Raw genomic sequence first — 568,619 nt, forward strand, 5'->3', positions numbered from 1 at the left:
CATATATTTTTGAATGCGGGCTTTGACTGGAGCGGTCAGCCATAACAATTTACAAATGTGAACATCGGAATTTGTAATAGAAAAGTTTACAGGAAGTGTAAGTTTTAGATGAGCACTCGAAACACCATAGCATACAAGGCTATGGGCCAAGGGATGGAAAATGGGATTAGAATAGTTAGGTGCTTGATGGTCGGCACAGACATGATGGGCCGAAGGGCCTGTTTCTGTGCTGTATAACTCTGTGACTGTATGTGTGTGGACTTAAGATATTTAATATATTGTAAATTAATTTTTTGTGCTAATTTAAATGCTTAGGAATTGAAAGTTTTTTTTCCACTTTTCTCATCTTTTTTCTTCTTTATTCATTTTATGGGATGTGGTTGTCGCTGGCAAGGCCAGCATTGGTTGCCCATCCCTAATTTCCCTTGAGAAGGTGGTGATACAACTGAATGGCTTGCTAGGGCAGTTAAGAGTCAAACACATTGCTGTGGTTTTCGAGTCACATGTAAACCAGACCAGGTAAGGACGGCAAATTTCCTTCCCTAAAGGATATCAGTGACCCAGATGGGTTTTTATGACAGTCGATGGTAGTTTTATGGTCACCATTACTGAGACTAGCTTTCAATTCCAGATATTTTTACTAATTAATTGGATTGATTAATTAATTGAATTTAAATACCACCAGCTGTCGTGATGGAATTTGAACTTGTGTCCTCAGAGTATTATCCTGGATCTCTAGATCACTAGTCCATTGACATTATCACTACGCCACCACCTCTTCAAATGTCACCGGACTAGTAATCCAGAAAACCAGGCTAATACTCTGGTAATGTCACCATGGCATGATGGTTCTATGTAACATGATCCTTCTATACCACTGCATAGGACATTTGTCAGATAAGCAAGTCAACAGTTTATTTCTACATAAGCAAGTTTGCCAAGATAAATGTTCTTATCACGTTCCTATTCGAAAAGGGACACCACCATTTCTCTATGGAGCAACCATATTTTTTTGTTTTCTGCACCAGTCCACCTTGTTTCAAGGTGCTGAGAGAATATCTGGATAGATTTTGAGAGACTGAGCTACCTTTCACACCCTGAACTGACTCCAATTAGAAATCTTCAAACGATATCAGTGAAAATACAAGAAGACCTATTCCACTACCTGAGTTACTGTGGAGTATACAATTAGTAATAGTAATTCTGTTACTTAGAATTCTTGGACCGATGTTGCCTGCACAGTTTATGTAAGATGCGCAAAATAATTGATATATTTTTGCATGTTTTTCATTATTGGAATTTAAGAGAGAGAGGAGCATGCAGCTAGTGGATGAGAAAGCCAATGGGACCATAGACTAAATGAAGAAGGGAGGAAGAGAATGGAGAGATGGAGGGCCATGATATTCAGGCAGGGAGAATGTCATGAAACTCTCGTACAGAGAATTACTTCCACTCAACGATACCTACTTCCACCTTACCTTTCATCAATTTATGATATCCCACACAGTGGAGGCTTCACAAACAGCACATTGTCTGTACTCATGTTGATCAGTCAGGTTGTTCACAGTTCCCAGTGATTATAGCCTGCTTTCAAGACAGCATTAAAACACCAATGAAGAGGAATATGAAGTTTGATCATTTGGTCAAACTTATTTGTATACTCACAAACATAAAATCTTTCACGAACCAGCACAATTGGGCCACGTCATAGAGAGATACAGCACTGAAACAGGCCCTTTGGCCCACTGAGTCTGTGCCAACCATCAACCACCCATTTATACTAATCCTACATTAATCCCATATTCCATACCACATCCCCACCTTCCCTCAATTCTCCTACCACCTACCTACACTGGGGGCAATTTACAATGGCCAATTTATCTAATAACCTGCAAGTCTTTGGCTGTGGGAGGAAACCAGAGCACCCGGCAAAAACCCACGCAGTCACAGGGAGAACTTACAAACTCTGCACAGGCAGTATCCAGGACCAAACCTGGGTCGCCAGAGCTGTGAGGCTGCAGGGCTAACCACTGCACCGCCCTGTGTTTGAATATAATTGTTTATTTTTTTTTGGTAGCATTCTCACCTCTGAGTCACAAGGTTCTGGGTTCAAGTCCCATTCAAAGACTTGAGCACAAAATTGAGGGAGTGCTGCACTGTTGGAGGTTCTGTCTTTCAGATGAGACGTTAAACCAAGGCCCCCATCTGCCTGCTCAGGTGGATGCAAAAGATCCCATGGCACTATTTCGAAGAAGAGCAGGACAGTTATCCTCGGTGTTCTGGCCAATATTTGTCCCTCAATCAACATCACACAAAACAGATTGTATGGTCATTATCACATTGCTGTTTGTTGAAGTTTGCTGTGCACATACTGGCTGCCATGTTTCCTGCATTACAACAGTGACTATACTTCAAAAAGTACTTCATTGGCTGTAAAGCAGTTTGAGACATCGAGTGGTCATGAAAGACACTAAAGAACCATAGAAAAGTTAGAACCATAGAAAAATTACAGCACAGAAGGAGGCCATTCAGCCCGTTGTGACTATGCTGGCCGAAAACTAGCCGCCCAATCTAATTCCACCTTCCAGCACCTGGTCCATAGCCTTGCAGGTTACAGCACCTCAGGTTTTAAAAGAATTGAGGGTTTCTGCCTCCACCACCATTCCTGGCAGTGAATTCCAGACACCCACCACCCTCTGGGTGAAAAGTTTTTCCTCATGTCCCTCTAATCCTTCTACCAATCACCTTAAATCTGTGCCGCCTGGTAATTGACCTCTCTGCTAGGGAAAACAGTTCCTTCCTGTCTATTCTATCTAGGCCCCTCATAATTTCCTCAATTAAGTAACCCCTCAGCCTCCTCTGTTCTAAGGAAAACAACCCTAGCCTATCCAATCTTTCCTCATAGCTGCAACTTTCAAGCCCTGGCAACATTCTTGTAAATCTCCTCTGCACTCTCTCCACAGCAACTATGTCCTTTCTGTAATGTGGCAAACAGAACCGTTCGCAATACTCCAAATGTGGCCGAACCAACGTTTTATACAGTTCCAGCATTACATCCTGCTTTTCTATTCTATACCTCAGCCAATAAAGGAAAGCATTCCATATGCCTTCTTCACCACTTTATCTACCTGTCTTGTCACCTTTAGGGACCTGTGGACATGCACTCCAAGGTCTCTCACTTCTTCTACCTCTCTCAATATCCTCCCGTTTATTGTGTGTTCCCTTGCTTTATTTGCCCTCCCTAAGTGCATTACCTCACACTTCTCCGGATTGAATTCCATTTGCCACTTTTCTGCCCACTCAAGCAAACCATTGATATCATTCTGGAGTCTATGGCCATCCTCTTCACTATCAACTGCACAAACAATTTTTGTGTTATCAGCAAATTTGCCAGTCATGCCTCCCATATTTAAGTCCAAATCATTAATATATACCACAAACAGCAAGAGCCCCAACATTGAGCCCCGCGGAACACCACTGGAAACAGCTTTCCATTCACAAAAACATCTATTGACCACTACCCTTTGCTTCCTGTCACTGAGCCAATTTTGGATCCAACCTGCCACATACCCCTGTATCCCATGGGCTTTCATTTTACTGAGCAATCTGCCCTGTGGGACCTTGTCAAATGTCTTACTAAAATCCATATAGACCACATTCACTGCACTACCCTCATCAATCCTCCTTGTTACTTCCTCAAAGAAGTCAGTTAAGTTAGTATGACATGACCTTCCCTTGATAAATCCATGCTGACTATCCCTGATCAGTCCGTGCCTTTCTAAGTGGCAGTTTATCCTATCCCTCAGAATTGATTCTAATAATTTACCCACCACCGAGGTCAGACTGACCAGCCTATAATTATTTGGCCTATCCCTTGCACCCTTTTTAGCAATGGTATAACGTTCGCAGACCTCCAGTCCTCTGGCACCTTTCCCGTATCCAATGAGGATTTGAAGATGATACTCAGCGCATCCACTATTTCCTCCCTGGCTTCCTTTAACAACTGGGATGCAATCCATCCAACCCTGGTGATTTAGCTACCTTCAAGGATGTCAGACCCTCAAGTACTTCCTCTCTCATTATGATAATCATATCTAATATTTCACACTCCTCCTCTTTTACTACAATGTCTGCATCATCCCTCTCCTTTGTGAAGACAGAGGCAAAAAACTCATTAAGAACCCTGCCTACATCATCTGCATCCACGTGTAAGTTCCCCTATATATCTATGATAGGCCCTACCCTTTCCTTAGTTATCCTCTTGCTCTTAATGTACTGATAAAATATCTTTGGGTTTTCCTTGATTTTACCTGCTAATATCTTTTCATGTCCTCTCTTTGCTTTTCTAATTTCCTTTTTTACTTCACCCCTGCACTTTCTATACCCCTCTAGGCTTTCTCAAGTATTACATTTTTTGTGATCATCATAAGCTTTCGTTTTCTGCTTCAACATACCTTGTAAGCCTCTAGATAACCAGGAGGCTCTAGATTTGGCTGTAGCACCCTTTATCTTTGTGAGGACATGCCTGCATAGTGCCTGTAGAATCTCGCTTTTGAATGCCTCCCACTGGTTTGCCACTGATTTTCCTTCCAGTAGCCGTGTCAAGTCCACTTTCGCCAGATCGCCTCTCAATTTTGTAAAATGTGCCTTCCCCCAATTTAGAACTTTAACTCTTGTCTTATCTTTGTCCTTTTCCATATACTAAAACTAACTGTATTATGATCGCTATCTCCAAAATGATCACCCACTGCTATTTCATCTACTTGCCCAGCTTCATTGCTGAAGATTAAATCTAGAATTGCGCGCCCTCTCAATGGGCTTGTGACGTGCTTGCTAAAAAAGATCACTTGAATGCAGTTCAAGATTTTTGTGCCCTTCACACTGTTTGTATCCCAGTTGCTATTAGGGTAGTTGAAATCCTCAACTATTATTGCCCTATAGTTTTACACTCAGAAATTTGCCTACATATTTGTTCCTCTACCTCCCTCTCATTATTTGGGGGTCTATAGTACACTCCTAGTAGTGTGGCTGCCCCTTTTTTATTTCTGATCTCCACCCATATGGCCGCATTTGATGATTCGTTTAGCATATCATCCCTCCTCACAGCTGTTATTGATTCCTTAACCAATAATGCTACACCCCCTCTTTTTTTATCCCCCTCTCTATCCCACCTGAAAATTCTATGTCCAGGGATGTTGAGCTGCCATTCTTGCCCCACTTTAAGCCAGGTTTCCATTATAGCAACAATATCGTGTTGCCATGTGTCTATCTGTGCCCTCAGCTCATCGGCTTTATTTACTATACTCCTTGCATTTAAATTAATACCTTTTAACACTGCCAACTATATAAATACAAGTCTTTCTTGCATTAAAAAATATTCCTTGATGTATTTAAGAGTGGCAACTCTTGTTAATACAGCTGAAATGGGCTTAGCACAAAAAGTATTTTTAATAAGAGTCCACCTCCTTTGAATAACCTGATTTTAAGTAACTCAAAATGACTTAAAAAAAACTATACTGAGACATTTAGTAGTCTAATTGGTGTACACTCATGAGTTTCATGGTAAATTAAATATGCTTTAATATTTAAAAACTTTTAAAAGATGCCTACTAGTGCCTTCGCACCTTACAAAAAAAAGCCTAGCTCAATTTCAAGAACCACCTTGAATTTCACAAATAAGAGCAATCGGCAGAAACTCGCCAAGGTGATTAATTCAGTTTATGGGTGTGGCCAGTTTTTGTGGGTGGGCTAGCTTCCAGCAAAATGTTTTTTAAACTAGCGTAAAAAATCATGGAAACTTGATTTGCACTGGAAGTAAATTGCGCTTGAAATTCCTTGATCTTTTACGCTGGTTTGGCTGATTTCACGCGAATTGTTCTCCAGGAACCTCTACCCCCTTGAATCTAGAGACCTGGGCATGAGCTATGTGAAAGCAGTGCAATAAGTGATTCCAATGTTCCTTAAACTCTTTGACTGCTCTTTTAAATATGATGTTTTAGTCTTTCCAACCTGGTTGTGGTTGACTCATGAAATTGTGTACCCAAAATCTATATGGCATCAATTACAATGTTTTGAGAGAATGCAGTTTTATGTTGGTCTCTCAACTACTTTGGAACTCCCCTGCAGAGAGCTTTGAAGCTGCTGTTCACCCCAGGGAAGTCTGCTTTTAGGAAGTTGCTGATTGCAGCATGGCTGTGATACTTAAGTTGTTTAGCTGTATCGGCTCAAACAACAACTACATGCTGTTCATGGTGGACACTAAAGATAAAACTAATATATTGTGCACCTGCATCAATTTGCATCTGAAGGCAAGAGACGAGGATAGCACAATCACTGCTTGTAATACTGAGTTGGAGCAGATCTTGCAAGTAATAAGTGAAAGATGTTAGGGTGCTTCACTGTAAATGTATCCTGCACATGGAAAGATGCTATGGAAAAGGAAATATGTTGAGGTTAATTTAAACTTTTGTCAATAATGGATTGTTCACCCATTGTACATTTCTATAATTTCAGTGGAAAAGAAAATAATGTAAGGTATATAATGGATGACCAATTTAATGTCACCCATTTTACACTACTGGCAAAAGTTATCAACACCCCAGTTCTCCTCATCCTGTATTCTGGAGGTGGCAGGCGAGCAACAAATCCTGCCTGCCACAGCTTCCATTGAGAAAGAGACAGTATGTGTGCAAAGAAGAGTCTAACTTGGCACTACTTTGGATATTTGAAAGCTTCTACATTTGTCCTCAGGTCCTGTGGACCTGGCAGGTTATGTTGACCTGGTCTGATACACCCTTCCAATGAACTTGTGCTATGGTCTTTGCAGAAGGGCAGCTCCAGGTTCCCAGTAAAGACCCTCTCCCTTTCTTCACCTCTCACAACAGAACCTCCAGAGAATAATCATGGAACAGGGCAGGTTTGTCTATGTCCATCTTTGTAGCCATTTTTCTAAAGCAAAAATTGTGATTTTCTGGTGACTTCAATGGAACTAAAAATTGCAAGAGATGTAAAATGGATTTCTGATTTGTTATCACCTGTGTTACAATATCACACAAAGTCAAAATTACCCAGTACTGTGTACCCAGCCGCTAACATTATTTGTGGGTTTCATATGGTAAAGGCTATATGATGATGAATCATTAATAAGTCACAATTTTAGCAAAACTTTATTTCAAATATAAATGGAAAAAAGGTAAAAAAAAACTATTAAAGTTCAATTCTAGTTCAAGAATGTTTTGAGCATTTTTGTTAAATTCTTTTTATCATATGTTTTGTGTTGGAATTAACATACTTATTACTGCTTGACATAATGAGCTGAATTTTGCCATGGAGGTGGAGGCAGGTTCAGAGGCAGTGGGTGGGTAGGGAAAATCAGATAGTTGTACGTTGGGATGACTCCTCGACACTGCCCAAGGCTGAGCTGCCACCTCTTCTAGTCCTAGAACTGTAGACCACTGCTGCAAGAAGTTCAATGATCTGATGAAGGCAAGCAAGGTAACACAGTGGCTGCTCTCCCTTTTCTACCTCAGGCACCCTGGGTACCAAGACACTGTTCATGCACTAAAATTAAGGACACAACTAATCTTTCACACTACTAGGTTAAGGGGACACAAATGCAGTATCTTATAGTATGTGTTCGCATATTCTCCTGACAGCAAGTACTTGCATGCAAAACCTTAAAACCCTTTCCTCCATTTTAACTGGGTGATATGCCGGATCTTTTACATCAGCTGTCTGATCCCACCTGGGAGACAGCACTCAATTGCCAGCCTTTACCTAATTTACTCAATCTTATTACAGAAAAATCTTGCAAAAAATGTTCATGAGAAACAAAGGAGCATCCCTAACATTAAGAAGAATCTGACTTCCGAAATGGAGTAGGCCATCACGTGCTAGGGAGACCCTCTGCTGTAGCTGTATGCACAGCGCCAGCCCAAGTTAGTAGCTACAAGAGTACATAGTCACCACAGCATCCCTATGAAACAGCATTCAGTCACAAGCTTTTACATCTTAATTAACTCATTCTTAGCTTTTATCCTCCTTTCCTGCAGATCAATCACCAGACGATGAGGAAGAGGAGAAGGATGATGATGAACAGGAGGAGAAGTAGGAGACAGATGATGGAATGAAAATCATCTTTGTGGCTATGAGAATGACAGTGAAAATGGAGAAGATGAGAAGGTCGAGTGAACCCATGAGCCTCTGAACCTGGATTTTGCCCATGTTCATTTGGCACAATTTTCTCAATCTCATTCCCCACATCATTCACTTCCTCACTTCCACAATCAGGTCAGACATGTTCACTTATGGAGGGAACAGATATTGTTTTTGAAGATGTGGTGTTGGGTGATTCACAGAGCATGAGGGAATCAGAAGAGTGAGGAGTGAGTGAGGATGTACCACCCACCCATCTAAGACTGAGAAGAAGGATTTGGAATTATGGGACTCATATCTCATGGTTAGTGGCCTGAAAAGAAGGATTTTTGAGTAACAGACATCTGCATGCAGGCTCTAATGTCAGTCTCCGAGGATGTGTGGAAACTGGCAGATGTGACTCTTGAGTCTACATCCTATGTATGGGAACATCACTTAACCTATCTATATCGGTCTGCAAGCTCCTTATGTCCTCTTCACAACATACTTTCCTACCTATCTTTGTGTCATCTGCAAATTTAGCTCCCAAGCCATCGTTCCCCTCATCTAAGTCATTGATATAAATTGTAAAAAGTTGAGGCCCCAGCACAGACACCTGTGGGACTCCACTTGTCACATCCTGCCAATCAGAAAGGGACCCATTTATGCATACTGTCTGTTTTCTGCCAGCCAGCCAATCTTCTATCCATGCTAATATGTTACCCCTTACACCTTGAGTTCCTACTTTGCCCCATAACTTTTTAAGTGGTGCCTTGTCAAACGCCTTCTGAAAATCCAAGTACAGTATGTCAATGGGTTCCCCTTTATCCACAGCTCATGTTACTCCTTCAAAGAACTCCAATAAATTTTTTTTTTTTTAGAGATACAGCACTGAAACAGGCCCTTCGGCCCACCGAGTCTGTGCCGAACATCAACCACCCATTTATACTAATCCTACACTAATCCCATATTCCTACCAAACATCCCCACCTGTCCCTATATTTCCCTACCACCTACCTATACTAGTGACAATTTATAATGGCCAATTTACCTATCAACCTGCAAGTCATTTGGCTTGTGGGAGGAAACCGGAGCACCCGGAGAAAACCCACGCAGACACAGGGAGAACTTGCAAACTCCACACAGGCAGTACCCGGAATCGAACCCGGGTCCCTGGAGCTGTGAGGCTGCGGTGCTAACCACTGCGTCACTGGTGAAACATTATTTTCCTTTCACAAAACCATGCTAAATATTCCCGATTACCTTGAGTTTTTCTATGTGCCCAGCTATAGCTTCCTTAATGATCAATTCTAACACCTTCCCCAAGACAGACATCAAGCTGACTGGCCGATAATACCTGTTTTTGGTCTCCCCTCCTTCTTGAAGGCGGTGGCCATGATGCAAGCTGCTATATATCAGAACTTTCACAATCTGTTAGCTGTCGTGACGCTAACATTCTGTTGATCAGTGGCATCACAGATCCAGTGTCCACTGTACTAACAACAGCTGGAGACAATCTGCTTGATGCTGCCATTTTTCAGGGCAGCAGCACATACTAGGCATTCAGCCTGTCTCCTCACAGCATTACATCAGTGATCCATAGGAGGTGACACCAGGCTTCCTGGCATACACTATAGTGGTGCCGCTAGCAGTGGCTCCATTCAGGAACACACTTGGATGAGAGGTGTTTTTCTGAACAACCTTTTGACCACAAGTCAATCAAGCAATGGCCTGCAAGTAATGTCCTTGAGGCCCTGCAAAAAAAGATGGTGAATTCAGTCAGATGGTTCCTGAGCAGGCTGTCAAAGTCATTTGGCAGAATGCCTCATCAACAGAACTTTCAAACAATTAACAAGATGCAGCTGATGGTGAGAAGCGCCCTCGCTGTCAGATCCTTCATTGCATACCCCGCATCTCAGTGCCACTGCATGCTGTCCTTGAGGTGGCTGTGATGGGCAAGAGGCTATGACCCATCCTCATCTGGAATGTATGTTTGCAAAGAATGCCTAAAAAGAGATGCAGTGGTTTTTGTTGAGGTTCATCTGTGCTGCACTCTTTCAAATGTTCCCAGGGATGGACATCGAGATAAACATCAACTGCTGCTGGAAGGCCAACAACTCAGTGGAAGACACTCCTTGGGCTGCTTGTAACTTGTTAATCTTCCAGTGCAAGGAGTGTCCCGTGACTCAGTGCTGTAGACTGACACATTCCAAAGTCCGGGACTACATGCTGAGGGGCGCACTGAAGCTTGGTGCAGCTGCCACAAAGATTCATTGGGGAAAGGTCACACTTTAGGGCCCTCCCACCATAAAAAATAAGAAATAGGAGCAGGAGTAGGCCATTCAGCCCCTCAAGCCTGCCCCGCCATTCAATAAGGTCATGGCTGATCTGTCCCCGGCCTCAACTCCTGTTTCGGGCCTGCTCCGCCTAACCCTCGACTCCCCGAAATTTCAAAAATCTATCTACCTCCTCCTTAAATACAATTAGTGACCTAGTATCCACAACTCTCTGAGGTAGAGAATTCCAGAGATTCACCACCCTCTGAGAGAAGAAATTCCTTTGCATCTCAGTTTTAAATGTGTACCCCCTTATTCTGTAACTATGTCCCCTAGTTCGAGATTCCCCCACTAGTGGAAACATCTTCTCAACATCTACCCTGTCAAGCTCCCTTAAAATCTTACATGTTTCTATAAGATCACCTCTCATTCTTCTAAACTCCAATGAATAAAGGACAAACCTGTTTAGCCGTTCTTGATAAGACAACCCCTTCATCTCAGGAATCAGCCTAGTGAACCTTTTCTGAACTGCCTCCAATGCTAGTATATCCTTCTTTAAATACAGGGACCAAAACTGTACGCAGTACTCCAGGTGTGGCCTCACCAACACCCTGTACAGTTGTAACAAGACTTCCCTATTTCTAAACTCTAACCATCAAGCAATAAAGGCCAAAATTCCATTTGCCTTCCTAATTACTTGCTGCACCTGCATGCTAACCTTTTGTGTTTCATGTACAAGAACACCCAGATCCCTCTATACTGCAGTATTTTGTAGTCTTTCTCCATCTAAATAATAATCTGCCTTTTTATTCTTCCTACCAAAGTGGATTACCTCACACTTTCCCACATTGAACACCATCTGCCAAGTTTTTGCCCACTCACTTAACCTATCTATATCCCTTTGCAGATTCTTTGTGTCCTCATCACAACACGCCTTCCCACCTATTTTTGTATCATCAGCAAATTTAGATACACTACACTCTGTCCCTTCCTCTAAGTCATTAATATAGATTGTAAATAGTTGAGGCCCTAGGACTGATCCTTGTGGCACCTCACTAGTTACAGCTTTCCAACCTGAAAAAGACCCATTGATCCCGACATAGTACGTAGTACACTGAGGGGCTGGAACCAGTATAAAACTCTTCAGGCTGTATGTTTAGTGTCATATAAATATAGATGCATTGGTATTATAAGTGGAGTGAGCACCCTGGAGTGCCATGTAATGTATTTAAGCAAATTGATCTATATTGCACTATGTATACTGCCACACTTGAATTGTATTGCAACATACCTTTAGAAATTTTATGAATAAAGTATATTTTGGGGGAAAAACTGACATGAGAGGAGGGCCACTTCAGTTCCATAAACTTTTTGTTGCACACAATCAACCATCTCTCACAATATTGGCCTTCAGATTGCACCTCGGAGAAGCGATAGGAGAAAGGATGACACGTTTGCACACCCAGGGAAGTGCAGTATGAGGAAGGAGTAGATTGGCTTACATCCATTTTCAAGTTTGTTGTATCAGGGAATGTACACTTATCTCATGCTTTCGTTACGGCCAGGTGAGGTGGGGGTCTCAGGCTCCCCTTTCACCCCTTCTCTTGTTTGACCGCAACAAGGTTTATCCTTTTTAATATAGTGGTTGAGCTTACCAGCTCCGTGACTGTTTGCTCCTGTTCCTCTAATGTGATTGCAAAAGAACCAATCAGACTGGTTTTCTTGAGTTTAAACAAGAAAGAGGTAAGTTTATTACACTTAACACTCTAACCCGGTTTAAAATACTAAAAATAATCTACGCATTCACTCATACATTCACACAAGAGTCACACACACAAATAGATTACAGAGGGAAACAGATTTGGTGGTTGGATTAAAGTCCGGAATAAATTGAATATGAATACAGTATGTGAGTCCAATAGTCCTCAGCTGAAATTGTAATCTTGAAGTCCTTGCTGGGCCACTTGCTTGGTGGTTGGTTGGCTTTGCTCAGGGCTCCTGAAGGCAGAAGGGTGGTGGTTTCTCTTGCTCTGGTTGCTGGCTATAGCAGTCTGTAGACTTGAGGAGTTCCCAGTCGCAGCCGGATCTTGTCTTGATGTTTTCTGGGGCTGTTACTGCCTGTCTATGTGACAAAGCTTACAGTTTCTTCAGAGCTGTGCAGGCAGTCACATGGCTCTCTCAAACCCCTTAATTTTTAATGACTTTTTTCTGGAATCCTCTCTGAAATTCAAGGTGTTACATGCCTCAGGGGGTCGTCACACTTGGAGGGGGTTGCCTCTTTCAAAGTCAATAGGTGGAAATGGCTTTGACAACCACAACCATTCTAGGTAATTCAATCATTGAGCACACCCCATTGTTCTGGCTGGGGTTTAGTTAGACTTTTGTCTTCAGTTTAATCTTCTGGTGTTTCAAATGTAAATTGCTGTGGCCATCTTGGCTGCCAGTTTTAAAAAAGTTAACTTGGAGGATTTTTCCATTAAAAGTCTAATATAAGGTTCCAACCGATGAAATTAGTATTTCTCATTTGGCACATAGGGTTTTTCATGATACTTTGCTATTCTTGAGTATTAGCAACATATTGCTATGATAGCAAACTGAATTCCCCAATTCTGTGGAAAGGTGCATCAGTTACCTGATGAATGCATGCTCAACAGCACCCTCACTAATATTACACAGCTTCCCCCATGACTAAAATGACCCAGAGCTATAAAGATTGAGTGTTGTCATGATTTTCAAGGCCACAGACAGTCCTGCACAGGTAGATGACTGTAGTTGAAAGTACTCATGCAGTAGCTCTTTCTTGCTTCTGTGTAGCAAACTTTTCAAATATATATCTCCTCACCAAGGATTTCATAAATCTTCAGTTGCCTACATGTTCATTGGAGGTGCTAAGATATAGTTTGATGCAGTCCCCTTAAGATTTACCTCATTCTCCTTTCCCTCATGCTCTCCTGCTCTTCCATGATAATGGCATACAAAGTTATGCCGATAAAGGTCCCACACCAATCCTGAGAAGCTCTTGTTGTGGGGTTCCAAAATATTCTGATCTTCTAACACTCCAACAAGCAGTCACAAGCAAGATCAAAGTAAAAATAATCACTGCAAAAAGTCGTTCCCAATTTAGTAATTGCTACTGAAACTTTTATCAGTCTTCAGGCTCAAAAGCTCATTTTTGCCAATCTCAGTTGATTCTGACAACAGCATCTTGTATTTCTCAAACAAAACAAGAACAAAATACTGCAAATCTGAAATAAAAACAGAAAATGCTGGAAATACTCAGCAGGTCTGGCAGCATCTGTGGAGAGAGAAACAGAGTTAATGTCTCAGGTCTGTGAACTTTCATCACAACATTGTATTTCTCATCTAATTTAGCTCTCACACAATGCAAGTATAAATACAGGAAATTCAGGGCTGCAATCCATGGCCCCTCATTTTAATACATGTTAATTAGGTGTGTGGGAACATGGTGGGCAAAAGGGCCAAATTGTAATTGGAAATTTGGGTGCCTCATTTTTGGAGTGGAAAATTGGCGAAAACAGCTTCTGCCACAATTTGTTGGTCAGTCCACTGAATTGCCTTGATTTTAGGTTTTAGAAATGCTGAAATAGGCATGGAATATCCAGACCCTTGTGTCTACTACCTTGTCTGCTGGACTATTTCAAATATTTATAGACTTATAAAGAAAATAATTATAACTAATATCTGTTTTAAATTTGCCTTTCAATAAATTGATGTCCTCTGTTCCTACTAGACTGATTTATTATTCTAAATGTAACTTATCTATCATTTATATATCTCGATGACATGTCCAACTCTTTTTTTTTCTAGACTATAGATTCAGTCTCAGAATATGGGCATCATTGGCAGAGCAGCATTTATTGCCCTCCTTCAATATGTCCAAAACTTCACCCTATATAAAGAGTCTATTATAAACTCTGTTGGATTTGAATTTACCAGTACAGCTCATGCTGTTATGTTGTATTTACCCACTGAACCACCATGGCAGGAAAATATGCTTGTTTCTGGGTTAAGGGTCTTCTAGCTTTGTGTGGATGTTTGAAAGGGGTCATTAATCTTCCATGAAGAAAGTATTCTTGGTCACTGATCTGAGATTCATCCCATTTTTCTCTCCCTATAAATAATGATAGGATGGTGGATTGCCATAAAATGAAGAATTTGTGACCGCCGCCAGTTTAGTGGGCATTCACATGCATTGTCACAGACTAGCCACATAATGATAGAATGGAATTAATGTTGTTCATGAAGATTTTATAATTGGACATAGGGATCCTTATGGGCATATGCAAGCTGTCTTAAATGTCCTGCATTTTGAGGCTACCTGTTACACTGAAAAAGTACTATAACTTCTAATGCTGCTGCCTACTTCAAAAGAGACGACCCAGCCAAAAGAGGCATCTATCACCTGTTATGTATTGGTGCACTGCAGATTGACTAATTTGACATATACCCTGGAGTCCTTTGAAATGATCCACAGCTGCATAAAGGTTGAAGGATGTGATTACCACACCCACTGGCAGAGTGTTCTATCATCAATCTTGGTGGAAAGTCCCAGGAGACAACATAACTCTGATTGCTTCTTTCATAGGGAGTAGTTAATGAGTGTCTTGGACTATGAACACAGCTGGTTGGGTGAGAGTGGGTTAGATAGTGCAAATAGATGTTCCTCTGACCCCTCCTCAGGTCTTTCCTTTTCTCTGCCAAGACAAGCAGGAAGAGAAGATTACCAAGAGCAGTTCCCATCTTTTGAATTTTACAACTGAAATTGTGGCTCCAAGAAATGTGGAGATTACAGTCTGGATTTTCCCCAGTATACCACATAGTGATGATAAATAAAGGAAATTGGGGCAGAGAGGTCTAACCACATCTCTACCTCTGCCAACATCATGGAGAATTTTCCTGTGCTCCCCCCGCCCCATCCCCGCAACAGAGACCTTGACTGCTTGCCCCATGACCGCCCCATTGCAATTAAGGAAGCAAGGCTAAAAAAACCAGCTGATTTTCTCACCTCAATTACCCAAGGATTACCAGGGAAGGACTAGTGGTACATTACGTTAGTGGGGCAGTGGTGGCTAGTTTAGCATTAACAATGTTGGAGATAGAGGCCCTAATAATAATGACCTATTCCTTTCTTCAAGTCCCTTTCATAAAGTTAGAGGGCTCTCAACCCAGTAAGACCCTTTTTTAAAATAAAAATATTTGAAGCTCTTCAAATAGAGCTAAGGAATCATTTATAGCCACTTGAACAGTTAGATGGGACATTGGTTTAATGTCCCGTCTGAGAACTGGCACCTCTGACAATGCAGCACTCTCCCGAGATTAAATCTGAAGTGGCTTTCACCCCATATCCTTCCAATTTAGATATGAGAGTGAAACCCTGAGCTGCTACTGGGCAAATTAATGAGACTGGGGAAAGATAAGAAGAATTGTAAATTTAAGCTAAATAGTGTTATTATATAGAGCACAAGCTGGGAAAGGTATCTGGGAAAACTATTAACTAGACTATAAAGGAGAAAAGAATTTAAGGTATATAATCTGAGAGAAATCCTAGGAAGGGTATGTGCTTATACATAGCACTGATTTAACCCCATTGAGAGTACTATGCCTAGTTCTGGTAATCATGCTACAACATCTTACAATTATATAGCCCCTTTAACACAGTAAGATGCCCAAAGGCACTTCACAAATTGAAATTCAAACAAAAATTTGACATTATCACAAAAGGAGATATTAGGACAGATAACCAAAAGCTTGGTCAAATTGCATGATTGTAAGGAGCGTCTTAAAGGAGGAGAGAGAGGTACAGATCCAGAGAGGTTTAGGGAGGGAATGCCAGAGCTTAGGGCCTATGCAGTTAACAGCACAGCCAACAATGGGACATCCAGGTATTGGTGAGAATATACAGGGTAATTTTGCAATCTTGCATACTCAGTTTGCAGCTACACTCAAAGGAAGTTCAGATCAGAAAAGTGGCATTATGATGTTGTACCTGTATACACATCTCTGAAATATGCTCCCCTCAAGCATGGATTCTGTGCTGGGAACACAAGGTCCATGGAATTACTCCTGAGTTGAGTGGCAGCTGTGGCTTATTTGGTAGCATTTTTCACCTCAGTGTCAGAAAGCTGTGGGTTCAACTCCCACTGCAGTGACTAGAGCACAAACGTCTAGGCTGACACATCAATGTAGTACTGGGGGAGTGCTGCAATGTTGGGGAGCCATCTTTTGGATGCAATCAAGCCAAGGCCCCATCAGCCCTCTTAGGTAGACATCAAAGGTCCCATGGCACTATTTTGAAGAAGAACAAGGGAGTTATCTCTGATGTACTGGGTAATATTTATCCCTCAATCAACATCATTAAAAAAAATTACCTCGGCATTATCTGTTTGTGGGAGCTTGTTGTGTGCAAATTAGCTGCCATGTTTCCTGCAATACCACAGTGACTACACTTTAAAAGTACTTCTTCAGCTGTAAAGTGCTTTGGGATGTCCTGAAGTCATGAAAGGTGCTATATAAATGCACGTCTTACTTTCTAACTGAAGTGATACTGATAATTAAACATGAGTGATGAGAAGAGGCTATGCAAACTGGGAATGTTTGCACTGGAGAAAACAAGGCTCAGGGGAGAATTTATTAACCTACTCAAAATTCCAAGCAGTGTAAATAAATTATGGCCACAGACTAACTCAAGGAAACGGACATGTTGTAGGTAAATGTACAGAGACTGGTGAATATATGGAACAATCCACCTGAGGTGGCAGTGGAGGAAGATTTTGGCAAATGAGAGAAGGAACTTGGGTAAATATTTGAGAGAGGCAGTATAGATCCGAGAGATACAATGGTGTATGTTTTTATTTAACTTTTGGGGTTGATCAGATAGAGTGAAATAGTCTCTACATGCCATGTTTCTATGCAAGACCATTTCTTTCAGCTATCCCAAATGAGCTTTAATATACAGAATATCTCAATTTACCCAAGGAGGAATTTCTTTCTTCCAAGATAACAGCCCCAGAGAACTCAACCCCTTTAGTTTCGTGTCTTCCTGATAAGATAACTGGATTTTTTTTTCTTGGACAAAATGAATGGGCCTTTTTTAGATTTGACCTCAAGTATTGTGTCAGTTTACATGCGCACAGGCGAACTGTCAGAGTCCAAATGTGAGGCTAATTGTAATAGGGATAGTGTTTCAGCAAATGTAGACAGCAACTGACCTTAATGCGAACGAAGGAGTACATTCGGAATTACATTGTTCGCAGCGAAAGCTATAAAACTAGTGCTAAACAGAGGCTGAAATCGTTTCTTACCAAGATCCTTTTAACAGGAAGCCGTTGAAATGCGATTTTTCCAACGTCTTAATGAAATCAACAATTTAACTCTTTCACTGCGCCCAGCAGAAGCGGTTCTTTAAAGAGTTGAGACTGAAAGACTTATCAATCAGATTTTTGTATAGGGTATGAGTAGAAGCTACTTTAGAAACATTCGGCCAGTTGTCTTACAGGGTTGCCTTTTCTATCTCATTAACTCATTAAAATCATTTTGCTACCTGCTCTCAGGACACGTTTCAGGTTTAAAAATCCCTTTCACTGTCCGGCAGTGCTGTAAACAATACAGAAAGCGTCGAATTTGCCGTTATCTGAAGTTGGAACGGAAGATACCGAGCCCCTGCTAAACTAAACTCAGACTGCATTAATATCAGCCTCTGTACACCAGCGCCCAGTCAGAAAACATTACACAAACTTTCAGTGAACAATTCATTCAAATGAGTTATTCTATTCAGGGGCACTGACCCTTCAAGATTCATTTAAAAAAGCACTCTTGCGCTGTCGCGCCACACCAAAATAGGAAAACGGAAGGCACCATGTGTTGACATATCTTACTTCACAAATACTAATCCAACTGCAAGCCCAACAAGCACGATGTTTGCTATCAAATTCAAAGCGTGGGAAGATAGGAGTAAAAGGAGGGTGGATGGGCTTGGTGTGGATTTAGCGTGAGTAAAGTAGCCAATAAAATCATGAACAAAATAAAATCTCATGAAATGTAGAAGAACCATTCATTTTCACTTACATCAACCGTCCTTTATAAACAATTCAGGAAACAAGTCGCAACTTTAAACACTCGGGCGTTACTTGTACTAAGAATTAATAAAAAGATGATGGAACTATTTGTGTGTATTTTGCACGTGAATGACAACAGTTTTGTCCGTTCCCATTTTTAATCAACGTGATAGAATTTATGGTATTGCGTTTTACCAAACAAAAATCGATGGGAAAAGCCCAAAAATATATTAGATTTGTTTTAATTAGTAGTTAGACTTGGCGGGAAGTGAAAAACAGATCTTTCTCTTTTCTAAACTAAGCACAACTGAGGGATTTTAATCGTAGCCTGGTGAATGTGTTCCGATCCTCCTTATTACCTTTAAACATGTGAATATAGTTTTAACGATTATCCAAATTCTGAGACAGAATTCATTGAGTTAGATAATATAACGGATATTTATTGCATAGTTTAGAAGGGATTACGAATGTTTCTATCTAGGTTCACATGTGGCAGAAACTGCTAACATTAAAATGTCTTTAGATGGAACTTGTCTTTAAATGAATTTGACCGTATTTAATTATCAGAGTTTTAACTCAAAATGGCATCCAAACGTTGATGCAAACGCTGTGCTTTCTCTCGAAGAAAATGCAAGTTAAATAAAGCATTTCTAACGACGTTGATGATTCCTGACCAGGCTTGTTCTGACCTCTAATTGACAACAACAATAGCTTGCATTTATATATTGCCTTTAAAGGAAGACTTGCATTTATATCGGGCTTTTCACGACCACCAGATGTCTCAAAACGGCTTACAGCCAATGAAGCACTTTTGAGGTGCAGTCACTGTTGTAATGTAAACTCGTAAGACTTCCCAAGGCCTTCAAAGGAGCATTGTCAAACAAAATCTGACACCAAGCCATGTACAGAGATATTAGGGCAGATGACCAAAAGCTTGGTCAAAGAGGTCGATTTTAAGAAGTGTCTTAGAGAAGGAAAGAGGCAGAGAGGCGAAGAGGTTTAGGGAGGGAATTAAAGAGTTTCAGGCCCAGGCAACCGAAGGCACAGCTGCCAATGCTGGAATGTATAAGAGGCCAGAATCAGAGAAACACAGATATCTGAGGGTTGTGGGGCTGGAGGAGATTACAGAGATAGGGTGGGGTGAGGCCATGGAGGGACTTGAAAACAATTTTTTAATTTTAAAGATACAGCACTGAAACAGGCCCTTTGGCCCACCGAGTCTGTGCCAACCAACAACCACCCATTTATACTAATTCTACATTAATCCCATATTCCCTGCCACATCCCCACCATTCTCCTACCACCTACATACACTAGGGCCAATTTACCTATCAACCTGCAAGCCTTTGGCTGTGGGAGGAAACTAGAGCACCCGGCAGAAACCCACATCTCCCCATCAGGGAATTGAACCCCAGTCACCCGCGTGACAGGCAGGGATACTAACCACTATACTAACGAGGAAGCACCTAACCACCATACTAACAAGATGAGAATTTGAAAATTGAGACCTTATTTAACTGGAAGCCCTTGTCAGTCAGTGAGCACGTGCGAGTTAGGACATGCAGCAGAATTTTGGATGACTTCAAGTTTACTGAGGGCAGAACCTGGGACGATGGTCAGAATAACTTCGGAGATAACTTTGTTTGTCCCTAAATTAATAATTCACTGCTTTCATAGAGTAATATGGACTTTGTTAGGAGACTATCAAAATTTAACTTTGCGCTATTACAACCTTTAATGTGTCTTGGTTTCATGTTAATCTCTATAATTACATGAGGATGGTAGTAAAGTGGATAAGCATGCCAAGAAAAAAAAGCTGGACAAAGTGTCATTTAATTTACAAATCAAAATAAATTGTTAACAGAAATGTACCGTTGAATTGAACGGGTACAGATAAATATCACTGCCTGAAGTTCTAACACAAGTGTATTTTGTCTTTCAGTTTATTCTGCAGCATTTCATTATGATGCGCAAACATATAAGTCACCTTCCATCTTACTACATTCTGTTAAATCACATCATTTACTTCAAAGGTACATTTAGCTTAATGCACATAGTTACAAAACGGTAAGAGGTACCTTAACTTAAGAGGCTTTTATGGGCCGTCCAAAGTGCTTTTGCTAACTAGACCGTCAGGCTGATGATATAACCGTCGTCCCTTCCCGAAGAACATTTTAGATGATAATTTGGCGATAATGTCGGCTACACAATTCCTTGTATAATTCGACCTCCCATGTGTTTGCATTTGCAACAATAGTACACGTTCGTATTGTGGCTTGATTCACATTATTATTTTTCTTATTTGAATCACTAAAACTAGCGAGGCTAGTTGGTTGATTTTAACTGTATTAAATATACGAACATGTTGTTGGAAATAGGCCAGCACGAGCCCTATCAGCGGGGTTAGTCCTTTAAATTTGAGGGGAAATACATTCTTTAAACTGCTCATCGTCTGGAAATAGATCGGTGTAGTTCGACTTATCTTCTTTATGCAAGTCTGGAGCAGAAATTCAAAGACACGTTGCAGCTATATGGCAAATAATGTAAATATTTTTTTATTTTTACTATTTCAAATCACATTTGGCGTTATCCTTTGGTTCCCTCTTCCCGGGGCAGCACTGGGATTAGCTGCTTTATCACCAGCCTCATAAAGAAACACAGCTGGTTACATTTGGTCAGCCTGACACTTGCTGTGAAACCACGACAAGAATTTCATCAAGTTGGCAACAATAAAGCAAAAGAGCAACAAAAGAAAGCAAAGCTTAATGGAACTTTGAGATTTTTTTGAGTTTCCAGGTCTATTCTGATAAGCTAAGTGATGGCTATCGGTTCTGTTGGAGGGGGTTGGGGGGTTGGTGACTGGGGTATTGCTGATGATGGAGGGTGTAGGGAGGTTTGCTCTTTGTGATGGGGATGTGTCAGGAAGCTCATTGAATATGCTGATCTGCCCCTCGTGCTGTACTGCAGCGCCAAGGCTTGACCCCGGTGCTGTGCCGTACCAACACCGAGCCGCCCTGAACATGAATAGCACAATCCCCTGCATCACCATACCGGGAAATAACAGTAACTCAATGCTATGCGTTTTGTAATAACTAGCAAATAGCTATTACAACTGGCAAATAAGTAAAATAGGTACATACAGTACCAATAAACAGTGCATATTCCTGACACGTATCTAACTGACCAAAACAATGTAAAATATAAACATAGTTCCACAATTTGAATTCCTTACAGATAAGACACCGATTAATTTATTTGGGGCAAATAACGTTAATGAGTGCCACAGTAAATGTGTACGTGAAGTGAGAAGGGAAAAGCACATATAACAGTTTGTATAAAGTCTTTCCAACTTATTTCATAACCTAGTAATGTTGTAGAATTAGTATTTTTAATTCAAAATTCGAAGGAAATTTAACCAAACTGTCTCAGTTCGAAATTGGAATGAAGTGCTAGAGATTTCTATACGTGGCCGTGTCAGTATTTTGTACTAACCTATTGCTTATAAGTACTGTGCGAGTAATGGTTTATTAGGGTTTGCAGACACCCCCCCTGTTAGAGGAGACGGCTCTGCGATATGCTGCTTCCAGGGCCTGGGTGCGCAGAGCTTTAGCGCTGAGCGGTTTTAGTGCAAACGCAATGTCCCGACTTTCGAACACGCCTTTTCCCAGCTAGCATCAGGAGAGAAAAAAAGACAGATTGAGCCCTACATCAACCAGGTTCCACAACCTTTTCTTACAAAGCCAGCTTCAGCAGGAGCTGGAGAAGACTCCAACACAGAGCTGCAGCATGGCCGGCCAGACATTCTTATTCTTTCTTCTGGTAACTTTGCTTATAGTTCAATACAGCTCAGAAGGTAAGAAGGTGCTATAGTTTGGCAAGTTTTTTTTTAGAAAAAGCACCTATATTATCATATCTATTCTAGTAAAATAAGGAATGTCTGTAATTTAACTTAACACGTTATTTAGAGGAAATATATATTTGCAGTATTTTTGGAAACTCAACATTACTTATAGTATAGATACAGTATTGTTTATTTAGGAAATATTATTTATCATTGATTTTAGAATATTCTGGAAGACATTGTTAACCAGTAAGTGATGTTTTTGAAATAAGAAGCTCTTTTTAATGGGCAATAAAACAGCCATGTCCGACAATTTAGTTAGCACTTAAGTCTAACAGCTCTTTCGAATTTGCATCTACTTACCTTACAAATCTATAGAATAGGATCTGAAAAACAAATAAATACAGAAACATCGGAATGTACCAGGTGAAAGTAATGCTTGTAAATGGGAATCATATGGCTACATTCCGCTATTCGAATAAACCCAATCGGTTCAATAGAGGTTCACGATCTTTCCTGTACATAAATTAGTTTTCGAAGTAAAAGAAAAGATGTAGTACATTTTCTTTCGACAAAATGAACCATGCATCAGGTGAAAGGTTTTACTGTATTTCCCTACAACATGACTCAGTAAACCGATATTTTCTGCATTGCACAAAGCCCCACTCAGCTACAGATTTGAAATTATTCTTGGCGAACTTTTAGTGAGTTGTCTTGTTGCTAGGTAACATGGGTGCGCATGTGACCAGCAGACATAGAGAATCTGTTAATTGGTCTTGTGTTATTAATCTGGCTCCCAGATGCTTTCCGTTACTGTACAGTGTTGTCGAATTCATCTTTTACTTTCCTTCAGCAACCCTATGGTACAATGCGACTTCTCGTCCCTTTGTTGTTCAGGAGAGGTGTTGGAAATATTCGAGTGCACTGTGTCTTGGGGACTGCTGGTACATTGCTGAGCGGTGCTCAAAGTGCTCCAACTGTAATCTCTTTCCGTGCCCAGTGTAATCTCCTTAGAGTAAATCAAGTAACTAATTATACTACAGCTGCTTGAAAAGCAGAAATTCTGTTTCTGAACGCGCTTCTATGAAACGTCGGGTTAATATTATTTCCTTTAAGTGCAGAATCTGTGACTACAAGGTTAACCTGTACGGAACAGTAACCGTTTGAAGTATTACCGTTGGTTTAAGCAAGAGCATTTACAGTAGTTGAAAGGTACCTGCTCAAGCTTTTTGTTCCTAGGAGGGGCCACATAATCTTTAATTGGAGTGATTATTTGTTGTTTTAAGGATTTTAAATGAATAGGTCTTAAAGCACATGTTATGAATAAATAAGCCTTGAGTTGTAACAACTGCAGTGTATGAATTAGTCCAGCTCTTGAGCGTCTTTAGGTAAGAGAATGATTTGCCTAAAGAAAATGCAATAAGCAATCCTTTGAGAAAATATATTTAAACTGAATAAGTCATGCACTCTGATGATCAGGACCAGATGTAATTTCATCTTTTTAAAAACTGACTTAAGGTGCAGCTACATTAGACAAACCAATCTGTGTTTCGTACCTACATGTACAGTGGTCACATTGACGGGAGCTACTTCACCATTCAGATTTCTTGAATTTTTCAGATAATCAAAGCTGAACCTTGCATATTCATATATGATCGATGGCAGTTTGACACACACACATCATACAAAAAACAAATATCAAAAGTAAAAGTGCAAATTTAAGTATGAAGCTTGTGCTGAACATACAGGGCTACATGCACAAAAATAGATAGCTTTTGCAATATTCTCCCTTACAGTATTAATTGTCCACTCAATGTCCAGCTATACATCTGAATTTGAGGATACCAGAGTTATACTGTCACCAGTGAATGGGAAAACAAGTTTGAAATCCCAAATTATTGTGCAGTTTCATTGCTCTTAATTAATGCGGTATGGGGTCAAATTACTGATCTGACTGGAGTAATACTGCCACTTTTACATTGACGTAAAGCAGAACCCAATTTAGAATATTGCAGATGTGTCAGTATGTCTTTGTTCAAAACAAATCTAATTGGTTACATTATTGTCAGAAAGGTATGTCCAGCTAATTGCAGGACAGAAATAAGTTGACTATTTTGTTTATTACTTCAATGTGAGGCTAAAGCAATTTTTTCACTCTTTTTATTCTGTAAAGTAGGTAGAAATATATGCATACCACAGAGTAACAGATAAATTGGAGTGATTGCAAAGCAGCAATTAATTCAGATGATATTAAGGTTTTATAACCATCTTCTGGGCTCTGCAATGAGACTAAAATCTGAACATCTTCCCAGCTATCTATATTTGAAAGTTTATTGGACATATCAGTTGATTTTCCTGTGGTATTGCTTATGGTAAGTAAGATGCTGTTTTATAATAATGGGAGTGATATTTTATGTAACACAGGATACACTCTGTTGCAAAATTGGAGTTGTGTTTAAGTTGGCCAGTCATTCTAAGGCAACAAATTCTAATTATTGTAAGTCAATACACTGTTACGACCAGGTGCAAAAGGCGTCTAGGGGTCTTTTACTATCTTAACCTGGTCTTATTGTAACAGGGTTTTATTTTTAAACACAGTGTTTTGAGCTCCCCTTTTTGTGAATCCTTGTTCACAGCTTTCCAATTATAAGATAAAGAAACAAATTCACACAGGCTTTCTGAGGTTTAAAGAAAAAGATGAAATTTTATTAAAACGTAAACTTAAACTCTAATACGGTTCATGTCTACGGATATACGATGTGGACACACTAACATGCACACGCGATACACATGGAAATAGGGATAGAAAAGAGGAGAGGAAAATATCGTATAGAGGGGTTTGAGGCAATATCAGAAGAGTTTCTTGTTTACTGTGCTTTGAGCTCACTTTAGTCCTTTTGTAAGTAGTCTAGCTTTTCATTGGGGCCCGGTATTCTTAAACCTTGTTCACTGTAGGAGACTTTTCTCCCTTTGAGGTTCACGTGTCTTCACCAGATTCAGTTCCCTGAGAGATGAGCAGGCAGACAGGCGAGGGTTCTTCTTCAGTTCCAGGAGCACATGGCTTTCTCAGTTCAAATCCCTTGTTGGAAGTTCAAATCTCAACAGCTAGCTAGTCATGTGACTAAAACTGGTGTGACCACTTCTTCTGTGTTTGTGGATTCTGTTATCTTAGCAGTCAACCTGGAATGCTAGCTGCCCCACCTTCACTATCTGGCAATCAAAAGTCCATTGTTGGTTCAGTGGGTCAAGGTTCGGTCCTTTGTCCCTTGTTCCAACTCTGCTAGTTACTATGCAAATGTATTTCCGTCAGGGGCTTGCAATTTTAAGTTTTAGTGTTCATGTGGCGAAATCATGTGTGCCTCAATCATGACAGGTGGATGGTTTGCCTGACACCTCCACACCCAGGGGAATGAAATGTGATTTGAAGAAAAATGGCACATTTCATTATAGAGTTTGAGCAAAATATAAGATACAGAAAGAAAGACCATGCATTTCTCTCATTCTTTTCCATTCATTCACCAATCTTAAAACCTATTAAAAATGGTCTTTTCTGGGTGCCATGGTTGTGTTAATTTCTCCCTTTTTTCTTCTCAGGAGAGTAGTAGTGGACGGGTCTATCCTGAACTCTGAGTCCTGCAAAAACTTTTGACTTCAGGGGATGGGTGGTTCCCTTTTCCTCTGACTGTTGGGGAGGAGTTTTGTTACTCTCCCCTTTGTTCTTTGGGACAATCCTACCGGCAGGTATTTGGGCAGACTTGGTCTGTGGTACCTCGACTAGGTGAGGCATCACCCTCATGGTTTCTCTGCCCCCTAGAGGTCTTTGCCTCTGCAGGTTCCTGTAAATGCTGTTAGCAACTCTGGTGGGGTGCTCCTAGAGTCTGCATTTACATAGGAGGATGTGGGGTCTAACTTTCCACATTTTCCAGGGTTGGTTGACTGGACAGTAAGGGTTTTCATCTGGGATTCTTCCTGGACTTCCTTTAATCTGCCCTCTTGGTCACTTTTACCCCTTCTCTTTCTAAACATTTGCCAGCTGTGTGCCTGCCTGTCCCCTTTTGTTCTCGGGGTCACTTACATTTCACCAGCCCTTGGCTGGAGGGTCATCCTAACAGGACTTGGGGTGCAGATTTCACTGTAGGTTGGGGTTTCCCCTTAACCTGGCACATGTGGCAGCTCCTGCAGTACTCCACCACATCTTTGTGGAGTTTTGGCTAGTCAAACTGCTGTCTTATGCGGGCTTTGGTCTTTCATATACAGGCATGTACAGCCACTGTAGTCTTGTGGGCTCTTCTTAATATTTCTCTCCGGTACCTCTGTGGCACCACTAACTGGTGAACTACTGTCCACTCCTTGCCCTCAGGTCTGTGAGGAGAACTCCATTTCCTTCTCAGTATCTCATTCTTTAAATAGTAGCAGTCAGGACTCCGTCTGCTTCACTTTCAGATTGGGCAGCCTGTGCTAACTCTTGTAATACTGGGTTGGCTTGCTGAGCCTCAGCTGGGGAAAATCCATTTAATTCATTCCCTGGGTCTCCTAACTTTTCAAAGAAAGTCTCAAACAGGCAGACCTCATGGTCATTTGCCTGAAGTGCCAATGCAGTCTCCTCTGGGGGAGCTGGTTTGATCATGGCCTGATACACTACACATTCAGGGACTCTGCAGGGGACCGTCTCTGCCACTGCACTGTCTCTCTGACCTCCTGTGGTCTTTCTTCCACTACTTGGGGGGCTATCACCTTCACCCCAGCCAGATCATTACCTAGGAGCAGGTCAACCCTGTCCACATGCAAACTAGGTTCAATCCCTACAGTCACCGATCCCAAAACTAGGTCGCACTCCAGGTGCACCTGGTGTACAGGTACAGGCATACACTGCCCTCCAATACCATTTACCACCATTTTGGTGTTCACTGCACTCTCTGGGGGAAAGGTCAGGCCTTTTCCCAGTAAAAGGGATCTGGTGGCCCCTGTGTCCCTGAGATTACTATGGGCTTGCTTTCCCCACTTGAGGGATATGGGTTTACTTTCCCTTCAAATACAAAACCCTGATAACCTTCAGGAATCCTATTAACTTTTCCTGCACTGGCTGCAGTAAGCTTCCTGGGTTGCATCCTTACTGCAGTTAAAGCCAAAGCTTGTTCTGTGTTTTCCATCAGGACCCTCGTCTTCACTGAGCGGGTGTGCCCTGATTAACCCTACTGGTTTCCCCTTTAGTTTCCAGCAGTCAGCCTTATTACATAGGAAGCAGTCAACCTGGAATCCTAGCTCTCCCCAACTTCAATGTTTGGTAATCAAAAGTCCATTGTTGGTTGAATGGGTCAGGGAATGGTCCCTTGTTCCAACTCTGCTAGTTACTATGCAAATGTCTTTCCAGTCAGGGTCTTGCAATTTTAAGTTTTAGTGCTCATGTGTTGAAATCATGTGTGCCTCAGTCTTAGCAGGTGGGTGGGGGGTGGTGCAGTTGCCTGACAACACCTCGAGGGCCAAATTAAATTGTTGACTGGTAACAGAAATTTGCAGATGGGAAGACACTTGCAAATTTTCATTTTCAACTCAGAGAAAATACCTTTGGCACATTGAACAGTGATATGATAACTATTCTGAAAATGTTATACATATATACGTCAATCTTCTGCCTTGCTTGCAGTGAGTCGGAGAAAATGCATTTAATAACAAAAAGGGCATGATGCCATGCAAGCACAATGAATTATGACAGCCATTGATATACAGTAACTGAATAAATAAGAATTCAGGCTTCTTACAAGGATTTCTAGGATTTCCACCTAGTATTTGATGATTTGTCCTTTTTTTCTGTGAAATTCAGTGACCTTTATTATTGTGTTCCTTTACCTATGTACTCAATTTTTATGTCTTACCTTTTTCAAAGCGCAGGATGCACAATATTTCCAAGTATTTCCAAGTTAGAGGAATGTACTAAAATAAAAACAGAATAAGCTGGAAATACTCAGCAGGTCAGGCAGAATCTGCAGAGAGAAAAACAATGTTAACATTTCAGGTCAATAACTTTTCATCAGAACTGGGAAGAGTTAGAAATGTAATAGGTTTTAAACAAGAGAAAGGGGGAAGATGGGAAAAAGAACAAAAGGGAATGCCTGTGTTAGGGTGGAAGATAGGAGCGATTAAATGACAATAGGGTTGGTGGTGCAAGGCCAAAGAGAGTGGTAATGGGACAAGTAAAGAACAAAAGATCTGAAGGAGGTATGAATGGAAGAATGATTGGACAAATAAGAAGAGCTTAATATTTCAGAGTTTCATTATCTTTCTCAAGATCCAGGGCTCACAGCCATATTTGATAGGTAAGATTAGGGTCCTGGTAAGTGGAGCACAAAGGTCAGATTAATATTGCCACCTTTCCAGATCTTGTATGTCTGACTGAAGGATAGATTGATATCAATATTCCAGCTTGACATCCTTTGAGCTGTTGTTATCACTTTGCAATTGTGCTCCAAGTTATTTGAAACTAATTAGTTGTACTAAATCCTCTTTTATCAGGTAGTATTTTACACTCTCCTGGTCACAACAGAATATAAGTGAATAATGGGAATCTGAGGGGTAGCTCAAATTGGAAGGAAGTAAAGCTGGTAACAGGAGATAGAAAAGTAGCAAGTGATATTAGAAAGCAGCGAAACAAAGGCGAGCATCAACTAGGCTTAGAGTGCAGAATGTCAAGAAGACAAGGTGAAGGGCACTCTATCTGAATGCACGCAACATTTGCAACAAGGTAGATGATTTAAAGGCCCAAACAGAGATAAATGGGTATGATCTAATTGCCATAACAGAAACAGGGCTACAAGGTGACTGTCCTGCCAAGAATGAGGCATATTAATTTTGTCATATGAAAATTGATTTTAAACTGTCTCTGGAGTGAGGAAATGGCTTGTTAAAAAGATCAGCCGTGGTTGGAAAAAAACATTTGCATACTAACAGACAGTGCTTGTGGAGACAAAGGACCATTTCCTGACACATTCAACACACAATGGACTTTGATCACCAGACATTGAAGGTGAGAAAGCTCACATTCCAGGATGACTGCTAAGATGACCGAATCTACAAACAGACGTTGTCAAACCAGCTAGACACATTACTAACCTGCTGGACAAACTGAGTATTTTTGAATTGTACAGACAGTTTGAGAAAAAGAGACTGGTTGCTCCTGGACTGTAAAGACCTCTCCTGGTTCATTCACCACAGCCTCTCCTGTCTGCTCCCATCTCTTTTTCACGGAACTCCAAATCCACTGAAGATATGAACCTCAAGAGAAAAAAGTCTCCTGCGTTGAACAAGGTTTAAGAAGAATACTTCTCCCCAACGAAGAGCAAGATCTACCTACAATCAAGGACTCTACAGTGAGCTCGAAGAACGAAAACCAAAACCATCTTCAGATATTGCCTCAAACTTTTCCACTTTATTTCTTCTGCTCTTTTCTGTCTCTATCTGCATATGTGTTTATTGTGTATGCATGCTCACGTGGGTACGTCGTGTATCCATAGGCATTAACCGAATTAGAGTTTAATAAAGTTCAACCTTTCTTCTTTAAACCTAAGAAAACTTGTTTGGCTTGTTTCTTTGCCTACAATTGGAAAGCAGTGAAAAATGATTTATGAAGGGGGAGCTAAAAAACAGTGTGTTTAAAATAAAACCCTGTTACGGTAAGAACAGGTGAAGGCTGAGAGGGAACCCTAGACCTCTTTCTCACCAGGTCGTAACAGTGACCAAGACTGGGAACTGAATATTCAAGGATATTTGACATTTAGAAAAGACAGGCAAAAATAAAAAGGAGGTGGTGTTGCGCTGATAATAAGGGATGGGATCAGTACATTACTAAGGGAGGATCTCAGATTGGAAAAACAAAATGTGGAATCTGTTTGGTTGGAGCTAAGAAACAGCAAGGGGCAGCAAACATTGGTAGGAGTTATTTATAGGCCATCAAACAGTAGTGGTAGTGTGGGGCATGGTATTAATCAGGAGATTAGAGAAGCATGGATCATGGGTAATACAGTAATCATGGGTGACTTCAATCTGCATATAGACTGGGTAAACCTAATGAGTACTAATGCTGTGGAGGACGAGTTTCTGGAGTGTATTATGGATGGTTTTCGAGAGGAGTATGTTGAGAAACCGACTAGAGAACAGGCTATTTTTGATCTAGTTTTATGTAATGAGAAAGGGCTAATTAATAATGTTGTCGTAAAAGAACCTTTAGGAATGAGTGACCATAATATGATAGAATTTTACATCATGTTTGAAAGTGAGGTAGTTCAGTCTGAAGTCAGGGTGTTAAATTTGAACAAAGGAAATTATGAAGATATGAGGGGCAAATTGGCTGAGGTGGATTGGGAAAATACATCAAAAGGTATGATATATAGGCAAAGGATAGCCTTTAAAGAAATATTACATAGTTTACAGCAACTATACATTCCTTCAAGGCACAAAAATCCCAAAAGTAAAGGCAGTCAACGGTGGATAACAAAGAAAGTTAAAGATTGTATAAGATTAAAAGAAAAGGCCCATAAAGTTGCCAGAAATAGTAGTAAATCTGAAGATTGGGAGGATTTTAGAATACAGCAAAGGAGGAGGAAGAAACTGATAAAGAAATGGAGAATAGAATATGAATGCAAGCTAGCAAAAAATATAAAAATGGACTGTAAAAGCTTTTACAGGTACATAAAAAGGAAACGTTTGGCTAAGACAAATGTTGGTCCATTACAGGTAGAGCCAAGAGAATTTATAATGGGGAATAGAGAAATGGCAGAGAAGCTAAGTGATTACTTTGTGTACTAGTGGGGTACTACAGGGTTCAGTGCTTGAGCCCCAGCTGTTCACAATATATATCAATGATTTGGACGTGGGGACCAAATGTCGTATTTCCAAGTTCACGGATGACACAAAACTAGGTGGGAATATGTGTTGTGAGGAAGATACAAAGCGGTCAGAAGGGAATTTGGAAAGTCTTAGTGAGTGGGCAAGAATGTGGCAGATGGAATAGAATGTGGAAAAACGTGAGGTTATCCACTTTGGTAGGGGGAACAGATGTGCAGAGTGTTTCTTAAATGGTAAGAGATTAGAAAGTGTAGATATACAAAGGGACCTGAGTGTCCTTGTCAATATGTCATTGAAAACTAACAGGCAAGTGCAGCAAGCAATTAGGAAGGCTAAGGGTATGTTAGCCTTTATCACAAGAGGATTTGAGTACAGTAGTAGTGAAGCAGCCTCCTCCTCCTGAAGTCCCCAGCATCACAGATGCCAGACTCCAGCCAATTCGATTTACTCCACGTGATATCAAGAAATGACTGAAGGCACTGGATACTGCAAAAGCTATGGGCCCTGACAATATTCTGGCAATAGTACTGAAGACCTGTGCTCCAGAACTTGCCGCGCCCCTAGCCAAGCTGTTCCAGTACAGCTACAATACTGGCAACTACCCTGCAATGTGGAAAATTGCCCAGGTATGTCCTCTACAAAAAAAACAGGACAAGTCCAACCCGGCCAATTACCACCCCATCAGCCTACTCTCAATCATCAGTAAAGTGATGGAAGGTGTCATCAACAGTGCCATCAAGCGGCACTTGCTTAGCAATAACCTGCTCAGTGATGCTCAGTTTGGGTTCTGCCAGGGCCACTCAGCTCCTGACCTCATTACAGCCTTGGTTCAAACATGGACAAAAGAGTTGAACTCAAGAGGTGAGGTGAGAGTGACTGCCCTTGACATCAAGGCAGTATTTGACCGAGTATGGCATCAAGGAGCCCGAGCAAAACTGAGGTCAATGGGAATCAGGGGGAAAATTCTCCGCTGGCTGGAGTCATACCTAGTGCAAAGGAAGATGGTTGTGGTTGTTGGAGGTCAATCATCTGAGCTCCAGCACATCACTGCTGGAGTTCCTCAGGGTAGTGTCCCAGGCCCAACCATCTTCAGCTGCTTCATCAATGACCTACCTTCAATCATAATGTCAGAAGTGGGAATGTTCGCTGATGATTGCACAATGTTCAGCACCATTCGTGACTCCTCAGATACTGAAGCAGTCCATGTAGAAATGCAGCAAGACCTGGACAATATCCAGGCTTGGGCTGATAAGTGGCAAGTAACATCCGCGCCACACAAGTGCCAGACAATGACCATCTCCAACAAGAGAGAATCTAACCATCTCCCCTTGACATTCACCGGCATTACCATCGCTGAATCCCCCACTATCAGCATCCTCGGGGCTATCATTGACCAGAAACTGAACTGGAGTAGCCATATAAATACCATGGCTACAAGAGCAGGTCAGAGGCTAGGAATCCTGAGGCGAGTAACTATCCACCATCTACAAGGCACAAGTCAGGAGTGTGATGGAATACTCTCCACTTGCCTGGATGGGTGCAGCTCCAACAACACCTCAAGAAGCTCGACACCATCCAGGACAAAGCAGCCCGCTTGATTGGCACCCCATCTAAAAACATTCGCTCCATTCACCACCGACGCACAGTGGCAGCAATGTGTACCATCTACAAGATGCACTGCAGCAATGCACCAAGGCTCCTTAGACAGCACCTTCCAAACCCGCGACCTCTACCAACTAGAAGGACAAGGGCAGCAAATGCATGGGAACACCACCACCTGCAAGTTCCCCTCCAAGTCACACACCATCCTGACTTGGAACTATATCGCCGTTCCTTCACTGTCGCTGGGTCAAAATCCTGGAACTCCCTTCCTAACAGCACTGTGGGTATACCTACCCCAAATGGACTGTAGCGGTTCACGAAGGCAGCTCACCACCACCTTCTCAAGGGCAATTAGGGATGGGCAATAAATGCTGGCCTAGCCAACGACGCCCACATCCCTGAATGAATAACAAAAAAGTCTTGCTTCAATTGTACAGAACCTTGGTTAGACTGCACCTGGAGTACTGTGTGAAGTTTTCGTCCCCTTACCTTAGGAAGGATATTATTGCCATAGAGGGAGTGCAACGAAGATTCACCAGACTTGTTCCCGGGATGGCGGGATTGTCCTATAAAGAGAGATTGGGGAAACTGGGCCTGTATTCTCGAGCGTTTCGAAGAATGAGAGGTGATGTCATTGAAACCTACAAAACACTTAAAAGGATAGACAGGGTAGATGCAGCTAAGATGTTTCCCATGGCTGGGGAGTCTAGAACCATGGGACACAATGTCAAAATAAGGAGTAAGCCACTTAGGATAGAGGTGAGGAGAAATTTCTTTACTCAGAGAGTTATGAATCTTTGGAATTCTCTACCCCAGAGGGCTGTGGAAGCTCAGTCATTGAGTATGTTTAAAGCAATGATGGACAGCTTTCTAAATACAAATGACATAAGGGGATCTGAAGATAGTGTGGGATAAAGGCATTGAAGTGGATGATCAGCCATGATCATATTGAAAGTCGGGGCTGGCTCGATGGGCTGAATGGCCTACTCCTACTCCTATGTTCCTATGATTTCAGCTTACTGGCGGTATTTTTAAATCCTACAACATTTTCCATTTCTTCAGTTGCTTTGTAGTGTATTCGAAGAAAATGGTGATGATGTGTGCAGGCAAACTCTGTGAATTCCAAATCTTTCCCTAGTCAGAAAGTCATAGAGTCATACAGCACAGAAACAGGCCCTTCGGGCCATCGTGTCTGTGCCGGCCATCAAGCACCTAAATATTCTAGTCCCATTTTCCAGCACTTGGCCCGTAGCCTTGTATGCTATGGCGTTTCAAGTGCTCATCTAAATCCTTCTTAAATGTTGTGAGTGTTCCTGCCTTTACCACTATTTCAGGCAGTGCGTTCCAGATTCCAACTATCCTCTGGGTGAAATTTTTTTTCCTCAAATCCCCTCTAAACCTCCTGCCCCTTACCTTAAATCTATGCCCCCTGGTTATTGACCCTTCCACTAAGGAAAAAAGTCTCTTGCTATCTAACCTATCAATGCCCCTCATAATTTTGTATACCTCAATCATGTCCCCCATGAGCTATCTCTGTTCTAAGGAAAACAACCCTAGCCTTTTCAGTCTCTCTTCATAGCTGAAATGCTTCAGCCCAGGCAACATCCTGGTGAATCTCCTCTGCATCCTCTCCAGTGCAATCAAATCCTTCGTATAGTGTGTTGCCCAGAACTGTACACAGTACTCCAGCTGTGGCCTAACTAGCGTTTTATACAGCTCAATTATAACCTCTATGCTCTTGCATTTATTAGCTGAGGCATAGAATATAAGTATCCCATATGCCTTGCTAACGAAATAGTGATAACCAGGTCATTTACAATAAGTTGAGAGGGGAGGTGAAGAGGAAAATAAGACTGGCAAAGAGAGAACTTGAGAATAGAATGGCAGTCAACGTAAAAGGGAATCCAAAAATCTTCTACTGGCACGTAACTAGTAAGCTATCAATAAAAGTTGGAGTCGGGCCTATGAGGGACAAAGAGGGTAATACATGCTTCGAGGCGCAGGGCAAGGCTAATATACTGAATGAGAAATTTGTATCAGTGTTCACTAAGGAAGTGGAATCTGACAAAATATCAGTGGAAGCAGAGAGAGTCGAGTCAACGGATAGGGTAAAAATTGAGAGTGGAGCGGGGTGGGGGGGGGGTGGGGGGTGGAATGTACTAAAATGGTTGGCTATGCTTCGGGTAGATAAGTCACCTGGTTCAGATGGCTTGCATCCCAGGTTGCTAAAGGAAGTGGGGATGGAGATAGTGGAAGGGCTGGCCACAATCTTTCAATCTTCCCTGGAAATAGGGGAGGTGCTAAAGGATCGGAGATTAGCAAATGTGACACCCTTACTCAAGAAAGGTTGTAAGGACAGTCCTTGCAATTACAGGCCAGTTAGTTTAACATCAGAGGCAGGTAGAATTTTTGAAACAATAATTAGGGAAGAAATCAACAAACACTTGGTTCAAGGTTAGCCAGCACGAATTTGTAAAAGGCAGATCATACTTGACAAATCTAATAGAATTATTTGATGAAGTAACAGAGAAGGTTGATAAAGGGAATATGGTTGTTTATATGGATTTTAAGAAAGCGTTTGATAAGGTGCCACATAAATGGTTCGTTAACAAAATTGAGGCTCACGGAATAGGAAGATTAGTGTCCAATTGGATTAAGAATTGGCTTAAGGACAGAAAACAGCGAGTTGTGGTAAATGTTTGTTTTTCAGACTGGAGGATAGTACAGTGGTGTTCCCCAAGGGTCAGTGCTGGGACCAATGCTTTTTTTGCTATATATAAATGGCTTGGATCATGGAATGCAGAGTAGAATCTTAAAATTTGCCAATGATACCAAACATGGAGGAGTGATGAACAGTGAGGATGATATGAACTGCCTGCAACAGGACAGAGATAGATTAGCAGAGTGGGCTGACAAGCGGCTCAATTCAAGACTGACAAGTGTGAGGTGATGCATTTTGGCCGAAGGAAAAGAGAAAGGCAATATATACTAAATGGCACAGTTCTAAAATGTGTGCAGGAACAGAGGGACCTGGGGGTGTATGTGCATCGATCTTTGAAGGCAGCAGGACATATTGAGAGAATGGTAAATAAAGCTTTTGGGATCTTGGAGCTTCATAAATAGGGGCATTGAGTACAGAATAGCAAGGAAACTATGCTGAACCTTTATAAAGCTCTGGTTAGGCCCCAACTGGAGTGTTGCATCCAGTTCTGGTCACCAAAATTCAGGAAAGATTTGAGGGTCCTTGAGAGGGCGCAGAGGAGATTTACCAGAATGATTCCAGGGATGGATGATTTTAGTTACAAGGTTAGGTTGGGAAAGCTGGGTTTGTTCTCCTTATAACAAAGGAGATTGAAGGGAGATTTAATAGAAGTGTACAAGATTATGACAGCCTTAGATAAGTTAGACAAGGATTATGACAACCTTAGATAAGTTCGACAAGAAAGTTAATTAAATTAGTTAACTTGTTCCCATTAACTAATGGTACAAGGACTAGGAGACAGATTGAAAGTTTTGGGCAAGAGATACAGGGGCAATATGAGGAAGAACTTCTTTATGCAGCAGGTGGTAATCACCTGGAACCCGCTGCCCCCAAGGGTGATGGAAGCGGAGACAATCAATGACTTCAAGAGGAAGTTGGATGGACACTTGAAGGAAATAGACTTGCAGGGCTACAGAAATCGAGTGGGGGAGTGGGACTGACTGGATATTTCTGTGGAGAGCTGGCATGGACTTGATAGGCCAAATGGCCTCCTTCTATGCTGTAAGCAACTCTATGACTCTATCAATTCTAATCTGCACCGAAGCACATAGGGGTCAAGTTTCTGCTCATTATAACAGCACAATCTGGATAGAATCGGACAAACCAGCACAAAAGATTGGGGAATTTTAAACATAAATCAGCCCTAAATCACTCATTTGCATGTATTTCACTATCTTTTACACTGGTTCAAGATTCAGTTTACCCGAATCAGGCAGACTGCTGGTCAAGCCACTAGGTCAAAATTATGAGAATCAGGCAATTGGTTTGGGAAGGTGCTTCAAATTGTGTTCATTTTCTTAGGCCATCACAGTAGTAGGTTTTCAAAGTTCTTTCATATCAAAATGTATGTAATTTATTAAGAAGCTGACTAGTGTACATCAATGAAACTATTAAATAGTTCAGTATAGCTTTCTTTAAGTAATTTTCAGGGATTTTAAATCAGGTTACTTACGGATGAAGAACTGGACACGCTGATTAAAAATGTGCATATTACATACAGTTTTCTGGTTGCACCAAAGTGGAAGCAATACTTCGTAATCTAAGTTTACACTTCAGTGCTGGACTGAGAGGGTACTGCATTATCAGAGGTACTGTCTTTCAGATGATCTGTTAAGCTAAAGTCATATCACCTGTTCAGGCGAATATGAAAGAACCCTTGACACTTTTTGAAGCGCAGATAGTTGTTCTGGCCAACATTTGTCTCTCAACCACATCACCAAAAATTGGGCCATTTATTTCATTTGCTTTTTCTGGTGCCTTGTTTATCTACATTGTAGCAGCGACTATATCTGAAAAGTAACTTACTGGTTGTGAAGCCCTCTGTGAAATCCTGATAACATGAAAGGTGTTGTATGCATGCAAATTTTTCTTTAACATTTACAGTCCTGTTTATTTATTCACATAGACCCTAAGGCATTTGTTACGGTCAGGTGAGGAGGGGTTGAAGGGTTTCACTTCTTTTCCCTCTCCTTGTTTGACCACAACAGGTTTAATTCTTTATTAAAGTGGATGTACTGGCCAGTCAGTAGGTGTTTGATTACTTACTAGCTATGATCATAACAATCTTCAGCCAGAAGTGCCGAATTGATGATCCATCTCGGCCTCCTCCTGAAGTCCCCAGCATCACAGATGCCAGACTTCAGCCAATTCGATTCACCCCGCGTGATATCAAGAAACAACTGAAGGCACTGGACACTGCAAAAGCTATGGGCACTGACAATATTCTGGCAATAGTACTGAAGACCTGTGTTCCAGAACTTGCCGCGCCCCTAGCCAAGCAGTTCCAGTACAACTACAACACTGGCATCTACCTGGCAATGTGGAAAATTGCCCAGGTATGGCCTGTACACAAAAAGCAGGACAAGTCCAACCCGGCCAATTACCGCCCCATCAGCCTACTCTCAATCATCAGTAAAGTGATGGAAAGTGTCATCAACAGTGCCATCAAGCGGCACTTGCTTAGCAATAACCTGCTCAGTGACGCCCAGTTTGGGTTCCACCAGGGCCACTCAGCTCCTGACCTCATCACAGCCTTGGTTCAAACATGGACAAAAGAGCTGAACTCAAGAGGATATTAGGATATTAGAACATTACAGCGCAGTACAGGCCCTTCGGCCCTCGATGTTGCGCCGACCTGTGACACCATCTGACCTACACTATTCCATTTTCATCCATGTGTCTATCCAATGTCCACTTAAATGCCCTTAAAGTTGGCGAATCTACTACTGCTGCAGGCAGGGCGTTCCACGCCCTTACTACTCTCTGAGTAAAGAAACTACCTCTCACATCTGTCCTATATCTATCACCCCTCAACTTGAAGCTATGTCCCCTCGTGTTTGCCATCACCATCCGAGGAAAAAGACGCTCACTATCCACCCTATCTAACCCTCTGATTATCTTATATGTCTCTATTAAGTCACCTCTCCTCCTCCTTCTCTCCAACGAAAACAACCTCAAGTCCCTCAGCCTTTCCTCGTAAGACCTTCCCTCCATACCAGGCAACATCCTAGTAAATCTCCTCTGCACCCTTTCCATAGCTTCCACATCCTTCCTATAATGCGGTGACCAGAACTGCACGCAATACTCCAGGTGCGGTCTCACCAGAGTTTTGTACAGCTGCAGCATGACCTCGTGGCTTCGAAACTCGACCCCCCTACTAATAAAAGCTAACACACCATATGCCTTCTTAACAGCCCTATTAACCTGGTTAGCAACCTTCAGGGATTTATGCACCTGGACACCAAGATCTCTCTGTTCATCTACACTACCAAGAATCTTCCCATTAGCCCAGTACTCTGTATTCCTGTTACTCCTTCCAAAGTGAATCACCTCACACCTTTCCGCATTAAACTCCATTTGCCATCTCTCAGCCCAGCTCTGCAGCCTATCTATGTCTCTCTGTACCCTACAACATCCTTCGGCACTATCCACAACTCCACCGACCTTAGTGTCATCTGCAAATTTACTAACCCACCCTTCTACACCCTCTTCCAGGTCATTTATAAAAATGACAAACAGCAGTGGCCCCAAAACAGATCCTTGCGGTACACCACTAGTAACTAAACTCCAGGATGAACATTTGCCATCAACCACCACCCTCTGTCTTCTTTCAGCTAGCCAATTTCTGATCCAAAGCTCTAAATCACCTTCAACCCCATACTTCCGTATTTTCTGCAATAGCCTACCGTGGGGAACCTTATCAAACGCCTTACTGAAATCCATATACACCACATCCACTGCTTTACCCTCATCCACCTGTTTGGTCACCTTCTCGAAAAACTCAATAAGGTTTGTGAGGCACGACCTACCCGTCACAAAACCGTGCTGACTATCTCTAATGTACTTATTCTTTTCAAGATGATTATAAATCCTGTCTCTTATAACCTTTTCCAACATTTTACCCACAACCGAAGTAAGGCTCACAGGTCTATAATTACCAGGGCTGTCTCTACTCCCCTTCTTGAACAAGGGGACAACATTTGCAATCCTCCAGTCTTCCGGCACTATTCCTGTCGACAATGACGACATAAAGATCAAGGACAAAGGTTCTGCAATCTCCTCCCTAGCTTCCCAGAGAATCCTAGGATAAATCCCATCTGGCCCAGGGGACTTATCTATTTTCACTCTTTCCAAAATTGCTAACACCTCCTCCTTGTGAACCTCAATCCCATCTAGCCTCGTAGCCTGAATCTCAGTATTCTCAACAACATTTTCTTTCTCTACTGTAAATACTGACGCAAAATATTCATTTAACACTTCCCCTATCTCCTCTGATTCCACACACAACTTCCCACTACTATCCTTGATTGGCCCTAATCTAACTCTAGTCATTCTTTTATTCCTGATATACCTATAGAAAGCCTTAGGGTTTTCCCTGATCCGATCCACCAATGACTTCTCGTGTCCTCTCCTTGCTCTTCTTAGCTCTCCCTTTAGATCCTTCCTGGCTAGCTTGTAGCTCTCAAGCGCCCTAACTGAGCCTTCACGTCTCATCCTAACATAAGCCTTCTTCTTCCTCTTGACAAGCGCTTCAACTTCTTTAGTAAACCACGGCTCCCTCGCACGACAACCTCCTCCCTGCCTCACAGGTACATACTTATCAAGGTGAGGTGAGAGTGACTGCCCTTGACATCAAGGCAGCATTTGACCGAGTATGGCATCAAGGAGCCCGAGCAAAACTGAGGTCAATGGGAATCAGGGGGAAAACCCTCCGCTGGCTGGAGTCATACCTAACGCAAAGGAAGATGGTTGTGGTTGTTGGAGGTCAATCATCTGAGCTCCAGGACCTCACTGCAGGAGTTCCTCAGGGTAGTGTCCTCGGTCCAACCATCTTCAGCTGCTTCATCAATGACCTTCCTTCAATCATAATGTCAGAAGTGGAGATGTTCGCTGATGATTGCACAATGTTCAGCACCATTCGTGACTCCTCAGATATTGAAGCAGTCTGTGTAGAAATGCAGCAAGACCTGGACAATATCCAGGCTTGAGCTGATAAGTGGCAAGTAACATTCATGCCACACAAGTGCCAGGCAATGACCATCTCCAACAAGAGAGAATCTAACCATCTCCCCTTGACATTCAATGGCATTACCATCGCTGAATCTCCCACTATCAACATCCTAGGGGCTACCATTGACCAGAAACTGAACTGGAGTAGCCATATAAATACCGTGGCTACTAGAGCAGGTCAGAGGCTAGGAATCCTGAGGCGAGTAACTCACCTCCTGACTCCCCAAAGCCTGTCCACCATCTACAAGGCACAAGTCAGGAATGTGATGGAATACGCTCCACTTGCCTGGATGGGTGCAGCTCCAACAACACTCAAGAAGCTCGACACCATCCAGGACAAAGCAGGCCGCTTGATTGGCACACTATTTACAAACATTCACTCCCTCCACCACCGATGCACAGTGGCAGCAGTGTGTATCATCTACAAGATGCACTGCAGCAATGCACCAAGGCTCCTTAGACAGCCTCTTCCAAACCCGCGACCTCCAACAACTAGAAGGACAAAGGCAGCAAATGCATGGGAACACCACCACCTGCAAGTTCCCCTCCAAGTCACACACCATCCTGACTTGGAACTATATCGCCGTTCCTTCACTGTCACTGGGTCAAAATCCTGGAACTCCCTTCCTAACAGCACTGTGGGTATACCTACCCCAAATGGACTGCAGCGGTTCAAGAAGGTAGCTCACCACCATCTTCTCAAGGGCAATTAGGGATGGGCAATAAATGCTGGCCTGGTCAGCGACGCCCACATCCCATGAATGATTAAAAAATAAAGAACCAATCGGACAGGTTTTCTTGAGTTTAACAATTGAGAATGGCCTGCATCTGCGTCGTAATTTTTCTATGATTCTAACAAAGAAAGAGGTTAACATTATTGTACTTAAACCGAACTCATTAAAATAATAAACTATGCACCAACTTTCACACGCACACACACACACTCGAGGTTCACACACACACAAATAGGTTAGAGTGGGGAAAGGTAGATTGGTCGAGTTAGAGTCCATAGAAAAAAAATGGTTTACAGTCTGTGGAGTTTGGTGATTCGACTGGCTTCTAGCTGAATTTGGTGGTCCTGAGGCCTGTAGTTTGAAGAGATAGATGACGGATTCGGTGGATCTCTTGGAGACAGCGATGCGGATGCTTTCCTCCAACGGGGTTTTTGATTGTAGCCAGAGTATGCAGAGGTGGTCAGTCAACAGGCAGGTTTTGTAGCTTGCAAGCCAGAATGGAGAGAGAGAGAGAGGGACCCCCATTAGGGTCTGCATATATCAGAGTCCAGATGCTTCTCCTTGATACTGCAGAAAAACATCAGCTGAAAACCACAAGGGTGGGCGGGGGCTTGTCACATGACTGTCACCCAGTGGTGGTAGTTAGCAGTGTAGCTGTTCTTGCTAAAAAGAACAGGCAGTTCCCTTAAACTTCCTGGGTCTTGGTTTTTGCTGGGATGAACAGATATTACATCTCCACCTCAGGCCTTACAATGTAGGGTACAGTGTTGCAAATGAGGTGGCCATCTTAAGCTGCCAGCAAAGTCATCTTTTATCTGTTCCTTTTAAAATTTCTTTAAAAAATATAAAGATTAAAGAAAATTATCATTCAACAAAGCATGTTGGCGTGACACATTCAAATGCTGTTGACAGGCATTAAGATTTTTTAACAGCTTAAGTAGACCTTGCTGCTAAACTCTGTGACTTACCTTCTCAAAGTAGAGGAATATTCAATGTAGTACTTTGCCACATCTTTCTATGTATTTTCTACTAACTGTTCCAAACAATAATGGAGCCAGAATTTCTCATCCCTTCTAGCTCACTGTTATTGCAACCTCGGCAACAGTATGGTAAAAGGGCCTGGAAATAGACTGGGATTTGGATACTTTTTCTTCTAAGGGTTGTGGACTTCCTACGTTGGCAGTTTCTATTTCCCCAGCCTCAATGAGATCCAACATTAGGTTAGAGGCTGGTAGATCCAATGGGATGAGGCGTATATGCCTCCAAAAGGATGCAAGTGGGCCTCACAGCATCTAGTCCAGGGAAATGGCCTGGATTCCTGAAGAAAAGGTTAGTTTACATTTTTTTTTTGTATCACCCCTCTTACAAAAGGGGAAGAAGGGTTTCAAAAAGTTTATTGCACATTGGCTTACACCTGAGATGCAAACAAAGTGCCCTCCCATACTCAGGCAGGGTCAACACTATAGGGCACTAGCAGGTCCAAACCTGTATAACTGCTGCAAATTATTGCTCTTCTAAAAGATGTTCTGAAGATACATTCTGGTAATTTCAGGAATTATTGTAAAGATTATTTATTTATTTGTTCTTGGGATGTGGATAACATTACTTAGCCCAGCTTTCATGGTAATTTTCTAGTGCTGACCCACAAATTACCAAATTTATTGAATTCATCTCCATAACCTGCCATGTTGGGAGTTGAACTCATGACCTCCAATTTGGAATCAACGACCATAACAGTTTTTTTCCTGTAGCTTTCGTTACAGTTTCTTCCCAAAGCTTGCAAATGCCATCCATTGTTTCTGCTTTCTCTTCTCCCTTCTTCACTCAGCAGGAAATAATACTGTCAATATATATTATAATGCAGCAACATATATGTGGCTTAACATCAACCCCAGTTGTTTTGAATTAGAATCCTATATACATTATGCATAAGATGCAGAATTTAATTTCTTTCTTTTAGATAAGTCATACAACTTATATTGCAGAAATTGAGTCTTTATTTAATTGAATATAACAGAGCAATAACGTACAATAAAATACAGTGCACTTAGGATGCTTAATTATTACACAAAATGTACATTATATCATATTTTGTTAAAAATGGGACAGCGTGTGACAAGATCAAAATATGTGAATAAGTACCACAAAAACAGTCCAAGCACATTTAATTGAAATTATCTTTATAATAAGTTAAAATTTTTTAGCACCATTTCAACTTCTTACATCGGTCCAGTTATAATCCAACTCAAAGCCACCAAAAATTTGTTATGCTCAATGTGTCTTCCAATTCTGTTGGACAGTTGGTTGATACAATAGTCCAATGTGTGGAAGGAATATTCAAAGATCCCCAGTGTCTTCAGTTTTCACAAATTGGTGAAGTTTTTCAAGGCAGCTGGTAACCAATTTTTTTCTATTCCACACCAGACACCTGACACATACAGTGTACCCAAGGTATGTTGCACCTTTGATGGGCTGGAATCATCCAAGGAAATCTGGGTGATTCTAGCCATTTGTCGGTGCAGAGCGTCTCACATATATTAGCATGTTATGTGGATCTCCCCTTAGTGGCAAGTCCTTGTATTGGGAACATGTGATGGAAACAGGAGCCCTTCTGCAGGCCTGAGAGGCTCCTGGCTGCTGTTGGAGAGTGATCAGCCAGAAGACTCCAAGGAGAAAAGCTCAAGTTGAGGAGGGAACAGGAGGATCCTATATGCTGCCAGATGACATCCCACCCCTGGGCCTGTCTGAGACCCTCCAGTCTGAGCAGGATCCCAATGCAAGCTCCACCACCAGCTTTATGGAGTGCATTTGCATTTGTATGCCCCATGGATGGGCATACAGGAAGGTGAGACAGGACGACCAGGGACACCAATCTGCACCCAACCCCACCCCAAGCTTCATTAATGTGGGAATACAAGCCCAAGGTCTATTTAGGGAAGTGCAGCAAATCCTGAAGCAGCATAATTGGAGCAGAGACCTGGCACAAAGGATTACTGCCCCCGTTTCCACTTTGATGCATCTCTGACTATTGAAACACTATTCATTAGTCCAGAATGATTGCATATTCTTAATTCATGGACTTGCTGTGGTCTTTGATCCTCTTTAGTTACTTAAAAATATAGCAGAGCTTACCCAAGCATTGGAATTTGTTTCATGCATAATTTAGACTACATTAGGGGTGATTTAATTGAAGCAGCCTGCTTCTCACTGATTGGTAAGGTAAATACATTAGATGTAAGTATTTATGAATTTTTAAATGTGTAATGGGTGCTTCACAGGAGGCATCTTACAAAAAATTCAGGTGTATGGTACAAGATGAAGTGTTGTGTAATGCAAATATGGACAGGGGGTGTATGTGCACAAATCATTGAAGGTGGCAGGGCAGGTGGAGAAAGCAGTTAATAAAGCATACGGGATCCTGGGCTTTATAATTTGAGGCATAGAGTACAAAAGCAAGGAAGTTTTGCAGAACCTTTATAAAACATTGGTTTGGCCTTAACTGGAGTATTGTGTCCAATTCTGGGCACCACACTTCGGAAGGATGTGAAGACAGTAGAGAGGATGCAGAAAAGATTTATAAGAATGGTTCCAGGGATGAGAGACTTCAGTTACGTGGATAAATTGGAAAAGCCAGGGCTGTTTTGCTTAGAGAAGAGAAGGTTGAGAAGAGATTTGATAGAGGTATTCAAAATCATGAAGGGTCTATGCAGAGTAGATAGGGAGAAACAGTTCCTGATGGCGGAATTATCAAGAACCAGAGGACACCAATTTAATGGCAAAAGAACCACAGGTGACATGAGGAAAAATGTTTTTATGCAACAAGTGTTTAGGATCTGGAATGCACTGCCTGAGAGTATGTTGGAGGCAGATTCAATTGTAGCTTTCAAAAGGGAATTGGATAAGCACTTGAAGAGAAAAGAAATTGCAGGGCTAGCTACAGGGAAAAGGCAGGGAAGTTGGACTAGCTGATTTCTCTTGCAGAGAGTTGGCATGGACTTGACAAGCCCAATGGCCTCCTTCCCTGCTGTAACCACTCTGTTTCTAAATAAATTCTGGGAATTTCTTAGTGGGGTTTTACTGATCGGTTACTGTAAATTCAGCAGAGCATTGGCAGAAACACCAGATAGACTCATAAACGGGGTTTCCACCAATCTTCTGCTGAAGGTAAAACCATCAGGAGAACCACCCTGACCATGCCCCCCCTCCATATGATTGGGGGGGGGGGGGCGGCGGCCACCTTGTTTATTTTAGTGAGTTGCCACGCTCAAGATCATGGCAGTGTGGCAGCGCGCGGCCCATGCATGTGGGGCACCATTTCTTTGCAGCGGGAAAACAAAATTCAGCCCATGAAATGTAGAGTACACAGAAAGATGTTCATTGTTTTAGATAGGTTACAGTGGTATAGTAATAGTGAGGACTGGAGAGTTTGGGCTGGAGGGACTGAATGGCAAGGGACAGGAAAACATGGGCATTCAAGATGGAGATAGTGAATAGATTGTCTGACAATGGAAATTGGAGAAAGTTTGGGTATTTGGGGCAGGCAGTGGAAAGAAAGAGTGGTGAGTGACAGGAGGGAATAGGCATGAATGTGGGAGTGATGTGTGAATGTAAGGTAGTGGTAGAACACCGATGCCAAAATATAGAATTCCAGTGGGATGTACAGAGTAGTAGATGTGGTTTGGCGATGTGAGTGTATTGGGAGGGAGGGGTCTCTCTCATGCTTCAATCACTCTCTATCTGACACAAAAGTTTCTTTCCATGTTTCTCTCTGACCTCTCTCTTTGTGTCACTCACCTGATCTCTCTCTCTCTCTCTCTCTCAGCTGATTGTTCTCTTTTCTGATCTCCCTTCCATCTGATCTTTACCTGCCTGCCCCAATCTTTGTCTCATCTTGGTCTCTCTCTCTCTCTTTAGCCCCGATCTCCTCCTGGATCTCTCTCTTCTTAATCCTCTGCCGTAACCTCTCACTACTTTGATTCCTCTCTCCACTGATCTTTCTTCCATTCTCTGTTCTAATGTCTCCCTTTCTCCCCAGTCTCTCTACCATTTCTCCATTATCTCTTGCTCTCGCTCCCTTTCTATCCTGCTAATCTTTATTCCCTTACTGTCTCTCCTTCAGTTTGTTTCGTTAATTGCTCTTTCCCTGTTATTACTTTGTCTGTCTTTCTCTACCCAATATCTGTTCTCCTGATAATTCACTCTCTCCCCAATATCACACTCTTTCCCTCATCCTCTCTCCCTTATCTCTGTCTCTTGCTTCTCTGAACTCTGCCCTCATCTCCACTCTCTTGCAATCCTGATTTATTTTTCTCTTCTGCCTTAATCTGTTCCAGCTCGCTCAGCTGGAGAAATGGATGTGTTGAGCAGGGTGCAATGGCTCCAGGAAAATAAAAAAAATCTAAAGTCTAAATGCCTAGGATCTTGTTGTCAAAGAAAGAATAAAATGGCCTGTATGACAGAAGAAAGGTACATTTTCAGCCAGATGGAATCTTGTAAAGAGCAGGGACAGGACCAAGACCAGTTGAGGAGAGAGGTTGGTTGCATTAGATGGAAGAGGGAGGGAAATGAAGGAAGGAGAGCATTGGAGTGGCCAAGAACACAGCTTACACAGGGAGGATGTGGGACCCTGGCCAAAGAGGGCAGTGTGCTGATAATGATCCGCCAGGAGGCTTGGGTATGGCTGAAGAGTAGCTAGCAGGTAAGGGAGTCACAGTGGAGGAAGGCTATACTGATGAAAATGTGCAGTCAGGTAGTAGATAGACAAAGTAAAAAAAAAAGTACAAATTACATTGGGAAACTAAAAGTTAAAATAAAAAATTACCTAAAAGTACTTGCCTTACTTACCCAAAGAGCAGTGCCATCTAGATGCAGGAGCAAGACACCTGAGAGATACAATATAGAAGTGCAGCAAATTCAGCAACTGTCACGATGATTGAAAGATCAGTATAAAGTTAAGTGTGGATCATTTAATCTACTTATAGTTATAAATAGATGAAACTCAGGCATGACAGAAGCATGAGAAGATTGGACAATGTTTGGCAAAGGCATGACAAAGGAACTAAATATGACAACAAAAAGTATCCCTGCAATGCTGGCTGCAGTAAGGGAAGTGAACCCTAAAGATCACATTCACCATCCCATAGCTACCTCTGCTGGTCCTGGAGCCCCGACCTCCAGGCCCTGGCCCTAACCTCCAGTGTCCCTCCCCTTAACCTCAACCTCTAGGATCCCCAATCTCCGATCTCCCATACCACCCCCTAAAGATCCCAAACCACCAGGCTCTCTTTCCCCCCAATCACCTCCTTTCTTCAGTTATGCGGATAGATTGGAGAAGCTGGTGTTGTTGTCCTTAGAGAAGAGAAGGTTAAGAGGAGATTTGATAGAAATGTTCAAAATCATTAGGTGTCTGGACAGAGTAGATACAGTGAAACTGTTCCCATTGTCGGTAGGGTCAAAAACCAGAGGACACCGATTTAAGTTGAATGGCAAAAGAATCAAAAGTGACATGAGGAAAACCTTTTTTATGTAGCAAGTGGTTAGGATCTAGAATGCACTGCCTGAGAGAGTGATGCAGGCAGATTCAATCATGGCTTTTAAAAGGGAATTGGATAAGCACCTGAAGATAAAACATTTGCAGGGCTATGGCGAAAGGGTGGAGAGTGGGACTAACTCAGTTGCTCTTGCAGAGAACCAGCATGGACATGACAGGCCGAATAACCTTCTTCTGTTTTGTAATTGTTCAATGATTGTATGATTCTAATCTACCAGCATGACTGCCTCTCGCAGTGTTTTCTTCAGTATAATGAGATCCAAAGGCCCAACTGCAGCCATTGGGGGTTTGGGTGGAAGGGGGGGATTGGATGGAGTCCTCCTTCTGACGAAATGCCTTGAACATAACGAACACTCTATTTTGTCAGAGAGACAAATACAAGACCTCATGACAGCACCCTCGTTCCAGGCATTGGCACCTACTTGACTATATCATCGCCCGAATGAAGGACCACAAGGATGTTCACATCACCCGTGCCATGATAGGAGCTGATAACTGCTAGACCAACCATTGCCTAATCCGAGCTACTATTTCCATAAACCTAGTCTAAAAACAGCAGCAGCAGCAGAAGCAGTGCTGCAGGAAAATCAACGTCGATGATATCAAGGACTCTGCGAAGAAAGACCTACTCAGGCAGTATCTTACAAGCAACTTGGCGACGCTCAACAAGCAGGAACCACAGAATGTCCACAATGCTTGGTCTGCTCTCAAAGCTACCATAATCAGCAATTGCAAAGTTTCTCTTGGCTTCTCGACCAGGGCACATCGAGACTGGTTTGATGAGAACAACCAGGAGATCCATGGGCTACTAAATCGCAAGCGCAAGCCATTCCTGAATTGGAAGCATCACCAAAATGTGAGGGGAAAGAAGCAAGTATACATACAATTGAAGGCCAAGGTTCAACAAGAAACCAGTGACCTAAAGAACAGCTGGTGGGCTGAAAGAGTGCAGGAAGTACAACAACTCACTGACAGCCACTACATATGTGGATTCTTCAGTTCAGTCAAGACCATTTAAGGTCCAAGTACCCAAGGACCTATCCCAGTGAGAGCAAAGAATGGAGTGGTGCTGATCAAGGACAGAGAGGTAGTCAGCGCTCGTTGGAAGGAGCACTTCAAAGATCTTCTCAGTCGCAACTCAACCATATTCCACAGCATGTTACCTGCCACGACCTCTGCACAGTCCTAATCCGACATGAGATCGAAAAGGCCATCCGACAGCTGAAAGACAAAAAGGCCGCCAGCATGGACGGAATTCCTGCCATGATTCTAAAATACGATGGAAAAGCACTCTTGACACAAATACATAGTCTCATCTCCCTCATTTGGAAGGAGGAGAGCGTGCCAGGGGATCTCCGAGATGCCTTAATTGTGACCATCTTCAAAAAAGGCGACAAGAGTGACTGTGGTAATTACAGAGTGGTATCCCTGCTGTCCGCCACAGGGAAGGTCATCGCAAGAATCCTTCTCAAACACCTCCTCCCTGTGGCTGAAGAGCTCCGACCAGAATCACAGTGTGGATTCCATCCATCAAGAGGCAAAATGGGCATGATGTTCACAACAAGACAACTCCAAAGAAATGTAGGGAGCAGCAGTATCTTTCATACATGGCTGCCTTTGACCTCACAAAGGCCTTTGTCTCTGTCAACTGGGAGGGATTATGGAACATCCTTGTCAAATTTGGCTGCCTGGAGAAATTTGTCACCATCCTCCGCCTGCTGCACGATGACATGCAAGCTGTAATCCTTGCCAATGGATCTGCCACTGACCCAATCTGAGTGCAAAGTGGGGTCAAGCAAGGCTGTGTCATTGCACCAATGCTCTTTTCCATCTTCCTCGCCGCAACACTCCACCTCATCTCCTTGAAGCTCCCTGCTGGAGTAGATCTACTTTACAGGACGAGTGGGAAACTATTTAACCTATGTCACCTCCAGTCCAAAACCAAGGCCACTCCAACCTCTGTCATTAAGCTCCGATACACTGATGACGCTTGCGTATGCACACACTCAGAAGCCAAGCTTCAAACCCTTATCAATGCATTCATGGAGGCATATGAAAGAATGGGCCTTAAACTAAATATCTGGAAGACAAAGGTCCTCTACCAGCCTGCTCCCGCAGCGTAACACTGCCGCCCGACTATCAAGATCCACGGCAAACCATTGGACAATGTCGATCACTTCCTAAGGGCAGCTATTGACAATGAAACTCAGCATCGCCTCCAGTGTGCCATTGCAGCTTTCGGTCGTCTGAGGAAGAGAGTGCTTGATGACAAAGAACATAAATCTGGCACCAAGCTCGTGGTCTAGAGGGCCGCAGTGCTTCCTGCCCTCCTGTATGTGTCGGAAGCATGGACACTAACAGCTGACATCTCAAAGCCCTGGAGAGATATCACTAGCGGCGCCTCTGCAAGATCCTGCAAATCCAGTGGCTCTAATGGCAGTGTCCTCTCTCAGGCCAACATCCCCAGTATTGAGACACTGGTCATGGCTAGTCAGTTATGCTGGGTGGGCCACATCGTCCACATGCCTGACACAAGACTCTCAAAACAAACTTTCTACTCCAAGCTCCATCATGGCAAGAGGCTAGCAGGAGGGCAGAGGAAACGCTACAAGGATGTCCTTAAAGCCTCCCTGAAAAAATGTGACATCTCCACTGATACGTGGGAATCTCTTGCCCGAGACCCCCCAAAATGGAGAAGAAGCATCCGCGAAGGTGCCAGCCAGTTCGAACAGCGTTGACATGCCTAGGCAGTGACCAAGTGCAAACAGCGGAAGGAGCGTTCAGAATTTCGAGCATCTCATTCACATGCCTTACCAACCACCACCTGCCCCACCTGTGGCAGAATGTGTGGATCCACAATTGGACTATTTAGTCACCTAAGGACGCACAATCCTGGAGTGGAAGAAAGTCATCCCCGTTCCCGAGGGACTGCCGAAGAGAAGAGGGGGTGGAAGGAATTGGCAACCAGTGGGTGGATCAGAACTGGAAATGTAGTTAGCAGGGTGGATGAATGGGATTGAAATCTTATCAGGAAGGGGATGTGGAGCTGAACTAAACTGGTCAAATTATATTATAGTCATTGTGGCACCTACATATGAAACATCATCAGGCACTTGAAAGAACTCACCATTTTTAACATATCATAGAAAGATGCTCTGGGTGGCAGGGTTATTTGAGACCTCAAGGTGTGGTCATCTCTGCCCATTTGTGAGTGGTGCCAGGCTTAGGTAAAGGTCTTATGCTCGGTTGCGAGCCATGGCTAATGGCAGAACCAGCAAATTTTTGGTGGTGATGGCGGAAGAGCTAGAACCTTGAGGGACAACAGCTGCTTACAGGCAGTGGATCCTTCAGGAAGAGGACTTGTGTTTCCTTTAAGCATACATGAGGAAGGCATCTGGAAAACACCTCATGTACTTTTTCCCTAGTGACGTTGCTCATTTCACATGGAATTTTAAAATTGTGAAGCTCTTACGAGCAACTGAAGAGTAAAGTGCAGGACTGTGAGGCGTGGAGAGATGAGCAGATCACTGGCTCTTGGGCAGATGACTGGATAGATGTTATAGGATACTGTGATTACACTTCTTCGGGATTTTACATTTGTAATCCAAAATGTAAAATGTGATTGGTCAGAGAATTATTTTTATTGGAAGAAACCAAGTTTACTTTCTGTTAGACCACAGCTTGCATGACAAGGTTATCATAAATAAGAGAAAAACACAGTCCTATTTCTGAAATTTAGCCCTGGGGTGCAATAAACCAAATAGTAACTGCTGGCATTGGACTATAATTAAAAATTCATTCTTCCAGTTTATGGTCAATAATGCTGCCAGTCATTGTTTTCAGACATTGGTAATTTTCATAATCCTAACAACAACAATTTTTGAGTACAATTCTCATCCAGAGCCAATTTAACATACCTATGTGTGTGTTTCAAGGCCCTATTGTATTTGAGGTCGACAAAGGATCTGAGAGCAGAACTTGAATAGTTCAACAGTCATTCAAACCTGAGTCTGTTACAGCCTATTGCAGGTTTTCAAACATTGTATACATACTTCGTTTGGTTTTATCTGTTTTTGTATATTCACATGAATCCCTGGGAGAATAATGTGAAGTACTAGAAAGACTCACAGGCTGATTAACAGGCCACAGCATCTGTCCTACCCTAACCTTAACCATCTTTATTCCAGTGAATAGGGTGGTTAATCCTATACAGTGGGTGGGTGGGGTGTAGGTGGGGGTGCAGGAGGGGGGCACAGTTAAGGGCTCCATCGACACATACAATAGTGGAGTGGGGGCTGCCCACACCTTCAGGCACAAGTATCCCATTGGATGTCAACCGAAAAGTAATGCCAGAGATCTGCTCACTGAGACTGAGGTGGGGTTTAAACTCTGCACCTTCTGACTCAGAGGTAGGGATATCACCACTTATTTAATGTGATGCCAGCTGGGCTCAGTCAGTAGTACCCTCACCTCTGGGTCAAGCTTTGGGGACATAATCTAGTGATACTTAATTACAGTGGTGCATTGTCAGATGTGCTGTCTTTCAGAAGGGATATTAAAATGGGCCCCTGTCTGCCTGCTCCAGTGGTTTCATTACATTATTGATCCTGTGACGTTCAAAAATGGTTAGGGAGTTCCTCATTGTGTCCAAACTGATATTCCTCTCTCATCCAATGGCATCCAAAACACCCACTCACCTCACTATTGTTTGTGAGGCACTTGCATTGCAGAATGGCTCCTGAAGTTGCCTACTTAATAGCACTCACTACCTTTAAAAAAAATTCATGAGTTGTGTAAAGTGATTTGAGACTTTTAAAGAAGAATTTTTGACAAAGAAGGCTCTAGATATGTGCAAGTATTACAACTTTTTAAATATAGTTTTAGTGTTCCAGGCCTTATATTTTTCTAACATTACTAAATTTGTCTATGTGCTAAATTGTAAATGTGCTCGACATCACATAGTAGAAATAGGAAGGGATGTGTTTTGCAACTTTATATATTTAATGAGATCTATAACAAGGCTAGTTTATTGAGCGTATACAATTAGTGAATTTTTTTCTCCAGAACTAGGCTAACATTAACAGTATAGTTTTTACCAGTGGTAATAATTTCTCAATCTGGTGATCATTAAGGGTCAAGAATCTTACTAGTTAACCACTTTGGATGGGCAGTGGTGTGTGAAGAAATCTGAATTGATTTTTGGTTTGAAAGATAATGTTGTGACTGAAATAATTGGTATTGTTATAAAAAAATAAATCTCTTAAGATCAACCACAGTAAGCCTATGAAATTGTAAAGCAGTGAAATCCCATCGGTGTCAAAAAATGTTTGATCCTAAAATTCCAAATCAAGTTTGCAAGTCAACTGGAGTCCAGTACTTTTTACAGGGTTGATTGCTTGCAAATGTGAAAAGGAAATCCTGGTCTAACTCAAATTTACATCTATATGGTTCTGAAGAGTTTAGAAAAAGTTTCATTTGCTGTGAGACAAGATTGCTCCCATTAGAAGGTAAATGTTTCCTCTAAATAGCTTTTTTTGGCTGACCAGGCATTGGTTAAAGCAAAGGTTAAGGAAAGTGTAATGTTTTACAGAGCCCATGTAAGCACGTTTTAAACTGAGTAAGTCAAGCCAAACATTTGCTTACTAGTAAATTGTCTGCGGCAGAGCCCAAGGTCATTTTGAGGAGTATATTTTTTTTAAATATAGAAGGTGGAATTGGGAGAAACCTCAGAAGCATTCTTTATAGTCCCACCTATTGACCAGAGCTTGCAACTACATTATTATAGGCATTCATTTCTGTATTGGCCTTACATTATAAATGCTTTAGTGTTAAATACTGACATAAAGGTGTGACCCAAAACATCACAATAGGAAGTGCATACATACACAAGATTTTAGTAATTTACCAGATGAACAATCTCCTTTGTTAAGCAATATGTCTTTTTTCCCCCTGCTGTTGGCAGGAAAAAAGACAGAAGCGCGAGGAGTCAACTGTGTAACAGCCCCAACAACCAATTTTATCTGCAGCACCTGTGGAAGAGTCTGTCACTCTAGAATTATCCTTTATAGCCACTCCAGGTGCTGCTTCACAAACCACTGACCACCTCCAGGCGCTAACCCATTGTCTCTCGAGACAAGGAGGCCAAAGAGAAAGAGAGAAGAGGCATAGATATTACCAGATGAACAATCTCCTTTGTTAAGCAATAACAATAACTTACACTTGCATAGTAGCTATAATGTAGAAAAATGTTCCAAGGTCCTTTGCAGAAGTGTAATCAGACCAAAATGGATGCTATGCCTAAGAAAGGGAAATTAGGAGGGGTATCCAAAAGATTGGTCAAAGAGCTAGGTTTTAGTGAGGATCTTAGAGGCAATGGAAGTGGAGAGGCAAGGAGGTCTAGACAGGGAATTTCAGAGTGTCGAGTCTACATAGCTGAAGGCATGGCTGTAAATGGTGAGGGAAAGAGACGGAGGAATGCATAAGAGGCCAGGGGTGGAGGAACTATAGTATTGGAGGAATATAAGGCTTGAAGAGGTTAGAGATAAGGTGGGGTGAAGCCTTGAAAGAATTTAAACACAAAAAGAGGTGTAAGGAGGTGAGGAACACATATGGGCAGAAGCAGTAGGGACTTGAAGCAAAAGTGGAGGTCATAGTAAAGAAGCAAGTGGAGAAATGGATTTCAGCCCAGAAGAAAGCGGATAAATAGTCAGACAGTCACATGCAGCAAATTGATGATTATTAGTAAGTTACAAGATCAAGGGGGTCATTTTAACCTAATCTATCAGGTGGGAAATGGATCAGCTGTCCATGTCACACCCTGTCTGATTTTTTTTAAGGGAGGTGAAATAAGGCAGTGTATAAAATGGATGGTCGATCCGATCCCATCAGTTTTGTGATAGCATTCTAAACAGTGAAATTAAATGTTGCAATACTGTTACGGAATCACAGGATTAAACCATTAATTTAAGGTCTCGCCCAGCTCTTTGCTATATTAAATACTATATTAAAAGAAAATGTTTTTGAATTTTCGTTTCACTGTTCAGTAGGTGTGCTGAATAGAAATGGTGTGACTTGTATTAAAAACATAAGTAACCTCACCATTCATTACCCTGGTGGGTAAAGGCACTACCCAGTGGTCACATTAAATTAATAAAAGCAAAATACTGCGGATGCTGGAAATCTGAAATAAAAACAAGAAATGCTGGAACCACTCAGCAGGTTTGGCAGCATCCGTGGAAAGAGAAGCAGAGTTAAAGTTTCGGGTAGGTGACCCTTCTTCGGAACTGACAAATATTAAAAATGTCACAGGTTATAAGCAAGTGAGGTGGGGGTGGGGCAAGAGATAACAAAGGAGAAGGTGTAGATTGGACATGGCCACATAGCTGACCAAAAGGTCATGGAGCAAAGGCAAACAATGTGTTAACGGTGTGTTGAAAGACAAAGCATTAGTACAGAAAAGGTGTTAACAGACTGAATATTGAACAGCATCAAGTGCAAATATGAAAAAAAAGTGGGTAAGCAAACTGAACAAACTAAGATGAAATGAAATAAATGCAAAAAAAGGTTGTAAAAAATGTTAAAAAAAAGAATTAAATTATACAGACTAGAAAGTCTGATGTTCAGTTCCTGAAGTTTGCTCATCTCAGCCATGTTGCTACCTATTTTTGAAAGAGACTGATAAACTCAAAGCCTTAACAATCGCACAATAAGGACTCTTATGTCTGTAGTGTGCCTGTTGGCAGAGAGAGAAGGCATTCATCTAGTGGCTTGGGCTGGATTCAGGTTTTGAGTTTCTATGGGGTAATGTTTTCAAAAAAGTACTTTTTCTTGCATGACCTAGGTTCAAAACCAAATTGAATATATATATTTAGTAGTTAATTCTAAAATACCAATAGGTTCAGGGGAATTCTCAAGTTCAACATAACCTCCTTGCTCTTGTACTCTATGTCCCTATTAATAAATCAACTACAAACCTTCCTCCAGCCCAAAAAACATCCATTAAGCACTACTCTTTGTTTTCTGTCACTCAGCCAATTCTGTATCCACGTTGCTACTGTCCCATTTATTCCATGAGCTATGACTTTGTTCACAAGTCTGTTGTGTGCCGCTGTATCAAACGCCTTTTGGAAGTCCATGTACACTACGTCAACTGCATTGCCCTCATCAACCCTCTTCAAAAAACACCAGTAAGTTAGTTAAACATGATTTTCCCTTAAGAAATCCACGCTGGCTTTCTTTGATTAACCAGCATTTGTCCGTGTGACAATTAATTTTGTCCCAAATTAATCTTTCTAGAAGTTTCCCCACCACCGAAGTTAAATTGACTGGCCTGTAGTTGCTGGGCTTATCTTTACACCCTTTTTTGAACAAGGGTGTAACGTTTGCAATTCTCCAATCATCTGGCACCACTCCTGAGTCTAAGGAAGACTGCAAGATTATGGCCAGTGCCTCTGCAATTTCCATTCAATTTTCTCAGGATCCTTGGATGCATCTCATCCAGTCCTGCTGCCTTATCCAATTTAAGTACAGACAGCCTATCCAACACCTCCTCCTTATGAATTTTAAACCCTTCTAGTGTCTGAATTGCCTCCTCTTTCACCATTGCCTGGGTTGCATCTTCTTTCTTGGAAAAGATCGATGTAAAGTATTCATTTAATACCTCAGATATGCCCTCTGCCTCCATTTGCAAATCCCCTTGCTGATCCTTAATCGACTCCACTCCTCCTTTTACCACCCTTTTAGTATTTATATGTCTATATAAAACTTTGGGATCCCCTTTAATGTTAGCTGCCAGCTCTGTTCATACTCTCGCTTTGCTTCTCTTATTTGATTTTTCACTTCTCCTCTGAATCTTCTATATTCAGCCTGGTTCTCAATAGTATTCTCTACCTGGCATCTGTCATAAACACACTTTTTCTTCTTTATCTTAATCTCTATCTCTTCTGTTATCCAGGAAGCTCTGGACTTGTTTACCCTACCTTCTCCCTTCGAGGGAACATACCTTGACTGTACCCGAACTATCTCTTCTTTGAAGGTAGCCCATTGTTCAGTGACCATTTTCCTACCTCATGAATCTCTGGCCGAAACAATCTGTGATACTGAAAATTTGCCAATATTAATAAAAAAGAACCTCTTCAGACTGCAATAGCTTTAGTCCTATAATAATCACTCGAATCTACTGAAATAATTTTAAAAACAGTTTAACTCTGTTCATCCATCTTCCCTTTCTCCTCCATTCTATTTTTCATGTATGTACTTTTTCTGATTTTGTCCAAATGCTCATCATATATGTTAATATTGTAATGTCAGTGCTTGAGATAATTATTTGCAATGGAACACTATACACCTACATTTGAGTAGCTTTCTTATTGAAATATTAATTTTTGTTTCAGTGTCATAATGTATGAACTGATAACTTATGGCCTTGTATACTACACCAGGTCAAACAAAAGTGAAACAATTTGTGACTTTGTGAAGATTTTCTTGTCTTTATAATTTTAGTTTATTGAATGGACAATGCAGTTGTCCTTGCCACTTCATTTGTATTCTTTTTTTATGTCTTGATTTAATACACTTTGTATGTAGCTCCTACAGTGGATGAAATGATCTGTACAGAGTTTGAGTATATTTACTTTTATCAATAAATATTGTCAGTACCTAAACAGGCCTGGTATGAAGTCATCCATGGACATCTCCTTGAACTATTTCTACTATTGGCACTGGTATGAGTTCAAGCTGTCCTTTTTCCCCCCCAGTTTGGGGGAGGAATTCTGTCCAGCATTGCAAACCTCAGTGTGGTCCAAAATAGTACAATTATGTTTTCTCAGATCAACTCAATTTTCCTAATGAAAGCGTTAAAATAGTAACTTCAGATTTTCCACAATGATATAGGAACTAAAAGCTTTGCCTTTGCCAAAATCATAAATGTAGCCATGCGAAAACTATTTTAAAGTAATCGCCGTGTGTTAGGAAATGGCTGGCAGCAGGCCAGCCGCTTGTTTTACACCCCTTTTTATTTTTATTTTCATCAAAAGGACTGAACTGCTGCTGGCTGTTTACCACCCAGCAGGAACAGTTAAAATTCACCCCATCAACTCATCCAAAACTCTGCTGCCAATACCCTATTCCACACCAAATTCCTTTCCCAATCACTGCTGTCCTTGTTGATCTACATTGGCTCCTGAACTTCCTTCGGGAAGCTGATTTTGTCTTTTAGAAATTAGGAAAGGGGGTCCCAAGAAATGTACCAGTCTTTACTACTTTTGATTAGACCAATAACAGAAAAACAGTTCCACAAGTGCTCCTTCATTTGAGGAGGCACCACTAATAAAATAATAATTTTACAGGCTTAAAGACAGGATTCTTGGTAGTGTGGAAGAACAGAGGGATCTTGGGGTCCATGTCCATAGATCGCTCAAAGTTGCCACCCATGTTGATAGGGTTGTTAAGAAGGCGTATGGTGTGTTGGCTTTCATTAACAGGGGGATTGAGTTTAAGAGCCGTGAGGTTATGCTGCAGCTCTATAAGGCCCTGGTTCGACCACACTTGGAATATTGTGTTCCGTTCTGGTCGCCTCATTATAGGAAGGATGTGGAAGCTTTAGAGAGGGTGCAGAGGAGATTTACCAGGATGCTGCCTGGACTGGAGGGCATGTCTTACGAAGAAAGATTGAGGGAGCTATGGCTTTTCTCATTGGAGTGAAGAAGGATGAGACTTGATAGAGGGGTACAAGATGATGAGAGGCATAGATAGAGTGGATAGTCAGAGACTTTTTCCCAGGGTGGAAAGGGCTATCATCAGGGGGCATAATTTTAGGGTGATTGGAGGAAGGTTTCGGGGAGATGGCAGAGGTAGGTTCTTTACACAGAGAATGGTGGGTGTGTGGAATGCGCTGCCAGCGGTGGTAGTAGAAGCAGATACATTAGGGGCATTTAAGCGGCTCTTGGATAGGTACATGGATGATAGTAGAATGAAGGGTAGGTAGTTACTTAGATCTTAGAGTAGGTTAAAGGTTCGGCACAACATCGTGGGCTGAAGGGCCTGTACTGTGCTGTACTGTTCTATTTTCTAATATGAACATGAGATCCAATCAACCTCAGAGAAACTTACATTGATGCTACATCATATTATTGACCAAAGCAATTAAACACTGTATGTGCTGTAGTGGCCACAGGTCGTGAAAGGTGCATCAGTATTTGTGGAAGGTCCCGCCACACACACATTTGTGGAGATGAAAGTTAGTGGATGTGTGGTGAGATGCAATGAGTAAATATTGGTCAGTTTTTGAAAATTCTTCTGTACTTATTTAATTTTTATGTTTATTATATTGTAATATTTTAGGGTAGGTTGTTGGATGTTACAGAAATGATATGGGCATCTCAAGCTTTTCCTACTATCTCATATGAGTGAAACACACAATTAATTGAACAAATCAGAAGTGCATGACACTTTTGTGCTAAGACATATGTAAATGTGATGTACTATATACAAGATTTTAATTATATAGATTTATGCATTTGCAATTGGTAAAGATTTCTTTTCATCTTGCTCTTAAGCAGAATAAACCATACAGTTGCCTGACCTCAGGCTGTACATGTCATTATAAATCTTTTTGAAACTCACCTTGATAATATTGGCTTGTCAAATTAATCATAAACAGATAGGGATTATATTTTTAAGATAAGGTCAATGAGGAAATAAATCATCTAGGTTGTTCTATTAGCCAGTTAATGGTTACATTGAGCAGATTATGGTTAAGCAAACCTTCGTTTTGCATGCTAGTCTAATTGATTGACATATTTGAAGGAGGAATTGGGTTTAAAAACTAGTCTTTCTCATGTGAGCCTTGGATTCAAACAGCGCAGTATAATGAGGTGACAGTCTCCTTTTCCAGCTGACCATAAGGTGAAATGAGTTCAGGCAGCCTCAGATCAGTTTCTACAAAGATGCACAACATTTCCCTGGAATAGGCACTAAATTGGCAATATCCTCAGAGGGGTCACAATATGGGAAATGGAAAAATGTCACACTGGTGCAGTAAGGGGTGCTCTTCCAAGACTAGGGTTGACACCCATTTTTAGAACAGAGTGGAAGAAACATTTCTCTGTCATTAAAAACAACAGGAACAATAGCATAGTGGTTATGTTGCTGGACTATTAATCTAGAGGCCTGGGTTAATGGTCTGGAGAAATAAGTTCAAATCTCATCACAGCAGCAGCTGGGAAATTTGAATTCTGGTAACTGAGAAACTACTGGATTGTTGTAAAAACCCATCTGATTCATGAATGACTAGGGAAGGAAACTTGCATCCTTTTACACAGTCTGTGTGACTCCAGAACCACAGCAAAATAGTTGACTCTTAACCACCTTCTGAAATTGTCTAGCAAGTCACCCAGTTGTATCAAACCACTACAACAGAGTTTAAGAATCATAAAAAACTGGACCTAGGCAACGGACATGACAAATCTACACCCTGTCCAGTTGACTTGCAAAGTCTTTCTCCCTAACATCTGGGGATCTGTGGCAAAATTGGGAGAGCTGTCCCACAGACTAGTCAAGCAACAGCCTGATATAGACATACTCACAGAATCATAACTTTCAGTCAATGTCCCAGAATCCTACATCACCCTGGATATGTCTTGTCCCACTGGCAGGACAGACCCACCAGAGATGGCAGCACAGTGGTATGCAGTTGGGAGGGAGTGGTCTTGGGAGTTTTCAACATTGACGCTGGACACCTCTTTTTCCACAGCATCTCCCAAACCTGCTACCTCTACTGCCTAGAAGGGCAAGGACAGCATGTGCATGGAGCACTACCCCCTGAAAATACCCTTCCAAGTCACACACCATCCTGACTTGGAAATATACCACCGTTCTTTCGTCATCACTGTGTCAAAATCCTGGCATTCCCTATCTAACAGCACTGTGGGAGCACCTACACCACACAGACTCCAGCGGTTCAAGAAGATGGCACACCACCATCTTCTCAAGGGGCATTAGCAATGCTCAATAAATACTGGCCATACCAGTGATGCCTACACTCTGTGAATGAATGAAAGAAAAACTATACTTAACCTGATAATAGCACAAGTACAAAAGTTCACATGTAATAGATGTTGAAAGTAAATGATAATAAACTACAATTATACAGCCCACATACTTTGTAGTTCTCCTGCTACATGTATCCTAAAATAGATTTTTTTTCACGTACAGTTACGACCGACCGTTCCAGTCAAAGCCCCCAATCAGAATATACGATTCTGATTGTGGTGGGAGAAACGCACTGTTAATTCAATCTCGCCCCTCCACAGATCGCCTAACATATCATTTTAAACTTTCCAAATTAAAGAAAGACCCAGCCAAATTGTACCATCTATTAACCCTCGAATGAGGCTAACCAAACCAGGTGTCTTTAGATCAACAAATTAACTGTTTAAGAAAAAAAAACTAAATTCTTAAACACCATGAAGATATAAATAACATTTAAAATAGAAAAAAATAGAGTCCTTGTAAATTTATAGTCCAATGTTGCTTGAAGTCCTCACCGCCGTCCAATGGGGGAATAAAGGCTCTTCAAATGTAGAACAGTCCACAGTCTAATTCCAGCAGTAAGTGATGCTTTCCTTCTCCAGTGATGGATTTCAACAATTAATAACTTGCGAACAGTTTCAATAGAATCAATCTGACTTTAGAGTTTTTGAGGGATAAAAGATTGTCACAGTCTAACTTCCCTTCCTTCAGTTTAAATTATCAGCGATCTTTGTTTTGGCTTCTTTTAGAATTTTGAGAGATAATAATAATTAAACAGACTGAATTCTCTTCCTTCAGTTTAAATGGCTGAGAGCTCTTCTTTCAGGTGCTAACACCAGCTGTCTGTGTTCTGTTAGAACAGGCTGTCTTCAACTAAAAAGCCTGTTCAAAAAATAATTGCAACATTGTACATCTGCTCCTTGGTCCCTGAATGGCTGTTGCTAGGTAACCAGGATGCATTCTTTGAAGCTGGTTGGTTCCCTCTCCATATGCTTGCATCCAACGGCAACCAAAATGCACTTTCGCCAACTCCTGAGGCTTGCTGGTTCTTAAAGCAGTACTGTTCCTTTGCTGTCTTAAAGACACACCACATATTTCCCAGAGAGAAAAAAAAAGAACGGATCATGACACTGTATTTAAGTGTCACATGCACTGCAGTAATTCAAAATTGGCTAGAGCATTATCATAAAAATTATCTGTACTTTGACAACATGGAAATCCTTTTGAACTGTAAAGAGAGGAGGATCTGATCTTTTTTTGAAACATACCTTGCAGAACCTCAGAGTTAGAGAAATGTTTGGGACCAGATGGCATTGTAATGACCTGGTGAGAAAGGTGTATAGGGGTCCTTCTCAGACTTCACCTGGTCTTACTGGGTTGATTGTGTCAGGGAATGGTCCTTTGTCCTTCCAAGCACTGTCTGTTACTATGCAAATGTCTTTTCCAGCCACGGCTGATTTATTTAACAAGTCATTTCCTCACTCCAACAACATTTTAAGATCGATGTTCATGACAAAATTAATGTGCTTCATTCTTGGCAGGTGGGGGCCTAGTATGACAGGATGTAACTGTAAAATGCCTGTAAATCTGACGTGTCAATATGTATATCTTTGAGATTATGAAAATACAAGTTATCTTTCTGTCTTCAATTTTCTCCCTTCTCTCCCAAATGTGCTGAAATTTCAGGAATACCATGGATACTAGCAACCCTCTTGTACCAGTTACCCATTGCCATTTTTGAATGGATCTCAACAGGTCATTTTATCATGAAGGACACCACAGCCAAAGTCTCTTCTGTTCTCACTTGACATCCAACCATGCTCATTTTTTTGATAACTTTATTAGCAGTCTGGAATAGGAATCCATGGTTGATTTCTCTCTTCTCCAAACTAATGATGCTGAGGCCAATTGGAACAGTCTTGTTGCCACCCTGGCTGAAATGAGCTAACTCAGCTTAGACTAGGGGTTAAACCTTGACTCCTTATTTTATTTGTGTGGCTCTGTAAACACTGCACGGTCTCATTATCCATGAAGCTGATGTTTTAAGTATTTCTGGAAAACCTGCTTTTGGTACAGCACATTGGCCTGGTTTTGCAGTTAGCAGGAAATGAATGGTGCTCACCATTCATTATGCTTATCCTTGCCCACAGAATTTTGGTGGGCTTTGACACTGTGACTTGTGGTTTTCAGATAATTAAAACAGTGCATTGCCCTCTACAGTTGATCTAAGACCTGTGTGACCAGGGCAAACAGTGATGTGGCTCCTAAACCAATCAGATCGAAGAATCCTTACTGAGACACACAGGGCGCAAAATTAAATAAGACCCGAAAAAAGTGTGGGGATTAATCTATGCCCGTTGTCTCCGATGTAGGCAGAACGCGAATGTTATACTTCCTGCTCATTTGAATGATTGTAGCATGCCATCAGCGCTCAGCTGAGCCTGACAAGGGGGTGCAAAATTGTGAGAGGCTTGCATGAGTTCCAGGTAGCCTGCATAACATAAAGCCAGCCTGCACCTCTTAAAGGGGAGGTACATGTTGCCTGAAGCATGTGCTGGAAGTCATTGTAAAAGTGGGTTTCACCCTTGAATTATTGAGTGGCTACAGCACAGAAGGAGGCTATTTGGCCCATCATGTCCACGCTGGCTCTCTGTAAGAACTACTCAGCTAGTTCCACTACCCTGCCTTTTCCCTGTACTCTTGCAAATTTTTCTCTTCAGGTGCTTGTCCAATCCCCTTTTGGAAGCCCCAATTAAAACTGCCTCCACTACACTCTCGGGTAGTGGGCATTCCAGATCCTAATCACTTGCTGCCTAAAAAAGTTCTTCTTCATGTCACTGCCAGTTCTTTTGCCAACCTCCATAAATCAGTGTCCACTGGTTCTTGAAACTTCTGCTAATGGAAACAGTTTCTCTCTATCTATCTACTTCTATCAAAACTCCTCTCAACCTTCTCTTTTCTAAGGCTTCTCCAATCTATCCATGTGACTGAAGTCCCTCATCCCTCATTCTCATAAATCTTTTCTGTACTTTTCTAAAGAGTTCACATCCTTCCTAAAATGCAATGCCAAGAATTGGACACAATACTCCAGTTGAGGCCAAACCAGAGTTTTATAAAGGTCCATCATAACTTACTTCTTTTGTACTTTACCCTCTATTTATAAAACCCAGGATCTGTATGCTTTTTAAACCACATTCTTAACCTGCCCTGCCACCTTCAATGATTTGTGAACAAATACTCCCAGGTCCCTCTTCTCCTGCATCCTATTTAGAATTGTGCCCTTTATTTTATACTGTCTCTCCTCATTCATCCTACCAAAATGTATCACTTCGCAACTCTCTACATTAAATTTCATCTGCTACTTGTCCCCATTCCACTAACCTGTCTATGTCCTTTTGAGGTCTATCATTATTCCCATCACAGATCACAATAATTTCAAGTTTTGTGTCGTCTGCAAATTCTGAAATTGTGCCCTGCACACCCAAGTCTATGTCATTAATATATATTAAGAAAAGCACTAGTCCTAGTTCTGACCCCTGAGGAACCCCATTGTATACCTTCCTTCAGTTAGAAAGACAATCGTTCACCACTACTCTCTGTTTTCTGTCACTCAGCCAACTTCGTATCCAAGCTGCCACTTTCCCTTTTATTCCATGGACTTCAACTTTTCTGGCAAGTCTATTATGTGTCAAATCTTTATCAAACACCCTTTAGAAGTCCATGTACACCACATCAACTGCATTACTCTCATCAACCATCTCTGTTACCACATCAAAAAACTCCAGCAAGTTAGTTATACACATTTTGCCTTTAACAAATCCATGTTGGCTTTTCTTAATTAACCCACACTTGTTCAAGTAACAATTTTGTCCCAGATTATAATTTCTCAAAGCTGTCCCACCACTGAGGTTAAACTGACTGACCTGTAGTTGTTAGGCTTCTCCTTACACTGTTTTTCGAACAAGGATATAACATTTGCACTCTTCCAGTCGTCTGGCACCACCCCTGTATCTATGGAGGATTGAAGATTATGGCCAGTACCTCCTCAATTTCCACCCTTCCTTCAGTATCCTCAGATGCATCCCATCTGGCTCTGGTGACTTATCAACTTTAAGCACATTCAGCCATTTCTAATACGTGCTCATTATCAATTTTTAGCTCATCCAGTATTTCAACTATTTCCTCTTTCATTATGGCTTTGGCAGCATCTTCTTTCTTGGTAAAGACATATGCAATGTACTTATTTAGTACCTCAGCCATGCCCTCTGCCGCCATCTGTAGATCATCTTTTTTGTCCCCTCCCAGCTCCACACCTCCCTTAATACTCTATTACTATTTATATATTTACAGAAGACTTTTGGATTTCCTTTTATGTTAGCTGCCAGTCTCTTCTCATATTCTCTGTTTACCTCTCTGATTTTCTTTCTCACTTTGCCTCTGAACTTTCTATATTCAGCCTGGTTCTCACTTATATTATCAAGCTGAAATCTTCCAGATGCTCCTTTTTTTGCTTCATCTTATTCTCTAAGTCTTTCGTTATCAAGGGAGCTCTGGCTTTGATTGCCCTACCTTTCCCCCTAGTGGGAATGTATCTCGACTGTACCTGAACCATCTCATCTTTAAAGGCAGCCATTCTCCTGCTACAGTTTTTCCTGCCAATTTTTGATTCCAATTTACCTGGGACAGATCCAGTCCCATACCACTGAAACAACCCTCCTCCAATTTTGTATTTTTACTTTAGATTGCTCCTGTCCTTTTCCATGGCTAACCTAAACCTTATGAGACTGTGATCACTGTTCCCTAAAATTCCATGTTTGTCACTTGATCCACTTGTGCCACCTCATTCCCTAGAAGCAGATCCAGCAAGACTCCTTCCTTGTCGGACAGAAAATATACTTACCTAGAAAAATCTCCTGAACACACTTCAGAAATTCTTGCCCCTCTCTGCCTTTTACACCATTACCAACCCAGTCTATATTGGAATAATTGAAGTCCCCCATTATCACTCCTTTATAGATTTAGCACCTATCTGCAAATTTGCTCCTCTATATTTTTCCCACTAGTTGGTGGCCATACACCTAGTAGTGTAATGGCACCTCTTTTGTTTCTTAACTCTAACCGAATAGATTCAGCCCTTGATCCCTCAAGGACATTATCTCTCTCCAGCACCATAATATTCTCCTTAATCATTACAGCTACCCCTTCTCCTTTCTTTCCTTCCCTGTGTTTCCTGAACACTTCATATCCAAGAATATTTAGTACCAAGTCCTGTTATTTTTTGGGCCAGGTCTCTCTTATTGCCAGAACATCAAATTGCCATGTGGCTATTTGCACCTGCATCTCACCAACCTATTTACCACACTTGGTGTGTTTACATACATGCACTGTAACCTAATTTAGACCTTATTACATTTCCTCTTAGTCTGACTACACCTAATACCTTACTGTTTTTTACTGTAGGGTGATCTGCTTCTCCCAATCCTTTTTGCACCTTTTTTATCCTTCAAAAAGCTGCATCCTGTTTCCCATACCCCTGTCAAGTTAGCTTAAACCCTCTCCAACAGCTCTAGCAAACTGTCCCACATGAACATTGATGCTGACTCTGTTGAGGTGTAACCCATCTGACCTGTATAGGTCCTGCCTCTCCCAGAACTGGTCCCAATGTCCCAGCAATCTAATGCTGCTGCACCATTTCTCCAGCCATGCTTTCATCTGCTGTATCCTCCTATTTCTATATTCAATAGCGTGTGGCACCAGGAGTACTCCAGAGATTACTACCTCTGAGATCCTGCTTGCTAATCTCTTTTCTACCTCCCTAATATCTGCCTACAGAACCTCATCCCTCTTTCTGCCTGTGGCATTTGTACCAGTATGGATCACAAGCTCTGGCTGTTCAGACTTCCTGCTCAGACTGCTCTGCAGCCGCTCAGTGTCATCCTTGACCCAGGAACCAGGGAGGCAACATATCATCCTGGATTTACATATGTGGCTGCAGAAAGTCTGTCTGTTCCCCTTACTATAGAATCCTCTATCATTATTGCTTTCCCAATCATCCTGCAGCTCCCCTGTACAGCTGAGCCACCCGTGGTGCCATGGACGTTTTCTCTGGCTCCACTCCCCAGAGATGAACCGTCACTGTCATCAGTATTGAGGACTGAATACTGGTTGGAGAGCGAGGTGCACTCAAGGGACCCCTGCACTACCTGCCTGGTCCTGCTTGACTGCCTGGTGGTCACCCATTCCCACTCTGCCTGCACACCCTTAAGCCATGGGGTGAACACATCCAGAAACATGCTATCCATGTACCTCTCAGCCTTGCAGATGCATTGCAGTGATTCCAGCTGTTGCTCAAGCTCTGAAATCCCAATCTCGAGCTCCTTCAGCCGACCACACTTAATGCACATGTGGTTGTCCAAGACACGAGAAGTGTCCTGGAGTTTCCACATGGCACAGAAATAAACTGAAGATTTATTAAAGACTTATAAAAAAAACTCACTAGCTCACTAATTAGCACCTTTTCTTGTGCTAACCTCAGCTTTAGTTTATTTTTTACCTTGCTCCTCAACGCTCGCACTCACTCCACTCTGCTGCTCCGCCCGAACTCCTTCAGGTCCGTGCTCCTTACTTCTGGGCTCTCTGAACAACCAATCACCTACATGCTGTCCTGTCATTATCACTCCTTGATTTTTTTTGTGCAATGCTCTCTCTGACTCCCCACTGCAGCTTTTACCTGTTAGTCTCTGGCACTGTTTGCCCTCAGGCTTGCTCTCTCTGACTCACTCCAACTTTTACCTGGTACTGTTCTCCTTGCTGTCTCTGAAAGTCACAAGAATTCCACAACATGGCAGAAAGCGGGGTCCATGATTTGCTGAACCTGCACTGGAGACCTTGGTGCAGGAGGTGAAGAGCAGGAGAGATGTTATTTATCCACAGGGGACCAGGAGGCCCTTCAGACAAAATTTGAGAAGGCTGTGGGACTAGATCGCCAAGGTGGTCCATGTCGGGAGTCTGGCTCCGAGAACCTGGTTGCTGTGCCATAAGAGGTTCTATGACCTCTCATGCATGGTCAAATTCAGTGAATGCATCTTCAACTGCCATATCCCACCAACATCACCACAAACCTCATTGCTCAATGCATCACACCAATATCACTCACCTATCAACAATCTCTATCAATCACTACTCATACCTCACATTCATAGCGTTGCCTCATCTTCACACACATAGCACTGCTGCAAGCAAGCCTTATGCCCACATTTCACAGCTTGCACATGCTGCCAGCTATTCAACCATGACAGCCACATCACTCAAACATATTGCACCACACTCAGTAACACACTTCTCTCTCTTTTGCAGGACAAGGAGACACAGCACCTTACCACTGGGGGACAGCCACAGCTGCATGTCCTTCCCCCATGGAATGGCCATAACTGAGTCTGTGGCCAGTGGTGGGGCTGAAACCATTGAAGATGACGGTATGCTCATACCTGATGCTCTGCCTCATATCCCACTTCCCCCTCTTCCCACAATCTCTTCTGATTTACAAGCTGCAGATGGTTTAAGCGTGCAGCATGCACCTCTTGCTTTCACCCCCTCCACTCACCACAACCTTACCCTTGTGCCTTTCTCCTTTCAGATATCCATGAACTGCCACCTGGTCAGGCAGTGGTGGAAGAGAAAGAGCTGGAAGAGCATGAAGACAGTGATGAAGAAGAAATACCGTCACTTGCTCTCACACTTGCAGCCACCAGCTCAGATACTGACACTGCTCATACTTCAGAGGATCATTTAGAGGTGGGATCTGCACATGGTAAGACACTGGGCATGAGCTGATTGCAGTCAGGGCAGGGGACAAGGGTAACACAGGTTCTAGCTTGCTGGAAGGTGAGGTTGTATGTAAGTTCTGCTGCAGAGGACTCAGATGAGGACTTTGATGGGGTGGTTTACAGATGGTTTTGCACACTGAAATGCTTGGTGCAGTGGCAGGCCAGAAAACCTATGGTCAATGTCAAAGAACATAGAGGAGTCCAGGACCAACTTGGCACAGGTCTTTGTGTGCAGAGCTTGGAGCCCATCTACTCCACCGTAGAAGTGGTGACCAACTCCATGAGGACATTTGCAGACCCATCCATGATGCAATGACTGATGGTCGATGTCTCAGTTTCTATTGCATCACAGACAGAAGTCACCCAGCATTTGGGTGCTGCAGCGGAAGCTCTGACTGAAGCCAAGCAAGCTCAGCTTGCTGCCACAAAGGCTCAGATTGCTGCCAGCTATGGATGCCAGTGTTAAAAGGGGCTTGCAGGGTGTCACAGCAATCCAGCAATCTGTCATCCAACACATTGCTCGAGTTGTTAAGGTGTCACCCGGGGCAGTGCCAGTGGCTTCGTGGAGCACGAACCTGCAGTCCTTTATCAAGGTAACAGTGTGTCAGAGCCCTTGCTGTCGCTTCACAGTCAGCCAGCCCAGACTGCTGCCACCTATGCTGAGATTGTGCAGTCCGAAGCTGGGCCTTCCAGGGCCAGAGCTGGCTGAGGTCATCCTGCAAGACCATCTGCAGTCTCCTCCACTGAAAGTCAGCAGCCTTCCACCAGTCATGCTGCAGCTATTGGGGTAGCAATGCATACAAGAACTAGGATTGGCAAAGGCACATGGAAGACAGACACTAAGCGAATGCACAGGGTGATTAGTTGACTTCTGTATGCAATTTGGCAATGTTTTGTATCTAATTTTGCTTTGGAATGTTTCTTTTGTGGTGGCTTTTATTGGAGTATTGTGGCCAAAAGGACACTGTGATGGACAGAGGGAAGGTAAGGTGTGGGACTGTTGGGGTATCGAAAATTGAGTTTTCGTTCACTGGTACCACAGCCGGATGAATTGACCATGAACAGCCCAGCCAGAAACGACTGTGTTGGTAGCCTCCTTTCTTTTCCTCCTCTTTCTCCACCATGTTCTCCTCAGTTGGTCGCAGTATAGCTGGTTGGAAGCATTGAGTCCTCTTAATAGCGTAGATGTGCAGCACGCTGCCGACCACGACAAGTCTTGACACATGTTATGCCGAGTACTGTAGGGCTCCTCCAGAGTGATCCAGGTAGTGGAAGCATTGCTTATGCACCCCACACCCCAATAGTCTGCTCAATGGCATTTCATGTGGCAGTAGAAGAACATAAGAACATAAGAAATAGGTGCTGGAGTAGGCCATTTGACCCTTCAAGTAGGCTCCGACATTCAGTAAGATCATGACTGATCTTGTACCTTGATGCCACCTTACTGTACTATCCCCACAAATCTTAATTCCCTTTGTACCCAAAAATCTATTGACCTCTATCTTGAATATACTCAATGACTGAGCATCCATAGCTCTCTGGGGTAGAGAATTCCAAAGATTCACAACCCTTTGAGTGAAGAAATTTCTGCTCATCTCAGTCCTAAATGGCCGACCCCTTATTCTGAGACTGGAACCCTGTGTTCTAGATTCCCCAGCCAGGGGAAACATTTTCTCTGCGTCTACCCTGCCGAACACCTTAAGAATTTTATATGTTTGAATTCAATCACCTCTTATACTTTTAAAACAGGGAATATAGGCCTAGTTTACTCAATCTCTCCTTATAGGACAATCCCCTCATCCCAGGAACTAGTTTAGTGAACCTTCGTTGCAATCCCTCTAAGGCAAATGTGTTAGGTAAGGAGACCAAAACTGCACACAGCACTCCAGGTGTGCCCTCACCAATGCCCTGTATAAATGTAGTAAGAATTCTTTACTCTTGTACTCCAATCCCTTTGTAACAAAGCTAATATACCAGTTGCCTTCCTAATAGCTTGCTGTACCTACATGTTAACTTACTGTGATTCATGTACACGGACACCCATGTCCCTGTGAATACAAACATTTCCCAGTCTTTCACCCTTCAAAAAATATGCTGCTTTTTTATTTTTCCTACCAAAGTGGATAACTTCACACTTTGCCACATTGTTTTCCATCTGCCATGTTCTTGCCCACTCACCCAACCTGTCTATATCCTTCTGCAGATTCTTTGCGCCCTCCTTGCCAACTACTTTTACACCTAACTTTGCACCATCAGCAAACTTGGATATGTTACTCAGTCCTCTCATCTAAGCCATTAATATACTTTACAAATAGCTGTGGCCCAAGCACTGATCCTTGTGGCATCCCACTAGTTACAGCCTGCCAACCCAAAAAATGTCCCGTTTATTCCTACTCTGTTTTCTGTCCATTAATCAATCCTCTATCTATATTAATATATTACCCTTCAATCCCATGAATCCCAATTTTGTGTAATAATGTCTTGTGTGGCACCTTATTGAATGCTTTTTGAAAATCCAAATACACTATATCGACTGATTCCTCCTTATTCATCTTACTAGTTATATCCTCAAAAAAAACCCTAACAGATTTATCAAACACTATTTCCCTTTCATAAAACTGTTTTGACTCTGTTTTATCTTATTTTGAAGTATGGCTTTCGTTGTATACGTGCTGCCCATGTGTGCGTGGGTTATGCACCAGCGTCATGAGTCATGTTGTCAATGGATAGCTCTCATTACCCAGTAGCTACTCTCTGGTTTGTTTTGGTGGCTCAAATGCAGATGGTACAGTGGACTGCTGCAGAACGAAGGCATTGTGATGATTGCTGGGATACCGAGCATTGAGCTGCATGATACGCTCTGATTGGTCACACACCAGCTGAATGTTGAGGATGTGGAATCCTTTCCAGTTGTATTAGATCTCAGAGTTTACGTGCGGCACCTGCAAAGCAGCATGCCTGCAGGCAATAACACCCTGCATGATGGGGAAGCCTGCAATCCATGCAAATCCACATGCTTGCACCACCAACTTCTCTCTGGTAAGAAATAATGAAATGTATTCAGCTCTCTTTGAACAGAGAGTGTCAGTGACCTCGCTTATGTAACAGCAGATGGTAAACAGGGAGACGTTGCAAATATCGCCTGCCCCATCTTGGAAGGAGCCCGACGCATAAAGGTACATGGCCATGGTCACCTTCACAGCCCTTGCAATGCCGTCCTTGTCCTGCTCTGATGCTGCAGTTGTTGCTGCAGTGGGTGGTAGATTTCAGTGAAGATCTCCTTAGTGAAGCGATACAATGTTCCACGCTGAAGTTCAGATTGGAGAATTGCTCCCTGTATGCTCTGGGTGGATATGGCCTCCTGCTCAGAGCCCTTCTCCTTCGTCCAGCAGCTTGTCCTTCTCTGTGTCACCTCTGCTTGTCCTCTCTGTCATTCTGCAAGCCAAGGGGAATGGAAGCTACTGCACCCATGTCTGGGAGCAAGTGGTTTGTGCAGAATCCTCAAAGTCAGGACTAAGTCCTTCAGCATGTGCTGCATTATTCCCTGTAGATTTTGCAACTTTAAACAACTCTGGAAACCATAAAACACTTCTACAATTGCAGCAAGAGCCAGTAGAAATTAGGCAGCAACTAACCTGCGGGGTCGGGTGGTGGTGGGTGCAGGTTCCTTTCTGCTGCTGAATGCATGTTCAGCTGTGTCAGTTTAGGAGAGGGTTATCTGGAGCAAAATTGAAACGCTGGCATCAAATCAGCATTATGCACTGATTGACGTCACAGTCTGCCTACTCTGAATACTGCTGGTGGATGTTCCCTGTGCACAGGCTAACATCCTCACCATAATGGTGCCTGGCACAGCCAGCACCAGAAGTATGAAGGCAAAATGGCTCATGTAGCACCAAAAAAGGGCAAGACGCATTCAAATTCTGCGGCTGCAGAGAATAAAACCAGGATGCTTAAGTTACAATATTTAATTCAATCTAATATCATGTACAGAGAGTAAAATAGAGAGAAGGAGAGATTTAATTGAGGGAGATAGAGAGAAAATAGGCAGAAAAAAAAATTTTTTGGTTTTAATTTTTTAAATCTCCACCAATAATTAATACCTGAAGAATGAGACACCAAGGTTGTAAAAGTAAATATTGAGTGCAGAGAGACTTACAATGCCATTAAATAGCACTTACACTTGACTGGACATGTCCTAACATTTTCTGGTATGTTTAGAGGGCATTTAATGGTTGAGTACTGCAACTTCACTCCCTTCACATATTTGAATGCCAAGTCTATCGGCGAAGTAACAGTGCAGTAAAGCTTCATTCTTGGTGCAAAATCTGGAATATTATAAAAGCTTATGAGTAACTTATGAGGAGTTGTAAAATACTGAAATATATACCTATGCAAGCTGATTTTACTTAGAACAATTAACATAAAATGTGTAGAAGCTCTCAGTATCGCAGGGGAATTTGAATACCTAGTTGAAATATGATATTCTTCTTCAATTGCCAAATTTTCTGCCTGTTGTTTTTTGTGCAGGATTTATACATTAGGGATTGTTTTAGATGGAAGTCAACTTTCTAGGCCAGTAAGGGTACAATTCAACTTTGGTGGAAGTGCAAAATGGCTGTTGGAGAATCGACTACCTGTTAGAGATCCTGTTGGATTTTCCAAAAATTGGGTAGGGTGTATCATGGATGTCTGGTCCACGATTGCCCCTTTTATGCCCCTGATGAAGTTGAAATTTACCCCATCTTTATTGTTAGCGAACTTCTGCTCAGTAGTCTGATACCCAGTATAGATGGCAATCTCCAGTACAGATGCAATCTTAGGCTTGACTATTTGATGCTTATTTGGACCTGCTGCTGGATAAAATACTATTATTGTTAATACTAATCATCAGTACTGCTAACAGAGTTCCTCCAAGGGTACTGCTTTCATTTTGCACTGCCTGGCATACAGATACAACTAGTCCAAAAATGTTTTGCGAAACTCCGACTTTAATAGCTGTGAGTATTGAAACAGTGTAACTAAATTCCTGCTTGTGTGTGGTCCTTTCATTCACTAGACTGAAATCACAGTGAGTTTACTGTAACTCTTAAAAGTTAAAATTCCAAAACTAGTAGGGATTTTACAAACTATGTAAAAATCAGAAAACTATTATGAAAAAAATGGTGCAATTCTCTCGTGATTCTAGTGGTTAGTTCTGTTTTGTGCATGTCACAATTAGTTATTAGTCAGACATTTTTACATTGTTATATGGCACCCTGGGACAGCAATGCTCAAACAGAGCCACAAACTAATTACCTTACTTCCTGGTATGCTCCAATCAAGGCTCATTGGAAGCTGGAGACCTGGGATTTCCTCACTAAAAAGGGAGGAATCTGCTTCACATGTTTAGTTATAAGTGGATACCTGATAGCAGTTTGTGAAACCCACAAAAATCTGAGTCTTCAGACTTATGTTAAGAGCACAATCAACAGTAGGAGTACAGACGAATGATACTCATTCAACATAAAAGCTTGTTTTGTGAACATCATTGAGGCACTGTGTACACCTGCTAATATTTTCTTCCCAGCAGCATAATTTATTAAAAATCGCTTATAAGTGAAAGATTTCTGTAGAAGTATGTGTTCTTCAGAGACCTATATGAAAGGTAAATTACCTTTGGCTGATCTTGGCACAGTTTGTTTCAGTGCCTCTGGGTTAGTGAGGAGAAATATCAACCAGGGATCACACTGTTGACTGCTATCCAGCAACACCTGCTATAAAGCGCATGTAAGTGTCTGGAAGTCAGATGGGGACTGTTAGAAAACAATTTGCTGACACTTACTATCTATGTTCACTTTACTGAGGTACTGGAGGGTTACAACACCCATGAAATTGTATCCTAGCATAAGTTATTGGTTTCAGGAAAAGAAAGAAAGGGGAGGAAATTGGAGGGAAAACAGTGTAGAGAGCATTGTGGTATGGTGCTGTCCATCTGTTTGTAAATGTTCACTTAACCTTAATACAATTTTACACTTTATTTTCCACTGTTCAATCTGTGAATGTGACTTCCATGTGTCACTCACTTTTAATTTTTTTTTTAGTTTATACCCATTGTGCTGGGCTTTTATGGAGACTTAATTTCTATTTACAGTGGCATCTGATCCCCTCATTTACTTCACTCAATTTGGCTCCCTTTGTTCAACGGCACAACCATAGCTCCACATTTTATGATGCCATTAGGTCCCCAAACATAAGGCCATTTATACAATAGAATGCAGCTCCACTTAGAATGTACCTTTCAACAGTCCAGATTTTAACTCAACTTTATAAATAATTGTCCATTATCAAAGGAATTTACTCTTAAAAATTGATATGGTCAAGTTTTTTGTTCACACATAAAAGTAAAATATTTCCTCTTAATAACTTTTTAGATTTTTAACATTCCTTCCAAATGCAGACATTTTCCAAAGCAACACAAGTGTCATTCTTTCAACATGAGACAAATATTGGCAGCTCCTTTTGTAGATATTTCCAAATGTAAAATGCATGCGAATAAAATGAAAACTGAAAATACTGAAAAAAACCCACAGTGGGCCTGCCAAGGATTTGAAAAGAGAAAAGGTAGGTTGACATTTGGAGTGTAGATCCTTTGTCAGAATTCTAGACCTGAAACATTAAACTACCTTTTCTCTTTTTGAATGCTAATGAATTTGCAGCATTTTCTTTCAGACTTCCAGCATTTGCAGTTTCTCACTTATTGGCATAAATTCAAGTACAACTTACGGAAGACAGACTTTTGAAATATTTCAAAAATCCATTTGCAAAGACCATGGCATGCTCATATTTCTGTGCTGTGCCTGATGCTGGAAAATGTGAACTTTGTTTACACGATCTGCTTAAAAAAATGGAAAATCTCAGTGAGCTCAAACTTTTAATATCTCTGAATCTGACATTCTTTAGGCAAAAAACCTAAATCTTGCCCAGTTTGCCAGAACCTATTTTGGTTGGTGTGGAGCTTGGACATGAATTTTCTACTGTTGTCATCTGTCCAGATATTGACCTTAGTTTAAGAGTTAGACTTTTGTTGGCAGCTCCAAGGAATTTATTAATCTGTTGGTGCATCATTAATGACTTTATTCATTTCTTTCCCTTAATGGTTTACTGTTTTACATCCAAATTGATGCATCGCAAAATATTCAAAAGTTACTTTAAATGAGTAACTATTGGTTTAAAAAAAAAGCACACAAGAGCTATTTTTTAACTAGGTAAAATGCAAACATATTACATGCTTCTTGAGTTCTTCATGGGCCAAAGCAACTTGTTTGGCAATCAACAGTGATTCTGTTCCTTTTATTTACATATGAAATGAGAAACAGCAGTTTGCATTGACAGCATAGCCAGTCAAAAGACAGCATGCTGTCAGCAATGTGACTTGCAAATGTTAGGCTAATAACTAACTCAGCTTGAACTCACTCTGTGCTGCAGGGAAGTAAAAGCTTAATTTCTCAGCTTCTTAAACAGAACAATTATTTTCATTCTGTAGGAAGATCTTTAGAAGATGAGTACTCTTTGCTGAACCAAGGCTGACGTTTGGTGGACTATTGCTGCTGCTTCATCTATCTCAAATGCTGACACTTGCTGCTTTTTGGGCTGAATTCCTTACTGCCACTTTGTTATTCCAAAGTAACCACTGGTCCTCAGATCCAATTTGGAACCATCATTTTTATGAAAATACCTGAGTGGTTGCTTTTGTTATTTTATGTTCAGGGTATCGTCACTTTCTCAGAGTAGGTTCTGACAATTTATAGCTCCAAAACATTAGTTAATTAGTACAGATATCTGTGTATAATTGTGAATCACCACTGTGGGACATCTTTTAAAATAACTCTATAGCTTATCAGCCTCACACTGCATTCTTTGCTTATCATTCCTTTCGAGTTTGTCTGGCTACAGTAGTACAAGTCACAGGTGATGCAAACCAGTATGTTTCAAGAAGTTAGCTTTTAAAAGTTCTGCCCATATTTATACCCAAAATAAATTGTAATTTCACCTAGTAATTGGAAAATTGGGCTGAAATTAATGCACCCACTGCTGGCCCCAGCGGCGGGCCTGGAAATGAGTGCCATTCCTATCTGTCACATGGGCGGCCGACCCACCGCAATCATGTGGCAAGAGGCCAATTTGCATAGTGGAGACGGGTCCCTGGATGCCCCAATCCATCCAAGGAGGGCAGAAAACGATGGCCGAGGCAAGACAAAACGTGGCCCCACAGTTCAGTGATGCTTCCCTGCAGATTCTCATCCAGGCTGCAAGGGAAAGGTTCTCTTCCCCAGCATTCGCAAGAAGGCAGCAGGCGGCACTGCCTGACTAAGCAAGTCTGGATGGAGATCGCAGAGGAGGTCAGCAATAGTGGGGTCACCCACTGACTGTGTGTCCAGTGCTGAAAGAGGTTCAACGTCCTCCTGCGTTCAACCAGGGTGAGTGCTCTATACCATTCTCCTTTTTGGGGTTTGCATGTCACTACATAGAAGGATGCGCTACATGGGGAGGGTGGCGCTGCCATGGCAATGGCAGAGGGGCAAGGGTATCACCTCATCCTGACAGATGCATGGCAAAGTTGAAATTTATTAAACTTAAACTCTAATTGGGTTAACGCCGACGGATACACACCACGCCCCATGCTAACATGCATACACAATACACACATACAAATAGAGACACAAAACAGAAGAAGAAAAATTAAAGTGGAAAAGTTTGAGGCATTGTCTGAAGAGTTGTTGTTACAGTTCTTCGAGCTCACTGTAGAATTCTTGATTATAGGTTGATCTTGCTTTTCATTAGGGCCCGGTATTCTTCTTAAACCTTGTTCGCTGTAGGAGACGTTTCTCTCTTGGGGTTCATGTGGCTTCAGTGGATTCAGAGGCTTGTGAGAAAGAGATGGGAGCAGACAGGAGAGAGATCTTCTCAGTCCAGGAACAAACCGCTTTCTGCCCAAACTTTGTACAAATTCAAAAACTCAGGTTGCCCAGCAGGTTAGTCATGTGACTAGCTGGTTTGACCATGTTCATTTGTGTATTTGGCCATCTTAGCAGTCAACCTGGAATGTGAGCTCCCCCACCTTCAACGTCTGGTGATCAGAAGTCCATTGTGGGTTGAAATTCAGGGAATGGCTGCTTTGTCCTTCCAAACACTGTCTGTTAATATGTAAATGTATTTTCCAGCCACGGCTGATCTGTTTAAGAAGTCCTACCTTAACTCCAGTAACAGTTAAAATTCAACGTTCATGACAAAATTAATGTGCCTCATTCTTGGCAGGTGGGGGCCTAGCATGACAGTTCTTTTGTGCAAAACATTTGCGATCATTATCTGAAAGGCGGTAATACCTTAATTGTGAGCTGCTGACTTCCCCCTTCCCTATAAGGGGAATGCCAATATGACCACAGCCTTCATTAATGCATGTTCTCCCATGGGCACTAGCATGCATTGCAGCTGGTTGCAAGTCAGGGAACACAAATGGAAAGGAGGCAACAGAATATATGCATTAACATGAGTCTTTATTGGATTCTCTGAGTGGACATCAGGGTGGCTGGAAGCAGTTGATTATGAGGCTGTCTCTTGCCTCCTTGGCACGTCACTCAATCTGCCTGGCTTCCGGTGCAAGGTCCAATGCTGCTTGCCCCTCTCTCTCCTCTGCATCCTCCTTGTGGGTGGAGGAGTGTCACTCAGGTATCTCATTATCAGCTAACGCCAAATTTATCTGCAGTGCTAGATTGTGCAGAACTCAGAGACCACCATGATATGCGAGATTCTCACTGGGGCATACTGCAGGGCTCCATGTAATTGATTGAGGCAGCGGTATCTCATCTTCAGATGGTCACTCAACGGGAGCCTTGGCAATTGTTATCTCTCTCCTCTGCTGTATTGCTAGGGTTCCTCACAGGTGTAAAAAGTCAAGTTCTCAATGTGTACCTCTTGTCCCCCAGAATCCATCCCTGAAGGTGAGCAGGGGTCCTGAAAAGCTGTGGAAACTGGGCCTGTGAAAGTGTGTAGGCCTCGTGGCTGCTTCCTGGGAAGCAGACACAAACCTGCAGGAAATGCTTTCGGTGGTCGCAGACCAACTGAACGTTGATGGAATGAAAGCTCTTCCTGAAGGCGACTGTCTGCTCTGTGGGAGCCTTGATGGCCACATGAGTGCAATCTATCACACCTTGTACCTGGGGGAATCCAGCGATGGCCCTGAATGCAGTAGCCCTCGCTGCCTGACTGTTAGAGTCAGTCCGGTACTGCTCATAGTTGCCAGCCCTCTTGAATAGAGCATTGGTCACCTCCTTGATGCAACCGTGGCCTGCTGCCTGGGAAACCCCACACATGTCCCTAGTGGATCCTTGGAAAGATAAAAATGTGTTGAGGTTTAGTGCCACGGTGATCTTCAGGGCCACTGGAATAGGGTGATCTCCAAATCCCAGAGGTCAGAACTCGTCCTGCACCAGGGTGCATAAGTCAGTGATGGCCTCCCTGGAGAGCTGTGGTCTTCACTGACAATGGCGCTTGGACATTTTGAGGTAGCTGATACTAGTCTGGTACACTCAGTGGTGCAGGTGGGCCCATCTTGGTATGGCTGGCTGCTGCTGTTCTCGTCGTGGTTCCTCACGGACAGCGCAGCAGCCTCTTGGCCCTTCCTCCATTGGAGGCACCACATTATGCCAAGGGGGTCCCAAAGTACAGGGTGTATAAGACCCATGCCAAGTGACCTGTGGGCCTGCAGATTGGTGTCAATGCAGAGACGACCCTGCCTCAGCAAATGAGCTTTTGACAATTCTCTCAGCGGAGTCCCTGATGGCCCTCAGTGCCCAACCTTGCTGATAGCCAACCCTCTCTTCCAGCAGTCTGAGTGACCAAAGGTAACACATGGCTGTTTGGTAGCCCAACACAGCTCCCCTAAACCCACACTGAACCCTTGTAGAGAACCCGAGACCCCAAACCCCCTTGCAGAGATCCCGAGACCCGAACAACCTTGCAGATCACACAGCAACACAGTCCGACAATAGCCTATGAGCCTCCCTCTTCCCCTGTGCAGCAATACCCAGGGTTGCCTCCCCGTCGTGGCACTGAAACCTCTTGCCTCGGTGCCACCGGGTATTAATGGTCATGAACCCAAAGGCACGTGAGCGTCACCCACTAAATAAAGAGCCTATCATTAAATTGAAAGCAATTAGACATAAGCGCTTGTAAAAACACTGCTCAACAATTTAAAATAGCTTCCTATTGTCAGGCAGCAATGCAGCCATGGTGCTTTCCTGTCCTGACAAAATCCGGAACCTTTGTCACAACGCTGGATTTCCGGGTGGATGGTTCTGATGCGATTCTCCATCCCCGCCTGCTACCATTCCCATTTTAAATGGCAGCATTAAATTCTGCTGCTTGAGTGGAGAAGGTTTAAGCTGTGTTATTACAAGGATGTCACATAATTTTGTATGTGTCAGCTTGGCTTGTTAGTAACACTTTCACTTCAGGGTCAGAAGATTGTGCATTCAAATTCCTCCCAAAGATTTGAGCTCCTAATCTAAGTTGATAGTTCATTGAAATACTAAGGGAATTCTGGAGCCACCATCTTTCTGAATATTAAACTGAGGCCCTGTCTCTCTGTTCTGGAGCAGGGAATTCCTCCATTGTCCTGGCCAACATTCATGTCTCAAAAAATACCACCAAAAACAGATTAGTTGGTTATTTATCCGACTCCTGTTTGTGCCACCTTGCTGTGTGCAAGTCATCTACTGTGTTTGCCTACAGAACAATAGTGACGACGCTTGATAATTACTTCATTGGTTGTAAAACACTTCAGGACATTTCTGAGGATGTAAAAGGCACTATATAAATGCAAGTCTTTCAAAATTGTAATGCAAAGATGGACCAATTTCTAAAAATGGTGGGAACCATGTATATTTTCACTTTAATGACATTTGCAATATGATTTTTGATATCTTTGAAACAAATGGATTTTTTTGTGAAAGTTAGAACAAATTTGCAGCGTTGCTAACATTTCTGACCGCTCTCTCAAAATGAGTTAATCTACTATTTTTATATAATTTCTCTGGGAATTTTTTGATTGTGCTTATATCCTGAAATGGTCCATGTTGAAACTCTAAGTCCACGCATTTACCTGATTGATTAAATAATATGGCCTCCCACTCGCATGACCATTGACTCATCAGCATTGTTCCTGCAATTTTGCAGTAAAAATGGTCAACATGTGCTTTCTTTTTTCAAACAGGGTAATATCTGCCTCCTTATGTTCAACTGATGTGTATATATCCCTTTTGGCGCTGACTATTTGTAAGAGGAGATGTCTCAGCAGAATTCTCCCAGTGTAATTATGAACATAGGCTGACCTCTGACTTCGGAGTCCAAAACTGTCTGTTAACTGAGTCAGCTTTTAGGAAGAATTAACTAACTGGAGTTTGCACAGCATGTTAACCTTTGTTTCTAAGGATCATTCCTGGATGTTACAGCATGATAATTTACTGCAGTTGGTTGCTTAGTTGCAGTTGATGATACTGTGTACCACCACTACACCATCCCCCCCAACCACCCCATCACAACCTCCCACCGTTCCCTGCCCCCCCCCACCCCACAATTTAATGGCTAAGTATACATCAGGAATCCAAGATGATTTGCTTTTATTCACTTTTCTTTTTCTGGATCACATCTAAAGTTTCCTATCTGATTTGTATCTTTCACTGACCAATTTTTCATATAATACATGCATTATCATTTGAAACTGTTCAGTGGATTTTAAAAATTAGATTTATTTTGCTGTCAAAGGGACTTCCTCATGTATACACATATATCTGCCTGTGGGTCAAAAATGTACTTTCGGCTTTAGTTTTGTGTTCTCTCACTCAACCTTGGTTTTTCTTTTCTCTCCTGCTCCTCTCAAGTTCCCATTGCTCTTAAATCCTGCTTAGACTCGAGAAAGCTTTCCAATTAGTTCCTAGCTGGGAATTGCTTTGCAGAAAGTCACTATGCTCTCATGTATGTACAAGCTTTTTTCAATAGCTCTGGAGATCCTCTGAAAAAGATTGCTTGCCTAAGAATTTCTGCTGATTATTTTAATGCCTATACAAGCACATATGTAAATACACAAATGCCACATGTGCACGCGCATTTTTTTTTCTCAATGTATTTCACTGAACAGTTATGCCTGAAAAACCGCTGAGAGATTGGGATAAAAGAATCATAGAATGGTTACAGAACAGAGGAGGCTATTCGGCCCATCAAGCCCATGCCAGCTCTTTGCAAGAGTAATATAGCTAATCCCATTTCCCTGCCCTTTCCCTATAGCCCTGCAAATGTCATTTTCCCTTCAGATGATTATCTAATTCCCTTTTGAGAGCCATGATTGAATCTGCCTCCATCACACACTCAGGCAGTGCATTCCAGATCATAACCACTCACTGTGTAAAAAAGTTTTTCCGCATGTCGCCTTTGGTTCTTTTGTCATTCGCCTTAAATCTGCATATTCTGGTTCTCGACCACCAATGGGAACAGGTTCGCTCCATGTACTCTGTCTCGATTGCTCATGATTTTGAACACCTTGATCAAATCTCATCTCAACCTTCCCTTCTCTAAGGAGATTAACAACATACATTTATATTGTGCCTTTAACATAATAAAATGTCACTAGATGCTTCACAGAGGCATTATAAAACAAAACATGACACTGAGGCACATAAGAAGCTATTAGGGCAGATGACCAAAAGCTTGGTCAAAGAGGTAGGTTTTATGGACTGTCATAAAGGAGGAAAAGGAGGTAGAGAGGCAGAGAAGTTTAGGGAGGAAATTCCAGCGCTTAGGGCCTAGGAAGCTGAAAGTACGGGCACCAATGGTGGAACGATTAAAATCAGGGATGCTGAAGAGGCTGGACTTACAGGAGCGCAGATATGTTGGAGGGTTATAGGAGATTGCAGAGATAGGAAATGTGAGACCATGGAGGGATTTGAAAACAAGCATGACAATTTTAAAATCAAGGCATTGTTTAACAGGGAGTCAATGTAGGTCAGCAAGCACAGGGGTAATGGGTGAACAGCATTTTGTGCGAGTTAGGATGCAGGCAGAGTGACCTGAAATTTAAGGAGGATAGGATGTGGGAGGCTGGCCAGGAGTGCATTAGAATAGTCAAGTCTGGAGGTAGCAAAGGCATGGATGAGGGTTTCAGCAAAAGAAGAGCTGAGGCAGGGACAGAGAAAGGTAATGTTATTGAGGTGGAAATAGGCGGCCATGGTGACAGCGCAAACAAACTCTGCTTCTCCAGTCATCCACAGTACAGAAGTCCCTCATTCCTGGAACCATTCTCATAAATCTTTTCTGCACCCTCTCTAAATCCTTCACATCCTTCCTAAAGAGCACTGCCCAGAATTGGATGCAATATACCAGTTGGAGCAAAACCAGTGTTTTATAAAGGTTCATCCTAACTTACTTGCTCTTATACTTTGTGTCTAGTTATAAAGCCTAGGATCCCGAATGCCTTTTTAACTACTCTCTCAACCTCCCTTGCCACATTCAAAGATTTGTGCATGTATACGCCCAGGTCTCTGTTTCTGCACCCCCTTTAGAATGTATCCTTTATTTTATATTGCCTTTCCTCAATCTTCCTACCAAAATATATCACTTGGCACTTCTCTGCATTAAATTTCATCTGCCATGTGTCTGCCCAGTCTACCAGCCTGTCTATGTCCTCTTCAGGTTTATCACTATCCTCCTCACTGGTCACTATACTTTGAAGTTTCATGCCATCTGCAAATTTTGAAATTGTGCCCTGAAAACCCAAGTCTGAGTCATTAATATATAGAAACAAAAGTAGTGGACCTAGCACCAAACCCTGGCAAACACCACTGTATAGCTTCCTCCAGTCTGAAAGACAACCATTCATCTCTGTTTCCCGTTGCTGAGCCAATTTCGTATCCATACTGCCACACTATTCCTTTTATTCCATGGGTTTTACTTGCTGACAAGCCTATTCAGTACAACTTTATCAAATGCTGTGTTCAGGTGCAACCCATTCAGCCTGTACAGGTTCCAACTTCCCCAGAACCGTTCCCAATGTCCCAGGAATCTAAAGCCCTCCCTCCTGCTCCATGTCTCCAGTCACACACAGAATTTCTGGGCCCACACTTACCTGGGAGAGGGGAGAGACAGGCAGTGTCTGCGGCTGTGCCTGGAGGTCGGTGCATGCTGGGTTTGAAGAGTGAGAGAAACCAAACAGTGACATCATAGGAAAGCCATAAACTGATTGGTTGGTGAGTAACTGCTGTTAGAGAGTGTCTGTACATAGCTGGAGAATCAGAAAAAAGTAGTTTTTTTTTAACCCTCAAATGGCTACCTTATAAATGGCAAGGTTAGTCTTACTAAGATTTTAGTTGGTTTAATTTATTACTAATTAGAAAGGGCTGCTTGGACAGAGTGTGAGGCTGTGAGTTGGTGAGAGGGAGGCGATGCAGGGAGGTGAGGCAGGGCAGCTCGGCCGAGTGGAATGTGCCTCCTGTGCTATGTGGGAAGTTGTGGACGCACCATATGTCCTTGACAAACACATCTACAGGAAGTGTCACCAGCTGCAGAAGCTTCAGCTCTGGGTTTCAGAGCTTGAGCGTCAGCTGGAGTTACTGTGGTGCATCTGCGAGGCAGGGAACTACATGGATAACATGTTTAGGGAGGTGGTCACACCACAGGTTAAGAATATGCAGGCAGAGAGGGAATGGGTGACCACCAGGCAGTCTAAGAGAACCAGGCAGATAGCGCAGAATCCCCTGAGTTGATCTCGCTTGCTCATCAGTTTTCCATTTTGGATACTTCTGAGGGCAAAGGTTCCTCAGAGAAGTGCAGCAAAAGCCAAGTCCGTAGCACGAAGGGTGGCTCAGCAGCATAGGAAGGGAAGAAAAAGAATAGAAGAACAATAGTGATAGGGGATTCGTTAATTAGAGGAACAGACAGGCATTTCTGTGGCCGCTGACATGACACCGGGATGGTATTTTGCCTCCCCAGTGCCAGGGTCAAGGATGTCACAGAGCAGCTGCAGGACATTCTTCTGGGGGAGGGTGAACAGCCAGAGGTGGTGGCCCACATTGGTACCAACAACATAGGCAAGAAGATGGATGAGGTCCTGAAAGCAGAGTTTAAAGGGTTAGGAAAGAAATTAAAAAGCAGGACCTCAAAAGCAGTAATCTCAGGATTACTCCCAGTGACGTGCTAGAGAGCATAGGAATAGGAGGATTAAGTGACTTAACATGTGGCTGGAGAATTGGTGCAGGAGGGAGGGCATCAGATTTATGAGGCATTGGGATCTGTTCTGGGGTAGGTGGGACCTGTACAAGATGGACGGGTTGCACGTTAGCAGGATCAGGACTAATATCCTTGCAGGGAGATCTGCTAGTGCTGTTGGGAAGGGTTTAAACTAAATTGGCAGGGCGTTGGGAACCTAAGAGGGAGCTCACATTGGAGGGAAGGAAAACTGGTAGTAGAGAGATAGTAATCAAAACTGGAAGGCAGATGAGACAAAGGCAAACATCAAATAGGATCGGAATGAGGAATAATGTTAAAACAAAGTTAAGGGCATTCTATCTGAAAGCACACATTATTCACAACAAGGTAGATGAATTGAAAGCACAAAGAGAGGTAAATGGGTATGATTTAATTGCCATGGCAGAGAAGTGGTGACAGCGTGACCAGGACTTGGAACTGAATATTCAGGGATATTCATCATTTAGGAGGGATAGGCAGAAGGAAAAGGGAGGTGGGTAGCGCTGTTAATAAAGGACGAGATCAGTACATCAGTGAGAGAGGATCTTAGATTGAAGCAGCATGATGTAGAATCAGTTTGGATGGAGCTAAGAAACAGCAAAGGACAGCAAACATTGGTGGGAGTTGTTTACAGGCCACCAAACTGTAGTAGTATGTTGGGCATGGTATAAATCAGAAAATTAGAGTTGCATGTACAGTAATAATGGGCGATTTCAATTTACATATCGATTGGGTAAACCTAATTAGCACTAATGCTGTGGAGGATGAATTCCTGGAGTGTGTATGAGATGGGTGTCTGGAGCAGTATATTAAAGAACCAACTAGGGATTGGTCTATTTTAGATTTAGTATTACACAATGAGAAGAGCTAATTAGTAACCTTGCTGTAAAGGAGACATTAGGAAATAGTGACCACAATATGATAGAATTCTACATTAAGTTCGAAAGAGATATAGTTCTGAAATTAGTGTCTTAAATCTGAACAAAGGAAACTATGAAGATATGAGGGGAAAGGTGGCTATGTTGGACTGGGAAAATACATTAAAAGATTTGACAGTAGATAGGCAATAGCTAGTAAGAAGTATTACACGGTTTTCAACAAATAAAAACTCCTCTGAGATACAAAAACCCAACAGGAAAGGTGAATCAACTGTAGCTAACAAAAGAAATTAAGGATTGCTTTAGGTCAAAGGAAGTGGCTTATAAGGTTGCCAGAAAAAGTGGTAAGCCTGAGGATTAGGAGCAATTTACAGTCCAACAAAGGAGGACCAAGAAACTTGTAAAGAAAGGGAAAAGAGATTATGAATGAAAGCTAGCTAGAAACATAAAGGCGGACTATAAAAGCTTCTTTAGGTATGTGAAAAGGAAACGATTAGCAAGGACAAATATGGGTCCATTGTAGGCAGAGACAGGAGAATGAGGTGGAGAATGAAAAAATGGCGGAGAGACTAAATAATTACTTTGTGACTGTCTTCACAGAGGAAGATACAGAAAATCTCCCAGAAAGACTAGGGAACCAAGGGACTTGTAAAAATGAGGAACTGTAAGTAATTAGTATCAAGAAAGAGGTAGTACTCGAAAAATTAATTGGATTGTAAGTTGATAAATCCCCTGGAACAGATGAGCTACACCTGAGTATTGAAGGAGGCGGCTATAGAAATAATGGATGCATTGGTGGTTATCTTTCAAAATTCGATAGATTCTGGAAGGGTTCCTGCAGACTGGAAAGTAACAAATGTAACCCCACTATCTGGGAGCGAGAGAGAAAACAGAGAACTACAGACCTGTTAGTTTGATGTCAGTAGAATCTATTATAAAGGATGAGACAACTGGACACTTGGAAAATAATGATATGATTGGGCAGAGTCAACATGAATTTGTGAAAGAGAAATCATGTTTGACAAACTTGTTAGAGTTTTTTGAGAATGTTATTTGTAGCATAGATAAAGGAGAACCGGCGGATGTGGTGTATTTGGATTTTCCGAAGGGTTTTGATAAGGTTCCACACAGGAAGTTATTAAACAAAATTAGAACACATAGGATTGGGGGTAATATATACTGCAACGGATTGAGAATTGGTTAACAGACAGAAAGCAGACAGTAGGAATAAATGGGTCATTCTCAGGATGGCAGGCTGTTCCTAAGGGGTACTGCAAGGATCAGTGCTTGGGCCACAGCTGTTTACAATCTATATAAATGATTTGGATATGGGGACCAAATGGAATATTTCCAACTTTGCTGATGACAAAACTAGGAGGGAATGTACATTGTGAGGAAGATACAAGGAGGCTTCAAGGGGATTTGGACAGGCTAAGTGAATGGGCAAGAATATGGCAGATGGAATATAATGTGAATAAGTGAACCACTTTGGTAGAAAAACAAAGGCAGAGTATTTCTTAAATGGTGAGAGGTTGGGAAGTGTTGATGTCAAAAGAGACCTGGGTGTCCTTGTTCATGAGTCACTAAAAGCTAGTATGCAGGTGCAGCAAGCAATTAAGAAGGCAAATGGTATGTTGGCCTTCATTGCTAGAGGATTTGAGTACAGGTGTAAAGTATAGCTTCAATTGTATAAGGCCTTGTTGAGACTGCACCTGGAGTATTGTGTACAGTTTTAGTCTTTTTATCTAAGGAAGGAGGGAGTGCAACAGAGGTTCACCAGAATAATGCCTGGGATGGCAGGATTGTCTTATGAGGAGAGATTGCAGAAACTGGGCCTGTATTCTCTGGAGTTTCGAAGAATGAGAGGTGATCTCATTGAAACTTACAAAATTTTTATGGGGTGTGACAGGGTAGATATGGAGAGGATATTTCCTCTGGCTGGTGAGTCGAGAACCAGGGGACACAGTCTCAGAATAAGGGGCAAGCCATTTAAGACTGAGAGGAGGAGGAACTTCTTTACTCAGAAGGTGGTGAATCTTTGGACTTCTCTACCCCAGAGGGCTGTGGAAACTCAATTATTGAACATGTTCAAGACAGAAATTGATCGTTTTCTGAATACTAACAACATCAAGGGATATGGGGATAATGGGGGGGAAATGGCATAGAGGTAGATGATCAGCCATGATCTGTTTGAATGCAGGAGCAGGCTCGTTGGGCCGAATGGCCTACTCCTGCATCTGTTTCCTATGACCAATGACCTATGATCTATATCTTCTATATCCTCCTATTTCTACATTCACTAGCGTGTGGCACCAGGAGTAATCTGGAGATTAGTACCTTTGAGGTCCTGCTTTTTAATCTCTTTCCTAGCTCCCTAAGATCTGCTTGCAGGACCACATTCCTTTTTTTACCTGTCATTGGTACTGACATGGACCACGACCTCTGTTGTTCACCCTCCCACCTGCCCCCACCCCCCGCCCCACCATGTTTTCCAGCCGTTCAGTGATGTTCTTGACCCTGGCACCAGGGGGGAAACATACCATCCTGGAATCATATTTGCAGTTGCAGGAATCTCTGTCTGTTCCCTTAACTATTGAATCCGCTATCACTATTGATTTCTCATTCTTCCTCTTCCACTCCACCGCCCCTGTATAACTGAGCCACCTGTGGTACTGTGGGCATGGCTCTGGTTGCACTCTCCATAGGAACTGAATACCAGTTAAGGAGCGAGATAGAACAAAGAACAGTACAACACAGGAACAGGCTATTCGGCCCTCCAAGCCTGCGCCGATCTTGATGCCTGCCTAAACTAAAACCTTCTGCACTTCCGGGGACCATATCCCTCTATTCCCATCCTATTCATGTATTTGTCAAGATGCCTCTTAAATGTCGCTATTGTACCTGCTTCCACCACCTCCCCCGGCAGCAAGTTCCAGGCACTCACCACCCTCTGTGTAAAGAACTTGCCTCGCACATCCCCTCTAAACTTTACCCCTCTCACCTTAAACCTATGTGCCCCAGTAACTGACTCTTCCACCCTGGGACAGAGCTTCTGACTATCCACTCTGTCCATGCCGCTTAGAACTTTGTAAACCTCTATCATGTCGCCCCTCCACCTCCGTCGTTCCAGTGAAAACAATCCGAGTTTATCCAACCACTCCTCATAGCTAATGCCCTCCAGACCAGGCAACATCCTGGTAAACCTCTTCTGTACCCTCTCCAAAGCCTCCACGTCCTTCTGGTAGTGTGGCGACCAGAATTGCACGCAATATTCTGAGTGTGGCTTAACTAAAGTTCTGTACAGCTGCAGCATGACTTGCCAATTTCTATACTCTATGCCCCGACCGATGAAGGCAAGCATGCTGTATGCCTTCTTGACTACCTTATCCACCTGCGTTGCCACTTTCAGTGACCTGTGGGCCTCTACGCCCAGATCTCTCTGCCTGTCAATACTCCTAAGGGTTCTGCCATTTACTGTATACTTCCCACTTGCATTAGACCTTCCAAAATGCACTACCTCACATTTGTCCGGATTAAACTCCATCTGCCATTTCTCCGCCCAAGTCTCCAACCGATCTATATCCTGCTGTATCCTCTGACAATCCTCATCACTATCCGCAACTCCACCAACCTTTGAGATGCTCTCAGGATTGCTGTACTAACTGCCTGGTCCTTCTTGTCTGTCTGGCATTCATCCAGTCCCTCTCTGTCTGCACACACTTTATCTGTGGGGTGACCACCTCCAGAAACTTGCTATCCATGTAGCTCTCAGCCTTGTGGATGCACGGCAGTAATGCCAGCTAATTTTTTTAAATTCTTTCATGGGATGTGGGTGTTGCTGGCAAAGCCAGCATTTGTTACCCATTCCTAATTGTCCTTGACAACTGAGTGGCTTGCTAGGCCATTTCAGAGGGCTGTTAAGAGTCAACCATATTGCTCTGGGTCTGGAGTCACATGTATCCCAGACCAGGGTAAGGATAGCAGATTTCCTTCCCTAAAGGACATTAGTGATCGAGATGGAGTTTTATGACAATCGATGATAGTTTCAAGGCACTATTACTGAGACTAGTGCTTCGAAACCCAGAGCTTAAATTCCACTAGCTGATGACACTTCCTGCACATTTTGTTTTCCAGGACACGGGAAGCATCCTGGCACATGATGTGTATTCCATGGGACATAGGTGTCCTGCCAGTCCTCTATTGAAAAGGCTATTAACTAACTTAGAAGTAAACATAAGACTTGAAAAAAGTACTCTCCAGCTACTCACCAATAAGCTCTTCCTTTGTCCTGATGACGCATTAGGAAATTACTACCCCGCTCCCTGACGCTCGTACTCCTGCAAGTTCGCTGTCTAATCTACCTTTATCTGCTCTTGGGTTTACCTTTATCTCTAGCTGCTCCTCTTGGTCTCTTGCAAGTCTGCTTTCAGGCCTACCTTTATCTCTGACTGGACCTCTCATTCTCCCACAGATCTACTCTTAGGCTTACCTTTATCTCCGGCTACTCCTCTGGCTGTTCTGCAGGTCTGCTATCAGGTCTACCTTTATCTTTGACTGCACCTCTTGTTAGACAATAAAGAGATTTCATGAGAAGAAGAAAAGGAATGAACCTAAATTTTGATTCTTTCAGGTCCCTTATCAAAATTAAAATATGTCAATAAAATACTGTGTTAGATTGGCTACTAATTTAAAGAATTTATACAAGGTTTAGATGAACCATACAAACCAAGAGGTCCATGGTCCATGCTGAGTTACCTGATGTCAGCTATGGCATCAGTATTGACACTGCTGGGACCCCATCCTGGATTATGGAAAGGAAATTTACCCAGTATTCCTGTTCCTATATAACCAACAATGTTGGATGTTCAAATGTATGGAAGTTGGCTAGGGATGGAATTGGAATTGGTTGCTATGTCTCCACAGCAGAATAACTTCCTGACAGTCATATCAAGGGTCACATCTGAATCTACCCACTGGTACGGGTTATTGGAAGATGACAGGTGCCTTTGGAACCATATCCCAGCAAGGAGCTGATGCTTTCAGAAAATCTCACTCTATATCATGTAGGAAGACATAGTTAAAGCTGAAATTTATGAAATTTTTATTGTGGAAGTTTAAATACTGATTTGTTCTGTAGTTTCCTGATGCTTTCTTCAATTTTGTCTTAAGTTTACTGGTGGATCTTGCATGGTAATGAACACAGAATGCAGGCGTGACAATGGCTACCCTGATCAGATCATTTCTTGCTGTATATCGCGCAAACTTATGAATGGGCCCAAGGTCGTCAATTTCGGCCCTGAAAAGTGCCCAGTCTACCTCAGCTTATCCTGGAAGTGTAATGTATCCCAAAAATTTGAGTAACAGGTGTAGCTAGATGTTTCACACCGCTGCTATGCAGTAGCAACACGTGTGGTGTCCGCCACTAACAGGATGCTGCTGTCAAGCCAAAAAGATGTTCTGCCTATTACACAAATGAGTAGTGTGATGTATGAATTTCAATGCCAGTGTGATGTCAGGTATAAAGGCCGTACATCCCAAAGACTGGCAGACCGTACCCAACCAGCCCGTTCTTGCAAAACTCAAAACACAGTGTCCAACATTAGATGTAATTCTGTGATTGGACAACATTTGCTAAATAATCCACAATGTGCTAAGAATTAGGCTGACAACCAATTTCAGATTGTCAGTCAGGCTCGCAGTGTGGTGCATTTGCAGGCACTGGGAACTACATATATTAAAATACAGGGCCCTGTTCTTTGCAGACAGAAAGAACATGTACACACATTGCGCCTGTTTCAGCTAAACAAAATAAGAGTTATGACCAGGTCAGGAAGGGGTCTCAGGCTCCCCTCTCGCCCTTTTCCTGGTATGGCCGTAATAGGGTTTAACTTTTAAAACACAGTGTTTTTTAGCTTTCCCTCAGTGAGTCCTTGCTCACTGCACTCTAATTGTAATTTTAAAGGAATCAACGAGACAGGTTTTCTCAGGTTTAAACAAGAAAGATGTAAGTTTATTAATCTTAAAACTCTAACTCAGTTAAAACTACTAAAAATACATGACACAACCACGCTAGCATGCATACGCGATAAACACACACGCAAATAGATGCAGAGGAGGAGAAAGAAATTAAGGGGGAAGGTTTGAAGTAGTAGATGGAATTCAGTTACTCTTGTTGATTTTGCTGTGAAGTCTTTGATTGAAATTAAGTCTTGCAATTCTCGTTGGGGCCCAGTGCACACTTTCAAACTTGTTTCGCTGGTACCAGAAGGATGCAGGGGCCTTCTGTCTTGAGGCTTAAGTTACCTCTGTGGGTCCCTGGAACTTTGTGTGAGAGAGAAAGAGTGACCTTGCTTCTCTTTGGTCTTCAAAGTTGCAGTCTGTCTCAAAACTTTCTTCTTTCTTTCTTTCTTTTGGGCCTCCTTATCTCGAGAGACAATGGATACGCGCCTGGAGGTGGTCAGTGGAGTGACCTCTCCATGGCGCATGCCTGGGCAAATTTATGGAGGTTGAGAGTTGCCCAGTCGTCAAAACCCCCCTCTCGGCCTTTCTGGTGGGGTCCAAAGGAGTGCAGGACACGACGTTTGGCACCAGTATGGCTGCAGGAACTGCCGGAAACATGCCACAATTCAATCAATTCCCAGGTTGGCTAGCAGGTTAGTCATGTGACTAGCTCTTTGTTTGAAACAGCATTGCCTGCGAGGTTTGTTGAATCTTCAAAGCATACTAGACATACTCATTGTGTGTGTGTGGTGGCGGGGGGTGGAATGCTGGCTGTTACACAGACAATGACTTTCAATGTCTTTTGATCATCACGATTGACAAAACCCATCTGGCTAATTGAATCAGGGAGCACTCCCATTGTCTCTCTGGGCAATTGTCTCTCAGAATGCAAATGTGCAGCCATGTTTTCAGCCACTTCTCAATGGTCTTTTTAAACAAGTTATGTTCAATATCCAGTAACAGTTCAAATCATGTTCCATATGACAAAATTAATATGTTTCCATTTGGCAGGTGTGGGTTCCATCACACCTCCGGCTGAATGACATGCAACATTAGGGGGAGCATTTCATTATGAATTAGAAGGAAGGGAAAGTACAGAAAACACACATGCATTTCTCTCATTCATTCTCATTCATTCAGAAATCTTAAAATTGTTAGTCTGTCTTTTCTTTGAAGCAGTGCTGCTTTAAACTGCCCCTCTTCCCCTGAGGAGGGTCTGAGATAGTTATGTGTTGCCCAAGGGGCTTAAAGTTTCTTCACTAGTGGCCTGCAATAAAGCCTGGCTCGGGTATAAAATTAAAACCCGACCTGGGCCCGTTCCGACCACAGCCAACCCAAGCCCAAGCCCTTGAATTTTTTTCACGCCCAACCTGACACGACCCGACATGAATCTCCTTCATCTGTTTCGGCAGCAGGCTATTGCTGGAATTGTGGGGAATCATGGGTAAGCCTTATCCCGTGACTTTCTGGAAGCAGTGTCCAGCCCGACCCGACCCGAGCCCGAATGCTGGACTCTGAATTTGTACCCAATCCGGCCCGAACCCGACACGTGTAGTCGGGTCTAGTCGGGTTTGGGCCGGGTAGTCTGCAATACGTTGGGAATGGGCATCCCAATAAACATGTGATTTTTGGGGAGGTTTGCAGTTTGCACATTTCCATGATTGTCCAGGGTGCCTTTGTTCCTGTTGAGGCCTGCAGGGGAATGCTTAGATTTAATTAGCCCTGGTTTGGATTTCTGATCATGGGAGTCGGCAGCGGGTTGACCCTCTCTGATCTCTCTTTCAATGCTGTGATGAGTCATGCAAGTGCTTTTCACTTTAGTGTATGGTTGGTTCCCTTTTCTCCTGACTGTGGGGGTGGATTTTTTGCTAATCTTCCCTTTGTCCTCTGGGAGCCCCTTGCCTACATGTATTTGTCCAGATTACACTGCACTCCCCTGTGGCACTTTGATTAGGTGAGGCATCCCCCTCATGGTTTCTCTGCCCTCTTGAGGACTTCCTTTGTCACTGCAGGTTTCTGCAAATGCTGTTAGTAACTCTGGTGGGGTGCTTCTGGTGTCTGCTTTTACATAGGAGGATGTGGAATCTAAGTTTTCCCACATTTCTGGGTTGGCTGACTGGACAGTAGGGGTTTTCATTTGGGAATCCTCTCGGATCTCCTTTAACCTGTCCCCTTTGTCCCTTTATCCCCTTTCCAGCCCTGTGCCTGTCTGTCCCCTTTTGTTCTCGGCAGTGATTCCTTACAATTCATCAGCCCTCTGCTGGAGGGTCCTCCAAACCCTGGTACAGGAATTAGGGGTGCAGACTTCACTGCAGGTTGGGGTTTCCCCTCAACCTGGCACATGTGGCAATTACTACAGTACTCTATCACATCTTTGTGGAGTTTTAGCCAGTCAAACTGCTGTCTTATATGGGCTTTTGTTTCTCGTATACCAACATGTACAGCCACTGTAATCTCATGGCCCATTCTTAATATTTCTCTCTAGTACCTCTGCGGCACCACTACCTGGTGAACCACTGTCCAATCTTTGTCCTCAGGTGTGTGAGGAGAATTCCACTTCCTCATCAGTACCTCATTCTTTAAATAGTAGCAATCAGGGACTCCCTCTGCTTCAATTTCAGTCTTTCCAAAGAAAGTTTCAGATAGACAGATCTCATGGCCTGCAGTGCCAATTCAGTCTCCTCTGGAGGAGCTGGTTTGGTCACGGTCCGATTCACTACACACTCAGGGGAACTGCAGGGGGCCGTCTCCTGCCACTGCCCTGTCTCTCTGACCTCCTGCAGTCTCTCTTTCACTACTGGGGAAGCTACCACCTTTGCCCCTGCCAGATCATTACCTAGGAACAGGTCAACCCCGTCCACAGGCAAACTAGGGACAATCCTTACGGTCACCGGTCCCGAAACTAGGTCACACTCCAAGTGCACCCGGTGTAAAGGTACAGGCATTCACTGCCCTCCAATACCATTCATCACCATTCTGGTGTTCACTGCACTGTCTGGGGGAAAGGTCAGACATTTTCCCAGTAAAAGGGATCTAGTGGCCCCTGTGTCCCTGAGTATTACTATGGACTTGCTTGTCCTACTCGAGAGGTATGGGGTTACTCTCCCTTCAGAGGTTTGCATCCTTTCTCAGAAGTGCAGGTTAAAGTAGAAGTCCACAGGATCGGTGCAGGACATTGATGGATAAGTAACTCAGTTGATTTTAATTGCCAGCCCATATGGTTTACTCTTGCTAGATAAGATTGGAATTATTGTAGATCCCTCCAGTTAAAGTGCGAGCACTTACACCATCATGTTGGGCTAAATGGCCTCATTCTCTTCTGCAACTTCTGATTCTAAGCATATATTGGGGAATATTCTTTCACTAAACTTGTTAAAGAAAGCTCTTTGTATATACCACATTGAATATGCTGCAGAAGACAAAACATGAAAAAAAAATAAACATCGCACTACAGATAGGAAAACATGGGGCAAAAGACTGGGTGGCAGTTTTTGGGCAGCTGCAAACATGATGCAATTATCTATCAAATAAGAAAGCTCTCCATTGCCAAACTAGAGATACTTACCAGCACACTCCTTAACCAACAGAACTTCTAAACCCTTTGAATGATTATCCCATTATTCATGGTGGATGAAAGGTGGGAGCAGGCATCTTGTTTTGGTAGGTCATTGGAAGTGATGACCCTTGACTTTAACCATTTTCACATTTTTTGAAGGTGTAGTTTATTTTAAGTACTGTTGTACAAATGGAAGAGAAGGTTGGTAAACAGCTAAATCCTGTACCAGGTAACTCTTTGCTGCCTGGTTGTTATGGTAATTGCCTCATCAAAAGAATTCTTCTTGTGGATGCAAAGCTATCTTTTGACACCTGTGTATCAAAATAACCCACACTAATCTCTATCCCATTTTACCAATTCATTTTTGATTCCTCCCAGCCCACCCATTTCTCCAATGCTTGTTTCTGTTTCTGGTAGCCAAGGAGTTGCCCTCTGTTTAGAGAATAATGCATTCTTTTAAAGGACGTACAGTACAATATACCCTTCCACACTTTAAATTAATGGGGAAATGTTTGTTGATTTTCAGAAAATAATTGGAACATTTTGTTTTCTGTATATTGGTTCGCCTATTGCTGGTTGTTGAATAACTTGTTCATTTTCTTGTTTACATTAAATTCTCCTCTTTGCCTTTGATTAAGTAGTTTGGGCAGCTATAGATAAGACTGAGGATTATGAATATCTGCAATGTTGCTAGGCTGCCTTTGCACAACGTCTTTCCTTTGGACTTGCAATCCTGTAGTGTATTAAGACAAAAATAAACTCTTTGATCGGTAACAAAGTTATTCCAGCTACTTTATATTGGATTAAAGCCCCCAAGTTGATTTCCTTTCCCTGAACTGCTTTGAAAATGTGCGAAGGGGTAGAATTAATGTGAATGAGCATGAAACTATTTCTATGACGTATAACACAGTGTGATTACAGTAGTTATGTAGACTTACTAGCTGATGTCTTATGCTATTGCTTGTGGTGTTGGAGGTTTTCAAAGATTGTAATGCCAAACAGCATTATCGTAGAATACTGATTTATCATTATTGTGGTGTCTTTGGGTCTACTGATACTGCCATTGGGGTTTTTACCGATGTGTATAACTTTAAGAGTGCTCCCAGAGACCAGGAGCACTATGGGGAGGCATTTTGAGGCACGTCCCAAGATCTAGGGTCACTGAGCAAGGAGTCAATGGATCTGGGAGCATTGGGGAGGGAGGTCTAGGGGTCTGTGGATGTCTCTATGGCAATAATGTCATATCAAGTGCAACGCCAATGAGAACATTCTAAGTCCGATGTGTTTTTTTTTTATTGAATTGATCTGTATGAATTTAGTAGTTGGATGTTGGTCTTTAATTCCTAAGTACTAATACTGAAAGTCATTATATTCAAATATATGAAGGAAATGCAGTCATCCCAACCCAGAGAATTAGCTAAAGCTGATCAATGCCTTAAAAAAGCTGACACGGTAATAAAATCACTGACAACTTTAAGCAGGCTACAATCTGTTAAAGCATCTTGTTAGATCAAAAGTACATTAGGGCATAGGCTTCTCATACCTTATGTTGCAGGTAAGGTTTGCAGTAGTACTGAATTTGTAATATACATCTTATATAGTGCATTTTCTAGCATTTTGGGATAAAATTTTAATTCAACCTTACAAGTAAAATATATCCTATAAAATCCTTTAATATAAAAACAAATTAATTATATAGATTGTTATTCAGACTTTCCTCAATAGGGTAATAAAACATGATCACTTTCTAAGATTAAATTTACTTGGAATATTCTATTTTAAGCGATTTAAAAATGATTTTTTAACACGAGTAGCTGGTACAGAGTGAGCAGAACATTCTGTAGCAATAAAGCAAACTAAAGAAACAAGGTTGTCACGATCAACACATCATGTGTAGAAATCTTACATTTCCATAATGTATTGTGTGTTTTAGGTGCTATCTAATCAAAACATAAAAGACTAAATATCCTGAGTCCATACTAGCCGTGAGGTACATGGCCTGCTGCCAGCATGCATTTGAAATTGAGTGCAAAGTGGTTCCACTGAAATTCTCAAAACAGAAGCATAAGCACAATGATGATCAGTTTGTTAGCACAACTGAATCAAATCCACATGAACACATTGTACAGTTTGTACACTACAATGGGAGCAATATAAAATAGTAGCACATGCACATTACAACTTAAAACTGTGGCAACTATTAATGTAGCAGCATGGAGTGCAGTACAGGAAGTTTGATTCAGTCCACCTACTGGTGGTGATTTGTTGGTTGTTCACAAACAGTTACAGGGGTTTGCACACAGGTATTTGAGTCATTAAATCACTGCAGAGCAAGGAGTGACGTTTTCATAATCAACAAAGAGGTGATAAAAATGTGGTCATATGAACTGGTATTTACTTTAAAATGAAGATACTAAACCATAAATGAAACTCAGGTCTGCATAGATGCAAAATTAAGATTCAATTTATTTTAAAATATTATGGAGACCAATTAATTTAATAATTTAAGAACAAAAAAGGTTGGCCAATTCAGATTAAAATCTTGGGAAGAACCAATAATTTTTTTGAGATAATCTTGTGACCCAGTTGACAGCTGCTCCAAGTTTCAATACTATTGCATTTGTAACCCTAAAACAAGTGACATTGTAAGTATTCTTTTCGACATTTTATATACATAAACAGTGCCTATTATACTTTGGTGAAAATGTACAATTTGGTTTCTTTATTAAGAACATATAGAGATGCTGTGCTATTTATAGTTTGCACATTGGGCAGCAACAGGTGATGCAGAGAAATTTCTATTGTCTGACTGTGCCTGTTGGTGCTGCAATGCTGTCTGAGGCTGTGCATGCAAAACCTGTGCCCGAGGAACCATACAGTCTAACATCATGAAGAGCACAAGAAATAGTTACCTGTAAATGCAGATGAGTGAGCACTGTGTCTGAAACTCTGACTAGCCACGTAAACCGTGAATAGTTGGCAGGTATATTCGCTTTGTCTTTCACTACCTTCTCTGAGCTATTATGGCATATGCAAAGCAATTTAGTGATTCTACATGTGGTGATGGGATCCTTTAATGCATTTCAACAGACCTGTTATCAGCAGGGCCGGGTCGATCCACTGCCCAGTAGTGATACTAGGAAGGAACATTGGTGCCTACTGTACTTCAGTTTTCAATGGTTTGAGTTACTGGCTCACCTTTTTGCTATATTAAAGATAGTGATCCTAAATTGTAATAGACAATTAATAAAAAAACAGATTTTTTTATGCTGAATCAGAGGGTATGGAGTAAAATCTGCTATTTTTGCCTGTAGTAATTTAGGGCTGAATTTTGACTTTGGACCCACTTGCAACGGGTGTCAGTTGGGAACCCATAGGGTTGTGGAGCGGTTTTTCCGTGGCTGTTTAACTGAGCCATGATATTAGCATCCCGCTTCTGGGTTTCCTGAACAATCAAAGGGTGCGGGCGGCACAGTGGCGCAGTGGTTAGCACTGCAGCCTCACAGCTCCAGCGACCCGGGTTCAATTCTGGGTACTGCCTGTGTGGAGTTTGCAAGTTCTCCCTGTGTCTGCGTGGGTTTTCTCCGGGTGCTCCGGTTTCCTCCCACAAGCCAAAAGACTTGCAGGTTGGTAGGTAAATTGGCCATGATAAATTGCCCCTAGTATAGGTAGGTGGTAGGGAAATATAGGGACAGGTGGGGATGTGGTAGGAATATGGGATTAGTGTAGGATTAGTATAAATGGGTGGTTGATGGTCGGCACAGACTCGGTGGGCTGAAGGGCCTGTTTCAGTGCTGTATCTCTAAAACAAAAACTAAAACAATAATCACGACCTGCACCTGACTGTTGAAGCTTCAGTATTTAAAGGGACCCTGGCAAGGGACAGAATGGAATTATTCTACAACTGGCAATTAAGAGACAGCAATTGATGTGATGGAGTCTCAAAGAGGGAATGCTGTCCCCAGCCCCCGGTTCTCTAAGGCATCCCTGGATGTCATGCTGCAGGCTACAAGGACCCGCAGAGAAATATTGTTCCCAACAGATGGGAAGAAGAAGCCAGCCTCTGAAAGCAAGCAGGCAAGGCTGTAAGCGGCTGAGGAGGTGAGCAGTAACAGTGTGGACCCTTGCTCATGGGTACAGTGCCACAAGAGGTTCAATTATCTCAGCAGGGCAGGAAAGGTGAGCGGCGTGTCACACTCATGTGCCAACCTTTTCATTCTGCCTTCCCCAAAATTCTCCCACACAGAACTCATCAAACCAACACACCTTCAGCTCCACCCATTTCTTTCTCTCGAGGCACCACCTCACATTCTCATCTGAACAGCAACTGCTCACTCTCACCCTCATCTTATTGCCATCTCACACCCACCCTCACAGTCACCCTGCACAAATTTTGTCTTTCCAATTTCTCAACGCATTCCATTTCTCACAATCTCCTTGCAGAACATCATGGAGAGCCATAGAACCAGGAGTGGCCTGAAGTCATAACTACCCTGAAATAAGCAGAGTCTTGGAATGCATGGCCATTGGGAATGGAGAGATAGGGTGTCCCAGCTACCTGGTGATAGAATTAGATATCACACAGCCACGTGGCACACAACACTCATGTTGACTTGATGTCAGCAACTACTGAAATATGATGATCTGCACAATGTTGACTTTGAACTCTTTCACCTTGTCAGTTCAAATGCATGTCTTTCATCTCCCACAGGTCTTTCAAGCGCCACTCAGGAGGTGGTAAAGGAGGAAGAGGAAGACTCCTCAGTGGAGGTTATGCGCTGTGAAGAAGTACCGTTATTGACTCATGCGCAGCCTTCTCCAGCTCAGATACACAAACCTAGGTGGGGTTGAGTTGTCACATGATGAACTACACATCACAAGTGAGCAGGAGCACGTGTTGGAGACAGGGAAATCAGTGGAGAGTCCCCGTTGGAATGCACAAGACCCTCCAAGCTCTGCTCAGCTCGACGCAGGTGCTGAGGCTTGGGGGTCATCGATGATGAGGACTATTTGGGAGTAGCAGCAGAAAATGTGTGAGGTTCTTTCAGTGTTTCCAGAGGCATTGCATATGATTGGAGGTGTCCGTCTCCATCATGAGTGCTATGATGTCTCAGGCCTTTGTGCTGATGTCTATCCCCATGGAAAGAGTGGTCATCTGCATGGGGCATCAGATGTGGCAGGCTACCGAGCACCTGCTGGCCCTGACCAATGGCCTGCACACTTAGTCTTTCAGCTTAAATAGGATGGAGGAAACCCTCACCTTGACTGTTCAATGCTTCACTGAAGTGCAGCAAAGTGCTCTCCAGCTTTTGGCTTGCAGGGAAGTGTGGGTGGGCCATGAGAGGGGACATGGAAGTGGGGACTTTGCTTAAAGTGCTTCCACTCCTACCCCCTTGCTTCCTTCCTCCGCAGTCTCTATCTCAATGTCTGAGTCTGCCCCTGCATAGGTGCAGGTGCGGCTGCCCTTGGCGGGGCCCTCAAAGTTACAAAACCCAAAGGATGCCAGCCACCAGCATCTCGGCAGTCAGCAGGGATATGAGCAGTCTGCCTCTAGCTCTGCTGAAGCCACGGGGGTAACACCAGGCAGGAGTAACAGGAAAAGAATGAGAAAGAAGTTGTAATTTCACAAGAGAAATCATTTGGGTGTTTAAAAGTTTGTTAAATTGTCATTTTTATTGTCAGTGTTTATGCACCATAAACTTTGTTTCAAAGCACCATTTTCCAGTCACACCCATTGTTGCCTGTCACGTGCCAAGTGGCCTTCTGCCTTGAGGAAAATGGTGTGACAAGAGTAGAAGCTGAGCAATGGGTGTCTGTGAGAGGGATGGATCATTGACTGTGAGCTTGCTTTGTGCTGAGGGCTGGGGGTGGGCATAGTGGGTTCAGTTTGGTGTGCCAGGTGGCTGCACTGCCTGAGATCAGCTGAAGCATGCCTGAATGAGTCTGTCCCGTGGATCCCTGGCAGCCAAGTTTGCAATTACCCTGGCCACATCAGGTTCCTCCTCCTGATGCTCATCCTATAAGTCCTCCTCTTCCTCTTCCAAAGATGCAGAGTGGTCATTACCTTCCTTCTCCTGCAGCTCTAGTCCTCTCTGCTGCACTATGTTGTGCAAGGCAGAGCCAATCACTATCATTTTGGACACCTTTTTGGTGCCTACTGAAGGGTGCCCCCAGATCTGTACAGGCACCAAAATTGCATCTTCAGAATCCCAATGTCTTGCTCAATGAACATTCGTGCTCATGTGGTTTTGGTTGTACCTTTCTTGTGCATCAGTGGTAGAGCTCCTCACGGGTGTCATCAGCCACATCCTTGGAGGGTAACCTCGTCTCCGAGGAGCCACCCACAGAGTCCACTTGGAGGTGCGAAGATCTGTGGGCGAGTTGACTGGTACTGAATGAAGGTATCTTGGCAGTCTCCTGGGTAATATTATGGAATAGAATCCCCTTCGATTGATAAATACTGCTGGTTGATCTGACAGCACCTTGATTGCCACATGGGTGCAATCTATGATTCATTGTATCTGAGGGAATCCAGCCAAAGCAGCAAATCCGAGGGCCCTCTCTTTCTAACTGGCCTCATCAGTCGAGAAGTGGACATGTGGTGGCCCTGGAAAGATTGACATCCATCACCTGGGAGCTGCACTTGTGTTGAGCAGATTGTGAGATTCCACTTTTGATACTGGCAGATCCCTGGAAAGAGCAGGAGGCGAAGAAGTTCAGGGCAGCGGTGACCTCGATGGCTACTGGCAATGCGTGCCCACCTGGCCCACTTAGAAAGAGGTCTTGTTCTAGGAGGCTGCAAATGTCAGTGATGACCTGCTGTGAAAGTCTGTGCCTCTTGAGGCATTGTTGATCAGTCATGTCCAAAAAGCTTACAGTCTGCCTGCAGACTCTGTGTTGGGGGTATCGCCTCCTGCGAGCTGGAGCTGTGTGTTCATCCCCTCTTCTGTGGAGTGGTAGGTGGCTGAGGAGAATGCAGCTGCTGCTCCTGATGTTGCTTCTGCTGCTGGTACTCCTCCTCTTGTTCCTTATCGGAGTTCCAAGTTAGAGCTGCATAAGCTACTCCCATGCTGCTGAGAAGGCTGATAGCTGGGAAATGCAGATCGAAGGCAAAACAGTCCAAGGTATCAGAAATGTCCACTAAAGTCTTGGAAATCATCTCCAAAGCAGTGAAAGCACACTCTCTGAACAAATCCTATGAGCACAAGCCTTTCACTTAGGCAGAGAAGCAGCTGTCAGATCTCAGTATTTAAAGGCTTTCCAGTCTGTCAATTGGTCAGTTCCATCAATCGCTGCTGGGCTCTCGCCTTTTTCAACCCAGTGAGTTTCAAATAGCTCGGGAAACCTGTGTGCTGGCAATTAAACCCAGAATCTAAGGTTAAAGATACAATCAGCTGCCACACTTTCCCACGAGGGTTTTCAGCGCGCTAGCAAACACACACAAGTTAAGTGCTGAAGTTGGTGGGTTCGTGCTGCTTTCTGACACGCTGACATTTTTGCTTCTTTAACCTCCTGCAAGCATTGACATCGACCCACCTTCACAGGTTAAAATTCCCCCCCTTAGACTGCTGAAGGAGAGGCAATAGTCTCTGCCTCAACCATTCCCTGTGACAAAGCATTCAATGCTCCAACAACCTTCTGCGTAAAGAAATTTCTCCTATTCTTTCTCCTCACTCAGTGACAGTTTTAAATTGATGACTCTTCGTCACCTTCTCCCTAATCAGAGGGAATGGCCTTTCCTATTAACATCCCTCGTAGTTTTACATCACTTTTTAAATTTCTCTACTCTGCTGGAAATAGTCCCAGTATCTCAAGTCTCTTCTCATAACTATAGTTTCTCATCACTGATATCGTCCCATATTGTACATTCTCCATGGCTTTAATGTCCTTTATACAACGGGTGTCCAAAGCCCAGTACTCAACTGTGGCCTAATCATTTGCCTTGCACAAACTTTCATAACCTCTTTTCTGTGTCCTACCTTTTTCAAAAAAACATTTTACAATTTTACATTGACAGATGTGCTCCATCTACAGTGTTGAAATCATGAAAGATGAAATTGAAAGACCTAGGAGTCTTTGTAGACTCAATGCTAAACAGTGCAGCAAATGTAGAGCAGCAGCCAACATGCCAATAGAATGTTGAACCACATTTAAAAAAAGTAGAATACAAAACAAAAGAAGAAATGGTTAAATTCTACTTTGGTCAGATTACATTTTGAATACTGAGGCACAAGGGAGAATTTTAGCATTCGAGACAGTGGAGAGAAGAGACAGGAGATTGATCTTTAGTCAAAGATCTGAGTTGAAGCTAGATTGCAGAATCTTAGGCTTCTCAAATTTGAAAGAGACATCTAAATAATGATTTTATAGAAGTATGTTAGACAGTTTAATGGCATGTTAAAGGTAACTCTGAAAAAATACTTTAAATGAAATTATGAGATTAGGACAGGGGACTACAGGTTCAAACCAATTAAAAGTACATTTAGGACTGATATCAGGAATTCCTTCACACAAAGTGATTGACTCATGTAATGGATCTGTGGATGGAGTAGTAGAGGTGAAAACTCTGGAGTTATTTAAGATCAAATTGGATACTGCAATATGGACTTTTGGGTCTTTTTGGATGGATGAACTAAGATGGTCCATGTGAACTTCTTCATCCATAAATGCCTTGTCATTTTGTGATCAGATTAGTTACTTAAGTTTTAGTTTCATTTTAATCTCTCTCTCCATTGAACTCTATTGTTTGATATGCCTATTTACCCTACAGAAAAGTAGCTATTTTGTACTCTATCCATCTCATATTTGACTGCACAAAACACGTTTATTTACCTTAATTTGCAGAGAACATATCCCAATGATTCTCAGTTTTTGCATTTTGAATAACTTTTGTGCAATAATGGTGAGGTGGTTTTATAACTATAGTTTAAAAGCCTTCAGACCCTCGATTTATAACAGCATCTTTAAGTAAAGACAACAGTAATTTAGAACTTTCTACTTACCAGAGTCTTAGCAGAAACCCTTTCTTCTATACGGGTTAAATCTTAAGGTGAAGCACCTCGAAGTTTCATGTGGTTAAGATAGAATTTCACTATAATCTCCCTTGGAAGCTTTAACAGAACTTGTAAGATTATGAAGTTGCCCCTACCTGATATGCTCTCAAGGATATTAAATAACTTCATTAAAGATGTTGCCCGAGTCCCTGTAAATGATTTTGGTACAGTAGGTTACCCTGTACAACTCAGGCATGTACGTGACTTTGTTTGGTTACAATTTGGGTCTAAATTAAGGAAGACTGAAAGTCATGTCCAAGAAGATTAAGGCTTTAATTGAATGAAACCAAATAGTTTTGATGAAAATGGCATTCACATGATATGAAGGCTGGATGACTTGCAAAAATGTCATTGTTAAGTCAGTAGAAATGGGAGATTTACTGGAGGCCAGCAGTATGAATTTTGTTTTCTTGATGTTATCTTGATTTACGTTATTTTTACTGTTTTAATTTAAACACACAATCACAATATATGCATCATGATGTTACTGAAACGTTATTATTAATAAACATGTTGTGACCATTATTATGATAATCAGTAAAATGACAATGGGAATTGGCAAATACATTTAAGAAGCAAAGGCAAATACTTAAACTACACATTCTAGTTTCTTTGCCTAAATATGATGGTGACTAAATTATATAGTTATACTTGCAAAATAATCATTGAAACTATGAAGGTGTTTGGTAGTTTTAATAAAGCTTAGAATATACGTTACCCCATTTAGTGATCTTCTGTTGTGAAGTTACTCCAAAATTTCCTGGCAAATCAGTTTGCATACACTGCAGAGAAATTAATGGGGTAGCAGACACCTCAGATGTAGGTCAGCCAATTTCTTATGCCATCTGCATCAGTTAAGTCAATCAGTGCTGGTAGGACTTGAGTCATGGAATTTTGAATTTCAAATCCTTTCACTAGATTGAACTTGATTACTTGTAGAACATTCTTTGAGTTGTGCACACACTCAGCTGCTGTATTCCGTTTTCAGGAATATTCTAAGTGATAGTTAGACATCCCTGGTGCCACCTTTAATTAGGTGCTCGGCCCCGCATTGGCATATATAAGGTGCCTAACAGCTCTTCTCTGAAATTGGTCAGAAACTGAGGATTCTGTGGGCCAACTAGCAGTTCTTAAAGGGAATGCAAGAAGCCATCAACATAAAGTTAAGTTTTTTCTTTTCAACTTGGCTGCCTGTGCTTGTCCCTCTCCCGTTGGCCTCCCTGTCCTCCGAGGACCTATCTGAGGGCCACTGCCAGTGTCACAGCCAGCCCAAATTGGTTCAGAGGAAACCAGTGAGCTGCCTCAGGAGATGACTGCAGTTCATTGGAATTATTCAGATGAGGCATGAGGCTCAATTTTGAATGAGCATGCCAACCATTTTGGTCCCAAAAACAAGCCTAAACTAATTTCTCACCCACTCCTAATTCATCAATAGTATATGAAGCAACTTCAGTGCCCTACGCCGTGCACACAATATACACAAAATCTAAAGCACAATGACAATGAAGAAATGTTTTGAGGGATTTTGGCTAATGATTAAAAGTATCTAGGAAGAACAGACATTTTATTTTACTTTAAAATCAATTATTTTAAATTCATCAATTAAATATATTTAACTCTGCCATTATTTTTCAGTCTAATTGGCTGCATTGATAAAACTGGCATAAATCAGGGAAATTTGTAATCATAATTGACTTAACTGGGAGAGTCAGCTATGATCAGTTTTGCATGGATTTGATGTGGGGATTGGTGGAACAGGTTAAAAGTACCAGGAATTTATGGTTCATTGCAAATAATGGCATAATTCACATACCATAATTTCCATGGGATTTTCATAATGTAAAATGAACCCAATGCTTTTGGTGCACCATTCCAATGTTTCAGGTGTCTGGGAAATTATGGGTCATATAGATGCAAATTCAAATTCAGCCCAGGCAATGGAAGAGCAGTATCGCCTTCTGATTGATGCTGGGGATCATAATTCCATAATTCAAAATAGGTCTGAATAATTTCTAAACAAATTTCCAATGGCTATCTTTGTCATCATTCAAATATAACGGCTAACATTAAATTTACCGATCTCAGAGTCAGACCATGTAAAAGTTTACAAATTCAAAATTTACCAGTTCTGGGGTGGTCTTCTAAGGTTGAGCTGTAGGCACATTGTTCACCTAATAATTAGGCAAGCTGTGCATTTCATATATTTCATTACATACCTAACCTACTGCAAGGGGAGGAAACTGCTTAATTCCCTTAAAATGTACCTTGTATTGACAGCTGCACATAACCACCATGTGTGAAAAATAATGCTACTGAAAGATGAGAGATGGTGTAGGTGACTTCCATGTTTCACCTCTCAACTGATGACAGATAGTTTAAAAAAAAGTTTTAGTCCCTGAGTGTTTTAAGGGTCAAATAAATAGACAAATAACAGGTTTTCTCATAGGTTTAAAATGAAAGATAATTTATTAAACAATACCTGAAAATGTTCGCACCTCACCCACTCACACAGGCACACACATGCACACACATACAAGAAAAGATAGAGATTAAGGGATGGTATGCATTTAAGTCCAATTGTTGCAAAAAGAGTTCACTTTGAAACTTTCTTGGTTTTCCAGAAGGAATGTTTAACAGCGTTGTGGGCCTGATGTTCCTTTTCTTGATTCACTGCAGTATTGCAGATTCCTTTGTTTAAGACTCAGTCAGAGTCGGTGGACAATCTTGTTAAAATTTCTCAGATGGGGAGTTTTCAAGGTCACCTTTGCAGTCTCAGCCTCAGTGGTTTAAAGGTATTACAAGCAGGGTCCTTTTCTTGGCTGGACTGAATCTCTCAGCTGCTGGCTTTCTCTCTCTCTCTCTCTCTCTCGCTCTCTCAGAGAAATCTTTTTTTAAGAAAAAACCTCATCAGGTTTGGTTTTGGTCTGGTGACCATGGATGGTGTCCTCTGGTGTGTTCATTCAATGTCTTTGAATGTATGATCCTTGTTACACAATGGGGTTTGAATGTGGCTTATTTCAATAAAGTGGTCTTATTTCCCATCTGTTATCTTGGCTTTGCATCTGGAGTCACCCTTTGTCTTTGTCAACCCAATTCTTGAAGATAGGAGCCAGTTAGCATTGAATGGCCTGTTTAGCATTTTAGTGTGCCTTCCCCAGAACTAGTCCAGACGTGATGATGGGTTTTGTCTCCAACAGTCCCTGTGTATATTTGCAGTACAGGAGAGGTCACCTGATCTCTTACTCCATCTTGTCTGCAGCAAAGGTGTGTCCAGTTTTTGGAGTTTAGTTCATCAATTCATTTTTTACAGTTCATAATTGCTCCAGTTCATTTTAGTTCATAATTGTTCATGTTGTGAGCGTGACAATAAGAATAAAAAGTCACATTTTGAAGAATTTCTACAATTTTTAAAAACTGAAAACCTTTACTGAAAGGAAAATGTTTGGTAGTGTTTTTTCAGAGGTGAACTTCTTTCCCATTTAACCAAGTAACTTTAAACCCTCAAAATATAATGCATTATAATCCAGGTGTTATAGACACAAAGACCTAGACTTTTTTCTTGTGGTGAATACCCAAATAGGAAGTTGGCAGAACAAGATTCTTGCCTACTGAAAGAGAATTTTTAGAATGTGTGTGAGCTTCTGACATCAGGAATGCCACTCATTGGGAGCTTGCCGCCGTGGGGACAAATACTTGCTAGCTGCATAGGATTTAAAGGCCTGCAGAAGCTTAAAGGTGCAGCAGAACAAGATCAGAAATTTCCAGCAGTTCTTGAAAGGAAAAAGTTTGAGACAATGGCCGAAAGCCCTTAGGTTCATAGATGAGGCCGTGGCACTGCTTTTAACAAAGTTAAGCAGAGGAAGGAGTTCTCGTTTGGAACCCCTCAATGATGTTCAGTAAAGAAAACAGCTCAGCAATAATGCCAAATCCATTACCTCGCACAGCAGTGCAATGTAGAAGAAGTTTAATAAACTGCCCAAGGCTGCCAAAGTAGGAGGAGCCAGCCTTATCTGCCAAAATGCACTGAGCTAAATATTCTTGGAAGGTGCGGCTCCCTTCTCTTAGTTTCAGTTCCATCTCTATGTTGAAGTGTTTTAATAGATCAGCATCAATATCCAAAAGGTACTGCAGGTTCCTTTACACCTCCGACCTTTCTCTGCAAGTATACTGTGATTCTTCTCGGTTTTCACCTGACTGAGGGATTGATATCTGTGTTTAATTAATACATATCTTACTATCTCCATTACTTAATGCCAAAGGGATCAAGGGATATGGGGAGAAAGCGGGAACAGAATTAGAGGATCAGCCATGATCTTTTTTGAATGGCGGAGCAGGCCCAAAGGGCTGAATGGCCTACTCCTGCTCCTATTTTCTATGTTTCTATTACAGTCCACATGTTGACAGTTGTATTGAACTATATCACTGTCAACTGGTAGCCATTTTCACTTCTGTGCATTATTTTTAAGAAAATACAATGTATAAACACCAAAGAGAGAGTGGCCATAGGAGGACTTGAACCCTGTGCCTTTTCACAGGTGCTAGACCTCCAAATCCACACCTGATGAGGTAACTTTGGAGGTTCTTGAGATGGAGACACCAGAGGAAGTTAGAGTTGGGAAAACAGAAGGGAGATGCTAGCTGCAGTTTCATCAGGACATTAAATGCTTCTCTTCCATCTCATGCTATTGGACCACACTTTATCTGACAGCAAACTGGATCATAAAGCTTCCTGTCACTCATTCGACTCAAAGTGACAAGCGAACTTACTTTCTCAGCAACACATTTCAACTGTCTCTTTTCCTCTTCTATGTGTGCCTCATGAACTGCTAGTATAAAAGGTGGAACAAGAAGCAGGCCCACCTACATCCAGAATACACACAGTTATTCACTCTTTCTCTCTTTAGCACTAGTCCAGCAACGTACACTTGGGGTAATTAGTAACCTGTCTCTCGATGCAGAAATCACCAAGTGCATGGGAAAGGCGTCCGCTGCTATATCCAGACTGGAAAAGAGGGTGTGGGAAAATGGCGCACTGACATGGAACACAAAGATCTGAGTGTATCATGCCTGTGTCCTCAGTACCTTGCTCTACGGCAGCGAGGCCTGGACAAGGTATGTCAGCCAAGAGCGACGTCTCAACTCATTCCATCTTCGCTGCCTCCGGAGAATCCTTGGCATCAGGTGGCAGGATCATATCTCCAATGCAGAAGTCCTCGAGGCGGCCAACATCCTCAGCATATACACCCTACTGAGCCAGCGGCGCTTGAGATGGCTTGGCCATTGAGCCACATGGAAGATGGCAGGATCCCCAAGGACGCATTGTACAGCGAGCTCGTCACTGGTATCAGACCCACCAGCCGTCCATGTCTCCGCAAATGCGACATGAAGTCCTGTGACATTGACCACATGTCGTGGGAGTCAGTTGCCAGTGATCGCTAGAGCTGGCGGACAACCATAAAGGTGGGGCTAAAGAGTGGCGAGTCGAAGAGACTTAGCAGTTGGCAGGAAAAAAGGCAGAAGCGCAAGGAGAGAGCCAACTGTGTAACAGCCCCAACAACCAATTTTATCTGCAGCGCCTGTGGAAGAGTCTGTCACTCTAGAATTGGCCTTTATAGCCACTCCAGGTTCTGCTTCACAAACCACTGACCACCTCTAGGTGCTTACCCATTGTCTCTCGAGACAAGGAGGCTAAAGAAAGAAAGAATTAGAGAGTGAGACAGAGGGAAATGCACAAGGTGGTGCACGGAGTATAAGGGTATAGGAAAAGGTGGGATTGGAAGATGAGGAGGAAGAAATTTTTGGCTGAAGGACTTAGAGATATTGACCCTTGGCTGAAGAATCTAAGACCCATATCATTTGCCTTTCACTTTAAAAGAAGGATGCTTTCAGAACAATAAGTTTATGTGAAAGCAATGTTGAAATTCTCTGAAATTGGTATTTGGAGGAGTTTGCATCTGTGGCACAATGATACAAGACTTTGCAGCACTGCAGTCCGCAGCAATTACAAAGGTACTAAGGGCCCTAAAGATAGCTTCAGCTTTTGCCATTGGATGCTGAGACAGCTGTTGAGGAGACTCTGGGTGCCAGTGTGGAAAAGGTTGTCTCTTCTGGCTTCTACAGGCATAGTGTCCAGTTACAGATAACCATTTCTTAGGTCTTTGCTGGATAAATTTGCTTCCCTGATGATCCTGGCTATGTAGAGTCAGTGCAAATACTAGAAATGTTGCAGGAGTTTACTCAAAATGTGGGTATCTCTCAGGATCCAATCCCTGAAAGCTCTCTTACATCAACACAAATGGTCCAGTCGGCCATAGGTACATCACAGTACTTAGATGCCTAAGACAAGGGCCATCTCAGTCCCAAGAGGCTCATCTCCACACACTTCTGCCAGTCAGGGTTAAGACTTTTCACTTTACACACTGACACCAACCAAATCAAAAGCATCAATTCAAGTTATGCTACTGACTGGTGCAATATATTGGTGCTCCATTGTACAGTGCTACAACACCCTCATGTAATCTCCATTAAACAATAAAAAAAAATTCATTAGTATAGTACCATTTAAAATAAATACTTGCAGCGCATACTGCAGGTGCATTCCACCTCAGTCAGTTGTAAAGAAGTGACTACTCGAATGAACTGATCTCTTGTCTTTGGATTACAGATTGTACAACAGACCAGTTTCGCTGTCAAAATGGCCAGTGTGTTCCTACTGACTGGAGGTGTGATGGTGTTGTTGACTGCAATGATGATTCTGATGAATTGGAGTGCCGTAAGTAAACTGGGATCTGACAAAACCTCGGAATATATGCAAAACTGGTTAGCATATATTGATTGTCAAAATACTAATCAGACATTCATTATGGCTATGATGTCCAGTTCATACTCACTTAGCAATTTAACATACGAACATACGAATTAGGAGCAGGAGTAGGCCACTCGGCCCCTTGATCCGGGTCCGCCATTCGACAAAATCATGGCTGATCTGATTCTAACCTCAACTCCACATTCCCGTCTACCCCCGATAACCTCTCACCCCCTTGCTTATCAAGAATCAATCTATCTCTGCCTTAAAAATATTCAAAGGCACTGATTGTACCGCCTTTTGAGGAAGAGCGTTCCAAAGACTCACGTCCTTCTGAGAGAAAAAAATTCTCCTCATCTCTGTCTTAAATGGATGACCCCTTATTTTTAAGTTCTAGATTCTCCCACAAGATTCACATCCACCCTGTCAAGACCCCTCAGAATCTTATATGTTTCAATCAAGTCACCTCTTACTCTTCTAAACTCCAGCGGATACAAGCCTAGCCTGTCCAACCATTCCTCATTAGACAACCTGCCCATTCCAGTTATTAGTCTAGTAAACTTTCTCTGAACTGCCTCCAACACTTTTACATCCTTCGTTAAATAAGGAGACCAATACTGATGTGGGGCTGGATTTTATAAGCTTGCCGCCGATCTAAGTGGTGAGCTTCAAAATTGGCGGCCCACCAGCGCAAGCTGCACGCCAAAGAGCCACCGCAATCTCAAGTGTGGCGACTCATTTAAATAGCTGGCGCAGACCTTTCCCCCTCTCCCCACCCCCCGATCACACGGAGCGGGTGGGCTGCGCACAGGCAATGTGATGCCATTTTTAAAGGGCTGTTAGCCCTGCCGGCTTATTTAAAAGATAGATTGAATTAAATTAAATAAATACATTTATTTTGCCCCTCTCCCACCCCCCCCAAAAACAATAAAATTAATTATTTGCCCTTCCCCCCCCAAAAAAAACACTTACCTTTACCATCTGACCTTCCTCCACTGCGCAAACTTTAAACTACAACCCTTCCCACCATCCCCTACACCCATGATGTTAATTTGACCCCGTCCTCCCATCTCGCACACTGATAAACTTACATCCTCTCCCCGCCCTACCAGTGTTGCACCTCGTTTCCCTAGATGGGGATCCAAAGGCATGGGTGTACTGGCCGCAGGGCCGTAGATCACAGCGGGCCATCAAGCCGAGGCGTAAGTATATTTAAATTAATTAATTTAATTGATTTAAATATTCAAATTGTGGTCCGGTCGCCCAGCGGTGGGGAGGCCGCCACGGTGCCTCACCGTCACCGGGAGGACCTGGCTGGGCGCTGCCGACATCGAGATCCGTGGCAGGCCTCATCCAGGGCCATCTTCAGGCCACCCCTGGCATGGATCCCGACGTCGAGGTCTCCTTAAAATCCAGCCCATGGTCTCACCAATACGCTATATAACTGTAGCATATCCTCCTTACTTTTGTATTCAATTCCCTTCGCAATAAATGATAACATTCTATTAGCTTTCCTAAATGCTTGCTGTACCTGTATACTAACCGATTGTGATCCATGCACTAGGACACCCAGATCCCTCTGTATCTTAAAGCTCTGCAATCTCTCACCATTTAGATAATATGCTTTTTTATTTTTCCTGCCAAAATGGACAATTTCACATTTTCCCACATTACATTCCATTTGCCAGATCTTTGCCCACTCACTTAACCTATCTATATCCCTTTGTAGTCTCCTTATGTCCTTTTCACAATTTACGTTCCTAACTATCTTTGTATCATTAGCAAATTTGGCAACTATACCTTCGCTCCCTTCATCCAAGTCATTTATATAAATTGCAAAAAGTTGAGGCCCCAGCACTGATCAAGGTGGCACACAACTCATTACATCTTGCCAACCAGAAAATGACCCATTTATGCCTACTCTCCGTCTCCCGTTAGCTAGATAATCATCTATCTATGCCAATATGTTAACCCTTACACCATAAGCTTTTATTTTCCACAATAACCTTTGATGTGGCACCTCAAAAAAATGCTTTACAAAAAAAGTACAATACATCCATTGGTTCCCCTTTATCCACAGCACATGTTACTTCTTCAAAGAACTCCAATAAATTGGGTAAACATGATTTCCCTTTCATTAAACCATGTTGACTATGCCTGATTACCTTGAATTTTTTGACGTCTATGATTGCTTCTAACATTTTCCCTCTAAGCTTAATAAAGAGGGAGCTACTGTTCAGAATTACCCTTTAGAAAGTATTACTTACATTCAGTATTTTGTGCTCATGGATCTCTTTTAATAACTTTCAATATATTCCAATGATGGATATGCTTTTTATATAATTCTCTAAAAGTCATTTTCTTCAAAGTGTTCAAATGCTTTTAAATTGTGCAGTTATTTCTGGGAATTCATTTGCTTCTCGAATTCTTTCTGAGACAATAGTCCATAACAAAGCTGTCATGTATTTGCCCCTAACGTAGGATGTGGATAATGCAGCTGAAAATTTGCAACCCTTCTTCAGTGTACTCCTACGTCAACTCTGACCGGGGTCTGATGGAACAGCCACAAATTTGGCTCAGGCTTGACTTATCTGGGTCCTTGCTTTCCATGGCAGTTTCTGCAGGACCTTATCAAGGGAAGAGTCTCCACCTTCCACAAGCAAGGTCAATAGTGTACAACATCATGCTGCTTCTGTCTCAGTCTTTGCCTCATATTTCTTATTGAACTCGGCTAAACCTCACTCCAGTCCCAAGAATATCAGAATGGCGACAAGGTAAAAGAAAACAGATAGTGAAAAACAGGAAACATTGCTTTCAGGTATGACATTTTGGAAGGTTTTTGTCTGCTTTTCTGAAGACAGTATTTTAAGTGGGAGACTGTGTTAGAGTGGCACACAGGAAGCTTGTACAGTGTATACACACATACTGATCTCTCCAAAATAACCATCCAATTAAAAAAATATATAATTTTGGATCATTGCAGAGAAGCTTCCTCTGAAAGGAACGCAAGCCTAGATTGTTGATTATCACTGCTTTGTCTATGCCCAACCTACCCGTCTGATGTGCATTCAGAGCCATCATCTGTATTCCCACATTGGCAAAAGTGACTGCGATGTTTCGAAGATGCGATGGCAGGTTTTGCGATCACAGATGGCACAAGGAAAAAGGACCTGCTTTTACACTGTGGAGGTGAAGAATAGAAGGTATCTTTGCGACACTTACGCCTGAGCAAAATGACTATGGCCGGAATTTTACGGATGGACGGGAGGCGGACTCCGATGTGAAAGTCAGTGGTGAACCCACTTCCGCCTAGCCTGGGGATCCGTCCCGTATTTTACGGGTCCCCAGGCTTTAATTATTCCAAGGTGGGACTTCCACCCACTTGATGGAGGAGGTCCTGACTCAGTGAGCTGCTGGCCAATCTGCAGGCCGGCAGCTCTTAGTCCCAGCAGCGTCATGGATCAAGGAGGGAAGGTAAGAAGGGGCATGCCTCACCTGGGGATTGGTCCTTCCCTGGTGAGGCTGGAGTGGTCGTTTGGGGAGAGGCGCTGTCTTGGGTCCCAGGGGTGGGTTGGGAGGAGGGGGCAGCCATGTGCCCGACTGCCATGCACCCCCCCAACGGGGCACGGCCTTTCACGTCCCCAGCACACCCGCTGGCCACGGGTAAAATACCCGTGGCAGCGGGCGAGGGCCACTTAAGTGGCCACTTAAAGGCCTTGATTGGCCTCATGCGGGCGGGCCATTTCCCACCCCGCGCCTGATGCCGTAAACCTGTTCAGAGGCGGAAGCAGGGCGGGTAGGCCCCCCAGAGCCTGCTGCTGAATTTTACGCCACCCTCACGCCACCATCCGACCCGCTGGGGCGGTGTAAAATTCCGGCCTATGATTCAACAAAAATGTGCTGACCACCTATTTTACACCCAAGAAAACTGCTATATATGGAACCATTTTCTTCTGACACACTAAGCAAGAAGGAAACAAGACAATTGACCAATATTGCATTTGATTGAAGCAACTAGCAAACAGATGTTACTTTGGTACATATCGAATGGGAAATCAAAACACACATAATCGAAGGTCGTCTTTCTAGTCAACTATGCCGAAAAGCAAGAAAGACAGAAAGCCGTCAGGGCTGTTGGAGTGAGCGCGATCACTATTACTGTCAGAGTCCAGAGCTACTGAAATTGGGCTGCCAACATTAACTACCACACTCCAAGTTCAACTCCTGTGAACACTATTCATTGCTTATGTGCCAGGAAATCGCCTGCAAAGCAACAACAGCTGTCTCACAAGCAGAGTTGCGACTTTTCCAAAGAATTTTTCCACTCTGGTGGTGCTTACCCCCCATCCCCGGTCAGCAAAATCAACGACTAAGACAAATACCAACAGAAGGGTGTCACGTATGCATGCTACAGAAAAAAGGTGAGGCGGATAACCCTGAACATACTTTTGTCCTCTCAGACATAGCAAACAGCCACGTGTGACAATGACCATTGGCTGCTTGGATGTAGATGCTCTCATAGACATATGAGCGTCTGTCAATGTCATGGGAGACAAAACATTCAACCAACTTCAGGATTGCCCTATTCTCTGCAAACCAGGGAATACGAAAATTTTCCCTTACAACAGTGACAAACAGCTGAAAATTCTCGGAACCTTTGAAACGCCATTCTCATTCAAAGGCACTAGAACGAATGTGAACTGTACGTAACCAGGTACGTGGGGAGATAGTGTGTGCAGCATATTCTATGCCTATCTGGAGAATGTGACATGCTTATCAGTTTCCACACAGCAACAGACTCGCACATGATTGTAGTCGCATACACGATTCCTTCACGTAACACAAACATTTTCAAACTGAATGCTAATTGCTTCACTGGTATTGGAAAACTGAAAGATGTTACATGTAAGCTGCATGTAGACCCTAATGTGCCCCCAGTTGCGTATCAATGGTGACGAATACCATTTCATGTCAGGAAACAGATAGAGAAGGAACTTCAATGTCTACCTGACCTTGACATTATTGAAAAAGTTGGGGATGAGCCTACCCCTTGTGTCTCACCTATCCAAGTGGTCAAGAAACCTAAGAGCGAGAACCAGATTAGAATCTGCGTTGCTATGCGATCACCAAACCAAGCCATACGAGAAAGACACTTGAGGCCGACAATCGATGATATAATAGAGAAAGTGAATGATGCTAAACTTCCAGGACCATGATTGAAATCAGCATTGACTTCCCAGATTTGTCCACAGGTGAACACCTACTTGTTTTTACTGATGACTACAACAGATTTCCAATCGTGGAATTAATTATGTCAACTTCAACGAAAGCAGTCATCCCAAATCTTGACCAGATCTTCGCCTTGTTTGGAATCCCTCAAATGGTAAGAAGAGACAATGGACCCCCATTCAACAGCGATGAGTTAGCAAATTCACAAACGATGCAGGGTTCACTCATCAGAATATAACACCCCGTTGGCCAAGAGCTAATGGTGAAGCCGAGAGATTTATGCAAACCTTGAAAAAACCTTGATATATACAGCTGCAGCTGAGAACTAGTCATGGGAACAAGAGCACTTTCTTCATAACTGCAGAGTGACACGTCACTCGACTACTGGAAAAACTCGAGCTACACACATATTTGCACATCCTACGCGCACACGTCTTCCTGAGCTACCCTGCGGAGCTAATGATCAACATGTATGTGAACGTGATTGAGAACAGAAGGATTGAATGAAAGTGAAATGAAACTGCAGAGCGAAACATGAAATTTAGAGCTATACTGCTAAAGCCATGAGATAAAGTACTTGTGAAACGTGATGGTCATGTTAGACAGAAAACAACCCGTTATGACATCCAACCATTTGTTGTGATGAACACAAAAGGATCAATGATCACTGCTAAGCCCAGTTCACAAATCATCACAAGAAACGCGTTAATAAAAGCAAAATGTTGCGGATGCTGGAAATCTGAAATAAAAATGAAGTGCTGGAAATACTCAGGTCTGGCAGCATCTGTGGAGAGAGAAACAGAGTTAACGTTTCAGGTCTTTGACCTTTCATCAGAACTGGCAAAGGTTAGAAATGTAAATGGTTTTAAGCAAGTGAAGCGGGGGTGGGGGAAGAAAACAAAAGGGAAGGTGTGTGATAGGGCAGAGGGCATGTAGTCCATCCCTACTTCTGGTCCAGAGGTTTACTCTGGGTATCAACAACTCAAGACTACCAAATTATTGTTCACACATAGCACGTTTATTCAGAATTCCAAAATCTTATCCTCAATAGGGATTATACTCATGTGTCCACGTAAGCTAGGCTACTTAGATTTTTCTGAGAGTCGGAACGGAGTGGATGATCAGTCCTCCCCTTCTGGTTCTCCAAGTAGCTGATCAGACTACTTTGTTCTGAGCTAGCTAGCCAGCACTTCGGAGCACACTTTCTTTATACCCTGTGTGATCAGCTCGGGATGGGCCGGACCTGACTACCCGATACACAGTGATTGGTTGGCTAGCTGTTGCTTAAGCCATGGGCGCGCTACGTCAGCCACAGTCGGTCAACCTTTCACCAGTTTTGACATCTGCTTGTTTTGGTAGCCTCATCCCTCAAGTTTCGACCACATCGCATAGCTAATTCTCTGTTCTCCAGCCCTTGTCTGATAACAAGATATTACCTCACTCAGCCGACCCCCGGTGTCCAAGCAACCAGCCTATATGGCACGTCAGTTACAAACTTAGCAATAGGTTAGACGTGCCTCCATCATGACCTTGCAGGTTTCAGTACATTCACTTCCCCTTTAGCAGTACCATTACACCACATTGCTCCTTCAGCACATCCCACTTCCCTGCTGTGGATACTTGTTTACACTTTTAGCCGCACACACTATCACCCCATGTACCAGGCTACATACAGTTCACAGGTTGGATGGTGATCGCCTACAGGCAGGAGAGATTAAATGACAAAGATGTCTTGGGGCAAAGGCAAAGGGAGTGCTGATGGTGTAGTGAATGACAAAGCATTAGTCCAGAGAGAGTGTTAATGGTAGAATAATGAACAGCTCTGTCCAAAAGCATAAACATAAAAAAAACAAGTATAAGACAGGCACGTGGTTAAAAAATAAAATAAAATAATAATAAAAAGGCCTGTCATGCTCTGAAATGATTGAATTCAATGTTGAGTCTGGAAGGCTGTAGAGTGCCTAATTGGAAAATGAGGTACTGCTCCTCGAGCTTGTGTTGATGTTCACTGGAACACAGCAGCAGGCACAATACAGAAATATGGGCATGAAAGCAGGGGTGTGTGTTGAAATGGCAAGCAACCGGAAGCTCGGGGTCATGCTTGTGGACTGAGTGGAGTTGTTCCACAAAGCAGTCACTCAATCTGCGTTTGCTCTCCCCAATGTAGAGGCGACTACATTGTGAGCAGTAAATACTGTATACTAAATTGAAGTAAATCACTACTTCACCTGGAAGGAGTGTTTGGGGCCTTGGATGGTGAGGAGAGAGGAGGTAAGGGCAAGTATTACACATTCTGTAAATGTATGGGAAGATGCCGTGGGAAAGGGATGAGGTGTCGGGGGTAATGGAGGAGTGGACCAGGGTGTCGCGGAGGAAACAATCCCTTCAGAATGCTGACGGGAGGGGAAGGGAAGATGTGTTTGGTGGTGGCATCACGCTGGAGGTGGCGGAAATGGTGCAGGATGATCCTTTGGATGTGAAGGCTGGTGGGGTGGAAAGTGAGGACAAGGGGAACCCTGTCGTGGTGCTGGGAGGGAAGGGAAGGGGTGAGGGCAGAAGTGTAGGAAATGGGTCAGTCACAGTTAGGGCCCTGTCAACCGCAGTCGGGGGTACCTCGGTTGAGGAAAAAGGAAGACATATCAGAAGAGCTGTTGTGGAAGGTTGCATCATCAGAACAGATGCATCAGAGACGGAGAAACTCTGAGAATGGAATGAAGTCCTTACAGGAAGCAGAGTGTGAGGAAGTGTACTCAAGGTAGTCATGGGAGTTGGTGGGCTTATAATGAATATGGACAGCCTATCCCCAGAGATGAAGACAGAGAAGTTGAGGAAGGGAAGAGAATTTATTTATTTTATTTAGAGATACAGCACTGAAACAGGCCCTTCAGCCCACCAAGTCTGTGCCAACCATCAACCACCCATTTATACTAATCCTACATTAATCCCATATTCCTACCACATCCCCACCTTCCCTCAATTCCCCTACCACCTACCTATACTCGGGGCAATTTATAAATGGCCAATTTATCTATCAACTGCAAGTCTTTGGCTGTGGGAGGAAATTGGAGCACCCGGCGAAAACCCACGCGGTCACAGGGAGAACTTGCAAACTCCGCACAAGTAGTAACCAGAATTGAACCTGGGTTGCTGGAGTTGTGAGGCTGCGGTGCTAACCACTGCACCACTAAGATGGACCATGTAAAGTTGAGAGAAGGGTAGAAATTGGAAGCAAAGTTAATGAAGTTTTCCAGTTTGGGGTGCGAGCAGGAAATGGCACTGATATAGTAATCAGTATACTGGAAAAAGAATTGGGGGAGGAGGCCTGAGTAGGATTGGAACAAGGAATGTTTGACATACCCCACAAAAAGACAGGCATTTAAATTCAGCACCCTTCTCTCACACCCACATTTCTGTCCTTGGTCTGCTGCAGTGTTCCAGTGAACATCAACACAAGCCTAAGGAACAGTATCTCATTTTTCAATTAGGCACTCCACAGCCTTCCAGACTCAACATTGAGTCCACTAATTTCAGAGCATGACTTGTCTTTTTTGTTATTATTTTATTTTATTTTTTAACCATGTGCCTGCCTTAAACTTGGATTTTCATGCTTGTGCTTTTGGACAGAGCTGTTCATTATTCTGCCACTAACACTCTCTCTGGACTAATGCTTTGTCTTTCACCACACCATCAGCACTCTCTTTGCCTTTGTCCCATTGCATCTTTGTCATTTAATCTCTCCTGCTCTCTGCTCTATCACACACCTTCCGTTTTGCTCTCTACCCCCCCCCCCCCCCCCAGCCCCATTCCCCACTTCACTTGTTTAAAACCTATTTCTAACCTTTGCCAGTTCTGATGAAAGGTCACAGCCCTGAAAAGTTAACACTGCTTTTCTCTCCACAGATGCTGCCAGACCTGCTGAGTATTTCCAGCACAAGAAATGTGTTATTCTTCAAAGCACTGAAAACACCACTTGTAAGCATTGAATCCAATTCCGACATCGGATGAACAACATGAGTCAAATGAGACTACACCTGATGTCAGACGATATCCTACTCATGAGGGAAAACACTCACCAAACTTAAGTGACTATGTTAGGAAGTGAACTATTTATGCTTATGTTTATTGTTTACATTTTGGAAACAAACCATTGAAATGTGCTGGGCTGAAATTTTTACTTCCGCCGCCATAATAGGCGCGGACGAAAACAATGGCGGTCCGCCTATGCGGGCTGCACGTCACAGAGCTGCTGTGATGTTAAACGCGGCGGCTCATTTAAATAACTGGGGCGGACAGCCCATCCAGATGACGTGGAGGGGGTGGGCTGTCTGTCCCCAACAATGGCGTCAGCTGCCTTTGCGCAGGCGCTGGTGCCATGTTTAAAGGGCTTCGAGCCCTACATTTCAATTTAAATATTTAAAGCTGGATTGATATAAAAAAATTAAATAAATTGATGTTGACCCTCTTCCACCCCCCCCAATAACCATAGAATTAATTCCTCGCTCTCTCCATCCCCCCGCTCCCCCCGTAAATACTTACCTTCTGCACCTGACCTTCCCCCCCACTGTGCACTGTAACCTTTCCCACTATCCCCATCACCAGTGAGATGGGTTTGGCCCTGCAACCCCCTCCCATACTGAGAAACTTACCTGCTACCCCCTCCCCACCAGTGTTCCCCCTCAGATCCCCGTCCGGGGATGCGAAGGCATGGGAGTGCCGGCCACCGGCACCAATATCGCTCTGGGATGGATGGCGGAAGCACGACGGTAATTAATTCATTTATTTAAATTAATGAACATATTCAAATTTGGCTCCCATCGCTGAGCGGCGGGGTGGCTGCCACAAGGCCTCACTGCTGCCGGCAATATCGGGCCTTCCCGGAGGCATTTTCCAGCCACCCCCCCGCCCCCCGCCATGACCCCCGACGTTGGGGTGTGGGGGGGATCTGTAAAATTCGCCCTGCTTCGTCTTTCATTTACTAATAAGGGAAGAGATGTCATGTTTTGAAATTGCACTTGACATATGGTTCACTTGAGGCTACCATGCACACATGAGCCAGCAGAGGGAGCTGAAAGAGAATGTGAAAGTGAAACAGAATAAAGAAGACTCCATTATGTTCAACATCATGCTGCTTCTGGCTCAGTCTTTGCCTCATATTCCTTACGAACCTTGGCTAAACCTCATTCTAGTCCTGAGAACATCACATGGGCCTGATGCCAATCGCCCTGGAATCACATCCTCAGTCTCTGTGCCATAGTCAATGCTTGCATACCTGCGTGGATTGCATTAATAAGATGATCTCCAAATGATCTTCTCACAGACTTTGGTGGGTCAACACAGGCAGTCACTGGTGAACAGAACATGACACTTATGCTGGATCCAAAGGCGTATGTGTTTTTGGGCCATGAAGATCAGGCACTTGCGTTTTCTTGTCGCACTGGCCTGCTGATGTTCCACCAGATTAGTGATGCAAGAACTCCCAGTACGTGATTCTCGACCATTTGGATGCGCGTCTTGATGGGGTTGGTGGAAGTTCTGCTTCTAACAAAGCCTATGAAAATTGTTAGGGAAGACTGGAAATTTTTGGTTTTCAGTCATTTAATCAGAAATCTGCCTATTTTCCTTTCTGAATTTTATTGTTTCACTACCAACTATCCTGTTCTCCTTTGTTGGGATGCAATACAATGAACAATAATCTCCTTTTGGTATCCCACCCAAGGTGAAAATATTTATCTGTGAGCCTTTATGGCAATTTTTGCCAAACTGTTAGATTGTGGGAAGGCCCTCACCCAAGCTCAGTTTTATCCTCATTTGATGTGCATGCAATGGCATTTTGGACAAAGGTTGCCAGATCAAAAGGGGATCCTTTTCTGATTTTTTTGTCTTCTCCAGGAACATTGAGGTCAATTGCAGTGCCCATACTGACACCTGACTGAGATCAGATAATTTAGTGTGGATTACAGATCTATTGCTGATCTGTGAGGCTCAATCATTCACTGGATAAACTTTCAGAGCCCCATTTTAAATGTTCCAAGTCACTGTTTGATGTGCTAGATAGCAATATGGAATGTAAATTAACAGCTCGTGGTGTAAGAAGTTATACCTTAAATTATGTGTAGCTGATTAGTTTCTGTACACCTGTTCTCAAAACATACCCTTCTATTGTTGCTTTTATGTTGGCATTGTTTTAGTTTGGATGTTGGGAAAATGGCTTATATAAGAATACTGATAGCAGTTTCCAGGTTATAAAAAAGTCATTACTCTCCAGGTTATAGAACTGACCAAATCTATGCCATGAGATCCAGGGCTTTTTAGCAATTACTTATTCCCTAAAACTTTGAGACAGTTGTTCACCACTGTATACCTCAACTGCAGTCATGGGCTTGATTTTCTGCCCATTCATAGTCCTTGGGTAGGGAATCTAGTTTTGTACATTAAAGGTTTTGAAATATTAACATTCTGGATGTTATATTTTGTATTACTAATTTAGAAATTCCCCTTTATCTTTACTTCACCGATGCTACATTTAATGATTTCAGCTCCACCTACCTGTACAGCAAACCAGTTCCAGTGTGAGGGAGATGGGGAATGTATTTCTCAAAGCTGGGTCTGTGATGATGAAGAAGACTGTGATGATGGATCTGATGAGCATCAGCAATGTTGTAAGTCTGGGGTTTTATTTTAACGCGTTTCATGTTCAGGAAATGTAGGTGTAAATTTGGAATTTGTGTATCCTTTTTAATTAATTTCGGAGGATCTGCTTTGACCCACTTTCACCCAAATCTTACTGAAATTTTCTTTCTGATCAATATAGATCTGAATGGTATATAACTTTATAACTGTTCTAGGATGCCACCAACACCATGATCAGCCTTTTGATCCTTGCAATTTAGAGGAGAGATGATCTTTTGCAGTGGGGACTGCCTAGTGCAACTTCTACTGCTAGAACTAAGATGATGCATCTTCTGCTTTGGAGAATCCCCACCCCTTACCACAGATATGTGGATATGGCACTTTTGTAGGATATGTGGTAGGAGAGTGATTTATAGATAGGAAAAGTAGCAGGCCATCTGTGTCCTACAGAAACCCCATGGTAGACGTAGAGAGGCAGAATAAGAAGATAGGAATATGCTCCAAAGGTTAAATTGTGAGGAGAGATTACACAATTCCCTGGAATTTAGAAGGTTAAGGGATGCTTAGACTGAAGCTTTCAAGATATTAAGGGGAACAAATAGGGCAGACAGGAAAAGTATTTCTTCTGATTGGGGAGCCTAGAATTAGAGGACGTAGCCTAAAAATTAGAGACAGGCCTTTCAAGAGTGAAGTTAAGAAACACACAAAAGGTAGTAAAAGTTTGGAACTCTCTTCCACATACGGCGGTTGATGTTAGGTCAATTGTTAATTTTAAATCAGAGGTTGATAGATTTTGTTAACTAATTAAGAGATATGGGGCCATCATAAGAAGGTTAAACATTATTAAAATAGAAAAGTTTATTTTTTAATGCATGAAGTACGCAGTTTTATTCATCTAATATTCTGTACATCACAAATGAAATTGTCATGAAATGACAGAGTAAGAACTTAATGCAGCTTTTAGGCAATTTCAATTCCTCACATGACAACTTTGATAGGTTATCATTTGTGATTTAATTCTCAATAAGTTAATATTTTACATTGAAAATGTCTTAGAGAAACTTATAATAGATTTCAATGAGAATTTATACTACTTACTACTATTTAAATTACAGAAATGTGGTTCGCTGCATAAATGCTGGAAACATGGGGCAGTTTAGGCTTAGGGTAAAGTTAGCATGTTCTTTTGTTTGGAGAACAAGATTAAAATGAGATCCTTGAATTTATAAACTCAAAAAAGTTACATAAAGAAATTTCTACTTTTTAGGGCTGAAGGACAGTTGAAATTACTGTTCATAATGGATTATTTATGTTCATCATGATAGCTCCAGAATGCAAACTGATCTGCAGTCTGTTAAACACATACCAGCTATTTCCAAATAGTTCCATATTGCCTTCTTTCATCAGTGCTTGGCATTACAGACCATAATGCAGAAGTTCGGGAAGTGTATCCAACATTGGTAATATTTTCTGTAGGATGCAAAGAATAATAAGCAATAGTTACAGTTACACAGCAAGAATTTGAACACACAGCCAGTTCATTTTTAAATATTTTAACTGCAGCTTTCCTGTTGCATTGCATTTATAGTTATCAATTAATGTCCCAAGAAAGACAGAATAAAGGTCCTACTACTCAGACCAATAACATATCTTTGTGTTTATCCAAAGAATACCCTTTCTCTCATGCATCATTATGAATGTTTTCATTTCCCGCACGAACTATCCTTGGAGTAAAATTGTCAACGTAATTAGAATTATAGTAGAATTAGGGTCAGTTTTATTCTGCAAGTTCATGCCATAAGATAATGGGTTAAAACTGCCAAACTCATTTCATGCATGGTCTTTACAGTCCACTGGGAGAAGAACATTTCTTCCTACCAGCTTAGGTTGGATTCAAATCCGAGATGGGAAAGGCAATTAATATTAGACCAAGATTCATTTTTTAAAGACATTTTGCTAAAGTTCAATTATAATTGAATTATGACTTCCCAGAAACATCACATCAACACCAGCAAGAATCAATTTTGGGATGATGTATCCATAATGTATTTTACACAGTTCAGGATCATTTATTGAAGGTCCAAAAAAGATAGCGAGCTGCTGGTATTAAATTTTTTAAAAATGTATTCATTGTCCTGACATTTGTGATTGAACTAAGTTTAGTGGACAGAAATTTGGACAGAAATTTAGCCCAACGCAATAGTGTTGATGCTTGAACAAGTGCGAAGGGATTCTTACTGTCTCATTACAATTTATGCCATTAGTAATGACTTTGGTATTCTTGCCACTGATTTGCTTTGGTGTCAGAAATCTAGTACTGCAGCTTTGAGGGGGAGACAAATTTACCCAAGTTGGGAGTTTAACACTTTGAATATGAGCAATAAAATTCCAACAAATATATCGAGCAGATCAATCTTATTTGTCTAAAATATATACAGAAAGTACTAGTAATACTGAACAGGTCAGGCAGAATCTGTGGAGAGAGATGAAAGGTCATTGACCTGAAACATTAACTCTGTTTCTGTCACCACAGATGCTGCCTGACCTGCTGAGTATTTCCAGCATTTCTGTTTTTATTTCAGATTTTCAGCATCTGCAGTATTTTGCTTTTATGACTTTATTTACCTGTTTTCTTACCATATCGCTCAATCTAATTGTCTCTTAAATCCATTGTACTATCCATTTCAGTGGCCATCCTTAAAAACTTATTCCAGTCAATTATGCTTTGGTTGCAAAGTTCTATTAAATTTCATTTTTTACAACTTACATTCGAGTTCCTAATTTTTAAGTGTGTCCCTGAACCTTTGCCATAGTAAACAAATTATTTCGATCACTTTTATCAATTCTCTCATAATCCTGAAAATTTCAATTAGGGCATCTCAAAGTTTCATCTTTTCTAAAGGAAAATAAATACAGTCTCCTAAACCATTTTTTCTGAACTTAAATTCCTGATACCTGGAATCAACTTTTCTTGCTCCTTTATGTGTCTATCAGTTGTAATAATACCCTTCCTATAACTGGATGATCAGTACTGCACACTGTATACCAGTGAGGTTTGACCAGTGCCTTAGATAGAATCAATAGCATTTATTTTTATTTAAATGGTGCTCCATCTATTTTCTTGGTCTTAGAGAGATACAGCACCAAAACAGACCCTTTGGCCCAACGAGTCCACACCAACCATCAACCACCCATTTACATTAATCCTATTTCCCTCTCACATCCCCACCTTCCCTCAATTCTCATACCACCTACCTACACCAGGGGCAATTTACAATGGCCAATTTACCCATCAACCTCCAAGTCTTTGACATGTGGGAGGAAACCAGAGCACTCAGAGGAAACCCACACGGTGACAGGGAGAACTTGCAAACTCCGCACAGGCAGTACCCAGAACAGAGCCCAGGTCGCTGAAGCTGTGAGGCTGTGGCGCTAACCACTGTGCCACTGTGCTGTCTTGTTACTGCAAAAGATGGTGAGGTAGATTTTCCCTCCATGCAGTTTTTGGGAAGTTGGCTGTCCAATCCTGCTAGCAGGAGGCTCAGTCCATTTTGAGGGCTGGGTCTTACTAACATAAAGCCACCCAGTTGAATCCTAAAATAGTATTAGGATCCTATTAATGTTATAGAATCCCTATTTAAACACCTAAATTAGCTGTGCACTTGCTTGAGGCCACCTACTCTGAGGACCCTGGAAACATGGTGAAGGTCACAGTGCCGGTGGGAACAAGGAGGTAAGTCAGTCGCCATAATTTCTGGGGCATGGCCTCCCTGTTTCTGTCTAGTGGGTGACCTCTAAATCTTCCCTCATGACTGCCAGTCCAATTCTTCCTGTGCAAAGCCAGGTTTTACCTAAAAGCAGATTAAAAATTATGATTATTGATACTCATGCCTAAAACAAGGCAGAAATTGAGGCCTGGTAAAGAATATTTTACTTTTTTTTTTAAAGAAGGGCATAATCTGTAGAAATGCACCACTGTACACATGCTCGAAGATCCAGTAAGTCAAATATAGGCTGCATATTCATTTCCACATATTAGCAGGAAATGATTTTAATTGTTTTGTGTTGTGGTGCAAGCTGCTATAAATTACTCTGCATAACTGACAGTATAAGGGAAAATTATTCCTGTTGTTTACATTTCATATTGTACAGGCTTGACTTGTTAATAGATTCCAACATGTAGCCAATAATGAATGGTGTTTAAGCTCTTTAAGAATGTAAAGTTCATTCTTGTTTTTAACATACATTTATTTCTTCTTTCTCTTTGTGTAGCTGCAAAGACGTGCTCTAGTCAACAGTATACTTGCACCAATGGAGAATGTATCCCAATTGAGTATAGGTGCGACCATGTCGATGACTGCACTGACGAAATCGATGAAAAAGGCTGTCGTAAGTCCTTGAATCCATATACTGCGTTTTCTTTAGCCTGTGCTCCTTTGGCATTTTAGTCAGCTTGTTAGATTAAGGGGCTCGCTGATGGAAGCAACTGACTTAAAATGCTCCTTGTTAATTGAAATTTGCAACAGGTTCTTCAATGGATGAGAGCAGATATTTAAATACGATGATGTGTTTGCAGTGATTTTTTTGGTCCTGTTTGTGCTACTGATGGCTATTATTAAGTTGGCCAGTGCTCATGGAAGAAAACCAGCTCAGTTCTGTATTTTAAATTTATGTTTATCATTGTTGATGGTGCTATTTGGTGTAATTTGACTGGGTGAATATTGCACATGTATGCCAGTGTAAAATGCTAGATTTTAATCACTGAGCTTATTAGAAGGGGTATGATTAGCTTTTGAAATTGGAACTTCAATTTCAATTTCATGCATAGCTGCATTTTAAGGTTTACCAAGCCAAAATAAACAAAAATGATCACGTGTAATGAACTGTAGAAGCCTGGGGTGGGAACATAACCGTTTTATGCAATTATTCCAATTAAGCAGCAAGGTACAATATACTGTACCTGACACAATTTCCTCTTAAGACCAGTGGTTTGATTGTCAGGCCATTGTAAAGGTTATCCATATTCATCCATGTCATATGGGTATGAAATCATTCTAAACTGTTCTGAGTTTGTAACAATGAGTGTACAATATTGATCTTACATTAGTCAACTGGCCAAATTTCTGTATTGTATTTGTTAACGATTACATACTGAAAAAAATGTATTATGGCTATTGTGCTGAAATATATTTTTATAAACAGAAAGTAATGTTCTCTGTAAACAATCCCTGAGACTGATATTCATGTTTTTTTTTCTGTGCTATTCCTGTTCGTCATTAAATGGTGTTAGTTGAATAATTTGAGGGTTTCCAATATTGGTGGTTTTGAAGGAAGAATAAAATAAAAAATCCTCCAAGAAAGATTGGTTAATATAGTTATTATAAAACCGTTCTTGAGAGCTCTAATTTGGAAAGACAGTATACTGTAAATGACATGATTTTGAAAAGTGTAAATGAGCAGAGACACCTTGGTGTCCACGTACACAAATCCTTAAATGTGGCTGGGCAAGTTGATAAAGTGGTTAAAAAAAAAGCATGTGGGTTACTTGGGTTTAATAAATAGAGGGCTAGAATATAAAAGCAAAAAGATCATTCTAGAAGTTTATAAATCACTGATTAGGCCTCAGCTGGAATAGTGTGGAAAATTCTGGGTACCAGACCTCAGGAAATAAATAAAGATGTTAGAAAGCGTGCTGAGGAGGTTTGCCAGGATGTTACCATGATGAGGAACTTCAGCTATGAGGAGAGGTTGGAAATATTCAGACTGTCCTCTTTGGAACAGAGAAGGTTAAGAAGAGGTCATTGACAAAAGATCTAGAGGGGAGATGAAGAGAATTTTTTTCACTCAATTGTTGGGATCTGAAAAAGTGGCGGCGGTTGATTCCATAAGGAATTTTAAAAGGGAACTGGACTGGTACTTGAGGATGAGGAACTTACAAGTTTACGGACAAAAAGTGGGGATGTGGGACTAAGCATGACTATTCTTTCCATGAACCAGCATAGGCACACTGGGCAGAATGGCTTCTTTCTGTCACGTAAATCTCTATGATTTTATGATTCTTGCAGATTCTGTTTTAGGATCCTGTCTAATTATTTTAATGTTTTAGCTATCCAAAATCTATAGTCCTACATTTCTTCCTGAATCATGAATTGATCTGATTCTTTTTTTCAATCTTTAATTCAGTATTTACTGGTGTAACTAGCAGCCTGGTCTATCTGTAAATATTTATGACACAAAGACGACATTACTTCAGTTATATTTAGGCTGTAAATATGCCCTCTGAACTTAGAATCACGTCTTTTGGTTTTCTTGACTTTGTTTTACGCCAAATACCTCTTTGCATTTGCTTTATTGATTATCCTCAAGACACAATTATTTGAACACAAACTTGCATCTTGTCTTCCTCTGTAAATATTTTAATATTCAAAAACCCAGAATCCTTTTTGAAGCACTGCTTAGAATTCTATCCACTGTCTTTATGTCTTTTTGTGAGTATTCTGACCAAACTAGATACAATGCTCTGAGAGTGATCTGACTAATGCTTTATTCTTACATTGCTTGTGATTGTCATCATCTTACCATCCTTTGAAGTTATTAATATTATTTGCACAAGAGAGGTGTATGATTTGGGCAACTGGATCTAAGAAATGAAATGAATATGAGCAAAAAGTGAGAAAAAAACAATCACTGATCACCAGCAACTGTACCAGAGGGTCAAGCTCAGGAGCTGCAAGAGGAGGAGGGGAAAGAGATAAAGGAGGAGGAGAAAGATGAGAGGGAATACCAGAGGGTTCTAGCTGGAAGCTCCGCACCTGCAGATGATGCTTGCTACCATCTAATTGAAGACTACTTTTGAGAGATACCCTCCATTATCAGACTTTGAAGCACTATTGCCACATGCCTTACTTTCCAGGATTGAGGTTCCATCAAGAACTCCACCATCTGCACTCTATCCTTTCATCACCTCACCATGAACAACACAATAGACAAGACCACCAAATCCACCACTGCATAATTAGCATATTCACCCTTTATCTAGTGCAAAAACAATGAAAACACAACATAACCAGCAGCACTTACAAATATTAAACTATTCACTCTGTTGTTAGCCTTAATAGCTATCCTATAAGTGTTCTTGTATGTTCTGGTGCATCTATGAAGTGCCACCTGAAGGACAGCAGCACGAGAGGTGGATGTCTCCTGAGATTCTGAAGACAGCAGCTCAGATGTCTGCCTGGGATGCACTTGAGAGGCTGTGGGCCATGGATGCCCCACCTCAGATTGCACCATCGCAGCATGGGCTTGAGCGGTTTGGGCCATCCGGCTGACAGGAAACTGTAAGGGCCCTGATGGAGTGGCAGGAAAGGGAGCAGGAATGCTATCATATGGAGAAAGGCCAGTATGTTCCTGCTCCACACCATTTCCTTGGGGTGTCTTTTCAGCCAGCCCATCACTGATCTGCTGGAGGACAGATCTATGGGTAGCTGAGACACTCTGAAGTCCCCTTCTACGGAGGAGCCCAAAGCTATCATGGAGCTGCCTGAGCTCCCATTGTAGCACTTTGTTGCTCCATGGAAGATGCTAGGAATGCAATGGAAGCTGTTAGGGCTTCCATTACAGAACTTTATTATTCTATGCAAGCTGTTTGGTGTTCCATGCAAGCTGCAATGGAAGCTGCAACCTCAGTCCTCAGGCACTGCATGAATTCGGGCTCCACAGGTTGCTGGATGGAATTGACAAGCCTTTCCACACTGGAGAATGTGTGTTCCAGGTTCTGCATCAAGTCTTGGGCCAAGCTGGAGACCAACTCCTCTGTTCCTGCTAGCCACAGACTGTAAGCTTTCAGGTATGCTGTCCATTGCACCAAGCATTTGGTTTATCAGACCCATCAACTGTCTTCTGAAGGTTGGTCCTATGAAGTCCTCATCTGACTCCTCCTCAACAGAACTAGTATGTAACCTTGCATAAAAACAAGAAATGCTGGAAATACGCAGCAGGTCTGGCAGCATCTGTGGAGAGAGAAACAGAGTTAACGTTTCAGGTCAGTGACCCTTCATCAAGGTACTGATGAAGGGTCACATGAACTGAAACATTAACTCTGCTTCTCTCTCCACAGATGCTGCCAGACCTGCTGAGGTTTTCCAGCATTTCTTGTTTTTATTTCAGATTTCTAGCATCTGCAGTATTTTGCTTTTATTATGTGACCTTGCACCCTGGCAAGGGGCCCCTGTGGTGTCCCTTCCACCCAGTGTGGCTGCTCCCACTAGTACCCACTCTGTGCAACTGTGATGATCTATGCTTTAATCTAGCCTCCAAGTAACACATGGTGGCAGTCTCTGATTTAGTGCCTGTGATAGTGGTAACAATTGATGCAGCACCATCTTCCTCGCTTTCCTCCTCCTCCTTTTCCTCTGGGGGTGGGGTGAGGTGGGGAAAGTGACTCTTTCTCCTCTTTCAGTCCATCTGGGGTGTGTCAAGATGGATCTTGCCCCTGGAAGCCTGCAGTGATAATGCTGGAAGGATGGAAAATTCAAGGGGTGAAGGCAACTGTTATATGTCAGACAAACCTTAAAATACTAAAAAAAGTCTGGTATTTTGCAGAGGTCTTTAGATGTTCAGATCATTTTGAGTCTTCACCTTTGCACAAAATGTACATTTTCTGCACAATACACATACATAGTATATGCATGACCTGTTAACTTCAGAGAACGTTAAGCAAATTAACAATTCATTTTCTCCTTTTCTTTCCATTTAGATTACCCTATTTGCACTCAAATGCAGTGCTCAAATGGAGCCTGTTACAACTTGAGTCAGCATTGTGATGGAGTGCTGAACTGCAGGGATGGAACAGATGAAAGCAATTGCAGTATGTTCTGCTTTTCTGATGCTTAGATCCTAAATGCCTGAATGTAACAAATCACCTGTTAAAGACACTGATATGCAGACATACTGAAACACAGACCATGCCTGAAACAATGTAATCTATCCTCTGTAGTTCAAAAAAAAATGAAGAAATGTGTGTTGCAACAAACCTAATCAGAAGAATTTCTTATCTACTCATCGAGACTTGTAAAGTAGTAATTAAGTAGTAATTATCACAGGGATCAATGGAAATTAAAATTGGGTGCTTTCTATAATCAGTGGCTGATCCATTTTTAGTTTTATGCTTAGGTGTTTGATGCACAATTTGCAGAATGCAGAAGAGCAATTCATCATTTCTATCATACTGGTAATCACACGTAAATGATATACCAGTGTGTTCGACATGAATTATGCTATTGTGTCATGAATTTGCAAACACACAAATATTTGGCTTAACCAGTCTGTATTGGTGCTTATCCTCCACATGAACAGTAGCACTAATCTCATGAGGACACTCTGTTCCCATATCCCTTTATTACCTCTTCCTTTAAACACCTCTCGAATCCATTCTTCAAATATTGACATGGTCTCTGCTTCAAGCATCACCTCTAGTAGTACATTCCATAACTTCACAGAAAAAATGTAAAGTTGGCTACCTAATCCAACAAAAAATGTGTTGTTGACACCTCCTTTCAAAAAATGATTGGACCTCCCCCATACTTGAGCAACAATTGAGTTTTTATTACACTTCATTCACCTGATCACAGTGGGACTTTTAGCTATTTTATCTGAGTGAACATTTGAATTATCCTATCCAAGAAGGGGTGAATGTAATCACTAACTTCATTACCTGAAGTTTGATAGTCACAGCATCATTTGTTGGCTTCTCCCAATGTTGTGTATTAGTGCGAAACAAAATTCTGATTTGTGTACAATTACAATTGCGCTTGAGTTGCTAAAGATGATAGAAAATCATGCCTGGAAGTAAGAATAGAATATTGCAAACCATTCAGCCTTTAACCCTCATAAGTATTAGAGTAAATTCTTGACATGAAGATTTCTTTTTTCAGTTTTCTCTCCCCCTTTCCTAAAATTGTTGCCTCACCAACATGGTCATTCTTCACTTGTGACAGTGATATTAGATAGCGAGGGTTTGTGAGTTATTCAACTATGGATCCTGTCCTCAACTGATGGTCTCACATGCATACTTTTTAGCAGGGGTTACTGAACAATATTCAGGGGTGGGAACCCAGCTGATTATTTCCATTCACAGTGCAGAACATTTAGGCCAATTATATTTTCCCACTTAGACCAGCTAACCCAGCATAATCTGCAGTCCTGCCTGATCAAATGGCTCAAAACCTCACTGGGTGCTGTACTTATCTATCAAGCCATAGATGGTAAAACTGCATGAGTTACAAACTGAAAAAATTTCCGAAAATAATGTGAATACTGTATTTGTTTTCCCCCTTTCTTCCTCTCCCCGAACCTTTCCCTAATCTCTTTTCCAAACCTTTGCAGCTCAGAGATGTAGCAGTGATCAGTTTCAATGTGCCAGTGCAGCATGTATCCCACAGATATTTGTATGTGACCATGATGATGACTGTGGAGATAGGAGTGATGAGCAAAAATGTGGTAATGTATTCCTTTTAATTTTCTGGAAACAGTTGTTTCATTCTATTCTACTATTTATAGTAAATTAGAACTGTTCAGTACAAGCCTGGTGAGTATTTGGTACATGGTTAGAAAAGGTTAAAAATTTACTGTAGGCTAATTGGATGCCTATAATTTAATTTGGGGCAGTAGTGTCTCATTTTTAAAATGCAGCTTCAAAGCCATCAACTAAAATATTGAGAGACTATGGCATGCATAGTGGTGAGATTGAAGCCTGATCTATGTCATGTTTTTTATACTTTGTTTTAGATGTAATAATATTTGTAGTGACTCATTTGCAGCCCAGATACAATTTTAATGATTTTTTAAAAGTGAATTTTGTGCCTATCAAGATGAACTACATTAGTATTGGGCATTCCTAGGTCAAGTATAGAAAAGTTAGAATGCAAAAAAACACTTTTCTCTGCCCCAGTGTTGAGCTGTAGAGTAACATCCTCTACTGCATCAGTCTGTTGTTTCAAATTTCTCTTTTGTAGCAGTATCCTTTATTGTGGGAATGGTAGCATAGGGGTTATGTTACTGGACTAGTAATCCAGAGACCTGGATGACTGTTCTGGGGAACAGAAATGAGTTCAAATCCCACCATGGCAACCGGTGGCATTTAAATTCAATTAAATAAGTCTGCAATAAGAAGCTACTATTAGTAATGGTGAATTGAAACTACTGTTCTTTTGTTTAAGGAAAATCAATCTGTTTCAATAATGTCCTTTAAGATACTTACTGGGGTTGGCCCTCATGTGACTCCAGACCCACAGCACTGTGTTTGACTCTTAACTTCCCATTGAAATGGGCTAGCAAGTCACTCAGTTGTATCAGACCGCTACAGTAAAGTGAATAAGAATAAAACCTGTCAGACCACCTGGCATCAACCTAAGCACCAGACACAACAAAGGCACACCCTGCCCAGTTGACCCTGCAAAGTCCTGCTCACTAACATCTGGGAACTTGTGCCAAAGTTAGGAGACTTGTCCCACAGACGAGTCAAGCAACTACCTGACATAATCGTACTCACCGAATCATATCTTACAGCTAATGTCCAAGACTCCTCCAGCTCAATCACTAGGGGTGGCGGTACGGTGGTAGACAGTCAGGAGGGAGTGGCCCTGGAATGGGCAATAAATGCTGGCCTTACCAGCGAAGCTCACATCCCAAGAATGCATTAAAAAAAAAGTCCTCAACGTTGACTCTGGATCCCATGAAGTCTCATGGTAGCAGGTCGAACATGGGCAGGGAAACCTGCTGCTGAGTACCACCTACTGCGCTCCTTCAACTGATGAATCAGTACTTCTTCATGTTGAATACCACTTGGAAGAAGCACTGAGGGTAGCAAGGGCACAGAATATACTCTCGGTGGGGGACTTCAGTGTCCATCACCAAGAGTGGATTGGTAACACCACTACTGAACAAGTTGACCAAGTCCTAAAGGACATATCTGTCAGTGTTGGCCTGCGCAGGTGGTGAGAGATCCAACAAAAGGGAAAAACCTACTTAACTTCGTCCTCAACTGTTGCAGATGTGTCTATTCATCTCCGTATTGGTGGGAATGACAACTGCACAGTCCTTGTGGAGACACAGTCTCATTTTCACACTGAGAACACCCTCCATTGTGTTGTGTAGCACTACCACTGTGATAAATAGGATAGATTCAGCACAGATCTAGCAGCTCAAAACTGGGCATCCATGAGGCGCTGTGGGCCATCAGCAGCAGCAGAATTCTAGTCCACCATAATCTGTAACGTCACGGCCCAGCATATCCTGTACTCTACCATTACCATCAAGCTGGGGAACCATTTCTGGTTCAATGAGGAGTGTAGGAGAGTATGCCAAGAGCAGCACCAGACATTCCTAAAAATGAAGTGTTGACCTGGTGAAGCTACAGAGCTAAGTGATCACACAGTCATGTCACAGTCAGTCGTGAGTGGTGATGGACAATTAAACAACTAACGGGTGGAGCAGGCTCCACGAATATCCTCATCCTCAATGATGGTGGAGCCCAATTAGTGAGTGCAAAAGATAAGGCTGAAGGCATTTGCAATCATCTCCAGCCAGAAGTGCCATATGGATGATCAATCTTGGACTCCTCCTGAGGTCCCACCATCACAGATGCTATTCTTCAGCTAATTTGATTCACTCCACATGACATCAGGAAATGGCTGAGTGCACTCAATACAGCAAAGGCTATGGGTCCTGACTACAGTCCAAAATGGAGCGAGTTGAAGACTAGTGCTCCAGAGCTAGCCGCACCCTAGCCAACCTATTCCATTAAAGCTACAACACTGGCATCTACCCAACAATGTGGAAAATTGCCTGAGTATGTCCGGTTCACAAAAAGCAGGACAAGCCAATTCTGGCCAATTACTGCTCCATCAGTCTACTCTCAATCATCAGCAAAGTAATGGAGGGTGTCGTCGACAATGCTGTCCAGTGGCACTTGTTCACCAATAATCTGCTCAGTTGGGGTTCCGCCAGGACCACTTGACTCCAACTCATTACAACTTTGAGCCAAGTATGGACAAAAGGGCTGAATTCCAGAGGTGAGGTGAGCGTGACTGCCCTTGAAATCAAGGCAGCATTTGATTGAGTGTGGCATCAAGGAGCCTGAGTAAAATTGAAGTCAATGGGAATCGGGGGAAACCCTCCATTGGCTGTAGTCATACCTAGTACAAAGGAAGATGGTTGTGGTTGTTGGAGGCGAATCATCTCAACCTCAGGACATTGTTGCAGGAGATCCTTAGTGCAGTGTCCTAGGTCCAACCATCTTCACCTGCTTCATCAATGACCTTTCTTCCATCATAAGGTTCGAAGTGGGGATTTTTGCTGATGATTTGACAGTGTTCACTTCCATTCACAACTCCTCAGATACTGAAGCAGTCCATGCCAAAATACGTAAGAGCAAAATACTGCGGATGCTAGAACTCTGAAATGAGAACAGAAAGTGCCGGAAATACTCTGGGTCTGGCAGCATCTGTGGAGAGAGAAACAGAGTTAATGTTTCAGTTCTGTGACCCTTCATCAGAATTGACAAAAGTTAGAAATGTAACCGTCTTTGAGCAAATGAGAGGGGCGTGGGGGGGGGAGGGGCGGGTAGTTGAAGTAGAACAAGAGGGAGGATTATGATAGGATGGAGGGGAGAGAGATTAAATGACAGATGTCATGGAACAGTGTGCAAATGGAGTGCTAACGAGTTGTAGTAAAAGACAAAGCACAAGTCCAGAGAGAGTGCTAATGGCAGAATAATGAACAGCTCTGTACGAAAGCAAAAACATGAAAAATAAGTTTAAGACTAGCACATGGTTAAAAAATAAATAAATACAATTTTAAAAGTATATATATATATATATACATAAATAAAAATTAAAAATGCCTTCTGAACTCAATATTGAGTTCAATAATTTCAGACCATGTGCCCCATTTTTGTTTGTTTGTTTATTTATTTATTCAATATTTATTTATATATATATATATATATATACTTTTAAAATTTTATTTATTTTTTAACCACATACTAGTCTTAAACTTATTTTTCATGTTTTTCCTTTCATATAGAGCTGTTCATTATTCTGTCATTAGCACTCTCTCTGGACTCATGCTTTGACTTTCATTACAACTATTTAGCATTCCATTTACATTCTGTTCCATGACATCTGTGATTTAACCTCTCCCCCCTCTGTCCTATTACAGTCCTTCCTTCTTGTTCTACTTTCCCCCCTCCCCCCTTGCATTTGCTCAAAGACTGCTACATTTCTAACTTTTGCCAGTTCTGATGAAGGGTCACAGACCTGAAACGTTATCTCTGTTTCTCTCTCCATAGATGCTGCCAGACCTGCTCAGTATTCCCGGCACTTTCTGTTCTCATGCCCACATATAGCAAGACATAGATGACATCCAGGCTTGGACTAACAAATTGCAAGTAACATTCCTGCCAAACAAGTGCCAGTTTCCAACAAGAGTGAAGTGTTCTGCTGTGATTAACTCACCTCCTGACTCACCAAAGCCTTGCCACTATCTACAAGGCACATGACAGCAGTGTATGGAATACTTTCCACTTGCCTTAAGGAGTGCTACTCCAACAACATTCAAGAAACTCAGCACCATCCAGGACAAAGCAGCCTGCTTGATCAGCAGCCCATCCACCATCTTCAACATTCACTCTGTCCACCACTGATGCACAGTGGCAGCAGTGTGTACCATCTACAAGATGCACTGCAGCAATGCACCAAGGCTCCTTCGGCAGCACCTTCCAAACCCATGACTTCTACCACCTAGAAGGACAAGGGCAGCAGATTCATGGGAACACCACCATCTCTACAAGTTCCACTCCAAGCCACACCCATACTGACTTGGAATATATTGCCGTTCCTTCACTGTTGCTAGATCAAAATCTTGGAACTCCCTTCCTAACAGCACTGTGGGTGTACCTACACCACATGGATTGCAGCGGCTCAAGAAGGTGGCTCACCACCCCCTTCTCAAGGGCAATTAGGGATGGGCAATAAATGCTGGCCTAGCCACCGATGCTCACATCTCATAAAAGAATTTAAAAACCTCTATCACCTGGAAGAACAAGGGCAGCAGGCGCAAGGGAACATCACAACCTGCAAGTTCCCCTTCAAGTCACACATAATCCTGACTTGGAAATATATCACCATTCCCTCATTGCCTCTGAGTCAAATTCTTGAAACTCCATACCTAACAGCACTGTTGTGTACTTATGCCACACAGACTGCAGCGATTCAAGAAGGTGCCTCACCACCACCTACTCAAGGGAAATTATGGATGTGCAATAAATGCTGGCCTTGCCAACGACGCCTACACCCCATGAATGAATGAGAAAAAGAAATTGCAAATTAATATCAATTTGGGGCAGTTTTGTTCTGTGGGCCCATGCATACTAAAATCTGTTTTAAGATCTTTTCATCTGAAGAGGCTGAATGTTTCAAAATTTCTCTATAATTAATCAGAAAGTCCATGTAAGTATGGAGTTAATTAAGAGTGCTTCAGTTTTTGGAGTTGAGTCTGCTGCACTCACGATCCCTGGCCAATGAAAGGTTATATGACAGGACTCTGATGCTACTTAACCCAACCTGTTCCCTCATGATTCATTAACACACTCTTTCCTGTCTCGCTCAGTCCTTGTGGGAGGTGCCACAATAGAAACTGAGAGATGCTGTAACTGACATTTGCAATGTATAGCAAATGTTCAGCTTTCACTGATTGAGAGCCATTCTTATGAATGCAAATATATAAATCAGTCTGTGAAAGGGAAAATTTGTAGGCCAATTGAGCAAAGGACCTTGAATTGGAGCATAAATTTACAGGTCGAAATGTGCTGTGTTTAGTTTATTTTTAATTACTTTTAGATAGTCAAAAAGTTGCAAAAAGCAAAAATGTGAGTAATATTCATAAAGTGCTGTTTTGATGGAAAAATACATTCTACAACTGTGAAGGGACACTATTTTAACATTTTAGATATGATAACTTCTAATGATAATGTGGTGATACTTTCTTGTGTTTTGCAGTTTATTCAGGTTGCGCAGGAAATTATTTTACCTGTCCCAGTGGCCATTGCATTCATCAGAATTGGCTCTGCGATGGAGATGATGACTGTGGAGATAATGCTGATGAAAGTGGATGTGGTAAGAATGTGGGCTGTCAGTGAGTTTATTAAAGTTTAAATGAATCAGATTGGTAAACTGTTGAATGAGGATTACAGAATCTAAAAATTGTGCACTCAACCTTGAATTATAGATTGAGCAATGTTCATAGTGCCAGCGGAATGAGTGACCTTTCAGTCGTTTGGTTGACTGCATCATTGTTCCTTTCATGGAGCTCATCGAAAGTAATATAGGAGAGGGGGACTCAGGTGTGGGCAGGGGGTTAAATCCCCAGAAATGACGTGTTGGGAATCCAGCATGATCCCACCCACTTCCGGATTTGACTGGGGCAGGTTTGCAAACGAGTGGGGAACTGCTGTGCAGCCGTTGAGAAATTCATTAAAATATGCAAACAGGTAATAAACTTTGAATTTAACCTTGCATTCTGACTTTAACAGGCAGCACATGGGTTCCCCAAACTGTTTGCATTTCATCAGGGTCAATGAGGCAAGTGCAGAGTGGGAGTGCTTCTTCAGTGAAACTGACGGGCTGGGAAGCCTTCAATTAGTGAAACTGAATAGCAGTAGCTGAATCTGAAGAGCTATAGGCGAGAGGCTGCTGCTTACAGCACTTCTAAAAGTGTTCTCTAACAGCTTGACAGGTGATCTCCAACTTCTTGGAAGTCAGTTCACCTGTCTTGCACTTCACTCATCTTGATTTTCACTTCCCTGCTGCCAGCCTTAATGGTGGCATGGGAAGTGCTTATGCAACTCTGCTGAATGCAAGAGGAGCAGCAACACCAACTGCAGCTGCAGCACCAGCAACAGCTTCCTTCTCCTCAGCCACATGCCATTCCACAGGACAGAGGGGATGGACACAGAGTTTTAGCTCGAAGGAAGCGAGAGTCCCAACACAGGGGCTACAAGCAGAGGATCAGCTATCTCAATATGTGTGAGCATCGATGCCTCAGGAGGCCAAGGCTTTCATGGCAGGTCACTGCTGACATCTGCAGTCTCCTGGGCCAAGAGATCCCTCCCAGTGGATCAGAGGCACATGCATTGCCAGTAGTTGTCAAGCTGGCTATCACTGGAGGGCCCCCAACCCTCTTTCTGGTTCTCTGCCTCTCCCTGGAGTTCTGCGCTCTCCTCTGCAAGGAGAGACAGCAGAGAGTTATGAATGTGAGAAATAGATTGTGTGGAGAGGAGGGAAGGACAACATTTGTGGATGGCGACTGTGAGGCATGGGTGCAAGATGGCACAAAATGAGGGTGAGTGTAAATGTTGGTAGTTCAAATGGGGATGTGAAGAGGTGCCTGGAGAGAGAGGGATGAGTGAAGCTGCAAGGTGTGCTGGTCTGAGAAGTGTTGTGCACCAGAATGTTGGGGCTTGGCAGCTGAAAGCGTTATGCTGCTCACCTTTCCTGCCATCCTGAGGTCCTCAAACCTCTTGGGGCACTGTCTCCAGGTTCAAGGAATCACACTGCTGCTGCTCACTTCCTCAGCTGCTTCCATCCACGGCTGCCTGGTTTGAGAAGCTGGCCTCTTTCTCCCATCCTTGGCCAACATCACTTCGCTTCAGTTCCTCAGATCCCACAGCAGGACCTGCAGGCATTATTGAGAAAGTCCAAGACTCTGGATAAGGTCAACTAATAACTGTTTGCTATTTACACATTACTATATACACTCTCCTCATGCCTCTTAAGCTAGCATCCTTCGTGCTGCTACCGCTTCTTCCCCAAAGCCCATTACCATGTGACTGTTACATCATCATTCTTACTGTGGGAGGGGTTGCTCTCACTGTCTCCAGCATTAACCCTTTACATCCTTACACCAGTAATATCATTATTTTCACTGCATTTGAATTTTAGTTTTTCAGGCTCTGCTTAATGTACATAATGTATTTTCAGATAGTTCAACGTTTGCTTAATCCACTACATGTTTCATGCTGTGCTCCTACAGATTTTAAAATATATTTCTATTTACATTTTCTGACCAGAAAGGAGGGAAAAGGAGGACTGTTCACCAAGAGAATGGACTTGTCCGAGTTCCCGGCACTGTATCCCTCTCAACAAACTATGTGATCAGATTCAGGACTGTTCTTTTGGTGAAGATGAAACAAACACCACAGCAGGCAACAACTGCAGTGAGTAGTCTGAGGACATGGAGCGAAATTTTTGTCCTTACTGTTTGGGCAGTAGTCTGACGGAACAAACAGCCCACCCTTTATCGAGCCTGTTTAACTTTCTTTCCATAGAGATCAATGGAATGTAAATCAGGTGGGTTCTACAACAGGCAAGTGATCCATTCCATTAGATTACTGCCCAGGTGGATACTTGACGAAGACAAAGGGCTCCTGCCCTTGCTACTCGACTGACTATAGATACCACTATAGATTGCTATTTTGATTATTACTACTCCAGAACAAAACAGCCTGCTTTATTGGCACCCCATTTACCACCTTCAACATTCACTTCCTTCAACAGTGGCAACAGTGTGTACCATCAAAAAGATGCACTGCAGTAACTCAAGGCTTCTTAGCACCTTCCAAACCCATGACCTCTACCATCTAGAGGGACAAAGGCAGCAGATGCATGGGAACATCGCCACCTGCAAGTTCCCTCCTAGCCACACAACATCCTGACTTGGAACTATATCTTCACTGTCACTGAAACTCCCTTCCTAATACCACTGTTGGTGTACCTACACCCGAAGGGCTGCAGTGGTTCAAGAAGGCAGCTCACCACCACCTTCTCAAGGGCAATTAGGGATAGGTAATAAATGCTGGCCTAGCCAGCGACGCCCACATCCCATGAATGAAAAAATAAAAAATACTGATCCACATGAAAGGCCCAAAATCCTTTATTATTATATCTTAATTTCAAAGGGAGCTCTTCACACATTCAACCAGATTGACATGTGCTATAAGGTCTTGTCTCACCCACTGTAAATCAAACCTGATAAGTGTGGAGTCCTGTGCCTATCTTTGAGTCAATGGGGCATGGCTTACCTCTTAGCACGGCAGACTCTGGGCTGGATTTTACCAGCCCTCTAGGAGAGGCTGGGAGGCTGGGGTGGACATAAAATGACAAAGGAAGGCAAGATGTGGCATGCCTGTTGCCTTCCCGACACCATGAAATTTTACTGGGACGGCCGAGCTGCCCAGAGGCTAAATGAGGCCCTTAAGTGGTCAATTAAGGGCCACTTAAAGGCCTCTTCCCATTGCTGCCAGTATTTTACCAGGAGCGGAGGATGGTGGGGGCGGGGGGGTGCCCTCCGCTGCATGGGGGTCCAGTAAAATCTAGCAGCTTCCCTGTGTTCTCAGGGCATAGACCTCCTGATCAGACACCCTGTGGTCCATGGAGGGTGCTTCTGGCGGCAAGGGCTGCCCCTGCTGAAAGACCCTCACTAACGACCTCTCCCCCACCCCTGGCTGAGGCCTGCTTGAGCGGCCCTGGCGAGCCTGACCCACTTACCTTAATTCGGGGCCACATCCAAGGCTGCTGCTTTGGTCTCCTGCAGTAACAGCAGTGGCCACTGCTCCCAGTGGTGCTGGGACTGCTGAGCTGCCGGCCCTCTGATTGGCCAGCAGTTCTTGGGGCGTGATATTGTCCCTTAAAGGGGACAGCATCCATGACGGCAGGCAGTTAATTGCATGCCCGCCATTTGAATTTGGCTGGAGGTCCAACGAATGGCCAAGGTAGGGTGGCCCTGGCCCCACTTTCTGGCCTGTTGCTGGGACCCCTGCCACCAAAATGAAATTCATCCCTCTGTGTCTACATTTTTCCTATCAATCTTGCATTTTTTGAGAGTTTTTTTTCACAAAAATGAGGAGATGTAACATCTTTATATTCCATTAGGTGTTACTTAAGCAATCTAAGTCAGGGATGATAGTTTCTCATACAAGTAGGGAAGGTTTGTAGTGTAAACATGGTCTTATTTAGGACCTTTTATGCTTTTAATTGCTTTGTTGCCATCAGACGATTTTAATGCCAAAATTATCTGGGAACTTCCATGGCCAGAAGACCGGATGGTTACTTGATTTAGATCCATTTTACAGCCATTTCTCAGCATTCAGTTCCACTACAGACATCTATTTTGTGTGGACAACCTTTAAGCCAAACTCCATTTTGGACACATTTAAGGCACTTACTTACTTACTGAAACATCGTTGCACAAGCATCAGTCACTCTCCAGTACCTCACCACCTCACCATTTCAGCTGTGATCAGCTACCTCAACACAAACTAGCACAGAGATTTTATCTTTGAGTTATAGGATCTACATCATTAGCATCCTTTGGGAAATTTTCAAGATGTAGATCCTATAACTCAAAGATAAAATCTCTGTGCTAGTTTGTGTTGAGGTAGCTGATCACAGCTGGAACGGTGGTACAGGGTTAAAATGAACTGCAGCGTTCTGGGTTAGGGAGGGAAAAGCCCGTAGGGTTTCTGCTCCTAATTGCTATTCTCCTCCGAGAATGCCAGTGAAGACATCATTGGTTTTTGTTGTACTGTCCTCCACAGTTGGGTAGTCTGCCAATGTTCACTCACCTATGAAAAATGGTCACTGGGTGAGGTACTGGAGAATGACTGATGCTTGTGCAATGATGTTCCAGTAAGTAAGTAAGTGCCTTCAGGAGAAGAGGGGAGGAAATTGGAGAGACAATGAGAAAAAAATATTTTAATACAGATTGCTTGATGTCTGCAAGCATTCTCGGCCAAAAATATTTTGCCCATCACTTTAATATTAAATTGGCAAGGTATAAAATAAAGCCATTGTTCAAGTTTGCCTCTCATATTGGCACATTTTATATGCGGTATTATCTTCTAGATAGTAATCCTCAGTCCATTAGAAACCTAGCAGCTACTGGTACAAAATAATGTTCTGTTCCTTGTCAGTTAACAAACAAGGTATCACCAGTGTTAAGAGAAGTTCAGTTTGCAAAATAAATGCAAGACCACACATGCTTACAGCTATTTTTATTTCAATTTCTAAAACTTTGTCAGAAGATATAAGAAAATCAAACCAGTTGATTATAATGTTACCAAAGTGTTTTATTTTGTTATTCAAAGTTTCCCCTTAATCCTATTATATATTTGTTTTCATTTAGGTGTAATTAACTGTTCTGCTTTAAGCTGTGAATATCGCTGTCATGCTTCCCCATCAGGTGGAGTCTGCTATTGCCCATTAGGATTTGTAGTGAACACTGATGGTCGTTCCTGTGTTGGTGAGTGCTGCAAGTATTCCAGGAATTTTTAAATAATTCTGTCTGGTGTTGATGCTACTGTATATGCTAGGCTGCAAGGAAAATTAAGTGCTTTTAAATATATAGGGTTTGAATATCTATGGGGTAGCCATCTGATATAAATGGCAGTGACCTCCAATGCTGATTTTGCAGGATCAGGAGTTGGTTACTTTATTAGCATGAACTGGAGTCCCCACCCAACCTGAAGCGTATTTTGTGGTCCACAAGTATGAAAAATGTGGCAGAGTGAGCTGGATACTAGATGAGGTGGTGGGGAATGTTGGGAAGAAGTGCTATATGGCCCATCAGTCCCATTTATTGTTGGCTAAAGAAAACAATAACGTTTTTACATTTTTGGGAGGTTCAGGTATAACACATGACTGGCCTTTCATGTGACCCCCATTTAAGCTAGATGGTGATTTGATAAGCTGGCTCTTACTCGGCATTCAGTCCTCTGGTCCAAGGCCACTCGGCGGCACAGTGGCGCAGTGGTTAGCACCGCAGCCTCACAGCTCCAGGGACCCGGGTTCGATTCCGGGTACTGCCTGTGTGGAGTTTGCAAGTTCTCCCTGTGTCTGCGTGGGTTTTCTCCGGATGCTCCGGTTTCCTCCCACAAGCCAAAAGACTTGCAGGTTGATAGGTAAATTGGCCATTATAAATTGTCACTAGTATAGGTAGGTGGTAGGGAAATATAGGGACAGGTGGGGATGTTTGGTAGGAATATGGGATTAGTGTAGGATTAGTATAAATGGGTGGTTGATATTCGGCACAGACTCGGTGGGCCGAAGGGCCTATTTCAGTGCTGTATCTCTCATCGAAACTCCCAAGCTGGGAATGTCCTCCCTGGCACAATCTCTGTCACAATCTCTGTTACATCACTGTTCTTGTTTGGAATCAAAAGCCCTCATGGAAACTGCTGGGTGAATCAGAACTCAGTAATCTAGGTGCTAGCCTCCACTTGTGATGGGAGTGAACCAGAAGAGCCACAGATTTTCAGTACCACTGCATTTGTAAAAGTTCAATCCTTCTCTGTTTTCCTTTGATTTAGACTTTAATGAATGTAATGTGTGGGGAGCTTGTGACCAGCTGTGTGAAGACCGTGTTGGAAGTCATGCATGTTCCTGTGTGCCGGGCTATGTCCTAGAGCACCACAAGCACTGCCGAGCAAATGCTTCATGTAAGTTTTGGGCACCAGATTCTTATTTATTCTCTTATTCAGGGATTTCTCCTTCAGCTATCAATTAGGACAAACAAACAAACTTGCTTTTATTTAGCAACTTTCACAACCAATGAAGTACTTTTGAAGTGTGGTCACTGTTGTGGTATTGAAAAACACAGCAATTTGCACACAGCAAGGCCGCACAAACAACACTGATATTAATGCCCAGGTAATCTGTTTTAGTGTTGGTGGTTGAGGGATAACTGATGGGAGAACTCCCTTGCTGCTCTTTGAATTGTGGCTTGAGATCTATTTAGTCTGAGACTGGGTCTCACTTTAATGTATTGTCTGAAAGATGGCATCTTCGACAGTGCAGCACTCATTCAGTACTGCACTGGAACGTCAGCATAGATTAAGTGCTCAAATGTTTGGAGTGAATGACAAAATCCTCCATAAAACTCACCTTATTCTTTTCACCAATATTAGACCCAATCTTGTGGAAAGCCTTGGCGAATGGTGCATATTTCAGTTAGACACATTGGAGAAAATAAAAGCTTGTCAATATAATAAAAGTGAAAAGCTGGAAAGAAAATTGTGACACACAAGCAATTACACATGGTATTGGAAGGTCTATCATTGCTGAAAGCATGGAGAAGTCTGCTTTCAGCTTATATGATGTACTACAAAAGCGAAATACTGTGAATGCTGGAAATATGAACTATAAACAAAAAATACTGGAAACATTCGGGAGGTCTGGCAGCATCTGTCAACCTGAAACATTAACTCTGCTTCTCTCTTCGCAGTTGCTGCCAGACCTGCTGAGTATTTTCAGCATTTTCTGTTTTTATATTATATGATATCATTGCACGGCATGAGCACTTTGCTGTGTCATGGAATGTGTAGCCAAATCGAGGAACACTGTAGCTGAGTCCGCGAGAAAATAAACTCATGTCACTAGTCTTTGCGGTTTTGATGGAAGCTCAAACAGCAATTATCCAGATTCTGCATTCCAACGTGTGCTCTACCTTGGAGACATTAGTGGACCACGTAGGTAGGGGCTTTCTGGGCATCATTTATCTCTTATAGTCTGATCTGACAGATCAGTGGCAAGATTGGCACAGACTTGTATAATACGTCTGCAATGATCATAGTCCACCTGGACATTATGGAGTGAATGCCCTTCCTATTGCTGAAAGCTGCTTGTTCATCTTCTTGTGCCTTGCTGGCTGCATGAGTGCAGTCTATAACCCCATGCACATAAGGGAAGCTAGCCATCTTTATTCTGTACCTGACTTGATGCAAACATTGGATACCAAAATGGAAAATATAAATGTAAAAGAATTATGTAAGCCATAAGAGCAACACTCCAGTACTTTATAATAGTCATGTGAAACATATGATAAAATTAAAACCTAAAAATCACATCCTAGATTATGTTTAGCTTTTTTCATATAATTCACATTGCTTTGCTTGCTTGAATGGGTTTTGTTGATATGTTGGCAGCCACTGTTATTTTCCTGAATCAGTTTATTCAATTATATTTGATGCTCATACAGGGCTGTTCATGTTCTGTGCTGTTCAGCAGGTTTAATAAAATCTGCAGATCAATAGGGAATGGCAAGTTGAAGTGAGAAGAGCTGCAATACAAAAATTTAAAACTTCACATTTACAAAAATGTAGTTCTTGGAGCCTTCCAATCTTGAATACTCTTGAGATTATTCCATTAGCTGTAAAAACAGAGCCAAAAATAGAAAAGTGGAAAAAGAGAATCGAATTATAAAATGCTTGGAAACCCTGTATTGAACTTAACCGACCCCTTCAAATGGATAAAAACATTAATTTCAGGAATAGCATCACTTTTTTTAGTGTATTTTTCATTGAACTATTATAAAGCAATACAGTCTGTGTACTATTATATAGATGTTTCTTAAAAATTGACAAATATTGCAGCATTTGTGTTATGACTGCAAAAAGGTAGGCATGCATTTCTAAAATTTGGATTATCATGGGTGAAAAATGTTTTGAGACACTGTGAATGCACTTAATGTAAAATAATTTCATGCCTTTCAGCTGGAATTCCATCCATTATCTTCTCAAATGGTCGTGATTTGCTGATTGGTGATGTTCATGGAAGGAATGTACGGATTCTTGTGCAGTCTCACAATCGTGGCATTGCTGTTGGTGTGGATTTCCACTACTATCTGGGCATGATCTTTTGGACAGATACCATTCAGAATAAGGTAGGCAATGTTCCAAAAACTGAATCAATAATCTGGGGAAGATGAACTTGTGTTGAAAGCTCTTTAACACCATACGTATTGTGTTTCTAAGTTTTGATTTCCCACAGGTACTTTACTGTTGATAACCTGTTGCTAATCTGGTAATGCTTACATTATTATACGTTCTATATTCCAAATAAACTGTATTGTTTCACGTGGAAGTTATGCAGGTGATGGTGAGTTCTTATGGACAATTGCAAAGCATTGTAAAATTCAAATCAGAATAAGGGCAACTGTCATCCTTGCACTCAACCCAACCTCTTACTTACCTTCCTGCTAAGATAATGAACCACCCTTTCCCCCTTTTCTACAGATTGCAGACTTGTTAAATTCTCAGCCATAGCACAATATGATGAATTCCTCACACAACAGCCCCTTTGAAGAACAAATGGTCAAAGCAACTGTAGAACATAAAGCAATCAGAGGAGGAGCTGCACAGGCTGTAGCTGGAGTGTGAAAACATCAAGAGACACACCCCTCTTCTTGTGGGCACACAGTTCACATACCCCTCAATCCAACTCCCTGGTAGCCAAAGAAGCATGGGACCAACTGATGAAAGGCATCTCAATACATTTACAAACCCCCACCATCAAACCCAGTATCCCAGTATCTGACGAAGCTCTGCAATCTGACAGCTCAAACTAAACTCCTACCAAACAATGACTGAGTAATAGCATCCAAATATTCAGAGCTGTATAAGACTCCTCAATATATGTATTTACTGCTGAAGCATTATATAATCTGTAATGGAGAGGTGGTGGTGTGGTGTTATTGTCACTGGACTAGTAATTCAGAGGCCTAGGCTAATGCTCTGGAGACTTGGGTTCGAATCCCACCATGGCAGACGGTGAAATTTGAATTCAGTTAATAAATCTGCAATTAAAAGCTAGTCTAATGGTGACCATGAAACCATTGTCTATTGTTGTAAAAACCCATCTGGTTCATAATGTCCTTTAGGGAGGGAAATCTGCCGTCCTTACCTGGTCTGGCCTACATGTGACAGCAATGTGATTGACTCTTACATGCCCTCTGCCCAGCAGTTGTATCAAACCGTTACGAAGTCTAAGAAAAGGAATGCAACAAATGCTGGCCTAACCAGCGACGCCCACATCCCATGAACGAATAAAAATAAACCCTACTGACCACGTGGCATCGACCTAGGTACTGGAAACGACAATGGCAAACAAAGCCCTGTCGACTGTGCAAAGTCCTCCTTACTAACTTCTGGAGCTTCTGCCAAAATTGGGAGAGCTGTCCAACAGACTAGTCACGCAACAGCCTGACATAGTCATACTCATGGAATCAAACCTTACAGACAATGTCCCAAACACCACCATCACCATCCCTGGGTATGTCCTGTCCCACCGGCAGGACAGACCCACCAGAGGTGGTGGCTCAGTGGTATACACTCAGGATAGAGTTGCCCTGGGAGTCCTCAACATTGGCTCCGGACCCCGTGAAGTCCCATAGCATCAGGTCAAACATGGGCAGGGAATCCTCCTGCTGATTACCACCATACTGCCCCTCCCCTCGGCTGATGAATCAGCGCTTCTCCATGTTGAACACCAATTGGAAGAAGCACTGAGGGTAGCAAGGACAGAAAATGTACTTTGTGAGGAGGAGGCTCCACAAATATCCCCATTCTGAATGATGGGGGAGCCTAGCACATCAGTGCAAAAGACAAGGCTAGAGTATTTACATCCATCTTCAGCCAGAAGTACCGAGTGGATGATCCATCTTGGCTTCCTCCTGAGGTCCCCAGCATCTCAGATGCCAGTCTTCAGCCAATCCAATTCACTCCACGTGATATCAAAAAATGGCTGAAGGCACCGGACACTGCAAAGACTGTGGGCCCTGACAACATTCCAGCAATAGTACTGGAGACTTGTGCTCTAGAACTAGCTGTGCTCCTAGCCAAGCTGTTCCAGTATAGCTACACACTGGCAATGTGGAAAATTGCCCAGTCATATCCTGTCCACAAAGAGCAGGACAAATCCAACCCAGCCAATTACCGTCCTATCAGTCTACTGTCAATCATCAGTAAAGTGATGGAAGGTGTTGTCAACAGTGCTATCAGGCCGCACTTGCTCAGCAATATCCTGCTCACTGATGCTCAGTTTGGGTTCCGCCAGAGCCACTCAGCTCCTGACCTCATTATAGCCTTGGACTAAACATGGACAAAAGAGCTGACCTCAAGAGGTGAGGTGAGAGTGACTGCCCTTGACATCAACGCAGCATTTGACCAAGTACGGCATCAAGGAGCCCTAGTAAAACTGGAGTCAATGGGAATCAGGGGGAAATCTTTCTGCTGGTTGGAGGCATACCTAGCACAAAGGAAGATGGTTGTGGTTGTTGGAGGTCAATTATCTCAGTCCCAGGACGTCACTGCAGGAGTTCCTAGGGTAGTGTCCGAGGCTCAACCATCTTCAACTGCTGCACCAATGACCTTCTCTCTGTCATAAGGTCAGAAGTGGGGATGTTCATTGATGATGGCACAATGTTCAGCACCATTCGTGACGCCTCAGATACTGAAACAGCTTGTGTCCATATGCAGCAAGACCTGGTCAATATACAGGCTTGGGCTGATGAGTGGCAAGTAGCATTCACGCCACACAAGTGCTAGGCAATGACCATCTCAAGAGAGAATCTAATCATCTTGACATTCAATGTCATTATGATCACTGAATCCCCCACTATCAACATCCTAGGAGTTACCATTGACCAGAAACTGTCCTGGACCAGCCACATAAATACTGTGGCTACTAGAACATTTCAGAGGCTGGGAATTCTGCAGTGTGTAACTCACCTCCTGACTCCCCAATTCCAGCCCATCATCTATAAGGCACAAGTCAGAAGTGTGATGGAATACTCTTCACTTGCCTGGATGGGTGCAGCTCCAACAACACACAAGAAGCTCAACATCATCCAGGATAAAGCAGCCCACTATCCACCACCTTCAACATTCACTCCCTTCAATACTGATGCACCATGTGAACCATTTACAAGATGCACTGCAGCAATGCAGCAAGGTTCCTTCGACAGCACCTTCCAAACCTGTGACCTCTGCCACCTAGAAGGAAAAGGGCAGCAGATGCATGGGAACACCACCATTTCTGCAAGTTCCCCTCCAAGCCACAGACTATCCTGACTTGGAACTATATTACCGTTCCTTCACTGTCACTGGATCAAAATCCTGGAACTCCCTTCCTAACAGCACTATTGGTTTGCCTACCCCACATGGATTGCAGCGGTTCAAGAAGGCAGCTCACCACCACCTTCTCGAGGGCAATTAAGGATGGGCAATAAATGCTGGCCTAGCCAGCGACACCCACATCCCAGGAATGAATAAAAAAAGTAACATATATTCTGTCTTGTCCGCTGACATTAAACAGCATACAGTGTATAACTTAATCAAAACAATTCTAAAGACTATTGAAAATGTTTTAAAAGCCATTTTACTTACTTTTTTGTTTCGTCAGCTGTTCTCCGTAGATCGCAGTGGCTCTAGAATCCAACAAATTTTAAATGTTTCCATTGACACTCCTGAAAACTTAGCTGTGGACTGGGTGAACAATAAGCTGTATGTGGTGGAGACCAGTATTAACCGAATTGAAGTTGTTGATCTGGACGGAAGTAATCGTATAACACTCATTGCAGAAAATCTGGGAAGCCCTCGAGGCATTGCTGTTGACCCCACTGTAGGGTAAGAGCTGAAATAATTATTTTATGTTATTAAAACAAATCCTGCTATTTATTTAACTTTGGAAAGTGACGAAATGTGTTGCACTTAATATGGTTTGCTTCCAATATTACAGCCCCTGTGGTGAGGATGGTAAACTTTTATATCAGTTTAATGTATAAAAATACTAGATTCTGGTTTTCTGAGCTCCGAACCAATTTGTTGTTTACAAAGTGACCTATTGAAACTGAAATGTACTTAATGTTAAAATCCCTATTCCAAATTAAAGCAGAGCACATATAAATCTACATCTGTAAGGCTGAAGGGAAACATTTTACTTTCATGCCCCAGTGGAAAATTGATGCGATCAGATTGGCCATCCATTTTACACTCTGTTACTTTCTATTGAAGTCAATGGAAAGTAATATTAGGTGGAATGCAAAATGGGCAGCCAATCTGATCCCATCAGTTTCCTGCTGGGTGGTTAAGTTAAAAATAACCCTGAAATGTCAGAATGTTCCCTGAAGAAGATTCTATAACATGGAAATTTTCAGATATTTAAGTCATGTATGTGGGTATCCTAATTAGTGCACAAGGTGTTGCATTTTTCTTGTGCACCAAATAAACCTGCTGACGAGTGCCTACAATGTCAGGTGTCAACCTTGGCTCAGTCATAAGGCTGTGGATTCAAGCCCCCACTCCAGAGATTTGAGCACTTGAGCTGGGTTAATACTTCAGTGCAATACTGAGGAAGTGCTGCATTATCAGAGGTGGCAGTGGTAAACTGAGGCCCTGAGCTGTGTATGTAACATATTCCATGGCATTATTCAAAGAAGATGCATATCTGTTCTTTCTTTCTATGATGACCGAATAATGTTCTTTTAGCAATAAGGTAGAATTAGATCAAGTAACAGTAATGTTTACAGAAAATCACCTAGTTTGACCATATTATACTGATTTCATTTTCTGATTAACTTATAATAATGTCATGCATTTTTCTATCATGTATTCACCTCCTCTTGCCCTGAAGACCCTGACTTCTTGCTGTCATACAGTTCCATGGGTTACCGTTTGATTCTTTTCGCCATATGAGCATTTCTGGGTGAGAAATGACATCCTGCTGGAAAACTTAATGGCGTGTTAATGATGCAGCAAGTTCAGGAGATTAAAAGATATGCCATAAATTGCAAATCTCTAGAACTTGTTGCTCGATTTATGCTTGTTTACACAAACAACCTTTAGCTGCCCTGTTATTTTTAAGAGTTTGCAGGATTTGCACATTAATTGCCCATTAAGCTAACTACAGAATGAGTTCAGGATGGAACTTGACAGCGCAAGTACCTTTTGAACATCATGTTAATTGTTAATGCAATGCTAATCAGTGTCTCTGGCCCAGAAAGGGAACAGTTTAAATGGTTCAATCTCATTCTTGCACGTAGCAAATTCTTGTTAGAGATTTTAAAATGCTAAATTTTTCGGTCAAGAAATTTGTTTGCATAGTGCCGCTTATAGCAGTGCCCCACAGACCTGCTTGCTTTCTCGGGAGTAGTTGACACAGCGCGCCATTATCTGCGCAGCCCATTCGGCATTGATCATTGATTTGGGCACATGCAACTGCATCCCCTGTGTTAAATTCCAGAAAGTTTGTTGTGGAAGGATAATGCTGGAGCCTATCTTTACTCAGTTTCACATTTATTGTACAGAGTAAAAGAATTACAAACCTGTAGCTCCTCACTCAAAACCCTCCACCAGTCTCAGTAAGAGTCTCCTTATAAGTGCTCAAGTAAGAGTCCAGTTCACACCCTCCACCTGCATATAATTAAACAATTGATATGCAATTAACACCCTGCAGCACCCTGACTCATTGAATTACTGCCACCCTGATGCCACACAGCCCAACCGGCTGATGTGATGCCAGGATACTAAAATTGGACAATACAGGTTCTGGCAATGCCTGCATTGTCCACTCCTCAAAAATAAACATGAAACAGCAATAACAGCAGAAAATGCTGGAAATACTCAGCAGGTCTGGCAGCATCTGTGGAGAGAGAAGCAGAGTTAACTTTTCAGGAGATGGATCCCGCAGTAGTGTTATTTAAAGGGTCAGGCACCTTGATTGCAGGTAAGTAAATTTTATGGAACTTTTTCGACTGAAAAGTGTCTCTGGAGAGTTGTTTGAGGTGTTTTGGTCCATTTGCCAGAGAGTGTTGCAGCATTGTCACAGGGATGACAGAGGAACAGGTGGCCTGCCCACACAAAGGCTGCAACAGGTATGGGGGCAGCAGTAATAGTGCCTCTGGTCTGCAGAGATGGAACAGAGGCTGTGAAGAGGACAAGTGCAATGTCCTGCTCTCTGCCAAATTGGAGCTAGACTCCTCCAAGCTCCCTGACAGTGACAGGAGGATGTCTGGCAAGCTAGCCAATGCACCCTGCATCTGCATGCCCATCAGCGTTCTCCTGCACTCCAACCCATTGAGGTCCTCATTTGAGTCCTCTGCAGACCACTTGTGCCCAGTGACTCACCCACCATGTGCTGATCCCAACTCTATACTAGCCTCCAAGGAATGTGAGTGGCAGTGTCTGTGCTGGTGGCTGTGCCAGATCAAGTAATGGGGCCTCTTCATCACTGCTGTGCTGTTGTTCTCTCCCTTCCTTCTTGAGCTGCTGTGGGTGTGCAGGTGACATTTCTTGAGGGCATGAAAGCAGGGAATCAGAAGGGGAAGATTGGTGCGAGGGAAGGGGGTGAGATGGGAAGCGAAAGGTCCATGGTCAGACCATCAGCAGCGTGCTCATAATGCCAGATAGCAGGATGAGGGTGAGCTGGGAGTTGAGAAGGGGCACATGGCAGGAAAATACTGGAATATAAACATAGAATCATAGAATGGTTACAGCACAGAAGGAGGCAATTCAGCTCGTCGTGTCCATGCCAGCTCTCTGCAAGAGGAACTCACCTAGTCCCACTCCTCTGTCTTTACCCCATAGCCCTGCAACGTTTTTCTCTTTAGATAATTATCCTCTCCTCTTTTGAAGGCTTTGATTGAATCTGCCGACACCACCCTTTCAGGCAGTGCAATCCAGATCCTAACTATTCACTGCGTAAAACAGATTTTCCTCATCTTGCTGTTGCTTCTTTTCTCAATCACCTTAAATCATCCTCAGTGTTCTCAGTGACATCGGATGCTGTGGGCCCCATCGCAGCCAGCTCCATGATGCAGAGAGCCATCTCCTCTGTAGGGCTTGAAGATAAAGGTATCCTTGACCTTTACTGGTTCTGCTCTGTTCCTTTCCATTGTGTTTCTAAGGCTGTCAACATTGTTATGTGTGTGAGGGTAAGGTGGAATATCTAGATGTTAAATGTGAATCCTGAATGCTAGAGACTGCTGCTGGATGAGTGATGGGGGTGTGGTGCATTGAGCAACACAAGTGGTTGGTGTTGTGGTGGGTAGGAAATCCATTTACTGATCTTGACCACCCATGTGAGGTCATTAGACCTCTTATGGTGCTGCTACCAGGTCCTCGAGTCCAGACTCTGGGAGTTGAACTTTCTGGCCACCTGCTCTCTTCTGATGTTGGTCCTTGAGGTTCTCCTGGTCCCCCCATGGAACCATAGTGCATCTCTTCCTGCCCACCTGCCCCACCAATGCCTCCATCACTGCCTCCATCAATCTGGATTCCTCTGTGAGCACTAGTGTTCAGTTTGTAAGAATTTCCATTGCAACAATCTATTTTCCATCTTTCCTTTAAGAGGCAGCATGCATTTAAGCAAAAGCAGGCTGCCTGTACTACAGGGTGAGTATCAATAGTGCCAGCACCTCCTGCTTTGTGCAGAACTCGCCATCAGCGTTGAGGACACCAGTGATGGAGGCTCAGGAACTTGCCCTACAATCATGCAGATGAGGTGGGTAGACGAATTTTGTGCCTTACCCACTTCAATCTGAATGGGCACAGGCAATCTGCAAATTGTGGCCCCTGCGCCCAAAAGTCATGGCAAATCAAATTCGTGCCATTTATATTTACATTTTTTCTTACTTTTCCTATGTGTTTCTTTCCTCTTTCTCTCCCAATCCAATGTTTCTTTCACTCTCATTATTTCTCTTTCTCTACCTGATTTGACTCTAATTTATCCATTCTAATTCATCCTGCTTCTCTGTTCTTCAGTTTCTTTCTCAATCGTTACATCTCATTGGTTAAGGAGATACACTGTTGGTTCCACCATCCACTAATGTCCCAGAAGTCCCATTGCTCTCACCACACCATTATAAACTTGCACTTCCAGCAAGTTACGGTGCAGAATAAGTTTGAGCTGATGGGTGCAGGAAAAAATCTAACTAAAGCTATAAGCCACGAGATGCCCCACTCCAGCAAGATCTGGCCCAATAAGTCTCAGTTGGCTTTTTTACTTTGGAAGCATCACTGCCAAATCTAATCTTGATTTCAGCTGATACCTGTACATGCATTTCAGGAGAATTTACAGAACGTGAACAAAAACAGAACACTAACTGATTTTCCCTTACTACCCAATTGCAATTATGCTGTAGCAGGTCTACACCCCTCCTCCAGAAGGACTCCTTCCAAAATTATTCAAATGATCACAATCCTAGAGCCAGAGTTCGGGGCACATCCTTGTAGTGGGTAAGTGGCAGGCAAACTCTGCAGGCTCATTTCCACTACCATGTGATTGAACAGAAAATATAGATCTCACTTTTCAAATAATATAGGAAAATTTAAGAAACTTATTGTAAAAGAAACTAAATGTGTTTGTGGATGCATAACTGACATATCCAAGACAACATGGATCTTAAGAATGGAAAGTTGTACCATAACACATTTAGTGGATTAGCCATTCAGTGCATTTGATGGATGAAGTTCTGTGTAAGAATATAAGAAATAGGAGCTGGAGTAGGCCATTTGGTCCTTCACACCTGCTCCGCTATTCAATCTGATTATAACTGATCTTCTACCTCAATTCCATCTTCCTGCACCATCTCCATATCCCGTAATTTCCTTGTATCCAAAAATCTATTGATACCTATATTGAATATATTCAACTACTGAATATCCAAAGCCCTCTAGGTAGAACATTCCAAAGATTCATAACTCTTTGTGAAGAAATTTCACTGCGACTGCCTAGTTCTAGACTCACTAGCCATACAATTGCAGTAAGACTTCTTCACTCTTATACTCCAATCCCTTTCTAATAAAGGCTGTTATGACCAGCCTTCACCTGGTCTTACTGTAACAGGGTTTATTTTAAACACACCGTGTTTTTAGAACCCCCTTGGTGAATCCTTGTTCATCGCTTTCGAATTATAAGGCAAAGAAACCAGCGCAAACAGGTTTTCTTAGGTTAAAAGAAGAAAATTTGAAATTGATTAAACTTGAATTTAAACTCTAATTTGGTTGATGTCTACAGATACACAACGCGCCCACTGTAGCCTGCATATGCAATACACATGGGATGAGAGTGTCGCTGGCTACACCAGCATTTATTGCCCATCCCTAATTGCCCTTGAGAAGGTGGTAGTGAGCTGTCTTCTTGAACTGCTGCAGTCCATGTGAAATAGATACACCCACAGTGCTGTTATGAAGGGAGTTCCAGCATTTAGACCCAGCGACAGTGAAGGAACGGTGATATAGTTCCAAGTCAGGATGGTGTGTGGCTTGGAGGGGAACTTGCAGATGCTGGTGTTCCCATGCATTTGCTGCCCTTGTCCTTCTAGTTGGTAGAGGTCACGGGTTTGGAAGGTGCAGTCTAAGGAGCCTTGGTATGATGCTGCAGTGCATCTTGTAGATGGTACACACTGTTGCCACTGTGTGTCGGTGGTGGAGGGAGTGAATGTTTGTGGATGGGGTGCCAATCAAGCGGCCTGCTTTGTCCTGGATGGTTTCGAGCTTCTTGAGTTTTGTTGAAGCTGCACCCATCCAGGCAAGTGGAGAGTATTCCATCACACTCCTGACTTGTGCCTTGTAGAAGGTGGACAGGCTTTGGGGAGTCAGGAGGTGAGTTACTCGCCGCAGGATTCCTAGCCTCTGACCTGCTCTTGTAGCCACAGTATTTATATGGCTACTCCAGTTCAGTTTCTGGTCAATGGTAACCCCCAGGATGTTGATAGTGGGGGATTCAGTGATCATAATGCCATTGAATGTCAAGGGGAGATGGTTAGATTCTCTCTTGTTGGAGATGGTCATTGCCTGTCACTTGTGTGGCGCGAATGTTACTTGCCACTTATCAGCTCAAGCCTGGATATTGTCCAGGTCTTGCTGCATATGGACACGGGCTGCTTCAGTATCTGAAAAGTCGCAAATGGTGCTGAACATTGTGCAATCATCAGCGAACATCCCCACTTCTGACCTTCTGATTGAAGGAAGGTCATTGATGAAGCAGCTGAAGATGGTTGGGCCGAGGACACTACGCTGAGAATCTCCTGCAGTGATGTCCTGGAGCTGAGATGATCGACCTCCAACAACCACAACCATCTTCCTTTGCACTAGGTATGACTCCAACTAGCGGAGAGTTTTACCCGATTCCCATTGACTTCAGTTTTGATAGGGCTCCTTGATGCCATACTCAGTCAAATGCTGCCTTGATGTCACGGGCAGTCACTCTCACCTCACCTCTTGAGTTCAGCTGTTTTGTCCATGTTTGGGCCAAGGCTGTAATGAGGTCAGGTGCTGAGTGGCCCTGGCGGAACCCAAATTGAGCGTCACTGAGCAGGTTATTGCTAAGCAAGATCCACTTGATAGCACTGTCGATAACACCTTCCATCACTTTACTGATGATTGACAGTAGACTGACGGGGCGATAATTGGCCGGGTTGGACTTGTCCTGCTTTTTGTGTAATTTTCCACATTGCCGGGTAGATGCCAGTGTTGTAGCTGTACTAGAACAGCTTGACTAAGGACGGGGCAAGTTCTGGAGCACAGGTCTTCAGTACTATTGGTGCAATATTGTCAGAGCACATAGCCTTTACAGTATCCAGTGCCTTCAGTCGTTTCTTGATATCATGCGGAGTGAATCGAATTGGCTGAAGTCTGGCATCTGTGATGCTGGGAACTTCAAGAGGAGGCCAAGATGGATCATCAACTCGGCACTTCTGGCTGAAGATTGTTGCAAATGCTTCAGCCTTGTCTTTCGCACTGATGTGCTGGGCTCCCCCATCATTGAGGATGGGGTTATTTTTGGAGACATCTCCTCCAGTAAGTTGTTTAATTGTCCACCACCATTCACGGCTGGATGCAGCAGGACTGCAGAGCTTAGATCTGATCTGTTGGTTATGGGATCACTTAGCTCTGTCTATCGCATGCTGCTTAGGCAGTTTGGCACGCAAGTAGTCCTGTGTTGTAACTTTACCAGGCTGACATCTCATTTTGAGGTATGCCTGGTGCTGCTCCTGGCATGTCCTCCTGCACTCTTCATTGAACCAGGGTTGGTCTCCTGGCTTGATGGTAACAGTAGAGTGGGGAATATGCTGGACCATGAGGTTACAGATTGTGGTTGAGTACAATTCTCCTGCTGCTGGTGGCCCACAGCACCTCATGGATGCCCAGTTTTGCATTGCTAGATCTGTTTGAAAACTATCCTATTTAGCACAGTGGTAGTGCCACACGACACGATGGAGAGTATCATTAATGTGAAGGTGGGACTTTGTCTCCACAAGGCCACTTGTGGTGGTCACTCCTACCAATGCTGTCATAGACAGATGCATCTGCGGTAGGCAGATTGGTGAGGAAAAGGTCAAGTATGTTTTTTCCTCTTGTTGGTCCCCTCACCACCTGCCGCATACCCAGTCCAGCAGTTATGTCCTTTAGGACTCTGCCAGCTCGGTCAGTAGTGGTGCTACCGAGCCACTCTTGGTGATGGACATTGAAGTCCCCCACCCAGAGTACATTCTGCACCCTTGCCACTCTCAGTGCTTCCTCCAAGTAGTGATCAACATGGAGGAGTACTGATTCATCAGCTGAGGGAGGGCGGTAGGTGGTAATCAGCAGGAGGTTTCCTTGCCCACGTTTGACCCGATGCCATGAGACTCATGGGGTCCGGAGTCGATGTTGAGGACTCCCAGGGTAACTCCCTCCTGACTGTATACCACTATGACGCCACCTGGAGACAGAAAAGGGCAGAAGAAAAATAAAGTGGAAAAGTTTGAGGCAATATCTGAAGCATTTTTGTTACCGTTCTTTGAGCTTGCCGTAGAGTCCTTGATTGTAGGTAGATCTTGCTTTTCGTTGGGGCCCAGAATTCTTCTCAAACCTTGTTTGCTGTAGGACACTTTTCTGTCTTGGGGTTCATGTGTCTTCAGTGGCTTGTGAGAAAGAGATGAGAGCAGACAGGAGAAATATTCTCAGTCCAGGAGCAAACAATTTTTCTGAGTTCAAACTCTCTGTGGCTAGTTCAAAGGAAAACCCTGGAACAGCCAGTTAGTCATGTGACCAGCTGGTTTAACCAGTCCTGGCCCTTGTGGATCGTAAACTCCTTAGCAGGCCCTGGAATGCGCTTCCTCACCTTCGATGTCTTAGTGTGCAAATGTTTTTTTCCAGCCACGGCCGATCTGTTTAACAGGTCATTTCCTTGCTCCAACAACAGTTAAAATTCAATGTTCATGACAAAATTAATGTGCCTCATTCTTGGCAGGTGGGGGCCTAACATGACAAGGCTAACAAACCATTTGATTTTCTAATTGTTTGCTGTACCTGCATGTTAACCTTCTGTGATTCATAAATATGGATACCCAGGTCCTTCTGAATAGCAGCATTTCCCAGTCTGTCAATATTTAAAAAGTATTCTATCTTTCTGTTTTTCCTTCCAAATTGGATAACTTCACGTTTCCCTGCATTATATTCCACCTGCCATGTTCTTGCCCACTCACTTAATATGTTTGTACCTCTTTACAGCCTTTTTTCATCACCTCACAGCTTACTTTCACACCTAACTTAATATTGTCAGAAAAGTGTAGACTTTTAGCTTTAATAGGGTGTCATGAACATGTGCTATGTCGAATGATGATTTTTTATTCCCCCGGCTGGAAACCTGAATAAAATTTTATAAAAAGGGAAGAAAGAACAGATAAAAGGTGACTGCTAGCAGTTAAAATACTTTGCATCAAAATACCCTACATTCCAATGCATCAAGGTGGAGAATTAGCGTCTGCTCAGTCCCCAGCCAGAACAATGACCAGGGAATTTTGAGTGAACTACTTGTCCTGTCCGCATTAACAAGACAGTAAAGGCAATCACTTGGGACATTAAACTGGTGGAGATAAACCACTCAAAGTCAATCACTTGAACAATGGAACCCTGGTTGAGAGAAGGGAATTCCTAGACATGAACTGAGAAAGTTGTAAGAGGAAATACACACTGGGTAATGGCCATGTGACATGCCCCACCATCCGTTTGTCTAAGCTGGTTTTTCTCTCTGCAGAACAGACAAGCAACTAGACACTAACCAGAGAGGACCCAAGTGGGGTACCCCCCACCCCCACCATCCGTCTCTCGCTCTCTCTCTCTCTCTCTCTCTCTCTCCAGCCGACCTTACAAGTTTCGAGCCCTGCCTACTTGCCATACCCATCTAGGCCTATCATTGCTGCAGACAAATACTCCATGAAGGAAATCATCTGCCTCGCAGTTCTCCAGGAGAACTACTGAACCAGCTACCACGTCTACAAGCCAGAAGTCTCAGGACTACCGAGTTCATTCAGAAGATAACTGAGTTACCAAACCCCACAGACTGTATACCCCTTTTTATTGCTCCAGACTCTAGTCTGACCAAGCTATCCTTCCCAACTCAGTAACTTATTTGTGTGTGTGTACATAGTTTATTATTTTACTTAGATTGGTTTAAGTACAATAAAGCTAACCTCTTTCTTTGTTAAATTCAAGAAAACCTGTCCGATTGGTTCTTTTATGATCATTGTATGTAAATAGTTAAATACGCACTGAATTGGCAAGCATATCCACCTTTAAAAAAAAAAGCAATAAGCCCAGTTGTGGTCAAACAAGGAGAGGGACAAGACCCCTCCTCACCTGATTGTAACAAGGGTTATTCTGGGAAATATGTGACCACAGAGAAATTTAATGGGATCAAGGATGATGTTACAAATTGGGCAATAAAGTGGGAATAGGAAATTAGAAGGTATTTATCGATAGTGACTTGGGTGATAGATTTTCAATATGTCCCTTCCAGTCCTCCCAGTGATTGGTCTAAGGATCTCTGCTTTCATAATAATTATTACTCAGTTTGGTGAGAGTTCTGGCATCACCGTGTGGCAATGTGAGTACAGAATATCTAGTTTTACTGTCCAATCATACAACTGTAATACCATAAGAGCGCAAAGAAATAGCAGCAAGATTAGGCCATACAGCCTTTCGAGCATGCTCCATCATTCAATAAGATCATGGCTGAACTTTCACATCAAATTCATTTTCTTGGTGACATATCCCTCGATTCCCTTTGTGCCCAAAAATCTATTGATCTCAGTCTTCAACATGCTCAGCAACTGAACATCTACAGCCCTCTGGGATAGTGAATTCCAAAGATTCACAGCCCTCATTTCAGTCCTAAATGACTAACACCTTATCCTGAGACTATGATCCCTAGCTCTAGGCACTTCAGCCAGGGGAAACAACCTCTCAGCATCTACCCTATCAAGCCTTGTAAGAATTTTATGCATTTCATTGAGATCAGCCCTCATTTTTCTAAACTCCAGGGAAAATAGGCTCATTCTACTCAATTTCTCCTCATGGGACAACCCCCTCATCTCAGGAATTAATCTACTGAGCCTCCATTGCACCCCCTTCCAGGCAAGTATATCCTTCCTTAAGTAAGGAAACCAAAACTGTACACAGTACACCAGAGGTGTGGTCTCACTAAAGCCCTATATAATTACAGTTAGACTTTCTTACTGTGATACTCTATCCTCATTGCAATAAGGACTAGCATACCACTTGCCTTCTTAATTGCTTGCTAACTTTCTGTGTTTTGTGTACAAGGACCCCCAAATCTCTCTGCATATCAACATTTACTAGTCTCCCTCTTTTAAAAAAAAATGTTTTTTCTTCATTCTTCCTACCAAAGTGGGTAATTTCACACTTCCCCATATTATACTCAGCCTATCATCTTGCCCAATCACTTAACCGATCTATATTCTCTACATTCCCGGGATGTGGGCATCATTGTCATAAGTGTGTAACTTGGTAAAGTGTGTGAAATTTGTATAGATTGTAGCAATTAATAACAGGTAATTAATAATAATTCGGTTTTGTGGTTTTTTTTTCTGTATGGTCTTTGAGAACAGATAATCCAATATTTAATTAATAATTTATTTTATTTGTCCTTGCGATGTAGGTAACATTTTTTGCCCATCTTTAGTTGGCCTGAGAAGATGGTGGTAAGCCTAATTGAGAGGTCTTCTTTTGGGCCTCCTTATCTCGAGAGACAATGGATACGCGCCTGGAGGTGGTCAGTGGTTTGTGAAGCAGCGCCTGGAGTGGCTATAAAGGCCAATTCTGGAGTGACAGGCTCTTCCACAGGTGCTGCAGAGAAATTTGTTTGTTGGGGCTGTTGCACAGTTGGCTCTCCCCTTGCGCCTCTGTCTTTTTTCCTGCCAACTACTAAGTCTCTTCGACTCGCCACAATTTAGCCCTGTCTTTATGGCTGCCCGCCAGCTCTGGCGAATGCTGGCAACTGACTCCCACGACTTGTGATCAATGTCACACGATTTCATGTCGCGTTTGCAGACGTCTTTATAACGGAGACATGGACGGCCGGTGGGTCTGATACCAGTGGCGAGCTCGCTGTACAATGTGTCTTTGGGGATCCTGCCATCTTCCATGCGGCTCACATGGCCAAGCCATCTCAAGCGCCGCTGACTCAGTAGTGTGTATAAGCTGGGGATGTTGGCCGCTTCAAGGACTTCTGTGTTGGAGATATAGTCCTGCCACCTGATGCCAAGTATTCTCCGAAGGCAGCGAAGATGGAATGAATTGAGACGTCGCTCTTGGCTGGCATACGTTGTCCAGGCCTCGCTGCCGTAGAGCAAGGTACTGAGGACACAGGCCTGATACACTCGGACTTTTGTGTTCCGTGTCAGTGCGCCATTTTCCCACACTCTCTTGGCCAGTCTGGACATAGCAGTGGAAGCCTTACCCATGCGCTTGTTGATTTCTGCATCTAGAGACAGGTTACTGGTGATAGTTGAGCCTAGGTAGGTGAACTCTTGAACCACTTCCAGAGCATGGTCGCCAATATTGATGGATGGATCATTTCTGACATCCTGCCCCATGATGTTCGTTTTCTTGAGGCTGATGGTTAGGCCAAATTCATTGCAGGCAGACGCAAACCTGTCGATGAGACTCTGCAGGCATTCTTCAGTGTGAGATGTTAAAGCAGCATCGTCAGCAAAGAGGAGTTCTCTGATGAGGACTTTCCGTACTTTGGACTTCGCTCTTAGACGGGCAAGGTTGAACAACCTGCCCCCTGATCTTGTGTGGAGGAAAATTCCTTCTTCAGAGGATTTGAACGCATGTGAAAGCAGCAGGGAGAAGAAAATCCCAAAAAGTGTGGGTGCGAGAACACAGCCCTGTTTCACACCACTCAGGATAGGAAAGGGCTCTGATGAGGAGCCACCATGTTGAATTGTGCCTTTCATATTGTCATGGAATGAGGTGATGATACTTAGTAGCTTTGGTGGACATCCGATCTTTTCTAGTAGTCTGAAGAGACCACGTCTGCTGACGAGGTCAAAGGCTTTGGTGAGATCAATGAAAGCAATGTAGAGGGGCATCTGTTGTTCACGGCATTTCTCCTGTATCTGACGAAGGGAGAACAGCATGTCAATAGTCGATCTCTCTGCACGAAAGCCACACTGTGCCTCAGGGTAGACGCGCTCGGCCAGCTTCTGGAGCCTGTTCAGAGCGACTCGAGCAAAGACTTTCCCCACTATGCTGAGCAGGGAGATTCCACGGTAGTTGTTGCAGTCACCGCGGTCACCTTTGTTTTTATAGAGGGTGATGATGTTGGCATCGCGCATGTCCTGGGGTACTGCTCCCTCGTCCCAGCACAGGCATAGCAGTTCATGTAGTGCTGAGAGTATAGCAGGCTTGGCACTCTTGATTATTTCAGGGGTAATGCTGTCCTTCCCAGGGGCTTTTCCGCTGGCTAGGGAATCAATGGCATCACTGAGTTCCGATTTGGTTGGCTGTATGTCCAGCTCATCCATGACTGGTAGAGGCTGGGCTGCATTGAGGGCAGTCTCAGTGACAGCATTCTCCCTGGAGTACAGTTCTAGGTAGTGCTCAACCCAGCGGTCCATCTGTTTGCGTTGGTCAGTGATTATGTCCCCTGATTTAGATTTGAGGGGGGTGATCTTCTTGATGGTTGGCCCAAGAGCTCTCTTCATGCCATCATACATTCCTCTGATGTTTCCGGTGTCTGAGGCCAGCTGAATATGACTGCATAGGTGTTGCCAGTAGTCGTTTGCGCAACGCCTAGCTGTTCTTTGTGCAGTACTTCTGGCTGCTTTAAGTGCTGCGGATGTTAAATCGCTGGGGGCTTTCTTGTAGTTCAAAAGTGCAATGCGCTTAGCGGCTATGACAGGTTCCAGCTCTTCATTATGAGATTGAAACCAGTCTGCATTTCTCTTCGCACTTTTGCCGTAGGTGGTCAAAGCTGACTCATAGATGGCGTCTCTGATGTGGGCCCACTTGGTCTCAGCATCCCCTGTGGGAGTGTTTTGAAGGGCTGTTACAAGTGAATTTAGAAATTTTTGTAACAGCTGTGGGTGAGAAATTCTGCTCGTGTTGATGCGCGGATGGCCCTTCTGCTTGGAATGATGCAACTTCTTTGGTCTGAGTCTAACCTTGCTGCACACCAGGGAGTGGTCGGTGTCGCAGTCCGCACTGTGGAAGCTGCGTGTGATTTGTCTAACAAGTAATAATTGTAAATTCTAAATAGAGATAATGCTTTACATTATTCCAATGGGCATGTAAATTCTCATTCATTGTGCTCGGTGTAGAAGAGTTTAAATTGTTGTGTCTGATGGCTTTCCATTAAACTAATGGATCAAATCATCAATTTCTTTCCAGCTATCTATTCTTCTCTGATTGGAATGATATTTCTGGAGTACCTAAACTAGAACGTTCTTTTATGGATGGAACCCGTCGTTTTGAACTAGTGAAGACAAAGCTAGGATGGCCTGCTGGAATAACACTGGACATCATTACAAAAAGGGTTTACTGGGTGGACAGCCGTTATGACTACATTGAGACTGTAACATATGATGGACTTGAAAGGTAAATGCATGAAGAACAATCTGTTGACTGAATTTTTTTTAACAAATCCAACTATTTGGAAATATCTTGAAAGAGCTGTTATTTATCCTAAGGTTCAGCTTGCTCTTTAGTTAGGCTTATAGGGAAAATAATTTTATATATAAAGTGGGTATAACACAGGAACTGAAGTGATTAAATATGTTAAAAAAAATAAACTGCTATACCACAATCGCTCCTATTTTCACATAACTCAAGCAACAACCGTTTTCAGACTTTCTCTTATCATGAAATGGTTGGTGAAGGCTCTTCAAGGTTATGAAATTTGGCAGTTACCAACCACAAAATTAATTAAAAATAGCACCATGCTTAAAATAGAGGCACTTCAAAGGTTGCAAATTTTGAGATAAAATACTAGAGTTCATTTTTAATGCATCCAGTGATGATAATTTCAGTAAATTGCCTTAATATTTCAATTATTTAACAAAAATATAGAAGGATCAGCAAACAGCCCGGGTTTGACTGACCTTTTTAAGACATAAATTATTTGATGTCCTCTGTGGACCATAGCTAATAACATTTTTAAAGTGTGGTGCTATTTTGTAATAATTGAAGCAGATTCTCTGATATTGGAAACATTTGTATGATAGATTAGAACTCAATAACAACCTTCATTTATGTGTATCTCTCAAATAAGCAACTTAGAATTCTTTAAAAGGGGAAAGCTGGACAATAAATGGAAAAAGGAGATATTTAGGACGTGGGGAGTTAGCAATCAAATGCACGATCGGAGAACAGCAATGCAAAATGGTTTTGGGCAAGAGTTTTAAATGGCAAGACATAGTGACTAACTAAAAATCAGATAATGTCAGAAATAGTCAGCAGGCCAGTCAGCATCTCTGGAAACAGAATCAGAGTTAACATTTCAGGCTGATGACCTTTCATTTCGAGAGGAAGCAGTGGCAACTGGGTTGATGATCTTGAGTTTAGAAGTTAAACGTCTATGAAGAGAAGAGGAATACAGGGTTATTATTGCTCTTGGTATGATCCTGGGATCAGTGGATTTTGGCCAGAGATGAAGCAGTGTTTGAGATGGTCAAGCGCATGAATCATTGGTCAGCCAGGCCAATATTATAGATAATGTATATCATTCTGGAATGAGACCCATGACCTTGAATCCACACTGCAGGATCCTGTGCTGGGATAGGAGGTCATCCAGGATGTTAGTTAAAAGTGGGGATGAGGTGGTTGAGGAACAGATCAAGAGAGAAATTGCTAGTGCAGGTGGAGACCTGGAGGAGGAAGCTGTGAGTTTAAGAGAGCACCTGTGAGGAAGTTGGGAATAATTTCTTTCAAAGTGGGGGTGGACAGAACTATCGAGTTAATGGTGGAGGATTTAAATGTGAAAGAAGAAATGAAGGGGTGATTTAAAAACCTCCTTATTCTAACAATTAAAATTAACATTTCAGTCAACCATATCTGCTCTGTCACAACTTGCAGGGATATAGGGAATGAGCAGGGGAGCAGGACTAATTGGACAGCTCTCTGGAAGAGCTGGTGCAGACTCAGTGGGCTGGTTGGCCTCCTATTCTTTGATTCTATAATTCTAACCCTAGTCTGCATGCAAGTTTGTGGACCTCGCTCTAGAATACATGTGATATATTACTGGTCTGATCTTCCAATGGATAGGTCTGCTTGACTGAATCTAGTCTGCATTATTGCAAAATGCCCATTCTTGTGCTGTTAATCCCATGTGAGAAGCTTTAATGTGCCACTGATGATACACATTGTTCAACATTGGTGGCAAACATAATCTGTGCTCTATCAACTATGCATCGTTTTTGCTTGATCGTTTTGAGAGATAATAGAAAATTTACATTAAAAGCAAAGAACAAAAAGGAGGAAGCCTATTATATGCACTACAATCTGCTAATCTCGTGGGAAAATTCCAGTATTCCCATTTAATTTTTAAACATCAAATGAAATAATGCTGTTATTTACTTACTTATAATGAAAATAGTGTTCATATTACCTTCCTTGATCCATCAAAAGCGTTTGAATCTATCATACATATTAATAAACGTTACATCCAGTCCCAACTACTTTTTGATTTGGCAGGAGGAAGGATGTTAATGTGCTGGGGAAAGGAAACCTATTCCATTGTTGGCACTTCAAACACTCCCTGCAAACTGATTCTTTTAATTGCATTCTCCAGTAGTTTCCACTTTCTGTATTGGATCCAGTCTTGGAATTGTGAAGTTCCACCTTGCATTTAAAGATGAAAGACTACAATATCTCTATGGGCACACTGTCTCTGAACAAATGCCATGAATGTGGCAATTGCAAACTCTGCTGATTGCTTAATGTTATTAAACATGAATTTGTATCTTCACCATTTCTGAAATTGCTGGCCAGTATTATTCAATCCACTGACTCCTGATACAGTGAGCTGGAGTTTCAAAATGGGATTGAGAACCTGCCACCTGGATGATTTCAAGGTCCTGACCCCGTACCTCAGCTGTGTCGCTCTCGTGATGCGATTTTCAAATGGTAATGCCCTAATTGGGCAGGAGGCGAGCACAGAGTCCAGTAGTTGCACCGAGTGTCTACAGGAGGCAAGAGCTGCCTGCCTGGTGCCAGAGGCAAAGGCAAGCGGCAGCCATGATGTGGCCTGCCACAGTCTGGCCGCGGAGAGCAAGCAGAATGAACAGGTGAGGCAGTGGTTCCATAATGAAAAAGAAATGCCCTGTGCTGGGCCCAGCGCAAGGTCCCTGTGGGACGAAAACATTTCTTCCTCAAACAACAAAGTTATTCCCCTGCTCGTTGCGAGCCTGACAGTTGCGTACTAGCGTGCACCAGACTGGTCGGGCTGTCCGGATTGCTCTTTGAAAATCATGGTGCGGACACCCCCGTCCCTTAACGAGCTCCTAAAGGAGCTTAATGGCCCCTTAATTGGAGGCAAACAGTTCCCCATTCCCTCCCCTTCGCCCTCACATTAAAAATTACAGACTGTCCCGGAGGCGTCGGGTTCCGGAGATGGCCACCGGGGCCATGATTTATAAATCGCATCCACGCCGGGTCCTGACCCCGTTGCCTTTTCAAAATCCAGCCCAGTGAATGTGTTTTCCCACATTGAAAGGCTTCCACTGCGTATGGTTCACGAGTTCACTTCCATCTTTTAACTAATGCAGTGTAGCCTTTTTACCTTTGTACTTCTGAACAATGTCTGACTTATTTACCTGCTATTTACTGACAGAAATTAGAACAAAAAACAACTTCATACTTATCCATCATTGATACAGTTGTATTTAAGTCAATACCTTACAAAGCAATTTGTTAGGAAGTCCAAGTTCTGTTGCTTATATAGCTGCTCTGTTACATGTATCTAAACACAGAACCTGTCCCTTGGTGGGAGGAAGGGAGGAAGATATCGGTGCACATGGAATGAAATGTCTTTCCATGTTTTGCAGCAATAAACTCTTCCTAGATATAGCAAAAATGCTTTCAAAATTTCTCCCCCACCCATTTAACTGCAAAAGCAGTGTCAATTTTCCAGTTACTCCCTCATAGTCTCACTTGGTGAGATTGCCAATTTGATTCTCATTTTTGCTGAATTTTGAGCAATTCTCTGCTATGGATCTGTGCTCATTCAAACTGCATTGAGACTGGCCAGATATATTTCACATAAAATGTTTGGACTGGTCAAAGAGAAGGCTTCATTCCCAACAGTTGGAATTTGAACCCAGTTCCCAGAAGTATTGGGTAATATGCCTCTCAACTCCTTTGTTTATAATGATCTTGCTTAGCCTGACTAAGTTGCATCTGTACCGGCATGATTTTCGTTCCAATAGAACAATTATATACTTGGTAGGATACATTGTTTTCAAATGCAGATATTTAGCAGAGCTTTTTGTGCCTTATAACATCTTTGCCTGGCTTTTGCACAGAAAAACTGTTGTTAGTGGAGGTGCTGCTGTTCCCCATCCTTATGGAATAACTAATTTTGAAGATAAATTATTCTATACTGACTGGACCAAGATGGCGGTCATGAGATCCAATAAGTCTACAGAAAACAACCCACAGATTGTCTATCAATCTTCACTGAGACCATATGGAGTGACAGTTTATCATGCATTCAGACAGCCATTAGGTAAGTTTAGTTAAATTACATAGAGCTAGATTAGTTGATTTTCATACTTCACTGCGTGGAAGAAAGTGACACTAATTTATGGTACAGAAACGTAAACACAATTTTAAATACCTCTAGCAAAGACTGTGTTTCAGATTAATTCCACTTTTATAGCTTCAGTAGGACGTATACCAAATTGCCACACAAACTAACGCTCCTTTCAGTGGATGACGTTAGGTATTATTTTCATCCTTGTCATCTTATTTTATCTCCTATAGAATAACCTGTAGCTGATAATTGTGCTAAGAACTCAATTTCTTGCTAATGAAATTAAAAACATATTTTATTTCCAGAAAAGAAGGCACTCGTTCATTTCATTTGTTACAAAAATTATTGTATTATGAGTATCTCCACTTGTATCTGTTCATTTGAAATGCTCCTTAAAACCTACTTCTTTGACCAAGCTTTTGTTCATCTGTTTTAGTGCCTACTTCTGTGGCTTGGTGTCAATTTTTGGCTGATTATGCTTCTGTCAAAGTGCCTTGCGATGTTTTACTATGTTAAAGGCACTATAAAAATGCAAGTTTTTGTTATAGCTAGATCAATTTAGCTGGGACTTGTGACCATCAATTATTTTTTAAGATCTCTTGTTTTCCCACCTGTGCATAGAATCATGGAATCTTACAACACTGGAGGAGGACATTTGGCCCTTCATGTGTGTGTTGGTTCTTCGAAAGAGCTGTCCAATTCAATTCCACAGCTTTTTCCCCATAATGCTGCAAATTAGTCCTCTTCAAGCACATATCCAATTGTCTTTTAAAATTTCTATGGAGCCTGATTCAACCGCCCTTTGTGGTATTGCATGCCAGATCTTAACAATCCTGAGTATGAAGAAATTCCTCCTCATTTTCCCTTTCGCGCTTTTGCCAATTATTTTAAGTCTATGATCTCTGGTTACTGACCCACTTGTCAGAGGAAATAGTTTCTCCCTACAACCCCCACTCCCCCCCCCAATAATTTTGTATACCACTATTAGGTCTTCCCTTCATCTATTATGTTCTAAGGAGATCAATCTCAGCTTTTCCAATTTCTCCACATAACTGAACTCCCTCATCTTTGATATCATCCTGGTAAATCTCTTCTGTATCCTCTCCAAATCTCCAGGGCCTTGACATCCTTCCTATAGTGTGGTGCCATCAATTGTACACAATATGCTAGCTGAGGCCAACCCAGTGATTTGTAAAGGTTTAGCATGGCTTCCTTGTTTTTGTATTCAATGCACCTATTTGCAAAACCATGTATCCCATACGGTTCCTTAATCACCTTATCAACACAGTCTGCCACATTCACAGATTTGTGGATATGCACTCACAGATCCCTCTGTTCTTGCACCCTCTCCCCCAGAATATTACCATTTTGCTTTTACTGCCTTTCCATGTTGTTTCTGCCACAGTGCATCACTTCACACTTATCTGCATTAAATTGTATCTGCCATCTGCCTGCCCATTTCAACAATCTGTCTATGTCCCCCTGAAGTCTGCTTCTAAAATGCTGACTAATTGCTGTTGCCAAGTTTTGTATCATCCATAAACTTTGAAATTATACCCCCTTTACCCAAGTCCAAGTCACTTATATATAACAAGAAAAACATGTATGTTTTCCTAGCCTGTGTGAAAAAGTAAAAACATTCTTGACTACAGCTTGCATTAATAACTAACTGAAAAACATAAGCTAAAACTTTTAAACAGGCTACACATCTGATTATTATATTTCTGGACTGACATTTGGAATGTGATAGATTTAGAATGCAGCTATTTTCAAATCAAATATGATTGATGCTTACATTAGGTTTCATTAAAGTCAAAAGTTATCCAATTGTTATCCATTAATTGCACTTCTTTGGTAATTCATCAGCCATGCTAATTCATGGATTTTTAGAAAGGATTTGTATATTTTTATTATATAGTTGACTTTGCTTACTATTAATAAGCTGTCAATAGTTGCTGCTTTTATAAATGTTAGGACTTTCAATCAGGTGATAATAGTTATATGTTACGTACAAAGAAAGGATAAAGAATGACAGTAAAAGACCAGCTGGTCTATTGAGTCTTTCTCATTCAGCCATGTTACAACTAGGCAACATGAACTCGCAATGTTGATAAAATACTATAGGGCTGGATTTAATGCGGCTGTTTGTGTGGGAATTGAGGTCTGCAGGGCCGAAGAATAGCATCGGACGAGTCCGCCTGGAAATCCGACCTTGTGACTTTGGTTCTATATCTAGTCAGTGACCGGAAGCTACCAAGGTGGCGTTGCCGCTCCAACATGATGGGAGTGTAATTTAAAATGTAGAACACTTACAATTAACATGCAAATGCATTAAAACTAAGCGTTTTAATGGGGGGCTTGGAATTATGGACGACGCGCAGCCCTCGTGTATCTTTAGAACCCGGCCATTGAAAGTTGGCAGCACTGAGGCCTGCAACAGGTAGGCAGCCATGACCAGCACTGGATAGGGAAGGGGGTGGGGGGGAAGCAGAAGCCATTGTTGGACTGCAGTGCATGGGTTGGCTGGGTCACAGGTGGCATTAACAGCTGAGCAGGGTCTTGGGTGGCAGTAATGGGTGAGCTGGGTATCGGGTGTTCTGCAAATGTATGCTGGGTGTCAGGTGTTGTGCAAGCAGGTGCTGGGTGTCGAGTGGTCTGCTGCAGGGGCTTGGTTTTGGGTAACAGTATAAGGTGTCCAAACTGTTGGGTGAGAGGCTTAAGTGCCTATACTGCTAGTTGAGAGGGTCGGCTATCAGAAAGGGTGTGAACTGAGGGCCATTTAGGCAGTCTGCTGGGAGAAGTAGCAAATGGAAAGCTAACGAGGCAATTTGTCTCTGCAAGGGCAGCATTTTGGAGCCCACTGATAACATGGCATGGGTCTCATACATCCATCCTGTCTTTTTGGACCCTCGTGGCATGATGCAGCGCCTCCAAAGGTGGGTGCTCCAGGAGGCAGCTGTGCCTGCCCATGAAGCCCCATGACGTGAGCAACAGCAATCAGCCATGCCAAGAAGGGCCCACCTGCACCAGAGAATGTTCCGGACTCAAATCAACTACCTTCAAATGTCTGAGTGGCATTGTGAGTGAAGACTACATCTCTTCAAGCAAGTCGTCACAGACTTATGTGCCCTGCTGCAGGACAGGTCAGGACCTATGGGATTTGGTGGGCACCCTATGCCTGTGGCATTGCAAATCACCATGGGACTCAACTTTTATACGCATCTGGATCATTCCAAGGATCCACTGGGGACGTGTGGTGTCTCCCAAGCAGCAGCCCACTATTGCATCAAGGATGTGACCAATGCCCTTTTTAAGAGGGCTGGTGACTGTGTGCGCTACCAGACCAACCAGGCTGAGAGGGCCATCGGATTCAGGGCCATTGCTGAATTCCCCAGGCGCAAGGTGTGATAGATTACACATATGTGGCCATCAAGGCTCCAATCGACCAGTCAGCTGCCTTCATAAGCAGGAAGGGTTTCCATTCAATCAATGTTCAATTGGTCTACAGCCACCGAAAGCATTTCCTCCAGGTGTGTGCCCTCTTCCTGGAATGCAGCCACAATATCTACATACTTAGACAGTCCCAGGTGCCACAGCTTTTCAGGCCCCCTGCTGGCCTTCAGGGATGGATTCTCAGGGACAAGGGCTACTTTTGAAGACATGGCTACTGACGCCTGTGAGGAACCCTCATACTGCAGCAAAGGAGAGGTACAACCCTTGCCATGGCTGTACCCATGCAACCATCAAGTAGGCCATTGGGCTGCTGAAGATGAGATTCTACATACGAACATACGAATTAGGAGTAGGAGTAGGCCACTCGGCTCTTCGAGCCTGCTCTGCCATTCAATAAGTTCATGGCTGAACTGATTACTCCACATTTCCACCTACCCCCAATAACCTTCCACCCCTTTGCTTATCAAGAATCTATCTACCTCTGCATTAAAAATATTCAAAGACTGCTTCCACTGCTTTTTGAGGAAGAGAATTCCAAAGACTCACGACCCTCAGAGAAAAAATTTCTCCCCATCTCTGTCTTAAATGGGCGACCCCTTACTTTTAAACAGTGATCCCTAGTTCTAGATTCTCCAACAAGGGGAAACATCCTTTTCACGTCCACCCTGTCAAGACCCCTCAGGATCTTATATGTTTCAATCAAGTCGCCTCTTACTCTTCTAAATTTGGTGCCTGGATCGATCCGGTGGAGCCCTGCAGTGTGCTCCAGAGAGAGTCTGGCATATCGTGGTTGTCTGCTGAGCTCTGCACAATCTAGCACTGGAGAAGGGGGAGGCCTTGCATGATAAGGATGTGATTGAACACCACTCCTCCACCAATAAGGAGGATGCAGAGGAGGGTGATGGGCAGGCAGCACTGGATGTTGAAGCCCTTGCACTGAAAGTCAGGCACATTGAGCGACATGCCAAGGATGCAACAGACAGTCTCATACCTACCTGCTTCCAGCCACCATGAGGGCCTCTCAGAGTGAAATCAGCAAAGCCTCACCTCAATGCATGCAGTCTGTTGCCTCCTTTCTATTTGTGTTCCATGCCTAGCACCCAGCTGAACCACGTGCTATGGCCCATGGGAGACACTACTTAAATGAGGGCTGTGCCTACATTGGCATCCTAATGGGGAAGGGTGAAGTCAGCAACTCTATTAAGACATGATGAAATAATAATTTTCCACAGTGAAAGACAATTTCAAAAATTAAAGAACTTTACATGAAAAAACAAATGTGAAGTGTCAAACACCCATGAAACCCCAAGTGTCTCTGTGGTTTTCTTTATATGGTTATGAGTGCTTCTACACAGTGTAACCCCTGCACCAGCAAATGGGCTGGAGATAGGCTGTTGATCATGCTGCCGCTTGGCCTGGGATGACTTTGGTGGCTGTCCTCTGGCTGCCTCAGGCCTGGAAGGCCCCGGCTGCCTAAGTGTTTCCTGCATGAGTGCTGGACTCTCCTCAGGCATCGCGGCTAATGGAGCTGGGCTCACTGGCGGAGGGGCTGAGGAGCTGCTGTCCACACTCAAAGTGCCCTGAGGGGAGCCCCCAGCTGTAGAGGTCAGCCTCTCCTCCTCCATTTCAAGGTTCACTTGAACATTCCTGCTAACCAGAGAAGGACGAGGAGTTGGAGAAGACTCCAGAGGCCTTGTCCTCCTCTCGCCTTGCCACTGCTGCGTCGAGCTCATGGCCAAGGCTGGTGTGCAGGTCTGCATGCATTCAGGGATCTGGCTTTCCATGAGGGTTACCAACCTCTTGATGGAGGAAGCCATGTGTTCACATGCCTGTGACATGGCAGCACTCATGGCATGGTTGGACTCCTCCATTGTCTGCTCTGGGCTGCATATAGCCTCTGGCATCTCTGTCAGATGTTGCCTTATCCCTCTCTGCAATTCCAGCATAGCCTGTGCTGTCGACACCAGATACTTGTCATGAGGCTGGGGCTCTGCATTGGCCTGGCCACCAACAGTCCTCTGACTGTCTGTGGCCTTGGCTGTCTGAGTCTCAGCCAGCTGCTTAGGCAAGTGTACAGTTCTTCCACCAGCTTGTGACCCTGATTCTACAGCTGAGTGGAAACTCACTGGGGTGAAAGTATCTGTGCTAGTGGAAGGTGCAGGAGAGTCATGTGACGGCGCATCCCCTGACTCTGGATTCTCCTCAGAGGTGGAATTAAGCCCCATTTCTGCTAGAGTCTCCTGCGGGTGGCGACCTGCATGAGACAACACAAATATGTGTGGGTTAGGATATACAGATCTCATCATGCTTGGGTCTCCAGTAATGAACTGTATGTTGATGGAAGGCAATCCTCACTCTCGCGCTGAGACTCCAGTCTCACCATCTGCTATTGAGCGGTCGCCCTGGGTCCCCGCTAGTTCAAGTGCTTCCTCCTCAGTCATGGAGAGAGGCCTGATGTCTGGGATGTTTCTACTAGTTCGGGATGTCTCCCTGCTGTTATGGGTTCTCTAGTCCTGCAAGTGGAAAGAGGGAAATAGTCACACCTCGCAGAGAGTTCAACATGTCAGTTCTGCTTATGGCAGCCCCTCAACCCCTGCTGGGGTTTCCTATATAGCTCATTCTCCTGTCAGCTCTCAGGACAGTTAATGGGGATGAGCTGTGATGGAGGTGGCCTTTGGTCGAGATGCAGCCATGCATCTGTCATGATGAGGTAATGCTTAATCTCCTCTACCAGCACCTTTGTGGTGCCTCCTTCCCCATGTCCCACTTCCTCCTGCATAGCCACTTGCAATCCTCAAAAAGGAGAGAGATATGGAGCATTCATTTTGGTAGAACAAAGGAGGTTGATGACACCCATGCGGCACTGAACCCATGTTCGGGAGGTGACCCCACGGCAGCTGACCACCTCTGCAGTCTCAGGCTTCCTTAGTCAGGCAGGAGGACCTCTTCTTGCCATCGCTGGGGAAGAGAACCTCCCACCTTTCCCTTGCAGCCTGGAGGAGAATCTTGAGGGAGGCATCACTGAACCGTGGGGCCACCCAATGTCTTCCTTCAGCCATGGTCACGGCAGGCTTGTATTCAGCTCCTTTCCTATCAGGCAGCAGAGGCAGCAGTAGGGATCCTGGGGGCAGTACGGGCAGCAGAAGGGGTCCTGGGGGCAGTACGGGCAGCAGGAGGGTCCTGTGGCAGCAGATGGCACTCAGAAAGGTAGTCTTTTAAACCAGACATGAGTGAATGCAGGGCTGGCAGACCTTTAAATATGGCATCAGCACCTGCTCCAGAGTCAGCTGACATCATATTCAACATTCCGAATCCCATCCCTTTGCGTGATTGGCTGGGCCCTATGGCTCCATTTTGATAATTAGCTGCCTGCCGCACGATAGTGGTGAATAGGCTGCACACGTGACGTGCGGGGATGGCGCCCACTTCCGGGTTCGCCACTGGGACCCATGACGGGCTCACTAAATTCAGCCCATAGTTAACTCTGTACTGATTTAATACAATTTCTACACTGTTAAGCAATGCATGCAGCATGACAATTCCTTAAAATAGTTCACACACTTAAATCTGATGTCTGCTTTGTTTTGTACGTGCTGATTTTAGTAAGGAATCCGTGTGGCAGTCAAAATGGTGGATGTGAACATATCTGCATCCTCAGTCATGCAGCAGACAATGATGGCCTGGGCTTCCGATGCAGGTGCAGGCTGGGTTTTGATCTTCACCATGATGGGAAACATTGCTATGGTATGGAAATGGTCCTAAAATTCTTTTACTTTTGAAGATATGTAAGGATTATCTCCAAACATTTCCAATGAGATACTCTACAGCCTCCTTTTGTTGTTTATTTACACTACCTTCATTAACCTCCTAGTACTTAAGTGGTTTAGTATAAACTTAACAATTAATTACATTGTTGGAAATATCATGGTTCAAATAAAGCACAACACAAAGCAACTATGTGATTTAGACAGTGTATCACAGAAAAAAGTTCCAAGAACAAAGCACTGCAATGCAGCAAGGAAAGAAAGAATAAACTTTCACAACCCCAGGAAGTTCCAAAGTGTAAAGCCAAGAAAGTTCCTTTTGATGTGTAGTCACTGTTGCAATGTCGGGAAATGGGCCAGCCAACTTGCACATAGCAAGGAATTAACTGTTTTATTGATGCTGGTTGAGGGATGTATATTGTCTAGGACACTGGGCGAACTCCCCCCGCTCTTTTTCGAATAGTGCAATGGGTTCCACCTGAGAGGACAGATAGGTCCTCAGTTTAACATCTCTTGCAAAAGACTCTCAGTACTGTACTGAATTGTCAGCCTAGATTTTTGTGCTCAAGTCTCTGGAGTGGGCCTGCTTTAACTCTGTTTTGAGTGAGTTAAAATTGGGCCCTACCTAGTGTCAGAGTTTTTAAAAATTAAAAAAAAAAGTGTAGGCTTTATTACATTATTTCCCCCATTGTTGCAATTAAATGATTTGCATCTTCATGGTTCTAAAAATGTAAAGACTAGAATATTGCTGTTACACCAGCACTCCCATGCTCACAGCAGGCAGGCTGTGGTATAGTGGTAATGTTACTAGACTAGTAATCCAGAGCCCAGGTTAATGCTCTAGGGGCATGACTTCGACTCCCACCATGGCAGATGATGAAATCTGAATTCAATTAATAAAATCTGGAATTAAAACTAGTCTAATGGCAACTGCGAAACCACTGTCAATTGTTGTAAAAAGCCATCTGGTTCACTAATACCCTTTAGGGAAGGAAATCTGCTGTCCTTATCTGGTCTAGCCTACATGTGACTCCAGACCACAACAATGTGGCTGACTCTTAAAATGCCCTCTGAAATGGTCTAGCAAGCCACTTAGTTAAAGGGTAATAAATGCTAGCCAGTGATGCCACATGACACAAAAATGAATTATATGTTAACCTTAGCTCCTCACCATTGCCCCTCTCTTACACCTTTTTCTCCTGTTCTTTTACTGTTATTCTTTCCTCCCCTCTCTCTCTTGCTAATTGTCTTCCCTGTCCCCTCTCAATCATCCTTTTCAACCACCTCTCCTCCCTTGCTCTCCCCATCTCCATCTTGCCCCTTCCCTCCATCCTCTCCCTTCTTCCTCCACATATTGGTCTCCTGCACTCGGTCCAGTTGTCCCTCTGCTCTGTATCCCTGGTGGATGTGAATATGACATTTGGTCTTGACTCCTTGTGCTAAACTGAAGAACGTTTTGAACACTTTTATGTTCTGTCTTCTGCAGCTGTGACCCAGTTCCTACTGTTTTCATCCCAGCTGGCTGTGCGTGGAATCCCTTTCAATATCTCCACCCAGGAAGATATCATTCTGCCTGTGACAGCGAGCCCCTCTTACTTTGTGGGACTTGATTTTGATGCAGCACAGCAAACAATCTTTTTCTCTGATACAAGGACGGATCTGATTTATAAACAGAAAATCGATGGAACAGGTAATAACTAAATTAATGTAAATAATCAACTTTTCACATCTTATTCATTTTCTCAATGGAAGGAGTGTGGGTTGTGATTCTTAAACAAAATGGGCTAAATTTTCCGGTCTTGCTGGGGATGGGAATGAAGGTGGACAGGGCCCGAAAATACTGGTGCCCGTCAGCATGCTGATTTTCCAAAACTGGCACCAACGAGTTTGACCAGGGTTGGGGGGGAGGGTGGTATCGTGATCCAACCCGATCCCTGATTGAGGCCAATTAAGGTCGTTGAGGAGCTCATTAATGGAGTGTTGTGATTTTCACTGGGGCACACAGGCTGCATGCGCTGTCTGGGGCAGGCCAGGTGAAGGGGAGGGTGTGTACACAGTGGAGAGCCAGTGAAGACTGCCCCAGAGAATTACCCTGGCCCCATCAAAGGGTGAAAGGTGCAGAGGGGGACACGGCCATTGACAAAGAGGCACCTTTGGCACAGCACAGGTGGTGGGGAGAGTGGGCAATGAGCACTTGGGCTGTGTAGAGTGTCGTCATCTTCCTGCCATCGCAGGGCATAAGTGCAGGGGGCAAGGCTGCCAATGACAAGTGGGTGGCCAGCTGACCACAAGGAAGGCAGCAGCTGTCAATGGGGACATGACTCTCAGATTTTGGGTCCAGTGGTGATAAGGAGCAACACCCTCTGCAGGAAGGATGGAGCCCTGGACATTAGAGCGGGCAGAGAAGAGGGACGAGGGGCAGTAAGGACACCGAGGCGATACCCTCAAAATAGGATCTACTGTTAAAGTTGGAGCTAACTTGAAATGACCAAGATCCAATGCCACAGGAGACTGCAACTCTCTAGGCAAATGGTCTTAAATATTTGTGTCCAATTCATGCCATGTCCTGCCAATAGCTGTCAAAGTCACTGTGGCCTTGAACCTCTTCGCTTCTGGCTCCTTCCAAGGCTCAGCTGTGAACTTTGGTGGCACCCATGTGGCCAAGAAGTTACGCAGTGACCGCCCAGACAGATTCATCAGCAGGAAGGGCTTTCACTCCATCAATGCGCAACTGATCTGTGACCACAACAAGAACTTTCTTCATGTGTGCACTTACTTTCATGGCGACTGCCATGACTTCTTCATCCTCCGCCAATCCAAGCTGCTGCAGCTCTTCACTCCAACCCCAAAGTCCGTGGATGGATCCTCAGGGACAAGGGATATCCCTTGAAGAAATGGCTACTCACACCACCATGAGAGCCCCAGACAGAGGCACAGAGGTGATAGAACCAATGCCACCCGCTCACTAGGACAACCATCAAGTAGAGGAGGCGGGGGGAGGATGCAGAACACCGAGGTGCGCTGGCTACACAGGAAGGTGGCCAGGCATGGCACGGGGCGTGTAGATTTCATCAAGGTGCCATGAAAGTCAGGGATCATCTTATTCAGGAACATTTCAGCTGAGCCCCTCTGACTCAGGATGAAGAATATGCTATGCAAATCACTCTGAGGTACCTGTGCTAACACTTGCCATAAAGATGCAGCCTGGAACATCTAAACTCTTTCCCAATGAAGGAAGCACATCTGCCCTGAGGCTTTGCCAATGCCATTGAGGAATCCTAATTTCCTTCACCACCTCATACCTTTTTTCTTGTCCCGCCAACAGACATGTGGCTTAAAGTGTCATTATTAAATAATGCTCAGAAAGGAAAACAGTGCACAGATATGGCAAGAAGACACATCAGTGAGCCACTCAATGAACCACACAACACGGTAGCCTCCACACTTGGCCACTTCTACGCGGTGATCCCCCGTGGCCCCGGAGGAGATGGGGGCAGCCTTCTCACTTGCCTTGGCTTGCAGCTGAGATGCAAGTGACGGTCGCCCTCATCATGAAGGTGCCTGTGGATGCATCTCCAGAGGTTGCTGCACCTGCATCGTTGCTTGGGCAGCCTCCATCACTTGGCCCTCCTGCACCGAGGCTCCCACTCTCAGAGGGTCCAAGAAGTCCAAGAGGATGGTGAAGGTGCCCTGTGAGCATTGGCACCCTCATCTTCCTTGGTGACTGCCTTAGCCTTTGGTGGGCACTCTGGATAGTTGGAGGGGGACACCAGCTGGGACACAACTGGCATCCCTTCCAGACATTGCTGCGCCACCAGCGCCACTGATTGGTTCAGCTACACGGCCTGTCATGCATCCTGTGGATGTCAGTGCACAGTTCCTGCATGCATTCCAAGTGCTGTCGCATATGGTTCTCCATGAAGTTGGCCACTCTCTCCATGAAGTTGGCTACTCTCTCCATGAAGTTGGCCACCCTGTCCATGGAGGAGCTCATGCTGTCATAGCTCTGAGCCATGGTGCCGTACATGAACTGGATAGACCCCTCCATTCTCTGTCCGTGACCCCTCACTGCCTCAGGGAACTCTGACATTTGGGACCACGTCTGCTGCAGCTGGTCTGGATAGAGCCTTCTTTGAGCATCTGTGCCCAATTGAGTCGGGCTGTGTTTGTCCTCCCTCCTTCAAGGGGGACTGTCCACAGCTGTCTCTGCCTCTGGCACCTCCTCCTGCACACTAGTGCTGTGCTCCTCACCCAGTGCCACCTATCTAACCACGCATGAGGATCCACCAAGGTGCGAGTACCTGCTGTGCTTGTAAGGTGTGATGGTGCTTTTTCAGTTCCTGGTGGTCATCTGGGGCTGGGTAGGGAGAGGGAGAAGCTCTTGTGGGTTGGAAGTCTGCACTTGTGGGAGACACAAGAAGAGATCATGAGAGCTAGTCTTGGAGTGAAGAGGCCTCTGCAGTGCTGAGGCGTCCCAATGCACTCAGTGTTCAGCATGCTTTCAGATAGGGTGGAGTGCAATGCATTCGCTTAATTAATGTTTTGTCCTCTCTAATCACCATCCCATTTCGCCAGGGCCGCGTCCTCCTAATCTGTGACCCTGACTATCTCCATTGCTCGATTCTCCATCACCATGATGATTTGAAGGTATTGCACCCCTCTGCCTGTTTGGCCCCTCTCTTGGGCATTATATGCTCATTTCTCCTTCAAGGCCAAAAGTGAGAGAGATAAAGCACTGCTGTCCTCTGTGGCTAATGGTATCTGCTCCAATTCATTAGAAGCTGCACGTATAGGGCGGCACAGTGGCGCAGTGGTTAGCACTGCAGCCTCACAGCTCCAGGGACCCGGGTTCAATTCTGGGTACTGCCTGTGCGGAGTTTGCAAGTTCTCCCTGTGTCTGCATGGGTTTCCTCCGGGTGCTCCGGTTTCCTCCCACATGCCAAAGACTTGCAGGTTGATAGGTTAATTGGCCATTATAAATTGCCCCTAGTATAGGTAGGTGGTAGGGAAATATATAGCGACCGGTATGGATGTTATTGGAATATGGGATTCGTGTAGGATTAGTATAAATGGGTGGTTGATGGTCGGCACAGACTCGGTGGGCCGAAGGGCCTGTTTCAGTGCTGTATCTGTAAACTAAACTAAACTATCCGTGTTGACAGGTCCTCAGCAGCACTACAACTCATAGCCATTCTGAGGGATCTATAAGTGCCCTGAGCACACACTCCTCCCATATTCAGGAGCAGCATGCACCCTAAGGCTGCTCAGCTGGTGTGTCTGCTGGAGGGTGAATACCCAAAGAGCTGTCCTGATGGTTAGGGGTTGCATTCACTTTGCCAGAGCATATGGGGCCATTGAACCTTTTCCTAGACTGGATTCAGACTTTTTATATGACGTTTCTGCTGCTGACGGCAGCTGCGATCTCAACGCAGGCCTGTTTGGCCTGTATTGGTGGCCTCCGCCTGCCACTCTTCAGGAAGAGCATTTCCTTCCTCTCCCTCACAGCTTCCAGCATGATCTCTAGGTAATTGTCCGGAAAAAAAAATGAGGGGCTGCCCTGCCCCGGGTTCCCTCAATGAGAACCTTCTCTGCCTTTTTCAGCAATGGAACAGTTGGCCCACCTCTGTTCCTGCCCCATGGCCATTAATTGGCCGCCAAACCTGTCTCCACATAATTAAGGGATTGCTGCTGTGAAAATTGTGACTCAATTCTGTTTCCCCCTGAGGGCCTGTTCAGGAACCGGCAAGACTCCCAACTTCCTTTTCCTGCGCCGACGTGAAAATCCAGCCCCATAGAGAAGCCTCACTAACTTTTAACATTTTATAAGATAGTCATAAATATTCAAGTATTCACTATAAATACTGTGAGTTTGCATTTCAAAATTACATACAATACATATATAAAATGTTTGTAATAAGCATACCAGTATTAGTTTTACAAGTTCCTATAAATATGAAAAATATTGCAAGAATCGAAGATCTATGTTTTTGATTTACAGGTGTTTAACTTCCACTTGTGTCGCAGCTGTCTAATTAGATTCTTTTTTATTCTGCCGTATCGAGACACAATCTCATAAGTTCCTCGCTATCCTCTTAAAGTTGTAATTAAGAATACTTTTATAGCTTGAAGTGAAATTCCTACAATTTTTAAGAAGATATATCTGCCCAGTTTCGCCAACAAAGGATTAATCATTTGTTCTAGTGTCTTAACTTCAACAAATCACCTTGATGTACTTAACTAGGGACTGAGGTTAGACTTTCATTAAACTTGAGATATTGAGCTGTGGACTTACACTTTGATGAGCTGGTATTTTTCCCTTCCCCGTTACAGCATGTGTGTTAGGGAAAATAGTTATCAAAACAGCCAGAGGGAATGGAGACTGGGTGGTTCACTCTCTCTTCGTGTCTGGGACCTGGATTTGAATTTTCTGGCTTGCTCCCTTTTGCTCCTACCATTTATCACTCCCACTTTCATCTTTCTCTCTCTTACTTGCAAACAACTCTGTATCTACTGTTGAGTGAATTTGAGAATTAAAATCAATAATGCTTTTCCTCTATCTGATATATAGGCCGGGAAGTCCTAGTTGCCAATAGAGTGGATGGAGTAGAAGATCTGGCTTTTGATTGGATTTCAAGGAATCTTTACTGGACTGATGCACGCTATAGCAGCATTTCTGTCCTGCGACTAGCTGATAAATCCAGGAGAGCAATTGTTGAGAACTTGAACAATCCTAGATCTATTGTTGTGCATCCAGTGATGGGGTAAATAAAAATTCAGTATTCATAGTTTTCACCCGGTTAAATACTGTGGATGGAATTTTGAGTAACCTTTGTAGATTTAATAGGAGCTTCACTTGACTATAATTTGTAATTTTTGGATTTACTACTGTTATATCTACTTACAGATATATCTTCTGGACAGACTGGTACAGACCTGCAAAAATCATGAGAGCCTGGGGTGATGGGTCAAATGCAATGGCAATAGTCAATACAACACTTGGTTGGCCAAATGGTCTTGCCATTGACTGGAGGTAAGCCAAGCTGATCATTAATAGGCTAATTCTCCTGAGTCCCTGCATCTGTGCCCAATTGAGTTGGGCTGTGTATGTCCTCCCTCCTGCAAGGGGGACTGCCCACAAGCTGCCGCTGCCTCTGGCACCCCCTCCTGCACACAAGTGCTGTGCTCCTCACCCAGTGCCACCCTATCTAACCACGCACGAGGATCCGTGGTGAGAGTACCTGCTGTGCTTGTAAGATGTGAAGGTGCTTCTTCAGTTCCTGGTAGTCATCTGGGGCTAGGGAGAGAGGGAGAAGATATCTTTTTGAACAATAAAGGAATTAAGGGATACGGTGAGAGCGCGGGTAAGTGGATCTGAGTCCACGAAAAGATCAGCCATGATCTTATTGAATGGCGGAGCAGGCTCGAGGGGCCGGACGGCCTACTCCTGCTCCTAGTTCTTATGATCTTATGATCTAAGCTCTTGTGGGTTGGACGTCTGCACCTGTGGAAGACACAAGAAGAGATCATGAGAGCTAATCTTGGAGTGAAGAGGCCTCTGCAGTGCTGAGGCTTCCCAATGCAACTCAGTGTTCAGCATGCTGTCAGATAGGGTGGAGTGCAATGCATTCCCTTAATGAATGTTTTGTCCTCTATAGTCACCATCTCCACCATGAGTGCCCATTTCGCCAGGGCCACATCCTACTAGTCTGCGATCCTGACTATCTCCATCGCTCGATTCTCCATCACCATGAGCGGCACAGTGGCGCAGTGGTTAGCACCGCAGCCTCGCAGCTCCAGCGACCCGGGTTCAGTTCTGGGTCCTGCCTGTGTGGAGTTTGCAAGTTCTCCCTGTGTCTGCGTGGGTTTCCGCCGGGTGCTCCGGTTTCCTCCCACCTCCAAAAGACTTGCAGGTTGATAGGTAAATTGGCCATTGTAAATTGCCCCTAGTGTAGGTAGGTGGTAGGAGAATGGTGGGGATGTGGTAGAAAATATGGGGGTAGTGTAGGGTTAGTATAAATGGGTGGTTGATGGTCGGCACAGACTCGGTGGGCCGAAGGGCCTGTTTCAGTGCTGTATCTCTAAATAAAAATAAATAAAAATAAAAATGATGATTTGAAAGTATTGCAACCCTCTGTCTGTTTGGGCCCTCTCCTGGGCATTATATGCTCATTTCTCCTGCAAGTGAGAGCGATAAAGCACTGCTATCCTCTGTGGCTAATGGTATCTGCTCCAATTCATTAGAAGCTGCATGTATCATTTAACATTTAAGAGTCATGGGGGTATGTTTTCCACAATTTGCTATTGGTGAACAAATAGTTTGAACTTAAAACAGATTTTATATTTGTGCAGGATTTTTGCTGGCTTTAGCAAATGAACATGAACATTGACATGAAAATAAATGATCATAGTTTATTTTGATTAGGCATTATTAAGCTTAACAGAGTAGTAGGATACAAGTTTCTACATCATAATTTCTGATTTCTACCGAGACATCCAGAGGCTAGTCAGTGGGAACGAAGCACTTCTCCATAGATGGGAAGAAAAAAGATATAATCCGTCACTTTCAAACCTCTCATTAATCTGATTAGGGCTTGGCCAACAGCAGTTTATACAGGGATCTTGGAAAGTTATCTGCTCATCATTTCAACTAGGAATGGTATTTGTCACACGACCAGGAGACACAGGATAACATTTCTCTTTTAAAAAAGAAACAGGAGACGACCTCTTTTTCTGTAATAATTAAAATAAAATTGAGTTTTAAATGATTAATTTGATAATTTAAACCAATATTTTGCATCGGCCTTCACAATGGAGGACACTATTAACATCCCGCAGATATCAGATAAGCAAGGAGCTAATGGGAGGAAAGATCTTGTAACAGTCTCTATCACGAGGGACAAAATAGTTGACAAACTAACGGGACTAAAGGCAGACAAGTCTGCAGGACCTGATGGCCTACATCCGAGGGTTTTAAAGGAAGTGGCTGCAGAGATAGTGGAGACATTGGTCGAAATATTCCAGAACTCACTGGATTCTGGGAGGGTCCCAGTGGATTGGAAAACCGTTAATGTGACGCCCCTGTTCAAGAAGGGAGGGAGACAAAAAGCAGAAAACTATAGGCCAATCAGCCTAACATCGGTCATTGGGAAAACGCTAGAGTCCATTATTAGGAAGAAATAGCAGGACATTTAGAAAAGCTTAACGCAATCAAACAGAGTCAACATGGTTTTGTGAACGGGAAATCATGTTTGACAAATTTGCTTGAGTTCTTTGAGGATATAACAAGTAGAGTTGATAAAGGCGAACTGGTAGATGTAGTGTATTTAGATTTCCAGCAGGCATTCGATAACATGCTACATAAAAGATTATTGCACAAGATAGGAGCTCACAGCATTGGGAGTAATGTATTAGCATGGATTGAGGATTGGTTAACTCACAGAAGACAAAGAGTCTGGATTAATGGGTCTTTTTCAGGTTGGAAAGACGTAACTAGTAGAGTGCCACAAGGATCAGTCCTAGGGCCTCAACTATTTACTGTCTATATTAATGACTTGGAGGATGGGGCAGAGTGTAATGTATCCAAATTTGCTGACAATACAAAAATAGGTGGGAGGACATGTTGTGATGAGGACATAAGTAATCTGCAAGGGGATATAGATAGGTTGAGTGAGTGGGCAAAGACTTGGCAGATGGAGTTTAATATAGGAAAGTGTGAGGTCATGCACCCTGTTAGGAAATATCAAAAGGTAGACTATTATTTAAATGGAGAGAGACTTCAAAAAGTGCAGCACAGAGGGATCTGGATGTTCTTGTGCCTGAAACACAAAAAGTTAGCATGCAGGTGCAGCAAGTAATTAAGAAGGCAAATAGAATTTTGGCCTTTATTACTAGGGGGTTTGGAGTTTAAAAATAGGGAAGTCTTCTTACAACTGTACAGGGTGTTGGTGAGGCTGCACCTGGAGTACTGTATACAGTTTTTGTCCCCGTATTTAAGAAAGGATATACTAGCATTGGAGGCAGTTCAAAAGAGATTCACTAGGATGAAGGGCTTGACTTATCAAGAATGGCTAAACAGGTTAGGCCTTTATTCATTGGAGTTTAGAAGAATGACAGGTGATCTTATTGAAATGTACAAGATTCTGAGGGGGCTTGACAGGGTAGATGTTGAGAAGATGTTTCCACTAGTGGGGGAATCTCGAACTAGGGGGACATAGTTACAGAATAAGGGGACACTCATTTAAAACTGAGATGCGAAGGAATTTCTTCTGTCAGAGGGTAGTGAATGTCTGGAATTCTCTACCCCAGAGAGTTGTGGAGGCTAGATCACTGAAAGTATTTAAAGAGGAGGTAAATAGATATTTGAAATCTCGGGGAGTTGAGGGCTATGAGGAGCTGGCATAAAGAGGAGTTGAGGTCTGGGGCAGATCAGCCATGATCTTATTGAATGGCGGGGCAGGCTTGAGGGGCCGAATGACCTACTCCTGCTCCCATTTCTTATGTTCTTATGACTTTGAATTTTAAAAAGTGCTTTCTTTGGCTGTTTGTTGAATAAAAACAAATGTTCTCATGAATTTTCTTAAAACAAATTCAACCTCTACTGTTCTAAGGAGAAGAGAAAAACAAAAAGTGATATTTCTATTGGTGATTGAAATTTGCCTTTTAGTGAATGTCTAAGTAAAAGATTTTTTGGTTACTCTGCAGCAATAAAAATTCAATTCTGATCTAAATTATAGCTACAGAATGATGAATAAATCTGCACATAACTTGTTCTCATAACTTACCCACAGCATTCAGTCCCTTATGCTAGTTATTTCCTGGGCTTTGGTGTAGTCTGCAGTCCCAGCTCTTGCACAGGTCATATATTTATTTGAGACGGTTAGCAGTTGAGCAGACTATTGTAACACTGAATTTATTCTTGTAATCCCTGTGTGCATGTTTTGAATTCAGTGCAACGGTTTACAGTTATATAGTTTCCATTTGAACTGAATCAAAGATTTCTGCTTTTCTAGTTCTCTTCGTCTGTATTGGGTGGATGCCTTTTTTGATAAAATTGAGCACAGTTCCTTCAGTGGTTTAGACAGACAGACACTCAATCAAATTAGCCAAATGTCACACCCTTTTGGTCTCACAGTGTTTGGTGGTAAGTCACTATCCTGTAAAATATTAAAGTCATTAGACTTCCTGTAAAATAAAATAGAGAAAATATATTTTAAAATTTTCTTGATAAATAGTTGTGCTCATTTTGTTATGTAGAACAAAGCTGCATCAACTATTTTGGTCTCAAATAGTTCCTTGATCGCACTTACTCTGTAGATTATGCATACTTTACTGACTGGAGGCTGAATGGAATTGTCCGTGTGCGGAAATTGGATGGTGGTGAGATGTCTATCATTAGAAGAGGCATCAACAACATTATGCATGTAAAATCATTTGATGCTTTTGTCCAGACTGGTACGTATAAATAATCAAATTTTATACATTTTTAAATATCAAGGAAATCTATTGAGCTAACAGATTCAAATTTGGAATTATGAACAAAGGAATCTTCCTCAAAACACATAGGCCTAAAATTTTGTGGGGCCTATTCTACCAGGATAAGTGTGGTGAAGCAGAATTCCCATTTGTCCAAGCACAAAGGTGTAGATCCCGTCCCAACTTGGGATTTGGCTCAAATGGCCTTTCCCAGACTGAGGCAAAATGAGCTGCAATAGTCTTCAGCTGCATAAGGAACCATTCTGCCTCCAGAAAGAAAGTAATTAATCCCTGACAGGATTGATTACCTTGCTCTGGGTAAAGGCCTTTCAAAATACCTCAACCGGGCATGCCACATCTCAGCTTGTGAAAGTTCCTTTCAGCCTTTAAAATGGCCTTCTGGGTGAAATTGTTGGTGTATCCTGGGGAAAAACCCAAAGGTGCATTTTAACATAGGTGTAAAATCTACCCATATTTCTGCGACTGGAAAATGGCAAAACACAACAAATAGGGTAGAATCCTGGTAAAACTGAGTCTTGCCCCAAATTTTGGCTGTGGCTCAATTAGTAGTACTCTTGCCTCTGAGTCAAAAGGTTGCTGGGTCAAGTCCCACTACAGGACTTGAGTATATAAATCAAGACTGAAACTCCAGTGCAGTACTGAGGGAGTGCTGCACTTTTGGAGGTGCTGACTTTAAGATCAGATGTTAAGCTGAGGTCCAGTCTGTTCTCTCAGGTGAATGTAAAAAGTCCCATGGCATTATTTCAAAGAAAAGCAGGGGAGTTATTCCCTGTACAAAAACAGAAAATGTTGGAAATACTCAGCAGGTCAGGCAGCATCTGTGGAGAGAAAAACAGAGTTAATGTTTCAGGTCGATCCTGAAACGTTAACCTTGCTTTTCGCTCCACAGATGCTGCCTGACCTACTGAGTATTTCTAGCATTTTCTGTTCTTGTTTCAGATTTTCAGCATCCACAGTATTTTGCCTTTGTGTTTGAGTTATCCCGGGTGTCCTGCCCAATACTTACCCCTCAATCAACATCACAATATGAATATCTGATCATTATCACATTGCTGTTTGTGGAAGCTTGCTGTCTGCAAATTGGCTGTTGTGTGCCCTACATTACAGCAGTGACTTTACTTCAAAAGTACTTCATTGGCTGAAAAGCCCTTTCGGATGTCCTGTGGTCATGAAAGACAATATATAAATTTTTTTTATCTTTTTAATCAGCTGTTGGTCTTTGGGCCCAACTGGAACTTTGGGCATGTGGATAGGATAGAGGGGAAAGTGCTCCTGTTAAGTTTAGTGAAGAATTTGTCATAAGTGAAAAACTCAATTTTTTGGAGGAATTTTGCTGCCAATATTATTTAATAAATTCCATCTGACTTAATACTGGAAAACTTTTATTTTAATGAACGCTCATGTTGAAGTCCTTAGTATCTTCCACATCTGGCTAATAGACGTTTTGCTGTTTTTATAATATAGGATCCAACTACTGTAACAAACCAACAAACCCCAATGGAGACTGTAGTCATTTTTGCTTCCCAATACCCAATTTTCAGAGAGTCTGTGGCTGCCCCTACGGAATGAAGCGTGACTCCAACAACATTAACTGCATTGAAGATCCATCAAGCGAACCACCTACTCAACAGTGTGCCTTCTTTTCTTTCCCTTGTGCCAATGGAAAATGCGTGCCAAATGGCAATCGCTGCGATGGAGTTAATGACTGCCATGATAATAGTGATGAAGTAAACTGTGGAACTTTAAGTACGTATTGTTGAAATTTACATACAATGCAGCCAATGTGTCAGTACAATCAAGGAGTTTAGTGCACTCATTTAATTTGTTCAAAAGATCTTAATTTCTCTAGTTGCATAAGATCAAATTTACCTTTCAGCACTTCTAATTAATACATTCTTGGGCTAAGAAATAAAAGATAATGAAACTTTACAGAATGAGATTAATTGTCCTCAGCTTTCAGAATACTTCTCTTGGTCGCATTAATTAAATTTCTAATATACCTACTGATTTCAATTCTTTATAAACCATTACATTTAATTAATACATCCTGAATGATACTTCAAATAGTGTTCGGATTGGGACACCAGCAGACTTTGAACCCGAGTAAAGCCCAATATTAAATTATCAGAAATACTAGTGTTTTAACCTACTTTTTCCTCTGGGAAATAGGACTGGAAAATGTGTTTGCTTTCCAGAAATTAAATTATATCATGTGTGTAGATTCCTCATCCTGCATGATGTTTTAACTGGCATCCCTGGTGTTTTACGAGCAGGCTATTAAGTGTAGTCAAATCACAAATATATTGATCATTTTGATAGCTTTTCGTACAAAGATGTGCAAATTTGAGGATTATCAAAAGAAAGAAAGAGAGACTAGCATTTATATATCACCTTTCAAAACCTCAGGATATCCCACAGCACTTCACAGGCAATTAAGCATTTTTGAAGCATAGTCACTGATGTAATGTAAGAAATGTGACAGTCAATTTGTGCTTAGCAAGGACCATAAACAGCAACGTGCTAATGACCTGATAGTTTGTTTAGTAACGTAGGCTGAGGGATAAATATTGGCCAGGGCATTAGGAGAACTCCCCTTCAAAATAGGGCCTTTTATGTCCACTTGAGAGGGCCTTTAACATCGGTAGCATCTCATCTGAAAGACAGCACCTTCGACAACTATCAGAACTGCACTAGAGTGTCAGCTCAAGTCTTTGTGGTGGGATTAAAATGCACAACTTTTGCTTCAGGTGAGAGTACTATCAACTGAGCTGACACCAATTCTCTTCTTTTGGGCCTCCTTATCTCGAGAGACAATGGATACGCGCCTGGAGGTGGTCAGTGGTTTGTGAAGCAGCGCCTGGAGTGGCTATAAAGGCCAATTCTGGAGTGACAGGCTCTTCCACAGGTGCTGCAGAGAAATTTGTTTGTTGGGGCTGTTGCACAGTTGGCTCTCCCCTTGCGCCTCTGTCTTTTTTCCTGCCAACTACTAAGTCTCTTCGACTCGCCACAATTTAGCCCTGTCTTTATGGCTGCCCGCCAGCTCTGGCGAATGCTGGCAACTGACTCCCACGACTTGTGATCAATGTCACACGATTTAATGTCGCGTTTGCAGACGTCTTTATAACGGAGACATGGACGGCCGGTGGGTCTGATACCAGTGGCGAGCTCGCTGTACAATGTGTCTTTGGGGATCCTGCCATCTTCCATGCGGCTCACATGGCCAAGCCATCTCAAGCGCCGCTGACTCAGTAGTGTGTATAAGCTGGGGGTGTTGGCCGCTTCAAGGACTTCTGTGTTGGAGATATAGTCCTGCCACCTGATGCCAATTATTCTCCGAAGGCAGCGAAGATGGAATGAATTGAGACGTCGCTCTTGGCTGGCATACGTTGTCCAGGCCTCGCTGCCGTAGAGCAAGGTACTGAGGACACAGGCCTGATACACTCGGACTTTTGTGTTCCGTGTCAGTGCGCCATTTTCCCACACTCTCTTGGCCAGTCTGGACATAGCAGTGGAAGCCTTACCCATGCGCTTGTTGATTTCTGCATCTAGAGACAGGTTACTGGTGATAGTTGAGCCTAGGTAGGTGAACTCTTGAACCACTTCCAGAGCGTGGTCGCCAATATTGATGGATGGAGCATTTCTGACATCCTGCCCCATGATGTTCGTTTTCTTGAGGCTGATGGTTAGGCCAAATTCATTGCAGGCAGACGCAAACCTGTCGATGAGACTCTGCAGGCATTCTTCAGTGTGAGATGTTAAAGCAGCATCGTCAGCAAAGAGGAGTTCTCTGATGAGGACTTTCCGTACTTTGGACTTCGCTCTTAGACGGGCAAGGTTGAACAACCTGCCCCCTGATCTTGTGTGGAGGAAAATTCCTTCTTCAGAGGATTTGAACGCATGTGAAAGCAGCAGGGAGAAGAAAATCCCAAAAAGTGTGGGTCTACACAAGAGAAAATGAATAAGACTAATAGAAGCATTGGGTGAAGTCTTATACTGAAAAGTAATCACTTAAATAGCCATTTGGCACTATTTTTTGATAAACTGCTGTATTTTCAATGTACAGTAGTGAAAGTGATATTGACAAGAGTGCAATTTTGCTGATTGTAGTTAAAATTATTTCTGATTTTATCTTGTATGCAATTACATTATCTCACTGCATACAGGTTTTAGTACATGTATGTTAATTTCAGGCCCCAAATATTTCCGTATCAGTCCAAGTGCATTATTGAAATAGATAGCTTAATGTCCATAAAATACAAGATTAAATATTCTGACATAAGTTATGGAACATTGGTCTTGTTAACGTGTATGGTTTGTTAAATATTTCCATACTCTGTGCAGTATTCATTCAAAGTCAATATGCATGATGTTTCAATGGGTAAAACATAGGAAGCCTTTATTATGTGTTTAATAATATGCACTATTAATTTGATTGAAGCTGTTATAATTTGCTGAATTTTTACTTGCTGACAAGCATTCTTATGATCTGATGGTTGTTACCTGTGAATAAGAACTATTAATAATTTACCCATTTAAGAAAAGTATGGCATTAATACATTTCTCTGCACCTTTCATAAAAACTTATATTCTTGTCCTCTGTTTATACACCTAGATACTACATGCTCTTCATTTGCCTTTACGTGTTCTAATCACCAATGCATTCCAAATTACTGGAGGTGTGACGGACAAGACGACTGCTCAGATGCGAGTGATGAAAAGGGATGCCCAACCCATGGCCCCAGAACCTGTGCTGCAAACTATTTTACCTGCACTAATTCCCACTGTATCCCCAAGAGATGGGTATGTGACACAGACAATGACTGTGGAGATGGCTCAGATGAGCTTAACTGTGGTAAGTATTACATTTTATTCTGTGTGGTGCATTTTGTAAGTTTAAATGATACAGGATGGATTTTTTTTGAAATGAAGTAACCTTGATCTGATGCAATTTGATTTGATTTTATGACTATTTATTTGAATAGTTGATGGAATTGTAGGTTTCTGATGGATGTGTGATAGCAGCAGCAGTGGCAGTATGTTGGAAGAAATTTAGGGCCATCATGTGTTGTCCATCCAATGGACAACTAAAGAGTGCAAACATTTTTCTTTAAAATGAAATAAAATGTAACTTTTTCTTAATTTACATAGTCTTCACTAAGAAATGAGAATATATTATCTTTTGTATTAGCAACTAGGTGCACTGTAGAAAAACAATTCCAAATGAAATAGTAGTGCAAAGTACGTAATATCAGTAGGTGGGCTGCACACTATTAGCTATTATGCCAATTTGTTTAAACATCTTGACCAGTTGGGACCATATTAATCTCTCCAAAGTGTGTTTATTTTCTGTGCTTGAAAAATGTATCAGCTCTTGATATGGTCAAGGCTAGACAAAGTAACCCGCGCCAAAAGATTTATACCCATTTAAAAATATATACACATGTATTTAAAATATATAAACTTTATGGGTGTGATTTTCCCAAAGCAGTAGATGTCCCATTGTCGGGGTGGTTTTCAGGTGGCCGGCACTTTTGGGCAGGAGGCGGGACTTCACCCACGATATTGCCAGGAGGAGGCAATTAAGAGCTGCAGTTGGGGAGGTGGCCAATTAAGGAAGGTGGGTAGGTTTTCCATGTTGCTGGTCCAATCAGAGGGCCGGAGGCTCTGTAGCCTCAGCAATGCCACCGAGAGAGGTTTTCACTGCTGAAGCAACAAGGAGAACGTGAGGGAGCCTCCATTTTGAGATAGCCTTGGAAGAGTGAGCATTAAATGAAGTATTACATGGGCCAAGCAGGCAGGGCCTTGAGAATGGAGGGGAAACCCCTCCAGCATCAACACTGGGGCTGCGGGGCATCATTTTCTACCAGTGGCCCCCTCCCTGTGCCATGGATCCTCTGGCTCGGATGGCCCCCTGGGAATTCACAGGGAGGCCGCCTCCATGCAGCTGGTGGCCTCCCCACATGGTGAGGGGTCACTCCACCACTGGCAAATTGCCAGTGTCCTGGGGAAATTGCCCTTAATTGGACAATCAATCATTCAAATTGTTCAGCCAAGCCGCTGCTGTTCCCACTGCTGGGAAACTTCCGGGAGCAATTCCGACATGGCTGCTCGCCATTTTACTGGCCCCTCTGCCTCTGTTTCTGTCACCCAGGGGCCAGCAAAATTGCACCTTCTATTTTTGAAATACCAGTCATGCCGAGGATGAAATTTCAGATCAGAATGTTTCCAACAGGGAAGAGTATCTAGAAATTATTTTGCCGCATAGATTGATATGTTTGTTCATTGCAGAAGGAAGTTACAAATTTCCAGTGCTTGGTTAAAACATCAGAAATGGGTTGCTGAAAGCATTGGAGAAACCTTAATAAATCTCATTAACAGGGGAAGGGGTGTTGTTCATTTAAATAGGCTATTATGCAGTGTTCACATATTTATAGGGTATGCAGAGCTTTAAGACAGCAGGGAGCTGGCACCAAGTAAACAAGCCCAACAGCACAGCAAGCGTACCTATTGATTGCTTCCATCATCATTTCCGATGAGGAGATGGATGAATCAAATGTTCAGAAAGATTTGGAAATTGATTTTAACCCTACTCACCAAGAAACGAGGTGGGTGGGCAGTTATAAAAGAGTAGGGACTGGATTTTACAGTGGGCGGGGAGGGACCCGTCCACTGGCTGAAAAGTCAGTGGCGATCCTGCTTCCGCCGGGCCTGGGGATCCTGAGCAGATTTTACTGACACTAGGCCCTTAATTGGTCTTAGGCAGGACTTCCACCTCATTGAGATGGTGGAAAGTTGTTAGGGAATCAGGAGGTGAGCCACTTGCCACAGAATTCCTAGCTTCTGAAACTGCTTTTGTAGTCACAGTATTTATGTGGCTGGCCCAATTGTGTTTCTGGTCAATGATGACCCCATAATGCTGATGGTGGGGATTCAATGGTGGTAATGCCATTGTATGTTGAGGAAGTGGTTTGATTCTCTTATAGACAGTCATGACCTGACACTTGTATAGCACACAAGCTACTTGCCACTTATCAGTCTAAACCTGAGTGTTGTCTGGAATTTGCTGCATGCTGGCCCGGATTGCTTCATTATTTGAGCAGTTGCGAAAGGAACAGAACAGTATGCAATCATCAGCAAACATCTCACACTTCTGACTTTATGATGGTTGGAATGTCATTGGAGAAGCAGTTGATGGTGGTTGGGCCTAGGAAACTGACCTGAGGAATTCCTGCACATGATGTCTTGGGCCTGAGATTATTGACCTGCAACAACCACAACCATCTTCCTTTGTGCTAGGTATGAGTCCAACCATTGGAGAGTTTCCCCACTGATTTCTATTGACTTCACTTTGACCAGGGCTCCTTGACCCCACAGTTGATCAAATGCTGCTTTGATGTCAAGGGCAGTAACTCCTATCCCAACTCTCCATGTTTGGACCAAGGCTGCAATGAGGAGACTGAAGGGGTGGTAACTGGCAAGATTGGAATTTTCCTACTTTTCGTGGAAAGGTCATATCTGGATAATTTTCCTCTTGGTCAGGTCGATGCCAGTGTTGTAGCTGTACTGGAACAGCTTGGCTAGAGTCATGGCTAGTTCTGTAGCCCAAGGCCTTTCTGTCAGCTGGGATGAATCGAATTGGCTTAAGGCCGGCATCTGTGATAGTGGGGACCTCAGGAGGAGGCTGAGATGGATCCTGGTGCTTTGCTCAACTTTGTAACATTTTTATTGCTGCCAAGTTTAGCAAAAGCAACTTTACAGGTAAAATTGGTCTTTCCCAGTATGGACTCACAGTGAAGTGTCAGTCCGTTTTACACTGTGCTTAATTTCTATTCGTGCTATTATATAGACCAATTTCATTTCCCACTACTTTAATAATTATAGTTGTCTTTTATCCATTCTTATGATCTGTTTATTTCAGCAAGCTATAGGAATAATATTACCCAAGCATGGGTCACTGCTTTCAGAAGAATTGTAAGAGGAGAAAATTGAGGGGAAAAAACCTGATTTGGTGCACATATCAAAATAGATGTGTCAGTAATAATTCCAAGACCAAAGATTGGGATGATCAACAGTAATTAAAATAAACCCATATCTAACTGCAGTTAATTGGCCTATAAATTCTGCTGCACAGTGCCCATGGTTTGGGCACTAGATGGCTTCTACGAGCGAGCAAATTTCTAGCCATAAGTGCACGGCTGGCAATATTGGATAAGGTGCAGCAACAGTGGGCGTTGGGACCATTTTAGTTATCGAATAATTTATTGTAATTTGGGTCTTGCACATCTTACAGGATCCATTTCTGATATCGAATGCCCCAGCACTTCACTCTGCACATACTGAGCTTGTACTGTTAACCAGTAGGAAGCACCCCACAGGTACCTGAATGTGGACGCAGGAGGAGCAGGAGTCCTCCTCTTGATCCCATATTCAATGAATTCTGGCTGCTTCCAGTGCCCCTCCCCTGCAGATTGTTAGCACTATCCCCCTTCCCTCACCATCATCCCATGCTAATTGCTGCTGCTATCCCCCTGCGCTACTGATTCCCCACAGCCACTAATTGCTCCCCCCACCCGAGACCCACAACCCCAACTACACTACCTCACAAGGTCTACGATCTCTCTCAAGGCACAATCTTCAGCTTATTGATGGATTTCCATGCATGTCAGACACTAAACTGACCAAAATGTTATTGCATGGTGTATTTTAAACAGAAGGATTTATCTTTACAAAATATTCACAACCATTATAGTCCTCGTTGTGCCTTGCACTTCAAATAATGTGGCAATAGTGCTTCATACATGACTGGTGATCTTTCGCAGATGGTAAAAAAGCATAAATCAGATAACACAGATTCTGTGATTTGTTCTTTCAAACTCATGAAAACAATTAAGACTCTAATGCTCTATTAACCATGTGATATATGAATTCTAACAAATTGAGTCTATGGGTAGGATTTCAATTCCAGGGTTGGGACCCTGACATGGCATTCATTTCCAGGTCCTGACCCCACACCACATTGTGATTTCAATTGAAATGGCACTTAATTGGCCTGAGTCGCGTTCACCGTCCAATTAGTGGCAGCCAGCATGGGACAAAGGGAGCAGTGGGCCCAATTTAAAGGGCAAGCAGCAGTCATTGCAGTGGTTTAAAAAAGAAATTCATTTCATGGGATGTGGGCATCGCTGGCAAGGCCAACGTTTGTTGCCCATCCCTAATTGCCCTTGAGAAGGTAGTGGTGAGTTGCCTTGTTGTATCGCTACAGTCCATCAGGTACGCCCACAGTGCTATTAGGGAGGGAGTTCCAGGATTTTGATCCAGCGACAGTGAAGGAACAATTATATATTTCCAAGTGAGGATGGTGTGTGGCTTGGAGGGGAACTTGAAGATGATCGTGTTCCCATGCATCTGCTGCCATTTGTCTCAAAAATAGAGGGAGAAGCTGAGCAGAGGGCAGTGGGTAGGGAGGGCCCCCGTATCAGGGCAGCCACCCTGTTTTTCTGATGACTCACTTGAGGTGCTGCTGGAGGGGTGACATCACAGAGGAAGATCCTATTCCCTGCCAGCGACAGAAGAAAGCCTGCAAGGCTGACCAAGAAGGCATGGCTTGAGGTGGCCAATGGCATTAGCATCAGAGGAGTGGTGAGGAGGAACTGGGTCCAGTGCCGGAAACGTTTCAATGACCTGCTTAGCTCTGGCAAGGTTATTCCAGCCTGGTTAGCAGTCACCAGAATGCAAAAGAGAGGGGCATCCTGAGGATGCTTGGAGTCCTCCTGACCATGGGAGAGATGTGTGTACAGCAGCATTGATGACAGCAGCATAGTTCATAAGCCTAGTGCTATTGGACAGTAGGCTACAGTGAAGACTGCAACATCCTATGCGAATGAAAAGCTGCAAGTGGTGAGGGAGAGAGGCATTGTCCTAACAGCATCTTTCTTCACCTTGCAGGCCAAGGGAGAACACCACCAGGGAGAGCGAGAGGTCATGCTTGGGGTGTCCCAGCTCACATCACTGAAACATTTGAGGAGCTGGATCTTGATCTGGCCAGTGTGGCAAGCCACAGGGACGTCGGAGACAGAGAAATGGGATTCAACATAGACAGGGTGAAAAGATCTTAACATCTCCAGGTTCAGGGGTTGCATGGCAATCCTCCCCATGCAATAAGCTGTCAATGCATAAGCTGTCATTATTTCAAGCAGCAGTAGCATCTGTTGATGGTGACGATTTCTCATGACCACGTTCTCATGTCTGCCACCGGGCCAGTTGCAGAGGGGGAGGAGTGGACACACAGCCAACATGTTCTCGAGGAGTCAGAGGCGTAAAAAACATTGGAGCTTGCACCAACACATCTTTCTTGCGCACCCTGCACTGGCGCAGCCACTCGCACCTCATCTCGGTGGATCCTCACGAGTTATTAGAGATGGTGGCATAGGGTAAAGTGCACATCACTTCAGAGCAGGAGGTGACGGGGGAGGTAGAGTTGGCTGTGGGCAGTACCCTCAGAGAATGGAGGACAGACACAGCCCTGTTCAGCAGGGTGGAGATGCAGAGCCTTGGAGTCACGAAACAGGTGGCTCTACCTGGAGAATCAGTGTGAGTTGTGTTCCTACATGTTGGAATTGCCTGAGGCACTGCAGAATCATGAGATAAGAATGGAGGAGTCCTTTCATCACATGTGCTCCACAATGTCTCAGTGCTTTGAGCACATGAGCTCCTCCATTGAGAAAGTGGTCAACCTCATGGAGAGCTTGTTTGTAGCATTGACCAGTCAGTGAAGCATGGACTGGATGCCAGCTGTGCCCCAGCTGGTGTTTCCCTCCAGTGATCAAGGGCGCATGAAAGGGCTGAGGTGGCAACAGTTGGTGTTGAGGGGACCGCCTCTCACAGGGATCATCATCATCCACCTCCATGGCCCCTCTAATGGAGGAAACACCTGTTGAGCCACAGAGGCTGCCCTTGCAGTGATGCCGCTGCAGCAACTTTGGAGGTGCCGCAGGTGACTGTTATGCGATAAAGCACTGGGCATGTTGTTACACTAAGGTAGACTTGTGTGTTTCTATTTCATCATGGTGAAAGGCAGGAGATGGAGAACATGGGTTAGCAAAGCAAAAGAGTGTGTTGGGGAAGAGTGTGTCAAGTGGAGACTCTGGAGCCTTGCAGTGTCTGTGCCATTGGAAGATTGCTGACTTTTGCTCTTAATGGATTCTTGCTGTCACTCAGATGAAGGAGCCTCTCCTCTCCAAATGTGCTGCAGACTGAATATCGCTCAGGTGAAGTGTGCCTGGATCAGAGTGGCCCTGGCGTCCCTTCCATCCTGATGACTGCTGCGCCTCCCTGAGCCTACCACAGCAACATCCCTGCAATGCATGGGAACTGTTCTCCAGTTCTCCTTCAGTCTCCTCCTTGTCCTTTTCTTCCTTCTCCGAGGAGCTGTGCTATTTCAGCACTTCTCCATCTTCAAGGTCTACACTTTTCTGGAGGAGCATGTTATGGAGAATGCAGCAGACTAAATGCGTGAAACTCTTGAGGGGGGGGTGGGTACTGGAGGGCGCCACTCGACTGGTCAAGGCCTCTTAACCTCATGTTCACGAGGCGGACAGCCTCCTCAGTGATGACCCTTGTGCTCAGGTGGCATGGGTTGTAGCGTCTCTTAGCCTCCGTGGCAGGGTTACGCACCAGTGGCATCTGCCATCTCTTCATGGGGTAAGCCTTATCCGCTAACAGCCATCCATGGATTTCCGATGTCTCCATGAAGACCTGTAGCATTTGCGATTGCTGGAGGATGAAGGCATCATGGCAACTTCCGGGATAGCGTACATACACCTGATAAAGTGCTTGCTGTGGTTGCAGACCTGCTGGACATTTAGGGAGTCGAATCCCTTCCTGTTGAGGAATCTCCCTGACTGGTGGTGCCTTCACAGCGACATGGGTGCAATTGAGGATCCCCTGTGCCTGAGGAAGTCCAGTGATGGAGGAAAGTCCCATTGTCTTTTGAGCTCGAGTGACACTATCCACCTCGAATTCAATGTAGTCCCCTGCCCTCTTGAACAGAGCATCCGTTATGTCTGAGATGCAATGATGTGCTGCCTGCAAGATGCCATCAATGTCTGCTGCTGCTCCTTGGAAGGAACCGGTGGCAAAAAAAAACGCAAGGCCACTGTGACTTTTACAGCCACAGGGAGGCCATGCAACAGTTCCTGTGAACCCTCGGACGACCCTCAACGAGAGCACATAGATCAGCAACCATCTACCTGGACAAGCGCAGCCTTCTGTGACGCTGGTGCTCTGAATGTCCATGTAGATTCTCTATTTAGTCGTAATGCTGAGGGTATCGCCTTCCTGCCCCTTGTTCCTCACCCCTGTAAGCCTGTTGCCCTAGGCTCTGCCTCAGCTCCTACAGATACTGCTCCTTATCACTAGTTGATTCTATCTCGGAGTAGCTTAATCCCATTTCCTATTATGTCCTTCTTTCTTTCCCTTGGAATATGCTGTCTTCCTGAACCCCCCCCTCTCATGAACCCGTGAGGCCTGTATGCAGAAGGACCGGTCCACACCCCAAAGCTGCCCCCGCAAAATGGCCTTGTCCAGAGTGAAGAGATATGACCAATAATTCTCCTGACCCTGTACAACTGGTTGCCTGTGAATAAAGGGCCTTCTCTGAGCCTTCCCTCATCAATGGTGACTCTTACTGATGTCCTGCCATTTTGACTTGCTCCCCACTGTGTCATCGCCTCTTCCTCCCTGTCGTGGTTGAAACCCTTTGTGGATCCTGTGCCTTATAAAGGAAGTTCTAAACTGGCCCTTAACAACCTGACAATTACATTAAGAGCCTTCACTAGCCATTTATCCATTTCGGGTGGGTTGCCTCTTCCAACTCTCCTTGGAGCATGTGTTTTCGCACCATGAAACCGGCATGCTGATCTGAGGGATGGGTTGAAGCGTCCACCCACTGTCGTTCCCACCCTCACATTTAAATAAAACTCCCAGCCATTAACTTCTTTGTATTTGGTGTTACTTAATTAGGTATGTAATGTAGATTTGCTCACCAACAAATTTGCAACAGCAGCTAAATAAAATATTACTTTAAATACAACTTTAAGCCATTTTTTTTCTGATTTACCTTTTCTTTCAAAAAAAATTAAGATTTCACAAGTACCTGCCAGCCTGAACAATTTTTGTGCACAGAACATCGGTGCATTGACCCAGCTTACATATGTGATGGTGATGAAGACTGCCTAGATGGATTGGATGAGCGGGGCTGTGGTAAGTGTAGAAAAAAGGTGATGGCCACAATCAGAGGCAGTTGATCTGAAATATTTTGAACAATAATACATAATGGTTCAGATTCCTAAACTCAAATTAATTTCATTACAGTGTATAACTGCACTTCCTATGAGTTTAAATGTGCACATGGAGGACAGTGCATCAGCAATTTCTACCACTGCGATGGCGTTTTTGATTGCAGTGATCAATCTGATGAGGCGGGATGCCGTATGTATACCGATTTAGAGCTGATTGAATGTTGATTCTCTATGTAACTGTATTCCTGTGATGCTGTGTTTTGCTATGAAAATAATATTGTTGGTGCTCCTGAAGTTTATGGAGCCAAAGGCCAGGAATAGCCCCCCCCCCCCCACCTCATTTACATTGCAATGCAGGGCCTGCATCAGTTACATGGACCAACTTATGATCAGTGCATGTCCAGTTTCTTTCTCCAACCTCTGAATTTGTTCAAATAACGAATATAGGGGCCAGTGTCAATAATTTGTTATCTTATGTTTTCATGGATTTTACCCTCAATATTTTATGAGGTTATGCATCACTTTAGGGACCTTGCCCAATAATAAGTAATTGGTTTGACAAGCATTAATTGGCACAAAGGATTGCTTTATATAACCTTGATAAAACTCTCATTGCAATGTTAGAAGCTTTTGTTTTCTTTTTGTAGCCACTCGACCACCAGGTATGTGCCACCAAAATGAATTCCAGTGTCAAGATGATGGTGCTTGTATACCATCAAATTGGGAATGCGATGGCCATGCAGACTGTATTGATGGATCAGATGAACATCTTAGCTGTTTGCCAAAGAACTGCTCTGCCAACTATTTCCGGTGTGATAATGGAAACTGTGTCTACAGAGGCTGGTTGTGTGATGGTGATAATGACTGTAGAGACATGAGTGATGAAAGAGACTGCCCGACACAGCCATTCCAATGCCCCAGTAACCAGTGGCAGTGCCCAGGTCTCAGCATCTGCCTGAATTTGGATAAGGTTTGTGACCGCACTGCAGACTGCCCAAATGGTGCAGATGAATCTCCACTCTGCAGTAAGTAAATCATTTAAAATATTTTCCATATTTCTTATAGTGAAATAAGGGTTCAGTTAAGTGTATATGTGGGATAAAAATAAAATGTCTGTAGTGAAGGATGAAAGAAAGGAGCAGATACCATGATCCTACAATTGATACCATCACTACTATACTGCAACAATTTGTATTATATAGAGCCTTAAGTATAGCAAACTGCCACAATGTGCTTCACAAATATTCAGGAAAAAAAGGCCGTTGAACCAAGGAAAGTGTAGTATTGGTGACCAAAAGCTTGATCAAAGAGGTGGGTTTTAAGGAGGGTCTTAAAGGAGAGGAGCATGTTGGAGAGTTTTCAGGAGGAAATTCCAGACCGGGGGCTTCGGACCACAAGCCACAGCTGCTGATGGTGGGGAGAAAGGGCTAGTCACAAACCCATAATTGGAGGAACAAGGAGTTTGGGGGCAGGGATGGGGTAGTGGTTGTTATAGGACTGGAGGAGGTTAGTGTTATGAAGTGGTAAGGCTTTGAGGGAATGTAAAAACAAGAGGATGACTTTTTCAAATTTGTTGCAGTGCAGGACTGCGAGTCAATGTGGTTCAGCCTTACTAGCTCTACATTAAAATAGTACATCCTGCAGATTGCATTTCATTCTCTGCAACACTGCCAATTTTATAACCTGGGTGGAAAAAATATTTAAACATGAGATCCTGGAATTACTCATGAAATTGATGTCAGCAAATATTTATTTTATGTATGATGCAAAGCAATCCTTAGTTCATTGTTCTGGAGAATGTGACATACTGAATCTCATACTGAGAGGCGCTGACTAAAAAATTCTGAAGATGTGTAGGTTTCTGAAGCAGATGTCTAGTTCTGGAGTAGGCAACCTACCCGTTTTATTGATCCCCACAGTTTGCTCTGTCAGCATTGCATTCAAGCTTATTGACCTTTGCTATAAAACTTGTATACATTCATAGTGAATGGCATTAGGAGGACTTATTTTTTAAAAAGCACCTGAACCTAGAATTTACTATTTTCAATATCAGCAGATAAGCACTTCATGTGTATGTATGTCATCCCCATTCCCTATTTTAAAGTTAGTGTTATAGAGTCATAGAAAGATACAGCACTGAAACAGGCCCTTTGGCCCACCGAGTCTGTGCCGACCATCAACCACCCATTTATACTAACCCTACATTAATCCAGTATTTCCTACCACATCCCTACCTTCCCTCAATTCTCCTACCACCTACTTACACTAGGGGCAATTTACAATGGCCAATTTACCTATCAACCTGCAAGTCTTTGGCTGTGGGAGGAAACCGGAGCACCTGGTGGAAGCCCATGCGGTCACAGGGAGAACTTGCAAACTCCGTACAGGCAGTACCCAGAACTGAACCCGGGTTGCTGGAGCTGTGAGGCTGCGGTGCTAACCACTGCGCCACTGTGCCGCCCCTTTAATTCCCTGTTCACCCTTTATTTGAATGGGGTCATCTGATGGCTCAGTGGATAAATGCATGATTTGGCATAGCTACGCAGATCAAAAATTCCAAATTTCAATCCAAATCTATACTGACAGCTAACACATCATGGAGGACACTATCATTTACTTCAAAATCTGGGCTACAAAGAAAAATTTCACCCCGTCTCTCCTGATTATCTTGCAACCTCCTCAGCAACACATGGATAACTTTTTAGTGCACTTTATTTTCACAATAGGGATACAGTCCAATTGATCTTTCCTAATTACTGAATTCTAAATTAAAATACTGACCACTTAGACACATATCGGGGGAGGCGGTGGTAATGTCACTAGACTAGTAACCCAGAGCCCCAAGCTAATGCTCTGCAGCCATGGGTTCGAATCCCACCATGGTAGATGGTGGAATTTGAACTCAATTAATAAATAATCGGGAATTAAAAGCTAGTCTAGTGGTGACTATGAAACCATTGTCGATTGTTGTAAAAACCCATCTGGTTCACTAATGTCCTTTAGGGAAAGGAAATCTGCCATCCTTACCTGGTCTGGCCTACATGTGACTCCAGACCCGCAGCCATGTGGTTGATTCTTAACTGCCTTCTGAACTGACCTAGCAAGCCACTCAGTTGTATCAAACCGCTACAAAGACTATGAAAAGGAATGAAACTGGATGGACCACCCGGCATCGACCTAGGCACCGGAAACGACAATGGCAAACCCAACCTTGTCGAACCTGCAAAGTCCTCCTTACTAACATCTGGGGGCTTGTGCCAAAATTGGGAGAGCTGTTCCACAGACTAGTCAAGCAACAGCCTGACATAGTCATACTCATGGATTAATACCTTACAAACAATGTCCCCGATACCGCCATCACCATCCCTAGGTATGTCCCGTCCCACCGGCAGGACAGACCCAGCAGAGGTGGGAGCTCAGTGGTATACAGTTGAGAGGGAGTTACCCTGGGAGACCTAAACATTGACTCTGGACCCCATGAAGTCTCATGGCATCAGGTCAAACATGGGCACAGAAACCTCCTGGTGATTACGACCTACCGCCCACCCATCCCGCCCCCTCGGCTGATGAATCAGTGCTTCTCCACGTTGAACACCAATTGGAAGAAGCACTGAGGGTAGCAAGGACACAAAATGTACTTTGGGTGGGGAACTTCAATGTCCATCACCAAGAGTGGTTCGGTAGCACCACTACCGACCGAGCTGGCGGAGTCCTAAAGGACATATCTGCTAGATTGGGTCTGCGACAGGTGGTGAGGGAACCAACAAGAGGGAAAAACATACTTGACCTTGTCCTTACCAATCTACCTGTCACAGCTGCATCTGTCCATAACAATATTGGTAGGAGTGACCACCACACAGTCCTTATGGAGATAAAGTCCCGTCTTCACATTGAGAGTACCCACCATTGAGTTGTGTGGCACTACTACCATGCTAAATGGGATAGATTTCAAACAGATCTAGCAACTCAAAACTGGGCATCCATAAGGTACTGTGGCCATCAGCAGCAGTAAAATTGTATTCAACCACAATCTGTAACCTCATGGCCCAGCATATCCCCCACTGTACCATTACCATTAAGCTGGGGGATCAACCCGGGTTCAATGAAGAGTGTAGGATGGCATGCCAGGAGCAGAACCAGGCATACCTCAAAATGAGCTGTCAGCTTGGTGAAGCTACAACACAGGACTACTTGCATGCCAAACAGCGGAAGCAGCATGCAATAGACAGGGCTAAGCGATCCCAAGAGCAACAGATCAGATCTAATCTCTGCAGTCCTGCCACATCCAGCCACGAATGGTGGTGGACAATTAAACAACTGACAGGAGGAGGAGGCTCCACAAATATCCCCATCCTCAACAATGGGAGAGTCCAGCACATCAGTGCAAAAGGCAAGGCTGAAGCATTTGGATCAATCTTCAGCCAGAAGTGCCGAATAAATGATTCACCTTGGCCTCCTCCTGAGGTCACCAGCATCACAGATGTCAGTCTTCAGCCAATCCGATTCACTCCACGTGATGTCAATAAACACCTGAAGGCACTGGATGCTGCAAAGGTTATGTGCCCTGACAACATTCCAGCAATAGTACTGAAAACATGTGCTCCCAAACTAGCTGTGTCCCTAGCCAAACTGTTCCAGTACAGCTACAACAATGGCACTAACCCAGCAATGTGGAAAATTGCACAGGTATGTCCTGTGCACAAAAAGCAGGACAAATCCAACCTGGTCAATTACCACCCGATCAGTCTGCCCCCGATCATTAGCAAAGTGATGGAAGGGGTTGTCGACATTGCTATCAAGTGGCACTTGCTCAGCAATAACCTGCTCACTGACACTCAGTGGGTTCCGCCAGGACCACTCAGCTCCTGAAATAAAAACAAGAAATGTTGGAAATACTCAGCAGGTCTGGCAGCATCTGTGGAGAGAGAAGCAGAGTTAATGTTTTCGGTCAGTTACCCTTCACGCTGCTCCTGACCTCACTACAGCCTTGGTCCAAACATAGACAAAAGGGCTGAACTCAAGAGGTGAGGTGAGAGTGACTGCCTTTGACATCAAAGCAGCATTTGACCGAGTATGGCATCAAGGAGCCCTATCAAAACTGGAGTCAATGGAAATCAGGGGGAAAACTCATTTGCTGGTTGGAGTCATACCTAGTACAAAGGAAGATGGCTGTGGTCTTTGGACGTCAATCATCTCAGTCCAAGGACATCACTGCAGGAGTTCCTCAGGGGAGTGTCCTAGGCCCAACAATCTTCAGCTGCTTCATCAATGACCTTCCCTCCATTATAAGGTCAGAAGTGGGGATGTTCGCTGATGATTGCACAATGTTCAGCACCATTCGCGACTCCTCAGATACTAAAGCAGCCCATGCCCATATGCAGTAAGACTTGGACAACATCCAGGCTTGGGCTGATAAGTGGCAGGTAACATTTGCGCCACACAAGTGTCAGGCAATGACCATCTCAAACAAGAGAGAATCTAACCATCTCCCCTTGATGGTCATGGCATTACCATCACTGAATCGCCCATTATCAACATCCTGGGGGTCACCATTGACCAGAAACTGAACTGGACCAGCCACATAAATACTGTGGCTACAAGACCAGGTTAGAAGCTGGGAATTCTGTAACGGGTAACTCACCTCCTGTCTCTCCAAAGCCTGTCCACCATCTACAAGGCACAAGTCAGGAGTGTGATGGAATACTCTCCACTTGCCTGGATGAGTGCAGCTCAAACAACACTCAAGAAGCTCAACACCATCCAGGACAAAGCAGCCCGCTTGATTGGCAACCCATCCACCACCTTTCAACATTCACACCCTTCACCACCGATGCACAGTGGCAGCAGTGTGTACCATATACAAGGCTCCTTCGACAGCACCTTCCAAACCCGCGACCTCTACCACCTAGAAGGACAAGGGCAGCAGATGCATGGGAACACCACCACCTGCAAGTTCCCCTCCAAGCCACATGCCATCCTGGCTTGAAACTATATCACCATTTCTTCCCTGCCACTGGATCAATATCCTGGAACTCCCTTCCTAACAGCACTATGGGTGTACCTATACCCCAAGGACTGCAGCAGTTCAAGAAGGCAGCTCTCCACCACCTTCCCAAGGGCAATTATGGATGGGCAATAAATGCTGGCCTAACCAGTGATGCACACAGCCCAAGAACGAATAAAAAAACATGCAGATTTGTTTTAATTGCTGCTTATGTAGAGCCCCCCTCACTTCAATTGACTTTGAGCTAATTTATATACTCCAGCTTTTATTGCTGCAATTAAAATAAGTTGTATAATTTAAGACTGATGCATTTTCAATTTTCTCTGTTTAAGTTGGCAACAGCAGTTCTTAATCATAGTAATCATAATTTTGGGTTCAATATTGCAAGTCATGATAATTTCTCAGTGTTGTACAGACAATTTGTAAAAATGAGTACTCTAGGAATAAATTAAATATTTACATTTTGTATTTTAAATTCTTAAATACAGATTAATTTGAAAATCAGTTGCTTACTTTGATTCTACTGACTTTGATTCTACTGACTTTGATTCTACTGCCTCAGTTGGCAGACATCGACATCTATGTAAATAATCATCAGCGACCAGTTATTCAAACATGCCCACTTTTCATACCTGCATATTATAGCTATAAATGTAATTAATCACTCTGAATTTTTGTATATTTACTGAATATTAACTGAAATTTCTGCAGTCACTGAGCTGTACTGTCTGGATACTTTTAGACCAAAACTACTGCTAAATACAGAAGATGCATACAGCCTATGCACAGATGATAGTTATTTAAATTTACTAGTTAACGGGCTATATTGTCTCATGAAATTTCAATCTATCGTTCTAGGAGTATCCAGTGTGACAGTCAACAATTGTCAAGAAAAATTATAACATTTATGCTGTATTAGATGCTCCTCTCCACAATACCTCTCCTCAAATTGGTTCTGTGGAGTTTAGATCCAGCAAGATATGTTTGGAAGTTGAACCTGTCCCTTTAATTAGGTAAAAAAAAAGAGCAATTAAATTTGAAAGTCTATTTGTTTTGCATGTAGGTCATGCTGAACATTTAATTGCAATAATATGTAGAAATGTGGAGATTTTTTTAAAATAACACTTTAAAAATATTTTCCTAAAATTATTTTTGCTTTTGTTTATGACAAAAATTAGATACAGAAAGCTGCAATGAAAATGATGCAGGTTGCACACATGGATGTATTCAGGGGCCCTTTGGTGCACAGTGCACTTGCCCAAGTGGCTATCAGCTTACAAATGATTCCAAGACCTGTGAAGATATTGATGAATGTAATCCACCAGGCATTTGTAGCCAGATATGTTACAATGAAAGAGGCTCTTTCAGGTGCTCCTGTGATGAAGGTTATACTTTAGAAATTGATGAGAGAACCTGCAAAGCTTCAGGTAAAGCTTGTTGTATTTTCCTGTGTTTGACTGAAATGCATTTTATCAGACCAAATGCAGTATTGTAACTGTCTGATGCAGTACTTAGTGTAACCTAAAGAACTGAATGGTGTTGCTGGAACTGAGTAATACAGCAGCAGCATCTGACATGTGGAAACTACTATATCTGTGGCACAGTGGGGCAGGATGTGGACATCGTATCTGTATAAATAAGGATGCTGTTTTTGCCCACAGAATGTAGATTGTTGACCATTATAACATGGCTATAGGCCATGAATACAAAGGTTCTGTGTTGGAATAGAGGACAGTCATTAAGCACATAATGATAGACAAGTACTTTAATGAACTTAAAATTCTTCTGGTTCAGAATGAACCTGTGCATTTCTACACAGTGGACATTATTGCTGAATTCCTGTGGTAATGCTTCTGCAATTTAATTAAGTTGTTAGAATGCAAGACTCTGCCCAGGATTAGTGCCCATTTGGCAGCCAAGCAGTATCTACTAATCTGTTAAGGAGTATATGCTTCTTTCCTACTTTTTATTGAGATTGCTACTGACCAGACAAAAAAAAAACTTCAGTAGGAACATAATATTGTTGAAAACTTTGCAATTTCCCTTTTCTGCATTATCTCTTTCTAGCCAGTCAATCCTTTAAGCTAAAGGAAGACAGGAATTCACAATCAATTTCATAACATTTATATTTGCTTTATTATTGCTCTCTAAACTCAAGCTGTTTAATTTTTTACTTTTCAATTTACTCCAGTAGTGGGAATAGCACCTTGTCCTATTCTGCTATGTGACCAGTCTTTCTCCCTGCTTGTATGCATCAGCATCTATAGTAGGAAGAAGTAAACTACCTAGGGAATGGAAGAATAAGCTCTTGATCTAGTTTCATCAATGTTGTAAACTGACTTACCAAGATTTTGGTGCAGAAATTCTGTGGGTGGAGCATTTTTGTGCCAGACCTCTACCATAGTTCATGGGGTAACGGAGAAGGCCTTTCATTTACTTGGCATTGGTGGACACCAGCCCCTCTTGGGGCTCATCTAGATACCGCATTATTTTGTCAAACTGGAATTGGTGGTGATGAGCTGGCAGGGGTTGTTATGGTGGGTATCTATCAGAACAGTTGCAGATTTTTAACCTCTTACTTTTTACTTCTTTTGATCGTGAGGTTTAGCCCATTCAAAGCATGAGTGCTGGTGTAAACCAGACCTGCCTTGGGTGAGTCTTGCTGGTACTGATGCAAACACATACTCAGTATGTCCACTTTAACTGGAGCAATGCCACTAATCCACTTTCAGCATTTACATGTGCTGAGCCTGGATTATAGCTGGGGGTTTTGTTATAATTGAGGTATTAAATTCTGACTGGATATTTTTGGATGGCTCAAATCTGACTCAGTTATGATGGGGGAGAGCCAGTTCAGATCAAACATTGTGTTGTAATGTGGGGATAGACAATTGGCATCTTGACAGCAAGATGCAGCTGTTCTATTGGTTGGGGATGGGGTTGTACATGCTAGAGATTCAGTCATGAACAATACGAGATGACATTGAAATCAACATAATTCCTTCCATTCTAGGTTCCTAAACAATGCATTTTTCCATTATAGTTAATACAACTAGTTAATTTTGGCCTGGATGTCAAGCAAGTGGTTTTTCTGCTTAAACTGTACTCCTAAGATGGATCAGCCAAGAGTCAGTATCATTAATGGCATGGGCAAAGGTCAGTGTCATGTTGTTGGGATTTGCAGCAAAGAAGAGGATGTTGTTGCCTGAGGTGGAATCCTCTTTCAGGGTTTGTAAAGCTGGGAATTGGAACCAATGGGTGTGTAGGAGAGGAAATGAGAGAGAGAAAAAGACTGAGGTGGGGAAGAGTACAGTTCAGATTTCATACAGGTGACTGACAAAGAAATATGCCAAGGATTACATTGATGAGTTTGGTTTCTTACATGGTATGATTGCGCTGGTTGTGGTTCCAGTGGAGTGTCAGTGGGTATACCAGTGTACTATGTTGTAAACTTGCTGTTTTTTGCTTGTATACAATTTCTTTTTAAGGCTTCTGAGCTTAAACAAGTGACAAAACCAATTTTAATATTTATGATGCAATGTATTTTAACATTGTTGTTTGCCATTTTATTTTCTTTCCCAAACCATAGTTTGGAGAATAGTCAGCACATTGGTTCTGTGAAATGAAACTGCTTGGTTAGCAGGCTGTAGTACAGTTCAGTTTGCTATTGCTAAAGCATTGATGTTAATGTAACTCCTAGTTTACAGTGAGCTCTTCATGCTTTGTGAAGCCAATAAAGTTGATATATTGATTTTCTATCTAGATTCAACCAATGTCCTATTAATGGTGGCAAGTCGAGGTCAGCTAGTTTCGAACAACATTAGTGCTCAGCCACATGTCATTCAGAGTGTGATCCGAGATGGGCGAAATATTGTTGCAATTGACTTTGATTCAACAACTGGTAGAATTTATTGGTCGGATGTTACGCAGGACAAAGTTTGGAGTGCTTTTCAAAATGGAACAGACCGAAAAATTGTACGTATATTTTTTTGTTTTCTAGTGGATAAAAGCAATTGCATGAAATATAGTTTACTGCTGTATATGGTACTGTAGTTCCTAACAAAAGGCATTGCCAAACAATGGATCTAAAGCTGGGAAGAAGATATATTCTGTATGAATTGTTTGCAAAGAATTGTCCAGATGATCAAATTAGAACATGCCATTTCATAAATATTTGTGGATATGTAATATTTCTTTTCTAGGTTTAGAATGTTAAAGCTTTTCTGGGAAGCATGTCTTCAGCATTAAAAAATCTACGCCAGAGATGACTTTTTTCTATAGGATATACTTTTCTGCGTTATCACTGATGCTTCAATCTCTGCCAACAGATATTTGATAGTGGAGTGACTGTCACAGAAAGCATAGCTGTGGACTGGGTAGGCCGCAATTTGTACTGGGCAGACTACATTCTTCAAACAATTGAGGTTTCAAAGCTGGATGGCAGCCACAGAACTGTGCTACTCAGTGATAATATAACGAATCCCAGAGGATTGGTGTTGGATCCCAGAAATGAGTAAGACAAAAAAGCAATGCATTTGTTTATGTGCACGTATATTAGGGAAGAATGGTTAGATGTGGAAAAGAGCTTTAGTATATACATAATATGAATATTTTTAATGAAAACTTTCAGTTAAGGAGAGACTTCAGGCACTATTACGTTCTACAATATTTAGTTAACAGGAAGACATGGATAAAGGAGTTATTTAGAGGTATTCTAATAAAGGATGTAGTTATCCTGCACCACTGGTTGGAGGTCAGTAGCTGCATATGAAGAGCAGCTAATAAAACCTGCAGTTATACTTTAGGTTGTGACTTGCACTTTACCCATCATTTCTTACGTGCATCTGCAGAGTTTCAGTCACCTGGCAGCTATTTTTTCAATTTAGTATACTGTATTTGCTGCTCACAATGTGGTGGTCTCTACATTGGGAAGACTAAATGCAGGCTGGGTGACCATTTTACAGAACACCTCCAATCAGTCCACAATTGCAAGCCCGAGCTTCCTATCACTTGTCATTTCAATTCTCTACCTTGCTCCCACTCTGACCTTTCTGTTCTTGGCCTGCTATAGTGTTCGAATGAAGCTCAACGCAAACTCAAGGAATGGCACTCATCCTTTGACTGGGCACTTTACAGCCTTCCAGACTCAACATTGAGTTCAATAATTTTAGATCATAACCTTTGCCCCCCATTTTTTTCTTTTTTCTTGTTTTATTGGCTGGCCCATTTTTTGTTTCCCCTATCCCTTGTTTCTTTCTTAATCCCTTTACCTAGTGTTCAGACAGCTGCTATCCTGTCATTTACACTTCATTCAGACAGATCTTTTGTTTCTTCCCTTGTCCCATTACTAACCGCTTTGGCTACTACCAAGAGACCTTTTGTCATTTACTCTCTCCTGCCCTCTACCCTATCACAGACCTTGGCCTGAATTTTAATTGCGCACTGCGCTCTGAACTCGGCAGGGTGCCCGCATTCAGCGGCCGCCGTCAAGCTCCCACGATATTACGTGTGGGGGTTCATTAGCATCATTGCAATGTGCCAACCCCCCCCCCCCCCCCCATATTATGTGGGGAGAGGCGGGATATCCGGTGCAGTGAAGAACCTTTTGACAGCTGTGCAGCAGGTGCTGGGACCCTATTTGAAGTGTCCCAGCACCTGCTTCCTGATAGCTGTCAAAGAAATACTTACCTCACTGTTGAAGAGTGGGGCTGCTGTCAATCTGGCAACAAAGCAGAAAGTGCTGCAGAAACTCAGCAGGTCAGGCAGCATCTTGTGGAGAGAGAAGCAGAGTTAACTTGATCAAGTTCACAGACCTGAAAGTTAACTCTGCTTCTCTCTCCACAGATGCTGCCTGACCTACTGAGTTTCCCCAGCTCTTTCTGCTTTGCTGCCACATACTTACCCTGCTGTGTCCCAGTGTCCTGTGAAGTTGTGATCCTCTTCTTCCACTCAAGTATAACATTCCTTCTTGTAGCTGTGCCACACCTGGGTGAATAATCTCAATTTTGTACATTCCAGAACGTGAGACTTAAATGTACCATAAAAGGCAAATACATAACAGAAATAAAACCATAACTGAAGAATATTTACATACTATGGGCTTCTAATCATTTATCTGTTAAAAGCTGCAGACTAATATGCATTTGGAATCTGTATTCATTTCTCTGCTAACTGTTACGTGAAAATACATGTAACTGCAATTATACGATCTTTGTTTAAAAAAACGGAAAATATGTTAATATACCAAAGTGATTCCTGACAATGCAGCCAGCCACTGACGTCATCAGGCTGTGCCAAGGTGCGCGCATGCGCAGACGGGCTCCTGCTCTCTGTGCGTGAGCTGCGTTCCGACTTGCCAGGACTGGTTAGCACATGCGCCGATGACGTCATCGCGTGACGTGTGCATCTTTGGGCAACGCGCCTGGTCAGCCTCTGCGCATGCACTTTATGCGTACAGCAATGCAACGCCAACGGAAATTCACGCATGTGTCAAGCTCCGCTCCTCCCCCTCCGCTCTTTCGGTCGCTCCGCTGCCCCCCTCGCTGCTCTCTCCGGCCGCTCTGCTGCCCCCCTCGCTGCTCTGTATGGCCGTTCAGCTATTTCGGCCGCTCCGCTCCCCCCCCCCCACCATCTCCGGCCCGTTCCGCTCCGCTCCCCCCCATTCCCGGCCCACTCGCTCGCTCTCTCCCTCCCGCCATTGTGTGCTGCCATGTGTTTAGGTTAGATTGCCTTCGTGTGATTATTTGAGCAGCGCCATCTGGGAACTGCCTGAAGTCGCAGACTGATGGTTTAGTGGCATATGCTGCATTTGCGCATGTGCCACTGCAGCGCCACCTAGTGGTAGCGTTGTCAGCAAACACAGCCGGACGCAAAGACGTTGCAGGTCAACAAGGTGGCATGCAGAGCTCACGGTGGTTCCTATGGCGTGGAAAACTTTTGATCAATGAGACACTGCTGTGCATCCCTAGATGATTGCTCACCCTGCATGCGGTGCCTGGATGCTCTGTCCTACCATGTGCCTTTCCTGCTGTAAATCCTCATCATCCAAGGGTGAGTCCTGCTCATGTCTCCTTATCTTGCAAGGCCTCCCCCCGATTGAGTGTGTAGTTGTGCAGAGCACAGCAGACGGCAACGATGTGAGCTACCCATTCCAGCTCGTACTGCAGGACACCACCTGATCTATCCAGGCAGCGGAATTGCATTTTCAGCATGCCGATCGCCTGCTCAATGGTGGCTCTTGTAGCCCCAGGGCTGGCGTTGTATCTCTCCTCTGCAGCAGTGGTGCGGTGTCTCACTGGTGTCAGGAGCCATGTCTGCAAGGGGTAGCCCTTGTCTGCAAGAAGCCACTCCTCCATCTGAGCCATTTCAGTGAACAGCAATGGCAGCTGGGACTGGCACAGAATGAAGGCATCATGGCAGCTGCCCGGAAAGTGAGCACAGAATTGCATGAATCGTTTCCGGTGATCGCATACGAGCTGCACATTGATTGAGTGGAAGCCCTTACGGTTTATGTATTCAGCTGGTCGCCCGGCGGGAGCCTTGATGGCCACATGGGTGCAGATTATGCCCCTTGCACCTGTGGGAATCCCGTGATGGAGCCGAAACCGGTGGTCCTCTGGGCCTGGCTTTCAGGGTCTGTCGTGAAGCGGATATAGTCACCAGTCCTCTGGAACAGGGCATTGGTGACCTCCCTGATGCAGCAGTGCACTATTGACTGTGTGACCTCACAAAAGTTTCTGGTGGGCCCTTGAAAAGATGCAGAGGCATAAAAATTGAGAGCCACTGTCACTTTGAGGGCCACAGGCATAGGATGTCCCTGGAAGCTCCTGGGCAGCAGGGCGCAGAGATGTGTCACTGCCTCTTTCGACATCCGCAGTCGCCTCTGACACTGGCGCTCTGACATCTGCAGGTATGTTATGCGGGACCTGTAGATGCACGGCGATCTGTATTGGCGAGCTCTCCTTGAGTGCTGTTGCTCACGACCGGGGGCCTCTGTGTGTGCTGCATCTGCCTCTTGGTTTTGCCTGCGGTGCATATGGATCCTCTCAAGAAGAGCATCATATTCACATATTGTATCTCTTGTTTAGAATTGTTCAAATGGAAAGCTCCTGCAATTGCTGTAACCAATAGAAGAACACTATAAGGCACCAATGTACATTCAGATGGAGAGGTTATTTTATATCTATTGTACATTGTATTGTATTATGAATGATAAGATGTTATTAAAAAACCTTAGCAGAGAAAAATCATTCAATATTAATGAAGCTGGCTGACTGTTTCATTTAAAAACTGAAAAAACTTGTGAGGCTGCGGTGCTAACCACTGCGCCACTGTGCCGCCCCAAATTTCATTGGGAAGGAAAATTGGGCGGTTTCCCTTGTGGGTGCCTGACCTGCACTGACATTTTTACTCTCCAGCAGCAAGTTGAAAATGACCCCCAATGTATTAAAACTATAATTGTTGGTTTCAGAAATATTTAGCTGGCCTTTATGCAGCATTTCATGCACCTAGGCACTTTTTCAGTTAGCTTATAATTGAAATATTTAATTATACTCGAATACAAATTAATCCAGAAATAAACCAGAAAATAATATTCCTCAATCATCATTATTTTTAAACACTTACCATACTATGACAAGTCTGAATTTTCCTGGAGAAGGCAACATATTTTAAAAATCTACTTATTTTTAAGATGAAGATTTAAGTACTTCCAGTATCTGTTATGATCCAATTGCTGACAAATTAATTAAGTAGGTTCTGATAAAATGTCCCAAAAAATTATGATTTTTTAAAATCTGGACATTATAGAAACATTGGCTGGAATTTTACCCCAGTGAGCAGGATGGCCTCGGGAGGCATTCCCGACCCGCTCCCGCCTCCACCCCACTTTACGTGGGCTGGGGGGGCGGTTGTCGGGGGGTGCAAGAAATGGGCCGCCTGCCCCAGGCCAATGGGGATTTTACCCGTGGCAAGCGGGCGTCCGGGAGACGTGAAAGGCCGCCCAGTGAAAGCTGGTGATCTCTCAGCGCCCCGGGGAAGGCCCTGACAAACAGGCACAGGGTGCCCGATTGAAGGCCACCCCCACTTCCCCAACCACCCTGGGACCCAAAACGCCCCCCCTTTCCCCCACGTGACCACCCTTGCCTCTCCGGGGCATGACCGATCACCATGGCGAGGCAACCCTAACATACCTGTAATCCTGGCTTCATGTCCTCGGCCGGGCTGTAGTCCCAGCATTGGCCACCGCTCCGGGTGACGCTGCTGGGACTAAGAGCTGCCTGCCCGATGATTGGCCGGCAGCTCAATGAGGCGGGACTTCCTCCCTCAAGTGGGTGGAAGTCCCGCCTCGGAACAATTAAAGCCCCGGGGCCCGTAAAATGCGGAACGGATCCTCGGGCCGGGCGGAAGCGGGTGCACCACCAACTTTTACGTCGGCCAGCTTCTGTCCGCCTGACGTAAAATCCAGCCCATTGATTAGTTTATTTTTTTTTTACAGGAAGTTACAGTTCAGTACATAGTTATTGTTTTCAACTATCAATAACACAATAATATAAATCAGCAGGTGCTTATTTTAAAATCTCAGCGAATGTGAATTATTCATTACTAATAAGCATCAGATAGTACCATTTAAAGGCTACAAATAATCTTTATTTCACATACAGAACTGTATTTCACTCACTACCATCAAGCAGTCTGAAACTTTGGTCCATTAACAGTTTCTGTGGAATTCGGTGTCCTTAGAAAGTGGAAAGCATCTACTTTCAAACCATTTTAGTGTTTAGAAGATCTGCACTAGGAATTTCCTTCGGGCTTCTCTTCTCTGTCACTGTAAGTTTGGTTAAAAAAAACCATTTCTGCCCGTGAGCAGGATTTCCCCTGACCTTCCGTCAAAGTTATGACAGCGGAGTGAGAGAAGCCACAAGGAACTTTCTGACACTGAAGGAATTTGTGCTACATAGGCAGTAGGTATTGGAGAAGTGTTTTTTATTCGTTCATGGGATGTGGACATCACTGGCAAGACCAGCATTTATTGCCCATCCCTAATTGCCCTTGAGAAGGAGCCTAGGTGAGTTGCTGCAGTGCATCTTGTAACACCTGTTAATGGACCTGTACTAGCATTGCATACATTTCCAAGACTTTATGGAAGCTCAGATGTTATGAATGTGTTATTCCTGATCAAACCTTTTGTTTTGAGTGCTAGGGATGCCTTTATTTTAACTTTGAGTTCACTCAGCTGAGACATAAGTCAGTTCTCAGCTAGATAATGAACAGGAATGATGTGGAGAGGTAAGCCATCCTATATGATAGGAAGGGAAAGCAGATGCAAGCCCACTTGTCTTCATTTGAATTGTATTTATTACAACATAGTCACAAAAGCCTTAATAATGGGTGTTTAAACTCTATGATCCAGATTGTCAAGAAGAGGGTGTGTGACCAGAAGCCATCAAGATAACAATCAGGTTTAATAATTGCTGATGGTCCTGGGGAAGGGTCAGGGGGAAAATAAATCCCTCTTTGACTTTAAACTGATTCTGTCAATTTGATTTTACTTTGTAGTACTCATCTAATGTTCTGGACAGACTGGGGAAGGAACCCACGAATTGAAAAGGCCAGTATGGATGGCACGTTGCGAACTGTCCTAATAAGTAACAAAATCTTCTGGCCCAATGGTTTAAGTATTGATTATCCAACTAAACTACTTTATTTTGCTGATGCATATTTGGATTATATTGAATATTGTGATTACAATGGAAACAACAGGAGACAGGTTTTGGCAAGTGACTTGGTAAGTAAATCAAGTACTATTTGCCTGTTGCTTAAAAATAGCCATTCTTCTATCGAATGTAAATATTTAACATAAAACACTCGGTAATTACACCTTGTGTTGTAGGTCCTGCAGCATCCACATGCCATAACCATTTTTGAGGATTTTGTGTATTGGACTGATCGGCAATCTAATCGTGTTATTAGAGTAAATAAATGGCATGGAAAGAATCAGACTGTGATGATCAGTTATATATTTCAGCCACTAGGAATAGCTGCTGTTCATTCTGTAAGGCAACCGCCTGGTAGGTCAAAAATCTTATTAATACTTCTCAAATAAAGGACCTATGAAATTGTGAATCAAGTTACTAGCATTTTAGGACCATGCAGATTGTGTTTTACCCTTGGCATATAGCTGTCCAGATAAATGGACTCTGAAATTAAAGCAACCCATTATAAGTCAAATCTGAATACAATTTCTACAAATGGAAAATAACATGTAAATACCTTCTCTCTGGCAACTCCCAACTCCACTGTAACCTGTTGTAGGTGATTCCCAAGGCGAGTCAAATAGAGATGGTTTAATAGAGTTAAAAGTTGAAGTTGCAAAAATTAAAGGTAATTCAAGATCACCACCCATCATACAATGATGCTAATATCCTCCCCATTTTTGCCTTCTGTACCAGATTACAGTCACAAAATGCATATAATTTTCCCAACACTACTTTTGCCCTAATCTTAAATTAATGCAGTAAGTAGGTATATTTAAAAGAGAGTTAAATTCCAGTTGTAAATTTTACTAACACCAGTGATATCTACTGTAAGATTATGGATATTTTTATGTTTTGTCTTTCAGCTTGGAATCCATGTTTGTCCAATCCCTGCAGCCACTTGTGTCTGCTTTCTGCATCAGCTCCTAGTTTCTATTCATGTGTCTGCCCCTCAGGCTGGAGCCTGATGGCGGATTTGAAGCACTGTGCAAAAGGTAGGACACCATTACTATTTACCTCTTACCAAAACATACAATAATACACTAATGACTATCATATCTAAATTATGTGATTATAGAGGCAACAGCAAAGACCTCTGAATCATATAAAGTAACAGAATAATTCCAAGGCATGTATGGTCAGGAAGGAAAGTGCGATGACTTTTACATGGAGAGAGTTTTTTATCTGAAGTTATCAAAGAATGGGAAAGACCATGGTAGATAGTCCAACAGCTTTCCCATTCATTGAATCTCCACATACAAATGAACACAGCAGGTAGTATAAAAATTAGTGTTCGGTTTCTATTTTGGGAGGCACAGCAGATTTGTTCCATCTATTTCTTGTGGTACAGCTTCAGGTTTCTTTAAGCCTGAATTAACCCTGGCAGGGAATATTGTTCTGTACCTTATAAATTCAATAAATTAGATGGGTCTAAATAGTTTGTTCTGATAAAATTGGATATTGAAATAGCTTCAGTGATCATCTTTTGCAAAAAGACTAACATTTTTTAATTCAATTCATTTTTTAGTTCAATTGCTTGTTGGACTTAATGGTTCCTGTGTAAAGTTGTGTTCTCTCAGATCATGTCTGCTCTGCTAATGTTTATTGAAGGTTCAAATTACACTTTGGCTTGCACTGTTATGCTCCGACTATATAGATGCTCAGCTAGAATGCAAGAGATCATACAGAAAATTGAAATAATTCTAATTTCTAAGTCTGTTCACCTTTACAATTGTATTATGCAGTATTTTTTCTTCTGGGAATTATTTTCAACTCCTTATGACCCATTCATTATGCAAAGGGATGATAAAAGGCCTTTTTATTCCTTTAATTACCTGCAGTTTCACTGCTGTTCCAATTATATCCTGGGAAGTATTGCACAAAACAGCAAATATTAAAAATTTATTTGCTGCTGAAAGTTTGGAAGGATTGCTTAATGGATATGTTTGCTCCTCAGTAGTAGTTTAGTGATAACTTAATCCCTGTTGAAAATGCAAACTACTTGCTGCCAGCAATGGTTTTCAGCAGGAAGTTTTTTCTTGGCTTACCCAAAGTTTTAATACAGCTTTAATACAGTAGATACAAATGCACAAGAACACATAAAAGCATAAGTACTCTTTCGGATCCGTTTCACATACTGGGCTGAATTTTATTCTCCTGCTGCCGGGAGCAGCGGCGGGCGAAAAAAATGGCGGCCAGCATGTGCGTGCCATGTGCGGCTGTGCCGTCGTGATGTAGCATGCGGCAGCTCATCTGCATATGCTGGGCAGTCCATCCCCCCCCCCCACAATCACATGGTGGGGGTGGGCTCTGCGATGTCGGCAACGGAGTCAGCTGCCTCTGCGCAGGCCCTGGTGCCATTTTTAAAGGGCTGCCAGACCTGCACATTTGAAACCTGTACCCACCCCACCCCCCCACCCCCCGCACCAAAAGAAAACACTGTGAATTGATTTTTGGCCCATACCTCACCCCCCTCTCGGAATACAAAGACAATAAAAATGGCCGCCCCATTCCACCCCACCCCCCCAAAAAAACACTTGTATTTATTATGTGACCTTCCCCCCTCCCCAATAACTGCACAAAGTGCAAAGGTCAGCCCTCTCCCCACCCCCCTCCCCACATCCCCTACACTACACATGCAGATTTGAACTCGTCCCCCACCCCACTGCACTAAAAATCCTAAGTTCCTCCCTTCCCCATCTCAGTAGTGCCAGCTGTCCCTGGACGGGAAAGTGAAGGCGTGTGAATGCTGGCCGCCACACGCAAGATCGCAGACAGCTGGCAAGATCGCAGTGAAAGGTCTGTTAATATGTTCATGTTGTTTATTTAAATATTTAAAGTTGGGTCCTGTCACCGAGCGGCAGGGAGGCCACCATGGAGCCTCACTGCCGCCAGGAGGATCGGGCCTGGCAGTTCCTGCTTTGGGCTCTGTGGCGAGCCACTGCCTTAGCGATCTACTAGCTCCGCCCGCCATGGAGCCCAATCTCGGGAGCTGAAAAAATTTCAGCCCACTGAGTCTGCTATCTGACATCTGGTTTAAACTCAGGTTGGTAAACTTTTCTTAAAGGCCGAAGTATCATGTAGTATGAGAGGCACTATACAATGATTGGGTACTTTATGATTGAAAGTTTCATTCTCATTAGGTTGCCACCTGCCTGGTTGCGGACCAGAAAGACCAGTTTTTGAGTGAACTGTCCAGAAATTTCTAAAATTTCATGATCACATTTGCTGTGATGTCCCTATAGTGCTGCATGGAAAAGATGATAATTGCACTATTCAAGATTCATGAAACTCAATATTTAGAAATATTTGACATTACAAGATAATGCACAGCCAGGTGGAGTTAGGTGCTTTGTCTTGATTTAATGGTGGTAGATGGAAATGTTTTGGAGTTGTGTAGAACAGGCAGGGAAATGAAGAATGATATTTTTAAAGAAGCCAGTTCAGAATAGATTTGTGTGTGTGCAATCAAAAATGCTAGAACCAATCCTCGAATATTATCTTCCTCTCTCTCCTTTCCCTGTCCTCCCCATGGACAATTTCATGTTTTTATCCAAAATGCATTTTTTTTTACCTGATTAATAGTTATAGACCTATGATTTTAGCCAGTTGTGGATTTCATTGAAGTTAACTTTTGTCCAATTGTGAGCAAGTCTTTGTTTTTCTAACACTGCATTATTCCCAATAAACAATGTAGGACTGTAAAACACCATTGCATCCACCTGTCTGATCCCAGTTTGTTTTAGCACAGATGGATTACATCAGGAGAGGCCTCTGTTTGAGCATCTCTCTTTTGGTAGAAATTTAGTTTTGTATAAGATTTTGAAAGTTACTCAAGAATTTAAAACTATCTTCTTTCATCATTCCTAGTTGAACAGCCTTTCCTAATTGTAGTGAGAAACAGCATCATCTTTGGCATTTCGCTAGACCCTGATGATAAAACTAGTGATGCCATGGTTCCTGTAGCTGGAGTCCAGAATGGCTATGATGTTGACTTTGATGAAGAAGAGGTGATATATTGGGTAGAACATCCAGTAAGTACAAATAGTTCCCTTGAGATTGACTGAGGTAGAAGTAAACTTACAATTGGAAAGTGATGACAAATGAGTGCTCTTTAACATGCTGCTTGCACTACTGGTCTGAATTTCTTTCATATCTGCAATGCACTTTATGCTCCTGTTTGAGCTGAGACTAAATCGACAACCATTAACCTAGGATGCTTCAATAAAAGTGGCGTGTGTTAATTTACCTCCAGAAACAGTAACTCATCAAAACTGGTTCTCCCAATGAACTTATCACTCACTTTTAAATTATATACACATAAAAATATGAATTGTCAAGGAAAATTCCAAGGTAAGAACAATGTTTTTTTTAAAACTCAAGTTTGAACAGATTTAAAACTTGCACAAACAATTGTGTGAATCCACAACGTAAAATGTGTCCAGCAGGCTCCATGAAGCAATTTGACTGCCCCCTACTTTTTTTCAATTGTTTCTTTTTCAAGGCAGTGTTTAGTGCAGCATAAAAGTAAAAATGTGTAACAAACAATGCACTCTCATAGAGTCATAGAAGAGATACAGCACTGAAACAGGCCCTTCTGCCCACCAAGTCTGTGCTGACCAACAACCACCCATTTATACTAATCCTACATTAATCCCATATTCCCTACCACCTCCCACCTTTCCTTAAATCTCCTACCACAAACCCACGAGGTCACAGGGAGAACTTGCAAACTCCGCACAGGCAGTACCCAGAACCGAATCTGGGTCGCTGGAGCTGTGAGGCTGCGGTGCGAACCACTGCGCCCGCCCCATGGATGCTCTCATCTGCTGTTTAAATAATTAACAGAATACTGTGTTGATAATACTTGCTTTTTTATAGCTTATCTTATTATAACTGTATTTTACAGTGGCATAGGGAATTAATTTGCACTTTTTTGTATTTCACTGTGCTTTAACTATGGTCAAGCAGGGCTATTATTCTTGTGCTGTTTTCTTGGCCTCATGCTCTTATATCAGTTGTGAATTTATTCTGACTCAGATATATGTTTTCATTTGAGGCTGTGGTTTTGGACAACTATCCTACTGCTTACTTGTAGGATTAGTTATCAATATGTCTTGCCATTGCCTGTTTATATTTTTGTTCTTTTCTGCTGGTCCTGTGTTTTTTCTGTTTGGTTAATCCCCTTTGTTTTGCTTTTTGTCTCAGATTACTGTGGTGATGATTATTGTTTTCTGTAGTCAATGCTGATCTTTTTATCTCCTCATCTCTGCCATAATGTGAGGAGAACCGTTTTGATAATAACTGAGTAGGATTCAGGTAATGGGAATAAGTTACTCTGCATTAGTTGATTTTTTTTTTCCTGATGCTCTACTTTGATTTGGAGGTATCATGCCCTGTTTTTGAGTGGTGGTACATACTGCTCAGTAATAGTACTTACAGTTGGGTAATAGTAGGCCTTCTTCTCCCTCAGTTCTGATGTGGAAGTTGTAATTTTCCAGTTAGACATTTTCTTTTTTTGTATCACTCCAAAGAAATCTGATTATCCTAATGTCAGCTTCTTGGAGTGTGGGTTGTGGAATGATTACTAAAGGAAGCTGGTAGATGTATAGCAAATCTGAACATGTATTGTTTGGAGGATGTTGACAGTGTCTAGCAATCCTGTTTAAAAATCCTTCTCTATGATGTGAGAATCAGTTTCAACAAAGGTTAACCTTGATGTAACGATTCTGTAATCCAAAAGAGTGAGGACTGGCATAGCCTGAAGGACTGATAAACCTATGGAAGACAGATTTTCTAACTTTGCACAATGTTTAATTTATATTGGTGTTTCTATTAGTGAAAAGCACTGCATGTGGAATGGAAATAGGAGGCCTCGTCTTCTTCCTGTAATATTTGGGATTAGAATAATCACCTCCTGCCAACAACCAATAATACAGGTGGAGGAAAATGATCTACCTGAAAACAGTCCCGAACTATTGCCAGGCAGATGGGTTGAGTTCTTGAAGAACCAGACACACCAGCTGTTAAGCACAGGAAGGAAGCAGTTTGCTAAATCTGGCTTATGTGTTGGACCTAGTGAACTGTTTCTAAGTACTTAGGAGGATTTAAGGATTTCCTTCTGTGCGAGTGTGGCTAGTATCACACAAGTAAGTAGAGGATTTGTAAGTGTGAAAGAGACATTAATTATTTCCCCCCTGCTTCTGAGACTGCAAGGATTTTCCTTACTGCGATTTATGTGCTTTTAGGGGGAAATTCACAGTGTGCGGTCAGATGGAACCAATAGAACCATGTTTGCTCCAGCTTCCACCATTGGCTCCCCAATGGGCTTGGCTTTTGATTGGATCTCTATGAACCTTTACTATACCAACTTTGACCAACAATCTATTGAGGTCAGTATACTTAGGGAATTTTAATTCAATCAGTTCCCAAATAGAAAGAAAAGGTTAACATTTGGCATAGTGAAGCAGTAAAGTATGATGCATTTACGAAAACAGATAACTGTGTTTCTACCAAATTACATTATAAATAATAGTTTATTTATTAGAAAAAGTATAAAAGTAATTTTTTGTTCATTTAATATAATGTTGTTCTGACCTGTATTTTATGATTCAAGTTCCTTAATGTAAATAAAATTTTATACCAATGAGTAGGCCCTAATGCATTTATTGGATTCCTGCCGGAATTACAGCTTACTCTTCTCTTTGTGACATTTGTAATCGTTTGTTTAGAAATTAGTGTCAGCTGTGGCTCACTTTCACCTCTAAGTTACAAGGTTCTGAGTTCAAGTCCCACTCCAGGGCTTGAGCACAAACTTAAGGCCGATACTCCAGTACAGTATTGAGGGAGTGCTGCACTGTTGGAGGTGCTGTCTTTTGGATCAGAACTTTAAACTGAGGCCCCATCTGCTGGCTCAGGTGGATGTAAAAGATCCCATTGCACTATTTCGAAGAAGAGCAGGAGAGTTATGTCCAGTGTCCAGATCACTCGATCAACATCACAAAACAGATTATCTGGTCATTATCACATTGCTGTTTGTGGGAGTTTGCTATGCACATACTGGCTGCTGTGTTTCCTGCATGACAACAGTGACTACATTTCAAAAAAAAGTATTTCATTGGCTGTAAAGTACTTTGAGATGTCTGGTGGTCATGAGAGGCACTATATAAATGCAAGCTAAGTCTTTAAAATTGACTTTCTTCAACTGTGACACTGGGAGATTTAATACTTCAATTCAGTATTTTAAAGTTATTGCCCTAATTTTGTGCTCTCAACAACATCTGTGATGTTGGCTGGCTGCCAGGACAAATCTAGCCCACAGCATACTAAGCTGACTGCAAACAATTTTGCAAAGTAGTGTAATATGAGTAATTAGCAGAAGAACTCATCTCATCTTAGTTCTTATGCCAATAGCTAGTCTAATGGGGGGAAGTGGAAGGTGTGGCTAGCCGGTCAAACCTAAAGGCATTTGTTCACTTTAAAGTAAGTGGCTGCATAAAGCGACAAATATTGTAAAGGATCCAAATAGATTTTAAGTTTTTGTCAGTCTTTCCGTGGTTGCGGGGGGTGGGGGGTGAAGGGATGGAACAGAAAGATGTACCAGGCAAAAATGAAATGAATATGGGGGGGCAGGGAAGTGGGGGGGGGGGGGGTGGGTTATGTAGGCGACGGGGGCTTTGGCCACTGGCTGAAGAGGCAGCGAGAGCCCCGCGTTACCTCCTCTGGGGAAGGCTCGCTGCATTATGTGTAAATTAGGCACTTAAGTGTACAGCGGAGGACTTTCCCAGGATTATGGACCCCGACAACGGAAATCCTGCCTGCTGAGAGCTGCTGGCCAATCGGAGGTCGGCAGCTATTTTACTGAGCAGTGCCACCCTAGAGGAGGTGGCTGATGATGGTAATGCACCCACTGGAGGCCTAGGATCATTGAGGGCCAGGTGAGTTATGCTAGGAAGGTTTTTTTGGGGTGGGGCTTGCGGGGAGGGGATTGTAGGGGGTCAGCAGCAAGGGCAGGGATGTGGCTCTCGGCGGGTCCCTCGATCAGGAACAAAGAGCCTTTTAACGAGGGGCACCCACCCTGCCCTTCCCCACCCACCCCGAGTCAGCAAGCAACCCGCACAAGTTTGCTTGCCGTACTCCCTGCCTGGCGACAGGACTGCCCGCTGGACTAATACTGGTGGTGACATGATGAGGCCCTTAATTGGGCCTTAATTGCCCACTTAAGGACCTCAATTGGTGGTGGGGCAGGAAGGCCGATTGTTTGCTGTCAGCTTAGTATGCTGCTAGATTTGTCCTGGCAGCTAGCCATCTTTCACATGTTGAGAACACAAAATTAGGACAGTAATTTTAAGATACTAAATTGAAGTATTGAATCTCCCACCATCCTGCCTGATTCAATGCTCTCCTTGACTCCAAACTCGCTGTGGGGGAGAGCATAAAATCCCCCCCATGGAGTCAAGAAGCTGAGTCTTCAAGCAAGTGATCAAGTAGCATAACAGTTAATCCCCAGTTTGAAGGCTGACAAGGTAAAGACACTGCTGCATGTGATGGAAGTGAAGAGAGTTGCCCTGTTTGGCATTCCAAGGTACCTTCCTGTAGGAGAACAGTGAAGAGGTGGCGTCAAGCTGTACACTCTACTGTGCCATAGTATTACTCCATCCTGAAAGTTCTGCACTGTTCATAACCCTGCCACCTTGGGAAAGGTTCTGGGCCCTATTAATCTTTCTTGCCACAGGGAAAGGGAGGAATATATTGCCTGTGACAAACAATCTAGGAACCCCATTTGAAACATCAAATGAATTCTCATCTTGTTCACTTTGGTAGCTGGAAGGGAAATAGCGGCTGGTTATAAGAAGCATAAGTTAAACTAGGTGTCTCATAATATGGTATGGTAGCGTAGTGGTTATGTTACTGGATTAGTAATCCAGAGGTCTAGACCAATGACCTGGAGACATGAGTTTAAATCCTACCAGCTGGGGAATTTAAATTCAATTAATTAAATGAAACTGGAATAAAAAGCCAGTATTAGTATTGATACCATGAAACTATCAGTTGTTACAAAAATGCATCTAGTTCACTATTATCCTTTAGTGAATGAAATCTGCTATCCTTATCTTGTCTGGTCTGGCCTATATGTGACTCCAGACTCATAGCAATGTGCTTGACTCTCTGAAATGACTTAACAAGCCACTTAGTTTTAAGCAAGAAGGTGGCTCACTGCCACTCAAGGGCATTTTGGGATGGGCAGTAAATGTTAGCCTTGCCAGTGACTCTCACATCCAATTAATGAATTAAAAATTGCAAAAGATTCAGTCCTGAACATCAACAAAAATGTAGGCACATCAAATATTACAGATGAAACAAGAAAATATCTTTTAAATAAACTAATATTTTCATCAACCATTTAAAAATGATACTTTGAAGAAGCCAACTCTTACAGACTAGGCAATCCACACACTGTTGTGTGTATTTCACATGTGCAAAGCTGAAAGATCAAGACCATCTATTTAAATAACTTTTGAATATTTGATGCAACTTGCACTGGCTGCTTTTTTTGCTGCAAAAGCAGATCCTTCCAAACCATCAACTTGCAAATTCAGTCAGTTGGCTGTCTACAGGTGTATTATCAAATATTATATAGAATGTACAGAACAAACAGGCCATTGGGGCCATGAGATTCACGTTGATGTTTATGCTCCACATGAGCTGTCTCCCAAACATTTTCATCTAACCCCATGAACATTACCTTCTTTTCCTTTCTCCCACATGCATTTATCCAGCTTCCCCTTAGATGCATCTATACTTTACTTCTCAAATACTTCTCGTGGTAGTGAGTTTCACATTCTAACCACATTTTGGATAAAGAGGTTTCTCCTGAATTCCTGATTGGTTTTTATTTATTTATTTATTTATAGTCCCTAGTTTTGGGTTTCCCCTGCAAGTAGAAACATCTTCTTTACATCTACCCTATCACACCCTTTCATAATCTTAAAGACTTCTATCAGATCGCCCCTCAACCTTATCTTTTTTGTAGAAAATATCATCAAGGCTCTGAGCCATCAGCACACACTCACAAATAAGTGCTTATCCTAAATATTTCTGTCCAAGAGCAACAAGATTAAAGAAAAACATTTAACATACTTTAACAAATATTGGTATTACAAACTCCAAGTTGACAGTATGCTATTTTATTATTGAGACAAATATATTCACTCCTTCCTCCCGTTTCAATGTTGCAGTGTTAATATTGCTTCAAGGCACTAAAACTCAAGTGATGCTACTAAAGGGAATGCATATGCAATTACTGCACGAAATAGCATTAGCTCTATAGAATCTAGAATAAGTATTTTTGCAAAATCTAACCTTACATTGATTTAAATTTTATTTTGTTCAAATATCCTACGTTTTGGAACCCACATATTGATATTCATATGTGGTATTGAAGTGTGGTCAATGTTAAATTAAAAATGTACAGTAAGATAATTGTCAGTGTTCTTGCAAGATTTCTTACATTTTATGATGAGTTTTTAGAATATGAACACAGTGTTGTTTAATAATTTTATTCGTTGTTTTTGAATTGTCATGGGATAATTTGTTTCAATATTTTTCACTCATTAGCCTTGACACAAAAGCTGCTTCCGCTGTCGATTTCTTGTATATATTTGCGTTGTTTCAGGTAGTAAAAGTGCATGGTGATGTCAAATATAGAAAAACAATACTAACAAACAATGGACAAAGGACTGGTGTTGGGGCACCCATAGGCATTGTGGTAGATCCAGCAAGAGGGTGAGTGGAGCATTAAAGTAGATTTATTCATTTTATAAATTAAATATGCCCATTGTAAAATTGAAGAAACAAAAAAGAATAATGGTTTCTCATTTGTGTGGTGTTAAATATTTTGCACATTTAAAATGTGATTTCCTCCTACTTGGTTTAAAAAAAATAAGAATTTCAAAGTCTGAAATGGGAAAAGACCAGCTATCCTGTTCATGAGCATCCATATAGTGGCCTACCTCTCCCATTACAGCATAAAACCAAGTCTACTATGTGTAATAGTGTACTGATAACTTGATATGGTCACTTCTCTCACATCATATTAATATACTTGACTCTTATTATATATGTCCCTGTTCCAGATATGAAATTCCATGTGTCAAAGCATTTACCAATCACTTACCTAGTAGATCTCTTAGTAAAACTCCTGATGCAAAGAGAACAATAACATTCACACTTTTTATCTCTTAAGATGTCCCTGATTATTCACCTTTTCATTTCTCAGCACACAATATTCTCAGTTTGGCACCCATCTTTATATATTAATAACCTAGAAATCATACTTTATACAATCAGTAGCTTTCATTTGGATTTGGTTACAAGGTAAGTGATTAAATGGGTTCTGTTAAAACATACCGATCTTCTATGTTAAAAGCAATCAATATAGATCTTGAACCAAACAAGACAAGGACGAGTTTAGTCTCAGTTTCAGGCAAGAACAGGGTGGTAGCAGACTTAAAGTCATGGCACAGGACTTGCCACCCCTTTCTCACTGAAACCCATACTGCCGTGATTCTGGAGTGGGTTGGGAAACAGGCAAAAGTCTACTTAAATATGTACATTAGAGTCCTATGCTGTATGTCCTTCCTGGGACTACAATAATCTTCCCAAGTGCTGCTGATCCTTTTAAACCCCACCTTTAGATTACCTAAATCCATCCACCAGCCCACCACCGCTTTTAAGGTCCAACTTCTGGATCGAGTCTGCAGTGCCATTTAAACAATGATAACCTGAGTAAAGTAGAGCTGAAGTTAAATTGATTGAAATTTGGATGGTACTGCTGTCACCACTGAAAGATTGTCACATGATTCACAAGAATGTGAAATATTGCAATTATCTTATGGTTCTAAACCAAATTTAGAAAGTAATTACGAGCCTAATGTGTTAAGATTTTCACAATCACTGCAAAATTAATATATAAATACACATGTCTGCAAGTAAGTAAAATACTTTGAAGCACTCGTGCTCATCCCCACTTAGTGTTTTGTTCTCTCACTCTGTGCGATCTGATTGCAGGTGCTAAATAGGGGCCAGTTGCCCATTGCTGGGATAAGGGGTGGTGGTGGGGGCTGGGGGGAGAGAGAGATGTTGTATGTTTTATTAGTCTGCCACCATTTGTATATTTGGCTAGTCTAGCTAGGAGAGATTATTGAGTCTTCAGTGATTTTAACATTAACTCATTTATTATATTTTAACTATATACAGCTTTACATAAGTCTGTGTGACTCCTCTGAAGGCATGCTGCTTCTCCCTCGAATCTCTCTCTCTCATGTGATCTCTTACATTATCATGGTGGGAGGCTTTCCTCACACTGTCTCAAACATTAACCCTTTCAAACCTTTATACTACATCTCCCCCAAGTCTTTATCCATATATATATTTATACATTCTTTTTTTTATTTTTACATAGTACCTCATCTCCCCCCAAGTCTCTGACATCACTGATTCAATCTGTCAGGAGGCTTCACAACTCTCCCTAATCGTGTTGTTGTTAGATGCAGAAGATTAGTTTTTCTCTGAACTCTTGTTTCTTAACTTGGATGGCCTTCATTGAGGTTTGTTGTATCTGGTGCTTTCTGAATTTCAGGTTCAACAACTGGTTCGTCCAAATGTATGACTGATTGACATCTCTGATGAATAGAAATAAAATTTCTCCTTATAGTACCTTCTGCCATATGTACCAAATAAGATTTTTGTTGATTCTCATCTCTCTGGACAATTACTCCATCTCTGCCTTGGTCCCATACCCATACCTTTTCTCCTTCCATCAACTTGGGTAGGTTCCTGGTATGATATTTCCTATTATAATTATAAGCTTGTTGCTTTCGGTAAGACTTTTCTCTTTCTTGAACTCTCATAATTCTGGACTTCTAGCCCTGCAAGTAACTTTTCATATAGGATAGGAAGTTGTGTTTTCAATTTTCTCCCCATCAACAGCTCAGATGGTGCTAGTCCACATAACAATGGAGTAGATCTGTTGTTTAGGAGTGCTGTTTGAAAATTTTCATTTTCCCTTCACAGTGCTTTGATAGTTCTGACTCCTCTCTCAGCATCACCATTAGATTGAGGATATCTAGGGGAACTTGTAAGATGTACAAATCCACAGTTTTCCGCCAAGTGCATGAAGTAGTCATTTGAAAATTGTGGTCAATTATGGCAAACTATCTGGTCAGGTATACCATGTGTCATGAAAACCACAGCTGCCAAAATGAGACATATTAATTTCGTCATATAGAAAATTAATTTTAAACTGTTACTGGACTGAAAAAATAACTTAGTTTAAAAGACCACTGAAACATGACTGCACACTTTGCATTCTTAAAGTTGAATAAGAGAGACAATGGAACTGCTCACTGATTCAATTAACAAAGATTGGTCTGGGCAACAGTGCTGATCCCCATCTTATCTGTGTAAGAGACAGCACTCCACCGCCACCCTGCCTCCCCCCACCGAGTGCGTCTAGTAAGCTTTGAAATCAACACACCGCAGGAGAGGTTGTTCCAGATAAAGAGTTAGTCCCATGACTAACCTGCTGGCCAACATGGAGTTAATTGAATTGTGCTCATAGAACAGTTGGAGAAGAGACTGCAACTTGAAGACAACAGGGAAGGAAGGTCTCTCCCTGTCTCTCTCTCGCTCTCTCTCATGAAGTTCCAGGGATCCACGGAAGCCATTCGAACCTCAAAAGAGAAGACTGCTGCAGCTAAATAAGTTTGATAGTGTGCACTGGGCACCAACAAGAACTGCAAGGCAACTGCAATCAAAGACTTTACATCAAACCCAAAAGCCAGTAACTGAACTCCAGCTATTACTTTAAACCTTTCCCCTTCTTTCTCCTCCTCTGTCTCTATTTGCATGTGTGTTTATCACGTATGTATGCTAGCATGGTCGTGACGCATATTTCTAGTAATTTTAACCGAATTAGAGTTTTAAACAAGGTTAATAAACTTGCACCTTTCTTGTTTAAATTTAAGAAAACCTGTCTGGTTGATTTCTTTGCCATCACAATTAGAGAGCAGTGAACAAGGATTCACTGAGGGGAAGCTAAAAACACGGTGTTTTAAAAATTAAACCCTGTTACGGCCAAACTAGGCAAAGGGGAGCCCTAGACCCCTGCCTCATCTGGTTGTAACACACAGGTTGCAAGGATGTCATGTAACACTTGATTGACAGTTTCAGTTGTCATACATTTGACCTCAATCCACCTTGAAAAATAGTCGATGACAATCAGGTAAGATTTTCCATTAAACGTAAATAGACACATCTCCAGATGTTGCCACAGTCAGGTTGGAAATTAGGTCAATATAAGAGGCACCCTCTGGTCTGGTCTGTGCACTGCGCATACCTGGCAATTTGAAATAATTTCTTCTATATCTTTCGATATTCTGGGCCACCAGACGGACAACTAAGCTCGTGCTTTGCATTTTGTGATCCCATGTGGCCCTGATGTTTTTTCTCAAATAAATCAGTCCTGAGTGAGACCGGAATCACCAGCCTCTCATTATATACTGGCAAATCATCCACAATAGTAAAGCACCTTCAGTGTGTGAAGAAGATTTTCAACCTCTTACCACTGGGATGCTGCTGTGGCCAACCTTGCTTGCAATATTGGCATATTCTGATATATTCTTCACTTGCATCTGAGCATGACGAATCTGTTGGAGCTTTTTTGAACTTGCCGGCCATTGTGATGCAGTGAACTGAGAATATGACTCAATTTCCTTAATAAAATTAACACCCTGTTGTATAGGATGGTCAACAGTAGCTCAGGATAATGCATCTGCAGACATTTGCAGCTTGCCCTGTACATATACCATTTCATATGTGTATCTCATTAGTCTCAACTGGAATCTCTGGATTCTTAGAGGCATCCCAATGAGTTTCTTTTTATCAAGTAAGGAAACTAGTGGTTTGTGGTCCGTTTCTATGACAACCTTTAAGCCGATGATATAATCTTGGAACTTTCCGCATGCCCACCTGATTGCGAGAACTTCATTCTCTATGACAGTGTACATCGTCTCAGTCTCATACAATGCTCTAGTCACATAATAAACTGGACTTTAACATCCATCTGGCTGTTCCTGAAAAAGGACTGCTTCTAACACTGTAGATGAAGCGTCTGCTGCAATTGTGGGTGGCAGTGAGGGGTTATAATGTGCTAAGATATTTGGTGAAATCAGCATCTCTTTGATCCTTTGAAATGTTTGCTCCTGATGTGCATCCCAACACCATGCTTGAGCTTTCCTTAATAGTTGTTGTAAGGGTTCAGTAACTTACACTAGATTGGGTAAAAATTTTGCTAACTGATTAACCACTCCAAGGAATCATTGAAGATCTTGGACAGAAGTAGCTAGTGGGAATTCAGTAATGGCTGTCGTCTTTTGTAGGTCTACCATTATGCCGTTTCTACTAACAATGTGTTCTAAGAAGCAAATAGATGTTTTCGAGAATTTACAATTAACATTAAGTGTCAGGCCTTCTTCTTGTAGACGATTCAAAACCGCTCTAACCATCAAGTCAAGTTCTTCAATGGATTCACGATGGACTAAGATGTCTTCCATATGGCATATTACTCCCTTAAGGTCCTATAGAATGTTCAACACAGTTCTTTGGAACATTTTAGGTGCTGATGTTATGCTGAATGGTAAACGATTAAAACAAAATTTTCCAAATGGAGTAATGAAGGTTGTCAACAACCTTGACTTCTTAGCTAACAGAACTTGCCAAAAGCCACTATTCGCATCAAGCTTTGTTAACATGGTACTTTTGGGTAACTTTGCCAAGCTACTGAGGACATTGGATGAACTTCTCTTGCCACAGCCTTATTAAGTTGAGTTACGGCTACACAAATGCGAAGAGTACCTCAGGTTTAGGAACTGGAACCATTCCTGAACACCACTCTGTATGTTCAGTGACAGGAGAAATGACTTCCAACTTGGTCATCTCTTCTAGCTGATGTTGGACTTGCTTCATTATTTATTTTTATTTATTTATTTAGAGATACAGCACTGAAACAGGCCCTTCAGCCCACCGAGTCTGTGCTGACCATCAACCACCTATTTATACCAATCCTATATCCCTACCACATCCCCACCTTCCCTATATCCCCCTACCACCTACCTATACTAGGGGCAATTTATAATGGCCAATTTACCTATCAACCTGCAAGTCTTTGGCTGTGGGAGGAAACCGGAGCACCCGGTGAAAACCCACGCGGTCACAGGGAAAACTTGCAAACAGACAGTACCCAGAATTGAACCCGGGTCGCTGGAGCTGTGAGGCTGCGGTGCTAACCACTGCGCCACTGTGCCGCCCTGTTCTTGGTTCTTTGTTCTTTGTTCTTCTTCCACTTTTCTTGTAAGATCAAGATCAATACAAGTTCTTCTACTTAAGAGAGAGAATTCTTGATTCCATAGAACATACAGTGTTTCCAATATCTGCTTTCCCTCGTATTGAAGTGTTGCTTGTAGCGTTCCCTTTACTTTCAGTTTAATCCCTCCTGGACCATGTAGCTGAGTTTCTGTTGGTTGCAGGTGATGTGTTAATAACCATGGTTCATTGTCTGATAAAACTGTTACACTTGCTCCAGTGTCTAGTTTAAAATTGGTAATATGTTCATTGACATATATGTCTGCAGTCCAGAATGCATGATTAGGGTCATTGATCTCACCAAAGAAGTCTTCTGATTTCTCTTCCAAAGGAGATTGTTCTATTTCATTAATGGTTCTATGAGCAAAGACTTTTTCTTTGGAACTTTTTAGAGTAGGGGTTTTGCTTCGGCACATTTTCCCAAAATGGCCAACTTTCTTGCAGTGAAAGCATTCTGCTTTGTTTGCAGGACACTGTTTGCACCTATGGGTCTGTTAGGCACCACAGCGCTGGCAGGGTTTCATGGCGTCTTGCACTTTCGCACCTCCTCCCACCCCCCCCCCCCCCCCACTGCAGTGTACCTTCTTTTCTGGTGCTTCTTTTACAGACCTGTGATTAAGGAACAGTACGGTCACTAGAGATTTCATAGAGTCATAGAGTGATACAGCACTGAAACAGGCCCTTCGGCCCACCGAGTCTGTGCCGACCATCAACCACCCATTTATACTAATCCTACATTAATCCCATATTCCCTACCACATCCCCACCTTCCCTCAATTCTCCTACCATCTACCTACACTAGGGGCAATTTACAATGGCCAATTTACCTATCAACCTGCAAGTCTTTGGCTGTGGGAGGAAACCGGAGCACCCGGCCGAAACCCACGCAGTCACAGGGAGAACTTGCAAACTCCGCACAGGCAGTACCCAGAACCGAGCCTGGGTCGCTGGAGCTGTGAACCAAGGACTTTCTTCACCTTTTAGGATTGCTCTATTCTTCTCCCGGACATCTGCTTGTCTCACCTGCTGCATTGCCTTGTCTAGGGTGAGGTCTTCCTTGGATAGCAATAAATCTGATAGGGATTCATCAGTAATACCTACTACAGTGCAGTCTCTTATTAATTCTGCTTTTAGGTCTCCATAGTCGCATCCTTCAGCTAGTCTGTAAAGGTCATTAATAAAAGCGCCAACTGTTTCACCTGGTTTCTGGACCCTTCTGTTAAATTTTGTTCTTTTCAGAAGCTTATTACTCCTCTGGTTAAAATAGCTGTCAAGACTTTTAAAACTTCATCAAATTTCTCTGATGTCTAATTAATGCCTTGTCTTGCAATAACAACGTATACTATTGCTCCGATGGAATACAGCAATGTGTTAACTTGCTCTACTTCAGACTGATTGTCTCATTTGAAAGTCATTTTGTATCTCAAAAATCTTTTCTACCGGTATGACAAATCTTGAGTTAGATTTGGTCCTTCCATGTGTCCAAACTCCTCTGGTACTGTGAATTTAAGATCCACGGCTTTCATGTTGGTTTACTTTTTTTTAAATTTTCCCTCCAGTATCAGAAGTTTCCTGTGCTTTACAGCCTCGCACTGACTCCCGCTATGGTCCCCATTTCTCCCTGTGAAATCTCACCGCTAGACTCTGTATTTCTTTCTTTAAACACAGTTTTGCATAATTTTTTGTGTACTCTTTTTACTCCCTTCACTTAGTGTTTTAAGTATTTTGCAGTCTCTGTTTTATTTTTGCTCACGGTTGCCATGTGTAATGGTGCGAACCCTGGATCAGCCCTTTCTCTAAGGACCTTTGGTTTTCCCAGTGCTGCCTGTCTTGTGCTGTTAGGAACAACATTTTTTACTCTCTCTATGGGTTGCTTGGTTCTCCGACTTAAAGCCTGCAATTGCTGGACTGGTATTTTTTTCACAGACTACCCACCTTTGTGGTCCAGCCTGAATGCTTCTGCAAGCCAATTCCCCGACTCTCTGTGCCTCCTTCATCCATGCAATAGCTCTGGAGCTTTTTCACAGCCTCTTCTCAAATTCTGCAGTTCTGGTGCCTTTTTTCCAGTTCCGCTTTCTTTAGAGTACTTTTCAAATTCTTCTGTACAGTAAGAACCACCACTTTTCACCATGTTGTATGTTTGGTTACTCTGCCACTGTTTGTATATTTGGCTAGTCTAGCTAGGAAAGATTACTGAGTCTTCAGTGATTTTAACATTAACTGATTTAGTATATTTTAACTACATACAGCTTTACATAAGTCTGTGTGACTCCTCTGAAGGTATGCTGCTTCTCCCTTGAGTTTCTCTATCACATGTGATCTCTTACATCATGGTGGGAGGCTTTCTTCACACTGTCTCAAACATTAATCCTTTCAAACCTTTATACTACGCGAGAGAGAGAGTCACCATGGGTTGCTTGGCCTATTGACCACAGATGGTATGCAGATTGCGATATAGTGTTAAGACATTCAATTCCATGTGACCTTTACAATCCTGAAATATACTTTTGATTGCTAGAACAAAGGAATATCAATAGCAGAACAAATCCTCAACTTTTAATATGCTAGTAGTGCATGGCATGCATGAGCACACACACACATATTAACTATGTATATATATTTATATTGAATTATCTCCAACCAAAAGTAAGACATTTATAGCAGCAGCTACATTATAGCACCATTAACAAAATATTGCCAGGTTTACCTCCCTCATGAAAAAAACCCTCCACTCACATCTGTGGCACTGATGGGTTGACACATTGAACATGTTCCATTGCTATATTTATGTTGTCTTATGCTGATCACTGCATGCTTTTAGACTATCTGAGAACTATATCTAAATTTGTTTCAGGAAGTTGTACTGGACTGACCAAGGTACAGACAGTGGGATCCCAGCAAAGATTGCTAGTGCTCATATGGATGGCTCTAATGCTCGAGTTCTCTTCACAAACGACCTGGATCATGTTGAGTTTATTACTATTGACATCAAGGCACGCAGGTTGTACTGGGCTGTGTCTGGTACTGGTGTGGTATGTATTTTTTGTTACAAGAGGCACATATTCAAAACAATTAACGTTTTGGCATCTCCCAGTCTCCCACCACACCTTCAATAGGAGATCAATGGAAACCAAGCAAAATGACGTATACAACCATTGTTAGCTCTTTATTCAGTTTCTCTGTTGGTTCCACCAGAGAACACCCACTGTATTTCGAACATTAATCTTAATGTTTGTGGGGGGGCAGGGGGACATATTTAGGAGGTTTAAGGAGATGAAGGAATTTAACAATGCATGTAGAGGGAATGTGTACATTTTAGTCCAATATATGCGAAGACTCATCAAAGATTTAATTTAATTTCTGCTCACACTCTGTAGTGATTAGAAGATGTGCATTATCACTTATTAATGGATGACTTAATCAGGCACCTGTGATAATACCTCCTCATGTGGTTTAGTGTCAAATTTTGTTTGATGATGTTCTTGTGAACTGCCTTGGGACGTGTTACTATACTAAAAAATTATAATAAAGATTGGTTCAGAAATAGGAGGGATCAGACAGAAGGCAAATGCGAGGCAGACTAGGATGGGTTGTTGTGCACGTGAGTAAATGGATGGAGCATGGAAATTAAGATTGATGAGCTGCAGGCACAATTTGCCATATGAGATTATGATATAGTAGTGATAACTTAGATCTGACGCAAACAAGGAAAGAAATGAGAACTTAATATTGCTGGCTACATTGTATTCAGAAAAGATAGGGAAGAAAAAAGATAGGGTTGTGGCAGTATTATTACAGCACTGGAAAGGGATGATGTACTTGCTGGTTCAAAGCCAGAATCTGTTAGATTAAAATTAAGGAATATTAGAGGAGCTGTTACATTAATGGGTGTATACTGTAGGTCACCAAATAATGGGAAGGAGATGAAAGAGCAAATTTGAGAAAGGATGCAAGAACTATAGAGTAGTGATAATGGGGTACTTCAATAATTCTAATATAGACTAGGAAGATGACAGTGTTGAGGGCAAAGAGGAGGAGGAATTTATGAAATGTGTACAAGAGAACTTTCTTGACCAGCTATGACTTTGATTTATATAGCACCTTTAGCATAGTCAAACATTCCAAGATACTTCACAGGAACATTATCAAACTAAATTTGACACTGAGCCACATAAGGAGATATTAAGACAGATGAACTAAAGTTTTGAGGAGTGTCTTAAAGAAAGAGGGAAAGGTAAAGAGACAGAGAGATTTAGCGAGGGAATTCCAGAGCTAAGGGCCTAAGCAGCTGAAGGCATGGCCACCAATGGTGGAGTGATTAAAAGAGGCCATAATTGCATGAGTACAGAGATCTCAGAGGGTTGTAAGGCTGGAGAAGTTTACAAAGATAGTGAGGTAAGAGGCAATGAGGGATTTGGGAAATGGAGAATGGAGGGATCAGTATGTTACCAGCCCAATGAAGAAGGAAGCAGTGCTGCATCTGATTCTGGGGAATGAAGTGGGGTAAGTAGAGCATGTTTTGGTGGGGAGAGAATTTAGGAACCTGAGATCAGAATATCATTAGATTTAGAATAACTATAGAAGAGGACAAGGAACAATAAAATGTGAAAATATTCTACTGGAGCAGAGCTAGTTTCAGTGAGTTGATAGGGGATCTGGCCCAGGTGAACTGAAATGTAAAAACACAGAAAATTTAAAGCAGAAGTAGGCCATTCAGCCCATTGTGTCTGTGCCAGCTTTAAAAGAGCTGGCCCACCTAACCCCACTTTCTAGCTCTTGATTCATAGCCTTGTACAGTACAGTACTGCAAGTGCGTATCCACTAATTTTTTTAAATACAATGAGAGTTTCTGCCTCTAACACCCTTTCAGGCAGTATGCTCCAGAACACCCACCATCTTGTGGGTGAAAGAATTTCTTCTCAATTCCCCTCTAATCCTTCTGCCAGTTACTTTAAATCTATGCCCCCTGGTTATTGACCTCTCTGTTAAGTGAAATAGGTCCTTCTTATTCACTCTGTCTAGGCCATTTATCATTTTATACACCTCGACTAAATCTCCCCTCAGCCAAAGAAAGCAATTCCAGCCTATCCAATCTTTCCTCAGAGCTAAAATTCTCCAGTCCTGACACATCCTCATAAATCTCCTCTGTATCTGTATACCCTCTCTAGTGAGATCACCTCCTTCCTGTAATTCAGTGGCCAGAACTGTACACAGTACTCTAGCTGTGGCCTAACTAGTGCTTTATACAGTTCTAGCATAACCTCCCTGCTCTTATATTCCTCAGCTAATAAAGGAAAGTATCCTCTATGAATACTTAACTATCTTATCTACCTCTCCTGCTACCTTTAGGGATCTGTGGATATGCATTTCAAGGTCCTTCTGTTTTTTTGCATTTATTAGTGTCTCACCATTTATTGGGTCCTTGTTTGTCCTCCCCAAATGCATTACTTCAAGCTTCTCCAGATTAAATACCATTTGCCACTTTACTGTCCATTTAACCAATCTGATCAACCACACGGCCAATTTCTGTACCATTTGCAAACTTCTTAACTGTATCCCCTACATTTCAGTCTAAATCATTGATATATACCATGGAAAGCAAGGAACCTGAGCCCTGTTGAATCCCTTCCATTTACAAAAACACCTGTTGATCATTAGACTTTTCTTCCTGCCACTGAGACAATTTTAGATCCAACTTGCCTCTTTCCCTTGGATCCTATGGGCTTTTACTTTTATGGCCCGTCTACCATGAGAGACCTTGTCAAAAGCCCTGCTAAAATCCATGTTGACTACGTTAAACACGCTGCCCTCATCGACCCTCCTTGTTCCCGCCTCAGAAAATTCAATGAAGTTAGTTAGACATGACTTTCCCTTAACAAATCCATGCCACAATTGGAATCAAAGATTGGAAGATAAAAAAGTAAATGAGCAATGGGAGGCCTTCAAAAAAGGAGATAGAGTGATGACAGACTAGATACATTCCCTTGAGGGCAAAAGGAAAGACATCCAAAACCAGAATTCCATGGATGACTACACATATAGAAAGTAAAATGACACAGAAGAAGGAGGCATACAATGAATGTCAGGCTCATAATACAAAGAACAAAGAACAGTACAGCACAGGAACAGGCCATTCAGTCCTCCAAGCCTGCGCCGATCTTGATGCCTGCCTAAACTAACACCTTCTGCACTTCCGGGGACCATATCCCTCTATTCCCTTCCTATTCATGTATTTGTCAAGATGTCTCTTAAATGTCGCTATCGTATCTGCTTCCACCACTTCCCCTGGCAGGAAGTTCCAGGCACTCACCACCCTCTGTGTAAAAAACCTTGCCTCGCACATCTCTCTAAACTTTACCCCTCGCACCTTAAACCTATGTCCCCTAGTAACTGACTCTTCCACCCTGGGAAAAAGCTTCTGACTATCCACTCTGTCCATGCCGCTCATAACTTTGTAAACCTCTATCATGTCGCCCCTCCACCTCCATCGTTCCAGTGAAAACAATTCGAGTTTTTCCAACCTCTCCTCATAGCTAATACCCTCCAGACCAGGCAACATCCTGGTAAACCTCCTCTGTACCCTCTCCAAAGCCTCCACATCCTTCTGGTAGTGTGGTGACCAGAATTGCACGCAATATTCTAAGTGTGGCCTAACTAAGGTTCTGTACAACTGCAACATGACTTGCCAATTTTTATACTCTATGCCCTGAACGATGAAGGCAAGCATGCCGTATGCCCTCTTGACTACCTTATCCACCTGCGTTGCCACTTTCAGTGACCTGTGGACCTGTACGCCCAGATCTCTCTGCCTGTCAATACTCCTAAGGGTTCTGCCATTTACTGTATAACTCCCACCTGCATTAGACCTTCCAAAATGCATTACCTCACATTTGTCCGGATTAAACTCCATCTGCCATTTCTCCGCCCAAGTCTCCAACCGATCTATATCCTGATGCATCCTCTGACAATCCTCATCATTATCCGCAACTCCACCAACCTTTGTGTCATCTACAAACTTACTAATCAGACCAGCTACATTTTCCTCCAAATCATTTATATATACTACAAACAGCAAAGGTCCCAGCACTGATCCCTGTGGAACACCACTAGTCACATCCCTCCATTCAGAAAAACACCCATCCACTGATACCCTCTGTCTTCTATGACTGAGCCAGTTCTGTATCTGTCTTGCTAGCACACCTCTGATCCCGTGTGACTTCACCTTTTGTACCAGTCTGCCATGCGGGACCTTGTCAAAGGCTTTACTAAAGTCCATATAGATAACATCCACTGCCCTTCCTTCATCAATCATCTTCGTCGCTTCCTCAAAAAACTCAATCAAATTAGTAAGACACGACCTCCCCTTCACAAAACCATGCTGTCTCTCGCTAATAAGTTCGTTTGTTTCCAAATGGGAGTAAATCATGTCCCGAATAATCCTCTCTATAATAGTTTCCCTACCACTGATGTATGGCTCACCGGCCTATAATTTCCTGGATTATCCTTGCTACCCTTCTTAAACAAAGGAACAACATTGGCTATTCTCCAGTCCTCTGGGACCTCACCTGTAGCCAATGAGGATGCAAAGATTTCTGTCAAGGCCCCAGCAATTTCTTCCCTTGCCTCCCTCAGTATTCTGGGGTAGATCCCATCAGGCCCTGGGGACTTATCTACCTTAATGCTTTGCAAGACACCCAACAACTCCTCCTTTTTGATAATGAGATGACTGAGACTATCTGCACTCCCTTCCCTAGGCTCATCATCCACCAAGTCCTTCTCTTTGGTGAATACTGATGCAAAGTACTCATTTAGCACCTCGCCCATTTCCTCTGGCTCCACACATAGATTCCCATCTCTGTCCTTGAGTGGGCCAACCCTTTCCCTGGTTACCCTCCTGTTCTTTATATATGTATAAAAAGCCTTGGGATTTCCTTAATCCTGTTTGCCAATGACTTTTCATGACCCCTTTTAGCCCTCCTAACTCCTTGCTTAAGTACCTTCCTACTGTCTTTATATTCCTCAAGTGCTTTGTCTGTTCCTAGTCTTCTAGCCCTTACAAATGCTTCCTTTTTCTTTTTGACTAGGCTCACAATATCCCGCGTTATCCAAGCTTCCCGAAACTTGCCAAACTTGTCTTTCTTCCTCACAGGAACATGCTGGTCCTGGATTCTAATCAGCTGACGTTTGAAAGACTCCCACATGTCAGATGTTGATTTACCCTCAAACAGCCGCTCCCAATCTAAATTCTTCAGTTCCTGCCTAATATTGTTATTATTAGCCTTCCCCCAATTTAGCACCTTCACCCGAGGACTACTCTTATCCTCATCCACAAGTACCTTAAAACTTATGGAATTATGGTCACTGCTCCCGAAATGCTCCCCCACTGAAACTTCGACCACCTGGCCGGGCTCATTCCCCAATACCAGGTCCAGAATGGCCCCATCCCTCGTTGGACTATCTACATACTGTTTCAAGAAACCCTCCTCGATGCTCCTCACAAATTCTGCCCCATCCAAGCCCCTAGCACTAAGTGAGTCCCAGTCGATACAGGGGAAGTTAAAATCACCCACCACTACAACCCTGTTACCTTTACATCTTTCCAAAATCTGTCTACATATCTGCTCCTCTACCTCCCGCTGGCTGTTGGGAGGCCTGTAGTAAACCCCCAACATCGTGACTGCACCCTTCCTATTCCTGAGCTCCACCCATATTGCCTCGCTGCATGACCCCTCTGAGGTGTCCTCCCGCAGTACAGCTGTGATATTCTCCTTAACCAGTAATGCAACTGCCCCACCCCTTTTACATCCCCCTCTGTCCCGCCTGAAGCTTCTAAAGCCTGGAACATTTAGCTGCCAATCCTGCCCTTCCCTCAACCAAGTCTCTGTAATAGCAACAACATCATATTTCCAAGTACTAATCCAAGCTCTAATTTCATCTGCCTTACCTGTTATACTTCTTACATTGAAACAAATGCACTTCAGACCACCAGTCCCACTGTGCTCAGCAACATCTCCCTGCCTGCTCTTCCTCTTAGTCCTACTGGCCTTATTTACTATGTCCTCCTCATTTATTTCACTTGGTGTTCTACTGCTCTGGTTCCCACCCCCCTGCCACACTAGTTTAAACCCTCCCGAGTGACGCTAGCAAACCTTGCAGCCAGGATATTAGTGCCCCTCCAGTTTAGATGCAACCCGTCCTTCTTGTACAGGTCCCATCTGTCCCTGAAGAGAGCCCAATGGTCCAGATATCTGAAACCCTCCATTCTACTACACCAGCTGCTCAGCCACGTGTTTAGCTGCACTATCTTCCTATTTCTAGCCTCACTGGCACGTGGCACAGGGAGTAATCCAGAGATTGCAACCCTAGAGGTCCTGTTTTTTAACTTACTGCCTAACTCCCTAAACTCCCCCTACAGGACCTCATCACTCTTCCTGCCTATGTCATTGGTACCGATGTGTACCACAACCTCTGGCTGTTCACCCTCCCCCTTCAGAATGCCTCCTGTCCGTTCAGAGACATCCTTGACCCTGGCACCAGGGAGGCAACATACCATCCCGGAGTCTCTTTCACGTCCACAGTAGAGAACCAAGCAGAATACAGAAAGTACAAACAAAAATTGAAAAAGGGAATATGAGGGACAAAGAGAATGTATGAGAAGAGATTAGCGGGTAACATAAAAGGGAACCCAACAGGTTTTTTCAAGCGTATAAATAGCTGAAGGAAGCGTGAGGTTGATTCGGAACTGAATAGGAGAACTTCTTGTGGAGACTGGGGGCATAGGAACAGGAGTAGGTCATTCAGTCGGTCGTTCCTATCCCGCCATTCAAGCCTATCCCGCCGTTCAATTAGATCATGGCTGATCAACTACCTCAACGCCACTTTCCCGTGCTATGATGTCATCAGTTTCCAGATATCTATCAATTTCTGTCTTGAACGTGCTCAATGATTGAGCTACCACAGCCCTATGGGGTAGAGAATTCCAAAGGTTCACCACCCTCTGAGAGAAGAAATTCCTCCTCATCTCACTCTTAAATGGCCTACCCCTAATTCTGAGAAAATAAGCACTTTACATGTTTCTTCACTATAGATGAGGATGTTGCCGCTGTCACAATTAAGGAGGAGGGTAAAGTTGGATAGAATAACAATAGGTAAAGATATGACACAAACATACATACGAGCATACGAATTAGGAGCAGGAGTAGGCCACTTGGACCCTCGGGTCTGCTCCGCCATTCAATAAGTTAACGGACGAACTGATTACTCCACATTCCCACCTACCCTTGATAACCTTTTACCCCCTTACTTATCAAGAATCTATCTACCTCTGCCTTAAAATATTCAAAGACTCTGCTTCCACTGCCTTTTGAGGAAGAGAGTTCCAAAGACTCACGACCCTCTGAGAGAAAAAAATTCTCCTCTTTTCTGTATTAAGTGGGCAACCCCTTATTTTTAAATAGTGACCCCTAGTTCTAGATTCTCCCACGAGAGGAAACATCCTTTCCACATCCACCCTGTCAAGACCCCTCAGGATCTTATATGTTTCAATCAAGTCACCTCTTACTCGTCTAAACTTCAGCGGATACAAGCCTAGCCTGTCCAACCTTTTCGCATAAGACAACCTGCCCATTCCAGATATTAGTCTGGTAAACCTTCTCTGAATTGCTTCCAACACATTTACATCTTACCTTAAATAAGGAGACCAATACTGTACACAACATTCCAGATGTGGTCTCATCAATGCCCTGTATAACTGAAGCATAATCTCTCTACTTTAGTTTTCAGTTCCCCTCACAATAAATGATAACATTCTATTAGCTTTCCTAATTGCTTGCTGTACCTGCATACTAACCTTATGGGATTCATGCACTAGGACACCCAGATCCCTCTGCATTTCAGAGCTCTGCAATCTCTCACCATTTAGATAATATGCTTTTCTTTTTTTCCTGCCAAAATAGACAATTTCACATTTTTCCATATTATACTCCATTTGCCAGATCTTTGCCCACTCACTTAACCTATCTTTTTTCCCTTTGTAGCCTGGAATGCATCCTGGGTTACTTAGAAAAATAAAGGTGGAGATAGTGGAGGCTATAGCTGCAATATTCCAATCTTCCTTAGATATAGATGTGGGGCCAGAGAACTGGAGGATTGCAAATGTTACACCCTTGTTCAAAAAAGGGAAGAGGGTTAGGCTTGGCAACTACAGACTAGTCAGCCTAATGTCAGTGGCGGGGAAACTTTTAGAGACAATAATGCAAGCTAAAGTTAAGGGTAACTTGGAAGCTTGTGCATTAATAAATGACAACCAGTACAAACCTATTAAAAGAAAATCATGTTTGACTAACTTCATTGAGTTCTTTGAGGAAGTAATGGAGAGAGTTGATGAAGATAATACAGTTGATGTTGTGTATATGGACTTTTAAAAGGTGTTTGATAAAGTATCACATATTGGACTTGATAACAAAATTAAAGCCCTTGAGATGAAAAGGAAAGTGGCTGTGTGGCTATGAGACAGAAAGCAAAGAGCAGTGGTGAATGGTTGTTTTTCAGGTTGGAGGGAAGTTTACAGTGGTGTCTGCCAGGCATCAGTATTAGGACCATTGCTCGTTTTGATATATATTAATGACCTGGACTTGGATATACAGGACATAATTTCAAAACTTGCAGATGACACAAAACTTGGAAATGTAGTGAGGAGGATCGTAACAGACTTCAGGAGGACGTAAAATGGATGGACACATGGCAGATGAAATTTAATGCAGAGAAGTGTGGTGATTCATTTTGGTAGGAAGAATGAGGCAAGATAATATATACTAAAATAAATAGTAGAATTTTAAAGGGGGTGTAGGAACAGAGAGATCTAGGAGTGTACATACACAAACTTTTGAAGGTGACAGGACAAGTTGAGAAGGCTGTTGAAAAGGCATATGGGATTCTTGGTTTATAAATAGAGATATGGAATAAAAAAACAAAGAAGTTGTGTCAAATATTTATAAACCACTGGTTAGGCCTCATCTGGACAATTGTGGTCAGTTCTGGGCACCGCACTTTCGGAAGAATGTCAAGTCTTTTGGCAAGGGTGCAGAGGAGCTTTACTAGAATGTTACCAAGAAGATTTCAGTTATGTGGAGAGACTAGAGAAGCCAGTGTTGTTCTCCATAGAGCAGAGAAGGTAAGGGGAGAATTAATGGATATGTTCAAATCATGACGTTTTAGTGAAAGAAGAAAGTGTTTCCAGTTGCAGAAGGGAAAGTAGCCAGAGGACACAGATTTAAAGTAATTGGCAAAAGAACCAAAGGTGAGAGGAGGAGAAATGTTTTTGTGTAGTGAGTTGTTTATGATCTGGAATGCACTGCCTGAAAGGGAAACGGATTCAATAGTAACTTCCACAAGGGAATTGGATAAGTATTTGAAGATGGAATTTGCAGGGCTATGGGGAAAGAGCAGGGAATGGGGTTAGTTGAATAGCTCTTTCAAAGAGCCAGCACAGGCACACTGCGTTGAATGGCCTGTTATTGTGCTTGGCATTCTATGAAAGTTGCTATATAAATGCAAACTTTTGTTGTTAATTATTCAGATTAAATCTTTGTGCTGCTTTTCAGTTACAGTTGACCTCGAGGTTACTTTGATTTTCCCCTCAGTGTGTATCAGGGACACGTTTGAATATTGATAATACTGTAGTAATTTCCAGAATCTCTTTTGCCATGTAAAGAAAACATGAGGCCATCCGTGAAACAGGAAAAACAAAGCTACTACTATTTTTCAATTGAAATGGGTTTTATCTTTATTTGTCTGCTGCCTATAAGTAATTTATGAAAACAAAAAAAATGTCTGTCAACCCTTCATGTTTTCAGTTTTTGGTTCAAACCTTGTGTTCAAAGGAGGGGGTGATTATCTACATTAAATCATTATTTAGGCACATACTACCTGTTAAGTAACAATTGCTTCTTTGTGTCATACTTTATTGTCATATTTTGTCACTTTTGCATACCTCTGAGACCTTCCAGCTGCATCTCCAACGTCGGTGGCATTATGATGCCATTCTCCACAGTGCCACCCACCCACCTCTTGGAAAACCTAAAATTGAGCCTCAGGCCTGGGGCTCCATGCCATTTATATGTTGCTACATTTCATGGCATCTGTTTGTTTCTTCTTCCTATTGCTGATTGTATCACAACCCCAGTGTGCTGCATCACTTGCCCTGACCCCACAACTGATTCAAACTCTGAGAAATCTCACCGTTGTGGCATAAAGTGACATAAACTACACTTCCAGCTGTATTGGGAATTAACTTAAAGTTCTTGAAGTGGTTTTGCTGCTTTTAAAATTAATATGATTTTAAAGGTGCTGGAATCAAATGGAAATAGTTGAAGATGGTGTCCATCATTGGCTGGGAATGTAGCTTTTACACTGTGGTTGAGTGTACTGCGACTTGAGGCTTGAGGCCATGCAGGGCATTTGTGTGGAGATTTCTTAAGAGTTTTCCCAGCAGTGGCTGGAGAAAATCTATTATTTAAATGTAATACTTATTTGAAATAATGCAGGTTTCTACAGTTTTCCCTACCACTGCTTCTCCTGCTACTCTTATCTCTGCTGTGGGGAGGTGGCATAATGGAAATGATGCTGAACTAGTAATCCAGAGATCCAGTCTAATGCCCTGGGGACACAGGTTCAAATCCCACCACGGCAGTTGGTGGAATTTAAATTCAAGTAATTACTAAAAAAAAATATGGAATTGAAAGCTGGGCTAAGTAATGACACCATTAAACAATCATAATTGTTGTAAAAAACGATCTGGTTCACTAATGTCCTTTAGGGAAGGAAATCTGCCATCCTTACCTGGTCTGGCCTACATGTGACTCCAGACCCACTGCAATGTGGTTGACTCTTAGCTGCCCTCTGAAATGATCTAGCGAGCCACTCAGTTATTAAAGTCAATTAGGGATGGGCAACAAATGCTGGCCTTGTCAGTGACGCCCACATCCCATGAAAGAATAAAATAAAACACTGTCCTCAGCATCTCTGCTCCCACTTGCCATCTCTTGCTGCCTTTTGCTTATTTCATCCTCCTGATACTGACAATCAATGCCTTTCCACCTTCTACTGACCTGCCGGTGAGAAAACCCTTATCATTATGTTTTGTCAATGGCTTCCTGAAGCCCACCTCCCACTGCTCCCATATCCAGCAAATGCAACCTCCATCCCAACATCCCACAGACTGCCACCATCAACCCAGAGCTCCCGCATCCCACATATCCCCGTGTTGCTAAGAATATGCTCCTGTTTGTCTCTTCAGTGTAACATTGGTGATTTATTGACCTCTGTTTATATTGGTGGAAGTTGGTTATTAATTATTTGGAATATGTTACCATAGAGGTAATATTATAATTAATGCTCATTCATGAAGCATAATTATTCTAATTTATGTGTAACTAATGATTCCATATTGTGTCTCTAGATTGAACGAGGAGATCTAAATGGTTTACACCGAATGACTGTGGTCAGCCATCTTTCTCATCCTTGGGGATTAGCCACATATGAGAACTTCCTTTACTACACGGATTCTGATTATGAGGTCATTGAGCGTGTGGACAAGATCACTGGTGAAAATGTAGTTGTAATGAGGAATAATATTGCAGGGCTGAAGTGCCTCAAAGTTCACTTCCGCGACAGTGAGTACTACCTGTAATTAGCTGAGTATTAAAAGATTCCTGTATAGTTACACTACAGCAGTGAGAAATATAAAGTATGCAAAATTAAGCTGTTCTAACAGTTGGATTTCTACAGTTACTTTAACTACAACTTCCATATAATTGTTAAGTATCTTAATATGAATTAAACATAATTGTGTATGTTCAGCTCCATGGACATGCAAGTTCGTGCATTTATATACGCCTCAGGAAGTACCAATGATTCCCTTTTGATGTACACTCAGTTTATGTAACACATTATACACATCATACATCATCTGATTAATTTGGTACTTGCCATTTCTCACATATGTGCTATGAAAATTCATTCGCAAACAAGTTAAAGCATTTTATACAGTGAATTGTGATCTGAAATGCACGCCCTGAAGGGGTAGTGGAGGCAGATCTACTAATAACTTTCAAAAGGAAATTGGATACATACATGAAAAGAAAAAAAATGCAGGGTTAAGATGAAAGAACAGGGGACAAATTGGATAGAAGGCTCGGTGAGAAAGTAATCAGAGGCTGCCAGGCGATATAGAGTGGTTATGTGTTTGGGCAAGAAGGTGGCAGATGGAGTATAACATGGCGCAGTGTGAACTTATCCACTTAGGTAGGAAGAATGGAAAAGTAGAATATATTTTGAAAGGTGAAAGTCTAGTAGATGTTGGTATTCAAAGGATTTGGGGGTCCTTGTACATAAATCACAGAAAGTTAACAGGCAAGCAATTAGGAAGGCGCCGCTGCAGAATTCCCAGCCTCTGAACTGCTCTTGTAGCCACAGTATTTATGTGGCTGCTCAATTTCTGGTCAATGATAACCCCTAGGATGTTGATAGTAGGGATTCAGCGATGGTGATGCCATTGAGTGTCAAGGGGAGTGGGTTAGATTCTCTCTTATTTGGAGATTCTCATTGCCTGGCACTTGTGTGGTGTGAATGTTACTTGCACTTAGCCCAAGCCTGAATGTTGTCCAGGCCTTGCTGCATATGGACTTGACTGCTTCAGTATCTGAGGAGTTATGAATTTTACTGAACATCGTACAATCATCAGCAAACATTTCCATTTCAGACCATATGATGGAGGGAAGGTCATTAATGAAGCAGCTGAAGATGGTTGGACCTAGGACAATACCCTGAGGAACTCCTGCAGTGATGTCCTGGGGCTGAGATGATTGGCCTCCAATAACCACAACCATCATCCTTTGTGCTAGCTATGACACCAACCAATGGATTGATTCCCATTAACTTCAGTTTGGCTAGGGCCCTTGATGCCACACTCGGGTCAAATGTTGCATTGATATCAAGGGCAATCAGTCTCACCACAACTCTGCATTTCAGCTCTTTTGTCCATATTTGGACCAAGGCTGTAATGAGGTCAGGAGCTGAGTGTCCCGGGCAGAATCCAAACTAAGCATCGGTGAGCTGCTTATTGCTGATTAAGTGGCATTTGATAGCACTGTCGACAGCGCCGTCAATCACTTTGCTGATGATTGTGAGTAGACTGATGGGGCGGTGATTGGCCAGATTGGATTTGTCCTGCATTTTGTGGATATGGTATACCTGGGCAATTTTCCACATTGATGCCAGTGTTGTATCTGTATTGGAACAGCTTGGCTAGGGGTGCTGGTAGTTCTGCAGCACAAGTCTTCAGTACTACAGCCATGTGTTGTCAGGACCCATAGCTTTGCAGTATCCAGTGCCTTCAGCTGTTTGTCGATATCACGTGGAGTGAATCGGATTGGCTGAAGACTGGCATCTGTGATGCTGGAACCTCAGGAGGAGTCGAGATGGATCATCCACTCGGCACTTCTGGCTGAAGATGGTTGTGAAGGCTTCAGTCTTTTCTTTTGCACTGATGTGCTAGGCTCCCCATCATTGAGGATGGGGATGTTTGTGGAGCCTTCTCCTCCTGTTGTTAATTGTCCACCACCATTCATGACTGGATCTGGGAGGACTGCAGAGCTTTGATCTGATCCGTTGATTGTGGAATTGCTTAGCCCTATCTATTGCATGCTGCTTCCGCTGTTTGGCATACAAGTAGTCCTGGGTTGTAGCTTCACCAGGTTGACACCTCATTTTTAGGTAAGCCTGGTGTTGCTCCAGGCATGCTCTTCTGCACTCCTTATTGCACCAGGGTTAATCCCCTGGCTTGATGGTAATGGAAGAGTGGGGGATATGCTGAGCCATGAGGTTACAGATTGTGATTGAATACAATTCTGCTGCTGCTGATCACCGACAGTGCCTCATGGATGCCCAATGTTGAGCTGCTGGATCTGTTCTGAATCTATCCCATTTAGCATGGTGGCAGTGCCACACAACACGATGGAGGGTATTCTCAGTGTGAAGATGGGAATTTGTTTTCACAATGATTGTGTGGTGGTCACTCCTACCAATACTGTCATGGACAGATGCATCTGCATCAGGTACATTGGTGAGGACAACTCGAGTATGTTTTCCCCTCTTGTTGGTTCCCTCACCACCTGCCGGTGGCCCATTCTGACAGATATGTCCTTCAGGACTCGGCCTGCTCAGTCAGTAATGGTGTTACCGAGCTACTCTTGGTGATGGACATTGAAGCCTCCCCACCCAGAATACATTCTGTGCCCTTGCTATCCTCAGTGTTTCTTCCAAGTGGTGTTCAAGATGGAGGAGCGTGATTCATAAGCTGAGGGAGGGTGGCAGGTGATAATCAGCTGGAGGTTTCCTTGCCATGTTTGACCTGATGCCATGAGACTTGGATGGGGTCCGGTGTTAACGTTGAGGACTCCCAGGGTAACTCACTTCCGACTGTGTCACCATCTTTGGTGGGTCTGTCCTGCTGATGGGACAAACCATTCCCAGGAATGTTGATGGTGGTGTCTGGGACACTGGATGTAGGGCAGGCTTCCATGATTATGACTATGTCAGGCTGTTGCTTGACTAGTCTGTGGGACACTTTCCCAATTTTGGCACAAGCCCCCAGATGATAGGACTTTGGAAGGTTGACATGGCTGGGTTTGCCATTATCATTTCCGGTGCCTAGATCGATGCCAGGTGTTTCAACTTTTGTGTAGCAGTTTTGTACAAATGAATGGCTTGCTAGGACATTTCAGAGGGCAGTTAAGAGTCAACCACATTACTGTGGGTCTGGAGTTACATGTAGGCCAGACCAGGCAAGGACAGTAGATTTCCTTCCGAAAGGACAGTGGTAAACCAGATGGGTTTTTACGACAATCGATGGTAGTTTCATGGTCAACTTTGCTGACTAGCTTTTAATTCTTGATATTCATTATTAATTGAATTTAAATTCCACCAGCTGCTGTGGTGGGATTTGCACTTGTGGCCCTAGAGTGGCCTTGGTCTCTAGATTAATAGTCAAGTGACAGTACCAGTATTCCACCGTCTCCTAACAATTACTGTTGGCAATATTAGCAGACAAACGCTTAGCATGTTCACATGACATCTTGTGCCTTTTATTTCAAAGTAAATGATCTTCACTATTGAGGATACAAGTAACATCCCAGTATTAGTCAGGAAATGGAATGGAGGGAGGTACTGGTACTGAACAAATTGTTGGAGCTGCAGGCTGATCCGGGTCCTGATGGACTCCATCCTAGGGTGTTAAAAGAAGTGGTGAGTGAGATAGTTGATGCGTTAATTTAAATTTTGAAAAATTCCCCAGTTTCGGGGAAGGTTCCGTTAGATTGGAAAATAGTGAATGTAACTCCTTTGTTCAAAAAGGGTGGGAGAAGAAAACTGGAAACTATAGGCCAGTTAGCATAATATCTGTCTTAGGGAAAATGTTAGAAGCTATTATTAAAGATGTTATAGCAGGGCATTTAGAAAAATTCGTTAATCAGGCAGAGTTAACATGGTTTTGTAAAAGGGAAATCATGTTCAACCAATTTATTGGAATTCTTTGAGGGAGATACATGCGCTGTGGATAAAGGGGAACCAGTGGATGTATTGTACTTCGATTTCCAGAAGGCATTTGATAAGGCACCACATCAAAGGTTATTGCATAAAATAAAAACTCATGGTGTGGGGGGTAACATATTGGCATGGATGGAAGATTGGCTAGCTAACAGGAAACAGAGAATAGGCATAAATGGGTCATTTTCTGGTTGGAAAAGTGTAATGAGTGGTGTACCACAGGGATATGTGCTGGAATTTAGAAGAGTAAGGGACGACTTGATTGAAACTTATAAGATCCTGAGGGATCCTGACAAGGTGGATGTGGAAAGGATGTTTCCCCTTGTGGGAGAATCTAGAACTAGGGGTCACTATTTAAAAATAAGGGGTCGCCCATCTAAGACACAGATGAGGAGAAATTTTTTCTTTGAGGGTCGTGAGTCTTTGGAACTCTTTTCCTCAAAAGGTGGTGGAAGCAGAGTCTTTAAATATTTTTAAGGCAGAGGTAGATAGATTCTTGATAAGCAGGGGGGTGGAAGGTTGTCGGGGTAGGTGGAAATGTGGAGTACTCAGTTCAGCCATAAACATATTGAATGGCAGAGCAGGCTCGAAGGGCTGATTGGCCTACTCCTGCTCCTAAATTCGTATATTCATATGTATGTCTGTTAACATACCTTGTGCAGTAATGCCATAGGAATATGTTAAGTATTTGACGACAATACTTGTGTCAATTGTAGAGGGCTTTAAACTTAGCAGTGTAATTCTGAAATAACTTAGAAAGAGTAGGGCCCATTAAGGACCAAAGTGGCAATCTGTGTGCGAGCTGGTGGATGTAGGTGAGATTTTAAATTATTACTTTTCATCTGTATTCACAATGGAGAAGGACGATGTAGGTGTAGAGGTCAGAGAGGGGGATTGTTCTATACTTGAACATTTTAGCATTGAAAGGGAGGAGGCATTAGCGGTTTTACTGGGCTTAAAAGTGTATAAATCCTCAGGCCCAGATGAGATGTATCCCAGGCTGCTATGTGAGGCAAGGGAGGAGATTGCAGGGGCTCTGACACAAATTCTCAAATCCTCTTTGGCCACAGGAGAAGTGCCAGAGGACTGGAGGACAGCGAATGTGGTACCATTATTCAAGAAGGGTAGTCGGGATAAACCAGGTAACTACAGCCCAGTGAGACTAACATCAGTGGTTGGGAAACTGTTGGAAAAAATTCTGAGGGACAGGATTAATCTCCACTTGGAGAGTCAGGGATTAATCAGGGATAGTCAGCATGGCTTTGTCAGGGGGAGATCATGTCTAACCCATTTGTTTGAATTTTTTGAGGAGGTGACTAGCTGTGTAGATGAGGGTAAAGCAGTTAATATAGTCTACATGGACTTCAGTAAGGCTTTTGATAAGGTCCTGCATGGGAGATTGATCAAGAAGGTAAGAGCTCTTGGGATCCAGGACAATTTGGCAAATTGGATCCAAAATTGGCTTAGTGGCAGGAGGCAGAGGGTGATGATCGAGGGTTGTTTTTTGCGATTGGAAGCCTGTGACCAGTGGTGTACCGCAGGGATCGGTGCTGGGACTCTTGCTGTTTGTAGTGTACATTAATGATTTAGACGCGAATATAGGAAGTATGATCACTAAGTTCGCAGATGACATGAAAATTGGTGTGTCAAAAATAGTGAGGAGGAAAGCCTTAGATTACAGGACGATATAGATGGACTGGTAAGATGGGCAGAGCAGTGAAAATTGGAATTTAATCCTGAGAAGTGTGAGGTGATGCACTTTGGGAGGACTAACAAGGCAAGGAAATATACAATGGCTGGTAGGACCCTAGGAAGTACAGAAGGTCAGAGGAAACTTGGTGTACTTGTCCATAGATCACTGAAGACAGCAGCACAGGTAGATAAGGCGGTTAGGAAGGCATATGGGATACTTGCCTTTATTCGCCGAGGCACAGAATATAAGAGCAGGGAGATTATGATGGATCTGTACAAAATGCTAGTTAGGCCACAGCTGGAGTACTGAGTACAGTTCTGGTCGCCACACGATAGGAAGGATGGGGGACCTGAGGGCATATTTAGGGTAGATAGGAAGAAACGTTTTCCCTTAGCGGAGGTGTCAGTAACCAGGGGGCATATATTTAAGGCAAGGAGCTTAGAGGGGATTTGAGGAAAAAAAATTTCACCCAGAGGGTGGTAGGAATCTGGAACACACTGCCTGAAGGGCTAGTAGAGGCAGGAACCCTCACAACATTTAAGAAGTATTTAGATGAGCACTTGAAACGCCACGGCATACAAGGCTACGGGCCAATTGTTGGAAAATGGGATTAGAATAGATAGACTTGATGGCCGGTATGGATACGATGGGCCGAAGGGCCTGTTTCTGTGCTGTATAACTATGACTCAAAAACGTAAATGTTAGGAATAAAAGTGTAGGTTGTGCACCACCAAGTGGATATATAATGCTAGTGCATGATAAAAAACATTGGGCTGTATTTTACCAGCCCTATGGCGACGGGCTAGGCGGCAGAAGGGCTGGTAGTATGGCAGAGGAATACATTGGGTGGGGGAGCCTGACATTTTCCCATTGCCATGGCATATTACCAGTTCCGGGATCCTCAGTTTGCGGCCACCCACTGGGCAGCCAATTGAGCCACATACGTGGCTCCCACCAGCATTTTTCCTGCGTTGGGAGGGCTGACCGCCATGAGGAGACACCACCAGGTAAACCCTGGTAGCCTTACAGCGGCTTCCCAGGTAGGCATCTTCCTTAATGGCCACTCCATGGCATTGAGGCGCCCTCTTCCTCATCCTGCAGCCTCAGCAGTGGCCACCACTAGCAGCGGCGAAGCTGATCTTCTGGCCCTCTGATTGGGCTGGCTGCTCCGGGAGGTCTGCTGCCACTTTCAATTGGATGGTGGTCCTGGCAGCAGCCTGTTAATTGGCTGTCACCAGCAGAACGTCGCCCCTGGTCCCGCCGTCCACCAGCGTGGGGTCAGCGTCCACTTTTGGTACTGGCGACAGGACTTCTCAACTTCTGCCAAAATTCAGCCCATTGTTTCAAAGTACAACAGTGAAAGCTTTTTCAGGAGCAGGGATTCTGGAACTGGCCTCATCCCAACAGAAGCGCTACAGTTTGGGCCAGAATCCAGATACACCAGGTTTCTGCTTCTTGAATCTTCACCATATTATATTCAGTTAGTGGGAGGAGAGGGGCAGGCACTTCCTACGGTCACCCCACTAACTTAGGGAGCATGTCTGCAACTGTTCTTGGACTGTCTGATGACTTCTGCCCAGGTCACCACAGTTATATCCCATTGTAGGTCTTAAGAAGGGATGTGCATTTCTATTGCACATCTACATATGTGGGTATCTAGCCTGAATATTTAAATGAGCCCATCCCTGGGATTTGAGATTGAGTTAATGGCAGGCTGAAGCAGTTGGTGGAAGACCTGTCCAGCTGCACTTACATTCTCCTAAATGGTTTGCAGAATTTGCAAACCTTTCTTTTTGTGGTTTGAGTGTTCTAATGTAAAGCCATGTCTTCCCGGTTAGGATGTATTTTAATGTAAGTTTAGGCACTGAGCAAAGTTATACTAACCAGTAAACTTGGCTCTGATAACCTGTTCAATATCAGAGGGACCTTGCAGAAAATCAGAGAAGTGTCTGTCTTGTCAGTTCTCTACAAGGTTATAACTGGAATTATGCCAGAAGAATTGCTAGAGCTTAAGCTATATTTCAATATTTGTGCTACGAATGTTAGTTATTGCAGATCCGTGTGACCAGTCACAGAACTTCACAGTGAAGTTGCATACAGCAGTGCTGTTACCTAGAACTCTGTTCATTGTACATGGGAATACAAATGCCGAGTAGGCATTACTTGTTAAACCAGGAATGTTGAAACTTAGATCAGACTGAAAAATCTGTGGCTTGGCCATTGGTGCCTATCCAATTTCTTTGATGTCACAGCATCGACCAGAAATAAATTCATGAGACATTTGGTTTCATGCAGTTATCTCTAGCTACGTCCCATTGTTATGTCACCGATAATAAAAAAGAAACTTTTGAGTTTTATCAAGAGACATTAATTAGTGATCTATTGGTACAAGCAGCAGGCATCTCTGCTCTGAAGGTTAAGAAAAAAGTAGCCAGACAAAATAGGAAAGGGTGGTGGGGGAAGACAGCATGATTGTAAAGTCATAACAAAAACCTGTTCTGAATATGGACTAAATTTCTAATTTCAATGTTAAAACCATCTGGACGACTTTATTACACTGGGTGCCAATTACCTTTTAAGAAAATGTCAAAACTATGTAAAGTGTTTCTGCCTCAAGCAGAAAAATGAGAAATACTTTTTGCATAAGGTAAAACATTTCTTTCAGGTGATCTGTGTCAATCTGATTATAAGCTAAATTGGTGTAGAAATTGCTCCTATAATAGGTGTAACAATGTGTGCAGATTTATATGGCAGGTTGTGTGGTAATACTGGATTGCCAAAGCCAGAATACAAAATATATTTTTTTAATCTCCCCTTTGAAAAGCATTGATTGTATCAATTTTTATGTTTCACAGATTAGGCTTTAAAAGTAATTCATTAGTTCTGAAGCTTTGGAACATCCTGACAACATAAGGTGTTGCACAAATGAAAGTTTTTTTCTACCTTCATGTATTTTGTTTTCAATGTTTCTTAGAGTCAGCTGGTTCCTCCAATGGCTGTAGTAACAACGCTGGAGTATGTGAACAGCTCTGCCTGCCCAGACCCAATGGAGCATACACTTGTGCTTGTACTACAGGCTATCGCATGAACCCAGATAACAAGACCTGCTTATCCTTTGACTCATTTGTGATTGTGTCCCAGCTGACCATTATCCGAGGTTTCACGCTGGATGCGAATGACCATTCAGAAGCCATGGTTCCAGTGGGTGGCTTTGGTAGGTATCCTAATTCTCGACAGTAAAATGGGTTGGGAATGGAAATTTTACAATAAGTACATCACAGAAATTGGTGATTCTGATGGCACATCACACATGTTTTCGTCGATGTTTATATATTTTAATTATTCAGCAAAAGTTCTGTCATGCTTTACAAAATATCTTAAGTTTTTTCATGATCCACACCCTGCCAAAACAATGTAGAAAATGTTTTAAAGGCAATTCTACATAGGATGTCCTTTTATTATGTGTTACACTATACTTTATTAAGAGATTAATTTGTATAAGTACATCTTCATTAACCTCATTTATGTCAAGAATCTTACCAAGAACTTGATTAAGTATAATAAAAACCAATGGATTCCGGCAGATTGGAAGTTAGCAAATGTAACACCACTATTCAAGAAAGGAAGGAGTGAAAACAGGGAACTACAGGCCAGTTAGCCTGACATCAGTCATTGGGAAAAGGCTGGACTCTATTATTAAGGAAGTCTTAACAAGGCACTTCGAAAATCTTAGTGTGATCAGATAAAGTCAACTGATTTTCCAAAAGGGAGATGGTGTTTGACAAATTTATTAAAGTATTTTCGAGGATGTAACCAGTAAGGTAGATAAAGGGGAACCAATAGATGTAGTATACTTGGATTATCAAAAGGCATTTGATAAGTTGCCACACAAAAGGCAAATATGCAAGATAAGAGTGCAGGGGATTGGCGGTAATATATTGGCATGGATAGAGGATTGGTTAACAGACAGGAAGCAAATAGGGATAAATGGGGCATTTTCAAGTTAGTAGGCTGTGACTAGTGGAGTGCCACAAGGATCAGTGCTCAGGCCTCAGCTATTTACAATCTATATTAATGACTTAGATGAAAAGACTGAGAGTAATGTACCTAAGTTTGTTGACGATACAAAGCTAGGTGGAAATGTAAGCTATGAGGAGGACACAGAGAGGCTGCAAAGAGATATAGACAGGTTAAGTAAGTTGGCAACAAGGTGGTAGATGGAGTATAATGTGGGGAAGTGTGACGTTATTCACTTTGGTAGTAAGAACAGAAAAGCAGAATTTTTTTTAAAAGGCGTGAAACTTTTAAATATTAATATTCATAAAGACGTGGGTGTACTCATACAAGGAATACAAGAACTTAGCATGCAAGTACAGCAAGACGATTGGAGTACAAGAATAAGGAAGTCTTACTACATTTGTACAGGGCTTTGGTGAAACCATACCTGGAGTAATGTACGCAGTTTTAGTCTCCATATTTAAGGAAGGATATACTTGCATTGGAGTTGGTACAGCAACAGTTAACTGGTTCCTGGGATGAGAGAATTGTCATATGATAAAAGGCTGAGTAAATTGGCCTATACTCTCTGGAGTTTAAAAGAATGAGAGGTGGTCTCATTGAACCATACAAGACCCTGAAGGGGCACAGTCTCAAGTTAAGGGGCTGATCATTTACGACTGAGATGAGGAGAAATTTCTTCACTCAAAGGGTTGTGCATCTTTGGAATTCTCTACCCCAAAGGGTTGTGAATGCTCCATTGTTGAATATATTTAAAACTGAGATAGATTTTTAATCTCTCAGGGAATCAAGGATTATGGGGAGCAGGCAGGAAAGTGGAGTTGAGGCAGAAGATCAGCCATGATCGTTTTGAATGGTGGAGCAGGCTCGAGGGGCCATATGAGCTACTCTTGCTCATATTCCTTATATTCTTATGTCAAGTGATGTGTAATGAATTCCATATGCTAGAGCCACTGGAAAATTATGGAAGATTGTCGCAAAAATTGCACTAATTTTCCCTCATTTCTCCCTCTCCAACTTCACATTGAAACTCTTCTTCTCCCTCTTATAATTCATGCTGCACTTTCTCCCCAGTTAATGTACCCAATCTTTCTCGCTTCACCTTTCACCACTACTCTTGCCTCCTATTGGATGCTGCTGCTACTCAGGGATGTTAAACACTGTTGTATGAGGGACTTACTCATCTCACAAAGCTATCACTATCAAGTGTTCTTAACAGCAGCATGCATTATTGTTTAATTCCCTGGAGCAGCATTGGGAGAAGTGGTAAAAAGTGAGTAACGTTTGACAAAACAGTTTTATTGTAAAATTATTGATAATGTGAACTACCAATCATCAGATTCATTACTTTAACGATAGGTTTTGTGTAACTTGACACATTTTGTGAGCGTGGAACCACAACAGCTACAAATATATAAATGTGTAATCCAAAGGCTCGTGCAGTTAATGCCATTTTGATCTGGAATTGTGCAATTTAGCTTTTTAACAGAAAAGAAAAATCCTCAAATTAAATTCCTATCTATTTAATATTAAGTAGATACTAACCACAATCTTCTTGAAAACTACTAATAAGATGTCCACAATTCTGAGGAATTTACAGCTGTTGGATATTTTACATGTTTAAAAATTAAGTAACTTTAAAATATTTAGGTTTGTATCCACCTCACAACTCATTCCAAAAATGTTTTCTATTGTTACTTTCAATTCAGAGGTTTCTTTGTTCTTTTCTCAAGCTAGGAATGTTGCATTTAGAGGAAGTAATGTTTTTATGCTTCCTTTTAGGTCGCTTTGCCCTGCACCTGGATGTACACATATCCTCAGGGTTTATTTACTGGTGTGACTTCAGTACCATAACGTCAAGGAGTGCTATCCGGAGAATTAAACCTGATGGGTCTTCCTTCCAAAATATTATAGTTACAGGAATTGGTCAGAATGGTATTCGAGGAATTGCAGTGGATTGGGTGACAGGTCAGGGGCTGAACAAGTTTATATCTTCTAGATTTACAGTAATCACCTGCAATTTCTGTGTGCTGGAAAATGTATTTATTAAAGGAGAATGATGATCTAATGATTAGTTCATTATAAACATTATCTCACTCGTGTAAAAATAGAAGGCAATAACAAACAACTGCAAAATAAGAGAAATCAAAACAGGTTGATACATGCCAGCATTTTGGTAAGGCTTTTTCTAAAATGACAATTTCTCTCTTTTGATTATTGACAAAGTCCAGATCCACCCTAAATAGATGGAAACCTGAATATGCTACTTCATAACATTTCTAGTATTAAATCCCTCTAAATGATTGAAAGATGGTAAATATCTTAGTGTTCAGATAATAGTGTTCAGAAAGTACTGTAGTTATAGTCAGCTCAGGCTTCCCTTTTGCTGTTCATGATCTCTAGTTCAAATTTCTGTGTTCTATGTTCACAGCTAATTATTGTTTTCTTATTTCTTTAAATAATGTCAATCTTAGAATTGTGAAATACCAATTATGTAATTTGTTTCAGAATTCAGGTTTTGGATTTGCATTCTGTATTTCAGATCAAACTTTTAGAATAAGACAAGTTCCTTCGCCATCCTATATTTGTAGAAACTATAATCCATATAAACTGAAAATTCCTCTATCACCATCAGTGCTGAATTGGCAGTGGAGGTGATCTGATCCCAAGCATACTGAAACCGGGAGGCATGAGACCACCTCTAGGAGATAGTCTCACTATGCATGGGTTCACGGCTGATGTAGTATAACACCAGCTTGGTGTGAAGCATTTTAAAAGTGCCCAGCAGTCAGTTTCACTGTTAGGGTGAAAGCTCTTCTAAAACTAAAAATTAGCTGTCTGGAGAGTGGAGCTGTGTACATGCATGCAGTCGCCAGTATAATTCAGGTCAGCCAACTCTGCATCATACTGTTCTGACCAGAAATCATAGCTTAATAATACCTGTTACTTTTGGTGTCAGATGTTCCAATTTTTCTTCATTATAAGTGCCTTCTTCAGCTGGACACCAATCATCCAAACATAGCATCTGCTATATTTCACAAAGCAAAGAAAATATAAATTTTTATATATTGTACAAAGTAACTAAAATGATCAGGGATAAATATATATATATATTAAAATCAAGCAGTGGTTTTAACTTGTATGTGGATTTGTAGTTGCACCACCCTGAAACATATGACTGGACTCTAAACTGATTCAGTACTATATACAACTCTGCAATTCAACCCTGACCATATATGCTATTGTAAAACCTGCTGGTTATCCTAGGAAAGGAATGATATTTGTTTCTTTTTATGTGATACAGGCAATCTCTATTTCACAAATGCTTTCATAACTGAAACATACATTGAAATTCTCCGTTTGAATACCACTTTTCGTCGAGTTCTCATCAAAACCACAGTAGATCTGCCTAGACACATTGTTGTAAATCCAAAGCGCCGATATATCTTCTGGGCTGACTATGGGCAGAATCCCAAAATTGAACGTGCTTTCCTTGATGGCTCCAACAGAACAATCTTGGTGGATGATGGTATTGTCATGCCACGAGGTCTAACTGTTGACCACACAAATGATTACATCTACTGGATTGATGACTCCCTCGACCTGATTGCTAGGATCTCACCTGATGGTGATCAGCATCAAATAATTCGCTATGGGAGTCGCTATCCAACTCCATATGGAATCACCATCTTTGAAAATAGTATGATTTGGGTGGACAGAAACATGAAGAAGGTTTTACGTGCAAGTAAAGAACCTGGAAACATGGAACAACCTTCTGTTATTCGAGACAACTTGAACTTGTTAAGGGATGTGGTTATGTTTGATAAAAAGATTCAACCAACATCACCCCAGCAAGTTAACAATAATCCCTGTTTGGAGCTTAATGGAGAATGTGCCCAATTTTGTTTTGCATTGCCTGGTTTTCAAGTGCCAAAATGTGGATGTGCCCATGGCAGGTTGGATGCGAATGGAAAACAGTGCATGATCGTTACTAATGATTATTTGATCTATGCAACAGAAACCTCCATTCGCAGTCTTCACCTGGATACTGCTGAACACTCACTGCCCTTCTCAGTAGTAAATGTATGGTGGACTGCAGTGGCACTTGACTATGACGTCATCGACAACAGAATTTATTTCACACAAATTTTTGGCCAAGGACGCAGTACAATCAGCTTCATCAGTCTTGATGAAATTTCTGCTTCTCCTACACAGGTGGTAACAGGTAAATACAGCAATCACTTTACAGACAGTAACATAATTATTAGTTATACCATATTATAATTAAATACCAGATCCCAAGAATTGGTCGATAAAAGTTCCCATACTCTCCATTCTGTGCTTCTGGTTTTCTTTGTTTCCACTCTCCCTCTGCCCTATCTTTGGTGGCTGTGCCTTCAGCTGTCTAGGTCCTACATTCTGGAATTCTTTCCCTAAACCCTTCCACCTTTCCACTCATCTGTCCTCTTACCAAGCTTTAGGTCAACCCTCCTAATATCCCTGTCAATGGCTCAGTGCTCATTTTTAAAAATGTGTTTATGCTCCCATGAAGCACTTTAGGACATTTATCTGCAATAATGGCACATAGGATGTTACGGGCCCCCCCCCCCCACCCCCGAGGCGAGGTCACAGGCAGGGGGGCAAGGAGTATCATGACGGGTGGCGGGAGGGTTGCGGCGGATTGGAGGGTCCGTTACCTCCCTGTTGCCCAGCGATCCTCCCGGGGTGGGCTAGGCTAAAGACAGCCTCCCCACCCAGAGGCCAATTGAGGCTCTTAAGTGGCCAATTAGGGACCTCTTCTTGTTGCCACTGGCATCTTACCAGCGGCAGGTGTGGTGGGCGGGGAGGCCTCCGCCGTGTGGAGAGGACCCCTTGTAAAAAGAGGCACCCTCACTGCGGGCTTGGGGGTGGTCCCTCTTCCGTGAGCAATTTGTGGCCCACGGAGGGCCTCACCAGGAAGCAATTCACCCCCCGGGACCCCCCCCTCCCAATGGACTGCAAGACCACTCCCTAACCCCCACTTGCCAGGGCCTTCCGGACTGGCCCCGGCGACCCTGCCTGACCTCCCTCTTGTCCGGGTTTCCACCACTGGGCTCGAGTCCGAGGCCCCTGCAGTACTGGCAGTGGTCACTGCTCTCAGTAGCACTACCGTTACTGTTGAGCTGCCTGTGCTCTGACTGGCCGGCATCTCTTGGAGGTGGATCCCCATCTCTTTAAAGGGACAGGGATTCTGCCTCCTAAAACTTTGAGGATCACTACAATGCGCTGAGAAAATGCAGAGGCGGGGGTGACCCGACACCAGGCGTGCTGCCTCAAGCACAAAATCCTGCCCTATAAGTGCAACTTGTGGAATTCAGAATTGTTAACAACCGTGTTATCAGATTGTTATAGTTACAACAGATAATAGGCAAACCATTATTTTAAATGCAATAAAAATTGATCTTGTTATCAGAATAACAAGAACGACGTTAATATTATTGATTCTACCAGTAACAATGCATTGTAACGACTGAGCCTTATAACTAATTTAAGTGTTATCATTGGTGTTCATTATGTGAATTTTAAGGCTAGAATTAACAGCCTAATGGATTCAATCCTAGAATATCAGGTAGAACATATGGCTTAGTTAGCTCAGGATCCTGTACTCCAACATTAGACCATTTTTTTAGTTACTGGAACTGCTTTTTCCCCGGGTGGAGCAAAGCGTTACAAGGGGTCATAAATTTAAGGTGAAGGGTGGGAGATATAAGGGGGATGTCAGGGGAAGGTTCTTTACCCAGAGAGTGGTCGAGGCATGGAATGCCTTGCCCGGGGAAGTTGTTGAGTCAGAAACTTTAGGGACTTTCAAAAGGCTTTTGGATAGGCATATGGATAAAGGAGAATGATGGGGTATAGATTAAATTGTCCTTGACAGAGGACAAAGGATCGGCACAACATTGTGGGCCGAAGGGCCTGTTCTGTGCTGTATGTTCTATGTTCTATGTTCTATGTTCTATGCTTGCTATTACTTAAGAAATTTAAAATGGGTTCTAAGAATGCATGACTCAAACTCAAGTTAATGTTGGTTATTCAACAAACAGAGCTTTTTACTTTTATACATCGGTGACTGTATATTTTAAACTATTACATAATACATATAAATGTTTGTTCTGAGGCTTGGGTGCTCCTGATGGAATTGCCTATGACTGGATCAACAAGAGGATTTATTATAGTGATTATTTGAATCAGACGATCAGCTCCATAAGGGTGGATGGCAGTAATCGCACAATCATCGCAAATGTTCAGAGGCCAAGAGCTATCGTACTGGATCCTTGCAGAGGGTAAGTTTGGCCAAACTGTAGATTAAAACTGAATGTTTTATGATTCAGTTCCTGTCACAAGCTATCTTGGGATCTTTTTTACCTTTTGTTATCTATTGAAATTAGTTTTAAGAAAGTTCTAATAGCTTTTATCCAGCAAGCAAGTGCAAATATCATATTGGACAGCCATGGGAGCCGAACAGAACAGAAGCCATTGTAGGCATGCAGCATGTACAGGACCGAGTGGGAGGACTTGAACCAGTCAGACTGGGAATGGCCAGATTTCTGGCTATTGCAAAAGTTCATTATCATGAGAAAGCAAAGTTAGATGCTGCTGCTATTACCTCCTGATTTTTAGGAATTCAGTAAAATGATGGGCTGACTATTTTGGATTAAGGGCAATTAGGGGCAATAAATGGTGGCCTTGCCAGCAACAGTCTAATCTCAAGAACAAATCAAAAAAAATATATTTATAGTGGGGAAAAAATGAGCAGAATCATGTTGTTACGACCAGGTGAGAAAGGTGTCTAGGGATCTAGACTACTTCACCTGGTCTTATTGTAACAGGGCTTAATTTTAAACACACTATGTTTTGAGCTTCGCCTTTGTGAATCCATGTTCACAAATTTCCAATTATAAGGCAAAGAAAGGAGCACAAACAGGCTTTCTTTGGTTTAAAGAAGAAAGATAACATTTATTGAACCTTAAACTTAAACTCTAATAATGTTAATGCCTACGGATATATGATGTGCCCACGCCAGCATGCACATGCAATACATATGTGCAAATAGGGACAGAAAAGAGCAGAAGAAAAGATAAGTAGAACAGTTTGAGGCAATATCTTGTTACTGTTTCTCGAGCTCGCTGTCGTCCTTGATTGAAGATATGGTCTTGCATTTCCTTGGGGCTCAGTATTCTTCGTAAACCTTGTTCATGTAGGAGATTTTTCTCTCTGAGTTTAGGTGTCTTCACAAGATTCAGTTCCATGGAAAAGAGATGGAGGTAGGCAGACGGGAGAAGAGATATTCTCTTTTGTCCGGCTTTCTGATCTCCAGTTTTCTCCAGTTTTCTCCAGTTTAAAACTCTCAGTTCAAATCTCTGCAACAGCCAGTTAGTCATGTGACTAAAACTGATCTGACCACTTCTGTATATTGGGGCAGGGACTGGTTCCCTTTGTTTTACCTCTGTCTGGCACAATGCAAATGTCTTTCCAGTCAGGTGGCTTGCAATTTTTAAGTTTTAATGTTCACGTGGCGAAATAATGTGTGCCTCAGTCTTGGCAGGTGTGGGGAGGGGGTTTGCCTGACAATGTTCATTCAGTTTTATTAGCTGCTGTAAATGGATATAAGGGGACAGTGATGTCTGCTACCTGAGGGCTCCTGTTCACAAATATGGACTGTAACTTCTAGATGGCTAATTAGAATATCAGTCTTGTATGAAGAAATAATGAGGGCAATTTTTGTCAAACTACAACTCCATTTACACTTATAAACAGGACGATAGCAAGAACAAAATTGTGTATGAAATGGAACTGCTGAGTTACCGCTGGTTACCCACCCATTCCAGTTTTTGGGTTGACTTCCATTTAAGTAGCCACAGTTCCCATTAGAAAAATATGGGGTGGGGGAGGGGCGTGAAACTAAATAAATATATGCAAATTGGGGGCACAAGATCTTGTCACAGCCATTTTTGTTCCTGCCTGTGTTACTACTGCTAGTTCCTCAACCTGCCCGTAGACCAGGAGCGGTACAGGATGGTGGCTATTTAAGGGGATCCTGAGGTGCTGTCAGGTAAAATGCTGGAAAATGATCACACTTGGGAGCCATTTTGCTTGTATTGCATCATGGCTTTTGGCTATTTAGACCATTTCAAGGTGCTTGTAGAACCTTCAGAACCCTTTGAATGCTTCGGGCAATGCATCTTTATGAGAGTTTGCCTGGCAATTCTATAAGCAGAAGAGGAGCAGGAGGAGGACAGAGCTGCAGCTGCATGATGAGGCAATAGGAGGTCTACTTTCAGGAATTATTACCTTCCAAATGCAGTTTATAGGTTAAGGACAACCTACCGGCAGTTCTCTGATGAATAGTGCATAAGGAGACTGCACTTGTTCAAAGGGGCCTATCACAGAGTTGCGTCACTTCCTGCATCAAGACCTGCAACCAATTCCAACATTTCACACATTGTTGCCTGTTGCAGTCAAGGTCACTACACTCTTGGACTTGTTTCCCTCGAACTTCTTCCAGGCTACCAGATATGATACTGAGATATCAGTAACATGTGATTCTGCTGTTCGTGCTTGCATTAAGCAGGTGACTGATGCCATGTTTGCTTGAGCAAATACTTCCATTACTTTCCCCATGGGCATCTAGAAGCAACAGGGATGGGCTTTGGAGCTTGCACAGATTATATCATTCCCAAGTGCAGTATATCATTGCCTATACCTATATCGCCATCTGGCCCCCTTCGCACGACCCATTGTTCCCAGGAATAACAAAATCTTCCATTCCATTAATGTACAATTGGTGTGTGATCACAAGCAGCCCTTCACACAAATCTGCAGCCATTTTCTTGGCAGCTGCCATACAGCTTTTATGTTACAGCGATCCTCTATTCCCCCCACTCACCGAAAGTGAGAGGCTTGCTGCTTGGGGTAAAGATATCATCTGCACACTTGGCTCATAACTCCTCTTGGGAACCCACTCTCCATACGGACCTGCCCTACAATCAGCTCCATCAGTCAAATAGAGCCCTAATTGAGCAGGTCAGTGAAGTTCTCAAATTATTTTGCTGACTAGACAAGCCTAGTGGCTTCTTGTAATACTGTTCCCAAAAAGGGGCCCATATGGTAGTGATTTGCTATATGCATAAAAGGTTTGCTGTACAGCATATGGAGCAATCATTGGATGAGGACCGTCAGGATGAGGAGGGAGAGGGCACTGCTGACATAGAGGATAAACTGGAAGTAGGAGGACTCCAACAGTTGCCTGCAGAGCTCTTCGGCAGCAACTTATGAAGAATATATCAGCTGACTGATCTGTTTCCCTGCTTTAAGTTATCTCCAACACGTGTGCCAGTCTTTCCACCCTCAAATAACTAGCATGTAGTCAAAAACCAGCATTGAATGACATGTTAACTAACGTTTCAGGGTCACCATCTACTATAGGAACACTTTCTGCACACAAAGATTTCAAAAAAGGTTATTATTTACAGCCTTAAACAAATGCCCGACATCATCACCCAAGTAGGAGCCCTTAGTTCCTTTCTTAAGTGCTCTCACCTTCTCTCGTGCTCCTGTGAGCTGCTACTTCAATTGCTGCAGCTTGGGAGGTGGAAAGTTGCTGTGGCTCAATCAAAGGCTCTTGAGATGCCAGCAGTTGGTAACCCTTGATGGTGAGAGTCCAGATATGCTGCCATCCAGAAAGTGGGTAACACATTCCATTCCAGTTGCACCACTGATTTGCAGGAGAGCAGATTGCAGGAGATCTAGGATGCAAATGAAGCCCCTATTCATTTGGCGTCCACCCTGACCAGTGCAGAGGAGGTGGTGGAGAACAGAGCCTGCATGGCCAGAGTATTAATATCCCTGAGAGATGCTTTTACTGGTGGTACAGACTCCTGGAGGGTGTAACATAGGAAATAGGAGGAAGAGTTGGCCATTCGGCCCCTTGAGCCTGCTCCGCCAGTCAACTAGATCGTGACTGATGAGATACCTCAACGCCACTTTCCCACATTATCCCATATCCCTTCATATCTTTAATAACTAGAAATCTATCGATTTCTGTCTTGAACAAACTCAATGACTGAGCCTCCATAGCCCTCTGGGGTAGAGAATTCCACAGATTCACCACCCTCTGAGTGAAGAATTTCCTCCTCATCTCAGTCCTAAATGGCCTACCTCTTATTCTGAGACTGTGTCCCCTGGTTCTAGACACCGCCGCCCCCCCCCCCCCCCGCCACCACCCCAGCCAGGGGAAACATCCTTCCTGCATCAACCTCTGTAAGAATTTTGTATGTTTCAATGAGATCACCTCTCATTCTTCTAAACTCTAGAGAATATAGGCCCAGATTCCTGAATCTCTGCTCTAAGGACAATCCCGCCATCTCAGGAATCAGTCTGGTGAACCTTCGTTGCATTCCGTCTATGGTAAGTATATCCTTCCTTAGGTAAGGAGACCAAAACACAATATCCCAGGTGCGGTCTCACCAATTTCTCTTGCTCAAATTCTCTTGCAAGAAAGGCCAACATACCATTTGCCTCCCCAATTGCTTGCTGCACCTGCATGTTAGCTTTCATACGAACATTCGGACATAGAACATCGAATTAGGAGCAGGAGTAGGCCATTCAGCCACTTGAGCCTGCTCCACCATTCAATAAGATCATGGTTAATCTGATTGTAACCTCAAGTCCACATTCCCACCTATCCCCGATAACCTTTCACCCTCTTGCATATCAAGAATTTATCTACCTCTGCCTTAAAAATATTTAAAGAATCTGCTTCCACTGCCTTTTGAGGAAGGGAGTTCCACAGACTCACGACCCTCTGAGAGAAAACATTTCTCCTCATCTCTGTTTTAAATGGGCAATCCCCTTATTTTTAAATAGCAACCCCTAGTTCTGGAGTCTCACACAAGGGGAAACATCCTTTCCACATCCGTCCTGTCTAGACCCCTCAGGATCTTATATGTTTCAATCAAGTTGCCTCCACCTCTTACTCTCCTAAACTCCAGCGAATACAAGCCTAGCCTGTCCAACCTTCAGTGGTCTCATCAATGCCCTGTATAACTTAAGCATAACTTCCCTACTTTTGTATTCAATTCCCCTTGCAATAAACAATAACATTCTATTAGCTTTCCTAATTATTTGCTGAACCTGCATACCAACCTTTTGTGATTCATGCACTAGGGCACCCAGATCCCTCTGCATCTCAGAGTTGTGCAATCTCTCACCATTTAGATTTTATGCTTTTTTTATTTTTCCTGCCAAAATGGATAATTTCACATTTTCCCATATTCTCCTGCATTTGCCAGATCTTTGCCAACTCACTTAATCTATCCATATCCCTCTGTAGCCTCCTTATGTCCTCAGTCTTCAGTGACTTATGAACATGCACACCCAGGTCCCTTTGGAAATCAACACTTCCCAATCTCTCACCATTTAAGAAATACTCTGCATTTTTGTTTTTCCGACCAAAGTGGATAACTTCACATTTTTCCACATTATATTCCATCTGCCATGATCTTGTCCACTCACTCAGCCTTTCTAAATCCCTTTGAAGCCTCTTTGTATCCTCCTCACAACTCACGTTCCCATCTAGTTTTGTGTGGTTAGCAAACTTGGAAATAATACATTTGGTCCCCACATCCAAATCATTGATATAGATTGTGAATAGCTGGGCCCAAGCACTGATCCTTGTGGTACCAAACTAGTCACAGCCTTCCAACCTGAGAATGATCCATTTATTTCTACTCTCTGTTTTCTGTCTGTTAACCAATTCTCAATCCATGCCAGTATATTACCCCCAATCCCATGTGCTCTAATTTAGCATACTAACCTCTTGTGTGGGATCTTATCGAAAGCCTCAGGTTTCAGGCTCAGGTGCAGCCCCCACTGAGGTGACCACACGATCCATAGTTGATGGCACTGTGTTGATGCTGTGTGCCAGAACTACAAAATGTTGGTTGTGGACTCCTGAATACGATGACATTCGGCATAGGTTCACTGAATAGACAGTCCAGTGCATTGAGCAATTGCTGGTACTTGCACTTAAAGCAACTTTCTTTTAAAGACTGGGCCCCTGAATTCTGGATCTCTGTCCTTTTCACCAAAGCTTAGGCTCAACTTTGCCCTACAGAGAACAGTTTCCTGGGAAACCCTTTACACTTGCACCTGCTCCTGCTCAGTTGTCCTTGGTGAATCACCAAATACAGACCTCTCTAACACTATCTGTACCACATGGATAGCTGATTTCTGTGCTGGTGCTTGGAAGGGTGAGAGCACTCAGTCTGTTCACTAAGTTCTGAATCATATGATATACCTTCAAAGTGGAGGAGAGAACAAGGGTTAGCAAATGATGACAACGGTAAGCAGTAGCAATTGAGTGACAGTACAATGCATCGCCAGGCTGTCATGCTGAGATTGTGAGTAAGAGTGTTAAATAGAAAGAAAAAAGGAAATGAATATCACATAATTGTGTGGATTGGAATGCATGCCTGTAAAGGAACTTGCCTGATTTTCCTCCATTAACCTAAATGAAAGAAAATGGAGCAGATTCCTTTTTCAGTGTGTACTGCAAGCAACTCAGTTTGTTGCTACAAGCTGCAGCCAGGCAATCCATTACGCTTAGGCCCAGGCCAGGAAAACCTCCCCTTGTGTCTTTTACATTGTATTAAAATGGCAGTATGCTCATGGTACAATATATTCATAATTGCCTTGATTGATACGTTTTTCTAACAGGTATATGTATTGGACTGATTGGGGAACCAATCCTAAGATAGAACGAGCAACACTAGGAGGAAGCTTTCGGATACCTATTATAAATACCAGCTTAGTATGGCCAAATGGACTGACAATGGACTATGAAGATCGGAAACTCTACTGGGCTGATGCTTCACTGTAGGTTTATGATCATTGTTTATTGATTTCCTGTCATTTATGGGCTAATGTGAGAGAATAAAAGTTTTATTTAACTGTACTTGAAATGTTTTTAATATCCTTATTTACAAATTATTTATACTTAATTTTAAGTTTTGTTCCTTTTTGTGCTCATATTAGCATTGTAAATTTTAATACTTTTACCATTTCAAGCATCTCGCATCAATATCAGGACATGCACAGCATTAGTTAGCTCATTTTGCTACTCTGCTCCAACATTGTGCTTTTACTGTAACAACAGAAGAGTGCCATTCACTGTGACAATGTCAAATTTAAATTTCCAGTTGTCACAACACCCATCTTTCTGATCACTCTGAATGAAATTGTCAGTTTAAGAACATTTATTTTTCGAGTAAGAATAACCCATTTGGACAACCAAATCGAGAGGACGTTAATTTCTTCCATTTTGTACCTTGGACCACTGTGTCTAATGTATTGTACCCGATATAAACAGAAAAGAATTTTGTTTTTAAATGTCCAGCTAGTATGTGAACACCAACAGGCAACCATAGCGATGAATGCCTGTATCCCTGGGAGCTCTTACAATGCTTTCATTTTAAGGTCTGTCCCACTCTTACTTGAAGGAGAGGAAGAATGGAAGATTCCCCCACCCAGATTCCCTTCCCATCCCGTCCCTCCCTTGAGGCCCTTCCAAAACACTCAGCCTGCAATTTACCTTTTTGCAGGCGAGCCTTTCTTTGGTGGCAGCTGATAGCCTCACACTCCCTCCTTCAGGCCAGCTGCAGCTTTCAGGCAAACAGCTGACTGGCAACATGCAGATGAGGCCTGAGAGTTAAAATATGCAGGGCCTGAAATCTGAGTCAGTGGATGCATTTTACACTTGCCCTTTCCCACGCCTGCCTGAAACTTACTCAGAGTTAAAATCAGCTCATGTATGTTGGACAAGTAGCCTGACATTACAAAGGCAGTGACGGGATTAAGGTAGTGAAGGGATAGATTGGTGCTATCAGCTTATAGAAACCTGATGCTATATTTGGAGATGATGTTGCAACGGGATACCATGTAAGTAAGATTGAGGAGGGGCTGAGGATAGATCCTTGTGGACTTCTGAGTAACAGTGGGTGCAAGAAAATAAGCCATTGCTTGAGGTGTACTGACTATGATTGGCTAGGTAAATTTATATATTACTTTGAGTTGCAACAAATATCATCAGAGATAAACTTAAAAAAAAGAATCACATTTTCATTGTGTCATCATTTATGATCTCAACCCTGAGCTTTTTGGTTCTGAACTTAAGTTCATCAAATTTATTTTTAAAATTTAATTATCAACATTGTCTCCAACAATTTCTGTGGGTTTACCACTTGTAAGCGGCCCACAGTGTATCACTGGTATGAGAGTTATTTGAAAATGTTAGTTTTAAATAATTCATATTTTTGCAACATTCGATGATATTCTATTTCAGACGGAAGATTGAGCGCAGTAGTCTTACAGGTACAGACCGTGAGGTGATTGTTAGCACTGCAATTTACCCATTTGCAGTGACCCTCTATGATGAATATCTCTACTGGACAGACTGGAACACTAGAAGCATCTACCGGGTCAATAAGCATGATGGGTCAGACCAGACTGTGATGATACAAAACCTACCACATCGTCCAATGGATATCCATGTCATGTCTGAGAGGAAGCAGCAGCAATGCAGTAATCCATGTGATCAATTTAATGGAGGCTGCAGTCACATCTGTACTACAGGTACTAACTATTCCTACCTAAAGCATTTAAATAATAGGATATAACATGATGTAACATTAATCTCTCGATTCTGTATTCAGACCTTCTTTTGAGAACATAACTTATGCAAATAGGAACAGAAGATAGGAACAGGAGTAAGCCATTCAGCCTCTTGAGCCTGTTCCACCAATTAATTAGATCATGGCTGATCTGTACCTCAACCCCATTTACCTGCATTTACTCCATAACCTTTGATTCCCTTACCTAGCGAAAGTCTATTGATCATGGTGTTGAAAGTTTCAATTGCTGCAGTCTTTTGGGGAAAAAGTTCAAAATTTCACTATGCTGTGTGTGGAAAATGCGCATCCCAATTTGACTCCTAAATGGCCTAGTTTTACTTTCAAGAACATACCCCTTTGTTTTGGATTTCCCACAAGAGGAAATAGTTTTCTGTATCCACCCTATCAAATACCTTTATGATTTTAAAGATTTTGGCTAGATCACATAGAAGAATGTATGAAATGTATTAAGAAAATATACTGGAGGAGAAATTTGTTCGCGTAGCAGTGTTATGCAGACTTACTACAATTTACTGGGGCAGGCAGTACCGTGAGCTACACAGTGTTCTTCAATGATATCAATGAACATTCCCCCCTGAGAAATCAGTGTAAGTCTGCGTAGCACTGTTAGAAATGGTGCTATGAATTTCTCTTCCCCTGATTTTACTCTTCACGCTATGAATATGATGTAATGCTGCCAGATAGGAAGCCTGCTTTTACCAGTTTGCTTCAGGGAACTGTTCTTAAGAAGAGCACATATAGGTCAGACACCATAAAAAAGGTACATAATACTTTACAGATCCAATGGTCTTTAACTTTCTGTTCTCTGTTCCTTTTCTAATATAAAAATATTTTTTGATACACTTTTGTTCAAGTGTTGATTTCAGTTCATAACTCATATTCATTTAAAATCATAAAGTGCTGGAAATACTCAGCAGGTCTGGCAGCATCTGTGCAGAGAAAACAGTTAACGTTTCAAGTCTGTGATGTTTCATCATATTCATATATTGTCCACCTCAGAAGATAAGAATGCGTGTATTAGTTGGGTTTCCAGAGAGAAGGGATTCATGGATTGCAAATTAGTCTAACATATTGAAAAAAAAGAGGGAAGTAGACCGAGAGTTTCCTTTCCAGTGGTTATGCAATCTTAAGTGCGGCACTAATTAGGAGCCAGTTCTGTAGGAAATGACAAGGGAAGCCCACATAGCTTTTGTCTTTTGCTGTCAATGTATTAAAATCCTGCACCACCAACTTGTTACTTCTCTTAAACATGCATCTGGATACATAATCCAGCTGTCTTTGAGTATTATGCATTTAGAAAATTACAGGTGAGGGAGAGATGTATAGTAACCGTTGAACTTACTTTGATAGTTTATGTTCCTTAGCATTATGGTCTTTTCCCAGTCACCTTTATAACATGTTTCTTTGTGGCATGCAAAGTCCTCTGGAAGTAGATTTATTTGTTGCTTATTTGCTAGCTGTGAGTACAAGTATGTTTTGCAAATTACTTTTGTATTGTAATTGTACTTTAGGGCCCAATGGTGCAGAATGTCAGTGCCCTGCTCATGGTAACTGGCGCCTGGTTAATAACAATAAAGATTGTGTTTCATCCGATACTGCCACATGTGGCAGTGGCTACTTTACTTGTTTGAATGGCCGTTGTATCCCAGAGAGGTGGAAATGTGACACTGACAATGATTGCGGAGATCAGAGTGATGAAACTGAGAGAGTATGTGGTAAGTTCTATCATAGGTTTATTATGCATCATGACATTTATATTAGAAGGATTCATTTTCAGTCTCCAGTGATATACAATGGTAATGGGACTTAATGTAAAATACCTTCTCTGAAGTCACAAGTAGCAAATGGACATTTGAATAACATGATTTTAGTTCATAAATGATAAAGGTAATATTACTTTAGCTAGAGGCTGCTATTATAACCTGAGCCAGTTTTAGCACTCTTACAAACATTTGCAGTTATCGTTGAGTTATGTTGGCTCTCCAGTTCTGCCCTTCCCCCTTTCCCAACAGTTGCATGGTTAAGATGGGAAAATTCCTATCTGGGAAATGCAAGTTACCACTCTAGTACAACTTATTGAAGTTCTGCCATAATTCACATGCTCTAAAGTCCAGTATCTTAAAAGCTACTTAATACATATATAGTGGCAAAACTGATATTGTGTGAAATGTTTTGCATCTAGTGAATAATTTGATTTCATGTAACCTGTTACGGTTACATATCCTATGCAAAGTTTTAGAAGTGCCCAAGTAATCCCACAGACCTTATTATTAAGAAATAGTATCATGTTGAAGTTGCAGTGCAGTGTTATGGACAGCAGTGTGAGACAGCCTCCTGTAGGGTTTGTGTTTAGTGCGCTTAGGAACTAAATTCGGTCATGAGTCTACAATTCTGCAATTGGAATAAAGGAGCCAATTTTAGCAACACAAGCACGCATCTTTCCTGCAATCTGAAATATGAAGTGTCAACTATAAAAGAACCCTTAGAAAGCAGTCCTGCAGAGACTATCTGCCTCTCCAGCTTAGAAATCAGCATACAGCAAAAGCTGTGAAACGTATATGTAAAGTATAAAAAAAGGATGAAATACGCTGAAATATTTTTGCTCTCTCTTTAATGCAGTCCACATGGAAAAAAACGCACCTAGAGGTATCTGTCCTGTGATTTACTAATAAATATATGTTAATTTATTTGCTTTTGCCAATTAATTATGAATACTGCTGTACCTATTTTTCTTTAACTTTTTAAACAATCTATAATGACGTCTATTGTAGGTAGACTCTAGAATGATGTCAGAAATTAAGCTTCCCATGGGGTTAGCTTAGTTGGCACTACTTCGTAGCACTCTGACCTCTGGTTGTGGGTTTAAGCTCCCCTCCAGGAATTGGCTAGTTACTGGTCACCCGAGATACACTTTATCAAATGTAAAATAAAAAACAACTATAAAACCAAAAATTTTATATTATTTTACATGCAGCCTATTTGGAAGCGTTTGTATACGTGGAAGGTAACTCAACATGATTTTGTTTTATTGTAAGAGGGAGTTGTCACAGCATAATTTAAAAGCTTTTGTGCACTATGTGGTTTACTTATGGTATCTCTGCTCTTGTCCTAGCTTTTCATACCTGTCCACCAACTGCTTTCACTTGCGGGAATGGCCGGTGCACTCCATATAGGTATCGCTGTGATCATTACAATGACTGTGGAGACAATAGTGACGAGGTCGGCTGCCTGTTCCCTACTTGTGATCCCAATTCCGAATTCTCCTGTAATAATGGAAGATGTATTGGCACTAGCTATGTCTGCAATGGGATGAATGACTGCCATGATAATGGAACTTCAGATGAGAGGAACTGCCGTAAGTACAATGCAGTCATTCAGCATTTTTAGAAAGAAGCAGGGTGCTCAAATAGTTGTTGATGCAGCAGACAGCATTCAAGAGCCCATTACTCATTTACTGGAAGTTCTCAATAGGATGCTGTGTCCCAGAAGTAAGGATTTGTTGTTTAAAAGGAGTGAAATATTCACACATGTTGTAGAAAGTAATTATTGTGAAATATCATCTGCATTGATCTTTCCTTTATCAATATTTATATGTACTTCTCATAGTTGAAACTCAGTTTTTATGCAAAAACTTTTGAATTATTTTGTAGATTGAATTGAACAATATAAGTAACACAGCAACGTGTGAATTTAGTATGAAACATATTTGAATTATCTGATATTTGAATTAAGCAACTTTGAATTAAAAGGTGTAGACTGCAATAAGTGCCAACTTGTACAGCACCAGTTTTGTATTGTCCTATTGTAGGAGAAGCAGAAATATTTGATCATTTCCATTAGGAAGTGTTGACTTTGCTGTAACACTGTAATGAGAAGTTTCTTATGTTGTCTGATGCAACATAAATGAGATGCGTGGAATTCAGTTTGTTGAAGATCTCAAACAGATTTATTAACAGCTAACAAGTATATACAGTGCAGAGCTAACTATTTGCAGGACTTGCTTCTTGGCGTTACAGTTATAGAGTCAGACTGGCATGTAGTCACATGACTGCATCCTGGCACTTAGCTCATAAGCATACTAAAATCTTAAAGGGACATCACTCTTAAAGGCAATCACATAACAAGTACAAGAGTGAAAGTATGAAAACCATCGAATTCCAAGGTGTCTACAATCTATCCAGTGTCAGGAGTCAACCTGTAAGGATTTATAACCCCTTACACCAGGATTGGACGTAACAAAAGTTCAGTTGTGAATCTACTTTAATGAGACAAAGTCAGAACAAGTTTATTCAGTTTTATTTAAGCTAAAATAATAAACTCGGGCAGCAATTTACAGTTTAATGCAGGTTATACTACCCATATGAAGACTGGACAGAAGAACGCATATCTTCTCTTACAGCTTTGATTTTCAGTCTTCAAGCTTCTCTCTCGCTCTTTCTCTCTCTCTCTCGCTCGCTCGCTCTCTCGTCCTTTGTCATCTTGTTCCTGGTTCTTTTCTGCTGTGCAGACCTGATCAGGAGGTTCTCTTTTATCCTGGCTCTTATCCAATTAACCCCTCCCAGTACCCAATCCCCATGGTCATCATGCCCTGTGTATGCTTTTCTTGGCCAATCAGGTATTGTTCATGTGGTTGCTGCCAACCTTACATAATTACATAATGCCCTTTGTATTCACCACTCTCGTATTTTCCCCTTATCTCAAGATTTCTACATCCCATGGTTTCTTATTTACTTGAGAGTTGCCCCTGCATTCATGCTTTTTAACTTACACAGACTGTCTTCAAGGACTTAAGCTTCAGCTGCAGTGAGCTTATTAAAGCTTGACATGATTTTCCACAATCCCTTTACCTCAGCATCTTTTATATTCTTCTCTTCTCTTCGGCAGTCCCTTGGGATTGAGAGTGACTTCCACTCCTTTTCAAAGGGTTCTGAGATGGTTGATAAGTCCAATGTGTGATCTGCAGATTCTATTACATGAGGGGTAGGTGGCGCTTGGAGGTTTGTGCTCTTCCTCCAATGCCTCGACTTCTCCTCCGTATGTTCTTGACAAAGGCCCTCGAGGTGTACCATGCTTTCCGAATGAGCTTTCTCCATCTAGGATAGTCACAAGCCAGGGACTCCAGACGATTCGACGGGGATGTTTGATCTCTTTGGGGATGCTTTGAGGACATATCTAAAGTGTTTCCATTTCTTCCTGGGAGTTTCCTGCCATGACCAAGTTCTAAGCAGAACAGGCTGCTTCAGGAATCTGGTGTCAGGCATGCAAATGACATGTCCCGCCTATCGGAGCTCGTTTTGGGTTATTAGCACCTCGATGCTGGGCAGGTTGGCTTGGGAAAGGACGCTGCTGTTGGACCCCCTTTGTTGCCACTGGATTTAGAGGATCTTGTACAGACATTCTCCAGTGCTTTGAGGTGACTGCTGTAGGTTGGCCAAGTCTCCGAAGCATATAGGAGAGCAAGAATCATTGCTGCACAGTAAACCATGGTCTTAGTCTCAGGTTTGAGATCCTGATCCTCAAATACCCTCTTCTTCAGTCAGCCAAAGGTTGAGCTGACACATTGGAGGTGATGATGAACCTAGTCATCTATGTCTGCCTTCGCCGAGAGGAGGCTCCCAAGATATGGAAAATGGCCCACATTTTCCAGCATCTCGCCATTGATCTTGATTACGGGGGGAGGTATTGTGCTGTGGGAGCTGGTTGGAATAAAAATTGTCATTTTCTGATTATTTAGTGAAAGACCCATTTTCTTGTATGTTTTGGAGAAGGAGCCGACAATGATCTGGAGCTCAGTTTCAGAGTGAGCACACACGCAAGCGTCATCTGCATACTGAAACTTGAATGACCGAGGTTGGAGTGCTTTTGGTTTTGGATTGAAGATGGTTCAGTTTCTTGTCTGTTCTGTAGATGATCTCCATGTCTGCGGGTAGTTTGTTGGAGGTGAGGTGTAGCATTGCAGCGAGAAAAATGGAGAAGAGGGTTCATACGATGACAAAGCCTTGCTTGACACTGGTCTTGACTGAGATAGGGTCTTTGGTGGCTTTGTTGGTGAGGAGTCCAGTTTGCATGTCATCGTGGAGTAGACATTGGATGGTGACAATCTTCTGAGGGCAGCCAGATTTGAGCAGGATGCTTCATAAGCCTCTGTGGGTGACAAAGTCAAAGGTTTTAGTGGGGTTGAAAAAGGCAATTTACAGCGGTTGGTTTTGTTCCCTGCATTTTTCTTAGATTTGCCGCGCAGTGAAGATAATGTCTGTGGTGTCTCTCGATAGACGAAAGTCACACTGCAAATGTAGTCAAATCTTTGAGAAGTGCACGAACAATAGGGCAGTAATAGTAGGGGATTTTAATTGCCCCAATATTAACTGGGATGGTTTTAGTGTGAAAAGAATTGAGGGAGCAGAATTCTTGAGATAGATGCAGGAGAACCTTTCTGCCCAGTATGTAGCAAGTCCAACAAGAGAGGGCACAGTTTTAGACTTAATTTTAGGAAATGAAGATGGACAGGTGGAAGGAGTGGCAGTAGGAGAGCATTTTGGTAGTAGTGATCATGATTCAGTCAGTCTTAAGATAATTCTTTAACAGGGCAAAGATAGAACAGGAGTTAGAGTTCTCAATTGGGGCAAGGCCAATTTTACTAAGGCTGCGTTTGCTGACAATGCAACCACTAGGTGGCGCAGTACTTGCACATGTGCAAATGCAGGCTCTTCAACTGGAACGTCAGTGTCTGCAACATTCAGGCAGCTGCCAGGATTAAAGATGGGCTGCACAATTTATCACAGGAAATGCTTATGGCTAGATCATTCTAGCAAACTAACCTTACATTAAGTTGGATGGAAAGCCAGCTACTATGTAGTTCTTGGATACTAACTATACTCCTCAGATCCATTTAATATTCCAGTAATCCTATTAAATAGAAAAGGAATTTTATGATTGAATTTCCATTGGAAGATAGTGAATTGGCACCCCGATCGATGGAAAAGAAAATTGGGTAGAGTATAAAACGTACTGCTGATTCGTAATTGTGATTCATTTATATGACTGACCAGGACTAATTTCACCCGAATGCAGCTACTAGCTCCTGCCCCAATGGCTGCTCTCCCCACTCAGCAACTCGCTTTTTCCCCCTCCTTCTCACCAGCTGCTTCCCCCCCTCAGACACTCGCTGCTCCCCCCCACTTCTCTGGCCGATTGTTCCCCGCTCGTGCCACTTCACTCTCTGGCCACTCGCTCCACGCCCCCCACCCCAACCCCCAGCTGCTAGCTCCAGGCCACGCTCCCACATTCATCATTCTCCACAGGCCGCCCGAAGAAGCAAGGCGGGCTGCAAGGAGTAACGGGGCGACGTAGGAGCGAGTGGCCGAGAGGAGGGAAGCGGCACAGCCTGGAGCTAGCAGCTGGAGGGGGGCAGGGAAGCGGGGAGTGAACGGCTGGAGAGTGGTGTGTCATGAAATGAGGAACAATCGGCCAGGGGAGTGGGGGGGAGCAGCGAGGTCTGGAGCGAGCGGCTGAGGGGAGGAAGCGTCGAGGCCTGGAGCGAGTTTCCAAAGGGGGAAAGCTCCAGCCTCAAAGTCTCCCATTTAGCTGCTCCCTCCAGCTGAGTAGGGGGCTGGATACCCGATGCGCTTTATTGCGCATGCGCAAAGGTGGACCAGGCGCAGATACGCGATGACGCACGCGCCACTTAGTCCTGGCAAGATGTAGCTGCGCATGTGCACAGCTTTGTGAACTCTGCTAACGTCAGCGGGCCGCTGCGTTGTCAGGAGTCACTTTGTTTTACTAAACTGAGGAGTGATTTAGCGAAAGTGGACTGGAAACAGCTACTTGAAAGTAAATCAGTGTCAGAACAGTGGGAGGCATTCAAAGGGGAGATTCAAGGGGTTCAGGGTAAATATGTTCCCACAAAGAAAAAGGGTGAGGCAGCCAAATCTAGAGCCTCATGGATGTCAAGGAGCCTACAGGGTAAGCTAAAGCAGAAAAGGAAAGCTTATGTCCGACACCGAGAACTCAATGCGACAGAAAGCCGAGAGCAGTATAAAAAGTGGAGGGCATGAAAGAATAATGGCATGCAAAATCAAGGTGAACCCAAAGATGTTTTATCAATTCATTAACAGTAAGAAGATAACTAAGGAGAGAGTAGGGCCCATAAAAGACCAAAAAGGTAACCTATGTGTAGGAGCGGAAGATATTGGTATGGTTCTTAATGAATACTTTGTGTCTGTCTTCACAAAAGAGGGGGACAATGCAGATATTGTAGTTAAGGAGGAAGAGTGTGAAGTATTGGATGTGATAAACATAGGGCGAGAGGAAGTATTAATGGGATTAGCGTCCTTGAAAGTTGATAAATCACCAGGGCCAGATGAAATGCATCCTAGGCTGTTACAAGAAGCAAGAAAGGAAATAGCAAAGGGTCTGACCATCTATTTGCAGTCTTCACTGGATACAGGTGTGGTGCTGGAGGATTAGAGAATTGCTAATGTTGTACCTCTGTTTAAAAAGGGAGCGAAGGATAGACTGAATAATTACAGGCCAGTCAGTCTAACCTCAGTAGTGGGCAAATTATTGGAATCTATTCTGAGAGACAGGATAAACTGTCACTTAGAAAGGCACAGGTTAATCAAGGATAGTCAGCATGGATTTGTTGAGGGAAGATCTTGTTTGATCAACTTGATAGAATTTTTTGAAGAAGTAACAATGAAGATAGATGAGGGTAGTGCAGTTGATGTGGTCTCTGTGGATTTTAGCAAGGCTTTTGACAAGGTCCCACATGGCAGACCAGTTAAAAAAAAAAATCCCATGGGATCCAGGGAAATGCAGCAAGGTGGATACAAAATTGGCTCAGTGGCAGGAAACAAAGGGTAATTGTTGACGGCTGTTTTAGTGACTGAAGAGCTGTTTCCAGTGGCATTCCGCAGGGCTCAGTACTGGGTCCCCTGCTTTTTGTGGTGTATATTAACGATTTGGACATAAATGTAGGGGTCATGGTCAAGAAGTTTGCGGATGATGCAAAGATTGGCCATGTGGTTGATAGCGAGGAGGATTGCTGTAACTGCAGGAAGATGTTGATGGTTTGATCAGATGGGCAGAAAAGTGGCAAATGGAATTCAGCTTGGAGAAGTGTGAGGTGATGCATTTGGGGAGGTCAAACAAGGCAAAGGAATACATGATTAATGGGGAAAATACTGAGAAGTGTAGAGGAAGTAAGAGAACATGAAGTGAAATGTACACAGATCCCTGAAGGTAGCAGGACAAGTTGATAAGGTGGTTCAGAAGGCATATGGAATCCTTTCCTTTATTAGCCGAGGTATAGAATATAAGAGCAGGGAGATTGTGCTGGAACTGTATAGCTCATTGGTTAGGCCACAACTTGAACACTGTGTGCAGTTCTGGTCACCTCATTACAGAAAGGATGTAATTGCACTAGAGAGGGTACAGAGGAGATTTACGAGGATGTTGCCAGGACTGGAAAAATGCAACTATGAGGAAAGATTGGATAGGCTGTGTTTGTTCTTCTTGGAACAGAGAAGACTGAGGGGAGATCTGATTGAAATGTACAAAATTTTGAGGGGCCTGAATAGAGTGGAGGTGAAGGGCCTATTCACCTTAGCAGTGAGGTCAGTGACAAGGGGGCATAGGTTTAAAGTGATTGGTAGCAAAATTAGAGGGGAGATGAGGAAAAACTTTTTCACCCAGAGGGTGGTGATGGTCTGGAACTCACTGCCTGAAAGGATAGTTGAGGCAGAGACCCTCAACTCATTCAAAAGGAGTTTGGATATGCACCTCAAGTGCCGTAAGCTTGCAGGGCTACGGACCAAATGCTGGAAGGTGGGATTAGAATAGGTGGATCATTTTTCGTCCGACACAGACACGATGGGCCAAGTGGCCTCTTTCTGTGCCTTAAATTTTCTATGATTCTAAATCCGGAAGGAGCTCTTCAGCCACTGGGAGGAGGTGCTTGAGGAGTATCGTTACAATGATCTTCCCTGTAGCAGACCTTATGCCTTATGTTTCTACTATACTACACTACAAAAGCTCTTTCGTAGGGTTAAGTGTTTAATAGTCTTACGCTAGCTATATATTAAAATCTTCTGATTGCACAAACTTGCTGCCCATGAATCTTACTTCCTATTATCGTTATTTTTGAGTAATGATTTTTATGCTTAAATTTATACTGGAAACCTTCAATGTAAACATTTTAATGGGTAAAACCCGTATCAAAATGTGGAAGTTCACTGTCACATTTAATTGATGAATTAATTAAATCACTTAAAATGATTCTAGAAAAAAGTTTACCTTTTTTCTCTCTGTAACTGAAACAACTTCTGCCAAACTAAGGTTTTAAACAAAATTTTAAAAATTTAAAAAATCCAAATAACATGATTGAATATGCCTATTGAATTACACTTTGTGTCCTTCGATTAAATTCATGAACATTATTGCTTGAAGGCTTCATAACCTCATAAAAGCCTAGGCTTGGATTTTATAATTTTTCCCCAGAGTGATGACAGTTATCTGAAGGCCGATCCTGCATTCTGAGCATATGTAATATGCCCAATTTGCCAGAAGTAGCTTAATAAAAGCAAAATACTGCAGATGCTGGAAATCTGAAATAAAAACAAAAAGTGCTAGAAAATACGCAGCAGGTCTGGCAGCATCTGTGGAGAGAGATTATGTTAGTAGTTAACCAAATAATACAATACCTCTCAGACTCTAATAAAATATATTTGGTTGTTTTTCAACTTCATTTGAAGAAAAACCAGAGGACACATTTTAAAAGCTTGATTCAGGTTAAGTTTTTAATGAACATATTTTTTAAAACAGAGAAGGGAAGTCTGTCTGTATTGTGTGAGAGAGGAAGAAAACATGAGAGACTTTATAGGTTGCACACCTTTTGCAGCCTAAATTGTTTGAATTAGAAGTACACCATTAACTTCAGAAAGAGTTCAGCTGTGACAGTGAAATACAGACAGAATGGCCAAGTTTCTTCTTATTTATAGTGTTTGAGGAACACTCACCATTTTCTTTTTATCTGAATCATATTCTTTTTGGAAAGGATTGATTTTTAAAAACTTTTTAATTCATTATTTTCTTTTCTTTTATAGCTAAACTACATTGTCCTCTCAGTCTTTTCATGCCACTCCATGTCTATGAGAACAGTCACAATTACCACCACTTGTTTTACCACTGCCTTACTCCATCCCTATGGGCCATTTATCCTTCCCAGCATTCTAAACTCACCTAATAGGCCTTTTATTCATTAATGGGATGTGGGCATCACTGGCAAGGTCAACATTTATTGCCCAACTCTAACTGCCCTTGAGAAGGTGGTGGTGAGCTGCCTTTTTGAGCTGCTGCAGTCAGTGTGGTGAAGGTACTCCTACAGTGCTGTTAGGTAGGGAGTTCCAGGATTTTGACCCAGCAATGATGAAGGAATGGCCATATATTTCCAAGTCAGGATAGCGTGTGACTTGGAAGGTAGGTTGGAGGTGGTGATATCCCATGTGCTTGCTGCCATTTTCCTACTAGGCGGCAGAGGTTTCAAGTCTGTGAGGTGCTGTCGCCATGCTGTCGAATTGGCGACCAGCTGCATTGCACTGGTGGTGCAGGGAGTGAATATTTAATGTCATAGATGGGGTGCCAGTCAAACGGGCTGCTTTGTGCTGGATGTGACAAGCCTCTTCAGTGTTGTTGGAGCTGCACTCATCAATGCAAGTGCAGAGTTATTCCATCACACTCCTGACTTGTGCCCTTGTAGTTGGTGGACAGGCTTTGGGGAATCAGGAGGAGAGTCACTTGCTGCAGAAGCCTCTGAACTGCTCTTGTAGACACAGTATTTATGTGGCTGGTCCAGTTAAGTTTCTGGTCAATGGTAACCCCAGAATGTTTCTGGTGGGGGATTTGGCAATGGTATTGCAGTTGAATGTCAAGAGGAGGTAGTTAGATCCTCTCTCGTTGGGGATGGTCATTGCCTGGCACTTGTGTGGTGCAGATGCTACTTGCTACTTATTAGCCCAATCAGGAATGTTGTCTAGGTCTTGCTGCATGTGGATATGGACTGCTTCATTATCTGAGGAGATGCAAATGGAACTGAACACTATGCGATCTTCAGTGAACGTGATCTTATGATGGAGGGAAGGTCATTGATGAAGCAGCTGAAGATGGTTGGGCCTCGGACACTGCCCTGAAGAACCCCTGCAATGATGTTCTAGGGCTGAGATGATTGGCCTCCAACAACTACAACTGTCTTCCTTCATGCTTGGTGTGACTCCAGCCACTGAAGAGCTTTCCCCTGATCCCACTGACTTCAATTTTTAATGAGAGTTCCTTGATGCTGCATTTGGTCAAATGCTGCCTTGATGCCAAGGGCAGTCACTCTCAACCTCTTGAGTTCAGCTCTTTTGTCCACATTTGAGCCAAGGCTATAATGAGGTCTGGAGCTGAGTAGTTGTGGTGGAACCCAAGCTGAGCATCATTGAGCAGATTATTGGTGAGTAAGTGCCACTTGATAGCACTGTCAAAGAGACCTTCCATCACTTTTCTGATAATTGAGTGTAGACTGACATCCACTGAAATCACTGGAAAATCTTTCCACGATACTTAAAGCACTGGTACTTAAAAAGTACTTAAAATGTACAATAGATACATAAATAATTCCGATATTGACTCATCTTCTGAACTCAAAGGGTCTCAACCAAAACATCAGTTGGTGGCAATTGACTGGCTTGGATTTGTCCTGCTTTTTGTGGACAGGGCACACATGGGAAATTTACCACTGTGTCAGACAGATGCCAGTGTTGTAGCTGTACTGGAACAGGTCAACTCGAGGATGGAGCACAAGTTTTCAGTAGTACAACTGGGATGTTGTTGGGGCCCACAGCCTTTACTATATCTGGTGTGCTGCTCAGCTGTTTCTAGATAACATGTGAAGAGAATCGAATTGACTGAAGACTGGCATCTCTGATGGTTGGAGCTTCAGGAGGAGACCGATATAGATCATTTCTGCACATCTGGTTGAAGGCAGTTGCAAATCTTTTGGCGTTGTCATTTGCATTTACTTTCTGTGCTCCATTATCATTCAGGATTGGGATGTTCATGGAGTCTCCTCCTTCTGTGAGTTGTGTAATTGTCCACCACCATTCAAAATTGGATGTGGCAGAACTGCAGAGCTTTGACTTGATCCATTGGTTGTGAGATTGCTTAGCTGTGACTTTAGTATGCCACCACTGCTTTTTAGCATGCATGTAGTCCTATGCTGTGGCCTCCCAAGGTATGCTATTCTACACTCCTCATAGAACTAGGGTTGACCCCTAGCTTGATGGTATTGGTAGAGTGAGGAATTATGCCGGGATAGGAGGTTACAGATTGTGGTGAAATACAATTCTGCTGTGGCTGATGATAGCCATAGTTCTCCAGCCTTATTATCCACATACAGGGACTCTGCCCATGGAATCAACCTCTACCCTTGAGGAGGCCAGTAAGGCTTCACTCATTTGGCATACTGAAGTGTAAAAGATCCACTCTCCAAGTTTCTTCAACTGTATACCTTGCTCCTCATCCCCTCGCCTTGAACCTGCATCTCTCTCTAGCTTCTATCCCATCTCTCTCCGTGCCCCCTCATACATGAGACCTACCTTCTGCTGTCTTTATCCCATTCCATCTAAACTCCTTCCAACCCAACTTCATCTCCTGCCCCATGCTAGCTGGCAGTGTAAATGGATCCCTCTCCTCAACCAATGTCTCCTCTCTTTTCAAAACTGCCATCATTACCCTTCTTCAAAAAATTCACTCTTAACCGTTCTGGCCTTGCCACCCTAATTTCGATCTCTCTTTCCTCTCCAAAATCTTTGAATGTGTTATCTCCCAAATCCACACTCACCTTTCTCGTAACTTCCTGTTTAAATGTTTGCAGTAAGGTTTCTACTCACTACAACACCATAATTGCCCTAAACAGACACAATTGATATTCTATATGATTATGACCATGGTGAGTTATGCCTCCTCGACCTCTCTGCAGCTCTTGACATGGTCAACCACACTATCCTCTTCCTATAGTTCTCCTCCAATGTCCATCTTGGTGGGACTACCATTGTTTTGTGGCATCTCTTACTTATCTTGAGCATTTACAGTAATGGTTTTCTTCCCACCCCTGTGCTGTTATCTCTAGAGTACCAAAAGATCCTCAGGGATCTATCCTTAGCCCCTCTTCCTCCTCATCTACATTCTGTTCCTTGGCATTGGTTCAATGTCCATATGTGCATTGATAACACTCAGCTCTACCACTCCATTATCTGCATGTTCAACTGAAACTCTCATCCATGCCTTGCTGCCTACCTTGCTGCCTACCAACTGCACTAATCCCATGCTCTCCTATCCAGCATCCCATTCTTTGCCTTTTGTGAACTTCAGCTCATCCAACTCTGCAACTGCCTTCTATCCTCCACTACATCCCTCTGTTGAAATTACAGGCCCAAAGTTATTGGAAGTAAAAGTACAATTGACTGTATTTGTGCAATTCTCCACAGCTCAACCCACAATGTTAAACACATTCACTTCTTTTCAATATCCACATTGTCCTGCCTGCCATTTGCCACAACACCATCATTCTCTGTGAGATGGAAAAAGTCATGAGCAACACCAACCTTGTCATTCATGAAGACTTCGAAAGCCCACCAAGAAAGCGCTTAAAATTGCACCAACCATTTTGGGAAACAGCAGCTATTATTCATACATCTGGGCTGAACTTTTAGGCCATGATGGGGGCAAGGATGGAGGCAGAACTTCATGCCATTGGCCTGTGTGCCAGTTTGCTGGCACCATCCGGCCCCCAGGCTATTTTCCCAGAGGTGGAATTGGGAGGGGGTGGGAGGGGAAATAGCAGGGCTACCTCCCCACAAGTGGAGTGTAGCCAATTAAGGCCCTTTAAAAGCCACTGAATGCCTATTGTCAGAGGCCGACTGGAATTTTCATACCTGCAGAAGCATTGGGGAATAGGCCAGCTGCCTAGGGGTGGCTTCCCAGTGGTAGACCGGGGGACGGTGTTCCCGCCCGGCCTGCCTAGCTTCAGCTGCAGCCACAGGCTGCCTTTTGGTGGAGTTCCCCTTCCACAATGGTGCCTAGTTGCTGAGGGGATTTTATCCTTAACATTTTAAAAAGTTGGAGAGAAGGCTCCTTCATCTTGAGGCTCCTTCTCTCTTACTGATCTGAAAAGGCAGCCTGCTACTTCTTCAGTGTTGGAGGGCCTCCTATGGGCCCTTCAGCCTCAAGAGCCTGCTTGCTGTCCTTAATTGGACACCGAGCCCGCCCTCTGGCCACTAATTGGCCAATGACTGTTTCCCCCATTGTGCAGGTTTCCAAACCTCATTTGACCCTGATGTCAAGATCCCAAAGCCCACAAAGAAAATCCTGCCCTGGTATCAATCCACTATCCGGATGGACAGAATCGTGGGATGCATGCAACATAGAAAATTAACACTGATACAACAGCAGCGGTCCCTGGCTTTGACCTCCCTTGAAGACAGTGGACAGTGCTCAACCGAATACACACACAGCATGGACAATGCGGCCACCTTCATCACGGGCTAGATTTTGTGCAGCCCCGTGAGGCAGCGGGAACACAGCCTCAGGTGGTGGTGGGGTGTAGACCCCGTTGCCAAGTGATCTTTCTGGGACAGGATAGGCTGACAATGGCCTTCCCATCCAGAGACCAACTGAGGCCTTTAAGTGCCCTATTAAGGGCCTCTTCCCACTGTTGCAACACAAGGCGCCCCCTCTGTGGGCTTTGAGGCGGGGTGGCGTCCCTCTACCGGGGACTGTGGGCCATCTGTGGCCAACAGAGGACCCCCACCACGAACAATCTTTCTCCCCGGACCTCCCACATCCTGGACTGCTCAAACACACCCCACCCTCTCACCTCACCTTCCGGACTGGCTCCAGTGACCCCACTTCACCTACCCTTGGTCCGGGATTCCAGTTCTGGGCCTGGGCCTGAGGCCTCTGCAGTACTAGCAGTGGCTACTGCTCCCAGTAGGTCTTGGAGGTGGGATCCCAGTCTTTAAAGGGATGGGGATCCCGGCTCCTGAAACTCTGGCTGGAACTTTATGCCTTTCTGCAGCAGTAGGCTAGGGCGGGGGGTGGGGGGGGTGGGGGGTGGTGGAGGTGGTGGGAGGGTCGTAAAATTGAGTGGGAGGCGGGGGGCCATTCCCGTCACCTACCTGCCCCCGGTGCAATTTTATAAAGGATGGAGAAGGAAAGAAATGGCCTGCCCACCCCAAGCCAATTAAGGCCCTTAAGTGGCCAATTAACTGCCACTTAAGGCCTTTCTACTGCCTCAGTAGATTCAATGTGGACGTTGCAGCACTTCAGGAGACTCGCCTCCCCGCGAGTGGCTCTCTAGCAGAGCAAGACTACACCTTCTTCTGGCAGGGCAGGGATCCTGAAGAACCAAGACAGCATGGAGTGGGCTTCGCCATCAGAAACTCCTTGCTCAGCATGATAGAGCCTCCCTCAAATGGCTCGGAACGCATACTGTCCATCCGACTGCTCACCACCTCTGGTCCAGTACACCTACTCAGCATCTATGCTCCAACACTCTGCTCCCCACATGAAGCTAAAGACCAGTTCTATGAACAACTCCATAACATCATTAGCAGCATCCCCAACACCGAACACCTGTTCCTGCTGGGGGACTTTAATGCCAGGGTTGGGGCCGACCATGACTCATGGCCCTCCTGCCTTGGGCGCTATGGTGTTGGAAGGATGAATGAGAACGGGCAGAGACTGCTTGAGTTGTGTACCTATCATAACCTCTGCATCACCAACTCGTTCTTTCACACTAAACCCTGTCACCAGGTTTCATGGAGGCACCCAAGATCGCGTCATTGGCACCAGCTAGACCTCATTGTCACAAGGCGAGCCGCCTTAAACAGTGTTCAAATCACACGCAGCTTCCACAGTGCGGACTGCGACACCGACCACTCCCTGGTGTGCAGCAAGGTTAGACTCAGACCAAAGAAGTTGCATCATTCCAAGCAGAAGGGCCACCCGCGCATCAACACGAGCAGAATTTCTCACCCACAGCTGTTACAAAAATTTCTAAATTCACTTGTAACAGCCCTTCAAAACACTCCCACAGGGGATGCTGAGACCAAGTGGGCCCACATCAGAGACGCCATCTATGAGTCAGCTTTGACCACCTACGGCAAAAGTGCAAAGAGAAATGCAGACTGGTTTCAATCTCATAATGAAGAGCTGGAACCTGTCATAGCCGCTAAGCGCATTGCACTGTTGAACTACAAGAAAGCCCCCAGCGATTTAACATCCGCAGCACTTAAAGCAGCCAGAAGTACTGCACAAAGAACAGCTAGGCGTTGCGCAAACGACTACTGGCAACACCTATGCAGTCATATTCAGCTGGCCTCAGACACCGGAAACATCAGAGGAATGTATGATGGCATGAAGAGAGCTCTTGGGCCAACCATCAAGAAGATCGCCCCCCTCAAATCTAAATCAGGGGACATAATCACTGACCAACGCAAACAGATGGACCGCTGGGTTGAGCACTACCTAGAACTGTACTCCAGGGAGAATGCTGTCACTGAGACTGCCCTCAATGCAGCCCAGCCTCTACCAGTCATGGATGAGCTGGACATACAGCCAACCAAATCGGAACTCAGTGATGCCATTGATTCTCTAGCCAGCGGAAAAGCCCCTGGGAAGGACAGCATTACCCCTGAAATAATCAAGAGTGCCAAGCCTGCTATACTCTCAGCACTACATGAACTGCTATGCCTGTGCTGGGACGAGGGAGCAGTACCCCAGGACATGCGCGATGCCAACATCATCACCCTCTATAAAAACAAAGGTGACCGCGGTGACTGCAACAACTACCGTGGAATCTCCCTGCTCAGCATAGTGGGGAAAGTCTTTGCTCGAGTCGCTCTGAACAGGCTCCAGAAGCTGGCCGAGCGCGTCTACCCTGAGGCACAGTGTGGCTTTCGTGCAGAGAGATCGACCATTGACATGCTGTTCTCCCTTCGTCAGATACAGGAGAAATGCCGTGAACAACAGATGCCCCTCTACATTGCTTTCATTGATCTCACCAAAGCCTTTGACCTCGTCAGCAGACGTGGTCTCTTCAGACTACTAGAAAAGATCGGATGTCCACCAAAGCTACTAAGTATCATCACCTCATTCCATGACAATATGAAAGGCACAATTCAACATGGTGGCTCCTCATCAGAACCCTTTCCTATCCTGAGTGGTGTGAAACAGGGCTGTGTTCTTGCACCCACACTTTTTGGGATTTTCTTCTCCCTGCTGCTTTCACATGCGTTCAAATCCTCTGAAGAAGGAATTTTTCTCCACACAAGATCAGGGGGCAGGTTGTTCAACCTTGCCCGTCTAAGAGCGAAGTCCAAAGTACGGAAAGTCCTCATCAGAGAACTCCTCTTTGCTGACGATGCTGCTTTAACATCTCACACTGAAGAGTGCCTGCAGAGTCTCATCGACAGGTTTGCGGCTGCCTGCAATGAATTTGGCCTAACCATCAGCCTCAAGAAAACGAACATCATGGGGCAGGACGTCAGAAATGCTCCATCCATCAATATTGGCGACCACGCTCTGGAAGTGGTTCAAGAGTTCACCTACCTAGGCTCAACTATCACCAGTAACCTGTCTCTAGATGCAGAAATCAACAAGCGCATGGGTAAGGCTTCCACTGCTATGTCCAGACTGGCCAAGAGAGTGTGGGAAAATGGCGCACTGACACGGAACACAAAAGTCCGAGTGTATCAGGCCTGTGTCCTCAGTACCTTGCTCTACGGCAGCGAGGCCTGGACAACGTATGCCAGCCAAGAGCGACGTCTCAATTCATTCCATCTTCGCTGCCTTCGGAGAATACTTGGCATCAGGTGGCAGGACTATATCTCCAACACAGAAGTCCTTGAAGCGGCCAACACCCCCAGCTTATACACACTACTGAGTCAGCGGCGCTTGAGATGGCTTGGCCATGTGAGCCGCATGGAAGATGGCAGGATCCCCAAAGACACATTGTACAGCGAGCTCGCCACTGGTATCAGACCCACCGGCCGTCCATGTCTCCGCTATAAAGACGTCTGCAAACGCGACATGAAATCGTGTGACATTGATCACAAGTCGTGGGAGTCAGTTGCCAGCATTCGCCAGAGCTGGCGGGCAGCCATAAAGACAGGGCTAAATTGTGGCGAGTCGAAGAGACTTAGTAGTTGGCAGGAAAAAAGACAGAGGCGCAAGGGGAGAGCCAACTGTGCAACAGCCCCGACAAACAAATTTCTCTGCAGCACCTGTGGAAGAGCCTGTCACTCTAGAATTGGCCTTTATAGCCACTCCAGGCGCTGCTTCACAAACCACTGACCACCTCCAGGCGCGTATCCATTGTCTCTCGAGATAAGGAGGCCCAAAAGAAGAAAGAAGAGAAGAACTGCTGCCACTGGTAGATTACCAGCAGCTGGCAGGAAGCTCCGGACACTCAGGAGGCCGCTCAGTTAAACCTTGCAGGCTGGGGATGGGCCCTCCTGATTGGGCACCCTATGCCCCACAGAAGGCTTTCCCCACCCCCCATGGCCCAACCTCCCCCACTGAACTACATATCCCCCACTCCCCACCTCCCAACCAAACCCCTTGCCTCCATTGTCACCGGCAGACCCCACACACTTACCTTTTTTCTGGGGCCGGTGTCCCTCTTGCTCCTCTCCCTGGCCACCACTCCTGGTGGCGCTGTTGGGACCAAGAGCTGCCAGCCCGCTGATTGGCTGGCAGCTCCTGGAGGCAGGACTTCATGCCTCAGAGGGGCGTATGTTCTGCCGAGCCCAACTAAGGGCCATGTAAAATCATAGTATGGCTCCCAGGCCCAGCAGAGGCGGCTCACCTCTTATTTTTTGGCTGGTGGGTGGGCGCTCCCGCCCAACATAAAATTTGGCCGTTGAATTCAAAAGACTGGAGGATTGCTCCGGCGGGGGACACACACAGAAAAGCCCCACCTTCAGCCAAAGGCCAACCCCATAAGCGGAAGATGAGGGATGACCAGTCATGCTCATGAGTCTCGAACCATGCAGGAGGCACCTTGTTTCTCCACTCGATATCTCAGGCAGCCATCAAATGGATAACCAAACTAGACATGCCATTATAAGCTTTTCCTCTGTCATACAATAGTAATAATAGTAGTCCTGCCTTTCTGATTTAAAAAAAGCTTCAATTTCATTGATATTCTGAGAAAAACCAAGCAGCCTTGATCCTATAGCCAAGCCAACACTTCCAAGTCAATTTTATGACACTCTGTTCTCAGTAAAAGACTCTTAATTTTCCAGTAATAACAATTAATTTTCTATCTGCTTAGTACTTTAATACCAACCATTTACATTCATTTTTGACTCGATATAATGGAAAATTTATTAGGTTAATCCATACATCACTGAATACAACAGTGTTTATATAAAAAGAGGTTTACATTACACATAATTGTACAATCCATGCCAGGAATGGAGTCACAAGAACACAAGAAATAGGAGCAGAAGTAGACCATATCGCCCTTCGAGCCTGCCCCGCCATTCAATACCATCATGGCTGAACTTGGGCTTCAATTCCACTTTCCTGCCTGCTCCCCACATCCCTTGATTCCCTGCGAGACCAAAAATCTATCTATCCCAGCCGTAACTGTATTCAATAATGGAGCATCCACAATCTTCTGGGATAGAGAATTCAAAAGATTCACAACCCTTTGAGTGCAGTAATTTCTCCTCATCTCTGTCTGATTGGCTCCTTATCCTGAGACTGTGTCCCCGTGTTTTAGATTCCCTGACCAGTGGGAACAATTTCTCAGCTCCTACCCTATCAAGCTCTTTCAGAATCTTTTATGTCTCAATTAGATCACCTCTCATTCTTCTAAACTCCAGAGAATATAGGCCCAATTTACTCAGCCTCTCATCATTGGACAACCCTCTCAACCCAGGGACTAATTTAGTAAATCTTTGCTACACTGCCTCCAGTGCAAGTATATCCTTTCTTAAATATGGAGACCAAAACTGCACACAGTATTCCATTTGCCTTCTCACCAAAGCCCTGTAAAATTTTAGTAAGATGTCCTTGTTCCTGTACTCCAATCCCCTTGCAATAAAGGCCAATGTGCCATTTACCTTCCCAATAGCCTGCTGCACCTGTATGCGAACTTTGTGTGTTCCTTGTACGAGTACCCCCAAGTCTCTCTGAACATCAACACTTACCAGTTTTACACCTTTAAAAAAAATTCTGCTTTTCTATTTTTACGACCAAAGTAAACAACTTCACACTTCCCTACATTATACTCCATTTGCCATCTTGTTGCCCACTCACTTAACCTGTCTGTATCTCTTTGCAGCCTCTCTACATCCTCCTCACAGCTTACCTTTCCACCGAGCTTTGTATCATCAGCAACCTTAGATACATTACTCTCTGTCATAAATGTAAAGTGTAAATAGCTGAGGCCCCAGCACTGATCCTTGCGGCACCCCACTATTCATTGCCCGCCAACTTGAAAATGTCCCATTTATACCCACTCTCTGCTTCCTGTCTGTTAACTAATCCTCTATCCACACTAATATATTACTCCCAGCACTACGAGCCCTTATCTTGCCTATTAATTTTTTTGTGTGGCACCTTATCGAATGCCTTTTGAAAATCCAGGTCTACTACATCTACTGGTTCTCCTTTATTTTCCCTACTAGTTACATCCGCAAAAAACACTTAATAAATTCGTCAAACAGGATCTCCCTTTGGTGAATCGTGCAAATTTTATCTTCAGCTGCCATATTGAAGCTTTGAGAAATCAGTTTCTATTTTGAAAGCTTAGTTGCTATTTCTGTTAAATCTATAGGTTAAACCAAAGACAAAAATATTCAGTTATGGCACATATTTGTCATATGGCATTAACACTGCTCAAAGTTCATAAAATCATGTGAACCATATTATACCACACTCCAGCCCATGTGTTATTCTGCGTACAATGTTTTTAAATATATTTTACTAAATTGCGTTTTCCCAAAATTTGTCTGTAGCTGATCGGACCTGCCAGCCTGGCTATGCAAAATGTCAAACAACCAATATCTGTATTCCTCGCACTTACCTCTGTGATGGAGATAATGATTGTGGTGATCTGAGTGATGAGAGCTCCACCCATTGTGGTACGTACTTTGTATCACCTTCAGATACTGTAACTATACACAGTGTACTTTCCGCTCAGATTGTTGGTTCATACCCTGCAGTTTGAACTTTTGATGCATTAATGTTTTGGTTAACTTGTGTAAAAACTGTATTAATCATGTAAAAAAATTAATATCATAAAATGAATCTTACATTTAATTAGTACTATGCTAATAGAAATTAGTAATGATTAAATGCAAGTTTTTGTATCATTTCGGTGCAAAAAGCTACTATTCTCATATGAGACTTAAATGCTGGGTCTTGTGTCTAATTAGTACTTTAACACTATCAATTTAATTTCATCTTCAATGCACAGCTTGCAACAGGCTAAAGAGTACATTGCAGGATGTAATGCAGTCTTTAATACAATAAAAGTGTACATTGCTTAAAAGCTCAAATGTTTGTACAGTATAAACAATATGTAAATGTTTTTCAATCTAATCTTTGCCAGCTTTCAAAGGTTTGCAAGATATTTGTATGAAGTATAGTTCATTTACTACAATATACAAGGCATTATAAACCATAGGGTAATGGCACAGGGAATGTGATCTTTACATATATGGGCCAGACTTTAGTGAGCCCGTTTAGAGGGGGAATGGAGGCGTGGGGGAGCCGGAGAATAGCGATGGATGTATTCACCCAGAAATCCAATGTCGTGGATTTAGTCAGAGGCAGGAAAGCACCACTCTGAAGCAACGGGATTGTCATTCGAATTGCTGAACAGTTAGTTTTAATACATTTGCATGCAATTGATTGTGATTCAATGGGGGGCTTGGAATTAAGTTGACGGTGGGTGGCTCTCATATGCCTTCAAATTCCTAGCTGTTGAAAACTGGCAGCACCAAAGCAAGTCCTCAGTGCCACGAGAGGAAGGCAGCCATGAACAGTATTGGATATGGGAAGAAGGGAGATGGAAGGCCATCGTTGGTCGCCAGTGCTATGCGTTCTGCATGGGTGGGCTTGGTCTCGAGTGATTGGACAGGTGGATATACAGCTGGGTGAGGGTTGGATGGTCATACAGCTGGGTGAAAGAACATAGGAACGTAGGAGCAGGAGTAGGCCATTCGGCCCCTCGAGCATGCTCCGCTACTCAACTAGATTATGCTGATCTTCTACCTCAAAGCCAATTTCCTGCACTATCCCCATATTCTTTGACATATTTATCTAGAAATCTATCTCTCTCTGTCTTGAACATACTCAATGACTGAACCTCCATAGCCCTCTGGGGTAGAGAATTCCACAGAGTCACCACCTTCTAAGTGAAAAAATTCTTCCTCATCTCAGTACTAAATGGCCTACCTCTTATTCTGAGACTGTGCCCCCTAGTTATAAAACTCCCCAGCCAGGGAAAACATCCTTCCTGCATTTACCCTGTCAAGCCCTGTAAGAATTTTGTATGCTTCAATAAGCTCATTCTTCTAAACTCTGGAGAATACAAGCCCAGTCTCCTCAATCTCTCCTCTAAGGACAATCCTGCCATTCCCAGGGATCAGTCTGGTGACCCTTCGTTGTACTCCCTCTATGGCAAGTATATTCTTCGTTAGGTAAGGAGACCAAAACTGTACACAATATCCCAGGTGTGGTCTCACCAAGGCTCTATACAATTGCAGCAAGACTTCTTTACACATGTTCTCAAATCCTCTTGCAGTAAAGGCCATCATACCATTTGCCTTCTTAATTGCTTGCTCCACCTGCATGTTAGCTTTCAGTAACTTATGTTCAAGAACACCAGGTCCCTTTGTACATCTACACTTCCCAATCTTTCACCATTTAAGAAATACTCTGCATTTCTGTTTTCCTACCAAAGTTGATAACTTCATATTTTTCCACATTATATTCCATCTGCCATGTTCTTGTCCACTCATTTAGCCTGTCTTACACCCCCCCCCCCCACCCACCCCGAAGCCTCTTTGCATCGTCCTCAAAACACACTAGTTTTGTGTCAACAGCAAACTTGGAAATATTACATTTGGTCCTCACATCCAAGTCATTGATATGGATTGTGAACAACTGGGGCCCAAGCACTGATCCTTGCTGTACCCCATTAGTCATATCCTGCCAACCTGAGAATGACCCGTTATTCCTTCTCTCTTGTTTTCTGTCTGTTAACCAATTCTCAATCCTTGACAGTATATTAACCCAATTCCATGTGCTCTAATTTTGCTTACTAACATCCTGTTAGTGGGACCTTATTGAAAACCTTCTGAAAATCCAAATGCACCATATCCACTGGTTCCCCCTTATCTATTCTGTCAGTTACATACTCAAACTCCAACAGGTTTGTCACACATGATTTCCCTTTCATAAATCCATGTTGACTCTGCCCAATCCTACCATTATTTTCTAAATGTCCCATTATAGCTTTATAATAGATTCTGGCATTTTGCCTAGTACTGATGTCAGGCTAACAGCTCTGTAGTTCTCTGTTTTCTTACTCCCTTCTTTCTTAAATAGTGGGGTTACATTTGCTACCTTCCAATCTATAGAATTTTGGAAGATGATCACCAATGTATCCATTATCTCTACAGCCACCTCTTTCAACACTCTGGGATGTAGTTCACACTCTGGGAAAGGGTTGGCAATCAATAAGGGTGGCCACTGAGGACCATCAGTGTGTAAACCTAGAGGAGTAACAAAGGCAAGGATGCCAGGGCAACTTTGTCTCTGCAAGAACAGTGCTCTGGAGGCTTACTGATCACTTGGCATGGGTCTCATACACCCTGTCTTTGTGGACCCCTGTGGTGTGATGCAGCACCACTGATGGAGGGAAGGCCAGAGGCAAGAGACAGTCTTATACTTACCCACTTCTGGCCACTATGCTTGCCTTTCAGAGTGAAAGCAATAAAAACTTACCTTAAAGCATTCAGTCTGTCACCTCCTTTCTGTTAGGGCTCTGTGCCTAGCACTCAAATAACACATGTGCTCTGGTACATCAGAGGCGCTTACCAAAGGAGGGCTGAACCTAAACTGGCAGCCCACTATGGGAGAAGGGTGAAGTCAGCAACTCCCAATTAAGACATGATGGAATTAGCATTTTCCACAATGAATGTTAAAGTGACTAAACTTTATAGCAGAATACAAATGGAAAATTGCAAGCACCTGTGAAACCCCAAGTGTCCCTAGATGGGTTTCTTTCAACACGTTTCCAAGTTCTTCTACGTGGTGTAACCCCTGAGTTAGCAGCTGGGCTGGAGACTGGCTGATCACGTTGCCCTTTTGTCCAGGATGACTTCGGCAGCCATCCTCTGGCTGCCTGAGGCCTGGAGGACCCCTGCTGCCTGAGAGTTTCCTCCACTGGCGCAGGACTCTCCTCAGACATTGCTGCTACTGGAGCTGGGCTCACTGGCCAAGGGGCTGAGGAGCGGCTGTCCACATTCAGAGTGCCCTGAGGGGAGCCCCCAGATGTGGAGCTCAGCCTCTCATCGCTTACAAGGCTCACTTGAACCTTCCTGCTCACCAGAAAAGGACAAGGACCTGGAGAAGACTGCAAGGGCCTGGTTCTTCTCTCACCTTGCCACTGCTGCATTGAGCTCACAGCCAAGGCGATGATATGCAGGTCTGCGCATATTTGTGGGATTTGGCTCTCCATGAGGGTCGCCAACTTCTCGATGGAGGAAGCCATGCACTCACATGTCTGAGACATAGCAGCACTCATGGTTTGGATGGACTCCTCCATTGACTCATGCCTGCGCATGGCCTCTGGCACCTCTGCCAGATGTTGCCTTACCTCGCTCTGCAACTCCAGCATGCCCTGTGCTGTTGATACCAGAAGCCCGTTATCAGCCTGGTGCTCAGCATGGGCCTGGACACCCACAGTCCTCTGACTATCATAGTCTTCGGCTGCCTCAGCCTCAGCCAGCGGCTCAGGTGTACTGTGGTGCTCTCACCAGCTTGTGAATCTGAGTATAAAGCCGAGTGCAAACTCAGTGCACTGGTGGAAGGTGCAGGAGATTCATGGGATGATGCATCCTCTGACTGCTTGTCCTCAGATGTTGACTGCTGTCCTCCTTTGGATTGAGTCTCCTGTGGTCACTGACTTGCATGGGAGAACAAAAATATGCATTTGTTAGGCATTGCAGAACTTGCTATGATATCCATGTATTATGAGGCTCCAGAAGTGTACTGGATGGCGACAGAAGACAATCCTCACTCTCTTATGTGGAGACTCCAGTTTCACGATCCGCGATTGAGCATCTGCCCTGGGTCCCTGCCAATTCACGTGCTTCATTCTCAGCTACTGAAAGAGACCGTATGTCAGCAATACCTCCGGCAGTTTGCAAGATCTCCCTGTTATTATGGGCCTGCTTGTCATTCAAGTGGACAGAGAGAATTAGTCATACTTAACAGGAAGAATGACAGGACAGGTGTGCTAGTGGCAGCCCCTTGTTCCCTCTGGGGCTTTCCTATGTTGCTCCTCCCCATGTCAGCTCTCAGGGAGGCAATGGGGGTATTCTGTGAAAGAAGGTGGCCTGTGGCTGAGATGCTGCCATACATTTGGCAGGATGTGGTTGATGACTAACTCCCTTTGCCACCACCTTTGTGGTGCCTCCCTTACCATGTCACACATCCTGTCACATAGTCACATGCAATTCCCAAAAAGGAGAATGGTATGGAGCTACTCACCTTGGCAGACTGAACTCGGTTGTTGACTCTCTTCCTGCACTAGACCCATGATCGGGGGTGAGGGGGTGATCTCCACGGCTGCTTACCTCCTCTGCGATCTCCATCCAGACTTGCTTGGTCAGGCGGGAGGACCTCTTGCCATCACTGACTGAGGAGCTCCACCCTTTCCCTTGCAACCTGGAGGGGAATCTCAAGGGAGGCATCGCTAAACCGTGGGGCCACCCAATGTCTTGCCTAAGCCATACTGCGCTTTCCTTGACAGAAGGGTGGGGGTCCAGGAGTCACTGCAGCACCAGTCTCAGCGGCAAACAACGAATGACTCAAAGACTGCAATGAAAGCAGAACTGGCAGGAATTTAAATATGGCGCCATGGTTGGAAGGCATCTGACACCACATTCAGCGCCTCAAATCCCACTCCTGTTAAATAATTGGCCGCCCACTGCGTGATTGCAGTGGACTGTCCACACACGTGCTAAGCGGCGATAGCACTCACTTCCAAGTCTGCTGCCAGAAGCCTCGACACAAACACGAAATGCAGCCCATGGTTTTTGGTTTTTGCCCTCCATACCATGCAAAACAAAAGGCACTACATCGGCAAATCTTTTCTTACACAACAGTGCATGTTTCTAATAAGATTGAGATTTTAGTGAGGTGTTTAAAATCATGAAGGATTTTGATAAATTAAACAGGAAAAGCTATTTTTACAGCATAGTGCATCACAAAGAGGGCAAAGTTCAGCTCACTGCAAGAGCAAAGGGAAAGTTTGGAAAAATACTTTTACCCAGATGATTTTAGGACATGGAATGTCCTACCAGATACTATGGCAGAAGTACAATCTATGATAGTTTTTAGAAGGCAATTGGGAAATATTTGGGGGAAAAATTAAATGGGTATGGGAAAGGGCAGTGAAATGGAACTAAGCAAAAACTTTTTCAGAGAGCAAACACAGGTACAAATAGGCATAATGGCTTCCAGCTGTTTGGGAAAATATTATGATTTTGTGGATATGCACTCTTGGCTTTGCCACCTTTTATTCTTCTAGTATTACAAATAACTTCTCAATGGTAATTAGGGAGGGGCAAAATATGCTGGCCTAGCCAGCAACACCCATATCCCACGAACGAATAAAAAAACTGCTCTCAGTGAAAGGATAGCAACCTGAAAAATAGTATTCCTGTTCCCTAACAAATATTTTTACAAAGCTGAGACCATGCCACTTCTAAATGCCAGTTAAATGGGTTTCACAAGATGTAATAATCTGTTTTCTTATTTCTCATCATCAATTACCAATATGCCCATCTCTATGCAAACCCCCATTCCTTACAATCTCTTGACCAATAAAATAAGGAACGCATTAAATAAAGTTCTCTCCCCAGTTGCAGGTTTTAGTTTGCTGATGTAAATTTTAACTTTTTGACACACATTTAGCCACTGGAACTTGTGCAGAGAATGAATTCCGCTGCTCGTCTGGACGTTGTATCCCAGCACACTGGTACTGTGATAGTGGAATGGACTGTGCTGATGGGTCTGATGAACCAACTACTTGTAGTAAGTATGCTGCATTATTGAATACTAATTGAATAACTGACATTACCTGACTTTGTACCTTGTATTTATTTTCTTTTATTAACTTCCACAAGAAATATCCACAAAGAACAGTAGGAACATGTGTGTGTGGCTATGACTGGAACACATGTGAATAAGGAAGGCATTCAACAACTTTTCTCACCGTGTTTCATTTAACAAACTGACTTAGAAAATGTTCAATCAAATTTTAATGTCTAATTCATTGTGACTCCAAAGACTGTATACATTTACATTTTACTGTGTTGTCTACTGTTATCTTTCTAGTTCCCACAGAACGCACTTGTTCAGGTCAACAGTTCAAGTGCGATGATGGCAGATGTATCCCCTCAACCTGGATCTGTGATGGTGACAATGACTGCGGAGACATGAGTGATGAAGATCAAAGACATAGTTGTAGTAGGTATCACCAACAGAATAATTGCACTCTATTACTATATACCTCATTAACAAACTCTGTTTCTGTTGGTTCTTTGTAGATGAGCAATATATCATTTTTTGATGAAATATTAAACTCCTCAGTACATATATTAACCAACTGATTCAATTTCTCACAAATTACATGCATCCAGAATAGTTGAGAGAGAGAATAGTTGTGTCCTATATTTCATGTTGCAGGTTGATCTTGGACATGTGATCTAAAGCATGTTGCTCCCCACATTTATATCTTAATACTGCAGGCAATCTTCCTGTAAACCATGTTCAAGGTACCTATCTCCAGCAACAATTCCAAAGAGCTCATAGACTACTTTGTCACTAAGATTGAGACATATCCATTCAGTTGGCTCTGCTGTGCACCACCTTGCCCAACAAGCTAAACCTTGCCCCAGCCTCCCCCTGCCCTAGCCCTGATCCCACATCCTTCTCTAGTTTCTCTCCGATCTCCCCACAAGGCTTCTCAGAGCTCATCTTATCCATGAGACCCTGTTGACCCCATTCCCACTAAAATGCTGACCAACGAACTGACCTTTCTGGCCCCATGCTAACTGACATAGATTGCCTCTTAGGAATTACTGACCCTTTCAAAATACCCACCATCACTCCGACCTCAAAAACCCTCTCTCAACCCCTCTATCCCTGAAAACTACCAGCCCAACTCCAACCTCTCTTTCCTTTCTAAAATCCGTGAATATTTTATCGTATCCCAAATCCATGCTACCTTTCTTGAAACTCTCAAATTAGGTTTCCACTCTGCCGCAGCACTGAAATTGCCCTAATCAAAGTCACAAATTATTTGGTTGTAGTGCATTTTCTTGCCTTACCTGCCTCACCTTCTCTGCAGCTTTTGACACATTAAATTTCAGCATCCTCCTCTGCTTCTTCTCTGTTGTCCTGCTCCATTTGATTAGAGTTGAGAAGCAAAAAGGGTATGATCACGTTACCAGGGGTATTCTATGGACCTCCAAAGAGTGAAAGAGATAGCAGCAAATCTGCAGGGACATCACAGATATGCAAGAACTATAAAGTGATCATATTGCGGGAATTTAATTACCTAAATATCAGTGGAGATTGTGTAGAGTAAAGGCTGGAGGAATTTCTGAAATGTGCTCAGGAGAACTTCCTTGGCCAGTATGTTCTCGGTCCAACTCGGAAGGAGGCATTGCAGGATCGGGTGCTGGGGAATGAGGTGGGCCAAGTGGACCAAGTGTCTGTGTGGGAACACATGGGGAAGAGTGATCATTGTATCATAAGTTTCAGATTAGTAATGGAGAAGAGCAAGGAATAATCTAAAGTAGAATTTCTAAATTGCAAGAGGGCTAACTTCAATGGGATGAGAGGGGATCTAGCCAGGGTAAAATGGAACCAAAGTTTGACAGGAAAAACTGTTACATAACATGGGTGATCATTAAGGAAAATATGTTTCAGGTCGAGGCTAGGTAGATTCCAACAAGAGGGAAAGGCAGGGGAACCAAAGCCAGGGCTCCTTGAATACAGCTACAAGACTGGCATCTCCCTGACAATATGGAAAATTGCCCAGGTATGCCCTGTCCACAAAGAGCAGGACAAATCCAATCGGCCGATTACTGCCCCATCAGTCTATTCTCAATCATCAGCAAAGTGATAGAAGGTGTTGTCGACAGTACTATCAAGCGGCACTTACATAGCAATAACCTGCTCACCGTTGCTCAGTTTGGGTTCTGCCAGAGTCTTTTAACTCCTGACCTCAGTACAGCCTTGGCCCAAACATGGACAAAAGAGACAAATTCAAGAGGTGAGGTGAGAGTGACTGCCCTTGACATCAAGGCAGCATTTGACTGATTGTGGCACCAAGGATAGACATATGGATGAAAATGGAATAGTGTAGGTCAGATGGTTTCACAGGTCGGCGCAACATCGATGGCCGAAGGGCCTGTACTGCGCTGTAATGTTCTAATGTTCTAATGTTCTAAAGGAGCCCTAGCAAAATTGAAGTCAATGGGAAGCAGGGGCGATACTGTCCATTGGTTGGAGTCATACCTAGAATTAGGGAAGATGGATGTGGTTATTGGAGGCCAATCCTCTCAGCTGCAGGTCATTGCTACAGGAATTTCTCAGGGTAGTGTCCAAGGCCCAAGCATCTTCAGCTGCTTCATCAATGTCTTTCCTTTCATCATAATCTCAGAAGTGGGGATATTTCCTGATGATTGCACAGTATTCAATACCATTCATGACTCCTTAGCTATTGAAGTCATCTGTGTCGATATGCAGCAAGACCTGGACAATGCTCAGGCTTGGTAGGCTGATAAGTGGCAAGTGCCAGGCAATTACCATCTCCAACAAGAGAGAATCTAACCATCTCCCCTTGATATTCAATGGTATTGCCATTGCTGAAATCCCCACCATCAACATCTTGGGGGTTACCATTGACCAGAAACTGAACTGGACCAGCCATATAAATGCTGTGGCTATAAAAACAGGTCAGAGGTTGGGAATTCTGTGGTGAGTAACCCACCACCTGACTCCCCAAAGCCTGTCCATCGTCTACAAGGCGATGGAATACTGTCCTATTTCCTGGATGGGTGCAGCTCCAAGAATATTCAAGTAGCTCACCACCATCCAGGACAAAGCAGCCACATGGTCGGCACCCCATCCACCATCTGCAACACTCACTCCCTTCACCACCGATGCACAGTGGCAGCAGTGTGTACCATATACAAAATGCACTGCAGCAACTCGCCACACCTCCTTCAACAGCATCTTCCAAACTTACAACCTCTACCACCGAGAAGGACAAGGACAATAGATGCATGGGAATGCCAGCACCTTCAAGTTCCCCTCCAAGTCGCATGCCATCCTGACTTGGAAATATATCCTTCACAGTTGCTGGGTCAAAAACCTGGAACTCCCTTCCTAACAGCAATGTGGGTGTACCTACACCAGATGGACTGCAGTAGTTCAAGAAGGCGGCTCACCACCACCTTCTCAAGGGCAATTAGGGCTAGACAACAAATGCTGGCCTTGCTGGCAATGCTCACATCCCATTAAGAATCAAAAAAAAAGGATGACGAAAGAGATAGAGAATATGATGAAAAAAAATTAGGCTCTATTATGCATGTCAGGAGAATACTTCAAGCGAGTACCAGGTCAAATACAGTAAGTTGAGAGGGGAAGTGAAGAGAAAAATAAGGCTGACAAAGAGAGAATATGAGAATGGAATGGCAGTTAACATAAACGATAACCCAAAAATCTTCTCCCAGCATTTAAATAGTAAGTGGGTAGTAAGAGGCAGGGTGGGATCTATTAGGGACAAAGAAGGTGATATATGTACCTTAACACAGACTCAGGCCAATTTCTTCAGGTCAATGTTGGGTATCTGAAACTCTTGCAGTACATTGTTAAATTTGCTGATTAAATAACAGCTAACTGAACATCTCATTTACTTCAACGTGTTTTGTTTCAGCAAACCGTACCTGCAGTGCTACAGACTTTACATGTGTAAACAGCCATCCTCCCCAGAGAAGGTGCATCCCTAGGACATGGGTTTGTGATGGAGATTCTGACTGTTCTGATGCATTAGATGAACATCAGAATTGCACTAGGAAATCCTGCAGTGTGACAGAATTCACATGTGACAATGGCCTATGTGTTAGGAGCTCATACAGGTTTGTTGCTAGCAAAGACCTTGTGTATTTTTCTCATTAATGATGTGTAATTTTTCTGAGAACGTTTTGGGGAACCAAAGGAAGAAATGTTTACAATGTCATGAAAATCCCTACAACCGATCATTTAATTTTTTAAACAAAGTTGATGAATTGTGGCACAAAGCATACTTGGGGCCAGAAAGTCATTATCTTTTACTTCCATTTTATTTATCATCTCTTTATCAATTTGCTTTGTCTACCCACTGGTAGATCAAAGGTGCAGCCTGGCATAAATTTTTTTAATAGATTCTGTTGGAGTGATTTGTGGTACTGCAGTAATCTGAACTTCCTAACCCCACTTCCTCTAACGTGTTTATAACAGAGGGGATTCGGAAGATAAGATTAAGCCCTGTATTTCCCCTTTTTGGGAGGCCTTTTGTTTTGCATTTGTAATTGTTCCACAGTTTCATTGTACCATTTCTATCTCTCAGAAATAGTGTGGATGCAAACTATTCACCCTTTCCAGAAAGCAAGTAACAAGTTGCTGTCCCAGCAGCTGTAGTGGCAGAGTGTAGAACTCCCAACAAAGAAGGGTGGTACTTTGGATTCTAGATTTGACTGCTCTTGATACTACCTGCACTCAACAGACAGGTTTTTCCACACATCAGCCAGATTTCACAATCTCGTATACATATCAAATACTCATATTTCATGATTAAATGAAATGTTGCAGCGTCATTGTCCCTTCCATTTGCTAGTTCTTGGAAAAGTTTCTTTTTAGCTATGAAATGGTGGTGCGCAGTTATTGAATGCAGCTTTCATCCTTTAGTTACATTAGTGGAAAAACCATAATAATATAGAAGCAACTGCCCAGTTTTGGAAAAGATGGGAATAATGGCCTGGATTTTGTGGCCAGCGACAAAGGAATGGTGCTGACTGTTCATCTCGGGAAAAGCTGCCCGCAAAGTCTGGAGTTCAGACTTTCACTTTTCCAATGTCAGTTTGAGTTTGGTATCTTCTACAAGGGATCTGTGGTGTCCTGGAATAGGGAAGGCATATAGATATCAAGAAATATGGGGATAGTGCGGGCAAATGGCCCTGAGGCAGAAGATCAGCCCTGATCTAGTTGAATGGTGGAGCAGGCTCGAGGGGCCGAATGGCCTATTCCTGCTTCTATTTCCTATATTTCAATGTTCCTAACATGGATACTGATCCACCAATCAGATTGAAGTATTTTTAGAGTTGACAAAGCAGGAGGTAAAAAACAGGAAATATAAATTTTATCTAAATTATTATGCAGAAAGCAAAATAGAGATTGGAACTTACACATGCGGTTAAGAGAGAAGTTTAAATATAAAACGACAAACTTGAAAATAACATTTTTACTTTCAAAAAAATCTGCAACATATTGGGGCGAATTTTACAGCCTCCCCGACTCTGGGAGTTGTGGCCGGGAGTGCTGGAAAATGCTGCCAACAGAGGCCTGCCACAGGCCTCGATGCCGGGAAGGCCCGGCCCGAAATTGCCATCAGTGGCGAAGCCTCATGGCAGCCCCCCTGCCGCTCGGCGACGGGAGCAGGAAATGTAAGGGCTCAAAGCCCTTTAAAAATGGCTTCAGGGCCAGCGCAATGGTGCCTAACGCCATTTCCGGGGACACACTGCCCGCACCCTGCACATCATCGGGGGGGGGGGGGTGGGTCCACTGGCCATTTAAATGAGCTGCCACGTTTAATATCGTGGTGGCTCCATGACGGGCGGTCTGAACGAGCAGACCGCCATAGTTTACGGCCGCTGCCGATCACCGCGGCAGTAACATAAATTTCAGCCCATTATTTCTTTGAGGAACTAAGACTCCATACTCGTAAAACAATTTTTTTGGGACCAGAGAGGTTGTTCATCAGTAATTATGACTTGGTACACCATTAAAAACTCAGCTACTCCTGATTGAATAAGGCTTAACTTTTTCATCAGTCTTTAGAATGAGAGTAGTGAGTAATTAGTTTAGGTTCATACTTAACAGTGATTTCAGTGCTGAGCTTTTCAACAAAGACTGCAACAGCACACCCTACAGGGAGCAGGGTATCTCTCCGAGTAACTTCTGGATTTCTGCATTTATGCTCATGTATGAAGACTAGAAATTGCTGTCAGTTTTACACAGTAATAACCAGGACCTCTGACCGTCTTGTCATTATTACTACTGCAAATTCTGTGCCAATGTGGAAATATTAATTAAGCAATTTTGAATGTGAACTTGGAACACTGTGCGCACTAATATATTGCATAAGAGATAGTTACATTTTAATCAGATCAATCTGAATTTTGACACAATTCAGACTTTTCAGATTGTTATTTCTCTTTAAAATGGTGGCTGGAATTTTACGGCCCCCAACGAGCAGGCTGGTGGTTGGGGGGTGTAAAATTGAATGGGAGGCGGTGAGGCACCTTCCTGCCCCCACTGCAATTTTATGTGGGGTAGCGGCAGCAAGAAATGGCCCGTCCACCCCAGGCAATCAAGGCCCTTAAGTGGCCAATTAACTGCCACGTAAGGGCCTCCTCACATCAATGCAGGAATTTTACCTCAGGCAGGCGGACAGCAAAGTCCCCAAGAACACTGCCAGGTAAAACCTGGTGGCCTTCTTGCGGGCTGGTGGGGTCACCTCCTGATCGGCCATCCTTTGCCCCATGGAGGTCCACCCTTGAAGCTCCAACAGCCCCCACTGCACAACACTAACCCCCGCAACCCACAACAATCGATCTCCCCTTACCGCGGCTCGGCCGATTGTCCTTGGCGAGGCCCCAAAATCGTACCTTTGTTCTGGGGCCGTCCTTCCTCTATCTTCCAGTCTTAGATAGGACAATTTTAGGGCAGGGAACAGGAGGCAGAAAATTAGCAAGTGATTCTGAAAGACGGAAGAAGCAAAGGTTAAAAAGTGTGGAATTTGGCAGTGTTAAAGGATATTTATTTCGTTAAATGCAATGAGTATAGTAAATAAAGCCACTGAGCTGAGTGCACAGATAGACACATGGCAACACAATAACATTGCTACAACGGAAACTTGGCTTAAAGAGAGGCAAGAATGGCAACTCAAGATCCCTGGATATAGAGTTTTCAGGTGGGATAGAGAGGGAGATAAAAAAAGGAGGGGGTGTAGCATTATTAGTTAAGGAATCAATAACAGCTTTGAGGAGGGATGATATGCTAAATGAATCATCAAATGAGGCCATATGGATGGAGTCCAGAAATAAAAAAGGGGCAGCCACACTACTCGGAGTGTACTATCTTCTTCTTCTTCTTCTTTGGCCTCCTTGTCTCGAGAGACAATGGGTAAGTGCCTGGAGGTGGTCAGTGGATTGTGAAGCAGCGCCTGGAGTGGCTATAAAGGCCAATTCTAGAGTGACAGACTCTTCCACAGGTGCTACAGATAAAATTGGTTGTTGGGGCTGTTACACAGTTGGCTCTCCCCTTGCGCTTCTGTCTTTTTTCCTACCAACTGCTAAGTCTCTTCGACTCGCCACACTTTAGCCCCACCTTTATGGCTGCCTGCCAGTTCTGGCGATCGCTGGCAACTGACTCTCATGACTTGTGATCAATGTCACAGGACTTCATGTCGCGTTTGCAGACGTCTTTAAAGTGGAAACATGGACAGCCGGTGGGTCTGACGAGCTCGCTGTACGAAGTGTCCTTGGGGATCCTGCCATCTTCCATGCGGCTCACATGGCCAAGCCATCTCAAGTGGGCGGCACAGTGGTGCAGTGGTTAGCACCGCAGCCTCACAGCTCCAGCGACCCGGGTTCAATTCTGGGTGCTGCCTGTATGGAGTTTGCAAGTTCTCCCTGTGTCTGCGTGGGTTTTCTCCGGGTGCTCCGGTTTCCTCCCACAAGCCAAAGACTTGCAGGTTGATAGGTAAATTGGCCATTATAAATTGCCCCTAGTATAGGTAGGTAGGGAAATATAGGGACAGGTGGGGATGCGGTAGGAATATGGGATTAGTGTAGGATTAGTATAAAATGGGTGGTTGATGGTCGGCACAGACTCGGTGGGCCAAAGGGCCTGTTTCAGTGCTGTATCTCTCTCTCTCTCTCTCAGTGCCGCTGGCTCAGTAGGGTGTATATGCTGGGGATGTTGGCTGCCTCGAGGACTTCTGTGTTGGAGATAAGGTCCTGCCACCTGATGCCAGGGATTCTCCGGCGAAGATGGAATGAATTGAGACGTCGCTCTTGGCTGACATACATTGTCCAGGCCTCGCTGCTGTAGAGCAAGGTACTGAGGACACAGGCTTGATACACTCGGAGTTTTGTGTTCCGTGTCAGTGCGCCATTTTCCCACACTCTCTTGGCCAGTCTGGACATAGCAGTGGAAGCCTTTCCCATGCGCTTGTTGATTTCTGCATCGAGAGACAGGTTACTGGTAATAGTTGAGCCTAGGTAGGTGAACTCTTGAACCACTTCCAGAGCGTGGTCGCCGATATTGATGGAAGGAGCATTTCTGACGTACTGTCCCATGATGTTCGTTTTCTTGAGGCTGATGGTTAGGCCAAATTCGTTGCAGGCAGCCGCAATCCAGTTGATGAGTCTCTGCAGACACTCTTCAATGTGAGATGTTAATGCAGCATCGTCAGCAAAGAGGAGTTCCCTGATGAGGACTTTCCGTACTTTGGTCTTCACTCTTAGACGGGCAAGGTTGAACAACCTGCCACCTGATCTTATGTACTATAGACCCCCAAATAGTGAGAAGGAGGTAGAAGAACAAATATGTAGGCAAATTTCTGAGTGCAAAAACTATAGGGCAATAATAGTTGGGGATTTCAACTACCCCAACATCAACTGGGATACAAACAGTTTGAAGGGCACAGAGGAGACAAAATTCTTGAACTGTGCTCAAGAGAACTTTTTTAGCCAGTACGTAACAAGCCCAAAGAGAGGGGGTACAATTCTAGATTTAGTCTTCGGTAATGAAGCTGGGCAAGTGGAGGAAGTAACAGCGGGTGACCATTTTGGAGATAGTGACCATAATTCAGTAAGGTTTAGCATAATCATGGAAAAGGACAAAGATAAAACAGGACTAAAAGTTCTAAATTGGGGGAAAGCAAATTTTAAGAAACTGAGAGGTGACTTGGCAAAAGTCGGCTGGATACAGGATTCAAACTACTTGAAGAAAAATTAGTGGCAAACCAGTGGGAGGCAACTACAAGATACTACAGTCATGTGCCCACTAAGATAAAGGTGGTACTGCTAAATCTAGAGCCCCCTGGTTATCTAGAGGCTTACGGCGTAAATTAAAGCAGAAAAAGAAAGCTTATGACGATCACAAAAATCTTAACACTTTAGAAAGCCTAGAGGAGTATAGAAAGTGCAGGGGTGAAGCAAAACTAGAAAAGCAAAGAGAGCTCATAAAAAATTATTAGCAGATACAATCAAGGAAAACCCAAAGATGTTTAATCAGTACAATAAGAGCAAGAAAATAACTAAGGATAAGGCCTTTCAGAGATGTACAAGAGAACTTATGCATGGATGCAGAAGATGTGAGCAGGGTTCTTAATGAGATTTTTTTTTTCTCTTTCTTCACAAAGGAGAGGGTTGACGTAGACATTGTAGTTAAAGAGGAGGAGTGTGAGGTATTAGATACAATAAGCATAATGGGAGAGGAAGTACTAGAGGGTCTGACATCCTTGAAAGTGGATAAACTGTCAGGGCTGGGTGGATTGCATCCCAGGTTGTTAAAGGAAGCCAGGGAGGAAATAACGGATGTGCTGAGGATAATCTCCATATCCTTACTGGATACAGGAGAGGTATCAGACGATTGGAGGTCTGCAAACATTGTACCATTGTTTAAAAAGGGTGCAAGAGATAGCCCAAATAATTATAGGCCGGTCAGTCTGACCGACTGGTGGGTAAATTGTTAAAATCTATTCTGAGGGACAGAATAAACTGCCACGTAGAAAGGCACAGATTAATCAGGGATAGTCAGCATGGATTTGTTAAGGGAAGGTCATGTCTTACCAACTAAATTGAGTATTTTAAGGAATTAACAAGAAGGATTGATGAGGACAGTGGATATGGTCTACATGGACTTTAGTAAGGCATTTGACAAGGTCCCGCATGAGAGACTGATCAGTAAAATGAAAGCCCATGGGATACAGGGGAATGTGGCAGGTTGGATCCAGAATTGGCTCAGTCACAGGAAACAAAGGGTAGTAATCGATGGATGTTTTTGAATGGAAAGCTATTTCCAGTGGCATTCCACAGGGCTCAGTGTTGGGTCCCTTGCTGTTTGTGGTATATATTAATGATTTGGACTTAAATGTGGAACGCATGATTGGGAATTTTGCTGATGACACAAAAATTGTCCGTGTAGTTGATACTGAAGAGGATAGCCATAGACTCTAGAAAGATATCAATGGTTTGGTTGAGTGGGAGAAAAAGTGGCAAATGGAATTCAATCCAGATAAGTGTGAGATAATGCATTTGGGGAGGGCAAATAAAGTGAGGGAATACACAATAAATGGGAGGATATTGAGAGGGGTAGAAAAAATGAGAGACCTTGGAGTGCATGTCCACAGGTCCCTGAAGGTGGCAGGTCAGGTAGATAGAGTGGTGAAGAAGGCATATGGAATGCTTTCCTTTTTTGGCTGAGGTATAGAATTCAAAAGCAGGGATGTAATGCTGGAACTGTATAAAACGCTGGTTAGGCCACAGTTGGAGTATTACGTACAGTTTTGGTCACCACATTACAGAAAGGACATAATTGCTCTGGAGAGAGTGCAGAGGAGATTTACAAGAATGTTGCCAGGGCTCAAAAGTTGCTGCTATGTGGAAAGATTGGACAGGCTAGGGTTGTTTTCCTTAGAATAGAGGAGGCTGAGGGGTTACTTCATTGAAGGGTACAAAATTATGAGGTACCTAGATAGAGTAGACAGGAAGGACTTATTTCCCCTAGTGGAGAGGTCAATTACCAGGGGGCACAGATTTAAGGTGATTGGTAGAAAGATTAGAGGAGACATAAGGAAAAAAAATTTCACCCAGAGGGTGGTGGGTGTCTGGAATTTACTGCCAGGAATGGTGGTGGAGGCAGAAACCCTCAATTCTTTTAAAAGGTACCTGAACATGCACCTGAAGTGCTGTAACCTGCAAGGCTATGGACCAGGTGCTGGAAGGTGGGATTAGGTTGGGCGGCTAGTTTTTTCGGCTGACAGGGACACGATGAGTTGAATGGCCTCCTTCTGTACCGTACTTTTTCTATGGTTCTTGTTTTCCGATGGCTGGGTGGAGTCCCAACAGTGGCCACCGCTCCCGGTAGCACAGCTGGGACTAAGGGCTAGCGGCCCGCTCATTGGCCGGCAGCTCCATTAGGTGGGATTTCCTGCCTCAAGGAGGTGGCAGTCTCGCCCAAGGCCAATTAAGGGCTGAGGGAGCGAAAAATCATGGCGTGGCTCTCAGGGTCCAGCAGAGGCGGGCTCAGCCCCAACTTTTTGGCCAATGGGTGCAGCCATCCACCTAATGTAAAATTCTGGCTGGTATTCATATATACAAAGGAATTATTCAGTAGATACATCACAATGCAAATTTTTAGTCTGAATTTCAACAATTCATTTGAATTAGGGGAAAGTCTTTGAAGATGATTTGTTCCGAATGCTTATTTGCAGTGGAATTATTGATGGTTGATCATTTCCTCAGGAAAGTCTAGTGTTTTGTATCTATTTTTGGAAGTTTTTTTTGCTAATCCCTCATTTTCTATGTTTGTTTTGATACTTTTATATCTATGGATTCTTCAATGGTTTAGTTTTGGTACATTTTTAGTTCCCTGATGCACTGTTGCAAATCATCTCTGCTCAAGTATTTGTCTTACTTATGCATACTTTGAATCAACATTATTTCTGCTTTGAATATTTTGAATCTGAACATGAATCCTGAGAGTGCACCTTAGAACAAAGAACAGTACAGCACAGGAACAGGCCACTCGGCCCTCCAAGCCTGCGCCGATCTTGATGCCTGCCTAAACTAACACCTTCTGCACTTCCAGGGCCCATATCCCTCTATTCTCATCCTATTCATGTATTTGTCAAGATGTCTCTTAAACGTCGCTATCGTATCTGCTTCCACCACCTCCCCCGGCAGCAAGTTCCAGGCACTCACCACCCTCTGTGTAAAAAAACTTGCCTCGCACATCCCCTCTAAACTTTGCCCCTCACACCTTAAACCTATGTCCCCTAGTAACTGATTCTTCCACCCTGGGAAAAAGCTTCAAACTATCCACTCTGTCCATGCCGCTCATAACTTTGTAAACCTTTATCATGTTGCCCCTCCACCTCCATCGTTCCAGTGAAAACAATCCGAGTTTATCCAACCTCTCCTCATAGCTAATGCCCTCCAGACCAGGCAACATCCTGGTAAACCTCCTCTGTACCCTCTCCAAAGCCTCCACGTCCTTCTGGTAGTGTGGCGACCAGAATTGCACGCAATATTCTAAGTGTGGCCTAACTAAGGTTCTGTACAGCTGCAACATGACTTGCCAATTTTTATACTCTATGCCCTGACCGATGAAAGCAAGCATGCCGTATGCCTTCTTGACTACCTTATCCACCTGCGTTGCCACTTTAAGTGACCTGTGGACCTGTACGCCCAGATCTCTCTGCCTGTCAATACTCCTAAGGGTTCTGCCATTTACTGTATACTTCCCACCTGCATTAGACCTTCCAAAATGCATTACCTCACATTTGTCCGGATTAAACTCCATCTGCCATTTCTCTGCCCAAGTCTCCAACCGATCTATATCCTGCTGTATCCTCTGACAATCCTCATCATTATCCGCAACTCCACCAACCTTTGTGTCGTCCGCAAACTTACTAATCAGACCAGCTACTTTTTCCTCCAAATCATTTATATATACTACAAACAGCAAAGGTCCCAGCACTGATCCCTGCGGAACACCACTAGTCACATCCCTCCATTCAGAAAAACACCCATCCACTGTTACCCTCTGTCTTCTGTGACTGAGCCAGTTCCGTATCCATCTTGCCAGCTCACTTCTGATCCCGTGTGACTTCACCTTTTGCACCAATCTGCCATGCAGGACCTTGTCAAAGGCTTTACTAAAGTCCATATAGACAACATCCACCGCCCTTCCCTCATCAATCATCTTCGTCACTTCCTCAAAAAACTCAATCAAATTAGTAAGACACGACCTCCCCTTCACAAAACCATGCTGTCTCTCGCTAATAAGTTTGTTTGTTTCCAAATGGGAGTAAATCCTGTCCCGAAGAATCCTCTCTAATAGTTTCCCTACCACTGACGTAAGGCTCACCGGCCTATAATTTCCTGCATTATCCTTACCACCCTTCTTAAACAAAGGAACAACATTGGCTATTCTCCAGTCCTCTGGGACCTCACCTGTAGCCAATGAGGATGCAAAGATTTCTGTCAAGGCCCCAGAAACTTCTTCCCTTGCCTCCCTTAGCATTCTAGGGTAGATCCCATCAGGTCCTGGGGACTTATGTACCTTAATGCTTTGCAAGACACCCAACACCTCCTCCTTTTTGATAATGAGATGACTGAGACTATCTGCACTCCCTTCCCTAGGCTCATCATCCACCAAGTCCTTCTCCTTGGTGAATACGGATGCAAAGTACTCATTTAGCACCTCACCCATTTCCTCTGGCTCCACGCATAGATTCCCATCTCTGTCCTTGAGTGGGCCAACCCTTTCCCTGGTTACCCTCTTGCTCTTTATATATGTATAAAAAGCCTTGGGATTTTCCTTAATCCTGTTTGCCAATGACCTTTCATGACCCCTTTTAGCCCTCCTAACTCCTTGCTTAAGTTCCTTCCTACTGTCTTTATATTCCTCAAGTGCTTCGTCTGTTCCTAGACTTCTAGCCCTTACAAATGCTTCCTTTTTCTTTTTGACTAGGCTCACAATATCCCGCGTTATCCAAGCTTCCCGAAACTTGCCAAACTTGTCTTTCTTCCTCACAGGAACATGCTGGTCCTGGATTCTAATCAGCTGACGTTTGGAAGACTCCCACATGTCAGATGTTGATTTACCCTCAAACAGCCGCCCCCAATCTAAATTCTTCAGTTCCTGCCTAATATTGTTATAATTAGCCTTCCCCCAATTTAGCACCTTCACCCGAGGACTACTCTTATCCTCATCCACAAGTACCTTAAAACTTATGGAATTATGGTCACTGCTCCCGAAATGCTCCCCCACTGAAACTTCGACCACCTGGCTGGGCTCATTCCCCAATACCAGGTCCAGAATGGCCCCATCCCTCGTTGGACTATCTACATACTGTTTCAAGAAACCCTCCTCGATGCTCCTCACAAATTCTGCCCCATCCAAGCCCCTAGCACTAAGTGAGTCCCAGTCGATACAGGGGAAGTTAAAATCACCCACCACTACAACCCTGTTACCTTTACATCTTTCCAAAATCTGTCTACATATCTGCTCCTCTGCCTCCCGCTGGCTGTTGGGAGGCCTGTAGTAAACCCCCAACATCGTGACTGCACCCTTCCTATTCCTGAGCTCCACCCATATTGCCTCGCTGCATGACCTCTCTGAGGTGTCCTCCCGCAGTACAGCTGTGATATTCTCCTTAACCAGTAATGCAACTCCCCCACCCCTTTTACATCCCCCTCTATCCCGCCTGAAGCTTCTAAAGCCTGGAACATTTAGCTGCCAATCCTGCCCTTCCCTCAACCAAGTCTCTGTAATAGCAACAATATCATATTTCCAAGTACTAATCCAAGCTGTAGGTTCATCTGCCTTACCTGTTATACTTCTCGCATTGAAACAAATGCACTTCAGACCACCAGTCCCACTGTGCTCAGCAACATCTCCCTGCCTGCTCTTCCTCTTAGTCCTACTGGCCTTATTTACTATGTCCTCCTCATTTACTTCACTAGCTGTCCTACTGCTCTGGTTCCCACCCCCCTGCCACACTAGTTTAAACCCTCCCGAGTGACGCTAGCAAACCTTGCAGCCAGGATATTAGTGCCCTTCCAGTTTAGATGCAACCCATCCTTCTTGTACAGGTCCCATCTGTCCCTGTAGAGAGCCCAATGATCCAGATATCTGAAACCCTCCCTTCTACACCAGCTGCTCAGCCACGTGTTTAGCTGCACTATCTTCCTATTTCTAGCCTCACTGGCACGTGGCACAGGGAGTAATCCCAAGATTACAACCCTGGAGGTCCTGTTTTGTAACTTACTACCTAACTCCCTAAACTCCCCCTGCAGGACCTCATCACTCTTCCTGCCTATGCCGTTGGTACCGATGTGTACCACAACCTCTGGCTTTTCACCCTCCCCCTTCAGAATGCCCTCTGTCCGTTCAGAGGCATCCTTGACTCTGGCATTAGGGAGGCAATATACCTTCCTGGAGTCTCTTTCACGTCCACAGAAGCGCCTATCTGTGCCCCTGACTATAGAGTCCCCAATAACTATTGCTCTTCTGTGCTTTGTCCCTCCCTGCTGAACAACAGTACCAGCCGTGGTGCCACTGCTCTGGCTGCTGCTGTTTTCCCCTGATAGGCCATCCCCCTCAACAGTATTCAAAACGGTATACTTGTTAGAGAGGGGGATAACAACAGGGGATTCCTGCACTGACTGCCTGCCCCTTCTAGCGGTCACCCATCTATCTGCCTGCACCTTGGGTGTAACCACTTCTGTAAAACTCCTGTCTATGATGCTTTCCGCCACCTGCATGCTCCTAAGTGCATCCAGTTGCCGCTCCAACCGATCCATGCGGTCTGTGAGGAGCTGCAACTGGGTACACTTCCTGCAGATGTCGTCGCCCGGAATGCTGGAAGCGTCACGGACTTCCCACATCTCACAGGTCAAGCACTTCACCCCTCTAACTGTCATTTCTATCACTAATTAGTTAATTGATATAAAATAAATAAATACTTATTAAATCCTTACTAAATTATGATACACTTCACTATGTGGTCCCTCGTGCTAGATTTCTACAATAAATATTAAATGCTGTCAAAATACAGTAATCTCTTCCCTCTGGTTTAGTTACTCTACTTATTAATTAGTTAATTAGTGTTTTAATCAATTTTTATCAGTTTTATTTTCAAATTCGGTATAGATTCCCTACCAGCCAATTAGGTCACAGCTTTCCTGTGACGTCACTTTTTCAGTTTTTTTTCCCACCCGAGGTAACTTACCGGTCTGGAACTCTGCCCTCCGAGTCTGCTCCGAGAATCCCTGAAGTAAGTTTTTTTTTATGTACTCACCGCTCTGGAACTCCGCCCTCCGAGACTCACACTTAGTGAGTGTTGAAAACTTGAGTAAGCAATGTACCCAAACCAAGAGCACAGATTATATCAACTAAGAGTATAAGAATTTTCAGGAGCAAGAAATAGCCATTAGTCCAAACAAGCCTGTTCCTTTCTGATAGCTCTAAAACCCACATATTCATATTTTCATCGTATTCCTCAATCCTTTCTATCTTCAGATCAGACTGCTTTTTGAATCTATAAATGCTACTACTTTCAGTCGCTTTCTTAAGTAGATAATTCTTCTCATGTTTTATTAAAAGCACTCTTTCTGACTTCCCACTTACTTCCTTATTTTTAAGATGTTCCCTAGTACTAGGACTGCTCACCACACCAAACAATTTGTCTGGATCAGCTTTGTTGTTCCTTTACATTATCGTAAAAACTTCAGTTAGGTTAGCACAATGCTTTTTACCCCAAAGAGAAATCCCAGGCTGAATTTTACTAGCCTCTCGCGTCAGGAGTTGTGGCAGGGGGGCCCATAAAATACTTGTGGGAGCGGCCCACCATGGCCCCCATTGCCAAGAATGCCTCACCGCATTTTACTGGCAGCAGCAAGGCCTTTTTTGTTCCATTCAGGAACATTCGCTCTATAATTCTTCGGCCCAAGTCAATCCAGTACAACCTTTGCTCAATTCTGTCAAAATCCAATGCCACCACATTGATGAACCCTTGTTCAACAAGAGTGTAAAATTCCCCATCAACAGAGAGATTACGTATGTAGTAGCGATTACTGAAGAGGAGATAAGGAGTAATATTGCTGTTTTGGCGACAACTTTTTCCATCAGGTTCCCGAAGATGTCCTGGGGCACATTTGCAGATATATGAACCCTCTGTGTTTTCACAAATCTGACTGCAAACACTTGGTGTTACATTGCATTCATCAAGATCTTCACAAGTTTGTCCATCATCCACCATCCCCACCCCCCCACTGCTGCCAAGCGACGGGGCCTTCGTTTAAATATTAAAATTAGTTACGATAAGACGCTAATCAACTGACCTGGTCCCAGAGGCCATCCCATACCGATTTTACGGCTGCCAGCCACAACTCGCATGCCTACAGAACTCCGTGTGGAGTTCCGAGGCGAGACACTGGTGTGGAGGGAGGAGCACTGCAATTATCAAGGTGGGAGGGGTGGGGGGAGCGGAGAAAACCCTTTTTATTGGTTGTGGGAATGGTGGGAAGGGGTTGAAGGGAAAATGTTAGGGGGGAAGGTACGGGTTGCTAATAAAGTTCCTTTTGAAGATAATGCCCCGTAAACAAACATTTGGTGGGGGGGAAAGGGCCTCCAGTATTTATTAATTTTTTTATACATAATACTTCACAATATATTTTTAAATATTAAAATTTCTCCTAAGGGCTCGCAGCCCCTTAAAAATTCTGCTGGCACCTGCGCAGTGGCGCCGGACGTCGTTGCCGGGGATGCAGCGGCCGCACCCTCTACATCATAGGGGATGGCCGCTCCACCCCCTCCACTTACATGAACCCCCGCGCAAAATATCGTAGGCTCTCAGCAGCACACTTCCGTGATGGAAAGCCGCCAAATTCAAAGCGCGCCACCGTGATGTGAGGCGCGTAAATAAAATTCAGTCCCCCAACTCACTATCTTTCCTCATAACTTCGAAATCATCTGATTTGCTTAGCTTTTTACCCTTTCAAAGGTAATAATATATCCTTCAAACAATTAGGTAATCAGAACTAAACAATGCATTCCAGGTTGGATCTGAACAATACCTTGCTTAAGAGCAAAATAACCTCACTTGACTCTATCCCTTTGCTAATGAAATGGAGTGCCTTGGCTATCTATTGCACTGCAGTGAAGTTGAGTTTTGTAGTTGTGATTCAAAGAAGGGTGGAGTATGATGAACTTGCTGGCTCTGACCATAAGTAATTCAATAGCATCATTACAGTTACTGAGGGGTGTGCATGACATTTTCAATATTCAATGTCTAACTTTGACCACAGATGTGATCGACGTAATGACTGTGGTGATGGTAGTGATGAACGAGGATGTAGGTACCATCCATGTGCCCAGCACCAGTTTACGTGTCAGAATGGCCGCTGCATTTCACAATTATGGGTCTGTGATGGTGATAATGACTGTGGAGATAGATCTGATGAGATGGAACACCAGTGTCTCACCTCTGAGCCAACGTGCCCTCCACATCATTTCAAATGTGACAATGGAGGTTGTATTGAAAGTGGCAAGGTGTGCAATGAAGTGGATGATTGTTCTGATAATAGCGATGAGAAAACATGTGGTATGTATTCAGTTTAAAGAACTTTTTTTTTAAATTTGTGAACCTGCTTTTCATCAACTTTAAGAATGAATCTGGAATTGTCCATGTGATGAAAGGGCTACAGGGTATCAACTCTATCACCCAATGTATTTTTAAAAAAAATCTTTGGCTGATTTTTCTTTCCTTCTTCCAGAGCAATTGTGCAGATTAGAACACCCTAGTCCCTACCCGGTTGTGATCAACTAGTTCTGTATTGATTAGTGCTTGAATCTAAAAGCTTCTTGGTCTCTACGCTGAGCCATGTGAGCCATTATTTTATTTTAAGATGTTTTAACTATTTCTCCTTTTCATTGGAACTGGCCAGAAGACCAGCAATTGGATTTTCCAGTCCGGTATACACCCTTGTTCCAGCTCTCTTCTGGGATTGCAACCCTGGATGGACATATTCTTGGAGGTTTTATCCCATGACCTCCTGCCTCCAATTGCCCTGCCTAGTCAAACAACCTATTCCCCTCATCTCCAATATTTTTATAATGAATAAACTAAAGTGTTTGAAGAGAATGGAAAAATAAAATCCTTCCCAACTTAAAATCGAGGCTTTTGTGCGAGTTACTTTTCTAATAAAATTTAATGAATATCATGTAAGGATAATACATTTTATGCACTTTTCAATTATTAAATTTGTTATAGAGTTGCAGGCTCCTCATTGAAGTGATTTTAATTTTGCAGTAAATTGTGCTATATCTTTATCGTAAGTAAGATTGCAATTTTACGTATCAAAATAACATTTATCTTTTACTTTCTTTTGCTCCTCTTTCATAAGAACAGTATATTAATTTAATAAGCCATTGTATAGGAAGCCATTTTTAAAATTTGTTCATGGATGTGGCCGTTGCTGGCTAGGCCAGCATTTAGTACCCTTCTCTAATTGCCCTTGAGAAGGTGATGGTGAGCTGTGACTTTGGTCTGTGACTTGTTGCATTGTTAGTTTTACCTTTTCTTAATATGTTGTTACAGGTATTGATGAATGCAGTGATCCTGCACTGAATCAATGTACACACAGCTGCACCAACACATTGACCAGTTTCTTCTGCTCTTGTTATCCTGGCTACCATCTCATGGATGATGGACAAACTTGTGAAGATCTTGATGAATGCAATGTAACACCAAGTGTTTGCAGTCAGATTTGTGAAAACACAGAGGGTTCATATATCTGCAAATGTGCCCCAGGACATCTTCGGGAACCTGATGGAAAAAGTTGTCGCCAAAACAGCAATATTACTCCTTATCTCCTCTTCAGTAATCGCTACTACATACGTAATCTCTCTGTTGATGGGGAATTTTACACTCTTGTTGAACAAGGGTTCATCAATGTGGTGGCATTGGATTTTGACAGAATTGAGCAAAGGTTGTACTGGATTGACTTGGGCCGAAGAATTATAGAGCGAATGTTCCTGAATGGAACAAAAAAGGAGACTGTCATTAACCATGATCTGCAAGGTGCAGAAGGCCTGGCTGTTGATTGGATTGGAAGGTAAGACAACCTATTAGTTGAAGCTACCTGGAGGTCTTTTTTTTATCATTTTCAAACTACTACAGAATAAAATCAGACCTAATAATAATTAATTATATTTTAACCCAGACTTTAGGGATTAAAGCATTTGTCATTTGTCCAATATCTGGAATAAGCAAAGATTAACAATGACATTGGATGAATTTTACGCCACCCCAGCAGATCGAATGGTGGCATGGGGGAGGATGGGGTGGCGTAAAATTGAGCAGGAGGCTATGGGAGGCCTACCTGCCCCGCTCCCGCCTCTGGTCAACTTTATGGCGGTTGGGCTGGGGGGGAAATGTCCCGCCCGCCCGAGGCCAATCAAGGCCCTTCAGTGGCCACTTAACGGCCACTTAAGGGCCCTCACCTGCCTCCATGGGTATTTTACCCATGGCAAGCGGGTGTGCTGGGGACGGGAAAGACCACCCAGCAATAGCTGCTGGCCTTTCCACGAGCCGGGGGGAGGTGGGGCCATGGCAGTCGGGCACAGGGTGCCTGATTGAGAGCTGCCACCAACTCCCAACCCACCCCCTGGTCCCAAGATGCCCCCTCCCCCCAAACGACCACTCCAGTCACACCAGGCACAACCGATCTCACTGGTGAGGCATGCCCAACTTACCTTCACTGCTGGCTCCATGGTGTCGGTTAGGCTGTAGTCCCAGCAGTGGCCACCGCTCCCGGTGGTGCTGCTGGGACTAAGAGCTGCTGGCCCGCTGATTGGCCAGCAGCTCAATGAGGCGGGACCTCCTCCCTCAAGTGGGTGGAAGTCCTGCTTTGGGACTATTAAAGCCCAGGGACCCTTAAAATGCAGGATGGATCCCCGGGCGAGGCAGAAGTGGGTTCACCACTGACTTTTACGTCCGTGGCGAATTCCCGTCCGCCTAAGGTAAAATCCAGCCCATTTTGTTGTGTCTCTGTATCTCAAATGAATATGATGGACGTTATTCAGTTTAAAATTACTTTATCAGAACAAAATCTCATTAAAATTATATATTATTTTTAAATTCCATGGTGACTAAAGCCATTGTTTGGTTGTGAAGTTGTTTTATTGTTATTGGACAGTTATCTGAGATACGTTGCTGAATAAGTGCAGCATTTGTATTACCTTCCGTAGGAACAGATTTATGTTATCAAATATTGTGTTGAGGAAAGTTCTTAAATCTTTTTAAAGGAGAAAGATTTAATGGAAGTCAACCCAAAATAAATAAAACCGCAACGAAAATCTAAATATTTGAAGGTGACAATGTGGTAGTATTTACCATTAACAGTGGCCTGAATTTTATTAGCGCGCCGCGCTCTGCGCTGGTACGCTTTGAACTCGGCGGCCTTCCGACACGGAAGCGCCGCTGAGGAGCCGCCGCAATATTACGCATGGGGGCTCATTCAAATAGAGGGGGTGGGGCGGCTGCCCCCAATGACGTGTAGATGCCGGCGCCATTTTTAAAGAGCTTTAAGCCCTTAGAATTAATTTTAGCTTTTACAGGAACATAAAGTGAAATTTTTTTATTAACAATTAATAAAGATGTGGAGGCCCTTCCCCAACACACTCAATGGTCATTTAATTGGCATTTATTGTCAACAAATACATTCTTCCCTTCCCGACCTTTCCCCCCAATCTTCTAACATTTGGCCTCTAACCCTTTCCCACCATTCACACAACCAATTAAATTTGTTTTCCTTGCTCCCCCACCCCTCCTGCCCTGAAAATGTTATTCCTCCCCCCCTCTCCACCAGGTTCTCGCCTCGGAACTCCATATGGAGTTCCGAAGGCACGCGAAGCACAAATGGCGGCCGCAAAATCAGTGTGTGATGGCAGCCGCCTGCAGGTAAGTTTATTTTCATCTCTTTAGTGTTAATTTTCATATGCTGATGAAGGGCGCGTCACCAGGAGTTGGGGGCGGCGACACCGAGGTCCCTCTGCCGCCTGTGATATGCGGCAGGCCCATCTCGACGTCGTGGGTCAAGGCAGGCCTCTCCCCACAGAGTTTTACGAGCTATAGAGGGAGTTCTTACTATAGAGGGAGTGCAGTGAAGGTTTACCAGACTGATTCCTGGGATGGTGGGACTGACGTATGAGGGGAGATTGATTCGGTTAGGATTATATTTGCTGGAGTTCAGAAGAGTGAGGGGGGATCTCATAGAAACCAATAAAATTCTAACAGGACTTGACAGGGTAGATGCAGGAAGGATGTTCCCGATGCTGGGGGAGTCCAGAGCCAGGGGTCATAGTCTAAGGATACGGGGTAAACCTTTCAGGATTGAGATGAGGAGAAATTTCTTCACACAGAGAGTGGTGAACCTGTGGAATTCGCTACCACAGAAAGCAGTTGAGGCCAAAACATTGTATGTTTTCAAGAAGGGATCTAAAGGGATCAAAGGGTATGGGGCGAAAGCCAGAACAGGTTACTGAGTTGGATGATCAGCCATGATCATAATGAATGGTGGAGCAGGCTCAAAGGGCCGAATAGCCTACTTCTGCTCCTATTTTCTATGTTTCTATGGCCCCTGCACTACGACCCACGGCGTCGAGCGGCTGGTAATATTCAGCCCAGTGAGTCACAAGCACTGGATGCTGTGGGCTTTCAATTTGTTCAGATCAAGAATGGGTTGAAGGTTTGTACAATGTTGGCTTACATGAAACTTCTTCTGATCTTGGTGAAGGTCCACAGCTAGAAATGAAAAGATAAATTCAACAGATTCTGCATTCCCGTGGGGGAATCGGCATTGTAGGGAGCACAAATCTGAAAGGATGTTTCCCCTTATGGGAGAATCTAGAACTAGAGGTAACTGTTTAAAAATAAGGGGCCGCCATTTAAGAGAGAGATGAGGAGAAACTGTTTCTCTGAAGGTCGTGAGTGTTTGGAATTCTCTTCCTCAACAGGCGGTGGAAGCAGAGTCTTTGAATATTTTTAAGGCAGAGGTAGATAGATTCTTGATACGCAGGGCGGGCAGAAGGTTATCGGGGGTAGGTGGAAATGTGGAGTAATTAGTTCAGCCATGAACTTATTGAACAGCGGAGCAGGCTTGAAGGGCCGAGTGGCCTACTCCTGCTCCTAAATTCGTAGGTTTGTATGATTTGGAGATGGGGTGCTGTTGTGCCTGTTTTCCTGCCTTTGTTCCTTTTGAATGTTGTTCTCCACTTGGAGCATGGGATCACTGAATTTACTCTAAAGTTCAAAACATGGCCTGGAAGTGACTGTGAAATCACAAGAGCATGTAGGCATGTTTATTTAGAATTATGATCAAGGCTTTAACACTGTTTCAGTTTTTCCATCAATAACATGAACGCGAGCTAACTGAAATATTACTAAAAACATTACCTGCTTGTACGTATCCAATCTTGTGGGTGTATCCAAACAATGGAATGAGTGGTCCTTTCTTCTATATTTTGTAACTAAGTTGGATATTTCTTTTCCTAAACAAAAACAGAAAATGTTGGAATCTCTTGGTTAACTCTATTTCTATCTCCACAGATGCTGCCATACCTGCTGAGTATTTCCAGCATTTTCCATTTTTATTTAAGATTTCCGGCATCCACTCTGCTTTGCTCTTGTATTTCCTTTCCTATTTGTGTTTAAAGGATGACTTGTCCTTGCCTTGGAGGGAGTTGAAATCATGAAATAGTGGTGTTGATTTTTTTTTTGGTGGGGAGTAGTGAGAATAGCCAAATTTATGATAAATGGGCTTGACCAAAAGTTAAACCATGCCAACTCTCTTACATTTTTAATTTTATATGTTTAATGTACAATCTAGATACATACCTGCTGTTGTGCAAGGTCAGTCTCTTCCCACAGTGCATGAGTATGTAACAATTATTGAATCATGCAGCATCGAAAGCCACTCAGCCCATTGTGGATATGCCAGCTTTCTGAATGAGCTGCCAATTAGTCTCACCCCTTGCTCTTTCCCTAGAATCCTGCAGATGTTTCCTTCTTAAGTATACATCCAAACTTATTACACATAGCTTACTATTGGAAAATGTTGAATACTTTTTTTGTGAGCTAACTGAATATTTTTTTTATTTTTTTAGGAAACTTTACTGGCTTGATCATTTTAAAAATTGTCTTAATGTTGCTGAACTTGATGGAAGATTCCGTAAAAAGCTGTCTGACCACTGTGTGGATACAGGCAATATCTACTGCTTTGAGAACCCGCGAGCTATTGCTGTTCATCCTAAATATGGGTGAGGACCCTAAATTATTTACTCGCATTTTAAAAAAAACACCGAGGGGCAGAGTTTCCGCTTTGGCACAGTCAGTGACTCAGGTGCAATTTGCACCCAAAATTGCACCTGCTTGGAGAAGTGTTTTTCCCCCGGGTTTCTGTGCAAATTAATTTCATATAGCAAATGCAAAATCGGCCCTGATCCAGCCCAATCAGACAGCATTTTCAAACATAATTTTTTTTTAATTGCTTTAAGAATATTCCTTGATATATTTGGGTGGTAACTTGGTAAAGTTTGATTAATATAGCTAAAAATGGGTATATCTCAAAAAGCATTTTAAATCAAAATGTCAACCCACCACCTGTGAGTAACCCAATTTAAAAGACTGAAAATGATTTTTAAAACATATACAAACTATTTTCGATTGGGGTACAATAGTCAGTTCTTTAGTAAATTTAAAAAAATCATTCAGAACCTATCAAAATTTACCTATAAGTGCACTTGCGCTCAAAAGATCCAGCTTAATTTTTGAAGCCTCTATGAAGGTTTGCAAACAAGTGCAATTAGCGGAAAGTCCCGATGGTGAGAAATTCATCCTGGGGACATGGCCAGTGTGTGGGTAAGGCTGGCTTCTGGTGCACTGTTTTTAAGACTAGCACAAAAGATCATGGAAACTTACGTTGCGCTGACACAATTTGCACTTAAAATTCCACAATCTTTTGTGTTAGTTATGCTGATATTGGGCTATTTATGCGGAAAAAACAAATGCAATCACACGTAAACTCCAGGCCGTACTATATAAGAATAAAAGTTTATCTTTTTAAAGTGCAATGCCAGCTTAAAGAAAGGTTTCTCTTTTGATAGTGCACCTAACATTAGGAAGACATGTCAGATAGGCTTCGTTGCAGCAACTTTCTTCACAACTATCTTTAGCTAACAAATATAAAGCCAACATGATAAATTATTGCATTGTTGATATTGGATTTTTTTATTCATTCATGGGATGTGGGCATTGCTGGCTAGGCCAGCGTTTGTTGCTCATCCCTAATTAGCCTTGAGAAGGTAGTGATGAGTTGCGTTTTTGAACTGCTGCAGTCCATTTGGGGTAGGAACACCCACAGTGCTGTTAGGTGCAGGGAGGATGTTCCCGATAGCTGGGAAGTCCAGAACCAGAGGTCACAGTCTCAGGATACAGGGTATGCCATTTAGAACCGAGATGAGGAGAAATTTCTTCACTCAGAGGGTGATGAACCTGTGGAATTCTCTACCGCAGAAGGCAGTGGAGGCCAATTCATTAAATCTATTCAAAAAGGAGATAGATATATTTCTTAATGCCAAAGGGGTCAAGGGATATGGGGAGAAAGCGGGAACAGGGTACTGAATTAGACGATCAGCCATGATTTTTTTTGAATGGCGGAGCAGGCCCGAAGGGCCAAAAGGCCTACTCCTGCTCCTGTTTTCTATGTTTCTATGTTAGGAAGGGAGTTCCAGGATTTTGACCCAGCGACAGTGAAGGAACGGTGATATATTTCCAAGTCAGGATGGTGTGTGGCTTGGAGGGGAACTTGCAGGTGGTGGTGTTCCCTAACCATTTGTCGCCCTTGCCCTGCTAGGTGGTAGAGGTCACGGGTTTGTAAGGTGCTGTCTAAGTAGCCTTGGTGCGTTGCTGCAGTGCATCTTGTGGATGGTACACACTGCTGTCACTGTGCGTCGGTGGTGGGAGGGAGTGAATGTCTGTGGATCGGGTGCCAATCAAGCGGGCTGCTTTGTCCTGGATGGTGTCGAGCTTCTTAAGTGTTGTTGGAGCTGCACCCATCTGGGCAAGTGGAGAGTATTCCTTCACACTCCTAACTTGTGCCTTGTAGATGATGGACAGGCTTTGGGGAGTCAGGAGGTGAGTTACTTGCCATAGGATTCCTAGCCTCTGGCCAGCTCTTGTAGCCACAGTATTTATATGGCTACTCCAATTCAGTTTCTGGTCAATGGTAACTCCCAGGGATGTTGATAGTGGGGGAATTCAGCAATGGTAATGCCATTGAATGTCAAGGGGAGATGGTTAGATTCTCTCTTGTTGGAGATGGTCATTGCCTGGCACTTGTGTGGCGTGAACGTTACTTACGACTTATCAGCCCAAGCCTGGATATTGTCCAGGTCTTACTGCATTTCTACACAGACTGCTTCAGTATCTGAGGAGTCATGAATGGTGCTGAATATTGTGCAATCAGCAGCGAACATCCCCACTTCTGACCTTATGATTGAAGGAACGTCATTGATGAAGCAGCTGAAGATGGTTGGGCCTTCGGAAACTACCCTGAGGAATTCCTGCAGTGATGTCCTGGAGCTCAGATGATTGACCTCCAACAACCACAACCATCTTCCTTTGCGCTAGGTATGACTCCAACTAACGGAGCATTTTCCCCCTGATTCCCATTGACTTCAGTTTTGCTAGAGCTTCTTGATGCCATATTCAGTCAAATGCTGCCTTGATGGCAAGGGCAGTCACTCTCACTTCATAAGTTCAGTGTTCAGTGGTAAATGCGACCAATCAAAATTATCTGGCATATACATTCTGATGAAAGGTCATTGACCTGAAACATTAACTCTGTTTTTCTTTCCACAGATGCTGCCTGACTTGCTGAGTATTCCCAGCATTTTCTGTTTCTGTTTCAGATTTCCAGCATCTGTAGTATTTTGCTTTTGGAATACACCATGCTTATTTTCCTGCTGTGAATTTATGAACCTTGCATTGAAATGGACTTTACAAATTGAGAATGGAGTCTTACTTACGCTATCACAAGACAAAATTCCCCAATCAGATTCTCTGATTTGCAAAAGCTTTTATTTTAAACAAAAAATATTATTTTATGCTATTATTGAGCTGATTGAAATTCCTGTCATGCTGCATACAGCAATCTGACAAGATAGAATTTGACTTGCTAGAGACCTTACTATTATATGCAACAGTTTTTAAAACTTTTTGCAGGTATGTTTTCTGGACTGACTGGGGTTATCAAGCATACATTGGTCGCATGGGCATGGATGGTAAAAACAAATCAGCCGTTATTACCACAAAATTGGAATGGCCCAATGGATTGACCATTGACTACACAAACGATAAACTCTATTGGACTGATGCTCACCTGAATTACATTGAGTAAGCACTTCTGTTTTGAATAATAAAATACAAACCATTTTGTCTAATTCCAGTTTTATTGCATAAATTGTTAGTACCTACAATACAATAGGTACAATAGAGTACATTTTATAATCAAAAACAATAGCCCGGATTTTTCTGCACCAGCAAGAAGAGTGATGCAGACAAAATTGTGCTGGCTGTTGCACCAATCTTACCACTGATAACTTATTCCATATTTGCCTGCCTTTCTAATCAGAATACACCACAGTGACCATAGTGGCAATGTCAATAGACAATATAGTGATCCTGTCACGAATACTACGATTTATCTTTGAATTCTACAATGCTACAAAAATTCTTTCCCAAAAACACAATATAAAATGTGACTAAAGTACATAAACTAAGACAATTTGTTCATTAAGCTGGTTTCAAAATGCTCTGGCATATTCTGCGCATATAAAACAGCACCTAAGATCAAACAATTGGTAGTCTGTGATTTTAGTTAGAAGCTAACACTTTGTTGATGGTTCAAGGGGGCTGTCAAAAACTGCTGACCTCTTCCAGCTCTACATTACCAACAACTCTTTACCTACAAACTCCCCTTTTATCTAGTTAACTGTCAATAATGTCCTGTGTTTGATTGGATGTTTGAGGGGAAATTAAAATGGTGCAAATTCCCAGGAAAATCATGGAATATATTTTCATTGCAATGCTTTTTTCACCAGTTACATTTAATTTCCCTTCAGTAAGGCCCCACAGCTGTTATTTTCTCCTGAAAGACTAAGGTATTCTAAGTCACATGCTTCTCCACATTTGCTACTCATTTACATCTGTATAAACCAATTGTGACAACTAATTTAGATAAAAATCTTCAAAACTCTCATGGAGAACAATTTGAATGATGATCAAGCTTGGATTTGAACTTGAGCTCTGGAAGTCCAGTGCTCAGATGTAAGCTTGCATTTGTTATTGTGACTGCCTGATGGTAGCATAAATGGTTATTGTCTTTTGTAGATTTTCCAACCTAGATGGAAATCATCGGCACACAGTATTTGATGGAACCCTCAGCCACCCATTTGCCATTAGCCTGTTTGAAGATACAATATATTGGACTGATTGGAATACAAAATCAGTGGAGAAAGCAAATAAATACACTGGGGAAGGCAGGGTGTTGTTGGTGAATACCACCCACAGGCCTTTTGACATCCATGTTTATCATCCATACAGACAGCCAATAGGTAAGTGAATCTGTGAAACTGACATAAAATGCAGCATTTCATATCTCATGTGTTACCTATATTGTATTGCAAGTTAAATTTTGGAATGATTTATATGTTGAACATTAATTTCTTAATATCCACTGGAATTTAATCATCTAGAAAAGTTAGGTATCAGGATGCACGTTAGATTGGTAAGATTTGTATTGCCGCTTCTGGTGATGTTCTTCCCAATAATTTCTATTTTGCCCATATGTGCAAGGGCTGTGTATATGAAGTGGGATACTATCCTGACCTGAATTTACATAGCTCATCATAAAATGGTGACAGCAGTGAGAAGAGATACCTGAAAATGAAAATCCAAATTAAGGAAATGGCTTGGCTGATAAGTGCATTCCTGTTAGTGGCCTACACTGGCAGACACTTTTTTTTGTATTCTTTCATGGTGTGTGAGCGTGGCTGACAAGGCCAGCATTGTTGCCCATCCCTAATTGCCCTTGACAATGGAATGGCTTGCTAGACTATTTCAGAGGGCTGTTAAGAGTCAACCGCTATGGGTCTGGAGTTACATATGGGCCAGACCAGGTAAGGACAGCAGCTTTCCTTCCCCAAAGGACATTAGTGAACCGGGTGGGTTTTTCGGGCAATCAGTGATAGTTTCATGGCAATAATTGAATTTAAAGTCCACCAGCTCCCATGGTGGGATGTGAACCTGTGTCCCAGAGCATTAGTCTGGGCCTCCAGATTACTAGTCCAGTGACATTACCACTACACCACCGTCTTCCCCCTAAGATGCTGTTGATTTATATGGATGTTAATTTCAATACCATTGTACATCCGCTGATCCTCATAGATACAAATGGAAGTGATCCTCCTCTGTAAAACTGCATTATTTCTCAGTAAAGCCCTCTGCCTAATAGCTGCCCCTATTATATCTTTTGTCTACAGTCATAAGAACATAAGAAATAGGCGCAGGAATAGGGTCATTTGGATGCTTGAGCCTGCTCCATCATTCAGAAAGATCATGGTTGATCTTCTACCTCAGCTCAGCTACACCTTCTTGTCCTAGCTCCATTAAAGGCCTGCTCAGATCGGGAAAAAGAACCCGACACGAACCTGACCGATCCACAGCGAACCCGAGCCCGACCTGGCCCGAATCCCACCAATTTCGCCCGAGACCGACCCGACCCCGACCCCACTCAGCCCGACCTGAGCCCAACCAGATCATCCCTTTACTTACCTTCCGACTGGGAAGCTCCACGAAGCTGCAGCGCATGCGTGATGACATCATAGTGATGTCACTTGCTCACTGCGCAGACTCAGTATCGTCCCGGACTCCCAGCTCAGTTAAGTTTTTTATTTTTAATACTTACCCCGGCAGAGCACTTACCGTGTGCGTCCGGCCCGACCTGGACTCGGCCCAACCCGACCCCAGCCTGAAAGCCGGAGATGGAAGAGGGACCCGACCTGACCCGAACCCGACGCATGTCGTTGGGTTCGGGTCAGGTAGCAGGCCTTTAATCTCCATGTCCCTTGATTCCCTTAGTATTTAAAAATCTCACGATCTCTAACTTGAATATACTGAATGACTGAGCATCGACAGTTCTCTGCAGTAGAGAATTCCAAAGGTGCACAATCCTTTGAGTGAAGAAATTTCCCCTTATCTCATTCCTAAATGGCCGATCCCTTATTCTGAGACTCTGACCCCTAGTTCTAGACTCCTCAGCCAGTGGAAACATTGAGCAGGATTTTCCACTTTGGGTTGGGACCCCAACATCATGATCAAATGTGGGCCTCGACCCTACACTGTGTTGGGAGCAGAAACCCAGCACCGATTTTTTTGGATTAGCCAATTAGTGGCCAGAGGTCGCATCCGCTGCCCAATTAAGACAGCTGGTGGGCTTTCAAAGCTGGCGGGTCAATAGGAGGCACCTAGAATCATCGGGCTGGATTTTCAAAGTGGAGGCAGGAAACAGGAGTCTGGTCTAGATTTTGGTCTGAAAACTGCAACCTCTGGGAAGCTGATTGAGACTGCAATGTTCAAGTGGGAAAGCTTTAATTGGTATGGAGACAGGTTTCCTGTCTTCCTAGAGACAATGGAATTGAAAATGGAAGTGGGTCAGATAAAGTGTGGGGCTCATGTAGACTTCCACAGCAGCCATCACTGAGGCTGCTGGTTGTCCTGAGGGAGAGATCTGCCTTCCACAGCACCAGAGATGTCTGCACCAGCGAGACGTCACAGGGGAGCTGGAGGGCTGGCAGTAGGGACAGCGCAGACCCTCGCTTCATCGATGCCCACCTGGATCTAATGCTGGAGGCCGTGAGGGAGAGGAGGGAGGTCCTCTTCCCAGAGGGTGGCAGACGGAGGCCACCTCATCGTGCAGCAGGGGCACCTCTCTGTCCAGCGTCACCCCGCCACCCCATCTTCCTCCTCTTCTCTTAACTTCGGCTCCTCTGCCGATAAGCTGTCTTCTTTCAGGGCCTCAAGGTCCACACGTCGCTGGAGGGCCATCTTATGGAAAGCACAGCAGATCACCACAATGACCAAGACCTTGCAGGAGGGCATTACAGGGTGCCACCCGACAGTTCAGGCACAGGAATTGCCTCTTCAGAAAACCTATGGCCTGCTCAATAGTTGGCCTGCTAAGCAGGTGGCATTTGTTGTTTTGCTTCTGTGCCTCTGTCTGGGGCTCCTGTAGAGGGGTCAGTAGCCATTTTTTCAAAACTGATTTCTCTTGTCGCCTTGGAGCCAACCATGCACCTTGGGGGATGGAGTGAAGATTTGAGGCAGCTTGGAATGGCGCAGTCTGAAGAAGTCATAGAAAAAAAATCAGAGAAACTCTAAGGCATAGAAAAAGGCCACTTGGCCCATCGCGTCTGTGCCAGCTGAAAAACGATCCCCTATTTTAATCCCACCTTCCAGCATTTGGTTCGTAGCCCTGCAGATTTCGGCACTTGAGGTGCATATCCAGACTCCTGTTGAACGAGCTGAGGGTTTCTGCCTCAACTACCCTTTCAGGCAGTGAGTTCCAGACACCACCCTCTGGGTGAAAATGTTTTTCCTGATCTCCCCCCTACGTTTTCTACCAATTATATTAAATCTATGCCCCCTGGTTACTGACCTCTCTGCTAAGGTGAATAGACCCTTCACCTCCACTCTAAACAGGCCCCTCAAAATTTTGTACATTTCAATCAGATCTCCCCTCAGCCTTCTCTGTTTCAAGGAGAACAACCCCAGCCTATCCAATCTTTCCTCATAGCTGCATTTTTCCAGTCCTGGCAACATCCTCGTAAATCTCCTCTACTGTCTCTAGTGCAATTACATCCTTTCTCTAATGAGCTGACCAGAACGGCACGCATTACTCAAGTTGTGGTTTAATCACTGAGTTATACAGTTCCAGCATAATCTTCCTGCTCTTATATTTTATACTTCTGCTAATAAAGGAAAGGATTCCATATGCCTTCTTAACCACCTTATCGACCTGTCCTGCTACCTTCAGGGATCTGTGGGCATTCACTCCAAGGTCCCTCACTTCCTCTACATGTCTCAGTATTTTCCCATTAATCATGTATTCCTTTGCCTTGTTTGACCTCCCCAAATGCATCACCTCACACTTCTCCAAGTTGAATCCCATTTGCCACTTTTGTGCTCATCTGACCAGACCATCAATATCTTCCTGCAGCCTGAAGTCATGGCAGCTGCAAAAAAAGTGAGTGGACACATAGAGGAAGCTCTTGTTGTAGTTGTAGACCATTTGAATGTTGAGGGAGTGGAAGCCTGTCCTGTTGATGGATCTCACTGGCCGGTTGCTGGGCGCCTCAAAGGCCATATTGGCTCAAGCGATGATGCCCTGTACTTGAAGGAATCTATCGATGGTGGCAAACCCCACTGTCCTCTGTGCCAGTGCAGGCCCTTCTGTGTCAAAGCAGGTGTAGTCCCTGCCCTCCAGAAAAGGGCATCTGTGACCTGCCTGATGGCCTAATGAGATGCCTCCTAGGTCCACAGTTGATCCCTGGAACGATCCAGTTGCATAGAATTTCAGGGTGCCTGTGACCTTGACAAATGCAGGTAAGGGACTGCATGATGCCTGTGAGACCTCAGGTCATTGTGGATCAGGACCGAGGCAATCTGCCTGGATAAGCTCAGACTCCTACAGCGCTGGTACTCTGTCATTTGCATGTAGCTGACTCTTGGGATGTGCACCCGATGTCTTGGGTAGCGCTTTTCTCCTCTTGTAGCTCCCCACTTTGCTCCTCTGGTCTCCATCTGCCGCAGATCATCCTGGCTGCTCTGTCTAATGTCAGAGTGGCCTATTCCCATATCAGCTCTCTCAGCTGGGCTTTATACATTCACCACACCTTCCCCAGCTGCCACAGTGAAGCCAGTGGCCTCACGTCCCTCCGGTTTCATGGCATCTCTCCAATGTAAAATTTAACACTTCCAGCGGCAACACTACTCACAATGAAACACATCTTAGGCAGCTAAGCTTCATTTGCTGCCTCTGCTTTAAATTAAACAGCTCTTCCCATAGCCTCTCCACAATGCTTATGTCTTCACAACCCCGTTGTGTTCCCCCCATAGTGTTTTCCCCATTCCCAGACTTTAAAAATAGCTCCCTGCTCCTGACAAGCCTGTTAATGAGCTCTTTAATGAGCTCAATAGGTAATTGAATAAACGTGCATGCCCGACCCAATCCCTCACTACCGGCGCCCCTTTAAAAATGGCATCACATTTCTGAGGCGGTGGGCCCCAGTGCCGACCTCTGAATGCGATCATCAAATCATGCTCACTGCCATTCCCACTCTGGGGTTTGAAAATCCTGCCCATAGAGTCATTACGGCACAGAAGGAGGCCATTCAGTCCATGCCAGCTCTCTGTAGAGCAATCTGGTCAGTCCCATTTCCCCCTCTATTCTCATAGGTCTGCAAGATTATTTCCCTCAAGTGTCCATCCAATTTCCTTTTGAAATCATCATCACCTCCGCTTCCACTACCCTCTTTGACAGAGGGTTCCAGGTCATTACCACTGGCTGATTAAAATAGTTCTTCCTCACATCCCCCTGCATCTCTTGTCCAAAACCTTAAATCTGCGTCCCTAGTCCTTGTACCATCAGCTAATGGGAACAGCTTTTCTTTGTTTCTCTTATCTAAACCTGACATAATCTTGTACACTTCTATCAAATCTCCCCTCAAACTCCCTTGCTCCAAGGAGAACAACCCCAGCTTCTCCAATGTAACCTTGTAGCTAACATCACCTCATGCCTGAAACCATTCTGGTAAATCTCCTCTGCACCCTCTCAAGGAACCTCACATCCTCCCTAAAGTGTAGTGACCAGAACTGGATGCAATACTCTATTTGTAGCCTAACCAGAGCTTTATGAAGGTTCACTATAACTTCCCTGCTTTTGTACTCAATGCTTCTATTTATGAAGCCTAAGATCCCTATTCTTTGCTAACTACTCTGTCAATATGTCCTGCCACCTTCATAGGTTGATGCACGTTATCCTCTAGGTCTGTCTGTCCCTGTACACTCTTTTGCACTGTGATGTTTAGTCTATATTGCCTCTCCCTATCCCTTTTGCCAAAATGCATCACCTCATGCTTTTCTGTATTAAATTCCATCTGTCACTTGTCTGCCCATTCTGCTAGCCTATGTCGTGTTGCAGTCGATTGGTATCATCCTCACTGTCTGCTGCATCTCCAAGTTTGGTATCATCAGCAAATATTGAAATTTTACTCTATTCCAATATTCTATATATCTATATAGATATATATAATCAAAAAAGCAGTGGTCCTAGCACTGACCCTTGGAGAATACCACTGTCTACCATCCTGCAGACTGAAAAGCAACCATTTATCATGACTCACTGTTGTCTGTCCTTAAGCCATTTTTTTATCCAAGCTGACATTGACCTCCTATTACACAAGGCACAATTTTGTTAACCAACCTTTTATGTGGTACTTTCTCAAACACTTTGTTATAATCCATATACACAACATCCATTGCTTTCCCTTCATCAACCTTCTCTTTTACTTCATCAACAAATGCAATGAGATTAGTCAAGCACAATCTGCCTTTTACAAATCCATGCTGACTCTCCTTACTTAACTCAAACCTCTCCAAGTGCCTGTTAATTTTTTCCCTGAAAAAGCCTTAACTGCCACTGATGTTAAACTGGCTGGCCTGTAGTTTTTAGGAATTTAACACAATTTACTTTTAACATATTTGAAATTAAAGATGGCCACATTTACCGGACCAACATTGTAAGGGGGAAACCCCTTTAAAATGGTGGCCTGCAGCTGCAGCTGTGGCAAAGTAAGTATGGCAGCTGCAATGGGGGGCCTCAAAGTGATTCTAGAGAGCTGGTCTGCCACCAGGAGGCTGCCTCCAGGTATCTGCTGTGCTCCCGATACCATGGGCGGGCGGGGAGGTTGGGTGGAGCTGGTGCCGCAGACCAACTGAAAACTTCCAGTCAGCCTCTGATCAATGGCCTTAATTGGCCTTTTAATTGACTTAACAAGCTATCTGCCACTTGTGGGCAGGTAGCCGTCCTCACCCGATCCGCCATGAAGGAAAATTTGTCAGGAATCGGGACCATGGCAGGGAACCAACACGCCAGCTAGAATCAGGAAATTCTGCCTCTGCCGGCCTCCATTCCCACCCCCATATCAGGGCCAAAATCCCGCCCATATTCTCAGCCAAACCCCTGTCAAACCCCTTAAGAATTTTATGTTTTAACAAGATTGGAATCTGGAACACACTGCCTGAAGGGGTGGTAGAGGCAGGAACCCTCACAATATTTAAGAAGTATTTAGATGAGCACATGAAACGCCATGGCGTACAAGGCTATGGGCCAAGTGCTGGAAAGTGGGATTAGAATAGATAGGTAGGTGCTTGATGGCCGGCACGGACACGATGGGGCAAAGGGTCTGTTTCCGTGCAGTATGACTCTATGACTCTAAGACGACCTCTCAATCTTCTAAACTCGAGGAAATATAGGACTAGTATACTCAAACTTTCCTTATAGGACAGTCCCCTCATCACAGGAATCAGTTTAGTGAATCTCTGCTTGCTTCCCTGTTAGGCAAGTGTATCCTTCGTTAGGTAAGAGACCAAAACTGTACACCCTACTCCAGGTGTGGTCTCACCAATGACCTATATAATTTCAGTATAACCTTTTTACTCATACTCCAATCCCTTTATAACGAAGGCTAACATACTATTTGCTTTCCTAATTGCTTGCTGCGTCTGCATGTTAACTTTCTGTGATTGATGCACAGTGTCACCCAGACCTCTCCGAATATCAACATTTCCAGTCTCTCACTATTTAAAAAAAAAATCAGCTTTTTTATTTTTCCTACCAAAGGGGATAATTTCATATTCCTCCTCATATATTCTATCTGCCGTGTTCTAACTTGACTTGCCTAAATCCTTTTGCAGCCTCTTTGTGTCCTCCTTATAGCCTACCTTCCTACCTAACTTTATATTGTCAGTAAACTTGGATACACTACACCTAATCCGCTTGTCTAAGTCATTGATATAAATTATAACTACCTGAGGCCCAAGCATTGACCTTTGTGGTACTCCACTAATTCCAGTCGGCCAACTTGAAAATGATCTGTTTATTCCTGCTCTCGGTTTTCTGTACATTAACCAATCCTCAATCCATGCTAATCACAGAATGGTTACAGTGCAGAAGGAGGCCATTCGGCCCATCGTGTCCACATTGGCTCTCTGAAAGAGCAATTCCCTCAGTTCCATTCCCCTGCCTTCTCCCTGTAACCCTGCACATTCTTCCGTTTCAGATAACAGTCTAAATCCCTTCTGAATGCTTCACTTGAACCTGCCTCCACCACTTTCTCAGGCAGCGTATTCCAGAACTTAAATACTTGCTGTGTGAAAAAGTTTTTCCTCATGTCACTTTTGCTACTCTTACCAAATACTTTAAATCTGTTCTTGATCCTTTCACAAGTGGGAACAGTTTCTCTCTATCGACTGTCCAGACCCTTTATGATTTTGAATACCTTTATCAAATCGCCTCTCAGACTTCTCCAAGGAAAACAGTCCCAACTTCTCCAATCTATCTTCATAAGTGAAATTCCTCATCCCTGGAAGCATTCTCGTGAATCTTTTCTTCTTTGGCCTCCTTGTCTCGAGAGACAATGGGTAAGCGCCTGGAGGTGGTCAGTGGTTTGTGAAGCAGCGCCTGGAGTGGCTATAAAGGCCAATTCTAGAGTGACAGACTCTTCCACAGGTGCTGCAGATAAAATTGGTTGTCGGGGCTGTTACACAGTTGGCTCTCCCCTTGCGCTTCTGTCTTTTTTCCTGCCAACTGCTAAGTCTCTTCGACTCGCCACGCTTTAGCCCCGCTTTTATGGCTGCCCGCCATCTCTGGCGATCACTGGCAACTGACTCCCACGACTTGTGATCAATGTCACACGACTTCATGTCGCATTTGCAGACATCTTTAAAGCGGAGACATGGACGGTCGGTGGGACATGGACGGACCAGTGACGAGCTTGCTGTTCAATGTGTCCTTGGGGATCCTGCCATCTTCCATGCGGCTCATATGGCAAAGCCATCTCAAGCGCCGCTGGCTTAGTAGGGTGTATATGCTGGGGATGTTGGCTGCCTCGAGAGGACTTCTGTGTTGGAGATACGGTCCTGCCACCTGATGCCAAGGATTCTCCGGAGGCAGCAAAGATGGAATGAATTGAGACATCGCTCTTGGCTGACACACGTTGTCCAGGCCTCGCTGCCGTAGAGCTAGGTACTGAGGACACAGGCTTGATACACTCAGACGGAGTTTTGTGTTCCGTGTCAGTGTGCCATTTTCCCACACTCTCTTGGCCAGTCTGGACATAGCAGTGGAAGCCTTTCCCATTCGCTTGTTGATTTCTGCATCGAGAGACCGGTTACTGGTGATAGTTGAGCCTAGGTAAGTGAACTCTTGAACCACTTCCAGAGCGTGGTCGCCGATATCGATGGATGGAGCATTTCTGACGTCCTGTCCCATGATATTCGTTTTCTTGAGGCTGATGGTTAGGCCAAATTCGTTGCAGGCAGCCGCAATCCTGTCAATGAGTCTCTGCAGACACTCTTCAGTGTGAGATGTTAATGCAGCATCGTCAGCAAAGAGGAGTTCCCTGATGAGGACTTTCCGTACTTTGGTCTTCGCTCTTAGACAGGCAAGGTTGAACAACCTGCCACCTGATCTTGTGTGGATGAAAATTCCTTCTTTTGAAGACATGAACGCATGTGAGAGCAGCAGGGAGAAGAAGATCCCAAACAGTGTAGGTGCGAGGACACAGCCCTGTTTCACGCCACTCAGGATAGGAAAGGGGTCTGATGAGGCGCCGCTATGCTGAATTGTGCCTTTCATATTGTCATGGAATGAGTTGATGATACTTAGTAGCTTTGGTGGACATCCGATCTTTTCTAGTAGTCTGAAGAGCCCACGTCTGCTGACGAGGTCAAAGGCTTTGGTGAGATCAGTGAAAGCAACGTAGAGAGGCACCTATTGCTCGCGGCATTTCTCTCCCATGCCCTCACGTCTCTCCTAAAGTGCGGCTCCCAGAACTGGACGCAATATTCCAGCTGAGGCCGAACTACTGTCTCGTACAAGTTCAACATAACTTCTTTGCTCTGTACTCTATGCCCTTAATAATAAAGCCCAAGATACTGTATGCTTTATTAACTGCTCTCTCAACCTGTTCTGCCACCTTCAATGACTTATGCACATGTACACCCAGGTCCCTCTGCTCCTGCACCCCCTTTAGAATTGTACCCTTTATTTTATATTGTCTCTTCATGTTCTTCCTATCAAAATGAATCACTTCACATTTCTGTTCATTGAACTTCATATGCCACCTATCTGCCCATTCCACCAACTTGTCTATGTCCTTTTGAAGTTCTACACTATCCTCCTCAGTTCACAATGCTTCCAAGTTTTGTATCATCTGCAAACTTTGAAATTGTGCCCTCTATACCAAGGTCTAGTTCATTAATATATATCAGGAAAAGCAGGGGTCCCAACACTGATCCCTGTGGAACTCCACTACAAACCTTCCTCCAGCCCGAGAAACATCCATTAACCACTACTCTGTTTCCTGTCACTCAGCCAATTTCATATACATGTCTCTACTGTCCCTTTTCTTCCATGAGTTACAAGTTTGCTCACAAGTCTGTTATGTGGCACTGTATCAAATGTCTTTTGAAAGTCCATGTACACCACATCAATAGCCCTCATCAACCCTCTCTGTTACCTCCTCAAAAAACTCCAGCAAGTTAGTTAAACATGATTTTCCCTTAAGAAATCCATCCTGGCTTTCCTTAATTAACTCACATTTGTCCATGTGACGTTGATTTTGTCCCGAATTATTTTTTCTAGAAGTTTTCCCACCACCAAAGTTAAACTAACTGGCCGTTAGTTGCTGGGCTTATCTTTACACCCTTTTTTGAACAAAGGTGTAACGTTTTGAATTCTTCAGTCCTCTGGCACCATCCCCGAGACGAAGGAAGACTGAAAAATTATGGCCAGTGCCTCTGCGATTTTCACCCTCACTTCCCTCAGTATTGTTGGATGCATCTCATCTGGTCCTGGTGTTTTATCCACTTTAAGTACAGACAGCCTATCTAATACTTCCTCTTTATCAATTTTAAACCCCTCTAGTGTCTGACTTACTTCCTTTTTCAACCTTGCCTGGGTTGCATCTTCTTCCTTGGTAAAGACAGAGGCAAGGTATTCATTTAATACCTCAGCTATGCCCTCTGCCTCCATGTGTAAATCCCCATTCTGGTCCCTAATTGGCCCCACTCCTCCTTTTACCACCTTTTTACTATTTATATGCCTGTAGAAAACTTTGGGATTTTCTTTAATGCTAGCTGCCAGTCTCTTTTCATGCTCTATCTTTGCTTCTCTTATTTGCTTTTTCACTTCCCCTCTGGACCTTCTATATTCAGCCTTGTTCTCAGTAGTATTTTCTACCTGGCATCTGTCATAAGCACACTTTTTCTTCTTTATCTTAATCTCTATCTCTTCTGTCATCCAGGGAGCTCTGCATTTGTTTGCCCTACTTTTCCCCTTCAAGGGAACATACCTTGACTGTGCCCAAACTATCTCTTTTTTTGAAGGTAGCCCATTGTTCATCTAGTGGTTTTCCTGCCAACTTTTGACTCCAATTTATTAGCCCTGGCTCCATTCTTACACCATTGAAGTTGGCCTTCCCCCAGTTAATTATTCTTACCCTGGATTGTTCTTTGTCCTTTTCCTTAGTGAGCCTAAACCTTATGATACAATGATCACTATCCCCTAAATGCTCTCCTACTAAACTTGATTCATTTGGCCCACCTCATTCCCAAGAACCAGGTCTAGCAGTACCTCCTTTTTCATTGGACTAGCAACATACTGCTGTTGAAAATTTTCCTGAACTCTTGCCCCTCACTGCCCTTTACACTACTGTTATCCCACTCTATGTTTGGATAATTAAAGTCCCCCATTATAACTACCCTATAATTTTTGCACCTCTCTGTAATTTCTTCCACTCCCAATCACAAGAATCACATCTTGTTAAGCCCATTCCCTTCTTGTAGCACGATCAAGCAAAGTGAGAGTCCACAGCAAACATAGGAGACATGAATCACAATAATAGAACTCTGAAAGAAAAACTGAAAATCTGTATTTTTAATCTTAAAAAAGCTACATTTGGAATGTGCTCAAGGCTTAGAGTTATGGAAGCTATTCATGTTTACTCTTGATTTATTATGCAGCCTTGCACTACAGTTCCATCAATTGTTTATTCGCTATACAATGCTGCTTCCTATTAAGTGCCTTGAAATATATTCCTATACTAACAGTTGCTTTTATACCCCTCCTGTTTTCAGTAAACAATCCCTGTGATACAAATAATGGTGGCTGCTCCCATCTGTGTCTGATAGCAGAAGGTGGCCAAGGCAAGACATGTGAATGCCCGGATAACTTTCGGATGCAGTCTGGCAGCATCACTCACTGTATCCCCAGGTGCACAAGTACACAGTACAGATGTCTAGACAATGAAAGGTACAATAATTGATATTGCATTCTTATTGATTTTTTACATCTTAAGCTCCTATTTAATTATGATTATGTTTCCAGCATTTTCTGCTTGTGTTTCAGATTTCCTACTTTTACCCTTTTTTTTGCTTTTTAATTATGATTCTATTTTAATGCAAGGGTAACTACAGTTACTGTTACTGTGTCAAGCAAGCAAAGCTGATTGTTTCAAACAGTACAGCAGGATGGATTATTGGGAAAGGGGATGTTTTGAGAGTGAATGGCAATAAAGCCAAACTCAGCTTTCATTTGGTTCTTGTACTATTTGCTTAAGACTCTGATGATATGTACATTAATTTGATGAGATTCTCATCCCAGGGGTATAGGAAAATCACCTGTTGACTACAGAATCCTTTTCTGAGTCATACTATGGTATGTTATTTTATTTTATTCAGTAAAATACTCCTATACTCCTGCAGTATGTGAATATCTTTTTAGCAATCCCACCTAATGTATTTCTGAGAAAGAAATAAAGGATGTTAACAGCTTACCTGTTTTCAATTAGTTTACAAATCATATCTAAGCTTGTAACAGAACAGATGTGTACTGTAGAAGCTTTGTATGCTAGCAGTGCATATTGGGAATTCAGATGCAAAGGTTAGTGAGCACGGTAGAATTTTCTATCCATTCATTTATGCACACAGGTCCAAAAGGCTCTGGAGCAGAAGCAGAAATTTACAAAATCTACCTTTATATGTTATTCTTCTAATATTCTTATTCTGTGAAGCTATATTGCAAACAGAATAGTTTTTTTTTTATCACAGCACATATGTTGAATGTATTATGCACACATGTAAAGTCTATAATTTTGTTGTTTTCCTTGTCACAGGTGTATTCCGATCTGGTGGAAATGTGATGGACAAAGAGATTGCAGGGATGGATCAGATGAACCTGCCACCTGCCCAACCCGCTACTGTAGAATTGGACAGTTTCAGTGCAGTGATGGTAACTGCACCAGCTCCAGCTTCTTGTGTAATGGTTATCAGGATTGTGCAGATGGATCTGATGAAGACATTGTGCTTTGTAGTAAGTATTTCTTATTGTTAATTGAACATCGTAGATATTATCAAAGTGTCAGCATAGCTTCTAGGCTGGCAGCTTTTAATGAACTCCTGTCCTTCTTAATACTATATGTGGCCATCTATTGCTATATTTTGTCCCTTCTACTTCAATCTCCTCTCCACTGCTTAAGAACCCATGCCCCTATTAGTTGTTGCATTTTAGTCCAAACTAAAGGTTCAAGCTACAAACTTAAAGCTACCTAAAAGGAGCACATTGCCGTGGAATTTATTATTCCCAGTTCTTGGGTTTCACTCCCACTGCTGATTCTTCCTCTTCTGTAATATTGGATCCACCAGTGTGCATGTTCACACTGAGGCCACGAATCATTTCCACTGGACTCTCGGATCAACCTCTGCAAGCTCTTGGTTGACTCTCCACACCTCCTTCACTTTCAGTTTTCACTCTAGCAGTGCACCCACTGGTACTCTGCCCCTCAAACAGCTTTTTGACGCACTCATCTTGATAAGTCTCTACATCTGAACATTGGTTTATTGAAGCTCCAAGCTGACTACACTGTATCTACAAAGCAACTTCATTGCACCACAGGATCTCAGTCTTTAACTTTGGACTCTCTTTTATTGTCTCCTCTCTGTCCTCCGTTTACAAGCATGATTCTGCCAAATCACAGTCATGCTTATGCAACCTAAATTCCTTCTGTGCCAATTCGTGTGCACATTTGGGTGTTGGTCCAGACACAAGCCCATTACTTCTATTTTTTTCTTCTTTTGACCCTCCTTGGGTCCTTGTCTCATGCCTCCTCACCTTCCTGTCACCAAATCATGCCACCTTTTATTTTTCTCTTTGCGGGTACTTTGTTCCCCTGCTCCCTGTCCCTATGACAATCCATCACTCTGCTTTCTCATCCTCCTGCCACAGTTCCAGTGTTAAAACCCCTTGGATAGGCTGACAGCTATTATTGCATTCTCCAAAGGACTCATTGAAGGACTGTCACTGCCTAATTATGAGCAACAACCCCAAATACCCCAACCTCCTCCCTCACTGATTATCCCGCACAGCAAACCTTTTGGGTGCTAATTTTGCCAACTTCCTCCTTTATTTCCCATTCACCCCTCCCGCTGCTGCCCCCTTAGACTCTTATCAGTAAATCAACTGTCATCAGGCCTCTCCATATTCCCTGCAGAATGTCCATTTTCCTGTTCTGGCCCCAGAAGGATACCTTGGGGCTACCAGCCGTAGGCTTCCCACACCCTCTCCCAACAATCAAGGACTTATTGACCCCCCCCCCCCCCAATCCATTGTTACCTTGCTGGGAACCGTTGCTGTGGGACTCCGGCAGGAACTTGACCTCTTACCAATTTTAACTCCCACCTATTAGCAGTGATATCATTCCACCTGGCTTCACACGAGGGTCAGAGTCCAAACATAGAAATGAGATTCGGGAGTTAAAAAGCTCCTGGGCTTTATGTTTTGGGGGGCTGATGGGCTCACTTGCTACTTCGGCCCCTGCACCTCCAATTCCTGCCTTAAATAAAAATCACCCTCCTGTATCAGATACATTATTGAATTGAAATAAAACTATATCCATAAATCCATTCATACTTCATATTTGTTTTATAGCCAATCATCAGTGTGAGAGCTACCAGTGGCAGTGTGCCAACAAGCGCTGTATTCCTGAAGCCTGGCAGTGCGATGGGGAGAACGACTGCACAGATAACTCTGATGAAGATCCTGCTCACTGTGCTTCTAGAACCTGTCATCCAGGCCAATTTAAATGTAATAATGGCCACTGCATCCCACAGTCCTGGAAATGTGATGTGGATGATGATTGTGGAGATTACTCTGATGAGCCTTATGAGGAATGCCGTGAGTATATATGAAGGAAAACATTGCTGAAAGCAATTGGGGTTTAACATTTAATTTTTTCTTTATAAAATATATTACCTATGCCTTCACCCCTAATTTATTCCCTTTCTATCTGTAGCCATAATCCTTTGACAGGCGGCTGTGATCAGCGAACTTCCCCAGGGGAAGGGTGTAGGTGGACTGGTATGAATGCTGCTCTGGGTCCCACAAAAACCTTCGAATTAAAAAGAGAAACTTACCAGGTCTTGGAAAGGCCTGCAACAGTTCCTTTAAGAACAGCTGGTTAGATTTCTCAATGCCTGGTACCACTGGGTAGAAATGCAGTGCTGGCTTCATCCATTTGTACCTTAAAGTTAGGGAATTACGTATATCAGCAGGGCCTGACTAACATATTAGAATTAGGCTGCCACTGGAAATAGACAGGCACTAAACTGACTGTGCAAAAACTCCCCGGAAAATGGCAGTAGGCAGAAATGGAGCAGGAATGGGATGGTAATTGTACCCCTGTGATTTTTGGGGCACCAGATTCCTATTCCCACCAGGTGGAGTGAGTTAAAATTAACTCAGTAATCATTCACAAGATGGTAGCACATGATCAATGAGTTGTAATAACATTTCTCATGCCGACGCTTTCTTATTTCAGATGGAGCTGACTACTCCTGTGATAATCACACTGAGTTTTCCTGTAAAACAAACTATCGTTGTATTCCTAAGTGGGCTGTATGCAATGGCTATGATGACTGTCGGGACAACAGTGATGAGCAAAACTGTGGTATGTAAGGAAAAATGGGGACATTTGTAACATATCACTTCAAAACCCTTCAATTAATTATTTTGGAGCGCTATGACTGGTGACAGCATTTCTTTACCAACAACATCTGGCAAGCATCAGTTGGATGAAAGGCCATTTAATCTGTTATTGGTGGTATTGGTTTGAGAGAAATATTGGCAGGTTTGCCTGCTTTTTTTCAAATAGTGAATAGGAAAATAAGACCGCAATTTAACATCTGACATTTGGCATCTGCAGCAGTCTCTCAGCTTTGCATTGGAGCTTAGATTGTGTTTGAAAGTGGCCCGAGAACCCTTGACGTACAATCCAACATGAACACGAGAATTGTGCATGCTGATATCATCTTCTGCAACTGGCAGACATTCTGGGATGAGGTTCTCGAATTAGCTGTCAATCCTGGGCACCCACCATATAAAACATACCAGACTGTGTCCAGGACGGGGAGGAGGAGAGCTGTTGGAGTGTCCACCAGAAAAAGTTGTAACTTTCTCCCTATGGTTTGCACTTTAAAAAGTTAATATTGCTGAGAATAGAGACATGTTCTCGAAGCTTTTCGTCCTGCACTGATCAGGACAATCCGCAAGAATAACCAATGTAAGGGAAAGCAACAACTTATACTGCATGAGAAGAGAGTGCTGATTGGTTGGCAAGTGAACTCTGATTGGTAGAGGCATTGCCATGAAGAATGCACGAGTTTATGGTGACTGACAGTTAACTGCCAAGCTTTATTTGAAATTTAAACCAGGCAGCTTGACTTTGATTGGTCAAGTCATTGCCCTGAGGAATGAACCAGCGAATGGCTGTCACTTATTTTGTTCAGCTGAAATAGGCGCAATGTTTGTACATATTCTTTCTGTCTGCAAAGAATAGGGCTCTGTGTATTAATATATGTAGCTTCCAGTACCTAAGAACATAAGAACTAGGAGCAGGAGTAGGCAATTCAGCCCCTCGAGCCTGCTTCGCCATTCAATACGATCGTGGCTGATCTCATCTCGGCCTCAACTCCACTTTCCTACCCATTCTCCATAACCCTTCAACCCATTACCAATTAAATTTACTCAATGTCCCGACATCCATCGCACTCTGGGGTAGTGAATTTCACAGACTCACAACCCTTTTAGAGAAGTAATTTCTCCTCATCTCTGTTTTAAATCTGCTACCTCTTATCCTAAAACTATGACCTCTTGTTATAGATTGCTCCACCAGAGGAAACATCCTCTCGACATCTACTTTGTCAATCCCCTTATTCATCTTATATAACTCAATCAGATCTCCTCTCATTCTTCTAAACTCTAGAGTTGAGGCCTAAACTGCTTAATCCTGCTTCATAAGACAAACCCCTCATCTCTGGAATCAATCCAGTGAACCTCCTCTGAACAGCCTCCCATGCAACTACATCCCTCCTCAAGTAAGGGGATCAAAACTGTACGCAATACTCCAGGTGCAGTCTCACTAAAGCCTTGTACATTTGCAGCAACACTTACCTACTTTTATACTCTATTCCTTTAGCAATAAATAGTAAAATTCCATTTGCCTTCCTTACTGCTGCGCCTGCATACTAGTTTTTTGCGATTCATGCACGAGGACACCCGGATCCCTCTGCACCGAAGCACTCTGAAGTTTCTCTCCATTTAGATAATAATTTGCCTTTCTATTCTTCCACCAAAATGGATAACCTCACACTTATCCACGTTAAACTCCATCTGCCAAATTTTGGCCCATTCACCTAACCTATCCATATCCATTTGTAAATTTCTTATTTCTTTATTGCAACTTACTATCCCACCTATTTTAGTGTCATCTGCAAATTTTGCTATAGTACCTTCTATCCCTGCATCTAAGTTATTAATATAGATTGTAAGTAGTTGGGGCCTGAGAACCGAACCCTGTGGCACCCCACTAGTTACATCTTGCCAACCAGAAAAGGACCCATTTATCCGGACTCTCTGTTTTCTGTTGGTTAGCCAATCCTCTATCCAAGCTAATAAATTGCCCCTAACCTCATGTGATCTTGCCTTGTGAATTAACCTTTTGTGCAGCATCTTATCAAATGCCTTCTGGGAGTCCAGATATATTACATCTACAGGATCCCCATTATCCACTTTGCTTATTACATCTTCAAAGAACTCTAGCGGATTAATCAAACGCAATTTACCCTTCATAAAACCATGCTGACTCTAATGGATTGCGTTTTGACTTTCTAAATGTCCTGTTATTACTTCCTTAATAATGGATTCTAACAATTTCCCAATGACAGATGTTAAACTAACAGGTCTATGGTTTCCTATTGTCTGCTTTCCTCCCTTTTTGAATAAGGGCATTATACTGGCATTTTTCCAATCCACTGGAACCTTTCCCGCATTCAGGGAATTTTGGAATATTATAACGAATGGATCCACTATCTCCACTGCCACTTCCGTTAAGACCCTAGGATGTAGGCCATCAGGCCCTGGGGACTTGTCCGCCTTCAATCCCAGTAGCTTGCTCAGTACTTTTTCTCTAGTGATGATGATTGTTCTAAGTTCCTCCCTTTCTATAACCTCTGTATTACCTGTTACTATTGGGATGGTACTGGTGTCCTCCACCATGAAAACTGAGGAAAAATACTAATTTAGAGTCTCTGCCATTTCTGTGTTCCCGATTATTAACGCCCCAGTCACATCCTCCAAGGGACCAACATTCACTTTAGCTACTCTCTTTCCCTTTATATACTTATAGAAGCTTTTGCTATCCATGTTTATATTTTGCACTAGTTTTCTTTCATAATTTACCTTTGCTCTTTATATTACTTTTTTAGTAACCCTTTGTTGATCTTTAAAAGTTTCCCAGTCTTCCAGCCTGCCACTGGCTTTTGCAATATGGTACGCCTTAGTTTTTGTCTTTATGTTATCCTTAACTTCCTTGCTTAACCATAGATATTTTTTCCCCCTCTTACAATCTTTCTTCCTCTCTGGAATATATTTTAGTTGGGAGGAATTGAATATCTCCTTACAAATCTGCCACTACTCATCAACTGTCCTACCATTTAGTCTTCCTGCCCATTCCACTAGGGCCAAATCTGTCCTCGTGCCTATGCAATTAGCTTTGTTTAACTCCAGAATGCTAGTGTGGGACTCCAGTTTTTCGCCTTCAAACTGAATTTGAAATTCTAGCATGCAATGATCACTCTTCCCAAGAGGATGCTTAACTCCAGGTGGCGGTGCAGTGGTTAGCACTGCAGCCTCACAGCTCCAGCGACCCGGATTCAGTTCTGAGTACTGCCTGTGCGGAGTTTGCAAGTTCTCCCTGTGACCGCGTGGGTTTCCGCCGGGTGCTCCGGTTTCCTCCCACAGCCAAAGACTTGCAGGGTGATAGGTAAATTGGCCATTGTAAATTGCCCCTAGTGTAGTTAGGTAGTAGGGGAAGGTGGGGATGTGGTAGGGAATGTAGGATTAGTATAAATGGGTGGTTGTTGGTCGGCACAGACTCGGTGGGCCGAAGGGCCTGTTTCAGTGCTGTATCTCTAAATATAAAAAATATATGAGATCATTAATTAATCCCACCTCAATACATAATACCAAATCTAGAATAGCCTGCTCCTTGGTTGGTTCCACAACATATTGCTCCAAAAAACAATCTCTAATACATTCAATGAACTCTCCCTCAAGGCTACCCTTGCCAATTTGATTCATTCAGTCTATATGCATATTAAAATCACCCATGATTATTGCTGTACCTTTCTTACGAGCCCCCAGTATTTCCTGGTTTATACTGTGCCCCACTGCAGAACTACTGTTTGGGGACCTATAGATTACTCCCACCAGGGACTTCTTTCCCTTGCTATTCCTTTTTTCTACCCAGACTGATTCTATGTCTTGATCTCCAGTGCCTATATAATGTCTCACTACAGCACTGATCTCTTCCTTTACTCACAAAGCTACACCACCTCCTTTTCATTCCTGCCTATCCTTCCGAAATACTGAGTATCCTTGGATATTCAATTCCCAAACCTGGTTTCCCTGCAACCACGTCTCAGAAATTGCCACTAAATCATACCCTTTCATCTCTATTTGCGCTGTTAACTCATTAATTTTATTCTGAATGCTTCGTGCATTCAGATACAAAGCTTTTAAGTTTGTTCTATTATAAATTTTCCTACTCTTGTACGATTCCTTGGTGCAATATGACGTTCACACGTTCTGTCCCTACCTTTTATTTTCTGGTAACAATCAGCCTCATCCCTAACCTGCACTCCTACCTTCTCCTTTAACTGTGACTTCCTAATTTTCCATGCAACTGACCCCTCCCCCCCCCACTATTTAGTTTAAAGCCCTAACTACAGCCCAAGTTATGCGATTTGCCAGGACTCTGGTCCCAGCATGAATCAGGTGAAGCCCGTCCCATCTGAACAGCTCCCTCCTTCCCCAGTACAGGTGCCAATGGTCCCATGAATTTGAACCCATTTCTCCCACACCAATCTTTGAGCCACACAAATGCGCCACACTGCGAGTCCTACTGACAATCTTAAATTGGTTAACTGTCAGTCACCATAAACTGGTGCATTCTCCATGGCAATGCCTCTACCAATCAGAGTTCACTTGCCAACCAATCAGCACTCTCTTCTCATGCAGTATAAGTTGTTGTTTTCCCTTACATTGGTTATTCTTGCAGATTGTCCTGATGAGTGCAAGATGAAAAGCTTCAACGGCAAGTCTCTATTTTCAGCAATAATCAAGTTCTGTACTACTAAAAAGAAAATTTACATTTATTCTGGAGGTCCCACGAAATAGTTTAAATTTTCACTGAACACAATGACCCAGAATTTACAATGAGAATAACGATGAGACTATTAGTGCTCACAATTGCAATGAAGAAATCTGAAGGCAATTTCTGGAGTATGCACATGTGCACTTAAACATGAGATAGACATGAGCAGGCCAAATATAGCCTGCTTATCCACAGGACACACTGTTGCAGTCCTTGGCAATAGACTCAACATTGAAATGAGTGTGATGACAAGTGTAATTTCCCACTAGTTCCCACTGAAGGCAGTTGAAAAAGTTAGGACTGGTACATTCAGGAGTAAGTGAGTTTTTAAATATGTAATATGTGATAATTACTGTTGAACAACCTCTCTGGCACTTAAAAATTAATTTTATCAGTGTGGAGTCTCATTCCTTCAGAAGAAAAGTAGTGTTGGTGATTTTTAAAACAAAGTAGTTTAAACCTTGTCTATCTGGTTCTTTGATCTCGCTCTCTCCCTTAATCGCATCGGTATTTTCCAATCTTTTTTTCACTTTCTGTACATTTAAATCTAATTTATATTTCCTACTTTATACTTCCTGGTTTGGACTTTGAGTGGATGCTGCGTGTCTTAACAAGGACTGCTCACAGATGCCGCATATCCCCTCAAGAGGGGATAGACACTGCAGCAAGCGAAATCTCCATTGAGAAGCTTTCAGAAAGTCTGTGGGCACCTGTTCAGCGAGATGAATGGCAAGTGCCATACTTTGCCTGATACTAGCAAAATCTGAGCCACTGTATGTGTTTTTCTGATTTATTTTAAAGCATCTGGCAAAGATTTTAATGCATTTACAAGTGCAGGATAAGACAATGCTACTGTACGTTGGAACTCCAATTTACAGCGCCGAGACTTGGTGGGATGCAATTTGGGCCTTTAAGTTCCTGACCCTGTGTGGGAGGTTCTGAATATCTTCCTGGGATAGAGAAGAAAAGAAATGGGAAAGATCATTCCCAACTGGGCTCCTTCAGGATGAAAGTGGAACATTGTGATAATCTGGAGACAGATTGCTCATTCTTTTCATAGAATCATAGAAGTAATAGAAAGTTTACGGCACAGAAAGAGGCTCATCATGTCTGTGCTGGCCGAAAAAATGAGCCAACCAGTCTAATCCCACCTTCCAGCATTTGGTCCGTAGCCCTACAGATTACGGCACTTCAGGTGCATATCCAGATACCTTTTAAATGAGTTGAGGGTTTCTGTGTCTACTACCCTTCCAGGCAGTGAGTCCCAGAACCCCCCACCCTCTGGGTGAAAATTTTGTTCCTCATCTCCCCTCTAATCTTTCTACCAATAACTTTAAATCTATGCCCCCTTGTCACTGACCTCTATGCTAGGGTAAATAGGCCCTTCACATCCACTCTATCCAGGCTCCTCACAATTTTGTACATTTCAATCAGATCTGCCCTCAGCCTTCTCTGTTCCAAGGAGAACAACCCCAGCCTATCCAATCTTTTCTCACATCTGCATTTTGCCAGTCCTGGCAACATCCTCGTAAATCTCCTCTGTACCCTCTCTCGTGCAATTACATCCTTTCTGTAATGTGGTGACCAGAACTGCACACAGTACTCAAGTTGTGGTTTAATCAATGATTTATACAGTTCCAGCATAACCTCCCTGCTCTTATATTCTATACCTTGGCTAATAAAGGAAAGGATTCCATAAGCCGTCTTCACCACCTTATTGATCTGTCCTGCTACCCAGGAATCTGTGGGCATTCACTCCAAGGTCCCTCACTTCCTGCACACCTCTCAGTATTCTCCCATTAATACTTTGTATTCCTTTGCCTTATTTGACCTCCCTAAATGCATCACCTCACACTTCTCCGGGTTGAATTCCATTTGCCACTTTTCTACCTACCATTAATAATCCTTACTAATGTTAATAAACCTTATTAATACTTGTAAATTTTATTAATGCTTAATAAACCTTATTGGTAGTAATAAACATTACCATAAAAAAGCTAAGACACACCAGTTTATTTCATGGTTTAGATAACTAGGAAATACCAGCCCATCACCCTCTTGCTTCTCTGTGATGTCATACCTTGAATTTTCTTTCTGAACGCTGGCAGACTGGCGATAGCAACAGCAGTGGCAGTGAGCCCCGCTCCGCTCTCGCTGTTTCCTGCTCTCTCAGCGAACTCTCTCTGTCTCTCTCTGGGCTCTTTATGGCCCGCTCCTCTCCCGCTGTTTCCTGCTCTCTCTCTCTCTCTCTCTCTCTCTTTCTCCTGGCTCTTCATGCCCCGCTCCTTTTGCTGTTTCCTGCTATCTCAGTGAACTCTTGCTTGCTGTCTCTCTCTCTCTGGGCTCTTTATGGCCTGTCCCTCTCCCGCTGTTTCCTGCTCTCTCGGTGAACTCTCTTTTTCTCTCTCTCTCTCTCTCCTGGCTCTTTATGCCCTGCTCTTCCAGTCTCACTGTTTCCTGCCCTCTCAGTGAACTCTCGCTCTCTCTCTCTCTGGGCTCATTATGGCCCGCTTCTCTCTGCTTTTTCCCACTCTCTCAGTTAGTTCATTCAGCCTTCCAGTTTTTATCATCTGTATGTTTCTAGCTAGTTCATTTTCCTCCATTACTTCAATAGTTCATTCAATACTTGGAACTTTGCCATTCTGGAATGAAAATTCGGAATTCCAGTAGAATATCTAGAGAATTAGGGCAATTGTTCTATATTTTGTAGTGATTTGAACCTACCTGCTAGTTTGAAAAGTGTTTGTGGTGGTATTATTGACTCATATGTATGTCACTGGATAGCTTTTATAGCAGAATTTGTTCCTCATCTGCACTGAGTGCTGCTTTGAGTGCACAGAGTATAAAGTGGGATTTGGTGAGTGAGGGAGTTCAGTGAGGGGGTGCTCCTTTCTTCTTTTTCTACCTTTTTTCAGCCTCCAGTAGCTGGGTCTTACTTCGGTACAGGGGAAGAAGCTGATTGGTGAGTAAATGGTAAGTTATTCTACCTATTCTAATTGTAATAAATCATTTTTAAAGTTACGGTATGGCACGTCAGCTCAGCCAAGTGGAATGTATATCCTGCAGTAGGTGGGAAGTCATGGACGCACCATGTGACTTGACAAACGCATCTGCAGGAAATGTCACCAGCTGCAGAAGCTTGAGCTCTGGGTTTCAGAACTCGAGCGGTAGCTGGAGTCACTGTTGTGCATCCGGGAGGTAGGTTAGGAGCATGCAGGCAGAGAGGAAATGGGTGACCGCCAAGCACTCTAAGAGAACCAGGCAGGCAGTGCTGGAGTCCCCTGAGTTTATCTTGCTTGCTACTTGGTTCTCCATTTTGAATACTGGTGAGGTTGATGGTTCCTCAGGGGAGTGCAGCCAGAGCAAAGCCCATGGCACCATGGGTGGCTCAGCTGCACAGGCGGGCAGGATGAAGAGTGGAAGAGCAATGGTGATGGGGGAATTCGATAGTCAGGGGATCAGACAGGTGTTTCTGCGGCAGTAAACGTGACTCCAGGATGGTGTGTTGCCTCCCTGGTGCCAGGGTCAAGGATGTCAGGGAATGGCTGCAGGACATCCTTCTGTGGGAGGGTGAACAGCCAGAGGTCGTCGTCCACATTGGTACCAATGACATAGGTAGGAAGAGGGATGAGCTCCTGAAAGCAGATTTTAGGGAGTTAGAAAGGAAATTAAAAATCAGTGATCTCAGGATTACTCCCAGTGCCATGTGCTTGTAAGCATAGGAATAGGAGGATTGATCATTTGAACACGTGGCTGGAGAATTGGTATAGGAGGGAGGACATTAAATTTCTGAGGCATTGGGACCAGTTTCTGGGTCAGGTGGGACCTGTACAAGATGGACGGGCTACACCTTAACAGGACTGGGTCTAATCTCCTTACAGGGAGATTTGCTAGTGCTGTTGGGGAGGGTTTAAACTAGCTTGTCAGGGGGATGGGACCCTGAGGGGTAGCTCAAATTGGAAGGAAGTAAAGTTGGTAACAGGAATTTAGAAAAGTAGCAAGTGAAATTAGAAGGCAGGTGAAACAAAGGTGAGTATCAACTAGGCTTAGAATGCAAAATAATGTCAAAAATACAAGGTTAAGGCCATTCTACCTGAATGCATGCAACATTCACAACAAGGTAGATGATTTAAAAGCACAATAGAGGTAAATGGGTATGATCTAATTGCCGCTACAGAAATGTGGCTATAGGGTGACAAAGATTGAGAACTGAATATGCAAGGATATTCGACATTTAGGAAGGACAGGCAAAAAGAAAAAGGAGGTGGTGTTGTGCTGATGATAAGGGATGGGATCAGTACATTAGTAAGGGAGGATCTCAGATCGGAAGAACAAAATGTGGAATCCTGGGCGAGCTAAACAACAGTGAAGGGCAGCAAACATTAGTAGGAGTTGTTTATGGGCCACCAAACAGTAATGGTAGTGTGGGGCATGGTATTAATCAGAAGAGTAGAAAAGCATGTCACATGGGTAAAACAGTAATCATGGGCGACTTCAATCTGCATATAGACTGGATAAACCTAATGAGCACTAATGCTGTGGAGGATGAGTTTCTGGAGTGTATTATGATGGATTTCTAGAACAGTATGTTGAGGAACAGGCTATTTTTGATCTAGTTTTATGTAATGGGAAAGGGTTAATTAAGAATCTTGTTGTAAAATAACCTTTAGGGATGAGTTCCCATAATATGACAGAATTTTACATGATGTTTGAAAGTGAGGTAGTTCATTCTGAAGCCAGGGTGTTAAATTTGAACAAAGGAAATTATGAAGGGATGAGGGGCAAATTGGCTGAGGTGGATTGGGAAAATACATTAAAAGGTATGACAGTATAAAGCCAATTGTCATGTAGGCCCCCACCTGCCAAGATAGAGGCACACATTATTTCGCCACATGAACATTAAAACTTAAAATTGTTGCTGGGAAGAAAAGAGGGCCTATCACAAAGAATTGCCAGGCCCTTCGCTGGAAAGATTTTTTTTGCACACTGGCAGACAGTGTTGGAACAAAGGACCCAGTCCCTGCTTCTCCAATATACAGACGACCTGGTGAGGCCAGTTTAGTCACATGATTAGCTATCTGTTTGAATTTGAAAGTGCCTCAGAAAGCTCTTTTCTGCTGGACTGAGAACACCTCTCTTCTGTCTGCTCTCATCTCGTTCTCACCAGCTTCGTAAACCATTGAAGACATCTGAACCCCAAGAGAGAAAAGTCTTCTACAGTGAACAAGGTTTAAGAGGAATACTGTGCCCCGATGAAAAGCAAGACTACCTACAATTGAGTTCGAAGCACAGTAAAAGCCTCTCTTAAGAGATTGCCTTAAACCTCTCCATTTTATTTTTCTTCTCTTTTCTGTCCCTATTTGCATGTGCGTATCGCCTATGCACGCTAACGTGGGGCGTGGTGGGTATCTGTAGGCGTTAACCAAATTAGAGTTTAAGTTTTAATAAGTTACACTTTTCTTCTTTAAACCTAAGAAAGCCTGTTTATGCTCATTTCTTTGCCTTATAATTGAAAAGTGATGAACAAGGATTCACCAAGGTGGAGCTCAAAACACAGTGTGTTTAAAAATTAAACCCTGTTACAATAAGACCAGGTGAAGACAATAAAAGACCCCTAGACACTTTTCGCACCTGGTGGTAACACAATGGATAGTCTTTAAAGAATTATTACATAGTTTACAGCAACTATACGTTCCTTCAAGGCACAAAAACACAAAAAGAAAAGCCAATAAACTGTGGCTAACAAAGGAAGTTTAGGATTGTATAAGATTAAAAGAAAAGGCCTATAATGGTGCCAGCAATAGTAGTAAACCTGAGGATTGGGAGGATTTTAGAATACAGCAAAGAAGGACCAAGAAACTGATAAAGAAAGGGAAAATAGAATATGAATGTAAACTAGCAAAAAACATAAAAACGGAGTTTTTTACATACCTTCTATAGGTATGTAAAAAAGAAACATTTGGCTAAGAGAAAATAAATATACTGGCATGGATTAAAGATTAGTTAACATGCAGAAAAACAGAGTAGGAATAAATGGGTCATTCCGCATTGTCAGGCTGTGACTAGTGGGATACCACAAGGATCAGTACCTGGGCCCCAGCTGTTCACAATATATATCAATGATTTGGATGTGGGGATCAAATATTTCCAAATTCGTGGATGACTCAAAACTAGATGGGTATGTGTGTTGTGAGGAAGATGCAAAGCGGCCTCAAGGGGATTTGAACAGACTTGGTGAGTGGGCAAGAACATGGCAAATGGAATATAATGTGGAAAAATGTGAGTTTATCTATTTTGGTAGGAGGAATAGATGTGCAGAGTATTTCTTAAATGGTAAGAAATTAGAAAGTGTGCATGTGCAAAGGGACCTGGGTGTCCTCATCAACAAGTCACTGAAAGCTAACATGCAGGTGCAGCAAACAGTTAGGAAGGCTAATGTTATGTTAGCCTTTATTGCAATAGGATTTGAGTACAGGAGTAGCAAAGTCTTGCTTCAAGTATAGAACCTTGGTTAAACTGCACCTGGGGTACTGTATGCTGTTTTGGTCCCCTTACCTTAGGAAGGATATTATTGCCATAGAGGGAGTGCAATGAAGGTTCACCAGACTTGTTCTCGGGATGGCGGGACTATCCCATGATGAGAAATTGGGGAAACTGGGCCTGTATTCTCTAGCATTTCAAAGAATGAGAGGTGATCTCATTGAAACCTATAAAATACTTAAAGGGATAGACAGGGTAGATGCAGGTAAGATGTTTCCCCTGTTTGGGAGTCTCGAACCAGGGGACACAATTTCAAAATAAAGGGGAAGCCACTTAGGACCGAGATGAGGAGCAATTTCTTTCCTCAGAGGGTTGTGAATCATTGGAATTCTCTATCACAGAGGGCTGTGGAAGCTCATGCATTGAGTATGTTTAAAGCAGCGATTGACAGATTTTTAAATACCAATGACATCAAGGGATATGGGGATAGTGTGGGAAAAAGGCATTGAAGTGGTTGATCAGCCATGATCGTATTGAATGCTGGAGCAGGCTCGAGGGGCTGGATGGCCTACCCCTGCTCCTATATTCCTATCTTCCTACATTCCTAATTAGTTTTTTCCGCTGAGCAGATGGAACAGCTCAATGTATATAATTCCCTTAATTTTGTTCTTCATCTGAAGCATTAACTACCAGTCACCATGGAGATTATGAAGTGTAGTGTTGAGCTTCATCTTGTGGCTTCTGTGAGTGATTCAGTCCTAGAACTTGGACTTCTGGTGATTATGGGCAACTAATAGCAGGCCTGTTGGGTCCTTAAATTTAGTCTATTAATGATTCACAAGACTGCTTAGCCTTTGCCTGCGGTGCAAAGAAGCAACGTTGTTCCATACAGCCACAAAGTACAACTTCACATTGTAAAATACCAGTATAAATCTGTTCGATCATAAACTTTTATTGCTAAGAATAGTAGGGGTCTAGAATCTGCTTTATGCATTACATATAGGACCTGTGATGGGACCATGGATTGCAATATAATCAAGTTTAACACACTTGGAATACTCCTTTTCTGCCACAAGAGGAAGCTCTAACACAAAATAAAATTGTCTTATACATTTTTACATTCGGACTCTTGATTGGATGATACTAAATTCTGATCATGTCTTGCTATATGTAGCAAAAACATTTTTTTTAGAGTCCCTTTAGTCCTGTAAGCAAATTCACAGGCTTGTTAGGTGTTAACTCTGTACCAAGATTCTTAAGTCCTATTATAGTCGCAGCAGGTGCTGATAACCACCAGGACTTTGCTGATGTAAACCAAGAATTTCAAACATATATGACCATTACAAACCGCATAGAACGTAATTGCTTATGAGTAATTGAAGGTCAGGTCAGTTGTTGAATGTCATTTGAATTTCTTTGTTCCCTGTCACAGATCCTATATGTATAAAATATGTGTATATATGTAAAATGCATACTTATAATGGAGTAGATTTTCTGCATCCAGCACAATTGACAATCTTGGCACAAATTGTGCTCAAAATTGTGTTAGTTTTCAGAAGTCATTTTCTTGCTCAGGTTTCCACTCAAACTTATTTGCATACTGCCGAACATAATATTTTCCATGATCCTGTGCAATCGGGCAGCTTTTCAGAACTTTTTAAAAAATTGCATTAAATATATTCCTTGATACATTTAAGAGTGGTATCTAGGTGTAGTTTTATTAACGCAACTGAAAATGAGTTTATCACAAAAACAGCATTTTTAATCGGGGTGCCTAGTCCTCACCTATGAGTAACCTGATTTTAAATAACTGAAAATGACTTTTAAAAGCTATACTGAAGCAATTACTAGTTTCATTAGTGATCAGAGCTTAGTTTCTTAGTAAATTATGTTTTTTTTAATATTTAAAAGCTTTTAAAAGTTACCTCATGATTGTTCTTGCACCTAAAACAAAAAACAGCAAAATTTCAAGAACTTCCTTGAAGGCCCACAAACGCAATTAGCGGAAACTTGCCATGTTCATTAATTCAATCTGGGGATGTGGTCAGTTTTGTGGGCAGGGCCAGCTTCAAACGCTATGTTTTTAAACCAGTGCAAAATATTGCTGAAACTCGATTTGTGTGGATATAATTTGCGCTTGAGAGTAATCAATCTTTTGCGCTGGTTTAGCCAATCTTGAGCAAATTGCACTGAAATAAACAGCGCAACTTAATGGAAACCCCGGGCAATTTGTACCCAGATTACCGATTGCAGCCAAAGTGGAAACTCTACCCCATTATATATGTGCATTTTATATATGCACACACATTTTATATATAAAACACACTGTTACGATTGAGGCGGGAGGTGTGCACTGTTTGTTCTAGCTCCACTTCTCCATGGGTCACAACATATATTTAAATTTTTTCCCACTTACTGATACGGTCAATCATAGACTCTATTTTTAAACCAGAATAAAACACACCAACCAGGTTTCTTTAATAAACAACAACATTAAAGTTTATTATAAAACACGTCATAACCAGTAACGAAGTTAAGCATAAACACACAGATTGACATATTAAAGTTCCACTTTTACCTTAGCCGCTCATATTCAAACACAAATATACACCGGTTAACCGGAAAAATAAAGGGATTTTTGTTTTTGGAGCTCTATTGCAGACAAAAAATACTTGGGCTGAACACTTCCTCATTCTCGAAGAAACAGCAGATAAGATATGTTGTGTTCCAAAACTGGCATACAGTCCAGCCTCCAAGTACATGTAGGTGGGTCAGTGGGATCTTTTAGAACAGTTCTTTTCAGGCGCCGTTCAGAATTAATTTTGCAGGCTTTTCTTTAAAGACAGGAGATGAGATGAGTTGGCACAGTGGACTTCTCAGAGTCTTTTAGAGAGATGCTGGAAATCTGAGTTGGGTTGTGGGTCTTTTCTCCTTCCTTGGGAATTCTCTTCTCTCCTTGGAAATTCTCTCCCTTTTCATAGAGTTCAACTCCAACTCAAAACTATTCAAAAGCAAAACTGACAACATGAGGTCAACCTTTTAACCTCCATCAATCTTGATCTGTCACTTGTTTGTAAACAACTTCTGCAGGTGTCCAAAGTTCAAATATATATATATAAAAAAAATTCTATATATATGTGTGTGTGTGTGTGTGTGTGTATACGTGTGTGTGTACAACAGCCCACTGTAATTGAGCCCTAAAATTTTTAATTTCTGTATTTATTTTTACAGAGGATCTTACTTGCAATCCAGTGGGTGATTTCCGTTGTGATAATCATCGATGTATCCCACTCCGCTGGAAGTGTGATGGAGAAAATGACTGTGGAGACGATTCTGATGAGCATGACTGCAGTATGTAATAGCATCTGATACGTAGATTACATAGAATATATAGCACAGAAACAGAGCATTTGGCCCAACCAGTCTAAGCAGCATTTATGCTCCATTCGAATCTCTGCCCATCCTTCCTCATCTAACTCTATCAGCACAATCCTCTACTCCCTTCGCCCTCATATGCTTATCTAGCCTTCCCTAAAATGAATCTATACTATTTGACTCAACTATTCCCTGTGGTGGCATTCCACATTCTCACCACCCTCTGGGTAGAGAAGTATCTTCTGAATTCCCCGTTTGATTTCTTGGTGACTATCTTATATGGATGGACTCTAGTTTTGCTTTTCCTACAAGTGGAAATACTCTTGTCTACTTTATCAAATCTTTCATAATTTTAAAGATCTCTATTATCTCCTTTAGTAGGGATTCCATTGTTTTCCACTACTGATGTTAAGCTGCCTGGTCTATAGTTCTCTGGATACAATACAAATTGATTCCATTCAGTTCTTCCAATTTTCTTAATGTTCTTTTGGTCTGTTTATTTACCAACCACTGACAAGTTGTGATGCTTTGAGGTAATCAGTAGTTTGCTGTAAATGCTTTCTGATTCTGTGGTATGTGCTGTAATTGTACAGTGACCAACGTGGCCAACTCTCCTGATGTGATTTTATCTTTACAAAGTAGCAATCAACCATGTACCTGTGTGCTGAATTTCAAAAGTAGCAGTGTGGTAAGTTACCTGAGAGAAATAGGAAGAACATGACTGATTACTGGCACAGCATAGAGTAAGTTCACCATGCAGATGGAAATTTAAAATTACTCAATATGGAAAGGTGTCAAGTAAGCAGTGTATCCTTTAGTTTTCTTGCAGTGATTGATAAAATGCTTCTGCTACTGTGAAAATAACATATAACATCAATGCAGAAAATAATTTAAGCTAGGTTAGCTAGATAGCTGGTCCGTTGATCCAAACTGCATGTGAACCTGAATCCAGCATTGGATTTATACAGCTTATATAATCATCAGGGTCCATTAGTATTTTCTAACTTCCACAGTGGTATGTTTTGTTTGATACAGTGCCATACAACAGACTTGTAGCTCATGGAATAAAAGGGACGGTAGCAACATGGATATGAAAATGGCTGAGTGACAGGAAACAGAGAATAGTGGTTAATGGATGCTTCTTGGGCTGGAGGAAGGTTTGTAGTGGAGTTCCCTAGGGATCAGTGTTGGGACCCTTGCTTTTCCTGATATTTATTAATGATCTAGACCTTGGTGTACAGGGCACAATTTCAAAGTTTGTAGATGATCCGAAACTTGGAAGTATTGTGAACTGAGGAGGATAGTGTAGAACTTCAAAAGGACATAGACAAGTTGGTGGAATGGGCAGATAGGTGGCATATGAAGTTCAATGAAAATAAATGTGAGGTGATTCATTTTGGTCGGAAGAACATGGAGAGACAATATAGAATGAAGGGCACAATTCTAAAGGGAGTGCAGGAGCAGAGTGACTTGGGTGTATATGTGCATAAGTCATTAAAGGTGGCAGGACAGGTTGAGAGAGCAGTTAATAAAGCATACAGTATCCTGGGTGTTATTAATAGAGGCATAGAATACAAGAGCAAGAAAGTTATATTGAACTTGTATAAGATACTAAAATAAAAGCAAAATACTGCGGATGCTGGAAATCTGAAATAAAAACAAAAAATGCTGGAACCACTCAGCAGGTCTGGCAGCATCTGTGGAAAGAGAAGCAGAGTTAACGTTTCGGGTCAGTGACCCTTCATCGGAACAGATGAAGATGTCCGATGAAGGGTCACTGACCCGAAACGTTAACTCTGCTTCTCTTTCCACAGATGCTGCCAGACCTGCTGAGTGGTTCCAGCATTTCTTGTTTTATTATTATTATTATTATTGTATAAGATACTAGTTCGGCCTCAGCTGGAGTATTGTGTCTAATTCTGGGTGCCACACTTTAGGAGAGACGTGAGGGCATTGGAGAGAGTACAGAAGAGATTCACGAAAATGGTTCCAGGGATGAGGAATTTCAGTTATGAAGATAGATTGGAAAAGTTGGGACTGTTTTCCTTGGAGAAGAGAAGGCTGAGAGGTGATTTGATAGCGGTATTCAAAATCATGTGGGGTCTGGAAAGAGTAGATAGAAATAAACTGTTCCCACTCATGAAAGGATCAAGAACGAGAGGGCACAGATTTAAATTGTTTGGTAAGAGAAGCAAAAGTGACATGAGGAAAAACTTTTTCACGCAGCGAGTAGTTAAGTTCTGGAATGCGCTGCCTGAGAACGTGGTGGAGGCAGGTTCAATTGAAGCACAAGTCAGGAGTGTGATGGTATACTCTCCACTTGCCTGGAATGGGTGCAGCTCCAACAACACTCAAGAAGCTCGACAACCATCCAGAACAAAGCAGCCTGCTTGATTGGCACACCATCCACAAACATTCACTCCCTCCACCACCGACACACAGTGGCAGCAGTGTGTACCATCTACAAGATGCACTGCAGCAACGCACCAAGGCTCCTTAGACAGCACCTTCTAAGCCCGCGACCTCCACCACCTCGAAGGACAAGAGCAGCAGATGCATGGGAACATCACCACCTGCAAGTTCCCCTCCAAGTCACACACCATCCTGACTTGGAACTATATCGCCGTTCCTTCACTGTCGCTGGGTCAAAATCCTGGAACTCCCTTCCTAACAGCACTGTGGGCGTACCTGCCTCACAATGATTGCAGCGGTTCAAGAAGGCAGCTCACCACCACCTTCTCAAGGGCAATTAGGAATGGGCAATAAATGCTGGCACTGCCAGTGATGCCCACATCCCATGAATGAATAAAAAAAATATAAAAAGGAAGAATGAGCAGGGTTATGGGGAGAAGGCAGGGGAATGGGACTGAGGGAATTGTTGTTTCAGAGAGCCGGTGTGTACATGATGGGCCAAATGGCCTCCTTCTACGCTGTAACAATTCTTTGATTCTGTTTGACATCTTAGGCTTTTTTTATGGTCTCTGTGGAGACCACCAATAAATGAAAAGAATCAAATCTTCTGACTGACCCCAATTTAGGAAACCAATAGCCAAACGGACAAGATTTCACTTTTATCAATTCTACTGTAATACTCAAACCAAAACCAACATAAATTAAGCATGAACTAACAGTTAAATACTGCTCAATATATCTTTACACTTTAATTAGCATATTCAATAAAGATAGTCCTTACGGATCTTCAAAATGCTCTTATCAGCAAAGGTGGCATTGCACTGTCTCATAGTACAACAAAATAAGGATCTTCCTGAGGTAGTTTTTCAAGTTCTGTCCTCCAGGATGCAGATACTGAAGTGATGAGGTCCTGTTGATAATGAGCGATGCAATCTTCCCTTTAACAGTTTGGTCTTGTCATCTCTCGAACAACCTCATCCTTGCTCACTACTGTCCCATTGGCGTGGTTCCGTTGATAACTTTTCAGTCACCAAAGACAACTGCAGTAGGTCTAGGTCATTCACCAATGGTCAGCCCTCAGTCCAGGCTTCTTTGCCTGCAGTCAAAACAATTCCTTCAGTTCCAAGAAGCCTAGTTGGAAGCACAAAATGCTGCAGCTCTCAACCTGTCTCCTTAAACAAACTAGCTGATTTTCCATTCACTGCAGAGTCCTACTCAACTCTCAAAAGACTTCTGTGAAACATGCACACAGCCTTAAACTGGCTTAACACTCTGTAGAGGTTTCTTGACAAACTGAAACTAAAACCTCCAGTCACATGTCCTTGGTTAAAAAAACTACTGTTTATTTGTTGAACCTGGGTTTGACTCCCAGAACCGGGAAAACCTCAGCCTCAAATCAGAGACATCTCAAAAGCACAAGCACCAGCTGTACAACATCACAATAGTTTTAGATGACATAACATTGTTTGGAGAAATTCTTAGGTTACCATCTTCACTAATCAGTTTGATAGAGCTATGTTTTATTTTAGGTCCTCGTGAGTGCACTGAAAGTGAATTCCGCTGTGACAATCTCCGGTGTATTCCTGGACGTTGGGTGTGTGACCATGATAATGACTGCGAAGATAGCTCAGATGAACGAGACTGTGGTATGATCAGAATTAGTGAATGTTGAAGAAAGAAGTATGTGCTATTATATCTGTTGCAAAAGAAAGGTTATTTAGTGGCACCAATGCAGTAGAAATTATTAATGTCTCAAAGGAAAGTTCTGGATAAATTAACAATGAACTTATGTGAAGAGATGAATTAAAGCTAATTTCATCTATTAAATTGCATATAAACATGACAAGTGGAAGATTTTGTAATTGTCTTGCAGAGGATGGCTTACAATAGCAAGATTAGTCATGGTCTGTACTATTGCAATTTCTGAATATGTTACTGTTTACTATGACAGCATCGACAATACTTGTCATGAAATTTCAATGGTTCATGAAGTGTAACCCCCAGTTCCTATGCCCCTCTGGCTGTAGCCCTTCATGGTGTATAAATGCTGGAATTGCTCCCGCCTAAATGCAGCACACTGTTTTTATCTATAATCAAAATCTTAAACACAGTCCCATCCCCCCATTACATCCAGACCTGCTGGCATCCCATCTCTCACGTCAAACTTGCAGATCATTCCCAAGTACCCTCCCCAGACCATTAATAAAAATGGTGAAGAGCAAAGGCCTTAACACTGATCCCTGCAGGCCTCCACCAGTGGCCAGCCTGAGGTAGAACTGCTATCATTAATAAGTACTTGTGAATATAACCAATTTGTTTATCCATTTAATAACTGTCTACCAACTTCACGAGACACAATATGCTTAAGCAACCTTTCACGTGGATCCTCATCAACAGCTTTTTGAAAATCCAGATACACTGACCCAATTTTCTTGGGCCTGGTGAGGATATCGGCTGCGTACACAGGAATCATTTAGACCAGACTTTTAAATCCTGGCTGGGGGAGCCATTGGCGTATCTTTTACCCATCAACCTCTCACCCACCCCCAAGATCAGCTTAAGGGTTTTATTTTTAAATGTTTTCTTTGGCCCATTTGGACCTCTAAAGGACTCTGGCCTGTCTTACAAGTACAGATGATAGAAATACATTGAATACATAAAGGTTATGACGTGAAAACAGGCCATTTAACCCAACACTGTTGGTGTTTACTTTTCATAAAGCAAATAGTTCTAATCATATTTACACACCCTGTTCCCATATCCCTACAACCACATTTTCTTTATCCAGCTAAATCTATTCTAATCTTCAATATTGACAGGGGCATTTTAACTGTAAGGAGTGGGGGAGCAGTTAACATAGAGTGGCTCAACTTCTCCCTCGGTTTATGCTGATGCCACATTTTAGCACTGCCAATTTTGGCAGCAGGTGAAGTTCCCACCAGACTCTGGTGGAAACCTCACAAATAAATGCAAATCAGGTTACCTTGACATATACAGGACCCTAATGGAATTGGAGCACTGGTCATGGGAAGCTATCAAGTTAATCTTTCTTAGCAAGGCCAGGAGCAGCTGAAGTTCTCTGAAGTGCTCCTCTGGTTCCCACATGGAAAGAAAGGGCCTTTGCTGCCCCAGTGACCTCAGGATGTCGCACAGCATTTTACATCCGATGAGCTACATTTGATTTTTGTTATTATGTACTTATATTTTTTTACAGAGCTGCTAACTTGCCTGCCTGGTTACTTTGAGTGTTCCAGTGGTCACTGCATCACAGAAAGGTTCAGATGTGATGGGAATGCTGACTGCGTAGATTACTCAGATGAAAGCACCTGCCGTAAGTCTTTCTAAATGCAAGCTTATGTAGAATGTAGATATATAAAGAAAGCTGCTGAACAATTAAATGAAAGTAGAACAGGTTGGAAATACACAGCAGGTTTATTAACAACTGAAAGACAAGTTAACACTTTAGTCGAGACTCTTGTCATGCTGGGCCCCCACCTGCCAAGAATGAGGCATATTAATGTTTCCATAGGGACATTAAATTTCAAATTGTTGCTGGGAAGAAGAGAAGGCCTATTACAAGGGCTGCCAGATTCTTGGCTGGAGGACATTTGCATATCAATAGGGACAAGAGAGATTACTTCCCTTATCCACTAATCCAGAAATGGACTTTGATCTTTCTTTAAGCTTTCTTTAAACCTAAACCAATCTGTGTGGCTGGTTTTTTTGCCTTACAATTGGAAAGCAGTGAACAAGGATTCATCAAGGGGGAGATAAAAAACAATGTGTTTAAAATTAAAACCTGTTACGGCAAGACCAGGTGAAGGCTGAGAGGGAACCCATAGAGCCCTCTCTCACCTGGTCATAACACTCTCCATCAGAATTTTTATTGGTATATCCCTCATAATGCTAAGGGGAGGCTGTGACATAGTGGTATTGTCACTGGACTAGTAACCCACAGAACCAGGGTATTCGTCTGGGTACATGGGTTTGAATCCCACCATGGCAAAAGGTGGAATTTGGATTCAATTAATAAAAAAAACATGGAATTAAAAAGCTAGTCTCATGGAACCATTGTCCATTGTGGCAAAAACTCATCTGGTTCACTAATGTCCTTTCGGGAAGGATATCTGCTGTCCTTACCTGGTCTGGTCTACATCTGATTCCAGATCCACAGCAATGTGGTTGACTCTTAAATTCCCACTGAAATGGCCCAGCAAGCCAAGCAGGTTAGTCATGTGACTAACTGGTTTGACCAGGTCTGTCTGTGGAATGTATTGGAGAAGGGGATAGCTCCTTAGTTCCAACACTGTCTGTTAAGATGCAAAAATGTCTTTCCAGCCTGGGGCCTGGCAACCCATTGTCATAGGCTTTCTCTTCTTCCCAGCAACAATTTGAAATTTAATGTACAAGTGGTGAAATTAATGTGCCTCATTCTTGGCAGGTGGGGGCCTGCATGACACATGAAACAAATAAATAAAAAAAGGACAGAAGGTAGGGGAGAACTGATGGAGACCAGGAGTTATGATATGGTTTCGGAAGAGGCAACAAATGGGTTTAATGACTTATACAATTTTAATTAAAGGAAAGAAGTATTAAAGGCTATATAAAGATCAAGGGGGGTGGCAATTTAACTGTCGTTAATCACAGACTAGTTAATACATTCAAGTAAAATTCTGCTGTTCACTATGTTAATGCAGGCATTAGTCTGTTTGATCACTATCAAACTTGGACCAGCAGAAGCAGTAACCCAAAGGACAAATAATGTAATTTGAAACTTGAAAGGCAAGCTGTGCAATGAAAGTCCAGGAGGAGAGCTGGGGATACAATGAACGTTTGAAGTTGTTGAGGCCAGTGTTCAGACCAGAGTGCTAAAGAAAGCCCAGCAAGATAAGCTATAGTTACTGAACTGTGCTATGAGCTTATTTGGAGCAGTGCAGGCAGGCAGACTTTGGAAGGTCAGAGTGAATTATAGACCATCTGGGTAAAACGGAGTCCCTTTGCCATCTTCAGCTGTTTACCTGTGAAACTATACAATAATATATACATAAACTGTAACTTATATAAGTATACAAATATACTTTTAAAGCAGTGCCTCAAAAGATGCAAACGTAACATATAGGAATGGAATAAAAACAAGAAATGCTGGAACCACTCAGCAGGTCTGGCAGCATCTGTGGAAAGAGAAACAGAGTTAAAGTTTCGGGTCAGTGACCCTTCTTCGGAACTGACAAATATTTAAAATGTCACAGGTTATAAGCAACTGAGGTGGGGGTGGGGCAAGAGATAACAAAGGAGAAGGTGCAGATTGGACAAGGCCACATAGCTGACCAAAAGGTCATGGAGCAAAGGCAAACAATATGTTAATGGTGTGTTGAAAGACAAGTTGGAAGCAGAAAGCTAATTAGGCTCATTAATAGCCTTGTTAAAGGTGCATTAAGAAGGCCAACCGGCTTTCCAGTCAGTCTCCAGTTTCTTGACACGATTGGGGGGCGCGTTGTTGGGGGCAGATCAACTGACTGGAAGCGAGCACCCTGGGGCTGGGGTGCTAGTGCTCCTGGCAGGCCTACAGGCCCTCCCTGCCTGTCTGGTGGAGATGCAGCCAAAGGCTGCCCTATTGAGAGATTACCCCCCACCTCTCCACAGTGATGGCCTAGCTATTTTTTAATTAATTGTTTCAAAGAGTGTCTGAGAGGCACCTCCATGTTGAAATTCCCTCTCAGCTACCGGCTGCTCCTCTGAAACTGAAAGGCCTTTCATTGGCCCTCCAGCTTCGAGAGCCCATCTGCTGCCTTTAATTGGACAGGAAACCTATCTCCATGCCAATTAAGGGGGCGCCCTGGTCAAAATTCCAAAGAGTGACTGTTTCCCCGCAGGGGCGGGTTTGGGACCTAGAAACAGTCCAGGCTCCAGTTTCCCAAACCCAAAGTGAATATTCTGCCTTCAATGTCTAGGCTAACACATAATGAAGGGCAGCTTGCCCAAGGCTGCCAGACACCTGTTTGCCAGCAGGAGTCAATGCCTTTGGGAGTGGAGACGGGGAGAAAATTGGTAGAAAAAGAAAGGAGGAATGAAACCAGGATATAAAAAATATTATTAGTAAATAGATATTTTGTAACCCACCACCACCAATGAGCTGTCTTTGGGAATGACTGACAATCTTGGCATATAGTTGTGCATTTCAACTTTTCATTAATTGAAATGTATCTTCTCAAACGTTTATTTCTGTCTTCCACCTATATAGCAACTCGCTACCCGAATGGAACCTACTGTCCACCCTTCCTTTTCGAGTGCAAGAATCATGTCTGTATCCAGCCATACTGGAAGTGTGATGGAGACAATGACTGTGGAGATGGATCTGATGAAGAGCTCCACCATTGCTGTAAGCTATTTCCTTGAACTTTTAAAAACTTAATAAAAATAAAGTTAATCTTTCATTACAAGTGACAACATATTTTGGTGAAACAAACACTTCAAATCACAGCTCGAGCGACCCGGGTTCAGTTCTGGGTACTGCCTGTATGGAGTTTGCAAGTTCTCCCTGTGACTGCGTGGGTTTCCGCCGGGTGCTCCAGTTTCCTCCCACAGCCAAAGACTTGCAGGTTGATAGGTAAATTGTCCCTAGTGTAGATAGGTGGTAGGAGAATGGAAGGAAGGTGGGGATGTGGTAGGGAATATGAGATTAATGTAGGATTAGCATAAATGGGTGGTTGTTGGTTGGCACAGACTCGGTGGGCCAAAGGGCCTGTTTCAGTGCTGTATCTCTAAATAAATAAATAAATAAAATAAACACTGGACTTCCTTTGGTTGGCATTGCCAATCCTGAATTATCTATACTTCTAGATAGTTGATCAGGGTGATACTGTCCTTACAACTCTGTGACCTCATTTGAGACAAATGAGACAACAATCTCCTTTGCTGTGAGACCCTATATAAAATAAGCTGGAATAGTTTAGTCCAGTATCTAGTGGCAATGAACTCAGAGCAGAAACCCTTAATTCAGCACCAAACCAGCAGTTTCACTCAAGAGGCCCGAAGTGAGCTAGTATGAGAATTTTGAAAATATCTCATTGTTGCAGCAGAGATGCACTTCTAAGACCAGGTGCTGTAGTAAATTGTTGGGGCATAACATAGGAAGCTTTACTTTGTGTCTCAAGACAGTTGGTACTGGAGTAAAGAAGCCGGAAGTTATCTTTGCATTCAAGAATAATCGTAGAGTACTGAGCAGTTTTGGCAAAGGAGAGCAGGGCCCATTAGTTCTCTGTTGTCGCACCAAATTTGGCAGTGAATGGTTAAACTAGTTGTGCACCATATATGTTCAAGTTTGTACTCCTTGAACTTAAGAGAGTGAAGTTATGGGCTGTACCAGGTGAACAACCAGGATGAGAGAGGGTAAGATTTTTATTACATACGTACATACGAATTAGGAGCAGGAGTAGGCCACTCGACCCCTCGAGCCTGCTGCACCATTCAATAAGTTCATGGCTGAACTGATTACTCCACATTTCCACCTACCCCTGATAACCTTCCACCCCCATTGGTTTAATAGATCAGAGAAGTAAGATTTATATTTACTTCTGCAGTTTCCCTATACCACATTATTTGTTTTCAGCTGAGTGCATGATGGAGGTGCTGTGTGAAGAAGAATTATCCTCCACACAACTGAGAAGCTGTCTCACAAATGCCATTTGACTGACACTTATTAGAAGATTATTTTCCTAACTTCCTTAGAAAGCCATTTGTTACTCACCTTAATACTGTTACCATCAGGTGAGGAGGGGGTCACAGGGCTCCCCTCTTGTCCTTCCTCTTATTTGAGTGCAACAGGGTTTATTCCTTTTTTAAACAATGGATGTGCTCACCACTTCAGTGAGTGTTTAACCTTTTACTTTTGTTGTGATTATAAAAGAACTAATTGAACAGTTTTTAGTTTAGTTTAGTTTCGAAATACAGCACTGAAACAGGCCCTTCGGCCCACCGAGTCTGTGCCGACCATCAACCACCCATTTATACTAATCCTACACTAATTCCATATCCCTACCACATCCCCACCTGTCCCTATATTTCCCTACCACCTACCTGTACTAGGGGCAATTTATAATGGCCAATTTACCTACCAACCTGCAAGTCTTTCGGCTTGTGGGAGGAAACCGGAGCACCCGGAGGAAACCCACGCAGACACAGGGAGAACTTGCAAACTCCACACAGGTAGCGCGTGGAATTGAACCCGGGTCGCTGGAGCTGTGAGGCAGCGGTGCTAACCACTGCGCCACTGAGTTTAAACAAGAGGTGAGTTTATTTTACTTAACAATGTAAACCCGACCTAAAAAAGTAAAATTACGGTACACACACACACACACACTCACTCACTCACTCACTCACTCACGGGTAGGTTTGTAGTTGTATTAGAGTCCAGAACAAATAAAAAAAATAGTACACAGTCTGTGGGGTTGGATGATTCCATTGTCTTCCGGCTGAAGTTGTGTTCTTGAAGTGTTTGGCTGGTAAATGTGCAGTTTGTTGCTGGCACACCTGGTTCAAGCTTTTTTTGTAGACAGAGTTGTAGGTGGCTTTCTTCCCCTGGTGTCTTTGACTTGGATCCAGCAACCAGCAGCTAGGCTTTGCATGCCCCCACCAGGTCTTCTGGGGAGAGAGAGAGAGAAAGAAAGGGATAGCCCTTTTGGTTTCTGCCCAGAAAGAGTTTGTGAGATGGTCACATGACTGCCTCAGTGTATTGTCTGGAACCTTCTAATGAGATTGAAGTTTAGGAATTTCAGTCCCTCAGGCCTCAGGATGTTAACGTTTACACCTGGGAGGGTTGGCCTTTTCAAGGTTAATGTCCCAGGATGGCTTTGAATGTCCTGCTACTAAAAACAGTCTCCTGTGGTTTACTCAATGTTTTGGGTACAGGCTTATCAGACATGTGTCTCCTCTTTGAGACCTTGGAATTTGCAAGGTGTTCAAATGAGAATTGTGGTGGCCATCTTGGCTGCCAGCTTTTCTTTAATGTTAACTGTAGAATTCCAGCTCTTTTTGTTTCATTAAAAGTTTAATGTAGGTTTCCAATTGGTTAATTAAAAAAAAAATTCTCCTTTGGCATACTAGGTTTTCTTGACTATACACGTGTTTACTTTGTGTGCAAAAATGATTTAGGCCTTGGAAATGTTTTTTTTTTATCTGTAGCAGAATCACGGAACTATAGAAAACTACATCACAGAAGGAGGTAATTCTGCCTGTCATGGCTGTACTGGCTCTTTGAAAGGGCAGTCCTCCCACACTCCTGCTTTTTGTCAGTAACCCTGTAATTATAGAATCATAAAAATGTCCAGTACAGAACAGTATAAACACTATTTCAATATTCGTAAACAAATGAGGATTCAAGGTTATCAAATCTCAGGAACACGAAAACTTAGGTATTTTCAACAAATGTTAAAACATTTAAACCATTGTTCTTTTCTAGTGGACATCCCCTGTGACTCTCCTTTCCGTTTCCGTTGTGACAATAATCGCTGTGTGTACATACATGAGTTATGCAACCATGTAAATGACTGTGGAGATAGAAGTGATGAAAAGGAAGAACACTGTAAGTTTGTGTGCAACTCTGTTTCAATGACCTAGACAAAGCAACTATTTCACACATGCACACACATAACAATGGCAGTTAATGAAAAATTTGTTTCACATTTAGGTAAATCACCAACGCCTCACCCTTGCACAACCGAGGAATATAAATGTGGGAATGGAAACTGCATTCCTGTCCAACATGTGTGTGATAATTATGCTCACTGTGCTGACCAAACCGATGAGTTGGGATGCTGTAAGTATGCAGACGTATAGCTTGTATAGCTGTAGATATTATGTGTAATACACAACATAAAACAGGTGTGTGGAGGTGATGATACTAAAATATACGATAAATCTTTATATGATGCTGATCCAACATGACAGTAAAACATAACTAACCTATGCATAACAGTAACTTACACATGGCACATACAATAATCGATGGCAGACAGTTAGATACAAAGTAGGTTCTGTTGACTTTATAAGCAGCAAGTACCAATAGATTGAATTAATACCTTATTGTGTCAGATGTTTCTTGTTAACAATACATACCTTTTAGTGTCTCCAGGTAGTTTGAGGTTTAAGTTGCAGCTTCAGATTAGTGCTTCTGATTATGAAATCTATTGAAAATGTGAGATGTGAAGGGTAGTAATGATAAAATTGACATTAGACCTGAAAGTATATAGCAATATAAATTTGGTAGCAGCATGGAGGAAAATTTATAAAATGTACAGGTGGAATACCGAATTGTCCATAATGAACTGCAGAGTAGAATGTGGTGCATAGTATGAGTGACTCTGACACCTACAAACTTCAAAACAACCAGGAACCATATGTGTCACAAGAACACAAGAAAGAGGAAGCAGAAGTAGACCATATGACCCATCGAGCCTGCTCTGCCATTCAATATGATCATGGTGGATCTTGGGCTTCAATTCCACTTTCCTGCCCACTCCCCATATCCCTTGATTCCCTGCAAGACAAAAATCTATCTATCCCAGCCTTAAATGTATTCAGTGATGGAGCATCCACAACCCTCTGGGGTAGAGAATTCCAAAGATTCACAACTCTTTGAGTGAAGTAAATTCTCCTCATCTCAGTGCTGAATGATTAACCCCTTATCCAGAGACTGTGTCCCCGTGTTCTAGATTCCCTGACCGGTGGGAACAATCTCTCAGCTTCTACCCTATCAAGCCCTTTCAGAATCTTGAATGTTTCAATTAGATCGCCTCTCAATCTTCTAAACTCCAGAGAATATAGGCCCAATTTACTCAGCCTCTCATTATAGGACAACCCCCTTCTCCCAGGGACCAATTTAGTAAATCTTTCCTGCACCGTCTCCAGTGCAAGTATATCCTTTCTTAAATGTGGAGACCATTAACTGCACACAGTATTCCAGGTCTCACCAAAGTCCTGTACAATTTTAGTAAGACTTCTTTATTCCTGTACTCCAATCCCCTTGCAATAAAGGTCAACATGCTATTTGCCTTCCTAATAGCCTACTGCACCTGCATGTTAACTTGGTGCATTCCTTGTATGAGTACCCCAAGTCTCTCTGAACATCAACACTTAGCAGTTTCACACCTTTTAAAAAATATTCTGCTTTTCTATTTTTATGACCAAAGTGAACAACTTCACACTTCCCTACACTATACTCCATTTGTCATCTTGTTGCCCACTCACTTAACCTATCTATATCTCTTTGCAGCCTGTCTACATCTTCCCCACAGCTTACCTTTCCACTGAGCTTTGCATCATCAGCAAACCTAGATACATTACTCTGTCTTTTCATCCAAGTCATTTATATAGTGTAAATAGCGAAGGCCCCAGCACTAATCCTTGCGACACCCCACTATTCACTGTCTGCCATCTTGAAAGTGCCCCATTTATGCTCACTCTCTGCTTCTTGTCAGTTAACCAATCCTCAATCCACACTAATATATTACACCCAACACCATGAGCCATTATCTTACCTATTAATCTTTTGTGTGGCACCTTATTGAATGCCTTTTGAAAATCCAGGTATACTACATCTACTGGTTCCCCTTTATCTACCCTACTAGTTACATCTTCAAAAATCTGTAATAAATTTTTCAAACAGCATCTCCTTTTAGTAAAACCATGCTGACTTGTTCTAATCAGACTATGCCTTTTCAAGTGCAATGTCAAGACTTCCTTAATAATAGTTTCCAGTGTCTTCCCAATGATTGATGTTGGGCTAACTGGCCTGTAGTTTTCTCTCTACCTCCTTTCTTGAAAAGTGGCATAACATTTGTCAGCTTCCAATCTGATGGGACCATTCCTGAATCTTAAGGAATTCTGAAAAATCATGGCCAGCGCATCCAGTATCTCTTCAACTATCTCTTTTAGAACCCTAGGATGTAGGCCATCTGGTCCCAGGGACTTGTCAGATTTTAGTCTCTCAAGTTTCTCCAATACTTTTTCTCGGCTGATATCAATATCCTTAATTTATTCACTTTTTTTAGCCCCTAGGTTACTGCCTATTTCTGTTATGGAACTTGTGACTTCTATTGTGAAGACAGACACAAAATATTTGTTCAATCCTTCTGCCATTTCCTCATTCCCCATGATGATTTCTCCTGGCTCTGCCTCTAAGGGACCAAAGTCTACTTTAGCTACTCTTTTCCTTTTTATGTACTTATAAAAGCTCTTACAATTTTTTTATATTGCTAGCTAGTTTACTCTCATTCTATTTTTTTCCCTTTTTATCAACTTTTTGGTAGCCCTTTGCTGGTTTCTAAAAGACTCCCAATCCTCAGACTTGTTACTATTTTTTGCAACATTGTAAGCCTCTTTTAGTCTAATACTCTCCTTAACTTCCTGAGTGAGCCATGGATGGGTCTTTCTGGACGTGTTTTTGTTTTTGAACAGTATGTACTTTTGCCGAACCCTTTCAATTGTTTCTTTAAATATTTTCCACTGTTCAATTATCGTCATACCTTCCAGTCTATTTACCTAATTAATCTTAGCCAGTTCTCCATTCGCACCTTCGTAATTGACTTTGTTTAAGTTTAAGATTCTTATTTGTGATTGAAATCTGTCACTTTCAAACTTAACATGAAATTCAATGGTATTATGATCACTATTTCCTAGTGGATCTTTTACTATGATATTGCTTATTGACCCTGCTTCATTACACAAAAAGAGTTCTAAGATAGCTTTATCCCTGGTTGGTTCTACAACGTATTGCTCCAAGAAACTGTCACAAAAGCATTCTACAAATTCATCTTCTAGACCACTGTTGCCAATTTGATTGTCCCAGTCTATATGCAGATTAAAGTCCCCCACAATTAATACATTACCTTTTTTACATGCTCCAATAATTTCTTGTTTAATCTTCTGTCCAATAATATAACAACTGTTAGGGGGCCTATAAATTACTTCCACCAGTGTTTTCTGATTCTTGCTATTCCTAATTTCCACCCAAACTGATTCTACCTCATGATCTTCTGAGGCCAGATCCCTTCTTATTAATGTCCTTATGCCGTCCTTTACTATCAGAGTTACCCCTCTTCCTTTGCCATTCTGGGTCTCTATCCAAAATATTGTGCACCCTGGAATATTCATTTCCCAACCTTGTCTGTGATTCATTACCCGGTCATTTATTTTCAGTCCTTATTAACATCATGAAAAATGGATTCTGAACTGTACAAGTCTCGGACAATTTATAAACATAAGTAGTATCTGTTAGATATTTTGAGTGTGGATGTTCCCACCTGTGTTCTTAAAACATTAAAAAAGTGGTTGGTTAGCATAGATATGCATGAATATATAAGCACAGGCTCTTCCCAGCTGAGCTCAGAGCTAGGATACAGCAACGGTACAGTCACAACTATTACGACCAGGTGAGAAAGAGGTCTAAGGGTCCCTTTCAGCCTTCACCTGTGTTACTGTAACAGGATATGGTCTTGCTTTTCATTGGGGCCCAGTGTTCTTCTTAAACCTTGTTCACTGTAGGAGACTTTTCTCTCTCTTGGGGTTCACATGTCTTCAGTGGGTTTTGGAGTTCCATGAGAACGAGATGGGAGCAGACAGGAGAGGTTCTTTTCAATCCAGGAACCAAGAGCTTTCAGCCAGTTCAAACACTGTCTCTACAATTTAAAACTCCCCAAGTTGGCCAGCAGGGTGGTCATATGACCGACTGGTTTGACCGGGTCTGTTCTGTGTATTGTATGGGAGCAGGGGATAGCTCCTTTGTTCCAACACTGTCTGCTAATATGCAAAAATGTCTTTCCAGCCAGGGACCTGGCAATTCCTCATAACAGGCCTTCTCTTCTTCCCAGCAACAATTTGAAATTTAATGTCCATGTGGTGAAATTAGTGTGCCTCATTCTTGGCAGGTGGGGGCCTGTATGACACAACATAATTTCAGCATTAGATGTAGTATAACAGTAGCCTTAGTTACAATGACAGTGCTATGCTATACTGTAGGACTTGATAGACCTATCTGTGCATTAGTATCTTGTTTGCTTCTAATAATGATCAGCATTACACTCTCAGCTATGTTTGTTAGGTAAAATGAAACTTTCTGATTGTGCTCAATTTGCAATAGGTGAGGTTCAATACAGCTTAGCCTGGCCACTGGAGAGTCCAGAATTAGAGTAATCACACCTGATCTTCTTGCGTGTTCTTTTCAATTAAGCTAGTACATGTTATGTCACAAGCTGATGTTTTGAAATAAGTTATAATGAGGGATAAATGCGTTTTACCCCTGTTAAATAAAAGCACCTTGCTTTTTCCTTAGACCATGATACGGAACGATCTTGTGCAGAAAACCACTGTGAACACAATTGTACAGATCTGATCGATGGAGGTTTCATCTGCTTTTGTAGGCCTGGGTACAAAGTAAGGGAGGCCGATGTGAACGCCTGTGATGGTAAATCCCTAATCTGGGTGTTATATATTTTACCAGCTTATTGGTAAATTTCAGGAGTTACCTGGAAGAAGTGGTGTCAAACCAAGAAGCTAGGGACTGGCTGGTACAAAAACCTGCCAAAAAGGTTGAGCTTTGAAAGATAAAAGAAACTGTTCCTCTGTACATATTTTGATTTTCTTGTGGCATATTATTAATCATTGAAAATCACGCCAGTAATGGGAGGTCAGAAAGCATCATACAGCAGATGTGTGAGTACACATGTGGAGTCCTGCCTTCCTCAATTTCATAGGCAACAACAACAATTTTCATTTATATAACCTGTTAATGTAAAAAACAAAATTGTTCATAGAAGTGGAGCGAGCATGAAAATGGATGCCGAGCTGAAGAGTGAGGTATTTGGAGGGGTCAACTAAGAACTTAGTTAACGTGATTGATTTTAAGGAGGGTCTTATAGGAGTACAGGAAGGTGGTAAGGTGGAGAGGTTTGTTGCATTTCCTTTTCTTACTACTGAACACAAACGCACTAAACTCTCAAATGGGATTGATAAACTCAAATGTGAGTTCTTTATTCATGACGATTAAGTAGAACTTGCACAATCTTGGAGAGCTCTTGATAAGACAGCTTACTTGGACGATTACACACTGTAGACTATCTATCATGTGGTACCTTACATCATTTCCTATTTCGTGATGTACATAGATCATAATCACACCTACGTACAGGTGTACCACAACAGAGTTTAAGGTGGGAATTCCAGAGTGTAGGGACAAGATGGCAGAATGCATGACCATCAATTGTTGGACAAGGAGAGTGGGAGATGTACAAGGGACCGGAGTTGAAGGATCACAGAGTTATTGGCATGTTGTAGAGCTGCAGGGTTACATAGTTAGGGAGAGATCAGGCCATGAGAGGATTTAAGGGTTAGAATGCTAAATTTGAGATGCTGGTGGTCCAGGGACCAATGTAACACAGCAGTTATGAGTGAATGGGACATGATATGGGATAAGGTAATTTGGTTAGTGTCTTTCCATCTACGAAAGATGATGGACATACAGCAAACAATCCATTTAGATGAGGTGTATTTTCTTGATGCACCTTTGCTGATGGATGTGAAGGCCAATCCTTGAAAGGCAGGTTCTGCCACAAGTGCTGCACATGAAGCTGCCAAGAGGCACTGTGAGTTGTTGTTTTTGACATTGGCGCCTGTTGCCAAGCTGCTGTAGCAACTGGTCGTCATGATAGTCCACAGGATGTGTCGCCATTTCTCTCCCTTCCTTCAACACGCTTCTTAAAACCTACCTCTTTGACTAAGCTTCAGGCCACCTGTCCTAATATCTCCTTAAGTGGTTTGGTATGAAATTTTGTTTGATAAGCACTCTTGTAAAGCACCTTGGGATGTTTTGCTATGTCGAAGGTGCTATTTAAATGCAAGTTTTTCCTGTTAACAGTCATACTTCAAATGTTGTGCAAAAGTTTGGATACCCTACCACTGACAAGGTATTGATGTGATGTTAGGACTGTCTTAGAGAACTAAAGTTGTTTTCATTGGGGAAGAGTTGATTGAGAGGAGACTTAAATCAGTTTTGAAAATGTTATGAGGCACTAGAATGAAAGTATAAGTTAGCCTTTCGGTGTTTGATCACACTAGTTGCTTCACTTTGAATCTTTGCATTTAAACACTTTCTCACTGCATTTTGTTTCTTACTATTCAGATGTCAATGAGTGTGAGATCTTTGGCACCTGCCCCCACATTTGCAAAAATAGCAAAGGAAGCTATGAGTGTTTCTGTGCCGAGGGATTTCGATCCATTGTGGAGGAGCACGGCACTCAATGTGCTGCAGCTGGTAACTGCATTCTTTAAGTATTCATTTTATGTACTCCCTGACTACCAGATCAAATAAAGGACAATTGCAACATTCATCAAATCTGCCTCACCATTGACAGTGAATGTCATGAAATTGCTGTGTTTGCGTAGTAGATACAAACTAAACATGCCACAGATATTTAGGGCTAGCTAATAGTTATAAGCATAACTACCCTTCTAATGATGTGATAACTGTTAATGGCTCCCAATCAACCCTTCTGGTGCCAAAAAGTAATTATTTTAAGTGTGGACTCTCATTCCTTCAGGTAGTGAATTGTTTTAGGAGATTTAAAAAATGTTTAAATTTTTATAGTTTTCCTTCTTTTTCTCTCTTCATTTCCCTTTCTGTACCCTGATTTGCCACTGACTTCACACTCTTTAATTCACCCTCCATCTCAGTCTTTCTGCTGTTTATTTCCCAATCCTTAAATTTGTTAAGGAAATACCCTGTTGGTTGATTTGTTCACTCAAGTCCCAGATGCCCTGTTTCCCTTAGTTCAACATTATCAGCTTGCAGTTTCAGCAACTTCATGGCCCAAAAAAATTGATGCTGTAGGGTGCAGGGGCACATCTAACTAACATCAAACACTGTTAGATGCCCTGCTACAGCAAAGTTTGACCCAATATGCTTGTTGATACTAAGCTAGTATACTCCAGATTTTCAGCTGACTAATGACAGAGATTCCTGATCAAAATACATTTGCCATACAGTGTGACTGTGAATGAACAATCAGTTAAGCAATAACGCAGAATTTGGAAGATGTTCTAGAATTCAATATCTTCAGAAATTCCCCATATAGGACTTAACTTTCTTACTAATCACAACAGTAATACAGTAGACTAAAAAAATCCAGAGAAATCAAAATGAATGGCTTGGATCATAGTGCAGAACAACACCAAGCTTGTAACAAGTAAAAGGGAAGACAAGATAAATCAAGAAATAGTGATTAGGTGACATAAAGGGTTGTAGGAGCTTGAGGTTTGTATGAAGACTGAAAAATAAAGGGTATTTTTTGGTATCCTTTACAGCCCTCCTTTGCTCAAAAGTGGGCACAAATATAATGGGCTCAAAATTATACCAAATTCAGCTGTTTTATTTCTGCCTAATTTTGGCCTCAGTCAAATTACCATTTGGGGCTGCAGTGAGCATTGGAGGCTCCCATCCAAAGTGGACAAGAGTTTCATTTCAGTATTAAAATGTAGTGTGAAAGTCCCTCACACCACTTTCTGCCTGATGGCTAGGCTGAATGTATACAGGAAACCTAGGGCATGAAATTGGGCTCAAAAGCGCTCTTTGTTTGGATGCTGTGGGTGCCATTCGGGGAACAAAATGGCGTCAGCTGCATATGCGCACATGTCTGCCATGAATTGTGCTGAATACCATATTGGTGAATGAGTTAATGCATGCATAGCTAATGCCTGCCAGAAGTGTGCAGAGCAGACAAATCATGACGGTCAATCAATGTGCAACACTGAATTGACACCAGCACTGCCATTTTGGAGCTCCATGTTCCAACCCTTTCTTACTCTCGCACAGGTGAACACAGGTTCAGCAGCATGAAGGATCCCCATCAGTGCTTTTTAAAGGGATCATCATCTACTTATATGTTAGTTGCTGGTTTATTTCTTCTGTCTGTTGGTATGATTCTACAAGTGTTTGGTGCTTTCTACAGTTCTTTCAAGTTGCAAAAGTCTATGGGGAGTGGTGTGGCAAGTGCTGAAGGATTTTTTTGCGGTCTTCAAGTCTTCTGCTCAACCAATTGCTCCCCAGACATGGACACCCTAGTAGGGCAACCTCTTGGCTTTGAGCATGATTGCGAAAATGAGCTGAGGCCACACAGGAGGATAAGCTGCTAGAAGAGTGAGAAGCAGAAGGGCTTTCAGCAGGAGGCCATATTTACAGAGGATCATTAGGGAGCAGATCTGTTGAAGAACAGATTGCAGAAGTGCTGTGATACCCTGGGAGTCCCTTTGCACACTGGCACCTAGAGCCATGAGTACAGCAGTCTGAGCTGGATGCTGCTTATGCTGAAATGGAAGCAGAGACATCAGCTATCTGATGCTGTATCATGGATGGGTCCACAAGCGTGCGAATGGAGTTGGCCACCACTTCTATGCTGGAAAGGATGGGCTCCAAGCTCTGCATTAAGCCCTGTGGTAAGTTAGTGCTGGACACTTCCATGCTCATTTACATTGAATACAGGTATTTCTGGCACCAATGCACCAAGCATTTCATTGTGCGTACCCATTAGCCTTCCTCTGTAACAGCAAAATACTGCAGATGCTGGAAATCTGAAATAAAAACAAAGTGCTGGAAATACTCAGCAGGTCAGGCAGCATATGTGGAGGGAAAAGCAGAGTTAACGTTTCAGGTCTGTGACCTTTCATCAGAACTGGCAAAGGTTAGAAAAAAATTAGGTTTTAAGCAAGTGAAGGGTGGTGGGGGGGGGAAGTTGGTGGGGAAGAGAACAAAAGGGAAGGTGTATGATAGGGAAGAAGGCAGGCAAGATTAAATAACAAAGCTGTCCTGGGACACAGGCAAAAAGTATGTTCATGCTTGTGGTGAAAGACAAAGCATTAGTCATAGAGAGATACAGCACTGAAACAGGTCCTTCGGCCCACCGAGTCCACGCCGACCATCAACCACCCATTTATACTAATCCTACATTAATCCCATATTCTCTACCACTTCCCCTCCTTCATTAATCCCATATTCCCTACCATTCTCCTACCATCTACCTACACTAGGGACAATTTACAATGGCCAATTTACCTATCAACCTGCAGGTCTTTGGCTGTGGGAGGAAACCGGAGCACACGGTGGAAACCCACGCGGTCACAGGGAGAACTTGCAAACTCCGCACAGGCAGTACCCAGAACTGAACCCGGGTCGCTGGAGCTGTGAGGCTGCGGTGCTAACCGCTGCGTCACTGTGCCTCACAGAGAGAGTGTTATTAGCAGAATAATGAACAGCTCAGTGCATTTCTGCTGTTTGTCTTACCACATAGAGAACTCGCCTCTATGCTATCCTCTAAATTTTACGCAGTACCTGAGCTGGTGGCTGTGGATGTTGTTTATCTTCATCATCACATTCTTCTTGGTGTTCCTCCATTGCCTGGTCAGGCTGAAGTTCTTGAGTATCTGAAAGGTAAAAGACATAAAGGTAGGGTTCTGGTGTAGAGTGAGGAGGCATGTAAGAGGTGCATGCTTACACCACCTGCAGTTTGTAAATCAGAAAAGATTGTGGAATGATGGGGAAGTGGGATGTGAGAAGAAGGATTAGGTATGAGGATACAGTCATCTTCAATAATTTCAGCCCTGCTGCTGGCCACAGCCTCAGCAATAGTTGTTCCAATAATGGCCAGCACCTTCTCCTCCTTGGGAGTTAGGTCATGCAAGTACCCATGAGCCTCTCTAGTGTCATGCAGGCCCCCACCTGCCAAGAATGAGACATATTAATTTCGCCACATGGACATTAAATTTCATATTGTTACTGGGAAGAAGAGAAGGCTTGATAACAAGGGGTTGCGAGGCCTCTGGCTAGAAAGCCATTTTTGCATATTAACAGAGAGGCTTGTAGACAAAGGAGCTACTCCCTGCTCCAATTCACTCCACAAACAGACGTGATCAGACCAGTTAGTCACATGGCTAACTGGCTTTTGCAGAGTTTGAACTGAGAGTTTTAAATTGCAGAGACAGTGTTTGAACTGGCAGAAAGCTGAATGCTCCAGGACTGAAGCAGACCTCCTCTCCTCCTGTCTTCCCCCATCTCTTTCCCATGGAACTCCAAAAACCGACTGAAGACACATGAACCCCAAAAGAGAAAAGTCTCCTTTTGTGAGCAAGGTTTAAGAAGCATACTGGTCCCCAATGAAAAACAAAACCTACCTACAATCAAGGACTACAGTGAGCTCAAAGAACTGTAACAACTGTTCAGATATTGCCTCAAACCTTTCCACTTTTATTTTTCTTCTCTTTTCTTACTATATTTCCTCTGTGTATTGCGTATTCATGCTAGCGTAGTCGTGTATCCATAGGTGTCAACCGAATTAGAATTTAGGTTTAATAAAATTTCACTTTTCTTCTTTAAACCTAAGAAAGCCTGTTTGTGCTCATTTCTTTGCCTTATAATTGGAAAGCGGTGAACCAGGATTCACCAAGGGGGAACTCAAAACACAGTGTGTTAAAAAATAAAACCCTGTTACAGTAAGACCAGGTGAAGGCTGAAAGGGAGTCCTAGACCTCTTTCTCACCTGGTCGTAACACTAGTTAGTTCCTGCTGTCTCCAGTAGTATACCACCTTGTCCTGCGAGAGAGGGAAGTGTGGCTGTGAGTGTCATGGAAGGTGTTTGGGTAATTTGGCTGTCATGGTTGAAGAGCTTGCAGTGTGTGCAAACTATGAGCTGTGGGTGTGAGGTTTGCAGCAGTGTTATGTGGGTAAGAGTGTGGTGGAGCATATAAGTTTGGTATGAGTCCTGATTCAACGATATTGTTGGTAGGCGACTGATGGGGGTGTGGTGAATTGAAGCAGTGTCTGAGGCTAGTGGTACAGTTAATAGGATATGGCATTTGAAGATGCATTCACTGACCTTGACCACTCATGTGAGGTCATTGAACTTCTTGTGCCTCTGCATCCAGGTCCTTGGGCCTTGACTCCTGGCATTGACCTCCACAGCTATTTGCTCCCACTGCCATTTAATCATGGCCCCTTGAAGGTATTATGCGTCTTTCCTTCTTTTCACCTCCTCCACCAAGACCTCGAGTGCAGCATTGGAAAACCTTGGACCATGATCTCTTCCATTGTTGTGCCATTATTCAGTATTTCCCAGGTCAGATTCACTTCAAGCATAACTCCCAGTGCCTTCCCTTTAAGGGGTGCGTAACAGCTTTAAGCAGTGCAGGCTAGCTTTAAGAAGTGCTAGGATTATTGGTCCCCTGTTGTTGCATGCATTAACGCTGGCTGCACGCATAAATCATGCTAATAAACAAGCATGGTGTACTGCCTGCATTTCAAAAACACAAAAGCAAAATACTGCGGATGCTGGAAATCTGAAACAAAAACAGAAAATGCTGGATATTCAGTTCTGATAGTCACAGTCCTGAAATGTTAACTCTGTTTTGCTCTCCACAGATGCTGCCAGACCTGCTGAGTATTTCCAGCATTTTCTGTTTTTCTTTCAAAAAGAGGACATGGGTTTATCCTGCATCCCGATCCCCTTGCCCATTGTTGAGAGCTATCCAATTTAGCCCTCCTGTGGTCCAGAGATGCCAGTGCTACACCATTGTGCCACCCTGAATTTATTTCCCCCCAGGCCCCTTTACTGGCAACAATCAGGCTGAATATATTTGAAAGAAATGAAAAGTATATGGAAGGATGGCACCACAGTCTCACAGCCCCAGCGACCAGGGTTTGGTCCTGGGTACTGCCTGTGCGGAGTTTGTAAGTTCTCCCTGTGACCACGTGGGTTTCTGCCAGGTGCTCTGGTTTCCTCCCATAGCCAAAGACTTGCAGGTTGATAGGTAAATTGGCCATTGTAAATTGCCCCTAGTGTAAGTAGGTGGTAGGGGAATGGTGGGGATGTGGTAGGGAATATGGGATTACTGTAGGACTGGTATAAATGGGTGGTTGTTGGTCAGCACAGACTCGGTGGGCCGAAGGGCCTGCTTCAGTGCTGTATCTCTCTATGACCCTATGACAGGTTAACCTGCCTAAGAAGTACATCTTGCCCTCACACAGGAACCCTGCACACACCCATATCTGATGTTAAATGCTGATGAAAGGCTCACAGTGATGAATATTTAGAAAAAATAATAATAAATCCTCCTGTTGAATTTCAGGGAATCCTCCTATCTTGCTTTTGCCAGATAGTGTACGAATTCGGCGATACAGCATGTCATCTGAACAATACACAGACTACATTGAGAACGAGGAGGACATCAAAGCCATTGATTATATCTGGGATTCAGAAGATCCTGACCTCAGTATGTAAACAGTGTTAAAATTGGGTCTAAATATGATAGAGAATCTACTGACTTCTGGTAATGGTGTGCAAAGATTAAAAATCTATGGGTTGTAGTTTTTGATATCCATGCAAAGTCTACTGCATCTCTTCATTAGGAATATCAGGCTGAATTTTCACTTCGGGGTAGGAAACAGGAGTCAGAACTGTTGCTGGGTCTTGAACCCACCCCCAGGGGCAAAGCAGTCACTGACCTGAGATTTTCATGGAGGCGCCCCTTTAATTGGCATAGGGTCAGGTTCCCTGTCCAATTAAGAGTGACAGATGGGTTCTTGAAGCTGGAGGGCAATCAGAGACCTTCCAGTTTGGGAGGAGAGGTAGGCTGCCGTGAAGGGTAAGTAACTGAGAGGGCACTTCAACATGGAGGCATTCTCTCACCAACTTCTTTTAAAATTGAAATATAAAAACAAAGCAGCAGCCATCACTGTGGGGGATGGGGGTGTGGTGGGGGAATCCCTCTACAGGGTGGTCTTTGGCTGTACCCACATACAGACATGGAGGGCCTGTCTGCCTTTCGGGAGTGCTGCCCCTCAACCCCCAGCCTGCTCCTGGATGTCCACCTCCAGGCAGTTAAACCTCTGTCACCTCAGGAAACTGGAGGCCAACTGGAAAATCCCAGATTGACTCTTTTGAGTGCTGTTAACAGAGCTCTTAATGAGCCTAATTGGTTACCCGCCTCATGGGGCTGGTAGCTCTTCCAGGCCCTGAACCTGCCTTGACAAAAATGGCTGGCACCAGGAATGAGGGTGGGAAACTGGCAAGCCAGTATTTTTGGGCCCTGAGCACCTCTGTTCTCAACCTCAGCAGGGCCCAAAGATTCTGCTCCTCATGTCTGTACAAATTTAGATTATTTATTGTGTCTTCATTTAACTTTTAGAAGAGGGGGTCCATATGTTTTACTCTCTTCATTCCACTTTTTTCTATACATCATTCCCGAGCTGGGAGGGTGAGATGGTTAGGGAGTCAATTGAGGTTCTCCACAGTTACAGTTGGGACCACAACTTTTACGAACATTATAAATAATCTTTCCTTCTCCCCAATGCAATGCCCAGCTCTAGACAGAGCTTTATTTACAACCAACATCTCTAATTTTTTTTATCGCATAGGGGTAGGCGGTGGTGTAGTGGTATTATCACTGGACTAGTAACCCAGAGACCCAGGGTATTTCTCTGGGGACATGTGTTCGAATCCCACCACAGCAGAAGGTAGAATTTGAATTTAATTAATAAATCTGGAATTAAAAGCTCGTCTAATAATGGCCATGAAACCATTGTCGATTGTTGTAAAAACCCATCTGGTTCACTAATGTCCTTTAGGGAAGGAAATCTGCTGTCCTTACCTGGTCTGGCCGAAATGTGACTCCAGACCCACAGCAATGTGGTTAACTCTTACATGCCCTCTGAAATGGCCTAGCAAGCCACTCAGTTGTACCTAACTGCTACGAAGTCAATAAAAAGGAATGAAACCGGACAGACCACCTGGCATCGACCTAGGCACGGGAAACGGCAATGGCAAACCCAGCCCCGTCGACCCTGCAAAGTCCTCCTTACTAACATCTGGGGGCTTGTGCCAAAGTTGGGAGAGCTGTCCCACAGACTAGTCACGCAACAGCCTGACATAGTCATACTCACGGAATCATACCTGACAGACAATGTACTGCCATCACCATCCCCGGGTATGTCCTGTCCCACCGGCAGGTCAGACCCATCAGAGGTGGTGGCACAGTGGTATCCAGTAGGGAGGGAGTTGCCCTGGGAGTCCTCAACATCGACTCTGGACCCCATGAAGTCTCATGACATCAGGTCAAACATGGGCAAGGTAACCTCATACCGATTACCACCTACCGCCCTCTCTCAGCTGGTAACTCAATACTCCTCCATGTTGAACCACACTTGGAGGAAGCACTGAGGGTGGCAAGGGCACAAAATGTACTCTGGGTGGGGGTCTTCAATGTCCATCATCAAAAGTGGCTCGGTAGCACCACAGCTGGCCGAGTCCTAAAGGACATATCTGCTAGACTGGGTCTGCGGTAGGTGGTGGGGGAACCAACATGAGGGAAAAACATACTTGACCTTGTCCTCACCAATCTGCCTGCCGCAGATGCTTCTGTCCATGACTGTATTAGTAGGAGTGACCCCCGCACAGTCCTTGTGGAGACGTTGTCCTGCCTTCACATTGAGGATACCGTCCATCATATTGTGTGGCACTATCACCATGCTAAATGGGATAGATTTTGAACAGATCTAGCAATGCAAAACTGGGCATCCATGAGGCACTGTGGGCCATCAGCAGCAGCAGAATTGTACTCAACCACAATCTAACCTCATGGCCCGGCATATCCCCCACTCTACCATTACCATCAAGCCAAGAGACCAACCCTGGTTCAATGAAGAGTGCAGGAGGGCATGCCAGGAGCAGCACCAGGCATACCTCAAAATTAGGTGCCAACCTGGTGAAACTACAACACAGGACTATCTGCGTGCCAAACTACGTAAGCAGCATGCGCTAGACAGAGCTAAGCGATCCCATAACCAACAGATCAGATCTAAGCTCTGCAGTCCTGCCACATCCAGCCGTGAATGGTGGTGGACAATTAAACAACTAACTGGAGGAGGTGGCTCCATAAATATCCCCATCTTCAATGATGGGGGAGCCCAGCACATCAGTGCGAAAGATAAGGCTGAACCATTTGCAACAATCTTCAGCCAGAAGTGCTGAGTTGATGATCTATCTCGGCCTCCTACTGAAGCCCCCAACATCACAAATGCCAGACTTCAGCCAATTCAATTCACTCCGCGTGATATCAAGAAACGACTGAAGGCATTGGATACTGCAAAAGCTACGGGCCCTGACAATATTCCGGCAATAATACTGAAGACCTGTGCTCCAGAACTTGTCGCGCCCCTAGCCAAGTTGTTCCAGTATGGCTACAACACTGGCATCTACCCTGCAATGTGGAAAATTGCCCAGGTATGTCCTGTACACAAAAAACAGGACAAGTCCAACCCAGCCAATTACCGCCCCATCAGCCTACTCTCAACAGTGCCATCAAGCGGCACTTGCTTAGCAATAACCTGCTCAGTGTTGCTCAGTTTGGGTTCCATCAGGTCCACTCAGCTCCTGACCTCATTGCAGCCTTGGGTCAAACATGGACAAAAGAGCTGAACTCGAGAGGTGAGGTGAGAGTGACTGTCCTTGACATCAAGGCAGCATTTGACCGAGTATGGCATCAAGGAGCCCGAGCAAAACTGAGGTCAATGGGAATCAGGGGGAAAACCTTCCGCTGTCTGGAGTCATACCTAGCGCAAAGGTTGTTGGAGGTCCATCATCTGAGCTCCAGGACATCACTGCAAGAGTTCCTCAGGGTAGTGTCCTAGGCCCAACCATCTTCAGCTGCTTCATCAATGACCTTCCTTCAAAAGGTCAGAAGTGGGGACGTTCGCTGATGATTGCACAATGTTCAGCACCATCCGTGACTCCTCAGATACTGAAGCAGTCTGTGTAGAAATGCAGCAAGGTCTGGACAATATCCAGGCCTGGGCTGAGAAGTGGCAAGTAACATTCGCGCCACACAAGTGCCAGGCAATGACCATCTCCAACAAGAGAGAACCTAACCATCTCCCCTTAACATTCAACGGCATTATCATCACTGAATCTCCCACTATCAACATCCTAGGGGCTACCATTGACCAGAAACTGAACTGGAGCAGCCATATAAATACCATGGCTACAAGAGCAGGTAAGAGGCTAGGAATCCTGAGGCGAGTAAATCACCTCCTGACACCCCAAAGCCTGTCCACCAACTACAAGGCACAAGTCAGGAGTGTGATGGAATACTCTCCACTTTCCTGGATGGGTGCAGCTCCAACAACACTCAAGAAGCTCGACACCATCCAGGACAAAGCAGCCCGCTTGATTGGCACACCATCTACAAACATTCACTCCCTCCACCACCGACGCACAGTGGCAGCAGTGTGTACCATCTACAAGATGCATTGCAGCAATGCACCAAGGCTCCTTAGACAGCACGTTCCAAACCCGCGACCTCTACCAACAAGAAGGACAAGGGCAGCAAATACATGGGAACACCACCACCTGCAAGTTCCCCTCCAAGTCACACACCATCCTGACTTGGAACTATATCGCCGTTCCTTCACTGTCGCTGGGTCAAAATCTTGGAAATCCCTTCCTAACAGCACTGTGGGTGTACCTACCTCACAAGGATTGCAGCAGTTCAAGAAGGCAGCTCACCACCACCTTCTCAAGGGCAATTAGGGATGGGCAATAAATGCTGGCCTGGCCAGTGATGCCCACATCCCATGAATGAATTAAAAAAAATGCTGCAGTTTTATTTAAGTGCATGGGCCCTTTAAATATTTTGGCACGACTGTGCAGCTTAGAGTGATCATTGTTTACAATTGACAAAATTCACCTGAACAAAAGTCAGTGGATTTGATTAACAATCTGACCTGTAATTAAAAGACAATTTTAACTCTGCCTGTCTAGCTGTAACGGGTCAGGCATATGGTTAAAATGGCAGACGGGTGCTTCCCACCACATTGTGCTGCCGCCATCTTAACATGGCTGAATTTGGTGTTAGAAATGGCACCTGCCAAAGGCAGGCAAGGGCCTCATTAATATGTAAAAGTCAGGATTCTATAAAGCAATTAGGACCTAACATGATTTGAAGTCTGAGCTGTGTAAGAGTGTGTGACACATCTGTGAAACGTAATGTGGCAAGCAGTAGCATAGCCAGAAGGGGCCCAGGTAAAAAATGTTATTTTTCATTTTTTATGATTTCCTCGGAAACCTTGACCTCCCCAGGCTTTCCTCCTGACCATGATCTGCTCTGGACCTGCTCTGACCACTTACTTTAGTACTGGGGACCATTCCCTCAGGTTCCTGTGGGGGCCTATAATTATAAAAATCCTGCTTCTTTCTGCCAGCCTGGTAGGGATTCCCATTGGGTTCAGGCAGGAATTGTTCCTCTAAAATGGTAATGAGGCCCGGGAGGTAAAATGACGTGAATCTCATGTTGGCACCATAATCGGGAGTTTCTGTAAAGCCTAGCCCCCACAAGATACACTCATATCCCCAGTTAAAATCAAGGCTAAAAGCTTTGATCTTGAAGTAGACCAAAGTATTGGGATTGGAGTTTGAAGACATTCCATGCAGTTGTTTATATTGATTTGTAATCATATTCCACTTTAGCATTTAACTTTTTTACAAAAGCACAATAGTTGACTTTAAAAAAAAAAATTGGAACCAAGTGTCAGTATCTGGCACATTAACTGGAGTTTTCATAAATGAGATCAAGACTTTACATTTTACATGTTTGCAGTTACTTAAACTTATTGTGTTAAATTTTCAGTTACAGTTTTTTAATTAATTTCAAATTAGTTACTTTAAACATATTGTGTATTATCTGCTTTCTGTGTTTTGTTATGGAAGTTGATTCTCAAATCTGATTGGAACAGTAGAACGTCATGCAGTTACAGGAAGTATTTTGTTCATTGACATTTGATAACAAGCTGGTGGTGCTGCTGAGCTTCTGGACTGGATATTGCAGTTCTCCTGTTGAATTACTCGAATTTCCAATCCATTTGTTTTCTTTGTCCTTTATTTCAGCAATTTAAAAAGGCAAAAATAGCAAAACATATATAGAATTAATTAAATATTAAATCAGCTTCATGACTTCCTTCAGCTGCTGTTGTTTGTGACATACCTGTCGCCCCAATCTGCTCATTGCAGTTTCGATGAGTTCATTAGATCTGCACTCGTTCACTGAGTGAAGAACTCCCATCATCTGGAATGAGCAATTTGTAGCAGTACATTTTTCACTTGCCTTCCTGAAACATAGAGTGAGTGGAGTGCACCAAATATTGATCACAGTTCAGGATGGAAGCACGTCACTTATTTAATCCCATATATTTACAAGACACGATAAGAAGTAACGATAGCCTTCTCCTTTCTGCAGGTGTTGTGTACTGGACTGTCCTGGGACGTGGCTCAGACTTTGGTGCTATAAAACGAGCATTTCTCACTACATTTGATGACAATGGAAACAATCCAACTACAGCAGTGGACTTAAATCTGAAATATATAGTGACACCTGATGGCATTGCCGTGGACTGGGTTGGAAAGTAAGAAATAAAAATATGAAGTTCTAAGTAGGATATTGTTTGTAGTATCACTTTAATAATTAGGATTGTTTTGGAAATTTAATTTTTCACAATCATTTGACCTCTTTGAATCAGCTTCACAGTTCCCACTGAAGTCCTCAGCCAAGATCGAGGAATAGATTTTATATTTTCCAACCCCTCCTTTCCCTGCACCCACTGCCCCCCCACCCCCTCCTCCATTTTGGTACATGTTGAGGATCATTTAGGGTCTCATTCAACCAGGCTTTGGGAATCCCATTGAAGAGGAGGTGCAACAGAGAGGGAGGGAGGGCCAGGCAACTGCAGCTGCACTACAAAAGCCACTCAGCAGTGGCCTCCAGATGGGGCAGAAGGGCATAGAGGAGAGAGACGAGGCTTCCTTCACACAAAAGGAGGTAACCTGCAGAGAGGGTCTACCAATAGAGACTCAACTACCTACAGATGTCCGAGAGACAGTGCCAATGAAGACTCCAGGAAGGCCATTGCTAACCTTTGTGTTATGATGCAGGATGAGCTGTGTCCCAGGGGACTTGGTGGGAATGGAATGTCAGTGGCGCTGAAGGTTACCATGGCGCTGAACTCCTACACTTCTGGATCATTCCAGGGATCCACTGGGGACATGTGTGACATCTCACAGTCAGCGGCCCATCGGTGCATCAAGGAGGTCACCAGTGTCCTTTTCAGGAGGGCCAGCAACTATTTTAATTCATTTCAGTGGGTTGTGGACGGCGCTGTCAAGGCCAGCATTTGTTTCCCATCCCTAATTCCCCTTCAGAAGGTGTTGGTGAGCATCCTTCTGGAACCGCTGCAATCCATTTGATGTAGGTACACCCACAGTGCTGTTCGGGAGGGCATTCCAGGATTTTGATCCAGCGACAGTGAAGGAACGACAATATATTTCCAAGTCAAGATGATCTGTGGCTTGGAGGAGAACTTGCAGATGGTGGTGTCCCCACATATTTGCAGCTCTTGTCCTTGTACGTGGAAGAGGTTGTAAGTTTGGAAGGTGCTGTTGAAGGAGGCATGGTGAGTTGCTGCAGTGCATCTTGTATATGGTACACTGCTGCCACTGTGCGTCGGTGGTGGAGGGAGTGAAGGTGGTGGGTGGGGTACCTATCAAGTGGGTTGCTTTGTCCTGGATGGTGTCAAGCTTCCCGAGTGTTGTTGAATGTTCTGATGAAAGGTCACAGACCTGAAACATTAACTCTGCTTCTCTCTCTACAGATGCTGCCAGACCTGCTGAGTATTTTCAGCATTTTGTGTTTTTATTTCAGATTTCCAGCATCTGCAGTAGTTTGCTTTATTATAAGAGTGTTGTTGGAGCTGCACTCATCCAGGCAAGTGGGGAGTATTCCATCACAATCCTTACTTGTGCCTTGTAAATGGTGGACAGGCTTTGGGGAATCAGGAAGTGCATTACTTGCCACAGGATTCCCAGCTTGCTGTTGTAGCCAAAGTATTTATGTGGCTGCTCCAGTTCTATTTCTGGTCAATGATAAATCCCAGGAGGTTGAGAGTGGGGGATTCAGCGATGGTAATGCCATTGAATGTCAAGGGGAGATAGTTAGATTCTCTCTTGTTGGAGATTGTCATTGCTTGGCACTTGTGCGACACAAATGTTACTTGCCACTTATCAGCCCCAGCCTAAATGTTGCCCAGGTCTTGCTGCATATGGACACGGATTGCTTCAGTATCTAAGGAGTTGCGAATAGCGCTGAACATTGTGCGATCAACAGCAAACATCCCCACTTCTGACCTTATGATGGAGGGAAGGTCATTGATGAAGCAACTGAAGATGGTTAGGTCTAGGATACTACCCTGAGGAATACCCTGTGGCTGAGAAGTTTGGCCTCCAACAACCACAAACATCATTTGCGCTGGCTATGATTCTTAACAAGTGGAGAGTTGCCCCCTGATTCCCATTGACTTCAATTTGGCTCGGGCTCCTTGATGCCACACCTGGTTAAATGCTGCCTTGATATCAAGGGCAGTCACTCTCTCCTTACTCTTGATTCAGCTCTTTTGTCCATGTTTGGACTGAGGCTGTAATGAGATCAGGAGCCAAGTGGCCCTGGCGGAACCCAAACTGAGCATCAATGATCCGGTTAATGCCGTGTAAGTGCTGGCTGATAGTATTGTCGACAACACCTTCCATCACTTTGCTGATGATTGAGAGTAGACTGATGGGTGGTATTTGGCCAGATTGAATTTGTCCTGCTTTTTGTGGACAGGACATACCTGGGCAATTTTCCGCATTGTCGGGTAGATGCCAATGTTATAGCTATACTGAAACAGCTTGGCTAGGGGCGCGACTAGTTCTGCAGCGCAAGTCTTCAGTACTAAAGCCAGGATGTTGTCAGGACCCATTGCCTTTGCAGTATCCAGTGCCTTCAGCCATTTCTTGATATCACGTGGAGTGAATTGAATTGGCTGAAGACTGGCATGTGTGATGCTGGGACCTCAGGAGGAGGCCGAGATAGATCATCCACTCGGCACTTTTGGCTGAAGATAGTCGCATGTGTTTCAGCCTTTTCTTTTGCACTGATGTACTGGGTTCCACCATCATTGAGGATGGGGATATTCGTGGAGCCTCCTCCTCAGTTAGTTGTTTAATTGTCCACCACCATTCAGGACTGGATGTAACAGGACTGCAGAGCTTTGTTCTGATCCGTTGATTGTGGGATTGTTTAGCTCTGTCTATTGCATGCTGCCTCCGCTGTTTGGCATGCAAGTGGTCGTGTGTTGTAGCTTCACCAGGTTGACACCTTATTTTGAGGTATGCCTGGTGCTGCTCCTGGCATACTTTCCTGCACTCTTTATTGAACCAGGATTGATCCCTTGGCTTGAGGGTAAAGGTAGAGTGGGGGATATGCTGGGTCATGAGGTTACAGATTATGATTGAGTACAATTCTGTTGTTGCTGATGGTCCATAGTGTCTCATGGATGTCCAGTTTTGTGCTGCCAGATTGGTTTTGAATCTATCCCCTTTAGCATGGTGGTACTGCCACATAACATGATGGAGGGTATCCTCAGAGTGAAGCCCGGACTTTGTTTTTACAACGACGGTGCGGTGGCCACTCCTACCCATACCGTTATAGACAGATGCATCTGCAACAGGTGGATTGATGAGGTCAAGGTCTAGGAGGTTTTTTTCCTCTTGTTAGTTTCCTCACCACCCGGTCCTCTGCATAGGAACATAGGAGCCGGAGTAGGCCATTCAGCCCCTCGAGCCTGCCTCGCCATTCAATACGATCATGGCTGATCATCCACTTCAATGCCTTTTCCCCACATTATCCCCATATCCCTTTATATCTTTGGTATTTAGAAATCTGTCAATCTTTGCTTTAAACATACCCAATGACTGAGTTTCCACAGCCTTCTGGGGTAGCGAATTCCAAAGATTTACAACCTTTTGAGTAAAGAAATTTCTCCTCATCTCTGTCCTAAGTGGTTTCCCCCTTGTTTTGAAATTGTGTCCCCTGGTTCTAGACTCCCCAGCCAGGGGAAACATCTTGCCTGCATCTACCCTGTCTATCCCTTTAAGTATTTTGTAAGTTTCAATGAGATCACCTCTCATTCTTCGAAACTCTAGAGAATACAGGCCCAGTTTCCCCAATCTCTCCTCATAGGACTGTCCCGCCATCCCAGGAACAAGTCTGGTTAGCCTTTGTTGCACTCCGTCTATGGCAATAATATCCTTCCTAAGGTAAGGGCACCAAAACTGAACACACTACTCCAGGTGTGGTCTAACCAAGGTTCTATACAATTAAAGCAAGACTTCACTACTCATGTACTCAAATCCTCTTGTAATGAAGGCCAACATACCGTTAATCACCTTAATTGCTTGCTGCACCTGCATGTTAGCTTTTCAGTGACTCATTGACAAGGACAGTCAGGCACTCTCAGTTTGCCTTGCTAGGGAGGAGGAGTGCCTCTTGCAGCTGGAGGCTCCTTTCAGGTGCTCCTGGTGTGGGCAGCTGCTCCTCTGCCCCTCCACCAGTGATGCCAGATCCTCCTTTATCCCTCCTGACAGAGGGTGGTACTGGTTCTGTGCAGGAGGCCCTCAGCATGTTGGGGCCATCCAGGCCTAAGGCATCCAGAGGATGACTACCAAACTCATCCTTGGTCAAGGGGCAGCAAGAGCAGTAGCTTGCTTCCACTTCAGCTGACAGCACAGAGGAGCACCTCGTAGGAGGAGTACACGCAAGGGACTAAAGGAGAACACATGGAATCACAGGGTTATCACAGGTGATTCTGTCCTTTACATGCACAGGGTTGGGTCTGAAAATAATGCAACATGGTCAATTTTACCCATTTTATATTTCACAAATGATTAAATTTTAGCTGCAAAAAAAGAGAAAAACAAAATGACATCTGGATTTTCAACAGACAAATCAGTCGCTTATTTCTCCAAAAGTTATCTTCACAGTCATCGTCCTACATTTATCCTCCCCACCGCCCCTGCCCCCCCCCCCCCCCATTGCCCCTCTTACAAGACCATGGCAAATTCCAGAATTAGTGGGGATGCAACGCAACTAGGTCTTCTATTATGAGTGACTTATGCCACAATCCCACCAGAGGTATAGCAAAAAAACTGATGGAGCCCCTTCGGACATTCGGGACCACTGTGCTTGTGTTGGTGAGAATGTAGGTAGTGCTCTGTGACAAGGACAGTCGGGGAGACAGTGTTTGATTGGATGCATTAGGCTCTTTTATTCCGAGGCCATTGGGCTACTATCGTTTCTGTCTGAGCACAGGGGAAATGCAAGCAACAACATAAACTCTGCACTGAACTGACGATCACAGCAGAATTACTGACATAGTAGGGGCTCCGTGAAATTTAAAGGCTATTTTCAGCTAAATTTCTTGCATCGTGCACTAATCTTACACACAGATACCTCTTTTGGCAGGTGACTCCCCTCTTCCACACCTCAGGTAAATTCTACAGACCATTGTCAGTCCAATTAATTCAGTTCTTTCTCTTCTATTGTTGAAAGTTGAATGTCACACCGTTCTTAGAATATGTGATATAATCTTCAGCTAAGGCATTTTATTCATGTTAGTTCAGGCCTGTGTTCTATTTACACACCATTGGTTATCAGGCAAGTAATCTAGATTGGATCAAAGCTCCATAACGTATTGCCCACAGGTACTGCTGTTCAAACATGTCCATGATGAGAAATAAATAAGGTGGACTGACTATCTTCAGCACAGTCGTTCTCATTGAAGCTTATCCTCTATGCAAACAGTCTTTCTCTTCTACAAAAGCAAAATACTGCAGATGCTGGAAATCTGAAACAAAAACAGAAAATCCGGAAATACTCAGCATGTTCCACAATTAGTGGAAAGAGAAGCAGAGTTAACATTTCAGGTCGATGACCTTTCATCAAAGCTGGCAAAGGTTAGAAATGTAATAGGTTTTGAGCAAGTGAAATTGAGTGGTGGGGTGGGGGAGAACAAAAGGGAAGGTCTGTGATAGGGTGGAGGGCAGGAGACATTAAATGATAAAAGATTTCAGGGTACAAAGTCAAGTAAAGAAATAAAAGACACAATCTGTTTGTTGAAAAGATGTTGAAACCTGTTTAACAAACTCCAGTCTAACTAGTCCAGGGCAGAATGCTGAGACATGTTTGGTGATGTCAATCTCATTTGTTTTTAAAGGCATATTTATTGGACTGATGCCAGCACAAAGAGAATTGAGGTGGCAAAGCTAGATGGGAGGTACAGGAAATGGCTGATTTCCTCTCAACTTGACCAGCCAGCTGCTATTTCTGTAAATCCTGAACTTGGGTAAGTATGTTGTTAAAACAGCCAGTTCCACAGCCAGATTGCATATATATTTTAGGTTTAAATATCTGATCTTCCTTACTGATATCACTTATTTACTTTTTGTGAAAAAGCTATGTTCTTCTGAAACTATTGAACATTAACTTGAAATGATGAAGGGATTGATTTAAACTTTACCCACTTGTTTCTTACAAGCAGTTTCAATTCCAGTTTAGCTGTCCAATTTGGCTTAGTTAGTATCACTGTCACCTGAGTCAGAAGGTTGTGGTTTTAAGTCCCACTTCTGGACTTAAGCACACAAATAAGGTTAACACTTTAGTACGGTCTTGATGGAGGGCTAAATTGCTGGAGGTGCCATCTTTGGATCAGACATTAATCCAAGGCCCAATCTGCCTATGCAGATGAATCAACTATTTGAAGATTAGGCAGTTCTCAATGCCAGCATTCTTCCCAAAGCCAAAGAATAGATAACTGATTCATGACCTCATTCGCTGTTTGTAGGATCTTGCTATGCGAAAATTGGTTGCAGTATTTACATACCTAGCAATAGGAAAAGTAAGTAATTGCCAATGAAGTGCTTTGGGATGTGCTAAGGTCATGAATTAGGTGCTACATAAATGCAAATTCTTTCTCTTTTCTTAACCTATGAAAATAGAATTATTTAAAGCTCTTTCACAGGCAGGATACTAATACATTTTAGTCAAAGGTTAAATAAATGTAAAAATAAAAATATTTTCTCCCTTGACACACTTACCAAAAATTTAGTATAATTTACACTTAAGAATACTATCTGCTAAGAATTTAATTATCCATGAATTATTTTAAAATCTACAAAAGTATGTAATTTTATTCTGACTCTAAAGGTTTCATTTTTCGGTGGTAGAAAATGTAGCAAGAGTCAAACACTGGCATAAATAAGGAAAATATGTATTTATCCCAGTTTTGAACATTAGGCATAATAATACCAGAATGAGAAAATATGATCCAATATTTGAGATTAGCGGTTGAGCTGCCTCCCAACACATTACTCATTTTCACCACATTTCGTAAACAGACCTGTGCCTCCAATGAATCAAAATTTATTAAATTTGTAAGCCTTGGGTAAGATTAGAGATTGGAAAACTATTACCCTCGTCCCCCCACACAGCATAGAGAAAATCAGAGGGAGCTGGAATGAAACAAGTTGAAAAATGGGTTTGAGGGTTATAGAAAAATTTATGGCAGTGCTTGATTTTTTACAGGGCGATAGAAGGAAATTAGTGTTCCCTAAAGGAGTAGGAAGTAATGTGGGAAGGAAATCCATGTTAAAATAATCATACATGGTGAAATAAGTGGCCTTTTCTTGCTCGGGATTTCCTAATATTTTTATGTATGTCGTGAATGTGACATAACATGAATTAGGACGACAATCTACCTTTATTCTCATGAGTTACAGCAGATGTAGTACAGATTGGCTATTGTATACTTCAACTCCCTGATAAATGGACCAAAAGTACAGACAAGCCTTGCCTTTGGAGCTACTAATTATTGATTACAAAAAGAATTAGACATAGAAGTATGATAAATCAGCAGATAAAGTGAGCAAGACATTACTTAATTTTCATGAGTTCACTAAAATGTTTTCTGAGTCCAACATAATTGAGTTTCTTAAAACTGAGTTTATGATTAACTTTTATGCAGAAACAAACTTTGGTAATACAGAGTAAGAAAAGTCAATATAGTGTGAGAAAGTATGACTGTACAGTGACACCCATCATTTCAAGAAAACCATAGGAAGCAATGGCATCTGTTATTTAAATGAAATTAATATGCTGAATATTTTGCTTTGTCAAATGACTAACTTTAAGTTTTCTAGCAGCTTTGCAGAACTTGCGATGCAAATCCATGGCCATGTCAGTGCATTTTTGCCATACTTTAGCTGAAGTGTGCTATAAGAGCCAAAATTTAGGCTAGAACCTGGATATGCCAGATCTTGGTCTTAATTTGGTGATTCTGGGATGGACTGTTGGAGGAAGAGCCTCTGTGCACCCAAAGACCATTGGCATAAGGGGGGCAGGGGCAAAGACTTCCTTCACTGTGAGTTTCTACATCTCCAGCTCGTGGAGGGACCCAGTGTAGGTTTAGTGGCATTAAAAGAGGTGTACAGAACCACCAAAGGATGGAAGTTGGGCTCACATGGCTATCCAGGTCAGAGTCATGGCCTGGACCCCTGACGATAACAAATTATTTTCAAAACTAATTTAATATGAGCCACTGGGGAGACAATGAAGTTAATTCTGAGCAGGACCTTGCATTCCTCTCCTTTTACCTGGCAAACTCCACTTCAATTTGTGATCTGTGGGAGAAGATGGATGCCCTAGATGTGCCCCAGTGATGTAGGCTCTTGCCAATGGTATTAGAATTAAGGCACCTCTTCCTGATGCTGCAAACTTTGGCAGGCTCTACGATGGACATCCTTGGAAAGTGTATCTGGCACTTATACTATGTATCATCCGCTCCCCAGATCATTGGCCCCCTTTGCTTTCTAAATAATGCACTTATTTATAGAATAAAACTACCCATATTAAAATGCAAAATTCTATCTATGCCAGCAGAACTTAAATGTGTTTAATTCTTCAAAGGATACAGCAAATCCATTCACATGTGCTGCCTTTAACCTTTATTTCAGGCTGTTCTACTGGACAGACTGGGGCAGATATCCCAAGATAGAGTGTGCCTGGATGGATGGACAGCACCGGCAGGTGCTGGTTGACAGTGACCTGGGCTGGCCTACAGGCCTTACTATAGATTATCTTAATGATGACAGAATCTACTGGAGTGACTCCAAGGAGAACCTCATAGAGTCCATGAAGTTTGATGGCAGTGACAGAATGCTGGTTATTAATGGAGGTGAGATTTATGCAGAGGCCTTTTTTATGGGTTTAACAGTTACATAGCCACAGTAATCTTAGAAATGCAAGCCTCAGAATGTAACTAACTAAATCTGACCCAATGAGATTCGCTATTTTGTAATATGTAGCACAAGCTTTGAATATATTTCTCCAAGTTAGGCTTGAAATAATTTAACAATATTTTATCATTTGGTATGCCCTTGATATGGATCAATAATTCTTTCAGTATTGCAGGAATATTTCTGTATATTTAAAATAAAAACTCTTTTTCAGTAAAGAATATTATACTGTAATTTATACTCTTCTATAGTTCTAAGGAGTACACAAGTAGGCTGTGCAAGCCTGCATATATCTAGCTATTTGCAGGACCACAGCATGAAATGTAATATCACAGGCTGAAACCAGCCTCAAATGTCTACCCTGCCTTTCCATGACCCTGTGTACAAGTCCAGAAAAGGAAGAGACCAGGTTCAAAAGAAACTTGTCCTGTCAGTGTCAGCAGAAGAAAATAATCTTTTGAGAATGGTCCGTTCTTCAGTTCACCTGGAATGAAACCAAAGGTAGCTTTGCTCAGTGCCACAAGACTAGAATATTACAAACCAAAGCCTCTGGAATTTTGTGACATGTCAAAGTCAGTTTCTACAACAGGTTCATCCAAATTCTGGAGTAAAAGAATATACTCTGTAGTAAGTCTGGGCACGTTTGCAGGACATTGCAAAATAATATACCTAATTTACCTACCAATATGTTAAATACTTTAAAACATTCCCTCAATATGACAATTTCAAAAGAAAATATTGTGTAAAAGAGCCATTTGTTTTTTAAAAATTATACAATTTAAATCCAGTTAAATATTCAGCTGCTTTGCTGTTTGCAGTAATAATTACCTACAAACATTGATCTGTTTCACCTGACGCTATACCTAACCTGGTGAGGCAGGTGGTTTAACTGGTAGCTAACCAAATTGTTGACTTTTTATTTATGCTGGTACATAGAAGTGTGGTGAACTAGTCTAATCATTAAAGTGTAAATTTTGCACAACCCCAAACTGCTGATGAAGCCTTGCTTGCAGCCAGCACATTTCAGAAAATAGCGATGGCTCAGTCGCCCAGCAGAAGACCCCCGTGTATATGGCAATAAAGCAGTAAATTCACCATATTAATTAACTATTTTACTGTCATTTCCAACAGGTGGATCAAGTTAAAAATAGTCCTTATAGCACCATTGAATTTCTCTCCATTCCTGTGTTGGGACTCCAATAATGGGTGGTGTTACCACCCCAAACCAACCCTGAGTATGGGCGGCACAGTGGCGCAGTGGTTAGCACCACAGCCTCACAGCTCCAGGGACCCGGGTTCGATTCCGGGTACTGCCTGTGTGGAGTTTGCAAGTTCTCCCTGTGTCTGCGTGGGTTTTCTCCGGGTGCTCCGGTTTCCTCCCACAAGCCAAAAGACTTGCAGGTTGATAGGTAAATTGGCCATTATAAATTGTCACTAGTATAGGTAGGTGGTAGGGAAATATAGGGACAGGTGGGGATGTTTGGTAGGAATATGGGATTAGTGTAGGATTAGTATAAATGGGTGGTTGATGTTCGGCACAGACTCGGTGGGCCGAAGGGCCTGTTTCAGTGCTGTATCTCTAATCTAATCTAATCTCTCAAAAAAAACTCTAGCATGTTAATGATCGAGGCACCTGGATGGAGGGAAGTAACCCCCTTCTACTGCTAACTGCCTCAACTGAGGGAAATCCAGCCCCACATCTCTAACAAGTAGCCATATTGTTATCTAACTCAAACTGGATGGCAAGGGGGTGGAGGGGGGAGAGAAAATAGACCAACAAGCACCAAGACAATCAATTTTGGGGACCAATGTCCTGTACCTCACGACACCTGAAAGCTGTCTGACCCTATATAATAATGGACCATTGACCCTATAATATAATGGACCATTTTTCAGGTGTCCATGGTGGCCAACTAATGCAGGCATAGGTGCCTCACATATGTAAATGAAGGACCTAACATATGTTTAGTCCCCCTGTACAAAGTTGGATTGTGAAGCGCTGGGATTCATAAGCGATCGCTGTAGCCTAAGCAGCAACCAACGTTGAAAGATAAGTTTCCAAAAAATGTTCTTGTAAAGCTGTGAGGAATAGAAGTCCCCCTTCCCCGAATCCTCAGTACTTGCAGTTGCTCTGTCTCCTGCCATCCGCCCCAGGACTTACCTTACAGCTGCTGCCAGCAGGGAAGCAGCCCAATATTCAGCACTATAAAGTGTCCGAGCTGCCTGTGAAAGCACAACAGGCATGGCAGCTCATCTGAAATATTATGAGGCCCGAGGATTCATTTTGAATAGTCTCTTCTGGCACGTGCAGTGTATGTATCATTTGGTTCATGACCAGAAACACCCAAAAAATCCCCCAATACTTGTGAAATCAACCGTAATGAAATAACAGAAAAGAAAATCTGAGTAATTTTTCTTCAAACAGGAATGTGAAATACTCATCCTTTGATTATTTCAAGTACAATTAAAGAAAAATTTGAATGACCTTTCAGTGCAAACAATTTTTTAAAATTAACTTTTGTTAAACAAAGTTAACACATTGTCCTTGTTTCATTTCATCAGACCTAGGTAACCCTTTCAGTCTGGATGTTTTTGAAAGCCACTTGTACTGGACCTCAAAGGAGAGTGGTGAAGTATGGAAACAAGATAAATTTGGAAATGGTCATAGGATTAAGATCATGACTGTAAATCCATGGCTAACTCAAGCTCGAATTTATCAGGAGCATCGTTACAATCACTCAGGTACAATCTTCTATCAGAGACTAGGGTTTTTATCTAAAATTACATAGATAAATATTCCCCTACTCAAGGTCCACAGTTTCAGTATTCAACATACCATTCTGCTAAAGGTGTCCCTAGCTAGCTGTAAAGTATTAATATAAACTCCAGTAGTTAATACATTGAGAACTTATTGTTGTTGATGCTGGCTCTATGGAATCCCAAAACTGTAAAAATATTGTCTGGGATGCATCCAGTGCGGCCTGCGTGGAACGCACAAACTGATAGGGCACTAGTGCAAGCGTGCCGTGTGTGCACTGGAAACACGCAGAGTGGGTGGATTATGATGTTAAACAGTCTCTAATCTATGAGAGCAGAAGCCACTGTATGCTGAGGCTACTCAATGTAACTCAAGCCTGGCATGCTACTGGACTGGTAGCATTCACTACAGCCCGCTTATTGAGCGTTTCACCATCTGTAATCACCATCTGCACCATGAGTTCCCATCTCATCAGGCCCAACTTCTTCCTTAATATAAAAACAAAATACTGCAGATGCTGGAAATCTGAAATAAAAACAAGAAATGCTGGAAATACTCAGCAGGTCTGGCAGCATCTGTGGAGAGTGAAGCAAAGGTAACATTTCAGGTCAGTGACCTTTCATCAGAACTTCTTCCTTGTTTGGAATCCTGCCTATCTCCATTGGTCTTTCATTAGCATTATCCTTTGGAACTCCACTGCCTGTCAGCACCCTTTCCTGGGCATTAATGCCCATTTCTCCTGCAAGGACAAAAGAGAGCGAGACAATGCACTGCTGTCCTCGAAAGCCAATGCCAGCGGCTCCTATTCATTGGAAGCTGCATGTATCAGTGCTGGCAGGTTCTCAGCAGCAGTGTGGCTCTGAGTCACTCTGAGGGGTGAGTAAATGCCCTGGGCACACACTGCTCCCATTTTCAGGGGCAACATGTGCCCTGAGGGTCCCCAGGTGGTGTGTCTGCTGAAGGGTGCAAGAACTGAGACCTTTCCTGAGGGTTGGGGGTTGCATTCACCTTGTCCGAGCGTATGAGACCGTTGAACCTTTTATGACATTGAATCTACATTCTAATTACACCTCTACCACTGATAGTGGCAGCTATCTCAACCCAGGCTAGTTTAGTTTGGGTGGGTGGCCTCATCCTGCCACCCCCCTCTGGGAAGATGACCCCTCTCTTCCTCATGGCCTCAAGCATCATGTCCAGGTCGTTACAGGAGAACCGCAGTGGGTGGGAGGGGGGGGGGGGGGTGCAGCTTTGCTGCTTTGCCCCTGGTGCCAGGCCGTTGGCTTTCCAATGATACCTATGCACACTTCAGTCCACTCCAAACCTCATAGAAACGCTTCTGCTTGCTTTCTCCAGATTTAAATGGAAACCACTGTAGTGGTTGCCACGGGGATTTAAATTTGGGCTCACACTTCATTTGATTCACCTCCGTTCCATTCCTGTGGCATCTAATTGGCCACCAAACCCAAATCCAACCCAATTAAGGGGTTACCCCCATGAAAATCTTGACTTTAATCTACTTCCCACTGGAGGCAGGTTCGGGACCTGAAAGCAGTGCCAACTTTTGTTTCCTCTCTCCAACATGAAAATTCAGCCCATGGCATCTCTCCTTCTTTCCACCTTCATCACTAAGGCCTCCAGTGTTACATTGAGAACCTGTCAGTCCTCTCCCTTGCCTGTGCTCCATTTTCTCTACTTATTCTTCCAGCCAAGCCTTACAGAGACAAATGTAGCAGCTTCTGTTCCATGAGTGCAGCTCCCCTTTAAGAGGGTGGGCTGCCTTTAAGAGGTCCAGCCTAGCTGTGCATCATACTAGCCTCACTCGCACCTGGGCCACCCGCTGAGCATGCAGCCAGTCAGCAGCATATTTTGTGTCGGGCTGCATGCTGAAATCATTTAGATAAGCAGGTTTGCATGCTACCTGCCTCAACAGGTGTGGGATAATCGCAATCCCCAAGCCCAATATCGGGCCCAATCTAATTTTCCTCCTTTCTTTTCATTGCCTGATCTAGATTCTTTTCACTAATAGTTGTATATTTTCCGGGCAGTTGAAATGGATATTGTCACAAAAATGTGCTAAGTTGAATGATGATTTTTTAATCCACCAGCTGGAAACCTGAATGTTAAACTGGTGGAGATGAAGCACTCAAACCTTGCAAGCTTCAAACTATGCCTGTTGAATGTAAGCACTGAGGCATATTCCCTGCTGGAGACTGTAGGGTTTAGTGGTTTAATTGATCTGTATTTGATTGTGTTAGCCCGTTCACCAATCGATGCTCACTGTGCTTAATTACTTAAGCCTGAGGGGGGAGCTAATGAGAGTAGAGAAATTTCCAGAAAGAACAGATAGAGACCCCCTTGAAGAAAATCAGTCCTATTGCTGCTTCCTGGAGAACCATCGAATCAGCGCCCACATCTTCAAACCATGAGCCTTAGAACTACCAAAGGAAAGTTGCGCAACCACCGAATTCAGCCAGAAGCCAGCCGAGTCACCGACCTCCATAGACTGTATAATCCTTTTATTTCTCCGGGCTCTAATTCGGCTCTGTCCTGCATTAATCCTATCATCCATGCTTCACTGCATCTCCCTGCCCCAATGACCTTAAAATTCTTGCCCTTCCGTTCAATTCCTTTATTTTTCCTCCCTACCTTATGGATCACCTGCAGCATTAAATGCACAATTGCATTCTACACTCCTCTGATAGTAGGACACTTTGTGTCCTCTTCTTCATCCATTCCACATTTGATGGTGTTTGGTCAGTCATGAGGCTCTTGTCATTTAGGAATCCCTCCATAATTCATTCTATTTTATCATTTTGCCCACTTTGTTTTCAGACTGCTTCCAACCTTGCTCTTTGAGTGTGTCTTTAGCCCACCCAGCCAATTTCTTTCTGCTTTCCCCTTTCATTTGTGCATGATTTTTTTTTTATTTAGAGATACAGCACTGAAACAGGCCCTTCGACCCACCGAGTCTGTGCTGACCATCAACCACCCATTTATACTAATCCTACACTAATTCCATATTCCTACCACATCCCCACCTGTCCCTATATTTCCCTACCACCTACCTATACTAGGGGCAATTTATAATGGCCAATTTACCTATCAACCTGCAAGTCTTTAGCATGTGGGAGGAAACCGGAGCACCCGGAGGAAACCCACACAGACACAGGGAGAACTTGCAAACTCCACACAGGCAGTACCCAGAATTGAACCCGGGTCGCTGGAGCTGTGAGGCTGCGGTGCTAACCACTGCGCCACTGTGCCGCCCATTATGTTCACCATTGTCCCCTCAATACAAGCTGCTTTTTTAGAAATATTCCTGTGCTTGAAGACTGCTATGGAAATACAAATTATTTTGTTATATTCAATTACAGTTATATTATAAAAGTTTTGGAATCCAATTTTAATTATTTTTCATTCTTGTTTCAGTGCCTAATCCTTGCAAGGGTGTCTGTAGCCATCTGTGTTTGCTGAGACCAGGAGGGTACACCTGCACTTGTCCTCAGGGTAGTCAATTTCGAGACAACAGTCTTACTGAGTGTGATGCAGGTTTGTGCATTGAATCAATCACGCTGCTTAAAAAGTTAAAACTTTTAAGAACATCAAAAAGCCATTGGGCTGTACAAGCCGCTTCTTTTCTCATAAATCACCTAACCAACCTGTTTGCTCATCTTATTATTCAATCCCTACATAAATGCATTCATGTATCTCTTAAAGCAATTTCAACTATTCATTTCAGCAGCTTTTGCTGATTCCATAAGATTATTACCTTTCACGTAAAAAGAGTTCTGCCCTTCCCTTTCTTATTTTTTCACTTACCAGTTTGTAACTTGTACCTCCCCGTATCTGAACTCTTCATTGTAGTCAACAATTAGCTGAATCAATTTTGTTCATAACCTTTATAATGTTGAAAACTGTAAATATGTTACCTCTTACAATTCTCTTCCCTTCCAACTTTCTTCAAGTTTTCCTCATAACTTAGATTTCTGATACCCAAAATGATCCTTATTGCTCACCTCTAAAGGAATAGTTTATTGGTAGTAACTTGGATATGACTGTGTAATTTAGAACAAACATTATCAGAAGGCAAATACTTACAGTAAGGTTTTATTCAATTTGTATAAATTCCATCCATTTCTGTTTGCCTCAATGTGCTTAAAAATATCTAAATAGCTTTGTTTTGCTTATGTAGTATATTAATTTGTGGTGAACAATCCAGTGAGTGAACTTGATTATATTATCAGTCAGAATAAAATCATCAGTAACAGAGCACTTTATCGTTGAGATGTTGCTTCTCAGGACCTCAGAGTTTATGGCCCTAAATATCTGCATCCCTTCCATCGTAATCCTGCAGTATCTTCAACAAATGTCTGCTAGAAAAGCAGAAACTAGGTTGGGAACTTGATACACACTGTCCTGACCTTCAGTCAGTTGGTCTATGAGTGGACAGAACTTCTGCCAGCCAGAAATATGGCAATCAGTGTAAAGAAGATGAGGATTTCCCTAAATTGGGGGATCTCATTCTCTGGCCCTCAGTGGAACCTGTTGTAGCATCACGAAGATACATATGGTCAGACCATGCTGACAAATGGCAGATGTTGGGGATCACCTGGGGGTCTAGGCTGGATTATGGCCTGGGACCCTTAAAATTTGAGATACAACTTTTGTAGGGAGATTTTCTTTTTAAAGATTCCCCTTTTAAAGGAGGCAACAATTTCAATTTTCCAGGACCCTTGGTAGATATGGTGTTTTATTAATTGGCTTTTTCCAGTTAGGTGAATGTACCAGATGTACCTATTGGTGTGGGCGCCTGCTATTGACAGGCGAATGGAAATCACTCTCGACCCTGGAAAGTCCACAGTATCTGATAGTTATGGTCATATTTACTAACTTTTTATTTCCAGGTATTTTTAAAACTGAGTTCAAATTTTCAAACTGCTACAGTGGGATTTGAACTCGTTTTATTTGGCTTATTAAACCAAGCCTCTGGATTACTGGTCCAGTAACATAATGACTGGACTGCCTGTCGGCAAGTACACTGTGATGCATCCCACTACACAATTTTCTTCACAGCAACAAGTTTCTCCCACTATCCATCGAGTAATTTATAATGGCAATTATTCTCCAGTCCGGTTATTTCAATATTACTGACTTAAAATCCTAAACAAAATGTATTCATCAATATCAATAATTTGAGATAAATTTTGTGAGCATTTAAAGATGCATAGGATAATGAAGAGCAACTAGCATAGATTTGTTAAACGCAAATCAATGTTGACAATTTTTAAAGAGTTTTTGACTGGTGGTTTAGATAAAGGGCCTGCTGTAAATGAAAGGGAAGAAAAGTTCACAGCTGTTGCAGCATATTCCTGCTGTAACATCGGCACAACTTTGCTGGAATTGTCGGAAACAAAGCTGGGATTTGAATATGCCAGATCCCAACCTAGTCCTGGGGAATCCAGCAGGGATTTGTGGGCAGGTATTCTCAATCCATCCCTTGCAAGACCATCATCAGAATTGGGGCTGGGGACTCCCTACTTCTGGGACTGTCTTGTTCTAGGCTTGCAATAGGACTTGACTATGCTTAGTTCATGTGGGGATCCAGACCAGGATCACATTGTGGACCCTAAAGATTCAGTTCAGAATTTTTTTAAACAGCCCCCATCATAAAGCGCAGCTATGAGAATGATTGAACATAGTTTGATGAAGTCCCCATACAGCCCCTCTGGCTGGGATACCTACTTGGATATATGCCTAGGGAATATCATGTGTTACATCACAAAAAGGAGGATTGGCAAACAATAAGAATGACTGCAAAAACAACCTCAAGAGGACAGAGATTGGTGGCAGATCCAATTTAATGTAAAAAATGTGAAGTTATCTGGCAAAAAATAGACAAGTAAAATCTCAATGGAAAGTTTCTGAAAGATGTGAAGAAATAGAGACCTAAGTGTGCAATTACATAATTCCTTAAAACATCAATCCAGGCAGATACATCCAGAAATGATTAGGGAAATTCACTGCAGAAATTCAACCCTATGTCCTTTTGACGAAGATGGGCCAAATAGCCTCCTTTGTTTTTCTCTGTCTTGTAATTTTCTGATTCTTTTATGATCAGATAACCTGATGATACTCAGTGATATATTCACACAGAATTATTAATGAAGCTGTTTCCTTTATAGTCATACTTAAGGGAATATTAAGGAATCTACTGAAAGCTGAGTGCCCAAAAATACTGACATTTCAACCCACACCAACCCATTCTAGTTCATAAATGTGTTCACAGGAAGCTATTACTCACCCCACCTTTTAGGTCAATCACTGACCAGCCTGATTCATTTGCTACCATGTGGCAGTTTTCTCACCAAGGTTTGTGTTATATCTTCTTCTTGTTTCTGGTTCTCAGATGTTGGAAATAATCACACTTTAAACTTGGAAAGGCATGAGCTTTTCATGTATTTGTTCAGCCACCATGCTGCCTGCTGTAGGACTGGAGAAACTGATTTTTGTGTTACATATCACATGATTCTCCAGTGCAGCCATGAGTGTGACCCCACTTGAACACTTACACATAACAACTAGTTCCTAGCTAATTAGTTCCAAGCTCTTTACAGATAGTATAACAATATATAACAGTTTGTAACCTTGCTTGTTTTATTTGTGTCTGCAGCCATTGAGCTGGAGCGGGCAATGCCACCTGCCTGCAAGTGTAGGAATGCAGGAATATGTTATTTTGAAGCAAACACGACAAAGTGCACGTAAGTTGAGAACTATGAAATCCAAGGTAGCATGGTATTGTTTATACTTGGACAGTTTGCTGCATTGCATGCTGAGATCCACACATTTGTGAAATATGTTAAATTTGTTACACCTTAATTTTTCATGTGGATGCTGTGCCTTGCTTGTGTTTTAATAAAGATCCCAACATACTTAAGATTAGGACATTAAGGGTTGATTTCCCAATTGAGTGCCTGATCGTAGAATCAATTCTTTATTTTCACCTTAATGTGATGGATGTTTGGTGATAGGCTCACAGGATTAGCAATTCTGCCACCAATCTCAAATTAAGAAATGCAGCAACATTAAAATGGCAATATACCTTGTTCATTTTGTACCCAACACATGTTTGTTTATTTTCTCCCATCTTTTACCTTTTCTGTCCCAAATGGTCTTTGCCATGCCTTGGTTAAGTTCCAAGTACCATCTGCAACTAATTAAAGGGGATGGATTTCTTTTCCACACCCTCCCCGCTTTGGTTTTTGGTTACAGTATGACTGTCCTTCCCTTTTATTCTGGTTATTTGATAATGATAATAAATAATGAGGGTATGAATAACAATCCATGTTAATACTGTGAAAATGGCTGGAATTTTACGTCGCCCCGACAAGCGGGATGGTGGCGGGGTGGGCGGTGTAAAATGGAGTGGGAGGCACTGGGAGACCTTCCCAACTTGCTCCTGCCTCTGCCGCCGCTTTACATAGGACGGCAATGGCGAAAGACGGCCCCCCTGCCCCAGGCCAATCAAGGCCTTTAAGTGGCCACATAACAGCCACTTAAAGGCCTTTGCCCGCCTCCATGCGGATTTTACGCATGGCAAGTGGGCGTCCTGGAGCCAGGAGAAGGCACCTAATGAAAGCAAGTGGCTTCCAAGCGTCCCGGGGTGGCCCTCATGATCAGGCACCCTGTGCCCAATGGAGGGTCACCCCTGCTACCCCAACCACCCCCAAGACCCAATACGCCCCTCTTCCCTCCCAATCGACCACCCTTACCTCACCAGGGCCCAACCTATTACCCTCAGCGAGGCAACCAAAACTTACCTCCCTCCCAGCTCCCAGGTACCTTGTCTTCATGCTGGGCAGCAGTTCCAGCAGTGGCCACTGCTCCTGGTGGCGCTGCTGAGACTAAGAGCTGCCGGCCCACTAATTGGCCAGCAGCTCTATTAGGCGAGACTTCCTACCTCAAGCGGATGGAAGATGTGCTTCACACCAATTGAAGCCCGTGGACCCACAGAATATGGGTCGGATCCCCAGGCAAGGCGGAAGCGGGTTCGCCACCAACTTTTCAGTCGGTGGCAGCTCCTGTCTGCCTATCATAACATTCCGGCCAATGTTTTTGACTTCTATAGTCAAAATCATCATGAAAAACAATTTTAAAAACTTGCATTATATGTCCACAGGAAGTCCCAAAGCAGTTTACAGCCAATGAAGTACTTTTTGAAGAGCATTGTTGTAGTGTCGGAAACACAGCAGCCAATTTGCACACAGCAAGCTCCCACAAACAGCAATGTGATAATGATGAGATAATCTGTTTTTGTGATGTTGATTGAGAGATAAATATTGGCCAGGACACCAGGAATCGCTCTGCTTCAAAATTATTTAGGTCCACCTGAGAGGGCAGATAGGTATTCCCTCAGTACTGTACTGGAATTTCAACCTTGATTTTTGTGCTCAAGTCCTGGAATGGGACTTGAACCCACAAACTTCTGACTCAGGCAGAAATGCTACCAACTCAGCCACGTAGGGGAATAGTGTAAAAAAGCTTCAACAATATCTAGAGGGACCTTTTCAGAAATGTTTTTCCTTCTCCTCTGCTTTTCTCGACATTACAGGACTTTCATTGTAAGCATCAGCACAGTAGTCAGTACTGATTTTTACACAAAATAACAAAATACTAAAGAAGCCTGTTAGTCAAAAAAGGGAGGTCCATTGTACTTAATTTTTGTTTCAGGTTACAAAGAATCAATTTTACTCCAATTCCTAGAATTGGTATGAAAATAAAGGGGGAATGTCTTCACAGGCCAGGCCTGGGCATCCTCTGGTATTTTGACCAAGAGATCATCCTTCATGTGTAAGACAGTAATGATTGGAAGGCTATTTGACAGGGAGTGACAAGACAACCAAGTCCAAGCTTGTTCTTGAAATGAGAACAGAAAGTGCCGGAAATTCTCAGCAGGTCTGGCAGCATCTGTGTAGACAGAAACAGAAGTTTCTCTCTACACAGATGCTGCCAGATCTGCTGAGTATTTCCGGAACTTTCCGTTCTCATTTCAGAGTTCCAGCATCCACAGTATTTTGCTCTCATCCAAGCTGCTTCTTCTCCAATATCCAAACACATGCCAGCAGAGGTCACTGAACACTGATTAGGGGCTGGATTTTACAGGCTCCCCTGAGGTGGGGTCAGAGGCTGGGGTGGGGGGAGGGTACACAGAATCACCAAGGATGGTGGGCGTAGGGCCCATTGCCTCCCGGTCGCCGTAATTTTAGGGGCAGGATAGGCTGATGACAGCCTTCCTGCCCAGTGGCCAATTGAGGCCCTTAAGTGGCCTATTAACGGCCAATTAGGGCCTCTTTCCATCGCCGCTGGTGATCTTACCAGTGGAGGGGGATTCCTCCGCTACACAGGAAGGGCGCCTTGTACCACAAGGTGTCCTCTCTGCAGGCTTGGGTGGAGGGGGTTGGGCACTTCCTCTATGGGCAATCTGTGGTCCATGAAGGACACCTGCCAGGAACCACTTTACCCCAGGACCTCCCCTCTCCTGGTTGCATAACCACACCCCTACACCCCTTTGCCAGGGCCTTCTGGACTGGCCCCGGTGACCTCACCTCACTTACCTGAGGTCAGGGGTTCCAGTGCTGGGCCTGTGTCCAGGGTCTCTGCAGTACTAGCAGTGGCCATCGCTCCAGTGTCGCTGCCGATACTGCTGAGCTGCCGGCCGTCTGATTGGTCAACAGTTTTTCGAAGTGGAATCCCCTTCTTTAAAGGGATGGGGATCCTGGCTTGTGAAACTTAGATTTAGAAAGACTGGAGGATCACTCCGGAGAGGGGAGCACGAAAAGGCAGCGGCAGGCTTTCCCCCGCCTTTGCAGACCAGCACAGGGAGCCCCACCTCCAACACAAAATCCTGGCCTAGCAGTGGGAACCCTCACTGAATTGAGTACACAACTCATTTTCTCTTTGAAACAAAACCTTCCAGGGAGACCTTCTCTGTCAATATTTTTTATGAACAAAATCCATTTTTGTTAATATTTTGAAAAAGTGCCTTTTTGTCACAATTTTTTTTAGCGTCTTAATCAGTTGGACCAAACCGTTGGCCTCAGAAAAAAAACTAAATATAAGTAAAATAGAATTCTCCAGATTAACTCAGCAGTAGCAATCTTGCCTCTGGCTCCAAAGGTCATGGGTTCACATCCCACTCCAGGGTCTTGTGTCTGTAATCTAAGCTGATACTTCACTGTGCTGCCACAGATGCTGTGTCTCAGCTGAGATGTCAAACCTGGGCCCTGCCTATCCTCATGAAAGGTCTCAAAGAACTGCTTGAAGAAAGACTGGGGAGTTCTCCTGATATCCTGGCCAGTATTTATCTCTCAACTAATATCATTAAAACAGATTATCTGGTCATTTCTCTCTCATTGCTGCTTGTGGGACCTTGCTGTGCACAAATTGGCTGCTGCATTACAATAGTGATGACACTTCAGACATACTTATATGGCTGTGAAGTGATGTGAGATGTCCTGAGGTTGAGCAATTGCTGCGTGGATGCAATTTCTTCCTTTAGAGGAATCTTAATGTTTGTTATTTTTGAAGATTGACTCCTTTGCAAATCTTAGTTTATTCTCAGGTTTGTGTTAGAGACTCATAGAGTGATACAGCACAGAAACAGGCCCTTCGGCCCATCGTGTCTGTGCCGGCCATCAAGCACCTAACTATTCTAGTCCCATTTTCCAGCACTTGGCCCGTAGCCTTGTATGCTATGGCATTTCAAGTGCTCATCTAAATACTTCTTAAATGTTGTAAGGGTTCCTGCCTCTACCACCATTTCAGGTAGTGTGTTCCAGATTCCAACCACCCTCTGGGTGAAAAAATGTTTCCTCAAATCCCCTCTAAACCTCCTGCCCCTTACCTTAAATCTATGCCTCCTAGTTATTGACCCCTCCGCTAGGGAAAAAGTCTCTTCCTATCTAACCTATCAATGCCCCTCATAATTTCGTATACCTCAATCATGTCCTCCCTCATCCTTCTCTGTTCTAAGGAAAACAACCCTAGCCTTTTCAGTCTCTCTTCATAACTGAAATGCTCCAGCCCAGGCAACATCCTGGTGAATCTCCTCTGAACCCTCTCCAGTGCAATCACATCCTTCCTATAGAGGGGTGCCCGGAACTGTGCACAGTACTCCAGCTGTGGCCTAACTAGCGTTTTATACAGCTCCATCATAACCTCCCTGCTCATATATTCTGTGCCTCGGCTAATAAAGGCAAGTATCCTATATGCCTTCCTAACCAGCTTATCTACATGTGCTGCTGCCTTCAGTGATCTATGGACAAGTACACCAAGGTCCCGCTGACCTTCTGTACTTCCGAGGGTCCTACCATCCATTGTATATTCCCTTGCCTTGTTAGTCCTCCCAAAATGCATCACCTCATACTTCTCAGGATTCAATTCCATTTGCCACTGCTCTGCCCATCTTACCAGCCCATCTATATCGTCCTGTAATCTAAAGCTTTCCTCATCACTATTTACGACACCACCAATTTTCATGTCATCTGCGAACTTACTTATCGTACCTCCTATATTCATGTCTAAATCATTAATGTACACTACAAACAGCAATGGTCCCAGCACCGATCCCTGTGGTACACCATTGGTCACAGGCTTCCACTCGCAAAAGCAACTCTCGACCATTACCTTCTCTTTCCTGCCACCAAGCCAATTTTGGATCCAATTTGCCAAATTGCCCTGGATCCCATGGGCTCTTCCCTTCTTAACCAATTTCCCATGCGGGACATTATCAAATGCCTTACTGAAGTCCATGTAGACTACATCAACTGCCTTACCCTCATCTACACATCTAGTCACCTCCTCGAAAAATTCAATCAAGTTAGTTAGACACGATCTCCCCCTGACAAAGCCATGCTGACTATCCCTGATTATTCCCTGCCTCTCCAAGTGGAGATTAATCCTGTCCCTCAGAATTTTTTCCAATAGTTTCCCAACCACTGATGTTAGACTCACTGGCCTGTAATTACCTGGTCTATCCTTGCTACCTTTCTTGAAGAATGATACCACATTTGCTGTCCTCCAGTCCTCTGGCATCTCTCCTATGGCCAGTGAGGATCTGAAAATTTGTGTCAGAGCTCCTGCTATCACCTCCCTTGCCTCACACAACAGCCTGATATATATCTCATCAGGGCCTGGGGATTTAACCACTTTTAAACCCGCTAAAGCATCTAATACTTCCTCCCTTTCAACGTTAATATGTTGAAGTATATCGCAATCCCCCTCCCTGATCTCTACACCTACATCGTCATTCTCCACAGTGAAAGCAGATGAAAAGTAATCATTTAAAAACTCACCTATGTTCTCCAGCTCCACACACACATTCGCCACTTTGGTCCCTAATGGGCCCTACTCTTTCCCTGGTTATCCTCTTGCCCTTAATATACTTATAAAACACCTTAGGATTTTCCTTTATATTGACCGCCAATATTTTTTCATGTCCCCTCTTCACTCTCCCAATTACTTTAAGTAGCCCCCTACACATTCTGTACTCCTCTAATGCCTCCACTGTTTTCAGTGCTCCAAATCTGCCACCAGCCTCCTTTTTCTTCCTGATCCAATACTCTATATCCCTTGACATCCAGGGTTCCCTGGACGTGATGGTCCTACCTTTGACCTTAATGAGAACATATCGGCCCTGAACTCTCACTATTTCTACTTTGAATGCCTCCCACTGGCCTGATGTAGACTTTCCTACAAGTAGCTGCTCCCAGTCCACTTTGGCCAGATCCTGTTTTATCAAATTGAAATCGGCCTTCCCCCAATTCAATACCTTTATTTCTAGCCGTCTTTGTCCTTTTCCATAACTACCTTAAATCTTAGAGTTATCGTCACTATCCCGGAAATGCACCCCCACTGATACTTCTACCATTTGTCCAGCTTCGTTCCCTAGGATTAGGTCCAGTACTGCCCCTTCTCTTGTAGGACTTTCTACGTACTGGCTCAAAAAGCTCTCCTGTATGCATTTTAAGAATTCCTCCCCCTTTCAGCCGTTTGCCCTAAGACTATCCCAGTTGATATTAGGTAAGTTGAAATCCCCTACTATTATTACCCTATTATTTTTACACCTGTCTGAGATTTGCCTACATACCTGTTCCTCTATCTCTCCCTGACTGTTTGGAGGCCTGAAGTACATGCCCAGCCAAGTGATTGCCCCCTTTTGTTCTTAAGTTCCACCCATATGGCCTCATTTGAGGAACCTTCTAAGATATCATCCCTCCTTACTGCAGTAATTGATTCCTTAGGAGTTAATCGTTAGGTATATATTTTCCCTACTCATTTTTTCTCTAACAAGTTCCTGTTATCTAAGATAATTTGTGCAGTAAGTTGTTAATGAGGTCCATGGCTGGAAATTACTATGATTAATAAACAGCAGGACTATTGATAAATGATTGTTAGAATTAAAACAAATTGGAACCATTGGAGCATGGTTTGATATGCTGCTAATGTTAATGCGATAGTCTGTGAAAAGTTAATTATCTAATTGGCTGGAATGAGATTGGCTAAATATTTCTCCTGTCGGAAAATAAAAAAATTGGAATGTTATCCTTTATGTTCCTTGCAGATGTCCTTATGGATATACAGGAAGCTACTGTCAGATTGGAAGATCCCAAGGACTGCCCCATTCAACAGGTACTTCTAAAAAGTTGAGAATCAATTAATTCGAAATTTCAGTAGCACAATACAACTGCTCTTTGTTTTCACTATATGACCACAGGACTTTATGATTTGGTCTCCCAGCAAAATAACTAATGATTCTCATGGGATCAGTTAGTCATTAAAAGGAAATATATGAATGATGATGGAAGATTTTTGCTGTTTACTTCTTGTGAAATGAAAGCTGTATTTATGATTTCGTTGCAAATGGTGAACAAAGTGAATCCCTCCTCTCAAATAACAATATAATCTTTTATGCTATAAAGAGCATCATTGGGATTTGTCAGAAATTACTTGTTTTCTTAGTTTATGCAATGTGTAGATTCCAGAGGTCTTGGGATCAGACATTTTGTGTAAAATCTTCCCTTTGAAGTATCATCAATTCTGATAAATTAACTTGTAGGAGACTTAGGGCTGAATTTTACCAGCCCCTTGACGCCATGAGTCATGGCGGGTGGGGGGCCCGTAAAATTCAGTGGGGAGAGGCCTGCCTCGACCCCCGACATTGAGAAGAGCCCACCGCATATTACTGATGGTGGGGGGTCCTCGGTGCAGCCCCCACCGCCAGGCGTCATCTTAATATTCAAATAAACAATAATGAGATGCAAATTGACCTACCTGCAGGCAGCGGCTGTCCCATGCCAATTTTACTGCTGCTCAACGCAGCTCGTGTGCCTTCGGAACTCCGTATGGAGTTCCGAAGCAAGAACCTGGTGGGGAGGGGGAGGAATAAAATTTTCAGGGCGGGAGGGGTGGGGAGTGCGGAAAACAATTTTTATTAGCTGTGAGGATGGTGGGAAGGGGTTGAGGATCAAAGGGAATAAATTTAGGGGGGTATGTTCGGGATACTAATAAGTTTATTATGGGGAGAGAGGGCATTTAATGTATAAATTACCCATTGAGGGATGGGTGACGTGATTTACAGTTGACATAACATTTTATTCTTATTTCCCAGAGATCGGGACTTTTAAAATTTTAAAATGTAACTGAACGGCTTGAAGCCCTTTAAAAATGGCACCGGCGCCTGCGCGATGGCACCGGACGCTGTTGTCGGGGACGTCATCGGGGGCGGCCACTCCACTCCCTCTATTTAAATCAGCCCCTGCGCGTAATATCATGGGGGCTGTGTGTCGGCACTTCCATGTCGGAAGGCCGCCGAGTTCAACGCGTGGAGCGTGGTGCATGAATAAAATCCAGCCCCTAATTGTTCCTTTAAGTGTTTCCAACATTTTGTCAAGTTGACCTCCCACTTTTTCATGTGCATTTATGTGGACAGTTGAGTTCATTCTATAAATATTTGCTTATCTACTAACCTGAATGAACAAGAATTATCTGTGAGCAGCTGAAATGGCAATAGTGGAGAAATAAAATGTCATGACATTTTTTTCATTAACATCCAAAGTAACTGAGCAAGTTGAATTCTTAAATTGTTGGGTAATTTCAGATATCAATGCTTAAAATATTCTAAAGAAGAAAGGCACAATCTGATCTTTAAGTGGTTGTCTGCTAATTGTATTTGATGGTCATTCATTGTGAAGAATCCAGGAATTTTTATATTCTTTTTGTTTGTGTTGCAGCAACGGCAGTCGTACTGACTATTATTATCATCCTACTTTTGGGAGCACTGGTTGTTGGAGCATTTCTGAATTACAGACGCACAGGCTCAATCCTGCCACCTTTTCCTAAGCTTTCAAGGTAACAATGCATTTACAGTTCTCTGTGAATTTACTGAAGCTGGGCAGGTTATACAGCAACAGGAATTGTCAAGCACAAGCAAGGTTATATTACCATTTAATAGCAAATTGCTTAATTAACTGGATACATATTGAGGGTTGCCAACCAGTGGATTGGAAAAAAGCTAATATAATGCGCTTATTCAAAAAGGGAGGGAGACAGAAAGTAGGAAATGAAAGACCAGTTAGTTTAACATCTGTCGTTGGGAAATGGTTAGAATCCATTATTAAGGAAGAAACAGGACATTTAGAAAGTCAAAACGCAATCCATCAGAGTCAGTATGGTTTTATGAAGGGTAAATTGTGTTTGACTAATTTGCTAGAGTTCTTCGAAGCTGTAACAAGTAAAGTGGATAATGGGGATCCTGTAGATGTAATATATCTGGACTTCCAGAAGGCATTTGATAAGATGCCACACAAAAGGTTAATTCACAAGGTAAGATCACATGGGGTTAGGGGCAATTTATTAGCTTGGATAGAGGATTGGCTAACCAACAGAAAACAGAGAGTCCGGATAAATGGGTCTTTTTCTGGCTGGCAAGATGTAACTAGTGGGTTGCCACAGGGTTCGGTCCTCGGGCCTCAACTATTTAAAATCAATATTAATGACTTGGATGCAGGGATAAAAGGTACTATAGCCAAATTTGCAGATGACACTAAAATAGGTGGGATAGTAAGTTGCAACAAAGAAATAAGAAATTTACAAATGGATATGGATAGGTTAGGTGAATGGGCCAAAATTTGGCAGATGGAGTTTAACGCAGCAAAGTGTGAGGGTTATCCATTTTCGTCGGAAGAATAGAAAGGCAAATTATTACCTAAATGGAGAGAAACTTCAGAGTGCTTCAGTGTAGAGGGATCTGGGTGTCCTCGTGCATGATTCGCTGAAAACTATTATGCAGGTACAGCAGGTAATAAGGAAGGCAAATGGAATTTTGGTATTTATTGCTAAAGGAATAGTTGCACTGGAGGCAGTTCAGAGGAGGTTCACTAGATTGATTCCAGAGGTGAGGGGTTTGTCTTATGAAGAGACATTGAGCAGTTTAGGCCTTTACTCTCTCTAAAAGTAGGGAAGTGTTGCTGCAACTGTACAAGGCATTAGTGAGACTGCACCTGGAATATTGCATACAGTTTTGGTCCCCTTACTTGAGGAGGGATGTAGTTGCACTGGAGGAAATTCAAAGGAGGTTCACTAGATTGATTCCTGAGATGAGGGGTTTGTCTTATGAAGAGAGATTGAGCAGTTTAGGCCTTTACTCTCCAGAGTTTAGAAGAATGAGAGGAGATCCAATTGAGGTATATAAGATGATTAAGGGGATTGACAAAGTAGACGTAGAGAGGATGTTTCCTCTGGTGGGGCAATCTAGAACGAGGTCATAGTTTTAGGATAAGGGGTAGCAGATTTAAAACAGAGATGAGGAGAAATTACTTCTCTGAAAGGATCATGAGTCTGTGGAATTCACTACCCCAGAGTGCGATGGATGCCAGGACATTGAGTAAATTTAAGGGGGAGATGGACAGATTTTTAATTAGTAATGGGTTGAAGGGTTATGGAGAACGGGCAGGAAAGTGGAGTTGAGGCCAAGATGAGATCAGCCATGATCGTATTGAATGCCGGTGCAGACTCGAGGGGCTGAATTGCCTACTCCTGCTCCTAGTTCTTATGTTCTTAAGGGTTCTTTATTAGCCTTTAAATAAGAGCTTCAACTGTTCAGATTCAGGGAGGTGGTGGCGTAGTGGTAATTTCACTGGACTAGTAACCCAGAGACCCAGGGTATTGCTCTGGGGACATGGGTTCAAATCCCACCACAGCAGAAGGTAGAATTTGAATTCAATTAATAAATCTGGAATTAAAAAGCTCGTCTAATGATGGCATATCATCTAATGATGGCCATGAAACCATTGTCGATTGTTGTAAAAACCCATCTGGTTCACTAATGTTCTTTAGGGAAGGAAATCTGCTGTCCTTACCTGGTCTGGCCTACATGTGACTCCAGATCCACAGCAATGTGGTTGACTCTTACATGCTCTCTGAAATGGTCTAACAAGCCACTCAGTTGTATCTAACCGCTACAAAGTCAATAAAAAGGAATGAAACCAGACGGACCACACGGCATCGACCTAGGCACCGGAAATGACAACAGCATAACCAGCCCTGTCGACGCTGCAAAGTCCTCCTTACTAACATCTGGGGGCTTGTGCCAAAGTTGGGAGAGCTGTCCCACAGACTAGTCAAGCAACAGCCTGACATAGTCATACTCACGGAATCATACCTGACAGACAATGTCCCAGACTTTGCCATCACCATCCCCGGGTATGTCCTGTCCCACCGGCAGGACAGACCCAGCAGAGGTGGCGGCACAGTGGTATACAGTAGGGAGGGAGTTGCCCTGGGAATCCTTAACATCGACTCTGGACCCCATGAAGTCTCATGGCATCAGGTCAAACATGGACAAGGAAACCTCCTGCTGATTACCACCTACCGCCCTCCCTCAGCTGATGAGTCAGTACTCCTCCATGTTGAACAGCACCTGGAGGAAGCACTGAGGGTGGCAAGGGCACAGAATGTACTCTGGGTGGGGGACTTCAATGTCCATCACCAAGAGTGGCTTGGTAGCACCACTACTGACCGCGCTGGCTGAGTCCTAAAGGACATATCTACTAGGCTGGTTATGCGGCAGGTGGTGAGGGAACCAACAAGAGGGGAAAACATACTTGACCTCGTCCTCACCAGTTTGCCTGCCGCAGATGCATCTGTCCATTACAGTATTGGTAGCAGTGACCACCATACAGTCGTTGTGGAGATGAAGACCCACCTTCACATTGAGGATACCCTCCTTCGTGTTGTGTGGCACTACCACCGTGCTGAATGGGATAGATTTCGAACAGATCTAGCAATGCAAAACTGGGCATCCATGAGGCACTGTGGGCCATCAGCAGCAGAATTGTACTCAACCACAATCTGTAACCTCATGGCCTGGCATATCCCCCACTCTACCATTACCATCAAGCCAGGAGACCAACCCTGTTTCAATGAAGAGTGCAGGAGAGCATGCCAGGAGCAGCAACAGGCATACCTCAAAATGAGGTGTCAAGCTGGTGAAGCTACAACACCGGACTATCTGCATGCCAAACTGCATAAGCAGCATGCGATAGACAGAGCTAAGCGATCCCATAACCAATGGATCAGATCTAAGCTCTGCTGTCCTACCACATCCAGTCATGAATGGTGGTGGACAATTAAACAACTAACTGCAGGAGGTGGATCCACAATTATCCCCATCCTCAATTTTGGGGGAGCCCAGCACATCAGTGCGAAAGATAAGGCTGAAGCATTTGCAACAATCTTCAGCCAGAAGTGCCGAATTGATGATCCATCTCGGCCTCCTCCTGAAGTCCCCAGCATCACAGATGCCAGATTCAGCCAATTCAGCCACTCTGCATGATATCAAGAAACGACTGAAGGCACTGGATACTGCAAAGGCTATGGGCCCTGACAATATTTCGGCAATAGCACTGAAGACCTGTGCTCCAGAACTTGCTGCACCCTTAGCCAAGCTGTTTCGGTACAGCTACAACACTGGCATCTACCCTGCAATGTGGAAAATTGCCCAGGTATGTCCTGTACACACAAAGCAGGACATGTCAGCAAGGGGCAGCACAATGGCACAAGGGTTAGCACCGCAGCCTCACAGCTCCAGTGACCCGGGTTCAATTCTGGGTACTACCTGTGTGGAGTTTGCAGGTTCTCCCTGTGACTGCGTGGGTTTTCGCTGGGTGCTCCGGTTTCCTCCCACAGCCAAAGACTTGCAGGTTGATAGGTAAATTGGCCATTATAAATTGCCCCTAGTATAGGTAGGTGGTAGGGGAATATAGGGAAGGTGGGGATGTGGTAGGAATATGGGATTAGTGTATAAATGGGTGGTTGATAGTCGGCACAGACTCGGTGGGCCGAAGGGCCTGTTTCAGTGCTGTATCTCTAAATAAGACATCAAGGCAGCATTTGACTGAGTATGGCATCATGGAGCCTTAGCAAAACTGAGGTCTATGGGAATCGGGGGAAAACGCTCTGCTGGTTGGAGTCATACCTAGTGCAAAGGAAAATGGTGTGGTTGTTGGAGGTCAATCATCTGAGCTCCAGGACATCACTGCATGAGTTCCTCAGGGTAGTATCCTAGGCCCAACCATCTTCAGCTGCTTCATCAATGACCTTCCTTCAGTCATAAGATCAGAAGTGGGGATGTTTGCTGATGATTACGCAATGTTCAGCACCATTCGTAACTCCTCAGATACCAAAGCAGTCCATGTAGAAATGCAGCAAGGCTTGGATAATATCCAGGCTTGGGCTGATAAGTGGCAAGTAACATTCACGCCACACAAGTGCCAGGCAATGACCAACTCCATCAAGAGAGAATCTAACCATCCCCCCTTGACATTCAGTGGCATTCCCATTGCTGAATCCCCCACTATCAACATCCTAGGGGCTACCATTGACCAGAAACTGAACTGTAGTAGCCATATAAATACTGTGGCTACAACAGCAGGTCAGAGACTAGGAATCCTGTGGCGAGTAACTCACCTCCTGACTCCCCAACGCCTATCCACCATCTACAAGGCACAAGTCAGGAGTGTGATGGAATACTCTCCACTTGCCTGGAATGGTGCAGCTCCAACAACACTCAACAAGTTCGACACCATCCAGGACAAAGCAGCCCGCTTGATTGGTACCCCATCTACAAACATTCACTCCCTCCATCACTGACGCACAGTGGCAGCAGTGTGTACCATCAACAAGATACACTGCAGCAACGCACCAAGGCTCCTTAGACAGCACCTTCCAAACCCGTGACCACTACCAACTAGAAGGACAAGGGCAGCAAATGCATGGGAACACCACAATCTGCAAGTTCCCCTCCAAGTCACACACCATCCTGACATGGAACTGTATTGCCATTCCTTCACTGTTGCTGGGTCAAAATCCTGGAACTCCCTTCCTAACAGCACTGTGGGTATACCTACCCCACATGGACTGCAGCAGTTCAAGAAGCAGCTCACCACCACCTTCTCAAGGGCAATTGGGGATGGGCAATAAATGCTGGCCTGGCCAGTGATGCCCACATCCCATGAATGAATTAAAAAAATGTATTTATTATAAGTACATATGCATCTTGTTCATGGCTTTTTCATAGCAATAATATGTTTTCCTCCTTCAATCAGCAAACATAGCTATAAGAACTAGGAACAGGAGTAGGCCATTCCGCCCTTCGAGCCTGCTCTGCCAGTCAATGAAATCTATTTCAACACCATTTTCCTGTGCTATCCCCATATCCCTTGATGTTTTTAATATGTAGAAATCTATAGATCTCAGTCTTTAACATACTCAATTACTGAGCCTCCACAGGCCTCTGGGGCAGAAAATTCCAAAGATTCACCACACTCTGAATTAAGAAATTCCTCCTCATCTCAGTCCTAAATAGCCTGACCCTTATTTTGAGATTGTGTTCCCTGGTTCCAGACTCCCCAGCCAGGGGGAACATCCTTCCTGCATCTATCCTGTCGAGCCATGTAAGAATTTTGTATATTTGAATGAGATCACCTCTTATTCTTCTAAACTCCAGAAAATAAAGGCCCAGTCTATTTAATCTTTCCTCATAACAATCCCTCCATCCCAGGAATTAATTTGTTGAACCTTAGTTGCACCCCCTCTATGGCAAGTATATCTTTCCTTATGTAAGGAGGTCAAAACTGCACACAGTACTCCAGGTGCATTCTCACCAAGGCTGTATATAATTGCAGTAAGATATCTTTACTCCCATACTCAAATCCTCTTGTAATAAAGGCCAACATTCTATTTGCCCCTTAATTGCTTACATGGTAGCTTTCAGTGACTCATGAACAAGGACCCCCAAGTTCCTTTGAAGTTCAACACTTCCCAGCCTCTTACCATTTCAGAAATACTCCACATGTCTGTTTTTCCTACCAAAGAGGGTAACCTCACATTTCTCCACATTGTATGCCATCTGCCAAATTTTTGCCCGCTCGCTTAGCCTCTCCAAGTCCCCTTGAAGCATCTTTGCATCCTCCTCAGAGCTCACACTTCCACCTTGTTTCGTGTCATCTGCAAACTTGGAAATATTACATTTAATCCCCACATCCATATCTTTGATATAAATTGTGAATAGCTGGGGCCCAAGGACTGATCCTTGCAGTACCCCACTAGTCACAGCCTGCCAACCTGAAAATAACCCATTTATTCCTACTCTCTGTTTTTTTTCCATTAACCAGTTCTCAATCCATGCCAGTATATTCCAACCAATCCCACATGTTCTAATTTTGTCAGGACCTTATCAAAAGCTTTCTGAAAACTTAAATACGATATCTGCCAGGCCCCCTTTAGCTATTCTGCTGATTACATCCTCAAAAAACTCCAACAGGTTTGTTAAACATGATTTCCCTTTCATAAGTCCATGTTGACTCTGCCCAATCCTACCATTACTTTCTAAGTGTCCAGTTATCACATCCTTCACTATAGATTCGAGCATTTTCCCTACAACTGATATTGGACCAACAGGTCTGTAGTTCCTTGTTTTCTCGCTCCCTCCTTTCTTAAATAGTGGGGTTACAATTGCCACATTCCAACCTGCAGGAGCCATTCCAGAGTCTATAGAAGTTATTAAAGATGACCATCTCAATAGCCACCTCTTTTAACACTCTGGGATGTAGATCTTCAGGTCCAGGGGATTTATCTACTTTAAGTCCCATTATTTTCTCTAGTACTTTTTTTTAACCAATATTAATATCTTGCAGTTCCTTGTTTACATTAGTCCCTTGATTCTCCATTATTTCTGGGAGGTTTTAGTATTTTCCTCTGTGAAGACAGACATGAAAGTATTTGTTTAGTTTCTGTGCTATTTCCTTATACCCATTATAAATTCTCCTGACTCAGCTTGTAATGGATCCACATCTGTTTTTGCTAATCTTTTCCTTTTTACATACTTATAGAAGCTTTTATTGTCCGTTTTTATATTTCTTGCTAGTTTACTCCCATATTCTATTTTCCCTTTCATAATCTTTTTCTTGGTCCTCCTTTGCAGAATTCTAAAATGCTTCCAGTCCTAGACTTACAATTTTTTTGTTGGCAACTTTATACGCTTCTTCCTTTGATCTAATACAATCTTTGATTTCTTTCATTCGCCACAGTTGAAACACTTTCTTTGCTGGGCTTTTGTGAATTAAAGGAACGTATTTTTGTTGTAAACTATGTATTAGTTCTTTAAATGTTAGCCATTGCCTCTATATTGTCATACCTTTTAATGTAGTTTCCCAATCCACCAAAGCCAATTTGCCCCTCATACCTTCATAATTTCCTTTGCTTAGATTTAAGACCCGAGTTTCTGATTGAACAACATCACCTTCAAACTTAATGTAAAATTCTATCGTATTATGGTCACTCTTTCCTAAAGGCTGCTTTACAATAAGATTATTAACTAGCCCTTTTTCATTGCACAGTACTAGATCTAAAATAGCCCGTTCCCCAGTTTGTTCCTCAATGTACTGCTCTAGAAAACCATCTTGCATACATTCATAGAATTCGTCCTCCACAATATTAGTACTAATTAGGTTTACCCAGCCTATATGTAGATTGAACCCTCCCCCCCCCCCCACCATGATTACAGTATTACCCTTGTTACACGCACCTTTAATTTCCTGATTTATACTGTGATTTACATTACCACTGCTGTTGGTACCCTATAAACAAACTCACACTGTTTTTTTCTGCCCCTCACTGTTTCTTAATTTCACCCAAACTGATAGTACATCTTGATCTTTAGAACTAAGGTCATCTCTCATTACAGTACTAATGCCTTCATTAATTAACAGAGCTATCCCACTACCTTTTCCCACCTTCCTGTCCTTCTTGAATGTCACGTACCCTTGGATATTCAGGTCCCAGATTTAATTACCTTGTAGCCATATGTCTGTAATGGCTATCAGGTCATACATATGAATTTCTATTTGAGCTATTTTATTGTGAATACTGTGGGCATTCAGATTTAGAACCCTTAATTCATTTTTTTTTTACTGTTTTTGTGATTCAGATGAAGTCCCTCCCAACAGTACAGCTCCCCACTTTCTCTAGTACTGATGCCAGTGCCCCATGAACCAGAACCCACTTCTCCCACACCAGTCTTTGAGCTACGCATTCATCTCTCTAATCTTATTTAACCTATGGCAATTTGCACGTGGCTCGGGTAATAATCAAAGAGGTTCTGATTTTTAATTTACCTAGTTCCTCATACTTCCTATGCAGAACCTCTTTCCTAGTCCTATCTATGTCATTGGTACCTACATGGACCATGACAACTGGATCCTTCCTCTCCCACTGCAGGTTCCTCTGAGCAGATGTCCTGAACCCTAGTACTAGGCAGGCAACACAGCCTTTTGGATTCTTGCTCTCGGCTGCAGAGAACAGTATCTATCCCCATGACTGTACTTTCCCCTATTACCACTGTAATCCTTTTAACTCCCCCATTTGAATGGCTTCCTGTGCCATGGTCAGTCTGCTCATGCACACTATAGCCCTTGTTCTTTTCCCTGCAAGCTGCAAGGATCTTAAACTTGTTGCTCAATTGCAAGGGCTGATGCTCCTCTACTCCCACCTTCTCAGTCCCCTTACCTGTCTGACTTGCAGTCACAACCTCCTGTTCCTGACGACTGACCAAATCAGAACACCCTATGCTAAGGGATGTGATTGCCTTCTGGAACAAAGTATTCAGGCAACTTTCACCCTCCCTGATGCATAGCAGTGCCTGTGGCTTGGCCTCCAGCTCATTGACTTTGAGCCGAAGCTCTTCGAACTGCAGACACTTACTGCAAACGTGTTTGCTGTGGATCACACTGGGGTCTGCCAGCTCCCACATACTGCAGTCGCAACACATCACTTGCCCTGCATTATGTGTGAATAAATTTATTTTTCTTAATTAATTTATAATTAATAAACCCCCATTACTACTAATTCCCACTTCTAGTAAGTTTTACTACTGCTGGTAAACCTTACCACAACGAATAAAACCTTACTAATAAATCACCTGCGTCTCAGAAGATTCTCATGGTTACTATTAATTAAAATAAGAGAAAAAGAGAAAATATTCAGCAACCAATCACTTGCCTTCTTTGCTGAAACGTCACATGTCTTTCCCCCTCTGCACTGATTTCCCACGTGAACCAAATTCCCACCTTCACACTCTGATTCCTGGGATGAAGGGGTTCACTTATCAAGAACGGCTAAACAGGTTAGGCTGTTATTCATTAGAGTTTAGAAAAATGAGGGGTGATCTTATTGAAACGTACAAGATTCTGAGGTGGCTTGACAGGGAGATGTTGAGAAGATGTTTCCACTAGTGGGGGAATCTCAAACTGGGGGACATAGTTACAGAATAAGGGGACACTCATTTAAAACTGAGATGCAAAGGAATTTCTTCTCTGAGGGTAGTGAATATCTGGAATTCTTTACCCCAGAGAGTTGTGAAGACTAGATCACTGAAAGTATTTAAAGAGGATAGATAGATTTTTGAAATATCAGGGAGTTGAAGGCTATGAGGTGTTGGCACGGAAGAGGAGTTGAGGTCTGGGGCAGATCAGCCATGATCTTATTGAATGGCGGGGCAGGCATGAGTGCCCAAATGGCCTACTCCTGCTTCTATTTCTTATGTTCTTGTTCTGACTATGTCTCATTCCAGTAAAGTCTCCACTCTGTGCACCCCTGTACAAACGTGATTTATTTCTTAAAACTTGTGGACTAAGGCACAGGGAATGGTAGCATTGTGGTAATGTTACTGGCCTAGTAATCCAGAGACCTGGGCTGGTGCTCTGGAAGCATGAGTTCTAATCACACGATAGCAGCTGGGGGAATTGAAATTCAATTAATTAATTTTTTAAAAATTCAGTAATGGTGAGTATGGCTCTGTTGTTCTTATTTGGTTTGGCCTACAGGTGGTGCTAGATCCACAACAATGTAGTTGCCCTCAAGTCACTCAGTTGCATCAAACTACTACAGAAAAGTCAAATAAGAATAAAATCGGATGGACTACTTGGTATCAAACTCGGCATCAGAAATAACAAAGACACACCCTATCTAGTTGACCTTGCTAAGTCCTCCTCATTAACAGCTGAGGACATGTCAAAATTGGGAGAGCTGTCCTACAGACTAGTCAAGCAGCAGCCTGACATCGTCATACTCACTGAGTCATATATCCTAGCCAATGACCAGACTCCCTCCTCAGCAAAGGGAGCAGCACAGTGGTATACAGTGGGGAGGGAGTGGCTCTGGGTGTCCTCAACATTAACTCTGGACCCATGAAGTCTCATGGCATCAAGACAAATTGGAAGTGCTTCATTTTGCTTATGTTGTAACAATCATAAGAAGGAGTATTGTGGTTATCGAATGCTAAATTAGATCTTATCCTGCAAGGTCTCTCTTGACTTTGATCCTTTCATTCAGGTACCCAAGCAATACAAAAACTGAATAACAGCTGATAAATGTATATTGTTTATGCCATTGATTTTAATACTTGTACAACTAAAAGACACATTTAAAAAAAATTAGTTTTAGAGTATAGTTCACAGACAAGGTCTAAATTTAAGTTCTGTAGGAATACAAAACTACTGATCTGTGCTTTATGTATGCTGGAAGTGCAGCTGTCAAGAGTTACACTGCAGATTATGCTTCACACTTGCCCAACCAGGAGAGGTCTCTGTGTATGCATTCAAACACAAATATGCAATGATCATTGGCCTGAAGCATTAATCCTGTTTCTCTCTCGTTATGACCGAGGCTGGGGGAGTGCACTGTTAATTCAGTCCCACTTCTCCACAGGTCACAACATATATTTAAATTTTCCTGCTCAACGAAACTGTCAATCAGATACACTATTTTTTTTACCCCAGAATAAAGCAACCAACCAGGTTTTTTTAAATAAACAACAAAATTATCTGTTTATTATACCCCATGTCTTAATCAATGATAAAGTAAACATACACGTGGATTGAAATATTAAAGCCCCTTATTTTTATCCTAGCCCTCACACATACACTCACATGCACAGCTGGTTAAGCGGGGGGGAAAAAAGGATTTTTGTTTACAACTGTAACAAGGAAATAGAAGGAACAAAAAAAAAACACGTAAGCATAAAAGAAGGTATGGAAGTAAGTCCTTAGTTTTAGTGAGGTGTCCCGAAGGCAAATAGGTAGCAGCCACCAGGAATCTTCAGTTCTTTCCAGGCAATGTTGATGAACTGTCTGGGTAGGCTTTCAAGAGATGCGGCTACAGAAGGTAAAACGTAGGTTTTACATTAGGTGTGCAACAACAAAAGTTTCATGTGCAGCTTCCTCAAGATTTCAGCATCCATGGAATCCTTTTCAGTTTTTAAAATATAGGTTCTCAAGTTTTAACAAAAATTGAAAACCTTCATAACACACTCCACAGATGTTTCCTGACCTGCTGAGTGCTTCTAGTATTTTCTGTTTCTATTTCAGATTTCCAGAATCCTCGGTATTTAGCTTTTGTACAAATATGCGCAGCTTCACTGCTTCTTGTGGCTATTTTATGACATTTCTCATATCATTACAAGACTTGAAGATGAGTTTATAAAGTCGCTAGGAAATCCAACAGACTGCCAAAAAATATTTTTTCAACCCGGCTTCAAACTGTTGAGATGTATTCACAACGGAGTTCACAAATCTATATTTAGTGCACTTGTGAGTCCAGTAGGACACTACCTCAAGTTAGACTGTCACTTTCACATTAGTGTGCTTCTAAGGCCACTGCACATCTACCTGAAAGTGACAATATAATTGCAGTTTTACTTGTATGCTGACAAATCTATGCAGAACTTGAGCATAGCACAAATGGTGCTTTTACTTTCAGGAAGAAATTATTTTTGTACAGTACTTATCACAAATATACCTGGGATTTCTTTCTTGGATTCCAAAGGAGCAATACAAACTTTCCATTACTTAGAAAATATGTTCACTTCCATATCACAATACTACAAAGTAATGACTGAATTTTTGTTTCTCCCTGAAGTTTAAGCAGTCTTATCAAACCAAATGGAAATGGAGTGACATTTAGATCTGGATTGGATACAGGATTAGACAGTGGAGCTTCTGCCATTGACATAGATTCTGCTATTGATGGAGCAATGCAGATGGTAAGATAAAAATAACATAAATTATTATTAAAGCTCTGGGTGGTAATTGTTTATATAATGTTGAGTGTTTCACACTTGTGCTTAGTGCCTTTATTAAATCTGAATTGACTCTGTTTTTGCAACAGAATGAAAATTTTGTAGCGGAGGCAGGAAAGCAACCAGTTACTTTTGAAAATCCCATGTTTGGAACAAAGGAAAATGTTTCCAGTGAGCCTCCTGCAGTCCAGCAATCAGCGGTAACAGCAACAGAGGGCTATTGAAAAAATAAACTCATCAAATTGTAAACAATTGTATATAGAAAAATGAGTTTATTCAATTATATTCAATTTGGTTGGTGACAATTATCTATACTAGCAGACACTTCTGTAATTAATACTATCTAATTCAGAATTGCCAAGCTTCATGCACCATGTATGTATCTAAGAAGATATACTTGGTTAACATTAATTACAAGACTTTATTTATAGTGGAAAAAAATTATTGGTCTAAACTACAATACATTGTATGCTACATTTTAGGAATATAGAAAAGAACATAGGAACAGGAGTAGGCCATTCAATCCCTCAAGCCTGTTCCACTGTTCATTTAGATTATGGCTGATCTGTATATCAACTCTATTTGCCCACCTTGGTTATATATCCCCGAATACCTTTATCTGACAAAAATCTATCAATCCCAGCTTTGAAATCTTCAAGTTATCAAGCCTTAACAGCTTTTTGGGGGGAGAGAGTTCTAGCTTTCCACTAACTTTTGTGTGATGAATTGCTTCCTGGAATCACCCTGAATGACCTGCTACAGAATTATATATGCTTCTGTAATGAACAAGGGAGCTAAAAATATTTTTTTTCCTCCTCTATTCTGTTCCGGACTTTCCAACCAGAGGAAATTGTTTCTGTCAACCCAATCAATTCCTTTAATCACCATAAATATCTCAATTAGATCACCTTTTAGTCTTCTATACTCAAGGGAATACAAGCTTAGTCTATGCAACCTTTTTTTCCTTAATTTAATGCTTTCAGCCCGGTATAATTCTGGTGAGTCTGCAGTGCACCCCTCCAAGGCCAATATATTTTCCCTGAGGTGTGGTATTCTGGAATTGAAGGCAGTACTCCAGATCCAGTCTAACCAGAGCTTTGTACAATGTAGCGTAACCTCCACCTCTTTATATTGTACCATGCTCACTATTTGGTTAACCCAATGTGTGGGAGCTGAAGGCCCAGTTAGCCGATTGGATTTAGTCATATCTAGTTAGATATCAAATTTGGTTCAAGGTATTTAATTTATATAATATTTAAACTGTCCAGTAAAATTTTGCATTTAGATTTTTTTTTCATTTTGAAGGTAATGTATTTGATATTTTTTTGTCTAGGATATGGTGGCAGTTGGTGGGGAAACAAATGGAAGCAGTTTTGACAATCCCATCTATACCTCCATGCCTCCTTTTGTGGACAAACCTATTTCAACTAGATCACAAACTCAGGTAAAAGCAATGGTGAATTTGTATGAAGGGTTTTCTTTATGTAGTAACTTTTGAAGCTCAAACGTATGCGTGTATACGTATATATATCTGAGAATGATATGTGTCATCAAGAGTAACTAGTGGGTAGAGAAGGCTATTGAAATTCAATGTTACTGCATGACATGCGTAACTTCTTCCAGGCCACCAAGACCATGGATAGACCAAAAACAAATGGTCCCTCTCCCCTCCGAGCTGAAGATGGCATTATTCTTCTCACTACAGACCAGTTACTTTGACGTCAGTAGCAGGGAAAACGTTAGAATCTATCATAAAGGATTACAAAATAGTGATATGATTGGGCAGAGTCAACATGGATTTATGAAAGGGAAATTATGTTTGCCAAACCTGTTGGAGTTTTTGAGGATGTTACTTGTAGCATAGATAAAGGATGTGGATGTGGTGTATTTGGATTTTCAGAAGGCTTTTGATAAGGTCCCACACAAGAGGTTAGTAAACAAAATTAGAGCACATGGGATTGAGGGTAATATACTGGTATGGATTGAGAATTGGTTAACAGACAGAAAGCAGAGAGTAGGAATAAATGGGTCATTCTTAGGATGTTAGAATGACAGGCTTTTACTAGTGGGATATCGCAAGGATCAGTGCTGGGGCCACAGCTGTTCACAATCTATAGAAATGATTTGGATGTGTGGACAAAATGTAATCTTTCCAAATTTGTTGATGACACAAAACTAGGTGGAAATGTAAGTTGTAAGGAGGATGCAAGGTGGCTTCAAGGGAACTTGGACAGACTAAGTGAATGGCCAAGAACATGGCAGATGGAATATAATGTGAATAAGTGTGAAGTTATCCACTTTGGTAGAAAAAAGCAGAAAGACAGAGTATTTCTTAAAGGCTGCATTTGCTGACAATGTAACCACTAGGTGGCGCTGCAACGACACATGCGTAAATGCAGCCTCTGCCAGTAAAATGTCGCAATCTGCGACGTCAGGCAGCTGCCAGAATTAAAGATGGCGCTGCTCAAATAATCACAAGATGGCAACCTAAACACACTGCAGCACACAATGGCCGGAGAGGGGGGGGAGCGAGCGGGCCAGGGAGGGAGCAGGGAGGGGAGGGAGCCGCCTGGGGAGGGGAGGGGAGGGAGTGGGGAGGGGAGGGAGCGGGCCGGGGAGTGGAGGGAGTAAGTGGGTGGGCGGGCAGTGAACGAGCGGGTGGGTGGGTGAGCCAGCGGTCGGGAGTGTGGCGGTGGGTGGTGAGCGAGCGGTCGGGGCTGTGAGCGAGCGGGCGGGCGGCAGGGGTCGGGAGCGGGCTGCGGGGGGAAGGAGGAGAGCGCAACCGCCACCAGCAAGGTCTTGGGCAGCGCTGTCCCTGCTCCCCCCCATCCCCGCTCTCTCCCCTCTCCTCCCACCCCCGCTCTCTCCCCGCTCCCCAGATCCCCCCTCCCCCAACCCCTGCTCTCTCTGGCCCAGATCCCCCATCATCTGCCCGCATTACGCGATGACATCTTCTGCGCATGCGGCAACCCTATCTGCCCGCGTTACGCGATGACGTCATCTGCGCATGCGCCAACCAGTCCTGGCACTGCAGAACGCAGCGCATGCACAGAGGGTAGGAACCAATTTGCGCATGTGCGCATATTGGCGCAGTTGGATGACGTCAGCTGACGGCTGCGTTGTCAATAATTGCTGTGTTTCTTAAATGGTGAGAGGTTGGGAAGTGTTGATGTCCAAAGGGACCTGGGTTCATGAGTCACTAAAAGCTAGCATGCAGATGCAGCAAGCAATTAGGAAAGCAAATGGTATGTTGGCCTTCATTACAAGAGGTTTTGAGAACAGGGGTATAAAAACTTGGTGAGTCTTCACCTGGAGTACTGTGTACAATTTTGGTCTCCTTATCTAAGGAAAGATATACTTGACGTAGAGGGAGTGCAATGCAGGTTCACCAGACTAATCCCTGGGATGGAGGGATTGTCTTATGAGGAGAAATTGAGGAAACTGGGCCAGTATTCTCTAGAGTTTTGAAGAATGAGAGGTGATCTCATTGAAATTTACAGACTCTTACAGGGTGGATGGATACAGGATGTTTCCCGGCTGGTGAGTCTAGAACCAAGTGACGTAGATTCAGAATAAGGGGTAGAAGGGGTAGGCCATTTCAGACTGAGGTGAGGAGGAATTTCTTCAAAGGGTGGTGAATCTTTGGAATTCTCTACCCCAGAGGGCTGTGGCAGCTCAATCATTGGGCATGTCTAAGATAGAATTAGATAGATTTCTGGATACTAATAAGATCAAGAGAAATGGGGAAAGCAATGTGGCGTTGAGGTAGATGATCAGCCATGATCTAATTGAATGGCAGAGCAGGTTCGATGGGCTGAATGACCTACTCCTATTCCTATGTTCCTATGTCTCACTTTTCAAGAAGGATGTAAATCAATTTGTGGGAACAATAGAGGCATATCCCTTCTGTCCGCAGTGGGGAAGATTCTCACACAAGTCCTCCTGAACTGCCTCCTACTCCGGAGACCCAGGCTGGGATTTATTGTAGCCCCCCCGAAACGGGGTCAGAGATGGGGGGGTGGGGTGCAAGGAATTTTGCAACTGGTAGCGGAGGGGGCAGAGAGCCTGTTGCCTCCCCGTCGCCAACTGATCTTCCTGGGGGCAGGATAGGCCGATGGCCTTCCCGTCCAGAGGCCAATTGAGGCCCATAAATGGCCTATTAACAGCCAGTTAAGGGCCTCCTCCTGCTGCTACCGCTGGGGTCATACCAGTGGCGGCAGTTGCCTCCACCATGCGGGGAGGACACCTTGCAACATGAGGCATCTCCTGTGGGCTTGGAAGGGAGGAGTCCCTCATTCGTGGGCAATTTGTGGCCCCCAGAGGACCCTCACTGGGAGGAAATTTACCCCCCCAAGAACCCCTTGCCCCTGGAAGGCACGAGCACCCCCACACCCCCTCGCCGGGGCCTTCCAGACTTGCCCCAGCAACCCTGCCTCACTTACCTCTAGTCTGGGGTTCCAGCGCTGGATCTGGGTACAAGGCATCTACTTGTGGTGGCGCTGCTGAAGCTGTTGAGCTGCCAGCCCTCTGATTGGGCAGCTCTTGAAGGCAGTATCCTTGTTTTTAAAGGGACGGGGATCCCAGCTCCTGAAAATCTGATTTAAAAAAAGACCAGAGGATCGCTCTGGGGGCAGGGGGTGGTGGTGGGTGGGAGCTCAAAAAGGCAGAGGCAGAGATGCCCCCATCTTTTCGACCCAGTGCCAGGAGCCCCACCTCCAACACAAAATCTAGTCCCCAATGTGGTTTCCGGTGATCCAAGTGAACCACAGATATGATCTTTGTCGCTCAACAAATCCAAGAAAAGCTCCTCAAACAAAGCAAAGAACTCTATATGGTTTTTATTGATCTGTCAAAGGCCTTTGGTTCCATCAACCGCGAAGCTATTTGGAAAATCCTCCAGAGGCTTGGATGTCTAGCAAAATATGTTACAATCCCACGGCTCTTGCATGACTGTATGACAGCACGTGTCTTTTGCAATTGATTGGAGACCAAGCCCTTTCATATCTGAATGGGTGTCAAGCAAGGCTGAGAGGTTGTGCCAACTCTCTTCACTATTTACCTCATGGTCATGGAACTCATTCATGACCAACTTCCACAAGCGGTCATGATTGAGTTGCGACTCAATGGGAAGCTTTTCAACCTTAACAGGCTGAGAGCCAAGACTAAAGTGACTCTCCAGCACATTCACGACTTACAATATGCCGACGATTATGCAGTTGTGGCCCACATTGCAAGTGACATTCAGACTATCCTCACCCTCGTCAACTAAGCATACAAAAGGCTTGGTCTCTCACTCAACATCAGCAAGACCAAAATCCTACAGCAGCGCTCAACTGGACAAGCACCTAAATCTCCAGCTATTGTTATTGATGGGGAGACTTTAGAAATCATTGAACACTTCCCATATCTCCACAGCTACCTTTCTCAAAATGTTACCTTCGAGGAGGAGGTCCGGTACAGAATCGGCTATGCCATGCAGCCTTCCGAAAATTGCGCAACCGTGTCTTCAACAACAGAGATCTCCATGAGGACAAAGGCTTTAGTCTACAATGCTGTTGTTGTCACCACTCTTCTATATGGCAGTGAGACTTGTGCCACTTACCAAAGGCATTTCCGGTTGCTGGAGAATTACCACCTACAGGGGGAGGTCACCCAGGGAAACAAGACAATCTCCCTGTGGACTTGAGGAGTGTGGGGAGGGCTGTCCACCATAGGCAATCTGTGGCTCACGGAGGGCCCGTGTTGGCAAAAAAGAGCAGCTCCCTTAACAACCCAACCACTCCTGCACTCATCACCCATCACCAGGGCCTGCCGGACTGGCCCTAGCGACCTTACCTTACTTACCTGAAGTCCAGGACTCTAGCAATAGGCCTGGTTCCATGGTCCCCTGTAGTACTAGCAGTGGCCACCATTCCTGGGGGCACTGTTGATCCTACTGAGCTGCCGGCCCGCTGATTGGGTGGCAGCTCTTGGAGGTGGAATCCTTGTCCTTAAAGGGACAGGGATCTTGGCGCCGTGCACTCAATTATCCGAATGCCATTGACTCACGCTGGGGGTCTCCAAATGTTCATGGCAGGATTCCCACTGTCTGTTCAGCCCGGCTTCGGGATCTCTGCTGGCACGCCAAAATTCAGCCCTAGGAAGGCATTTGGCCCATCCTGTCTGAGCTGATGCCAGCTCTACGTTGAAGTATCTACTGTAATCTGATTTCTTGCTGTTTCCCTAAATTGTCACTTGCTGTTTCAGACGTGGGCTCTGGATGCCTCTTTTTTTTCTGCCTTTACCAATAATGTGAATGGCACACCTCCAGTGCCTAATGAGCATTGCCTGCCATATTAGATGCTTAGGTACCAATTCTGTCTGATAAATGAGTGCACGCCATGAAATTTCACAGTCAGTACCTTTTTCAAATACAACTCTAGGAATGTATACATTCTGATGTTGAAATTAATGTCATTTTGTTCTTTCAGGAATCAAAGTGGAATTTTTTCAAAAGAAAACCCAAACAAGGCACAAATTTTGAAAACCCTGTGTATGCAGAGGTAGCTCTTCTTTCACCTTGTTAACAATGAATTTTGTTTTTTATTTTGTAACACTTTGGATAATTTAGTTTAGAAAAACTGTCCTTGATACGCCACACAGTTTCAAAATTAAAGAACAAAACAGGTATGCTTGAATATTAATATTTAGTGCAGAATTGTTGGAAAGTTAAGTTCGGTTCATGTTTAAACTTGGATAAAGTTAAAAATGAACATTTTGTATAATCAAGTGAGAACATTGTTTTTTTAAGTGCATCTTTTTACAAAGGGGTTAATTTTGGAATAGTTGCACTTTTCCGTTGTATTTTAACATTTTGGCCAATCCTGCGATGAAACAATGGGAATGTGATTCCTTTCTAACACCGTGCATAGTTCACAGAATCAGGAGAATAGACATCAGTGCACTTTGCACTGAGCTCGCAATTCTATAGGAGAATTTTCTTTTTAATATTGGCAGTGTTTTGTCCCTGTGCAAACATAATTACACACTACAAATTAATTGGTCCCACTCTGGATTCCCCATTATTTTGCATCACAGCTGCACAACTATTTAAATGGGCACTGGGAGGCTTACAAGTTGTTGAAAAACTCTACCATTTAAAGCAAGGTTTCCAAATTAGTGAAAGGTACATTCTGGCTGTGGCTTTAGACAAGTTACTGAACTTTCAGCATTAGAGTCAGTGTTATTTTTCTGAGGAGAACAGAGAGGCAGGTGCAATGGCACAACAGGTGCTTAATACTCAACCGCAGGCAGCCCAGGAGCTAACATCATACGATCCAAGCACAACTAATTAGGCATGGCAGAAGAGTGATGCCTTTGCCTTTCAACAGGAAAGCAATGACGAAGTTGCACCATATACAGACTTTGGATACCAGTTGAGGCTGAGAGTTGAACTCTATATTCCTTTGGTTGGCAGTACAACATTGGTGCTACAAAGCAACCATATCAATTTTATGGTTCCTCTTCCTCCACCAGAATCAATTCTAGAAGCAAGACACTGTTTAGTTGAATTGAATTGGCTAATCTGTAATTTCCTATATTAATGATGTAGAAATCAATCCAATAATGGGTATTCTAAAGGAAAAATTACTTGGGGTAGTTTCCTTAATGGATTGCGTGTAATAGAATTTTAATGCATGGGTGTCTTTTTTTTCTACTTTCTAGTGCCAGAAACCTCAACAGGCAAACATTCCAACTGAGGAAACCTCTGCCACTTCTCATACTTTTGGATTACCTCCAAGTAAGCCATATTCAAAAAAAGATGAGCCTTCGACATACAGTCCTACAGAGAATACTTTCAAAGATACAGCTACTCTTGTCAAAGAGGATTCAAATGCATAATTCAGTGCTTAACTGGAGAAAAAGAGACAGACTTTCCTATGATACATTATATTTTTATATACAAGCAGCATATTTGGATATGTCAGAAATATTTAGGTACACAAAACCTTTGAAAGATAATTAGTTTGAGCCAATAGCTGTAATAAGAGGTGGTCTGTCTGTTCCTTTGCCTTCAGTAATGTTTTATGCCAACTATTATCTTTTTTTGTTTTTTGTTTGTGAAGACTTTTTAATCCAGAGGTACTTTATGTATTTCTTTGCACTGGACCTGTGTAAAAGTATGAGATATGTAATGTTATAAATATGTTGTACAATTTGTAAATTTTTGAAAGATTATGTCAATAATGTTGCTAAGGGTAAGGCTGATTTATATGAAAGCTTGCAATCTGGGAAACCTAAAGATTGAGGTGAGACTACTGACTTTAATTTTAGAAAAGGTAATTCTAAATGTGAAAACTACTGAGCTTGCTGTATGGAGAAATTCTTCACAAACACATTTTGATAAAACGAAATGGCAGAATACATATATAAAATAAAATATGTACACTGGAGTTTTTGCATTTCAATAATTTGTACACAGTGAAACCTGTAATAAATGGTCACTTGCCAAACTAAGCAGTACAAGCTGTTAATCACAGAAAACTGGATGTGTGAACTAGGTACACTCCATTTCAGGTAATAAAGAAGCTCTTTCCAAAAATGTCCATTCAATTATTCAAAATGTAACGTTCATAAAAGTTTTTTGTTGCATAATTTTTTCTTTCTGTTAGTTCTGATTAAAGTTTCTTCTGAAATGTAAACAATTTTATTTTGTTCATTGTTAATTAGTTGTAATTCAGCAGGCTGTTGAAGTGATGAACTTAACCGTATAAGGGAAAGCACTCTAGAACACTAATGTGTCATGTACAAAAAAGGAAGCTACAGAACTTATAGAAACCTGGTAAAATGCATAATCTGAAGACAATAAACTTACCCTATTAGGCTAAAACAATCACAGCAATTGCTTTATAGCCTTTTTTTGTGTGGAGGAGATACAGGAACAGATTTTTTTTAAATGTCATTGAGGAAACCATGTGCCATTCATTTTTTAATAATTAATTTACCTTAGTGTAGCAGAGATAGACAGTCATCATCACTGACTTAGATTGAACCCTAGTTCCTCTTAATCAAAGCTTGAAACCAGAGAGGAAGAGCAGAGTTTGTTCCTGGCTCCAAAACATTATATGTCCTTTGAAAAAACATCTATCGAGGGAAACGTCTATGAAAAAGATACAATTCTGAACACTTAAGCTTTCAAAAGAACCAAACAAAATTAGTTTATTCTGCTTCAGTCATAAATGTGAGTAAAAACATCAGTTTAATTATAAAATGCTTTGTCCATCTTATACCCTTGGTAATTTTTCAACTGTCTTTAACTACTGGAGCAAATATACCCAAAAGACTGTTGCTAAAAGTAGTTTGGGATTGTCTGTATTCCTTTAATTACAATCAACTACGCAGTGAAAAGTAAATGCAATTTAAAAAAAAAAAGAAAAATAGAATTAATGGGAAATGCAGCAGTGGATGCGTGTGACTGTTAATACAGATTCCACTGTAAATATATACCTCACGTGATCAACTCTCAAATGATTAGGCCAGATATAATATCCTATCCTATCCTATCCTTCATGAATCAAGGAATGATTGGGATGGCCATTCATCTTCGCATACTTCACACTGAAGTACAATTCCAACTGGCATTGTCCTGCAAATGGCCTAGACTAGCTGCCTAAATTTATTAGTTAAAGGCCTGCAAATCTACTCAACATTGCTTGTACTTAATGTGATTATAGTTTTATATATTTTACATCATAAGAAATTGAATATTTTAGAATCCTTTGTATGTTAATTTTGATGGATTTTTCTAATTAGGGTGGAATTTATATTGTTCTTTGATTAAAAAATATTTCTGTCACTGGAAAAAATCTACTGCTGAACAAATCTAATAAATTTTGTTATTTTATCATACTTCATTATCCTTTAGTTCTTTTTGTAGAAGAGAATTTGAGGGAAAATTCTTTGAAACATCATCTCCTTGGGAGAAATTTTCTGTTAATTATTTTCATGTATATTGCTTGCTAAGATGATTTCCTGAATAGCTTCTATTCACATCATGGGGCTGAATTTTATGAGTGCGCGGCAAATCGCAGCAGAGCACTTTGAAGTCTGTCGCTGATCCCCATGATATTTCGTGTGGGGGCTCATTAAAATGGAGGGGGCGGAACGGCTGCCCCCGGTGACATAGAGGGGCCGTCCGTCCCTGGTAATGGCGTCCGGCGACACCGCTCAGGTGCCAGTGCAATTTTTAAAGGGCTTCAAGCCCTGCAGTAACATTTGAATTTTTAAAAGAGAAGTTCATTGCACATTTGTATAAAAACCTAAGTAAAAGCTAAAATCCCCTCTTCCACCCCACCAATGTTTGTTTTTGAGCCTATCCCACCCAATATAAACTTAATTCCCAACCCAAACTTTCCCCCCCCAAACCTTGTTACCTTTGCCCTTCAACCCCTTCCTACCATCCCTTCAGCCAATAGAAAGTGTTTTCCCCACTTGCACCCTCTCACCCTGAAAATTTCACTCCTCCCCACTAGTGTCATGCCTCGGTTCTCCGTATGGGAATCTGAAGGCACAGGAGTTCCAGTCAATGGCCGGAATATCTACATGAGATGGCCATCGCTGCTAGGTAAGTATCTATGTATTCATTTTAATTTCAATAGCATATGTAGATTAAGGCTCCGCTGCCGCCGGTAAAATGTGGTGGGGTCTTCCTGGCATCGAGGGTCATGGCAGGTTTCTCCTGGTAGAATTTTCCAGGCGCCCCAGTCATAACTCCAAGGGCTGGGAGTGATGTGACAATTTTAATTTTTGGGGCGGTCTCAATCAACTTACCTGGCAGGGGAGAAACAATGATCAGTGGCCCTTGATCCTGTCCCAGGTATTTTTTGAGTAAAATGGCTGTAATCAATTCTGGAGCTTCAGGCCAGGGAGTGCGTGACACTGTTCAGTTGGTAGTGAAGGATAAGGAAGGAGATGCACCGGTTGACCGTACCTTCTTCATCAAGAGAATCCTCATTGATTGCTGCGGATTCCAAGCTATGGACATCTTCTGCCTGCAGGACTTCCCCAGCAGTGGATATTTCGACGCGACGTTCAAGAATTTGGCAGGATGCATCAAGTTCCTGAAGGTGTTCAAGGAGAGAGGGAGCCTGGCACCGCTGTCCATCCTCACAGTGGAGCCACTCTTCACGCTGCTGTCAAAATGTGACCGGGTGGTGACAATTCACCTCTACAACCCCCATGTTCCTGTCGTGAATGTACTCACCTTCCTCACCAGGTACGTCAAGGTGGCTGGCAGCAGCACTGATGTCAGTGACCCATTTGGTATTTGGACCAGTAAGCGGCAGATCAAGGTGACCTTGAAGGTCGATGCCAACGGAGCCATCATCCACCCTCCCTCCAGCTTCGCTATCGGGGGAAGTCGAGGCTTCTTGGTCTATGCGGCGCAGCCCAGAGTTTGTCGCACTTGTGGAAAATCTGGTCACATGACCGCTAACTGCAGCACAGTCGTCTGCAAGAAGGAAGGCCATCAGACCAAGGACTGTAAGCAGAGTACGTGTTGCAACCTGTTCGGTGAGGCAGGCCAGCTCTACAAAACCTGCCCCAAACATTGCCTCTGTTATGCTCAGGCAGCAAGGTCCAAGGAAAGGCCGAGAGAAGGAACGGCGAATGCGTCTGGTGCTGGGAAGGAGACAAGTAATCCTCTCCACAGCAAGGAAAGTCTACCTGAGAAGGAGAAGAAAGGGGAGGCAGCTGAAACCCAGCAAACTAACACCTAACCTGTGCCCGGAAACCCCTCCTCCACAGACAGAATCAATGGAGGAGGAGGCAGCAGATGGACAAACAGGTCAGTGGCAAGTGGTACAAAGGAAAACCACAAAGAAAAAACCACCTAAAGCAGAACAGGCCACAACCAAACCAGTGGCAAGAGGAGGCTACCATCTGAGACAGACTACAGCAGCTCCTCCTCACTGGACGAGGAAGTGTCGGAACAACGGCACCTGCAAAAGAAGAGGTAGAACTCAAAGGAGCTGGGAGATAAAGCCCCCCAGCCCCGAGCACTGGAAGCTGTAATAGGCCCAGCGCTCCCCAAACCCAAAGCGCCAAACCTAGCGACATGCCCAGCACATCCCAGCTCTGGGATACCGAGAGCAACGACACGTCTGGCGCATTCCAGCTCCGGGAAGGCGGGAGCAGTGATGTTTTCGAGGAGGAACAGAGGGGAAAGACACCAACAGCAGAGGACAGCCCAATCCTTGCTGTCTGCAAGACCGCCCCCAATGTCACCCCAGCGGAACAAACCCTGTATGGGAAACAAGGAGGGGTTTCTGAGCCCAATGAACGTGAAACAGCTGGTATACACTATGGGTATGCAGGAACATACCAAAGGACTGGGACTAGCAAGGACAAATGGTGTGGGAAGCAACAACTAACTTAAAAATGGGTATAAGGATTGCTTCAATTAACGTGCGTAGCATTATATCCACTACACGATGTGTTTCAACCTTGGGCTACCTCGCAAAGGACAAAGCCGACTTATTGTTTCTGCAAGAGTGTGGAATACCACATCTCAGCACCAACAGGCAATGGTTGCAATGGTGGTCCCACGGGCCATCGATCTGGTCAGGAGAAAATGATTCCCATTCTTCCAGCCTGGGTATATTGCTGCAGGGAGGTAACTTCACCATCTCCGAAGTTAAGGAGGTGGTGGGCGGTCGCCTCCTTGTAGCAGATGTAATGTACAACAATGCTCCGCTCCGGTTCATCACCATGTACGCCCCAGTTCAATGCAGCGATGGCTAACCGTCTTCCAGCAGCTCCCACTGCTGCTGGCGACGACCAGGCTGGTCATTCTCGGCGGTGGCTTCAGCTGCATTATCGATGCAGCTGGATGATCGGGCAATGACGACAGCAAACTGGATGCTACATCCAGATTCCGAATGGAAACAGTAAAAGATGCCAAGCTGCACGATGTCTTCAGAAAACCTGCAGACGGAGCGCAGTGTAGATATACCTGGTCAAGATCGGACGGGTCTGCCCCTTCCAGGATTGACTTCCTGTTTGTGTCCCGTGCTGTCACGGTCAGATCCACCGACGTCAAGCCGGTGTTTTTAGAACAAAGAACAGTACAGCACAGGAACAGGCCATTCGGCCCTCCAAGCCTGCGCCGATCTTGATGCCTGCCGAAACTAAAACCTTCTGCACTTCCGGGGACCATATCCCTCTATTCCCACCCTATTCATGTATTTGTCAAGATGCCTCTTAAACGTCATTATCGGATCTGCTTCCACCATCTCCCTCGGCAGCAGGTTCCAGGCACTCACCACCCTCTGTGTAAAGAACTTGCCCCGCACATCCCCTCTAAACTTTGCCCCTCTCACCTTAAACCTATGTCCCCTAGTAACTGACTCTTCCACCCTGGGAAAATGCTTCTGACTATCCACTCTGTCCATGCCTCTCATAACTTTGTAAACCTCTATCATGTTACCCCTCCACCTCCGTCGTTCCAGTGAAAACAATCCGAGTTTATCCAACCTCTCCTCATAGCTAATGCCCTCCAGACCAGGCAACATCCTGGTAAACCTCTTCTGTACCCTCTCCAAAGCCTCCACGTCCTTCTGGTAGTGTGGCGACCAGGATTGCACGCAATATTCTAAGTGTGGCTTTACTAAAGTTCTGTACAGCTGCAGCATGACTTGCCAATTTTTATACTCTATGCCCCGACCAATGACGGCAAGCATGCTGTATGCCTTCTTGACTACCTTATCCACCTGCGTTGCCACTTTCAGTGACCTGTGGACCTGTACGCCCAGATCTCTCTGCCTGTCAATACTCCTTAGGGTTCTGCCATTTACTGTATACTTCCCACCTGCATTAAACCTTCCAAAATGCATTACCTCACATTTTCTCTGACCATTGCCTCGTACTGGCTGACTGTCACTTACAGGATGACCAGCGGGTTGGCAGGCGAACATGGAAGCTCAATGCTACACTGCTAACCCCAGAGAACGTTGAGGAACTCAAAAGGAATTACAAAGGTTGGAGAACCGTGAAACCCCTCTTTGAGTCTCCAGTTCACTGGTGGGAGGCGATCAAGGAGAACATCAAGAGGTTCTTTGTCTTCTAAGGTGTTCAGAGGGCGAGAGAGAGAGACAGAGGGAAATGTCCCAACTCCAGAAAAGAATGCAAAATCTGCTCCGGCTGCAGTCGATGGGGTTGAGGTCAAGGAGGATCTCCATGAGGTGAAGAGCCAGCAGGCCTCGTTTTTTTTGATTTGATTTGATTTAGAGATACAGCACTGAAACAGGCCCTTCGGCCCACTGAGTCTGTGCCGACCAACAACCACCCATTTATACTAATCCTACATTAATCCCATATTCTCTACCACATCCCCACTGTTCTCCTCCCACCTACCTACACTAGGGGCAATTTTTAATGGCCAATTTACCTATCAACCTGCAAGTCTTTGGCTGTGGGAGGAAACCGGAGCACCTGGCGGAAACCCATGCCGTCACAGGGAGAACTTGCAAACTCCACACAAGCAGTACCCAAAACTGATACGGGTTGCTGGAGCTGTGAGGCTGCGGTGCTAACCACTGCGCCACTGTGCCGCCCATTGCCATGTTCTTTGCCACGGAGGCCTCCAAGATCATCATCCGGTCCAGAGTCTGCACCATTGAGCAGGATGAGACGTGCTCGCGTTAATTCTTCCAAAAGTTACACAGAGAGAGCTCTGTTATCAGCAGCCTGAAGGAAGAGGATGGCTCGCTAACGTCTTCGCAGTCCGACAGTCTAAGGATCAGCAAAATCCTTTTATGCTGGGCTGTATGACGTGAAGCCCACAGACAGCAGAGCCTCCCAGTCCTTCCTGTCATCTATCACAGAGGTCTTAGATGACAGCATGAGGGAGAGACTGGACAAGCCGCTAACTCATGAGGAGCTGACAAAGGCCATCAAGTCCTTCGAGACAAGTAAAACCCCCGGAAGCGATGGCTTACCGGTTGAGTTGTATTCAGCTCTGTGGGACTGGGTCGGCCCAGACCTGCTGGAAGTATACGAGAGTATGGTCCTGGACGGCAGCATGTCAGAATCCATGAGGAAAGACATCATCACCCTAATCTACAAGCAGAAGGGGGAGAGGACAGAAATCAGTAATTGGCGGCCCATCTCACTGCTTAATGTTGACTGCAAGATTCTGTCCAAATTCATCGCCACTCAAGTCAAGTCTGCTCTGGAGTTGGTGATTCACCCTGACCAGACCTGTACTGTACCCAGCAGGAAGATCTCTGAGGATGTAACTAGTAGAATTGATGAGGGAGAGCCAGTGGGTGTGGTTTATTTGGACTTTCAGAAGGCTTTCGACAAAGTCCCACAAAAGAATAAAGCACATGGGATTGGGGGGGGGGTAGTGTATTGCGATGGATAGAAAATTGGTTGGCGGACAGGAGACAAAGAGTAGGGATAAATGTTTTTTTGTTCCGAATGGCAGACAGTGACTAGTGGGGTACCGCAGGGATTGGTGCTAGGACTCCAGCTATTCACAATATATATTAATGATTTAGATGAGGGAACTAAATGTAATATCTCCATAATTTGCAGATGTCACAAAACTGGGTGGGAGGGTGAGTTGTGAGGAGGATGCAGAGAGGCTTCAGGGTGATTTGGACAAGTTGAGTGAGTGGGCTAATGCATGGCAGATGCAATATAATGTGGATAAATGTGAGGTTATCCACTTTGCTAGCAAAAACAGGAAGGCAGATTATTATCTGAATGGCTATAAACTGAGAGAGGGGAATATGCAGCGAGACCTAGGTGTTCTCGTACACCAGTCGCTGAAGGTAAGCATGCAGGTGCAACAGGTGGTAAAAAAGGCAAATGGTATGTTGGCCTTCAGAGCGAGAGGATCCGAGTACAGAAGCAGGGGTGGCTTGCTGCAATTATACAGGGCTTTGGTGAGGCCACACCTGGAATATTGTGTGCAACTTTGGTCTCTTCATCTGAGGAAGGATGTTCTTGCTATAGAGGGAGTGCACCAAAGGTTTACCAGACTGATTCCTGGGATGGTGGGACTGACATATGAAGAGAGATTGAGTCTGTTAGGATTATATTCGCTGGAGTTCAGAAGAGTGAGGGGGGATCTCATAGAAACCTATAAAATTCTAACAGGACTTGACAGGGTAGATGCAGAAAGGATGTTCCCGATGGTGGGGGAGTCCAGAATCAGGGGTCATAGTCTAAGGATAGGGGGTAAACCTTTCAGGACTGAGATGAGGAGAAATTTCTTCACCGAGAGAGTGGTGAGCCTGTGGAATTCGCTACCACCCAAAGCAGTTGAGGCCAAAACAATGAATGTTTTCAAGAAGGAGTTAGATATAGCTCTTGGGTCTAAAGGGATCAAAGGGTATGGGGCGAAAGCCAGAACAGGCTACTGAGTTGGATAATCAGCCATGATCATAATGAATGGCGGAGCAGGCTCAAAGGGCCAAAAGGCCTACTCCTGCTTTTATTTTCTTTGTTTCTATGTTAGGCAATCGTATCCCTGAGTAGTGCGAGACTATGTATGGGACAGGAGGGCCCTGTCTCTCAAATTGCTCTACACAAACATCAGTAGCGCAGTCTCAATCAATGCGTAGGAATCAGAAAGTTTCCCGATCCAATCTGGAGTCAGAGAGGGCTGTCCTCTTTCCCCTGTCTTGTTTGTTTGCTGTATTGAACCCTTTCTTCAGTCTATTAGGAAGGATGCGAGCATAAGAAGGGTGACAATCCCAGGCAGTGGAGGCAGTCAGGTTAAAACCTCCCTGTACATGGATGATGTCGCCGTCTTCTGCACAGATCGGCTGTCCATTCACAGACTGATGAGCATCTGCGAGCAGTTCAAACTGGCCTCGGGAGCCAAAGTTAACCATGGCAAGAGTGAGGCCATGTTCTTTGGGAATTGTCCTTTGTCCCCTTCACTGTCAGGTCAGACTACCTGAAGGTGCTGGGGATATGATTCAGAAGGGCCGGGGCGTGCACCAAAACCTGGAGGGAGCTAGTAGCCAAGGTACACCATATGCTGAGCTGCGATCTCTCTTCATTGTGGGTAAGAACCAGGTCATCAGGTGCGAGGCCCTCATGTTGTTGCTGTACGGGGCGCAGGTCTGGCCCATACCTCATTCCTGTGCCATGGCGGTCACCTGAGCCATTTTCCGTTTCATCTGGGGATCCGAAATGGACCGGATCCGGAGGGACACAATGCTCAAACCTCTGGTTAAGGGCAGGAAAAATGTACCCAACGTCGCCCTCATCCTGATGAACACCTTTGTGTGTGGCTGCATGAAGCTGTGCGTAGAGCCCCAGTACGCAAACTCCAAGTGTCACTACATGCTGAGGTTCGATCTATCCCCAGTGTTGCGAAGGATGGGCCTGGTCACATTGCTGCGGAACGCTCCATCCAGTTGGACCGTGCCGTACCACCTATCCTTCGTGGAAAAGTTTCTGCAGAAAAACACCTTTGACTACCAATCCATCAGGTAGTGGTCTGCACGGAATATCCTCAAGGCCCTACGAGAAAAGGAGATGGTGGATCCTGTCGGATGGTTCCCCGAGCAGACTGCCAAAGTCATTTGGCAGAATGCCTCATCACCAGAACTTTCAAACAAGCACCAAGATGTAGTTTGGCTGGTGGTGAGAAGAGCCCTCCCTGTCAGATCCTTCCTGCACGCCTGGAGTCTCAGCCTCTCCGCACAATGCTCTCGAGGTGGCTGTGGTGGGGAAGAGAAGGTTGCTCACCTCCTTCTGGAATGTGTCTTTGCAAAGCAGGTGTGGAAAGAGATACAGTGTTTTTTGTCGAGGTTCATCCCAAGCAGCTCTGTAACACAGGAGTCTGTGCTCTATGGGCTGCTCCCAGGGATGCACACCGAGATAAACATCAACTGCTGCTGGAGGACCATCAATTCGGTGACAGATGCTCTTTGGTCTGCCCGAAATCTGCTGGTCTTCCAGCGCAAAGAGTTGTCCATGACCGAGTGTTGCAGACTGGCACATTCCAAAGTCCAGGACTACGTGCTGAGGGACGCACTAAAGCTTGGGGCAGCCTCGGCAAAGGCTCAATGGGGAAAGACCACTGTGTAAAGTTCTCTCACCAAGGTGAACTGAGGGGCTGGATCCATGGACAACCCCTCGAACAGTATCCAGAAAATATTTGTTTGCTGCAAAATGTACATGGCATGTAAAATGAAATGGAAGGGTTGTGAGGCAACTCACTCCTGTATTGAAGGAAACTGATCTCCTTTGCACTCTTTGTATTGTTGACTTGGTGCTGTTTGGAACTGTTTTGTGATGTATGTTTTGCAGATTTTTATGAATAAAGTATATTTTCGAAATTAAAAAAAGATATTGTAGGGCTGGCAAATTTTACTTACCTGTCAGGGGGGAGATCATGATAGTGGCCTTTGTTACCTGTCCCATGTATGCTTTGAGTAAAATGGCTGTAACCAATTCAGGCCAGGGAGGGCGTAACACCGTTTGGGTGGTGGCAAAGGACAAGAAAGGAGATGCACTGGTTCATCGTATCTTCTTCATCAAGAAAATCCTCATTGATTGCTGTGGATTCCAAGCTACGGACATCTTCTGCCTGCAGGACGTCCCCAGCAGTGGGTATTTCGACGTGACGTTCAGGAATGTAGCGGGATGCATTAAGTTCCTGAAGGTGTTCAAGGAAAGAGGAAAACCAGGCACCGCTGTCCATCCTCACAGTGGAGCCACTCTTCATGCTGCCGTCACAATGTGACCGGGTGGTGACAATTCACCTCTACAACCCCCATGTTCCTGTGGTGGATGTACTCACTTTTCTCGTCAGGAACGTCGAGGTGGCCGGCAGCAGCACTGATGTTAAGGACCCATTTGGGATTTGGACCAGCAAGCGGCAGGTCAAGGTTGCCTTGAAGGTCAATGCCAATGGAGCCATCATCCACCCTCCCTGCAGCTTCGCTATCGGGGGAAGTCGAGGCTTCTTGGGCTACACAGGGCAGCCCAGAGTTTGTCGCAACTGTGGCAAATCTGGTCACGTGGCAGCTAAGTGCAGCTCAGTCATCTGCAAGAACTGCAAGAAGGAAGGCCATCAGACCAAGGACTGTAAGCAGAGTACGTGTTGCAACCTGTTCGGTGAGGCAGGCCAGCTCTACAAAACCTGCCCCAAACACTGCCTCTGTTATGCTCAGGCGGCAAGGTCCAAGGAAAGGCTAAGAGTAGGAACGACGAATTCGACTGGTGCTTGGAAGGAGACAAGTAATCCTCTCCGCAGCAAGGAAAGTCTACCTGAGAAGGAGAAGAAAGGGGAGGCAGCTGAAACTAGCGACCTAACACCTACCCTGTGCCCGGAAAGCCCTCCTCTTCGGACAGAATCAGTGGAGGAGGAGGCAGCAGATGGACAAACAGGCCAGTGGCAAATGGTACAAAGGAACACCACAAAGAAAAAAACACCTAAAGTGGAACAGGCCACAACCAAACCAGTGGCAAGAGGAGGCTACCATCTGAGACAGACTACAGCTGCTCCTCCTCACTGAACGAGGAAGTGTCGGAATGATGGCACCTGCAAAAGAAGCGGCAATACTCAAAGGAGCTGGAATATAAAGCCCCCCAGCCTCCGCGCACTGGAAGCTGTGATGGGCCCAGCGCGCCCCAAAACCCAAAGCGCCGAACTTAGCGACATGGCCAGCGCATCCCAGCTCCGACATACCGAGAGCAATGACACATCTGGCACACTCCAGCTCCAGGATGGCGGGAGCAGTGATGTTTTCGAGGAAGAACAGAGGGGAACGATACCAACAGCAGAGGACAGCCCAATCCTTGCTGCCTATAAGACCCCCGCCCTGATGTCACCCCAGCAGAACAAAACCTGCATGAGAAACAAGGAGGGGTTTCTGAGCCCAACGAATGTGAAACAACTTGTGTACAGCAGCTTGTATGCAGGAAAATACTGAAGGACTGGGACTAGCAAGGACAAATGGTATGGGAAGCAACAACTAACTTAAAAATGGGTATAAGGATTGCTTCAATTAACGTGCGTAGCATTAAATCCACTACACGATGTGTTTCAACCTGGGACTATCTCGCCAAGGTCAAAGCTGACCTACTGATTCTGCAAGAGTGTGGAATACCACACCTCAGCACCTACAGGCAATGGTTGCTTTGGTGGTCCCACGGGCCATCGAGCTGGTCAGGGAGAAATGATTCCCATTCCTCCGGCCAGGGCATTCTGCTGCGGGGAGGTAACTTCCATCTCTGAGGTTAAGGAGGTGGTGAGCGGTCGCCTCCACATAGCAGATGTAATGTACGACAATGCTCCGCTTCGGTTGATCAACGTGTACGCCCCAGTTCAATGCAGCAAGTGGCTGACCGTCTTCCAGCAGCTCCCACTGCTGCTGGCGACGTCCAGGCCAGTCATTCTAGGTGGTGACTTCAACTGCATCATTGATGCAGCTGGGCGATCAGGCAGTGCCGACAGCAAACTAGATGCTATGTCCAGATTCCTAATGGAAGCAGTAAAAGATGCCAAGCAAACCTGCAGACGGAGCGCAGCGTAGCTACACCTGGTCAAGATCGGACAGGTCTGCCCGTTCCGTGATTGACTTCCTGTTTGTGTCCGGAGCTGTCATGGTCAGATCCACCGACATCAAGCCGGTGTTTTTCTCCGACAATTGCCGCTTACTGGCCGACTGTCACTTACAGGACGACCAACGGGTTGGCAAGGGGACATGGAATCTCAATGCTACACTGCTAACCCCAGAGAACGTTGAGGAACTCAAAAGGAATTACAAAGGTTGGAGAACCATGAAACCCCTCTTCGAGTCTCCAGTTCACTGGTGGGAGGCGATCAAGGAGAACATCAAGAGGTTCTTTATCTTCTAAGGTGTTCAGAGGGCGAGAGAGAGACAGAGGGAAATGTCCCGACTCCAGAAAAGAATGCAAAGTCTGCTCTGGCTGCAGTCAATGGGGGTCGAGGTCAAGGAGGACCACAATGAGATGAAGAGCCAGCAGGCCTTGATCTTTGCCACGGCGGCCTCCAAGATCATCTTCTGGTCCAGAGACCGCTCCGTTGAGCGGGATGAGATGTGCTCGCGTTATTTCTTCCAAAAGGTACATAGAGAGAACTCTGTGATCAGCAGCCTGAAGGAAGAGGATGGTTCGGTAATGTCTTTGCATTCCGACGTACTAAGGATCAGCAAATCCTTTTATGCTGGGCTGTAGACGTGAAGCCCACAGACAGCAGAGCCTCCCAGTCCTTCCTGTCATCCATCACAGAGGTCTTAAATCACAGCATGAGGGAAAGACTGGACAAGCCGCTAACTCTGGATGAGCTGACAAAGGCCATCAAGTCCTCCGAGACAAGTAAAACTCTGGAAGTGATGGCTTGCCGGTTGAGTTGTCTTCAGCCCTGTGGGACTGGGTCGGCCCAGACCTGCTGGAAGTATACGAGAGTATGCTTCTGGCCGGCAGCATGTCAGAATCCATGAGGAAAGGCATCATCACCCTCATCTACAAGCATAAGGGGGAGAGGGCAGAAATCAGAAATTGGTGGCCCATCCCACTGCTTAACGTTGACTGCAAGATTCTGTCCAAAGTCATCGCCAGTCGAGTCAAGTCTGCTCTGGAGTTGGTGATTCACCATGACCAGACCTGCACTGTATCCGGCAGGAAGATCTCTGATAGTCTCCCGCCACTCAGGGATACGGTCGCCTATGTACGGGACAGGAGGGTGGGCACATGCCTCATCAGCTTGGACCAGGCAAGGCCTTTGGCAGGATATCACACACCTACATGATGGACGTGCTTTCCAAAATGGGGTTTGGGGAGGGAATCTGCAATTGGATCAAACTGCTTTACACAAACATCAGTAGTGCAGTCTCAATCAATGGGTAGGAATCAGAAAGTTTCCTGATCCAGTCTTGTTTGTTTGCTGTATTGAACCCTTTGCTCAGTCTATTAGGAAGGATGCGAGCATAAGAGGGGTGACAATCCCAGGCAGCAGAGGCACTCGGGTTAAAACCTCTCTGTACATGGACGACATCGCCGTCTTCTGCTCGGATCCGCTTTCCGTTCACAGACTGATGAGCATCTGTGACCTGTTCAACCTGGCCTTGGGAGCCAAAGTTAACCATGGCAAGAGCGAGGCCATGTTCTTTGGGAACTGGGCTGATCGATCCTTTGTCCCCCTTCACTGTCAGGTCAGACTGACTGAAGGTGCTGAGGAAATGGTTTGGAAGGGCTGGGGCGTGCACCAAAACCTGGAGGGATTGAGTAGCCAGGGTACATCATAAACTGAGCATGTGGGAGCAACAATCTCTCTCCATTGTGGGTAAGAATCTGATCATCAGGTGCGAGGCGCTCATGTTGTTGCTGTACGTGACGCAGGTCTGGCCCATACCCCACTCCTGCGCTGTGGCGGTCACTTGAGCCATTTTATGCTTCATCTGGGGATCCGAAATGGACCGGGTCTGGAGGGACACGATGTTCAAACCTCTGGATAAGGTCGGGAAAAATGTATCCAACGCCACCCTTATCTTCCTGTGCAGCTGCATCAAGCTGTGCATAGACCCCCAGTGTGCAAACACCAAGTGTCACTACGTGCTGAGGTTCGATCTATCCCCAGTGTTGCGAAGGATGGGCCTGGTCACATTGCTGCGGAACTCTCCATCCAGTTGGACCATACGGTATCACCTATCCTTCGTGGAAAAGTTTCTGCGGAAAAACACCTTTGATTACCAATCCATCAGGCAGTGGTCTGCACAGAATGTCCTCAAGGCCCTATGGGAAAAGGGTGGATCCTGTCAGATGGTTCCCCAAGCAGAGCCAAAGCCATTTGGCAGAATGCATCATCACCAGATGTATTTTTTACAGATTTTTATGAATAAAGTATAATTTTGAAAAAAGAAGACGTTGTAGGGCTGGTAAAATTCAACCCCATATCACCAGAAGCCATAGAGTGGTTTGTCAATTTGGATTAAACCAAGCTGCAATCTTTGTATCATGTTTGACCCAAGCTGAACTTCTGATCCCATATTTTCTCCATCACAAAGACCATCTCGCTTCATCCCCATCATAATCTCCTCCTTTGTATTTGCCTCAGTCTGTCTACTTTTGAAACTCTCATCTATTATTTTATGATTACCAGATTTGATTTTTCAACGTTCTTCTGGCCAGACTTCAATCCTCCACTCTCTCTAAACTTTATTTCGCGCAAAACTGTGCTGCTCGTATGCAATCCAGTACCAAGTCCTCCATCACTCCTCCCCTTGCTGACCTGCGTTATTTCCCAATCTAATGCCTCCCAATGAAAATGATCAGCTTGTGTTTAAGTCCCTTTACAATCTTGTCTTTCCCTCGCTGTTAGCTTCACCAGACTTATAAACTACAGCGACCCCCTCACCCCTTCTCATAAACTCTTCCTCTGACTCTGGCTTCTTGTGTGCCCCCTCGCTTTGCCCCACCATTGGTGACTGTGCATTCAGCCATCTAGACTCCTTCCTCTGCGTTTCCTTTCCTACACTTCACCACCTCACCTCCTTTAAGACTCTCCTTAAATTCCACGTCTTTGATCAAGCATTTGGTCACGCTCCTAATATTTCCTCCTTTGCTTGGCTTCCTTTAATTGTCTCATCACCAGTAAATTATCTTGGAATATTTTTCTGTGAAAAGGCAGCTATCTAAATGCAAGATGCTGTTGTTGCCTTTCAAATAATTGTGCTTGTTGACTTCCATTCATATCTCCATGCAGCAGATTTGGACACATTGCTGTTGTCTGCACTTTCAGCCAGGGACTTTGTTTTCCCTGTATCCTTGAGTGACAGGGCTTCTTTGTCATTGTGTAACACAGAGAGGAAAACTTTAGTGGTGCATTATTGGGTGCTTCTCCAGTGCTGTGCAATCACCCACTGAATTACAGACTTTCCCACCCTACTTCTGGGACTGCGTTTTACCGAGCCCTGACATCAGGCTCTGTGGCGGGAAGGGGGGAGGCCGGAAGATGGTTCCGGCAGAGGCCCGTCATGGAGGCCAAAGCCAGGAGGGCCTGACCCAAGCCTCCTGGCAGTGGTGATGCTCCACTGGGCGAGGGGACCTCAATTACAATATTCAAATCCATAAAATAAATACACTAATGTCTACTTACTTTCAATCTTCTGGGCCAGCTGCGATTTTTGGCATGATGGCCAGCACTCCCACGCCTTCAATTCCCTGTCTGGGGAAAAGAAGCATGACACTAGTGGGGAGGGGATGGTGGGAAGGGGTGAAATTTCAACTTTGTACAGTCTGGGGGGGTGTGGGGTGTGGAAGGTCAGAATTCAAAGGTAATTTTTTTGGGGGGGGGGGGGATGGGGAAGGGCAAATCCCTAATGTAATTTTTATTGTGGGGGGCGGTTGGAAAGGGACATTACAGTTTTATTTTGTACATTTTGGGGGGGTCACTTTAAAAATTCAAATGTGCTGACAGGCAGCTGACGCCATTGCTGGGGATGGACAGCCTGCCTTCTCCACCTGATTGGGTGGGGTGGGAGGTGCGTGGGCCACCCCTGCTATTTAAATGAACCACCATGCAGGAGATTGCAACAACCCTGCAGCATGCAGGCTGCCATTTTTTGAGCTCATCGCCGGGAGCAGCGGGCTCTTAAAATCCAGCCCCTAGTGTGAGAAAAATCAAAAGCCCAGGCCCATGTCTAACTCAGTGTTACCCTGCTAATGTCACACACCTGTGTTTTTCAGTAATACTAATGATTTCACGTCTGTAGTTTGGTCATTCAGCTACGTGAGTAACTTATTTTGTTGACTTACTGCATTCTGTAAGGCAATAAAATAACATGCTCAAGTATGTTACAAAAACCAATGGATGTTTAAGGATGAATTATAAACATGTTGTCATACTAGGCCCCCACCTGCTAAGAATGAGGCACATAAATTTTGTCATGAACATTGATTTTAAATTGTTGCTGGAGCAAGGAAATGACTTGTTAGACAGATCGGCCGTGGCTGGAAAAGACATCTGCATATTAACAACAGACAGTGCTTGGCAGGACAAAAGACCATTCTCTGACACATTCAACCCACAATGGACCTTGATCACCAGGCACTGTGTGTAAGAGGAGCATTCCAGAGACTGCTAAGGTGATACAATCCAGGACTGGTTAGACCAGCTGGTCACATGGCCAACTGGCTGTTCTAGGGTCTTTTGAACTAGCCACAGAAAGTTTGAACTAGAGAAAGACTGTTTGCTCCGGGACTGAGAAGACCTCTCCTTTCTGCTCCCATCTCTTTCTCACAAGCCTTTGAATCCACTGAAGACACATGAACCCCAATAGAGAAAAGTCTCCTTCAGCGAACAAGGTTTAAGAGGAATATTGGGCCCCAACGAAAAACAAGATCTACCTACAATCAAGGACTCTACAGTGAGCTCAAAGAACCTCAACAAAAACTCTTCAGATATTGCCTCAAACTTTTCCACTTTATTTTTGTTCTGCTTTTTTCTGTCTCTATTTGCAAGTGTGTATCGCATATGCATGCTAGCTTGGGTGTGTTGTGTCTCTGTAGATGTCAACCGAATTAGATTTTGTTTAATAAATTTCAACTTTTCTTCTTTAAACTTAAGAAAACTTGTTTGTGCTGATTTCTTTGCCTTATAATTGAAATGCTGTGAACAAGGATTCAACAAGGGGGAGCTAAAAGCACAGTGTGTTGAAAAATTAAACCCTGTTACGCTAAGGCCAGGTGAAGGCTGAGAGGGACCCCTACATCCCTTTCTCACGTGGACGTAACAAGGTAAAGAGATTAGTCTTTATTGTTTTTGGATTTGCTTGGGCAGGCATACAAGTACTGGTGCAGCTCAGTGCAGGAACAGGTACAGCTCTATAATTGACTTCTGGCCATTTGTTATTATGTCTGTTTTATGTCCTGTCCACACATTCATTTAGGCTGAGTGTGAAAGAGCTGGGGTTTTTTTGAGGAGGAGCTTTTTTATCAAATATATCATAAAGGGTTTTAATCCATGTAAACTAGACATGTACTTGCTTTTCCAGATATTGCCCAGTTCTTATACACTTTGGTATTTATGTAAAAATAGCAACAAATCTCTCTTGATACAATACTGATGATACAACAAAGCAAAATCAAGCTATTCCATTGGAAAAACAATATTCAGTATTCAAAAATAGAAACACTGAATTATTACAAAATAGTTCATAATACAAAACATTAAAAACTGCACTTTTAAAAATGCATATAATGTGATGCTACTGTTACAGTTACTTCGATAAACTTAGTTTCTGGACTCAATTCAATTTGTTATTCCTAAATTTGCTATGTTAAACAGATTCAGCTCATGAATGAGATGATCGAAGTACAGGAACACAAAATATCCTTTAGGTTCTAATAAATTAAAGGGGCTAAAGAACAAATGTGGTCTCTAAATCTTAGATAAATATACAGGATCTCAGTTATGTAGAAGATGGTGTTATCGAACATGAGTGAGACAATGGGCTGGGTTTTAAGAGCCCGCCACCACTCTCAATGGCGAGCTCAAAGCATTGCAGCCAGCATGCATGGGCCGTACACCGAAGAGCCGCTGCGATCTCCTGTGCAGCAGTTCATTTAAATAGCTGACATAGCCCGCATCCCTCAATCACACAGAGGAGGTAGGCTATCCATCGCTAGCAATGGCGAAGCTGCCTGTGCGCAGGTGCTGACGCCATTTTGAAAGGGCAGCCAGCCCTGCTGGCATATTTAAATTTTTAAAGATACACCCCCCAAAATTTATCAAATAAATTTCCAATGCCCCTTTCCCAATAACAATTACATTAACTATTTGCCCTTTCCCCTCCTCAAAATACTTACTTTTTAAATCTGACCTTCCCCTGAGACAGCATAAAGTTTAAAGTTCACCCCTTTCCACCATCCCCTACACCCATTGGGCTGAATTCTATTGGCCCCTTGACGCCGCGAGTCGCGGTGGGGTTGGTGGGGGGGACCAGTAAAATTCTGCAGGGAGAGGCCCACCTTGGCCCGCGACGTCAAGAAGGGCCTGCCGCATATTACCAGTGGCCGGGGGATCTCGGTGCAGCCCTGCCCTCGGCGCCTGGCGGTGGGCCCTTCATCAACATATGCAAAGTAACATTAATCATATGTTAATAAACTTACCTGCAGGTGGCGGCCATCCCACTGTTTGTGCTTTGCGCACCTGTGGAACTCCGCATGGAGTTCCGAAGCAAGAACCTGGTGGGAAGGGGGGAGGAATAAAATTATCAGGGTGGGGGGGTGGAGGAACGGGGAAAACAAATGTTATTGGTTGTGTGAATGGTGGGAAGGGGTTACAGGCCAAATGTCAGAAAATTGGCGGGAAAGTTTGGGAAGGGAATAAAGTTTTTTCTGATTTTAGGTGCCACGTAAATAACCATTGGGGGGATTGGGGAATGGTCTCCATCACAAAAATTTTTATTTGATAAACTTTCACAATGCTACCACTTTAAATATTAAAATTGTACTGAAGGGTTTAAAGCCCTTTAAAAAAGGCACCGGTGCCTGCGTGGTGGCACCGGACATCATTGCCGGGAATGCGGTGGCCGCCCCCTTATGTCTTTGGGGGCAGCCACTCCACCCCCTCTATTTAAATGAGCCCCCGTGTGTAATATCGTGGGGGCTCAGGGACGGCACACCCGCGTTGGTTGCACTCCGCCATTACAGTGTGCCACCACGAACTGCGGTGCACTTGTAAAATTCAGCCCTTTTTCTTTATTTGACCCCGTTCCCCCCCACAACACTCAAAATCTTAACTCCTTCCCCCTCCCCACCAGTATCACGCCGGCTTTCCCCAGACAGGGAATTGAAGGTGCGGGAGTACTGGAAGAGTCAAGGTAAGTTGATTTACATTTATGCAAGTCATTAATTTAAATATTTAAATCTTGGTCCCGTCGCCCAGAAGCGGAGGGGGGGGGATGCGGGGTGGGGGGGTGGTGGTGCGCCATGGAGCCTTGCCGCCGCCGGGAGGAACGACCTGAACCCTCCCGGCGTTGGCCTCCATCGCGGACTGTCGCTGGAACCATCTTCCGGCCCCCCACTGTCACGGAGTCCTACGTCGAGGGCTTGGTAATATCCAGCCCAATATCTGCAAGCCTCACTGATTTGAAACATCAGCATGAAAATATCTCAGTAGTACCCTCAGTAAAATTACAACCAATCAGAACCCGAGAGCAATTTAAAACAGAACCTTGCAACTACTAATCCATTCTTAGTAGCAGATATTCTGACAACAATGAATTGGCAAACAGGATGTCTACAAAAGTACCATTTTTACAATACTTTCAAAGTTAAAACTGAACCATACTTATAGAAACAATAAGGAGAGGAACTGGATATTCTTTATAATTGCAGACATCAGTCTGATCTCTAACTAATTCCTGAGTTTGTTACTTGTGAATTGCAAAGATAATTAGCACATCATAAAATCTAAACACCATCTTCTAGTTACTCTGTCTGTTTACCCAGTTGAAAACCTAGGAAAAGTTACTTGATAGTTATGTTATAAAAAGAAGTGCCTATGCTGGTATAATGCACAATTTACTATAGTAATTATATATCAACTATGTTCCTGGGTTTTGATTTTCTCAAACTATATGCAGGTGTAGGTAACAACAAACACAGCATGTAATCTGCTAAAAATGATGGTGCGTAGGAGATAGGGATCCAGAAAAACTTAGCATCCCATCCAGCGCTGTAACGTGTCCTTGGATACTTGGCTGTCAGAGCATGTTCTATGCAGTTAGTCACTTTCTCAAGGTCAGTAGAACACAGCGAGAGCATTGAAAACCGCTGCACTTTAATGTCTAGAAAACAAGCACTTGCAGGTTATACTGGATGAGTTTTTCACGCATCTGATTGGATAGGATGATCGTATTTTGTGAATAAAGATTACACTTTGTTGCAGTTGACGTTTTAGTTTTAGCCATGAGTTAGCAAATAAAACAACCTACATTACCACATTAAAAACAAAACTATGCATTTTATCAAAGAACTAAAAATATCAAATAGCAGACCAATAACAACAGGATACCTCGGTAAATAGGGATCTTTATTCATGCATTAAGAACAAATAAGTTATGAATAAGCATACTTACAATTATCAAAATACTTTGGCCCATAGTGATCCCTGGTCTCAGGGGTGAGTCTCTCCCAAAGCTGTAGAAGATTTTTCTCAATAAGTTCTAAGTTTGTAGTTTCTGTCTTGAAGAAACCTGGTTCAATAATACTGACTTTCATTCCAAAATGCTGCATATCCCTCCTAACAGAAAATCACAAGAATTTAGTTTAATCTATCTTTTCAAAAACATTGGCAAATGCTGTGGCAAAACATGTTACGCTAGAAGAGGAAACAGGGCAAGCAAATTAATTTTCTCGTGGCACAGTGGCGCAGTGGTTAGCACTGCAGCCTCACAGCTCCAGGGACCCGGGTTCGATTCTGGGTACTGCCTGTGTGGAGTTTGCAAGTTCTCCCTGTGTCTGCGTGGGTTTTCTCCGGGTGCTCCGGTTTCCTCCCACAAGCCAAAAGACTTGCAGGTTGGTAGGTAAATTGGCCATTATAAATTGTCACTAGTATAGGTAGGTGGTAGGGAAATATAGGGACAGGTGGGGATGTTTGGTAGGAATATGGGATTAGTGTAGGATTAGTGTAAATGGGTGGTTGATGGTCGGCACTGACTCGGTGGGCCGAAGGGCCTGTTTCAGTGCTGTATCTCTAATCTAATCTAATCTATTCTAATCCTATTTTGCTCCTTTTCTTAGAGCTGTATCTGACTTTAACATTGATCACAAAAGCAAAATACTGTGGATGCTGGAAACCTGAAATAAAAGCAGAAAATGTTGGAAGTAATCAGCATCTGTGCAGAGAGAAGAACAGAGTTAAATTTTCAGGACAATGACTTTTCATTAGAGTTTCAGAGTTTCATCAACCTGAATTAACTCTTTCTCTTTCCACAGATGCAGTCAGACTTGCTGAGTATTTCCAGTGTTTTCTGTTTTTATGTAATACTGATCAAATGGCTAGGGGTCACGTTCTCAGAAGATGCATTCGTATTCTATAATTTTATCATTGGGAAGCCCAAACTGTTTCACAAAATATGAAAATTGGACTGCAAGTCAAAATGATGCCCAATTGACTGAAATAGAGTCAGTTGTGCTCCTCCAGAAAGTCTTATTGTTTTATTTCCATGTCTGTTTAGGCCCTGACACTGAATTCTGGCTCCAGTCACACTGAACCATCACAGTTGCAGTGTGAATACATCCTGAGGAAATTATTCCTCTGAAGAAAAAAATTCTGGCCAAACACTACGATTAGTGGGAAGCCTTTTAAGGGTGTATTTTAATGTATTTAAGGATGGCATATAGCCTAATTTATTTAGAACATTCTTGGAGTGAAACTGGACATGCTGAAGTGGTAACAAGGCTGTTTTGAATCTGATCAACTCAGTAGTTGGTGGTGTTAGGTTGTATACCAATGACTCATCCCCTGTATAATAAATATAACCATTGTGTTTTAACTTTACTTCTTGTACTGTAGATTATTTTGTAACTATAATAAACATATACACTTAGAAACAAAGCTTCTTCTAGTCCTGAATATCACAGAATGAATCTAATATAAATAAATTACAGCTCTCCTTGTATTATAATGCAAATAATTTTTATAATGCTGTGGTATGCTCCTAGTGCACTTTGCATGACACACTGTGAATATACCAGCATCAACTAACAGGTTGTCTGGTACCAGCCAATTTTAAATGACTGATGGTCTTGTGTAAAGTGGTCCTGTTATCAAGAGTCACAAGGCAGAATGGCACTATTCCACAATAGAGGTTTAGAGATCCTGCTGTACCAGATCTTGGAAAGGAGGATATATAGAGCAGAGGGACATTCCTCCGGTGAAAACCATCACCAGAGCAACTTGGATGGAAACTGATTAAAGTCTGAATACAGTCTCACCTGTGACCACATCATGGGAACAGGTGCGGAAGAGCTTTGCTGTTTCCTGCAGTTTAGTTAGAGTAAATGTGGTCAAACTTTACCTAATTTTAGAATTTCACTTTACGATACATCTTAAGAACAATTCACGATAAGTTTAGTGGAGAATCACAGGTGGAGAATGTACAGTCCTAGAGCAAGGCCCCCACCTGCCAAGACTGGGGCACATATTATTTCGCCACCTGAACATTAAAACTTAAAATTGCAAGCTCCTGACTGGAAAGACATTTGCAAAGTAACAGACAGTGTTGGAACAAGGGGACCCAGTCGTTGCTTCCCCAATACATAGAAGAAATGGTCAGACCAGTTTTTGTCACATGACTGACTGATTGTTGGAGTTATTTAGAATTTGAACTTCCAACAGGAAAATAAATCAGAAAGCACTTTTCTCCTGGACTGAGAAGACCTCTCTCCTGTCTGCTGTCATCGCGCTCTCACCAGCATCAGAAACCATTGAACACATATGAACATCAAGAGAGAAAAGTCTCCTACAGTGAACAAGGTTTAAGAAGAATACCAGGTCCCAATGAAAAGTAAGAACTGTCGACAATCAAGGACTCATCAGCGAGCTGGAAACACAGAAACAGGAACAAGAAACCCCCTTTAGAGACTGCCTCAAACCGCTCCATTTTATTTTTCTTCCGTTCTTTTCTGTCCCTATTTGCAAATGTATATCACGTGTGCGTGCTCGTGTGGGCATTTCGTATATCTGTAGGTGTTAACCGTATTAGAGTTTAAGTTTAAGGTTTAATAAATTTCACTTTTTTCCTTTAAACTGAAGAAAGCCTGTTTATGCTTATTTCTTTCCCTTATAATTGGAAAGCTGTGAACAAGGATTCACAAAAGGGGAGCTCAAAACACAGTGTGTTTAAGATTAAAATCCTGTTACAATAAGACCAGGTGAAGGCTGAGAAAGACCCCTAGCCACCTTCCTCACCTGGTCGTAACAGAAATTCGGGTGCTAGCATCCGGAGTTTTACCCACAGACAAATGAGAGAAATTGGAAGTGGGAAGCCAAATTGTTCCCAATCAAAAAGAGCAAATTTCAATAAAGGTTTTCTGTGGTTGTGTGTGATTGAATACTAACATGTCTGCAACTGAAGCGAGTAGGTCTCCAAGCCAGGGTGAAGTAACTTGGGATAAGTTAAAAGCACTGTCTATGGAGGAGTTGAAGAAAATGGCTGAGCACTGTGGGATCGCTGTACATGGCAAGGCTAGGAAGTCTGAAATCCTAAGGATAGTGGCCAACCATTTTTCCCTTGAATCTGAAGAAGCAGAAGCAGTGTCAGAAACAGAATCTGACAGGCATTGTTAGCAAAGATACAACTGGAATAGAGGAAACTTGAATTTGAGGAAAGCGAGAGGGAGAAAGAGAGAGCCTTCCAAAGGGAATGTGAAGAAAATGAAAGACAGGAGAAGGAAAGAGAGAGAGAAGAGAGAGAGAGAGTGAAAGAATATTCCAGAAAGAATCCAAAGAGAGAGAGCTGAAGTGGCTTGAGTTAACTAGGGGGCAACAGAGTAACCCTAGTGACAGCATGGCCAACATAAATCATGGCTGGGTACGAGATTGTTAAAACTCGCTCAATTCAATCCAAATTCAGTGAGGAAGATGTGGAAGTGTTTTAGTTGTCTTTTGAGAAACTGGCAAGGCAGCTAAAATGGCCAGCTGAGACCTGGTCTCTCTTATTGCAAAGCAAACTAACTGGAAAAACCCATGTGGTTTATTCCTTGTTGCCAGATGAGAGTTCATCAAATTATGAACTGTCCAAAAATGCTATCCTCGGGGTATATGAATTAGTATCCGAAGCCTATCGCCAAAAGTTTAGAACCCTCAAAATGCAAACCAATCAAACTTATCTGGAGTTTGAAAGAAGCAAGCAGCTGGCTTTTGACCAGTGGCTGAGAGCTTAAAGTACAGCTCAGCTATGAGGATCTCAGAGAACTAATCCTATTAGAGGAATTTAAAAGCTCTCTCTCATTCTCAATGAAGACACATGTAGAGGAGCAGTGGGTTCAGGGAACCCGGCAAGCGGCCGTTCTAGCCGATGAGTTTGCTTTAATTTATAAATCAGCTTCCCGGGAGAACCTTTCCTAATCACCCCCACAAACCCGAAAAGGACAAAGGGTGGGAAGGTGATATCCGCTCAGGCAGTCCTGGGAGAGAAAGGAAAGCAGGAGACACAGGGGGGCCCTCCTCCAGCCAAAAAGGAAGATGCTGTGAGCAAGAGTGAGACCTGGAGACCTGTGTACATTGATTGTAATAAGGCAGGGCATTTCAAAGCTGACTGCTGGAAAATAAAAGAGAAACTAGTAGGGTTAATCAGGGTACACCTGCTCAGTGAAGATGAGACCCTGGTGGAAAACACAGCAGAACAAGTTGTGGCATTAACTGCTGTAAGAGTGCAACCCAGGAAGCTTACTACGGCAAGTGCAGGAAAAGTTAATAGGATTCTGAGGGTTATCAGGGTTTTGTATTTGAAGGGTAGGTAACCCCAATCCCTCGAGTGGGGCAAGCAAGCCCCTAGTGACTCGCCAGGACACAGGGGCCACCAGATCCCTTTTACTGGGAAAAGGCCTGACCTTTCTCCAGAGAGTGCAGTGAACACCAAAATGATGGTGAATGGTATTGGAGGGCAGTGTATGCCTGTACCTGTACACGGGGTGCACCTGGAGTGCGACCTAGTTTCGCAACCGGTGACTGTAGGGATTGTCCCTAGTTTTCCTGTGGACGGGGTTGACGTGCCCCTAGGTAATGATCTGGCAGGGGTGAAGGTGGGAGCCCCCCCGAGTAGTGAAAGAAAGATCGCAGGAGGTCAGAGAGACAGGGCAGTGGCAAGAGACGGTCCCTTGCAGAGTCCCTGAATGTGTAGTGGATCAGGCCATGATGAAACCAGCTCCCCCAGAGGAGACTGAATTAGCACTGCAGGCCGATGACTACGTCTGTCTATCCAAGACTTTCTTTGGAAAGTTAGGAGACCCAGGGAATGAATTAAATGGATTTTCCCAAGCTGAGGCTCAGCGAGCCGACCCAATATTGCAAGAGTTTGCACAGGCTGCCCAGTCTGAAAGTGAAGCAGAGGGAGTTCCTGATTGCTATTATTTAAAGAATGAGGTACTGATGAGGAAATGGAGTTCTCCTCACAGACCTGAGAGCAAGGAATGGACAGTAGTTAGTGGTGCCACGGAGGAACTGAAGAGAAGTATTAAGAAGGGCCCATGAGACTACAGTGGCTGTACATGCTGATATACGAAAGCCCAAAGCCCACATAAGACAGCAGTTTGACTGGCCAAAACTCCACAAGGATGTGGTGGAGTACTGCCACATGTGCCAGGTTGAGGGGAAACCCCAACCTACAGTGAAACCAGCACCCCTACATTCTGTACTGGTGTTAGGAGGACGCTCCAGCAGAGGGCTGGTGAACTGTAAGGGACCCCCGCCAAGAACAAAAGGGACAGGCAGGCACACGGCTGGCAAAAGTTTAGAGAGAAGGGGAAAAAGTGACCAAGAGGGCAGGTTAAAGGAAGTGCGGGAGGAATCCTGGATGAAACCCTCTACTGTCATGTCAGTCAACCCCGGAAAATGTGAAAAGCTTGACCTCACATCCTCCTACATAAATGCAGGCACTCGAAGCACCCCACCAGATTTGCTAACAGCATTTACAGGAACCTGCAGAGACAAAGAAGGACCTTTAGGGGGCAGAGAAACCAGGAGGGTGATGCCTCACCTAGTTGAAGTGCCATAGGGGACTGCGGTAGAGTCTGCACGAATACCTGCAGGCAAGAGTGTCCCTGAGGACAAATGGGAGAATCCTCCCCCCTGAAGTCAAAAGCCTTTGTCTGACACAACAAAGTACTGAAAGAGAGTTCAGGATAGACCCGCCCACTACTGACTCTCCTGAGAGAAAAAAAAATACAATTTAGGGCTAATTAAACCTAACCATCTCAAAGACCCTAGGCAGCCATGGAAATGGGCAAACTGAAGAAAAACTTCCCCAAAAAAACTTATGTTTACTGTGATGCCAAAAAGGCGGGGGCAGTTTTAATGAGCTTCAGGATTTATGAATGAATGTGAATGAATGATGGAGAGAGACGTATCTTATATTATCTTCCCTGTATCTTAAATTTTCTCTCTCGACACTTTTAATGAAATGCTGTCTTTAAAAATCACATTTCATTCCGCTGGGTGTGGAGGTGTCATGCTAGGCCCCCACTTGACAATATCCAGGCTTGGGCTGATAAGTGGCAAGTAACATTCATAGAGTCATAGAGTTATACAGCACAGAAATGGGCCCTTCGGCCCATCATGTCTGTGCCGGCCATCAAGCAGCTAACCATTCTAATCCCATTTTCCAGCACTTGGCCCGTAGACTTGTATGCTATAGCGTTTCAAGTGCTCATCTAAATACTTCTTAAATGTTATGAGGGTTCCTACCTCTACCACCCCTTCAGGCAGTGCGTTCCAGATTCCAACCACCCTCTGGGTGAAAAAACTTTTCCTCAAATCCCCTCTAAACCTCCTGCCCCTTACCTTAAATCTATGCCTCCTGGTTATTGACCCTTCCACTGAGGGAAGAAATTTCTTTCGTGCCACACAAGTGCCAGGCTATGACCATCTCTAACAAGAGATAATCTAACCATCTCCCCTTGACATTCAGTGGCATTACCATCGCTGAAACCCCCTCTATCAGCATCCTAGGGGTTACCATTAACCAGATAGTGAACTGGAGTAGCCATATACATACTGTGGCTACAAGAGCAGGTCAGAGGCTAGGAATCCTGTGGCGAGTAACTCACCTCCTGTTGACTCCCCAAAGCCTGTCCATCATCTACAAGGCACAAGTCAGGAGTGTGATGGAATACGCTCCACTTGCCTGGATGGGTGCAGCTCCAACAACACTCAAGAAGCTCGACACCATCCAGGACCAAGCAGCCGGCTTGATTGGCACCCCATCTACAAACATTCACTCCCTCCACCACCGACGCACAGTGGCAGCAGTGTGTACCATCTACAAGATGCATTGCAGCAACACACCAAGGCTCTTTAGACAGCACCTTCCAAACCCGCGACCTCTACCAACTAGAAGGACAAGGGCAGCAAATGCATGGGAACACCACCACCTGCAAGTTCCCCTCCAATCCACACACCATCCTGACTTGGAACTATATCGCCGTTCCTTCACTGTCGCTGGGTCAAAATCCTGGAACTCCCTTCCGAACAGCACTGTGGGTGTACCTACCCCACATGGACTGCAGCGGTTCAAGAAGGCAGCTCACCACCACCTTCTCAAGGGCAATTAGGAATGGGCAATAAATGCTGGCCTAGCCAGTGATGCCCACATCCCATGAATTAATATAAAAAAAAGAATTAATTTTATCATGAACATTGATTTTAAACTGATACTGGTGCGAGGAAATGACTTGTTAAACAGACATTTGCACATTAACAGACGGTGCTTGTGTAGACAAAGGACACATTCAACCCACAATGGATGTTGATCACCAGACTGTGAGGCGGCGGTGAAGCGCATTCCAGGGCCTGCTGGGTTGATGCAATCCACAGGGGCTAGGACTGGTTGGACCAGCTGGTCACATGATTAACTGGATGTTCCGGGGTCTTTTGAACTAGCCACAGAGAGTTTGAATGAAGAAAGATTGTTTTCTCCTGGACTGAGAAGATCTCTCCTGTCTGCTCCCATCTCTTTCTCACAAGCCTCTGAATCCACTGAAGACACATGAACCCCAACAGAGAAAGGCCTCCTACAGTGAACAAGGTTTAAGAAGAATACTGGGTCCCAACAAAAAGCAAGATCTACTTACAATCAAGGACTCTACTGTGAGCCCGAAGAACCGTAACAAAAACTCTTCAGAGATTGCCTCAAACTTGTCCACTTTATTTTTCTTCGTCTCTTTTCTGTCTTTATTTGCATGTGTGTATCACGTATGCATGCTAACGTGGGCGCATCGTGTATCCAAAGGCATCAAACCGAATTAAAGTTTAAGTTTAATACATTTCAACTTTTCTTCTTTATACCTAAGAAAATTTGTTTGTGCTGGTTTCTTTACCTTATAATTGGAAAGCGGTGAACAAGGTTTTACCAAGGGGGATCTAAAAACACCGTGTGTTTAAAATTAAACCCTGTTACGATAAGACCAGGTGAAGGCTGAGAGGGAACCCTAAACACCTTTCTCACCGGGTCGTAACAACAGGTATAACATAATTTCTAACCCCTTGTATTCTAGTCTTCTAGGTAAAAAGGCCAGCATCGCATTAGCCTTTTTGATTATTCTCAATGATGCATACCTGAAATGGGGGCAAACTGGAGGCAGAAACTGACATGCAGTAGCTAAATATTTAATTTCTTCCTCCCACTGATGAAATGTGGTTAAGAAGTAGAAGCCACACATTATTCACTGTCCGCAAGTGGAAGCACCAGGGTAAAACAGGCTGAACACATCTGCACCATACATGGGTAGAATGCATATAACTACAACTTCTACCAAAGCTACAGTGTTTGGAGATTGGGAGAATCCTGTGGAAATTCAAAGTCATGATGTTCATGAATCTTCACACAGGCTGAGGGCAATGGTGAGGATCCTTTTTTTGTTGTTGATTATTGTGCATTATTTTTGAAGCGCAGTCCAAAAAAAATTCTAAAAGAAAAATAAAGTGTTGCTTGAAAAAGAGGATAATTAAAGGGTGTGGTATACGAACAGAAGAGTGTCATTAGAGTAGTCAACTCATATGGAGGAGGATACCTTTTTTGCCTCCACTGATCCTCATCTTCCTCCTCCAGAACCTATAGACAGAGAGAGTTACCCAGGGAATGCTCCTAAATCTTATTTAGGCTCAGTACAATTCTCTTTTGGCAAACACACAGATGGGCAATGGGATGTGACTTTAAACATATCTGAATAGCTTTAGTCGTGAAAGCAAAATAAAAGGGAAGCAGACAACTCATGGGGTCAATATACAGCTACTTGCTACAACTACCAAGCTGAACAGCCCCTTTTAATAAGGAGCATCAGCATGGTTGAAGGGAAAAAACATCCAGTAGGCAATTTATGAAGGCAGTGAACAACTGCAGCACTCTTCAAACACTGCGAATGTATTATAAGGCCGTGAACTATTTTAAGTACAATTGGATGCTCTGCCAGGGAGGCAGAAAAGATACAATGGTCTGAATGGCCTAATTCTATGTTGTACCATTCTATGATTCTAAACTAAGTTAAGTGAACAACATGCCTCAGATCTCAGTGTACCAGCTATTACATTATTGGTCATGTAAGACTACACTATGAAATAAAAAAATTATGTAGCACGTTCTTTTCTCCTTTCATTGGTGATTAAAAGTCACAATTCAACAGAAAAAATTTTCTCTGGAGTTGAACTCCTCTGTTGCAGGAAGGTTTAAAAATGTCTTTCTCAATTCATACCCTCTATAGCTGTAAACTCAAATAGAATGCTGCTGCATTTGCAATGTAAATTATTTAATTTAATCAAATTCCAACAATTATAATATGTAAAGTATTTATTTGATGCTGTCATTTACAATTTGCTTGCCAGGTAGCTTACTGGGCACTTACCGTAAACTGTCTGAAAAAGACTCCACTCCACATTTCGATAAACAGTAGCCACCACCAGCAAATGAAATACGGCCCATGACACTGGCAACATTCACAATCCTTCCCTTTGCCTTTTTCACCAGTGGAAGAAAATGAAGGGTGACATTAACAAGTCCAACTAGATTAACATCCAAGATTCTAGTAAAATCTTCCACTGTCAGCCATTCTGTGGGTCCTATTGGAATTGCTCTTCCAGCATTGTTCACTAAACCCCACAGACCTGCAGGTTGGATAAGCAATGTTGAATGATTTTAGATTATCCGTGGAGGTACACATCATTAATTCACATAGAAATTGACAAACGTGATGAGCAGAGCTTTTGTCTATTCGATAGCAACCCTGAAATGACTTTACATGACTTTACCATGTTTCAAGGCCCTATATGAATGCAAGTTGTTGCTGTAGTTGCTCAAAACTGTGGAACATCTCCAAAAATAAATGCAGTGCCTATATTTCAAATATAATTTGTTGGCTGTGAAGCACCTTAGGAGGTTGTGAAAGTGCCACATAAATGAAAGTTCTTTCTTTAAATTAGTTCAATAGAATGAATCATCGAAATTAGAGTAGAGGTAGGCCACTTGGCCCATCGTACTTGTTCCAGTGCTAACTCCTTAACTGTGGATTTGTACTCTAGTCCCATTTCCTTTCCCTTTCCTGTATTCTTTCATATTCTTCCTTTACAAATATTTATCCAATTATCTTTCAAATAATGCTATAGACTCAACGTCAACAGCTGCTTATGGTAAAGCATTCTGGCTGCAAAATTCGCTGGTGCAGGCAGTATAGAACACCGAAGCTCCAAAAATATTGGCTGGACGGCTTCTGGCCACTTCTGGTATGGCCTGCGTTGCATACCATGTTTGTAAGGGTGGTAGCACGCATATGACATTCATGTCCCGAAGCATGCAGAGTGGCATGACATTAAACAGCATCTAACGTTGGTTTGAACAACGAGCTGCCATTTTGGACCTCGCAGGTCCTGTTAATGTCCTCCCTTAATTACTCCCAGCTGAACATGCATTCAGTGACACCAGGGACCCCACCCCCAACCACCATGGGACTTCCAAGTGGGGTGCTTTTGGCATTCTTTTCTTGCTGCAGAGTGAGTGCAAGTGCTGTGGCAAGTGTTCTTGGAGGAATTTGGAAAGATTTTTGGAGTCACAAGTGAGTGACACTGGACTTTGACAAGAGGGCAAAGGAGTTGGAAGGCCTGTTAGGAGAAACTCTGCTTTCGGTAGTTGGGGCTTTGGTTGCTGTCCTCTTTGGGCAGACACATGGCAGGGACAAGGAGCACAAGCAGAAAAGATGGGATGTTGTGTGAAAAGGGAGGAAGAGGAGGCCTGTCGATAGAAGGCCGTACCCACGATGATGCTTCAGAGAGCACTTCTACCTCCATCTCAGCCAGGAGCAATGTCTGAGGTCCTTCCTGTCTACTCTATCTAGGCCCCTCATAATTTTGTACACCTCAATTAAGTCACCCCTCAGCCTCCTCTGTTCTAAGGAAAACAACCCTAGCCTATCCAATCTTTCCTCACAGCTGCAACATTTAAGCCCTGGCAACATTCTTGCAAATCTCCTCTGTATTCTCTCCAGAGCAATTATATCCTTCCTGCAATGTGGTATCATTGTCCTGGCAGTAGCCACTCATTAATCCTGTGCCAGTCAGCCATTAATGTGATATTGCTTTAACTGTTGAATATGTAAATAGTTTAATATACATCATCACAGGAAGCGATGTAAGCCAGCATGTAATATAGCAGTTGGAATGGTGTTAGTCAACAGTCAGCACATGTATCGTAGAGCTCTCCTGTAATAAAGAACCTGTCATTCAACTTACCGTTCAGCTTCAGATTATTTGGTACATTTGTACTGAGAAATCAATAACACGATATGCAGGCAGTGGAACACAACAGAGTAACAGTAATGCAGAGGTGCTCAGCATGCTGTAATGGTGGGACAGAGATCATCAGTGCAACATTGGGGACGATGGTTTCTCCCATGGAAAGCATAAAGCTTGGGACAACATTGCAGATCGTGGAGGAAGCGGCGGTAGCGTGACAAAGGTCAGATTCAAAGAACATCCTCAAAAATTGGTGCTCCAGGAAAGTGTGAGTACACGAAGGGGGTAGTTTGTTCGAACAGTTATGGCAGGAAAGGCAGAATCAGGGCTCGCGAAACAGAACGGGAGCCGGCTGGAGTCAGGGCTGTGGCATGGCACCGCCATTACGCGTCCAGAGCTTTGAGGGCGGAGCCTCCCAAATCACAGGCTGAAAGCCCGCGCTGCAGCCACAGAGCTTAGAGCACGGCAGAGGCCCAACACTGCAGGCAGAGCAGACCTTCAAGGAAAGCTTTTGAGAAAAGAAAGCAATTAAAAGTGGAAAGCTCTAGCAGAGAATTCTTGTAAACAAGAAGTTTGGCACCATGACCACAAAATACAACAACGGATCAAGATCTCCTCCACGAGGTCCAACTCTTCAAATAGTGCATGAGTTGTGCTTTTTGGATCTTGCAGTCACAAAGCTTGGCAAACAAGCAATTAAGATAAAAATTGTGATTGGAATCAGAAGCAAACCAGAAAGACCTATCAAAACTCTGGACAACGTTAGAGGACCAACTGAAGGTCAAGATTAATTTCAGGATCCATCGATTGGAACTAATGGCATACAGGCAACAGCCCAAAGAAACCATCGATCAATCTGTCAGCAGATACCAGGAGAGAGGGAAAGGATTTTTCAGATGCAGGAGTGTCCGAGAGGATAAGGAAGCTAGTTATTACATCAACCCTAAGAGAGGCGTTCCAAAAAGACTCCCGGTTGGGCAAAGAAAAAGAATACAACACCAAAAGTCTCTTTAAGGAAGGTAGGAAGTATGAAGCCATAGCTGCAAGCAGGCAGTGTATACAAGCACTTGGAGCAGCAATTACCATGGGCAAGGTAGCCAAGACACCACGACAGGCCAAGGCATGTGGAAAGTGCAGCCTGATGCACCAGTCAAGAAATTGTCCCACATTCAGGGATACCTGCAGGGTGTGTGGTGTAAGGGGACACTGGGCAAGATTGTGCCATAGGTCTGGCAATGATGAAGTGGTCAGAAGCCACAGTTCAGTAAGAATCAGACACCGCCCAGTGGCAAAAACAGAAAAGAGTTCATCAAATGTTAGTTTAAATATAAGCATGTCCCATGAGGTAGGAAAGGACGTGGTCTACAAAAAAGGCACTAAAGGTGAACATGCCTTCTACACGGAGACAGTTGCACACCACAAGAATGCCATCACACAGCTGGAAACCTTCACTACAACTGAAATCATATGCCCGAATAAGAGTGGCAAGCACAAGCTGTGACTACAGGTTGATACTGGTGCAAGCACCAACATTTTACCACGTCGGATACTAAAAGATATATACTTGGCGAAATGGGAATCTATGCTACAGCCAACAAGACCTAGACTCACTGCACATAGTGGTTCACCAATATGCTGCGTAGGAGCACTGATGTTGGAGTGCAGATATGGAAATTCTGCATGGTCACCACAAGTCGTCTAATGTTGTTGACACCAATGGTCCAGCAGTAGCAGGACTACCAGCATGCAGTGAACTTCAGATCGTGATGATTCACAAGATTAGCAATGTGGTAATGCAATACAATCAAGGTAAATGTGACCCCATTGAGTTCATTCAGGATTTGCAACAAAGGTAACAAGCCAGATTTGATACCATGGCCAGTTTTAGAGCAGATGCTGTTCTTCATTTGAAAAAGAAAATGCAGTTCTCTCTATAGATTCACCACAGAAGTGCAGTGTCCACATCAAGGACAAGCTAAAAGCAGAGGTCATGTTCAGAAGGCAAGGCAAGACAACTGTTCCAAGTTATCACTTGGCAAGATCATCGTCAATCCAAGACAAACTATTGGAAAGACAGGGAAAAACGAAAGTCATGCTTGAGAAGCGTGCAGGTGTGAATTTACCTCCTCTACAGATTCAACAAAAGGCCCGAGTGCTCCATCTGCATGACAAGATATCGTTTCATGCGGAAGAGTCAAAGATTTATATCAAGTCGTGGTCATACAAAGTTACCACACTCAAGTGAGCAACGTTGAAAAGGAACAGATGTCAGCTGAGAGAGTTATTGAACAACATCAGGCCTGACACTCCTGTAGCATCAAGAACACATTCACATTCAAGTCCTAAGAATGTAGCTAAGAAAAATGACACACACAACACTCAAGTACAATATAATTTTCAGTCTGAATCTACATGTCAAGAGAAAAGAATTGACAATTCCAAGTCTCAGCAAGGTTTCACAGTTGCAAGATGAGGTCAAGTCAACAGATCACCTGTGTGTTTCAGACACACTTGGTTAATGAGCGTGAGAGTCAATACATGTATAAATATTGCTCACAACTATCCTATTTCATCCTGTACATAGCTTATAATTTATGAAACTTCAATTTAAGGAAAGGGGATATTGTGATATCGCTTTAACTGTTGAATAGATAAATAGTTGAACATACATCATCACAGGAAGTGAAGTAAGCTAACAGTTGTAATAGTGTTAGTCAACAGTAGTCACATGTGTCTTAGAGCTCTCCTGTAAGTCTGTTATTTTGTAATAAAGAACATTTCATTCAACTTATCATTCAGCTTCAGACTGTTTGGTACATTTCTGTTGTGAAATCGATAACACAACAGCCGTACCGCCATCTTCAAGCGACCACGATGAACCAGAGAATGGCTGCTTGGTGACAAGGGCTACCTGCTTTAAACTGACTTGTGACTCCTTCCACCGGGTGACCATGTATGAACAGCATGCCTACAATGAGAGCCATGCTGCCATCAGGAATGTCGTGGAGTAAGACATCGGCGCCTGAAATAAAAGTTCTGTTGCTTGGACTGCTGGAGAGTGAAGGTATCCAATACTTGACATTCCATAACAACTTTAATTACCACCTCTTTCAATAATACCTACAAAACTGACTATGCATTTTCTTAGTGCCTGTCTTGTAGGTGCCATTGTCTAGCCTAGTGCTCCTGCACTGTGCTACCCAAGTGGCTGCAGCATGGCTGATGGAAGGCTGCTGAAATTCACTAGGGGAGACTGCAGGTGGCCTTTCAGGATGCCCCTAAGCAGCTCTGGACCTTGAGGGCCCAGCTTCGGACTGCACAACCACAGCATGGCCACCAGCATTCTGTGCTGGCTGGCTGGCTGAAAGGCAACAACAAGGGAACTGAGAGAATGGCATGAATACTGTTATCTTGAGAGAGACAGCATGTTTGTACACCATGGAGCCACTGCCATTCCCCTGGAGCAGTGTTTTAGCAATCTTAGTAATCTGGTGGAGGGCAGATAGCCTACACGCCCCTTTGATGCACTGGCACCTGCAGCCATGATGACAATACTCTGAGCCTACATGGCACCAAGCTGGGCTTGCTAGGTAACAAGCATAGATTTCACAAACTCAATCTAAGCTTCCACTGCAGCACTGAAATGTTGGATGGCTTCTGCCTGTACTGCAAATTAGGATTAGAAAAGGTCACAGCCCATCAAGCCTGCTGCAGTAAAGACCATGTATTATTACACTTTCATGGTCTTCTCTCCCACACCACTTTTTAATCTTTTACATGAAGGAGAATTTATAATGGGGAATAGAGAAATGGCAGAGAAGCTAAATGATTACTTTGTGTCTATCTCCATTGAGGAAGATACAAGAAATCTCCCAGAATTGGAGATCCAAGGGATTAGGGGGAATGAGGAATTGAAGGAAATTAGTGATAGTAAGAAGGTTTTATTGGAGAACTTAATGGGGCTGAGGGTTGATAAGTTCCCAGGACCTGATATTCTACACCCCAGAGTGTTGGAAGAGATAGCTATGGAGATAATGGATGCATTGGTGATCATCTTCCTAAATTCTATAGATTCTGGAGTGGTTCCTGCAGATTGGCAGGTTGTAAATGTAACCCCACTATTTAAGAAGGGAGGGAGAGAGAAAACAGGGAATTACAGGCCTGTTAGCCTAACATCAGTCATTGGGAAAATGCTAGAATCTATTCTAAAGGATGTGATGATAAATGGACACTTGGATAATAATGATCTGACTGGGCATAGTCAACATGGATTTATGAATGGGAAATCATGTTTGACAAACCTGTTGGAGTTTTTTGAGGATGTAACTAACAGAATTGATAAAGGGGAGTCAGTGGATGTAGTATACTTGGATTTTCAGAAGGCTTTTGATAAAGTCCCCCACAGGAGTTTGGTTAGCAAAATTAAAGCACATGGGATAGGAGGTATTATACTGGCATGAATTAAGGATTGTTTAACAGGTTGAAAACGGAAAGTAGGAATAAACGGGTCATTCTCGCGTTGGCAGGCTAGTGATTAGTGGGGTACCACAGGGATCAGTGCTTGGACCCCAGCTGTTCACAATATCTTTCAATGATTTGGATGTGGGGACCAAATATAGCATTTCCAAGTTTGCGGATAACACAAAACTAGGTGGGAATGTGTGCTGTGAGGAAGATGCAAAGCGGCTTCAAGGGGATTTGGCCAGACTTAGTGAGTGGGCAAGAACGTGGCAGATGGAATATAATGTGGGAAAATGTCAGGTTATCCACTTTGGTAGGGGGAACAGATGTGCAGACTATTTCTTAAACGGTAAGAGATTAGAAAGTGTAGATGTACAATGGGACCTGGCTGTCCTTGTCAATAAGTCACTGAAAGCTAACATGCAGGTGCAGCAGGCAATTAGGAAGGCTACTAGTATATTAGCCTTTATCGCAAGAGGATTTGAGTGCAGGAGTAGTGAAGTCTTGCTTCAATTGTATAGAACCTTGGAGTACTGATTCATCGGACCTGTTCCCGAAATAGCAGGACTGTCCTATGAAAAGAGATTGGGGAAACCGGGCCTGTATTCTCTAACATTTCAAAGAATGAGAGGTGATCTCATTGTAACCTGCAAAATACTTAAAGGGATAGACAGGGTAGATGCAGGTAAGATGTCTCCTCTAATGGTGGAGTCTAGAACCAGGGGACACAATTTCAAAATAAGGGGGAAGCCACTCAGATGAGGAGAAATTTCTTTACTCAGAGGGTTGTGAATCTTTGGAATTCTCTACCCAGGGGGGCTGTGGAAGCTCAGTCATTGATTATGTTTAAAGCAGAAATTGACAGATTTCTAAATACAAATGACATAATGGGATATGAGGATAATGTGGGAAAAAGGCATTAAAATGGATGATCAACCATGATCATATTGAATGGCAGGGCAGGCTCGAAGGGCTAAATGGCCTACCCTGCTCCTATGTTCTTATGTATACTAAATTCTTACTTGCAACACCACTGAAAGTTGTTGCCAATTGATCCTAATTTGCTGCTGTCTCATCTATATTGGTCATTATTTTGAAGACAGACTTGTTTCATTTCTCCTTTGTCTTCTTCACTGTTACAACCAGGTCAGCAATGTGTCTCGGGGGTCTCTTGCTGTCTTCGCCTGGTCTTATTGTAACAGGGTTTAATTTAAACCCACTGTGCTTTGAGCTCCCCTTTTCGTGAATCCGTGTTCACAGTTTCCAATTATCAGGCAAATAATTGAGCACAAACAGGCTTTCTTTGGTTTAAAACAGAAAGATGAAATTTATTAAACCTTAAACTTAACTCTAATGCAGTTCATGCCTGCGGATATACGACGTGCTAACTCTAGCATGCACACGCGATTATAGGCATGCAAGACAGGGACAGAAAAGAGTAGAAGAGATAAGTAGAACAGTTTGAGGCAATGTCTTGTTACTGTTTCTCGAGCTCCCTGTAGTCCTTGACTGAAGTTATATTCTTGTGTTTTGTTGTGGCCCAGTAGTCTTCTTAAAACTTTGTTCACGTGGCAAACCTTTCTCTCTTTGCGTTTCACATGTCTTCAATGGTTTCAGTTCCCTGACAGATAGGCAGGTGGCAGGCAGGCAGCTGATGTTCTTAATTCCAGGAGAGCACATGGCGTTCTAACTGGCACTTCCTTTGTTTGGGAGTTCAAATTCAAAAAGATCCCAGGGTGCTCAGCAGGTTAGTCATGTGACTAGTTCCTTATATGGAACAGTCTCTTCACATCCCCTGTTGGAAGCTCAAATTTGTCTGCTCCAGACAGCTAGTCATGTGACTAAAACTAGTCTGACCACTTCTGTGTATTGGAGAGCTACTGCAGAGTCTCCATTGTTTCAACAAGGTCTTTTACCATGGAAATGTTTTTCCAGTCAGAGATTGCAATTTTTAAAGTTTTAATGTTCATGTGGCGAAATAATGTGTGCCTTAGTCTTGGCAGATGAGGGTTTGCCTGATATTCACCAAAACTAAATTTAAGCACTAGAACATTGCTTCATACGTTAGTTCCTGGTCACACTTCTCTGAACCTTTTCTAAAGGATGGATAATTTTTGAGGTAATGTGACTAAAAGTGGTCATTGTTATTATGTAGGCAAATGTGGCCACCACTTTTCATACAGCGAAATCCCATATACAAGATTGAGATAAGTAATCAGAAGATGTGTCCACAAAGCAACAATCAAAAATTCCTGGTGAGAGTGTTCAACTTTAAAGGATCATTGTCATTTTTGACAAATTACTTGCAGGTCACCTTAAAAGGTTTGTAACAAAGATGCAGGATGGCCTGACTGGTGACACAGTAATCACCACCACTTATTTTATATGTGTTTCAAAAAGAATACCTACAGAAAAAAAAATCATTGCGTCCAATTGCTAACTGAAGTATTGAGAACAAAGGTGACTTTTTGTCTGTACCTCTCTCTTACCTTGGTCTCCAACCTCTGCCTGTACAAACTCCACTGCTTTCTGAATGTTATCTTGGCTGGTCACATTGAGCCTGACTGTCTTCAGTTTGGATGAACAATCTATCTGCAGTCCCTCAGCTCCATTTGCTGTGAGACAGGCAGCAATTACATGAAATCCTCGTTTGTCAAGCTGCTTTGCCAGCAAGTTTCCAAAGCCAGTGTCACATCCGGTAATGAAGACATATTTCTCCTTGATATTTTTGAGTTGCAAGTTGTCTCTAATTAACCAACAAAGCAAGAAGAAGATGACGATTCCCAAAATAAATATCTGTACCGGAGCTGTATAAAACATCTAAGAGAAGCACATGAATTAGTTTAAAATACCTTGTGAAGGTATACATTATACAGAGGTGTATTAATAAGTCATGGTTTAGTTAGCCCATGGGTAAGTAATTTTTAAAATGGTAATTTTTCCATAATGAATGCTAAAAGAAAGTCAACCTGAAGAATTCTTGGTCATTGCCCTTTACTATTACAAGTAAATTTCTAAAAGTCAACATGCAGTCTTTTTATTTTCTACTAAATGAAAGAGGGCGGGAAGGAAGGGAGGGAGGAAGGGAGGGAGGAAGGAAGGCAGGAAGGGAAGAAGAAAGGAAGGAAGGAATTCCAAAGTGCTTTACAACTAATAAAGTACCTTTGAAGTGAAGTCACAATTGTAATGTGGGGAAACTTTGAATACCAGTTATTAAATATAACAATATGTGGAGTTACTTGAGATCTAGCAACAAGGATTGCCAACAACACAAGATTAGCTGTTAGATAACTTGGAGTCTAGTTTTGCATCATAGCAAAGGAAAGCTTCCGATTCCATTCTTGAGTTTGAATCAATTCCTATCAAACATCACTCTGAATCCACAGAAGTGAGTTACAAGCACAAAATAAAATAGTCAAAATCATTTAAAATACAAAGTGTTTGGGCTTTTCTACATGTTCATGCCATGATTACAGCAAAACCTGTGAATTACAGGAACTAGTGGTTTAACGTTAAGTTAATGTACATAATGTATTCTTACTCATGGGGCATACAGTAATCATTGCTTTATAATGCAGTTGTTTATTAGCTGTAATTTTTAGTTGAGAACCTTTATAAAGCTCTGGTAAGCTCCAACTAGAGTATTGTGTCCAGTTCTGGTCACCACACTTTAGGAAGGATGTGAAGGTCCTTGAAAGGGTGCAGAGGAGATTTACCAGAATGGTTCCAATGATGAAGGATTTTAGTTACAAGGTAAGGTTGGAAAAGGTAGGGTTGTTCTCCTTGGAGCAAAGGAGACTGAAGACAAATTTGATAGAGGTATACAAGATTATGACAGGCTTAGGACACGAAAAACTGTTCTTATTAACTGATAGCGCAAGGACTAGGAGACACAGATTGAATATTTTGGTAAAGAGATGCAGAGGGAATGTGAGGAAGAACTTTTTTATGCAGTGAGTGGTAATGACCTGGAACTCACTGCCCATGAGGATGGTGCATGCGGAAACAATAAATGATTACAAAAGTAAATTGGATGGGCACTTGAAGGAAATAAACTTGCAGGGCTATGGGGATTAAGCAGGGGAATGGGACTAACTGGATTTCTTTGTTGAGAGCTGGGCATGGACTTGATGGGCTGAATGGCTTCCTTCTCTGGCGTAAATGACTCAATAACTCTATGACATAGGAACATGAGAAATAGAAGCAGGAGTAGGCCATGTGGCCCCTCCAGTCTGCTTCACCATCAATTCCTGGCTGATCTTCTGCCTCAACGCCACTTTTCCTCCAGCTCACAATATCCCTTGATTCCCTGAGAGATCAAAAACATATCTATCCCATCCTTGAATATGCTCAATGATGGAGCTTCCCCGACCATCTGGGGTAGAGAATTCCAAAGATTCACAACCATTTCAGTGAAGAAATTTCTCTTCACCTCAGTCCTAAATGATCAACCCTTTATCCTGAGGCTGTGCCTGTTCTAGATTTCCCAGTCAGGGGAAATAACCTCTCAGTGTCTACCCTGTTAAGCCACTTCAGAATCTTGTATGTTTCAATGAGATCACCTCGCACTCTTCTAAACCTCAGAGAATATAGGTCCAATTTTCTCAGCTTCTCATCAAAAAACAACCTTCTCATCCCAGGAACAAATTTAATGAACCTTCACTGTATCACCGAACCAGAAACACAAACAAAAGCCTTTGGCTGGAATTTTACCCCCCCCAAAAGAGCGGGTTGGTGGTAACGGGTGGTGGGGGGGTGGGGCGCGTCAAATGGAGTGGGAGGCTGGGTGGGGGGTGGGGGGGGGATTATTCCCAATTTATGGCCACATAAGGGCCTCTGTCCACCGCTAAGGGGATTTTACAATTGGCTGGCAGGCAGCTGAGACCTCAGAAAAGCCACCTGATAAAAGTAGGCAGCCTTCTGGCAGCCTGGGGGTCCGTCCGGACCGGACAACTTGTGCCCCACAGAGTGCCACCCCCAAAGCCCCAACCACCCCCAATGCCCAACATGGTCCCCGCCCCCCTAACCGACCACCCCCTTGCCTCACTGGGTCTCGACCGACTGCCCCCAGCAAGGACCCAAAAACTTACCTCTTCTCTGGTGCTATCCCTCATCTTCATCCTGAAGCTGGGTTGCAGCCCCAGCAGCACCACCGGGAGCTGTGGCACTGCTGGAACTAAGAGTTGCCGATCAGCTGATTGGCCGGCAGCTCCATTAGGCAGGATTTCCTGCCTCAGTGAGGTGGAAGTCCTGCCAAGACCAATTAAGATCCCGGGGACCATTAAGTACATTCTGGATCCCCAGGCCCAGTGGAGGCGGGATCGCCACCAACTTTTCGGCCGGTGGAAGGCTCCCCCTGCGGCCTATCGTTAAATCCAGCACTTAGAGTTTAAAAGCCTATTTATTGATACTCTATCATTTGAATCATTTTAATTTACTTGAATATTTTCCCAATATCAAAACTAATTTGCCAGTTCTTAATACAAAACTCATAGGATTTAGAGACCATTGAAGCCAAGATTGGTGGCAGGGCTTTTTTTTTCTAATCCGAAATTTCAAGTTACTAAATTTGGGTTATTAAAAATAAATCTATTTAAGATCGCCTCCTTGTGTACGTTGAATTGTAACTAGGAGAATCCATTAATATGTATTACATTGTCATGCCCTGCTACCTGCAAATGCCTTCAAATATTCATCTTATGGAGATTTAGCCCCTTTGTTATCGAGCTCTGTAAGAACATTTTTACCTCAACAAGAGGTTTGTAATTAACAATTTTATTGAAATTTCATTGTTCACACAAAGCTGCTTTAAACATTGTGATGGTATTGTACTACATTCATTATTTATGAAATTACTAAATTCTGAACAGTATTCCTTATACCCAAATAGATTCTTCACAGTTGTCAGAATGAAGCGAAATTATGAGCAACATTGAGATACTAACCTGTAGGATATTTTCAAAAACATCTTCTACTTTGGTAGATGCCTGACAATGAAACAAGACCACATTAAATTCATTCTATATTACAAAAGAGAGAGTGGAATTCTACTTTGGCAGGAGAAAAATGGGTAGCAGCAAATTGGCCAATATTGCAAGATATTCCAACCCATCCAATACTCTTTTCCAGTGACTTTTCAGCCAATTTTGGGAAGGCATTTTGACCTAAATGTATATCAGTATTGTTTGTTAATTTGAAGATATATTGTTAAAACATATTAAATAAATGAACTGCAAGATTACACCGGCAAGGCTATCAGCATAAAGTGCAACACCCCACTGAGAAAGAAATACTTGCATTTATATAGCACACCTTTCACAACCACAGATTGTCCCAAAGCATTTTACAGCCAATAAATTACTTTTAAAGTGTAGTCATTGTTGTAATGTAGGAAATGCAGCAACCAAGTTGTGCATTGCTTGCTCCCACAAACAACAATGTGATAATAACCAGATAATCTGTTTTTTTGTGATGTTGATGCGGGATAAACATTAGCCACAACACCAAGGGTAACTCCCCTTCAAAATAGCACCATGAGATCTTTTATGTCCACCTGAGATCATAGGCAAGGCCTCAGTTTAACATCATATCTAAAAAAACAGCTCAACATTCCCCAGGAATGTTTTCCTTGAATTTTATGCTCAAGGCCTAAAGTGGGATTTGAATCCACAACATTCTGACTCTGAAGCAAGAGTGCTACCAATTGAGACAAAACTGACAATTGCTGCTTTAAACATTAAATTAAGTTGCAATTTAAGTAACCCAGTACTGTGCCTATAGGCTACAATATACGGATGTTTTTAGAAGGGTAGTATATTTTTACAAAGTAATTCATGACAAAGCTACGTCATCGCCGACGTCATCAGGATGCGCCGCGGTGCGCACATGCGCAGACGGTCTCACGCCCTCTACGCATGCGCTGCGGTCCGGCTTGCCAGGGCCGTTGTGCGCATGCGCAGATGACATCATCGCGTTACGTCGTCTTCCTCGGGCAACGCGCCAGGTTGGCCTCTGCGCATGCGTCAAAGCTCCGGCGCGACTTTTTGAAAGTGGAAGGAGGAGAGGTTTCGTCGGGCATTTTCTTGCATTTTATCTGAATTATTTGTTCATTTTGGAGACTTGCTTCATTTTTATTTGACACAGGAGATTGTTCCAAGGTAAGTTGCTCTGCCTTTGTAAGCTGCTCTGAAAACATTTCCATTGTCTGGGGCACCACATGTTCTCCAGTCCCTGTTGTGAGTTGCTATGTGCAGGCAGTACATGTGCTGCAACCTACCGTCTTAACGGTCACTTTCGTTTTTGTAACGTTTTAATGGAGTGCATTCTGTATTTCTTATCTCATCTCATGTTTCCCTTGAGGAGACTGGACTGGCTGCGGCAACAGACTCTCCGCTGGCAGCAAGGACTGGCTGATGAGATGGAGCCATTTACTATGCCCAACAATTGCCTGGAAGCACCTTCAGATGAAGGTGGCCACGCGCTGGACATCAGTCATGTGTCACAAACCCTGGATCCTGAGCGTCTCACCCACTGGCCTAATGATCTGGTGGACCATACATATGCCTGCCTGTTCAAAGCTCCACTTCCCCTACCTGCGGTACCCTCTCCTTGCTGCTCAGTTACACAGTCACCTGTTCCTGCACCCATCAGGGCAGTGCACATGGACTCACAGTTACCTGTTCCTACACCCATCAGAGCAGTGCACATGGGCACACAGCCACCTTTTCCTACACCCATCAGAGCAGTGCACATGGGCACACAGTTACCTGCTCCTACACCCATCAGAGCAGTGCACATGGGCACACAGCCACCTGTTTCCCCATCCACCTTTGAAACAACCATGCAGAGCCTTGTGAGACTCCGCAATTGCCAGATGCTGCCTGTCAAGCAGAGAGGGCGTCCAAAGGGGTCAAGCATTTGGGGAACATTCAGCAAGAAGAGACTGAGCACTAAAAGAAACAAGCATGCCGTGTCCAGTGGTAGCAGAAATGTGAATGCTCTTGCTGTGAACACAACTGGTGATAGTAGTAGGCAGGATTAAATGGGAATGGATGGGAAGACGCATGAGTAACATAACCACTAGCAGGGAACTGCTGGGCTAAATGGCCAGCTTTATGTTCATAGTCCAAAAGAAATGTGCTTCTTTTCCAGCACCCTCACATCATTCATGTTTTCCCTGAGAGAAGCATTGAACCATCACGAGATAGGGGCAGTAACATCATCCTGACTCCTACAGCTGAGGTGGGTACTAAGTGATTCATTGGCGGTGTTATCAGTACATGCCTTTACCGCAGAACACAAAGCATGCTCAACAGTAATTTCATTGGAGGGAGGGAAGCTCTGACACTGATGTTCTTTCCTCATTTCATTTCATGTAAAACGTGCCCTTGCGAAAACAATCCTTGACACTTAAGGACGGCATTCAAGCAAAGGAGGCAGTGCAGGAGAGGACGCAAGGATGTGCTGATTCCTGCATCTGAGGTGGGTAATAAGTGCTTCATTGGCGACGTTATCAATTGGTGCCTTCACTGCAGAACTTAAAAAGGTGTGCGCAACAGTAATTTCAGTGGATGGAGGGAGGCAAGCTCTAACTCTGATTTGCTTTATTTCTTTTCACGTAAAACATGCCGTCGAGAAAACAAGACCGCATTTATTGACAACGCGATCCTTGAGACTTAAGGTCAGCATTCAAGCAACGAAGGCAACTGGATCATGCTGCGGAGCTGGTCACGATGTGGAAAGGTACATTGCACTTATGAATGAATTGGGAGTGCACATTGGGATGCGTTTGGGGAACATTCAACAAGAATAGACTGAGCTCAGACTCTTGTGACTTTGCCTTCTTCACATGGACAATACAGTAGTGGAATAGAGAGCCAAGCGTTCATTCACCACAAGGCTCTCCAGGAACAATCTCTTTAGCTGTGCATAGCAGAGACTCGGCCTGTCTGTCTAATGGGAATGCTGGAAACACAACAGTCATGTATCCATGCACAGCAGTTCCTCGGATGCTTAATGAACTTAATAAAACGTCTCAATAATTAACCCCAGAATTGTTGAGGCTTTGTTTTGCATGCTATTTCCCCGACTTTGCAACTGCACTTCAGATATTCAACTGTGGTGGAGGGGTGGAGGTAGGGGGTAGAGGGAGGGGTGGAGGTAGGGGGTAGAGGGAGGGGTGGAGGTAGGGGGGGTGGAGGGAGGGGTGGAGGTAGGGGGGTAGATGGAGAGGGAGAAGGGGTGGGGAGAGCAGGGAGGGGTGGCGAGAGGGAGCATGCAAAATGCAGGGACCAGACAGTTGCAATGCCTGAAGTACTGTGGAGAAGTAGGGGAGAAGCAACTGGATTGGGCATCCGCAGCTGGAGGGAACGGCTGAATGGAGAGGGCCTGATGCGAGAGGCCGTAGAGAGCTGCTGGGAGCAAGTGTGCGAAGACCTCGGTGTCGTCGGGTCCAGGGACTGGCCGGTAAGTCTTTGGCTGTTGTGTTTCTGGCACATGCATATAATTGACTTGTCATTAGCAGTGTCAGTCTCTGAACCCTTAAGCTGCTTGTTTCAGGTTATCCCAGTCTAATGTAAGAGATTGCCATTTGATGCTAATGAGGTCTTCATATTGCCAAGTAAAAAATATAATACTTTATTTAAATATTTGAACACATTAAGAGTAGATTCCTGTCCCCCATTCATCTCCGATATTAACATACTTCCTGCACCTTTTTGTGGTAAATATACTTAAAACAATTCATTACATAATTATTTAAGGTAGCATTTCATAAAGTATACACAATTCTTTGAAGAAAATATATCAGCAATGCAGTTTGTTTTCTGTTATTAGCTCTTAAGGAGCAAACAATGGATTTATAAATGATCAAAATAAATTCAAGAATAATCAATCTATAAAGGTAAGCAGCACAAACTGTTATGTAGGATGGCAACTGTTACTTACATTATTATGAGTAAATATTTCTTCCATTGGAAAATAGTCAATATGCTGTGGAGTGGCTGATTTGCCAGACTGGTGATTGTTCGGTGCAATGCGCAACTGTCTCCAACGTAAATGTGTCTAGGCTTTTCAATAGGATTATCATTACTGAGCTTCTTATGTAAATTTTAAATGCGTCCTCAGAAATTCCCTGACATGTTAGAAGTACTATCGTTCGTGATCCTGTTCATCCTGTTATTCACATGCTTCCATAGGTGCTCGATGCTAAAATTCTGGGGAGCGCAGGAGTGGAGTCAGCGGCCACAGGAAGCAAGTGGAAAGCAGCATAACAGAAATCATTCAGTAGCAAGGGATCAAAATCCAGAGCAGGATGAGAACCATGAGGAAGTTAGTTCAGCTAAATAGCATAAATATTTGTGTTGGCAGAACAGAAAACCGAGCTGACAGAAGCAGACCAGATATTGGAATTGAGGCAGGCCAGCCGAGATAACAGTCAGCAAAGTTGGAGGGCAGAGTAGGATCATAGGATGATGCAACACAGAAGGAGGCCATTTGGCCTATTCTGTCTACTCTTTGAAAGAGCTATCTAGTTAGTCCTATTCCCCTGCCTTGTCCTCATTGCTCTGCAATTACTTTGCCTTCAAATAGTCATCTATTTCCTTTTTGAAAGTTATTATTGAATCTGTTTCCATCACCCAGTAAAGCCCAGAAGCCAGTGTAGAAATAGACTTCAGCCCAGGAGGAGGCTGATTTCTGTCTATGACTCAAGACAGCAGCAGAGAAAAGCTGAGAATCATTCGTGTATTCCTTAGTGCAGTCGCATTGAGACTATCTTTTTGCCATCAAATTCCTGATATAAAATTCTTCATCCTTTAATGACCCCATTTAGTTTCTGTTGTTGCGAATCACCATCTTTGACTTTAGTACACTGTCACTGAAAGCCTCACCTATGCCTTTATCAACCCCAAACTCAAATTTCTTCAATGCTGTCCTTGGCAGTCTCCAATTCCATTCATCAATGCATTCTGTCCTATACCAGCCCCTGTTTACCTATCACACCATTGTCACAGAACTCCACTGATTTATCATACCTTAATTTCAAAATATCATCCGCATTTAGAAATTCTTCCATGGCCTTGCACTACCACACCTCAGCAAAATTCTCTAGCCCTATGTGCCAGCATTTTCTCTCCACTTTTCTAACTCTAGCCACTGTCATTATCTCTCTTTGTTCTACTATTAGTGGCAGGGCCTCCAATTACTATGGTCTTGCATTCAATAACAACAACTTTCATTTATATAGCACCTTAAATGTAGTAAAACATCCAAGGCGCTTCATGGGAGTGCTTTCAAGCAAAATCTGACATCGAGGCATGTAAGGAGATATTAGGACAGATGACAAAAAACTTGGTCAAAGATATGTGTTTTAAAGTGCGTCTTAAAAGAGGAAAGACTGATAGAGAGGTGGAGAGGTTTAGGGAGGGAATTCCAGAGCTTAGGGCATAGGCAGCTGAAGGATGCTGTCAGGTAAGCCGCCCACCTGCCAAGACTGAAGCACACATTATTTCGCCACATGAACATTAAAACTTAAAATTGCAAGCCCCTGACTGGAAAGACACTTGCATGGTAACAGGCAGTTTAGATTAGATTAGAGATACAGCACTGAAACAGGCCCTTCGGCCCACCGAGTCTGTGCCGAACATCAACCACCCATTTATACTAATCCTACACTAATCCCATATTCCTACCAAACATCCCCACCTATTCCTACCAAACATCCCCACCTATTCCTATATTTCCCTACCACCTACCTATACTAGTGACAATTTATAATGGCCAATTTACCTATCAACCTGCAAGTCTTTTGGCTTGTGGGAGGAAACCGGAGCACCCGGAGAAAACCCACGCAGACACAGGGAGAACTTGCAAACTCCACACAGGCAGTACCCGGAATCGAACCCGGGTCCCTGGAGCTGTGAGGCTGCGGTGCTAACCACTGCGCCACTGTGCCGCAGTGTTGAAACAAGGGACAAAGGAACATGCCCTGACACATTCAACCAACAATGGACTTTTGATTACCAGACATTGAAGCATTCCAGGTTAACTAAGATGGCCGAATACACAGAAGAAGTGGTCAGACCAGTTTTAGTCACATGACTGATTGACTGTTGGAGTTTTTGAATTTGAACTTCCAACAGAAGATTTGAACTGAGAAAGCTCCTGGCTCCTGGTTTGAGAAGACCTCTGCCCTGACTGCTCTCATCTCGTTTCTCACCAGCTTTGGAATCCATTGAAAACACGTGTAACTCAAAGAGAGAAAAGTCTCCTATGTAAACAAGGATTAAGAAGAACACTGGGCCCCGACGAGCAGCAAGACTGCTTACAATCAAGTGGGCTCGAAGCGCAATAAACAAAAAAGCCTTCTGATATTGCCTCAAACCCCTATTTACTATATTTTCCTCTCCTCTTTTCTGTCCCTATTTGCATATGTGTATTGTGTGTGCATGCTAGCGTGGGTGCATCGTATATCCAGAGGCGTTAACTGTATTAGAGTTTAAGTTTAACTTTTAATAAAATTTCACTTTTCTCCTTTAAACTGAAGAAAGCCTGTTTACGCTTATTTCTTTGCCCTATAATTGGAAAGTGCTGAAAAAAGATTCACAAAGGGGGAGCTCAAAACACAGTGTGTTTAAAATCAAACCCTGCTATAATAAGACTAGGTGAAGACAGTAACAGGCTCCTAGATACCTTTCTCACCTGGTTGTAACAAAAATTTGGGTGCTAGCATCCTGGATTTTGCCCACAAACGAGTGAAATTGGAAGTGGGAAGCCAAATTGTTCCCAATCAAAAAGAGCAAGTTTTCAACCCAGGTTTTCTTGTGGTTGTGTGTGATTGAATACTAACATGTTTGCAACTGAAGTGAGTTGCTCCCCAAGCCAGGGTGAAGTAACTTGGGACAAGTTAAAAGTACTGTCTATGGAGGAGTTGAGGAAGATGGCTGAGCAGTGTAGGATCATTGTACGGGGCAAGGCTAGGAAGTCTGAACTCCTAAGGCTAGTAGCCAACCACTTTTCCCTTGAATCTGAAGATACAGAAGTATGTTAGAAGCAGAATCTGACAGGGCATTGTTAACAAAGATACAATTGGAACAGAGAATCTAGAATTTGAGGAAAGAGAGAGGGAGAAAGAAAGAGCCTTCCAAAGGGAATGTGAAGAAAATGAAAGGCAGGAGAGAGAGAGAGAAAGAAAGACAGAGAAGGAAAGAGACAGAGAGGAGAGAGAGAGAAAGAATATTCCGGAAAGAATCCGTAGAGGGAAAGCTGAAGCGGCTTGAGTTAACTAGGGGGCGACAGAGTAACCCCAGTGAAAGCATGGCCAATATGGAGGAGCACAATTCAGGGCTGGGTACAAGATTGCTAAAACTTGCTCAATTAATTCAAAAATTCAATGAGGAAGATGTGGAAGTGTTTTTCGTGTGTTTTGAGAAACTGGCAAGGCAGCTAAAATGGCCAGCTGAGACCTGGTCTCTTTTAATGCAAAGCAAACTAATAGGAAAAGCCCATGAGGTTTATTCCCTGTTGCCAGATGAGAGTTCATCAAGTTATGAACTGACCAAAAATGCTATCCTCGGGGCATATGAATTAGTACCCAATGCCTATCACCAAAAGTTGAGAACCTTCAAAAAGCAAGCCACTCAAACTTATCTGGAGTTTGAAAAAAGTAAGCAGCTGGCTTTTGACCAGTGGCTGAGGGCTTTAAAAATACAACTCAACTATGAGACTCTCAGAGAAGTAATCCTGTTAGAGAATTTAAAAACTCTCTCCAATTCTCAAAGAAGACCCACATAGAGGAGCAGCGGGTTCAGGGAGCCTGTCAAGCGGCCGTTCTGGCCGATCAGTTTGCTTAAATTATAAGTCAGTTTCTCAGCGCAGACCCTTTCCTAATCACCCCCACAAATCCGAAAAGGACAAAGGGTGGTAAGGTGATATCCGCCCAGGCAGTCCTGGAAGAGAAAGGAAAGCAGGAAACACAGGGGGCCCTCCTCCAGCCAAAAAAGAAGGTGCTGTGAGCAAGAGTGCTTCCATTGTAATAAGGCAGGGCATTTAAAAGCTGACTGCTGGTAACTACAGGGAAACCGGTAGGGTTAATCATAGCACACCCGCTCAGTGAAAACGAGTGCCTGATGGAAAACACAGAACAAGCTGTGGCTTTAACTGCAGTAAGAGTGCAACCCAGGAAGCTTAATACGGCCAGTCCAGGAAAAGTTAATAGGATTCCTGAAGGCTATCAGGATTTTGTGCCTGAAGGGAAAGTAACCCGATACCCCTCGAGTGGGGCAAGCAAGCCCAGAGTGATTCTTAGGGATACAGGAGTCACCAGATCCCTTTTACTGGGAAAAAGCCTGACCTTTCCCCCAGAGAGCCCAGAATGGTGGTGAATGATATTGGAGGGCAGTGTATGCCTGTACCTGGACACTGGGTGCACCTGGAGTGCGACCTAGTTTCAGGACCAGTGACTGTCGGGATTGTCACTAGTTTGCCGGTGGACGGGGTTGACCTGCTCCAAGGTAATGATCTGGCAGGGGTGAAGGTGGTAGCCCCCCCCAGTAGTGAAAGAAAGACCACAGGAGGTCAGAGAGACAGGGCAGTGGCAGGAGACGGTCATTTGCAGAGTCCCTGAATGTGAAGTGGATCAGGCCATGATGAAACCAGCTCCCCCAGAGGAAACTGCATTGGCACTGCAGGCAAATGGCCATGATGTCTGCCTGTCCGAGACTTTCTTTGGAAAGTTAGGAGACCAGGGAATTAATTAAATAAATTTTCCCTAGCTGAGGGTCAACGAGCCGACCCAGTATTGTGAGAGTTAGCACAAGCTGCCCAGACTGAAAGTGAGGCAGAGGGAGTCCTTGACTGCTACTATTTAACGAATAAGGTACTGATGAGGAAATAGAGTTCTCCTCACAGACCTGTGACAAGGAGTGGACAGTAGTTCACCAGTTAATGGTGGCACAGAAATACCGGGGAGAAATATTAAGAAGAGCCCACAAGACTACTGTGGCTGTACATGCCGGTATATGAAAGACCAAAGCCTGCAAAAGACAACAATTTGACTGGCCAAAACTTCACAACAATGTGGTGAAGTACTGCAAGAGTTGCCACATGTGCCAGGTTGAGGGGAAACCCCAACCTGCAGTGAAATCTGCACCCCTAAGTCCTGTACTGGTGTAAGGAGAATCCTCCAGCAAATGGCTGGTTAACTGTAAGGGATCCCCACCGAGAACAAAAGGGGACAGGCAGGCACACGGCTGGCAAACTTTGAGAAAGAGAAGGGGAAAAAGTGGTCAAGAGGGCAGGTTAAAGGATGTCCAGGAAGAATCCTGGATGGAAACCCCTACTGTCCAGTCAACCAACCCCAAAAATTGTGAAAAGTTAGACCCCACCTCTAGAAGCACCCCACCAGATTTGTGAACAGCATTTACAGGAACCTTCAGAGATAAAGAAAGACCTCTAGGGGCACAGAAGCCATGAGGTGATTCCTCACCTAGTCGAAGTGCCACAGGAGAGTGCAGCCAAGTCTGCATAAATACCTGCAGGCAGGAGTGTCCCAGAGAACAAAGGGGAGCGTAACAAAGACTCCTTCCCCACAGTCAGAGGAAAAGGGACCCACTCATCCCCTGAAGTCAAAAGTCTTTGCATGACTCAGAGTTCAGGATAGGCCCGCCCACTACTACTGTCCTGAGAAAAAAAAAGGGAAATTAGAGCTGCCCTGGCACTCAGAACAGACCTTTTTTAATAAGTTTTAAGGTTGGTGAAAGAATGGAAATGAATGAAAAAAATGCATGGTTTTTCTTTCTGTATCTTATATTTCTCTCAAGCTCTGTAATTAAATTTTTTTTTTATTCATTCATGGGATGTGGGCATCGCTGGCCAGGCCAGCATTTATTGCCCATCCCTAATTGCCCTTGAGAAGGTGGTGGTGAGCTGCCTTCTTGAACCGCTGCAGTCCATTTGGGGTAGGTACACCCACAGTGCTGTTAGGAAGGGAGTTCCAGGATTTTGACCCAGCGTCAGTGAAGGAACGGCGATATAGTTCCAAGTCAGAATGGTGACTTGGAGGGGAACTTGCAGGTGGTGGTGTTCCCATGCATTTGCTGCCCTTGTCCTTCTAGGTGGTAGAGGTCTCGGGTTTGAAAGGTGCTGTCTAAGGAGCCTTGGGGCATTGCTGCAGTGCAGCTTGTAGATGGTACACACTGCTGCCACTGTGCGTCGGTGGTGGAGGGAGTGAATGTTTGTAGATGGGGTGCCAATCAAACGGGCTGCTTTGTCCTGGATGGTGTCGAGCTTCTTGAGTGTTGTTGGAGCTGCACCCATCCAGGCAAGTGGAGAGTATTCCATCACACTCCTGACTTGTGCCTTGTAGATTGTGGACAGGCTTTGGGGAGTCAGGAGATGAGTTACTTGCCTCAGGATTCCTAGCCTCTGACCTGCTCTTGTAGCCATGGTATTTATATGGCTACTCCAGTTCAGTTTCTGGTCAATGGTAGCCCCTAGGATGTTGATAGTGGGGGATTCAGCGATGGTAATGCCGTTGAATGTCAAGGGAAGATGATTAGATTCTCTCTTGTTGGAGATGGTCATTGTCTGGCACTTGTGTGGCGCGAATGTTACTTGCCACTTATCAGCCCAAGCCTGGATATTGTCCAGGTCTTGCTGCATTTCTACACAGGCCGCTTCAGTATCTGAGGAATCATGAATGGTGCTGAACATTGTGCAATCATCAGCGAACATCCCCACTTCTGACCTTATGATTGAAGGAAGGTCATTGATGAAATGCACCATTTTTTTTCCAAAGGCATTTCATTCCCCTGGATGTGGAGCTGTCAGGCAAACCCCCCACCTGCCAAGACTGAGGCACACATTATTTTGCCACATGAACATGTGGAAAGACATTTGCATGGTAACAGGCAGTGTTGGAGCAAGGATCAAAGCAACATGCCCTGACACATTCAACCAACAATGGGCTTTTGATTACCAGACATTGAAGCATTCCAGGTTAACTACTAAGATGGCCGAATACACAGAAGAAGTGGTCAGACCAGTTTTAGTCACATGACTGACTGTTGGAATTTTTGAATTTGAATTTCTAACAGAAGATTTGAACTGAGAAAGCTCCTGGCTCCTGGTTTGAGAAGACCTCTGTCCTGACTGCTCTCATCTCGTTTCTCACCAGCTTTGGAATCCATTGAAAACATGTGAACCTCAAAGAGAGAAAGTCTCCTATGTGAACACGGTTTAGGAAGAATACTGGGCCCTGACGAGCAGCAAGACTACCTACATTCAAGTGAGCTCGAAGCACAGTAAACAGGAAAGTCTTCTGATATTGCCTCAAACCCCTTTCTGCTATATTTTCCTCTCCTCTTTTCTGTCCCAATTTGCATGTGTGTATCACGTGTGCATGCTAGGGTGGGCGTGTTGTATATCTGTAAGCCTTAACTGTATTAGAGTTAAGTTTAAGTTTCAAGAAAACTTCACTTTTCTCCTTTAAACCGAAGAAAGCCTATTTATGCTAATTTCTTTGCCCTATAATTGGAAAGCAGTGAACAAGGACTCACAAAGGGGGAGCTCAAAACACAGTGTGTTTAAAATAATGTTACAATAAGATCAAATGAAGACAGTAACAGACCCCTAGACACCTTTCTCATCTCGTCGTAGCAATGTGCAAAAGGCCAGAATGCATTCTGCACTTCTCTTTCTGTATCTCTCCTCACCTTAGCACTTCCTTAAGATCTCCCTCTTCAGCCATATCTCCAGTCACTTATGCCAAGTTCTCTCCTAAATTCTATTTTGCAACCATTCTCCGTCTATTGTGATGTAATTCGAATGTTTCACCACGTTAAGGGTGTTACATAAATGCAAATTTTTGTTCTTAATGCAGTGTAGTGCAAGACCCACAAAGCTTGAAAAGTTTAGGAGGGTAGGTAAATTTAGAAGTAGGATTTGTTGACGCCAACTTGGATTTTAAAATCAGATGGATTGTCAGAGCAAGGGAAAACAAAGTGTGGAATTCAGTGAGGTCATTAGGAGCGGGAATGGAGGAGGGCCGGAGAATAGGGATCGGCGCGTCCACCTGGAAGTCTGATGTCGTGACGTTAGTGCTGGATTTAGTCAGCGACAGGGAAGCTCCAAGGTGGCGTTGCCACCCAGCATGACAGGACTGCAATTTAAATTGGTGTGCAGCTCATTGTAACATATTTGCATGGAACTGATTGCAATTCAATAGGGGGCTTGGAATTAAGTGAACGGTGGGCATGGCTCACATGCCCTCAGGTCTCTGGCGTTTAAAGGTGGTGGTACCAGAACAAGGCCTCAAATCCAACACAGGAAGGCAGCCATGGGGAGCAACGGAGAGGGGAAGAGGGTGGAACGGAGGCCATTGTCAGCCTGCAGTGCTGTACATTCTGCACGGGTAGTCTCCGGTGAGAGGGTCAGGTGGGCTGGGTCTCGGGTGAGAGGCCATAGTACTGGGTGAGAGAGTCCAGTGAGAGGGTCTGATGGATATTGTACTGGGTGAGGGGGTCAGGTAGCCATAGTACTGGGTGAGGGTCTGGTGGTCATAGTATGGGTGAGATAGTCCAGTGGTCATGGTACTGAATGAGAGGGTCTGGTGGCCACAGTTCTGGGTGCGAGGGTTGGGTGAAAGGGTCTGGTGGCCATAGGTACTCGGTGAGGCAGTCCAGTGGTCATAGTACTGAGTAAGTGGGTCCAGTGCTCATAGTACTGGATGAGAGGGTCCGGTGGCCATGGGTACTCGGTGAGCAGGTCAGGTGGTCATAGTACTGGGTGAGAGGGTCAGGTGAAGGTTCCGGTGGCCATAGGTACTTGGTGAGAGTGTCCAGTGCTCATAGTATGGAGGAGAGGGTCAGGTGAGAGAGTCTGGTGCCATAGGTACTCGGTGAGAGGGTCAGGTGGTCATAGTACTGGGTGAGAGAGTTGGGCGAGAGGGTCAGGTGGTCATAGTACTGAGTGAGAGGGTTGAGTGGGTATTGTACTGAGTGAGAGACCAGGTGGCCATAGCACTGGGTGAGAGGGGCGGTGGTCGTAGTACTGGGTGCTCCGTTAGGGTGGACACTGAGGGCCATTAGCACGCATTCCGAGAGGAATAGCAAGGCAAATATACCAAGGCAAGGCCGTCTCTGTAAGGAAAGTGCTCTGGAGGGCTACTAAGCAGCTGGCATGGATCGTATACACCCTTCTTTGTGGACTCCCATGGCGCAATGCAGTGCCTCTGATGGACAGAGGGCAAGGAGGCAGCTGCACCAACCCATGAAACTCCAAGAGGAAAGTGACAGCAGCCGGCAATGCCAAGAAGGGTCCACCTGCACCAGAGAATGTACTGGATCTGACTCAGCTACCTCCAAATGTCCGAGCAGCACTGTCAGTGAAGACTGCGGCTCTCCAGGGAGGCCGTCACTGATTTAAGAGGTAAGCTGTTGTGAGGCGAGTTGTAACCTATGGGCTTCGGTAGATACCCAATGCCTGTGGCCCTGAAAATCACTGTGGCACTCAAGTTTTATGCGCCAGGCTCTTTGCAGGGATCCACTGGGGACATGTGTGGGGTTTCCCATGCAGCAGCCCACCACCGCATCAAGGAGGTTACCAATACTCTGTTCAAGAGGGTTGGTGACTATGTGCGCTACTGGATCGGCCATGACAGGAAAGGGTTTCATTCCATCAATGTCCGACTGGTCTGCGAGCACCAAAAGTATTTCCTGCAAGTGTGTGCCTGCTTCCCGGGAAGCAGCCACAATGCTTACATACTTCGACAGTCCCACGAGCCAGAGCTTTTCAGGCCCCCAGTTTGCCTTCAGGAATGGATTTTCGGGGAGAAGGACTACCCACTGAAGACGTGGTAGGAACGTCACACTGCAGCACAGGAGAGGAGCAACAGTAGCCATGGCTCCACGGGAGCCTGAGCAGGCCTTAATTCTGCTGAAGATGAGATTCTCATGCCTCGATCAATCCAGTGAAGCCCTGCAGTATGTCCTAGCGAGTGTCTCGCATATCATGGTGCTCTGCACAGTCTAGCACTGCAGAAGGGGAGGCCTTGCATGAAGAGGACGTGATTGACCACCAGTTCTTAACCAACGAGGAGGATGTGGAAGAGGCTACTGAGAAGACAGCAAAGGATACTGAAATCCTTGGCCCAGAGGCCAGGCACATTGAGAGACAGGCAAGGGAGGCAAGAGACAGTCTTATGCATACCTGATTCCTGCCATCATAATGTCCACTCAAAGTGACTTCGGTAAAGAATCACCTCAATGTAATCCGCCTGCCGCCTCCTTTCTATCTGAATTTAGTGCCTAGCGCCCAGCTTCACCATGCGCTCTGGCACATCTGAGACGGTTACTAAAGAAAGCCTGTGCCTACACTGGCAGCCCAATGAGACAGCAAAGGTGAAGACAGCATCTCACAATTCAGGCCTGAAAGAATGAGCATTTTACAACAATGAATGTGAACTGTAATAATGACAAAACCTTATAAAGCAATATAAATTGCAAATGGAAAACATCCATGAACCCCAAGTGTGTCTGGATGCTTTTCTTAATGTTTTCAAGTGTTTCTATGAGGTGTGACCCCCTGCACTCACAGCTGGGCTGGAGGGAGGCTGCTGATCAGGCTGTTCCTTTGCCTGGGATGACTTCGGCGGCCGTCCTCTGACTGCCTGAGGCCTGGAGGGCTGCGGCTGCCTCAGGGTTTCTTGTACAGGTGCAGGTTTCTCCTCAGTCGTAGAGGCTACTGGGAGCTGGGCTCACTGGCAGAGGGGCTGAGGAGCCGCTGTCCAGACTCAGAATGCCCTGAGGGGAGCTCCCAGCTGTGGAGGTCTACCACACCTCCTCCCTTTCAAGGTTCACTTGAACCTCGCTGCTGATCGGAGAAGGAAGAGGAGCTGGAGAAGACTCCAGGTGCCTTGTCCTTCTCTCACCTTGCCACTGCTGCATTGAGATCATGGCCAGGGTGATGGTGTGCAGGTCTGCACGCATCTGTGGGATCTGGCTCTCCATGAGGGTCACCAACATCTCGATGGAGGAAACCATGCAATCACACATCTGAGACATGGCAACACTCATGACATGGATGGACTCCTCCATCGTCCACTCATGGTTGTGCCAGATGTTGCCTTACCTCTCTTCAATTCCATTATGTCCTGTGCTGTTGACATGAGAGGCTCATCAGCCTGGGGCTCAGCAATGGCCTGGGCACCCACAGTCCTCCAGCTGTCAGTGGCCTCGGCTGTCACAGCCTCCGTCAGCTGCTTACGCAAGTGTGTGGTGCTCTCACCAGCTTCTGACCCTGAATTCAAGGTTGTGAGCACACCCACCAGTGGGAACGTCTCTGCGCTGGTGGAAGGTGCAGGAAAAGCACGTGATGGTGCATCCTCTGACTGCTCCTCCTCCTTAGAACTTGATGTCTGTACCCCTTCAGCTGGAACATCCTGTGGATAATGACATGCATGAGAACACACAAACATCTGTGGGTAAGGCTGCACAGATCTTCTCATGCCAACCATGCATGATATGGATCTCCAGAAGTGCAGTGGAGGTCAAATGAAGACAATCCTCACTCTCTTGTATGGAAACTCCTGTCTTATCATCCGCTATGGAGTGGACACCCTGGGCCCCTATTAGCTCCAGTGCCTCCTCCTCAGCTGTGGAAAGAGACCGGAGATCTGGTATGCTTCTGCCAGTCGTCAAGGTCTCCCTGGTGTTATGGACCCATTTGTCCAGCAAGTGGAAAGAGGGACATAAAAGATGTCGCAGGAAGAGCAACAGAGCAGTTCTGCTCATGGCAGCCCTTCATCCCCTGCTGGGGTTTCCTACATGGCTTCTCCCCACGTCTGCACTCAGGGGATGTAATGGGGGTGAGCTGTGAAAGAAGGGTCTGCCAGGATGCGTTGATGTCTCACCCTCTTGCCAGCACCTTTGTGTTCACTCACTCCCTATGTCACACTGCCTCCTACATAGCAAACCCCAAAGAGGAAAGAAGTGTGGAGCTCTTGGCTCAACGAAGGAAGTCATTCACTCTCCTGCTGCACTGGATCCAGTTGCATGAGGTGACCCCATAGCAGCTGACCTCCTCTGCAATCTCCATCCAGGCTTGCTTTGTCAGGTGGGAGGATTTCTTCTTACCATCTCTTGGTAAAAGGACCTCCCACCTTTCCCTTGAAGGCTGGAGGAGAATCTCCAGGGAGATGTAATAAGAAGCTTCTTATGTTGTCTGATGCAACATAAATGAGATGAGTGGAGTTCAGTTGATTGAAGATCTCAAACAGGTTTATTAACAGCTAACAAGCACATACGGTGCAAAGCTAACTATTTACAGAAGGTGCCTCTTAGTGTCCCAGTCCCAGTGGTGGTACATCCTTCTCTAGGACTGTGGTGAGGGAGGGGGTCTGGGAGTTCCAACAGCACCTCGAGCAGCACACCGAAATCAGTGAATCACTGAAAGGCAACAATACAAGCAGGGCTGGCAGCGCTTTAAAAATGGCACCAGCACCTGGTTTGGAGTCATCTGACAGTGCAGTCATTGCCTCAGAGCCTGTCCCCGTTGTGTGATTGGATAGGCCCCACACCAGCATTATGTAAAGTGGCATGATTGCGGTCAGCTAGCTGCGCGCGTCACAGGAGGCAATGGCACCCGTTTCCAGGTCCACCACAGGGTCCCGCGGCAGACTCACTATATTCATCGCAATGGGAAGTAAGCTGGATGTGTACCTAACCCTACCCAAACAAATGAAGGTCCTAACAGTGCCCCTTCCTTACAATTAATTTCTCTACAATCTTGCAGTAAATTTTTAAGCATCAAAATTATTGAAATAAAATTATATTTTCAACTTTTGTATAGTTTCCTACTAGTCCCATGTGGAAATTCTTTATCCACCACAAAAATCTGATTTAACAATGTAACGATACTGCCAGTTATGACTTATTTGAATTAATGTCAGATAAAATCTCCAGCTGTGCTTCCAGGTCACAAAATCGTAATTAACTTATCTTCTGTTCAGAGATAATTTGTTAAACCCCATTGCACTATTTTTAGTATAAAGCTGCACAGTGGGGTAGAAAAAAAATGAGTGCAACATGGAATGGTGTTTCAACTCCTCTCGGATATAGTTGACTTTTTTAAAATAAGCATTTAATTGGGAAATATTGCTGTAGTCAAGAAATCAACTTGAAGCTAGAAACAGAAAGACTTATGAATTTTGAGTCTTGTAGTGGTAAATGGAGGGAAAATAGGATTAATGAAAGATTTACAGCAGATTATGAACAAATCACTGCTAAGATCTACTATTTAAAATAGCTACTAAAGATAGAAGTAAAAAATGTATCATGCTATATTTGCACTTTATTGAACTAATTATAGAAATGAATTCACAAGCAAAGAAAGAAAATTCAACATTACAACAGTGACTACACTTCAAATGTAATTCATTGGATGTAAAGTGCTTTGAGACATCCAGTGGTCAAGAAAAGTGCGAAATGAAAGTCTTTTTTTTCAAAGTGAACAGTGCCTGACAGTCATGGTAGTAATACGCACAATGTAAATGTCAAGAAGGGGTGATTTCAAAACAATAAAATCTGCTGTTTGATGAGCTATTGTTAATTTATACTGAAGGGAAGCATATTAATTCCCACATAATACTAAACATTATATGATCACTCAAAAGGCATCAGTGTATCTCTGAGCTGCCCTTTAATCTGATTTGAAACTCTTGGTTAAAGACGGCTGAGGAAGAGACATTTTGAGGTTGAGTTTACACCTGAGTGGGTTCTAAGGAGGCAGGGAAAATCTGAAACACTCTTGATGGCTGAAGTTTGAGGCATAACTCATTAGCCTTATTAGCTGCCTGCCCAAAATGGACGATCAGAGATGTTCATCTTGGGAGAGATGAACAACAGGCTTACAGACCCTTCAGGAGGGGAAAAAGCAGAGGGGAAGAGGACGGGTTGCCTAATGGCAAGCAATGGAAAAAGAAGGCTAAATGTTTCCTTTGGAGTTAGGAAACAGGAGTTGGATCTGTTTCCAGGTCCCAAACCAACACAGGGGGAAAACAGTCACTGACCTGGGATTTTAACTGGGGTGCTCCCTTAATTGGCATAGAGACAGCTTCACTGTCCAACTAAGGGCAGCAGGCGGGCTCTCGAAACTGGAGGGCCAATCTGAAGCCTCCCGTCAGCATCCTCTCCCGAGCCAACATTCCCAGCACCGAGATGCTAATCACCCAAACCAGCTTCACTGGGCAGGCGATGTCACTTGCATGCCTGACACCAGGCTACCAAAGCAACTGCTCTACTCTGAGCTTTGCCACGGCAAAAGATTCCCAGAAAGACAGAGAAACACTTTAGGGACGTTCTCAAAGCATTCCTGAAGAAATCCAACATACCCACCGACTCATGGTACCTGTCCCTGTCCCTGTCGTCGACCCCTCAAACTGGAGAAGGTGCATTCAGGAAGTACCAAGCACCCTGTGAGATTTCAACGGGAGAACACGGAAGCCAAGTCCAGGCAACAGAAGGAGCGCACAGCAACCACCTTCCCCACCCCCCGCCCCCAAGTAACTCGCCTCTTCAAACACCACTTGCCACACATGTGGTAGAGTCTGCGTTCGCACATCAGACTCATTAGCCATATTAGAACTCACTGAACTGGAGTGAAAACAAGTGATCCTCAGTCGTGAGGGACTGCCTAAAAAGAAGAGAGTGTTACGACCAGGTGAGGGAGAGGTCTCGGGTTCCCATTCAGCCTTCACCTGGTCTTACCAAAACAGGGTTTAATTTTAAACACGCTGTGTTTTTAGCTCCCCCCTTGGTGAATTCTTGTTCACCGTTTTCCAAATAGAAGGCAAGCAGATCAGCACAAACAGGCTTTCTTAGGTTTAAAGAAGAAAAGTTGACATTTATTGAGCTTAAACTCTATTTCGGTTAACGCCTACGAATACATGACGTACCCCATGTTAGCATGCATATGCGATACACACATGCAAATAAAGACAGAAAAGAGCAGCAGTAAATTAAGTGGAAAGGTTTGAGGCAATATCTGAAGAGTTGTTCTTACGGTTCTTCGAGCTCATTGTAGAGTCCTTGATAGCAGGTAGATCTTGCTTTTTGTTGGGGCCCAGTATTCTTCTTAAACCTTGTTCTCTGGAGGAGACTGTCCTTTCTTGGGGTTCATATGTCTTCAGTGGATTTACAGGCCTGTGAGAAAGATGGGAGCAGACAGGAGAGAGATCTTCTCAGTCCAGGAGCAAAAAAAAACACTTCTTTTTGCCCAAACTGTTTGTACAGATTCAATAAACTCTATTTGCCAACAGGTTAGTCGTGTGACCAGCTGGTTTGACCATGTCTATTTGTGTATTCGGTCATCTTAGCAGTTAACCTGGAATGCGAGCTCCCCCACCTTCAATGTCTTGTGATCAAAAGTCCATTGTAGGTTGAATGTGTCAGGGAATGGCTGCTTTGTCCTTCCAAACACTGTCTGGTAATATGCAAATGTCTTTTCCAGCTACGGTTGATCTGTTTAACAAGTTCTTTCTTCACTCCAGTAACAGTTTAAAATCAATGTTCATGACAACATTAATGTGCCTAATTCTTGGCAGGTGGGGGCCTAGCATGACACCTCCACACCCAGCGGAATGAAATACGACTTGAGAAAAGGTGCATTTCATTAAAAGGGTTGAGAAAAATGTAAGATACAGAAAAAAACATGCATTTCTCTCATTCATTCCCATTCATTCACAAATCCTAAAACTTATTGCAGCCTGTCTTCTCTTGATGCCAGTGCTGCTTTAATTGCCCCCTTTTTGGCATCCCAATAAACATGTGGTTCTTTTTTGGGCGGAAGTTTCTTTTCTGTTTGCCCATTTCCATGGCTGCCTAAGGTCTTTGTTCCTGCTGATGTAATTTTTTTCAAAAAACAAGAGTCACTAGTTGGCAGGTATATCCTGAACTCTCTTTCAGGGTTTTGCTAAGTTATGCAAAGACTTTTGACTTCAAGGCATGGGTGGTTTGCTTTTTTTCTGACTGTGGGGGAGGATTCTTTGCTAATTTCCCCTTTGTCCCAGAGGACATTCCTGCCTGCAGGTATTTGTGCAGACTCTACTGCACTACCCTGTGACACTTCGACCAGTTGAGGCATCACCCTCATGGTTTCTCTGCCTCCCTAGAAGTCTTTCTTTGTCTCTGCAGGTTCCTGCAAATGCTGTTATCAACTCTGGTGGGGTGCTTCTAGTGTCTGCATTTATGTAGGAGGATGTGGAGTTTAACGTTTCACATTTTTGTGATTGACTGACCGGACAGTAGGGGTTTCCATCTGGGATTGCTCCTGGACTTCCTTCAACCTGCCCTCATGGTCACTTTTTCCCCGTCTCTGTCTAACCTTTTACCAGCCTTGTGCCTGTCTGTCCCTTTTCGTTCTCGACAGGGTTCCCTTACTGTTCACTAACCCTCTGCTGGAGGGTCCTCCTAACACTGGTACAGGACTTAGAGGAGCAGATTTCACTGTAGGTCGGTGTTTCCCCTCAACCTGGCACATGTGGCAACTCCTGCAGTACTCCACCACATCTTTGTTCCGTTTTGGTCAGTCAAACCGCTGTCTTCTGCGGGCATGTACAGCCACATTAGTCTCGTGAGCCTTTCTTAATATTTCTCTCCAGTACCTCAGCGGCACCACTAATTGGTGAACTACTGTCCATTTCTTGCTCTCAGGTCTGTGAGGAGAACTCCATTTCCTCATCAGTACCTCATTCTTTAAATAATAGCAATCAAGGAATCCCTCTGCTTCATTTTCAGAATGGGCAGCCTGTGCTAACTCTTGCAACACTGGGTCAGCTCGCTGAGCCTCAGCTGGGGAAAATCCATTTAATTCATTTCCTGGATCTCCTAACTTTCCAAAGAAAGTCACAGACAGGCAGACATCATGGTCATCTGCCTGAAGTGCCAATGCAGTCTCCTCTGGGGGCGCTGGTTTGATCATGGCCTGATCCACTACACATTCAAGGAAACTGCAGGGGTACGTCTTCCGCCACTGCCCTGTCTCTCTGACCTCCTGCGGTCTTTGTTTCACTACTGGGGGGGGGGGGTTATCACCTTCGCCCCCGTCAGATCATTACCTAGGGACAGGTCAACCCCGTCCACCGGCAAACTAGTGACAATCCCTACGGTCACCAGTCCCGAAACTGTACACTGGTGTACAGGTACAGGCATACACTGCCCTCCAATGCCATTCACCACCATTTTGGTGTTCACTGAACTGTCTAGGGGAAAGGTCAGGCATTTTCCCAGCAAAAGGGATCTGGTGGCCCGTGTCCCTGAGAATCACTATGGGCTTGCTTGCTCCACTCGGGGGGTATGGGGTTACTTTCCCTTCAGACAAAAAACCCTGATAACCCTCAGGAACCCTATTAAATTTTCTTGTACTTGCAGTAGTAAGCTTCCTGGGTCTCACTCTTACTGCAGTTAAAGCCACAGCTTGTTCTGCTGTGCTTTCCATTAGGGTCCTGTCTTCACTGAGCGGGTGTGCCCTGATTAATCCGACAGGTTTTCCCTTTAGTTTCCAGCAGTCGGCCTTTAGATGACCTGCTTTATTACAATGGAAGCACACAGGTCTCCGGGTCTCATTCCTGCTCCCAGTTCCTTCCTTTTTGGCTAATGGAGGACCCCTGTGTCTCCTGTTTTTCTTTCTTGCCCAGGACTGCTTGCACTCTTGTCACCTTCCAACCCTTTGTCCTTTTTGGATTTGTGGTGGTGTCTAGGAAGGGTTCTCCCCAGGGAAACTGACTTATAAATTAAAGCAAACTCATCAGCCAGAACAGTCGTTTGCCGGGCTCTCTCAACCTGCCACTTCGCTACATGCGTCTTTATGGAGAGTGGGAGAGACTCTTTCAATTCCTCTTGCCTGAGATTTTCATAGCTGAGTCTCATAGAGGACTTTAAGAGCCCTCAGCCACTAGTCAAAAGCCAGCTCCTTGCTTCTTTCAAACTCCAGATAAGTTTGATTACCTTGCATCTTGAGGGTTCTAAACTTTTGGTGTTTGGCTTCCGGTACTAACTCATATGCCCCGAGGATAGCATTTTTAGTCAGTTCATAATTTGATGCACTCTCATTTGGCAACAGGGAATAAACCTCATGGGCTTTTCCAGTTAGCTTGCTATGTTGTAAAAGAGACCAGGTCTCAGCTGGCCATTTTAGCTGCCTTCCAGTCTGTCAAAGGACACAAAAGCTCTTCTACATTGAATTTTGGAATTAGTTGAGCTAGTTTTAACAATTCTGTACCCAGCCATGAATTACGCTCTCCATATTGGCCGTAATTTCACTGGGGTTACTCTATCACCCCCTAGTTAACTCAAGCCACTTTAGCTCTCTTTCTTTGCATTCTTTCTGAAATATTCTTTCTCTCTCTCTCATTCCTGCTCCTGTCTTTCATTTTCTTCATGTTCCTTCTGGAAGGCTCTCTCTCCTTCTCCTGCCTCTCTCTTTCTTCTTTCTCTTTCTTCTATTTCAAGTTTCCTTTGTTCAAGTTGTATCTTTTCTAACAATACCCTGTCGGACTCTACTTCTAACCCTGTTTCTGCTTCTTCAGATTCAAGGGAAAAATGGTTGGTCACTAGTCTTAGAAGTTCAGACTTCCTAGCCTTGCCATGTACAGTGATCCCACACTGCTCAGCCGTTTTTCTCAACTTCTCTACAGACAGTGCTTTTAACTTATCCCAAGTTACTTCAACCTGGTTTGGGGAGCTACTAGCTTCAGTTGCAGACATGTTAGTATTCAATCACGCACAACCCCATGAAAACCTGTATTGAAATCTTGCTCTTTTTTGCTTGGAAACAATTTGACTTCCCACTTCCAATTTCTCTCGTTTGTCTGTGGGTCAATTCCAGATGCTAGCACCCAAATTTCTGTGATGACCAGGTGAGAAAGATGTGTGGGGTTCCATTTCAGCCCTCACCTGGTATTACCGTAACATGGTTTAATTTTAAATACACCGTGTTTTTAGCTCCCCCTTGGTGAATCCTTGTTCACCGCTTTCCAATTATAAAGCAAAGAAACCAGCACAGACAGGCTTTCTTAGGCTTAAAGAAGAAAAGTTTAAATTTATTGAAATTAAACTCTAATTCGGTTAACACCTATAGATACACGATGCACCCCATGCTAGCATACATAGGTGATACACATATGCAAATAGAGACAGAAAAGAGCAGAAGAAAAATAAAGTGGAAAAGTTTGAGGCAATATCTGAAGAGTTGTTGTTATGGTTCTTCGAGCTCACTGTTGAGTCCTTGATTGTAGGTAGATCCTGCTTTTCATTGGGGTCCAGTATTCTTCTTAAACCTTGTTCGCTGTAGGAGACTTTTCTCTCTGGAATATGAACTCCCCTACCTTCAACGTCTGGTGATCAAAGGTCCATTGTGGGTTGAATGCGTCGGGAAATGGCTGCTTTGTCCTTCCAAACACTGTCTGTTAATATGCAAATGTCTTTTCCAGCCATGGCTGATCTGTTTAACAAGTCCTTTCTTCACTCCAGTAACAGTTTAAAATTAATGTTCACGACATTCTTGGCAGGTGGAGCCCTAATCTGACACGAGCTTCAGGTTTCCCAAACAGCAGGACATTGTGGATAGAACACCTCTGCCCCTTCTCCACATCTCTGTCCTTATTTACCTCCCCTGTGCATACCCCTATCCCCTGTCATCCACCCTGGAAGAAGAAGTCCTTACCTTCAAGGACTGCTTGTTAGAGTACTCAATGCCTATTACCAAGGGGAGGAATGTACGTGTCACTTGCTTCATCAATTACAACTTCAAAATTGCATCAAGTTATAACAACCAATGCAGGACTCAATTTGCATATTAAAAATAGGATCCCGCTTGAAACATAAACGAGGGAATGACTATTCATCGGTCAGGAAAGTGAGGAATAGACAGGGTTGGAGTAGGAATGCCCTGGAAAAAAGTTACGCTGTCTAACAAATTTGATGCATTCACTTCCAATGGGAAAATGAGGACTCTAGGCAGAACCATTAAATTAGCACCAAAGCACAAGATTGCTCAAGGAAGGAAGTGCAGCAATTTTGTTAGGAATACAGGAGTAATAGGTGACTCAATAGTTAGAGTACGGGAAAATTTGAAATCAATATTTTGTCTTTACTGTCTGGAATCACTGGAATGAAAACCAAGTGGTCTGCATAATAGATGGGTGATCCACATCTTCACATTACTCTCAAAGGCAGTGAAGATGAAAATTTTCTCCTATCATTTGCGATCCAGGCATAGAGTTCCTGATGCTTTGTTGCCTTCCAGCTGTTAAGGTAAGGGACAAGGCAGGTGGCAAACAGTCCTGTCCTTGGCAATGTGAGGCCCAGGAGATTTTAACTTCTGGGCCGCATCTGCATGCCTCTGGTCAGTTGCCTGTCCTGAACTGCTGGATTGTGCCAGCTGGTTGGCGGGTGAGTTCAGAATATCAGCGGGCAGGACGTGATCGAGACAGAGGAGTCCTAAACTTTCTAATGCGGTTCTGAATAGCTGATGTCGAGAAAACATCCAGTTAACTGTATGGCCACATGCGTGGGTAGAAGTCCAATACTGCCTCAATGGGAGGATAGCTCAGCCTGTACGGTATTAAATGGCATAAATAGAATGGCACCAGAATGTTACTAAAGTTAGGTCAGTAGGACAAAACACCATGGTGCCGAAAATCTGATTTTGTTCCAGTATACTCTCACATAACTTCAGTTCACAGAGGCACACAAGTCTCAGTGTTGGTGGAACTTATTATACTTGCTTCAACACTGTGGCTGGAGACGTGCTGTGCACTTCCAACCATGCTTGCTTTGACTGCATTGCTGGCCTTCTCCTCCCACTGTCAAGAAACAGTATATGCCTAAGGGCCCGCAACACATCTAACAGGATCTCTAGGACAGAATCATTGTATCTTGGAGTCCTCTACCATGCTGTGCCTCCATTCTGATCCTTCCTTTCTTTCCTCACACTCAGAACAATCAGTCATCATGCAGCCAAAGTCAACACTTCAAATAGGCCACCCGAACTCTACCTCTCGCTTCCCTCTCCTGGCTGCATTCCCTTATTGGATGGCAAATGAGGAGGCAGTCTGTTAATTGGCTGCCTCCCATAAGATCCAATCGATTGGGTCACATCATGCACTGGAGAGGTCAGGACCCGGAAATGGTCCTGATTCCTCATTGAAAATAAAGGGAGTAAGATTTCTCCCACTGTAACCAAAGCCCCAAACTGATAGAAAAGGCCACATTCAAAAGATTAGCTTCACTCAGTCAGAACTAAATTCTAATTCTCATGTAAACTGATTTTTTGCAGATTCAACAAGATTATTAATTAGCCCTTTCTCATTACATAATATTAGATCTAAAATAGCCCATTCTCTAGTCGGTTCCTCAACAAACTGCTCTAGAAAATCATCCCTAACATACTCCAGAAACTTGTCCTTCACAGCATTAGTGCTCATTAGGTTTACCTGGTCTATGTGCAGATTCAAGTCACCCATAATTACTGTATTACTCATGCCACTTGTTTCTCTAATTTCCTGATTAATACCATGCCCCACACTACCACTACTGTTTGGTGGCCTATAAACAACTCCTACCAATGTTTGCTGCCCCTTGCTGTTTGTTAGCTCCACCCAAACAGATTCCACGTTTTGTTCTTCCGATCTGAGATCCTCCCTTACCAATGTACTGATCCCATCCCTTATTTTCAGTGCAACACCACCTCCTTTTCCTTGTTGCCTGTCCTTCCTAAATGTTGAATATTCAGTTCCCAGTCTTGGTCACCCTGTAGCCACGTTTCCATTATGGCAATTATATCATACCCGTTTACCTCTATTTGGGCCTTTAAATCATCTACCTTGTTGCGAATTCTGCGTGCGTTCAGGTAGAGTGCCTTTAACCTTGTCTTCATGTCATTCTGCATTCTAAGCCTAGTTGATGCTCGTCTTTGTTCTGCCTGCCTTCTAATGTCACTTGATACTTTTCTACCTTCTGTTACCAGCTTTACTTCTTTCTAATTTGAGCTACCCCTCAGGCTCCCATTTCCCTAAAAACTAGTTTAAACAGCACTAGTAAATCTCCCCATGAGGATTTTGTTCCAGTCCTATTAAGGTGTAGCTCGTCCATTTTGTACAGGTCCCACCTGTCCCAGAACCGGTCTCAATGCCTCAGAAATCTGATGCTTTCCCTCCTACACCAATTCTCCAGCCACGTATCCGGGATTCCTCAGACCTCGCCATTTGTGCACAAGGTAACTTCCATACATGGGAGCGGGACCAACTGTGGCCATATCTACCTGCTGACTACCTTCTACTGCATGTTTCCTTCCCTCTGGAATTCAGTTCTCTTCTTGCCCTCTCCTGCACCGATCTCGTGGAAATGATTTTTAATTGCTGTTTCAATGCTCCTTGCAAGTCTGTTTTCCTAAGATGTAGCCCTTTTTCTTGTACCAGTGCTTGTCATTGTTCCTTCTGAATAAAACCTCAATTATTGCAGTTGCTCTCTCAGTTACCTCTGGCAAATATATGGCAGAGAGTGCTTATGTGAATTAAAGGTCTGCTCTGGTCTGGAAAAAAAACCCTGACCCGAACCCGACAGAACCACATCGGACCCAAGCCTGACCCGGCTCGAGTCCTTCCATATTTTCCCGCGCCTGACCCGACCCGACCACTGGAATGTTCACTTTACCTACCTTCTGATTTGGAATCCGTTTTTCACTCTTTCAGTTTGTGCAGATAAACAACAAAAACTGTAATTTGACTTGAAAGGTTGTTTAAAAAGATAAAGATTGGAGCCACGAAGTCAATGATTGTTTGGTCACGGGTTAAACAGAAACCCATGGAGTTGTGCCCAGACAGGTTGTGCCACACTGTACCAGTATCTGTATTGCTTAAAATAAACACCGCAATTGCCCAAAGGCTCAGAATATTTCATTATACATTATCTAGACTCCTGCTTTACAGGTTGAAATAGTTGCTGCAAGTTTATCCAGTGAGCAGCTGAGATGCAGAGACCAGGAAGGTCCTGAGTGATTAATTATTATAAAATATACAGTATTTCGATAAAAAATATAAAATGATCATTGTCAGGACTCTAGTCTACACACATACAGTACTGTACTGTTGCTGTTTGTGGGACCTTGCTGTGCATAAATTGGCTGCCACGTTTCTTACATTATAACATTGACAACACTTCAAAGGTACTTCATTGGATATAAAATGCTTTTAGATGTACTAGAGTGATGAAAAGTGCTATGTAAATGCAAGTCTTTGATTTTCTTTTAATGTCAAAGTGGCACCCTCTTTCTAGGTGCTGCTTTGTAAAAATTATGATGCCATTTAGCTTTGGCCAGTGCCACTAATTGGTTAGTACAGGATAAAGTACTTATTCAGGCAAGCCAAGTTCACACTACATCATAACAAGCACTAAAGTAGATGGCTGATTCCCTGATTAAGCACTCCAAGTGAGAAGCAGTGCTCATAGGGACAGATCAGTGGGAAACAAAGACTGCACCCCCTGATTTTTTTTTTCATGGATGGAAACCTCAGGCTGCAGTGCCTCAGCTTCCTGAAAAGTACTCTGTGTGATTGTTGCTTTTGTCTGGAGTATCTACAGAAGAACATCAGTACATAAGAAATGGGAGCAAGAGTAAACCATTTGGTTCTTCGAGTCTCCCTCACCATTCAATATGATCACGGTTGATCTTCTACCTTAACACCACCATCTTGCACTCTCCCCATATCCCTTAAATCTCCTTGCATCCAAAAATCTGTTTATCTCTGTCTTGTATACACTCAGTTACTGAGCATCCACAGTCCTCTTGGGTAGAGAATTCCAATGATCCACAACCCTTTGAGTGAAGAAATTTCTCCTCATCTCAGTTCTAAATGGCTGGTCCCTTATTCTCAGACTGTGACCCTGTGTTCTAGACTTCTCAGCGAGGGAAATATCATCCCAGCATCTACCCTGTCAGATCCCTTTACAATTTTATGTTTCAATTAGATTACCTGTCATTCTTCTAAATTCTAGGGAATATGGCCTTGTCTACTCAAATCTCTCATGAAACAATTCCGTTGCTCCAGCAATCAGTCTAATGAACATTTGTTGCACTCCCTCCATTTTTCTTTTATTCGTTCAAGTGATGTGGACATCGCTGGCTAGGCCAGCATTTATTGCCCATCCCTAATTGCCCTTGAACTGAGTGGCCATTTCAGAGGGCTTTTTAAGAGTCAACCACATTGCTGTGGATCTGGAGTCACATGTAGACCAGACCAGGTCAGGACAGCAGATTTCCTTCCCTAAAGGACATTAGTGAACCAGATGGGTTTTTACAACAATTGACAATGGCTTCATGGTCACACTTGACTAGCTTTTTAATTCCAGATTTATTAATTGAATTCAAATTTCACCATCTGCCATGGTGGGATTTGAACCCACGTCCCCAGTGCATTAGCCTGGGCTTCTGGGCTACCAGTTCAGTGACATTACCACTGCGCCACCGCCTCCCCTAAAAGTATATGTCAAGTATATCTTTCCTTACATAAGGAGGCCACAACTGTACACAATGCTCTAGGCATGGTCTCAACAAGGTGATATACAATTGTATAATAAATAAAAGCAAACTACTGTGGATGCTGGAAATGCGAAATAAAGACAAGAAACGCTGGAAATACTCAGCAGGTCTGGTAGCGTCTGTGGAGAGAGAAGCAGAGTTAACGTTTCAGGTCAATGACCTTTCTTCAGAACTGGCAGATATAAGAAATGTAAAAGATTTTAAGCAAGTAAAACAGGGGTGGGGCAAGAGATAACAAAAGAGAAAGTATTGATAGGACAGGGTCACAGAATAGCTGACCAGAAGGTCATGGAGCAAAGGCAAATAATATGTTAATGGTGTGCTGAAAGAGAAAGCATTAGTACATTATAGGGTGTTAATGGACTGCAAACTGAACAGCCACAAGCACAGACATGAAAAAAATCAGTGAGTAGGCACAGTCAAAACAAACTGAAATAAAATAAACACAAAAAAGAAAAAAGAAAAAAAACTAAAAATAAAAGTAAAATGTGGGGTCCGTCATGCTCTGAAATTATTTAACTCAATGTTCAGTCCGGCAGGCTGTAGCATGCCGTAAATGAGATGCTGTTCCTTGAGGTTGCATTGATGTTCACTGGAACATTGCAGCAATCCCAGGACAGAGATGTGAGCATGAGAGCAGGGGGTGTGTTGAAATTGCCAGCAACCAGAAGCTCGGAGTCATGTTTTCGGACTGAACGGAGGTGTTCCGCAAAGCAGTCACCCAGTCCGCGTTTGGTCTCCCCAATGTAGGGGGGACCACATTGTGAGCAGCGAATACAGTATACTACATTGAAAGAAGTACAAGTAAATCGCTGCTTCAGCTGAAAGGAGTGTTTGCGGCCTTGGATATTGAGGAGAGAGGAGGTAAATGGACAGGTATTACACCTCCTGCCATTGCAGGGGAAGGTGCAGTGGGAAGGTAATGGAGGAGTGGACCAGGGTGTCGTGGAGGGAATGATCCCTTCAGAGTGCTGATAGGGGAAAGATGCATTTGGTAGTGGCATCACGCTGGAGGTGGCAGAAATGGCGGAAGATGATTCTTTGGATATGGAGGCTGATGCGGTGGAAAGTGAGGACAAGGGGATCCCTGTCGCGGTTCTGGGAGGGAGGGGAAGGGGTGAGGGCAGAGGTGCGGGAAATGGGCTGGATATGGTTGAGGGCCCTGTCAACCACTGTGGGGGTGGGGGGGGAATCCTCGGTTGAGGAAAAAGGAAGACATATCAGAAGCGCTGTCATGGAAGGTAGCATCATCAGAGCAGATGCGTCGGAGATGGAGAAACTGGGAGAATGGAATGGAGTCCTTACAGGATGCAGGGTGTGAAGAAGTGTAGTTGAGGTAGCTGTGGGAGTCCATGGGCTTATCATGAATATTAGTAGACAGCCTATCCCCAGAGATGGAAACAGAGAGTCAAGGAACGGGAGGGAAGTGTTGGAGAAGGACCATGTAAAGGCGAGAGAAGGGTGGAAATTAGAAGCAAAGTTGATAGAGTATTCCAGTTCGGGACAGGAGCAGGAAACGGCACCGATACAGCCATCAATGTTCCGGAAAAAGAGTTGGGGGAGGAGACCTGAGTAGGACTGGAACTAGGAATGCTCGACATATCCCACAAAAAGACAGACATAATTGTAGTAAACCTTCTTCACTTTTATATTCCAATCCTTTTGTAAAAAGGCGGAAATACCATTTGCTTTCCTAACTGCTGCTGCACCTGCTTGTTAACTTTCTGTGACTCATGTATAAAGGCACTCAAGTCCCTCCAAATACCAATAGATCCCAGTCTCTCACCATTTAAAAAAAAATCTGCTTTTCTATGTTTCCTTCCAAAGTGGATAACTTTCTACACATTATATTCCATTTTTCCCATTGTTAACTTGTCCTTTGCAGCTTCTGTGCATCCTTCTTACAGCTGACTTTCCCACCTGGTTTTGTATCATCAATGCACTTGGATATATTACATCCGCTCCCGACAGCCTATGGTGGACAGTGAGTGACAGACCACAACTTCAGGATTTCCATGTTAGTCTGCAATGCGCAAAATCACCCTTCCCCCACAAAATCCTGCAGGCCTTCATGATTTTCCATGCACCCTGTTATCACTGATTCTCACTACCTTATCAGAGAAACAGTCCTGATATCATTTTCCAAGCTCTAAAAAGGAAAATATGATGAAGCATTCAAAATGCCTTATTGTGAAGTTTAAGGGCTATAATTAAAGGTATCATTTGAGGAACTTAACACTGCAGCAGAACTTCCGTCTAATTTCTGCTGGCAGAGTCGATTAATTTTGTGGGAGGAATCTTCCTGTGTGGTTGTGCTGACCCCGGTTCCGGAGGCCTTAAGCTATGCAAAGTTCATTCACATTCCAAACAAGTTGAGGAGAAGAACAGAGTTGGACAAAAGCTCAGTTTTCAAGCACTTGAATATACGACGTTCACAGTGAGTGAGTTTTATTGTCTGCAAAACCTATTTAAAATTAGGATTAACTATTTGTTGTTAAGTATACTGAAGAGGAAACGAGGTAAAGATTGATGACTATAATCCTTCCGTTTTTTTTTAAATTTGTGGCCACTTTGTTCAATTTAAGCGCCGTGTGTGATGTTGGGCTATAAAATATGGCTGGTAAATCATGTTTAGTTATCTGAAATACTTTGAAGGAGCTATTTTCCAGTATGGTGCCAGCATATACTGCATTACAGGTATTTGGGTGGACTTCTAATATTATCTGACGCACTCTAAATAATTTTCAACACGGCGGCACAGTGGTTAGCACCGCAGCCTCACAGCTCCAGCGACCCGGGTTCAATTCTGGGTACTGCCTGTGTGGAGTTTGCAAGTTCTCCCTGTGTCTGCGTGGGTTTCTTCCGGGTGCTCCGGTTTCCTCCCACATGCCAAAGACTTGCAGGTTGATAGGTAAATTGGCCATTAGAAATTGCCCCTAGTATAGGTAGGTGGTAGGGAAAAATATAGGGACAGGTGGGGATGTGGTAGGAATATGGGATTAGTGTAGGATTAGTATAAATGGGTGGTTGATGGTCGGCACAGACTCGGTGGGCCAAAGGGCCTGTTTCAGTGCTGTATCTCTAAACTAAATTCCTCCTGTCGATTTGGCCATATTTGGTGTTGCTTGTTGCTTCCCAAAACTGTGCCTATTTCTCCCATAACTCACTTTTAAATCCCTTCAACCAAACTTCCCGAACTGTTTAAATTCTTTAAGAACCTCACCCCTTCACTATCTCTGTAAACATCTCTAGTCCTCTAACTTCCTCCACCCCGAGCTCTTGCACTGCAATAATAGCATGACATTATTTTTGTTTAGTTAAATGTGTTAGAAGGAAGCTGTCTTCCTGATATCAAGAAGTACTTCTTCCCACTGCAATTGTATAGGGATAGGAGCAGAAGTAGACCATTCTGCCCATCGAGCCTGCCTGGCCATTCAGTACGATCATGGCTGGCCTTCCACTTCATTCCTTTTTCCCACACTCTCCTCATATCCCTTTACGTCATTTGTATTTAGAAATCTGTCAATCTCTGCTTTAAACATACTCAATGACTGAGTTTTCACAGCCCTCGGGTGGCGAATTCCAAAGATTCACAACCTTCTGAGTAAAGAAATTTCTCCTCATCTCTGTCCGAAGTGGCTTCCCCCTTATTTCCCCCTGCTTCTAGACTCCCCAGCCAGGGGAAAAATCTTAGCTGCATCTTTTCAGCCCATTAACACCCTATCTGTACTAATGCTTTGTCTTTCAGCACACCATTAACATATTGTTTGCCTCTGCTCCATGACTTTCTGGTCAGCTATTCTGTGACCTTGTCCTATCAATACCTTCTCCTTTGTTATCTCTTGCCCCACCCCCGCTTTACTTGCTTAAAATCTTTTACATTTCTTATATCTGCCAGTTCTTAAGAAGGGTCACTGACCTGAAATGTTAACTCTGCTTCAACTGGGGATCCAAAATGGACCGGGTCCGGAGGGACATGATGTTCAAACCTCTGGATAAGGACAGGAAAAATGTACCAAACATGGCCCTAATCCTGATGACTACCTTCGTGTGCGGCTGCATCAAGCTGCGTGCAGACCTCCAGTACGCAAACACCAAGTGTCACTATGTACTGAGGTTCTATCTGTCCCCCGTGTTGCGAAGGATGGGCTTGGTCAAATTGCAGCGGAACGCTCCATCCAGTTGGGCTGTGCTGTACCACCTATCCTTCGTGGAGCAGTTTCTGCGGGAAAACACCTTTGACCACCGAACCATCAGGCAGTGGTCTACACGGAATGTCCTCAAGGTCCTACGGGAAAAGGAGATGGTGGATCCCGTCGGATGGTTCCCCGAGCAGATCGTCCAAGTCATTTGGCGGAATGCCTCATCACCAGAACTTTCAAACAAGCACCAAGATGTAGCTTGGCTGGTGGTGAGAAGAGCCCTCCCCGTCAGATCCTTCCTGAACGCCCGAAGTCTCACCCCCTCCGTACAATGCCCCCGTGGTGGTTGTGGTGGGGAAGAGACGGTTGCCCACCTCCTTCTGGAATGTGTCTTTGCAAAGCAGGTGTGGAAAGAGATGCAGTGGTTTTTGTTGAGGTTCATCCCAAGCAGCTCTGTAACACAGGAGTCTGTGCTCTATGGGCTGTTCCCAGGGACACACACCGAGACAAACATCAACAGCTGCTGGAGGACGATCAATTCGGTGAAAGAAGCCCTTTGGTCTGCCCGAAACTTGCTGGTCTTCCAGCGCAAAGAGTTGTCCACGACCGAATGTTGCAGACTGGCACATTCCAAGGTCCAGGACTACATGCTGAGGGACGCACTAAAGCTTGGGGCAGCCACAGCAAAGGCTCAATGCGGAAAGACCACTGTGTAAGGTCCCCCCACCAAGCTGAACTGAGGGGCTGGATCCATGGGAAACCCCTCGAACTGTCTCGGGAAAATTTTGTGTGCTGTAAAATGTAAAAATGTGTATGGCATGAAAAATGAAATGGAAGGGTTGTGAGGCAACTCATGATTGTATTGAAGGAAACTGATCTCCCTTGCACTGTTTGTATTTTTTGACTTGGTGTTGTTTGAAACTGTTTGGTAATGTATTTTTTACAGATTTTTACGAATAAAGTTTTTTTTGGAAATAAATCTGCTTCTCTCTGCACAGATGCTGCCAGATCTGCTGAGTATTTCCAGCATTTCTTGTTTTTATTTCAGGTTTCCAGCAGCCATAGAATGTTGCTTTTATTTTAGCTGCATCTACCCTGTCTATCCCTTTAAGTATTTTGCAAGTTTCAATGAGATCACCTCTCATTTTTGGAAACTCTAGAAAATATGGACCCAGTTTCCCCAATAGGAACATGGCACCATCAGTGAGACTGGTTTTCAATTGTGGATTTTTTAAGATTGAATAATTGAATTTAAATTCCACCAGCTGCCATGGTGGGATTTGAACCTGTGTCCTAGGGTTCCGAAGAAGGGCCACTGACCCGAAACGTTAACTCTGCTTCTCTTTCCACAGATGCTGCCAGACCTGCTGAGTGAATCCAGCATTTCTTGTTTTTGTTGTCCTAGGGCATTAGTTTGGGTATCAGCATTACTGGTCCAGTGACATAGATTCTTAGAGTTATCTTTTCTTTCTTTCTTTTTCTTTCTTTTTCTTTTGGGCCTCCTTATCTCGAGAGACAATGGATACGCGCCTGGAGGTGGTCAGTGGTTTGTGAAGCAGCGCCTGGAGTGGCTATAAAGGCCAATTCTGGAGTGACAGGCTCTTCCACAGGTGCTGCAGAGAAATTTGTTTGTTGGGGCTGTTGCACAGTTGGCTCTCCCCTTGCGCCTCTGTCTTTTTTCCTGCCAACTACTAAGTCTCTTCGACTCGCCACAATTTAGCCCTGTCTTTATGGCTGCCCGCCAGCTCTGGCGAATGCTGGCAACTGACTCCCACGACTTGTGATCAATGTCACACGATTTCATGTCGCGTTTGCAGACGTCTTTATAACGGAGACATGGACGGCCGGTGGGTCTGATACCAGTGGCGAGCTCGCTGTACAATGTGTCTTTGGGGATCCTGCCATCTTCCATGCGGCTCACATGGCCAAGCACAGAATACAGCACAGAAACAGGCCCTTCGGCCCACCATGTTTGCAGCAGCCATCAATCCTATCTATTCTAATCCCATTTTCCAAACACTTGGCCCGTAGCCTTGTATGCTATGGTGTTTCAAGCACTCATCTAAATACTTCTTAAATGTGAGGGTTCCTGCCTCTACCACCCCTTCAGACAGTGTGTTCCAGATTCCAACCACCTTCTGGGGAAATTTTTTTCCTCAAATCCCCTCTAAACCTCCTGCCTCTTACCTTCAATCTATGCCGCCTGGTTATTGACACCTCCGCAAAGGGAAAAAGTTTCTTCCTATTTACCCTATCTATGCCCCTCATAATTTAGTATCGCTCAGTCAGGTTCCCAACTCAGCCTTCTCTGCTCTAAGGAAAACACCCCTAGCCTATCCAGTCTCTCTTTATAGCTGAAATGCTCCAGCCCAAGCAGCATCCTGGTGAATCTCCTTTGCACCCTCTCCAGTGCAATCACATCCTTACTAAAGTGTGACGACCAGAACTGTGCACAGTACTCCAGCTGTGGCCTAACTAGCATTTTATACAGCTTCATCATAACCTCCCTGCTCTTATATTCTATGCCTCTGCTAATAACCACCTTGTCTACCTGTGCTGCTGCCTTCAATGATCTGATGGACAAGTACACCAAGGTCCTTCTGTCCCTCTGTACTTCCTAGGGTCCTACCATCCATTGTATATTCCCTTGCCTTGTTAGACAGAGAGAGGAGCACAGCCCGAGGAGTGGAGGTTTAAAAAGCGGGCCAAATCACAGAGTTGGAGACAGGGAGAGAGAGGAGCACAGTGGGAACAGCAGGAGCAGAGCGGGGGAAAAATCGACAAGTGACATTAGAGTGACACCACAATCAACAGAGAGAGCAAGGAAGAAGCTACCTGTTTTTTGAGTATATGGTAAGTGATTAAGGACCATTCTAAGCCTAACGTTTAAAATAGTAAAAGAACTAGTGGTGAGCTTCATAAAATATATTTTAAAAAAAGGGAAAATAAAATAATTAAATAATTGAATAAAATAATTAAGCAGTCAATTAAAACACATTAAGGATGGCAGGACAGGTGATATGTCACGGCTTGAGCATGTGGGAGCTCCTGGATGCCAGTATGATCCAGAGCAAACACATCTGTGATAAATGTTTGTGGCTCAAAGAGCTTCGGCTCCGAGTCATTGAATTGGAGGCCGAGCTGCAGACGCTGTGACACATCAGGTAAGTTACCTGGACATTTTGTACCAGGAGGCGGTCACGCCCCTTCGATAGGGTTTTCTGATTTGGTCAGTGGTCAGGGACAGGAGAGTATGGCTGCAGCTGAGGCAGGTCAGGGGACCCAGAGGGCCGGAGTGCAGGAGCCTCAGCCTTTGCGATTGTCCAACAGGTTTGAGGTTCTTCCAGCTTGTTTGGATGAGAGTGGGGGCTGCAGGGTGGATGAGCAACCTGACCAGATGACACAAAGTTGGGTGAGAGTGTGAGCTGTGAGGAGGATGCAGAGAAGCTCCAGTGTGATTTGGACAGGTTGAGTGAGTGGGATGCAGTATATGACAGATGCAGTATAATGTGGATAAATGTGAGGTTATCCACTTTGGTGGCAAAAACAGAAAGGTAGATTATTGTTTGAACGGCGATAGATTGGGAAAGGGGGTGGTGCTGCATGACCTGGGTGTCATGTGCACGAGTCGCTGAAAGTAAGCATGCAGGTGCAGCAGGCAGTTAAGAAGGCAAATGGTATGTTGACCTTCATAGCGAGAGGATTAGAGTACAGGAGCAAGGATGTCTTACTGCAATTATACAGGGCCTTGGTGAGACCAGATCTGGTGTATTGTGTGCCATTTTGGTCTCCTTATATGAGGAAGGATGTTCTTGCTATGGAGTGAATGCAGCAAAGGTTCACCAGACTGATTCCTGGGATGGCAAGGCTGACGTATGAAGAGAGATTGGGTCGATGCGGCTTGTATTCGCTAAAGTCCAGAAGAATGAGATGGGATCTCATAGAAACCTACAAAATTCTAACAGGACTGGACAAACTAGATGCAGGAAGGATGCTCCCGATGGCGAGGGAGTCCAGGACCAGAGGTCACAATCTAAGGATAAGGGGTAAGCCATTTAGGACTAAGGTGCGGAGTGATTTCTTCACCCAGAGAGTGGTGAACCTGTGGAATTCTTTACCACAGAAAGCAGTTGAGGCCAAATCACTAAATATATTCAAGAAAGAGTTAGATATAGCTCTTGGGGCTAAAGGAATCAAGGGATACGGGGAGAAAGCGGGAACTGGATACTGAGTTTGGATGATCAGCCATGATCATATTGAATGGCGGTGCAGGCTCGAAGGGCCAAATGGCCTACTCCTGCTCCTATTTTCTATGTTTCTATGACCATGGCACCATTGTACTGGAAGCCATTCAAGTGGAGGGAGAAAAAAGGAATGTAGTGGCAGGGGACAGTATAGTTAGGGGGATTGATGCTGTTCTCTGCAGCAAAGAGCGAGAGACCAGACAGCTGTGTTGCCTGCCCGGTGCCAGGGTTCGGGACATCTGCTCAGGGCTGGAGAGGAATTTACAGTGGGAGGAGGAGGAGGATCCAGTCGTCCTGGTCCATGTAGGTATCAACGACACAGGCAGGACAAGGAAAGAGGTTCTGCATAGTCAGTATGAGGAACCAGGCTCCAAATTAAGAAGCAGAAACTCAAAGGTAATAATCTCTGGATTATTACCTGAGCCACGTGCAAATTGGCATAGGGCAAATAAGATTAGAGAAACTAATGCATGGCTCAAAGACTGGTGTGTTAGAAGTGGGTTCCAGTTCATGGGGCACTGGCACCAGTACTGGGGAAAGTGGTGGCTGTACCGTTGGGACAAATTACACCTGAATCATGCTGGGGCCAATGTTCTAGCGAGCCGCATAACTAGGGAAGTAGAGAGGGTTTTAAACTGAGTAGTGGGGGCAAGGGATCAAATTTGGGAAGCTATGGTACATCAAGGAGAAGGGACAAGGCAAGAGAGAAAGGTATTAATATGGGAAATGCTAAGCAGACTGTGACAGGAAAGGACAGCGTACAAATCTATGAGTAAATCAACGGATAAGGCTAGAGGTTACAAAAATAATAAAAGGACACAACTAAAGGCGCTGTATCTGAATGCATGTAGCATTCAAAACAAACAGATGAATTGAGAGCGCAAATAGAAATAAATAAGTACGATCTGATAGCCATTACAGAGACATGGCTGCAGGACAACATAGATTGGGACCTGAATATTGAAGGATACATGGATATGGGAAGTTAGGAAAAGGTGGAGAGGTAGCTCTGTTAATTAATGATTGTATCAGCGCAATAGAGAGGGATGACCTACGTTCAGGAGACCAGGATGTAGAAGCAGTTTGGGTAGAGATGAGAAATCATAAAGGCAAGAAGTCACTTGTGGGAGTTGTGTACAGGCCACCTAACATTGACCACTCTGTGAGACGGGGTATAAAGGAAGAAATAATGGCAGCTTGTCAGAAAGGTACAGCGATAATTTTGCGGAATTTTAACCGACAGATAGACTGGAAAAATCAGATGGGCAGAGGTAGATAGATGAGGAGTAGATAGAATGTTTTCGGGATAATTTCTTGGAACAATACATTCTGGAGCCAACCAGAGAGCAGGCTGTACTAGGCCTGGTATTGTGCAACGAGATAGGAGTAATTAATGACTTTGTAGTTAGGCACTCCGAGGTAGCAGCAATCACAATATGATTGAATTTTACATTCAGTTTGAGGGAGAGAAGAGTGGGTCCAAGACTAGTATTTTAAACTTAAATAAGGGCAATTATGAGGGCATGAAAGCAGAGCTAGTTGAAGTGAACTGACAAATCAGGTTAAGGGATAGGTGAATAGAGATGCAGTGGCAGACATTTAAGGTGATATTTCAGAATACACAGAATAGATACATTTCAACGAGAAAGAAAAATTCCAAGGGTGGGACCTGCCATCCGTAGTTAACTAAAACAGTTAAAGATAGTATCAAACTTAAAGAAAAGGCCTACAATTGCTCAAAGCTGGGAGGCAGGTCAGAAGATTGGACGGAATATAAAAAACAGCAAAGAATGACTAAAAGATTGATAAAGAAGGTAAAATTAGAGTACGAGAGAAAGCCAGTTAGAAATATAAAGACAGATAGTAAGAGTTACTATAGATATTTTAAAAAGAAAAGTTAACAAAGTGAGCGTTGGTCCTATAAAAAGTGAGTCTGGGGAATTAATAATGGATACTAAGGCGATGGCAGATGAATTGAACAGATAATTTGCATCAGTCCTCACTGTTGAGGATAGAAGTAATATCCCAGTATTAGCTGTAAGTCAGCTATAAGCTGTAAGGAGGGAGGAACTCAAGAAAATTACAATCACCAGGGTAGTGGTACTGAACAAATTGTTGGAGCTGCGGGCTGACAAGTCCCCGGGTGCTGATGGACTTCATCCTAGGGTATTAAAAGAAGTGGCTAGTGAGATAGTTGATGCATTGGTTTTAATTTTCCAAAATTCCCTAGATTCAGGGAAGGTTCCCTTCGATTGAAAAATTGCGAATGTAACTCCTTTATTCAAAAAGGGAGGGAAACAGAAAGCAGAAAACTACAGGCCAGTTAGCTTAACATCTGTCTTAGAGAAAATGTTAGAAGCTATCAGTAAAAATGCTATAGCAGGGCATTTAGAAAAATTCAAGGTAATCAGGCAGAGTCAACATGGTTTTGTGAAAGGGAAATCATGTGTAACCAATTTATTGGAGTCCTTTGACTGAGTTACATGTGCTGTGGATACAGAGGAACTGGTGGATGTATTGTACTTCGATTTCCAGAAGGCATTTGATAAGGTGCCACATCAAAGATCATTGCAGAAAATAAAAGCTCATGGTGTAGGGGTTAACATATTGGCATGGGTAGAAGATTGGTTAGCTAACAGGAAACAGAGTAGGCATAAATGGGTAATTTTCTGGTTGGCAAGGTGTAACGAGTGGTGTGCCACAGGGATCTGTGCTGAGCCCTCAACTTTTTACAAATTATGTAAATGACTTCGATGAAGGGACCGAAGGTATTGTTGCCAAATTTGCTGATGACAAAAAGATAGGGCGGAAAGTAACTTGTGAAGAGGACATAAGGAGGCTACAAAGGGATATGGATAGGTTAAGTGAGTGGGCAAAGATCTGGCAAATGGAGTATAATGTGGGAAATTGTGAAATTGTCCATTTTGGCAGGAAAAATAAAAAAGAAGCATATTATCTAAATGGTGAGAGACTGCGAAGCTCTGAGATGCAGAGGGATCTGGGTGTCCCAGTGCATGAATTGCAAAAGATTATTATGCAGGTACAGCACGTAATTAGGAAAGCTAATAGAATGTTATTGTTTATCGTGAAGGGAATTGAATACAAAAGTAGGGAGGTTATGCTTCAGCTATACAGGGCATTGGTGTGACCACATCTGGAGTATTGTGTACAGTACTGGTCTTCCTATTTAAGGAAAGATGTAAATGCATTGGAGGCAGTACAGAGAAGGTTTACTGAACTAATACCTGGAATGGGTGGGCTGTCTTACGAGGAAAGATTGGACAGGCGAGGCATGTATCTGCTGGAATTTAGAAGAGTAAGAGGCGACTTGATTGAAACATATAAGATCCCGAGGGGTCTTGAAGGGTTGGTGTGGAAAGGATGTTTCCCCTTGTGGGAGAGTCCAGAACTAGGGGCCACTGTTTAAAAAAAAAAAAATAAGGTGTCGCCCATTTGAGATACAAATAAGGAGAAATTTTTTTCTCTGAGTCATGAGTCTTTGGAATTCTCTTCCTCAAAAGGCAGTGGAAGCAGAGTCTTTGAATATTTTTAAGGCAGAGGTAGAGAGATTCTTGATAAGCAAGGGGGTGAAAGGTTATCGGGGGTAGGCAGGAATGTGGAGTAATCAGTTCAGCCATGAACTTATTGAATGGTGGAGCAGGCTCGAGGGATCGAGTGGCCTACTCCTGCTCCTAATTCGTACGTTCATACGACCTCCCAAAATGCATCATCTCACATTTCTCAGGTTTAAATTCCGTTTGCCACTGCTCTGCCCATCTTAACAGCCCATCTATATCGTCCTGTAATCTAAGGCTTTCCTCCTCACTATTTTTGACACCACCAATTTTCATGTCATCTGCAAACATACTGATCATACCTCCTATATTCATGTCTAAATCATTAATGTACACTACAAACAGCAAGGGTCCCAGCACTGATCCCTGCGATACATCACTGGTCACAGGCTTCCAATCGTAAAAACAGCCCTCAACCATCACCCTCTGCCTCCTGCCACTAAGCCAATTTTGGATCCAATTTGCAAAATTGCCCTGGATCCCATGGGCTCTTACCTTCTTGACCAATCTCCCATGCAGGACCTTATCAATAGCCTTACTGAAGTCCATGTAGACTATATCAGCTGCTTTACCCTCATCTACACACCTCGTCACCTCCTTGAAAAATTCAATCAAATTTGTTAGTCATAATCTCTCCCTGACAAAGCCATGCTGACAATCCCTGATTAATCTTTGCCTCTCCAAGTGGAGATTAATCCTGTCCCTCAGAATGTTTTCCAGTACCACTGATGTTAGACTCGCTGGCCTGTAATTACCTGGTTTATTCCTACTACCCTTCTTGAATAATGGTACCATATTAGCTGTCCTCCAATCCTCTGGCACTTCTCCTGTGGCCAGAGAGGATTTGAAAATTTATGTCAGAGCCCCTGCAATCTTCTTCCTTGCCTCACATAGCAACCTGGGATACATCTCATCTGAGCCTGGGGATTTATCCACTTTTAAGCCCACTAAAACCGCTAATACCTCCTCCCTTTCAATGATAATTTGTTCAAGTATATCACAATCCCCCTCCCTGATCTCTACACCTACATCGTCCTTCTCCATAGTGAACAAAGTAACAAAAGTAATCATTTAAAACCTCACCTACATCCTCCAGCTCCACACACACATTGCCACTTTGGTCCTTAATGGGTCCTACTCTTCCCTGGTTATCCTCTTGCCCTTAATATACTTATAAAACACCTTGGGATTTTCCTTTATCTTGCCCACCAATGTTTTTTCATGCCCCCTCTTCGCTCTCCTAATTTCTTTTTTAAGTACCCCCCTACACTTTCTATTCTCCTCTCGGGCCTCCGCTGTTTCAGCCCTCTGAATCTGCCAATCGCCTCCTGTTTTTGCCTTTCCAATCCTTTATATCCTTTGACATCCAGGGTTCCCTGGACTTATTGGTCCTAACCTTCACCTTCATGGGAACATGTTGGCCCTGAACTCTCACTCATTCCTTTTTGAATGACTCCCACTTGTCTGATGTAAACTTTCCGACAGTAGTTGCTCCTGGTCCATCTTTGTCATTTTCCATAACTACCTTAAATCTTACAGAGTTATGGTTACTATCCCCGAAATTCTCCCCCACTGATACGTGTCTGGCTTCATTCCCTAAGATTCGGTCTAGTACCGCCTCCTCTTGTAGGACTTTCTACATGCTGGCTCAAATAGCTCTCCTGGATGAACTTTAAGAATTCCACCCCCTTTAAGCCTTTTGCATTAAGACTATCCCAGTTAATATTGGGGAAGTTGAAATCCCCTACTATTATTACCCTATTATTTTTATACCTTTCTGAGATTTGCCTAAATATCTGTTCCTCTATCTCTCCCTGACTGTTTGGAGGCCTGTAGTACACTCCCAGCAAAGTGATTGCCCTTTTTTTTTAAAGTTCTACCCATATGGCCTCATTTGAGGAACCTTCTAAGATATCATCCCTCGTTACTGCAGTAATTGACTCCTTGATCAATAGTGCAATGCCACCTCCTCTTTTACCCCACCACCACCCCCCCACCCCCCCCCCCCCCAAAGATTCTATACCCTGGAATATTAAGCTGCCAGTTCTGCCCTTCCCTTAACCACGTCTCTTTGCCAGCAATAATATCATATTCCCATGTGTTAATCAATACCCTCAATTCATCTGCCTTACGTATAAGACTCCTTGCGTTAAAATAGATGCAATCCAGCCTTGTATTATTTGCTTGTGCCTTAACAGCTCTGTGTTTGCTCTGCCTTTCAGACTGACTTAGTCTCTCTTCTATATTTGGCTGTGCATCACCCCCTACTGTAACTCCACTCTGTATCCCATCCCCCTACCAAATTAATTTAAACCCCCCCCCCCCCCCCCCCACCCCACAACAGCACTAGCAAACCTCCCCGCAAGGATGTTGGTCCCGTTCCGGTTCAGGTGCAACCTGTCCGACTTGTGCAGGTCCCACCTTCACCAGAAACAGACCCAGTGATCCAGGAAACTAAAGCCCTCCCTCCTGTACCACCTCTTCAACCACCCATTCATCTGCTCGATCCTCCTATTCCTATACTCACTGGCACGTGGCACTAGGAGTAATCCAGAGATTACAACCTTTGAGGTCCTGCTCTTTAATCTGCTACCTAGCTCCCTAAATTCTAGTTGCAGGACCTCATCCCTCTTTCTACCTAGGTTGTTGGTACCAATATGAACCATGACTTTTGACTGTTCACCCTCCCCCTTCAGAATGTCCTGCAGCTGCTTCATGACATCCTTGACACTAGCACCAGGGAGGCAACATCCTGTAGTCATGTTTGCAGCCACAGAAACACCTATGTGTACCCATTACGATAGAATCCCCGATCACTATAGCTCTCCCACTCTTTTTCCGCCCCTCCTGTGCAGCTCAGCCACCCGTAGTGCCACAGACTTGGCTCTTGCTGCATTCCTTGAGAAGCTATCTCCCCAAAAGTATCCAAAGGGGAAAATCTGTTAGAGAGGAAGATGGACACGGGGGACTCCTGCACTACCTGCCTCGTTCTTCTACTCTGCCTGGTAGTCACCCATTCCCTTTCTGCCTGAGCAGTCTTTACCTGTGGTGTGACCAACTCCCTATATCTGCCATCCACAATGATCTCCATCTCTCAGATGCTCCACAGTGTCCCCAGCCACCGCTCCAGATCCGAAATGTGGATTTCGAGTAGCTGCAGCTGGAGACGCTTCCTGCACACGTCTTCGCCTTGGACACTTGAAGTGTCCCTGACTTCCCACATTGCACAGGAGGAGCAATCCACGCTGCCGAGCTGCCCTGCCATGACTTACCTTTAATTTACTCCCTTAAATTACTCTCAAATTTGAGATTATTTACACTAGGGACCCTGATTCCCTAAAAAAACACTATTTTATGAAAAAACTGTAGACCTTACCTTTCTCTTTACTTTAGTTACTAACCCAGCTATTTACTGATACTCCCTAACAGCAGTTACTCACCAACCAATCACCTTGCAGCTTTCCTGTGATGCACTGTTCAAATTTTTTTTTTTTCAAACTCAGTCAGCGCGCGCCAATGCCCACACAGGTCTGACTGCTCTCCACTCCTGAAGGTAAGTGAAGGCCCCAAGCCTGGTGCTGAATTTATCTGCTCCCAGTTCCAGGTACCCCCACACAGGTGCAACTGCTCTCCACTCCTGAAGGTAAGTGAAGGCCCAAGCCTGGTGCTGAATTTATCCGCTCCTGGTTCTAGGTGCTCCCACACAAGTCCGACAATTCTCCGCTCCTGAAGGTACCACTGCACCACCGTCTTCCCCTTTGGGATGGCTGAGGAGTTGGAACAGCTTGCAGGCATTGCGCCTCCAGACCCATCCACTTCACAATCCATACCATCACTCCACCCTCAGCAAACGTTCGCCCAGGAATGTGCACTCTGGGAGATTAAGTTGAGTTAGTTAAATAAGGGAGCAACGGGAGAAACCTGTCAGAGCAAGTAAGGAGGAGCAAATAAGGATGGCAGCAGAGGAACAGGAAAGAGTTGTCCCTGGGGTCAGGTCCAGACTCACCTCAGAATTCACTGAGTTCTAGGGTTGTCGTTATCATGGATCTAAGCACAAAAATTGTGTCTGTGGATGGTGAATTCATTCATTCATTGCAACATGTTCAAAGCAGTTTGAAAAGTATGATGACTAATATGGAACAGCTGCGTTTCTTGATGATTTCACAGAACTGCAGTCCAGTCTACAATGTGTGGTTGCTACAGAGACATCTGTAGAAGAGCCCCCAACTCTCCTTAAGAGGTCCTCAACACAATTCCCAACATTCTCTTGGGAATGTCATAACTAATGCTGTTGAGACACTGGAACTGAAATTCTGAGATTCCTGTTCCATTGTCAGCAGAGCAGCTCAGGACATCAACACCAATCCAGTTAGTGGGGATGGAATCATTAGTAAATAAATTCCATTGAATGGTATAGCAGAAAGAGAAATATCGAAAGCAAAATTAAGCTGAATGCAAAGAGAAAGTGACATTTCCATAATATTGCCCTCTACAGCAGCCTTTCTCTGGTATGCACATCATTCTTACCTACATATCATTAATACATATTATCAAAAGGAACTATGTCACCAGAATCAAACCCTGTTACTATTCTCCCCTTTTTATGTAGATTCTATTAACAGCTACTCTTATTATTCTCAGACTGAACCAGTTAGTTATCCAGCTCAAAAGTTTTCCCCATTCCATGCCTTCAACTTTAGACTATCAAAAACTTTGTGAACATCTACGTATAGTAAATCTACTGAGATCTGTTTGCCAATAATAAATATCTTCAAAGAACTCCAGTAGATTTGTCAAGCACATTTTACAACTTATAAAGCCGGCAGCATATTGACAGTGACCCTCTGAGTCATTTCTCCTATAATTTACAGATTTGTGCTTCAGTTGAGCAGGACTCCACACGAACAGAAGCATCTTGTGGTTTCAGGACTTATCAGTCCGCTTAACATTATCTCCTTCCTTCCCAGCTGTAACCCTCCAGGCTTCCAAAGAGTTCCACCAAATCCTCTGTACCCTCCAGTAGTGGATTAATCCAATGCTTTTGTTGAATCTCCTGGAACTACTTTACAATGATTTCACAAAAGCTAAGTGGTTTCCAGAACACAAATAACATTTAAAAATTGCTTTTCTCTGTTTTTCCACAGGTTGGAAATGCTTCAATACCTGATTATTTGTGTGCTATTTTGTGTCCTGTACTACTGGTACAGAGATGGTAAATGTTTAAAGAATGTGTCTGACAAATATGTGTACATCACCGGTTGTGACTCTGGCTTTGGAAATCTGCTGGCCAAGCACCTGGATCAACAAGGACTCCATGTTCTAGCTGCCTGCCTTACTGAGAAAGGGGCTGAAGAACTGAAGAACAGCACATCATCCAGACTCAAAACTTTCCAGCTTGATGTTGTTAAATCTGAAAGCATCAGCAAAGCTGCAGAGTTCGTAAAATCAGAGGTTAAAGAGAAAGGTAATTTAAGGATTGGCTTTCAGCTCTGAGAGTTAGGAAATGCCATTTGTTTGATTACCATATTGATTTGTAAGCCAGTTTGTCAATTAATGATAAGGCATTGCGTTCTTAAAAAAAAAAAGTTCTTTCAACTTCTCAATTATGTAAGGTGCTTTATAAATGGAAGTGTCTCCCTTCAGTTTTCGAAAGTATAATAAACACTAAAATAGTGAAATTTTATAAATCTAAATATGATAGTATGTACGAATTATATAAAATTTGCTATGGTAATAGAGGGCACCTTTTCAAAACTGCAATAAAGGCTTGTGCAAGCAAGTGAACTTGTTTGTGTGTAATACTGAATATAAGTTAGAGGAAATAGTTTCCATTTATATAGCATATTTCATGATCTCAGGACATTCCAAAGCAGTTCACACTCAATTTTTGAAACAGAACTAATGTTTAATGTAGGACGATTCAGGAACCAATTTGAACACTTCAAGGTCCCACAAACGGTAGTGGTATAAATGACAGGGTCATCTGTTTTACTGATGTTGGTTGAGGGATAAATGTTGGCTGAGACAATGGGAGAACTGTTGCTGGTCTTCAAATAGTGCCATGGGATGTGCCTGAGAGGGCAGATAAGCCTTGGTTTAACATCTCATCTGGAAGACGATGGGCTGGATTTTATTTTGGTGATGGTTGCCAGCAACACGCTTGCAGGTGGGTGGCGACCCTGCCTCAGCCTTTTATCGGACTCCTAGCCGAATTCAACAGCGGGCAGGAAATTCACTATCTGCAGTTGGGAATGCTGTCCCCTTTAAGGGACAAGATCCTGCCCCAAGAGCTGCTGACCAATCAGAGGGGCGACAGCTCAGCTGTCTCAGCAGTGCCACCAGGAGGCCCAGAGCAGCAGCCATAGAGGAGGCCCCAGAAGAGTGGGGGCAGCTTCACCAGAGCCACTCGGGCAGACCCCAGCAACCGGAAGGGTTATCGTTCTTGAGGGCAGGGGAGGTTTCTTTCTGCAGGGGGTGCCCTTGCCACCAGGGGTGCCCTCCGCGGTCCTACAGGATGCCTGATCAGGAAGAGCCCCCTGTGCTCACTAGGAGACCACCAGCTTTCACCTGGCTGTGTCTCAACGTGATGGTGGGCCTGTCTGACATTGACTAACTGCCAGTGGAGGTGGAAGGCAGCCTTAATGGGCAACTTCAGTTCCTTATTTAGCCTCGCAGTGGACTTCCCATCAACCAAAGTGCCTGCTGTGGACAAAATGGCATGGGAAAGGACAATAAAAACAAGAAATGCTGGAAATACTCAGCAGGTCTGGCAGCATCGGTGGAGAGAGAAGCAGAGTTAACGTTTCAGAACTGATGAAGGGTTACTGACCTGAAACGTTAACTCTGCTTCTCTCTCCACAGATGCTGCCAAACCTGCTGAGTATTTCCAGCATTTCTTGGTTTTATTTCAAATTTCCAGCATCTGCAGTATTTGCTTTTATGGTAAAGGACAACATTGGCAATGTCGCCTGATGCCACTACACGCCATTTTGTCTGCTCCCCTCTCGCCTCCCGGCTTGTCGCCACAGGTCCCTTAAAATTTCATCCAATACTGCTAATAGTGCAGCATACCCTCAGTCCTGAAGCGAAGTGTCAGCTTAAATTATATACTCAAGTGAGGCTCGAACCTAAAAGCCAAATTAAAGGACTAAAAGGAAAGAAATACTGCCACTAAGCCACAGCTGCTGTTGTTGGTAAATTTAAATGCATCATTGAGAGATTTTCTTGATTTAACTTTACACCAAACAAAAATATTGCAGAATCTTTGCTGAGGAGTTTAAATTGGTTTGGTAGAGTTCAAGTTAAAATTTATCAATTGGGATCTGGAGCAGTGAGGAATTGATTAATGATAACAGTGGGGCAAGAAGATACTTTGTGTCAACCTTTTGGGAATGGTAACTGATCTCGAGTGGTCTAATGAATGGACATGAGTCCCACCTGTTCAGCTGAATGGCGTCTAATTCCAGTTCCTATTGAGGTAGTATTTGCTTGAACCCCAGTTATCTAATGGCTCTTAATTTCTAGCAGCTGGAGAATGATTCCAGTTCTTAATCCTTAGTGGTCTAGTAGAAGATGGTTCCGTTTGAATCCATAAATCTAGTGAGAGGCAGCTCTATCTGATTTCTGTTGGATTTTCACTGGTTTTCCAGAGGAAGCTTAGTAAATCCCTAGTGATTTAGTGTCGGAATAGTGTCTCTTTCTACAAATGGTGCCTTACACTGCACAATTATCAGTCTTGCTTCAATATAAATTCTATTTATGGTACTACGGTACAATGTTAGGATGAAAGCAATTATAATATGGGATAATCTGAAGTTAAAATTAGATTTTTTTTTTTGTTTCAAAAACACTTCCAGGACTGTGGGGGCTGGTTAACAATGCTGGAATATCTCAACCCACTGCACCAAATGACTGGCTGACAATAGACGATCACAAAGCAATACTGAATGTCAACCTAATTGGACTCATTGAAGTTACACTAAGCGTGCTTCCACTGATCAAGAGGGCACGAGGCAGAATCGTCAATGTAGCAAGTATATTTGGCAGGAACAGTTGTGTGGGTGGATCCTATTGCATTTCCAAATTTGGTGTTGAAGCTTTCAACGACAGTCTCAGGTGAGCTAGAAATTGCATAGTTGTCCATTAATATTAGCTTTGTTCTAATATTTTCCATTTTAGAACTAAATAACTATAAATCTGAGCAACTTTTATTGTCTTTAGGTTTATTTTAAGGTTGATCAAGTACAGTGTTGCTGTGGAGTTTATATATTTTTTATTTGTTCATAGAATGTGGGTGTTATATTATCCAAAAAGACTTAGAAACTGCATTGTTCAGACATGTGTATATATATCACCACAATGACACATAGGCCCGAATTTTATGCCACCTCGGCGAGCCGGATGGTGGCATGGGGTTGGTGTAAAATTGAGTGGGAGGCCTCCAAGATGGCATCCCAACCCGCTCCCGCCTCCAGCCAACTTTACAGGGGGTGGGGCAGCAAGAAAGGGTCCGCCCACCCCAGGCCAATCAAAGCCCTTCAGTGGCCACTTAACGCCACTTAAGGGCCTTCGCCAGCCTCCACGGGTATTTTACCCGTGGCAAGTAGACATGCTGGGGATGTGAAAGACCGCCCAGTGAGAGCTGCCGGCCTTTCCACGCCACAGTGGGGGGTGCCCTGACAATCGGGCATAGGGTGATTGATTGAGGGCCGCCCCCACCTCCCAACCCACCCCTGGGACCCAAGAGGCCTCCACCTCCCCCCGGATGACTACCCTTGCCTCACTGCCATGACCAATCACCACCCCCCCCAGCGAGGCATCCAAAACCTACCTTGGATCCTGGCTCCGTGGCATCGTCCTCAGTCAGCTGGGCTGCAGTCCCAGCAGTGGGCACCGCTCCCGGTGGCTCTGCTGGGACTAAGAGCTGCCGGCCAGATGATTTTCCGGCAGCTCAATGAGATGGGACTTCCTCCCTCAAGCAGATAGAAGTCCCGCCTCGGGACAATTAAAGCCTGGGGACCTGTAAAAGGCAGATAGATCCCTGGGCTAGGCGGATGTGGGTTCGCTACCGACTTTTACATGGGTGGCGAACTCCCATCCGCCTAAGGTTAAATTCCGGCCATCGTCACAACTGCGCTACAAACTGTGTACCAAACACACATTGTATCATTCTGCCACAAATGGACGGATGTGAGAAAACATGATGCAAACTCCAGTATCTGGGCTGAATTTTATTTGGGCGCCACGCTGTGCGGCAACGCCCTTTAAACTCGGTGGGGATTTCACTTTCAGTGGCTGCCAAGTAGCCCCCGCGATATTTCGCAAGTGGACTCATTTAAATAGTGGAGGTGGAGTACCCGCCCCCAATGACGTGTAGGGGCAGCCGCCACGCCCTCGCAACGGCGTCTGCCGTCACCATGCAGGCGCTGTGCCATTTTTAGAGGGCTTTAAGCCCTTACAAATAATATTTTTTAAAGGCAAAATGTAATCAATTTTTATTAAGTATAAAAATAAGTGATGGAGGCCCTTCCCCAACCCCCCCTAACGATCATTTCATTGCCTGAAATGACCATCAATTAATTCTTCAAATACCTGAACTTCCCCCCCCTCCCCCAACCCCCGCCCCAGCCTTCAATCTTTTACCCTTCAACCCCTTTCCACCATCCCCACATCCAATAAAAATTGATTTCCCCGCTGCTCCACCCCTCCCAGCCTGAAAATTTTATTCCTCCCCCCCCTCCCCACCAGGTTCTCCCCTTGGAACTCCGTGCGGAGTTCTGAAGGCGCGCATAGACCGAACGGAAGCCGTAAAATCGGCGTGGGGCGGTAGGTAAGTTATTTTGCACACATTTATTGGCAATCTGCATTTGGAGACGAAGGGCCCGCCGCTAGGTGGTGGGGGGGTGCCCATCGAGGTCCCCCGCTGCCGGTAATATGCGGCAGGCCCTTCTCGATATCGTGATTCGAAGCAGGCCTCCCGCAGAATTTTACGGGCCCCCGCGCAACGATTCGCGGCGTCGGGTTCCGGTAAAATTCAGCCCTCTGAGTCTAAAGTATAATTATTTAAGTAGCTCTGGGAACCACAAGACATTACAGTGGGTGTCGCTGGAGAGGCCAGCATTTATTTTGCCTCCATAATTGCCCTTGGGAAGATAGTGGTGAGCCCCCTTCTTGAACTGCAGCAGTTGGTACGCTGAAGGTATACCCAGAGTGCTGTTAGCTAGAGAGTTCCAGGAGTTGGACCCAGCAATAATGAACAACGATATATTTCTAAGCCAGGTCGGTGTGTGACTTGAAGGAGAAATTGCCAGTGGTGATGTTTCCATTCGCATGCTGTCCTTGTTCTTCTAGATGGTAGAGGTTGCAAGATACTGTCAAAGAAGCCTTGGCAAGTTACTGCATGCATCTTGTAGATGGTACAAATTACTATGATCTTTCGCATTGGATGTGTTTTAAAGACAAAAAAAACACTGATTACTTAGCAAATGGTTAGAAATTTTCAATGGTTCTGTACATGTCCTAATTCTGCTTTGTAAAATCAGCTGAATATTTAATTCACTCGAATTTAGAGGTTGCACTTTGTAAAGTGTAAGGTTAAAATACATTGAAAGCTGAATTAATGAAAAAATGCTATAAGTATATTTAAAGTATATTCCTGAGATGACACCTTGCTTCTTACAGCTGACCATTGATGGGAAAGCTAGTAAACCTAATGTGTGAAAGTTAAATAATATGAATCTGCAAAATGGGGGAAAATGTGATCAACTTTGCAAATTTTCTAGGGCCCCTCTGACATATCTGGCACCTTGCTGGCAGGGCCTATCCTGCCAACATTCTTTAAATTACTGACGCTCAGATTTCTGACCTGTTTCGTCTTCTCCAATTTCGTGGAAATGTCTCACCCCACTGCACTTATACCACAGGATTGGGGACTGGTACGAGAGTGCTTTTTTGCAAAATGTATTTTAAGGACTTATAGTTGAATTAGGGACATTGATTCATCTGGAAGCTTGAAGAGATGCTGAAAGTAGGTTTTTTTTTTTAAGAGGTCACCAGAAGGATTCCTGGACCTGGCTTGTAAACAAGCCCTTACTGGAAGGCATCTGTTTTCAGATAAAATATCAGCAAGGAGTTTGTTGTTTTGACTTGGAGATGATGTTTATAGAGAAGTGACAGGTCACAATTTATAGAGGTCAGGAGGCTTGACTTCTGGAATGTTTTTGTTTCACTTTGAATTGTTAAAAAAAGACAGTTGGTTTTTGTCTGCCAAGGAACAAAAACAGCTCATCTCTTTCTGTCTCTTCAACTGGATATGCAAGGTTTCTTTCCATCAGTCTCGTCTTTCCTCCTGTATTTGAAGAAAAACGGTATATCGAGTGTGTGGGAACTGAAACCCCTGTTGCTGCATTTCTGCTGTCAGGCCTATCTGAAACCTCTGTTGCTGCAATTCTTGGAAAGCCTGCAAAATTGCCTTGAAAGAACTGCTCTATCAAGACTCCAGTGACAGTTGTCTATACGCATTTGGGATGCCAAACCAAAACAAGAGACATCTTTCCATATCTTTTTTTCCTCAAGAATGAGGAAGTATTCAGCTTTGTCTGTTTTTTTTGAAACAGAGCTCAAAAATCAAAATCCCTTTTATTTTTCTGGTTAACGTGTGTGTTGTGGTGTTGTGGTGTTGTGGTGTTGTGTGTGTGTAAGGTTAAAAAAAATAGGAGCTTTTATATTTCAATCTGTATGTTTCTGCTTTACTTCATTTATGGTTCAGACTTGTTTTACAATAAACTGATAATTTTGTTGTTTTTTAAAGAAACGTGGTTGGTGCATTTTATTCCGGGATTAAAAATAGAATCTATGATTGACCATATTGGTAAGTGGGAAAATTTAAATCTATGTTGTGACCTGTGGAGAAATGGGACTAGAATAAACAGTGCACTCCTCCTGTCTTGGTCGTAACGGACTCAGGAATTTGCAGGCCTAAGTCTTAATGGATATGATGTAATTATCCAGATTAGGTAAAGGTTTTCCTCAGACTGCTATAATTGCTCCTTTGTAATCCTCCTTGAAATTGGCTGTACCTTCATGTTATATGACATTGCACTAGTAGAGGCAGCTTAAGTGGATTAGTAGTACAAGAAATAGAGCAGGGTATAATATTTATATGCAACTTGTAGTATAAGGGTATCAAAGTGTTAGTCTTGAGAGAATGTAAAGACTACCGTCCACCATGATGAGGTATGAGATCATGTGGGAAAGACTTCAGAACAGTTACAGCATGGCCTTTGAAGGAGACATGCAGGCTAGTGTGGCATGTATATAGTAAGTATGACATAAATATTAATGCTTAAATACTACAGTCAATGAACCTCTTTGGCTAGACTTTATACAGTGGCAGTATATAGAAACAAACATATAATATGGTGAACAGTGGTGGGACCCTAGACCCAGAAGAGAAAGTTTGAAGCAACTATCATCATTCAGCCAGAAGAGAAGAAACTTTAAAACAACAGAAGAGAAAAGCAAACTACAGACCTTAGAAGGCTGAGAGAAGCCTGGCTGAAAAGCAAGCGATCAGGTGAGTCATTGTGCTGATGATCGAAACATCCCAGTTTTTAAAAACAAAAGCCTTTGAAGAGGTTAAAAAATTAATTTTCTAAAGGCTTTGTGTGAGAGAGAAAAAAAAGCCCCGAAAAGCATGCAAACTGAAAAGACTGGTACTGAAGACAAAAGAAGCGCGGAAACCCCCGAACACAGCAGAGTCTTCGTTAACCCAGGCAAGCTGAAAGATAAATAAATAATCTCTAGCATTCAAGCACAGTGAAAAATCCTTGAATTGCCTATTTAACAGCTGTATCAACAAATAAAGCGAACTGCTGAAAGAGAAAAACGACTCATATAACTTATATAAATAAACAATCACCTGCTACACTCCATTAAAGCAAGCTAGTCTGAAAACAAGAGTTTCTTAAAGGGGAACACTTGAAGAATGTCTATAAAATTCAAAAACATGGATCAAAATTTGGGAGTGTTGGAGATGTTCAATGGGCACGAGGGACCCAATCAGACTCAAAATTGGGTGCAATGGACGAGAGGTTCCTCAGATATAGACTTGCCTTGCAATTGGACAGCAGGTCCAAAGCAGAGTAAATGACTACATTATTATATTTAATTGGTGCTGTAGCTGATGCTATGATAGAAAGACAACGTATTGATGAAACATCAGCCAAATTTGATGAAGTCTTAAAAGCTTGTGATTCCTACTTCAATTTGTGCAGCAATAACTGACCAATCCTGTGAGGTGAGAAAAGACTTAGGTTCAGCAAACCTCCTGCAATTGTTCAGTTCCTTCAGCAGACAGCTGAAAAAGAGACACCAGGAAAAAAAGGTACAATGAGGAGGAAGCAAAAGACGCCTTTAAACCCTGCCAGTGATGTAGCGCTAAAACTTCCCACAGGCACAAAGACTTTCCCACCAGTAGAGCAGAATGCTTTGGTTGCAGAGAAATACGGCATTTCAGTAAGATGTGCAAAAATAAAATCTTGATACCGCAAGCTCTAAAGGAAAGGTAGTTAAGAATAGAGAGATAAATGAAGTTAAGCAACCTCATGCAGCAGACCAATCAAAATATTTTCTGGGTGAAATCAATGATCTGAATCAAGCATTTTCTTCAGCTGATGTACATGTCAACAGACATATTATTAATTTCAAACTTTACACTGGAGCAAGTGTGACGGTCCTATCAGATAAAGAGTTACGGCTATCCACACTCTTTCTGCAAACAACGGAAACTCTGAGTCATAGCCCATGTGATGTTGCACTTGAAGTAAATGGGAAGTTACAAGCAACACTTAAATATAAGGGAAAGCAAATATTAGAAACACTATGTCCTAAGAAATCAGGAGTTCTCACTCTTAAGTAGAAGAGCTTGTATTGACCTTCATCTTATAGAGAAATTTGAAGAAATTAAACATGAAGAATCCAGGAGCCAGGACAGAGGGAGAGCCCCCCATCCTGACCTAAGCACTGCAGAGAGTCCGAACTCTGCCAGAGAGTCTACCCAACAGAGAGAGAACCCACACAACACAGCACAGCTTGCAATGCTGCTCAAAGACTACCAGAGTGAGAAACAAATGCAGCAAGTTCCTACAAGAGTGCTACATGGACAGAGAACTTGGGAAAGAGCAAGTCCAACAAATTTGTCAGGTACACAGACAAGATCAAAGGGAACCTTTAATTTTGACCCAATTCACATTAAGACCGGGGGGACGGTGGCGATGATTTATTCTTCTTTGATGGCTCCTATCTAATTATAGTTGATTACTTCTCAAGGTGGATCGAAGTTAAATGGATGTACACAACGACAACTGAACCAGTCATCAGAATTTTACAAGAAGGTTTTGCAACACATGGTATACCTGATCAGATAGTATCCAAGAATGGACTACAATTTGCAAGCAATTACTTCACGCACTTTGCAGAAGAAGGTGGATTTGTTCACCAGACAAGCACTCCTAAGTATCCACGATCAAATGGAGAAGCTGAGCAAGCGGTCAGCACCATTCAAGCTATGGTGAAGAAAAAACAAGTTTTCCAAATATTGAGATACAAAACTACTTCATTATTATGCGGATTAGTGCCATCAGAACTCTTAATGGGAAGAAAACTTTGAATGCAACTTCCAATTCCACCCAAGAAATTACTTCCAGAATCACAGAGCAAGGATTATCAGAAAGTACAAGACAAAGAAAAGTCGTATCGAAACAAACAGACCAATAATTATAATAGAAGATACTGTACGAGAAACCTACAAAGTTGTCAGAAGGGCAAAAGGTATGGGTACGAGACCAAAATAGAGAAGGGGTAATTCTCCAGAAAAACAAGAATCAACAGTGATCTTATCTTCAACAAACTCGAGAAGGTTCTATAGTGAAAAATAGAAGGAATCTTATTCCTCTACATCAAAGACATCAATCGGTTATACATTTAGATGATGAACTGAAAATCAAAAAGCACCGAATACTGCAAACCTCAACAAAGGCCCTCCAAGTCAAGACACAAGGGATCAGAGAAAGATTACCAATCTTCCACATCTGATGACAAGAAGATCAGGAACAGTTGTGAAGCCTCCTGATAGGTTGAATCTGTGAAGTCAGAGACTTGGAGGGAGATGGGGTAGCATGTAAATAAAGTGAATTACGTAAATATATATTGGGATAAAGACTTGGGGGCGGAAGATGTAGTAAAAGGGTATCAAAGGGTTAATCTTGAAAGAATGTAAAGATTACCATCCGCCATGATGAGGGAAGAGATCATGTGGGAGAGACTCGAGAACAGTTACAGGTGGCTTTTGAAGGGGATACACAGGCGAGTGTGGAGTTTATATAGTTATTATGAAGTAAATATTAACGCTTAAATACTACAGTCTACAAACTTCTGGCTAGACTCTATACAGTGCCAGCATACAGAAACAAACATACAACACAACTTTTTTGAAACAATTCTGCTCTTTTCCAGTAGTTAGCTCAAGCCAGTATGGAGTCACCTCAGCCATATAAATTAATGGACATAAAACTGGGTGGGTTCCATCATGGGCATGAAATCCACATTAAAATTTTGTGATTTGAAGCAGTACAAACTTCCTTCCATTTAGACGGTAGATCTAAAACAAAATCAATCATAGGACAAAATAAACAAAAGAATAGTCCAATTGTTAAAAATCTGTAACCATGCAGTCGTTTTATTTTCTTGTCTTGCAGGAGGGACTTGGAAATTTTTGGAGTAAAAGTTCTGTGTATTGAGCCAGGCTTCTTCAAAACAACTATGACCAATTTTGACAAAATATCAGAGAACGTTAAAAAGCTCTGGGACAGGTTACCACAGGATGTAAAGGATGACTATGGAGCTGATTTCCTAGATAGATGTAAGTTTTTCTATGAAATATCTTTGCTACTGTACCACAGCGTTGGAAAGATCTTCTCCCTCTCTCTCCAGTACCTTAAAACACCAGCAGTTTAGGAGAAATTCCGGAAGATGCAATGCCCTTTGCTGGAGTACATCCTGATGGGGTCGATTTCTGTCTTCACCATCTGGCAGTAATCTGGCTGTGTCGCTCACAACAGCTTTAGAGAACCTGCTTGATTTTCATCACATTGACTTCTTAGATGTGGAGATTCTCTTTCTCCTAGTTTGTGGTGATCCTTGATGTCATGTGAACACCAAGCAAACTAATCCAAGAGCCCAAGTGTGATCTTGCTTTTCTTTCTTTTACATTACCCAATCGGGAGTCTTGCTTTATCTGATGGAGGTCTGTGAACTATGATCATGTAGTGTTGGTACAATGCCTTATCATTTTACTTCAGCAGTATCACACAATACAACCCATTGAATCTCATGCTGTAAAATTCAGCCAGTCACTCATTCATTCATTCATTGAATGAGCAGCCTAAGATGGTTTGATACATCCAAACGAATGCACAGGAAATTGAGGAGTATTCTATTGCCTGTGGCTGATTAGGCAACTGAAGCACCCCTGATAATTTATCTATTTTGCTTAATGAGTTAGATCCAGTCTGCCAATAGTGGGCAGTTTTGTAGGTTTCCATGCAGATCAGTATCATTTATGGTTGTTCACCCTCATCAAAAGACTTCAGAGACTGCAGCATTCAATATCCAATATCAATCTTTGTTTTGCTGTTTCAAATAAAATATTAAAACATATTGAAACGACAGGTAGGAAAAGATCATCTGGTCCATTAAGCCTGAACTACATTGTCGTATGACACGAAGCATCATAATTAGACACCCCTCGATCCACCTGCATCCATGTAGACTTCTAAGATAAAATCCAAGATCAATTAAGGAAAAAAGTCTGGAAAATGCTCTAACCCCCTTAAGAAGATAAAAACTAGTCCAGGAGCCCACATTAACCATGATTATATTGCCAGATATTTCACCTACCTTTTATAAGACATCATTTCAGTCCCACGATTCCTCCTTCTGCTCTCTTTTGAAGGTTTGCATTCACTGCATGAGCCAACAAACCTGTTCCAAAGGTCAGCAATTGTCTGGGAAAAAATGAATGACCTTACATCTAACTTAGCCCTGCCTTTGCATAACTTATATGCATGTCCCCTAGTCTTCTGCAATCTATCATATTTGTAGCTTGCCTGAATTATCATGGATGGAGACGTTAACTCATTTTAACACATACTTTTTGTATTGGTTTGTAGATATACCAAAAGCAAAGGAAATGGTTGAGTTTGCAGACCAAGATTTGATGAAAGTGGTGTGGTGTATGAATCATGCTCTGACATCTGTTCACCCACGCACTCGCTACTCCGCAGGACTAGATGCAAAGATTTTCTGGATTCCACTCTCCTACATGCCAACAGCCATCTCTGATTTTGTGCTCAATAGAGGCAAAATTAAGCCAGCAAAAGGAATTTTGTAACATGCTTTTGTGAATGCTTCTTTATAATAAAAGGGAATTGTTGATGTCAAAATATACCAAAATGAAAGAAAATTAACAAATGCACATTAAGTAATACCACTGACCCAACTCGATGCTTCAACTGATTTTATTCCATAAGCAAATGCTCTACAAATGACTGGAATTCTCCTTATAATGAGGTTTTCGGAAATCCTGTTGACCTCTTGGATAATAGTAGGAATTAATGCTAAGAACTATGATGCTTCCAAGACAGCACTGTTTTTTAAAAAAATGGTTCGCATCCAGAAGCAAAAACACCAAGCTTTCCAAAGAGGAAACAAAGAATTATATTCTGATGATCATGAGCGTAGTTATCTTTCATCTTATCATTTAGTCCCTTGTTGTGATTATGGCCAAAACAACATGACTAGAGTCTCACAAATAGCACTGAAGACTCACTCTTACCTGAATTCCTTTACTACATTTATGGTTCATAAATTAAACACTCTTGAAGTCAATCTGACCTTTTTTGGGGGCAATTAAAAGTTGTTCAGTATGTGTTTGATATGTGCCGGGCTATTTGTCACTAAGTATGAAAATCTCTGCCACAGTGTCTTACTCTGGTTGGCCAGTGTCTAAAATATAAAAAGAGATACATCACCAAGGTTGGTTGAAATTACATTAAAGGAATTTGTTTTATGAATCAAAGCTGTAAATGATTAGTTTTGACTCAAACTACCAACATGATCAGAACAATTAAAGAGTGAGAGCAGTTGAGAAAGCTCACAGGAATTCAAGTAGAAGAATAAAATATCTGGAAAGGAAGTTAGTGATTATAGGAATTCTGAGCAAAGTAATAATTTCATGAATGCTGGAACCACTCAGCAGGTCTGGCAGCATCTGTGGAAAGAGAAGCAGAGTTAACGTTTCGGGTCAGTGACCCTTGTTCGGAACTAGAAGTTCTGGTTCTAGCAAAGTGGTCACCCAATGTAGAGGAGATTGCTTCACCTGGAAGGAGTGTTTGGAGCCTTAGAAGGTGAGGAGAGAGGAGGTAAAAGGGCAGGTGCTACACTTCCTGTGGTTGTATAGGAAGGTGGCGAGGGAAAGGGATGATATGTTGGGGGTGATGGAAGAGTGGACCGGTTCCTTCAGAATGCTGATGGGCGAGGGGAGGGGAAGATGTGTTTGGTGGTGGCATCGTGGTGGAGGTGGCGGAAATGGCGGAGAGTGGTCCTTTAGATTTGGAGGCTGGTGGGGTGGGAAGTGAGGACGTGGGGAACCCGATTGTGGCTCTGAGAGAGGGGAAACGTGCGGGCAGAAGTGCAGGAAATGGGTCGGACAGGTTTCACCTGGAAGGAGTTTTTGGGACCTTGGCCAGTGAGAAGAAAGTAGATAAAAGGGCAGGTATTGCATCTCCTGTGCTCTCATGGAAAGTTAATTTATGTCAGTTTTGGACATTGAACGTAATATCAACTTGTAATAAAAATGATCTGTTAATGTGATGCTATAACATAATTGGAACAACCTTTGTAACTTTAGATATTAATTCTGTCAATAATTGATAGCTGAATATTTTACATGCTGTATTGTTTAATATTAGGATTCTACCAATTGTTTTCTCCTCAGTGTCTTATTAAGAAATATTACTTCATAATTTTATGATCATTCTTTATTTAGCAATGAGATGTCAAATCATTCACTCAGTAGCTTATATGTATCCAAATATAACCTGTATCAATTGATAGATCACAGTTTAGGTGAGCAAAATTTAGACATATAGTACTTCCCTAGATGGGAGACAGTAGGGTAAGTTTTCATTTTCACCACACAGGAAGGTTAAGAGGTTAAAGATGTGTCTGGTGCCCTTTGATTAATTTTTATTGGGTTAACTGACCCCAGTGTTGTTGCATTCCCCATGCACCAAGCATCCGGTGTCCCCACCTCCTGGGAGAGGCGGCAAAACAAAATCAGTAATGTCAGTCAGCATGCAGTCAATGGTTGAATTAAACAGGTCTTTGATGATTTGTTTGCGAGAGCAAACACAGTCATCACTTTTGCCCCTGACATCTGCAAGTAGCAGGATAGAGCTGTGAGGTTCACACAGACTGTAGGATTTCTCCAAATCCAGGATGTCATTGACTGCATCCACTTCATCCTTCTCAAAATGCAACCACTTTCATGTTGCAAGGACTCTGTTAATGTACAACTGGTACACGATGATCATCAGAAAATCATGGTGGACTATGTCTGCATTCCTGGCAGTTGTCATGATGTCTTTATATTCCGTTGTCCATCCTTCCACTGTTTCTCCCTGTACAGCATGGTAAAAGCTGCTTGGAGACAAGAGGGCTGCAAAATTTGATTGCATAGCACCCTTATTTTCAGCATTATGGATGCCGCTTTGGTTGGGTATTAGCAAGGGCATGGGGAGGATCAGCCTGAAGTATGCAGAGTAGGCAGATTGTGACATCAATCAGTGTGTAATGCTGACTTGACACTAGCGCTGCCATTTTGGAGCTCAACATTCCAGCTAAAGCCCTCTCTTAATTAGTCACAGCTGAGCATGCATTCAGCAGCAGGAAGGACCCTGTACCAGTGCTATTTAAAGAGATCATCAACAACTTTTAGTTTAGTTCCTGATTGATTTCTATTGGCTATTGCTGAGTTTGTGGGAGTGTTTAGTGGTTTGCACTGTTGTTTAAAGTTGCTGAAGTCTACAGGGTACACCGGTGCTGAAGGACTTGGTTTTGACTTCAAGGATTCTTCTCAGGCCACTTGCTCCTAGACATGGGTGCAGTAGTTTATACTTGCACACCACCCCCCCCCCCCACCCACCCAGTCCACGCCCGCCCCCCGCCACAACCACTGACCCTCCCCCACCCTTGGCTTGCAGCAGTGCAGGGACAATGAGCAAAGACATGGCATTTGGGGCGGCACAGTGGCGCAGTGGTTAGCACCGCAGCCTCACAGCTCCAGCAACCCGGGTTCAATTCTGGGTACTGCCAGTGTGGAGTTTGCAAGTTCTCCCTGTGTCTGCGTGGGTTTCCTCCGGTGCTTCGGTTTCCTCCCACAAGCCAAAGACTTGCAGGTTGATAGGTAAATTGGCCATTAGCAATTGCCCCTAGTATAGGTAGGTGGTAGGGAAATATAGGGAAGGTGGGGATGTTGTAGGAATATGGAATTAGTGTAGGATTAGTATAAATGGGTGGTTGATGGTCGACACAGACTCGGTGGGCCGAAGGGCCTGTTTCAGTGCTGTATCTCTAAAACTAAAACTAAAAACTAAAACACTGAGGAGGACAAGCTGTTTCAAGAGGGAGGAGGGGAGGGAAGCGTTCTTAGCAGGAGGCCATATCTTCTCAGGATCTTCAGGGAGCAGTTCTCCAACCTCAGCCTCAGCAAGGAACAGTGCATCAGACATCTCCATTTCACTAAGGCAGTGTTCACTGAAATCTGCTACCTGTTGCAGCCAAACCTGCTGCCTCAGAGCAGGGTGAGGACACCATTGCCAGTGACTGTGAAGGTGGCTATGGCCCTGACTTTTATGTATCTTGCTTTTCCAGACTGGAGAAGGTGTTACTTGCATCATCTCCCAGTTTACCATCTGCTGTTGCATAAGGGAGGTCACTGAGTGTCTGAATTCCAAGAGAACTAAATACATTTCATTCTCCCTCGCCAGAGAGAAGCAGGCAGAATAAGTATGTGGCTTTGTTAGGACTGCAAACTTCCCCATGGTGCAGTGCCATTGACTGCACACATACCAATTTGTTGGCACCTCATTTCAATTCTGAAATGTAGTGCAATGGGAAGGGCTTCCACTCCCTCAATGTCCAGCTGGTGTGTGATCATATTCAGCACACCATCCAGGCCAATGCTCGATATCCTGGCAGCAATCTGCACCAGTCCATATCATCTGTATTTCAGCCAGCATGACAAACCTGGGGGTGGGTTGCAGGTGGCAAGGGCCACCTGGCCCATGACTCCAGTGCGCAACCCAAAAACACGTGGGCAGCATACATATAATAAAAACCATGCTGCGTTTGCCTGGCCTGTTACTTCTATGCAGTGCTACCCCAGTGGCTGCAGCTGGTGTAAGGCTGCTAATTTTCAATGGGAGAGACCACAGATGGTCTTGCAGGACACCCTCGACAGCTCTCAGTTTAGAAGGCCCAGCTTTGAACTGCATCACCTTAGCATTGGCAGCACACAACAACAAGGGCACTGGGGGAGTTGAAAGGGTGGGAGGACAAATGCTGTCATCCTGAGAGGGAACAGCATGTTTGTGCTTTACAGAGCCACTGACACTTTCCTGGGATTGTGCCTCAGTAATCCTAGCAATGGTGTTGGATCATAGATTGCTGGACTACTGTGACATCATGCAAGCCTCCTTTGAATACTGGTATCCACAGCAATGAAGGCAATAGGCTCAACTTGCATGACTTCAGTCTGAGCTTCCACTGCAGCACGCTGGCTTTGAGTGCCTTCTGCTTGTGCTGCAATGGAAGCTGAGACATCAGCCATCAGACAATGCATCATGGATGGGTCTGTAAGTGCACTCCTGGAGCTGACCACTGCTTCCACTGTGGAGAATACGAATTCCAAGCTCTGCACAAAGCCAGATTCACCCATGCTCCTTGACATTGACCACAGGCTTTTAGGCAGGTCTGCCAGTGCACCAGGCACTTCAGTGCGTATACCCATCAACCTTCATCTGTAGGCCGCCCCATCAAAGGCCTCATCAGAGTCCTGTGCATCAGAATTTGTGTGCGACATTATCCTCTGGCAAGCTGGCACCTGTGCTACCCTCTCCCTGCCCTGGCTGCAGGCCACTCTTGCCCAGTGTCTCTAAGCTGCCCTCAAAATTACAAACAGTGTCAGTATCTGAGTTGGTGGCTGTGAATGTGAGACTTAGTGACAGTGTTTATTCTTCATCATTGTCTTCCTGCTCTTCCAGCTCTTTCTCCTCCACCATAGCCTGGCCAGGTGGCAGCTGTTGGATATCTGAAAGGAGAAAGGCACATGGTTGTCGTGAGGTGAGGGAGGAAAAGCTGACTCTTTGTGCAGCTTGTAAATCAGAAAAGATTTGGGGATCAGGAGGAAGTGGGATGTGAGTAAAAGGATCAGGTACGAGAATACCATCATCTTTAATGGTTTCAGCCCCACCGCTGGCCACAGCCTCAGTCATGGCTGTTCCAGTAATGGAGAGCACCATCTCCTCCGTGGGGCTCAGGACATGCTGCTATGCCTGTCCTCCTTCAGTTATGCGCTACCTTGTCTTCAAAGAGAGAGAGAGAGGTGTGTCAGTTCATGTGGTGCTATAATTTTGAATAATGTGCCTGCCTTGGTTGAATTGTTGGCAAAGTGTGCACTCTTGTGGGTGTGAGTCTAGCAACAGTGCTAACTGAATGAGGGTGAGGTGGAGCTATGTATGTGAGGTGTGATTCGTGATTGATAGAAATTGTTGGTAGGTGAGTGAAGGGACGGCAGGTGATGAATTGAGTAGTGTGAGAAGCTGGTGGTTCAAGTATTTGAGGCTGAATTCACTGCCTTTGACCTCTTGTGTGAGATCATTAAACTTCTTGGAACACTGCATCCAGGTCCTCAGGGCTACACTGCTTGCACTGACCATGACAGCTCTTTGTTCCCATTGCCTTCTCAGAGTTTCTCTGGAAGGCCTCCTGTCCCCTGGTGGATAGAAGGCGTCACTCCTCTGGTCCATTTTCTGCACCAAGGCCTCCAGTGCTGTGTCGGAGAAACATGCAGCATGCTGTCTGCCTTATTGCACCATTAGTCAGGCTTCCTACAGGTCAGACTCACTTCTCCAGCCACTTTGAGCACTTGTTGCAGCCAGAATGCACCTCCCCTTTAAGAGTTGCAGTCTGGCCTTCATTCGTGCAGGCTAGCTTTAAGTGGTGCTAGCCTCACACAAACTTAGGCCCCTATTGAAGCAAGCAGCCACTCAACAGTGCCTTTAGCATTAGGGTGCACAATAGTATCATTTAAATTAGCAGACAGCAGTCAGCAGAAAGTTTGCACATGGCCTACATGAGAAAAAAACAGGCGCAGCTGAATCAGAAGGGTCAGGGGGTGATCAGAAGTGTCCAATGGAGATTGGAAGTGTTGGAGGGACTGTTCCATTGTGGGGATGTGTGGGTATAGCAGACATTTACTCCTGGATCCAGCAATGCTCGCCTACCTTCAGCTTCTGGGGCCAGGATTGTATCCCAATAACAGGGGTCCCAGTGGCAGGCTGGAAGACAGGTGGAGGCGTAGTGTGGCCATCACTGCCATGGGCCCTCCAGAGGAAGGACACCCTGCCCCCACCCTCCCGAGCCCGGTAGGAGGCCGGTAGCTCTCACCCTGGCACCATCTCCACACGGTGGCAGGCCCCTCCGCCTTCCATAAAATCGGAGTAGAGGTGGGAGGCTGCCATTAATTGGCCACTTAAGGGTCTCAATTGGTGTCATTCCCCACCCAGAACAAAATAACAAGGGGCCAGAACAACATTGGGCATGCCAAGCCTTGCCATTTTGTGTGCCACCCACCACCCCCCGCCTCATTCTCATCTCCAAGGGCAGGATAAAATCCTACCCTGGGTTTCCTGAGGCATGGGAAAATCCTATGCCCCCGGTTAATTCCAAAATGATAGTTAATTCTGAGGCATGTTCCTTCATTATAATATTGACATGACCAATCCACCTCCTGAAAACAGGTTGGTTGTCTGGCCCCACCCTCCTGTCTCTCATAAAACTGGAAATCGGTGGGCTGGAGTCGGGTTTTAGATTTTTAACATTTTTATATCCCACCTGACCCCAAACCACCTGTTTTGAGGGGGGGGAGGGTGGGTGTTAAAAGTCCCCCCATGTAACTCCAATAAATTTCATTAGCTTGAGTTTGCGAATTGAGGACTATTTGCACTTGAGTGAATTATCACCAGTTTTAAACTATTGGGTTAGACCTCAGTACCATGCCACCCGCAGGCTCTAGACACTAAATTGGCTTTCTGGGCCCAGTACCCTACCCTTCTGACTCAGGAATACTACCACTGTTCAGAAACGAGTCCTCTGCTGGATGTCAACCCAGTATTTAAAAACTATACTCCACTCTCTGCTTGTCAGGGCTGGGACTTGGGACCTTCTGATATAAAGGCAGTAATGCTATCACTATGCCAAAGGCTCACTTCCCAGAAACAAAATAGTGCTCATAAATTACTCAAAAAATGTGAGTTGTGACATTAGTAACATTGCTCCAAAATACAGTGTTATTTTCCATTGCTCATTTCAAAACAAATATGCAATAATCGTATTAAAAAGAACCCAAAGTTGAATTCAAACAGTGAGTTCAGCAACCCGATACACAGAATGATTTCACAGCTGTAATTTTATCCCAACGTTTAGATTACAAACAATATTATTGCAGTTTTTGACAGAAATGACTCCCTTAACAAGAGTATTGCTTCGTAATTATTCCCAGCTCTCTCATAGTCTCTAACATCCACTTTAATTGGATACTGTATTGGTAAAGTTCCTTAATCTATTATGCAATTAAAACTAAAAATGGCTTAGCTGCAAGTAAGTAGCTGCTGATAAAATTAAATGATGCATATTTAATAATTTCTGTGGTGAAATGCCCTACTGCCAGCCAAAAATTAATTTAAAGCCATTAACACTGCAGGTCACTGTCCTCACGCTGAAATCTTAATATCGAGCAGTGATGTATTTCTATGGTCACATTGGAGAAATCCTTTACAAAACAGTTGTTCTCTATGAATTCAAACAGAAGTTTATTCTTTTAAAGTAATATCTTGAAACACAAAAACACAAGAAATATGAGCAGGAGTAGACCAGACGGCCGATCGAGTCTGCTCTGCCATTCAATACAATCATGGCTGATCTTAAGGCTGCATTTGCTGACAACACAACCACTAGGTGGTGCAGTACTGGCACATGCATGAATGCAGCCTCATCGACAGAAACACCGTCTCAGGCAACTGCCAGTAATAAAAATGGTGCTGCTCAATTTAACACAAAAAAGAATTGAACCCAAACACCATTGCTCCTCAATAGCCACGATTACTGCCTCCACCGCCCTCCCCAACAGTATGCCCTCACGCTCGCCTCATCTCTTTCTCGCTCCCTCCTCCGATCGCTGCCTCAATGGCCATATTTAGTTTCCCGCTCCCTCCCGCATCCGCCTTCTCGCCGCTCCATCCTGCCACTCCTGACTGCTTGCCACTCTATCCCGCCGTTCTTGCCCATGCCCAACAGGTCACTGTTCCCTCCTGCTGCTCGCTCCCCACCTCGCCACCCGAAGAAGTGGCAGGTTGTTGGGGTAGCAGGGAACGAGCGGGATGATAGCAGCGAGGCGGAATGCAAGCGGCAGGATGGAGTGGCGACCAGCTGGGAACATCAAAATGGAGCAGCGAGCAGGTGGGCGTGGGAGAGAACTTGAGGCGGCTGTGGTGGGGAAGAGACCATCAGCCATATCCTTCTGGAATGCATCTTTGCAAAGCAGGTGTGGAAAGAGATTTTTTCGAGGTTCATCCCGAACAGTTCTGTAATGCAGGGTTCGTTGCTCTACGGGCTGTTCCCAGGGATGCACACCAAGATAAACATCAACTGCTGCTAGAAGACCATCAACTCAGTGAAAGACGCACTTTGGTCTGCCTGAAACTTGCTGATCTTCCAGTGACCAGGGCTGTCGATGACTGAGGTTTTCAGACTGGCACATTCCAAGGTCCAGGACATGGTGCTGAGGGATGCAGTAAAGCTTGGGGCAGCCACCTCAAAGGCTCAGTGGGGACAGGCCACTGTCTAAGGCAATCCCACCTGGAACTCGGGTAAAACCTCTCGGGCTGCATGCACCAGAGAATTTTTGACATGCAATGTACATGCACATTATAAATATAACCTGTAATGGCAAGTGTTGTGAGGCGTGTCATGTAACGTATTGAAAGAAACTAATCTGTATTGCACTTTATGTAATGGCAAATTTGAACGGTATTTTTACAAATTTTAAAAATAAAGTATGTTTTTGAAAAAAAAAACTTTATTGTTTGTGTCCGATATGAGTCCAGCCACTAGAGTGTTTTTCGCTTGACTCCTATTGGCCTCAATTTTACTCGAGCTCTTTGGTGCCATACTCAGTTGACTGGAGCCTTCCTTCAAGAAGAGTTACCCTCAACTCCCCTCTGACATTTAGCCCTTACATCTGTATTTTGATTAAGGCTGTGACAAGGTCTTGAGCTGAATGGGTCTGGCAGAACCTGAACTGAGCATCAGTGAGTAGGTTAATAATGAGAAGATGTCACTTGAGGCACGAGTGATAGCAATCTACTGCTAATGTTGCACCAAAGCTTATCTCCAGCTCCATTTGCTGCTGGAAGTATTTTTAATTTTAAATAAATTTACTATTCCTATTAAAAAAACTATCTGAGTCTACTATTTTATAATAAACAAAAGTTATTTTGTTCGGTGCTTTCATTTCATATTATTGCTTTCCCTCTTGAATAAATCTTGAAACTGCTTCTGCTTTGTATTGGCATCACTTCCTCAATCTAATATCTGCACAACCTCCCTTTCCATCTGCTTCCTCATTATCCTTGGCTATCAGCTGATCTCAAAGGTTTTCCCTTTTTTTTTTGTTTTTCCTTTTTTTATCTTTATTGAAGATAGTTTGTACAAAAGTTCAGACCAGCCTTATGCTTAGTCTTCATCTTCTTCCTCCTCTTCATCTTGATTGATCTGGAAGTACCGGAGTTCGTAGCTCTCTTTGCTCTTGTGGTTGTTGCAACATATCCTCTTCCCACTCTCGACTGACTTCAGAGAACACACAGTATTCATACTACTGACTTCAGAGAATGCACGGCGTACACACAACTGACTTCAGAGAACACACAGCATGCACACTACTGACTTCAGAGAACACACGGCATACACACTACTGATTTTAGAGAACACACGGCATACACACTACTGACTTCAGAGAACACACGGTGTACGCACTACTGACTTCAGGGAACACACGGTGTACGCACTACTGACTTCAGAGAACACACGGCATACACACTACTGACTTCAGAGAACACACGGTGTACGCACTACTGACTTCAGGGAACACACGGTGTACGCACTACTGACTTCAGAGAACACACGGCATACACACTACTGACTTCAGAGAACACACGGCATACACACTACTGACTTCAGAGAACACACGGTGTACACACTACTGACTTCAGAGAACACACGGTGTACGCACTACTGACTTCAGAGAACACACGGCATACACACTACTGACTTCAGAGAACACACAGTGTACACATTGCTGACTTCAGAGAACACACGGTGTACACACTACTGACTTCAGAGAACACATGGCGTACACACTACTGACTTAAGAGAACACACAGTGTACACACTACTGATTTCAGAGAACACACGGCGTACACACTACTGACCTCAGAGAACGCATAGCATGCACACCACTGACTTCAGAGAACGCACGGATTACACACTACTGACTTCAGAGAATGCACGGCCTACACACTACTGACTTCAGAGAATGCACGGCCTACACACTCCTGACTTCAGAGAACATACAGCTCTCACAATGCTGATTTCAGAGGAAGCACACCGCTAACTTTACTGATTTCAGAGAATGCACAGCGCTCACACTACTGATTTCAAACAGAAGTGGTCACACTACTGATTTCAGAGAACACTCCTTGTACCTGGTGTGTTTGATTTCTCAGTGATTGATTGCTCTGTGCTGTATTTGAAAGACCACTCACTTTGCTGTCAGTCAACCTGAGCGGATGTGGTTCCAAAAGTAAAACTGAGACAGATCCAGACAGCCATCTGAGTAAAGCCTACACACACACAGAAATCATTTGTCTAATTTCTCCATGCTTGGGGTATGAAACATTTGTCAATGAAGATGGTGAGTAATTTAAATTTATCAGCCCCAGTGTCTTTCCTGTCATCACCAGGAGATCCTCCCATTCCGTGGGACAGATGAATTCCTGGATTTGAAACCTACTTGCTTGCTATGGCTATGGACTGTACAGATGTAGCAGTGACTCGCAAGAAGGCAATACTCGTGCATTGCCTTGGAGCAGAGGGCCAGTGTATTTTCGACTAACGGATGATGCACCTATGTTCAATAAGGTGGCAAGTGTTCTTGAGAAATACTTTGGCCCGAAGAAAAGTGTGATGATTGTATGATGCACGTTCCGCCAGAGATGCCAGGGAAATGGTGAGCCCATAAAACAATGTGTGACTAATGCTTTGTCTTTCACCACAAGCATTAACTCACTTTTTGCCTTTGTCCCAGGACAGCTTTTTATCTAATCTCTCCTGCCTTCTGCCCTATCACACACCTCCTATTTTGTTCTCTTCCCCGGCACCCACCCCCACCCCCTTTATTTGCTTAAAACCTAATTCTTTTCTAACCTTTGCCAGTTCTGATGAAAGGTCACTGACCTGAAACATTAACTCTGCTTCTCTCTCCACAGATGCTGCCTGACCTGCTGAGCATTTTCAGCACTTTCTGTTATTATTTGTGGCAGTGTTGTGTTGATTGGCTTCTACATGCAAATTTGGCACACTAATTAATTAATTCATGATCAACCAATTGAAAAAAACCTCAATAGCACAAATTAGGGATTGCCCATTCATGGAAGATGATGGTTTGACTTTGGAAAAGTCCACGACCTCGGGCATCCAAATCGAATCCGTCATGTTAGGTTTGAAGACATTACCCAAAAATACACCATCAGGCTCAGACACAGCTTGCCCAATCAGCTCAAGTGCAAGGGGTACAGACAAAGAGACCTCAGCAGGCTCATCAACACTTGCCATATGACGGTCAGGCACCCTCAAAAATGTGCCCGAATTGTGGGGTACCCATGAATTCCAAACACCATGTCAGACATGAGGGAAATAATGCAACTCTTGGTCAAAGATGAATCACTTTGCAAAGATCATCGAAGAAGTTTTCGTCAGTTTGACACATGGAGGAACCTAATCCTGAGAGCGAAGTACAGCATGTGCATACTATCGTGACAGTAAAGCACACAGTCCCATGTACAGGGGTCAGTTCAAGGATTGCACAGTCGCTCCTCATTGATGTGGATACCACAGTATCCATATTAAGGCACGACGTCTACTGTCGTTATTTTTCGCAACTTTCTCTCACTCCTGCGACAGACATTCTTCAAGCTTACCATGACTCAATTATCCCAGTTTTTGGAATGATCACAGTTCCAGTGCACTACAAAAATGTCAACCTAGACAAGTTCACATTCTACGTGGCCAAAGACAGGAGCCTACTGGGGATAGACCTGTTCAATAAGCTTGGCTTCAAACTTGCAGACCACCCCAGAGCACACATTAATATGATCGATGATGCAGACTATGCACAACAGTATCCTTCCTTATTCACCGAATTCAGGGAGGTTAAGGGGTACTGTCATGCTCCTTACTTTGACACTTTAATTCTGCCTGTTTTCCAATATTTCAGATGGTTGCCATTTTTAATCCACGCCCAAGTGTTACAGGAGCTGAATAGACAGTATCATTGAGTGAAAAAATTCATTCTCATGGATATTGAACCTCGTCATTGAGCGGCCCTAAAAAGGAGAACTTAGACTATGTGTTGACCTTAAGTCAGTCAACAAAGCAATTACTCCAGACAGTTACTCATTCCCTACAATCCAAGAACTATCGGCAACATTTCGTGACTCCATAGTCTTCACGAAGCTCAACATGCGACGGAGATATCTTCAGATACCACTAGTGGAGCAAAGTCAACATTTTACAGCCTGTGTTACACATGACAGCATGTTTTAGTACCACAGAATGCCTTACGGACTAAGTTCAGCACCTAGCATGTTCCACCAGACTGTCTCTTCAGTTTTGTCAGACATGGAAAAACAAAGCAAAACATGATCAGCGGTTGTCCATGGTGCTCACTCAAACTCGCACAACATAATTTGACACTCATCAAGGACAAATGCTCATTCGTGGCATCCGAGATTGACTTTCTTAGGTACAAAGTGACAGCATCTGGAGTAAAGCCTACATACAACAACATCAGAGCCAGTCATGTGCTTCCAACCTCGAATTGGCACCATTCCTCAGCACTACCAACTTGTATCACAAATTTGTGCCCCAGTATAGCTCATCAGCAAATTGTGTGAATGAAAGATTCCTGCGCTTTTCACTGTCAGGCACCCCTCTTGTAATGACGCAGACCTGATCAGCCTGGGGGAGGAATTGGGTCTTCCCCAAATTTTTACTCTCCCAGAGAGCCTTTGAGAGACAAAAAAAATCAATCTTTTAAGGGCTTCAAGGCTTCCTTTTTTTCAACTGGGGTTCCTGTACCAACGGCACACCAACTCATCCGATCACAGTGATTGATTTGTAGCCTGTCGTTCAGCTCTGTCTTCTACAGCTGGGGGTGAGTATTTTTTCTTCTTCTTTTCATTGTTTGGGCCAGTGTTTCTTTTAACTTTGTCTCTTTTAGCTGTAGGTCATTTTTAAAGCTGTTTTCCTGTGGCCTTCAATCTTGGATCCTGTCTTCTGACCACCGCTGCCACCATGTAATGAGAAACTTTTTATGTTGTCTGATGCAATATAAATAAGATGCATGGAGTCCAGTTGATTGAAGATCTCAAACAGGTTTATTAAACAGCTAACTAATATATACAGTGCAGAGCTATGTATTTACAGGACTTGCCTCTTTGTGTAAGAGTGAATCTGGCAAGTAGTCACGTGACTGCATCCTGGCACATAGCTTATTAGCATATTAAGATCTGAAAGGGTCATCACTCTTAAAGGCAATCACACAACTGTCGTCTCAGCAGGGTGCAGTGTTGGGGCAGGGGGATGGGAGTTCCTTCATGCAACTGAAAGCATGTTCAGCTGTGTCTAAGAGAGGGCGTTAACTAGAGCAACAACGTCCAATTTGGCAGGCCTGGCTTCAAATCAGTGTTACACGCTGACTAGTGTCACAATCTGCCATAATACTTCTCGTGCATGCTTGTAATGCCCATGCCACCGATCTCACCAGATGATGTTCAGTGCAAGCCGCACTGAAGATGGGGCTAAGCGACGCAGCAGCAATTTTGTGGGGCATTTCTAAACAATCAAAACGTTGGCCAAATACCGATCATAATGACAGTGCCCCTTTTAAAGCTGAACTCAGGGCAGAAATTGTTGAGTTTTGCTCTACCGATTCCTCAGCTAATTCCTCATTGACATTTTCAGCTTCACCATTCTGCCACCAACTGGCAAGCTGATCCATCTCTCCACATCAAATTACAGAGCATTCAGCAGATTGTAATTATTCTAGAGATTTAAGTTCCCTGCATTATAATAGGCTCTGCACCTGCTTCAGCTCGCCTTCTGCTGAAACCCTTTGTTAGGTCTAGACTTGACGATCCCAATGCACTCCTATCTGGCCTCTCACACTCTACCCTCTGTAAATTGAGGTCATCCAAAGGTCTGTTGCCTGTGTCCTATCTTGCACCAAGTCCTATGCTTGCTGACCTACATTGGCTTCCGGTTAAGCAACGCCTGTACTTTAAAATTCTTATCCTTGTTTTCAAGTTCCCTCATGGCCTCACCTCTCTCTGTATTCTCCTCCAGTCATACAACTTCTGAGATATCTGTACGCATCTAATTCTGGCCTCATGAGCATCCCTGATTTTAATTCCTCCATTATTGGCAGTTGCGCCTTCAGCTGCCAAGGCCCTAAGCTTTGGAATTCACTCACTAAATCTCTATGCCTTTCTACCACTCTTTCTTCCTTTAAGACACTCTGTAAGGCCTACCTCTTTGAACTTTTGACCCACATATCTTCTTTTGTGGCTCAGTGTCGTTTTTTAATTTTATAATGCTCCTTTGAAGTTCCTTGGGACATTTTATTACATTAAAGGCACTGTATATGTAAAAGGTATTGTTGTTTTTGGAAAACAGGAAATTGTTGATTTAGTTGACCTGGTCATAGAGTCATTTTTGGTATAGAAGGAGGCTATTCAGCCCATTGGGTCCATGTTGGCTCTCCAGGAAGCAATCCGGTATGTTTCGCTACCCCTATCGATCTCTGTAGCCCTGCAAGTTTATTTCCTTCAAGTGCCCTTCCAATTTCTTTATGAAATCATTAATTGTTTCTGCTTCCACCACCCTTCAGGGCAGTGAGTTCCAGGTCAATACAACTCGCTGCACAAAAATGTTCTTCCTCGCATTCCCCCTGCATCTCTGCCCAAAACCTTCAATCTGTTTCCCCTAGTCCTTGTACCATCAGTTAATGGGAATGGTTTTTCCTTGTCTAACTTCTCTATGCCTGTCATAATCTTGTACACCTCTATTAAATCTCCCCTTAATCTCCAGGGAGAACAACCGCAACTATTCCAACCTAACCTTGTAACTAAAATCCCCCCATCTCTGGAACCATTCTCTGCTGTACCCTCTCAAGGACCCTCACATCTTTCTTAAAGTGTGGTGACCAGGACTGCACACAACACTCCAGCAGGGCCTAACCAGAGCTTTACAAAGGGTGAGCATAACCTGCCTGCTGTTGTACTTAATGCCACTATTTATGAAGCCCAAGGTCCCATATGCTTTGCTAACCACTCTCTCAATATGTCCTGCCACCTTCAAAGATTGATGCACAAGTACCCCTGGGACCCTTTGTTCCTGCACACTCTTTAGAACTGCACCATTAAGTAAATATTGCCTCACTCTATCCCTTCTTCCAAAATGCATCACCTCACACTTGTCCTTATTAATTTCCATCTGCCACCTCTCTGATCATTCTGCTAGCCTATCTAAGAGCTGTTGCAGGCAATTCATATCATCCTTTTTGCCACTCTTCAAGTTTGGTATCAACGACAAATTTTGAAATTCTACTCTGTATTCTATGATCCAAGCCATTTATAAATAGCAAATAAAGCAGTGGTCCTAGCACAGACCCTTGGGGAACACCACCATCAACCATCCTCCAGTCTGAAAAACAACTATTTACTGTGACTCACTGTTTTCCGTCCTTGAGCAATGTTTTTTTATCCAATTGGACACTGACCCTCCTATTCCATGAGCCTCAATTTTGTTAACCAGCCTTTTATGTTACTTGATCAAAGGCTTTCTTTAAATCCATATAGACTACATTCACTGCATTCCCATCATCAAACTTTTCTATTACTTCATCAAAAAATTCAATTAGATTAGTCAAGCACAATCTGCCTTTTGCAAATCCATGTTGGCTATCGGAATTAACTCAAACCTCTCCTAGTACATGTTGATTTTTTCCCTCGATTATTGTTTCTAAAAGCTTGCCCAGCACTGATGTTAAACTAACTGGACTGTAGTTGCTAGGAATGTCCTTGCACCCTTTCTTGAATAAAGGTGTCATTTTTGCCACTCTTCAATCCTCTGGCACCTCCCTGTATCTATGGAAGATTGGAAGATTATGGCAACCCCTTCTGCTATTTCCTCCCACCTTGTCCTTTAGCATCCTGGGATGCAAGTCATCTGGACCAGCTGGCTTATCTACCCGAAGCATGAACAACCTTTCCAGTACCTCCTCCCTCTGAATTTTTACCCTATCCATTGCCTCTACTCTCTTCCCTTCTACCAATATTTTGTCAGATTTCTCGTCCTTAGTAAACACTGATGCAAAATACTCATTAAGTATTTTAGACATGCCCTGTGTCTCTAAGCATATTTTTTTATTTTATTCATTCATGGGATGTGGGCATCGCTGGCCAGGCCAGCATTTATTGCCCATCCCTAATTGCCCTTGAGAAGGTGGTGGTGAGCTGCCTTCTTGAACCGCTGCAGTCCATGTGAGATAGGTACACCCACAGTAATGTTAGGAAGGGAGTTCCAGGATTTTGACCCAGCAACAGTGAAGGAACGGCGATATAGTTCCAAGTCAGGATGGTGTGTGACTTGGAAGGGAACTTGCAGGTGGTGGTGTTCCCATGCATTTGCTGCCCTTGTCCTTCTAGTTGGTAGAGTTTGCGGGTTTGGAAGGCGCTGCCTAAGGAGCCTTGGTGCGTTGCTGCAGTGCATCTTGTTGATGGTACACACTGCTGCCACTGTGCGTCGGTGGTGGAGGGAGTGAATGTTTGTAGATGGGGTGCCAATCAAGCGGGCTGCTTTGTCCTGGATGGTGTCGAGCTTCTTGAGCGTTGTTGGAGCTGCACCCTTCCAGGCAAGTGTAGAGTCATCACTCCTGACTTGTGCCTTGTAGATGATGGACAGGCTTTGGGGAGTCAGGAGGTGAGTTACTCGCCGCAGAATTCCTAGCCTCTGACCTGCTCTTGTAGCCATGGTACTTATATGACTACTCCAGTGCAGTGTCTGGTCAATGGTAGCCCCTAGGATGTTGATAGTGGGGGATTCAATTATGGTAATGCCATTGAATGTCAAGGGGAGATGGTTAGATTCTCTCTTGTTGGAGATGATCATTGCTTGGCACTTGTGTGGCGCGAATGTTACTTGCCACTTATCAGCTCAAGCCTGGATATTGTCCAAGTCTTGCTGCATTTCTACACGGACTTTTTCAATAACTGAGGAATCACGAATGGTGTTGAACATTGTGCAATCATCAGCAAACATCCCCACTTTTGACCTTATGATTGAAGGAAGGTCATTGATGAAGCAGCTGAAGATGGTTAGGCCGAGGACACTACCCTGGGGAACTTGTGCAGTGATGTCCTGGAGCTCAGATGATTGACCTCCAACAACCACAACCATCTTCCTTTGTGCCAGGTATGACTCCAGCCAGTGGAGGATTTTCCCCTGATTCCCATTGACTCCAGTTTTGCTAGGGCTCCTTGATACCATACTCGGTCAAATGCTGCCTTGATATCACTCTCACCTCACCTCTTGAGATCAGCTCTTTTGCCCATGTTTGAACCAAGGCTGTAATGAGGCCCTGGCGGAACCTAAACTGAGCATCACAGAGCAGGTTATTGCTAAGCAAGTGCTGCTTGATGGCACTGTTGATGACACCTTCCATCACTTTACTGATGGTTGTGAGTAGGCTGATGGGGTGGTAATTGGCAGGGTTGGACTTGTCCTGCTTTTTGTGTACAGGATATACCTGGGCAATTTTCCACATTGCCGGGTAGATGCCAGTGTTGTAGCTGTACTGGAACAGCTTGGCTAGGGGCGCGGCAAGTTCTGGAGCACAGGTCTTCAGTATTATTGCCAGAATATTGTCAGGGCCCATTGCCTTTGCAGTATCCAGTGCCTTCAGTCGTTTCTTGATATCACGCGGAGTGAATCGAATTGGCTGAAGTCTGGCATCTGTGATGCTGGGAACTTCAGGACGACACCGAGGTGGATCATCAACTCGGCACTTCTGGCTGAAGATTGTTGCAAATGCTTCAGCCTTGTCTTTCGCACTGATGTGCTGGGCTCCCCCATCATTGAGGATGGGGATATTTGTGGAGCCACCTCCTCCAGTTAGTTGTTTAATTGTCCACCACCATTCACGGCTGGATGTGGCAGGACTGCAGAGCTTAGATCTGATCCGTTGGTTATGGGATCGCTTAACTCTGTCTAGCGCATGCTGCTTACGCAGTTTGGCCCGCAGATAGTCCTGGGTTGTAGCTTCACCAGGTTGACACCTCATTTTGAGGTATGCCTGGTGCTGCTCCTGGCATGCCCTCCTGCACTCTACATTGAACTAGGGTTGGTCTCCTGGCTTGATGGTAATGGTAGAGTGGGGGATATGCCGGACCATGAGGTTACAGATTGTGGTTGAGTACAATTCTGCTGCTGCTGATGGCCCACAGCGCCTCATGGATGCCCAATTTTGTATTGCTAGATCTGTTCGAAATCTATTCCATTTAGCATGGTGGTAGTGCTACACAAAACAAAGGAGGGTATCCTCAATGTGAAGGCGGGACTTCGTCTCCACAACAACTGTGCGGTGGTCACTCCTACCGATACAGTCATGGACAGATGCATCTGCGGCAGGCAGATTGGTGAGGACAAGGTCAAGTATGTTTTCCCCTCTTGTTGGTTTCCTCGCCACCTGCCGCATACCCAGTCTAGCAGATATGTCCTTTAGGACTAAGCCAGCTCCGTCAATACTGGTGCTACGAGCCACTCTTGGTGATGGACATTGAAGTTCCCCACCCAGAGTACATTCTGTGCCCTTGCCACCCTCAGTGCTTCCTCCAAGTGCTGTTCAACATGGAGGAGTACTGACTCATCAGCTGAGGGAGGGTGGTAGGTGGTAATCAGCAGGAGGTTTCCTTGTCCATGTTTGACCTGATGCCATGAGGCTTCATGGGGTTCAGAGTCAATGTTGAGGACTTCCAGGGCAACTCCCTCCCTATTGTATACCACTGTGTCGCCACCTCTGCTGGGTCTGTCCTGCCGGTGGGACAGGACATACCCAGGGATGGTGATGGCGGTGTCTGGGACATTGTTTGTCAGGTATGATTCCGTGAGTATGACTATGTCAGGCTGTTGCTTGACTAGTCTGTGGGACAGCTCTCCCAACTTTGGCACAAACCCCCAGATGCTAGTAAGGAGGACTTTGCAGGGTCGACAGGGCTGGGTTTGCCATTGTTGTTTCCAGTGCCTAGGTCGTTGCCGGGTGGTCCGTCCTGTTTCATTCCTTTTTATTGACTTTGTTGTGGTTAGATACAACAGAGTGGCTTGTTAGACCATTTCAGAGGGCATGTAAGAGTCAACCACATTGCTGTTGGTCTGGAGGTACATGTAGGCCAGACCAGGTAAGGACAGCAGATTTCCTTCCCTAAAGGACATTAGTGATATATTACCCTCTTTGTCCTTGATATGCCTCAGTCCACCTCTGACTACACACTTACTATTTGCATGCCGGTAGAAGATTTTTGGGTTCCCTTTTATATTGATTGCCATTCTATTCTCAACATCTCTCTTTGCCAGTCTTATTTTCCTCTGCACCTCCCCTCTCAACTTATTGTATTTGGCCTCATTCTCACTTGAAAAATTCACCTGGCATGCATCATACACCCTCTATCGCCCTTGACATCCAAGAATCCCTGTTTTTGGTTCCCTTACCTTTCGCCCTTGTTGGAATGTACCTAGCCTGTACCTGAAGCACCTATTCCTTAAAGATAACCCATTTTTCCATTACAGTTTTGCCTGTCAATCTTTGGTTCCATTTTATCCGTGGGGCGGCACAGTGGCACAGTGGTTAGCACCACAGCCTCACAGCTCCAGCAACCCGGGTTCAATTCTGGGTACTGCCTGTGTGGAGTTTGCAAGTTCTCCCTGTGTCTGTGTGGGTTTCCTCCGGGTGCTCTGGTTTCCTCCCACAGCCAAAAGACTTGCAGGTTGATAGGTAAATTGGCCATTATAAATTGCCCCTCGTATAGGTAGGTGGTAGGGGAATAAAGGAAAGGTGAGGATGTGGTAGGAATATGGGATTAGTGTAGGATTAGTATAAGTGGGTGGTTGATGGTCGGCACAGACTCGGTGGGCCGAAGGGCCTGTTTCAGTGCTGTATCTCTAAATAGATCCTTTCTCATTGCATTGAAATTAGACCTCTTCCAATCTAGCTGTTTTACCTTAGATCATTCTTTGCTCTTCTGCATTACAAGTTTAAACCTTATGATATGATGTGCACTCTTACCCACAGACACTTGGTCCACTTGACCCACCTCATTTCCCAGCACCAGATCCAGCAATGCCTCCTTTCTAGTTGGGCTGAGCACATACCAATTAAGGAAGTTCTCCTGAACACAATCCAAAAATTCTGCCACCTCCTTTCCCTTTACTCTAAAATTATTCCAATCAATTTTTGGGTAATTAAAGTCCCCCAATATCACCACTCTATGGTACTTCATAAGCTTCCCCACACCAGTAGCTCATCGAGAGATTAGACATCTAAACACATGGAACAGAGTGAAGTTGCTCTACTTGCTGTTACAAACAGGTGAGGAAGGGGTCCAATGCTCCCCTTTCACCCCTTCTCTGGTTTGACTGCAACAGGGTTTATCTTTTTAACACAGTGATTTAACTTAATGCCTCAGTGAGTACTTGCTCCTGTTACTCTAATATATAATTGCAAATGAACCAATCAAACAGGTTTTCTTGAGTTTAAACAAGAATGATTTAAATTTATTAACCTGATCATTCTAAACCGGTTAAAATTACTAAAATGCGCAATGCATCCACATTCACATTCACATAAGAGGCACACACACACATAAATAGATTACAGAGAGAAAAAACAAAGTAGGGAGGCTGGAATAGAGTCCTTAACAAAAATAGAATTTAATACTAAAGTTTAGTCCCAGTGTCCTTAGTTGAAGTTGTAGTCCTGAAGCCCTCACTGGGTCACGTGCACAATTCAGGCTTGCTTCTCTGGTTCTGGAAGGCAGAAGAGGGGCTTTATCTGAGTCCCCTGGTTGTTGGCTATGCTGGGCTGCAGGTTTGCAGCTGAGGCTTTTCTGGATCTTTGCTGGAGAGAAAGGGAGAGAGAGAGTTTGCAACTCTCTTGTTGGTTTACAGTTACAGTCCACTTCTGAGGCACAATTCAGAAACAACCAGAGTGACACAAACAGTCATGTGATGTGACCACCTATTTGTTTGAAACAGCATCTTCTGGAATGATCTTTTAAATTCAAGTTTATTCAGACATACTTGGTGGGGGGGGGGGGGGGGTGGCTTTTTCAAAGTCAGTGGGTGTTGATGGCTTTTGACGATCAACATTGACAAATCTATTTCAGATAAATAAATCAGAGAGCACCCCCATTTTTCAGGCTAGGCTGGGTAATTGCATCTGTCTCCCCAGTCTGATTATTTAGCTTTTTTCATATGCAAATTGTGCCTGGTCATCTTGGCTGCTTGTTGTTCTGTTTTAAAGTCATTTGTAATAATGTCCAGAAAAAGTCTCAGGCAAAGTTCCATACGATTAAATTAATATTCCCATTTGGTATATGGGATTTCCGTCACGCCGAATGAAATGCAAACATGGGAGTATTTCATTATAGGAGTTTAAAACAGAAAACACAGGAAAACTCATATGCATTTTTCATTCCCTCTCATTCACTCAGAAATTGTTGCAGCTTGTCTTTTTTCTGTGCAGCAACAGTGCTTATTTAAACTGCCCTTTTCCTTTGAGGTTGGTCTGGGATGGTTAGGTGTTGTCCAATGGGTTTAAAGTTTCTTTAGTATCAGTTTGTAATAAGCTGAGAATGGGCATCTCAATAAACATGTGGTGAATGGGGGAGCTTGGTGTCTGCAAATTTCCATAATTGTCTAGGGTGAGTTCTTCTTTGTGCACAAGCTTTATCCCTTCAGCTGTTGTTTCTATAACATGTGGTTCTCACCCTTCAGGTTCCAGTACCTTGCAAATTTCTCTCCTTAGGGTAGTATTAGGTGATTAGTTGGGTTTAAGCCCCTGTGAGGTCTCTGAGATTTCCTCTGGGCCTTTGTTCTTGTTGGAGTCTGAAGTAAGATTGTTAGATTTAATTAACTCTGGGCTTGAGTTCTGATCCTGGGAGTCTGTAGTGGGTAGATCAACTCTGACCTCATTTTCAGTGCTCTGGTGAGCCTTACAACTGCTGCTCACTTTAGGGCATTTTTATTTCCCCTTGCTCTTGACTGTGGGGAGGGTCGCTTTGCTAATCTCCTTCCATGTCCTCTGGGACATTCCTGCTCACTGGTATTATCCAGATTCCACTGCACTCCCCTGCGGCACTTTGACTAGGTGAGGCATCACCCTCACTGTTGGTTTGCCTTTTTGGGAACTTTTGTCGTCCCTGCAGGTTTCTGTAAAGGCTGTTAGCAGCCTTGGTAAGATGCTTCTTTGGCCTACATTTATGTAGGAGCTTGTGGGGTCTAAGTTTTCCAACATTTCAGGGTTGGCTGACCAGACAGTAAGGGGGTTCCCTTTGGGAATCCTCCTGGCCCTCCTTTAACCTGTCCTCTCTGCTCTTTACATCCCCTTCCTCCATAACTGTCCGCCAGACCTGTGCTGGTCTGTCCCCTTTTGTTTTCGGCAGGGGTCCCTCACAATTCATCAGCACTCATCAGCATTCATCAGCTGAAGGGTCCCCCAAAAGCTGGTACAGGAATTAAGGTTGTAGATTTTACTGTAGGTTGGGGCTTCCCCTCAACCTGGCACATGTAGCAAGTTTTACAGTACTCCACGACATCTTTGTGGAGTTTTGGCCAGTCAAACTGCTGTCTTATGCGGGCTTTGGTTTTTCGTACACCGAATGTACATCCATTGTAAGCTCATGGGCCATTCGTAATATTTCTCTCCTGTACCTCAGCAGCACCACTAACTGGTGAACCACTGTTCACTCTTTGTCCTCTGGTCTGTGAGAAGAGCTCCACTTCCTTAACAGCACCTCATTCTTTATATAGTAGTAATTAGGGACTCCCTCTGCTTCAATTTCAGTTTGGGCAGCCTGTGCTAACTTCCTGCTGGGTTGTCATGCTGAGCCTCAACTAAGGAAGATTCCTTTAACCCATTTCCTGCGTTCTCTAACTCCTCAAGGAAAGTTTCAGACAACCAGACAGCGTGGTCATCTATCTGTAGTACCAATTCATTCTCCTCTGAGGGAGCTGGATTGGCCATGGCCCGAGTCACTACACAATCAGGGGAATGCAGGGACCATCTCCTGCCACTGCCCTGTCTCTCTGACCTCCTTTGGTCTCTCTACCACTATTGAGGAAGCTACCACCTTCGTCCCCGCCAGATCACTACCTGGGAGCAGGTCAACCCCGTTCACAGGCAAACAATCCCTACAGTTACCAGTCCCAAAACTCGGTCACATTCCAAGTGCACTCGATGTAAAGGTACGGGCATACACTGCCCTCTGATACCATTCACTATCATCCTCACCTTCACTGCACTCTTTGGGGTAAAGGTCATGCCTTTTCCCAGCAAAAAGGATCTTGTGGCCCCTGTATCCCTGAGTATATTGATGGGTTTGCTTGCCCCACTCAAGGGATATGGGATTACTTACCCTTTGGATACAAAATCGTGATAACCTTCAGAGACCTCGTTAAATTTTCCTGCACCCAATGCAGTATTTTCCCTAGGTCTTACTGCTGTTGCAGTTAAAGCTACAGCCTGCTCTGCTGTGCTTTCCATCAGGTCGGGTGAGCCCTGATTAACCATATAGGCTTTCCCCGTAGTTTCCAGCAGTCAGCTCTGAGGTGACCTGACGTGTTACTCCTGCTTTCAGAATTATATTTTTTTGGCTTGAGGAGGGCCCCCTGTGTGTCCAGCTTTTCTTTCTCTCTGAAGACTGTTTGGGCTCCTATCACCCTCCCACCTCTTATCCTTTTCGATGTTGTGGGGGTGAGTAGGACTCTGATAGGAGGTTTTGATAAGACACATTGCTGAGCCAGAAAGACAGAAAAAGCCACAAGCCAGGAAGCTGAGAGACATCTATTCCAGCAAAGGAGAGGACCTTGCCTGGATACCATTTTAAAACTATCTCAAGACAGAGACAAAAGGTGACCTTTGAAACGCCCTATCTGAGAGATGGTAACAGGATTTTTTGCCATCAGACTGGGACTGAGATTTAACTCAAAGAAGTCTGCAGCAAAGCATCCGTCCACCTGAAACTTTTTAAGTTTCACTTCAGTGAACCAGAATGAGAAAGATCAACCTGCACCGTTTAAATTTTCCTCCTGGGAAAACAAAGAATGTTTCACAACAACCTCTTGTTAGAAATACCAGAACTAAATGTCTGCCATCTTTTAATTTCTATCTTTTTTTGTGTATATGTGTGTGTTTGTGTGGGATTGGGTGAGGTTACAAATTTTCAGGTATTGTTTAATAAACATTTATCTTTCTTTAAACCTATGAGAAAACTTGTCATTTGTCTGTTTATTGACCATTAAAACATTTAAGGGTGAAAACACAATTCTAATCAAAACACTGTCTGCGGTCAGTTGAGAAATGAAATAGGGAAACCACCCCTATCATTTCCTACTTGACCATAACAATTTACAAGTGTGGAGTCTTATTTCTTCAGATTTTAATTATCGGTGAAGATTTTTTAAAAAACTTTAAAATTTAAATAAGTTTCCTTTTACTGTTTGTTTTATTTTAATCTCCATCTCTCTTAAACTAATCTTTCTTTCCATCTCTAATTTTCTTTCTGTACATGATTTTACATTGAGTTAACTATTCTACCTGACACTTCCTGGTTTAGACTCTGAGGGGAAGAGAAATTTAACCCTAAAATATGTGTGGGTTTGGGTCAGGTGGGAGGTTAAAGTCTTAAAAATCTGAAGCCCAACCCACTTTCAACCCGCCCACTTCCTCTTTTACTGGAGGCAGGATGGGGGCAGGCAGCCAACCCACTCCGAAGAAGGGTCACTGACCCGAAACGTTAACTCTGCTTCTCTTTCCACAGATGCTGCCAGACCTGCTGAGTGATTCCAGCATTTCTTGTTTTTATTTCAGATTTCCAGCATCCGCAGTATTTTGCTTTTATTATTACCCACTCCTAGGAGTCCAGTAGGCAATTTAAGACTCACAATAAGGGTGCATGCCAAACATTCATCCATAATTTCAAGTGTCATGCTAGGCCCCCACCTGCCATGAATGAGGCACATTAATTTTGTCATTAACATGGATTTTAAACTGTTACTGGAGTGAAGAATGGACTTGTTAAACAGATCAGCAGTGGCTGGAAAATACATTTGCATATTAACAGACAGTGTTTGGAAGGACAAAGCAGCCATTCCCTGACACATTCAACTCACAATGGAATTTTGATCACCAGACTTTGAAGGTGGGGGAGCTCGCATTCCAAGTTGACTGCTAAGATGGCCGAATACACAAATGGACATGGTCAAACCAGCTAGTCACATGACTAACCTGCTGGGTAACCTGAGATTTTTGAATTTATACAAACAGTTTGGGCAGAAAGCAGAATGCTCCTGGACTGAGAAGATTTCTCCTGGCTGGCTCGCCACAGCCTCTCCTGTCTGCCTGTTCCCCTCTCTTTCTCACAAGCCTCTAAATCTACTGAAGACACATGAACCCCAAGGGAGAAAAGTCTCCTACAGCAAACAAGATTTAAGAAGAATACTGGGCCCCAACGAACAGTGAGCTCGATGAAACATAACAAAAACTCTTCAGATATTGCCTCAAACGTTTCCACTTTATTTTTCTTCTGCTCTTTTCTGTCTCTATTTGCATGTGTGTGTAACATATGCATACTAGTGTGGGCGTGTCGTGCATCCATCGGTGTCAACCGCATTAGGGTTTAAGTTTAATAAATTGCAACTTTTCTTCTTTAGACCTAAGAAAGCCTGTTTGTGCTGGTTCTTTGCCTTATAATTGGAAAGCGGTGAACAAGGATTAAACAAGGGGGAGCTAAAAACAGTGTGCTTAAAATTAAACCCTCTAACATAAGTTTAACTCTGGATGGCTGGGATTCCAGAGCAGGAAACTTGACAGCTAAAGGAAGCTGAGGACTGTTGGACCCAGGAGATAGTACATTTCCACTCACCTTCTGGATCCAGCACACCTGCCTCACCAACACATCATGATTGAACGCCGTTGACCCTTCCAATCTCCCTCCAACCTCTCCCTGAGACTCCGTTCTCCCTCCAAGGCCTCCAACCACCCCCTGCACCTGGCCAAGGCATTTAATCTCCAACTCCACACCGAAGTCACTGATCTCCCCCCATGAGGCCTCCAGTCACCCCACCTGCTGCTGGCCTCTGGTCAATCAGACTTTCAAAACACCATCCTGCCCTCCAATCCCTCAAGCCGATGATAACCAACCTTCCCACCCCCTCTGCGACCGACCCTGGGATTGGAAGTCATCCCCCCAGGATTCTTCTCTTTTGTTCCTTGCCCAACTAGAAGTCAAGCCTGTCAATCAGGCTGACCTCTGAGTGGGGAACCTGTTAGTGGTGTCACACGCACGCTGACCTGACTTCCAAGTTTCCTACATGCAGCCGGTTCTCCCCTGCTCCCGGCAGGATCAAAAAGTTTAAACTCCCCACTTCATGTCTCAGTAAGGATTCTTCAATCTGATTTATTAAGGAGACTCTCTACTGCTTGTCCTGCTCAAACAGGAATTCAGATTCCATGTAGAGGGCAACACAGTGCTTCAGATTTCTTATAACTGCAATTTCCAGAGCAAAGGCCCACAGAAAGTCTGTGGGCAAGTGTAAGTGTAATGAATGCTGACTGCCGTTCATTCACCACTGCCCACAAAAACTGGGCCAATGTGTTTTTGAGTTGGTGAGGCAGATTGTGGCCTTTGAGAGTTGAAGTCTTAAAGGTGTAATACTCTATTCACTTGCAAGTGATGATTCTAAGTCCTTTTGCTGCAGTTTTATTTTCTACTTTTTTTAAACCTGTTTTCTGCATTTTTAAACCATTTCCCCCACAATTGTTCCACTATCATACTGCTGCCAGGACCAATTTTACTTGCAGCATGCTCTGAATAGAATGCATATGAGCATTCCTCATGAGAGGTTTGGAGAAGAAGAAGGAGTATGTGAGGTAAAAGCAAAAACAGAAATATTGGCCCCCATAGTCGGGGCTCTGGGTCGAGTGGGTAAGTGGGAGGAGAGCAGGATTCCGGATGCGAACCCCAGAAGAATGGGTTTCCCAGGCCTCCTGCTGAAATTAACTGCAGGATGCCTTTTACATTTTCTCAACAGGTTTCTTGACCAACAGCAAGCCAGATTGACAGGCTGACTGCCTGTTTGGTGAGAAAACAAACAGGGAGCAGATGCCAGTCATGTAGGGATCACTGCTGGAGGAGTGTTAGGTGGAATTCAGAGATTGTGGGGGAGGGGTGTTAGTGGAGTCAGATATCACTGTAGCATAGCAATCAAAGATCAAGGTTGGTGGGGGGAGTCAGCAATTGCAGGGTGGGAGGAGTTGGTGATTGTG

General features: G+C 43.4%; 3 protein-coding genes across 5 annotated transcripts; 2 read left to right on the forward strand and 1 right to left on the reverse strand.

Annotated features, from left to right (window-relative positions):
- Positions 1–22,187: 22,187 nt before the first annotated feature.
- On the forward strand, positions 22,188–440,377 carry lrp2a (low density lipoprotein receptor-related protein 2a). The gene is made up of 79 exons (XM_068035173.1): positions 22,188–22,337; positions 111,102–111,209; positions 123,008–123,130; positions 127,374–127,490; positions 131,857–131,967; positions 133,485–133,598; positions 139,157–139,273; positions 141,226–141,372; positions 144,339–144,455; positions 145,522–145,650; positions 147,703–147,872; positions 151,391–151,614; positions 165,670–165,876; positions 169,800–170,002; positions 177,086–177,226; positions 178,733–178,936; positions 183,815–184,007; positions 184,151–184,276; positions 188,256–188,386; positions 188,560–188,697; positions 190,204–190,485; positions 193,352–193,591; positions 201,880–201,999; positions 202,111–202,227; positions 202,685–203,062; positions 209,220–209,468; positions 211,805–212,016; positions 212,370–212,554; positions 218,599–218,827; positions 218,933–219,110; positions 219,662–219,790; positions 222,666–222,829; positions 225,044–225,187; positions 229,471–229,580; positions 238,072–238,249; positions 249,676–249,889; positions 258,488–258,727; positions 261,313–261,498; positions 262,835–263,755; positions 265,685–265,850; positions 272,284–272,442; positions 273,908–274,197; positions 275,768–275,971; positions 277,369–277,611; positions 296,321–296,446; positions 302,517–302,636; positions 302,940–303,071; positions 306,553–306,754; positions 320,981–321,276; positions 322,273–322,789; positions 326,841–326,993; positions 329,959–330,129; positions 331,126–331,349; positions 343,213–343,387; positions 344,250–344,446; positions 346,061–346,306; positions 346,950–347,078; positions 361,554–361,673; positions 365,639–365,755; positions 367,324–367,440; positions 370,351–370,488; positions 373,567–373,689; positions 373,795–373,923; positions 378,436–378,567; positions 380,281–380,412; positions 386,271–386,414; positions 392,430–392,595; positions 398,275–398,403; positions 401,069–401,289; positions 403,913–404,092; positions 407,538–407,657; positions 410,779–410,866; positions 417,727–417,794; positions 419,396–419,513; positions 431,637–431,760; positions 431,886–431,996; positions 433,130–433,240; positions 438,267–438,338; positions 439,501–440,377. Exons 1-79 carry the CDS (start codon positions 22,271–22,273, stop codon positions 439,675–439,677), a joined length of 13,950 nt encoding a protein of 4,649 aa, XP_067891274.1. The 5' UTR covers positions 22,188–22,270; the 3' UTR covers positions 439,678–440,377.
- Positions 440,378–460,185: 19,808 nt separating this feature from the next.
- Positions 460,186–482,719, reverse strand: LOC137371705 (retinol dehydrogenase 7-like). Its single transcript, XM_068034522.1, has 5 exons — positions 482,680–482,719; positions 479,224–479,554; positions 470,395–470,653; positions 460,911–461,074; positions 460,186–460,619 (listed from the first exon to the last, which is right to left on the reverse strand). Exons 2-5 carry the CDS (start codon positions 479,552–479,554, stop codon positions 460,366–460,368), a joined length of 1,008 nt encoding a protein of 335 aa, XP_067890623.1. The 5' UTR covers positions 482,680–482,719; the 3' UTR covers positions 460,186–460,365.
- A 30,682-nt stretch (positions 482,720–513,401) lies between these two features.
- Positions 513,402–542,324, forward strand: LOC137371982 (retinol dehydrogenase 7-like). Of its 3 annotated transcripts, none has more exons than XM_068035175.1 (5): positions 513,402–513,765; positions 528,430–528,749; positions 531,142–531,400; positions 539,041–539,204; positions 540,514–542,324. In XM_068035175.1, the coding sequence occupies exons 2-5, from the start codon at positions 528,437–528,439 to the stop codon at positions 540,732–540,734; spliced, it is 957 nt and encodes a 318-aa protein (XP_067891276.1). In that variant the 5' UTR covers positions 513,402–513,765; positions 528,430–528,436; the 3' UTR covers positions 540,735–542,324. The 3 variants fall into 3 exon arrangements, with proteins under 3 accessions (XP_067891276.1, XP_067891275.1, XP_067891277.1); XM_068035174.1 differs by having other exon boundaries at positions 513,403–513,761; XM_068035176.1 differs by lacking the exon at positions 513,402–513,765 and adding an exon at positions 517,360–518,319.
- The last annotated feature ends 26,295 nt before the right edge of the window (positions 542,325–568,619 follow it).

Source organism: Heterodontus francisci, chromosome 7, assembly GCF_036365525.1.
Source record: "Heterodontus francisci isolate sHetFra1 chromosome 7, sHetFra1.hap1, whole genome shotgun sequence".
Lineage (NCBI taxonomy): Eukaryota > Metazoa > Chordata > Chondrichthyes > Heterodontiformes > Heterodontidae > Heterodontus > Heterodontus francisci.

Excerpts from the sequence above, each read along its gene's own strand:
- lrp2a (XM_068035173.1), top strand. The coding sequence starts at position 22,271 with ATGGCCGGCCAGACATTCTTATTCTTTCTTCTGGTAACTTTGCTTATA. Across the intron at positions 202,000-202,110 it reads ATTGGATGAGCGGGGCTGTG|TGTATAACTGCACTTCCTAT; the intron begins GTAAGTGTAGAA and ends ATTTCATTACAG. Across the intron at positions 306,755-320,980 it reads TGTGTTAGGAGCTCATACAG|ATGTGATCGACGTAATGACT; the intron begins GTTTGTTGCTAG and ends CTTTGACCACAG.
- LOC137371705 (XM_068034522.1), bottom strand. The coding sequence starts at position 479,554 with ATGTTTTATACAGCTCCGGTACAGATATTTATTTTGGGAATCGTCATC. Across the intron at positions 461,075-470,394 it reads TCTTTTTCAGACAGTTTACG|GAGGGATATGCAGCATTTTG; the intron begins GTAAGTGCCCAG and ends ATTTTCTGTTAG. Across the intron at positions 460,620-460,910 it reads GCCAAAGTATTTTGATAATT|ACATTAAAGTGCAGCGGTTT; the intron begins GTAAGTATGCTT and ends CTTGTTTTCTAG.
- LOC137371982 (XM_068035175.1), top strand. The coding sequence starts at position 528,437 with ATGCTTCAATACCTGATTATTTGTGTGCTATTTTGTGTCCTGTACTAC. Across the intron at positions 528,750-531,141 it reads ATCAGAGGTTAAAGAGAAAG|GACTGTGGGGGCTGGTTAAC; the intron begins GTAATTTAAGGA and ends AAACACTTCCAG. Across the intron at positions 539,205-540,513 it reads AGCTGATTTCCTAGATAGAT|ATATACCAAAAGCAAAGGAA; the intron begins GTAAGTTTTTCT and ends ATTGGTTTGTAG.